Source organism: Diadema antillarum, unplaced genomic scaffold (assembly GCF_040938485.1).
Source record: "Diadema antillarum isolate AM-2024a unplaced genomic scaffold, OU_Dant_1.0 seq00001237_RagTag, whole genome shotgun sequence".
Lineage (NCBI taxonomy): Eukaryota > Metazoa > Echinodermata > Echinoidea > Diadematoida > Diadematidae > Diadema > Diadema antillarum.
Window position 1 is genome coordinate 1 of NW_027272024.1, and position 502381 is coordinate 502381.

Sequence of the window (502381 nt, forward strand, 5' to 3'; positions counted from 1 at the left end):
TACCTGTGCATGGGCAAAAATGTAATTTCACGACTTCAACCTGACCTCTGACCCAATACTTCCAAGGAAAATCAGTGTGAGACAATACATAAATAAGGTCCAAGTTTCATGAAAACACGGGCATTGCAGAGATATAAGAGGAAATAGTGAAATTTTAGCATTTGACCTTGACCTGTCCACTCATTCATACATTTATGTCAAATTTTGTTTGGATACCCTCAAACGGTTCATAAGTTATATGTCATCCACAAAATCAATTATGGACAGGTAACTCGAAAACATAAGCCCCATCTATAATATTGTCACCCCCTCCAATGTTTCCAATTTATTTTTGTGTGTACAATGTATGGTTTTAGTGTTGTCAGAAGACTGTCGGTTTTATCTCAGATAACATCCATTTGGCTATCACAAAGTATTCTACATAACAAAACAATAAAAAAAAAATATTCTAGACATTCTAAAATGTGACTATCAAGTGCATGCAAGACAGCAACCAATATGCGACATTTGACCTGTAAAAGATGGAACACTGGGGCAGCATCAGAATGAAATAAGGTAGAGTAAAGTGCATGTATGGTACTCCTTACAAATCTGACAGGAATAAACTGAAAAAAGAAAAGAAAAGGTGATTGCCGGAGAGGAAGCAAGACAACAAGAGACCCGCTGGTCTAGTGCTCACCCCGAGTATCGCAAGTTCACCTTTCACACAGTCACTAATCTACATTACACACAGCTCTACCAAAATTTTAATTTGGGGGGATGGGGGGGGGGGGGGGGGGTGCAAGGAGCATGGTGCCCATTTTAACAAATTGAGATCCTAACCCCCTAGGGATGCTACCTGCCAAGTTTGGTGAACATCCATCATGAGGTTTTCAAGAAGAAGATGACAAGAGACCCGGGGGTCATGCGCTCACCTGAGTATCGCAAGTTCACCTTCCATGCATTCTTGCAGACTCTTACCTGAGAACAATGGAAACTTATGGTGGGGGTAGCTTTGAGAGCTGGGGGTATGGTGTCCACTTACATATTCCATCACACTGGTAAAGATACCTGCCAAGTACACTGTACTATACAGAATGTTGGATTATGCAGCTTGGGGGAAAAAAGACTTAAAGCCCCATCACTGTTGATTAGAACGAGAGATGGATATTATTGAATATTCATTATTTTAGGAGGTTTGGACCCCTGGGGCCCCCAAGGAAAGCATGGTGCCCATTCAAACACTTTAAGATCTTATCCCCATGGGAATGCTAATTGCCAAGTTTGGTGAAAATCCATTACGTTGTTTTCAGCAAGAAGATGAAAATTTAGGCCCGCATTTGGACCCCCCCCCCCCCCCATCCGATCCCGCTTCCTTGGGTCCCAAGGGTTCTAGAGAAAATCTGTAAAGGTTCCTTACAGGAGGGCGGGGGGGGGGGGGGGGGGAACCCCTGGGGGGCCCCCCAGGTTGGGCATGGTGCCCATTTGATGGAATTGAGATTCTATCCCCCTAGGGATGCTACTTGCCAAGTCTGGTGCAAACTTGTGATAGGGTTTTCAAGAAAAAGATGAAAATTTACAATTTTAGTCCAAATTTCAGCCCCCTGGGGGCCCCCAGGAGGGGCATGGTGCCCATTTGATAGGAATGAGATTCTTTCCCCTTAGGGATGCTACCTGCCAACTTTTGTGAAAATTCATTCTAGCATTTTCAAGAAAAAGATGCAAATGATGTACAATTTGGGCCCCATTAGGACCCTTCCCCACTCCCTCCCCTGGGTCCCAAGGGGGCACCCCTGATTTCGCCATGAACAAACTTGAAACTACAATCATCAATGTACTAATTCATAGTACTAACTTAGCTCTATCACTTCTGGTTCCAGAGAAGAAGATTTTTTAAGATTCTTTAATTTTGGGGGGTTTGGGCCCCTCGGGTGGGGTATGGTGACTACTTGAAAAAATTGAGATCCTATCCCCCTAGGGATGCTACAAATTGTACCTGCCAAGTTTGGTGAAAATCGGCCAAGGGGTTCTCAAGAAGAACATGAAAATGTAAAGTTTACACACGACGGACGCCAGACGAAGAGCAATAGCTCACTCGAGCCCCAATTTGGACATCTCCACCCCTCCCCCCTGCCTGCAAGGGGCACCCCTGGATCTGCTATCAAACAAACTTGAAACTACAGTCATTAATGTACTAACTCATAGTATTAACTTAGCTCTATCACTTCTGATTCTAGAGAATATTTTTAAAGATTCCTTAATTTGGGGAGGTTTGGGTCCCTTGGGTGGGACACGGTACCCATTTGAACAAATTGAGATCCTACACCCCTAGGGATGCTACCTGCCAAGTTTGGTGAAAATGGGTTATGGGGTTCTCAAGAAGAAGATGAAAATGTACAATTTAGGACCCCTCCCACCCCCCTCCCCTGGGTCCCAAGGGGGGCACCCCTGATTCCGCCATGAACAAACTTGAAACTACAGTCATCAATGTACTACTGTAAAAGTGGATATTTTCGCGCGACTAATTTTTCGCGCTAGGCCGGGTCAGAAGAGTTTCGCGTGTTTTTAATTCCGCGGAATCAAGACATCACGCACAGGAACGTATGGCAAGCAAAAATATTCGCGTGCTTTTATTTTCGCGCTAGTTTCTGGTTGCGCGAAATGCGCGAAAATTTCAACACCGCGAAAATTTCCACTTTTACAGTAACTCATAGTATGAACTTAGCTCTATCACTTCTGGTTCTAGAGAAGACTTTTTAAGATGCCTTAATTTTGGGGGTTGGGCCAGCTGGGGCCCCTGGGTGGGGCATGGTGCCCATTTTAACAAATTGAGATCCGAACCCCCTAGGGATGCTACCTGCAAAGTTTGGTGAAAATCCATCATGAGGTTTTCAAGAAGATGATGAAAATGTACAATTTAGGCCCCATTTGGACCGCCCCAAGGGGGGCACCCCTGGATCTGCCATAAACAAACTTGGAACTACAGTCATTAATGTGAAATTAATTTTTAAAGATTCCTTAATTTTGGGGGGTTTGGGGGCCTTTTCACAAATTGAGATCCTAACCCCCTAGGGATGCTACCTGCCAAGTTTGGTGAAAATCGGTCTTGGGGTTTTTAAGAAAAAGATGAAAATGTAAAAAGTTTACGCACAACGCATGCCGGACGAAGAGCAATCGCAATGGCTCAGCTAAACATTAAAATGTGATATTTGTCCCTGCCAAAAAAACAGTAGATCCATAAGAGCATTACATTAAGTATAGACACATCAAAAATTTTTTGAATTGTAGCTCACTCATATCACTAACCTCCATACCAAATTTGAACAAAATTCGTTAACAAATGTAGCCTAAAGAGCGCACACAAACCACTCACCAATATGACCTTTGACCCTATAAAAGACGGAACAGTGGGGGCAGCAAATCCAAAATCTATAGGCTTGCAGATATCATGATAAACCTCCGTACCAATTTGAACAAAATCCGTAAGCAAATGTGACCTCTAGAGCGCACACAAACTATGCACAAAAATATGGCATTTTACCCTATAAAAGACAAAACACTGGGGGCAGCATCACCCAAAATTATAGGTGTTGAGGATATTACAAATATGAACCTCCATACAAAATTTCAAAGAAATCCATCACAGTTTGTGGCTGCTTGAGTGCACACAAGAATGTGACGCGGCGGCGGCGATAACGCTGCCGAATCCAAAGTATCCTCTGGCATACATGCCAGGGGATACAACTAGAAGTGTCACTAAATGGCTGGTATTCTGATAGCACAGACTAATACCCCTTTCCCGCTGAAGAAAATCTTCCCCGGGGGCACCTGGGGGCACCCGGGGAACCCCGCAGTGTGAAAGGTCACTCGGTTGAAACCTAGGGGAAGCCTAGGTGAAACACCGATGAAATTTTGGGCAATTCTTACCCGAGAAGCGTCCTGGGTAAACACCGATAGTTCAACGGGAGATCACCCGGTGGTTCACCGAGAGCGCCCAGCGTGAAAGGTTGTCTCGGTGAAACACCGGGGGAAATATGCAGATTATGTCAAAGGTCATGTTTTGTTTCTGGTCATGCACACGTTTTCAGCTAGCTAGCGCGCACTCGACCTCCCAAATCCACACCTACAGGGTACTAATATTTTAATTCGTGTTTGTAAACATACACACGACACTACATAGTACAGTTGTTGTATGTCGTTTCGTGTGCAATGTGGCGTTCACAGTGCGACGGCATTGTTTTGCATCGTGCTGTGCATTGTATTGTTTAATTAGCACGCCGTGTATACAAAACTAATATAGGTTTACAGTGTACTTGATCGATTTGATGCTTCCTCCTTCTTCGTCTTCCTCTAGTGTCTAGCTCTTAACTCTTCCAGTAAAGTCTGATACAGTCCGCCTCTTGCTTGATTTTTTCGTATTTTGTGCTTTTCTCGTCAAGTGCTGGGTTTACAGTGTGAAGGAGAAATCCGTTGACGTTTTGTGCTGTTGAAATTTGAGGGAATTTTGCGAATGGCTGGGAGTGTGGACTAAGTTAGTATGAGACTTTAGTCCAGACTGGTGGCACATTAACTTGTAAAAAGGCCTAACTTTTGGCATTCAGATAACAACTAACTCAAACATTTGTTAGTTTCCTGCAGGAGGTAGTTTAAAGTCTGAACTAACCCAACAGTACGTACCATACAGTACATATTGTACAGTACATACCGGGGCTTGACTAGTCATGGCTATCTAAGCGTGCAATGTGATGGTGACCGGAAAAATCTGCACCAGTTTCACAGATTTGAACAGTGCGGACTGTGTACGTGTACTGTGTATGTAGCTTGCAAATCTCTGAAATGCAATTATTATCAACTTTAAATTATTCTCTTATGGCAGGAGGATGTGGTAATCAGCAAATTTTCTCAGAATAATTCTCGTATAAGTTTGTCATATCAGCCCATATCGGAAGGTAAGTCGATTCTTATTTTTTTCCGTAAAATAAGTGCTGATTAACTAAGCTTGGGTTAACTTTATTAAAAGTTAATTTTATCGTAGACTTTCGGGGAAACTTCCTCAGGGGTTATTCACTTTCCTCACAAGACTGTCAACCGTGCCAATGTATATGAAGTCCTTCTGTAATGCATATGCTAGTGAGCCCAATGCTGGAGTTTTGTACAGCTGCTCGTCGGTCTTGTGATTCACAGGACTGTGCCAGTGTGTGAGATAAAGCTGTAGTTGTGTTTTGTGCGTTGCATCAGCGAAAAAGTGTGAGTCTTATGTACCAGGCTTTTCATTGTACATTTCAGCTGCAATTAATATTTATTTCAGACTTAGTCTGAAGTTTAGCTGGTTTCTGTTGTGTGTATATAAAGCTATCCTCTTGCTGGACAGCAGAAGTACTTACCCTTGTTCATAGTACACACAGGCAAGGTTTCCGTGTACAACAGCATGGTTTGAGCTAAGCTGCAGAGCTCGGAGATATGCACCAACCGCTCTACAAATGAGATAAAGATCAGACATTGTGACATCATCACACCAGTCTTAAAATGATTTCATAAAACGAAATGTCTGGATCCGCCATGAACAAACTTGAAACTAGTCATCAATGTACTAACTCATTGTATCAATTTATGCCGAACACGTCTGGTTCTAGAGAAGATTTTTATCTTTTATTTTTTATTTTTATATTTATTTATTTATTTATTTCGATTTTGATTTTGATTTTTTTTTGCATTTTTTTGCATTTTTTTGCATTTTTTTTTTTTTTTTTGGGGGGGGGGGGGGGGGGGAATATGTTGCCCATTTGAACAAATTGAGATCCTTTCTTCCAAAGGAGAAACCTGCCTAACTACGGTGGGCGAAATTGTACATGAATTAATGTTTTTGGATTTGGGGGTATTGTGCAGGGCACTCTCAATAAAATACAATTACAGTTGAACCTCTCTTATCCGGCCTCCCTTTATCCGGATCTTGCTATTATACGGACGCAATCTTGCCGTGATTTTTTTTTAAATAATTACGGGAGGAAAGGGGGATTCCCAACTCCTTGAGAACTCCTACACAAACACACATGAATTACATATACTTGATACATTTCTTAATAATTATTTAGGTAAATCATCCCAAGAATTTATAAAAGAAAACGATTTCATTCTTGCAAACACAAACCTCTATTTTGGGGTCTGTTACTGAGTGTAACAATGAAAAGGTTGCAGTACTACTACGTGGTACTACAATGGGCTACATAGTACATGTGTATGTAAAATTATGTACATGTATAAAGCATTGAGTCTCCCTTATCCGGCCAAATCCCTTATCCGGATGAGCCCCGGTCCCGACTTGTCTGGATACGAGAGGTTCAACTGTACATCAAAATTTTGTTACATCAAAGTAAAAATTCAGGTACAAATTCATTTTGTTATGATGGGACTCACCTGTTCAAGTAATATACAATATCATTCCATCTTCCCACTTTCTGCGAGTCAAATGTTCCATAGAAGTTATGTGTATATTCAGCACTGAATTGAATGATAATGGCAAATAATACAATATGCTAGTCTACATGGTAGGTATTCACCTGGTAAAAAAAAAAAAAGCATGCTAGATATGAACTGTTCCACATTTTTCGACATCCAGCTGACTTGAACAAATATCTCCACTTGCAGATCCATCCCAACTTTCCACCAATCACAAACAGCGAGCAAAATGGGCAAGAAATTATTCTTTGCACACTCAAGTCTCACCTGTCAAAGATGCGGGATCTTCCTTGAGAACATTACCAAGGTTGATGTAAGCATCCAAGAAGTTGGGATCTAGTGTCACAGCCTGAACCGCTTTCAGAAAGCAGGGGGAATAATTGCTACCCTTAACATATGTCAATGCAAGTTGATGGAATTTGTAATTTTCATGAAAAAATTGATTTTTGTCGTATTTTCTTTATATTTTCTTGGTATTGTTGTCCACTCATACGTCATAACCTCTAGTAGTCTCCTCATCCAGCGGTTCCAACTCCAAAACTTTAAAAATCCATAACTTTTGCATCGATTGTCCGATTTTCCTCAAACTTTCACTGATATGTTCTACTAATGTTGCTGCTTTCACTCAATCCACATTGTTCTTGGGGTTTATCTTCCCTTTAATGGTTTCATCTCCCAAGGTGTTATGGTCATGATAATTATTACATATCAAAACTAGAAATGTCGCTATGGCGACTGGTATGCCTCTGCCATAATGCATGATTCTCCTAATAGGTCTATAGTACATGTGGACAATGTGTGATTACATTTTCACAAAATTGGCAAAATATTAAAATGACATGTTTGTCACAAATGTATCGAATGTTCACCTTCCTTGACCTATGTTTAATTGGATGAATAGGAGAGCATGTATTTGGGGATTTAAGAACTTTAACTTCGACTTTGACCCTTTCATAAGTTTACACACTTGAGTAATTTTCAAGGTATGGAGAAAACGTGCAATTTCTGTACTGAACAGTAAATTGTTATCATTTTCATCTGGCCTTTGATTCATAAGAGAATCACTGTCAGGCAGAACATACATAAATATATACTAAGTTTAAAGATAACTTGTGCCACTTCCGAGATATGGAGAAAGAAGTAAGTTCAGCACTTTCACTTGATCTTTGACCTTTTGACCTTTGACCTTCTTGGCAAAAAAAAAAAAAAAAAAAATCCCAGACAATCTCCAGTGGGTTATACATGCATACATCAAGTTAAAAAAAAAAATAATCCTGCTGGCATTGCATAAATATAAGGAAAATAATACAATTTTGAAGCATTGCCCTTGACCTTTGACCCCTGACCTTTGACCCCATGAACCCCAAATTCCCTAGCTAACCACTGCCAGTCAGTACATGCATATATACTTTGTTCCATAAAGATACCTTGAACAATTTCCAAGATACAGAGAAAAAAGTGAAATTTTAACATTTTACTTGACCTTTTGACCTTTGACCTTATGACCCCAAACTTTCGCCAGAGAATCTTAATTGGGTAATACATGTATACACTAAGTTTCAGGAAAATATCTTCTGGCATTGCATAGATATGGGGGAAATAGTGAAATTTTAAGCATTTGACCTTGACCTTTTGACCTTTGACCTTGAGCACGTGCACCCAAAAGTTGATTGGCACAACTTCACCCCCTAATACACATACATGCCAAGTTTCATTAGGATACCTCAAAAGGTCTTACATTTATGTCCAGCAACTTTGCATACATTTCAGAGTAACAAATTTGATTTGAATCCCTTTAAAACTGGAGAAGTTGTTCTATCTGCAGGGCGTTTTTATTTCGAGGCAATAACACAGTTACTGTGGCAACGCACTTCTGCTGCTCTTACAAATTTATCTGCCACAACTTCACAAGTTTTTCACATGTGCCAATTACTTTTTTTATGAATTGTGAAAAAAACTTAGCCCTAACCAGGCCGGGCTTTTTGGCCTGTTCTGTGCCCCCCCCCCCCCGAGATCTCAGCCGTCGATCACGCAATCGCCTTGAAAATTGGCACATACATTACTTGTCGCGTAATCTTATTGTGTTTTCTAATCTATTTGTATGAGTAGCAAAGTGCGCTTAGAAACGTCAGTATGAAGCGCCATATAAATGCAATTATTATTATTATTATTATTATTATCTACCAATCTATAAAAGAAAAAATTTGAATTTTTCATTTTTTAATTTTACATTAATATGCCTGAAATCATAAATTTTGCTCTAATTCAGAAAATAAAGCTAATGACATTCTAATTTTTGGTGACATTATTCCTTGTAGTATTCCTAACAATGTACTTGAAAAAAAAATCTGGTATCAAAATTAATTTCTTATGTATTCTATTGTTTTATGAATATCTTATGTATTTCTTTGTTTTTTGACTTTTTTTTCGTTTTTTCACAAAATTTATTACAGAATCTATTTAGAGCATAAGAATGCTAAAATTAATTGATTTCAGCCATTGAAAGTGAAAATAATCATATCTTTTTGAATAAGGTGAGAAAAACTCTATTTGCATTATTTGACTTGGTACATAAATTTACGTTTTTGAGCCATTTTCGTTCTGACAAGCATGTATAAAAGGTCGTGCAGCATTGTAAAGGTATGTCTGATTTTCGCGAAAATGGTGTCATAAGATGTGCGAGACTTGAAAGTAAAAAGTAAGTGAGTCAAAAAAATTCGCGTGGCAGAATGGTCGCGGAAAATGTCGAGGGGGGTTGATTCAAACCCCCCCGGCCCTTCTAGGGTTAAGTACTAATTGTGACCGGCGACAACGGTTTCAGGCAAAAGTCAGGAATTTTGAAAATTCATTTTTTCACTGAATCACATTGCCCATTTCCTAAGTTTTGCATTGATATAAAACACTTGTATTCTTCGGCACCATAAGTGGGCATAGAAAGCGAAAGAAAATGCACTTTTTAAGTTGCTAGCCTGACAAAATTGCGAGAAAACGGGCTTTGAAGATTCACCTCTTTCTCAAAGACAATGTCCGAGCGGCGATGCGAGGTGAGAATCACCCATCCGTACGATGGTGCCAATCGATGTTAAGTTCCGCCTCTAGCAACCACATCGCCTTCTGATTGGCTCACTGAGAGAGTCAAATTTCCCGGGCACCCTTCCCAGGAGCTCAGCGTATGGAGCCGAAAAACAATGCGGTTCGCTCGGGTTTGTTTTACCAGTACGTCTTTCAAGATGGCGGATACGATAATTGCACGTATGGTGTACATGTGTATAGTGCACGCATTACGCAATGGCATCCACACGCCATGACCATGCGCATGTATCAGGAACGGGTGGTGAATCCACACTTTTACAAATCGCGTTTTCATTGTTATTGATTTGACTTTATCATTGGCGACCCTTTTGAAGGTAGAAAAATGCCAGTGCTGGCAAGGGTCGCGCTTCCTGTTTGTTTTGCTTTTACAAGCCGTGCATATGTTGCCTTGTTCGGTGGTGTTAATTATATTAAAACAAAAAAAAAACAAACAAACACGACTCGTTAGTTTGGTGCGATCTTGATGTGTAGTATTTGAATATAACTTGTTACACATGACCTCTCCTTTCCTCTCATCTACCTTCCCTTGAGTCAGTCTGCTGTCATAATTTTTACTACAAATCATGTACAAATAGACTATTTTTTTTTCTTTTCACACGATTATGTCGTGCTACATGATTTTTGTTTCACTTCCGTAGTTGAAGCCAAACGAAGAGCACGCACTACAGAGCGAGCGTATAGACCACTATAGCAAGTGAACAATTGAGCATGTAATCATGCACGCGTGGACAAAGCATTCCCAAAACGATGCAACTGGTGTCTCCGAAAGCCGAATTATGTAAATGTGTGCGACGCACCAGCCAATCACATGCGAGACCCTGCGCCGTAGCAACGCTGGGGATATTGGCGCGGCGTTCGAAAGAAGCTCAAAACTGACGAGTGCGATCCAACATAAGGTGCTTAAAATTCCATTTTCGATAGAAAAAACGTCGTCTTAGGCTATGAAATTTAGTGTAGATGTAGAAAACATATCAAAGATTTGATTTCTGCAAAAAACCCAAATCGACAAAAATAATGGTAAAGATCGTTGTACCCCGCCTAGGAGGGAATTTGCTCTTGCGACTTTTGCCTGAAACCGTTGTTGCGGGTCACAATTAGATTTTCATGCTTTTAACCATATTTGGAGCTGGTTATAATATGCTGTTACAATGGTTATGCACTTCGCGCTCCTGTTGAAAAGCATGTCTTGATTCATGTTTTTTATGTGCCAATTTTCTTGACAATTCCTGAAAAACTGAAGAAGTTTGATCTACAAGCGTCATACCTGGTTTTGAGGGACTTAAAGGGATAGTACAGTATTGGTGGAGATGAGAATTGGGCTTTTAACTTTTTGCGAGATACCAAGAAAACACTTATGATATAGTACAGAGCATACCATTTTAAGAGGAATTCAAAGTTTATTTGATGGAAATTGGGTTTGGAATGACTGAAGCATCCAAAAACAAAATAAGACAAAGCAATCGTAACAATTGCTCTTTTTTGGATATCTCAGCCATTTGAAAACCAATTTTCATCAAATAAACGTTGAATCCTTCTTAAAATTACATGCTCTTTCATATTTCATAAGAAGTTTCTCATAATCTCACTTACGAATGTTCAAAACATGAACCCCCTCCTCAACCAGTACTGTACAGTCCCTTTAAAGTTTTGAGTGCCCCCCCCCCCCCCCCCCCCCCCCCCCCCCACAGTAGGGAGCTTTTGCAATTTTTATCTTCACTTGGGGACATTTGGTGCATACTAAAGTGATTTTTTTCACTATACTTAAAATGAACATCTATTTTAAAACGTGATAAAACCTCTGCCGGCCAAGTTCTCCATGGCTTATCAGTAAGTTAGAATTGCACAGAAAAAACAACAACAACTAGCTATACCTTTCCAGAGAAGGCCAACATAGTATTTAGTTTTGGATGATGCGATATGCATAGGCCAGGCCGTATGCATGGCCCAACACTTTCACGTCACGGCACTTTTCAGTTTTTGCAATTCAGTTTTCACTGTACCTGCATGTTTGCTTGAGATAGACCTTTTACTAGACGAGCTTGGGCTTTTACTTGAAGCAATTGCTTGTAAGCAATTCGGCCCCATGGCTTAAATCTGGGCCACTGTTCCCCCATCATGGGGCCGAATGCATAAGCAATTGCTTCAAGCAAAAGCACAAGCTCGTCTAGCAAAAGGTCTAGCAAAAGGTTTAGCTCAAGCAATTGCTTAAATCCATATGCATAACCTTTTGCTTGTCCCGCACAAGCAAATGCTTGCGTTTTCAACAAAAGGGACATCACGCCTGCGCTAACACTGAAGCAAATCGAATGGGGTTTTCTGTTAGATGTGGGCAATGAGTTATAGTTTCATACCCTGAATTTGTATTTAGATTGATTCACTATTTTTAAAGATATCATTGCGAGGGGTCCCGTTGTAATTTTATGTGGGACATACTGTATTGCACGAAAAAATGAAATGGTGCTAGACGGGTCCTCAAGCACTTACCAAAACTTTGTTTTCACTTTAAAGTCGATTCAAATCCAATTGACAAGCATGCAAACAATTGGTAGGCACTATAACAGATACCATGTTGAACATCGATAAACGTCGGATAAGTCGAAGAAAATTCGACGTAAGCGGACCTCGAAGTTCATGTACCTCGAACCATTTTCTTCAGTCCCGACTAATTTGAGGTATGCGAGGTTGACTGTAGTATGAAAATATCCCGCAATAACCAGCAATGATCTTGCCCCAGGTATGACAAAGTTACTGTACCAAACATTAAATAATTCAGCCTTCTCATCCTTTTTATGAAGAAACAAGAAAGGATCCTACCTTCTCAAAGTGATGAATGGCGAGCCAGATTTCTCCTTGGCTATTGAACACACACCCCAAGTTACTCCAGGCCACAGCAAAGTTTGGCTGGGTCTCAATTGCCTTCAAGTAACATGCCTGTTACAACAGTGGAGCCAACAACACCGCACAGTCGAAGCACCCAGGCAACGACAAGGGTTGGCAGGAAGAAGGGAAAAGGAAAAGCAAGAGGGAGAAGAGAAGAGAGGCAAAATAGAGGGAGTGCCCACACAACCAGTTGTAAGCAAGGTGGATAGAAACAGAGAGATGGGGAGATAAGGAGATCAATTAGTATTAAGTTGAGAAAAGTGTTTTTCTGCACGCTGTGCAGATATGGGGAGTGTGGCTTTGCAGTCACATTTGAGAATCATTTGTTTTTGGTACTAAGAAATGGAACACTGTTCTTTGCCTACTTGAGCATAACAAACAGGCAGATCTAACACTTCTGCCTTAATCATTATGGGACAAATGCTCCCATTCTCTTTGCAATGTGATTCTCAGACATGGCTACACGCGCGCTTACCGCGCTGGCAAGCAGCAGAATAATTTGTATACACATCTCAACTCCCATGACACCCAATCAATAGTGTTAGGTTCAGATTTACGATGTCCTTCATACAATAATACCATGCCAAACATTTCCAGTTCAAATCTTCCCCAGACATTCTTGGTATAAACTTTGATAAAAAATTTCAGGAATTTTATGTTGTCACAAAGATAAATCAGAACCAGCTGTAATTGTTGGATCACCATGGGAAATGCATACAAATCATGCGCATAGACAGCATACACTTCCTGCACAGCTCTCTAAGCTTACATGGATTTGATTCCTTGGCATCCCAACCAACAGTACAACACTCTGGTTATTTCTCTATTCATAGATCCACTCTAAATCCTCAGCATCCAGAGTTGATCCAATTGTGATAAGTTCTTTGAAATCCACTAATATCAATTAATCAATTTAAATATTCACCAAAGCTTTCTTCATTGGCTGGAGAACCATGGCAAATGCATGTAAACTACGCACTAATGCAGCTTGGGCAGTATTCTGCTGGAATGACTGTGCAAACACATTTCCGTTTTCTGTCCTTCAACCAACAGCAAGTATCTTGGTTCTCACATATATCTCTTCGCAAGTATTGAAATGGTCATCTCTAAATAACAGCATCATCAGTAGGCTGCATACATTTTGTACAGTCCACATGACAATCAGAGAAATGATAACAAATCTGCAACTACAAACTTCACATTGCTTCAGGAGTCCAAGTGAAAGATGCTTAAAACCTCTTTTGTTTTAGGATAAATATGGTTTTGGTCTATTTTTGGTGGGTACACCAATCACTGGTAGCTGGTGAACCAACATGTTCCTGCAGTGGTTGGAACCTGAATGGAAAGTGCAACGCAAGCTTTGCAGCAAATCACGCTTCGTTTGAACCAGCCAGTTCTTGGCAGCAATGCGCATGACACATTACAAAAAAAAAAAGAGAAAAGGGCAGTGCTCAAGACGAATGCCAACAGTGCAGCTTATGCCTAGAACTTGGCAGCGCAACGCCTGCAAGCATTATGCACAATGCAAGAAAATGCCTGGCAAAGCAGCCACAGAAGACCACATCCCCGCGCTTGTAGTCTGCGCATGACAGAGCTCAAACGTGCGCAAGAGCAGCAGGAACAGCGCTCGTGTGTGACAGAATTGTTCTTTAAGGAATGTGTGTTTTACCTGATGACGTCTTTAAATACTGGCTAATGATGTTGCTTTAGTGGAGTTTAATAAATGTGTACATTATTCTTTTTTTCCTTCCTCAAATAGTCTGTATACGTTTGTTAATATTCACAAATTGGCATGTTCCTATCAACTTTCATTTTCCTTCACATTTTTTGTGTTTTGTTTTTCTTGTGGAACAGTTTGCTTAAATTTCCTCCAGCCACAACACATGTCTTACTGCTTGGCTAACTGAAGGAACTACCAAGTCATGAACCAGTATTCCCAGGCGTTAATGCATTTGACGTCGTCCAGGGGCAACTCTTTGGGTCCGTGCGACGTCATCCCGAAGGGCATAAAAGGAACACAACTTGAATCAACCTATGGCACACAGATGACTCTTTCCGATGTAGACCTTAACCTTGAGAAGTGCATGAATGAATATATAAAGAATGAGAGAAGAAAAAGAAAAAAATGTTAGTTAGTAATGATCTGCAAAACTTAAGGTAGCAAAATTTGGCGAGAACAGTTATTCAACATTATTCACACATAAAAGAGATTGATTCATTCTAGTAACAATTCAACTTTTCGGTAGCAGACTATGCCATGGTCGGGAGATTTTCATTTGCAGCCAGGAATAGCCTTTAAGTACTAGAATATAAATGGGGTGCAATCAAGGGCAAAATTGAAGAAAGCATCACTGGCTAATTCATCAAATTGACATTGGCTCATGTAAAGCAACTATAACTAGCGCAGAGCCTATCCAGAGCGCACATGATCAAACTGGACATGTCAACCAAACACCAAGTTCCAAATTGCAAGGTCACAATTACTGTTACATCTTGATAAGTTTTGGAATTGTTGCCATACATATACATGACTGCCAAAACAGTATTTTTCAAACGTACTGATTTCAATCTTACAGCACAGAATTTTTGCCTTCTCCATCAGGACTTGTGGAATTGGCTGACTAATGCAGTTTGCTCACACAAGATAATGAGTTGAATCATGAGGCAAGGTGTCCATCTGATCCTCTCTCTCTTGATGAAAAGAGTGCTGCAGCAGATGCATTCTAGCACTAAGCAATCTCACCTCTACCAGGCATTGAGTCATGTGTTGGCATGACAAACCAACTTGAAAGAAACACATCTTAAAGACCAAGAGGTATGCTGGCAACCCAACCCTTTTAGGATTCAAATTCAATAGATTTTATTTTTTGTATTTATTGATTTTGCGAGATCTAAAACCATCATTTAAAATGTACATGTGGGACTGGGGATGCTGAAATTCACTTAAATGCAAATTACAGTGGGTTCCTTTGAAATTTTTTCCTCAAAGCTTTGCTAAAGGGTAAAAGATGGATACATTTAAATACTTTAGAAGTCATGTGACATTTTGTCAATTACAAAAGGGTGAAATGACCTGCGGAATTACTCTGGACAAATGTAACGTTACTAACCGTAACGTTACTAACCATGCTTTTGGGGGTCTAGCTAAGAAATTATTGGTTGAACTGCTAAAAAACATTGTGTGAACATCTGTCATGATGCAATAATTGAAATTAATGCAACACTTTGTTTGAAGTAACTTGAATTTTTGCACACTTTTTGTTACAAGACATTGATTTTTTTGTCATGTCCTTTTTTCGTAACGTTACTAACCAGCCCTTTAAGTTACCACAGCAATTCTAATACATATGCATATTGCAATCAGTGAGATTTGGCAGATAACAATTTCTTGACTCTCGCATTGCAGAGGAGAGATTCAAAGCAAGCAAGGCAAGCTGAATTGGCTTGGGTGAAGGATGACTCGGCCAGGCTCTGCTCTCGGTCAAGCCAATTCAGGCAGCACGCGCAGCACTGCACACATGCTGGCACAAAGCAGCTTAAGCGCTATACGCCTGATGATGCATGCAGAAGCCAACCTGACCCTCAGCACAAACCAAAACCACGACACAGCTCCTCTGACGACATGTTGAAAGGCTTCTTATCGCAGCTTGCTGCCGCAGCAATGCAGCATGAGCCACTGTCAGCTTGCGAACTGGCCACCAATGCTGCATCTTGTCTTGTTGTCCAAAGAACTAGGGGCTCGTCTCAACATGATCACTCTCTGATCCACAATGTTTATCATTGAGACAACATGCATGTAAGTGCAATAGAACACTGATTCACTTAAATTAATATTCATCACTGAACAAATATTTTTGAATGCTACACACAGCTGTTGTTATTGTCTTCATTTGTTTTTGTTCTTGGCATTCCATACTTTTTTTCTTCTTTTTTAAATGTACTGTGCCGCCAAAATCAAGGTTTTAATTTTCCCATCATTAAATATCTCAAAATCAGTGCTGTAAGCTAACTGTGAAATGGCAATATTTGTATGAAATCTGTGAAGGTATAGCGAAGTCATTGGTTGACTTGTGCTCAGGATATTCTAGCCAATAGACAGCCACTGAAAATTGCTGGTCCATATAACTGGGATGAAGTGGCCATTTTTGGGCAGCATACAGTATGCAGATTTGGGTCAATGTTACCCTTAAGGCAAAATCACCTAAAATAGAGTACTTTACCTTTGCTTCATCTAGTCTACCTAAGGCCTTCAAGAGATTTCCGAGATCACTTCGCACACAGTAGAGGTCCTGATAAAAACAATTATAAAACAATGCAAAAAATTCACGCTGGAAATCTACACGGCAAATAGAAATGTTGCTGTGGCGACTGGTACGCCTCCGCCATAATGCATGGTTCTCCTAATAGGTCTATAGTATGTCTTGACAATGCGTGATGACAGTTTAACATCACTGACAAAATACTAAAATGACATGTTTGTCACATAGGTGTTGAATGTTCACTTTCCTTGAAAAGGTTCAATTGAATGAATGGCTATATTGTCTAAAAGATATTTGGGGATTTGAAGATTTTTCCTTGACTTTTGACCCTTTTATGAGTTTATGCATTGAGTAATTTCTAATGTATGGAGAACAAGAGACCCGTTATGTATCGCAAGTTCACCTTCCATGCATTCTTGCAGACTCTTACCTGAGAACATTGGAAACTTGGGGCAGGGGGCAGTTTTGAGGGCTGGGGACGTGGGCCCGAATTCACGAAGGTGGTACAATTGAAACCATGGTTTAAACCACGGACAAAGACCGTAGTTTTGTATGAGGCGCCAAGTGTCGCATGGCCTATTTCGTTACGAAATCAGACATTTCATTGACATAATGTTAACGCTTCATAACGAAATAGGCCATGCAACACTTGGCACCCCATACAAAACTACAATCGTCGTCCATGGTTTAAATCATGGTTTCAATTGTACCACCTTTGTGAATTCGGGCCATGGTGTCCAGTTGCATATTCCATCACACTGGTAAAAATAACTGCCAAGTACACTGTACTTTATAGAAAGTTGGACTTTGCAGTTCGGAAAAAAAAAAAAAAGACTTAAAGCTCTATCAGTTCTGATTGTAAAGAAGAATATTATTTAATATTCCTTAATTTACGGAGGGCAGCCCTGGATCTGCATGAACAAACTTGGAACTACAGCCATCAATGTACAAACTCATGGTATCAACTTTGCTTTATCACTTCTGGTTCTAGAGAATAAGATTTGTTAATATTCCTTAATGTTTGGGGGGGGGGGGATTTCGAAAGGGGAGCATGGTGCCCATTTCAAGGAAATGAGATCTTGACCCCCTGACATGTTACCTGCCAAGATTGGTGCATATTCATCAAGGTGTTTTCAAGAAGAATACGAACATGGTACAATTTAAGCCCCCATTTGGACCCATCCAACTCCATTCCTCTAGGTCACAGGGGGGGGGGGGGGGCACCCCTGATTTTGCCATGAACAAACATGAAACAACAGTCATCAATATACTGATTCATTATATTAACTTAGCTCAATCACTTCTGGTTCTAGAGAAGAAGATTTTTAAAAATTCCTTTAAATTGTTTTTTTTTGTTGTTGTTGGGGGGGGGGGGGGGGGGGGGGGGCATGGTGCCAATTTGAACAAATCCAGATCCTATACTCCTAGGCATGCTATCTGCCAAGTTTGGTGAAAATCAGTCATGGCCTTCTCAAGAAGATGAAAATGTATACTGTATACGCCATATATTGCGATCGTGGAGTCCTGTACTAAACGGAGAAATGTATGCATACGTCACATATCGGCATTAGAGTCAATATTTTCGCGTGTTTTTAATTTCGCAAATAGCAACTGACTCGCGAAATTCGCAAAAATAAAAACCTCGCGAAATATTTGGCGTATACAGTAATTTAAGCCCCATTAGGACTCCTTCCCACCCCCCTCCCCTGGGTCCCAAGGGGGGCACTCCTGATTCTGCCATGAACAAACTTGAAACTACAGTCATCAATATACTAACTCATAGTATTAACATAGCTCTATCACTTCTGGTGCTAGAGAAGATTTCTAAAGATTCCTTAATTTTGGGGGCCCCCTGGGTGGGGCATGGTGCCCAATTGAACAAATTCAAATCCTAACCCCCTAGGGTGCTACCTGCCACGTTTGGGGAAAATCGGTCTTGGGGTTTTCAAGAAGAAGATGGAAATGTAAAAAGTTTACGCACGACGGACACCGGAAGACGGACGCAGGACGAAGAACGATCGCAATAGCTCACTAGGTGAGCTAAAAAGTGAAATTTTTTATATTTTTCACTTGACCTTTGACCTCACGACCTGAAACTCTACAGAGAATAGAGTTTATTGGGTAGTACATGTGTACACTAAGTTTCACGAAAATAACTTCCAGCATTGCATAGATATTGGGGAAATAGTGAAATTTTGAGCATTTGACCTTGACCTTTGACCTTGAGCATGTGCACCCATAAGTTGATAAGCACAACTTCACACACTCATTCATATACATGTCAAGTGTCATTAGGATACCTCAAACGTTTTTTTAGTTAAATGCTGTCAACAAAATTGATTAAGGACAGGACACCCTGAAAACTTGAATGCCTCCGGCGACACTTCATGGTGGAGGCATTAAAAACTAGAAATGTCGCAATGGCGACTGATGCCTCCGCCATAATGCATGATTCTCCCAATAGGCGTACAGTACAATGTTTTCACAATGTGTGATCCATGACAGTTTTACATAACTGGCAAAATATTGAAATGACAGGTTTGTCAGAAATGTCTTGACCTGGGTTTGCTGTAATTTTCTAAGAGTGCAGGTATACATATTTTGGGAATTTGGGGGAAGTTTATGCATTGAGTAATTTCCAAGGTATGAAGAAAGAGTGTGATGATGGTACAAAATATATATACATATATATATATATATTTTTTTTTTTTTTTTTTGGGGGGGGGGGGAGTATTGAAACCTGGCCTTTGACCCTAAACCTTTGACCTGTGACCTTCTGGCTGGAAATATCCTGGAGAATCTCCATTAGGTAATGCATGTATTAAGTTTTGAAACTAATAATGCAAGCATTGCATATACTAGTATGTGAGGGAATTGTAAAAGTTTGAGGAGTTGACCTTGACCTTTGACCCCTGACTATTGACCCATGACCCCTAAATTCCCTAGATAATCCCTGCCAGACAGTACATGCGAATGTACCAAGTTCCACGAAGATACATTGAACCATTTGCGAGAAAAGTGATATTGCAACATTTTCACCTAACCTTTGATCTTTTGACCTTTGACCTTATGACGTGAAACTCTCTGGAGAATCTCTACGCAGTAGTACATGTCTACACTACGTTTCACAAAAATACCTTTGGGCATTGCATAGATATAGGGAAATAGCAACATTTTCAGCATTTGACCTTGACCTTTGACCTAATGTCAATGTCACTAAAATCTCAACTAATTGTCCCATCATACATCATCCTTGGACCAAGTTTGGTGAAAGCTGCTTCATCCAGTTTTGAGTTATCACGTAAACAGATAAATTTTTGGATTTGACCTTGATCTTTGACCTTTGACCTCTGTCCGATTTCACTGAAAAACTAAACAAGTAATTGTCCCATCATACATCATCCTCCAACAAAGTTTCGTGAAATTTGCTCCATCCAGTCTTGAGTTATCGCGTAAATGGATACAATTTCATAATTTGACCTTGACCTTTGACCTTTGGCCGATTTCACCCAAAATCTAATCAAATAATTGCCCCATCATACTTCAAACTTGGACCAAGTTTGGTGAAATTCCAGTAAATGAGCAATGTTGTGTGTAAACATACCGTCCCCTCTAGCAAGAGGCAAAAACACTCTGTCCCTCGGATAGGACATAGAACGGAGGTCCCGTGTATGAGAGAGTCACAGCTCATGCACGTAAAAGATCCCGCTTCATTCATTCATCGCAAAGAGCAGGGTGTCTAACCCGGTGAAGTGGTCCCACCCCACATCCAACTGGACCCCATGGAAGACCAGCTTAGTGTAGCTGAATATGGGCTATCCAGCCATCTTCACAGATGGAAAATGAGCAACAACAATATTACTCAAGTTATCGCGTAAACGAAAGCGGACGGACGTACGGACGGACAACCCGAAAACATGCCTCCGGCACCACTTTGTGGCGGAGGTATAAAAAAACTAGAGATGTTGCTATGGCGACTGATGCCTCCGCCAGAATGCATGATTCTCCCAATAGGTCTATAGTATAATGTCTTCACAATGTGAGATAACAGTTTCACATAACTGGCAAAATACTGAAATGACAGGTTTCTCAGAAATATCTTGAATGTTCACTTTCCTTGAACTACGTTTGCTATAATTGTCTATTAAAGATTGCAGGTACACGTATTTGGGGAATTGAGGATTTTTACCTGACTTCTGACTGACCCTTTTATAAGTTTATGCACTGAGTTATTTTCAAGGTATAAAGAAAGAGTGTAATTACAGTATGAAATAGATTTTTTTTGCACTTAAATCTGGCCTTGACCCGTAACCTTTGACCTTCTGGCAGGAAATTTCCCAGAGAATCTCCATTAGGTAATACATGTTTATTAAGTTTTAAAAATAATAATGCAAGTACTGCATGTACTAGAATATGAGGGAAATAGTAAAATTTTGACGAGTTGACCTTGACCTTTGACCCCCACGACCGCTAAATTCCCTAGATAATCCCTGCCAGTCAGTACATGTGTATGTACCAAGTTCCATGAAGATACATTGAACCATTTGTGAGAAAAGTGAAATTGTAACATTTTCACCTAATCTTTGACCTTTTGACCTTATGACATGAAACTCTCTGGAGAATCTTTATGCAGTAGTACATGTCTACACTAAGTTTCAAGAAAATACCTCTGGGCATTGCATGGATAAGGGGAAATAGCAACAATTTTAGCATTTGACCTTGACCTTTTGACCTCTTGCCAGTGTCACTAAAATCTACTCAACTAACTGCGGTATCATACATCATCCTTGGACCAAGTATGGTGAAAGCTGCTTCATCCAGTTTTGAGTTATCACGTAAAAAGATACATTTTAGGATTTGACCTTGATCTTTGACATTTGACCTCTGTCCGATTTCACTCAAAAATTAATCAAGTAATTGTCCTACCATACATCATCCTTGGACAAAGTTTGGTGAAATTTGCTTGATCCAGTCTTAATTTATCGCGTAAACAGATATTATTTCATGATTTGACCTTGACCTTTGGCCGATTTCATCCAAAATCAAAATAAGTAATTGCCCCATCATACTTTATACTTGGACCAAGTTTGGTAAAATTCCAGTCAATATTACTCAAGTTATCGCGTAAACGAATGCGGACGGACGTACGTACGACGTACAACCAGAAAACATAATGCCTCCGGCACCACTTCGTGGCGGAGGCATAAAAAAACTTTTACAATTGTACAAATAATTAACCCAGTCATAACCAAAGTCGAAGCAACAGTGTGCTATTGAAGATTACGAAAAATACCCAAATCAGGAACCCCTTCTCTGTTCTATAAATGTCCTACACAACATGGCCCAACTGGCAACTTTACGGGAAATCTTACTCATATCACACTCTTTTGGGGAGGGGAGGGAAGGGCTAGTAGGTTATAAAAATTGCTTTGAAGAAAAAAAAAATCAAGTCCTTAGTTTGCGTATTATATTAGCAACTTCCCTTCAAAAGTTGCAAAGCAAATTCATAATGCTTGTATAATCAAGTATGTATACATGTAGGTCCCCGATCAAACTACTAAAAACTGAAATTACTGATTTTCATTTTTGCTAAATATGATCAGATCCCTTCATATAAGGATTTATAATAAAGATGAGAGGATGAATAAGGCTGGATTTCCTTTTTTGACCTATGCCAAGATGGCTATCATTACTCACGGGATTATACTGTAGTGCAGTGACATATGCTTGAACAGCTCCCCTCCATGTCTGCTGCTGCTACTAGTGCAGCTGCCAAGTTGATGTAGCCATCAATGAAGTCTGGTTTTTAGTCTAACAGCATGCCTGTAGTTTTCTAGTGCCTCCTGTAGTTGGCCTTTTTCTTTGAAGACATTTCCAAGATTGGAGTAAGCTTCAGCTAACATAGGATTCTGCTTTATTGCCAAAGTACTGAAATGTGCTGACCTGTACATAATAAAGGCAAATAGAAAACAAAAGGAACACTAATCTTCCCACGAATATGTTTTTTGAGCCACTTAGCAGGAAAAATTAAACACGAGGAAAATATTGATGTTAACAGTATGCACAAGTTGACATGTTTTGCCCAGTCGCAATTATGTTGACTTGGGCGAGGCTGACTGTAGTAGTCAATGATATTACACATATTACACAAGGTACAGCCAAAACCTCCTGTAATGTAGGCTATGCACAGACATAACTGGCATAGAGACCCACTGAATTACCCTTCCATTATCGGTTATGGCTTTCTTTCAATATTGACAATAATAAAGAGTTCTCAATGGTTTTCACAATTAGATTAAAGACATATCATCCCTTTTGCAAGCAAATTTTTGAAAATTTGGTGAGAACACTGAGGTATTGAAGAAGACACTATTTGGAAACCCACAAATTTTGGACTCGAGAGGGTCTTTATTTGTCAAGTTAAATTGACCGTTAAGATTCAAATAATTTTTTCGTACTACGAAAAAAATTACAAATCTAATCTACTAGTCTAGTTTTACAAACCTGTGTGATGCACTTACACTGTATGTAGTTCATGTAAGTGTTGTGTTGTTATTTGCCACAGATAACAAAGTAAAAGAAGCTAGTGAATTCTTCCTTTCTGACAGCTTTAACATGCATATATCTTTTGTTTTGTTCGAAGTATAGGTATCATATTACAACCACAGGAGGATTATGCAGCTGTGCCTTGTACACAGAATACGTTATGGTGAGCATATGGTGCATTATTTGAATTTTTAACGGCTAACAACCTTCAAATATCACAGAAATGTTATAGCTTTTCAATAGTCTTGTCATTCTGGTGGAATATATCATGTTTTGTGCTATTTGGGAAGGATGTAAAAGGGATGGCCCATCTTTAAAATCCAGGGCCAAACTAAAATAAGTCAATTGATATAGCTAAATGGACTGACCAAACAGATATCAGACATGGACAGCCACACTTAACAAAGACCCTTGAATCAAGGTGCTACATAAGTGCTTGCCGAACTGCCCAGGGCAAGTGAAATTCAAAGTTGGGCAAGTGTTTTTGAACAATGAAAAAAAAAATGCTTGCCCAGTTTTGAAGGGTCAGCTTTGTTCACCTCCCCCTTCAAACCCACACATTCCACCATACATAATTCAAAGATAATAACTGCTTAGTGATGCAACACACTTTAATTTCATTTAAGCAACTTTCCAACTCGTACGTTAAGAAGCCCCCATGCAATGCAACACCAACACTCGATCAAAGCAAAGCCTTTTCACACTTGTGTTTCTTAACCGCGGACTTTCTCTGACCCAGGACTATCGTTAGTCCCCGTACCAATTTTTTCAGCTTTTCACACTCGCCAATTAGTCCAGTACTATCTCTTGTCCGGGGCTAAGGAGAAAACTGACCTTTTTTACACTTGTATTTCTTAGCCCCGGACTTTCCAAACCACATGAATATTCATGATTACGCTGTGTACTGTACACGTACACTCACGCACCGGTAGCACTTGATTAACCTTGTTTCTGATTGGTCAGTGAGGGTCGGACTTCGTCTCCGTCGCTTAGCCCAGGATTATTTTTTCGTTCTGTTTACACTCACTTGCTTGGCACCGAAATTGCGGGGTGCCAGAGAGTACCGGACTATCGGTGGGGCTAGCCCCACTTTGGCAAAAAACGGAGTGTAAACAGAAAGTGGGCTAAGGATAGTCCCGTACCAACGGTGGGGCTAAGGCCCCCCCCTTAAGCCCCACCGTTGGTACGGGACTAAGCAAAAATTTTAAGTGTAAAAAAGCCCTCAAGTTTGTAACTCCAAAATGTGTTGAAGCGTGTGAATCAATGTGTGCTGCTTAATGAAATGATTGTTTTATCATGCACTTGACTTACAAGTGATTCTTCATGAATATCCCTTTTTTTATATCTTAGGACTTTCTTTTCAGAAAAGTAAAATTCATTCTGCAAAACTTGTGCTGGAACAATTTGCAAAAATGCTTTGCCTGACTGGGCAAGTGATAAAAAAAGTTATGTAGCACCCTGCTTGACCATCAAAATATCACTAACAATCTTGTTGGGCAGAGGTACAAAAACCACACAAAGAAAAAAAAAAAGACACAGCCGAGCAATAAATTAAGTCTTGTCACACATTAATGGAGTATACTTACCTATCCAGTCTCCGGCACTGGAAGTGGATGGAGCTTAGAAGCAGGGAGGACACCTGTATTCTCTGGTTCTTGCCGCCATAGCTGCATACAGTGTTTCTCGGCATTTTCGTAATCCCCTGCCTGGTACTCCTGATGGGCCAATTCTGCTAGACCTTCAAAAGTAAGGGTAGACAATACAAGTTCCTTCTTTACCGAGGTCTGACATCCACGTGTGCATATATGTGTAATGTATTCAGGCTTCAGCATCTTTACCATGTCCATTCCCATCATAATTTCAAGATTAGTATAAAGTTAACTCAAACAGAATGGCAGACATTTTTTCAATATTGGACAAAAGTAAATTTAGGGAATGCTGGCTTTCTTACATTTTCACAAAATAGTAATATTGATCGCAACCATGCACAGTCAACCAATGTATAGCGAGTGACCATTTGCCCAAAACAACCAGCTACCACAGATCTGGTTTCTCCTGGATGATTGATCACTGTGCATAATGACCGCCACACAGCATGACCACCTTTGTAGAAGGCTGCATCAAACACATGCCACTGAAACTTGTCGTATCCAAGCCGAGAATCGCTATGGAAGGTTGCGCATTAATGGCCTCTGTGTGCTCATCAATTGATTGCACGTGAGCCCGGCTGTTCAGGCAAATCTTACGTGCTTGCACTTGCGCTGGTGAACCACTTTTTTCACGCGATTCTGTGCAAAATACTGTAAAAGTGGTTTCTTTCGCGTACAGAAACTTTCGCGGTTTTCCATCGGTGATGACTTTCTCGCATGTGTTTAAATTCATGGTCGGGTAATGATAGCGTTGTAATAAGCGACGAGTTCAAAACATTTTCGCGTGGTGTTTAAATTCGCGGTTCAACCTCAAAGCGCGAAAATAAAACCACCGCGGAAAGAAACCACTTTTACAGTAGTCTAATCTGGCATCACTTTCAAAGCTTATAATTATACCTCATGATTAAAAACATCTATAAGCCTTGATATTTGGCACATTTCGTATTAATACATAGAACTCTATCTCTCAGAAAGACATTCTCAAAGCAAAATTGTAAATTACCTTCAAACACTCTAAATTAACACATAAATTTATTCCTAAAATAAATTTAAGATTTTCTCGAAAAAACTGTTCAATTTTCACCAGTCTGCTTGGTTGTGGTAACCCTGCCACGTTTCAAGCGTATTGAACACAGTCCCACTCCCAGGCATAATTTTTTGTTCAGTGCGCTCTTGTAACAATTTTAACCCATTCAAGCACGGGCCTTCGTGTAATCTGTAATTTCGTGTCTGCCCAGTAAGTTGCCCGGTGAACTTGGGGCGCGATCTTCCCTACGGCGCGATCTACACGCGGAGAGCATTCATACGTCATTGAAAAAACTGCCTGTGTCATTCCCACTAGGCAGGAGGGTTTGATGCGTGTACACTCGTGTGAATGTGCACTTAGTTGACTCAATACAGCACTAGTTTATGTGAATTTCATGAAAGGAAATAATAAACTGTGAATGAATTATGAAAAAAAATATGTTTTTGCGTATTTCATTCATAACTCCGCTGATTTTTTTCAAAAATTACTGAGCAAGTCAAAGCCTTCAAAAGCATAATATTTTAGAACCCAAGATGATGAAATGTGGAAGATATTAGCCTCTAAATATGCATTATAATTTTTGAAATTAACATTTAACACCATTTTCGGTGACCTTGTGCACGTTAATGTAAAGTCAATTTCGCATCACAGTAAGTTTTTCTTGCAAAGACTACAAAGTTCTCTCAATTTCCAGATAACGAACACTTTTGCATAAATATCCATGCTACCACAATCAATCAAAAATGCATAATTTTCGTTTAACTAATATTTTGGAAATGCGCATTGGTTGCTATGTGAGGCTGTATCTTAGCAACCAACTGACCTTGGAGCAAAATATTTTGGGATTTTCCGGTCATACACTTCGGGGAACATTTGGTACGATTTTCAAGAAAATTGGAGGGGGTCGGGTGACAAGCACTGGATGATTTGACATGGATTGACCCATATGTTATATACAGTCAACCTCGGATACCTCGAAGTAGTCGGGGACTGAAGAAATTGGTTCGAGTGTACGCGTACGTCAAATTTTCTTCGACTTATCCGATTTTTGTCGATGTTCAACATGGTATCTGTTACAGTGCCTACGGATTGTTTGTATGCTTGTCAATTGGATTTGAAATCAACTTTAATATGAATGAATTGAATGAAAATCGATGTTCTTCTTTCATCAGTGTTTTCTGGTGGACAATCTAAATCACTTATCACCACAAAAACAAAAAGAAAATACCGGTACGTAATCGAGTGCAAGACAGGGTTGCAGAACATGCGTGCTGAATGTACATTGTCGCCGTCGGCGTAGGTACCCCCTCGATCACTATTCGTTTTTTCCTCCTTTTCTCTAAGTCATCATCTCTTACACAATATCCAACACAAGAATCACAGTCTTAGCTTTGCAAACTAGTAAAATTTCGCACAACTATGGGTGTACATGTAGCTCACCAAGAACATTTAGAGCTACAGGGAGCGACGGCAAGGTCGCACTGCTACACACCGGTCTTCCATGTGTCTACCAGCAGCACTCACAGTCAGCAGATTGATACCGTTAATCATTTCCAAATGTAAAAAACAACAATCTGTATTTATTTTAGTATCATACGGAGCAAAATATTACTGTTATTCCAAATTTACAAGCAAACATCCGACATTCGTTTTACTATCATACGCAGCCCAATATTACTGCTGTCCACTTCCAAAAGTGAAATGAATTATCTGACAATCATTTTATCATCGAATGGAGCTGAATGTTACTGTTTTTCATTGTTGAACGTCAAGGCAGACACCAGACATTTTACCATCAAATGCAGCTGAATGTTAGTGTTATTAATTTCGAAATGTATAAAAGCAAATATCCGACATTTATTTTAGCATCGTATGGAGCAGAATGTTAATGCTATTCACTTCCAAATGTAAAAGCAATCATGACTGTGATATTCATTTTGGAATCCTCCGGAGCCAAATGTTCTTGCTATTTACTTTCGAAAGTAAAAGCAAACATCCGACATTTATTTAATCATCGTACTGAGTTGAATGTTATTGTATATTCTTTTCCGAACATAAAAGGGATCATTCGACATTTATTTTAGACTATTCCGGAGCTCAATGTTATCGCTATGTATGTACTTTCAAACGTAAAATCAAACATCCGGCATTCATATTATCATCGTACGGAGTTGAATATTATTATTTATTTCCGAACGTCAAAGGAAACATTTGAAATTTATTTTAGCATCTTCCGGAGCCGAATGTTATTGCTATTTACTTTCGAATATAAAAGCAAACATCATACGGAGTTGAATACTATTGTTATTCATTTCCGAACGTCCTAAGGGATCGTTCGACATTTATTTTTGTATCTTTCGGAGCCGAATGTTATCCTTGTTTATTTCCAAACGCAAAATCAAATATCTGACATTAATTCAAGCACCGTACAGAGCTGAATCTTACCGTTATTCTCTTTCAAAAGTATAAGCAAACATCCGACATTTATTTTAGTATTGTATGGAGTCGAATATTACTGTTATTCATTTCCAAAATTAAAAGCAACCATCTGAAATTCATTGTAGCAACTTTCAGGGCCGATTGTTACCGCTGTTCATCTCCAAAAGTAAAGGCAAACATCCAACTTTTTTTGGTGGCCCGACGTGCGTTTGGTGGCCCCGGGGCCACTGTAAGTGTCGAGCCCTGGAATAAGTGCAGCACAGTACATGAAGTAATATTGCAAGATCAGATTCCGGCTATGGCTGCTGAGTACAGTGCTATTACTGCAATCATAAACATTTACCGAAGAGGATTGTTCGCATAAAAAAAAGCGAAATAATCTTAGGAGGCCTTTACGATTGTGCTAGAGAAGAAAAGAAAAAAAAATACCGAAAACTCAAAAAGATTCAAGTCAAAACAGGGGTAAAATACATGATGATTTCTTCTTTTTTTTCTTTTTTTTTGGTCTGAAAATCGTACAGCGTATTATTCCGTTACTTTGAAATTTATCAGAATAAACTGTTTGTTAAATCATATCTATACTATTCTTTATCATGCTAGGCCTATACTTCCAGATCATAATACCACACTATTTTCATAATCGCATTGCTGGAAGAAAAAATATTCAGAGCTTGTGTTCACGGGGGGAGAATTAATGAAACAAACTTCGTGAAAGGAAAAAAGTAAAAAAAAAATAGAAATGTCGCTATGGCGACTGGTATGCCTCCGCCATAATGCATGATTCTCCTAATAGGTCTAGATAGTACATGTGGACAATGTGTGATTACATTTTCACAAAACTGGCAAAATAATGAAATGACAAGTTTGTCACAAATGTGTTGAATGTTCACCTTCCTTGACCTTGGTTTAATTGGATGAATAGGAGAGCATGTATTTGGGGATTTAAGGACTTTAACCCATTCATACATTTATGCATTCAGTAATTTTCATGGTACAGGTATGGAGAAAAGTGCAATTTCTGTACTGAATAGTAAATTGTTACCATGTTCATCTGGCCTTTGACCCTAAAATTCATAAGATAATCACGTTCAGGTAGAACATGCATAAATATGCAGTAAGTTCCACGATAAATTGAGCCACTTCCGAGATATGGAGGAAACAGTTAGTTCAGCACTTTCACTTGATCTTTGACCTTTTGACCTTTGAGGCAAAAAAAGAAAAAAAAAGAAAAAAAAAAACTCTCCAGAGAATTTCTGTTAGGTTACACATGCATACACCAAGTGTAAAAAAAAAAATAATAATCCTGCTGGCATTGCATGAACATGAGGGAAATAGTAAAATTTTGAAGTGTTGCACTTGACCTTTGACCCCTGACCTTTGACCCCATGAACCCTACATTCTCTAGATAATCACTGCCAGTCAGTACATGTATATACTATGTTCCATGAAGATACCTTGAACAATTTTCCAATTTACAAAGAAAAAAAAAGAAGTTTTAATACTTTTGCTTGACCTTTTGACCTTTGACCTCATGACTCAAACTTTCACCAGAGAATTTAAATTGGGTAATACATGTATACACTAAGTTTCAAGAAAATATCTTCAGGCATTGCATACATATGGTGGAAATAGTGAAATTTATGTATTTGACCTTGACCTTTTGACCTTTGACCTTGAGCGTGTGCACCCAAAAGTTGATCAGGCACAACTTCACCCCCTAATACACATACATGCCAAGTTTCATTAGGATACCTCAACAGGTTTTGATAGTTACCTTGTCCACAAAATTCATTACGGACGGACGAAAAGACGGACGGACAGACGGAAGGACGGACGGACGTACGGACGACGAACCCGAAAACATAATGCCTCCGGCACCACTTCGTGCGGAGGCATAAAAACACTAGCGGGAGATTGATGTTTGGACAGTGGACAGTGATTAATGCCAAATATATAACTGTCAACACCTAAGCAGGAGCGCCACGACAGTTAAGAAATGTACGCGCACGGCATGACTATCACGATCGCAAATCAAAACAGAGTGGTCAAAGAAAGATGATGGGCAGAGCGTAGTGCTATTGTAAGCACTCCATTTGCACGGCTGCTATATGCATACCGTGTACGTGTGTAGGTACAGTAGGTGTTGGGGATTTTCCTTGTCAGCTGTGTACCGCGTAATTCTTTGAGCGCACGATCGTTCTGGCCTCAGAATATTTACAATCGAGTGTGAAAAGAATTTGGGACATTGTCTTCGCTGTCCACGTGCGCTTCATCGAAATGCTGAGTGACGTTTGCAATTTCAATTCGAGCAACATGCTGGGAAAAACAATAAGTTAATTAAGATCGGGACATGAGATTTCCCTTCGAGGTAACCGAACTTCGAGTTAGTTTTTTTGAGCTACGCGAATTTTAAGACACGCAAACTCCATAGGAACAATCGGGACTTTCATTTTGCCTTCGAGGTAAGCGATATTCGGCTTATCTGAGGTTGACTGTATATATATGAATATACAATGAAATACACGTAGATTTCAAATTTCAAGGCGAAATAATTATTCTATCTTGAGAAATTAAACTTCCAAATCACTGCAATATTACACCTTTTTTTGACGAGCACGCACGAAAATGTGTCCAAATCATGTTTGCAAACAACGCCGATAAGCAGCATTCGCGTGCGGATCTCCAGCGACCGGTTAATGAGCGTACAGCGGTTTGCTAGAACGCGTAACCAGCGCAGAAGCCACTCCCCCTCGTGTCGTCATACTTTGTGTGTGCTGTGTGTATACAAATGTACGTACATACAGAGCGCTCAGCGTTGTGAATGAATATGTAGCGCATGCATCCGCGCCCAGCCAACATCGGCGGACGAGCGAGCATGCATGCTTTGAGTGTCTTGCACACGTACTACCTACACACACGCTACTCTATGTACAGCTGTGTACGTGACGACTACTAGCGCTACATACAATGTACAGTATATACATGTATACGAAATACACGTCGATTCTGTCAGTCAGAGTAGATCAATGCTGGCAGTTCGTGATGAAAAATTTAAGGCTATAGCCTCGGAATTGGTGCTACTTTACCACCATTCATGCATACATTCATGGCTAAAGAGTATAGCTTCAGAAATCTTTTGCTTGCCCTTTTTGTCGGTTGGAAGTTCAGTCGTAAAAATCGGTATTTGTACCTTCCATCGCTTCACAATCGACATGCCTGATGCGTTATGTAGCCTAGGACTTATCTGCTATGTAGCATAAAGATCGCGAGAAAAACTGCAACTCATGCATCGTGAGTGCTCTTTTCTATTGAAGTATTAAAAAAAAACATCAATGACTCTACGAGTAGGGTGTCTGGAGCAATTTTGCAACTTTTGAAATTCTATGAAAGGTGGATTATTATCTACTTCATATGAAAGAGAATTATGTCATTAACATATATTTCAAATTTCATGGCGAAATAATCATTCTATCTCGAGAAATTTAACTCTCAAATCACTGCAATATTAGACCTTTTTTTGATGAGTACGCACAAAAATGTGTCTAAATCATGTTTGCTAATAACGCCGAAAAGTAGTATTCACGTGCGGATCTCCAGCGACCGGTTAATGAGCGTACAGTGGTTTGCTAGAACGCGTAACCAGCGCAGAAGCCACGCCCCCTCGTGTCGTCATACATGTACTTTGTGTGTGCTGCGTGTGTATATGTACGTACGTATAACAGCGCTCAGCGCAGCATTGTGAATGAACACGTAGCGCATGCATCCGGCCCAGCCAACATCGGCGGACGAGCGAGCATGCATGCTTTGAGTGTGTACTACCTACACACACACTACTCTACTGTAATGTACAGCTGTGTGTACTATACTAGTACGTGCGTGACGACTAGCGCTTCATACAAAATACACGTTGATTCTGTCAGTCAGAGTAGATCCATCATGACAGTTCGTGTGAAAACTTTAAGGCTATAGCCTTGGAATTGGGGCTACTTTACCACCATTTGTGCATACATTCATGGCTAAAGAGTCTATGTTTCCATATCTTTTGCTTGCCCTTTTTGTCGATTGGAAGTTCAGCCGTAAAGATCGGTGTTTGTACCTTCCACCGTTTCACAATCGACATGCCTGATGCATCGATGCTGATGCGTTGTGTAGCCTAGGCCTATCTGCTATGTAGCATAAAGATTGCGAGAAAGACTGCAACTCGTGCATTGTGAGTGCATTGTGTCTTTTCTATTGAAGTATTAAAAAATAACAATGACTCTACGTGGTCGTTTGTTTGTATTGCTAACTCATACATTGTAGGCCTATTATGATCATTACCAATCCAGTAATAGTACAACTTTTTCTCTGCTGAAACTGATGTGCCAGGTGGCTTACGAGCATATGGTAGTGCTTCCATCACTGTATCCATACATGCATGCACACATCATGCACATTGTGAATGCTGGGCAGTTGTATCCTCATAGAACTCAGTGCAGTAGAACTATCGCAAGCGAAGCGACAGCTCTGCTTTCAGTGCTTGTGGCACGGGTGTGCACGTACTATAAGTAGGTAGACACACACACACACACACACACACACACACAGCGATCCAGCTAGCTTGCTATGGTACGTGTAGACACACACAGCGAGCTAGCTGCATGCACACGCGATCAACCTTCGCGCCATGTAGCGGCGAATGCGTGTAGATTTACATATGCATGAGCGTATTTGCACGGACGTTACTATGGTTGTTGCATACGAAGCCACGCCTGACACGTTCGCTGAGACCAAAAAATTATTGCAAGGGGTGTTTTCAAAGCAATATCCCCAACCCAAGACGTGGAACTAGCGAAAAACTAACCTCACCATCGGATTCAGCATATCCTAAACTATTCGCATGCCACACGCTGGCTCGAGTATCGAAGCAGACACTGAGATACAAGGACATATGTGATTCTAACGGTGTTTTCATCAATTTATTGTTGGAAATGTTTACCAGCGCTCTAATAGGAGATGGAGACCAACTTCCTCTTTCATATGATTTTCATATGATACCAAATTTGTTAGGATTTGTTGGCGGCTTGCCATGGGGAAAAGACGATAAAGGCAAAATCCGGCTCAAAATCTCATGTCAAAATCGGCAGTACGCGCGTTTCCATTGCGCCCTATGGGAGTTGCGTGTTATGAAATAGGGCGCACAATCGCGGTAATGTTGGCAGCGCAAGATCCGACATCCTACTACGTGGTCGTTTGTTTGTATTGCTAACTCATAATGTACACTGTACATTGTAGGCCTATTATAATCATTACCAATCCAGTAATAGTACTTTTTCTCCGGTGAAAATGATGTGCCAGACAAAGTAATTGATTGTAACATATCTTGCAAGCATGTATACATTAATTCCAGTATATACATTTACACCATAAAAAGCTTTTGTGTTTGTGAAAGAATCACAAGTATAGCATGCCATAATACACCTGTCATGTGTGTAGGTTTGTAGTTAACAAATTTACAGCTATTTTTAGAAGCACTTCAAGGTCAAGGGTATAACATTCATGATCAAATTGACACAAAATCTGAAAGAAGAGCACAAATACTTAAGAACCTTAATGTGGTAGGCTGTCAGCTTTCATAATTCTTGAAATATTGCTCTGTGAAAAGTGTTACAAAACACGTATTACATAATATTGTATGCAGTGCAATGAGGAAAATGGAGCAATTTATTGTTTTTATCAAAATTTGGATTAGATTTCAAGGTGAGATACAAGGACATATGTGATTCTAACGGTGTTTTCATCAATTTATTGTTGGAAATGTTTACCAGCGCTCTAATAGGAGATGGAGACCAACTTCCTCTTTCATATGATTTTCATATGATACCAAATTTGTTAAGATTTGTTGGCGGCTTGCCATGGGGAAAAGACGATAAAGGCAAAATCCGGCTCAAAATCTCATGTCAAAATCGGCAGTACGCGCGTTTCCATTGCGCCCTATGGGAGTTGCGTGTTATGAAATAGGGCGCACAATCGCGGTAATGTTGGCAGCGCAAGATCCGACACCCTACTACGTGGTTGTTTGTTTGTATTGCTAACTCATAATGTACATTGTACATTGTAGGCCTATTATAATCATTACCAATCCAGTAATAGTACTTTTTCTCCGGTGAAAATGATGTGCCAGGTGGTTTACGAGCGTATGGTAGTGTTTTAACTGCATCCATGCATGCATGTACACATTGTGAATGCTGTGCAGTCGTAACCTCATAGAACTCAGTGCTGTAGAACTATCGCAAGCGAAGCGACAGCCGTTTCCAGTGGCACGGGTGAGCACGTACTCGTAGACACACACACACACACACACACAGAGCGATCTAGCGAACTACTGTAGCTACAATGTAGCTTGCTATGGTAGACACACACACACACACACAGAGCGAGCTAGCTGCAGGCACACGCGATCAAGCTTCGCGCCATGTGGCGGCGAATGCGTGTAAATTTACATCTAATGCATGAGCGTATTTGTGCGGACGTTACTATGGTTGTTGCATACGAAGCCACGCCCGACACGTTCACTGAGACCAGAAAATTATTGCAAGGGGTGTTTTCAATGCAATATCCCCAACCCAAGACGTGGAGCTAGCGAAAAACTAACCTCACCATCGGATTCAGCATATCCTAAACTACTCGCATGTCACATGCTGGCTCGAGTATCGAAGCAGACGCTGAGATACGAGGACATATGTGATTCTAACGATATTTTCATCAACTTTATCATCGGAAATGTTTACCAGCGCTCTAATAGGAGATGGAGACCAACTTCTTCTTTCATTTTTATGATACCAACTTTGTTAAGATTTGTTGGCGGCTTGCCATGGGGAAAAGACGATAAAGGCAAAATCCGGCTCAAAGTCTCATGTCAAAATCGGCACTACGCGCGTTTCCATTGCGCCCTATGGGAGTTGCGTGTTATGAGATAGGGCGCACAATCGCGGTAATGACTAATGACACTAGTTGATAGCGCACGATCCGACACCGTAAATTTATTTATTTTGTGCAAATTAGTGGGGGGGGGGGGGGGGGACATAAGGAACTGTTTCCCGGGCAAGTGCTTATGTAGCACCCTGACCTAGAAGTCAAATGGATCATGCCTCATGGTCTACCCTGCAGAGGGGGCCTTGCACCTCGCCCCGAGAGCTAGAGGCCAAGCGGCCTCATGGACATGGGCACCCCACGGCCCCGGCCATGCTCATGATGAGGAGGAATCCTTATGAGCCGGAGCCCCCCTCATGAACGGGTTTCCCCCAACTGATCTATTTGTTAGATCAACTGAAAAATTACGCCACTTGCTCTGCACTTGCACAGAACAGACACGCGTAAATAGCCTACAGCCACGTAGGTACTACCGTACAGATTGTGAGTCTAGAGGGGGTTGTAGACCATATGATACGCATGAGAATGCACAATTCTAACATAGCCCGACTTCAGACGCCGTGCGGCACTTGTGTATTACATACTAGGGTGTCTGGAGCATTTTTGTAACTTTTGAAATTCTGTGAGAAACGAATTGTGAACGAGATATGAAACTCGTCACGCTGACGAGTTAGGTGATACGCTTGGGGTCATCAGGTGTCGGTCATCTGTGATCGACAAAGAAAAGAATGTGATATAGGCACCTTGAAGTTATATTGAGCGTGCATGCAAAACCGTTTCTCTAACCACTCGGCCACGGGACATCCCCGGAAATGGTAAGGCAAAAAAGAAATGTATAGATATTACAGGGGGAAAAAGTCAATGCCCACTCGACAATCGTGGCCGCGTGAACATGTATTGCATTGCTAGACGGAAATGAGGCCTTGTAACGACTGATGTCGCTATGCCATTTCTGGCAACTTGGGAAAAATACGCGCCGTAGACATAAAGCCTATAATCGGCTGGTTTTGATACCTTGTCTTTAATCACAATTTTCAGTGTGATGACGTCATCAAAGTACAAAACAATGACATGGTCTTGAAAGACAATTGTTCAAAGTACAACACCTCCGTCGTCGTCATTACATACTATGATCGGTTTGACAAAGTCAGCCTGCAAAATTTTGCAGCAGTCGAAGCAATGTGGTCTCCAACACAAAAAAGAGGGATATGGTGTGTGTCTGTGTGTCTGTTCTGTGTGTGTGTATAGGTGGGTTTATATACGAACGTGATTTCTACATGGACGAATATGTAATACAAAATTGAAGAAAAAAAGTAAAATAGCTAAGTATTTTGTTTCGTGATCTTGTGGGGTTCGAACCCGCAACCTCACGTCTCTGAGACGTCGCCTTTAACCACTCGGCCATACGTCTCGGCGAGAAAATATGAGGAACGTAAACTTATGTATGTGAAAGCTGAATCGGGAATCGTTTTGTCCACATTCCATTCTCATTTTCAGTTTTAAACTGCAAAATTGTCAACCTGATGATGAGATTTCAAAAAATACAAGAGACCCGCGGGTCACGCGCTCACCTGAGTATCGCAATTTCACCTTTCATGCATTCTTGCACACTCTTACCTGAGAACATTGGAAACTTTAGGTCTGCATATGGATCCCTCCCCCCCCCCCTCAACTCGGGGGGGGGGGGGGGGGGGGGGGGGCAGGCAGTCCTGGATCTGAATCTGCAATTAACAAACTTGGAACTAAAGTCATCAATGTACAAACTCATGGCATTAACTTTGCTTTATCATTTCTGGTTCTATAGCAGAAGATTTTACATATTCCTTAATGTGGGGGGGGGGTGGGGGGGTGGGCCCCCTAGTCCCCCCCCCCCCCCCCCCCAAGAGGGACATGGTGCCCATTTGAAGGAATTGAGATTCTATCCCCCTAGGGATGCTACCTGCTAAGTTTGGTCAAAATTCATCTTGAGGTTTTCAAGAAGAAGATGAACATTATGTACAATTCAGGCTCCATTACAACTGTATTGTAGGACTTCTCCCCAGCCCTCTCCTGGGTCCTAAGGGGGGGGGGGGGGGGGGGGGGGGGGGGGCACTCCTGATTCCACCAACCCCATGAACAAACTTGAAACTACAGTCATCAATGTACTAACTCATAGTATCATCTAAGCCCTATCACTTCTGGTTCTAGAGAAGATTTTTAAAGGTTCCTTAATTTTAGGGGGTTTGGCCCCCTAGGGACCCCCCAGGTGGGCAATGGAGCCCATTTGAACAAATTGAGATCCTATCCCCCTAGGGATGCTACCTACCAAGTTTGGTGAAAATCAGACATGGCGATCTCAAAGTGAAGATGAAAATGTACAATTTAGGCCACATTAGGACCCCTCCCCACCCCCTCCCCTGGGTCCCACGGGGGGCACCCCTGATTCCCCCATGAACAAACTTGAAACTACAGTCATCAATGTACTTACTCAGAGTATCATCTAAGCCCTATCACTTCTGGTTCTAGAGAAGATTTTTAAAGGTTCCTTAAGTTTAGGGGGTTTGGCCCCTTAGGGACCCCCCAGGTGGGCAATGGTGCCCATTTGAACAAATTGAGATCCTATCCCCCTAGGGATGCTACCTACCAAGTTTGGTGAAAATCAGACATGGCGATCTCAAAGTGAAGATGAAAATGTACAATTTAGGCCCCATTAGGACCCCTCCCCACCCCCTCCCCTGGGTCCCAAGGGGGGCACCCCTGATTCCCCCATGAACAAACTTGAAACTACAGTCATCAATGTACTTACTCAACGTATCAATTAAGCCCTATCACTTCTGGTTCTAGAGAAGAAGATTTTTAAAGATTCCTTAATTTTAGGGTGTTTGGGCCCCCCTGGGGCCCCCCAGGTGGGCCATGGTGCCCATTTGAACAAATTGAGATCCTATCCCCCTAGGGATGCTAACTGCCAAGTTTGGTGAAAATCGGTCATGGGGTTCTCAAGAAGAAGATGAAAATGTAAAAAGTTTACGCACGACGGACGACGGACGACGGACGACGCACGACGGACAACGCACGACGGACAACGCACGACGCACGACGGACGCCGGACGAAGAGCGATCGCAATAGCTCACTTGAGCCTTCGGCTCAGGTGAGCTAAAAATGCATGATTACTGAAGCTTATTGTCTCAGCTACAACATACTTAAGTTTCAGAGGAAATGAAGCAAAATCAGCTGAGATAAAGGTGCTTAAACGTTGTCAAGTCAATGCATGGTTTAAAAAAAAATCACCTCCCATAGACATAACGTAAACTTGTCCGATTTTGCATCTTTACCTTTAATCACAATTTAAGGTATGATGACGTCATCAAATTTCAAAACCATGACTTGCACTTAAAAGGCAAATGTTCAAAGTACAACATATCTGAATTTGGGATAATATTGAGCTTAAACAACAGAGATACGAGCAAATGAATGTCAGAAACAGTACCTCAAAAAAATTAATTCCACTTTTTTGATTTCAGATGATGATATGATGACGTCATAATGTATTTAGGGAAATATTGATACTTGAAACGTTATTTTCAATTCATATGCTTTTGTAATATGCAATAAAAACATAGGGTCACCTGACGTTTTAAAGAGCTATGGCGAAATAAACAAAGACATGTTTTTCGCTATATTTCCACATAGACGCGCACACGAAATTTCAACTTTGACGCCAGCGCATTCCTTTGTTATAGATCTAAATTGATCGGAAATCAATGGATATTGTTACTTAATGGATCAGGAATCCAAATCTGTCAAAAAATGTGCATTTTCATGTTGCTTACGCGCACTGCGCGCGGAAATGCGCGGACGGACGCGAACGCGCGGAACGCTTAAAATTGTCTGAAACTTCGAGATTTCCCATTGGGAAGTCGTTTTAAGCATTTAAAAACTTTGACGCGCGCTAATGCGCGCGTAATGATGTCCTAGGTAATTAGCATTAAAAAGTAAGATAGAGCGTGACCTGAACTTTATGTCCAACGAAAATGATAGAGAAATGACCTTTAGTTATGAAGTTATGATCGATCATGTAACATGGTCCGAAAATCACAAAATGGCGCCTAGATGACGTCATAGATATGTTACTGTCATGAAAACCTTATTGTGGCTAGATATTGTCATGAGACATGTTGACTGAAAATGTCATGTTATTCCGTCATGTCAATGTTGAGATATTCACGACACAAAATGTGCCAGAAAGAAAGAAGAATAACTAGAGATTGTAATTTGTCATCACTGACAAATTAAGGTGATCCGATTTTTTTTTATCAATGATTCGAGTCCTGATCGCAATAGGCATGACCATACAAGTTTCATCTGTGTTTAGAGACATTGGTCGTGTGATGTTTGCATTCTCATTTAGAAAAGGGAGTCATATCTGCCATCTTTGGTACCAAATTCTGTATACACTGAATAACGAAGATACAGCAATGAATACATATGACCTTTGACCCACCTTTGCACTCCCAGATTGCATCTGATGAAATAGTGGTTATTTTGTGAAATGATTCTCGCGACATCGTCTATACGTGTGAAAAATAAGGGAAAGATAGGACAGGTATTCACTCAGATACAAGATGAAACATTTATGACCTTTGACCCTAATTTACATACCCAAGATGTTGTCCGATCTAGTAGTTGTTATTTTATGAAATAATGTACGAGACATGAACTAAACATGTGCAAAATATGGGGGTGATAGGGCGTGTTTTTCTTGAGTTATTGCAAAGAAAGTTGCAGAAAGAAAGAAATATCTCAATACATAGAAGATAAGCTTTAAATTCAACCAATTTTTTATCGTAATCCCGACATCGTATGAAAAAACGAAGGCAACAAAACGATAGCGCAAAGTCTCAGCTACAACATATTAAAATCTGGGAGAAATTCACGGAAGGGTAAGTGAGCTAGTGCTCGATAAAGACAATCATGTCAATTTTCATATTAAAGAAAATTCCCTCCCATAGAGATAACACGTCATCACGAAGATACAAAAAGAAGTACATATAACCTTTGACCTCAATTTGCACAGACAAGATGGCATCTGAGTAAAAAGTAGTTATTTTGTGAAATGATCCTTGTAACATGGTCTTTGCATGTGCAAAATATGGGACAGATAGGACATGTATTTACTAAGATACAGGATGAAACACTTATGACCTTTGACCCTAATTTACATACCCAAGATGGTGTCTGATCAAGTAGTTGTTATTTTATGAAATACAGTAAACCTCGGATAAGTCGACGTCGAGTGAGTCGAAAATCACTTAACTCGAAGCAAAATAAAAAGTCCCGATTTTTCCCTATGTATTTTCTCTAAGAAATATTTGGATAAGCCGAAGTACGAGAGTCGAATTTCGGCTGTGTCGAAGTAAAACATTCAGTCCCTTTTGTACAAAATACACGTAGTTTACATCACTTGAGCCGAAGAAGATTTGTCTGGCATTCTCATTACATTTAGAGGAGAACAAAAAAAATCGGCATGTCGCAGAACCCTGTCCTTGGCTTGCTGCAGGCAGGGTGGTGATTTCTCTCACCTCCCTGCTGCAGGTAAGCATGCACACTCACCGTACCGCTCTGCACGCATGTCGAATACATACACATGTATACATGTATACACACAGCACATCGATCCATATACTTTATCCATACACACAGCACATCCATACTTAATCCATGTCAAGCCAGAACTCCTTGGTCAACCAATCGCTGCTTTAATATTTTAGTGACAGGCCAAGTGGGCGGAGCTTGTTTGTGCGTGCCCGGCTGGCTGTATAGTTTTGTTCGACGGAGGTGGGATGGGCCTGGGAGAGTGTTTATCTCAGGGTAGGTTGACAGAGATGGCTACCTATGTTGCACCATAGACATAGCACATGCACATTGCCACATTAGCGCAGACATTCTCAGAACTACGTTCTACTAGTATTGATACAAATTCCATGTTCAATTTAGAACAAAATAAGAACATTATCTTCAAGAACAGACAAATTTGAATGCAAACACACACACGCACACACACACACACACACACATGCATGCAAATGTACTATAATACATGTACATAACTGTGAGTCGAAAAAAAAATCGACTCTCGCGAGAGTCGAATTTCACTTAAGTCGACGCATTTTTGTCAGTCCCGAGAGCTTCGACTCATGCGAGGTTTACTGTAATTCACGTGACATGAACTAAACATGTGCAAAATATAGAAGTGATAGAGGCTGTTTTTCTTGAGTTATTGCAAAGAAAGTTGCAGAAAGAAAGAAATATCTCAATACATCGAAGATAAGCCTGAATTTCAACCCAATTTTTTGACGTGATTCTGACATCGTATGAAAAAACAAAGGGCACACTTACGGTAGCGTAAAGTCTCAGCTACAACATATTAAAATCTGGGAGAAATTTACCGAAGCTTAAGTGAGCTAGTGCTCGATAAAGATAGTCATGTCAATTTTCATTTCCAGAAAAACTGCACTCCCATAGAGATAACACGTAAACTGGTCAAATTTGACAAGATTACTTTCAATCCATTTTTACGAGGTGATACCGTTATCCAATCAAATTATTGTAATTTCATGTTTCAAAGAACATTAAATAAGCTACCTCATACTGAAATCTGGGTGAAAATTGACAAAGGACTAGTGAGATACGCTCGAATGAACTTGAAATTTGATGACGTCATTTTGAAAATTTACTTTTTTTACTTTATTAAGAAATTTGATATCTTTTAATCATTTTGTCAGCATTGCCACCCCATGAAATGACATGTACAACTCATCAGCTTTCAAAATATGTACAGAAAATGGGGGGTCACCGTCCATCCTGACGAGTAAAATCGGATTTAAGATTGTCATTTTTTGGCATAGTTGCACTGTATATCGCCATTGACGCGCGCGCGGAATTTCAACTTTGACGGCCCCGTATGACGTCATATTGAGTCGGATTGACTTGAAACTTGGTAGACATATTCCTTGACATTTCAGGCAGCCGATAAGTGTGAAAAAACGGGAAATTTCTATTGCATATGAGCTGTGCGTGCGTATATGAGCGCGCGCGTACGCGTCCGTCCAAATTTTTCAATTTTTCAAAAAATGCTCCAAATGGTCTGAAACGTGTGCAAAAACAATTTGAGCTCGATTTGAGCATACAAATATTTCAACGCGCGCGTACGCGCACGTTTTAAGGTATAGATGAATTTTGAGAATATGAGTAGAATGCAACTGACCTGAAATATATGTGACGTAAATTTCATTGAAAAAATCCATTCCATTAATGAGATATGATTGAGAATGTGTTTTCATATAATGACGTCATAGTGACGTCACGGTCGACTGATCACCATGATTTTAGTTCGATTGCCGTCTTTGGGAGACGATACATATATGGTATAAGTTTGACATTGAAAGGCAATGCACTTTCTGAGCTAACCTCTGCACAAATTTTGTCCAGAAACAAAGAAAGAAAGATTCCGTACAGATACAGAAGGTGATCCGAGAGGATACTCGGATCACCTAACAAAGAATCCGTACAGATACAGAAGGTGATCCGAGAGGATACTCGGATCACCTAACTAGACTTGGAATTTGTCAAGACTGACAAATTAGGTGATCCGATTTTTTTTAATCAATGATTCGAGTCCTGATCGCAATAGGCATGACCATATAGGTTTCATCTGTGTTTAGAGACATTGGACGTGTGATATTTGGATTCTCATTTAGACTAGAGATTGTAATTTGTCATCACTGACAAATTAAGGTGATCCGATCTTTTTTTTAATTAATGATTCGAGTCCTGATACTGCAAAGTCTCAGCTACAACATATTAAAATCTGAGAGAAATTCACCGAAGCATAAGTAAGATAGTGCTCGATAAAGAGAGTCATGTCAATCTTCACATCTAAAAAATTCCCTCCCATAGAGATAACACGTCATAGCGAAGATAGAAAAAGAAGTACATATGACCTTTGACCCCACTTTGCACAGACAAGATGGCATCTGAGCAAAAAGTGGTTATTTTATGAAATGATCCCTGTAACATGGTCTTTACGTGTGCAAAATATGGGAAAGATAGGACATGTATTCACCAAGATACAGGATGAAACATTTATGACCTTTGACCCTAATTTACATACCCAAGATGGCGTCTGATCAAGTAGTTGTAATTTTATGAAATTATTTTCGTGACATGAACTAAACATGTGCAAAATATGAAGGTGATAGGGGCTGTTTTTCTTGAGTTATTGCAAAGAAAGTTGCAAAAAGAAAGAAATATTTCAATACATCAAAGATAAATTTTAATTTCAACCAAGTTTTTTCACGTGATCCCGACAACGTATGAAAAAACAAAGGGCACACTTACGATAGCCCTACATCTCAGCTACAACATATTAAAATCTTAGAGAAATTCACCGAAGCATAAGTGAGCTAGTGCTCGATAAAGATAGTCATGTCAATTTTCATTTCCATAAAAATTGCACTCCCATAGAGATTACACGTAAACTGGTCAAATTTGACAACGTTACCTTCAATCCATTTTTTCAAGGTAATGTCGTCATCAAATCAAAATTGTTTAATTACATTAATGAAAGAGTATTTCATAAGCTATAACATATTGAAATTTGGGTGAAAATTGGCAAAGGATTAGTGAGATACGCTCGAGTAAACTTGAAATTTGATGACGTCATTTTGAAAATTTACTTTTTTTACTTTATTAAGAAATTTGATATCTTTTAGTCATTTTATCAGCATAGCCAGCCCATGAAATGACATGTACAACTCATCAGCTTTCAGAATATGTAAAGAAAATGGGGGGTCACCGTCCATCCTGACGAGTAAAATCCGATTTAAAATTGGCGTTTTTTTGGCATAGTTGCACTGTGTATCCCCATTGACGCACGCGCGGAATTTTGAATTTGACGGGCCCGTATGACGTCATATTGAGTCGGATCGACTTGAAACTTGGTAGAAATATTCCTTGACATTTCGGACATCCGATCCGTGTGAAAAAATTGAAAATTTCTATTTCATATTAGCTGTGCGTGCGTATATGTGCGCGCGCGTACGCGTCCGTCCAATTTTTTCAATTTTTCAAAAAATGCTCCAAATGGTCTGAAACGTGTGCAAAAAAAATTTGAGCTGGATTTGAGCATACAAATATTTCAACGCGCGCGTACGCGCGCGTTTTAAGAGAAAAAATGAATTTTGAGAATATGAGTAAAATGCGCATAACTTGAAATATATGTGACGTAAATTTCATTGAAATATTTCATTCCATTAATGAGATATGCATGAAAATGTGTTTTCATATAATGACGTCATAGTGACGTCACGGTCGACTGATCACTATGATTTTACTTGCGCTGTCGTCTTTGGGACATGATACATATATGGTATGAGTTTGACATTGAGAGGCAATGCACTTTCTGAGCTAACCTCTGCACAACTTTTGAGGAGAAATAAAGAAGAAGAAGAAGAAGAAGAAGAACAAAGAATCAGTACAGATACAGAAGGTGATCCGAGAGGATACTCGGATCACCTAAAAAGAGAGTTAGGTCTGCTATCTCTGTTACCAAATTCGGTATACACTATAAAGAAGATACAGAATGAAGTATATTTGACCATTGACCCAACTTTGCACAGCCAAGATGGCATCTGACCAAAAAGTGGTTATTTTGTGAAATGATTCTTGTAACATGGCCTTTGCGTGTGTAAAATATGGGAAAGATAGGACATGTATTCACCAAGATACAGGTTAAAACATTTATGACCTTTGACCCTAATTTACATACCCAAGATGGTGTCTGATCAAGTAGTTGTTATTTTATGAAATAATGTACGTGACATAAACTAAACATGTGCCAAATATGGGGATGATAGGGGCTGTTTTTCTTGAGTTATTGCAAAGAAAGTTGCAGAGAGAAAGAAATATCTCAATACATCGAATATAAGTTTGATGTCAACCAAGTTTTTACGTGATCTCGGCATCGTATGAAAAAATGAAGAATCACTGATGATAGCCCAAAGTCTCAGCTACATCATATTAAAATCTGGGAGAAATTTACAGAAGAGTAAGTGAGGTAGTGCTCGATAAAGAAAGTCATGTCAATTTTCATTTCCAGAAAAATTCCCTCCCATAGAGATAACACGTAAACTGGTTAAATTTGACAAGGTTACATTATATCCATTTTCACGTGGTGAAGACATCATCCGATTAAAACTTTGATTAACAAAACTTAAAGAGTATTACATTGGCTACAACATACTAACATCTGGAAGAAATTCACCGAAGGGTAATTGAGCTAGTCGTCGATAAAGACAATCATGTCAATTTTCACATCTAGAAAAATTCCCTCCCATAGAGATAACACGTCATAATAAAGATAAAGAAAGAAGTACATATGACCTTTGACCCTACTTTGCACAGACAAGATGGCGTCTGAGCAAAAAGTGGTTATTTTGTGAAATGATTCTTGTAACATGGTCTTTACGTATGCAAAATATGGGAAAGATAAGACATGTATTAACCAAGATACAGGATGAAACATTTTTGACCTTTGACCCTAATTTACATACCCAAGAAGGTGCCCGATCAAGTAGTTGTTATTTTATGAAATAATGTACGTGACATAAACTAAACATGTGCAAAATATTGGGCTGATAGAGCTTGTTTTTCTTGAGTTATTGCAAAGAAAGTTGCAGAAAGAAAGGAATATGAAAATACATGGAAGATAAGCTTTAATTTCAACCAAGTTTTTGGGCATGATGCCGACTCCGTATGAAAAAACGAAGGGCACATTAACGATAGCCCAAAGTCTCAGCTACAACATACTAAAATATGGGAGAAATTCACCGAAGCATAAGTGAGCTAGTGCTCGATAAAGATAGTCATGTCAGTTTTCATTTCCAGAAAAACTGCACTCCCATAGAGATAACACGTAAACTGGTCAAATTTGACAAGATTACTTTAAATCCATTTTTACGAGGTGATGCCGTCATCCAATCAAATTGTTGTTATTATATATCTGAAAGACCATTTAATAAGCTACAACACATTGAAATTTGGACGTAAATCAATTAAAGAAAAAGTGAGATATGCTTGAATGAACTTGAAATTTGATGACGTCATTTTGAAAATTTACTTTTTTAACTTTATTAAGAAATTTGATATCTTTGAATGACTTTTTCAGTATCGCCAACCCATAAACTGACATGTACAACTCATCAGCTTTCAGAATATGTAAAGAAAATGGGGGGTCACCGTCCATCCTGACGAGTAAAATCGGATTTAAAATTGGCGGTTTTGGGGCATTGTTGTACTGTATATCGCCATTGACGCGCGCGCGGAATTTCAACTTTGACAGTCCCGTATGACGTCATATTGAGTCGGATTGACTTGAAACTTGCTAGAAATATTCCTTGACTTTTCAGACATCCGATAAATGTAAAAAATCGGGAAATTTCTGTTGCATATGAGCTGTACGTGCGTATATGTGCGCGCGCGTACGCGTCCGTCCAATTTTTTCAATTTTTCAAAAAATGCTCCAAATGGTCTGAAACGTATGCAAAAAAAATTTGAGCTTGATTGGAGCATACAAATATTTCAACGCGCGCGTACGCGCACGTCTTTACGATGCGAGGAATTCTGAAAATATGGGTAGAATTCCCTTGAATTGAAATTTATGTGACGTAAATTTCATTGAGAAATTCCACTCCATTAATGAGATATGATTGAAAATGTGTTTTCATATAATGACGTCATAGTGACGTCACGGTCGACTGATCACTACGATTTTACTTGACATGTCGTCTTTGGGACATGATACACATATGGTATAAGTTTGACATTCATAGGCAATGCACTTTCTGAGCTTATCTCTACACAACTTTTGCGGAGAAATAAAGAAGAAGAAGAAGAAGAAGAAGAAGAACAAAGAATCAGTACAGATACAGAAGGTGATCCGAGAGGATTCTCGGATCACCTAAAAAGAAAGAAAGAAAGATTTTGACAAACACAATAGGTGATACGCTAAAAGCGTATCACCTAATTATTTCATATGAAAGAGAATTACATCATTAAGACATATTTCAAATTTCATGGCGACATGATGTTTCTATCTTGAGAAATTTAACTTTGAAATCACAGCAATATCATCCCCTTTTTTTACGAGCACGCATGAAAATGTGACCCAAATCATGTTTGCAAACAACGCCGAAAAGCTGCATTCGCGTGTGGATCTCCAGCGATCAGATAATGAGCGTACAGCGGTTAGAAAATACGCGTAACAAGCGCAGAAGCCACTCCCCCTATGTGTTGTCATACCCTGTGTGCGCTGCGTGCATACGTACGTGCTTGGTATTCAGTTTACATTCCATTCACATGTACCGTATTGGGCGCCCTACAACACGTACGAACCCCGCGTATGTATGCAGGCGCAGCTAGCTAGCAGCAGCTAGGCGCTAGGCAGCAAGCTCCGGCCGGCCCCGCCGGTAAAATTCGGGGAGCCGAGCGGAGAGCATCGCGATGGTAGGCTAGGGCAGACGGCATGGCGAGCATGGTTCGAAGAAATATGCAGTCGATTGTCGAGAGCAGGTGCACGCAGCTCGCGTGAAATGTACAAGCTACAACCTCTACAGCCACAGGTTTGGAACTGATGCCACATTACCGCTATTCGTACATGTAAAAATGGCCAAATAAGAGTCTTCCAAAATCTTTTCCACGCCCTTTTTGTCGATCGTGTGTTCGTAAGATACACCGCTGCCGCTACCACCACAGTAAACATATACTAGTAGTTAAGGCCCATACTTCATTCGCAGTTGGCTAAGCGGACATGATTGTATTCACAACCGACTTCTCAGCTTAGTGCCAGTGACTCGAGCATTGCGAGTGCACTTTCGAAATATAAATGAACAACGATAAGATCATAACCAATCCACGAGTAAACTAATAATAGTAGACAGAAATTTAGTAGAGTCTGGTTGTTTTGCAAGACGTACGTGATTTGTGAGCATGACTGTATCCGATATGTACAGTACAGAGTGCATGCTATGTGATGCGTGTTGTGGGAGCTATCGCAAGCGACAGCCCAGTTTCCTGCCTCGTGATATGCACATCATACACAACACATACGTACACACACACACACGTAGTGACACACACACACAGAGGTAGCTCTTTGCTGGCAGCATCTGGCGCGCACCGCATGCACGCGCGATCCATCCCCGCATACCGCAGAGGCCATGTGGTTTTAGACGGCGATGCGTAATCAAATTTACATATGCATTAGCCCCTTCGCGCGAAGTTACTATGGATTCTTGCATACGAAGCCCCGCCTAGAACGTTCGCTGTGACCAAAAAATTATTGCAAGGGGTATCTTCAAGGCGATATCCCCACACCTAGGCGTGGAGCTAGCAAAAAACTAGCGGCATCATCGGATTCAGCATGTCCTCAACTACTAGTATGTCTCAAGGCGATACAAATACCGAAGGAGACGCTGAGATATGGGGATAGATGTGCTTCTATCGATTTTTACATCAATTTAGCGTCGGATTCATGTACCGCCGTTCTGATAGGATATGGAGAAAAACTTCCTCTTTCATATGATACCAAATTTGTCAGGATTCGTTAATGGCATGGTCTGGGGATTTGGCAATAAAGGCGAAATTTGGCTAAAAAATGCTGGGTCAAAACAGCGTAGGCGCGCGGCTCCATTGCATTCTATGGGACTTGCGTGTTATAAGACAGGGGCGCATTTTGGTCGAGGGTTAGCAGTGCGCGATCAGACACCCTAGTAATACATATTATAAAATGGGTTCAAGAATGTAGCCAATTGGAAGCGCTGAAATGAGTCATGTGTGCGTGCATCAATTTCTCACTGACAATTAGTAACATGCACGGCCTGACGTCACAATGTTTACACTAGCAGTGCGCACTCAATCAGTTGTTACAAGTGCGTCGCGGGCTACTATACGCACTGTCAATCCTGTAAACAACAGTTACTTCTAGTTCAGGCTGCCGGCTGGCCTTTCGGTAATCACGTAGAAATGCACACCATGCATACCTACCGTTTGACCGAAAGATCGGTCTGTATCTGTCCGTCGGGGAATGTTCCGCGGAGACGTCTGGCTTCACGGATCCCCTCCGTATACAGACCGAAGTCAATGATTGCGGCTCCTGTGTGGAGCTGTCGCGCACAGATCAAACGTTACGATAAACCAAATTTCAGACAGCTTTTTTACATTCAAACAAGTTTGACGTGACATGACACATTATGCAGCAATATTTGGGATAAATTTCTCACATTGTGCAATCGAAATACTCACATAAACTCGGTTATAACGCAAAAATTTTATCGATATCGCAACATCGCCGTTCGCAAGCAGTAAGTCGCCATTTTGAATCTGTAAGCCAATCATATGCGAGGTACGTGTTTTAGTAAAACAAACACGTAGAAACTACCTCGCATGTGATTGGCTAATATATTCATGGTGTATGTTTCTGCAGTTTGAACGTGACGACGCGACAGGCTGTGTTTTACGTTGAAAATTCTACTAAAATGTTGGATTATTCATTAATCTGGTGAGTGAAGTGTATTCTTAAAAAGCTTATTTAATTATACAAGCTTAAATTTGCCGACCTAGGGCCGTGAATTAGACGCAATCGAGAAGGGTGAGGTACCTCACCCAATTTTCCATAGAGACAGTGGTTAAGAACATCCACACAGCAATGGGTACTGATACCTTCCGTCTGTCTACGGAGGACAGCGTCAATGGCAAAATATAAAAGAGTCCTCCGGACAGACGGATCTTTCTGTCTAACCTACCATATACCTTTCCCTGAAATGATTTGTCAATGAAATTTCTTATGGCTATCAGACATGCTAAGATGGACTTTAGCAGACGGTTTCGGTACCACGATTTCATGGAATTTGAAAGCCAATTAAGGAAGGAAAGTTCACGCTGTACAAAATTCCAGATTCCAACTGAAAAGTGCAGCGATTGTGTCCAGGCCCCATGCGCAGTTCAGGGCATAGTCTACATCATACATGTACTCGTGAAATTGGTACATTAGCACGGTGGAGGGGCTTTCTTCCACGGTATAATACTAGTACTCCTGAATGCGGCCCCACCAAACGGCGTTTTCGCAAGATTGATACAGTGGCACGTGGCGGGGCTGATTTCCACAGCATAGTGCATCTTTCCTCCTCCCGTTTTTTTCTTTGGTCTTCAACTTTTTAGTCTTGGAGGGATTCCCTAATGTCCCTTGACGAATTTAACAGCCAATTTCAACCCTAAACCCTAACCTAACCTTGCTTGCTAACACACGGGTGCACGCGCACTGCGGTGGGGCCGATTCCACGATTTTGCCCAGTTCACGAGCAACATAATTCCGAACTCCGATTTCTCTCTTTATTTTGCCTTTTCAACTTTTCAAATTCCACGAAAATACTCTCACATGGTTCATTTGAGCACCTCCAACAGGTGCACAACATTTAATCAACACACGGCGAAGAAACCAGTAAGTTAGGTATGCATTTCTACATGATTACCAGCCTTTCTTGTGTGCATATGTGTGGCGTACGTATACTCTTAGTCTTATACGTACAGTACTTTTGTGCGGGATTTCCGAGTGCGACGTGCGTAAATGTTTGGGACGAACATCTTCGGACATCTTGACTCTTGAGCGAGTGCTACATGTAACGGTTAGCTGACTGGTATTGACCCACAAAGGTACGTGAAAAATGCTGTTAGTTTTCGACCCATTTTATAAAACAAATGATGCACAGGATTATTTTGTGGCGTTAGTGGAGATGCAGCTCACTCTCGGGTATTTACAATGTAGTACAACATGCACTCGGCTTCGCCTCATGCATGTTTCAATTGTAAATACCCTCGAGTGCGCTACAGCTCCACTAACGCACTCTATCCTGTGCATCTCTAGTAGCAATATACATTATAAGATGGGTTCAAGAATGTAGCCAATAGGGAGCATGGAAATGAGTCACGTGTGCTTTGGTTATTCTAGTCCCATTGGCATTGCATTGCGTGTTAAATCCTATTGCCGATTGTCTGTGCGCGCGGCGGCTCCTTTGAATTGCATGCATACGCGCTGTCAATCCTGTAAACAACGTTACTTCTAATGCTAGTTCGGGCTGCCGGCCGGCCGGCCTTTCTTTCCTTGTGCATAACATGTGTGGCGTACGTATATATAGACTCTACGTACAAATACATACAGTAAACATTTAGACCAAGCGTTGTGGGACCGGACGCGTACATGGAGTCACTTTGAAGGGCAAATCCAACGATTTAGCAGGTTAATTCTCACACCGTTTTCAGAGTATGTTGTTTAGTAGACCTATATGAGGAGTCTATATCAAGTCTTTAAGGTAAAGGGTGCATATTCGTCTAGGCTCTGTGTAAAATAAGTAAGTTTTCATGTGGGAACAAGTCAAGTGTCCGGAAACCCAACCCCCCATCATGTGCGGGATTTCCGAGTGCGACGTGCGTAAATGTTTGGGACGAACATCTTCGGACATCTTGACCCACAAAGGTACGTGAAAAATGCTGTTAGTTTTCGAATTTTCGACCCATTTTATAAGACAAATGATGCACAGGATTATTTCGTGGCGTTAGTGGAGATGCAGCTCACTCTAGGGTATTTACAATGTCGAGTGCGCTGGCTATCCTGTGCATCATTTGTATAGCAGCGACAGGGCTGTGTACAATACAATTGCATTAACGTTAGCACGAATCGCGAGATTCAGTCAGACACAAAACGCAGTGCATGTCAAGAAAAAAATGGTAACTACCTGTGGTAGATGTCGTTGCGTCTCCCATTTTGATCCTTAAGCATACAATAACTTCAAGAAATTTGTTTCAACTGAAGTACGTAGCCTTCCAAAGACATAAGTTCGGTCTACTAGCACAATTGTAGTCCCAATGTTCCACGGAAAGAGAAAAATGGCGAAGCGGAAAAATTGGAGGGTGTATGTAGAGATGACGTCAAATGTAAGTACGCAGGTAGAATAAAGTTCGGTCCTCATTCACATGTTTTCCGATGAAAATGTGCCATACAAGATGGAAATGGTAATAATTGTATCATGAAATCTAGTTCATATGGAAATAGTTGTTGACTAAACAGTATAAACCATGGGTTTCTATCACGAATCGAAATTAATATCCTTCCGCATAATACACGACAAGCTAATTTACATAATAAGAACGCGCATGTGCTTCGTTGCCACTTCATTGTCTGTATCACGTGATGCCCCCTTGATTTATATAGGTTTTCCCATCCATTTTCGCACTTTTGTCATTCAATTTCAAAGATTTGTTATTCAATTTCGTCCCGAGAAACACGTGGAACGGAAATCCTAACTTCAATTTCGTCAATTGTCATTGTAATTCGTTTTTCGTCAAACATTTTCGAAGACATAGCATTTAGAATCGTCAATTCAAATTCATTCAAATTCATCCCTCCCGCTGACGGACCGCAGAATGTGAAGATCGTTCGTTTTTGTTCACGCAATTTCATGAATTTTATTCAAATTAGTCAGATGTCGATTCTTTATTTTGATGGTGAACCAACTTTAAGCAGACATATTTTCACTTTCTCTCGTAAATTGTATCGTTACACGTTATTTCCTCACCATTTGCTCAGACAATACACACGAAAAACATGACTGCCAACCAAAATTGATTGAAGGATTTCCAAACGACAGTCAAAAGTCATAACCCAGGACCGTATGTGATCAGTGCCACCTTTTGAACTTTAACTCGTAATGTTCAGGTTTTCACATCATAATGCATGACGCAAACTTTAGATTTTGTACCCTGGAAAGCAGTAAATATAATTGTTATCCATTCTTTGACATTGATAAACGCGTTACAAGTCTTTAATCATGTTTGCCTAGAAATCGTTTGTCAGTGTTTTCGTTTGCGAGAGTGTGTATCAGTGTGTACTCGGTGTGTGTGTGTCTGTATCATGGGCGTAAATCCCGGGGGGATGGGGGGACATATTCCCCCCCCCCCCTGAAATGGAGGAGGGGGGATGGCCTGTACAATCATCCCCCCCCCCCCCGAAATTTGAGGGGGGAAAATGGAGGAAGCAGAAATGTGCTTTTATCAATTTTAACATATTTTTATTGCATGACGTTCGTACGCCCGCCTCCAGAGAGGAAACAGAGCTGAACAGTATTCCATCTTGTACACTGTAAAAAATGCGACATGCGACATGTTTATGAACTAAACACAGTGTTAAAAATCTAAACACTTTGTTTAACATCTAAACACCCGGTGTGTATAGCACGTGTAAAGTATTGAGAGTTAAAGTGTTTAGCTTGAAGTGTTTAGTTGGAGTGTTTATTCTGGTCACGTTATGTTAATCTCAATATGTCCATATATATATGGAGAAGTGTTGGAAATGGTGTGTAAATTGCAATTTCTAGTTTCCTTTTATCACGAGAAAGTGGAAACTGTTACGACATCAAGATGCACTATGAAATAATTCATGTTTTAGGCCTTTCATGGAAATGCCTAATCAATTAGGAAAAAGGATAACCTAAAATATGTAATACAACTGTAATAAATTTATATTTTGGTTTCGCATGTACAGTCTTATATTTTAACTGCTAGAAAAAAATGGGAGTTGCCTTTGTTAATGATTTCGTTCATGGTTTAGGGCATTACCCAAATGTTTGTTGGTTAGGCCTAAACACTTCTACTGTCAGGATAAACAGACGCGTTTACATTTAGAACGCCTCGTAAACACGTTCTAAACACCGCACATGTTTAACATAAACACTTATACTCGTACTCTACAAGTCAGCAGCGCATGTGACATGACGGCCGCGGCCACAACGCACGCAGTGGTGCCCTGTGCGTGCGCTTCTAGCGCCCACTCGTGCTATGCATGATTATGACCATAATCAATGCACAATTGGCGGGAAAGGAGATGTGCGCGCGCGTACGTACCTGTACGGATGGATCTGTCTGATTGGCTGGCTGGTGCTGCGATTGCATGCCCCAGCAGCGTGATGTGCGTAGGCCTACAGTACGTGCGCATTCGTTCTAGGCTTGGTCCACACACTGCACTTACGACTCGATCAATCGACTGCACTGCTGACTGAGCTGCATGCACTGCATAAAGGAGCGGATCTAGCTAAGATGGCGTCGAAGGGATAAAGTTCTAGCCTGGCCGGCCTGCATGAAAGCGGTGAGTCTGCTAAGTCTGCTAAGTCGGTGAATAACAAGTTTGATTGCAAAATCGCCCTCGTTTAATGTAAAACTGTTGTAGGCGTGGAAATAAGCTACGCCCTTAAAGATTTTGCTCGTTTGTTTTAGTTTTCTATTTCTAAATCTAACGACTAAGTTACGTTAGAACAGGGAACGCTCTAACTGTAACGTGTTAGTGTTGTTAACGTTACAATATCTAGGCCTACACTCTGCAAATTACCGGTACCGTAGTTATGGGTAAACTCGGCCTAGCGGGTAAACTCACTGTATCTACCTTAATTTTACGAAGTTATGAAGTATCTTTTATGTGAATGACGATGGGTTAGTGACTATATTTTGAGTGAAATTCAGTTTTATTCCCTGTAAATTCTTCACTCAACAGGTGGTGAAAATTGAATGTAAAGCCCATTAGGATGTCTTGGAAGGGGATGGCGATGGCACCAAAGTGGAAGACGATGATGTCCTGACGTGTACTGTACAAATCCTGCAAGACATTACCTCTGCTGGCAGAGAACGAGGCATGGTGTAGTCAGCAGAGTATTAAAATCGACTGGGGATAGTACATCACTGTATACTGCCCATGTGGAAATTGGAAATCAAGTAAGTACTCAAAATTGCAGAGCCAAATCAATGAATATTATGTACTTAAAGGACTAGTTCACCTTCATAAACATAAGGATTGAGAGAATGTAGCAATATTAGTAGAACACATCATTGAAAGTTTGAGGAAAATCAGACAATCCGTTCAAAAGTTATGAATTTTTGAAGTTTTTGTGCAGTACCCGCTGGATGAGAAGACTACTGCAGTGTATGAATAACTTAGATGTCACATGCGTACAACAATATAAGGAAAATATAAAGAGAATTTCACAAAATTCCATCTTTTGAAACAAGTACACATTCCCCTGACTCGTTACCGATAAATGTTATGGGTAATATTATTCCCCCTGCCTTTAGAAAGAGGCAAGTCAATTGCTCTTTTATTATGCAAAAAAAAGGTGAAAATATGCTGAATTTTCTTTTATATTTTCTTTATACTGTTGTCCGCATATGACTCACAAGCTGTAGTAGACTCCTCATCCAGCGGTTCCAACACAAAAATTAAAAAAAATTCATAACTTTTGCATCGATTGTCCAATTTTCCTCAAACTTTCACTGATGTGTTCTACTAATATTGTTGCATTTTCTCAATCCTTATGTTTATGAAGGTGAACTTGTCCTTTAAAGGGCATGTAAATGAGTTTCTATAAAATGCAGATTTTAGATGCTTTAAGTTCTTCTATTTGTGTGTGTGTGTGTGTGTGTTTTTTTCTTTTTTTTGGGGGGGGGGGATTACCTACTCCCGACTCCCGAATTCAATCCATTAGCTAAAATAAACATGGAAAATTTATTTATTGCAAATATTGTTGAAAGTGTAAGTTACAGATGTGAAAATCTTCACCCAAGAGACAAAGGATACAGTATGGTCGTAACTCTGCTTGATAATGATGATGAATAAGAAAGAAGAAACAACAACAACAAAAAATACTTGAATTATTTCCAGAAAATTCAGCAAAGTAAGTAAAAACTGACGCAAGACACTATGTGCTAATGTGATGAAGGGATTCTGTCATTCCTTTTAACTTGAACTTGCTTATGGATTCAGTCAACTTCTTTGCTATCCATTCATTTTCAGAATCTATGGGAGCAGTTAAGTCCATTGTATTGCAAAGCCAACTGACTTGTTTTCCTTGTGTAATCATTTCTTTTTACCAGCACCAGTACGTCATGGAAGAATTGATCGGGGATCACGCCAAACCTGTCTGGATTAGAATGAAAGATGCATGCGCTTACTTCTATACAACCCGTCTAAAAGTGCAAACATCTGAGGATTACAAGGACATTGCAAGATATACTGATATACAGTATATCTATAGGCCTACATGCCATATGAAGGAAATGAACCATGGATAATGATTTTGAATGTTAATAATCTTTTTCCCGCTAGCCATGTGATGTCTCACATCGTCATGATGCACTACAGACCTATTAGGGAGCATCCCACCTGTTAGAGCAACCTTTCTATTGTTTTTTTTTCTTCACTGACAGTGTGCATCTAAACCTGTATACTAGAATAAAGTAAATCATATGGGGGTTGATAGGGTTTTGAATGCGATGGGGCTTCAGTTCTCCGTGTGCGTGTATGCGTGTATTACATAATGATGAACCTCACCAAGAAATATGAAGGTAGGGGGCCTATATAATTCGAAGAGGAATTCAATGCTTATTTGATGAAAATTGGTTTTGAAATGGCAGGGATATCCAAAACAAAGCGATTCTATTGTCCTCTGTGCTTACGATAATGGTCACCTGTATTCTTATTGCTCATAGATATGTGTAATTGTCTTATTTTAACAGCTGGTACGTAAAATTGTAATGTTATCTATTATGTAAAGACACTTGCTCGAAATCGTTTTGCACTACTAAGAAAAACAGTTTTATTCACTTCATTTTATTCGTCAACCAATATCCTTGTAATTCACTGTTAAGATATTACTCAAGAACTTTGTTCGATTGGCTTTCTATTATATTCTTGTGCAACAAGGAATATAGAAATCAAAACAAATCAAATCAAAATATCAGCCATTTCATTTTTTTTCCCTCAGGTGCTTCAAATACAATCAGCAGATATTGGACGCAAATAAAAAGCCAGTAGTTGCATTTGTTTGGAATTCTGTGCAATTTTCTTGTAGACCTGATAGGAAATGCAGCATTCGGTAGTTAATATTTTCCTTCTGAGATATTCTTGAAATCGGTCACATGGAGAGAGGTATCAGAAATGTAGTACAACATGCATGGAGAATAGGGGGGAGTCTTGCAACTGACTGACAAATTGACAAGGGAGGAGTCTTGCTGATCACATCGCGTGTTCATGACAGCCTTGCATACCCTCCCGCCTCCAGTTGCAATGCATTATTTTTTCTTTGTTCATTTATTATCCTCTTGTCTTTACCAAAAATTCTGCTGTGTCGAGATTGAAAGTAGCCCTCCATACCATGATTATGTGGAGTATGATGAGACTGATTAGACTCTAATAGACTATTCATGTATACCCATAGAGTTTGACTTCTTTCTCCAAGGTTCTAGCAAGGTAGAAGTTTTTTCTCACTCACCTTTTGAAAACCACTGACATTCTAAGATTTTTCTCGAAATAGCAAAAGTGAAAAATCAATACAGTACTGTTAGCCTACATGTACTTTCAGTGAACGTCGCAGTGAAAAGAACAATATCATGTATGTATTTAAGTTCCATTATTGGTACTGATCAGGGAGTGCAGATGTTCACCACAGGCTAAATACAGTGAAAACATTTTTTTTTAAATTTATTTATTCATTTATTTATTATTATTATTATTTTTTTTTTTTTTTTGGGGGGGGGGGTCTCTTTATGATGAGTGCATCATCTACACTCCCTGATCAGTACCAATACGACCATAGTGTTGTGCATGGTATAATTTGCCGTGAGCCTAATTTGGTTCGGGTACACCCCAAAGCACTTTGTCAATAATTGATGCAATCTTCGAGGTCGGCATCGATTTGTTCACAGACTGCAGTTATGTTCCTGGAGGTGTTACATACATGTCAAGCTTCCGAAGCGTTGAGTTGCAATTCACAATCAACAAGTTTATTCGTTTGTTTTACAATACTAAGAATTAGTTCTGAATACAGTAGAAAGACGGCAAGTCTTGAAAGTAGGCTAAGAATTACATGTGACTGAAAAGTAATTGTTAAATGCAATGTTTTTTTTTTCTCCAAAATGAGTTATGTGTCATTTCCTGCAAATACAAACTTTACTGTGTGTATAGGAGAGAATTCCATTTACGTCTTCGTGTACAGGCCAGTGACTCCCAGGTATCTTGCATTTAACTCGGTATTGTGTCGTATAGCAATAACATGGCAATATTTAAAGGGGAAAATCCAGTCCAGATACAAGTTAGTCTGATAAGAAAGAATAAAATATTAAGAGTCCATTGGTAAAATTTTGATCGAAATCGGATGTAAAATAAGGAAGTTATGACATTTTGAAGTTTCGCTAATTTTTGAGGAAACAGTTCTTGAATGGTTGATATGAATATGCAAATGGCAACGTGGGCATGTCATTCCCTCACAACTTACTTAATTTCAAGTTTTTCATTCAAACGCAATTATTCCCGAGGCTCAAGTCCTGATATATCTAATTGATCACTTTTCTGAAGTTATTCAACCAGCAATACCATAATGTTTCACATTTCATTAACATAAACATTGAATTTCATCATTTTTGGGGGGGTACGCGATCAACGGAAAATTGTGAGGTTATGGCATGGTCAACTCACTCATTTGCATATTCATATCCACTTTTAACTGCTTTGCAGAAATTAGCAAATCTTCACAATTTGATAACTTCCTTATTTTTCATCCGATTTCATTCAATTTTTTACTGTTAAACTGGTAAGGTTTTACTCTTCTTTATCAGACTTGTTTATTGGACTCGATTTCCCCTTTAAAGGATTTTAACTTATTATTCATCAGATATTGCCCAAGCTTTGACTGATGTTTTGATAACTTGCATTCAGAGAATTGCCTTTAACTCTTGCAGCCAAAATGTTTGTGAAAGCTAACCCAGGTCTTCCCTGGTATTATGCGATGTAAGTGTGCTGATGATTTGGTACATACTGGGTAAATTCTATATAATGTTATGCGTTTATCTTATTCCATGCAAAAAAAGTGGAAACAATCCACTTTACATTAATAAATACATGGAAATTAACATGCATGATGATATGTCTCATTTAAACACGTAGAAATTAGCATGTATGGATGTATGATGTGTAAACATGTCTCATATAAACACGTGGAAATTACCATGTATGATGTGTAAACATGTCTCATATAAACACTCAGCATGTATAAGGTGTAAACATGTATCATATAAACACTGAGACATTGCGATGTTTAATATGTAAACATGTCACATGATTAGTGTATGCAATTTTGTGATCGATCTAAAAAATTAGACATGTGTTCTGAGAATAAACACTAAAATGGCAAATAAACATGTCGCAGTGTTTTTAATCTGTCACAGCGAATAAACATGTCGCAGTGTTTACATTGTAAACAGTGCGTCATGTTTATTTTTTGGTTCAGTGTTTAGATCTTAAACATTGTGGGTGATTATGTGACTGTGCGGTGTTTAGTATTTAAACACTGTGAGTGATTACGGTGTAAACGTTTGGTGTTTAGGCTATAAACACAGCAGGTGTTTAGTTTTTAAACATCAGAACCGTTTAAAACATAAACATGTGTGTGTGATAAACACCTAGGGTGTGCTGAAAATAAACACAGCATGTGTTTAGTTCATAAACATGTTTAATATATAAACACGTCGCAGTGTTTTTAAACTGTCACAGAAAAGTGTTTAGTTAGGTGTTTAGAAACTAAACAATTTTTTTCCAGTGATAGGATATAATGTATACATAATATTCTCCCCCCCCCCCCTCCATTTTCCTGAAACATTCCTGAAATGATGATGACTCTGATACATCTATGTATGGGCATACCCAGTGATGATCAGGGGAGTCGAATCTATCTCGGGGGGGGGGGGGGGGGGGGGGGGGGGGAGTCAAAGAGGCATTTGCCCCACCCCTGCGGAAGTGTTGGGGCAGACAAATCATTTGTCCCCATAGCAATTCCCGAAATGAGGACAAATCTCGAACTTTCTTTGTGGAAAATTGTCCAAATGTATACCGCCAGAACTAAGCACCAGATCGTTGAATTGCAATCATAAACATGCAAAAGCTCCGCTACTGGATCCCTCTCGATAGAATTTGAACACTTTTGAGATTGACGTATTTCCTAGTATTTTAACAAAGAGCGTGCAGCAGATCTTTCGCTTTACAAAAGCTCCCTCATAATGCAGAGGCGTCGATAGGGGGGGGGGGGTGGTACCCCATAAAAGTATTGGGGACAAACATATTATTTTGCTCCTCGTAACTCACGAGATTTGGAAATGTTCTCATTATTTTGATAGAAAACTGTCTAAATATTTCATCCACAAATGGCTGAATTTCAATTCTGCAAAATAATACAAAATCTCCCTTGTGTAAGAGGGGGTTAGCCCTACCCCATGCCTCCTATACCCTCCCTGTTCAGTCTTAGATTAACATATTTTAAAATGTTTCTAAAGTTTGCACCAGGTCTGTTACTTCAGTTTAAAAAAAAAAATGCAAAAGTTCCGTGGATGGAGAAATCTAGGTATGACCTTCCATTAACGGACGGTCCCCCCCCCCCGAAAAAAAAAACAAAAATCCTGATGTTGTTGCCAGTAAATGCCAGCAGTTGCGCCCGTTGCGCCCGCCCCCTAATTTCCAAAGCGAAAAAATAGCTACAAACGGCAGTTTTTGGACAGTAAAAATGTCAAAATTTCCAAACTCGCTCGCTTCGCTTGCTCTCAATCATTATGCCATTTTCCTGATGTTGCTGCCAGTAATAACTGACAGCAGTTATGTTGCACCCATTGCGCCCCCCTCAATTTCAAAGGCGAAAAAAATATAGCTACAAACGGCAGTTTGTGTACTGTAAAATGTCAAAATTTTCAAGCTCGCTCGCTTCGCTCGCTCGCAGTTAATTGAAATGCTATTCTCCCGATGGTGCTGCCAGTAATCGCCAGCAGTTGGGCCCGATGCACCCCCCTTAATTTCCAAAGCGAATAAGTATAGCTACAAACGGCAGTTTTGTGGTTTTAGACTCAAAATTTTCAAGCTCCTTCGCTTCGCTCTCTCGCATTTAATCGTTATGCTACTCTCCTGATGTTGCTGCCAGTAATCGCCAGCAGTTGGGCCCGACGCGTCCCCCCTTAATTTCCAAAGCGAATAAGTACAGCTACAAACGACAGTTTTGTGGTTTTAGACTCAAAATTTTCAAGTTCCTTCGCGTCGCTCGCTCGCATTTAATCGTTATGCTACTCTCCTGATGTTGCTGCCAGTAACTGGCAGCAGTTACGCTCGTTGCGCGCCCCCTTAATTTCTGAAGCAAAAAAAAAAAAAAAAAAAATATATATATATATATATATATATATATATATAATATATACATATATATATATATATATATATATATATATATATAGCTACAAACGGCAGTTTTGGGACTGTAACATGTCAAAATTTCAAGCTCTCTCGCTCCGCTGGCTCGCATTTAATCGTTATGCCATTTTCCTTAGGATTAATGAAGTGACATGGCAACGAATAACAGCACTACAGATTAACAGAGTGAAAAAGACTCAAAGAGGTAAAAGAGTAGTAAGGCAAAATAGAGATCAAACTGTGAAGTTGTTACACGAAAGAAAATTTGTGAATTCTGATATTTCATGTATGAATTTGAAATTTGCTATGTTAAATGCCAGATCGCTGAAGAACAAAACCGCTGAATTTGTAGATTATATTCTTGATCATGAATTAGACATTGTTGCTATTTGTGAAACATGGCTTACGCCTAATGATGCTGCTCCGATTGGTCAATTGACAGCACATGGTTTCACATTTAAGCACATTCCTAGAGTTGGCAAACGAGGAGGAGGAATAGCTGTGTTGTTTAAAAGTCAATTAGATGTCAGAATTGTAGATTCCCCAAATGTTACAACATTTGAAATGATTCAGATGACTCTGAATTATATGCAGAAATCGTTGCATTTCATCAATGTATATCGTCCACCCAGTTCAGTACAGTTTCAGATTTTCTTGGATGAGTTTTCTAATGTGCTCGATAGACAGCTTCTCTGCTCGTCTGACTTGTTGATTGCAGGTGATTTCAATGTACCTGTGGACTCATCAACTTCGAATTCGAAGTTGTCCTCTGAATTATTGTCAGCCTTTAATATGATTCAACATAATAATGAGCCAACTCATAATCGAGGCCATGTCTTTAGATCTGCTTATAACTCATAAAGGTAACACTGTACAACTTTGTAATACCGGTGTTGTGGAAGGTATATCAGATCATTCAGCAATAATGTGTGAATTGAACCTTCCTAAACGTTGTATCAAAAAAACATTTGTTGTGACACGGAATTTGAAATCTGTAAACCCACAAGAGTTTGTTGCTGATACTCATGTTAAGTCTCTTTTATCAGCTGAATCTCAAGTTAATAATGTTCATGATGAAGTGAATTTGTATAACACCTTACTCACTGCCACCCTTGATAAGTTGGCACCTGAGAAGCGAATCAAGGTCACCCACACCCCAATACGGAATGGTATACCCCAGAAATAGCTCAAGCAAAACTACTTCGTAGACAGTTAGAAAGGAAGTCAAGGTCCACAAAACTGGAGATTCACAAGCAGATGTATCATGCGCAAAGGCGATGTGTAAATGCCTTGATTAAAGATGCTAAGTTACAATATCATTCAAAAAAGGTTACGGATTGTGGGAAAGATACAAAGAAGTTGTACAAAGTTGCTTATGCTTTACTTTACCGAAAACAGCGATCTCCTTTGCCGGAACACCTCACTCATGGTGATCAAGTTGAGTTAGCCAATTGTTTTAATCAATATTTCATTGATAAAATTGTGGCAATCCAACGGAGTTTCCCAACTCGTTGTGAACAGCCAAATGACATTGTATGTGAAGTCAAGTCAGAATTGAGTGAGTTTCAGTCTGTCACTGTTAATGAGATAGAAAAGCTTATTAAGAACTCACCTAACAAATCATGTGAACTTGATCCAATCCCAACAGATTTGGTTAAGAAGTGTGGCAGAGTTTTAGCACCCGTTATCACAAGAATCATAAATGCTAGCCTGAGATTAGGTATAGTTCCACAGGTGTGTAAAAAAGCAGTTATTCATCCAACTTTGAAAAAAGCAGGCTTAGATCAGGAGTGTCTAAAAAATTACCGCCCAATTTCAAATTTACCTTATTTAAGTAAATTGCTTGAAAAGGTTGTTTTCTCACAACTGACAATGTATCTGCAAGATAATGAATTGCTTGATTCATTTCAATCTGCGTACAAGCCTGGTCATAGTGTAGAAACACTGTTAGTCAACTTATCAGATATTGTGTTCAGAGAATTAGATAGTGGTAACATTACTGCTCTCATCATGCTTGATATGAGCTCAGCTTTTGACACAGTCGATCATGCTATTCTGATTCAACGACTGAGATATTTGGGCATCAAAGGAACTGTTCTTGATTGGTTTATATCGTACTTATGTGATCGATCTCATTAGGTCAGAATTGGTGATTCTACCTCTTGTAAAACTATGACAAAGTTTGGTGTACCTCAAGGTTCTGTTGGAGGCCCGCTGCTTTTTTCTCTGTATATGCAACCAATTAGTGAAGTATTTCGCAAGCATTGTATTAGTTATCATTGCTATGCGGATGATATACAACTATATTTGTCTTTTAAACCCACTGTGTCTTCATTGTCATCCGCCATTGCAAAACTCGAAGCATGTTTGCAAGACCTGAAAATCTGGCTTACATCCAATGGCCTTAAACTAAATGATGATAAATCTGAGTTTTTGTTATTGGGATCAAAGCATATGTTAAGCAAAGTTGATTATCAGTCATGAGCCATGTCAACATCGGTAGCACTTGCATTACTCCGTCGAAAACAGCCCGTAATTTAGGTGTCATATTTTGATCAGGAAATGTCATTTCGAAGTCATGTAACTCATATTCAGCGGAATGTTCGATATCAGTTGCGTAATTTAAGTTTCATAAGGAAATATTTGTCTAAATCTGCAGCTGAGATACTTATTCATGCTTTGATTTCTTCTCGGTTGGATTTTTCGAATTCATTGTTGTGTAATCTTTCAAAAAAAGATGTCACAAAACTTCAACGGTTGCAAAATTCTGCTGCCCGATTGTTAACTTTTACTAATAAGTTTGATTCCATGTCACCAGTTCTCCGTTCCTTACATTGGTTACCTGTAGAAAAAAGGATTATTTTCAAGATTCAATATACATAAGTAATTCTGTTCAAAAATACAATCCGACACGAAGGCTACGTTCATCATCAGAGGCATTCTTACTCCAAACACCCAGAGTAAAACATGGGTATGGTGATCGTGCTTTTTCCGTTATGGGACCAAAATTGTGGAATCAGTTACCTCTTCAGTTAAGGGAACTGTCATCGACAGAGTCATTCAAATCCAAACTTAAAACTTATCTGTTCCTTTCATACTGAGGACTGTAATTGCTGAATGTCATTAATATTGGATCAATATTGTATTTTTTTAATTGATATAATAATTATGTTGTATTCTTTATTTGGTATATATTCGTTTTTGTTTACCATTTTCTTATTTGTTGAAATGTTTGAATATGTATATGCATGTAAATATATGATATCTTTTCATTTTTGAAGCGCCATGAGCACTGAAAAGTGGACCTGTGCGCTATACAAGTAGCCACTATTATTATTATTATTATTATTTCCTGATGTTGCTGCCAGTAACTGACAGCAGTTGCACCCATTGCGCCCCCCCCCCCCCCCTCAATTTCAAAGGCGAAAAAAAATAAACATGTATAGCTACAAACGGCAGTTTTTGTACTGTAAAATGTCAAAATTTTCAAGCTCGTTTGCATTTAATTGAAATGCTATTCTCCCGATGTTGTTGCCAGTAATTGCCCACAGTTGCACCCGGTGTGCCCCCTTAATTTCTAAAGCGAAAATGTATAGCTACAAACGGTACTCTCTAAAAAAAAATCGAGTGAAAATTTTTTGGGACTTTAAAATGACAAAATTTCCAAGCTCGCTCGCTTCGCTCGCTCGCATTTAATCGTTATGCTATTCTCCTGATGTTCATGCCAGTAATTGCCAGCAGTTGCGCCGGGTGCGCCCCCCCCCCCCCCTCTTAATATCCAAAGCGATAAAAAAAATATAGCTACAAACGGCAGTTTAATCGTTATGCCATTCTCTTGATGTTGTTACCAGTAATTGCTAGCACTTGCGCCCGTACTCCGGTGCGCCCCCTCCCCTCTTTCTTAATATCAAAAGCTAAAAAATATAGTTACAAACGACAGTTTGGGGACTGTAAAATGTCAAAATTTTCAAGCTCGCTCGCTTCGCTAGCTCGCATTTAATCGTTATGCCAATCTCCTGATGTTGCTGCCGGTAATTGCCAGCAGTTGAGCCCGGTGCGCAACCCTCTTAATTTCGAAGGCGAAAAAATTTAGCTACAAACGGCAGTTTTTGTACTGAAAAATGTAAAAATTTTCAACGCTCGCTCGCATCTAATTTTTATGCAATTCTCCTGATGTTGCTCCAAGTAATTTGTTGTTTCACACCGTCATTCTGAAAAAACTTACAATGTTGCTCAATGACTGCGCTGTGGAATCTATGACATATCGTTATGTGTTGTGCAGACTGACAGCGCACGCACACACGCGCACACACACATACACACGCAAGCACGCATCACACACCCTCAAAATTACTTTCCATCGAGGTGCCCCCTAATGTCTTGACCTACGGTACGCCACTGTGTGTGTGTGTGTGTGCGTGTGCGTGTGCGTGCGTGTGTGTGTGTGTGTGTGTGTGTTGGGGGGGGGGGGGCATCAAACTTCTCCACCCCATCCCTCCCAAGGCTGCGCCGGTCCAGTTAAGGGCTTGTAATCGTGGTGATGGTGACTATCGCCGATCATCCCCCCACTCTCCGATCACAGTTCGGCTCATGATTCGGCTCAGGGGGATGACAGCTTTAGCAAATTTCTTTTGTGATGTCATAATAAGAAGCACATATGCACGCACCCTGGCATTACTACAGACTGCGTGATGCGCAGAGAAGACAACGATATGTGTGTGTGAATTGTGCGGAAAGCAATGTCATGAGACATGCTACATGTCAAGCTGTTCGCTGCACTTAAGCCCAAAATGTTATATTTGTCCTCCGTGTATCTCTAACGAATTACCATTTAACTTCATACCTTTTTTCAATACTCTAGCAGTGATATCTCATTTGAATCAGGCCTTAACTCCCACGTTTTTGAAGTGTTTGGCATGAATAGTGATGATAATGTCTCCATCAATAATCTAGAAAGTCCATGCAATTATTATTTCAATGACACTTTCAATCACAAATTTCTAAAATGTCAAAACGAGGCGGTGTTCTCTCTATTTCATTTGAATGCTCAGAGTTTGTCTGCAAAGCACGAATGTTTAGCCGACTATCTTAGTAGCCTTTGCCATAAATTTGCAGTTTATGCTTTCACTGAGACTTGGTTTAACTCGAATGTGTCCTCCCTTTACAATATGCCAGGTTATTCTTTGTTACATAGATCACGTGAAGGAAGAGGAGGAGGAGGGGTTTGTCTCTACGTGGAATCTAAATACGTGTTTAAGGAAAGAGATGATTTGGTGTTTTGCAACGAATATATACAGATACTTTATTTATTGAAATTGAGATGAAGCACGCAAAGAATGTTATAATTGATGTGGTGTACAGAGCTCCAAATTCGAACCCTAGTGATTTCAATGGTATACTAGAAAAGTCTTTGAAAGCTATTGCCATGGAAAACAAATTGTGTTACATTGTTGGTGATTTCAACTTCGACATACTTAAATACTCTGTTAGTTCATACAACAAGCGAATTCATTAGCGTAATGTATTCGCACGGTTTGTACCCACTTATCACTAAACCTACCCGGTTAACAGCGAGATCATAAACTTGTATTGACAACATATTTACCAACGTTGTTGACAAACCAACGACTCCAGGGATCCCTTTTTCTGATGTTTCTGACCGCTTACCAATTTTTCAATTTACAAAATTTGGCAAACAGCACCAACAACAGTACAGGCTTGATAGTCACGATCAAAAGCCACTTTATGAAAATTTTGATATGAAAGAGCTCTCTCGGGAATATATGCTCAGTCAATTGGTCTTTTATTGAAAATGGGAGTGATGTTAACTCCTCGTATGATATTTTTCTTGAGACTTTCACCAAGATTTGTGATAAACATGTTATTCAGCGTGCACCAATCAAGGAGACCAATAAATATGCTATAAGAAAGCCGTGGGTAACAAAAGGAATATTAAAGTAAATCAATAGAAGGCAAAAGTTATATTACAAACATATTCATGTTCCCTCACGTAACAATGAAGGTGTGTATAAACGATATAGAAACAAATTGAATATGATTCTACGCGAATCAAAACGACTTTATTATGCTAATTTGATTGAAAGAAATAGATCAAACCTTTATAAAACATGGAAAATTGTAAATGAGATTTTGGGGAGAAGTAGCAAATTTGTATTGCCACCTTTTATTGAACTTTGTGGTCAAAAAATTGAAAATCATAAAGAAATAGCAAATGCTTTCAACATGTATTTTGCAAATGTAGAAGTCTCAATCTCAGAAAACATTCAAAGCTGTCCGAAGCATTTTACAGATTATTTGAGCTCGAAAACATCAGTTTCCATTTTCTTCTGTCCTACCAATGAGTCGGAAATAGTTGAAATTGTGAAAGACATGAATTGTAAGATTTCATGTGGTCATGATGGTCTTAGTCCTAAATTTGTAAAACAAATCATGCATTATATTGCTCGTCCCCTGGCTTTTATATTTAATCAATCGCTATGCTCAGGTAAGGTCCCAGACCCCCTCAAACTTGCAAAGGTAATTCCTGTTTATAAGAAGAATAATACATTTTTGATAGAAAATTATAGACCAATTTCTCTTCTTCCAACTTTCTCCAAAATAATCGAACGCATTATATATAAACGATTGTATAAGTATTTGTCTGAAAATGACCTTCTCATAAAAGAACAATTTGGTTTTCGGCCCTCCTCTTCGACAGAATCAGCATTGTTACACACCTTGGAACCAGTCATTTTATCCCTCGAAAAGAAAGAAATTCCCTTGGCTATGTACATTGACCTGAGCAAAGCGTTTGACTCACTGGACCATGACATACTCTTGCACAAGCTAGATAGTCCATGGGCCAGGCCAGATATTGGTACCATCTGAGGTACCAATTCAGCGAAGGGAATATCCAAGGGTTATGATGTCCACAGCGCTTAGTCTAATATTCAAGACGGCGAAGGGAATATCCAAAGCTTATGATACAGTGTATATCCCTTTATCTAAAACAAAACAACAACAAAAAAGCAATTTCTCGTGAATTTTAGCGTCTTTTTCAATTATTTATCATTTTCCGGTGAAAACGCTGCGTTGAAAACGCTAATACCACGCCAATGTCGCTTTATTTTCATCCAACAGTGAAAGATTATGCAAAACAATGTACCGGTACACTACAATACATTATGATTAATAATGTTGTAAATGAACAGAGTGATTTTTGTTTAAAACTGATGTATTTGTTGAGAGGGTGGTATAAAAAGAGTATAGATAATCCCTTTTATTAGGAACTTTAGATATGATAACGGTACATTGTTCTAGATAAAGACTAAGCGCACCGCGTGACAGCTGTGGACATCATTACCCTTTGGATATTCCCTTCGCTGCCTTTAATAAAGACTAAGCGCACCGCGTTTACAACAGAACACCTGTGGACATACAGAAGGCAGTGCTCGTATTGTATAGCGGTTAGTTTCGATTCAGAAGTATAGGGATATAAAAACGAGACCAAATTGGTTAAAAATTCATTTATTATGACTAAGCTACTCATTTGGAAATGCTATCATAGCTTGATAAGCGTATCTATGTCCGACAAACAAAATGACATCAAAAAGGTTTTGCCACCTCGGGTGGTACCAACAACCCATTTTTTTCGGCTCTTGGCCCATGGACTAAGAACACTATGGTATTCGTCGTGTGCCTCATTCTTGGTTTGTTGATTATTTGAGTGGACGACAACAACACACCAGCTTCAACGGTGCTAAGTCGGACCTCATGCCCGTATCTCATGGCGTGCCCAAAGGTAGTATCCTTGGCCCTCTTCTCTTTTTGATTTATGTCAACGATGTTATCAATTCATCGAAAGTTTTCGTTTTGTAATTTATGCTGATGATATCAATATTATATATTCACATTCTGATCAGAAAATGCTTAACCAAATTGTTAATGAAGAAGTGCAATCGTTATGCAACTGGTTCAAGGCAAATAAACCACCAATATTAGTAAAACGAAATATATGATTTTTCAATCTTCCAGGAGACAGATACAATTTTATCCAAACTTTTCTATAAAAATTGATAATAATGAAATTAAAAAGGTTGCCACAATACATTTTTAGGGGTGTATATTGACGAAAAGTTGTCCTGGAATAACCAGATAAATTATGTCCAGGGAAAGATAAGTGTTGCACTTGGTATGATGTTCAAGCTTCGCTCGTTAATCCCGAAAAATACACTGTTAATGCTTTACAATGCCTTTATCTTGCCGTACTTAGACTATTGTAATCTTGTCTGGTCAGGGACCAGCCAGAGACAATTAGATCGGCTAACGGTCCTCCAAAAGAAAGCCATTCGCCTTTGTACAAATTCCCTCGATCTTGCCCACGCCCCTCCATTATTCAAGGACTTGCAAACGTTAAATTTTCGAGACAGAATTTCGTTCAAACTTGGTATTTTCATGTATAAATGTGTTCGCTCAGTCTTGCCAGATATATTCAATGATTATTTTTCTACTTATGCCAAGAAACATTCTTTCAATACTAGAAATAAATAATGTTATGTTTCACCATTTTATCGTCTAAAAATTAGTCAATCTAACTCAATAAAGTACAAAGGGGCTAAATATTGTGGAATATGTTAAGCATGAAACTGAAAACTGCTAACACATTGAATCTTTTTGTGACTCAATATAATAGTAGACGGCGAGTTGTCACAATATTGGGGTGTTCTTAAAATTTTCTGTAGATTTTGATTTTTTGTGCTATTTCCCCTATTTTGGGGGTGCTGAACACGAATCCACTTGTTGCCATTTTTCTAAGCGCGTCTTCACCCGTTGTCATGGCAATGCATTATTTTCCTTAAAAGAAGATTTATTCTTCATTAAAAATCATAAAAACATGATGTAAACACCAAAATATGTCATTATAAATCCTTTTTGATTAGACTTGAGAAAGAATACAATTTTCATAATGTCATTGTTACCTTATAGCAACGACGGTTACCATGGCAACAACTATTTATTAAGAAAAATAATATTTTTCATGAAAAAGCAAGAAAACATTACAAGATTGAGTGGAATATTTATCATAAATTACTATCAAGATTATCAGCTTATTTTTCCACTATGTTAATTTCACGTCATTTTCGTTGCAATAGCAACAGCATGACAAAAGCTGCCTTTTAAAGAAAAATAAGGATTGCGATTGATAGAAAAGCAAGAACATTTCCATAGATGATAAATTTCTGTATAGTGAGATTTTTTGAGCTATTAGGCCCATTTACACTTGCTTGGAAAAATCGCGATTTTTCTAAAATCGCGACATTTGGGTGCAAGTTGCTAAGCAACTACACCCAAACGCCCTCGAAACATCGCCAGAAAAATCGCCAAAAACATCGCGAAGTTTGAGGCGAAGTTAGCGAGTGTAAACCCCAGCTGCAGAAATATCGCGATTTTTCATCACGTGACTTTCGGTATCGGATGCCACCGGGAGTTTACGCGCGCTCCCGATCCCTCTTTGGATCGAACGTGTAGAGAGTACGTCGGTCACTGGCCAGAGTACTAGTACACACGGTATGGACAGCTGTGCACAGGTCTGAAAGGCCGATCCTCGATCGGCTCGTGGTCTCTCACCTCCCTCTCCCTGATGAAACTAGTACGTGAAAACTACTACTAGTAGCAAACCTGAAGTTCTCCAACCACGTATCATCACCCCATGACGACTTAACAAAATAATGTTCTCCCAGAAAATGCGTTGATTCAGATTGCGGGAGTGCCCGTACTGCTCTCATACGTTGTTTGTGGAATACAGGAGTACGTAACAAGAGTGAGTTCTTGCTGTCGCCTGATAAAATACCAGTCCTAACTTCCAAGTCCTACTTCTCACTTTCGTCATATCGGCAAAATTTCATGATCCTCCTGAATGCTGCTGTAGATGAAGTTTTACACACCTACTACGTTTGTGATCTAATATAGCAAGCTCTATTTACCGTAAGTAAACAGTCTCGAGAAGCACAAATTTATATGTGCATTGCACTGATAAAAAGCCCTGGCTCAACATTCCAACCAGCTAGCTGTGATCAAAATACGTGTATACTGCCCTGCAGTGAAAACGAACAGAATAGCGCGCGCTTCCACTCATCTACCGTGTTGAAAAGAGGTAAATTACGCATGCGCACTACCGACCAAAAAATCGCGATGTTTCGTGAAGCTCAAACTTCACATGCTTTTGCGCAAGTGTAAACGGTGGACCAAAATATCGCGATTTTAAAAATCGCGATGTTAGCAAGTGTAAATGAGGCTATTTCCTTTATTTTGTCGGTGCCAAAGACAAATATACCTGTTGCCATATTTCTAAATGACATCTTTAACTGTTGCCATGGCAACAAATTATTTTCCTTGAAATAGCATGTATTCTTCAGTAAACATCACAAATGCATGCTAAAAACACCAAAATAAGTCAATATAAACGTATCACGCTTCAATCAAATTAAAAATCACAATTTCCGACTGTCACAGCAACCTCATAGCAATAACGGTTGCCATGGTAACAGCTATTCTTTTAAAGAAAATGATTTTTTTCATCAAAAAGCATGAAAAGATGAAAAGTTTGAGTAGCATACTCATTACAAATTGCTATGATAATTATCAGCTTTTTTCACTGCGTTCATGCTACATTATCATCGTTGCTATGGCAACAACTTTTTCCCCTAGAAAGGAGAAGTATGCCATTAAAAGAAAAACTAGATAAATAAATGATCAGTTTTTGTCTACTATAATTATATTATAATTTTTTATCATTACCTTTAAAAGAACGTGTATTCTTTATTAAAAACATCATAAAAACATGCAGTAAACACCAAATTAAGTCAATCTAAACATCTCTTTAATCAGATTAAAAATCACAATTCTTATAACGCCATGGTTACCTCATAGCAAAGATGGTTGCCATGGTAACAACCATTTTAAAGAAAGTAGTGATACTTTCATTAAAAAGCAAGAAAATGTGACAAGATCGGGTGGATTATTGATTACTAACTACTATCATGACTATCACCTCTTTCGGTTTATAGTGACCTCGTCTACAGCCACTCTGTCTATTTTCCAATTGGTCTACTGGCAAATCGTCTATTACCGATTCGTCTAATACCCATTTGGTCTACAACTTGTTTTGTCTAGTACACATATTGTCTAATAGTCACTTTGCCCACTACCCGTACTGTCTAATACCCAACTCGTCTAAGGAGCATTTCGTCTACTGAGCAATTGATCTAATAGCCAAGTCGTCTATACTCACAATGTCTACTTGTCATGTCGTCTAATATCCATTTCGCCTACTGCCACTTTGTCTACTCCCACCTCGTTTACAAGTCATCTCGTCTACATTCACTTTGTCTAGTTATCATATCGTCCAACCCTTAGTTCGTCTATACCCAACATGGTCTATACCCATCTGGTCTACACCCAACTCGTCTACACCCAACTCGTCTACTCCCAACTGGTCTACACCCAACTCGTCTACTCCCAACTCGTCTACTCCCATCTGGTCTACTCCCAACTCGTCTAATCCCAACTCGTCTAATCCCAACTCGTCTACACCCAATTGCAATATTGGTCTACTCCCAACTGGTATACTCTCAACAATTTACCCAAACTGATCATTCCCATCTGGTCATGCTAATAATGAATATACCACTTTGCCTATAGTCCATGGGCCAGGCCAGATATTGGTACCATCTGAGGTGGCAAAACCTTTTTGGTGTCATTTTGTTTGTCGGGCATAGATATGCTTATCAAGCTATGATAGCATTTCCAAATGAGTAGCTTAGTCATGATAAATGAATTTTTAACCAATTTGATCTCGTTGTTATATCCCCATACTTCTGAATCGAAACTAACCGCTATACAAAGAAGAGCACTGTCTTCTGTATGTTCCATAGAGCTGTAAAATGCAGCTCTATGGTATGTTCACAGGTGTTCTGTTGTAAACGCGGTGCTCTTAGTCTTTATTCAAGGCAGCGAAGGGAATATCCAAAGGTTATGATGTCCAGAGCGCTCAGTCTTTATTCTAGACGGCGAAGGGAATATCCAAAGCGTATGATACAGTGTATATTCTTTTATCTAAAAAAAAAAAAAAAAAAGAAGCAATTCCTCGTGAATTTTACCGTATTTTTCAATTATTTACCATTTTCCGGCGAAAACGCTAATACCACGCCAATGTCGCTTGATTTCCATCCAACAATATAAGATAATGCAAAAACAATGTACTGGTACATTACGATACATTATAATGAATAATATTGTAAATGAACAGAGTGATTTTTGTTTAAAACTGATGTATTTGTTGATAGGGTAGTATAAAAGCAGTATAGATAATTCCTTTTATGAGGAACTTTAGATATGATAACGGTACATTGGTCTAGATAAAGACTAAGTGCACCGCGTGACAGCTGTGGACATCATAACACTTTGGATATTCCCTTCGCTGCCTTGAATATAGACTAAGCGCACCGCGTTTACAACAGAACACGGTGGACATACGGAAGACAGTGCTCTTCTTTGCATAGCGGTTAGTTTCGATTCAGAAGTATAGGAATATAAAAACGAGACCAAATTGGTTAAAAAATCATTTATCATGACTAAGCTACTCATTTGGAAATGCTATCATAGCTTGATAAGCATATCTATGCCCGACAAACAAACTGACACCAAAAAGGTTGTGCCACCTCAGGTGGTACCAACAACCCATTTTTCGGGTCTTGGCCAATGGACTACTAGTGTCCAGTCCGTCTCACTGTCACGAACTATTCACAACCCTGCCCTGGTACAAAAATCAATAATAGTCTATTCTTTGTTAATTATTCCGCACATGCTGAATATAAAGACATATTAATGGTGAGACACGACTATCCAGTCAACATCCTGGCCGTAAAATAACTAAATGATAATAAACTAGCTCAGTTACAATCCTCCATCACAAACGAATTGTCAGTCATACGGAACAGAATTACATTTCGTCACCCCATTTTCCACCCCCGTCCATCCCCGTCCATGCATGCAGCGATCTTGGCGGGATCCCGAATGAGGAATTATCGAGTAATATTTCATCGCGTTTGGTACACGAGTAAAGGTACAACGATCCGAGCGATGTGTGCGTGTAGTTGGATTGACACCGGATGCACGCGTACACTGTAAAAACATCGGTGTTAGATTTAACACCACGGGTGTTAAATCTAACACCGATCAAACTTCAATAAAGGACCACACCCACAGGTGTTAAAAATGCACTGTAATGGTGTTGAAAAGTGTTCACCTGACACTTCGTGGTGTTAATTTGACACTGTACCTTGTGTTATTTTGACACTGTACTGGCGTTAATTCAAAAATGACACAACATGGTGTTGATTTGATATTTGTTGGTGTTAATATCAATGGTTTAACACCCGTCCAGCTTCAATAAGGGACCACACCAGCTGGTGTTACTTTGGTGTAAATTTATTTTCACATTTTTTCAAAAATCTAGTATTTTAATGTAAAATTCTTGATCGTCTTGTTTAAATCAAAAATCAACAAGAAGTGCAGTTACTAAGAAAATCTAGAAAAAACAGTTTAAAATTTGGAAATGACACCCGGAGGTGTTAATTTAACACCATAAATGAGCACCGAAAATTTAACACCAGCTCGGTGTTCACTATCTAACACCGGACTTTTTGCAGTGTATAATTCCTAAATTATGCGAATAAATGAAGTATAATTGGAATTCTATCAGTAATAATGAAGTACAAGATGAGGAGGGTTGCATATTCCTCGTGCTTTAGGCAGGAGCTTCACACAGGTGGAGGATTCAAAGTCTATTGCCATGATAATGAGTTTGAGTCTTCGAGTGTATATAAAGGAGGTGGATATTCCACGCCTCTCATCTTTCGAAGTGTGAACAAAGGACCTTTCCAACATCACGACTACGTACGTGAAAACAAAGATAGCACAGTCATTCAATTCAACAGGTACATGTATGGAACGCCATTAAGGAAACAATACAAAATTCATTTCACTCCAGCCAATATTCATTTCACTTTTAACAAATACATTTCACTCACAAACATTGATTTTACTTTTTATAAAAATACATTTCACTTTTCACAATAATACATTTCACTTTTAAATTAAAATTCATTTCACTTTTCACAAAAATACATTTCACTTTTGCATTAAACTTCATCTCACTTTTCACAAAAATGCATTTCACTTTTGAATTAAAATTCATTTCACTTTTCACAAAAATACATTTCACTTTTACATAAAGATTCATTTCACTTTTCATAAAAATACATTTCACTTTTAGATACAAATTCATTTCACTCTTCACAAAAATACATTTCACGTTGGCGTACCATATCACTCAGACGAAACCATTTCACTGCGCTAAAACCATTTCACTCTGATAAAACCATTTCACTCTGATGAAACCATTTCACTCTGATACAAAAAAAATACGTTCCTCTTTTTTCCCGGCCAAAAGGTGGCGCCAGTCTGAGAGGAGTCACAGTGCCATGGCACTTTGTTAGCGCTGAGCTGAGGTGAATAGCCGGCCAGCTGGCCGGCTGGCTATGCATGCAGTACCTAGATTTACTGAGTAGCCAGTCAGTCGGCAAGCCCGAAAAAACCCGTCTAGAATATCCAAGTCCTCGCACGCGAGTTGACCCCGCAAGTCATAGAGAGCGCGATTGGAGAATCGTTTTGAAATGCTCATATCTTGGTCACTGAATTACGTTTTCACATGATTTTTCTTTTATTTGATAGGTAAAGGTTAAAACTTGGATGCTATCTTGTTGATTTTTCCAAGAACGACATGAAAGATTATCAACTTCGTGGCTAACTAATTGCAGATGTTCCGGAAATAATGGATACAGATATTCTTCTAAAATTCTCCTAAAAGTCTTCTTTTTCATCGTGGGGCACCAACAAAAGTTATATCATGTAAAAGGAAATTTATTCAGCTTTAAGATGATACCTAAAAGTGTAATGTGATGATTTGTAGATGGGTCAGCAGCCAGCTGATATCATAGGGATGCCATTCCTTTTTTTCTCGGCACGAAATCGCGAAGTACTGTACTGTCCCACATATAGAAATTGACGTGTGTCCTCGATGCCTTTGTACGTGTGTGTCTAACTGTATGAGCGACCCCAGCGTAAATACAAGTGGTCAGTTTCGAGCGTCTAGCTGTGATATACTGTACTTGTGTCTGTCATTAGACATTACGTACTAATTAATAGTCTACAGCCTCTTGCTGGGCCTCTCTCTCTCTCTCTCCCCCTCTTTTTTGATTATATGTCTTGTTCTTGTTATTCATAATACAATGTATGTTTGTTTTGTTTGCTTTTGTCCACCCTTCTGATTTCGTCAACAGGAAGTGTCTGATTCTCAGTTTCATTCTGCCATCAATCATTCACATCACTCTCTCTCAATTCAAAGCATCCTAAGCATCCACTCAAATACATTATAACCACTACTTATACCGTTCACTCCGCTAAAGTGAACACAGTTACATTATATCGAAATTCCGCTTACATTATCCACTTTTTTTTACATGCTTGGTTATAACAACATTTTGATATAACAAAAGAAAGCTGTTGATCCCAAGGACTTCACTACATTACTTCACTCTATTACTATAGGCCTACCTAACTAGGCAGAGAAATTTACATACATTATTGCACGTGCCATTCTCATCAATTAATAAAATACCTTTTTTTCCATTAATAACAACAGAGAAAGGAGCACAATCCACAAGTTTTTTTTCTTTATAAATGTATATACATCTCCATATATATATATATATATATATATTTATTTATTTATTTATTTATTACATGTAAGTGTTGAAAGAACAAACTACACTGATACCGATGTTGCGCAAACATGAAACAGTTGTGAATATGGCCTGAATGTTATGTAAGTGAATAAAATCAAGCAAGACTACCACAAATGTTTTGAGGCAATACTCTGTAAATTACATGCCATCTACACTTTTGGCAAGGTTTCACTCAAATGATACATGTACAGATATAACTTCATTAATAGTTCAAACTGCATGAATGTTTGAGGGTGTACAAATGCCCTTGAGTACTCTGAAGGCAGGTACACATACATGTATCTACTATAGTATTCACATCGCCAAGGTTTCACACACATGAACAGAGGGTGACAGTAAACTGGCAGCTGCAAGAGCAATTTGAAGGTGTACACGTATACATATGAAGTGTACTTACTGGAAACAAAATGAAACATGTACAAAATATATAAACTTCATCGACAGTCCAAACAGCAGAGAATGTTTTGAAGGTGTCCATATGCCCTTAAATACTTTGAAGGCAAGTACAATGTATCTATTGGTCACACTGCCAATGTTTCAAACACATGAACTGGCAGCTGCATCAACAATTCAGAAGTGTACATACTACATATGAAGCAGGGGCGGATCCAGGAATTCCGTAAAGAGGGGACGCGTTTACAAAATTAAAGGGGGGGTGCAAGCACCCTCCCCCCATTTTTTTCTTTTAATTTCTTTTGTTTAAACAAAAAATAAAGGGGGGCATGTGCCAGTTGCGGTCCTAACTGGATCCGCCAATGTATGAAGTACACTTACTGGAAACTAAACAGATAAAAAATTTAAAGTAACTTTAAAACATCAATATTACTGGAAATCGAAGCAGACAGATTAGATTTGGCCTTATAGCATCTTGCAAAACATCTATGTGAAGAAATCTTTCATTCCCAACTTTAGCATTGACTGTATATAATCTTATCTGAAATGTCGAAAGGCAAACTAATCATCCCAACATCTCTGTCAACTGAATACACATGTATCAGTACATGTACACAAGCAGTATCATACACATTTAAAATATCCGTGTGTCACTCTCTTCATGGTTATGACTGAGTGAATGATACAAATGTGTATTCGAACCCCTTACCAGTAACAACACTCGACAACCCTGGGGTAGACTACAGGCCAACATGAAACCCCCCAGGTGTTATAAAAATCTGCTCATCTTACCTTTCACAAGGTCCACAATTTTTCTTTATAGGTATCTAATAAGAGCATGCCCGTTCAATGCGAACATGTTCAAAATTTTGGTTGATTTGGAAGAAGTACTAATGTAATGTATCATCTATCTAACTGTTGTGTCAAAATCTTCATCTTCCTTATCCCTTCTTGACCGTTCAATTCCTTTTGGTGACATACCTTGTGTATCTTCCTGATCGAACAGAATTCTTACATCTTTGAAACCTCTTCTGAAATGGGTCACAACCAAAATATTAGCAATAAAACATGCATAGGGCCTACATGTACTAACTAAACCTCTTATAGTGCTTCAGTGATGATGTACAAATTAAATTCATACCTTCAACGTCCAGATACTACTTCATACTGTACAATGTACTTGCTTCCATAACATTTATCAAGAATATCATGAAGGATAATATTTAGTTTAATCAGGGCTCATAATTCTGCCATCTGTACAAACTCCAAAGTAATTTAAATGCACATAATTTAACATATACTATCTTGCATAGTTCCACACATTGATGTATCTGTAATGGTTGAACTTCACATTTACTACAACAACCGTGCTTTTCAAAGAATATACATGTACATCCTCTTTACTAAAAATGTTACCGTAAAGATGAGTGAAGTTGATATACAGTAACATACTGTAATATGTTACAATTGTATATCAACTTCATTCTTCCTATTGTATCATATCACATATTTAGCACCTTTCTGAGGTAGGTTATCATGATCACATACTGCTCTAGGTTTTTCAATGAAATGAAAAAGTTGACAGGTGTACTAATCAGTTGTTTCTATTCTTGTGAGGAAGTCACTCAGCGCTTGCAAAACAGCAGTGCTCTCCTTGATAAAAATCTGTCAGAGATTGAATGGTACGTGTGCATCCAAGAAAACAAAATACACTATAGAACTGACAGTGTAGATCTCCTCGTTTATGTCATGCAGATTTTCCTGGAGGCCACAGAGAAGAGAATCACCTTAAATATGCATGTTCCATCGGTGTGATGTCAGGTACTGGGGATACCTACATATACAATGTGACACAAATAGAGAAAATTAATCATAGATGATATTATAAACCATTATTCACAATAACATGTCCGAAAACATTATGTTGGAGTAAACCCCAATTCAAGCAGAGAGAAACTACAGACATGCACTGTACTATGGTAAACATATGAAGAGTCTGTTCGCAAAAACCGGTAAGTCCATTTTTGAAGATTTTCAGGTACGGTCTCTGTCATTAAGTACAAAATAACACCTTTTAAATGAGATATTGGTCACTACATATAAAAGGGCATTTTTGAAATTATGGTCAAAAGAAGCAAAAATTTTCTTAGTATTCTCTTTATTTTTCCTGACCTTTAATCGCAAATATCTCCATTTGGCAAATATGGACTTATCGGTTTTTGCGAACAAACTCTTCATATTATTCTGAGAATAATTGCATTCATTCAGACATCCTTGTAAACTTTATTGTTACAAATTGTAGATGCGGAAGACTAATAATACATCTCTATATTTACCGACAACCTGTATACCAACTTGAAAAATTCAAATAGCCTGGTACTCTATTAGTGTTAACATTGCAGCCGGGTCAACTCTTAAACATGTCATGAAAATTATGTTTACATCAAATACTAGAATCGCTCTTGTGCCTTCTTTCTCCATGCGAAAGAAAAAAACTAATGATAATAATAATATTGAATCTATACTGTTCTTGTTTGTATTAAGTGATGAGTAGGTGCCTAAATCATATAATAATTAACTGCTAAGAGATGAAGACTAAGACCCTGTTTATTATAGACAGCATACACATTGTACACTGTACAATTTTTGTGAATAAGTTGTAAATTCAAATTTACAAATTGCCATCGCCACATACAATTGTAGGCCTACCGCCACCGGCCTACACTGACTCACTGTACACTGGACACAAAGCCATCAGAAATACATACACCCTGGGAGACACTCCCCTTGCATCTGTATCAGATCTCCGGTATCTAAGGTTAACTTTTTCATCCAACCTATCCTGGCAAAGTCACATCAACAACATCACATCCCGGGCCAATCGGATGCTAGGACTAGTCAGCAGAAACCTACGAAAGACCTCGCAAAGGATCCGCCAACAAGCATACTTCTCCCTAGTGAGACCACACCTAGAATACTGCAGCTCAGTCTGGAACCCACATACAAACAAACACATTTCCCAAATAGAAGCCATCCAAAGGCGAGCGGCAAGATTCACCCTCCAGAGGTATTACTGTCCAGACAGTGTCTCTGCCATGATTGAACAGCTTAAATGGGAAAGTCTGGAGAGGAGAAGAAATGCTGCTAGCCTCTTCCTCATGTACAAGATTCAGCACAACATGGCAGCCATCAATGCACAGCACTACACATCACCCATGATTGTTAGCAACACACGACAGTACCATCCAAACAAGTTGCTGGCAATTCCTACCCGAACCCAACTCTATCGGAACTCATTTTTTCCACGTACAGTAACTGCTTGGAATGGGCTTCCTAAAAACGCCCTTGAAGCCACTTCATTGGAGGCCTTTAAGGGAGCTCTTCCACTCAGCATCTAGACTGAGGAACAAGATTTTTACTCGCACCATATATTTTTAATGCACCAACAAGCATGCACTGCAAATGAGCACCTAAGTTCAACTCCTTAGCACTACATCCTGACTTATGGATCCTGCTGAGTATCTTCGTAGAAGTAGAAGTGTACACAACACACGATATCACGAAGTTCCAATTGAGCGAATGAACAACGCTAATTTCAATATATGGGACTGACCCTGCACCTCCGCAGAGATCGTCAACAACGGTGCATTTACGGTCCGAAAAAGTCCCCGTCCGCACTAGATGCGATCACTGCGTAAAGCACGAAGTATTGCCGACCTGATGAACAAAAAGTCACATCAATCCCCTTTTTAGATGGGTCAGCAGCCAGCTATAAACACGGGAATGTTTTGAAAGAGGAAAAATACTATGTCAACTTTGAGATACTAGTAAACGGCAAAAAAATACTCATTTTGAACAGGAAAAAATAGCATGTCGATCACAAGAAGTCAGACATCAAACTTACCCCACAACATCGCTGTTGAAAAGCGTTGTAAAACACACGTTAATCATTCAGCAAGTCAGGCGTAGATTCAATTCTCGATGTAGTATGCATGTAACGGCACGAGCGTGCATCGCATGTGAGTGAGGCCGAGGCGAGGACCGTCGACTGCTAGCTCGCCTCGCGTCGCTTCCGCGCCAGCGTAGCGCGCTAAATCTAGGTACTGCATAGCCAGCCGGCTAGTCTGGCTTCCAGACCCTCTGCCCATACTATTTCGCTATCCATGATATTGACGCCCTCAACGTCGAAAACTAGTATAGTTTAAGTTGATTTTCTCGCGCAGAGGGTCTGGAAGCATTCGTCTTGGAGTTAATGGATTCCGCCCGATTTTGGGCGGAATCCATAAATCTGTCAGCGCTCCCGTCCTCTGAAGCGCGAAATTCGAATTATCCTGCTCAGCGTGTTATCAGAGCCGGGTGGTGGGAGGACTCTCCCTACTACCTTAATAGTACCTGTGTGTTGGCATTGCGGCGTGTGTGTACCAATGGTGTGGATGCTGTATACTGTAGTATGCAGGATGAGGGTGATGGTATACAGGTACATTCAGGCAGGGAGGCGTATATTCTACCTCCCTGCACACGAACATTCGGACTTTTCTAAGATCTAAAGTAAGGTCGGATGGAAGAATCGGCAATCGTAGACAGTGTGTACTCCATGATGTGTATTCCTAAAAGTTTGCTATGTTTTTGATTGTTACTCACGTTTTTTTCCTGTTTACTACTATAGATGCGCACAATGGTCAAGTGAACTATGTTTCCAATAAAATTAAAGCAGACCATTTTGTGTCATTGTGTCTATCGACGAAATCAAAAATCACATATCCTTGTTACTTATGTTATAAGCTCAATAAGGAATAGGTGTCCAAGGAAGATTTTTTTTTGTTTCTTCATTTGTGCTGGGTTTTTTTTTTTCAACTAATGTAGGGCCTATAGTGCAATACAATCAGTAAATGCGAACCACATTTCCCTTCCTTCCTTTGCAAAGTATCTCAATCACAGTATTTTAATGCATAACCATCTGGGTCGTTTTCTCGTTTCCACTGTGTTGTCTAATGGATTTCTTTTGTAGGCTCGACTTGGGGAAAACCAGCAACATTTTTTTTTTACCTTTTTTTTAGTAGGCCTTATGAGTATGAATGTAAAAACCGGTCTAATTTGACTACTAGTATACTGAATCCTACAAATAAAGCAAAATTCACGGATCTTTGACCGATGAAAAAACACAAAATGGATGCATATTTTGATAGAAACTGGCAATTTCAGATACACATTTTTTTTCTATATGTGATATTGAGTTCACTTCAATGATTTAATCTTAAAGGGTGTGTACAGTTCAGGTCGTGGTGAGGATATAGCTCTGAACGTTTTGCGAGATATTCAGAAACCTTCTAAGTCACGGTACTATATAAAGGGGTATCAAAAGTTTATTCGATGAAAATCGGTTTTGAAATGGCCGAGATAACCAAAAACAAGGTGAAACAAAGAGATCCTAATAAAGTTGTGGCATATCGCCTTTTATTATTAGCACTTTTTTGGGGGGATATCTCAGCCATTTGAAAACCAATTTTCATCAAATAAACATTGAATCCTTCTTAAAATTACATGCTCTTTCATATTTCATAAGAGGCTTTTCATTATCTCGCTTAGGAATGTTCAAAAGATGAACTTGCCCACCTCAACCAGTACTGTACAGTCCCTTTATAGGTGCTATAGACGTGCAATGCAATCATCGGCTCAATGTAAATGAACATTATCTGAGGTCCCAAATCTTTCCGACATTCATCAATGTGCGAATTGGTGCTCAAATATCCAAATGAACAGCATCAACAGTGAAGTATTTTAATTTGTTGCTTTTTTGGGGGGAGGGGGGATGGTTTGGGTTTTTTCAGAGAGAAACAAGTTAACAATTCATGTAGACATTATTGTTGTTGTTGTTGTTGTTGTTGTTTTAAAGAACGAAAGAAGAGAGAGAGAAAATGGGGCCCTATACAAATAATTTGCCCCAGACAGCACTTAACAAAAAACAAACATTATAAATCTTAGAGAGATATAATTATTGTTCTCATGATATCAATGATCATTTTCGACGAATAATGAAAACTCTAAAGAGGTTTCCCAAATCAGGTATCCGGAATTGTGAGTTTCAAAATCAGGCATCTTTGTGGATGAAAATATTGACTAGGCCCTCTAAAAAAGCAAAACAGCAACAACAACAACAACAACAACAAAACCCTGCAAGTATAATAGACTTGATTGTGGCGATATTGATTGATGCACAACGCCTTCCGCTGTATTTGTTCGTATAACGTTAGTAAACTCATACTTAAGAGTCAGAGCGATGAGATACATTACAAAAACACACACAATTTCTCCATCTGAAAAGCATAGTGCTTCCACGTGCTCTGTAAAATATGTTGATGACAAGCTATTATTATTGCATAAGGCAGGCTAATATTCGGAGAAGAGCTATATTCAATATGACCTGTGCACGGGAAAAATATTTAAAAAAAATTATTCAAGCTAAAAGTATCTGAATTGGACATATTATATTCTTTAAATTTTTGTCAATGCTTTCATACGTATAATTCTCATTGTTATAATTCGTTACGTTCCGAACAAAGTTCGCTAATGCAAATGATTAAGTTCATTATTCCGAAAGTTTGTTAGTGCTAAAATGTAATAAGTTTCGTGAATCAAAAATTTATGATTAATCCCAAAATGAATGCAGAGTCGTAATTCTTCAGAAGGTTTGTTGATCAGATCATATTTTTCGGAATGACGAACATTATTAAATATCATCAGATGATATTGAATAATGTTCCTTATTCCGAAAAACTTAATTGGGTTCTTTATTCCAAAGTTTCGTTTATCCCAAAATGAATGAAGGGTCGTTATTCCAAAGGCGCGTCAATCTGGTGATGAAATAGGATTCGTAATTCCGAAAATAAAATATGTTTTATTTTTCAGCGAAATGCGGTGTTGTTATTGTTAAGATATAGAATATTACGCAATGAAATTTAAGGGAAGAGCGCTGGAATACAATTGGAATTTTGGATTGCATTATTGATAGAAAACGAATATTTCCTCTTCTTCCTCCGTATCCCACCTTTCCCATATACTCTATAGCCAACATCGTCATCGGGATGAACCATTCTTTACCACATTCACCATTCAATAAATCGGAATCAGGAATGTAACAACATCAATAATATTATTTACAAAATGTCACACAAGTGCTCGGTTTTCCCACCTCCCTGGTTATACCACCTATATGGCCTACATGCTTACATCCTATAAGGTCCAAGGAGCATATCAACTAAAGACATGCATATGGTGAAATGGAGAAGTTTGTCGTCGAGGGATTAAAAAGCAAAAATTACAGGATGGAGACCAAAATTGATAATTGGTTGTGGTGTGCCATATAGTACCGAACTTATTTCTGTTCTCTACTTATCTACACTCAATTTTCATTTTGCATTGAATGAGGTAATAAAAGCAGCCAACTTGCGTTGCTTCTTATATATAGAAATAAAAAAAAACAATTAATAGTCTTACGATGGGGTGATAATTGTCTCTAAACATATCATTTGTCATAAACTTGGCACCTGTTTCTTTTATAGAAAGTTTATTATGATTAACTAATATGGACGGGTCTCTGAGCATATGAAAAACAATGAAAAAAAAGTACATGAGCATCTTTTGAGAATTTGAATTGAGGCAAAATATTCCACAAAACTGATACTTTCCTATATACAAGTGAAAATCTGCAATAAGCTGAAAAAAATATATGAATTACATGGACAAATCTATATCAAATGCTAGAGCTTGTCATATCTTAATTAAGTGAATACAAAAACTGTAAGTCAGAGTCTATTATCGTTTGTAACGTTTGGCCGTTACTTTTTTGCATGATGACCTTGGGAAATGAAGTCTTTCAGCTGAAAATATTCAAAACCAAGCTGCAATGATAATTCATTATGATTGCACTGTATACGTCCACTTGATATATGCCAGCAATGAATCATGTTAATTGCGACTTAAACTAAATAATTAGTATTCTTTCTTGCATAAATATACCCATGGATGTTCTTAGCAAAACAAGGCTTTTTAGGGGGGGGGGGGCATAATTGCCCCGAAGCGCATCATGCTTCAAACAATGGCCTTCTGTCAAAGAAATATCTTTTTAATTATTTGTTTCATTATACATAACCACTTCAGACAAGGTTTTTATCATCAAGTGACTTTATGAAAAATAAATTGAAAATGAATAGATGTGGCTCTTATCGCGCGTTCTTTTAAAAACTGGTCCCCCTATAGATGCTATAATTGCTAAATGAATGGATGTTGGAGCATATATAGTGGTAAGAAGTGACCTTGTACGGCTATCAAGCGGGCTATTTCAAGGGATAGAAGATGGTGTATGAAGACATCTTATGTTGAGGGGCCACAATACCCCAGCTCACCTATACATGCAAGTGTACTTCATTTTTCTTGTGTGGGTTCATACATATCCCGATGTTATTATCTTGGTGATTATCATGAAATCTATCGTGAGATGAAGAAATAAACAATATCGTAGAATATTTTTAAGTTAAGTCAGTTGCCGCAATGTTTCCACGAGAGGGACACGATATTATGAAGACAAGAACTGATCGGAAGAGCACGTTGCTAATCATCTGTTTCTTTTTTATTCACTAGCTGCTATCAAGTTATAGAAAGAAGGGTCTCATGCAACTGAACGTATTCATCAGCAAACACGAACATAAAAAATACATGTACATAGAATAATACATTATATATCACATGGGCCGCCCACCCACAACTCATCTCCACATACAAAGTTTTTACAAAAAAATTTTGCACAATACTCCGCTGCACTTTCTTTTTTAGACTTCATTTTTCGCTCTTTGGATGCCATGTGTCTTGGGCATGGTGTATAGCTCCGTGCATAGTGTGGATATAGTGACTAAATAGGCCCTATCAGAAACAGGATTATCGCACCAGAAAACCTTTCCATGCAGTAAACAGTGCATGGAAATACTCCACGGACAGTGGATGCATGCATGTAATGTACATTGCATATGGAGAGTGTCCTTGGGACCTCTGGGTGAGGATGCAGGGGTCACTAACGTGACCTCTTCCTTATAACGTAATGACAGAATGATCGCCCTCGCTCACTGGGGATAAATTTAGGCTCCTCCCACTTGAAGCGAATGTGCCCAGACCCTTTGCCTTCGGCAAAGGCGGCGACTTCGTCGCGGGGCGGCGACTTCGTCGCCGCGGAGTCCAGTTGGCAAAGGGTCTGGAAACCAGACTACCAGCCGGCCAGCTGGCCGGCCGGCCACTCACCTCAGCTCAGTGCTAAGTGCCATGGCACTGTGACTCCTCTCAGACTGGCGCCACCTTTTGGCCGGGAAAAAAGAGGAACGTATTTTTTTGTATCAGAGTGAAATGGTTTTATCAGAGTGAAATGGTTTTATCAGAGTGAAATGGTTTTAGCGCAGTGAAATGGTTTCGTCTGAGTGATATGGTACGCCAAAGTGAAATGTATTTTTGTGAAGAGTGAAATGAATTTGTATTTAAAAGTGAAATGTATTTTTGTGAAAAGTGAAATGAATCTTTATGTAAAAGTGAAATGTATTTTTGTGAAAAGTGAAATGAATCTTTATGTAAAAGTGAAATGTATTTTTGTGAAAAGTGAAATGAATTTTAATTCAAAAGTGAAATGTATTTTTGTGAAAAGTGAGATGAAGTTTAATTCAAAAGTGAAATGTATTTTTGTGAAAAGTGAAATGAATTTTAATTTAAAAGTGAAATGTATTATTGTGAAAAGTGAAATGTATTTTTATAAAAAGTAAAATCAATGTTTGTGAGTGAAATGTATTTGTTAAAAGTGAAATGAATATTGGCTGGAGTGAAATGAATTTTGTATTGTTTCCTTAATGGCGTTCCATATACATGCACTGTGTATTATGTTCGCCCTAAAGGGGCCTTGCGTTTATATGCCATTATCACTCATCAATCACAATCTCAACAGAATGATAAAACAGTTTCCGTGCGGAACAAGGGGAGGGAATAAGACCTGCTGTTATCAATGCTGTGTGTATGCAGCGTGTGGGCGGGACCCTCCTCATCTTGTACTTCATTATTACTGATAGAATTCCAATTATACTTCATTTATTCGCATAATTTAGGAATTCTATCACGTAATACTTCGTACAAGCTTCAGAGGGTTGCATAACAATTTAAAGAGCATCACGGGAACTGTTTTGTATGTCATACAGTACAGATGGCAACTATGAAAGAAAACACAGCTGGCGAAGTAGCATTCATGTGTATTTCTGAGCAGTTTTATAATACTCGCACTTTCGTTCAGTGAGAACCACGACCAAAAATAATAACATCAGTTGACAAGTTGGATAGCAATGCGGCAATACAAGGCTGTTACAATAATCTTGGTAATAACATTAAGTCGCTGTATGTCAGAGGTTATACATGAAGGCACTTGTTGTATACAATGTTAAACAGAACACATGTCGCCACATTCAAGTTTATACACAAACGTCATTCACGATCGTCTAGGTCCCAAGATTTAGGATAGTGGACGCAAAATTTTGTTCTGTTATTTCTGGAGTTTGACCAGTTTGCTCTAGCCATTATTTCATGGATCGAAACACCGTGGCAAAAGGCAGCTGAACTGGCCGCACTACGATAGCTGTGGGCCGAGAAAATTGATGCATCTATCTTTGCTTTGACTAGAACATTCTTTAACCATCTTGCTATTGTGGCGTTCGACGCCTTGTTGTGTGGCTTCCTCGTCGAAAGAAACAGCTTTGTCTCCTTATTAGCCTGACGAGCCACTTCCGTTCGTTAAGATATTCCTTTAGAGTAGACAAAACACAATTTTTTTCATTTGGAGTGTAAGCTGGTAATTCAACCGACTGGGAAGCGATCTTCGCCTTGGGTGACGTTGTCTTTAACAAACCCATAATTTGAAAACTTGCACACTCATCATTTACAGTCATGTACGATGTATCAAGAAGACCTAACGTCTGAACTCTTTGAGCTGAAACAAGAGCAGTAAGAGAAATAAGCTTTTCACTCAACTGGAGTAAATCGAGATTTTCATTAACATCTAAGGAACTTAAATAGTACAAAACCTTGGAAACTTCCCAAGTGCTCGTGTACCTCGGTTTCGGAGGTTTCTCATTAAACATTCCCTTCATCAATCGTACGTATGATAAGCGGATGCTTTCCAACAGAATAACCATTAATAGGTGGTAGCGCAGATGATAGCGCTGAGCGATAACAGTTCACTGTAGAATAGCTCTTCCCCAAACTTTGGGAAGACAAAAAATTAACAACATGAACTATAGTTGGATTAAACGGATCAAACGATCGTCTATTACACCAATGTAGCCACTGGGACCATGGACCTAGCAACTATAGGTCCATGCCTAGGTCCATGCTGGGACCAAGCAGACTCGTGCTGTTTGTTGGTATTTTCCCTCCATGAGCGGGAGAGAAGACGTCTAGCGTCCTCCGAAAAGCCTTCTACTTCCCACTGTTCGCCGAGATGGTCCAGGCGACTAGCCTGATGTCTGGCAACGTCGTGGGGAGGGGCTCTAGACACCCCCGTGGGAGGAGAATGGGCGGGGCTATTAATGACTCGAGGAGGATGGGGTACCAGTAGTTTGTAGGCACAAACCCTTGTTGGTCGTAATAGGAGTCTGCATGTGCCAAGACTAATACACGTACCACTGCACTGCAGCCTGTTGGGAGAAGCTACAACACAGGGCCTATGGGGCAGTGCCGAAGTGGTGCATATAGTAGTCTTGGCGCAGACTCCTCTACGACCAACAAGGGTTTGTGCCTGCAAACTAGGGTACCAGGGCTGGGCTCTCCACAATAGAGCGATGAGCAGCGCCACCTGGCAGCTGTCCTGATGTAACTTGTGCAGGACTCTAGATAGAATGCAAATAGGTGGAAATAGATATGGGGTTAGCGAACTCCATGATAAAGAAAATGCGTTAACAGCGCATGAAAGTGGATCGTGTTTCCATGACACGAACATCTGCAATTTGGCATTGTGTCTAGTAGCGAACAAATCAACATCAGGTGTAAATGACCTAGACAGAACCATCGCAAAAATATGTGATCGAAGGCTAAGTTCTTTGTTCATGTCCTTTCGAGACAGAGTGTCGGCCTCGATGTTATGAATGCCTGGTATGTAAGAGGCCGAGAGCCAAACATTCCTACTAAGGCACCACGACCAAATTTCCCTTGCGATGCAGTCTATATTTGGGGTATTTCCTCCCATCTTGTTCACGTAAACCACTGTTGTGTTACTATCCGATTTCACGTGAATGTGTGTATTGGTAGTTACATCACAGAGCGCTTGGATTCCTCGATATGCTGCGAGGAGTTCAAGCTCATTAATATGCAAAAGTGATTCGTCTTGCGACCACCTAGCTTGAACAAAGGAGCCGTCATTCTCACAAAAGGCTCCCCAGCCTGAGTTACTTGCATCAGTGCTCACTGTCATGGATATGTCGGGCAAAACTAAGCATGTCTGAAAACTTTCAATAGGCTGAGAAACCCACCAGACTATCTCCCGGAGCTCCTTTTCCCCCAGCTGGACATGAGTGTTGAAATTTCCGTTTGATTTCTGTAGGGTGGGATTTCACGGAGCACGCGAACGATTTGCGAAGGACGCGAATGACAAAATCCAGCATTCGGAAAACTTTTTCTCCGAATGTTTTCCGACAATGAAGCCGAAAACTACTCTTGCGCAATTTGTGCGAAGTTTCCACGACGTATGTGCGAATGTCGTGTGTATCATTGCTAAAGTACAGCATGTTACGTACACGAAGAACAACGAAAAATTTTCAATAATCATGGGAGAAAAATTGTACCCAAGGAGAGGTGGAAGCTGTCTTGAGTTGAATTTTTTTCTTTCCTCTATTTCTCCTTTCTTTTTCTCTCATTTTTCTATTGTGTGCTTGCCTACATTTTTTTTTTCCTAGGACGTATCTCCACTAGTAAAGCATATGATCTTTTTTTTTTTTTGCAGTTCCTCCAACACATAATCTCTATACTTCAAATGAAATTTTACATACTTTAGATTAATTTTAACTGTATTCTGCGATTTTTTTTTTTGTATATCAAACATTTCTTTCTCTTTGCTGGTCTTTAATTTCTTTTGTTACTGTAGTTGTTAATAATTGTTTGATGTTTAGGTGTATGCTACGATTTTTATTTGTAGAAAACGTATAGGTCATACATCCCCAAACGTGCGCTAAACGTTCGCGAGAATGTCTGAAAAGGTACGCGAACAGTTTGCGATTACGTCGTAAAATGATCGGAAAACTTCGCAGATTTCGCGTAACATACGCGAGACATTCTCCAAAGTTTCGGAGTCTGTTTGGGGTTTCACGAACATTTTGCGAACATCGCGCCTGTCTTGCGAAGGTCTTGCGCATATGCATGGGCGTCACCAGGGGGGGTGCGTTGGGTGCGAACGCACCCCCTTCAGATCCTTTAAAAAAAAAAAAAAAAAAAAAAAAATCAGTCTGCGAGCGACCTCAACGCCGGACGCTAAATAATTATTCTTTTCTATTTTTTTTTTTTTTTTTTTTTGCACCAGGGCCTAAAAAAAAAAATAAATAAAAAGAAATCGTCGGCAAAAACAATTCGCACCCCTGGTTCTCGCAGCACTGATTTTATACATATCTGCTAGTATTCTACAGTGTTTACTATTTATCGACCGTACTGTACATCCGTACGATACGGAGCACTTATACACGTTTGCATGTACGTGTGCTACTTACAAGTATGTAGGGTCTATGTACGTTACTTCTGACCAATCCATATTGCCAGCCCAAGAGCGAGCCTTAGCCTCATTAGAAAAAAAAATGGAAAAAAAAAGAAATGAAGGGGCAAGCATATCATTTTGCCCACCCCCCCTCCATAATTCCAGAGAAGATTTTCTTATCTTTTTTTTTGACAGAAAACAAAAAGTTAACCCATAAAAATATTGGAGGGGCAAGCATATTTTAATTTTGCCCCCCCCCCCCATAATTAAATGAGAAGATTTTCTTGCTTTTGAAAGAAAACAAAAATGTTGCCCCCATAAAAATATTGGAAAGCAAGCGCACCATTTGCCCCACCCCACATAATCATAATTCCCGCGATGAAAAGATTTTCTTGCTTTTTTGTTAGAATTCAAGAAATCTGTCCAATCATTTCACCCAAAAGCAGTGGCGTAACTACTTAGAGGGGGAGGGGGGGGGGGTGCGCCCCCCTCCCAATCCGCTGGTAAAAAAAAAGACTTATTATACCGAAATAGTAATTCAAGTGTTAGTAAACTGCTTTTGAATGAAAGGATGATCAAGAAATAGGATATTTTTCTATGATTTCTTTTAACCATAATTAAATAGGTATATATAGCGTGAAACATTGTTCAAAAACCCGGGACCCGACAAAAGATTGTGATTCAACGTGATTCCTGGTTGGCATTCTGCATATAAGCAGGATATGCGCAGTGTACTCAGTACATCCGAACGAAGAGTCGCCACAATGTTGGCAATGTGATATATATTTTCAATTGTTAGCTGAGCTAACCTATTAGCATAAGAATGTTGACAGGTGCCGGGTTCGAAGCTTTCGCAGGCGGAGAGAGCTGTGGAGCTCACTGACCTAGTTCGACACGCAGCAGAACGGACGTCTTATTCCTTCTCGCTTCAATTATTATCGTGCACTAGCGGCAATGTGACTCTGCTCTCCGAAATCAAAATGTCGGACCAGGAATTCAGCAGAGAGCAAGACCACACCCTGGGCTCTGATGTCCCCACAGTTTCTCAACCCGCAACACTGACCCCGTCATTCGTGAGCAACGCTATTAAAGAGGCCTTCGGTTCCTTTAAGGAGTATTTTGACTCTTCCATCGCCCAAGTGAAAGAGGAAAGCGAGAAAAAGCTTTCTGCCGCTTCCACGGAACTTCAACAATTAAAACGGGCGTCGGAATTGTCATTTCGTTTCAAGGGCAATAGAGTTCAATTCGAATTCAACTCTAGTTTGCAGGAAAAGCTAGAGAAGGGCGTGGCCTTACTGGAGGAAGGCAAGCACGTTGCTGCCCTTTCCAAGTTGAAAGAGAGCATAGCCGACATCAGGAAAAGAAAGAAGTTAATCAGGCTTGCTGATAAATCTGATGCAGGTTAGTGTTCTAACAGAATTATAAACATTCTTTGTGAGAGGTTCTAATCGTTGGTGTGATAATGAGGAAAGCGAGGGAGCGGAGCGCCTGGGCTAGAACGTATGTAATTGTAGAAGTGAAATTGAGTGATTGATGCACACTGTGAAAAATTGAAAAATTGTATGATTATGTATGGAAATACAGAAGGAAAAAAAAAATTGTGGGGGGGGGGGGCAAATGCCCCCCCCCCCCTGCTGGGTACGCCGTAAGGCCATGGCGATAAGGGCTGAACACTCGTTATGGAAATTCCATTATATTATATATAGATACAACCTGCAAATTGTATCGTGACAGAAATATGCATTACATTGAGCAGGCTGCTGCTATTATGTAAATAAGTTTCAGTCTGTCAGCTTCGGTGAATTCTTGAATATGTGATTCTCTACAAATTATTTAATTGTTATGCAAGTAGCACTATCTCATTTTATAGGGTGGTCAGCAGTTGACGAATATCTGAGCGATGACCTTGCAAGCGATTCTGAGGATGAAAAACGTATCAGGCAGGCACAGGCAAGGGCGGCGAGAAAACGCAAATCGTCTCGGAACATCCCAGCCGCCAAGGGCAAACCTCCGAAGAGTGATGGATATAGGACTGCAAGCCCTTCTTCTGGTCACTTTTTTCGCGGCCTTAGCGGAAAAAGTAGATACGCTTATGGGGGTACCGGTAACTCCCCCACCCTTGGTTGGCGAGGGGCCAGCAGTGGGCCAAAGTCGACAGATTTCTGCTTCGCGTGCGGAAAGCAAGGGCACTGGAGAAGGGGGTGTCCAGGGGCCGGTAACCAAGGTCCCCCGATCAGGGATAACATCGCGCAGCAACGCTAATGGTCCTGCTTCTATGGAACAAAATGAGCAAGGTAAATTAGTTGATCGTTTAATCCGTTGACTACGATGCACGAGTTATCTCGTGATAGCCGTTCTCCACTCAGATACTAAGCATGAGTTATCTCGTGGAAAAAGGAGCCCTTGAATGCACACTTTAAAACCTAGAAATTCACATATAGTGGAATGTTAATCTGACCGAAAATAGAAATTCAATAATTAATGAATCAAGGGAACTGACATAGACTTCCTTGGGGTAACACCTTAGATATTAGAAGTGAAAATGGGGTGGAAAAGTCAACAGCCAAGTCCGCCCTGTTAATGCGGCTGTATCGAGCGAGACTCGCGTATTCAACTAGACCGTAAGCAACGGGACAACTGTGTTCTCAACATGATTGCGATGAAGAACAATGAGATGATAGTGTACGAGAGAGGTCAGAGGAATAATTAAGAATGTTGTCATCAATGATGAATGGATAATGTAGTCTACTTCTTGTTGGAAGCGGGCATAACCAATTCGTGAGCTAGTACTTCTGATCTGAGTTCTCTTGTGATTTTACCACGTACAGGCGTTCGGTATGACACGCTGCATGGCGATGGCGCCAAGTTAATCCAGTCTTCCCTGAAAGATGAGTTGGAAACAGCTTCCGGTACTTCTCGAGATATTTCGGAGACAGACTTTAACTGCCCTAGCGGAGCTAGCAGTATCGCTTTTGCTGAAAGTGAACGGTACGAAGAAGAATTTTACTTGAACAATTACTTTGAATATGAGCAAGGTAGCTCAGAACCGATAGTCAAAGGAAGACTAAAGGCGTCAATACAATTTTGGAAAGACATTGGTGCATCTCAATTTGTGTTAGATACCATTGAACACGGTTATACGTTACCGTTATTGCAGACTCCTCCCCGACTAGAATCAAGAAACAATAAATCTGCCTTGTCTCACCCTGAATTTGTCAATGAAGCTGTTCTTGATCTATTAAAGAAAAAACTAATTGTTGAGTCTTTTGTTGCACCTCATGTTGTTAACCCCCTTTCAGTGTCAATTCAAAGCTCTGGTAAAAAGAGACTGATTCTTGATTTACGTTTAGTTAATAAATATTTGTGGAAGGACAAAGTTAAATTTGAGGATTGGAATATAGCACTTACTTATTTCAAAAAGGGAGATTTTATGTTTTCATTTGACCTTAAGTCAGGTTATCATCATTTTGATATTTTTCAGGACCATACTCGCTTTTTAGGATTTAGTTGGGATTTTGGTAATGGTCCTAGATATTATACTTTTCAAGTATTGCCGTTTGGCTTGTCCACAGCTCCGTACGTCTTTACAAAATGCCTCAAACCGATTGTTAACCATTGGCGAAGTAAAGGGATATTCATTGTTTTGTATTTAGATGATGGTTGGGGTCGTGCTGCTTCGTTTGATACATGCGAAGCCGTGGCCAAGGCAGTGAAAGATGACATATTAAAAGCAGGTTTGGTACCTAATGTTGAGAAATCGCAGTGGATCCCAGTCCAATGTTTGGATTGGCTTGGGTTGACATGGGATAGCAGTATTGGTTGTCTAAAGATTACCAAGAGGAGGATGAAGGACCTGGAGTCATGTTTGGACACTTTTCAGACACGTTTGCCAAATGTTTCAGCAAGAAACATAGCGGCTATCGCTGGAAAGATCAATTCTCTTTACCCAGTAGTGGGTGCTTTAACTCAGTTAAAAACTAGATTTATGCATTATGAAATCATTCGCAGAGATCATTGGGATAAAGAGTACAATATAGACAGTGACAATAACTTGATTGCCGAGCTATTTTTCTGGAAGGAAAATCTTGTCATCCTTAATGAACGCATGTTGTTTGAGTATTCTATTCCACAGACCATTGTATACTCTGATGCCAGTAAGTCAGGCTGTGGAGCCTGGATTGGTGAGTGTGCTGGTATGAAAATGGCAAGAAACTGGACTAAAGTAGAAATGTCGAAAAGCTCCACTTGGAGAGAACTTATGGCGCTAAGTTTGGCGTTGAAATCATTTGCACCCTACTTGCGAAGTAAGGTTGCGAAAATAATTACAGACAATAGAGGTGTAGTCTCTATCGTGGAGAAGGGTAGCATGATTGCAGAATTGCACGAGCTTAGCTTGGACATTTTTAATTTTTGCAGAAAAAGTAGGATCACTTTACAGGTTCACTGGGTTCCCAGAGAGGAGAACCGTTGTGCAGATGCACTTAGTCGGATTATTGATTTCGATGACTGGGGAGTTTCTGTCGAATTCTTTAAATTTTTGGATGAGTTGTGGGGGCCCCATACTGTTGACAGGTTCGCAGATGATTCTAATTTCAAATTACCAAAGTTTAATTCTAAATATTGGTGTCCTAATACGGATGCAGTAGACGCGTTTTCGTGCGATTGGGCGGGCGAGAATAATTGGCTGGTGCCTCCTATCGATAGTATTGGGCAAGTTTTGAATCACGTTTGAGTGTGTTCCGCTATGGGAACTCTAGTTGTGCCATATTGGCCTTCTGCCCCATTTTGGCCCCTTTTGTTTTCGGAGAATAGAGAATCTCGTTTATTGATATCGCGTGTAGTAAAGATTGATAATCCGGAAGGAGTTTTCGTTCAAGGCAGAAATAGGAATTCTATATTTGGGACAAAGAAATTCCAAAGTCCAGTGTTATGTGTACGATTGAATGGGGTGGCGAGCGGCAAATGAAAATTCTGCATAATTTCATAACGTATCAGTCGTAGGACTATATTATGGCATCAGCCGCCTGGCTATGGAATCAGCCGCATGGCTATGGAATCAGCCGCATGGCTGTGGAATCTGCCGCAGGGCTGAATGAAAGCTATGTAGCTTTCTTTCCGCGGTTTGATGAATTTTTATGCTGCGCTTGGCAGCGGCGAATGAAATTCATCTAAAATTTTAGCCTTTGGGGTCTATACACCATGTTGCTTAGGTGTCGAATGTATAGCATGTCTTGTAATGACCACACAGGATAGGTGTAAGTTGTGCTATTCCTCTTTTTATATTCCCCCCAGATTTTCGCCACAGGACGAATATGGTAAAACATTGACCAAGATTTTGGCAGCTTCAAGAGCTGATAACACGGTTTATAAATACAAGAGAGCTTGGTTAGCCTGGGAAGAATGGTGTACGCAATTTAAGGTAAATCCAGCTCTGGCTGAACCAGAAGACATTAGTCGATACCTCATTCATTTATACCAAAGTGGTGCTCCTTACTCCAGGATGGAGTCGGCCTTTTACGCTATAAAATGGCACTATGACTGTAATCCCAAGGTACACATTAACCCGTGTGATCGGAAGTTTCTACACATTGTACTTCAAGGATTGAAGAAGCTGCTGTACAAACCAATTGTAAAAAAGGAACCTATTACACCAGAAATTTTGAAGGCAGTTGTAGAGAAATATAGTTCTTCCACTAGTTTGGTGGATATTCGTTTATGTGCTATGATACTGATTGCATATGCTGGATTTCTACGATATGACGAACTGATAAGTATTCGTAGGTGCGATCTTGATATGTATGTTTCCCATGTGAACATTTTCATTATGAAAAGTAAAACTGATATTTATAGACAAGGAGCATGGGTCCTCATAGGTGCTACTAATACACCAACCTGTCCGGTTTCGGCCTTGCGGAAGTATTTGTTGGCTGCGGAGTTAGATGAGCCAGCTGATGAGAAATTTCTTTTCAGACCCGTCAATTATTGTAAGTCCAAAGAATCCTACAAATTAAGGGATGGACAATTGTCATACACTAGGTGTTTGGATCTGTTACGGGATGCCCTGTCAGCAGTGGGTTTAGAACCGAAAAAGTTCGGCATGCACAGCCTTCGAAGCGGCGGTGCTACAGCGGCCGCAAAATTTGGAGTCCCAGATAGACTGTTTAAGAAGCATGGTAGATGGCGTTCAGAAACTGCCAAGGATGGATACATTAAAGATAGTATGAATGATCGTCTCTCGGTATCCTTGAATTTGGGCCTCTAAAACATTGCGTATGGATATAACGTTTATTGTATAGGATAACGTTAGTAAGCAAATAAACTGCCTTGTTTATTCTGCACTATTATGAAGCATGTGAGATATTACTGACACATTGTTTATGGAATGAAACTTGGATTAAAATCTCCTAAATGAAATTGTATGCGTTTTGTTTCCTTGTTACCCGTTCTTTAATTGACTGAGAGGGGAGGGCATAGGAATAGCCCTGTCTTGCCGTCGAAGCTTGGTGCTCCCCTAGGATTCAGGTAATATGTATATATTATGTTCTTTTGCAGGTTCGCATGCGTTAGGGAAGGGAGGCGGGATTGAAAATAATTTATTCACGTTTGAGTAGCGAATTAGGGAATAAATATATTTTCAATTGTTAGCTGAGCTAACCTATTAGCATAAGAATGTTGACAGGTGCCGGGTTCGAAGCTTTCGCAGGCGGAGAGAGCTGTGGAGCTCACTGACCTAGTTCGACACGCAGCAGAACGGACGTCTTATTCAGAGACGGAATTGCGACGTCCATCACTGGTATTGTCGGGACGGCCTGCAAGCTCAACGTAGAGGATCATAGGACCAGGACGAAACAGCTGTCGGGATAAGAGCATCGGGAGGCGGTATTGGTTCCAGCATGTCAAGAAGCAGTTCGCGAGGGTGGTTTCCAGGCGCGTACGTAAGTCATCAGTTCTCTCCGTCCGTTCTGTCTTGCCGTCGAAGCTTGGTGCTCCCCTAGGATTCAGGTAATATGTATATATTATGTTCTTTTGCAGGTTCGCATGCGTTAGGGAAGGGAGGCGGGATTGAAAATAATTTATTCACGTTTGAGTAGCGAATTAGGGAATAAGTAGAATGTACACCACTGTCCTTTGTACCTTACGCTTCGTTTAAAGCTAGATCATTGATTTTGCAGTGTTGCTTTACATACTAGTCTATATAAAAATGTCTTGCATTGCCAATAAAAAGACTTGACCTGGGCTAATTCCTAACTTTTCCATGTATATAATACACACACACAAACAAACACGCACAATTAGTTTAGGGGATGCTCTAAAGTGCAGATTTTGGACATCCTTCCCCCACTTGGTCACTTCGACGCCACCTCGCTGGTCATACCTCCCCCAGTCATGAACATAAACCCACACCCTTGACTACCAGTGGCGGATCCAGGGGAAGGGCGCACCGGGCGTCTCCCCCCCCCCCCTTTAATTTCCAAAGCGAAAAAAAAAATAATATAGCTTCAAACGGCAGTTTTTGGACAGTAAAATGTCAAAATTTTCAAGCTCGCTCGCTCGCATTTAGTCGCAATGCCATTTTCCTGAAGTAGCTGCCAGTAATTGCCGGCAGTTGCGCCTGGTGCGCCCCCCTCGATTTCCAAAGCGAAATAAAAGCTACAAACGGCAGTTTGGGGACTGTAAAATGTCAAATTTTTCAAGTTCGCTCGCTCCGCTCGCTCGCATTTAAATTCTCCTGATATTGCTGCTAGCAATTGCCAGCAGTTGCGCCCGGTGCGCCCCCTTAATTTCCAAACCGGAAAAAATATAGCTACAAACGGCAGTTTTTTTGTGTTTTTTTACTGTAAGATGTCAACATTTTCAAGCTCGCTCGTTCCGCTCGCTCGAATGTAATCATTATGCTCTCCTGATATTGCTGCCAGTATTTGCCAGCAGTTGCGCCCGATGCCCCCCTTAAATTCTAAAGCGAAGAAATATAGCTACAAACGGCAGTTTGTTTGTTTTTTACTGTAAAATGTCAAAATTTTCAAGCTCGCTCGCTCGCTCGCTCGCATTTAATTGTTATGCAATTCTCCTGATGTTGCTGCCAGTAATTGCCGGCAGTTGCGCCCGGTGCACACCCCCTCCCCCCCCCCCTTTATTTCCAAAGCGAAAAAATATGGCTCCAAATGGCAGTTTTTGGACTGTAAAATGTCAAAATTTTCAAGCTCGCTCTCTTCGCTCGCTCGCATTTAATAGAAAGTTATGCAATTCTCCTGATGTTGCTGCCAGTAATTGCCAGCAATTGCGCCCGGTGCGCCCCCTTTAATTTCCAAAGCAAAAAAATATGGCTACAAACGGCAGTTCTTGGACTGTAAAATGTCAAAATTTTCAAGCTCGCTCTCTTTGCTCGCTCGCATTTAATAGAAAGTTATGCAATTCTCCTGATGTTGCTGCCAGTAATTGCCAGCAATTGCGCCCGGTGCGCCCCCTTTAATTTCCAAAGCAAAAAAATATGGCTACAAACGGCATTTTTTGGACTGTAAAATGTCAAAATTTTCAAGCTCGCTCGCTCCGCTCGCTCGCATGTAGTCGTTATGCCATTCTCCTGATATCGCTGCCAGTAATTTGTCGTTTCACACCGTCATTCCATAATCCATTTATAGGGGGGACAAGCCCCTCCGGCACTTCCACACCCTCCCCCACCCTTGCTCGCTCCCTCGCATACTAACACCCCCCCCCCCCCAAGATGAAATCTTAGCTACGCCGGTGCCCTTTCCCCGCTTGGTTTCCCTCAAAAAACAGTAAAAGTCTAGGGATAGAGAGCTTCCTAAATTCCAAATGTCTGTCAAAAAAATCTCGTAAACATTTAGTGTCAAAACGCACCCCCCTTGAAAAAAAGCTGGTGACGCCCCTGATATGACGAGGCTTTAAAGACACTTTCGAGAACAATTCACGAGCAAATCACGACCAAGTGTGCGGAAAAGGTTCGCAGAAAATTTCAAACTTTTTTGAAATTCTCGCCGAAGTAAAAACGACATTCGCGAACAATTGACGACGCTTCCGAACCCTCACGTTCGTTTGGCGATCTTTTGCAGACCAAAATGCGAATGCTGGATTTTGCCATTCGCGTCCTTCGCAAATCGTTCGCGTGCTCCGTGAAATCCCACCCTATAAGCTCCTTTGTCTTGAACCATTCTAATGTGCGAAAATGCAGCCGCCCCGTGGGGATCGCATCAAAAGTGGAAATAATCAAACCAATAAACTTTGCCAGGTCCCTGATAGTAACTCGGTTTGACGATAACAGAATTCGACCGCAACTCTTTAATTTCACCACTTTTTCGAGAGGTAGACTAACTGTCATTTCAACCGAATTTAGCTGAAGACCCAAATAAATCAAAGCCGTCTTTGGTGTAGTACTTGACTTCTCGAAGTTGACTAGGAACCCTAAGTTTGTCAACAATTCGACGGCACATGTAGTATTTTGTGCGCTCTCTTCTTGGGAACGTGCAAAAATGAGAATGTCATCCAAATAAATAACTGCACGAATTCCCTTACATCGAAGGAACGAAATGACAGGTTTCATGACTTTAGTAAAAACACGTGGGGCCGAGCATAGGCCGAAAGGTAAACAATTAAAACAGTAGAATTTTCCATTCCACGAAAAACATAGAAACTTTCGATGCTCATCAGCCATTGAAATTGTAAAATAAGCGTCTTTCAAATCAATTGTCGTTAAATAATCGAATGGCGATAACAGTTCCTTAACATCTCTGAACGTTTCCATTTTAAAATGTTCATGTTTTACAAAGGCGTTCAGATTCTTCAGATTGATAATTGGTCGCAGATCTCCTAATTTTTTAGGAACTGTGAATATAGTGGATAAGAAGGCAACATCTCCCCTAGCAATTTCGCTAATTGCACCTTTCTGGCAAAGCAAATTGACTTCTTTTTCGATGGCAGCTTTCTCCTCGTGGGAGAAAGGAAAGGAAAGGGAGTTTCGTGATTGTTTGGGAGTAGAATCGAAATTGATTTTGTAGCCAGTGATGGCATCAATTATCCACTGATTGGATGTTATAGCCGACCAAGCGTGTCTGAAGAACCTGAGTCTTCCTGCCTGGAATTGTTGATGTTTTGAACTTATTAGTTTTTTGAAGAGTCGTCAAGGGCATTTCGCTGCTGGCCAGCAGTCTCCCGAAATCTCGGAGGGGGAGGACGAGAGATCGTGGCAGGCCGGAACGATCTCTGTGGAGGTCCGTGACGGTTGCCTGACCGCGTATCGCGGTAGTTGTCATACGGGCGAAACGCCGGACGTCTGCCACTCGTGAGGTTGCCGAAACGGCGGCGGTATCTTCCTACTGACGGGGCGATCTTCTGCCCCACCAAATAGGTATCTCCCACTGATTTCAATGTCGCCGAAAGGTCACCACCGAAAAGTGTCTGACCCACTGGCACGGTTCGGCTGCAAATTCCCCGATACTTTGGGTTGAAAGATGGCTTTAAATCTTTTCGGCGCTTCATCGAGATTTCATACGTGGCATGTCCCGCCAGCGTTATCCCATCCAGCGCCAATCGTTTGACGCGGCTCACATCAACTGCCCTCTTGTCGTCGGCGGCATCATGAAGTTCTGCCAGGATATGGGCGTAAGGGATCATTCCCCGTACTACGGCTTTTTGAAGTTTTTGGGCTCGAGAGTCGGCCGCTCTAGCTTTGGTAGGAATGGACGCCCATAGCTGTTCATCGACACGGGGTGTTGCAGGCGTTAGATATTGCTTATCCAGTTTTTCAAGACACTCAGTCTTTGGCGGTATGGTCACGGCTTTTGTTAGCCGGGTAGAAAGTGCGTCGAAAACGGGCTTTAATTCCAAGCACCTCGGGGCCATGGCCATATAATTCGTCGTCAGAGTCAAAGCCAGTGTTTTTGTTCTCTTGTGCAGCGGAGAAAATCTCAAGGTCCGCTTCTGGGTCATAGCTGACCTGACGGCTGGGGGATGACACGCCTGATACAACAGACTCTTCCGCAAAGATGCTTAACAAGTCATCTTCATCATCCCGGCTACGCCGAGGATGCCCGCGGGCAGTTTGGGGCACATGCTTCGCATGCTGCCCGGCGGGATGTTGAGCGTCAGATGGTTGGTTGTCCATTAAAGCTGCTAACTGCGTTTTTAACAGTTCGAAATCCGCCATCGACGGCACAGCAGCTGTGTACGGGACTGGGCCCGTCGACTGTCCCCCGACTTCCGACATATCCATAGTTGAGAAACTGCGTATGATAAGACGAAGACGTAACCTCCTGCCGTTCACACAAGAAAAAGATGAGAGGCGTGGAATATCCACCTCCTTTATATACACTCGAAGACTCAAACTCATTATCATGACAATAGACTTTGAATCCTCCATCTGTGTGAAGCTCCTGCCTAAAGCACGAGGAATATGCAACCCTCTGAAGCTTGTACGAAGTATTACGTGATAGAATTACACATCCAGCACCACAACACAGCAAGTTTTTCACGCTGTGACATTATTCTTTTTATAAAAAGTCATAATTAGAAGAAAAAAAAATTAAACCAAATGGGGCACCAAGAGTGTTCAACCTATTTCAATGGGAAAGGAAAGTAGATGAAGTAGACTTAAGTAAGGAGTTTGGAGTAGACAAAAAAAAACACACTATATAACAAGTAGACCAGTTGGGAGTTGGGAGTAGACGAGTTGGGTGTAGATCAGTTGGGTGTAGACCAGCTGGGAGTAGACCAGTAGGGAGTAGACCAGTTAGGAGTAGACCAGTTGGGAGTAGACCAGTTGGGAGTAGACCAGTTGGGTGTAGACCAGTTGGGAGTAGACTAAGTGGTTATTAGACTAATTGAGTATTAGACAAGGTGGATGTAGACCAATTGGCTATTAGACAAAATGAGCTGTAGACTATTTCATTCATAGACCTTACGATTAATAGACGAATAGACGAATGGCCAATAAACATAATGGGTATTAGACGAAATGTGACTTAGACAAATTAGAGATTAGATTAAATGGTTAGTAGACGAAATGGCAATTAGACTAATTGGCATTTAGACAAAACGGTTGGTAGACAAGTTGGTAGTAGACGAAGTGAGTTTAGACGAGATGGCATTAGACTAGGTGAACAGTGGACAGTATGGTTGTAGACGAGGTGCCAGTTTACCCCTCTTTCACATTATGTTCATTTCACTTCCTTTTCGTTGCTATAGCAACAACATGACAAAAACTGCCTTTTAAAGAAAAAATAATAAGTATTTCAATTAACAGGAAAGTAAGAATGAAGTAAATCCGTAGATAATACATTTCTGTAAGAGTTAGATTTTTTGTGTTCTTTCCCTTATTTTGGGAGTGCCGTACACGAATCCACCTGTTGCCACATTTCTAATTGACATCTTTAGCCGTTGCCATGGCAACCAGTCATTTTCTTTAAAAGAGCATGTATTCCTCATTAAACATTATAAAAACTTACTGTAATTTCCAACAGATGTCAATATGAACATATTTCTCTGATTAAATTAAATATCACAATTTCCGAATATCACGGCTACCTCATAGTGATGACGGTCACCATGGTAACAGCTATTTTTTAAAGAAAATAATGATTTTTTTTAATCAAAAAGCATGAAATCATGAAAAGATTGATGGAAAAAGTTATTTCATTACCAGTTTGGGTCTAACAATGATTGTCAGCTTTTTTTTTACTATGCTAATCTCACATTATTATCGTTGCTATAGCAAAAACATGAGGAAAACTTTCTTTCATAGAAAGAAAAACTGTTTCATTAAAAAAGAAATAAAGAATAACATAAACAAGTGATCAATTTCAAAAAAGTTTAAATCTTTTGTGCATTTTCACCTCTTTTGGGGATGGTGAACAGGAATGCACCTGTGCGTGGTCATTTTTTAAAATGATGTCTTCAGCCGTTGCCATGGCAACAAATTATTTTCTTTAAAAGAACATGTGTTCTTCTTTAAACATTATGAAAACATGCTGTTAACACCAAAATGTGTCCAGATAAACATGTCTCTTTAATTTAGTAAAACATCACGATTTTTCAATTTCATGGTTACCTCATAACAATGACAGTTGTCATGGTAATAACAATTTAGTATGAAAAACATAAAAAATGACAAGATTGAGTAACATATTTATAACAAATTACTGTCGGTTCTCTTTTTTTCACTATAGTCATCCCACTTCGTTCTTGTTGCTATAGAATTAACATGAGAAAACTACTTTTTAAAGAAAAAATTAACGTTACTCATTAGATAAGGAAGGAAAGAATTCACTAAACAAAAAAACAAATAAGTAAAAACACAAAAGTTTAGTCAGCTTCCTGAATTTCTGATCACATTGCACCTTTAAAACCTGAAATATCCGAAATAATGGTTAATATTTAACATGGTTGCCATCGAAATGCATCAATTTTTGTAGAAAAAAATTTGAAATTATGGCCTAACTTTTGAAGTATTGCAAATGAGCAAGACTATTAGCCATATATAATTCTATTCACATAATTTCTGTTCCTATATCGCAACAACATGTTAAGGAATAGATTTTTTTTAACTATATATACCCAGGAAACATAATGATAAGCAATACAAATGTCTAAAAACCTTCCCAAAAGTTCCAATTTTCTCGTCATGATGTACTCTGTTTCAGCATTAATGTCTCCGAGACATTTGATAACCTTAAATGACTATGATACCTCCTCTATAGTAATTTCCAACAGATTGCTATAGAACTTTAAAATCCTTAAAAAACATTTTTCTCATGTTATTGCTATGGCAACAGAAATGGTGTGGAATGAACGTTGTGAAAACAAAAGCTGATAGTAATTTGTAATGAATATGGTATTCAATCTCGTCATTTTTTCATTTTTTATTAAAATATCAGTATTTTCTTTTTAAGAATTGTTACTATGGCAACTGTCATTGCTATGAGGTATCAATGTAATTGAAAAAAAAAGGATTGTTTTTACTAATTGAGGAAAAATGTATAATGACATATTTTGGCCTTAACAACATGTTTTTATGATGTTAATGAAAAACACATGTTCTTTTAAAGAAAATAATTTGTTTCCATGGTAACGGCTGAAGACATCATTTAGAAAAGTGGCCATAGGTGGATTCCTTTTCATCATTCCCAAAAGTGTAAAAAAAAAGGGCCGAAAAATTAAACTCTACAAAAATTGATTATTTATTTATCTAGTTTTTCTTTTACTGGGGAACTTCTCCTTTCTAGGGGAAAAAAAGTTGTTGCCATAGCAACGATAATAATGTGGCATGAACGTAGTGAGAAAAACTGATAATTATCATAGCAATTTGTAATGAGTATGCTACTCAAACTTTTCATCTTTTCATGCTTTTTGACAAAAAAAATCATTTTCTTTAAAAAAAATAGCTGTTACCATGGCAACCGGTATTCTATGAGGTTGCTGTGACAGTCGGAAATTGTGAGTTTTAATTTGATTGAAGCGTGATATGTTCATGTTGACTTATTTTGATGTTTTTAGCATGCTTTTGTGATGTTTAATGAAGAATACATGCTATTTCAAAGAAAATAATTTGTTGCCATGGCAACGGCTAAAGATGTCATTTAGAAATATGGCAATAGGTCGATTCGTGTTTGGCACCGACAAAATAAAGGAAATAGCTAAAAAAATCTCACTATACAGAAATTTATCATCTATGGACGTATTCTTGCTTTTCTTTCAATTGCAATGCTAGTATTTTTCTTTAAAAGGCAGCTTTTGTCATGCTGTTGCTATAGCAACGAAAATGATGTGAAATTAACATAGTGGAAAAATAAGCTGATAATCTAGATAGCAATTTATGATAAATATTCCACTCAATCTTGTCATGTTTTCTTGCCTTTTCATGAAAAATATGATTTTTTCTCTATAAATAGTTGTTGCCATGGTAACCGTCATTGCTATAAGGTAACCATGACATTATGAAAATTGTATTCTTTCTCAAGTGTGATTAAAAAGGATTTATAATTACATATTTTGGTGTTTACATCACGTTTTTATGATGTTTAATGAAGAATACATGTTCTTTCAAGGAAAATAATGTGTTGCCATGGCAACGGGTGAAGACGTCGGTTAGAAAAATGGCAACAAGTGGATTCGTGTTAAGCACCCCCAAAATAGGGGAAATAGCACAAAAAATCAAAATCTACAGAAAATTTTAAGAACATTACAACTCGCCGTCTACTATAAGCAGCTTTTTCTTAATATGTACTGATTGTTTATTATATATGAATGAATGATGAAAATTGTGCAATTCCTATACAAACCTTTGACAAATACCATGCATGTTTGTTTTGTTTTGTATTGTATTGTGTTGTAATATGTTGTATTAGTTCAGTCGTTGTTTTGTTTCCTGTTTCCTGTTTCCATCATAATATATTGTTGATTTTTCAACGGTCTCTAATCTAAGTTCTATTTTTGATATATATATATATATATATGTTTCATTCAAGACTGTGATTTTAAACTATATTGTAAAGGGAATCTCCATTTCCAAGCCCTGGGCTTTTGCGTGATTTCCTTCTTTGACTCACACATTTATGTGAATATTTTATATGTCATTTCATAAAATGAATAAATTGAATTGAATTGAATTGAATTGAATTGAATAATCCTATCCTAACCTGTTCCTAATGTCCTATACAACCTATACCTATACTACATCCTATTCCCAATTGATGAATGTTGTTGTTGTTCTTTTGGATTGTGGAGCTCTCTGCCGGGTGGGCAATTTGCTCCAAAAATATAATTATTCAGATATACCTTAAATTTAATTATAAAAACCTAAAATACTCTTAATTATTTACAAAAAACCCAATTACATTTATTTTTATATTTACAATGATATATATACATCGGAAGGAAGGGGACAGGGTTCCGGAAATGATGTCATCTGCCTACTCCTGCATCGAGAGAAATGCAGGGTTACGCCGTTCCCGTCGGCAAAGCAGGTATAGGACTAGTCTAGCTTCTGGACTCTTTTTACTCGTAGGGGTGATTCAGTGTACGCGACAAGACGTATGAGGGCGTGACACCCCGAGGATTGCGATACGCCGAGAACTACGATACCCGGGAAGCGTTTTTTTTTTAAGACGGCACAGATTGGGGCATGGCGCGTGTTAAACCTATGGGAAGAACGTTGGGTTAGGGTTTTTGGTTATGGTTAGGGTTAGGGTTAGGGTTAGGGTTGGGGTTAGGGTTAGGGTTAGGGTTAGGGTTTGATGGTTAGGGTTAGGATTAGGATTAGGGTTAGGTTTAGGGATAGGGTCCCCGATAGATTTTTAGTTTCCCCAATCTGTGCCGTCTAAAAAAAAACACGCACCCGGGAAAGAGTTGGGCGCGCAGTCTCTCGATTATCGCCATCAGAAATTTGCGCCCTCTCTTGGTTTATCGCACCAAGGAAAAGGGACGGAGCCCAGACTAGTATAGGACCCGCCCGCCGACGCCGGTGTCGGGTGATGTCTTGGCCTTTCCCGGGGTCAGGCGCCTCTAGTTGTCTTATCGGCCTAGGTGTTAATTATTATTAGCCTAGTAAGCAGAGAAAAATGCAGATAAGTGTAGAAGAAGAGAAAGAATAGAGATATAGAACTAAGGATGGCGTTGAATATGACGGTGGTATCGGAATAGAACAAAGACGTATTGAGTATATCGATGGTACCATGTATGCGTATGGAGTTCTCCCTTGCAGTCGTTTGAGACCTCTACAAACATCATACCTAGGTACAATTAATGTAGGTAGTGGCATAGAGATAAAAGGGAAGAGATATCAAATTGTGAAATACTGGTTTGTGTCCTTTACATATTGAAGCAGGTGGTCCATGGACTGCTGGTTGGAGAAAAGATCAGACAGCTGCAGGGTAGATTTATGTAATCTTTGTGCTAATGCTGTACGTTGTTTTAGGAATCGTGTACAGTATAGCAGGTAGTGCCCTACAGTTTCCGGGGAGTTGCAGGTGTGACAAAGGCCATTAGGGTGTTTGTGAATTAAGTGTAAGAAAGCAGGGAGTCGAGCACGACCCATTCTGAGTCTGTGAATGATAATTTCGTCTCGGCGGCAAGTACAATCGATGGAGAAAAGCTGTTTGACATTACTATGAATGAAGTATAGATGACGACCATGGGTGGATGTGCGCCAGGTCTCGTTCCAGGCGTCCAGACATTTTGTCGAGATTAAATGTCTAATCTCAGAAACGGTAGGAGGGATCATGATGGTTATGTAATCTTTTTTTAGACTTTTCTTCGCGAGAGAGTCTGCACAATCATTACCTTTTAGACCACAATGTGAGGGGATCCAGACTAGGGAAAGAGAAAATCCATTAGATGATAAATTTGAACATTTCAATAAAATATCGCAAGTTATAGGTCGTGTTTATTTGAGGAATAATTTTCTAATAAAGACAGAGCGCTGCGGGAGTCTGCAAATATTGCAGCTTTCTGTGGAGAAGAAGTTTCTAGCCAGGTAAGAGCTTCTAAAATTGCAGTGAGTTCAGCACGGCATATGGAAATGCGGGAGATTCTTTCGTGGATTTTTATTTCGTGGCGGGGGATATAAATCCCAATACCAACCCTGTTGCTGGTGGGGTCGTGAGAGCCGTCTGTGTAGAGATGAAGGTGTTTAGCATAGGTAGTGTTGATTATCTGGAGAGCAGTTTGTCTTTGCATTTCAGGGTGGGACGTCTTTGTGCAGTGGTCATGAATGGAGAGATCGATTGATGGATATAATATTGACCATGGCGGGCACGGGCAGTCAGATAGCGGGATGAGTTTGCTGAAAGTGGGAAATAAATATGAAGTGCGGAGGGCAAACGGTTTTTTGTGTTCAGGCCATGTTATTGACTGTGGCAAACTGCCAGCAGTCCGAGATGGCGGCCCGAGCTTGGTGAGTGGTGGAGAGAGAAAACAGATAAGCATGCAGTAGTTGAAAGCGGCCCTCTCACGGCGTATATCTAGGGAGCTTCATGGCATTCCACTTGGAGAGAGTGTAGTGGGGTGGAGGGGAGAGCACCAGTGGCTATACGTAGGGCGTGGCCTTGAACTGAGTCCAGCTTCTTGGCGAGTGTTGGGGAAATGGAATTGTAGATTTCACATGAATAATCAAGGTGGGGGCGAACTAATGAACGATATAATAATAACAAGGTTTTAGTATCAGCGCCCCAGGACGTGCCGGATACAGACCGAAGAAGGTTAAGGCGTCTACTAATTTTTATTCAGTATATAATTTACATGAGATGACCACGATAACGAGGAGTCAAAAATGACGCCGAGGTATTTGTAATTTTGTATAATTTCTAAAGGAGTATCAGATACATGTATATTGAAATTACTGGCGGCAACTGAACGTGGATAAAAAATCATTACTTTGGATTTATTGCTTGATAAAGAGAGGCCCCATTGTTTTAGCCAAGAGGCGATGTTGTTGATGTCCACCTATAATTTGAAATTGATGTATCGTAGGTTGGTGGAAGTGCGCCAAATCGCTATATCATCTGCGTAAAGAGATATATTGGATCTGCTGCAGTAAGAGATGTCGTTGATGAAAAGAGTAAAGAGAATTGGACTAATAACGCTTCCTTGAGGAAGACCGATATTTTGGTGATAAGTGTCGGACAGTGAAGAATCAATGCGTACTTGTAGAGTCCGCGAGTCTAAAAAGTTGCGAATCCACTCAAGAAATCTACCTTGTAGTCCGATGGATTGGAGTTTGGCAATGAGAGCGTTGTGCTCGACGGTGTCGAATGCTTGGCTGAGATCTAGAAAAATAGCTGCGGTGTAATGTTTAAGGATTTACGGACATCTGATTCAAGAAGAAGAAGGTTGTTGGTTTATTCTGCGATGAGGTAAAAAAGCGGATTGAGTGTGAGACACCAGATGGTGTTTGTTTATGACAATTAGGTTAACCTGCTGGCTATCATTCGTTCCATGATCTTGCACAGGAATGGAGTCAGTAGAGATGGGACGATGAGAACGTATATGTCGTGCTTATCCTTGCCGGGTTTCAGAATGGGTATAACGATAGAGTGTTTCCCTTGGGGTGGTAGTGTGGAAGTGTCCCATACGTGATTTATTATTCGTATAACAGCGAATGAATCATGCTATCAGTCAGGTGGGATATGAGAGCTTTGTTGATCCCGTCAGCTCCAGGTGAGGAATTTTGGCTATGCGGATGGCTCTTTTTAGTTCCCTGAGTGTAAAGGGGGAATTTAATGGGGTGTATCATGAATGATATTCGGTGTAGCCGGAGTGGGTAGTTCACGTGTTGAGAAATGTGAAGAGGCGGACTTCTCACAGAATGAGGCTGCTAAAGCGTTGGCTATAGTTAGAGGGTCAGAAGAAAGAGTACCATTGATATGGAGAGGAGGGAAAGTCGTGCCATGCTGGCGGTTATTGGAAAGTATTTTAATCTTACGCCATATGGTGGAGAGAGGAGTAAAACGGTTTAATGTACTACAGAACTGTTCAAAATGAGCACGTTTGGCAGATTTAATCGTTTTCCTCGCCAGAGGAGGCTTTGAGGTAATCACAGAGATCAGAATATAAATATGAGCTTTCCAATCTTCTTTTAGCTCTGTGTTTAGCCTTGATAACCTGGGTGCATGTTGAATTCCACCACGGATTAGGAGGAAGTTTTTTTATTTCATTAATTGGAATGACGGTTTCCGCTGCTTTCTGGATGCACAGAATGAAAAAGTTGTAGAAATCATAAATGTTTTCAATGTCAACATTTTTCATCTTGTAAGTATTGTGTAATTCCTTTTCAAACAGCTCCCAGTTGGCCCTGTGGAAGGATAGGGATGGTTTAGGTAATCTGAAATCAGTGGGAGTGATGTTGGGTACAGGTGCATTAAGTGCTATATCACATTTGATCAGGAAGTGATCACTTCCCATAGTGGTAGTAGAGACAGACCAGTTGCATCGTGCGGCTAGAGAGGGACTTGAGAGAGATGTCCCGCGTGAAATATCGATTCGTGTAGGGGAGGAATCATTCAATATAGATATGTTGTTGGATAATATATAATCAGCTATCAGTCTCCCGTTATGATCTTCCGTGGTTCCGCCCCATATAGGATCGTGAGCGTTAAAATCACCTGCTAATATAAAATTTGGGAGGCAATTGGAGGTTAAAGCTTTGAGATTATCTAATGTAAGTTTTTTTAGTGGATTGTAAAAATTAACAACAGACAATTTAGCGGCGCCTAACAAAACATTGACTTGTTGCGCCTCGAGCGAGGGGGCGCAGTTAATGATGTCGTGTGCGATACCGGAGCGTAAGAAAATGGCGCATCCTCCTCTACGGGAGTTGGGACGGTGACGCCAGATGGATACATAACGAGGAATAGAAAAATCAGTGTGTATATGATCCCAAGTCTCTTGAATCAAAATGATGTGGGGGGGGGGGGATCGGTTGAGGTGTTAAAGGACAAGTTCACCTTCATAAACATAAGGATTGAGAGAATGTAGCAATATTAGTAGAACACATCACTGAAAGTTTGAGGAAAATCAGACAATCCGTTCAAAAGTTATGAATTTTTGAAGTTTTTGTGCAGTACCCGCTGGATGAGAAGACTACTGCAGTGTATGAATAACTAAGATGTCACATGCGTACAACAATATAAGGAAAATATAAAGAAAATTTCACAAAATTCCATCTTTTGAAAAAAGTACACATTCCCCTGACTCGTTACTGATAAATGTTAGAGGTAATATTATTCCCCCTGCCTTTAGAAAGAGGCAAGTCAATTGCTCTTTTATTATGCGAAAAAAGTGAAAATATGTTGAATCTTCTTTATACTGTTGTACGCATATGACTCACAAGCTGTAGTAGTCTCCTCATCCAGCGGTTCCAACACAAAAATTTAAAAAATTCATAACTTTTGCATCGATTGTCCAATTTTCCTCAAACTTTCACTGATGTGTTCTACTAATATTGTTGCATTTTCTCAATCCTTATGTTTATGAAGGTGAACTTGTCCTTTAATGTGGTAAACTAATTCGTGTCCGTTGGACGATATTCCACGGGCGTTCCACTGCCAGAGGGTGAACTGCATAGTGAACAGGGGAAGGGAAAACAGTATGAAACAGAGCAGCTGTATATCCATTATAATTGAGAAATGGATGTTAACAGCTCATGGATTTTTTCAGGAGGTATTATTGTGCCGAAGCAGGTGTTGGCGGCCTGTACTGTTAGCTTTATTCTGTTGCTCTTCGAGTTGGCAGTCTCTAGGTTATTGATAACAAAAACAAGGAAGATGACCATGGTTTTCGACTGTAAGTGGAGAACCAGGAGAGCATTGCGAAGACTGGTTGACCTTGTCTACCTGTGTTGAAGCGTCTGAAGTCGAAGGTCTTGTGGGGGGAAGATTTGGGGTTGGGAGGACTTGAGATGAGTGTTTGGCTGTAGCGGGAGGATGTTGAGGATGAGGGGTGGCAGACGATGTAACAGTAAGGGATGGGTTCGTATGGGAAGAAGAGGGTTGGTTAATCGGCGTGGGGAGAGTGACGGGGTCTGAGATGACTTGAGAAGCTGTTGGGTTTTCGGGCGGAGAGTTATGGGCAGGTTGTGTTGAGTTCCGTACTTGCTGGACCGCATCTGCATAAGATAACTTGTTTAGTACTTTAACTGACTGTATTTTCCTTGCCTGTTTGTATTCAGGGCAACCGGCATAAGCGGCACTGTGGGGCCCTCCACATCTCAAGCATCGAGGGGTACCTTTGATGGGACACTGGTCAAGTTGGTGGGGCTCACCAAACGTCCTGACACATCGCAGCTTGAACCGGCAGGTGTCGATGCCATGCCCAAATCGTTGGCATCTGAAGCATCGCGTGATAGGGGGAATGTACATCGATACTTCGAAACGTTCGTACCCTAATGATACAGCTGAAGGAAGAGATTTGAGATTGAAAGTGACAATGACAACAGAATGATGTGGCAGAGCGAGTATTATTGATCTTTTTGTAAATACGGCGTACATCGGTGACTCCCTGATCCCGTAATTCTTGATGAATTGAGTCGTCTGATAAATCAACTGGAACGCGCTTTATTACTCCCTTTGTTAAGGTGAGGGGGGTATTGGTGTTGGTCACGGAGACTGAAGTGTTGCAGAAGTTGGTTGTCGCTAAAAAAGAATGTATACTTGTTTTGAATTGGCGCATTTAATCACGAACGATTTGGGGTGGCGTTGTACTTGTAGGACGTGTCCTGCTATGCGGTTGATTTCCCTTGCTACTTGGATAGGGTTGGATTGAGTTATGTTTTTGTCAACTCCGGTTATTGTAACAAACTCCGAGTGAGATTGACGGTCGTGAGGGGGTGTGGAATTCATCTTCGTTGTCTTCGAGTGATATGGTGTCTTTTCGGGATCGTTTTTTCTTTTGACAGGAGTGAACATAGTGTCATTGGGGTCAGGGTCAGGTTCCGTTTCAGTGTCCTCCATATTTGATGGATTTGATTGAGCTGAACCTATGTCTTGTAGTGATTGTATGGGAGTGCTGAAAAACACAAAGAAAATGAGAGAAAGGGGACTGTGACAGGAGCACAGGAGACGACCTATATACTGCTACCACGGGCACAGACCTAATTCACGGATGAAGGGATTATGGAAATGCGAGGAAGAAAGTGTGCTGAAATACGGATAGTTATTGCTAAGGGAAGAAAAGAAATTCCCGGAGAGTTTCAGAGGAGCTTGCAGTGAGTATCTGGGCTAATCTCCGTGCTTAGGAAAGTCCACTGTTCGGTGAATGAAAGACAGAGTATAGCTATGGAGTAAAGAGAAACTGTACAGATCTTAGTGCGCTTAACAGTGACCTATGGGTATGTAATGACAACTATGTGGGAAAGGATAAGAAGCGTTGCAGTTATACCGCTCTCAAATGGAAACTAGAAAAGTTGATAATAGGTTGAAAAGTTGAAACTAGAAATAGTTGATAATACAAAAAAAAAAGAAAAAAAAGAAAAAAAAAAGAAAAAAAGAAAAGCAATGCGGGATGTGATGGAAACTTCCCCACCTTAGTCTGCGAAACCAAGATTGGTGTAATAAGCACAGTGATGTGTATGCAGATAATCGATACCAACAAAGATATGGGGGAAAGATCGTGTATGGGTTTGTATATAGATAATCGATACAAATAAAGGTATGAGGAATAAATCGTGTATGAGTATACAGGTAATCAATACAAACTGAAGATATGAGGAACAAATCGTATACAGGATATGAGGAACAAATCGTACACACTAAGAAAAAAAGGTTCAATAAGGGAGCTAGAAGGGTTCGAAGTCGCGAAAATGGGTGCAAACTACACGATTTGAGAAAATGGTGGAACTTTGCTTCTTATATGGTTCATTTTGGGTTCGATCTTGCCACGGTCATTGACGGTGCAATATTACGCCCCAAACTAGTCTCAAAACAAAGGCCATCCTATGGTGTTGCTCGGCACTAAAATGCAATAATACATATCCTTGTGCTGATATTATGAACATATATTTTTTGATATCAGGAAACTTAAGTTTCTTTCATATTCTATAATCATTCATCGAGAGTATATTTTCAAATTAAGTTGAGTCCATGATGAAAGGGGTCTACTAAAAAATAAACGTAGAATACCTGATTGCTTGTCTGGTATTGACCAATCACATTGTACACATAACCTAGGAGGTTTAACAGATGAAATTCCAACTGGATGTAATTATTCAAATAGTCGTCAGATTTCTATTGCTGTACAAAACAATTCCACAGGTGCATTTGTGCCTTCGCTGATCGGGATTCGATGCCGCCGTCTCGCTGAGCAATCTGAAGATTCATTTTGGACGTTTACATAATTTTGGCTATATTTTGCTGCAAATGAAATCCTATACTTTAAGATAAAAACATATAAAACAAAAGTCAATTCTGAACAGAAATATTATTGTGCAAAAGTGTTAATCAGAGCTGTTTCATGTGAAAGTATTTAAACTGTACCCTGGATAGCCGGTTTATTTTATCACTTTTCCTCATGATTCTGACAAAGCAAACTGATATGAATCTTCAAATAGAATTCTTTATCAATAGAAACATCAGATTACTGCCCAGGCATGCCTATTAGAATAATGTTCGTTTTATTTCATTTTTTTTTGGAGCAATTTCTATTCGTGTATATCCCCGTGTCTTTAACATTCACCTAACCTATCTCTTATTGGTTGGGATGTCGAAACGTAATTACCATTACAAAGACATATCTTCCTGTTTGTGGTTCATTCTTGCTAAGGTGCAATATTGAGCCCATAACAAGTCTCAAAGAAAGACCCATATGGTGTTGATCGACACTTGAATACAATATTGCATACCGTCGTGGTGCTACTATGTACATGTTTTTTTTTTAAGACATCATAAAACTTGATGTTCTCTTATAATTTCATAATCATTCATCGGAGCATTTTTAAATGAAGTTGAGTCTTTGATGAAAGGGTTTGCGAACAAGCTAACGAAGAATACTTGACTGCCCGTCTGGTATTGACCAATCGAAATGGAATATGTCACAGCATTCCCTGCATGCTTACTGTGCGATGATGGAGTCAAACCCTACTACACGCTAAAGATTTTCGTTGCGACTCGATCTCGGGACAGAAAAAAAAAGTCAATATTTTTTCAAGGCCCTCAAATCTTGAATTCCATCCACTCTGATGTGAAATGTAAGAAAACGGAACAAAGTTTTAAGAAAGCTTTCAAACGTATTTTACTTGAAAGGTTTTCTGGAAGTTACCAATATCATTTTACGAATTTATAAGAGACTAGCAAGATAGGGTGTGTTTGTGAAAATGACATCTTGTGTATTGCTAATATGCGCTGGTCCATGTTTTTGTCTGTGTATGCATGTGGTGTATGTGTGAGTGTGTGTGTGTGTGTGTGTGTGTGTGTGCCAATGTTTTTTTCTCTGTATATACAATGTATTTACTTTTCCGGGATTAGTTTTAAATAAGGCCAATTGCCTTCTCACTCACCCCTTCACTTGATATCTTTTGCTGTTTGTTTGCTTTGTTTGTTTGTTTGTCACATTGTCATTTTATTCATACCATTGTCACATTTTATGTATGCATATTTTATTAAGTGAAAGTAAAGGAAATGATAAACTAAAATCGTTAAGAGAGCAAACTCGCGGATATATAAGGGTGCAAACTACACGATTTATTTGTAAGGGTTGATTTTTCCCCCTTTTTTTCATGGATTCATGCACGGTAAAGCCTAAGGGTAAAATGCATGCACATGAAAAATGTAAGCACATGTTTCCGTGTGCTTGCAAACACCACATTTTAGAATGAATAAAGACTAGCTGTGATAGTGGAATTTCTCATGAATAAATAATAAAGCATTCAAACCCTGGCCATTGTTCAACACCATTGTCAGGGTGTTAACCACATACTCCCATACACACCCATTGACCCCTGTGCAAAGTGAAAATTTTGTACAGAGGGTTGGAAATAGAGCAAAATCTGTAACCTAACTGTGAAATTGATCATGGATTTCATGAAACTGATTTGTGTTTTAAACCACCTCCAACGAAATTGTACACTATACAACTATATCCCATATCAATGATAGTGTTATCTGATATATAGTTACTGAATTATTAAGAAACAAAAGTGGAAAATGTTTTTTTTTTAAACGCCTATTAATCCATAGAATACATTCGATGCAAAATAATGACATGGATGTTTCCTAAAGCGTCAATCCACGGACCCAGTAGTTTGGTCACCTGGTGTGGGCATGTTCATTCTTTTCTTGAACATGATTTATGAATTCAGTGAATTGCTGAGTCGTGCAAACTTATGTGCACATAAGTTGACTCCCAGATGGCTCATTGTACAGCTCGTCCATGCGTGTTTGAGCTGAGCATCTAGCGCAAATTCCATTTCCACAGCAGATCAGCTCTTCTGAGGCTTTTCGTAGCGGCTTACTGCAACTCTGCCTTCAAAATTATTTTGTCCACTTCATAATATCAAGACCCCGCAGATTCCTACTACGTGGAAAATGGTGAGTTAAAACATCATCGTAAAGCATGATTTGAAATATCCACAATGTTCTCGACCAAGGCCTTACTCTCGATATTACCCTTCATCAAATTTCTTGTATCTGTTATGTTTTTGCCGGTTGTATAGCCATGTCTTATAATGTAGGCTTGCAGGCAGTAATATTAAAATGTTCATTTTAGAGTTCTGTTAAAACTGGCTAGTTTTATGCGTGCTGTTTTCTGTTCTATTTTGTTTTGTTTCGTAACCATTCTGTGGAATTAGAGCAGCTTTAGCGATAAAATATCTTGCTAAAGACGTTATGGCATTCCGATTTCAAATTTCAGATTCATTTATTGCTCATTTAGGAAATTCTTTTTGTTGGTACATGGGCGTGCACATAGGAATATCTACATACACATGCATAAACTCACATATATTCATGTACATGTACACATTATAAATGATACAATTTTCACTACATACACAATTATACAAGCATAATTTATACTCACAATACAGTGAACACATACATAATCACAAATTTCAAGTAATTCTTTATATTTACCGATCAACAACAAAACAAAATAGTTAAGAAAACGTGGAATCGGATATTCCTATAGGAAGTGTATCCTTAACATAACCTTTACGCCAGCTCCCCCCCCCCCCCACACACACACATCCCCAAGGATAATTCATCGCGTCGTGCCATACCACATTTGATTAATAATGAATAAAAGGAACGGAAGTTGATGAATAATTGTTGATAAACTTATGGATAAATAGACCAGTGTACTAACTAAACTTATAATGGCAAACATTGCACGCTTATCTTTATGCTGGGATAATTCTCTGTAGTCAGGTAGTGTTAGTGGTGGACTTAAGTTCACCCTGTATGCAGCAAGGCAGTGCATAAGAATTGAACTATACATTAAGCTGCCATGGAGAGAGTTATGTAGTCATATTTACATAAGTTAGCTCTTCTGCAAAATTATTACACACGCATGAACAGTGGCCTTGAACTCATGACACTTGATTTTCCTTTTCAGGTATTCAAGCAAGATACAATATGATGAAGTTGCGCGCATTCTCCTGATCACGTAAACTTATATGCAATTCTGAAGGACGGAGTGATTCCTCAACAGAATATGTAAGTTTCATTAATGGATTAATCCGTAATACATGTATATGTATTTTCAGGTTATTGATTCATCTAGATTTTCAGCATGTGATATCCGTGAAGTATATTATATTAAAGGTTATTATTACACATGAACGCAGTTTTTTCAGTTACTAAACGTAGCCACCGTTTAGTGGGTTGCAGAAAATTTGATAAGACTATAGTGCAATTTTTGATACCATCTATAATCGAGAGATATGTTACTCAAGTGGACCATTGCGATCATTCATTCTTGCCTTTTCCGTTCTACGTCTTCTCAGTTTTTTTGGACTTTTTCCTGAAAACTCCATGATGGATTGTAACTCATACAGGCAGCATCTCTACCCCGCAAGTATCTTCATTTTTTTCTTTTTTATTTATTTATTTATTTATTAATTATTTGATTCTATTCTATTTTATTTATTTATTTATTTATTTATCTATTTTTATTTATTTATTTATTTTTTATTTTTATTTTTATTTTTTATTTTTTTGGGGGGGGGGGGGGGTAATCTTCTTTTCTGTAACCAGTATTATCAAAGTAAATCAAATCAATGTTATGAATAAGTAGAGGGGGCTATATTTTCACTTTTTTGTGTGTGTGGTAGCAGGATTAGAGGTGTCAACCATAATGGGCATCATTACACCCATTGCCATGGCCAGCACCCGGACCATCATCTGTGGCAAGCTCAGCAACGACTGAATGGCTGAGGTCTATAAGTCTTACTCCTTTCCTAACTGTGTAAAATATACAGCAAACTGATGTTAAATTGCCATGTAATTTGATGTTGTCTTACTTTGTTATTTTATGTTATGAAGACTTTGAGTTGGTCAGGAAAAATGTGGGAATATTTGAATATGCCCTATGTCATAAATGTATGCAGGCCTACATAAAAGGTGTGTATTTTCATCTCAGTCCAAATTCGCCACACATTTCTTTTCAACATGACTTTACTCAGGCTATTCCACATCTATTCTTTTTTTTTTCAGCTCTAACTTAGTGATGTCGACATGCTGTCTCCTAATTCCCCGTCTGCCTGGAGAGGACATGCTGTATGTCTGTGACAAAGTAAGTGCTACACTTTTATTTTTTTTATGGGAGACGGGAATTCCATTCTGCTTTGTGACTAGAAATATAAGAGGAATATTTCTTTGCAACATTATCATGTTTTACTTATATGACAAAGAGCTGAAATAAATCTATCCGACCGGATTTGTTTAGAAACCAATATCAAACCTTAAAGGGATGGTATAGTATTGGTGGAGGTGAGGATTTGGGCTTTTAACTTTTTGTGATATACCAAGAACCTACTTATGAAATAATAGCGAGTATGCCATTCTAAGAGGAATTCTAAAGATTATTTGATGAAAATTGGTTTTGAAATGGATGAGCCATCCAAAAACAAAATAAAACGCAGCGATCGTGATAAAAAGTGAGTCCTATATTATATTATTATTGCTCTGTTTTGGATATCGCAGCTATTTCAAAACCATTTCTCATTATTTCAGCAAAAGACGTTAGAAACCTGAAGTAGATCTATGTAATCAATTTAATTTTCCATTTTCTGGTCAATGGTCATAGTTGCAACCTGTTAGTTTATGTAAGCAACACAACTGCGTAGTGTAAACGACCTATTTCCTTCGAAATTTTATTCAGTCATTATTTATTCATGCCAAAATCTCTTTCAGAACCTGACAGGACTAAATCCCACAATCTTCACTGTGAATGCTGCGCACTAGTGACATCACTATTTGGCTGGATGGTTGTGAAATCTGCCCGAATTCCTGTATACAATCGTGTCTTCCTTCGCTACAATGTTTCCGGCTTCTGTGCTCTGTGGCTTTCAGTATCCCAGACAAGGCAGAAACACCCGATGCAAACTTCAGCAGTACATTGCAAGCCTTGATGTGAACAGGCAACTATCACGAAGAAAAACCTACGGCATTTCATTAACAATATTGTTCAATAATTGTCTTGATATAGTTTACCAGCCTAAAGTTTTCATGGTGTATACTTTTACAAGGAATGTCACCAGATAAATGATGTTGTTCAGCTTGTCCCTCCGTTCGTACATCAGTCTGTTATCGATTATGGCAACATTGTATCACGAAGGGAAATGAAACGAAAAGTACAAGTGGACAAGTTAATGCAGGGAGATTACTTTAGCAGTTGAACACATCGTCACAAATTGAGGAATATCGGAAAATCCGTTGAAGAGCTGTATATACACATATATTTAGAGTTTCAGTGCCGCCATTACGAGATGAGAAAGCTACATCTTTGACGTCAACCATGGAAAATTATATAAAGAAATGTAAAGAAAATAGGCATAGTTTCACGTTTCTAGCATTACAAAAGGAGCACTTGATTTCCTTCATCCAGAAGGGGGGGGGGGGGGGGGGGGTAATATTACCCTTAACATTATGGCAACGAAAAATAAGTGGAGGCAATTTGTACTTTTCATTTAGAATCAGATTTTATGGAATTCCCTTGATATTTTCTTCATATACGTTTCCATACATGAAAGTGTCACTGAAACTTTAAACAATGCATAACTTCCACTGGATCATACGATTTTCCATGTTCACTTATGTGTTCTTATGATATTGCTCCAATCCACGGGTACATTTGGGTTTCATTCCCCTTTAAGTACTGTTTGAGGTATCCAAATGAAACTTTGCATATGTATGTACGATTGGACGAAGTTACTTCTACCACCTTGTGGGTGCCAGCGTTCAAGGTCAAATATTGTAGGTCATTGTCAAATTCTACAATGTCATTTCGTGCTCTTTCTTTGCATCTCACCTTGTAAGCACTGTCGACATAGTATTGTGGCGTTCTTTTAATAACTTTCCACACTTTTGAGCTATATGACCACCAAATTCACTCCTCAGATCATCTAAAGATGGCTGTCAAGTGTTGATATTGGTGAAGTCCGACTCCGTCAACAGTCAAAAAGTCAATGAGCTTACATTTGAAAATCAGTGTAATCACAAATTCGATATGTGGGCAAGACATCACTTCGCTTTTACCTTGTTAGATGGTGAATATTTGTGAAGCTTCCGTTTCTAATTCATACAGCATCAGCATACCTTATGTCTGAGAATAGTGGTAAAGAAGATTAGATACTTTGGCAACAGCGTGTAAAATTCGCAAAATTTTATTTTGTGCCTTATTTGCTGAACAAACGTCGTAGGAGGACTACAACCTGCCAGGCAGTATGGCGGAACAATTACTCTATTATTAGCGTCATAGAATAAATGACCATGATGTAGTTCTGAAGCATGCTATTCATTAGATACTTTTGCAATGACTCCATGTATACTTTTAATCGAACTAGGTATATAATCATCAATGTCTTGTACTTGAATAACGACAGAATGATTTCGGTGAGGAAAGTTTTCTGTCACGTCATTTAGGAATAAGGGAACGTGTCAATATTATGCTATTTGTTCCATACTTATTTCTGAAGTGGTTAAATGTATTTTCCTTAAAACAAAAATCATTTTATATATACCTACGTTGCATCCAGATGCCTATTCGTTGAAAAATATGGGCAATGTATTCAAAGGTCAAAGATCATACACTAATGGGCCTAGGGTATACAACATTTCACTAGTTGTTGTTGTTTTGTTTTGTTTTGTTTTGTGGCTTGTTTGTTTGTTTGTCTTTTTTTTTTTTTGGGGGGGGGGGGGGACACGGTTCAAAGTGTCCTGAAACCTTGTATAATGCATGCATTTAGTCATGTATGATGCCAAACTGTTCCCGCTCATACAAATGCAGCCGTTTCAAGGAAATAACATAAGATTATTCTCATACTCCATGATTTGGTAATGCTTGAGTGGTTCATAAGAGTCCTATGAAACTGTGTGCAGAACAAAAAGTGGATTTGACAATGGTATACAATATCCGCAATTTACTCTTTGACGGGGTCTATCATCCGATTAATATGTATAAGCACGGTAGTCCCCTATTCGGAAACTACAAGTTAGATAAGCTGCAATCATTTTGCACGCGACCATGGCGTGATAGCCAAAGGTGATCTGCAAATCTCTGTGTGCCTACAGAGGATTGGAAAACGTAACAACTTTCTATGTATAGAACAACGAAACAGAAACTGGTGCATGTATTATTCTCAGTCACTTTGTTAGTCATTATGATGATTTGCTCATTGCAGTCCGGAATCTCAGCTCGAGGGACTCGAATTGATCCAAAATCAGTCGGAATGCGTGTATCACCCAAAACAAAATCTGAATACATAACCATGATAACTGCGATTCTGCCTAGTCTCCATTGGTAGCCCATAAGGGCTGGTATCGAGTTCGATTTTCATATTATAATTATACCTTGTATTTAGATGTTTTCATCGAAATGCCCGTATACCTGTATATGGTATGCGTATGTCAGCTAAGTATCTAAACCATAATAAATTGTAGTCGTAATCTAAGTGCCAAGAATCTCATATTATTGATTTGAATAAGTGTGAACACCAAGACATGTCGTGATAAGGAATTTAAGACAATTGGCATCGTCATTATAAAACAAACTCCTAATTGTAAGGCATGTTTTAAATTTCAGATAAATTCATGTCTATGCTGGAAACATATCTTTTTGATGATTCATGATGACGTCACTGTTACATGAATATTGTACGCATGGAAATATGTAGGCCTATTCGTTTAAATGCATACAAACAACTTGTTAAATCCTCTTACATTTTTTTTTTAAAGATATGGTGCATACTTTAGAAATGTACGTAGCATGCTCTTGTTTTTTGAGGCTTTGTGTACTGGTAAAAAGCATATCTTATTCTTATAGATTATGTGAATAAGTACGTATTCAAGTACGTTTTGAATAAAACGTATCCAGACAAATGTATATCATATTTTTACCTCTTCCTTCATGCAGATGTATACTCTTGCCTAGAGGGTTTGTTTGGTAGATAGTGATAGTGCTCACCTCATTGGAAAGGTAATTGGGTAAATATTTGGTTTTAGTATGTCATTCAAACACAAGTATAAGTTGACCTCTACATTAGCATTTCAAAACTCACAAATTCCACACACACATTTCATGATTCACAGGATCCAAATTACACCAATCTTATTTACTTTGCAGAGTGCAACAACAGCATAAGTTTGATATACTGAGCAAACAGGCTTGCATTAGTTCGCACTATTCAAGGTTTAAAGTAGTTAAGTAACCAAATTGTACCTTGTTATGTGATGCTAAGTATATTTACCTTATAGGTATAATGTTGCAAATATGTGGTGCTTATTTCATCCATAACTGCTGCAAAATTGCTTCTTTAAAGGAGCCAATCAGTGTCACTGCCTGTTCCTCTAGAGACGCAATATTGCCCAGTAATCTCAAGGTGCACTTGAGGTTATACTGGGCAACATTGCGCCTCTAAAGGCATAGACAGTGACACTGACTGGCTCCTTTAAAGAAGCAATTTTGCTGCAGTCATGGATCAAATAAGCACCACATAGGTGCAACATTATACCTATATAATATGGCACAAAATCGCACCCTCAAGAGAGGCTACAATCTTGGAACTTTAGGGTGATTCTTTGCACCCTCACTAAAGGTGTAAAGTTCCACCAAAAGTAGAGGCAAGAGAGGGTGCAAAGTTGCGCCAAAAATTAAAGGGAGAAAGATCGCACCCTCGAGAAAGGTGCAACTCGGCACCAATTAGTGTGGGTGAAAAGATGCACCCTCAAGAAAAGGGTGAAACTTAGCACCGCTTAGTGTGGGTAGAAATATGCACCCAAGGGAAGAACTTCGCACCCTCAATAAAGTGTGCAATGTTGCATCCTCTATGGAGGGGCAAAGGTGCACCCACAGGGTGCAAAATTATACCATTGCACCATGGTGCTACTTTTGCACCAATTTCTTGAGGGTGCAAGATAACACCCATAGGGAGCCACCAGTGTGACATCACTTTGCACCCTTAAAAGGTGCAAGAATGAATCATTTTTTCTTAGTGTGTATATGAGGAATAAATCGTGTATGAGTATACAGGTAATCAATACAAACTGAAGATATGAGGAACAAATCGTATACAGGCAGAGTGTTCTATTACAAAGTATATACAGTATACAGCAGAAGCAAATTGACGAGATGTATCACTCTGAAACCGATGAGTAAATAAAGCAGAACCGTGTGTATCACGGAAAGCACAAGTGAAGAGTAGGGAGAGGGGGAGAGAAAAAAAAGAAAACAGCATAAACAGACAAAGGTATTTACGGTATTCAGAGAGGAGCTACTGTAAATCATACAAATTTTATTTATTTATAAATTATCTTAGTATTCATTAAACTAACATTATCTACTAATTATCTAAAGTGGTACTCATCAAAACCCAGCTCAGCCTTCACCCGTATCGCTCGCGAGAGAGGTCCACGTGAGGAGAGAGGCGGAGGGAGCTAGAGGCGGAGAGGTGAAGAAATACGTCCACCACCGATGACAGCCTAGCTGGGTTGATTGATGAATCTGTATCACATTCTTTTATATACCAGCAAAATGATCAGATGCATGAAGACATGGTTACTAAGATTAGATCACACACACTTTAATTAGGCCTATTAACATCTGAAAATACCTCTTCATAACAGAATCTGAAATTGTGAGTGACTGAACAATAACTTTGGTAAGCTTATTTTTAACACAGAAAGTTTGGACCCAGCATAAATCTTTAGATTTCAATGTCTTTTATCTATTTCCACTAGTTTTCAAATTATTTTAATACTTTCTTATTTGAATATTTACAAATAGGCATGAATACTCATGATAATGAAACCAATGACGAACACGTAGCGGACCAAATAAAAACGTTTTTAACGTTCATTAAAGACGAAGTCTAAGACTATCGATGATGTTTTGTGGACGTTTATTTAAAGGACGAAGACGTAGCAGACATAATGAAAACCTTTTGTAACGTCCATTGACGTTTTTAAAACGTTACCGCAAAAATCCTGTGCTTTGCGGTAAATGCTACTTCCCAACTTTTACGTTGTATGTACGTTTTAAAAAATGTCCCTTTTTTACGAAAGCGTACGGAACCTAAAAAAAAAAAAATGTTTATGAAACGTTCTGAAAACGTTATGCGTTTACTGGGTTACAGTTCGTTATTCCGAAGGTTCTTTATTTAGAAGGTTCTTTATTCCGAAGGTTCGTTATTCTGAAGATTCGTTATTCCGAAGGTTCGTTAATCCGAAATTAAAGTAGGGTTCGCTATTCCGAAGGTTTGTTAATCCGAAAATGAAATAAGGCTCGTTATTCCGAAGGTTCGTTAATCCGAAAATGAAACAAAGCTCGGTATTCTGAAGGTTCGTTACGGACCCTATTTCATTGTCGGATCAACGAACCTTCGGAATAACGAACCCTATTTCATTTCGGATGAACGATCTTCGGAATAACGAAATCTATTTCATTTTGAATAAACGAGCCTTTGGAATAGCGGACCATATATTATTTTCGGATAAATGAACCTTCGGAATAACGCCACAAGCGTTCGGATTAACGAATCTCCGTAATAACGACCCCAATTTCATTTTCGAATAAACGAGCCGTTATTCCGAAGATCATGAAGTTTCATAAAAAGTTACGAGTATAACAAGAACTAGAGTTTTGGAGCGCGCTCGGTAACCAGCTATTTTGTACGTGTGAATGCGGCTAGTGTTCTTACAAACAAACAAACAAGCAAACAAACAAACAAAATCAGTGATTTAATATTCAATCGTTTCTCTTCGTCATTTACAGGGTGCTAGGACATGTGGGCATTGGAGGGAGGGTTGAGTAGGAATTTTATATTGCCAGTCGCAAAGCTTATTTAGACTGATGATATGGTGATGATGCTGAAAACTATGAAAGAGATTTCGTGAAGTTGTTGTGGATGGATTGGTGATTGATTCCACCTTATAGAATAATTTACCTTCAGCCATGAAAAAAAAAATGTTCTTCATCAGATTCCTTTAAAAGCAGTCTAAAAACTCACCTGTTTAAGGCCTCCTTTTGATTACTCATTATTTTGAATTTTGTATGCCTATATGTTTTTACCTCCTTCACTTTCTCTTCCTTCCGCGCCTAGAACACTCTACAGAGTGGATTTGGCACTATATAAGTCAAATCAATTATTATCATTGTTATGAAAAAAAAAATTATATTGATAGTGGTGGAGGATAGATTGCCTGTGGTGATATGTATACGATGGTAATACAAGTGATATTCGTGGTGATGATGATCACAATGATATCGAGTTGTGAAATGATAGTACTGATGTTTATGGTCATGCATGGTAATCTAATGATGGTAGTGATGATTGGTTGATATTAAAGAAAACCAAAGCCCAAAGAGCAATATGGATTGAGTGAACGCAACAACATTAGTGAAATTTTGAGGGAAAAAATCGGACAATCGATGCAAAAGTCGGCATTTTCATAGTTTTGGTGTTGTAATTACTGGATAAGGAGACTACTAGAGTCCATGACGTCTTTATTGGACAACAACAATGTAAAGAAAATATGAAGAGAATTCCAAAAAAAAAAAAATTCATGAAAATTACACATTCCATCAACTTAATTGATAGGACCTACTGACGTATAATTTATGTTAAGGGTATAGTAATCATTCCCTCTACTTTTTGAAAGCGGTTAGTCGAATGCTCTTTCATTACGCAGTAAAAGTGAAAACATGTTTTTTTTTTCTTTATATTTTGCCCACACAATTTGATGTCAAGAACTCAAGTATCCCCTTACCCAGAGGTTCCAACATCAAAACGTTAAAAATTCATAACTTTTGCATCGATTGCCCGATTTCCTTAAACTTTCACTGATGTGCTCTACTATAATGTTGCTGCTTTCACTCAATCCACATTTTTTTTTTTTTGGGGGGGGGGTTGGTTTCCTGGAACATTAAATATATATTGATAGATCAAATCAAACCGTGATACTACAGCAATGCATTGTTGCTTGTTGGAAATAGCACTTCTTTTGATTTTTAAAATGCTGATTCAAAATGACTTTTTAAAACTGATTGAATTAAACTATTAATAAAGAAATTTTATCGATCAAAATCGAAGATTACCACACAGAGAAATTAGGGTTCTTTTAGGGTTCTTATTTTCACCCTACGAGCAAATCTAACTACGTGGCACCTTATAGGGTTCGGGATGGATGTAGGGGTGCAAATCCGAACCCTAAAGGGAGCCAAGTCTTAAGGGTTCGAATTTGGAACCATTCCATAGTCTTTCCCGAAAGCTGACATGTGGGTGTTGAATGGTGTTTGCTTAAAATGCCACACTATTTTTGGATATTATCGTATATTTTTATTTGAAAATATAACTACACGTTGTTAAAGAGTAACAGTGTCATCAGTAATACTGTACTCAAAAAATTAGTACTTGAATTAAACATTTGTTTTTCCTTCTCGCACCGGTCAAGAATATCATTTCAATGACGTTAATATCATAGAGAGAAAGCAAACGAGTACAAGTACACGTATTATGCGTGCACGCGTGGACCGTTGAGCACTTGGTCAATGGCAAAGCTAAAATTGCATGCGCACGCCACGCCGTAGGTCGCGCGGTATACGTACGTGCATACTACTGAAGTTCCTCGTTTGGAATGGACAGACGACCGTGAGGTTGGGGTGATGAATTAATCTTTTTGATGAGCCAAACGTTGTGAGTAGATAATTGTACTGTAATTCCGTTGAAAATATTTCACAGTATCGATGATGATATGTGTGAATTATGCTCATAGAATGCTGAGTGGTGAAAACTGATGCGAAAGAGTTGTATCGAGGTACATGTGTACTAACATGTCAGAAGTGCGATCATACCTACAGTAAAGCATAGCGAATAAGTCAATGAAAGTGCACGGTAATACGGAAAGCCTCAACCAAGGTACTAACTACGACCAACAGCCCCATACGCATAGCGTAATTACGCTATGCGTATGGGGCTGCTGGACGCAGTTACCAAGGTATGTACGTAAATAGGTGACCGGATATAGTCGCATCATTTTCGTTAATGGGAATTATTACGTTTGAGCCGAGTTGAGGCTCAGTTGGATATTGGTTTCTGTGAAGTTGACAGAAAGAACGATGTATGCATGTATGATGTGCCTAATGAAGAAAAATAGTGTTCCTGGTTCATTTAGGAGAATTTAAGACATGTATGAAGATTGAAGTCAGAAAATTTAGGTTGGCCTTAACCCCTTGTTGTCTATCAATGAAACTAGAATGTGTGTTATAAATTAGCAATGCCATAGTCACAGAGCATAAGCAATGATACACGATATGTGAATTTAGATAATATCCACTGGAGAAGTTGCATGTGCTAGACATGACATAAAATAAGTCACACAAACAAGGTATGTAATGTAAACGGTAAATCACTTCAGAAGTACAACCACTTGATCCCATACTTTAGCAGGTAGATACATGTAGGCCTATTCCAATATTGATTGTATGTTGAACTTTGTTTTATTCAATTACAGGTTGAACCTTGCTGATCCATGCTGATGCATGGTGTTAGCTTGGTCTCACACTGGGCCAAAGGGACCTGTGTTTGATTGATTATTTATCATCGAGTTCGCTATGCATCAAGTTCAATAATGGTCTTCAGGATGAGTGATGCAGGTCAACCTCGAGAGACTGGTGAGCCATATAGGATGCCAGAGCTGGAGATGGAAGATGTTCAGGATGTCAATCCTGGTTCCTCGTTGAGTCAGTGTGGAAGCCATGCCAGTTCTTCTGAGAGTGATGGCCTGAAGGGCATACTATTTGGCAGCTGAAGCAGCTGCTATAGAAACGCATCAAAAACTAGAGCTCGAGGAGTTTCGACTTATGCAGCGTAAGATGAGATTAGCTTTGAGACCAAGCTGCAGGTTGCTGAAGCAGAGGAGCAGATATACCTTGACTACGAGAACAAGAAGTTGGGAGTCGGCTTTCCTGTGAAAGCAGAGGATGAAACCTTGCTGTATCCAACTGAATGCGCCAACCAACCAGTACACACGAGTACACCGATTTCCCTGACTAGAGAAGTAGCAAAAAAGTTATTTTCAAATTTTCTTTGACTTTTAGCAGATATAGTCCAAAAGCCAATAAGATCATCAGCATCATGTAGTATCCCTTAACCAGGTTTGATGAAAGCCCATCAATCTTTCCGTAGATACATCCGTACAGACCGGGAGACAGACAGGCAACCTGAAAACATATGCCTCCGGCACCATTCAGGGTGGAGGCATAATAATGAGACTCCTATAATATGTCATGTATGTTTAAACCATATAAAATTTGAGACGGGTCACATTGAATCTCCCCCCTCCCCCCCCCCCCCCCCCATTAGAATTGCTTAACACCACGGCTCTAGAAACATCTTTCCATTTTAATCCAGAAAGTAATCAACTCCCTGTTTTTAGCCGAGGGTGAGCATGAAGCCACTCCATGAAATGAAGATTAGCATTTTTTCTTTTGCAAAATATATGTGAAAATGTTTAATTTCATAGATAATGATAACTATTTATTCTGTCTTTTAAACTGTTGTCAGGTTATTCCCTTTCTTAGAATGCACTGGCCTTGAATATTTACATGAACACTATAAAGAAATATATAATAGAAAAATACAAGAGAACGAACTTAAGAGAACTTGACTTCTATTCACTTTTATCTTCTTCTTTTTTAGGGGGGGAGGGTGGATTATGGATGAAAAAATGAATCTGCTAATGGATATAAAATACTCAAAGTATGCTTTCCATTATATTTCATACTACATAGGGTTAGTTTGTATTGTTCATATTTTAGATATTTCTTCACCATCGATAGCCTCAGTGCTTCAACAACACCTGCACACTTTGAATTGATTGTTTAAGTAGAGAACAAAAAAAAAAAATAAGTCGCCTGATGTTTTTTGTAGTAGACAGTCACACAATGTATGTCAATTTTGGGCAATCTCTGGCAATGCAATGTCATAAGTGGAGTAGCTTTGTGACACTTGACAAAAGCATGATTTTCTCACAAACCCTTTATGTATGATATAAGGATTGAAAAATAGAGTTTGTTCCAAAACCTGAGAAAACTCAACATATCATATCTACTTTTTTTGCATATAAAAGAACACTGGACTTCACTCTTTAAGAAGGCAGAAACTATTATCATTGCCCTTACGTCAGTGACTTGTCGAGGAAATGTGCATGTTTTTCCTAAGAGAAAAGAAATGTGAAATTCTCTTTAGGTTTTCCTTGAATTGTTCTACGCATGCGACTGCACAAAGGATTTAAAGATTATTAACTTTTGAATTGAATGTCCGCTTTCCAATTTTTTTACTGATGTGTTCTAATCGTATAAGCCAGTTCGGGGTACCAGTTTGAGCATGTGCGAAAAAAAGGTTATTTGTACCGAGAGACAGGTTGTTTTTTTAATTTCACTGAGATAAGCATCTGTAATGCTAGGATTATTCATGGAATCCGTATAAATGGTGCCTGCCAGTACATCCACTTGACAGCAAGCCTGGTATTTGGCAATGTTAACACACAAAAAAAGTTTGTTAACATATTCAAAACAGCACTTGATAAAATAGATGATTCCCTAAGTGTTGATTGACGAACCATACTGGTCACTTCATCTACACTGGTTAGGTTCATTCTTTCTTTGAATATGAGTTCCATACATGGCTATGGTGGGCAAGCTGCTGCATTATGTCACTTTGAGTTGAGTGAAGTGCCTAACCAACTGAGAAAAATGAAAGGTCATTTGTACCTTTGTGCACATGAGCTATCTCCGGACTGGCTTATTGCAGCGCATTCACTCAATCCACATGTAGGTCTATATGAAGGTGGACTTGCCCTCTAACTCTGATTATAATTTTAAGCTTTCTTTAAGTAGGTTGTATAAAGTGCTGATATATTTGTGTAAGGTTTGGTGAAAATTAAGTGTTAAAATGATTGGAAGAGTTGTGAGACTGTATACATCAACACTTGAGGTATTTCTCATGCATGATCATAAATCTGTAAAATATTAATGGTAATAGTAATAATGATAATAATGATGATAATAATAATAATAGTAATAAAAATATATTTTGCTCCTGATCATTATGCTTGTGATGGTGCCAATACCAATACCTGCTTTATGAATGTGAAAAATCGACTGCTCTTTACAATATTTTGAATGTTGGGGCTAAACTGCATACATTGTGTAATTATATTTATGGTCTACTGAGTACAATGTGCTTCTTGTTTCCATCGCTTGAAAAAAAAAGCACAATGTATCAAAAAATTTGTTTTTAAACTTGTCTCACAAGACATATTCCTTCCTCTTTATGTCCAGTTTGTAATACCACTTATTGGTTAACCTTATTTTCCCTTTCTGAATTAACATTTTCTGTGGAATTGTTAATGTTAATTTGATGCAATGAAAAGTGTTTTCAGATGTGCTATTCTGCCCAAGATTTATAACTGGGACATATCTCTAGCTGTGTGCATAAAAAAGTAACCAAATTTAGATGTGCATTCTTCATTTTTTAATTCTTTTTTTCACCTTTCTTATCATTGGTGTAACTATATATGAAAAACAAAATGTGAAGTATACTAATTGTATAATGGGGCACATTTGCAAGCTCTCAAGCTTGGAATTGGATGGAATATGTCAGTACAAGTAGTGAGTTTCAAATATATATGACAGAACTTTGCCATACCCTTCATTGTTTTGGCAATAACTTGTGTACCAGAAATCAGAGTTGACATATCGCTGTTAATGTCTAAGAGCGTCATAAAGGTGCTTTTGATTACCGTAAGATGTACCGGTAAATTCAAGGTGCATATCTATGATCCATTCTAGAAGTAGAAGGACAATGTGAAAGATATTTGTCACATATCTGTAGTTTACTATTACTCTGCGCAAGCTTCAGGGATTTTTTGAGTAAAAAGAATTAGTGCTTTTTGTCAATGTGGTAACTTCCTTTAAAAGAAGAAAAGGTAATCATGTGATGGAAAGAACGAATAGTATTTTTCTTATTCAATGCACTGACCAAATTTCATACATTTTTGATTTACATTGCCCTTTTTATGACAAAATATGCATCTCGTATTAGAATTTGTAGAAATACAATGTATATTTCATGTTCACTTTAAAGTAAACCATGAAAAAGAAAATCGCTGTTAACTTGTCCCTCTTCCATGAGACATATATTAAAATGTTAATAATCTATATGTAAGTATGCACTGTATTCATCATGTTTATGTTCTATTTGTTGTTGAATTGAAGTCTCTGACTTCAGTTTTCGAAAGATTGTGGATTTAATTGACTGAGAAACTGTGTGTAAATCTACTGTATGCATGCTATTTTGCTTCATATCTGGAGTGTTACCTTAGTTAATTGTGAAGTCAGTGAAGGCATCCAGTAGACCTTAGGTAATTGTTTGTGAAGTTAGTGAAGGCATCCAGTATATAATTATTTTGGTTTTAACAAAAAGGTTATAATTTTCACCATATGGGGTGCAGAAAGGTAACCCTATATAGAGACGTGTGCAAATTGTATTGCATCCTATATTGCGGTGACTTTATCACCCCATAGGGTGCAAAATTACAACAATAACAATATGAACCATAATGGGTGCAGGTATGAGGTGCAGAAGAGGAACCCTGCATAGAGGTCTATATTTGCACCTTTTGGGTGTTGAATATAGGGTGCTAAATAAGAACCCCCAAAAATAGAACCCTAAATGGAGCCGCTGGTGTTACAACGATATGAACCAGAAAGGGTGCAAATTTGCACCTGAATTTTTGTTCACCCTATGGGGTGCAGAAAGGGAACCCAATGGAGGGGTGCAAATATGCACCCCAAAAAATAGAACCCTAAATGGAGCCGCTGGTGTTACAACGATATGAACCCTATTGGGTGCAGAAAGGGAACCCAATGGAGGGGTGCAAATATGCACCATATATGGTGTTAAATATAGGGTGCTAAATAAGCACCCCCAAAAATAGAACCCTAAATGGAGCCGCTGGTGTTACAACGATATGCACCCTCTAGGGTGCAAATTAGAACCGTAATTTCTCTGTTTGTACTCTCCCCCAGTTTCTCTTCCCTCCCCCATCTTCATCTTTGATGTTATTGCATGAGAATATAATTATATCTTGATATACATCATGACCCTGAACTAAAGAGGAGCCTATACTACGCCTTTCTGAGTCATTTTTAAGCACTCTCATAGTGAAGTTGGAGGATAAACCCAAATTAACCCAGTAGCATGGGCGTAAATCCCGGCGGGGGGGGGGATGGGGATATATCCCCCCTAAAATGGAGGAGGGGGATGACCTGTAAAATCATCCCCCCCCCCCCTGAAATTTGAGAAAAAAATGGAGGAAGCAGAACTGTGATTGTATCAATTTTGGCATATTGCATGACGTTCGTACGCCCGCCTTCAGACAGCACTGTGTTAACAGAGCTGAACAGTATTCTATCTTGTAGGATAATGTATACATAATTTTCTCAAGCGCTCACACGCTTCGCTCGCTCGCGAAGAAAGTAATATCGACTGGTATCTCACTGAGCGGCGAACGTTTGCGAACGTAGCGAATTTGAGATTCGCCAACTTTTCTGGCGAATGTTTGCGAAAAATCAAGGTTCGCTTCTGCCATTAGCGACAGTTAGCGACTTTTAGCGATGTTTAGCGACAATTAGCAACACTTTAGCGAACGTTTGCGAAAGTGTTTGCGAAACACAGGTGGCGACTATTAGCGAATGTTAGCGAATGTTAGCGACAGTTTTGCAAATGTTAGCGACAGTTTTGCAAATGTTAGCGACAGTTTTGCAAATGTTAGCAACTGTTTGCAAATCCCTTGCGACAATTGCGAATGCCTTGGGACCTGGAAAATTACCAGGCGATTATGCATAGTCAGACCCATAAAACGAGCGTACAGCCTTCCACTGCATCCAGATCTCTTGTGACCACCGCTCAAGATGGATTTCAAAAGCATGGAAATGAATTTCTGCCAAGAAGAAGCTCAACGTGCGGCTATCCTTGAAGAGCTTCTTTGCCTAGCTGCTGCAGCTACAGCTATCGTGCAGCAAAAGAGAAAAAGAGAAGATGAAGAAAAAAAAGAAAGAAAGAAAAAAAGAAAGACCGTTTGGGTCAGAGAGTGGTTGCTGCAGAGGACAGACTTTGGCCAATACGAAAAGCTCTTGCAGCAGTTGCATGATGGAGATGTAAAGAGCTTTAAGAACTTTCTCAGAGTGGATCCTGGCCTGTTTCAGGAGCATGTTGAGAGGTTAACCCCCCGCATCCAGAAGAAGGACACAAACCTAAGACGAGCTCTTGAGCCTGGTCTGAAGCTGGCCATTGCATTGAGATACATAGCCAGTGGTGATAGTTATAAGTCCCTGTCCTACGGGTTTCGTGTTGCACCCAACACCATTTCGACCATTGTGCCAGAGGTCTGCCAGGCCATCTATGAGGAACTTCATGAAGAATGCATCAAGCTTCCTACAACTGAGGAAGAGTGGAAGGAAGTTGCCCAGGGCTTCTCCGACAGATGGAACTTCCACCACACGCTGGGAGCCATTGACGGCAAACATGTGGCTATCCAGGCTCCGTCTCACTCAGGATCCGCCTACCATAACTATAAGGGCTATTTCTCTGTTGTAATGTTGGCAGTTGTGGATTCCCAGTACAAATTCATGTATTTGGATGTTGGTTCCAATGGCAGCTGCTCAGACGCTGGAATCTTCAAAGATAGTGAGCTGTACTCAGCTTTGGAAGAGGGAGCAGCAGCCCTACCTCCACCAGAACCCCTGCCTGACGATGATCATCCAATCCCCTTATTCTTTGTGGGGGATGACGCTTTTGGCCTCAAAGACTGGATGATGAAGCCCTATGCCACCAGGAACATGACGAAGCCTGAGAGATTGTTCAACTATCGTCCTCCAGAGCAAGGCGAATAGTTGAAAATACATTTGGCATATTAGCACACAGATTCAGATGCCTGTTAACCACAATGCTCCAGAAGCCTGAAAATGTGGAAACGATTGTGCTGGCTTGCTGCTGTCTCCACAACTTGTTAGCCGCTAGAACACCACAGAAGATCGCCAGAAGAGCTGACAGAGAAGAGACTGATGCAGACCATTACCAGTGGACAGATGGAAGCTGGAGGTCCGAAGACACACTTGCCTCTTTGCAAGTTGTCGGAGGAAATGTTGGAACCAGAAGTGCTAGAGCCCAGAGAGACTATCTCAGAGACTACTATGCCACAATTGGCAAGGTTTCTTGGCAGGACAAGGCTATTGATGTGAACAAGTACAGGAAGAGATCTACCTGATTTTGAACTGTGTTCCGCAATGCCAAAGACTGATGATGGAAAGTTATGACGTTATCATTATGTGTAAATATCAATTTTTTGAAGGGTCATTCTGGGGTCCCCCCCCCCCCCTCTCCAGTTCTCGGAAGCTCTATCTTGCTCAACTCGGTCATGACTATCTCATTTCTATGATTTAGCAGAAAAGTGTACTCTGAAAGTATTGTGTATCGGATTTCCATTTTTTCTGACATCATGACGTAAAATTCAATTCTTTGACACTACAAAATCGTCCCTGTCGATTGTGTCACGTAATGTGTCGATTGTGTCATTGTGTCACGTAATGTGTATTATGCTTATCGAAGAAAAAGAACAAATTCAGCGCAGAAAAGAAGTGTTCTGTCAATAATAGGCAAAGTTTGATTAGTATGACCAAGTTCAGTTTGTTCACCGTGGTTTTGTTGGTATGCGCATTATGATTGTGAAGAATGTAATTACAGGTCTTTGGGAATGAATAAGAACTATCGTAAGACCTTGTTTATTGATCCCTGTGAAATTGTTACTGATGAAATACCGTAAGTTCATTTTGTTTCTAGATAGGGTACCGATCACCGAAAGTTGTGGTTTTAACAATTCTAATTATCTACAATGTCTCTCGCTATGTATTTTCGGTCCATTGTGGTTTCAGATTCACGGATAGACCAGATTACAAAATCCGGTTTATTTGGTCTGCTACAAATGATAATGCATTCAAAGAAACATCCGAGTTATCTTTGCAGGGGTTCAATGTGACATGTAAAATAGAGTTTTCCCCAATGTACATACAATTTCTTTCTCTATTGAAATTATGTTGAACTCATAATCAGTTGGCATAGAATGAAGGTAGACATACATATATACCAGGATAAAATAGTGTTTTATTACATCTCAAAATCAACGGTATAGAAAATGACAACATCATATTTATGTTAACTACTGAAGCAAATTAAACTATACACAGTGCGTTCCTAAAAAAAAAAAAAAAAAAAAAAAAAAAAAAAAAAGGTAATAGAAGTTCAGTGCAGAGACAACTGTCATTCCAGATTCCTTTCATGGACGGGAAAATGTGTCAGGTCAGGACCAATCTGTTTATTAAAATGTTGTGGTTTAACGTGGATTTGACTGGTCTTGTACTCTTTTTTTTATTGTTTTTTTTCTTTATTAAGTTAATTAATTTTTTAATGCAACTTTTGTATCTGTGTCGTGAGAAACGGTCGGTTAATCAAGTAGTTAGTAATTGAACAAGCGACGACGGAAATCGTTCAGTTATCAGAATTTAACGAGCTCATGAATCAAATGGAAACAGCGTGACATTGATCACTTCAATTTTAGATTTTCTTGGAACATTTGAAACTTGGAAAAAGTGGGTTGGAACCTGTCACATTCTGAATGGTAAAAAAAAAAGTGATGCTCGACAGTGGTGATGCAAAGTAGGTGTCAATGAATAAAGATAAAGAGTCATTCCTTAATAAATCTGTTAAAGATCTATGGTACAAAATTGTGTAGTTGAGTTGAGAAACCTTTCCCCCCTCCAAATTCACAGAGTGCACTCCATAAATGAAATTACTTACAGCTTATTGGTAATATATATGAGAAAAGCCATAAATCCTGAAATGAAAAAAAGAAGACAATTTTATATTAAATATCAACAAGACAAAAAAGATATAAGAAAATTACATTTATTACAATGTAACGAACTCAGTCTCGAGTCTATCTCGAGTTATCTGTATAAGGTGTAATAATAAATGATTACTACAGCTTCCAAATATTTTCATTTGCTGGCAATGATTCAGCTTCATACTTGTGAACTGAAATGATCAACAACAACGGAAATGCCAATAAGAAATATGAATAAACTACAATGAAAAAAAAAAAAACCTCTCCTATTCTATCTACGTACCTTCTTTATGTGTGTTTGTAATATGAAACGTACATGACAGTGTTTGTTTAACATACAAGTGTATATAGTTTACTCTATACTAATTAACCAAATCATATCAGACGGTCTTTCCTGGTAAGGGAGTAAAGACATAAATACCGAAATAAAAAAAGAATTAAAAAACCTCAAAATCAACAACACACGAAATTACAATCAAATGAAATAAACAAGTTATAGACTACAATATGCAAAACCCTCTCTTGTCTAGGTTTTTCTGTGGGGTTTCAGTACGAAATAAGACAAAAAACACGTTTTCAAAATTGACTAACTTGCAAAGGTGACTCCATACCTATGCACTGAAATTATATCACACTTATTTCTATTCTTGGTAGCATAAGTATAAGCATACGTACGCAAATAAAAAAAAAAAGGAAATGACCATTCATGAATTCCAGCTCTTGAAATCAACAACAGAGAATGTAAAAGATGTCGTTAAAAATTACACACAAAAAAACTTATCTTGTCTACGTTTTCTGTAGGGTTTCAATGTGAAATGTAAAAACAAGTTTTCAAACTTTACTAACTTGCAAGATAACTCCATACCTATGAACTGAAATTATATCACACTTGTTTCTTCTCTTGGTAAAATGAGTATAAACATGTAAGTACCCATATAAAAGGAAGGTTATTCATGAATTCTGAATCTTAAAATCGATAACACAACATGTAATAAGAACATTACACAAACGATAATATAACATTGTTTTTAGAGTTTTTAACCGGATTAAGTAGTGGTGGTGGGTGTACTGGTCTGGCAAGTGATTGGGCTGGCTACGAAATCACGTCCGGAGAAGTTCACTGGCGAACCGAGACTGGAGTTTATGCCATCACTGCCTGTGGTCGTAGGTGTCAAGGTGGTGGTGCTGGTGGCGCTTGGCTCTACCTGCAGGGTAGCTGGCTGGCGGGTATACTCTAGCTGATGTGGAGGGTATAGCTGTTGCGGCTGCGGAGGGTATTGTTGATGGTGAACGTACTGCTGTGGCTGATAAAAGTACTGCTTCTGTTGCTGCTGACTGTGTTGCTGCTGCTGACTGTGTTGCTGCTGCTGACTGTGCTGCTGCTGCTGACTGTGCTGCTGCTGCTGACTGTGCGTTGCTGCTGCTGACTGTGTTGCTGCTGCTGACTGTGCTGCTGCTGCTGACTGTGTTGCTGCTGCTGACTGTGTTGCTGCTGCTGACTGTGCTGCTGCTGCTGACTGTGCTGCTGCTGACTGTGTTGCTGCTGCTGACTGTGTTGCTGCTGCTGACTGTGTTGCTGCTGCTGACTGTGCTGCTGCTGCTGACTGTGTTGCTGCTGCTGACTGTGCTGCTGCTGCTGACTGTGCTGCTGCTGCTGACTGTGTTGCTGCTGCTGACTGTGCTGCTGCTGCTGACTGTGCTGCTGCTGCTGACTGTGTTGCTGCTGCTGACTGTGCTGCTGCTGCTGACTGTGTTGCTGCTGCTGACTGTGCTGCTGCTGACTGTGCTGCTGCTGCTGACTGTACTGATGCTGTTGAGTGTGATGTTGTTGATGCTGCTGCTGCTGCTGAAGGCAGCGCCTACTGCCAAACTCCAGAGTCAGGGCCAGCACCTGCTGGCTGTAGTCAATCCATTCCTGGCCTTCCGGAATCCTAGTCATCAGAGTTGCGAGGTACTGAGCGAAACTTTTAACTTCTGCCTCGTGGCTCGAGAGGGATACGTTCTGTCCTAATCTCTGCTGCATTGCCTTATTGCATTATAGCATAATCGCATTAATTCACAATACTCCAAATGAAATATATTAATCAACTTACAGGTCGGTGCGGGCCGGCCCTTGTCTTCGAATTTCTCCTTGACAAACTGCTTCACCACCTCTCTCTTGGTAGTTGTGTCCTTGAACTCTTCCAAATAGGAGTTGTAGAACATGGGGTATTCTTCAAAAAAAAGCAGCTAAAAGTTCTTTGTCCTCTGATGTCCAAGTATAGGAGACACCCGACTTCTTCTTCTTCGTCTGTTTTCCTTCCCCATCATCAGAGGGTGATGAGACAGAAGACTCCTCATCCTCTTCAACCTCAGTGGGTTCATCAGCAGCACCAGGGGGGTCAGCAGCAACCTCCTGGACTGGAGGGAGATCTTCTTCAACCGGGTCCAGGGCATGGTCTTCCCCCGTCCCCCGAAGGGCCTTAACTTTCCTTTTTACAACTTTCTTCTTCGGCATGACGAACTAATATGACAAATTTCTCTCAATGGATCAATTTTACATAGGAACCATGTGTTTACGTGTTCGCTAGCAGTGGCGAATCAAAAAGAATGTTAGCGACAGCTTATTACGACCGTTTGCGAATTCTTGCGAATGTTTTGCGAATTCTTGCGAATGTTTTGCGAATGTTTGCAACCGTTAGCGAAAATACGAATTCGCAAAGGTTCGCAAAGAAATTTTGAACATGTTCAAAATTTCTTTGCGATAAGAAACACTGTTTGCGACAATAAAAACCGTTTGCGAACTTTCTTGCGAATGTTAACGAACCTTTTGCAACCGTTTACGAACCCTGGCGAATTCCCAAATTCGCTACGTTCGTAAACGTTCGCCGCTCAGTGAGATACCCCCTTGGTCCAGACATTGACAACGTCAGCTAGCATAGGCTTACATGTAAACATGCTATGAAGCGAGCAACTCGGGACCATCTGCAAATTATGTACGAAAACAAACAAACAATAACAAAAACTATAACGCCATAATTGAACCCCCCTCCATTTCTGGTGAATCCTTCCTGAAACGATGATGAGTCTGATACAGCTATGGGCATACCTAGGGATGATCAGGGGCGTCGAATCTATCTTAGGGGGGGGGGGGGGGGGGGCAAAGGGGAATTTGCCCCGCCCCTACGGAAATGTTGGGGGCAGACAAATCATTTGTCCCCCAAGCAATTCCCGAGATGAGGGCAAATCTCGAACTTTCTTTATGGAAAATTGGACAACTACAGCCAGAATTATGCACCGGATCGCTGAATTGCAATCATAAATATGAAAAAGCTCCGCTACTGGGTCCCTTTCGATAGACTTTGTACACTTTTGAGATTGACGTTTTATTTCCTTATATTTATCAAAGAGTGTGCAGCAGATCTTTCACTTACAAAAGCTCCCTCATATGCAGAGGCGTCGATGGAGGGGGAGTGGGATGGTTCCCCCATAAAAGTATTGGGGACAAACAGATCATTTTGCTCCTCTTCGTAACTCCCGAGATGTGGAAATGTTCTTACTTTTTTTGATAGAAGACTGTCTAAATATTTCACCCAAAGATGGCTGAATTTCAATTCTGAAAATACAAAATCTCCCTCGCGTAAGAGGGGGATAGGCCTAACCCCTCCCATACCCTCCCGTTCAATCATATACTATAATACACTTTAGATTGACGGATTTCAAAATGTTTCATCTAAAGTGTGCGCCACGTCTGTTACTTCAGTTTAAAGAAATACAAATGTTCCTTGGGTGGGAGGAGACATCTAGATGCTTTCAATTAGTTCCCCCCCCCCTAAAAAAAAAAAATAGCATACACTTCTGGGATTGAAATTTCCATAGATTACATCATAAATGTGATTACGAGAGATTTGTTGCTGCCAGTGATTTCCAGCAGTTGCGCCCGGTGCGCCCCTTAATTTCCAAAGCGAAAAAAGTACAGCTACAAACGGCAGTTTTTGGACTGTAAAATGTCAAAAATTTCAAGCTCGCTCGCATTTAATCGTCATGCTATGCTCCTGATGTTGCTGCCGGGTACGGTAATTGCCAGCAGTTGCGCCCGGTGAGCCCCCCCCCCCCCCTATTTTTCAAAGCGAAAAAAAAATGTAGCTACAAACGGCAGTTTTTAGACTGTATGATGTCAAAATTTTCAAGCTCGCTCGCTCCGCTCGCTCGCATCAGGGAGGTGTTAAGAGAAACACCTCCCTGCTCGCATTCAATCGTTATGTCATTCTCCTTATGTTGCTGCCAGTAATTGCCAGCAGTTGCGCCCGGTGCGCCCCCACCCCCCCCCCCCCCATTATTTCCTAAGCGAAAAAAGTACAGCTACAAACGCCGGGCAGTTTTTGGACTGTAAAATGTCACAATTTTCAAGCTTGCTCGCTTAGCTCGCTCGCATTTAATCGTCATGCCATTCTCCTGATGTTGCTGCCGGGTAATTACCAGCAGTTGCGCCCGGTGCCCCCCTTTTTTTCAAAGCGAAAAAATCTAGCTACAAACGGCAGTTTTTGGACTGTGAAATGTCAAAATTTTCAAGCTTGCTCGCATTTAATCGCTATGTCATTCTCCTGATGTTGCTGCCAGTAATTGCCAGCAGTTGCGCCCGGTGCGCCCCAACCCCCCTTGATTTCTTCAGCGAAAAAATATAGCTACAAACTGCCATTTTTGGACTGTACAATGTCAAAATTTTCAAGCTCGCTTGCTTCGCTCGCTCGCATTTAATCGTCATGCCATTCTCCTGATGTTGCTGCCGGGTAATTGCCAGCAGTTGCGCCCGGTGCGCCCCCACCCCCCTTTATTTCCTAAGCGAAAAAAGTACAGCTACAAACGCCGGGCAGTTTTTGGACTGTAAAATGTCACAATTTTCAAGCTTGCTCGCTTAGCTCGCTCGCATTTAATCGTCATGCCATTCTCCTGATGTTGCTGCCGGGTAATTACCAGCAGTTGCGCCCGGTGCCCCCCTTTTTTTCAAAGCGAAAAAATCTAGCTACAAACGGCAGTTTTTGGACTGTGAAATGTCAAAATTTTCAAGCTTGCTCGCATTTAATCGCTATGTCATTCTCCTGATGTTGCTGCCAGTAATTGCCAGCAGTTGCGCCCGGTGCGCCCCAACCCCCCTTAATTTCTTCAGCGAAAAAATATAGGCCTAGCTACAAACTGCCATTTTTGGACTGTACAATGTCAAAATTTTCAAGCTCGCTTGCTTCGCTCGCTCGCATTTAATCGTCATGCCATTCTCCTGATGTTGCTGCCGGGTAATTGCCAGCAGTTGCGCCCGGTGCCCCCCCCCCCCCTGATTTTCAAAGCGAAAAAATATAGCTTCAAATGGCAGTTTTTGGACTGTAACATGTCAAAATTTTCAAGCTCGCTCGCTCCGCTCGCTCGCATCAGGGAGGTGGGAAGAGAAACACCTCCCTGCTCGCATTTAATCGTTATGTCATTCTCCTGATGTTGCTGCCAGTAATTGCCAGCAGTTGCGCCCGGTGCGCCCCCCCTTAATTTCCTAAGCGAAAAAAGTACAGCTACAAACGGCAGTTTTTGGACTGTAAAATGTCAAAATTTTCAAGCTCGCTCGCTTCGCTCGCTCGCATTTAATCGTCAAGCCATTCCCCTGATGTTGCTGCCGGGTAATTACCAGCAGTTGCGCCCGGTGCGCCCCCCCCCTTATTTTTCAAAGCGAAAAAATATAGCTATAAACGGCAATTTTTGGACTGTGAAATGTCAAAATTTTCAAGCTCGCTCTCTCATATACTAGTATATGAGGGAAAAAGTAAAATTTTGAGATGACCTTGATCTTTGACCCCCTGACTATTGACCCATGACCCCTAAATTCCCTAGGTAATCCCTGCCAGTCAGTAAATGCGTATGTACCAAGTTCCACGAAGATACATTGAACCATTTGCGAGAAAAGTGATATTGCAACATTTTCACCTAACCTTTGATCTTTGACCTTTGACCTTATGACATGAAACTCTCTCTGGAGAATCTCTACGCAGTAGTACATGTCCACACCAAGTTTCAAGAAAATACCTTTGGGCATTGCATAGATATGGGGGAAATTGCAACATTTGTAGCATTTGACCTTGACCGTTTGACCTCTGACCTCTTGCCAATGTCACTAAAATCTACTCACCTAATTCTGGTCCTATTATACATCATCCTTGGACCAAGTTTGGTGAAAGCTGCTTCATCCAGTTTTGAGTTATCACGTAAACAGATACATTGTAGGATTTGACCTTGATCTTTGACCTTTGACCTCTGTCCGATTTCACTGAAAAACTAATCAAGTAATTGTCCCATTATACATCATCCTCCATAAAAGATTGGTGAAATGTGCTCTATCCAGTCTTGAGTTATCGCGTAAACGGATACAATTTCATGATTTGACCTTGACCTTTGACCTTTGACCTTTAGCCGATTTCACCCAAAATCTAATCAAATAATTGCCCCATCATACTTCATACTTGGACCAAGTTTGGTAAAATTCCAGTAAATATTACTCAAGTTATCGCGTAAACGAAAGCGGACGGACGGACGGACATACGGACATACGGACGTACGGACGGACGGACAACCCGAAAACATAATGCCTCCGCACCACTTCGTGGCGGAGGCATAAAAAATAGAGAAGCACTCTGAGAGTGCAGACCTCCGCCAAGCATGCAGCTCATTTCTACCACTGATCTTGTTCTTCCATAGAGATATCAGTGATTTCCACCCAGATACGTACTGATAGCATTGTGAGCTAATAAAATAAAGAGTTCTCCACCAAATTGATTCTGATGTTATTTCAATGAAGAATGGATGCTTCACCCAACAAGCTATTTATCGCATTTTATCCCAGCAAAGTCCTAAAAACCTGCTGTTCCATTTTTTGGGCCACCCTGTATAGTGTAAGCTCACCGTAATATTGTCGTTTATCTATTTGCATCTATTAAATCATCAAAGTGCCACAGCTTTCGTAGCATTGTGGTCTTTCCAAGCAAGTGTAAAAGGCCCTATAGTACAAACTCTGCCGAATTCAGTGACTTCCCATGAAAACGAGTAGCATTAGATCTCACCTTTAAACTGACATGGTGCAATCTGTATAGTCACGTAGATAATCAAAATTTGTAAACAGTTTTTGAATGCATACATTATAAATCAAAATCTGGAAGTCAATCACGAGCCCCAAAATGTTCCTACACTCCTGTGCTACATACTACTGAACTACCCCCCCCCCCCCCGAAAAAAAAAAATGTTTTCTTTGTGAATCTCATGAAATGTTTTTAACGATCAGAATGGTAAAATCTTGGTTTGACACCTGGGTATATCCATATTTTTGCTAACAAATATTAACGAATTTTGAGCCTGTATATTTTTGTTACTCCCCTTTTGTAATTTCAACTGAAAGATTCGTATTACTTTTTAGTGAAGTTTTCTTACTGTTGTTGTATAACGAGAGAACAACGTCATTTTCGGAGGCTGAATCTACCAATCTTTAGCAACACACCATGTTGATAAATTTACTACGTTAAAGGGACTGTACAGTACTGGTTGAGGTGGAGATTCATGTTTTGAACATTCCTAAGTGAGATAATAAGAAACCTTTTATGAAGTATGAAAAAGCATGTAATTTTAAGAAGGATTCAACGTTTATTTGATGAAAATTGGTTTTCAAATGGCTGAGATATCCAAAAAAGTGACAATAATAAAAGGCGACAGGCCACGCTTTTTATTAGGATCTTTTTTTTTCACCTTATTTTTGGATATCTCAGCCATTTCAAAAACGATTTTCATCTAATAAATTTTTGATACCCTTTAGAGTTGCATGCTCTTTGACATCTTGGGAGAGTGGTTTCTGAATATCTCGCAAAACGTTAAAACCTAAATCCTCACCTCAACCAGAACTGCACACACCCTTTAAACATAATGGAATCTGACTTTGGAGCAACAGCTAAGTTTGAAAGGCATCAAACATCTACATTTTTTTTTCGCCTGCGGATTCGTTCAACAATAACTGAAAGAAATCCCATGGCAAACTATCGGTTTTTACTCTCACTAGAACAGTTTATTGCTAAAGTTCGTCTCCAGTTTTAATAGGCATAAGTTTGTAAAGTGACCGCAAAGTGTTCATTACACTTCGAGATATTTGTTTTTGCGCCATGTGATACTTGAACAATGTAATAAGATATATTGCAAGAGCTTACTATGAATGTGTCTGCCGATACATCTGCTGTAGTTTGTTTCTTGCGTTTTGTATTTTTACTTCTACATTATGTCGTGATCAGGCCTTGTGACATAGATAGGCTCCTACGAAACCTGAATGTGAGAAAATAACATAGAACAGGTGAAAAATTGCCTCGACTATGTCTCCTTCACTTCTTTACACTAAACAGTTCAAAAAAATGAAAAATATATACTAGCCTGGACGTGAGCGGAATTCGTTTGTGTAAGAGTGTGTATGTATATTTGCGTATAGAAGTATATGTTTATACCAAAAGTGGGTTCGTGCGTGTGTGTGTGTTTGTGTGTGTGATAACTTCATTGGGCGAAACAGCGTAGGATTATACTGTTTAAGGGGTTTGCAGCATTGTTGGAACCCCCTTACAATGATAAATAATAGTAATAATGATATTAATACTAATAATAATAATTTCCCATAGGCCTACTAGGCTCTTAGCTGGTTTAATATTCCTCTGAACAGACAGATTACGCCACTGCACTTAAATCAAACTCAGAACAATGAGAGTGCTCTAATTTTTTAAAAATATAATTCCATAAATATTCTTCAAATCTGCAGTTTGGATTTGATAATTCGATAAATACAGTTTGCTCTGGCTAGGTTATTGTTCAAAATCTCTTCATTAGTTTACCTCTGACGAAATCGCTCTCATTACTTCTGACATTTTTACCTCTGACATTACCTCTGACATTTTTACCTCTGAAATTATTACCTCTGACATTATTACCTCTGACATTTTACCTCTGACATTTTTACCTCTGACATTTTTAACCTCTGACATTTCTACCTCTGACTTTTTTACCTCCGACATTTTTACCTCCGACATTTTTACCTCCGCCATTTTTACCTCTGCCATTTTTACCTCTGCCATTTTTACCTCTGCCATTTTTACCTGGCACCCCTCTCCCCCACCCCCTCCCCCAATCATTTACTTAGATGAAGTGAATGTAGAAAAGATGTGCAGAATACTTAGCGGAAAACTGTCATGATAAGTAGGCCCTGCACATTCATTCACGATTTGCCACTGACATTATTCGGATAATATCCCCCTATACTAAATCAAGTCCTCTATCTTACAGGTTAGAAAAAATACGTGAAATTGTCTTCAGGTGAAAACACTTTAAAAATGTGGAATTTCTTTAAAGCTCCCTCTAAAGAGAGTTTGATAATTCTTTCAAGTGTTATAAATTGTTATAAAACGGGTTCAAGAATGTGGCAAATCAGAAGCGCTGAAATGAGTCATACACGTGTGTGCTCTTTATTTTTCTACTTATAACATGCGCGGGCATGAAAAAGTTGTTTGTTTGTTCTTTGTTTTTATTTCATGTACAAAATAAGCAGTGTTGAACGTGACATAATTGAAACACGAATCAAAACACAATGAAAACATATTGACATGTGACAATAATGATAACGGTTATGTAATGGTGGACAGCCCATTTCAGCTGCACTGGCGTAGCCAGGGGGGGGGGGGGGGGGGGGGCGATGGGGGCGGTCGCCCCCCCCCCCCTAAGATTTGGACCGGGGATTTGGGAGGCGGAAAAAAAAAATATGCGTGTATACTGTATGCATGCACATACATTTCACTCAAAAGTGTGCACCAGATCGTTGAATTTCAATTCAAAATATGCAAAATCTCTCGTGCTTGGGAGGGGGTATCCCCCTCCCAAACCCTCCCCCTCTGTGCCTCTTTCCCTAGCTAAGTACACTTTTTAGATTTACAAAAAATTCTGAATAATTCTGAGTGCACAAGACGTATCACGTATATTCCGAAAACTGAAGGTTCCCTCATGTATAAGGGGAATTTCCCATTTTAATCGACCCTTTCCTCCCTCAGCCCCCCCCCCCCCCATCAGGTTTTTTTTTTTTTTTTTTTTTTTTTTGTGATTTCCCAAATGTTGATTCCATCAAATATGCGTATACGAGATATCTCAATTTCAACCTTAAAAAGATAAAAGCTCCATGGGAAGGGAAGGGTGGAGATAACACTCGCCCACGCATTCTCCCTGCTCGCCCCCCGCCGTGCAAAGAAGTAGACTGTGGCTATACCCAGATCGCTTTATTTCAATTCTAAAAACGCAAAAGCTCCGCGAGCGGGAGGGGAAATCCCCCTTCCCCTAAGCTCTACCTCACTAGACTTTATACATACGCACAGATGGTGCACATTCGGAATAAGAGCTAAATTCCGTGATTTTAACACTTCGATGAAAAAGTATCGCACCAAAAATTTGCACCAGATCGCGGAATTTCAGGTCTGAAAACGCAAAATCACCTTCGTGTGGGAGGGGATATGCCCCTATCTACACCCTCGTGTGCATGCTTTTTCTGTTTGATTGCTGAACAGACAGCGTTCATGATATTCATGAATTGATACAAGAAGACTAGTGTATTCATATTATACCATTTCATAGGCAAATTGTTCAATAATAATCTACACTAAAATGTACTGCAACCTTAAACAAGTGGGACTGTTTCAACTCGTTAAAACACGCAAAAACATGCATCAATTTGCACCATTTGCAACATCAAAATGCAAAAAGTTCTCACCGTGAGAGGGGGACACCCCCTCCCACCCCCCTCCCCTACCCCCTCGCTCGCTCCGCTCGCTCGGGTTTAGTCGCGTTCATGATATTCAGTGAAAAGAATTAATACAAGAAGTGTATCTAAATTATACCATTTTATAGGCAAATTGTTCAATAATAATCTACACTAAGATATACTGCAACCTTAAACAAGTGGGACTGTTTCAACTCGTTAAAAAACACGCAAAAACATGCATCAAATTGCACCATTTGCAACATCAAAATGCAAAAAGTTCTCACCATGGGAGGGGGGACACCCCCCTCCCACATCCTCCCCTACCCCCTCGCTCGGGTTCAGTCGCGTTCATGATATTCAATGAAAAGAATTGATACAAGAAGTGTATTTGAATTATACCATTTTATAGGAAAAATTGTTCAATGATAATCTACACTAAAATATACTGCTACCTTAAACAAGTGGGACTGTTTCACGTCGATAAAACGCGCAAAAACATGCATCAAATTGCACCATTTGCAACATCAAAATGCAAAAAGTTCTTACCGTGGGAGGGGGGACACCCCCCTCCCACACCCTCCCCTCCCCCCTCGCTCGCTAGGCTCGCTCGGGTTCAGTCGCGTTCATGATATTCAGTGAACAGAATTAATGTAAGAAGTGTATTTAAATTATACCATTTTATTGGCAAATTGTTCAATGATAATCTACACTAAAATATACTGCTACCTTAAACAAGTGGGACTGTTTCACGTCGATAAAACGCGCAAAAACATGCATCAAATTGCGCCATTTGCAACATCAAAATGCAAAAAGTTCTCACCGTGGGAGGGGGACACCCCTCTCCCACACCCTCCCCTCCCCCCTCGCTCACTCCGCTCGCTCGGGTTCAGTCGCGTTCATGATATTCAGTGAACAGAATTAATGCAAGAAGTGTATTTAAATTATACCATTTTATAGGTAAATTTTTCAATAATAATCTACACTAAAATATAGTGCTACCTTAAACAAGTGGGACTGTTTCACGTCGATAAAACGCGCAAAAACATGCATCAAATTGCACCATTTGCAACATCAAAATGCAAAAAGTTCTTACCGTGGGAGGGGGGACACCCCCCTCCCACACCCTCCCCCTCCCCCCTCGCTCGCTCCGCTCGCTCGGGTTCAGTCGCGTTCATAATATTCAGTGAAAAGAATTGATACAAGAAGTGAATCTAAATTATACCATTTTATAGGCAAATTGTTCAATAATAATCTACATCAAAATAAACTGCTACCATAAACAAGTGGGACTGTTTCACGTCGATAAAACGCGCAAAACCATGCATCAAATTGCACCATTTGCAACATCAAAATGCAAAAAGTTCTTACTGTGGGAGGGGGGACACCCCCTCCCACACCCTCCCCTACCCCCTCACTCGCTCCGCTCGCTCGGGTTCAGTTGCGTTCATGATATTCAGTGAAAAGAATTAATACAAGAAGTGAATCTAAAATATATACCATTTTATAGGCAAATTGTTCAATGATTATCTACATCAAAACGAACTGCCACTATAAACAAGTGGGACTGTTTCACGTCGATAAAACGCGCAAAAATATGCATCAAATTGCACCATTTACAACATCCAACGTGGGAGGGGGAAACCCCCCTCCCACACCCTCCCCCCCCCCCCTCGCTCGCTCCGCTCGCTCGGGCTCGGTCGCTTCGCTCCCTCGCAGACTAACCGCCCCCCCCCCCCCCCTAAGATGAAATCCTGGCTACGCCGTTGTTCAGCTGTACATGATAGATCTGTTCTTCCATGGGGTCCAATATTCATAGACCTATATAATAACTAACATGTCTTTAATTCATACCAAACATCTTTTACAATCATAATTTCATCACAAAACAATCCCCCAAAACAACCCCTTCCCCCTTCCCTCCAGGGTACTCATCTTTTAAAGTCTCCGATGATATAGGGTAATAAATATATATATACATATATATATATATATATAATATATATATGTATATGTACAGAAACGTAATAAGAAAATTGGTCTGCTCGGCATCTTGATGATAATAAGTAAACGAATCAGTAGAAGAAGAACGCCGTAAAAAATAATAATAAATCCTAGATCTTGAAGATCTTAAAAACGGAGCATAGCTCTCAAATACTGAAAGGCAAGGTCACACTCTTCATCAGTGCCCATGGTGTGACAAAAGATCTTAATCAAACCCGTTTCTGAAACAGACATGAAAACACGTCCATGATCAGACGTGTTTTTGATTTGTTCATTGAAATCAGTAAAGCTGCTGGACTGTCTAACTGATTATTGTATAATTCACTCCCAAGATATAAAAACGTAAGTTTACAATTTTGAGAATTAGGTTTCGGTAAAATTAATTTCTCACATTGTCTTAAAGAGTAACCGATATGTAAATAAATTTATCACGTAAGTAAGCGGGTGCCATTTCATGTGTGTAGCAACAACAACAATAACAACAACAGCAGCATGATAATGCACGCTCACTGACGTCGCAATGTACATGGTACTTTAAAAGTGCACACTCAATCGCAAAGTCTTGTTTGATATACTTTAAACAATTTCTAAGTTCATGTTCAGTGTGCTTTGAACATTTCATCGGGTTTAAAGATTCATTTTATAAAACAAATTATTCACAGGTTTAAGTTCGTGACAGGAGTGGAACTCTCGGGTATACACACTGTGGTACCCTTTTAAGGCTGGTACCCTCGAGTGCGCTGCATCTCCACTAACGCACTCTCACCTGCAAGCATTCCAGCTATGCCGCCCTCTCTTGACGGGAACTCTGCCTCCAACAAATCTTCATGTCACACTAATGGGCTCACACGGGTAAATAATTCAAATGAGGTGTTTCATCTTCACTAACCTGAATAAGTGAGCTATACCCTGTCATCCGTCATTTGCAAGGCAGGTTCTTCTGCTCAAACTCTGTCCAAGGGTCCGCAAAGCCAGACTACGAGTTCTTGTCACTCAAAAAATCACCTTTTTTTTTCCGTACACGTACCCAATGAAATATGGTCCCTTCAAATTCCATAAGAAAAGCTTTCATCTTCAAACCAGAATGCAGTTTGTAGAGGAATTCATACTCAATATCTGCAGCTATTCAGTTTTATGCCAAACTGCATTAATTATTTTTAATCAATTTTTTTCTTCATTTATTTTGGTATCTTTGGTCAGAATTTGTGAAGGGGTCTGGGACATTCCATTTTATTTACAGGTGTGAGCCCTATAACAATGAGAGAGAGAGAGAGGGAGAGAGAGAGAGAGAAAGAGAGAAAAAAAGAAACACAGAAATTCAAAAGAACACATGTCATTGACTTGTCCCTGAGACTTCAAGGCAAATAGCCTCCCCACGCCTTCTTGACGATTTAGGTCAATAATTATACTCTTTCCATATCCCAGAAACGGGAGTGTCATTTCAATTAACATCAACGTCCACAGCTATTTCGTGTTAAACTCATGTACTACCTGCTACTTAATTTTTACAACATACACATAAAGGGCCTATATCGTTGAACTTATGTCCTATCATCAACATTTGCTTTTGTAAATCATGTCGGGGTTTGATGAGCACCAAAGATGATTTCAACTCCAAAAATGGTAGTAATATTCATAATGATAACAATGAATAATGCAAAAATATACTTATCATCATCATTGTCATTTTCGATATAAATATTGTTGTTATTGGATATCTCTGTGGTACATCACATCATTACCATTGTGATTTTACTGCCCATGATAGAAGTAATGCAATAATATATTGCACTACTTCTTGTGATCTCATCTACCACAGGTAAGTAGCCTCTTCAGTGTGGTCATTATCGAAGATCACCTGTCAATTACACACTAATTAGGAACATGGTGGGTAATACAGATTGCCCAAAAGATTCGAACCTAGAATAGCAGTTGTTTTGAAATTGAGCTGAAGATAATGCTGGACCATCACAAATTATAAAACAAAAACTCCGATTCATTATTTGGATTATTTGTCCATAACATCTAAGAATAAAAGTATTCTTTTTTTTTATTAAAGAAAAGAAGTTCAGCAAACGCAATGTCATGTCTTTTCGTAATGTGTTTAAGAGAGGATATACAGTATACCATTGCACTAATAGGTTGGTAAATGATTTTTAGTGTGTTCTTGTTAATCTCGGCCTACCGTCATCTCACTAAACAGATATTATGCTCTTCAAAACTAAGAGAACGATATAATCATACATTTAGCAATATAGAAACTTTACACAATACACGAAAGTGTAAGAACATAAACCTTATGAATAATGACCTCAGATAAAGAAGCCACTGCCAAATCTATCAAATGCTGTCGAATATAGTAGCATTAAATGCTTGCTGTAATGTACTTTCTCTGGGTTAGGTGTTTTTCATATCCTGTGTTTTCATTCTTTTGTAAATTCAAAATTTGTCATAGCCGGTGTGCAAGCCATGTGTAATATACACGATACACGATTGTGCAAGAACATAAACCTTATGAATAATGGCCTAACTTTGGATTGAATTACAATGTCATATCACGGATACAATGTATTAAACATTTAACATAACTATAAAGACTTGACAATACCGACAAACCACAGACCCATGAGCATTGTGATTAAGGTAAAACAAGTTATTATTGTATGAAAGTCCGACAAGGCATGTGCATAAACGAATTATACACACATACACATACACACGTACACAGAAAAAAAAATATGACTGGAAATGTAGAATCCAGTCTTGAAAGTCTATTCGCAAAGAGACTTAAGCAGACAACATAGTAATTGATTTATATGCGAATTTAATATTAATGATATTGCCGTAGTAGATGCACGTACTTGAAAATTCTTCTGCTCGGATCAGTAAAGAACAGGGAGTGAGGTGTAATACAGTATCGTACGCCTTTCTTGAAGGGCGCCATCTATCATTATGATATGGAATAAAGGGTGTGGTCTGTCTCGCCAAACTCGGCGGTGTGTGGCAAAGTAATTACGGAATTATATTTATTCATAGAGGGGTGGAGCGACTCCAGTCAGGTTCCTCTCCCGTTTACTCAACACATATTACGACGCATAAAAACCGTGGCAATCGCTGTCTCTGTCGCAGTAAGGTAGTCACACCAGCACACGTCACACTAGCGGACACGCTGTAACCAGATTTTTTCTCCTTGCGCAGGCAGGTAAGATATATAGAGTATTTCTCGTAACCACTCTTTGGTACACCCTATGCACACAATTTTGTGCATTACCGTCTCTGTATCGGAATGAGATTTCTTTGGTAATCCTTTCCCCCATCTTAATTTAACGGCACCTCGCATTATGCTTTTTTTAAAGTACAATGATTTCGAAGAGGGCTGTACATTTACTGGTGTGTGCACTGGTGTATTTAACACACTGTAAACTTGCAATAGATTTCTATGTTCATTTGAAAGATTTGTACATGGACATGTTCGCTACTTGGTCCAAGCATCGCAGTATTTGCCATGGAATTGAAATGTTTATTCGTGGGAACGTAGGAGGAAAAAGATTAGTCCAGTTTTAACTGCCCTTGCTCAGAGCTGAAGTCTGCACCTGTTACTTAGTCTGTGTTCGAGCATTTTCATGCGGACCACTTCCTCTTCCAATGAGATCGAGGGCCCGGACCACGCCCAGTATTCGGCTGCGCTGTCCGTGTATTAGTAAATGCACGCGGAAGTGAGCGAACCAGGAACTATTTGATTTTAATGTATTTCATTTGCGGGTCTGGAAGCTGTATGCGGGCATTCTTTCTCAGAAGTCATCTGTTCTTATGTGTGATATCTTGAACTGAATGAGGAAATCACCTTATTTATTTGTGAAGGTGATATTGTGGTTATATAAATTTTTGGCATGCAGGGCAGGGCAAATATTTCCTCAGGGTCCCGTGTAAAGCCCCCACCCTACTTTTTCTAGTCTAGAGTCACAGCTGTAATCTGAGTTCTGGCGAGATTTATGTTTGCGCATGTTTATTTAAAGTCTGCAAACTACCCAGTACATTTTGCCCAAGCATGACCAATAATCTCAGAATAAGTGGAAAGATGAGCAAAGAAAATGGGATTCCATCGGGATTCGAACCCGAGACCTCTGGATGCTAGCCCGTTGCTTGACCGACTGAGCTATAGAAAGCCCTAGTATAGTGTTCGTCCCAGAAACCTGTAATTCTCAATGCTGGTGTGGTCAGAAGCTATAGCAGTATGTACCTGTATTCCCCTTCGGAAATAATTATGTGTGCGAAAATGTGAGAAGTGCATTTGTCAGAGATAGTGGATAGTATGCCATGGAATTAATACAGTAGTGAATTTCTCTATGAAGATATGGTAAAAACACTCTGTCATGTTTCCCATATCCTGGAAGAGCTAAATTTCCAATTCTTCAGGAGAGATTTTTTTTAAATTTTTTTTTTTTAGCTATAGAGTTTGCTCTCTTCTAAATCTGTGGACCTAGTGGATTGGATAGAATAATTATACATTAATGCTTGTTCCCAAGTATAAATTAATAAGTTAAGTCCTGTAGATCTTGCTAAAAAGTAAGGAAAACCTGGATGTGAAGTCAATTTATTTTTCAATAAGGTATTTAATTGTGTTATAGTGAAAGACTCCTGCATTTTCAGTGCTTTGGAAGGATGAAATGTATGAAGAGAATTAATGCTTGAAATAAATATCCATACTTCCAACATCAAATCTGCAGTTATGTTATGGAACTAAATCACCCAAAATGACGCATAGCTGAATATAAGGTAGAGTGTGCATGAAAATATGAAATGAAAATGCTGTGTACATGGATATGTTAGAAAAGGAGTGGAATGTCTTCCTAATTTGTGCAAATATACATGTTGTATGTGTAGGTTCTAGCACATGACAATTGAATGCTAAGCATTCCACTGGCTTTTATGTTCCATGCTCCAATAAAAGCCGCTCTTCCAAAGAGTTTTGATTTTAACAATTTTGAGCTGTATTTCAGAGGAAATATTGAAATCCTACACAGTATGGAACTTTTTGGTAATATGATATTGTATAAATCCTTTCTGTGTTTTTTCATATCTTGTTATTAATACCCAAGGACAGAAAAGGAGTATAAGTACCGCATAAAAAGTTAAACATTTAACCACCTTGCGCACTTTGTGCATAATTTTGTTTGCCAGGTGAATGTAAAGTCTTTTGGATTAAGTGATTGGCCAGTGCATTTTCCTCTGTATTTAAAGGACAAATTCACCGTAGTATACATGTTGATGGAGCGAATGCAGCAATATCATTAGAATACGTCAGTGAAAGGTTTGAGGAAAATTGGACCATCCGTTCAAAAGTTACGAATTTTGAAAGTTTCTGTGCAGTCATTGCTGAATGAGAAGACTATTCCAGGTTAGATGTCACATGTGCAAGAATCTGATTAATCTATAGAAAAAAAAGCTTCAGAAATATATTGTGGAACTCTCCCAAATGATTACATTTTATATGTAAGATTACCTATATAACAGCCCTGTTACTATACACAAGTGTGCTTCGCACGGCGTCTGGTCGGGCTAATGCAAGATGAAAATTGAAACATCCATCCATAAAGTCACTGTTGAAAATGCTGAACTTGGAGCATTTCATGTCAAAATCCTATGTATTACCTACTGACAGTGACTGGTACATGCAGAGAATCTCTTTAAAAAGTGGGAGGGCTGAGTGTAGATTGAGGAAAGAGGGAGGGGATAGCACTTGATAGAAAGGAGAAGTGGAGGTAAACAGAGAAAGAAAGAAAGAGCAAGTCACAAAGAGGGAGAGAGGGAGACATCCTGCCATTGATGGATGACTCACACCTCAATTACAGCTGTATTTGGTACTTTTTTGTATTCAGACTTTTGCTATTGATTTGTCTCGCTAGTCTTACAGAATGAAAAGGCCAACTCCAGTAGCCTTGAGACATTGATTTTTCAAGCTGTCTGGGTTAACGGAGTATGGCTTAGTGGTGGATGCAGATGACTGAGAAATGCAATCTCCACCAACAGTTTGGCTGGCTACACTGCCAAAGAGCTTGATATACACTTGGAGTAAGAATTTAATTTAAGCTTTACATAGAAAGTCTGACCTCGATTATCCAGCCCTCTCTTATCCATAATTCTCTATTATCCAGATGCCTTCAGGCAATAAAGACAAGAAAAAAAAAGTGATTTCAAACACAATTTTAACTTATGTAATTTACCTATGATACTCCTAACAAAATAATGTCATGAATTTTACAATAAAATCCATGACTTACTAGTATGGCCTACCTACACTGCTGATTAGGTGTACACTACCTAAGTAGCTACCACGGGGGCCGGCAGCCAACTTGTCCTCCATTTTATCGTTTCTCCCATATCCGGCCAAATCACATGGATCGACTGTAAAATGCCAATACCCTTGTACAGCAATTGTAATCTAGATAAAAATACCCTGGAAATATGAGGAGATTAATTCCAAATCTAGCATTTATATCCTTACTTTAACTACATGTATATCTCTAATTCCAAATGACAGGAGTTATGTGATTTGCAATTCAGCTAATAGTGGATGCCTCACATGTACTAATTTACAATCCACAAACTGACTCTTGAGGCATCCCTTGTGGGTAAATTTTTACTTTTTGTTTAGTGTTGAGCTTACCACACAGAACAGTGTGTGAGAATTGATTTAGGCCTACCATGTGAAATGTGAGCATGTGATATGGCAATAGTGTGCTAAATGCATGGTCTGGTTGCCAACTAACACCTGGCATTTTGCAATCAATTGTGATGTGTGACAAAGGGAGAACAAGGAGGCACACACAAAGTGAGCAACCATTACATGGTACCGTTACCTGGTACTCTTGGGTTCAGGATGTTTTGAATACATGCCCAATTCAATCTTGATGGGGAGGGGGGAGGGTTTTTTAGTATGGGGTTGTTCTGTAGATGGGGTGGAGGGGCAATCCCCTCCCCCCTTCAAGTGGGAGAGTCGCCAATGTGTCTGCAAGGTCGTAGAGACATCTTGTGGACCTCGTGGAAAAAGTTATTTTCTAGGACTTGGTTGCACCAAGGAGATGTTGCAGAGGACTTCTCTGTGATGGAGCTGGAGACTGGAAAGAGTCTCGGAAAATCAAACATGTTTGAATTTGTCAACTCCCTGGAGATCAGACTAGTCTCCGGAGACATGGAGATTCTCTGCAACACCTTCCAAAACCAGCCAGACTCGGGCGCCACCAGGTCACCACCTGGTCTCCAAACCAGTGTCTAATGCAGACAGTAATGAACTATTCACCTTTTCATTTTTTAGGTGATCCGAGTATCCTCTCGGATCACCTTCTGTATCTGTACTGATTCTTTGTTTTTCTTCTTCTTCTTCTTTATTTCTGGATAAAAAGAGGTTAGCTCAGAAAGTCCTCTTCCTATCAATTTCAAAATAATACCATATATGTATCATGTCCCAAAGACGACAGATCTAATAAAATCATAGTGATCAGTCGACCGTGATGTCACTATGACGTCATTATATGAAAACACATTCTCATTCATGTCTCAGTAATGGAATGGAATTTTTCAATGAAATTTACTTCACATATATTTCAAGTCAAGTGCAAACGTGCGCGTACGCGCGTGTTGAAATATTTACATGCTCCAATCAAGCTCAAAATTTTTTTTGCACACGTTTCAGACCATTTGGAGCATTTTTTTTTTTTAATTGAAAAAATTGGACGGATGCGTATGCGCGCGCACATATATGCACGCACAGCTCATATGCAATAGAAATTTCCTTTTTTTTTTTCACACGGATCGGATGTCTGAAATGTCAAGGAATATTTCTACCAAGTTTCAAGTCAATCCGACTCAATATGACGTCATACGGGCCCGTCAAAGTTGAAAGTCCGCGTGCGCGTCAGTGGCGATATACAGTGCAACTATGCCAAAAACCACCAATTTTAAATCCAATTTTACTCGTCAGGATGGATGGTGACCCCCCATTTTCTTTGAGTTGTACATGTCATTTTGTGGGTTGGCGATGCTGAAAAAATGATTGAAAGATATCAAATTTCTTAATAAAATAACAAAAGTAAATTTTCAAAATGACGTCATCAAATTTCAAGTTCACTCGAGCGTATCTCACTTATCCTTTTCCGATTTTCACCCAGATTTCAGTATGTTGTAGCTTATTAAATGCTCTTTCATAAGTGTAATTACAAAATTTTGATTGGATAACGGCATCACCTCGTAAAAATGGATTGAAAGTAATCTTGTCAAATTTGACCAGTTTACGTGTTATCTCAATGGGAGTGCAGTTTTTCTGGGAATGAAAATTGACATGACTATCTTTTTCGAGCACTAGCTCTTATGCTTCGGTGAATTTCTCCCAGATTGTAATATGTTGTAGCTGAGACTTTGGGCTATCGTTAGTGTGCCCTCTGTTTTTTCATACGAAGTCGGCATCACGTCGAAAAACTTGGTTCAAATTGGCACTTGGCTTCGATGCAGCGTCATTTTGCTTAATACACAGGGCCTATGGAGGATGAAATAGGTCAGTGCATAGCGCATCCGACTCGTAATCAATTGATCCTAAGGTCCCTGTTCGAGGCTCACCCCTGCCAATATATATTTTTTAAATTTTTTAGACACTTTTTTCTTCTTTTTCTTTAGTTAGTCTTATTCTCCCTTCCTAACTTTTATCTTTTTCTGATTTTTTTATGCGTCTCCTTCAAATTTCTATAAAATAACATTTTTTTTTTATTTGTCTTTCTTTCTTCTATTTTCTGTGCAATAGATCAACAACAACAATGGCTATCAACCCCATATTTTGCACATGTTTAGTTCATGTCACGAACATTATTCCATAAATTAACAACTACTTCCTCCGACACCATCTTGGGTAGGTGAATTAGGGTCAAAGGTCAAAAGTGTTTAATCCTGTATCTTGGTAAATACACGTCCTGTCTTTCCCATATTTTGCACACGTAAGGAACATGCAAGAATCATTTCACAAAATAACAACTTTTTGCGCAGATGCCATCTTGTCTGTGTAAAGTGGGGTCAAAGGTCAAGTATACTTCATTCTGTAATCTCATTAGTGTATATGGTATCAATGTCATATTTTGCACACACATGGACCTCGATAGATGGATCATTTTGTAAAATAACGACGCTTTGGTCGGACGCCATTTTGGCTGTGCAAATGAGGTATTATCTCTATGGGAGTACATTTTTTTCTGGAAATGAAAAATGACATGACTGTCTTTATCGAGCACTAGCTAATTCATCCTTCTGTGAATTTCTCCCAGATTTTGATATAGTGTAGATTGAGCTATCGTTCATGTGATCCATATTTTTATTGGAAGTCGGGATTACGTCCAAAGACCTGGTTGATATTGACGCTTAGTTTCAATGTCAGGAGATATATCTTTCTTTCGGTGATTTTCTTTGCAATAGCTCAAGAAAAACACGCCCTTTCACCCCCACATTTTGCACAAGTTTAGTCCATGTCAAGTACGTATTTCTCATAAAATAACTAATTAATCAGACACTGTCTTTTCTCGGTAAATTAGGGTCAATGGTCATAACATTTATTTCCGAATATATCGGATCACCTAATTTGTCAGTGTTGACAAATTCTAAGTCTAGTTCATCTTAAAGACTCTAACCTTTCGTCAGAGGACAACAAAATTTGCTGCAGCATGTGGCTGCATAACAAACATAAAGGCCACATCACGCTAGAGCGTATCAAGCCAACAAATGCCCAACGAATTCAAAAATTTTAAGATTCATTTGCATCTGTTGCTGATACTACAATAAGTTCATAACATGTTTGAAGTTCTTAGTATTCATTAGCTATTCGTAGGGATTCGCAGAGGTATGCTGGAGCCGATGTATATTTGATTTTGAACATGTCCAAAATCATGGACCTAATACACATGGACATTCATTGTATCGTTAATTAATTTATGCACCCGTACATCTCAAAAGCGCCACAAAGACATTTTTAGCATGCTTCACTGCTTTGATCCCATGATCGTCACCGCCAGCAAGCCGGGAGAAGAACAAGACAGAGCTTTAAGAAATCTAAAACTATATGCGCAGAAGAAAATAGCTCACAAAAAAACAAGTAAAGTGAATGTGCAGTTGTGGTGTATGTTAGGAAATCATACCTCAAACAATATCGTTTGGGAGAAGCAGGCAGTTTTTAAAAGAAAGCTAACATTTTGGCAGAATGATTGTCATTTGTGATCTCAATATTTCACTTTTCTCCAGCTTGCTTATTCCAGAGCAAAAAGGGATGGTAATGGTAGAGAACAGATATATCTTGCCATTAGGCAAGGTGTTATGCATGTGCGAAAATGTGCGAATCAGCAATTACCCATCTTTTGACACAAAATTTGTAATGATCTCAGGTTTGCTGCTCCTCATCATCTGTATTTATTCAAAGACATTTCTGTCTGAAAAAAGGCACATCAGCGAAACAAGACTGAAATGAGGGAAACGATTCTTTTGTTAGTGACGATACATGATTACACAATCGTTATTGTCGAGACAACTGAATGTACTCATTAAGATGCACATGATCGGGTGTCGGTGACGATCATTACATCAAAGAGAGACTGCCGTGAATAGTCCATGTTATATTAGGTCCATGCCAAAATTATCAGGTTAACACTACACTTTAGAAATTTGTCGTAAGTGACAAATAAGGTGATCCATTTAATTTGTGATTGGGGCAATTAGCCATGCAATTTCTGATATTTTTATCAGAGAACAGATTTTTGAACCTGTTAAAGGTAGGGAATCCCATTTGCACGCCTTAAATGAAGAGTTGTATAAATACAGTGGTATGTTGAAGAGAATATCATTTTAGAAACTCCCATAAAGTATTAAAAGTGGAAGGTAACATTTAGTTCATTTTTTTGACGGTTAGATTTTGAATTGAATTGTTTTCGGGGCTCACCGTAAATTCCAATACATTACTAGGCTACCTTTGCAGACCCATGTACTGCATGTGTGTCCATCATGTATATTTTGTGAAGAAAGTTCATCAACACAAACATTTCTATATACATTCTTACCACACACTCTATATGTTATTACATCAGCTCTTGTACTTTTAGATTTGTGTTTATAGATCACAAATACAGAAGAATGCAACAAAAAGGCTTAAGTGTGGCTGTCACACAGAACTACTGAGTAGTTGAGTTTTGTGCATTATTCAAATTTTAGATAACTGTTGACTTCCAAATTTCTAAGCAGTGGCCTAAGCAAGTCCCCTGAGGTTCATATTTAATGTTTTGCTGCATTTTGGGAGGTCTGTAAAAGGTATCCCCTACCTTTAAGTTGTTACCTCCACCAAGGGAGGAGGTTATGTTTTCCTTACTGTTGGTTTGTTTGTCTGTGTGCAAAATAACTCAAAAAGGTGGGAACGGAGTTGGATGAAACTTGCAGAAAAGGTTGATAATGACACAAGGAACAGATGATTAATTTTGGTAGTGATCCTTGAATTTTTATGGACTTTAAGGATTTTCAATATTTTGGCAGGTAGGGTCAATGAACTTGGGAGTTCAAGCTGCGTATTTTTGAGGTCTTCATAGGCACACTAGAGGCGTGCTCTAGTTTCTGGTCCAGGGCGAGGGGCGAGGCGTGCCGCGCAGCTGGCATTGATGACGTAACAAAAGGTTTCTATTATGGGAAATTGGGCGATTTTCAGCATACATACGTATCACGGGTAAAAATCACTGATCTCTACGGAAGAACAAGATCAGTGGTGGAAATGAGCTGCTTGGCAGAGGTCTGCACTGTCAGAGTGCTCCTATAGTTATACAGGTGGTACCTGTCAAGTGATAACACTGACCTCTGATGGAAGTTAAAAGATCTTAGGTTGTGAAGGCAGCTCTGGCTCCACAAATGAAGTCTTGTTCCCTGGTTTTGTTTAAAACTTGAGGAGAAAGTTCAAAGAATTTATGTCTCCACCATGCCAAGCATCAGCAAATTGAAACTGCATTTATTGTACTTACCTACTATGTGGATAGGAATACAGGATAAAAGGAAATAGGATTGTCACACGTCCATCATCATCATCATATGAAAGAAGGCAAACATGTTGACCTCTAACCAGCAAATTACACTTCAGTGAAGACATGGTATGATAGACACGGATTTATGATTCTGAAGAATCGGATGCTTCTTGAGGGTGAAATTCTGCATGCATTACCAAGAACTGCAGGAGGTTGTCTCTTTTTCATATTCTCAGTGGTGCTATTGAGTTGGTCACTTTCCAGTGTATATCCCCCAAATGTGGAATTTTCATACCTTCCAATTCTTCCTTTTTATTATGAAAATTCCCCCTTTTTTTGAATAAAGAAGTCCCTATTTTGTAAATGTGGATGTAAATTTATTCCGTTTGTCAATATTTATACTGCCACATGATGGACAGGTATGTGTTTGGAATTTACAAGAACCTGTCGTGAAAGAATTTTTGTGTGCTTGTAAGCGTTGGTTATACCAGAAGGTGTGCTAGTGCCTGCATGTCTTTCAGTGGACAGTGAAACTCTGTTGGACTGCTGATACAGTCAAACCTACCTTAATGACTACCTGTTTTCAATGACTACCCGTCCCCAATAACTACACTATAATTCCCCCACAGCCAATTTATGTACTATGTACTAAATACCTGTGTATGTATAGTGACCACCTGTCTTATGTGACCAGCGACCGCCAATTTTGTCGCCCATTGTGGGGGATAACATTGCTACAATGACTGCCTGCCCCATCAGCGGAGCTGTGAACAGTCATTCACTTTGTGTGCAGGCCTAAAACACAGTTGATCCACTGCGAAATCATGATATCCAAACACAAACATGGCAGTCCAATAGTGGTCGCTTCAAACCACAGTTTGAAGCGACCGAATCCTATGCTAAGCCTAAGAAAACGTCTAGATTCAATCATGAATTGTCACAAACCCCCTGTTCAGACGCAAGCCAGTTTATACCAAAACTCGATAAAGAAACGACGTATAAAGAATCGTCGTATAGCCGACAGACCATTCAGACGCTAATTTCGACTATTCTGGAGAACATCGTATAGATGTGCAGTTTCTCACTGCGCATGCTGTTATGGTCATGAGTGACAGGAATAGGGTGCAAGGGTCACCTTTCTTGCATTAAAGGGACTGTACAGTACTGGTTGAGGTAGGGATTCATGTTTTGAACACTCCTAAGTGAGATAATGAAAAGCCTCTTATGAAATATGAAAGAGCATATCATTTTAAGAAGGATTCAACGTTTATTTGATGAAAATTGGTTTTCAAATGGCTGAGATATCCAAAAAAGTACTAATAATAAAAGGCGACATGCCCCAACTTTATTAGTATCTCTTTGTTTCACCTTGTTTTTGGATATCTCAGCCATTTCAACACCGATTTTCATCGAATAAACTTTTGATACCCCTTAGAACTGCATGCTCTTTGACATCTCATAGAGTGGTTTCTGAATATCTCACAAAACGTTAAAAGCTAAATCTTCACCTCGACCAGAACTGTACACACCCTTAAGCCCTGTCCAGTTATACCGTTCTATGGTCGCCATACATTCAGATGTACAATGGACACGATGGAATGCTGATTTGTTATCGAGTTCTAGTTCGAAACGATGCTCTGACCGTAGTTTCACTATGCATTGTTTCGTTATACGTCGTTTCGTTAGCGTTCAGATGTGTAAATCCATCATCTAGCTATACCGTTTTGGTATAGCTATACCGTTCTTGCATAAATTTTTTGCATCTGAACACCCTGTAAATCCACACTATAGAATGAAAAGAATACCTAGAGGGAATGTTTCTTACACTCAGTAATTTGTAACAATATGAGCTGGATGATGCTGCAAGCTGGTGGATCGATATGCTAAAATTTTCACACTTCACATTTCAAGGTTTGATATGTGGCAGGCTCGTTAACAATTACACTTGTACACCAAAATAGATATTTGCACTAAAAATGTGCAATAAATTTTTTTTTTGGCTCTTTAAAAAATTGTTTCCTTATTTTTAATTAGAAAATTGTGAAAATATATAGAATTTCATGAATAAATCTTGTATAGTTATCAATTGATTTTCAAGGAAAAAGAATGTAAGAAGGAGGTGGTCACATTCGTGATTCAATTAATTTTTACACTCTGTTGTAGAATAAAAAAACAAGGCTCACATATACATGTGATTAGATTATACAGTGTTGGTTGTGGGGGGGGGGGGGGGGGATTCAAAATGGGGTCATAGATGGATTTGACTGGTCGACTCTGTAAACCACTTTGCGTCTCCCTCGAGTGGTCTTTATCTCAGACAGGCCCGACTGTACTGTTATAACCTGTTTCTTGCAATAACTGTATGCATTAAACAACAAAGAAAAACATAAACATGAAGTCATACACCCATTAACCAAACCTTTGACCAGTTTTCACATTGTTATTACAATATAGATCATTAGTACTGAGAAAGAATGAAAAGAATCATTTGTGAATTGATACGAAAGAGAGAAAAAAGGCCTTGCCTATTTCTCTTCTGAAAATCTCTTTGCAACATGCGATCTTGAAAGGTTGACGGGTTGAATTCCTGATCCTTGTACACCTATCTCATCTTCCTCATGTATTGAATAATAATGCACATGCGTTAATTACAGCTGCAGAATGGGAAAGAGAATGAATGGATAGCAGTTCTTTCTTTTGTTTTGTGTTTTAAAGTGGCAGGTCAAGAAATAGAACTTCGCAACTCATCAGATTGCTTATGTTTTTCTTCAACATGGTGATTTGAAAATGTCCTTGCTCTAACCAAGCTTGTTAAAATCAAGCCGTTCTGCTTTAGGTTTACACGCAAAGGAAAATGGGATCGACATCTCCTTGTTAAAAAGTAGCTCCTTGTTTTTAAGTGACATCGTTATAATGGGGTTTCACTGTATTCATGTATGCTGCCCTGTCACTGAAGTTCTGATCACATTGTTTACGAAAGAGCTTCATCTGATCCAGTTACTGATGAATTGTCCATACCACTTTTTTTTTTTCCAATATGCATTGTACATTGTAGATACACTTCATGCATGTGTTGTCCAAAATTTGTCAAATATCTTGAGCTTTGGCTTTTTGAGCATTTATTTTGGAGGACCTCTGCTGAAATGTTTCCACTGGATGCTGGTACAGAATTGTGTTCAGCTGTATATGTAAAGGGATACAAGATAATAATAATAATAATAATAATAATAATAATAATAATAATAATAATAATAATAATAATAGAGAAACACTTATAAAGTGCTCATTCTACCTAAAAAGATACTCATGGCGCTGTACAACAGAGTACACAAATGTATCACATTACAACAGAGTATCACAGAAGATATAAGAACTATAAACAAACAATATACGTACATATATACATACCGGTAAACAATTGTCAATTTAAATTGAAAAGGTAGGTCTTGAGGTTCTTTTTAAAAGCATCAATAGAAGAGCAGATCCCTGCTCTGCTTGTGTTCATTCAATCGTGGATACATGTACCAGAAATAACTGATGCATTCTGTGTTCCCCGAGTATTATGTGGACAATTACAGTAACACTGACACATGTGTCTGCTTGCTCAATGAAAGGCAGTTCCTCTTCAGCACATTTTTAGGCCTGGGAATACCAGGACATACTAAGAGCATATTGGAAAGCTTTACCTTGCATCACATGATGAAAAGAAAGGTCAAAGGCTTATGAGTACAAATGTCTGTAGCAGATTTGTTCAGTGTAAGGTAGAAAGGATTGATTTGATTTTGCTGTTTTGAAAAATTAATTGATAATGCTGAGAACACTGTTTTTCTGTAAAGTGCTTGAAATTATACAATGCTTCTTATATGGGTGGTGCATGAATTAAGTCACAGCTTGCCATTACATGTTTCACATGTAGAATAACCACCTTCCAGCAACATGGGCGACAAGCCAGACGTTACAGAAGTCACAACCTTCGACAAGTCAAAGCTAAAGAAAACTGAGACCCAAGAGAAGAACCCCTTACCAACAAAAGAGAGTAAGTTTTTTTTTCTTTTCTTTTATTACCCTATGAAATTCAGATGATCTCTTTATTTCATGTAGTTTTATCCTGTTGGGGAAAAAAGAAATACTTTTGAATATGCATTAAATGGAAACCATATCATGCTGCATATTTCACACTTCTTATTAGAATCACATACACTGTATCTGTGCATTTTAGAAAATAACCAAGAGAATCGACAAAGTACATGCGCTGACTTTACTATTTGATTGATTTAAAAGAACAATCACATTCAATTAGGTTAAAAAGGTGTAGGATCATATTCCATTGAATTTAGTAGGCCCAATGCTGTCTATTTCAAGCTTTAAATATGTAACCAGGGCACCTGACAGTGGCAAGATCCCCCCCCCCCATTTTTGCAGGAATGTTGGGAAATTATAAACATGATTCTAAGGAAGTTTCTCTTTGCTTTTGAAGGACATTTTAACACAAATGGTGGTATAAATGTGGAAATGAATTCTTGTGTTCTATACTGAATACTGTACGAGCTGAAATTTTACAGTATAATACAGTACATCATACAGAACTTTGAATGCAAAACACACGCCAGTCAACCTTACCTCGGTTGAATTAAAAGGGATCAGAGAAAATGCTTCTACTCGCGTGAATTTTAACATGCACAATGGAATCAACGTGTTCATATTTATAAGTGGTATATTTTCTCTTGATGTAGCCAATTTTTTGACTTGCATGAGGTCAATGTAAGTGAGGTTGGCTGTACTTATTTATGTAGATGAAGCATGGAGTAAAAACGTTCAGTACCAGTATTGTTGCTTGTTATTAATTCAGATTATGAGGTATTACCTATGTATTTCATGAGTGGTGAAATAGTGATTATGAGACCCCTGCAACTGCAAAATTAACAACACATGAAATGTCTGACAAGTAGCAATTTGTAAAAGCATTCATATGTGAAACTCTCGGCTCGTACTGTACTGTTCTTATATCTAAGAAAAGTTAATACACTTGTACTCTCTGTGGGGCCCCCTAATAGATATTAATGGCTGATTTTTCTTTCCCCTTTGTTTTTTTTTCCCCCCAGCCATTGAGCAGGAGAAGCAGGGCTGATGCTGTTGTCTTGTCATCACTTTCCGAGGGACAACATGGCCTCTTCACCTATCCCATCTGTACATTGTTCTACTAGTTAGCAAATTCATTTTTTATATTTTCTGATTTAAATAGATATTATCGAAGACAAAGCAGTTTCTGTATATTGAGTGAGGATAAATTCAAGCGTACAGGAAAGAATAAAAAAAAACAAACATGATTTTTCTTGTTTAATTTTTGGGAAGTTCTTGGCTGGCTTAGCTCAGTGGTATGTTTGGCTTTGGTTTCAAGAGTTCCAAACATGCACCAAAGAACAAGTCTTTCGTACGATAACATCAGTAACTACATTGGCGAAAGGTAAAAATGTGTGTGAATCTTTTTTTGTTGAACAAAACCATACAAAGGAGGAAATGAATGGGACTTTGCCAGCTAATAACCAACCTATCTGTAAATGTACTTGTGTAAACATGAAGCCATGGATGTATCTATTTGTATTGTGTGAAAGTTCCACCAAGTGGAAGGCTTGAATCAAAAGATCAAAGCCCAGGGCAAACTTTGATGAACAGTACATTTTGATGATTGAACAAGAATTATCTGTAATAACTTATTGTCAAGGGTGATGTCAGCTGCTACTATTGGCTGTAACGTGTACAAAAACCCAAACTTCCATAGGGGTACTCGAGGATTGGTGTATGGTTTACATTCTTTTTAGGCAAACGTAACCTGACATAAAAATGTAGGGGTGCGTTTTACTGCTAGCAGTGCCTTTTGCTTAATTTATTATTGCAGCGATAGCATGGATACAACCATGCATCTTGACAAGGACAGAGATGCTGGTTTCCATTAAGTAATGGTACAGTCCTCAAGGCATGGATCACCCCTAGCATGACAAGTCTCTGTGATTTTTGGTGCAATAAACACTCATGTACCTGAAGCACAAAGGCAGGACACATTTCTACCATACCACAAACCCCAATAAGAGCCAGAGGATACAGAAAGGAAAAATATAGTAATGTTCTTTCACAAGAAATAAAAAACAAGACAAGAAGGAACAATAGAGCATTCATGTCAGCTAATCTTTCACTCAATCGGCATTTGTGAGTAACATTTGGTCATGGCGAACAGCAAGTACAATAATGGGCACCATATATGTGTAGTGTATAATGTCTTCATTGTATGCTGTATCATGGTTTACGGATCAAAGTATTAGCAACATTCGAGGAAAAAAAAATCTTGTAAAACAAGCACTCCTTTTGTATGGTGACTTCTGTTGTAATCTCTTGAGGTTCAAAAAGAAATGTTGTATGCTCTAAGGACCCAAGAAATGGCACTACCTTCCACCTGTGCATTCTGGTCCATGCCTGCAGGTCAAATAAAGTTAAGGAAAATGTACATTCGAGTCTGTAAAATCCTTCCTGTGTCTTCTAATCACACTCTAATGTAGATTACATATTAACTGTCTTGTATGTGGTGCATTTAGTAAGCATATTTAAGTGATTACTGTTTTATTTGCAGTGGCAGCATGTATGAATGGCTTTGCCTGTGTGAAAGTGTGTGTGTTTGTGTGTGCACTCTCGTGGTTACGAGTGAGTGAGAAAAACCAGTAAAGAACCCCCCCCCCCCAATGTGTGTGTGTGCGTGTGTGTGTGTGTGTGTGTGCGTGTGTGTGCTTGTGTGCGTGTACACATTACCTGTCATGTCCCTGGAAAACATTCCATGACCGAAAACCATTCAATTTATGTCTTTATTTTAAAGATGCAAACCCAGGATGAGACCTGATTCAGCTAATTTCATCATAAGTATGAAAGAGATCGTATAGTTTTGGTTGAGACCTAATTTCAGGTTTCTAACATTTTTTTTGTGAGATAATGAGAAACCTCATATGAAATATGAAAGAGCATGTGATTCCATGAGGAATTCAACATTTATTTGACGAAAATTGGTTTTGAAATGGCCGAGATATCCAAAACAGAGCGATTCTAATAGAGTGTGGGACCCACATTTTACTATGATCGCTTTGTTTTACTTTGTTTTTGGGTGTTTTAGTCATTTCAAACCCGATTTTCATCAAATAAACTTTGATTTCTTCTTAAAATGGTATGCTCTGTACTATTTCACAAGTGTTTTCTTTATATCTCGCAAAAAGTTATAAGCCCAATTCTCATCTCCACCAATACATACAGTATTGGTGGAGATGAGAATTGGGCTTTTAACTTTTAACATCCCTTTAAAATTGAGCCATTTGACTGTATGTGTGCCTGTTATAAAAGTGTGTACGGTGTATGTGTGAATCCATCCTGCATTGGTGACATTCAGTGGGCAGGATGCCTTTTTACACAAGGAAGTCAAGGAAGACATCAATATCTTCCACAGCACATAACATCATACAGTCAACCTTGCATAAGTCAAATCTATTTTGACTGAAAAAAACATAATATAAAAAGAAAGAGGACTTCAAAAGACCTTTGACTTGGACAATTATTTGACCTATGCGAGGTCAACTTACTCAAGGTTGGCTGTAGATGACATGATTAACATTCACCAGACTTTGAGCATTCCATCACTACAAGGGTTTGAAGGTACGATAAAAACTTCACCAAATCATAACTTCCTTGCATTACAAAAACAACATGAGATCTACAATTACAGAAGTTAATTAGACAAGTGTGTCTGCTAGAAGAATGCCAATTAACTAATATCAATTGACCAAGGAAAAAAAAAGTAAATCAAGCATTCTATATTCTGAGGTAAATTCCTCATCGGCACCAGAATTACACTTTGCATACCACAACACCATCAACTGATATAGAATTGACATGTAAGACATTAATCCAGGTTTGTAATCCATGCACATTGTCTGTGGTTTTTATTGTCTTTCTTTCACAGTGACTTTTGGTCCATTAAAAACAAAATTACTTGAATGAGCATAATATGATCATAAGCCTCATCTGCTCATCTCCTTACAAAACGACAACAAAAGCATTACCCACAGTGAATATGACCCTTGTTTCATATGTATCCAGTACTGCACAGATAGGAAAGCTCACAGCCATGACATGAGAGTAACAAAGCTATGAACACAGAGCAGTATGTGTTGACTGCACACCTTTTCACTGTTTATGAGTCTTAATTACAGTAACCTCTATAAACCAACTTTTGAGCTATTATTACAGAAAATTACCACTTATTCATTGGTGATGGTAATTGATTGCTGGTGCTAGGCACTCTCACTCCACTTGTGAGTGAATAGTTAACACCTTCCACTAAATTTGGAAAACAACAGACAAAAAAAAAAAAAAAAAAAGAGGAGAGAATAACAATCACAAAAAGGACAAACAAGCCATCTCATGTTTACATGATGCCGTAACAACTTGCCGAAAACTATTTCGCAAAGTGAAAGGGAGATGATCAGCTCATGAGCTTTAATGTGTACTGTAATCTTCTTTCGCTACATTTCTCTGCAGTTACAAGTTATCATCTGCTCATACATAAACAGTGATCACAGTACGAGAGCCTCGAACAGAATGTACACTTTGCAAATTACAGCAACAGTCCTATAGCAACTTTATACACAATATTCAATTTATTGGAGGTGATAAGCACAATCAGGGTATGCAATCATGATTTTCTCACTTTAAAAAATTGTAACTTCTAAAAGAATGCACCAACTGACTTCAAAATTCACATGCAGCATGCTGAGACATCATTAATCACATGTGGCAATACAATAGTTAATTTCTTCTCATTTACTGTTAATAATTATTAAAGATTAATTACCAAAAAGTCCCCCAAAACCCATGTAATGCATCAAAAAAAGCGTTTTACAACTTGTGTAAAATCAAGATTTGAGGTCCGATTTTTAAGTCTACCCCTTTGTGTTTGGTATCAAATTAATGGATTTTTTCCTGGCATTGCTTGCATGCAATAAAAAACAGTGGTCCTTTCTGCTGGAGAAAGTTATGAGGTCTGAAGTCCTGTCATGGTAGGAGTGTAATGCTGGCTAATTTTTGTGACATTGTGACCTTTTAACCCATGCTGTACAGCCACTAACTATACAGGGAGAAACAGCTTATTTTTCTGCTTTTCCTGAAAGTACTGAAGATACACTACAATATGGTTGCTGTATGTCAATAAATGTTCAGCCAGTTTTGAGTTTTGAGCCATTTTCAAATGCTGAGGAAAAAAGTGCAGCCATTTTTTTTTTTGTATTTTCAGTGAGGTATATCATAACTTGACTACTGAGAAGAATCTTTTCCCCTTATTGAATATCCTTGGTTTTTTAGCCATGAATTGTACATATGTAGTAATCTATTGTGTGAAAAGTTTAGCAAATTTGAGCAATAAGAACTTATTTTTTTATATTTTTACAAATTGCTGAGGAAAAAAAGACTGATCCACACCCATGTTCTACTGCATGAAGGTCATATGATAAGTGTTCAGTGTTCTTATTTCTATGCTTTTTCAATTTTTAAAGATATCATAAGCAAAAACACAGTATTTTGGCTTAATATGTCACTGTTTGAGTGTCATAGCTTGGATATCGAGTCAAGTCATCATAAATCTCATATTCATTCCTCTATCTGTGTTTACAAATATGAGAATGGATCCAAACACTATGCGCACATTCAAGGTCAAACTGTACAGATAATTTTTTGATGAAAAATATCATATCTTCCAAAGTACCAGCCCTAATTTCATAAAACTTTGTAATAATGGCCAATATATGTCTGTTACCTATTCCTGAAAGTTTCACCTCTTCACTCTATGGCAAAAGTGAAGTATTATAAAATATATAAAAGTGGTTTTATTTGAATTCAAAGTAACGCCTACAAAATTTATCATCCATTTTGAGTAGTGAAAATACAACATTAATTCATACTTTGTGATATGTCATGGCTATGTGCTGGTGGTGAATGAAAGGGATATTTATCAGGAATATCTAAAAGCAATTTCAGATGAACATAAACATTCTCCTTTTTTTAATGAATTTTTCCAACATATTAGTCATTTCAATGTAATTCGACACCCCTAATTAAAATGCTAATTCATGTGCAGTTTAATGCAAAATTTTGACTCTCTCTTTACATGAAATGAAAATTTGAACACTCAGCTACAACAAACAGCAAAAAAAGCATTTTCACCAAGTTTTTTCATTTTTCCCCTGTTACATAATTGCATACCCTGATTGTGCTATTGACCTGGTGAGTTTTGATAAGCTTTCGTAATTTCAGCTAACTGCAGAGTATCATGTGAATTCAGAGAAAGAGAAATTCATGGCTGTTTTGGACAATAGGTAGTCTGGGCAAACTTTACATACCCAGTATGTGTGTTTATAAAAGGAAAAAAAAAAGTCATCCTTGGACAAACAATAAGTGGAAATTGCTAGGTTTGGACAGAAAATATTGTATCCCCCAGTTCTCTGCCATGCATTGTTTAATTTCTCCCACAAATGGAGGCTCAGTACCCATTCACTGTATTACCTGAAAACTCCCCAGGTGCCTGGAGTGAAACACTATTATATCAATTGACACATGCACACACACACACACACACACACACACACACACACACACACACACATTCTCATAAGATGCTTTAATTGGTGATATGACAGTTTGCTCAAGGTGACTGGGCATATTCCATTATTGTTTCTTTTAAGAAAAAGATTCTTTTTTTCCCTCAATAAATTGACTTATTGAAATTGAAAACCATAAAAACAAATACTTCAATTCAGTCTACAAAAGTATTAAAAAATTGTGCATCATGTAGAGTATAGGCACATTCACAACAATTGAGGATATGTTTAGGATACGTAAACATTTTCAAATTTCTTTGTTTGTATAGTTTGAAAACTTTTCGCCTACATACATGTCCTAAAAATGCAGAATTGGCAGGTGCATTATATACCTCTAGGGTACCCCTAGGGCCTTGAGAGGGCATTTTTTATTCGTTTTTAAATACTCTGAACAAACGGGCATATGCCTGGTGTGAAATGTATCCCCGGTTGCCTTGAGTGAAACACTATAATATCCACAATTGAAGCCGTTTGCGAGAACACACACACACACAAAATGTTCATTGGAATTTGACTCCACACAAGATCCTGCAGACATCACAGTAGTGTGCATATCACATTCAATTATTGTGTGATAATTAGTGCCGACTACTGTAAAAGTCTATTTTTGCGGGACTAATTTTTCGCGCTCAGCATGACAAGAAGAGTTTCGCGTGTTTTTAATTCCACGGAATCAAGACATCAACAGCTGGAACATACGGTGAGCAAAAATATTTGCGTCTTTTATTTTCACGCTAGTTTCTGGTTGCTTAAAATGCGCGAAAATTTCAACACCGCAAAAATTTCCACTTTTACAGCACAGTAGTATCATACGCATTAATTTGATTGACTTTATTGGTGTTCAGTTTGACACAGTTGGCATGTAGAAACACCAGCATTACCAACAAACCTGAAATCATTCATAGAGCAGTATAGTGTTCAGACATTCATATCCAATGGATTGAAAGAAAACTAGAAATGTCGCTATGGCGACTGATGCCTCCGCCATAATGCATGATTCTCCCATAGGCGTATAGTACAATGTCTTCACAATGTGTGATCCATGACAGTTTCACATAACTGGCAAAATATTGAAATGACAGGTTTGTCAGAAATGTCTTGAACTGGGTTTGCTATAATTTTCTAAGAGTGCAGGTGCACATATTTGGGGAATTGAGAATTTTTACTTGAATTCTGACAGACCTTTTTATAAGTTTATGCATTGATTAATTTCCAAGGTATGAAGAAAGAGTGTAATGATGGTACAAAATAGATTTTTTATTTTTATTTTTTATTTTTTATTTTTTTTATTATTATTATTATTATTATTATTATTTTTTTTTTTTTTGGGGGGGGGGCATTGAAACTTGGCCTTTGACCCTTAACTGTTGACCTTTGACCTTCTGGCTGGAAATTTCCCAGAGAATCTCCATTAGGTAATGCATGTATTAAGTTTTGAAACTAATAATGCAAGCATTGTATATACTAGTATATGAGGGAAATAGTAAAATTTTGAGGACTTGACCTTGACCTTTGACCCCTGAATATTGACCCATGACTCCTAAATTCCCTAGATAATCCCTGCCAGTCAGTACATGCGTGTGTACCAAGTTCCACGAAGATACATTGAACCATTTGCGAGAAAAGTCATATTGCAACATTTTCACCTAACCTTTGACCTTTTGACCTTTGACCTTATGACATGAAACTCTCTCTGGAGAATCTTTACGCAGTAGTACATGTTCACACCAAGTTTCAAGAAAATACCTTTGGGCATTGCATAGATATGGGGGAAATTGCAACATTTGTAGCATTTGACATTGACCTTTTGACCTTTGACCTCTTGCCAATGTCACTAAAATCTACTCAACTAATTGTCCCATCATACATCATCCTTGGACCAAGTTTGGTGAAAGCTGCTTCGTCCAGTTTTGAGTTATCACGTAAACAGATAAATTTTAGGATTTGACCTTGATCTTTGACCTTTGACCTCTGTCCGATTTCGCTGAAAAACTAATCAAGTAGTTGTCCCATCATACATCATCCTCCAACAAAGTTTGGTGAAATTTGCTCCATCCAGTCTTGAGTTATCGCGTAAACGGATACAATTTCATGATTTGACCTTGACCTTTGACCTTTAGCCGATTTCACCCAAAATCTAATCAAATAATTGCCCCATCATACTTCATACTTGGACCAAGTTTGGTAAAATTCCAATAAATATTACTCAAGTTATCGCGTAAACGAAAGTGGACGTACGGACGGACGGACAACCCGAAAACATAATGTCTCCGGCACCACTTCGTGGCGGAGGCATAAAAAACCCACAAAGCTCCATTGTTCCACAGGACATCTACAATGTACATTCAGAGGAGAGTACCACTAAGGTTACTATGTGATGTACTAAAATACAGGGAGATGTTAAAAGCATCAATATGCTGATGTAATATCATTTGCATCATTTCCTACTATTTCTTACAACTTACAAACATCAGTATTTTTCAGAAGAGACACATTCTTATATCACTCAATCCTGCATATAACTGGGAGTTGTGTCCCAGTTTTCTAGTTTTAAGAGATCAACTTGGCAAGACCATCAATCTACACTGTGAAGAGACTGATGTCTTTTTCTTTTCCTTTATCATATTGCATCATTTCTTATGATATGGTAATTTCAAAGTACGGACTTGGAACCACTCTTTTTTTTTTGGGGGGGGGGGGGGGGGCAAGCGACACTGAAGGCTCCTTTTCATGCAAGATGGAGTTGATGGGCTTGGCTCCAAAGGTTTCTGTTTTGAAACAGAAGGGAGTATGAGAGAGGAGATGGAAGAGGAGTGCACTGACCCCATTTGAGGCTGATACCTTGAAACAGGAACTAGTTACAATACATCACAACACATTAGAGGGATACAGTAAAATTACTTTCAGGTGGGTGATGTCTTTCTCTTTTTTGTTGGTGGTTCATCTTCTTCCTCCGTGTTGTCTTCCAAAGAAGTTTGTGATGGAACACTGAATCCTGGAACCTAGAATGAAAAACAGAATGGCAGTACAAAGACAGGAGTTAAAAACAAATAAAAGAAAACCCACACAAACAGAGGTTGCTTTAATACAAACAGTGGAAAGAAATGATGTGGAGGCAAGTGTTGTATCATAAATGATTACAGAATGGGGAGCAAATATCCTGCAATCTCATAGGTCAAGAGCTACATGTTGGTTTTTTAGTGGCTGCACGCTGCCTCACAGAGGACGGTCACTGTAAACATGTTAGAGTGTGCACCTTGTAGCAAAGGTTCGCGCACTAAGTTAGCGTTTGTGCACTCAGGAAGAGGCTCCTATTGGCTAGAAAATCATGCATCCAGTACTTTTGCCATGCATCCAGTAATTCGTAATTATACAATGCATGTAATTATGCTACCAATTCTATAATCATTTATGATATAACACTTGCTTACACATCACTTCTTGCCAGTAATTACTGGATGCATGGCTTTTGAGGTTTTGTCTATGGCAACCCAAAAGGAAATCCAGAAAATTTGCTTATCAGGTAACATGATCGAAAAGTGGATTTTTGGCAAGAAAATTGTCCCCATTCTACAACACAGCTGATGCACATGTCTTTGCATGCGTCAGTCGGAATACTGTATACGCTATAATTTTCGCGTACATAAATTTTCGCGAATTGCCGATGTCACACATTTTCGCGAGTGGTTAAATTCGCGATTGGGGGACCAGAGAAAATATGAAGTGGCAAAGAAAGTGTGAATTTTCAACTTACTAGCATATAAGAATGATACTAGTTATACACTGCATGAAAAAGACTTGCCAAACTCTGCGAACCAGTAAGTTAGAATTCAACATTTTTGAAGTGGTTAAGTCCATCGCGCTAGATTTCTGACGAGTGGTCCCCTTGCGATAATGGATTGGCTCTCTACAGTATTCGTAAGTAGACATGGACTTAGCCAGTATGGTCTTTTCGGTAAGCCGTGACATGGTATTGTGGTACTAAAATGTTCGTATCATCAAGGCAAGGGATTCATTTTGAAGGTAATATTTTCGCGTGTTGTTAATTTCGCGAATAGCTCCCGACTCGCGAAATTCGCGAAAATAAAACCCCCGCGAAATATATAGCGTATACAGTATAGTGTGCGTGCGGTAATGATAGAATTTAGCCTAAACCCACTCAGCTTCACCTCGTGGGTTAAGCATTCCATACATGTAGTTACCTTATGCACACAATCCGACTGATGCACTCAGACCTGTGCGTCATTTGTATACTGTATTTTTATTGGATGTTTCATCTGCTTGAATGTCATTTGATAATAAAAAGGGGGCATTGCAATCACTTAGAGAAGAAAGCTACATATGACTGGAAGTCTGAGCGAAATTAGACACAAAATACGAGAATGTTTTGACAAATTACGTAGCTCAGTAAATAATTTTTCATGGCATCTTATAAATGTCCCAGATAAGCCATCCTGATTATGTGAATACTACACAACATTTATTTATTACCCACGCCGATGAAAATCGGCAGGGGGTTATGTAAAGGGTTCCGTATGTTTGTTTGTTTGTTTTTTTGTTTGTTTGTTTGTTTGTTTGTTTGTTTGTTTGTTTGTTTGCTTGTTTGTTTGTTTGTTTGTTTGTTTGTGTACAAGATAACAATAGAATGGGTAAACAGATTTGCACGAAATGTTCAGGGGATGTCTGGATAATGACAGGAAAGAATCGATTAGATTTTGGTGATAATCGGTTGACCCTTGCAAATTCTGTGCGACCTTTAAGTTTTGACCCCATGGTATAGTGACCACTCCGAAAATTTCCCGTTTCTCACTTTGTGATTTTCCGCTACCATACGAAAACATAAACTCCCAAACGATCGGACTTCGCTGATCAAATGTTCGTAAGAATTCCGAAATTTACGTTTAGGCCTATTTGAAGGACTATGTCCTTCTGGATTTATGAAAGTTCGTTCTCCGTCGTCACAAACTGGCCCGTATTTTGATGATTTTTCAAATTAAAATTGATTGTTTTTTTTCGTTGGAGGAGCATTTGCTCGGTCGCAGTCACACTGCACGATATGCGTGCTCAATGTCAATGCGTGTGCAAGGCCGCTGAAAATGCATCGCGCTCTACCCTGTTGGTGCAAAATAGCATCGGGAACGTTGCGGCGCTCGTTGGTGACCGAATACTGGTGCAGTAGACATTTGCATTTAACCCTTGCATTGAATAATTCCCGTAGACACTAATCATAGGGGTAATTGCCTAGGGGGTACGTAAATTTTGTTTTTCTTTTGCGCTTTTGTGGATACCATCAAAAGATCGTACACTCATACGACCTTTGATATCAACACACTCTCGGCTTGCTATAAGCAAAATATCCCGCAAGAAAACGGCGTATTTCTCGATTTTTAGCGCTTTTTCGGCGACCCGTCGCGTAGACAATACTCTTAAAACTGGACTTAATTCGCGCGCGCTTGGAAAAGTTCCGAATCTGCACTTTTGACGGTGGAATTTGGGATTTTCTATGGATTTTTGGAGGAGACTAAAGGACTTTCCTGTGGTGAATGAGTGTTACCGTATGTGAAATGATGTGATTTGCGTGTGATGTAGAACCAAAGATCGTACACTTCAGTGTACGATCTTTGGTAGAACGCACTGGCTGGTGATAAAGGACACTGGCAATTAAGTGACCGAATTCTGGTAGATGACCGAATGCACAGTATGTTTACCCCGACTTTGTACAAGGCGTGGGTCTGCCGCCTTTGACGGCCCCTCTCTAGTTTATTTTTTTTTTAGCACACACCTCATTTGCTTTGGATATTAGACAAGAAGACTTTCTACTGCACTTCCAACAATGGAAGACATACATATGTATATTTTGCTTTTAAATGCAGGAATTAACTTCACAAATTTGCAAATGGGTGAAAGGTGATGTTGTTCTATGTATAAAGCAGAGTCAAAGAACAAATATGATGTCCTTTGCATTGGAAAATGGGAATGTTGATCATTTATGGTCTCAATTGGATGTGCAAAGCTGTTGCACACTTTCCTTGCTATTTGATGAAATCTGCACATTGACATGGCACATGAACAGGTATGAAAAGGATCAATTGTTGGACATAAGCACATCTTACTGGGAATATACTATCACTATTTACGTCATGTACCATTTGTACACTTGTAGTTTCAAGACACATATTTTTGCATCCTGCAAATGAAAAGGAAGGCAAATATCAACTTTACAGGTAGGGAGGGATCTTCCAGCACTTTCCTATACTCCATACTCCTACGGCCTTACACTGGAGATGGGGGATGTACATTTGTATGTCATAAACAACCTGCTACCTCGCAACCAGACTGAACATTCTCAAGCAGCACAATTGAATTTGCCTGACAGTAAACTGCATTAATATTAGTAAAGCAACAACAGGTAGGCTAATGCAACAATTACACTACAGTTACAAACAGTACCATATTCCTGGTAGAAGACAAGTCAGAGAACAACGAACAAAATGCAAAATCAATGCTGTTTTCAGCTGTCATTGTCAATGTTTTGCATTCAGTGATGAAAAAAAAAAATTATTGGAAGGAACCATGTGAACAATACTGGCAAATATTTGAACATGCTAAATTGATGATTGTTACTGAGGGAGGAGGTTATGTTTTCATTGGCGTTTGTTTGTTTGTTTGTATGTGGGCATAATAACTCAAAAAGTTGCAAACAGATTTGGATGAAACTTACAGCAAAGGTTGAGAATGACTAGAGGAACAGATGATTGAATTTTGGCAGTGATCTGGAAATTTTTATGGATTTTATGAAGGATTTTCAATATTTTGGTGGGTAGGGTCAATGAACTTGAGAGTTTAAGCTGCACATTTTTCGATGTTTGCATATGCGCACTAAGGCTGGGTTCACATAGGAGTACACTATTCGGGTATACAGTGCACGTTTTCGAGGGCACGCGAATAGCTTGAATCGAACGATAGGATTTCCCAATACCGGGTCACATAAGAGGGCACTATTCGAAAATGCCGTACAGCTGCGTATAGTATAGTATAGTGGGAATCGTGCATGCTTATTTGATTTTCGTGCAGCGTATGTATACCATCTCTTGTTTCTGAAATGATGGAAATTTGGGTCTGGATTTGCCCTTTAGCAAAAATAAACATGTAGACTGATATTCTGATGCAGTGTTGTGTATCATGATCAAATACAATGTTATTAAATAAATTAAAAATAATCAGTTTTAATTGATTTACCCAAAATGACCCAAGGATAGAGTTGGGTCAGTTTTTTTATTCATATACTAAATTTATAGCTTTCTTGTAACACAAAGTTTCTGGAAAACTCATGTTAATTTTGTAAGTAAAATTTTGTCTAGGAATATTGGGATTTTGAATAAGCTCAAACATTTCTTTCCTGTTCATATTTTGCAGAGTATATATTCTTGTTTAATATCTCCACACTTCAATTATGGAATTTTGGCGTGGGGAAATGCAATTCACTCATTACTAGATTCCCTTCTCCGTATTCAAAAGCGTGCAATAAGAATCATAAACCACGCCGGATATTTTGCCCATACCAATTGTTTTTTCCATCAAAACAGAATTCTGAAAATTTCAGACTTATTTTATTATAATCTCGGAATCTTCATGTATAAACTAACAACTAATGAATTACCATCTGTTTTTATCCACATGTTCAAAAGGAATCGTTCTATCCACTGTTATCCCACTCGCCAGAGTGACGCCTATCACCTTCCCCGTACTCGCACTATTTTTGCAAAGAAGACAATTATATTTACTGGACCCAGATATTGGAATGATCTCCCTCTAGATATCACTTCTTCCTTATCTTTATTCACCGTCAAACGCAAATTAAAACAATTATTACTTAGTGGATACACACTACCAAGCCTTTAGCAACCTTTTTATGCTCACAGTCTTTTGTCCTTGTCCGCAGCACCAAGTTATTCAAGTGATTTCATGGTACCGATACATCTTTTAATAATATAGCATTTTTGTTATTCAAACACTGCGAGATTTGTATGCAGTCTGGTTTGTGCGATATCTATGTGGTTCATTAGTTTATTACTCATCGATTTTTTGTACTGGTGTAATTTTAGTTAGTCAAGACAAACATATCCGTTCTCCGTGTAAAATTATATGCCTATGAACTCGGGAACCTACAGTTTTACAAGCTTTAAAGCTTTTATGTAGGCCCCATCATATTTCTTATACTTACTAGTGACTTTTTCATACGATGTGACCATGTACATTTGTGTCAAGTATATTTTCTTTTTCTTTTTCATCTACAATCAAAAGACATGATTGTATATATTTTGTACTCTTGTTTTGTTGTCAATAATTTGTAATGTCATCATTGAGAAAATGGAAATATGAAATAAATTTGAACTTGAACTTTGAACTTGAACAAAAATGGTATGTTCCAATGTAATCTCAGTTTAGAAACTCTTAATAAGATTGCTGGGATGGTTGTGTAGGAGGAAGAAATCCTCCCTGCATGGGATAGGGAGTTGATGGTGCGAGTGATGGTGTACTGGGTCGACTTGACGGCGCCGAAAGAATATTAAAGCAGGACAAGCGTGCTACCTTGTGACCCACCATGCCCAAATAGCGTATAGCGAATAGCGAATAACGAATAGCGAATACCTTATACCGTATACTTCTATGTGAACCCAGCCTTAAGTGCATACTCTAGTTTCTGCTAGGGGGAGGTGGCGCGCAGCTGGATGTTGATGACATAACAAAAGGCTTCTATATTGGGATATTGGGTGATTTTCAGCATGCATACCTATGAGTGGAAATCACTGATCTCTATAGATGAACAAGATCAGTGGTGGAAATGAGCTGTTTGGCAGAGGTCTGAGCCCTCAGAGTGCTTGTCTAGTTCATATTTACAACTATGATTACTAATACCATCAGAAAAATTAAATAAACAGCTGGAATCAAACAATTTTATATTGCAGCAAAACATGGCTTCTGATTGGTGTCTCAATATTCCCTATGGCATGTGACAGTGACATCGCTTGTATGCAGAATCTTTATTTTCCTTTCAAAACAAAATGGTACCATTAATATTCATTCTTAGATTTGCCAGGAAAAGTAAACTCTATCTTCCAACGTGGATGTACATAAACATGATACCCTGTATGAAGTTTGAACAAAGTCATTGACACTGTTTCTTTTCTTTGCAAATATATCGATTGATATTCTTTGAAGTTTCTAAAGTGGTTAGTTTGTAGATGATGCACTTTTGGTGTTCCATGTTACCCTAAAGAGGCAATTTTGGGCAAATGCATAAAAAAACCTAGGATGAAGCAACTGCTTAAATAGGCTTTGCGCTTAAAGTCTAAAGGAAATAATTTTGGAGTATTAATCACATTTTACAATCCTAGCCACGAGTTACTGAGAAAAGGAAATGTTAATTCATGTGTTCTAATACAGACAAGAAAACCACCCTGAGATCAAAGAGTCTGACCTGAAATCTACCAACATTTTTTTAAATCAATTTGTTTCATACATATGTCTTCATGTAATTTATGAAACTACACTTATATTTTTTCCCCCTCTGGAAAACGGTCCGTTTCATGAAGTCATCACATAAAAGTCTTTACATAAATCTCAGAATGGCCAACATCACTCATATGAAGCTATGAGAGACTTTCAAGGAAAAGTAAAATCCATTTCCTTTCAAGTCTCTCATAAGCTGTCTTAAGGGCAAAAAGTGTCTCATGAGACCTTCATGAAATGGTTCCCTAGTACCTGATATCCACTTCTGACAAGTTCTGGTATACAGAACCTTAAAGAAAAATTTAATCCTGATATTATGTTGCTTTGTATGACAACTACAGTTAAGATAAATTGGCAACTTTGTGTGATCTAGGTGTTGAGCATCTCTCTATTTGGTTTATACACAAAAATTCATCAATTTTGATTTTCCTCCAGAAAAAAAAATCTTCAGTCCTATTCTTGTTATACGACGAGAATAATATGTTTTTGTGTGTCTTTGCTAATAGACAAGTTCTGTCTGTGCCCAAATATTTTAGAAAATTAAAGTTACTGGAAGTTTGTGTACAAAACAACAGCAGAGCTGCACAACAACTTGATTAGGCAGGGTTGTCAATTCATCATACTCTCTAAACTTTTGCCATTCACATCTGATTTCAGGTGTTGGACATTTCCCCATATTTTCACTGATTTACTTCTCTAATTTTTCTGATTTCATTCAAAGCAACATTATGATGATGAAATTTCCCTTCCAGTAAAATGAGTTATGTGATTTCTGCGGCTGGTACTGGTCAATACTGAATCTGTGCAAGCAGTAATTCAGAACAAAATCCTTCACAAGTTCCATTTTCCTAGTGCTAAATTTGAGGAGTGCTCTCTAACAACAGCTACCTTGAGCTCTCATATCCAAATATCAGAGAGAATGTGTCTCACTTGGCTCTGCTGCGAACAAAGAACTTGGGTTGGGATGGAGTGAGACAATGAAAGGGTGCCCACAGCAAACCATCTGCACATGATCTCAGATGAATATATGAGCTTGGGACAAAGAAACTGTCTGGATACTAGTCTTTTGATTTCAGCCCCTTTGTGGAGATCACAGAACACAGGGCCCAGACATTGCACCAAGAAATGGTCATGAAGACAAAACAGTCATGAAATTTTGATAGTAGGGTTTTTTGTTTTCCTTTTCATGAGACAGTTTAACCCTATAAAGCCCAAGGGGGGCACATTGTCCCCCCCCCCACCATATTTTCGTTTGCCACTCCTACACCCTTTACCCGATTTCAACCAAATTTGGTGACTTTTCCTAAAATCTTATTGCGAACATTTTGATGTATAATTCAGCTATGTCCGATATTGCCGGTTGCCATGGCAACCGTAAACTGACAACCACGTTCATCAGATTTTGCATGATTTTCTGTTGCAATTTTAGTTAACAGTATAATAATTAATGAAATGGGAGTTTTCTTGGCTGTAATTTGCTGAAGGACCAAATGGTGAAGTAATTATGGTTGTGAATTACTCTGCAATGGTTTTTCTTATTATTTCCTTTATTTTTATATGACATAGGCATCAAACAATAGATATAATAGAAATAATCGAAAATACAGCATTTTCCAAAGACTACCCTTTTATTTTGTGTTATCTTCAAACAAGTTTTTACCTGTAATATCATTTGTTTATCATATTATCAATCTGCAAACTCAAAATTTCAATATTTCGGAAATATGAAATGTGATACCAATATATGTATCTATTCCAAGCAATACATCACAGGTTTCACATATTTTTTTTTTTGACGCTTTTTATAGCCTTTATTCTGACCAATCAAATGAAATTGTTACATTGTAATGACACAAAAATATAACTATAATACACTGTTTAACGGACAACAAAAGGTTGTGTGCAAAATATAGATAAAACATACATAAATTTTACACATTTGACATGATTCAGTCACCAGTCTGAATAAAGATTTTATCTAAAACAAATACAAAAAAAGCATGAGAGGTGATGGACTTACAAAATCTTTAAAATGTATTCTATTCACCAATTATGAACATCATAATGACTAATATCTCTCTGGGTCTTATGCAAGTGGAGATTCATAATCAGATAATATTTGATTAAGTTTTAATGGTATGAGGATCAGAGAAAATAAACAAGTGGAGTGGGCAAAGCTGAAAACACAGGATATTCAAATCATTCTAAATAGATTGACTGAAGTAAATACAACAAGGAAAAGTAGAAATTACGCGGTGCGTAATATATGTCCCCGCCGGAAGTAGCATTTAGTAGCAAAATGTACAATATAGGTAAAAAGATGAAGGTCAAAGGTCAAAGAAGTCAAAGGTCAAAATTCTATGTAGAAGTTTTGAAGCCCTCACCTAGTGCCATCACATAAAGCAAACGGAATTGAAATCGGGTTAGAAATGGCGAAGGAGTAGCATTTTGTAGCCAATGTACAATATAGGTAAAAAAATCAAGGTCAAAGGTCAAAGAAGTCAAAGGTCAAAATTCTGTGTAGAAGTTTTGAAGCCCTCACCTAGTGCCATCACTTAAAGCAAACGGAATTGAAATCGGGTTACAAATGGCAAAGGAGTAGCATTTTGTAGCAAAATGTACAATATAGGTCAAAAATCAAGGTCAAAGGTCAAAGAAGTCAAAGGTCAAAATTCTGTGTAGAAGTTTTGAAGCCCTCACCGAGTGCCATCACATAAAGCAAACGGAATCAAAATCGGGTTAGAAATGGCGAAGGAGTAGCATTTTGTAGGCAATGTACAATATAGGTAAAAAATCAAGGTCAAAGGTCAAAGAAGTCAAAGGTCAAAATTCTGTGTAGAAGTTTTGAAGCCCTCACCTAGTGCCATCACTTAAAGCAAACGGAATTGAAATCGGGTTACAAATGGCGAAGGAGTAGCATTTTGTAGCAAAATGTACAATATAGGTCAAAAATCAAGGTCAAAGGTCAAAGAAGTCAAAGGTCAAAATTCTGTGTAGAAGTTTTGAAGCCCTCACCTAGTGCCATCATATAAAGCAAACGGAATCAAAATCGGGTTAGAAATGGCGAAGGAGTAGCATTTTGAAGCAAAATGTACAATATAGGTCAAAGGTCAAGGTCAAAGGTCACAATTGAAATTCTGTATAGAAGTATCAAAGCTCCCATGTAGTGCTATCATATAAAGCAAACAGAATCAAAATCGGGTTAGAAATGGCGAAGGAGTAGCATTTTGAACATTTTGATCACACACGGACGCACACACGGACGGACACACGGACGGACGCACGGACGCACGGACGGACACACACACGTACGGAGCCCGTTTCATAGTCCCCTGCTCGAACTCGTTCGGCGGGGGACAAAAAAATATATCTTAACAAGATGCAATAGTTAAACCCGGTATTTCATGAAGTATAATTTTCCCATTTCGCGTAGTGTAATGTCAATTTATCCTCTAATGTTGCTTTTTCATATTCAGACTGTTTTGAGGTGGCGATTGCCCTACATATTTCTTCACAGGTTGGAACTCTTCCAATTTTTACGATTAGTATAAAATCATATGCTTAATCAAAATTAACACATGATTCAACAAGGCATTGAGTTTGATATTTTCCCTGAATCGAAGTAAAAACATCCAGCCAATTTATATTAATAAACTGAGGAAATTTTGATTTATTTCCTACCTCATTCCATATTTGATAAACTTGAGGACAGTCATAAAATATATGATAATATGTTTCGACCTCTTCCCTACAAAAGGAGCACAGATTTGAATGTGTTATTCCAAACTGGTGAAGTTTATCATTACAAAAAATAACATTGTGCAGAAGCTTATACTGGAATTCTCTCAGCTTCCAGTCTAGTGTTGAAATTCTAGGAAAAGAGAAACAAACTGCAGTTGCCGATCTATCCATGTTTAAAGCTAATACTTCTGGGTGTTTGGAAAGGAAAGAATCTTCAATTGTACCAATAAAAATATTGTAAATCATTTTTGAAGATACTGACACTAAGAGGTACACTTTTTTGTTAATATTAAGACTAATTTCAAAAACATCAGCAGGGTTATCATTCAAAATATGATCCCTCACATTACCTATTCTCGACACCTTCCACTCTGCTGGAAATTTATTGTATACATATTGCTTTATATTGTAATGAATAGCGCCCCCATATGTTGACCTTGAGAAATTTCACCCATAAGAAATAGTGAAGGTAGACTTGCTTTTCCTTTGTGGTAAATATTAAAATGATTGATATGAAATAAAAACATATATGCTCGGGATAAAGAAATTAAAAAAAAAACCACATGATTTTAGCGTATTTCCTATGTATTTCTTTATATTTTGGTAAATAGCGCCCTCAGTGGATGACCTTGAGAAATTTCAAATGTTGGGTCATGTAGAGTATGAGTTGCTCTATCCATGTGCCAAATATGACAGTCATACATCGAATAATAAAGAAGTTATATGGGGGGGGGGCACAATGTGCCCTCCCTCGGGCCTGGAAGGGGTCAAAATAGCTCGGGCTTATAGGGTTAATATTGGTTGTACCCATCTCTAATACAAATTAGACAAGTCAATGGCTTTTAACTTCTAAGTAGTTTGTTGAAAAAAGAATTAAACGTTATTTTTTTCCTTTAAAGTACTCACCATGAGAAAAATAGCTTTATATTAATAAATAAAGTGAATTATACATTTCTAGAAAGCTTACGTCTTTAGGAATATGAATAATTAAGTTTCAGAAAGTGAAAACCTCTCTAGAATGATGGAGAGATGGTGTTTTGAGACCCTTTTCTTACCGCCAGAACCCAATCTGACGGCAATATTTTGGGGACCGAAATTGTGACGTCACACAAGGAACAAATCAGCCCTGCACTGATGGACTGTTGCTACACAGCACTGTGGTTCAAAGCGTAAATTCCGCATGATCTGCGTAGGATCACAGAGTGTTGCAAAGTCTCTTCTACAAAGAATCAGGTACAAGTTGGTTATAATTTTTGCAAATTATCACTTATTGAATCCATCTTGCTTAAAATTTTAGTAAGTATACATATATTATCTATACAGACTTCTACTTGCGCTTTTGTGCCTCAGTCTCGCCTCTCAAACAGCTCGTAGGCCTAGGCGCTCTACTTGAACTAGAACCACAAGCTAACTCTGCAGAACCCTAGCTAAATGTAGGTCTACGTGATCTAGATCTAATGCCAACAGTTAGAGGTACAAGGTCAAAATTTCATTTAGGTTTTATTTTATGTCCTAATAGGCCTATATGAACTTAATTATGTACATAATTATGTTATGAATCCTTACAGCTACGTGTGCATGCCACTTACGGTAGCTGTTTAGATGGAGTGAAATCAAGCAGGGCCAGTGAGTGCCGCCGGTAAAGAAATTGCTAGAAATTAGAAATGTTGGGCGCCGGGCGTTAGAAATTGTCGGGAGCCCTACCAATCAGACTACTGCAGATTAGTACTAGTACTGTAGCTTGAGCCGCACAACACATGGTAACGCCAACAGTCTGATTAATTGCTATGGTGCGCCAAAGTAAAAAATGTCTGGTAGGCCTACTATAAAAATAAAAAAAAAAATCAGGAATTCCGTACAAAATCACCAAAAATGTTACTCTTATGTCAAAATCAAGGGCAACAACATCATTAGTTGAAGATTATTTTTTTCACAAAATTATTAGTGGGACAGTGATATTGTAACAGAATAAGACATGGCTCCTTTTGGCGCACCATAGCAAAACATATCAACACGGACGCACTACAGACAGACAGTAGGCTCTGTCGCCTCACCCTCGTTTCTTCTACCACCTCAACTTTGCCACTCAATTCACCCTTGATATCAAACTCAAAGTCTCATCGTACAATATAAGGTAAAAATTGGACGTTTTAATGCCCAAATGGACATTTCATTATCGTCGACGAAATGACAGATTTTGTAACGAAATAGGCCATGCAACACTTGGCGCCCCATACAAAACTATGGTCTTTGTCCATGGCTTAAACCATGGGCAAGATTGTACCACCTTTGTGAATTCGGGCCAAAGTGATGTACTCTGAGGAATTTCAAGGGGAAAATCATTCCACTGTTAAGGTTCTTTAAACATAATTATATCTTTAGTGAAAATTCCTCAAGTATGTGGAAGATGATAAAATTTACTCTCCATGGTGGATATGTATGGACCAATTTTGTTTTTCAATACGTTTTGAAAAATTGTTGGTAATTCATTTGTGGATAAAAGGTACATAAATATTCCAACACTACAGACAATATAATTTACTTCTAGGATTTTGTTCTTACAAAATGAATGATTTGTACGTGAGAGATAATCAGCATGATTTATAATTCGGGTGATTAATAAGCAGGCCTGGTGATATGGTGCAATTAACTCTGCGATAAGAAGTGAAAGCTTCTGAATTCGTAACAGTCAATGAAGCACTGTGCAAAGCGAAGGACAAAAAACTCTCCAAAGTTCACCTCCTTGTATCTCCCGTATTTTATCACCAAATCCCTTGAAACTTCACATATTATATTGAATATGGCTATGCTATCCTTCATATGAATGTTAGGCAAAAATGCTGATGTATCTTTCAAGATAATTGTATTTTTCTGTTTGAGTCAATCATAGGAAAGGTTTACGATTATTTCCCCACACAACTCTGCTCCAGCATGAATAAGCATTTGATTAACACAATGCTAGTCTGTATACCCCAGACTCACTACCTGCAAAGTTTTGTGTTAGCGCAATTTGTAGTTATGTTAAAATCAGTGCAAATAGACAACCAAGTTTTAGAGAAAATACTGGACATGCACAACTAGATCCTCCTCCTGCGCAAGTGTTCTCTACTGGTCAGCGCACACTTAGTCAATCAGCTGTGTCAGGATCGGCGCATGGCGACAGGGTTCGCTTTCGCTCCACAGAGTGGTGAGTGGATGAGAGACGAACCCTGCAATGTGCTTCAAATCAACTGTTTCATGCAGCACGAAAACCGATACATTGGACTGCGTAATGCTTACGCTATGGATTTTACGTGGGTCACAAATGACAGTGATCTTGATTTTTCCCCAACATAACCATGCGACAAATATTACAGAAAAGATACTTGGAACACAGTATGGACATGCTACCACAATTCATATACCGAAGTTTCATTTTTGGGCAATGAAGGAAAATGTGAAAAATTAACACTTTTTTAGAGACCATTTTCTTTTGAGGCTAAGTTTCAATGTTAGTTTCACAGGTTTATCCTCAATAAACCCCAAATATCTAACATTGTGAGGTATCAATTTGCTGTATAGATTTTATCATTTGATGGCTTCAGAGGTGATATATTGGGATTGTCCTGCAACACTTCCCCAGCAGATTTGCATAAACACGCTACTGTAAAAGTGGACATTTTCGCGGTGTTGAAATTTTGCGCATTTCGCGCAACCAGAAGCTAGCGCAAAAAAAAAAGCACGTGAATATTTTTGCGTGCCTTATGTTCCAGTAGTTGATGTTTTGATTCTGCGGAACTGAAAACATGTGAAAGTCTTCTTAAATGACCAAGCGCGAAAATTAGTCGCGCGAAAATATCCACAAAAGCTTTTGGCGAGTTAATTGCACCGTGTCGCCGCGCCTGTAAAGAGCTTGTCTAAGAGGGTTTTTGCACAATATCCCCATGCAAGAATACTATAATTCCAGTGAGGAGATATCAAAGCTAAGGCAAAAAAAAAAAAATTGTTGCATTGGCGTAACATGAGATTTTCAAATAGGGTCGGTCGGGCAGATTTTTTTTTTTTTTTTTTTTTTTTTTTGCTACCTGCATTTTACGTGTATAACTCGTGCTCAGTAAACAGTTACAACTGCTGCACCGTATGTGCTGTGTTCATCTATTCTACAAATCATTTATGAGGCCGATATTACTCGAATTATACCCCTTCACAGAATTTAAAGATGTTGAAATCCCTATCCTGAATGTTTTCACTTCATATTTTACTATTTTGACTTAGATAAGATAGATGCAAATTGACCCATATGTACGATCTTTTCATCGCACACGGCGATCTCTATTACAGTCCCACATATACAGATTCGTGTAAGTTCTCCACACAAGAAACCTATGGCAAAACTGTGCACAATACATTGCAGTCTGAATGCTAAGTATACACTGTACAAATCTTGATAGAGTACGCGTCCGTGTTGGACACAGATGACCTACTGATCAAGCGAGGCTATGTGAGGTGCTAGCGAGATCTCTCCCTCGTACATCCGATATCCCCAGAGCCGTTTCCACTTCCGGGTTTTTTGCGATCGCGATCACAGTCAAGAAGATACTTGATATCGATAGCAAAAAAAATAATTAAAAAAACATAGGGTCGGCGGAATTTTTAGGGTCGGGCGGGTTACGCCAATGCAACAATTTTTTTTTTTTTGGCCTAAGTACACATTCAATGTGAACTGATGGAATACGAAAATATTGACTCATTAATTAACAGTCTGTGATTTAAGACTATAGACATCTCCAAGGGGTCAGTACAAGATGAACTTTTCTCTTCTGCAAAGCTGGGTATGACCTCTTGGGGTCAATTCACAGGAGATGTTGTGAGGGTGTTGTTCCATAGCAGACTATTTTTGGTGAGGAATTTGTGTCAGGATTGGATTTAGGGGATGTTTGCTTGTTGCCTAAATGGGTCATACTTTAATATATGGTGCTCTAGCATCTCTTTAGGGTTCAGTTGTCAGTTCACTTAACTTGTCTCGTCAGATTTGACACAAGCTTACTTGATCCATTCTTCATTCCACATTTTAACCATCTCATTCTCCACTGATAAATGAGCTGGATTTGAAAAAACAATAAAAACAACATTGGGCTACATAAATGTATATGTAAATAGCAAACATTCTCCTTCTTTACTGGATCCCTCACTTCAATTCCTCCACTAACTTCTTCTTTATCACCTTGTCCTTCTATTTAACCACTACAACTAACAGAGTATTCTTTGCTCATTACTTGAGTAGGGTCGGGCAAAGCATTTCTTACCTGTTTCATTCATGTCACAACTACATGTATACCAATCATAGTGTTGTTCACATTGCAAGTGAAAATTTGCGAAGTTTGGGTGAAAGTTGCTAGGCAACTTTCTTTTGACATGGCCCCTAAAAGAAAATTCAACATGCTTTCACTTCTCTAGCGTAATGGAGAGCACTTGACTAACCGCTTTTAGAAAGCAGGGGGAATAATTACTACCCTTAACATATGTCAGTATCGAGTTGATGAAATGTGTAATTTTTATGAAAAATGAATTTTTGTGGAATTCTCTTTATATATTTTTTTTTATTGTTGTCCATACATGACGTCATGAACTCTCCTTATCCATACAGTCATTACAACACCAAATTTAAAAAATTAATAACTTTTGCATTGATTGCCCGATTTTCCTCAAACTTTCACTGATGAGTTCTACTAATGTTAATGCTTTTACTCAATCCACATTGTTCTTTGGGTTTTGGTTTCCTTTAAAAGTAGCATGGGATTTTTGGAAAAAGAAGATGCATCCATGAAAAACATTATGTACATGTAGTTACACACTTGTCGACAAAGCTCCCACACTCTAATCATTTTCTCTTTAATCCATGTGCAAGAGTTAGTGCTTGTAGGATAATTTAATAAACATTCATCGGCATGAAGCCTAACCATGGTGTAAACCGCACTCTCGTCAAGCCACATGCATGCTATGAAACATGTGTCATGTGCGGCTAGACTCCTATGCTTGGCACGTTGCCACATGCTGTAGCAAATTCTGCTGTCCCCATTATGTTTAATGGCTACAAAAAGTTCATTTTCCCATGGTCAGTCTGAAGAAAGGTTAGAACCTCAGTGGAGCTAGCTTATTCTTCGTTATTCTTCAGAGCTGGCTAGGCACGTGTAGTTTCAGTATTACTCTGTCATATTGTGTGTAGTTCAGGTAGTGTGTAGTGGTGCTCGTGCAAGCTGGCGTTTGTACATGGCATGCATAAATGTCTCCATTTGTAGTGATGTGGTTTATTCAATGCGCTATCATCTAATTATGAGAATAGATGAGCTTTATCTGGAAAATGTCTACTCATTTAACAAAAATGCCTAACCGATCGTCCAGTATATGAAACATGCATGCATCGGAACTGTTTGTTCAGGTTTTACATAAATTAAGTGGAGTACCTGATTATGTGGAAACTACAGTAACACTTCTTTTATGACTGCTTTTTACTACTACCTTGTATTACTTTTCAATTAGTTCCACTGGCATAACTATTCTTTTCATCTCAACCACATCTGTATTACTACTACTACTACATGTACTTCTGCTCCTGGAGCATCACCTTCCCCCACATATGCAGCCAAAACTTGCCTTTTTTGTATGTCTGTATGTGTAATGCGTGTGTTTGTGTATGTGTGTGTATGTATGTGACAGACAGCAAAAGGAGGGATGAATATGAAAATAGAAAAAAAGGTTCAACATTCATTAACAAGGTGAATTACACATTTCTTCAAAGCCTAAGCCAGTAAGAATATGAATAATCAAGTTTCAGAACATGAAAACTTCTCTAAAATGATTGTTAGATTTTTTGACTCCCTTAACTGAAAGCCAGAACCCAATCTGACCGTGATATTTTGGGGACCAAAATGATGACATCATGTCATGTACAAAGTAGCCCTCCGCTGCTGCGCTGTTGGTATGCGGTGAGGTGGTTCAAAGTGTGAATCCCACATGCTAATCTGTAGGCAAAGTGCAGTGAAGAGATGGAGTCCTCAAATGTCTTGCTCACAGAATCAGGTACATGAATTTTTTTAAAATTATAATTTTGGTAGATTTGTACTCATTGAATTTATCTTGCTAAGACCTACAAACCTGAGAATCAGTAGCGATTCTCTTATCTTCAAGATACAACTGGCCACTCATCTCTCAAAGCATGCTAACATCTTACCGGCTACACCCAAATCTGAGAGCATACAATCGGAGAAACCTAAACAAAAGCAATCACTCACCACACACACCTCCGATGTGTGCAAGTTCATCCATAAATCATCTTCTGTATAGCGCAAAGGCCCTCCAACAGGAGCAACAGCCCAGTTACAAGGCAAGGTGGTGGGTGGGCAGTGAGACAGGTGGCCAGTTGTATCTCATAGATAAGAGAATCATTATTGATTCTCATGATCTACAATCAATACAACTGGCCTCTCATCTCTCAAAGTATGCTAGACTGGCACAGACCCAGATGGACCGGTTGTTACTGCCGACAGGCAGTGAGTGCCTAAGAGTGGACCATGGACACAAGGGCTCCCTGCTGGAAGGAAGCCTTGGGGGACCAGAACGTCTTTGAGGCAGAAGGAAATATATGTGTTAGGCGAGCGCCAATAGGCATCTGCGTGGATCTCCTCCACCGACACACCACTGAATAGCGCCCACAAAGAGCTAATGCTTCATGTGTCATGGACGCGAGTGGTGGAGTCAGGAAGGGCCTTAAGGCCACCTGCCCTGATGGTGGTGACTAGCCATCTGGAGATAGTATCTTGAGAAGCTGAGGCAAAGGGCTCTTGAGTGGTGATAAACAAATGATTGCCGTTGTGCTTAGATTGAAAGCAAGAGAGATGCCATTTGAGCGCTCTGATAGGACATCAGATCTTATCCTCTGCCATGAACAAAAACGAGGCCTGAGGCTGGAGAAAGATCTCAAATGGTTTCAAATTGGGCGTCTGGTTTTTGGCAATTAAACCAGGCCGTGGGATTAGGCACAACCCAGCACATTCCCACTAGATATGACTTGGGCAGTTGAGAGGACACGAAGAGTATTGCGCTGCTGGTCTGAGGCAACAGCCAACAGAAACAGGGTTTCAGTGGTGAGATCATGGAAAGGTATCTTGGCAAGTGGCTCAAAAGGTGGGCGACTGAGGGCTTCCTAAACCTTTGGAAGGCTCCAGGAAAGAGGGGACCTCTTGGAGGGAGGCCGCTGGAGGAAGAATACCCTGGAGAGGCGAGTAAAGGCAGGGGCGTAAAACATGCTTGTGCCTCTGTAAACCCACCATGAATGGTGGCAATGGCAGATCTGTAGCCCCAGATCATGACAAAGGCTAGACCTTTGTCAAAAGGTGCACTAAGAAATCAGCGACCTTTGGGGGGCGGGGGGGGGGGGGGGAGCTGTGTGAGGATCAACCCTAACACACCTGCACATCAATTTAAATAACCTGCAAAGGAGGGACTTGTAGATAGGCATTGCTGACTCCCTATAAAGGCTAACAACTAAAGTGACAGCACAGTCAGAGAGGCCGGCCTGGGAGGTGGCATCCTGGACAAGGTATACGTAGTCTAGTGCAAGTGGCTTGGATGGGGGTGAGGCTTGCCTGCAAGGGGCTGTGTCAGATCTGGCCTGCTCGGAATGACTCTCGGCACCCCGCCAGCAGGTTCAGAAGCTCTGGATACCACAGTCTCCTGGGCCAGCAAGAAGCAATCAGGAGAATGGAGGCCTGATCCTGCCTGATTTTCTGCCAGACGGGTGGTATTAAAGGAATTGGTGGAAAGGCATAGGCGCTTGTTGAGGGCTGACGCAAAAAGGTCTATCTCCAAGGGAAGGAGGGAGTGGGATAGCAGATGCATCACCTCGCTGTTGAGGGTCCACTCTGAGGGGAGATGTTGCTTCAAGATAGAAAATCCCCAACTTCGTTATTCACCCCTGGATCATAGAGAGCAATCGGCGTGACACCCCACCTGCGGCACTAGCTGTGCTGTAATCACATTCAGCTGAGCAGAGCGAGTGCCCCCTGCCTGCTGTAGGGCGCAACAGTGGTGCTGTCTGTGCGAATGAGCACAGTGCGGCCTAACACCTCATGGAAATACTTCAGGGACAAGAGCACAGCCAGCAGTTCCCAGATGTTGATGGGGGGGGGGGGGGGGGGGGGGGCAAACAGGACCAGGCACTGCTAGCAGTCCTCCCTTGGTAGTGACCTCCCCAACCCAGTAATGAGGCATCCATCGTGACCGTAACAGACTGGGTCACAGTACAAGTTGGCTTGCCATGAGAGAGGAAGGCCAGGGCACTCCACTTCTGCAGCACGGCAAGGATACGAGATGTGGCAGGTGTGAAGGACAAAACTGAGCAGGGCCCTGGAAAACTAGCTATCGGGATATGAAGGAATGCATCCTTCAGGTCTGAGACTGCCCAATCCCTCACTTGGCCATGGCCATGGCTCCTGCCCCCATTGGGGCACCAGCAATAATCCCCGAAAGTCTGGTTGCCCCTCGGAGGTGGGAGGGGGTTTGTGGGTGGGGAGGTAAGTTCCTGGTGTTGACAGGTGATAAACCGAGCCATCCTGGCTGTCTGCTGCCACAGGAGCTCAATCACTGAAATCAGCAGTGATTAAAGTAGGGTCCTGTCCATGGGCGAGACCCCAATGTCTTCAGCTTTAGCATAGCACCTGTCCTTTATGAATGGCTTGTATCACAGGGGATTACCATCCCCTTCATTGTCCCTGAGTGCGAGCAGCTCCAGAGACAATTGTTCAGGGGGTTAAGAAGCATTCATAGTCCTGTGGTTGAAAAAGGAAAGTGCGATGCAGGCCAGGAGGGCCCAGCAAAACTGGGTTTCAGCAGCTAATGTTGATATTCCTAGTGAGAATCAGCAGTAAAGGGAATGCCATAGGCCACCGAGGGAGCCATGAACAGGACAGAAACTTGCTGGGTGGACTTGGGCTTCACTGAGTAAAACTCAGGGCCTCCGTCTCCTCAACCAGGTCTCCCTGCAGTACAGAGCCCAGCACTGTGGGGATGAGTCCTCGTAAGATAGGGAGTCATCTGGTTTATTAGACCAGTCAGTCTGCCAAATGGAGGGCAATGGGGCCAGGTGCTGGAGGAGCACCATGCGAGAGATTGTCTTGACTGTTACTTGGTTGGGCCAGAGTGGCAGTACAAGCTGGTCGTGGGAGCGGTCCTGGGAGACAACCTACGGAAGTGCACTTGGCACAGCCAAATGGGGCCCACCACAGCCCATCCATACTTCTCAGTAATGGTCTTCATCATACCAAACAGCTCTGCCTCAGAAGGAGCAGCTGTTCTGGCTGACTTCTTGCCGGGAGTGGACAACTTGTGTATCTTTTTCACACACTTGGTCACCAAAATGGCAAAGGATGGTCGGCATGACATTTTTTCTATGTCCCCTTCTGAACGGAGGGAGTCGACCACCGAACCCTCCATACTATACGATGGCGCAGCTGTTCCTGGCCATGGTGGTCTAGGCCAACTACGAGCTGGGGAACGGTCCTGGGAGGACCCGGCCGTGATGGTGGTAGTGACCAACCAGGCGTGGGGGGGGTACAGAAGATGCTCCCAAGCAGCTGGGGAGCCGGTTGGCGGGGCTGGGGGAGGAGGAGAGAGCACGGGAGGCGATCCAAAGCCACTGTGGTGCCCTCGGGTGTGCTATAATGGGGAGGATTGCGCCAAGGGCAGCCAAGAGCATGACAGCTCATCAGGCTCAGTATCTCTGAAACCATCAGAGCCATCATGAACGCTGTGGACGCAGTAGCCGAGTTGGTGACTTCAGTGTTACCCGGCAGCTGGGGTGCCCCAAGAGCCGGTGTGTGCGAGATGTTAGATCTACCCGCAAGCCAGGTCTCCATGGCAGCCCAGGAGGCCTGCGTCCACCTTGCACAGAAGTTGCAAGAAGCTTCGCGGTTATAAGCCTGATGTTGAGGGCAAGAGAGATTCAACATTCATTTGATGAAAATTTGTTTTGAAATTGCTGAATTATCCAAAACAGACCAATCCTAACTAAAATTATCACTGAAGGTGATTAATACCCCTGCCCCTAGTTGCTTTATAGTATGTGATGTCATGAGGGCAATGACGTTAATACCAAGTTTGTGCATTTGTCGAATTGGAAACAGAATAATTTTAGTTTACTGTAAAAGTGGAAATTTTCGCGGTGTTGAAATTTTCGCGCATTTCGCGCAACCAGAAACTAGCGCGAAAATAAAAGCACGCGAATATTTTTGCTTGCCATACGTTCCTGTGCGTGATGTCTTGATTCCGCGGAATTAAAAACACGCAAAACTCTTCTAACCCGGCCAAGCGCGAAAAATTAGTCGCGCGAAAATATCCACTTTTACAGTACTGTACAATTACAGAGTTGACACTGAGTATAAAACTTATAGCAAATGGAAACATGCTTTCCCCCAGCATCACTACACTTAAAGACCATCATACACACCAAATTTGACCTTCATAGCTTGAATGGTTTATTTTGATACAAAAATGAGTGGTTACCATGGCAACACATTTTCCTTAAACTAACACATTGGTGTCTTGCAAAACTACACTTCTAGATCATGATACATACTAAATTTGACTTTAATTGCTTGAATGATAAAAAAGTTATTCGATCTGCAAAGTTTTGGTAAAATTGTGATTACCATGGCAACGGTTTGTGTGACAAACACAAAAATTATGTGTTCCACATCTATACCTCAGGGCCATGATGCCTACCAAATTTGGTTTCAATTGCTTGAAAACTGTGGAAGAGGTTCACTCCACAGGATTAAAAAAAAACATGCGGTTACCATGGCAACGCATTGTCCAACACAAATACAAAGGACATTTTGCAAAACTACACTTAAAGAGCATCATACACACCAAATTTCACCTTCATTAAATGGTTTAACGGTTTAATGGTTTAATTTGATACAAAAATGAGTGGTTACCATGGCAACACATTTTTCTTATATTGACACATTGGCGTCTTGCATAACTACACCTCCCGATCATCATACATACTAAATTTGACCTTAATTGCTTGAATGATGTGGAAGTTATTCAATCCACAAGGTTTTGGTAAAATTATGGTTACCATGGCAACGCTTTGTGCGACAAACACAAAAATTATGTGTTCCACATCTATGCCTCAAGGTAATAATGCCTACCAAATTTGATTTCAATTGCTTCAAAACTGTGGAAGTTGTTCTCTCCACAAGATATCGAAGAAAACATGCGGTTACCATGGCAACGCTTAGTCAAGTACAAACACAAAGAGTGTCTTGCATAACTACACCTATCATAGATCATCATAGATACCAATTTTTAAATTGATTGCTTAAAGGACAAGTCCACCTTCATATACATGTGGTCTGAGTGGATGCAGCAATATTTGTAGAAGACATCAGTGAAACTTCGGGGAAAATCAGACAATCCGTTCAAAAGTGATGAATTTTCAAAGTATCTGCACAGTCACTGCTGGATGAGCAGACTACTAGAGTGTATGATGTCACATGCGTACAATGATATAAGGAAAATATAAAGAGAATTTCACAAAACTTTACTTTTTGAAAAAAGTGCACATTTCCTCAACTCATCACTGGCGTATGTTAAGGGTAACATTATTCCCCTTGCCTTCTGAAAGAGGGAAGTCAGGTGTTCTTTTATTATGCGAGAAAAGTGAAAATATCTTGAATTTTCCTTATACTTTCTTTATATCGTCGTACACATGTGACATCACAAGCTGTAGTAGTCTTCTCGTCCAGCAGTGACTAAGCAGAAAGTTTTAAAATTCATAACTTTTAAACCGATTGTCCGATCTTCTTCAAACTCTTGCTGATGTGTTCTATTAATATTGCTGCATTCACTCAATCCACATGTCTATGAAGGTGAACTTGTCCTTTAAATACTATGAAGTTATTCAATCCACAAGGTCTTGGTAAAGTTATGGTTACCATGGCAACGCATTGTTCAACAAACACAAAAAAACATGTCTTGCACATCTATACCTCAATATCATCATTTACCCTAAGTTTCATTTAAATCGCTTCAAAACTGTAGGAGGAGTTCGCGACGCAAGATTTTGCAACAGACCGACCGACTGCCCGCCCGACCGACATCACGATGATTCCTATATACCCCCTTCACACTATGTGTGGCGGGAGTATAATAAAAGGTGGGACCCGCCATTTATTAGGATCACTTTGTTTTACTTTGTTTTTGGATGCCTCTGCCATTCCAAAACTGATTTTCATCTAATAAACTTTGTTTTCTTCTTAGAATGGTATGATCTGTATTATTTCACAAGTGGTTTCTTGGTATCTCACAAAAAGTTGAAAGCCCAACCCTCATCTCCACCAATACTATACCATCCCTCTAACCCTGAAATACAGCACAACCCCTGGATATTAGGCACTTTTCGATTTGCACGTTGAGCCAGGCGTCACCGTGGGTCGACGCAATTTTTAGGTACTTAGAATGCGTTCACCCCGGTTATCACCATCCACCCAATTTACTCGCGCTGCGCTCAACCCACCTTATCTACGACGTCACACTCCTCTCGCGATAGACGAAAATCGTGCAAAAGAGCACGATGACTCTCGGAAATCCGTGCTCAGTTCACCTGTTTTCCTTTTTCTTTTTAGAGAGTATTGATATTCTAATTACATGAAAGCTTATGATCTTGATACGTCACAGCAGCAGCGCTGATATACAAACTACAGCCTGTGGTACCTACTTTATTTGCCCGCTTTCACTGTTTCGCACTTTGCAACTGCATACCGTAGTCCCACACATGCATTTACACGTAATGCTGTACGCAATCACATCTTGGTGCTTGGCCTAGTGCAGTGCATTTACCTTGTAGTCTTACCATGCCTCATGTTTTAAAATCCACATAATTCATCCCAGGATACTTATTCGGCATCTAGTCAAAGACAAAATAAATATCACAAGTACAGAAACAAGTCACAAATTCCGCATACATGCACCCAAGGCACAGGTTGCCTCCTGCACACGCCACGAGACGTGACGCCCGAAATCGAAATGTGTTTTAGCAGCGGGTCAACGTACAGACGTGACGCCTTGACGTACGCTTGCGCTCGGCGTCACAACCCTCTCGTTCACCCAATCGAAAACTCCCTATTGTGCCGTGTTTACCTCAGATGGTTGGTACTCTAAAGGGACATGGTACAAAGCACAAAGCAAGAGTCTGGAGTGAGTCTGAGGTAACATGTCACACTGAACAGCACACAAGTCTGAGGTAACCTCTGGACCAAGTTTGAACTGCTCGCCCCATGGCTTCCCCCTGTCTGATTCTCTGGCCAGAAAAAGAAGCTAGAGTTTGAAAGGAGCAGCAACTTATGTGCGGAAAAGTTACTCACACAGATCGCAACACCGCTGCCAGCTCCACACACCACACACTCGCACTATTGTGCAAGGTAGTATTTGGGATCCATACACACATCCATACTGCACTTCGTACAAATTTGGACAGACACAGACAGCTGTCTGCCTCGGCCCACCGCTTGAGACTTGTGTAGGGGAGAGAGAAGGGGGGGGGGAGGAAGAGGGGATGGGTCTTAGAGTCAGGCAGAGGGGGTCTGATACGTCCTTGTTGCCATGCTTATTGTTGGATACGGAAAAACAGAGGAACAATATGAAATGCATGCTCATTACCTCCATACGAAATTTGTGTTGTTTGCCTGCTTTGGTTTGTTTGTCTGTTTGTCCATTTTTCTGTCTATTTGCAAAATAAGTCAAAAGTTATGAACGGATTTGGATGAAATTTTCAAGAACAGTTGGTAGTGAGTGACACAAGGAACAGATGACTAAATTCTGGTAGTGATCAGGATCACTGTCAGGGATCTGCTGTCGGGATCTATCTTTTATTTATTTATTTTTTTTGGAGGGGGGTATTTTTTCTGTGAATTCATACCTGAATTCTACAATGTGTACCCACTACAGTCAAACCTGTCTTAGTGGCTATCTGCATATAGCAGCCACTGAAAAATACCCCGCATGAAATTGCTGTATTTTAGACCCCCCATATAGCAGTCACCTGCCTAATGCAGCCAGCGGCCACTCATTTTGTATCCCGTGGTGAATATCTACCTGCACATAGCAGCCACAAAAATTTAGCTGAACCGTTAAAGAAGAAATTTATAGGAAATAAAATCATATAAATTGACTGTTTTCCATCATTTTTTAATGTTATTTTGATTAATTTCAGACATAAATCATGCAATAAAGTTGTCTCTGCTTTGAATATAAGAATCTTTATTTTTACCAAATTTGAGCACTGGAAAAAGTTTGATGCGGCTACGAAAAGTGTCATATCTGCGACGTCACTAAATGTGTATGTAACCCAGTGGGATTTACGTATCTATAGGCAAACTGTGTGCGCTTTTCAGGAAATTGGTGTGTAATTTGTTGTCAATCTAGAATAAATCGTCCGCCAAAACTATATACTCACATTGTGAAATTGTTTGTTTGTTTGTGTTCATTGGAATCATTTTTTACACCCATAAATTTACGGAAAAACAAAGTTTTAAAAGCACAAAACCTATCGTCAGCTCAAGATTCACAATTGCCATGATCAGCTGTTCCTTCGTACAGCCACAATTTGCTGTTATTATTGACAAAACAAATCGATCATTGTGGAGGAATTGCGTATAGCTGAGGTAATCTCACATACTCATGAAGGATGATAACTAAGTCAAAGAGCTGTAATTGATTGGAAATCATTTTTACACCCATAAATTTACGGAAATACGACGTTTGAAAAGCACAAAACCTACCGTAATCAGCTCAAGATTCGTGATTGCCGTGATCAGGTGTACGCACAACAGTACCAGCAGAATCGGCAGTGAAGAGGTATTCCTTGATACTGTGATTTCAGCTCGATTCTTCTTCGAAATGGCATGATGAAGGTTTGTTAGATAAATGTGACCTTCTTTTTCTCTTGTGTGCTGGTTAAAATTCTAATTTCTACCTCAACTTGCTAAAAAAACAGTCTGACAAAGCGGGAAACTGCATCATTTCCGTGCTGAGCAGCAGTCACGATACACGCGTTGCATGCAAGCATGCACCGCTGCTGCAGCGATCCCCATAGTATAACACGTAGGTTGCTTGTAAACAAGAGGGTCCTCGGCGCAGTTGACCAATCGTGAACACGTATTTCGATCACGTGTCTTGGTAAGCAACAAGGCTGTTTACGCGTCTGGGAAACGATTTGCATAAACTTACGCATGTTTCAGATGAATTTATGAATGAAAGTGAGTAGCATGACATCATGCCACGACCATATTTGGAATAAGCAGAGGTAGAGCTTTCCGCAGGTACCTAATGTGTCAGGGTTCAACGCAGAATATCTAAGACACGATCGCCAAAAAAAAAGTCATTTTCGCCGTAAGCGAAGGCGATTTGGTCTTTAGACATAAGTTTTGGGCCAACTTTTGAGATTGACATCCCTCTTTTCTCTTCAAAATTCCACATTTTGTAGGTTGTATTTCAAAATGTTGTTGATATCAATCAGAAACTAGAAAATTTCCCCTACAACGTGATACCAATATGTCAATTTGGTCCCTGAGGTAGGTCATTTTTTTAACCTTTTTCCGGCTGTAGCACGAAATCACATTTGCCGAGAAGTTTCGGGTTTTGCCACAGCGGGTCTCATATAGCTGTACGGCAAATCAGCTCATACACATTTGGTGACGTCGCTCAAATCCGATGTTTCTTGTAGCGAACGGAGCTACGTGGTCATGGAAATTGGGTTTTTTTTCAATCTCAAAAACAGTTTGGGGGTAAAGTTACATCGTCTAAAAGATATCCAGTTTTGTTAACTAGCTTCTTAGCTTTCCGTAGATATCAAACTTGTCATATTTCTAGATTCTCTATAAATTTCTGCTTTAAATCAGCCATGAATACATTGGCTTTTACCTTCATTAGGTGAATTCTATCGAGTCCTAACTCAGTCACAATCACACAGACGTGATTGACAAAATTAATGCAGCTCTTCACAGTGAAATGCTGTCTTACCAGTAACTGACCAGATCTAGGCTTTAGTAATGCCACCTTAAATACTGTCAAACGAGGAATGTTTGCATGCATTTTAATTTCGTGAATTTCGCGAGCGCCAAGATTCTCGAAATTAAAATGCCTGTGAAAGTTCTTGTCTACATTATAATGCATTGAACGCCAGTGGCAATTTCATGCCACGAAAAAGGCCGTCGGCTCCAATATGCGAAAATTTCATGCCGCGAATATATCATGTTTTACAGTAGATGCTACACAGGCAAAAACAGCTCCAAAGAATGTCTTAGAATTTTACCAAAATGCCAACCAATTAGTGATTAAAATCCCTTTGAACAAGGACAATAGGGTACTTGTCTGGGTATTGTTTGTTCTTTCCGACAGATTCGCACACTATCAATCCCCTCGAACTCACTCGCAAATCCTATTCATGCAAACCGGTATGAACCAGTGCAGTTCCTCGGGCCCAAAATATTACTTTAAAAATTAAAAGAACAGAAATAGACTACAAAAAAAAAAATTAAAGAAATTGCACAAAGAAGTCCCCATGTACTTTTAACGAATAACCTGCGATATTTTATGCTATCATACCATGCAAGTACTGAAATTCAAAATGGCCACCGACCTGTCTATAGTGGCCACTTTTGTTGTTTCCATCAGGTGGCCGCTATAGACAGGTTTGACTGTAGTAAGCTCTTCTGAGTGGGAATGGATTTATGAGGACATCAATGGTTATGAACAATTTATCGACGAGCAGGCAAGAAAGGAGCTATTTAAACATTTCCATAATATCCCAAAGATAGCCCGCTTGCAAGAAAATGGAACCTTCACCACGAACCTCTCTTTCATTTCTTATTAATGAACTGCTGCCAATATAGCTTATGGAGTTTCCTCATGGTTTCTGTGAGAATATACATCATACATCTCTGTGAAAATATCTCATTTAGTACCCCCCCCCCCCCTTTGTGCGACGATGCATAAATGCACAGATATTTACATTTATAGTTATCCCCAACAAGCGACAAATTCCTGGAAAGAATTCAGGGTATCTTGGATCAAATACTTTTTCTGCTATGCTTAGTGACATATATCCACGAAAGCTCAATGTTCTCATACTCATATGATGAAATGATCTCATGTACCAGTATTTTCCGGAACACAAGAAATATCACTGGTATAAAGACAAGAAATATCACTGGTGATAACATGTTTACTTCAAGGGAAGCCCAGTTCAACATATTTTTTTTGTTGTTGTTGATGCGATCATAACACAGTCTTGGCAACCCGCATATTTCACACACTGAGTAATGCTATACCCAAGAAGGTGATATCATAGTTCACTAAAAGGTATATGCATCACATTTGATATCCTTGACTGCTAATAACAAATGAAGAGCTTGTTTGCAAAGGTACCTAAGTCCATTTTTCATCACGTGGTAGTTCTACATATGACTAAATACTGTAAATGTGGATATTTTCATGCTACTAATTTTTAGCGCTTGGCCGGGTAAGAAGAGTTTTGCGTGTTTTTAAATCCGCGGAATCAAGACATCACGTACAGGAACATATGGCAAACAAAAATATTTGCGTGCTTTTATTTTCGAGGTGGTTTCTGGTTGCGCCAAAATTTCAACACCACGAAAATTTCCACTTTTACAGTAGACATTCATCAAACCGACTATGGTCCAACTATGAAAAGTTTCAAGAAGTTGGTGAAAAACTGATATGAAATACAAGTTTTTCTTCAAAAGGGCTTATATCCACATTTCATCAATCCTGTATCCTGATTGGCTAAAGCGAAAGACACAATTAGCTTTCGTGACCAATACGAAATCAACATACAACTAGCCAAGCAGAGTACTCTGCATAAAGATGTGCCATGCAATTACTAAATCAACCACGTCAGAGATGATGAGGATGATGGTATTACAGAAGATAGTGGGATGGTAAAGCCTATTAAGAAGCATGCAATTGTTATATGCTTTGTACTTGGTAGAGATTGCTGCTAAGTTGGGCAAGCCTGCTTCTGGTAATACAGACAGCATGATGAACATTGACAAGAGAGCTGGGGGTCTCGCGCTCACCTGAGTATTGCAAGTTCACCATCCACGCATTCTTGCAGATTCTTACCTGAGAACATTGATTATAAGGTCTTACTTATCCTGGGTAGCCTCTTCAGTGTTTCCACTGCTCTACCTGAGGGCCCTGCCATTATTATTACCTTTAGCATTGCCAGGTACCCATTTATACACCTGGGTCCAGAGGGACATGGTGGGTAAAAACATCTTGTCCAAGGACGTAAGCACTGGGCTGGAATTGAACTAGGGTCTTCCGATTGGGTGTCGAGAGTCTTATCAACAATGCAACAGCACCCCCCAGTGGCAAACTGGGGGGGGGGGGGGGGGGTGGGCAGCTTTGAAAGCTGGGGACATGGTATCCATTTGCATATTCCATCACACTGGTGAAAATACCTGCCAAGTACACTGGTGAAAATACATGCCAAGTTTGCAATCACATGCAAAGTCCTTGAGCACATTGTGTGAAGCCACAAGAGTACCCATGATTTGCTGAAAGGCATTGACAGAGGTGAGCAGCATTATGCCATCTTGTTAGAACTATCCAAAGCCTTTGATAAGGTACTGAAGTACCACATCATCGCCTGCTTTGTAAACTTCAGTATTATGGAATTCACAATCTAACTGGATCGAAGACTTCCTCAGTGACAGTAACGGGTTGTTCTTTAGGGCTCCACATCAGATACAGCCAAAGTAACATCTGGCGTTCCGCAGGGCAGTGTCATAGTACTCCTATTATTCCAGATCTACATTAATAACCTGTAGGACTATGTATCTTCATCAACACCTACAAAATTGTTTGCTGATGAGTGCCCTCTGTATCATAAAATCCAAACAGTTGATGATGACAGATATCTCCAAGATGACCTTGATACCCTACAACGTTGGGATCAAGCAGACTGGCTCATGAACTTCAAATCCAAGGCTATGACCATCACCAATAAAAGGAACCCTAAAGGGACATATCAAATACACAGCAAAACCCTTGAAGAAGACTCAACAGCAAAATACTTGTGCATCTCTCTCCAGCAAAATATGAAATGGAACCATCATATCAGCCAGCTTACAAAGAAGACAAATTCAACAAGGGCATTTTTACAGAGAAATATTGATTCTTACCCCATACATGTCAAGATCATGTGCTACAAGTCATTGCTACAGCCCATTCTCGAGTATAGTTGTGAAGTTTGGGGTCCATCTACCAAAGTGCTTACTCGAGTCTGGAAAAGATACAATGCCATTACACCAGGTTCATCGATCTTCAATGACTTCAAAAACTCTAGCAGTGTCTCTGACATGCTCTCCAAACTAGACTTGCCGACCTTGGAAGAGAGAAGGGCTCAATATAAGGTCATCATGATCCATCGTATCACCCATTCCATGATACATATACCCATGAGCAACTACCTAATACCAATCGCCAGGGGCTCACTCAGAGGACATGGGCACAAGTTCTTTTTGCCCGAACACAAGCTTTGAAGACATCACATTTCCCAATTCCATACGACTGTGGAACTCGCTGCCCAGTTTGACCATTTGCACTTACGCAAATCAATTCAAAGAGGATCGAGGTGCAAAAGATTCAGCTCCATTATGTATAATGTTTTTTACTTGCACGTAGTTACTTTTATGGAATAATTGCATTGCACATTGCACATCACCCAAAAGTACAATGATACACCTCATTGGTGAACTGTACTGGAAAGGAAGAAGAAGAAGAACACAGCGTGAGGCAAAGTTGTGAAAAGTAATTAAGTTCCCTTGGTCTGGCCTGTCACTGGTAAATCATTCAAGCATGCAGAAGCAGAGCGCACACTGAATATTTGATGAGTGCTGTCATTCCTGCCAGCATCCAGTCATTACAAGGTTTGGCCCTCAATCTGACCCAGAACTCTGATTGATTCCCTCCCGCTAAGGGTATAGATGGGACTATGGGTAATCAGGATGTACTGTGTGCCAAACTTCAAAGTGATCCATGATATAGTCTAGACCATATTATGTCAACTTATGGTTTACTGTACAAATGTAGTGTAGAAGGTGCTATTTTATTGCATTATCCCACTTTCTGCTAAAGAAATGATGGTCTCAGCTGAGCAAGCTAATCCCTGTGGACATGATCTTCTGGCTTCTCACCCAATTCAGTAATATAGAATATACAGTCAACCTCGGATACCTCGACGTCGGATAAGCCGAATATCACTTACCTCGGGTGCAAAATGAAAGTCCCGATTGCTTCTATGGAGTTTCCGTGTATTGAAATTCGCGTAGCTCGAAGAAAATAACTCGAAGTTCGGTTACCTCGAAGTGAAATCTACTGTCCCGATCTTAATTAACTTATTGTTTTTCCCAGCATGTAGCTCGAATCGAATTGCAACGTCACTCAGAATCTCCGATTAAGCGCGCGTGGACAGCGGAGACGTGTCACAAATCTTTTCACACTCGACTGTAAATATTCTTAACAATCGCGCGCCCAAAGAAATACCTGGTAGGCCTACACAGCTGACAAGAAAAAACCCCAACACCTACCTACTACACACGTACACGATATGCACATAGCACCCGTGCCAATGGAGTACCTACGTTAACACTACGCTCTTTTCTTTAACCACTGTGTTTCTGATTTTTGATCGTGATACCGAGTAGTCATACCGTGCGCGTATACTTAACCGTCGTGGCGCACCTGCTTAGGTGTTGACAGTTATATCTTTGGCATTAATCACGGTCCACTGTTCTAACACCAATCTCCTGCATAGTGCCTATATTTTAACTTTTTTTCGGCCTTTCACGAAGTTTGTTTCATTCATTTTTCCCCGAGAACGCAAGCACTGGATTTTTTTTTTCCAGCAATGAAAATACATGTAGTGTCGTATAATGATCTGGAAGTATAGGCCGAGCATAATAAAGAATGGAATAGACAGGGCTCCACACTGACTTTATCGGGTCACCAATGTCATTGATTTTTATTTTTTGGTGGTCAAAAGTAAAATCTGCTGACGCAAAAAAAAAAAGCATCCCAAAATGGGAAAAACAGAAAAACTAAATTGGTCCTACTAAACATAGAAAAATTAATATTAAGCATTATTGAAGTGATGCAGATGCCCATGTCTTAAAGAAATGAATAGAAAATTCAATCATCTTATTCTGAGTTTTAAGATTTAGCAAATTTTGCATAGGCGTAGAGGTTATTATAAAAGTTGATGCTTATACTAGGAGGTTAAAACTTACGTTTGAAATGAGAAAGTGGGAGCATTTGCTGACATTTGTTAGCATCCGAAAGTTACCGTTATTCATTTCATATTGTAAAAGCAATCATCCAACATATATTAGTATGTTAGCACCTTGCGGAGCCGAATATAATCGTTAATCATTTTTAAATGTAAAAGCAAACAACCGACATTCATTTTAGCATCTTGGCGGAGCTGAATTCTTTTTTTATATCCTTATCCATTTCCAAACGTGAAAGCAAACATCCACTATTTGTTTTAGCATCTAACTGAGTGGATTAATACCGTTAATCATTTCCAAAATGTAAAAGCAACAATCTGTTATTTATTTTTGCATCGTCCGGAGCAGAATATTACGGTTATTCATTTTAAACATCCGACATTTATTTTCATTATCGTATCCGGAGCCGAAGGTACTGCTGTCCACTTCCGAAAGTGAAATGAATCATCTGACAATTATTTTATCATTGTACGGAGCCGAATGTTACTGTTTTTCATTTTTGAACGTCAAGGCAAACATCAGACACTTATTTTACCATCAAACATAGCTGAATTACTGTTATTCATTGCGAAATGTAATAGCAAATATCCAATATTTTTTTAACATCGTATATATGGGGCAGAATGTTACCGCCATTCACTTCCAAACATGCCAAACGTAAAAGCAATCATTCGACATGTATTTTAATAACTTCTGGAGCTGAATGTTATTACCATTTACTTCCTAACGTAAAAGCAAACATACGGCATTTATTTTGTCATCGTACGGAGTTTGATATTACACTGTATTGTTATTCATTTCAGAACATCAAAGCAAACATGCGACATTTATTTTAGCATCTTCCGGAGCTAAATGTTATTGCAATTTACTTTCAAATGTAAAAACAAACATCCAGCATTGATTTTATCATCGTTAGAAATTGAATATTATTGTTACTCATTTACGAACGTCAAAGCAAACATCAGAAAGTTATTTTAGCATCTTCCGGAGCCGAATGTTATTGCTATTTCCTTTCGAAAGTATAAGGAAACACCCGACATTTATCAAACCATCGTACGGAGTTGAATATTAGTTTTTCATTTCCGAACGTCAAAGCAAATATTAGACATTTATTCCAGCGTCTTCCGGAGTCGAATGTTAACCTTGTTCATTTTCGAAAGCAAAATCAAATATCTGACATTAGTTTTAGCACCATACGGAGCGGAGTCTTATCGTTATTCATTTCCAAAAGTACAGTATTAGCAAACATCCGACATTTATTTTAGTATCATACAGAGTCGAATATTACCGTTATTCATTTCCAAAATTAAAAGCAAACATCTGACATTTGTTTTAGCATCTTACGTAGCCGATTGTTACCGCTATTCATTTTCAAAAGTTAGTAAAGGCAAACATCCGAATTTTTTCGGTGGCGCGATCGGGCCACCAAAATCTTTATTTCTGAAATTTTAATTTCAATTCATTCATATAAAAGTCGATTCAATTCCAATTGACAAGCATGCAAGCAATCAATAGGCACTACAACAGATACCATGTTGAACAACGATAAACTTCGGATAAGTCGAAGAAAATTCGACGTACGCGTACCTCGAAATTCGCGTACCTCGAAACCATTTTCTTCAGTCCCGACGAATTCGAGGTATCCGAGTTTGACTGTATTTTCTATCCCCTACAGTCATTATCCAATATTTGTTTAATGCCATGTCTTAAAGGGACTGTACAGTACTGGCTGAGAGGAGGATTCAGGTTTATAACATTCCTAAGTGAGATAATGAGAAACCTCTTATGAAATATGAAAGAGCATGTAATCTTAAGAAAGATTCAACATTTATTTGATGGAAATGGCCGAGATATAAAAAAAGGTTGTAGTAATAAAAGGCGACCGGACCACGCCTTTTATTAGGATCTCTTTTTTTTCACATTGTTTTTGGATATCTCAGTCATTTCAAAACCGATGTCCATCAAATAAACTTTTGATTCCCCTTTAAAATTGTATGCTCTTTGACATCTTGCAGTGGTTTCTGAATATGTTGCAAAAACATTAAAAGCTAAATCCTCACCTCAACCAGAACTGTTCAGTCCCTTTGATTACTAGTAGCAACACTTCTTAGTCTAGATCATCCCTTTCTATAGACCTACCAAGTCTCACTCCCAATGACCCATCTCACTCTCACCTGCCCAGCAATCATATTTTCATACCTCCCTGGAAAAAATAAAAACATAGATCAACTAGAAAAGCACTCTGAGAGCGCAGACCTCCGCCAAGCAGCTACTTTTCACTGATGATCTTGCTCTTACGTAGAGATCAGTGATTTCCACCTATAGGTATACATGCTGAAAAATTGCGTGATTTCCCAATATAGATGCCTTTGTTACGTCATAAACCCTCAGCTGCGAGGTGCACCTCGCCCTAGCATAAACTAGAGCACGCACTTTAGTGCGCATTTGAAAACCTCAAAAATACGCAGCTTGAACCCCCAAATTTATTGACTTTACCTGTCAAAAAAATTAAAAATCCTTCATAAATTCCAAAAAAATTCTCGTATCACTACCAGTGTCATTCTCAACCTTTCCTGTAAGTTTCATCCACATCCGTTAACTACTTTGAGTTATTTTGCACATGGACAAACAAACAAACGAACAAACGAACAGTAACGAAAACATAACCTCCTTTCTTGGCGGAGGTAATAATAAACATCAAATGGGAAGTGCTGATCTATTATAGTACGGTATACTTTTTCCTTTTTTTTTTTGTAGCTAGAGGATACATACATAAATCATATGGCTCTATCACAAACTACAGCTATTTACTATTCTTCATAGATAATCCACAGAGGTCTGTGAAAATCGTGCCATCTATTTACTAAGTCATGTCAGTCATACATTCTATAGACTCATTCACCATTGGCCAAAATTTGGGAAACCTAGGTCGTCATGCTCCCTCGCATTTATCTCGCTCCAAGCCACTTGAGAAACTTGGCATCTCTGTTTCTGGATAACACATTTTCCACTCTCAGCTTGCTCCCCCCCCCCCCCCCCTTGTCTGCCAATGCTATTTTCCTTTTCATGAATGCCTCTTACAAAGATCAGCAGGTGCAGACTCAGCATTCAGCCAAAACAGCAGACACTATGTGAACATCACCTCCAAGTATAAAAAACAAACAAACCCAAAATCGCCACCCACAAAAAAAAAACCCAACTAATTGCACCAAAACAAAGCACGCACACAATGCAGTATCATCTACATCTTAACATTTTGGCATGCAAATGGAAAAACAAGGATTTTCATATTTTATTATTTCACACATTTCACCTATTTGCAAAAGTTCATTTGCAGCAGGTCTACAATATCTGGCATGCTACTTTAGAATGCTGCTCATATTTGTGGGATATCACTGTGACATGTTTAAAAGGTGAACGGACAGCCACACAGATGAATGAAAAAATCAAATGAAAAAAACAAAAACAAATTATGCCAATCAAACTGAATGAACTCTTTAAACATCAACAACCTATCATATGACAGTCTATAGATGAGCTTGACTAAGGGCTACATATCTACCTGGCCAGGACATCACTACTAGTAGAAACAATCAATAGTATCATACACAAAGGAAATAACTGACAATATGTTAAACTTTACATGACTTGAGTTTCCTTTTAAATTTCCAAGATACGGTGGATGTATAGCAATATAGAATTCTTTTTATGTCATAAAGGTCCTGTTTACCTTTGGGAGCAGTGATTAAAGAATTTTTCAAGATATCATTTTTCATGCATATGTGTAGGTCAGTTGTATCACAAAATATCCTACCATATAAAACTTTTGCAATAAAGCTTAAAATATAAGGAGATATTACTATTTTTTCTCATTAAACCATAACTGTAGATGGTTCAGTCTGGAAACATTTTTGTCATAACTATTGTTCACATTTTGTATATCTAACAATACTTAACATTGATTATACTGGTTAAAACTTTTACAATGGTTGTTTCTATCCCTAACTCACATTTTAGAACTATTTCAAAGCACTAATGCTAGGTTTTTGTTTCATTTAAAAATGGCAAAGGCATGAGGAATATATTTTAAAGCTATGAGAAGGAAAGAGGTGATACACAAGTGATGTGTCGTAGTCATGTGACTGCTATGATTGGTAACAAGCTCATAGGACACTATATTATATCCTATTTGTCTGAATTCCTCCATATTTGCTCTCATCTGTTTCCTTCTCCTTGGTACAACAATGTTTCCTGTAGATGTACACACAAACACATGCAGCTGGTTTAATTCTTACATCATCTTAATATATCTCCTTGAATAAGAATGCTAAACGTTCTTCCTTTTGACATAGATTCTAATTTGTAATAAAAACAATACAAATACAATGTGTGTGTGTGTGTGTGTGTGTGTGCTACTGGCATACTGGAAAAATGTAGTTACATCTGTAATGCTTGTTCTGGAAAGAAACAGGGGAAAATAGTTAAGAGGAATATCCTTACAGAGTTTCATGGAAGAATATGAAGAAAACGGAAAGGGAAAAGCAAAGGGGCTGATCCCCTTTATTTTGTCTGCTTTTTTTTTCAGACAGTTCAAAATCGATTTGATGTAGGTTAAGGGAAAGGATTATATGAGTAATGCAGTTATTTGCTCACCATGAGTCCTGTAATCGCATCTTCACACATGTCCAACATAAGTCAGTTGAAAATCTCATGCTGGGTCTCTTTGAAATTCAGGCATCTATGACACCCACCCCCATCTCTCCCTTTCTCTGTACATGTGTTCATCATAATTGTCTGGCTGACTCATCCTGTGAATGGCATCAGAACGACACATTGAACAACGTGGCCATGTGGTTCATGGCTCATGGTCACAGACAATGACTAACCCTTCACACAGCCCTTCATGCTTTTGCATTTCATTATCGTGCTGTTTCTGAGTGCCTCCCCCCCCTTGTGTCATTATATTTGTCTGATCACATTGATGCATCATCCATTCACATCATTCACAGATAGACAGTAATAGCGAAATGTGAATGGATTAGAAAAATAGGATGCTCAGTGTGTGCACTGATGCTTCGCTAGCCCCAGTGATAAGATCTGATGTCATTTCCAACAAATTGTGTGCCCTTCCTAAATGATGCAGCATTTGGTGCTTGGGGTACTAACTGAAAATACCATCCTTTTGTTGAATTATCACATTTTCTTTTAACCCACTGTACCCTGGGTTACCAAAAATGGCTGCAAAATGATGCTTTATGCAAGAAGATCTTGTTGTTTGTAATCTTAACACAGCAATAATTTAAATATATAAATCCTATAATTTCTTTTTTTCCCCCTTTCTCTCTGTGATTACAATACCAAAGAGTACGATGCTAATGCCCTGCTGCTACAGTGGCAGAGTGGGCAGTGCATGCATGTGTCCCTCAGCACATGACCATTTTGTTAACGAAATGATCATTTCGTCGACGTAATGTTAACATTCCGTCTATTCCACAATTGCATGTATGTGATTTTAACCGGTGTTTACTTGCCTCAATAGGAACATGCAAATATGCTGTTGGTGCATGACCAGTGAGCCCAATGTGAACACAATTTAAGCCTTGACTGATACTAGACCAGTGCGGGACACCATCTCGCATCACTCCCAGCTTAAATCCAAGGGCAATGTTAATATGGTATTAGTAGCATCAGTATCACTGTACTATGCATTATCAGTTCATATAAGAACATCAGTAATCATAATCAACTATCCAAAACCATAATAACATCTTTTGAAAAAAATGTGAGAAAAATAATCATTATTGTTGACATTATGTTAAACATGTCAAACAGGAAAGAACTGAAACCGGGACTGCATCACTAATAGCTCAACTTTGCCTGCCTGGTGCACTGGTTACTGCACATCTTTAAAAGAAAAAAGTGGCACTATACAATGCTGCAACTTGGAGTATAACGACATCCCCACATTGCTGCATGCAGAATCAAATGTCTAACTAGAGATTGTAATTTGCCAACACTGACAAATTAAGGTGATCCCATCTATTTGGAAATCAATGATTCGAGTCCTGATCGCAATAGGCATGACCATACAGGTTTCATCTGTGTTACGAGACATTGGCCGTGTGATAATTGGATTCTCATTTAGTAAAGGGAGTCAGATCTGCCATCTTTGGTACCAAATTCCGTATACACTATAACAAAGATACAGAATGAAGTATATTTGACCTTTGACCCACCTTTGCACAGACAAGATGGCATCTGAGGAAAAAGTGGTTATTTTGTGAAATGATATTGCGACATCGTCTATACGTGTGCAAAATATGGCAAAGATAGGACAGGTATTCACCAAGATACAGGATGAATCATTTATGACCTTTGACCCTAATTTACATACCAAAGATGGTGTACGATCAAGTAGTTGCTATTTTATGAAATAATGTACTTCACATTGACTAAACATGTCCAAAATATGTTTTTCTTGAGTTATTGCAAAGAAAGTTGCAGGAAGAAAGAAATATCTCAATACATCGAAGATAATCTTTAATTTTAACCAATTTTTTAAACGTGATCCCAATATCGTATAAAAAAACGAAGGGCAAACACACGATAGAGCAAAGTCTCAGCTACAACATATTAAAATCTGAGAGAAATTCAGCGAAGGGTAAGTGAGCTAGTGCTCGATAAAGGCAATCATGTCAATTTACACATCTAGAAAAATTCCCTTCCATAGAATTCCACGCGTCCATCCAATTTTTTTCAAAAAATGCTCCAAATGGTCTGAAACGTGTGCAAAAAAATTTTGAGCTCGATTGGAGCATGTAAATATTTCAACGCGCGCGTCTTAAGGGTAGATATGAATTTTGAGAATATGAGTAGAATTCGCTTGACCTGAAATATATGTGATGTAAATTTCATTGAAAAATTCCATTCGACTAATGAGATATGAATGAGAATGTGTTTTCATATAATGATGTCATAGTGATGTCACGGTCAACTGATCACTCTGATTTTATTAGATCTGTCGTCTTTGGGACATGATACATATATGGTATAATTTTGAAATTGATAGGAAGAGGACTTTCTGAGCTAACCTCTGCACAACTTTTGAGGAGAAAGAAGACAAGAGACCCGCGGGTCTAGCGCTCACCTGAGTATCGCAAGTTCACCTTTCACGCAGCCACTAATCTAAATTATTCACAGCTCTACCAAAATTTGACCAGGCATTCTCAAGTAGAAGATGAAAATGTACAATAAGGGCCCAATTTTTTTAAGATTCCTTAATTTGGGGGGATTGGGGCCCCCTGGGGCCCTCTGGGTGGGGCATGGTACCCATTTTGATAAATTGAGATCCTGACCCCCTAGGGATGCTACCTGCCAAGTTTGACCCTCCCCCCCCCCCCCCTCCTGCCCCCAAGAGGGGCACCCCTGGATCTCCTATGAACAAACTTGAAACTACAGTCATTAATGTACTCACTCATAGTATTATCTCAGCTCTATAACTTCTGATTCTAGAGAAGATTTTTAAAGATTCCTTCATTTTGGGAATTTGGGCCCCCCTGGGGGCCCCCTGGGTGGGGCATGGTGCCCATTTTAACAAATTGAGATCCTAACCCCCTAGGGATGCTACCTGCCAAGTTTGGTGAAAATGGGTCATGGGGTTCTCAAGAAGAAGATAAAAATGTACAATTTAGGCCCCATTAGGACCCCTCCTCACCCCCCCCCCCCCCTCCCCTGGGTCCCAAGGGGGGCACCCTGATTCTGCCATGAACAAACTTGAAACTACAGTCATCAATGTACTAACTCATAGTATTAACTTAGCTCTATCACTTCTGGTTCTAGAGAAGAAGATTTTTACAGATTCCTTAATTTTGGGGGGTTTTGGCTCCCCCTGGGGGCCCCCTGGGTGGGGCATGGTGCCCATTTGAACAAATTGAGTTCCTAACCCCCTAGGGATGCTACCTGCCAAGTTTGATGAAAATCGGTCTTGGGGTTTTCAAGAAGAAGATGAAAATGTGAAAAGTTTACGCACGACGCACGACAGACGACGCACGCCGCACGCCGGACGAAGGGCGATCGCAATAGCTCACTTGAGCCTTTGGCTCAGGTGAGCTAAAAAAGAAGAAGAAAGAATCAGGACAGATACAGAAGGTGATCCGAGAGGATACTCGGATCACCTAATGAGCCTTCTCCTTCTCCTTCGTTGTGAAGAAACCTAGTTAGTGAGTGCTTCTGCATCCTATCATGGAGCTCCATGATTCTATTGGCTAAGGAACCTCTGGAGGACGTGCTAGACATAAGTAAGTGGCAGAACTGTAACCAGGAAGGGGGGGGGGGGTGAGCGAGACCCTGATTTAGTTTTCCTGGTCCTCTAGCATTAAGTCAGCATACATTACTATGGAAACCAGTGGCCATGCAATTCTCTCGAGAGGCAGACAATTTCAGTGTGCACATACTGTATGTGCACTCACACTGAGGCAGCGCAGGTCACCAGAATTTTGTGCTGCGTTTACCATGCAAATGGTAAGAATCAGGTGATCCGAGTATCCTCTCGGATCACCTTCTGTTTCTGTACAGATTCTTTGTTCTTCTTCTTCTTCTTCTTTATTTCTCCTCAAATGTTGTGTAGAGGTTAATTCGAAAAGTTCTTCAACTATCAATTTCAAACTTACCATATACAGTGTATGTATCATGTCCCAAAGACGACAGATCTAATGTATCATTGTGATTGGTCGGCCATGACGTCAATATGACTTCATTATCTAAAATCACATTTTCGTTCATATCTCAATAATTGAATGGACTTTCTCAATGAAATTTACGTCTCATATAGCTCAAATAAAGCTCTTATCACTCATATTCTCAAAATGTATCTCTACACCAAAAATGTATGTGTACGCGCACGTTGAAATGTTGACATGCTCCATTCAAACTCAAAATTTTTTTGCACATGTTTCAGATCATTTGGAGCATTTTTTGAAAAATTGAAAAAAATTGACGGACACGCACGTGCAGCTCGGATGCAATAGAAATTCCCCGTTTCATGGATCGGATGTCTTAAATGCCAAGGAATAATTCTACCAAGTTTCAAGTCAATCCGACTCAATATGACTTCATACAGGCCCGTCAAAAAGTGAAATTCCGCGCGCGTCAATGGCAATATACAGTTCAACTATGCAAAAAAATCGCCAATTTTAAATCTGATTTTACTCGTCAGGTTGGACGGTGACCCCCATTTTCTTTACATATTCTGAAAGCTGATGAGTTGTACATGTCATTTCATGAGTAGGCGATGCTAGCAAAGTGATTAAAAGGTATCAATATCCTAAATGAAATAAAAAAGGTAAATTTTCAAAATGACGTCATCAAATTTCAATTTCATTCAAGCCTTTCTTACTTATCCTTTGCTGATTTTCACCAGATTTCAGTATGTCGTAGCTTGTTAAATGCTCTTTTAAGTGCGTACCCTCAAAAATTTGATTGGATGACATCATCATCTTGTAAAAATCAATTGAAAGAAACCTTGTCAAATTTGACCAGTTTGCGTGTTATCTCTATGGGAGTGCATTTTTTCTGGAAATGAAAATTGACATGACTGTCTTTATCGAGCACTAGCTCACTTCTCCCAGATTTTAATATGTTGTAGTTGAGACTTTGGGCTATCGTTACTGTGCCCTCCATTTTTTCATACAACATCAGGATCACGTCGAAAAACTTGGTTGAAATTGGCACTTGGCTTCAATGTAGCAACATTTTGCTTAATACACACAGCCTATGGGGGATGAAATAGGTCAGTGGATAGCGCATCGGACATTTAACCTAAAGGTCCCATGTTCAAGGCTCGCCCCTGCCAATTCTATTGCTTTTTTAAAACCCTTATATTTTTTCTATTTCTTCAGTAAGTCTTAAACTCCCTTCCTAACTTTATCTTTTTCTGATCCTTTTATGTTTCTCCTTCAAATTTCTATACAACACCTTAACTTTTTTAATTTATTTTTCTTTCTTTCTTCTACTTTCTGTGCAATAAGTCAAGAACAACAAGTCCTACCAACCCCATATTTTGCACATGTTTAGTTCATGTCACAAACATCATTTCATAAAATAACAACTACTTCCTCCTACACCATCTTAGTTAGGTAAATTAGGGTCAAAGGTCAAACGTGTTTAATCCTGTATCTTGGTGAATACATGTCCTATCTTTCCCACATTTTGCACACGTAATGACCAAGTAGCAAGAATCATTTCACAAAATAACAACTTTTTGCTCAGATGCCATCTTGGCTGTGTAAAGTGGGGTCAAAAGTTAAATATACTTCATTCTGTAATCTCATTAGTGTATATGGTATCACCGCCATATTTTGCACACACATGGACGTCTATAGATGGATCATTTTGTAAAATAATGACGCTTTGGTCGGACGCCATTTTGGCTGTGCAAATGAGGTATTATCTCTATGGGAGTGCATTTTTTCTGGAAATGAAAAATGTCCTGACTGTCTTTATCGAGCACTAGCTCACTTATCCTTCGGTAAATTTCTCCCAGATTTTAATACGTTGTAGCTGAGACTCTGGGCTATCGTTACTATATCCTCCATTTTTTTATTGGAAGTTGGGATTACGTCCAAAAAACAGGTTGAAATTGATGCTTAGCTTCAATGTCGGGATATATGTCTTTCTTTCTGTGACTTTCTTTGCAATAGCTCAAAAAACAAGCCCTTTCACCCCCATATTTTGCACATGTTTAGCCCATGTCACGTAAATCATTTCATAAAATAACAATTACTTCATTAGACACCGTCTTGTGTAGGTAAATTAGGGTAAAAGGTAAAAAATGTTTCATCCTGTATCTTGTAGAATACATGTCTTATCTTTCCCATATTTTTCACACGTAAAGACCACGTTCCAAGAATTATTTCACAAAATAAACACTTTTTGCTCAGATACCATCTTGGCTGTGCAAAGTGGGGTCAAAGGTCAAATGTACTTCTTTCAGCATCATTGTTATGACATGTTATCTCTAGGGGAGGGCATTTTTTCTGGAAATGAAAATTGACATGACTGTCTTTATCGAGCACTAGTTCACTTATCCTTCGAAGAATTTCTCCCAGATTTTGATATGTTGTAGCTGAGACTCTGGGCAATCATGAATGCGCCCTCGGTTTTTTCATGTAGCAGATAGGGTCATCTGAGTCTTGGTCGGGGCTCATAACACTGCATTTTCCGGATACATCGGATCACCTAATTTGTCAGGCTTGACAAATTCTCGAATCTAGTTCTCGTTAAGTCCGTGGTTGATACAGCACAACCTCTGGAGGTCATGCTGTATTTACCATGGATGAGGATAGTGCACAACGCACAAAAGCATGAGTCTGGAGTGAGTCTGGTATGAATCAGAGGTAAATGTCATGCTAGACAGCCAAACCGCCTGCATGACCTTTGGAGGTCATGCCCACATGTTTACCTCAGATGCCTGATGAGACAGTAAATGACAGGGCAAAGAGTGATTCTGTAGTCTGGAGTGAGTCTGAAGTGAGCCTGAGGTAAGAGTCCCTCTGTCTGCAGGAAACATGTTATCTCTAAAGGTTGTGCTACACTTGTCTAGGCTGTCTAGCACAACATTCACACCAGGACTCACTCCAGACTCATGCTTTGCACTTTGTGCCTTGTCCGTTTTAGAGTCCCCATCCTCTGAGGTAAACACCTCTGGAGATTCTCCTAGTCAGGGGACGTTTGTGAACGGGGTATCCAATAAACATGGCATGAGTTGTTATCATCCTAGCATGAGCTCCATGATCCTAAGGATCCCAATGTATGCATTTTTTTTTTCAGTCACAAAGACATAATGCAGCCTGCAGGCTCCACAGGCTCCAAGAAAACCATCACTTTTTCCGTGTAGTGAGTTGTCTGACTCATCTAGCACAGCTGAGCAATGTAGATACCTCTGTGCCTTTTTCACAAATAGAAGCCTTTGCCACTACGACAGACTAGGCTTCCACCTGAATGCTCTTGTACATGTGAAATAGGATATTCTTCATAATGTGTGTATGGATTTACATGCAAACTAGGTCAAATCCTAGTTTTTTCTCCCCCCCCCCCCCCCCACACAATCTCCCAACAAAACACAGATCCCTCAGATAGTCTTGGGTGAAAGCCAAGATGTAAGCATTTCTCTGTTGTCATTAAAAAAAAGAGCTCAACTGTAATAAATGACAATTCCTCTCTATTTTCTTTTTTTTTCTTCTCGATAACAGTTCTTCTGTTTGTGTCTTGGGAAAATAAAGATAAAATCTTCACAACCAAATAATTTACAGGTCTAATGTAAACATGTATCTTTATAAAGAATATGATGCTTCCCATTTGTCATCACATTAACAATCTTGTACAGTGATGCTGCTATAAGAACAAATGCTAGTAAACACAGTACACATCAAACAGGGGCAAGGAAACCTTCAAAGTCTGGCCAGTGCCTAGACAGCCTGACCACAGCTGATGTGTTGGCTAGTCACTAACTTTCAAATCTACATGGCAAATACTGCAGTTTCAATGGGTCTGCAACATCGTGTACAAGACTAGGGGAAATGCTGAGCAGGGGTGAGCTCAGAGAGCGTGTTTCTACAGAGTGACAAAAATTTGAGGTGATATGAGGCTATGCAAGGTGATTCGCGGTGATAGGCAGTGATGCGAGGTGCTCCGTCGTCCACCTTTTGAGGCGGTCAGTGCGCGGTGATGCCGAGGACGATTTTCAGTAGAAAAACAGCGGGTAATTAACGAAATTCGTGGTGTACCGGAAGTCTTCAATTGTTGGGAGATTTCGCCCGTGTTATTTAAAGTCGGACGATCGTCATCCCTAATGGTACGTAAACTCTGAACGGCCGAAGTTTGTGCATGCAATTGCGCAATGCCAGACTCGGTGCTATATATCCATAAACGTGTGGGACAATGCTGCCACTGAGACACGTGTGTGTGTGTGCCTGTGTGTGTACACATCATACACAAACATTGTGACCGCGAGCTGCAGTGATTGGAGGAGAGAGGCAAGAAGACGCGTGGCTCTTTTGGCCTCTCTTCATGCACATGCGCACTGAGAGTGTGCGTCCATTCAGAAGCTCTCGTGGCTCGCTCGGACAGCCATTTTGGGTCAGGAGATTTGTAGCACAGAATTCTTGTAGTCTAGAGTGATGTTCGCTGACCCATTGAGCCAGCACTATTCTCATTCGGTGTCACGACATTTGATACAGAATGGAGGAGGCAGTGTGTTGCGTTCGTCTCCGTGCCGCACAAACCACTCGCCACAATTGTATGCCTTTAAATGGTCACACACCTGCTCTGCATTCACAGCGTTGGTGCATCTTGCGTGTTGTGGTAGTATCCTATACAATATATGCACTGTACAGTCTACACCTGTACTGCGTATTGTTACTTGTCATCTCACTGCTCACTGTTTTTAGGGTGTAACATTTCCTTACGCAACACACTAACTTGTTTGTTGAATTTGAATGAATTATGTCAGAGAATATCGACTGGATACTGGATCTGCAGTGATTATTGATTTTCGAGTGGCGGCAGAAGACAGAAGTAGAGAAGGGCATTTCATTTTTGGATGGTAAAACTAAGCGGAATGCCGGCGGAATGCCGTTTTTAATAGCCTACATGCTTCTTCTAATTTGAGACGTTGCATCTCCAAAAACATTCGGCCATTTTCTTCCTTCTCAATATGCTAGGCCCTCTTATTAAAGAGGTATTTTTGCACATTGTTGTGTTCGCACAATGGTTTGATACCATTGGCAAATACAATGTAATCACTATCTGTATACACTAATTTTCATGACAATACTTTGAACTATTAGCAAAACATAGATAAAAACAGTGAAATTTTTTCATTTTCTCTTGACCTTTGACCCCATGGCCCAAATCTTTCCCTACAAAATTACTGTGCAGTACATATAAGTTGAATAAAGTGCATACATTAAGTCATTTCTAAGGTACATCTCTGTATGAAGAAAATAGTGTAATTTCACCATTAAGAAGTGTGATTCTAGCATAGTAACCTGACCCTTGACCTTTGACCTCATGACCCAAAACTTCTAAAGAGAATCATTTTCAGGCAGTACACATGCATGATTATGTAGGCCTACTATGTTTCATGAAGATACCTGTAGCCATTTCTGAAATATCGAGAAAAAAGTGAAATTTTAGCATTTTTCACTTGACCTTTGATCCACGGCCTACAACTTTTTCTGGAGAATCTATACCGGGTAATACATATAGACACTATAGGGCTTTTTACACTTGTGTTTCTTAACCCCGGACTTTCTCTGACCCAGGACTATCGTTAGTCCCGTACCAATTTTTCCAGGTTTTTACACTCGCCAATTAGTCCCGTACTATCTCTTGTCCGGGGCTAAGGAGAAAACTGACCTTTTTACACTCGTATTTCTTAGCCCCGGACTTTCCAAACCACATGAATATTCATAATGACGCTGTGTACTGTGCACGTACACGCACGCACCAGCAGCACTTGATTACCTCGTTTCTGATTGGTCAGTGAGGGTCGGACTTCGTCTCCGTCGCTTAGCCCAGGATTATTTTTTCGTTCTGTTTACACTCACTTGCTTGGCACCGCAATTGCGGTGCTAACCCCTGCTATTTTGCAGGGCCAGATAGTACTGTACTATCGGTGGGGCTAGCCCATTTTGGCAAAAACGAGTGTAAACAGAAAGTGGGCTAAGGATAGTCCCGTACCAACGGTGGGGCTAAGGCCCCCCCTTAGCCCCACCGTTGGTCCGGGGCTAAGCAAAAATTTACAAGTGTAAAAAGCCCTTATGTTTCATGAAAATACCTTCAGGCATTGTTAACATATGGGGGAAATATTGATATTTTAGTAATTGACCTTGACCTATGGACTTTGACTTTGTGCATGAGCGCCAACAAGTTGATAGGCACAGCTTCGTCCACTCATACATACATGTGCCAAATAACACTGTCTACAAAATCAATTACGGAAGGACTGAAGGATGAATGGGCGGATGGATGACCCGCAAATGTAATGCCTCCAGCGACACTTTGTGGCCAAGGCATAAGAATTATGAGTGTATACAAGTATCATTGTAATACAGGGAAGAATGATATTGAGATTGTTATTGCTGATTGCTGAAATTTAGCTGCCATAATATTGGTGTGTATAACTGTACATGTACATCTTAGAGATTCTTACCAACACAAGATGGGATAATATTACACAATGCCATAAACCCAGGGTATGCTTGTACCTCAGGCTATGGTGTTGAATCATATCATTCTGAACAGATAACATCACCACTGGAATCCCCCAGTTTGATGTCTGTCCCAGATAGGGAGAGCATGCAGGTGAGAAAGATGTCAATTTTGTCCCACAGTGAAGACTGCCAGGAGAGTGCAGTCTCATTATCTATGCAAGAAAAGAGGCTGAGGCACTATGGGAGGGAGGCCTGGAACTGGGCAGACATCTGTGGATAAAGGCATTAGTTTCCAATCCTCATCTCCACTGCAGACATCACATTCACATCCAGTAATTTCATGTCAACTCACAACACTCCCTGTGATTTTTTTTTTTCCAGTCTGCACCGATAAAATAGCCTTGGGTGGTGGCAGTAACTTACAATGACCAAATTTTCTTTTGACAGAGAAAAAAAAAATGGTCAAATACAAAGAGCCCACAACGTGACAGACACCTCCCTTTGTATCTTAAAACTTACTCAGCTGCCAGCTTTGAGAACATTCATGTAATTGTCTAACTCAGCCTCTATTCCAGCTAGATTTTTCAATATTCTATGAACATATCACATACACACACACACAAACACACACACACACACACACACACACACACACATTCCTACTAGTACTACCAGCAGATTAGCTATCATTTGTCCTTTCTTCATTTCTCTTCTGTGAATACACAGAGTACAATTACAAAATCATACCAACTATAATACCATGGTCTGTCTGTTCAGATTAATAGAGCCCCATAATATCCCTCTTATATTGCGCATGACTTTACGGTTACGTACGAGGCCAGAGTTACCACCCCCCCCCCCCCCCCTCAATCGCATCAGCCTGCTGTGCTTCCCATGAGCACAAAAATTCAAAGACAGTATGCATGCTTACTTATGAATATGAATTCAGTTCCGTTGTTATATGTTACACGCAAAATTCAACTAATCATCAGCACAATTATTGCACTGTACGTACTGCCAGTCTATACTCTTCACGATTCAACCATGTCGTTTGCGAGTTCAAAGAGTTCACTGAGATTTTTACCAAAGAGTGAAAAGTGACAGCATAGAATACACTATATAGTGCATGCTGGTAGGTTTCAGAGCCTCCTTAAGGTTCAAAAGTCTGCTCAAAAAGTAGTCTCTTGTCTGTTTATACACTGTACTGCTTGGGATGGTTTGGCCCAAGCAGCTCCACCTGGCTCAATTCCCAGGGTAACTGAGTTTCCCTCCGATACAAATTTCTTTCACAACAGCAAACATGATTGGTGGTAAGGTGTGTCACGACAGTTGGTTTGTTTGTATTTGCTGGCAATGATGTTCAGTGATAACTTCCGGGTTGGCAAAAACCTGCTTCTCTAATCCTGCAGCGGTTACAATGCAGCCGAGGTCCTAGAAGCTGCTGAGGCTCTGAAACCACTCCCATATACGGAAAATAGCACTCTCGATCGCTACTGTATTCCAAACAAAACCTGATGCAATCACTTGCGTACAACTTGTTGAACCATGTGACTGTCTTGGACTATCTTCCCTTTATCGGACTCGTTCTGGTAATACATGAATACACTAAGTTTCAAGAAAATACCTTTAGGCATTGCATAGATATGGGTAAATAGCGAAATTTTGAGGAACTGACCTGAGCATGTGCACCCAAAAGTTAATAGGCACAACTTCATCCACTCATGCATTCATATGCCAAGTTTCATTAAGACACTATGCTATCCACAAAATTGATTACGGATGGAAGGACGAACGGACAGACGGACAACCCGAAAACATTATGCCTCCAGCTACACTGGAGGTATAAAAATATAAAATGATCAAGCTTATATCAGGCTGTGGAGTATCTATACTCCATGCATATTATGCATTTATAGCACAAATCTCATGTTGTGTCCCTTCTATCAAAAGTGGAGAATAAAAGGATGGAAGAGACAGACTATGGAAATACAGAACAGGCTACAAGTACAGATCTATCAAGGCTTCGTTTATCTAAACTTGAGAGAGAGAATCACGTTTCAAAATGCGTTTAGAACGGTGTTTCCAAACGTGGTTTGAAACGCGATTCTTGGGGAGCCGCGTTTATCTAACCATCATACAATCGCGATTCCAGTGGTGTCACTGCGCAGCTGCTTTACGCCGTTTGACCTGGGAAGTAAAGGTCAACTGCATTCCACCAAACATGCCTCCTCAGTCACACACAAATAATGGGTAGAGAGCACAACAGGAAACAGCTGGGATTTGACCTTGAGATATAAACGCGTTTCAAAATGGCATTGCGTTTATCTACTCACAGAATGGCAATCGTGGTTTCAAACGTGTTTCAAAACGCCCTTTGAAAGGCGTTTCAAAACGGTGTCTCTAAATGCGTTTGAAAACACAGTTGCATTTATCTAACCCCTGAAAATGCCTCAAACGCGTTTAGGATCGTGATTCTGCCTCAGAAAGTTTTTAGATAAACACAGCCCTAGTCTCCTATGGCGTGAGTCTCACACCCCAGCAACCCCACTCACGTTCATCTGCCCAGCAATCATTTTCTCAGGCCTCCCAGGAAGTTGGCTAGAGGATACCTACATGGCTGTTACTTTTAAATTACAGCTATTTATCATTCTATAATCATCCAGAGGTCTCTATAAATAATTGTGTCATTTACTCAGTCATGTCAGTTATACACTCTACGAGTCAAGAATCAATCCCCCTTGAAGAAAATTTGGGTGGAAATGCTCAAAATGTTGTCTTTCAGATCCACTTTCCCATGTCAAAAACAGATGAGAATTATATAAGCAAAATGGCATTATGGGTGTTCACAAAATTACACAATTACCAATATCTGTAAGTATGGGAGGTAGGACAAGATAAGAAAGAGGTGAAGGAAGAAGATGTGACATGAATGAGGAGCAGAAACTCTAAAAGAGGACGATTTGGAGGGAGAGGGGGAGACAAGGAGAGGAAAAAATGAGGAAGAAAAGGAGTAGGAAGACAAGATGAAAAAGGAGGAAGAGGAGAGAAAGAAGAGATGGGAGAGGAGGAAGAGGATTATTGAGGAGGTTGAGGAGGGGAGGTGGAAGGGTGAGAAGGGGTAGAGGAGGTCAAGGAATGGGAGGACAAGGAGAGAGAGGGGAAAGAGGAAGAGGAGGTGGTGTAAGGGGAAAAACTTAAGAGTTTGTGAGAGCATTGTTCAGCTTTTAGTGGCCAGTTTCCATGGCCATCACTGTGCAGCTTGAAAAAGAACACAGTCCTGTCCCAGTATAGGGGGATTTACGCTTGTTTGGAAATTTTGTGATTTTTCTAAAATCTTGAAATTTGGGTGCAAGTTGCTAAGCAACTACACCCAAACACCCTCGAAACATCGCAAGAAAAATCACTAGCCGGAGTGTGATTTCTTAAAACTTTGTGAGGTTTGAGGCGAAGTTTAGCGAGTGTAAACCCAAATTACAGAAATATCGTGATTTCTCATCATGTGACTTTTGGTATTTCCGGATTGCACCGGGATTTTATGCGCGCTTTGGATCCCTCTTTGGAAAGAGTAAAGTACGTCGGCCCCTAAATTACGTCACGAGCATTTTTATTTCACAAATTTCGCGAGCGCCAACATTCGCAAAATTAAAATGCGCACGAAAGTTCTTTCCTACACAATATGCATTGGTTGCCGGTGGCAATTCACGAAAATTTCATGCTGCGAGAAAGGCCATCGGCTCCAATTCGCAAAATTTTCATGCCGCAAATATATCATGTTTTACAGTATCTGCATGCAAAAGGTGAAGGAAAGACTATTGGCTGGAAAGAATGTAAAGGGACATGACTCACTGACAAAGAGACTGAAACTATTACAAAGAATGCAAGCAATTAATTTGTCAGTTAAACTGTTAGTGAAGATTATAACAAACAGCATGACAAAATAAGCACATCTCCACATATCGCCACAAAAAAGTAAACAAAAAGTAGCTCAATAAAATTCAAGGATTTTCACAATAACAAGTTATGATAGTTATCTTAAGCTACTGAAATCCTTGCATCTGACTGGCTTAGAGCAAATTTGTCATAGAAATGTGGCAGTTGTTACTAAAAACAGGTTTTATGAAACGGGACCCAGATTAGGACTCATACCATGTTACAACTAGCCTTTTGCAAAGGCCTCGTGGCTGAGGAATGAGACTAACTCGCCACACCAAGCATTGTGAGAAACGGGTTAATGCGACACTGAGTATCACAACCACGAGGCTTTTTTAAACCTGACGTACGCCAGTATGAATTATTCATGTATTCATGAGTCAGACAGCAGTTGGTATGCTAATGATGGCTAATAATGTCAACACAGGTAACGCAGGCAACTACCGCAGGCCAGCGCAAGCTGGATACAAATGAGCAAGCCGCTGACATGCATACTTATGCATATTCATTAAATGCGACATCTTTGCGAGAACTGCGGTCGTTGATTCGCTACCTTTTTGGTAGCAGAATTGGCGAGAAACAAGACTCAAGATAAGAAATTTATGTCAGGTTTAAAAAGGCCTCTTTAGCTGCGCCACCCGACCTTGCATTTACTCATTCCCTTGCAGTTAGTATCATTTTCAGGCTGGAGGCCTTGTCAAAAGGCTTTGTTATAACAGACCTTACAACAACAATGGGACAATGTTCAGGGAACAAATTTCTTGTCTTGGGCAATAAACCCACAGGAGAGAGCAAGGATATCAGGGGAAAGCTCAATAGTCTAGTGGATATGATGCCCGTCTAGCAATAAGAAGGTCATTGGTTCAAGTCGAATGTATGTACGCCCATGATTTTTATCATGGGTACGACTAAAATGCAGAATAATCAGTGTTTCTTTATTTTGATGAAGGACAATTTGTCAATTCAGTTGCAATTGAAAAAACTTGGCACAAAATCATTAGTCCAAATGCAAACAAGACCCTCACTGAGACAGGCACAAGACTTTGCAACTCCCCAAATATTCCTCTAATGGCAAATTAAACATGCTGACAGACATATGAGGTTAGGGTGGAGATGGGCAGACATGTGTGGGGCAAGGGGTGATGGTCAAGGTGGAGTGGGTCTTACGTGTGGAGAGACAAGCTTCAGAGCCAGTTTCTGGTGTTGGATGCTGGTTGCCTCCATGCTGATCTGGACTGTCACATGATCAAATGCACGCAGCTTCACGTCTCCAACATTCTGACTTGGCTCCTGAAAGAGAACATCCATCAAATCCACGTTATTACATCTACTGTAGGATGACATCGCCACCTCAAAACCACTTTAGATGATTTCCCAAATAAGAATAAAGATAAAGGATAGAAACAAGGAAATAAATGACCTTAAATAAAAACCAAACTAAGAAAATTTATGCTTATAATGCTAAGGATGATGATAACTACTATATAATTACGATATCATCATTAATTGAAAGAATACAAAATTCACTTGTGATGATGGCAGACTAATGCTAAATACAGGGAAACTCGATATAACAAACATTACTATAACGAGATATTGGTTATTACAAGGAAACTTTCAAGGTCCCAAATTTCCTTCCACACAAGTCTATGTAAAACGCTACTCTTATAGCGAGATTGGCTGTTATGAAATAACTGCTATAACGAGATATTTTTTGTGATTTCCAAGCAAAGAAAAACATAGTTTATCAAACCCATTATAGCGAGGTAAAGCGAAATCTCATCAGGTAAAGCTTTTTACTTCGCCCCAGCGATCATGTTTGAAGATTGTAAAGCTCTATGCGACGCAAACTGTATGTGTCTTGTACACATGTACACACGCATTTTCTTTAGTGCACTCCACCTACAGATAACACCTTCAGTGTCTAGTCTAGTCTAGTCAGTCTAAGTTTCACTATGATGCACCTCCGTTCCAGTTTTGAAGAAATTGATCAAGAAATGTGCATGGCAAGGTGTACACACATACACACACACACAGACACATACACACAAAATATAACCTGGTGGTCACTTTTGACCCTGTAAAAGGTGGAACATTTGGGGAAGCATCACCAAAAATATAGCGGTTTAGATTGCTGCTAATATCTGTACAAAACTTGCACAAAATCTGCCAAGAAATGTGGCTAATACAGTGGACACAAGTAGACCCTATGAAATACACCTTTTTGTGGATAAGAATGGAACAAGCAAGGGCATTACCACCAAAAGTAATTGGCAGCTAGACATTTTAATGCTACACCTGAATTGCATATATTTTGTCAAGTCTACTTTCATTTTATACCCTGGCATGTGGTACTGGAGAACACTTTGGATTCAGCAGCGTTACGCTACAAGTGCATCACATTTTGTGTACATGCAAGACTGGCCATGTTTCTCAACAAATTTATTCAGTATTGCGCACACATCACAAGGTGTCAGTGGCGTAACACTTCTGAATCCAAAGTATCCTCTAGTACAAAAATACTTTGGGATACAATTACAAGATTATGATATACTCTCTAAATCATCTGAAAATTACTACACATTGTTTGGGCAGCTTGAGAGATCCCAATTCCTATTCAGAGGGGAAAGAAGGGCTGGGAAAATTGAGCGACAATTCCTACCTCATCATTGTACGTGAAGAGACTAGTCTTGACTCCATCCTCTATCTTTTGTACATAGAGTGTACCCTCCAAACCAAACTTAGGGATGAAGATCTGCAAGGCATTTTTCCTGACAGCTATCACGTACCCATCCTCGTCTACAACTCTGTCCTTGAAAAATATCTGGAGGGAAAGAGGGGAAGATGGATAAAAACAACATACTTTTCAAGGATTGTGTAGATGTACACTTAGTAAAAAACTAGAGATTGTAATTTGTCATCACTGACAAATTAAGGTGATCCGATCTTTTTTTTAATCAATGATTCGAGTCCTGATACTGCAAAGTCTCAGCTACAACATATTAAAATCTGAGAGAAATTCACCGAAGCATAAGTAAGATAGATCTCGATAAAGAGAGTCATGTCAATTTTCACATCTAAAAAATTCCCTCCCATAGAGATAACACGTCATAGCAAAGATAGAAAAAGAAGTACATATGACCTTTGACCCCACTTTGCACAGACAAGATGGCATCTGAGCAAAAAGTGGTTATTTTATGAAATGATTCCTGTAACATGGTCTTTACGTGTGCAAAATATGGGAAAGATAGGACATGTATTCACCAAGACACAGGATGAAACATCTATGACCTTTGACCCTAATTTACATACCCAAGATGGCGTCTGATCAAGTAGTTGTAATTTTATGAAATAATTTTCGTGACATGAACTAAACATGTGCAAAATATGAAGGTGATAGGGGCTTTTTTTCTTGAGTTATTGCAAAGAAAGTTGCAAAAAGAAAGAAATATTTCAATACATCGAAGATAAACTTTAATTTCAACCAAGTTTTTCCACGTGATCCCGACAACGTATGAAAGAACGAAGGGCACACTTACGATAGCCCTACATCTCAGCTACAACATATTAAAATCTTAGACAAATTCACCGAAGCATAAGTGAGCTAGTGCTCGATAAAGATAGTCATGTCAATTTTCATTTCCATAAAAATTGCACTCCCATAGAGATTACACGTAAACTGGTCAAATTTGACAAGGTTACCTTCAATCCATTTTTTCGAGGTGATGTCGTCATCAAATCAAAATTGTTTTATTACATTTATGAAAGAGCATTTCATAAGCTACAACATATTGAAATTTGGGTGAAAATTGGCAAAGGATTAGTGAGATACGCTCGAGTAAACTTGAAATTTGATGACGTCATTTTGAAAATTTACTTTTTTTACTTTATTAAGAAATTTGATATTTTTTAATCATTTTATCAGCATAGCCACCCCATGAAATGACATGTACAACTCATCACCTTTCAGAATATGTAAAGAAACTGGGGGGTCACCGTCCATCCTGACGAGTAAAATCCGATTTAAAATTGGCGGTTTTTTGGCATAGTTGCACTGTGTATCCCCATTGACGCACGCACGGAATTTTAAATTTGACGGGCCCGTATGACGTCATATTGAGTCGGATCGACTTGAAACTTGGTAGAAATATTCCTTGAAATTTCGGACATCCGATCCGTGTGAAAAAATTGAAAATTTCTATTTCATATTAGCTGTGCGTGCGTATATGTGCGCGCGCGTACGCGTCCGTCCAATTTTTTCAATTTTTCAAAAAATGCTCCAAATGGTCTGAAACGTGTGCAAAAAAAGTTTGAGCTGGATTTGAGCATACAAATATTTCAACGCGCGCGTACGCGCGCGTTTTGAGATAAAAATGAATTTTGAGAATATGAGTAGAATCCACTTGACTTGAAATATATGTGACGTAAATTTCATTGAAATATTCCATTCCATTAATGAGATATGCATGAAAATGTGTTTTCATATAATGACGTCATAGTGACGTCACGGTCGACTGATCACTATGATTTTACTTGCGCTGTCGTCTTTGCGACATGATACATATATGGTATAAGTCTGACATTGAGAGGCAATGCACTTTCTGAGCTAACCTCTGCACAACTTTTGAGGAGAAATAAAGAAGAAGAAGAAAAAGAAGAACAAAGAATCCGTACAGATACAGAAGGTGATCCGAGAGGATACTCGGATCACCTAAAAAAAAAGTAACACAAACATATCATATCAAGATCACATATTGTAAATCTAACAAGAGCTCATATTAGACGTTTTTGTTTATATATTCATATCGTATGCAGAGCTTACAGGGCGGAAGTTTTTTTTTCCATTTATTTATTATTATTATTATTATTTTTTTGACAACAGAAATGCTTGTCCTGGCTTTATCCAACATATATACACACCTGGAATATATACACAACTGGAATCCAAATGTTGAAATTCTATCTCTGGTAAAACTATTATGAAGTTTGGTTACCCCAGGGTTCTGTTGGAGGCCTGCTGCTTTTTTTCTCTGTATACATGTATGCAAACAATCGGTATTTCACAAACATTATCTTGGTTATCATTGTTATGCAGACGATATAAACTTTATCTGTTTTTTAAAGTTACTGTGTCTTCACTGTCATCCTCAATTGCAAAACTTGAAGCATGTTTGCAAGACCTGAAAGTCTGGCTTGCATCCAAAGGCCTTCACCTGAATGATGATAAATTTGAGTTTTTGTTATTGGGTTCAAAGCACATGCTAAGTAAGGTCGCTATCAATCATGTCATGTCCATATTGGTAGCACTTGTATTATTCCATCAAAACCAGCCTGCATTTTAGGTATTATATTTGATCAGGAAATATAATTTTGAAGTCATATTACTCAAGTGCAATGGAATGCTAGACATCAGTTGCATAATCTAAGTTTCATAACAAAATTTTTGTCTAAATCCGCAGCCGAGATTCTTATTCATGCTTTGATTTCTTCTTGGCTGGATTTTTCAAATTTGTTGTTTTGTAATCTTCCACAGAAAGATGTCACAAAACTTTAAGAGTTGCAAAATTGTGCTGCTTGGTTGTAACTTTTACTATAAAGTTTTCTCCATTATTTACATTGGCTGCCTGTAGAAAAAAAAAAGGATGATCTCGAAGATTGTGTTATTAGTACATCATTCAGCTCATTCTCTTTCCCCCATTTACCTCATGACTCTATTCAAAAATACATTGTACAAGACATGGATGGGGGGATCGTTCTTTCTCCGTTCTCAGACCAAAACTGTGGAATCAGTTACTGTAAAAGTGGATATTTTCGCATGACTAATTTTTCGCGCTTGGCCCGGTTAGAATAGTTTCGCGTGTTTTTAATTCCGCGGAATCAAGACATCACGCACAGGAACATATGACAAGCAAAAATATTCGCGTGCTTTTATTTTCGCACTAGTTTCTGGTTGCGCGAAATGCGCGAAAATTTCAACACCGCGAAAATTTCGACTTTTACAGTACCTTTTCAGTTACGGCAACTGTCATCTACAGAAACATTCAAATCCAAACTTAAAACATATGTGTTCCTCTCACACAAAATTAAAGGGGGGCGCACCCCTTCCCCCCATTTTTTCTTTTTATTTCTTTTGTGTTAACAAAATATAAAGAGGGGGCACGCACCCGGTGCACCCCCCTCTGGATCCACCACCGAGTTTCAACAAGCTCTGAACGAGCAATGGCTTACAGAGAAGCTGAAAGGTGAAATGCAAACTTTAATAAGAACAGTAGCAAATATACTGTGAAGTCAATCTCAGCATAATGAGTAAATTGGCACTCAATCTGAATTAAGGTATACTCCTGGAAGTTGCTCAAAGAAATGTGATCATTCATTTATCATCAAATAGGAGGCTCATCACTATCTTTTCTTTCTTCAATTCTTCCCCTTGAAAAATAAGTAAACAAGTCTTGGAACTGGCCAAAAGATAAGTGCACACAACATACACATCACTAGTATAAACTAGAGAGGGGCCGTCAAAGGCGGCAGACCCACGCCTAAGTACAAAGTCGGGGTAAACATAATGTGCATTCGGTCATCTACCAGAATTCGGCCACTTAATTGCCAGTGTGCTTTATCACCAGCCAGTGAGTTCTACCAAAGATCGTACACTGAAGTGTACGATCTTTGGTTCTACAGTCACATCACACGCAAATCACATCATTACACATACGGTATTAACACTCATTCACGTACAGGAAAGTCCTCAAGTCTCCTCCAAAAATCCATCGAAAATCCCAAATTCCACAGTCAAAAGTGCAGAATCGGAACTTTTCCAAGCGCGCGCGAATTAAGTCCAGTTTTAAGAGTATTGTCTACGCGACGGGTCGCGGAAAAAGCGCTAAAAATCGAGAAATACGCCGTTTTCTTGCGGGATATTTTGATTATAGCAAGCCGAGAGTGTGATGATATCAAAGGTCGTATGAGTGTACGATCTTTGATGGTACGACTGTATCCACAAAAGCGCAAAAGAAAAACAAAATTTACGTACCCCCTAGGCAATTACCCCTATGATTAGTGTCTACGGGAATTATTCAATGCAAGGGTTGAATGCAAATGTCTACTGCACCAGTATTCGGCCACCAACGAGCGCCGCAACGTCCCCGATGCAATTTTGCACCAACAGTGTAGAGCGCGATGCATTTTCAGCGGCCTTGCACACGCATTGACATTGAGCACGCATATCGTGCAGTGTGACTGCGACCGAGCAAATGCTCCTCCAACGAAAAAAACAATCAATGTTAATTTGAAAAATCATCAAAATACGGGCCAGTTTGTGATGACGGAGAACGAACTTTCATAAATCTAGAAGGACATAGTCCCTCAAATAGGCCTAAACATAAATTTCGGAATTCTTATGAACATTTGAGCAGCGAAGTCGGATCGTTTGGGAGTTTATGTTTTCGTATGGTAGCGGAAAATCGCAAAGTGAGAAACGGGAAATTTTCGGAGTGGTCACTATACCATGGGGTCAAAACTTCAAGGTCACACAGAATTTGCAAGGGTCAACCGATTATCACCAAAATCTAATCGATTCTTTCCTGCCATTATCCAAACATCCCCATAACATTTCGTGCAAATCCGTTTACCCGTTCTCTTGTTATCTTGTACACAAACAAACAAACAAACAAACAAAAAAACAAAAAAACAAACAAACAAACAAACAAACAAACAAACATACGGAACCCTTTACATAACCCCCTGCCGATTTTCATCGGCGTGGGTAAAAAGAAAAACAAAATTTACGTACCCCCTGGGCAATTACCCCCCTACGGCAATTATTCAATGCAAGGGTTGAATGCAAATATCTACTGCACCAGTATTCGGTCACCAACGAGCGCCGCAACGTCCGCGATGCAATTTTGCGCCAACAGGGTAGAGCGCGATGCATTTTCACCGGCCTTGAACACGCATTGACAATGAGTGCGCATATCGTGCAGTGTGACTGGGACCGAGCAAAATTATTTCATGATTGAGGAATGCTCCTCCAACAAACAAACAAAAAAAGAATCAATGTTAATTTGAAAAATCACCAAATACGGGACAGTTTGTGACGACCGAGAGCGAACCCCGAACTTTCATAAATCAAGAAGGACATAGTTCCTCAAATAAACGTAAATTTCGAAATTCTTACGAATGGTGTTGAGCAGCGAAGTTGGATCGTCTTACGAACAGAGTTGCATGCAGCGAAGTCGGATCGTTTGGGAGATACGCTTTTGTATATGGCGCGCCGATCGACCAACAACACTGTTTATCGGCGATAAACACTTTATCGAGCGATAAACTCTGTTTATCAAGATGAAGCTCTGTTTATCACACCTTTATCAACTGATAAACTGAATTTTTCTCGATAAACACCGTTTATCGGCGGTCGATAAACAGTGTTTATCACAAAAAACTCTGTTTATCGGTCGATCGATAAACATAGTTTTTCCTCGATAAACACTGTTTATCACTTGGTCGATAAACATAGTTTTTCTCGATAAACACTGTTTATCACTTGATAAACAGTGTTTTTTCGTTCAATAAACACTGTTTATCGCCGATAAACAGTGTTTTTTCAGTGTTTATCGCCGATAAACAGTGTTTTTCGGCGATGAACAGTTAATCGGCATTATTGATCAAATGGCGCGCCATATTTGTATGGTAGCGGAAAATCGCAAAGAAACGGAAAACGTTCGGAGTGGTCACTATACCATGGGGTCAAAACTTCAAGGTCACACAGAATTTGCAAGGGTCAACCGATTATCACCAAAATCTAATCGATTCTTTCCTGTCATTATCCAAACATTCCCTGAACATTTCGTGCAAATCTGTTTACCCGTTCTCTTGTTATCTTGTACACAAACAAACAAACAAACAAACAAACAAACAAACAAACAAACAAAAAAACAAAAAACAAACAAACAAACATACGGAACCCTTTACATAACCCCCTGCCGATTACATCGGCGTGGGTAACAAACACTCAGACACAGAAATATTCACATATGAAAACACAAATATATACTCACCTTGTAATAAATCTTTGTTTTTAATCCAAAACAAAGAGAATGTTTACTTAAAAGTCAAATAAATATCAGCGCTGATTCAGAACACTAACAGCAAATCGAGATGCTTTTTACAATCCACACTTCATCAAAACCATGGCAACTGCCATTCCACTCTGAAATTATCAAGCTGTAACCTCTACTGCCTATAGCCCCCCCCCCCCATATAACTTCTTTATTACCTCCGCCGAGGAAAGGAGGTTATGTTTTCATCAGCGTTGGTTGTTTGTTAGTTCGCCTGTTTCAGGCACAGCGATACGGTGCAATTGACTCACCAAAAGCATATGACCTCAAAGCCTCATTTGCATAAAGTAGACATCTTGTGTATGCAAAACTGCTGGGGAAGTGTTGCAGGACAATCGCAATATCTCATCTCAGAAGCCATAAAATGATTAAATCTATACAGGAAATTGAAGAAGAAACTATTCTCCAACTCACAATGTTAGTTATTTGGGGTTTTATTGAGGATAAACCTGTGAAAATAATGTCGAAACTTAGCTTCCAAAACAGAAAATTTGTTCTCAAAACAAGTGTTATTTTTTCACATTTTCCTTCATTGCTCCAAAATGAAACTTTGGTATATGACTAATATGGTAGTATATCCATACTGTGTTCCAAATATCTTTTCTGTATCATTTGGTGCACGGATGTGTCCAGAAAAAATTGAGATCACTGTCACTTGTGACCCACGTAAAATCCATAGTGTAAGCAGTACGCAGTCCGATGTATCGGTTTTCGTGCTGCATGAAACAGTTGAAGCACATTGCAGGGTTTCTCTCTTGCCAACTCACTACCCTGTGGACAGAAAACCGAACCCTGTCGCATTGCGCCAAACCTGACACCGCTGATTGGCTAGGCATGCACTGACCAGTAGAGAACGCATGCGCAGGAGGAGGATCTAGTTGTGTATGTCCAGTATTTTCTCTTAAATTCGGTTGTCTTTTTGCTCTTATTTTCACCTAACTACTAATTGCTCCAACACAAAACTTCACAGGTAGTGAGTCTGCTATATACAGACTAGCAATATGTTAATCAAATGCATATTCATGCAGGCACAGACTTATGTCCAGAAAAAAATCGTAACCCTTTCCCACGGTCGACTCAAGCAGAAAAACACACATATCTTGAAAGATACATCAGCACTTTCGCCCAAAAATCATATGAAGGATGATATATCCATATTAGATATATGTGTGAAGTTTCAAGGGATTTGGTAGTAAAATATGGGAGATACGAGGAGGTGAACTTTCGAGATTTTTTTGTCCTTCCCTCCGCACAGTGCTCGATGACTGTTACGAATTCAAAAGCTTTGGCCTCTTATCAGTGAGTTAATTGCACCGTATCGCCGGGGCTGGTTTATCTGTGTGCAAAATAACTCAAAAAGTTGTGAACAGATTTGGATGGAACTTACAGGAAAGGTTGAGAATGACACAAGTAACAGATTATATTTTGGTGGTGATCAAGGAATTTTTTTTTTTTTTTAATTCTATGCAGGATTTTCCATATTTTGGCAGGTAGGGTCAATGAACTTGGGAGTTCAAGCTGCGCATTTTTGAGGTTTTCATACGCACACTAAAGTGCATGCTCTAGTTCCAGCTGATTAGGGGGAGGTGCATCGCACAGCTGAGGACGTATGATGACATAACAAAAGACTCCTATATTCGGAAATCGGGTGATTTTCAGCATGCATACATATGGGTGGAAATCACTGATCTCTATGGATGAACAAAATCAGTGGTGGAAATGAGCTGTTTGGCAGAGGTCTAGGCTCTCAGAGTGCTTCTCTAGTTATTTGATGTATCACTGTCATATTTGGCACATGGCAGAGTAACTGAAGGCTCTACATGACCCAACATTTGAAATTTATCAAGGTGACCCATTGAGGGCGGTATTCACCAAAATATAAAGAAATAGATAGGAATATGCTAAAGTCATGGTTTTTCTTCATAACTTCTTTACCCCCCAGTATATATGTCTTATTTTAGACCAATCACTATCATATTTGCCACTGAGGAAAAGCATGTCAAACTTCACTGTTTGTTACGGTCAAAATTCCTCAAGGCCAACACATGGGGGCACTTTTCATTACAATACTGTATAAGCCATATATTTAGTGAGTCTAAATTTTCGTGAATCGGGACTACCTGACAATTTCCCGAGTGGTTGAATTTGTGATCGTTGAGTACAGTACTAAATAGAGAAGTGCATGCATGCATGTCACATTCATATCGGGATCATAGTCAATATTTTTGTGTGTTTTTAAATTTGAGAATAGCACCTGACTCGCAAAATTTGTGAAAGTAAAAATCTCATGAAATATTTGGCATATACAGTATAAGAACTGAATGAGATCTGTGATGTATTGTTTGGGATAGGTACTTATTATACAGGTATCACATTTCATGTTTCCATGATATTGGAATTTTGAGTTTGCAGATTCATAATATGATAAACAAATGATACTACAGACAAGACTTGTGTGACAGATTCAAAATGACACAAACTAAAATGGAAGTCTTTGGGAAAAAAAATCTATTGTTTGATGCCTATATCACATGCAAAATAAAAGAAATAATAATAAGACCATTACAGGGTTATTCAAAACTATATTTACTTCATATTTTGGTCCTTTAGCAAATTACAGCCAAGAAAACCCCATTTCATCCACTATTACAATGTATATCGTCGGCGGCCATCTCAACAGCCGTATATATTATGCAAATTTTGCGTAAGAATGACATTTTGAGATAATCACATTTGAAGTTTACCCATTTTTCAGTCATGACTGCTACACTTTTATCTCTGGCATTTCCAATTATTTTTGTAATACGTCAGACTTTTAATTCTTATTCTAATGTGTAATGTTTTTGTCAAAATGTATTGTTAGGAATTATGCGAGAAATCGCGAGAGAGCTACATATATGTTTTTTCGGTTTGCATAGACCGTTGCCATTTGCCATGTAGACAATAGTTTTGTTGACTGTACACACAGTTCTTGTGATCACCAAACCGCCATATATCACTAATATATACGCGCAAAGTCAATGTGCCTCATATACGATGGTTTGGTTGACTGTGCGCACTGTGTCTGTGGTCATCCAAAACATGGTATATTGGAGAGGATGCCATATCACTGTTTTTTAACATGCGTGCCTATGGGGAAATGAACAAAATGAAATGACAAGACTCTATAAAAGTGATAATTACACAAAAATTAGATCAAATCAGAAACTGAAAATTTCACAATATGCACAACGGAATGTCCACTACCGAAATGACTTGAAAATCTCACAATCAAAATTTTGACGGAAAATTGTGATATACGATGCTCCGGATGACTGCTAACGATGAACTTGAAATAGAAAAATATGCAAAATCTTACTTAATCGTTGTCAGTTCATGGTTGCCATGGCAACCAGCAATATCAGACATAGCTAAATTATATATCAAAATGTTTGCCATAAATTTTAGGAAATGTCACTAAATTTTGTTGAAATTGGGTAAAGAGCATAGGAGTAGCAAATGAAAATATGGCAGGAGGCACAGTGTGCCTCCTTGGGCTTTACAGAATCACATCGGTTTAGCTTACCATACATAATATAGCATCCTCTACATCAAGACTATTCATAAGAGAGGACTTGTGGTGATGGTAGACAGACACTAAATTCAAGTGATGAAAACAGCATGTTTGCTTTGCAGAAAATAAATTGTACATGTATTCTAATCACATATATTGTGTGTCTGGTGTATGTAAAACATGTCACTCATATCCCTAGCTCAGACTGACTGTGGTCAAGTTTCTTCTCTCTATTTAGACTGCTGTATGATTACCATCATCATTCCACAAAGCTAACATATGTCATATGACTTCAACATCTGGCTGTGGATATGCAAGCACACTAGTTTAGCTTGAGCTGTTAAAGATATTGTAATGTATAGTGGATATACAAGCATACTATTTAGCTTGAGCTATTAAAGCTCTGAAAGATTTGATACTTTCTTCTCTTCAATCACTCCAGCCGCACCTCTGGAGATGATATTGTCAAAGTAGAAATTTTCGCGGTGTTGAAATTTTCACGCTTTTCGCACAACCAGAAACTAGAGCGAAAATAAAAGCATGCAAATATTTTTGCTTGCCATATGTTCCAGTAGTTGATGTCTCGATTCCGCAGAATTAAAAACACGCAAAACTCTTCTTACCCGGCTGAGCGCAAAAAATTAGTCACGTGAAAATATCCACTTTTACAGTTCAGGATAATGAGATGGAAATAGATTAGGGAAAGAGATCACAAAGCTCAGCTGCACTTTGTGTTAAACACCACACACACTGGAGGTCAAATTATTGGGTCAGTAGACCTTGGGGTGGGGTGGGTCATAATAGAAGCAGAGGGTGGGACATAGCTTTTCAGAACTAAAAAGGCCTAGTCTTATTATGCAGCATCCTGACAGATGAGCTCTGCTACTTCAACAAGGTCAAGGCACACACACACACACACACACACACACACACACACACACACACACACACAAGAAATTTATGGGAGTGATTGCTCTTTCCTTTGCTTTGACAATGACTAAACTGGGAAGCTTTAAGGATTAAATAAAATAAAAAATTCTTTATCTAGTTTTTTAAAGGGTCTAGTGGTAGAGTCTGACATGAGCGTCTGGGCTGAAATCACAGTCAGGTGACCAAACCCTGCCAGTGACCTTGGCCCAGCAGAGAACTAACAAAACAAGAAATAAAGGCCAAGAGACAAGTATCCCAGGACATGTTTAGAAGACTCACAAGCTAGGTTTTTATTCCAGGTCTCATAGATTGATTATGTATTGAGCAAAGCGATGTGTTATAAAAACTCAGCCCTGCCTCACAGCCTGGGCCCTGTTGCCTAGAAAAAAGAAGAAGTTATGCTTGAAAAGTCATGAACTTAATCTGGGAAACATAATCAGTGTGAAAGCGCCAGCAAAACCTACAATTTTAATAATCTGATGTAATTGCATGTTTGACAATGTAGGATTATGCCAAATGTTTGCTCGTACAGTGCAGCCACTAAAATAACTTTTCCCCATAGGCCTACATTCCATATGACATCGCTCAAAATATTTGGCAATGTCATTTATGCACTTGTCAATGTAATGACGCACCCCATTCCCCCCAGACATGGGTGCGTCATGGTCATTTTTGACCGACCATACATGGTTTTTGATGCACACCTCGGTCACTTTTTTGACGGACATCCTTGGTACATTTGATGCACATCCGTAAATACTAAAACGATTTTTGCATACGTTTTATTCACGCAATTTCATTTTCTTTTGGTTCGTAAACATAAATTGTAAAAGTTTCGGAAGTTTTCCTTACCCTGTAAGTACCATCATTCACTGTAAATCACTCTGCCACAACGATATTCTGTATGTATTCTGTACATGCAATCCATACATGACTTGTGTGCAGATGCGCTGTGTGTGCGCGGCCATTGCTAGCTCGGTTGAATGCAACACATGGACGATGTAGTTTATGTTCGATGAGGAATCATCGTGTCTTTTACAAGCAGAAAACAATCGACTGTTGATCATAAAATATACTAAACTAGCAATCAGAGCAACTTCACCATTCAGAGATCATTCAATTTCTTTGAAATCGCGCAATTTTGTCGAGCGTGAACCCACAAGAACCTCTCTACTTTTAGATTGTCGTCATGCTCTCACCAACTCTACATAAACATGTGGCTCCGAGCTGGTGGCTCCAGCCAGGAGCTACCTCCCTGCGCTCTAGCTCAGCACAAGCATGCATGGCTTTGTCCCTACGAGTAGATGTCACTCACATCGTATAAGCATGATAAGATTTTTTATTTTCTCGGGACATTTGACTGATCTTTTAATTTTTAGTCAAGATAGAAGGGATGTAGTAATCATTTCCATAGCTAGGTGAACATTGTGGTGCACAGCTAGTCTGTTTGATGTTTTTCTTTCATGCCAAAATAAAGACTTTTAAAAAAAATAGTACCGATAATGTTTGCATTCATTCAAAGGGGTTTGGTTCGATTACTCTAACCGCCTGTTCCCACCTGTACCCCACCCCCAATTTACACGTGTGCGCAAATTCCTTTGCCCTGTGGTTTTGTCTGTCTCATGGGTGTCAAGTTTCCCTTCACATTGTTTTTCATGTCATTGTTCAATTCCACTGTCCACATTTTGCTTCGATAATCACCTCACAAGAGACAAGCGTAGTCATATTTGCTGCTAGTTGTTTGTTGTTTGTTTTGTTGTTTTTTATCACTCTTGGGATCAGGACCATGGTGGGGAAAGGGGAAAGAGTAGGGTGAGCCGAGTACGAGTGAGAGTGGACAGGGAGAGGGCAATCGAACGATGGAATCCTCTGCTCACGATTTGTCTCTTAAAACATAAATTGTCAACCTTTTTTTCATAGTTATGATGGGTGTTTTGTTGGGTGTGTTAATGTGTTGATTTTTTTGCCATAAAAAGAAGGAATAAATATCGTAGAATGTCGACCAAAAAGGAAATGTGTTCACCAACATTGCGTGTACATTTGACCAAGTATCAAAAAGAAAATAACTCCCCCCCCCCCCAAAAAAAAAGGATTTGTTCTCCGTTATTTGGTTGTTCAATATGATTATTTTCTTTCTTCAGGTCTAGCACTCACCCGAGTATCGCAAGTTCATCCTTCACGCAGTCACTAATCTAAATTATTCACAGCTCTACCAAAATTTGACAAGGCATTCTCAAGTAGCATATGAAAATGTACAATAAGGGCCCAAATTTTTTAAGAATCCTTAATTTGGGGGGATTGGGGCCCCCAGGGGCCCTCTGGGTGGGGCATGGTGCACATTTTGATAAACTGAGATCCTAACACCCTAGGGATGCTACCTGCCAAGTTTGATGAAAATCGATCGTGAGGTTTTCAGGAAGAAGATGAAAATGTACAATACAGGCCCCCATTTGGACCTCCCCACCCTTGCCCCCAAGAGGGGCACCCCTGGATCTGCTATGAACAAACTTGAAACTACAGTCATTAATGTACTCACTAATATTATCTTAGCTCTATCACTTCTGATTCTAGAGAAGATTTTTAAAGATTCCTTCATTTTGGGAGGTTTGGGCCCCTTGGGGCCCTCCAGGTTGGATATGGTGCCCATTTGAACAGATTGAGATCCTATGCCCCTAGGGATACTACCTGCCAAGTTTAGGTGAAAATGGGTCATGGGGTTCTCAAGAAGCAGATGACAATGTACAATTTAGGCCCCATTAGAACCCCTCCCCACCCCCCCTCCCCTGGGTCCCAAGGGGGGCACCCTGACTCTGCCATGAACAAACTTGAAACTACAGTCATCAATGTACTAACTCATAGTGTTAACCAAGCTCTATCACTTCTGGTTCTAGAGAAGAAGATTTTTTAAAGATTTGTTAATTTTGGGGGGTTTGGGCCCCCCCCCCCCCTTGGGGCCCCCTGGGTGGGACATGGTGCCCATTTTAACAAATTGAGTTTCTAACCCCCTAGGGATGCTACCTGCCAAGTTTGGCGACAATCGGTCTCGGGGTTTTCAAGGAGAAGATGAAAATGTTAAAAGTTTACGCACGACAGACGAAGAACGATCGCAATAACTCACTTGAGCCTTTGGCTCAGGTGAGCTAAAAATGCAAGAATGTTTGTGATTCCACGGATGCGTTTATTTCATTGTCGGATGAGCAAACCTTCGGAGTATCGAGCCTTGTTTTATTCACAGATAACTTTTGGAATAACACACTTTATACTCAAAGCAAGACAATAAGTTTAATTCTGATTGATAGTTTGACATCGTTTATTTCTTAGTTGGGAAGCAAGAGATAATTCAGAAAAGAAACAGACGGAATGTGAAATATTTAAAGCTACTAAATGAGATTAAATCTTAGTGTGTTTGTTGGTTTGTTTGTTGTTTGTTTGTTTGTTTGTTATTGGGAGAAGGGTTATTTTCATAGTACCCACGTAAGGTTCACTGATGCAAAAATGATATTCCAAAACACGTAAATTCCCTACACATTATAGATGTTCGTATATAAGTAGTGTGAAAATGAATGATAATGATTCATAATCCGAAAGAGCACGAATGTAGTGATTGCGTTTATCCGGACGTGAAATCAAGTTGGTTAGTCTGGAAACAGATTACAAAACTTATCATTATGATGATGATGATTATTACTATTATTGTCAGGAACCTGTTACTATTTGATTAACGAGCATTTGTTTGTTTGTTTTTCCGTTGTCGGATTAGCAAACCTTCGGAGTGCCAACCCTTGTTTTGTTTTCGGATAAACGAACTTTCAGAACAACGAAATTTCAGAGTAGCAAACTGTAATTATTTTATTTGGGCATTGGGGATAATTCAGAAAAGAAATATAGACGGTGGGAAAATCCTAAGTCAAGAAATATGTTGGATTCTTAGTTTGACAATGTTTATTTTCGTAGTGTTCATTATTCCAAAAAAAAAAATACACGGTTCGCCATTCCGATGGGTCTTATTCCATATACGAAACACGCATATTCCACATGCCTACATGTTTTTTTTTATTTGAAAATGTAATTATGGTTCCTCAATCTGATTTATGGCATTATTCTGAAAGTTCGTCAATCTGAAACGAATTACGTGGCACACAACTAATTGGGCCTACTTATTTCGTTTTCGGATAAACAAACATTCAGATTACCAAATCTTCTTTTGTTTTTGAGTGAAAAACCCTTCGAAAGAAAATCTTTTTTTTTCCAATTTACGAAACTTCGGAATCGCGAATCTTCGGAATCGTGAAACTTCTTTTTTCCCTTTTTTGAATAAACGAACGTTCAGAGTATCAAACAGTACTTAACATGTTTTTTCTCAGTCTGTGTCCATATAGAAGGGAGTGATTTTTTGAAAGGCAAGAAATAAGTTAAATTTATGTTTTTACATCGTTTCCTCTTTTTTATCGGGAGTGAGTGGCAGGGCCGGCGGAACCGGGGGCTCGGCCCTCACTTTTTTTTTACACCCGTAGGCCTACATAGTGGGCTTTTGAAAACGTGGCACCAGATATGTGATAGGCTACTTCAGAAGGAGGTACATAGATGGGAGGTATTATTTAGTTCAAGAACGAGATTTATTTCTTAGTTTCGTTAATGTCTTGTGTGCACGGTATTTATCATTCCCTAAAGAATTAAAAAAGGGTTCATATTCTGATAATTGTTATTTCGAATTTGAAAAAAGCAAAATCCCTGTGCCAATGTTTTTCTTCCGAAAATGTCATTTGCAGCATTCATATTCTGAAAAAAAAAAAGGTTTCGTTAATCTGAAAACGAATTGTAATTCATTTTCAGATTAACTTTATTATTTCTTTATTGGCTTAACGAACCTTCAGAATAAAGAACTTTCAAAGAAACAAACAGTAGTAAACAATTTTTTTATCTTTCTTCAATCGAGCGATGGGCGGACAATTCAGAATCCAGAAGTAGCTAAAACAGGAAAATAAGTTATACTTTTCTTATTTCTTTTATTGGTGAGTACAGATAATTCTGATAAGAAATGGAAAAAAAAGAAATAGCCTTAATTGAGGCCAGATAAATGAAAGAAATAAAGAATCATAACGTTTGTAAGCCTGGCTGGGTCTTCATCCTGGGGCTTCGACTTGAGCAAACATTCTTTCCCAGTTCATCCCCCAGGCCCCAGACTGTTTATGACCTCCGAGAATGCGTCGGTACGCGCGGTTTCTTTCGTTGAATATGGTAGTCTCTTCCTTATACCTACCCCTCCCCCTTCCCCAAGTCTGGCACCTTGCCATAGTGGGATTTTTCTTTTTTCTTGGTAAAGTTGGTGTTAACAATACTGTACTCTTGACTGCGCATTGCATTAGGGACGTGTTTTTCATTTCTATCTGAATTACGTAGAGTCTACTGTGTTCTACGTACACATGGAGCACGCTGCTCACAGCGAGTCACGCACCACACTCGACTTACCTGCTACTGCAGGTACGCTACGGAATTCCCGCGAGCAGAAAATGAATTTTTTTCGAGTCAGCTGCTATTCGCGAAATTAAAAACACGTGAAAATATTGACTCTAATGCCGATATGAATGTGACGTACGCATATACATTTCTCCGTTCAGTACAGGACTCCACGATCGCGACTTTTACCACTCGCGAAATCGTCGGGAAGTCCCGATTCGCAAAAATTTAGACTCGCGAAATATATGGCGTATACAGTATATCAATTGGGTAAATTTGTTGGTAGAATCTCCACTAGATATCAGCATCCCATCTGATATGAGTGCATATGATATCATTGTTATTTCCAGCAAACAAACTTATCTCAGTCAAACTTAGTCTGCACTGTCTACTACACCTCAGGCTATGATTCCTCCATAATATGAAGGCTATGCCCCTCTGAATGTCTAGACATTGGATGTTTCTTCCTTGTAAGCAAGCCATCACTGTAAAGGACATGAAACTAATTGAGTACTGATAACCCAAAGCAAAAGCTGAACCAAAACTTGGCATAGCTCCTTGCATGAAAATGCACATTGAAAGGCAGTCTGGAGTCTATCCTCTACAATAATATAGAAGTGCCTAGATTGGACTATGCTCGCAGCAAATGAAACAAATCTTACACTTCCCATGTTTGTTATTTGATCTGGAAGCATTCTCAAGTTCAAACCCAAAATCGGAGACTGAAACCCACATCCTTATTATCACGCACTGTATGCAGACACAATCACAGAGTCAACATGACCAAGACATGTAGCAGTCTTTGTGCTCCATGATGTCATGAGAACCATGGACCTCAAGATCAAACAAGATATAAGAGTGCATAAATCTTAATCACACTACTTACGTTCAGACGACAAGCCTTAACCTCGAAGTTAAGCTTGTAGTTAGGGACCGTGAAGATGCACTCGTAGTTAGCTAACCTCAAGGTTAGCTCGATTTTAAGAGCCACAAGAAATCTTATGGTTAGCGCTATAACGACGAGCCACGGGGGGTCCCCACTCTAGTTAAGCACAATGTGGACACAAAAATCAACGCACTCAAAGGGGCAGGAATTTAACCTCAAGGTTTCGTGACCTCGAGGTTAAGATTCGTCCGTGTGGACGCACATCGAAGTTAGGGGGCAAAGGCTTAACCTCGAGGTTAGGGCTTGTCGTCTGAACGTAACTACTGTCTTTTTTTTTCACCCACGCCGATAAAAATCACCAGGGGGTTATGTAAAGGGTTCAATATGTATGTATGTTTGTTTGTTTGTTTGTTTGTTTGTGTACAATATAACAAGAGAACGGGTGAACACATTTGCACCAAATGTTCAAGGAATGTTTGGATAGTGACAGGAAAGAATCAATTAGATTTTGGTGATAATCAGTTGACCCCTGCAAATTCTGTGCGACCTTGTAGTTTTGACCCCATGGGGTGACCACTCCGAACATTTTCCTGTTTCTTACTGACCACTTTAATAATAATAATTTTTTTTTTTTTTTTAAAGGACAAGTTCACCTTCTTAAACATAAGGATTGAGAAAATGCAACAATATTAGTAGAACACATCAGTGAAAGTTTGAGGAAAATTGGACAATCGATGCAAAAGTTATGAATTTTTTAAATTTTTGTGTTGGAACCGCTGGATGAGGAGACTACTACAGCTTGTGAGTCATATGCGTACAACAGTATAAAGAAAATATAAAAGAAAATTCAACATATTTTCACTTTTTTCGCATAATAAAAGAACAATTGACTTGCCTCTTTCTAAAGGCAGGGGGAATAATATTGCCCATAACATTTATCGGTAACGAGTCAGGGGAATGTGTACTTTTTTCAAAAGATGGAATTTTGTGAAATTCTCTTTATATTTTCCTTGTATTGTTGTACGCATGTGACATCTAAGTTATTCATACACTGCAGTAGTCTTCTCATCCAGCGGGTACTGCAAAAAAAACTTCAAAAATTCATAACTTTTGAACGGATTGTCTGATTTTCCTCAAACTTTCAATGATGTGTTCTACTAATATTGCTACATTCTCTCAATCCTTATGTTTATGAAGGTGAACTTGTCCTTTAAATAATAGTAGCTACAGGTCCACCTTTCAGTGCTCATGGCGATTCAAAAAATGGAAAAAAAAAATAGATATATACATGTTCAAACATGACAACAGAGAAGAAAATGGCAAACAACAGACAAACACATACCAGAATGCAATTGTTCCGAACATTATACATTGCAGTTATAGTCCTCAGTGTGAGAGGAACAGAGAGGATGTTTTAAGTTTGAATTTAAATGTTTCTGTAGATGACAGCTGCCTTGGGTAACAGATTCTGCAATTTTGGGCCTATAACGGAGAAAGCATGATCACCTTTGTCTTACTTTGGTTTTTTGTTTTTATATCTCAGCCATTTCAAAACTAATTTTTACAAATAAAAATATTAAAAAAATCCTCTCAGAAATGTATGCTCTTTAATATTTAGTGGAAAAGTGAGCAAAGAAAATGGGATTCCATCGGGATTCGAACCCGAGACCTCCGGATTGCTAGACCGGTGCTCTACCGACTGAGCTATAGAAAGCCCTAGTGCAGTGTTCGTCCCAGAAACCCTTAATTCTCAATGCTCGGGTGGTCAGAAGCTATAGCAGTGTGTTTGTGTGTGACACACACGCACACACTTGAACCTGGCATAAACCCGAAGGATAATTCAACTTGGGGATAAATGCGAGGGATCACCGAAGTGATGCAGCTTTTTGAGTTTGTAACAAATAAAGACAGAATAAACTGACCAGAAAGAATATAAATTATTAGTGGAAAAGTGAGCAAAGAAAATGGGATTCCATCGGGATTCGAACCCGAGACCTCCGGATTGCTAGACCGGTTTCATACATGGTTTCTAATCATCTCTCAAAAACTTAAAATCTTAATCCCCCCATGTCAATCCCTAAAATGTTATAATTTCACTATAGTTGTCCATGTTTTCAAAATGGCTCAAAGTATTGTCATGAAAATTGGTGTTATACAAATAGAGACTACAGTACGCGCGATAGAAAACGCCCGACGAAAGTGCATCCAAATTTCGTCCCAACGCTTTTAGCATTGTTGATTTCGCCGGGGACGTTTTCAACGCTTTTTGCGTCCAGACTTCATGGACGGATTTTGGACGAATTCAAGGAATTCAACGAAATCCCCGAACGCTTTTCCGAAGCTGTGGACGCTTTCAACACTTTCAACGCTTTCAACCCTTTGTACACGCGATCACACACACAGCTACAGTGTATACAAAGTTAGCTCTCATCACGAATCGCTAGCTCTTCTTTCGTCGAAGTTGTCTAGGTTTCCCGTCCATTTCTCTCATTTTCTCTCTTTTGCTTTCGTATCATTGTATCCCTTTCTTTTCAGAGTACAATCATACTTCTGAGAGTGTTTTTTCTCATTTTTATTAAGTGATTACCCTGTTTGCCACAATTTGGGGTGAGTTTTTGTTCGAGTGTTTGTTGAGTTTTTCGATTGAACCATGTATCGATTATCTTCGTGTGTGCGAGAACATCGTACCCACTCGTTTGTTTCCGTGTAAGTATTTTTACCGTAAAGTGTCTTCATCGTTCGTCTTCACGCATCGGGTTTTCACCCTAGTTTTCCTCATCGTAGTTTTCCACATCCATTTTTTTTTTTCCAGTGCAAGACACTCTGTGTATTTTCTGCTACGGTAAAATGCCATCGTCGATAGTTTTTGTGTATTCATCGTAGTTTTCCACCTCCATTTCATTTTTGTGTGCAAGATGTGTAGCTAGGTCTGCGATGTCTGTATCGTTTACAGATGTGTTTTGTGAGAGTATTAACCACGATGATTTTGAGGATTTTGAGGGTTTCGCAGTGGATGAGATTGACGGGAATGATAATGATAATGATTCTACTATCTAGTGGTGTTGATATAAGAGCTCTTATGATGATGCAATTAATTTTGTGTGACCAACCATCATGACGTTGGCGATGACGAGTACGAAACGAGTAGCCTATACATGTACAATGTAGGCCTGTATGATCTAAGACGAGAGTGACACTGACGACATGGCCTGGCCCTGGGGGCTGTTTTAGTGTTGCTCGCTCGATCGTGCACTGGAGTGGTCTAGAGACCTGCATTTTATTTTTTCATTTAATTGTATCCTTTTGCTTGTTCACTCTGGTTTACTGCTACCAAAATTTATGTCTCTGAAGAAACTCAACCAGAAGCTAGACAATATGTTTGCATCAGGTCCAAGTCTATAAATTGCGATGTTCCTACTCCTATTGAACTCGAAATCCCATTTTCTTTGCTAATTTTTCCACTGATAAATTATTTAGAACTGTACTGCATTTCTGATGAATTGCTTTTGTGTTATATCAAGAGCCTGCTGAGTAGGTGTTTCATTCTATCCTTTCAATTATCTTTCTATCACTTTCTTCTTCTGACCCTGGATGGAAAAAAAACACCCTATCTTGCCATGTAAAGACAGAACACATACCATCATGAAATATCATGACATTACTAAAGTAATAAAAGAAATAGGTAAGCGATGAAAATTCTTGTTTGTAAAATCATAAATCAAAGGTGATTTCATATGAACCAGCTCTTTGAAATGTATTTAATTTGCCTATTGATACTTGCTTTGCAAGTATACATTTTCTCTCCCATGGACTTTGAGTCCCCCTTTTTTTATGTGCTTTAATGATTATTATTCTAATTTGTTTTGTCAATAACATCATTATTGCTGTATTAATATTACCATACTTTGATATGGTTAATTGCATTTGTTGATTGACTCACTTTCATTTTGTTGCCTCCTCTTGGTACTTGTACAGATCCTTTCAAGGGCTTGCTGTTTGCTCACCCCCCCCCCCCCCCCCTTTGCGGTTGCTATTTCACTCTTTACCTTTCTTTATATCTCTGTTGTTCCTTATCTTGTTTGATGTTGCCTCCATATTCATCCTTTTCCTTCAATGGTTGCCCCCTGGCCCTCACGACCATTACTAACCTTCCCCTGCCTTTTGTCTGTCCATCCTCCTGCTCTAATCCCCCTCCCTTTACCTGTTGGGCTCCTTGCCCATGACATCCTACCCTCTCCTTTTGTTTTCTTTGTTCCGTGTCCCTTGCCTGTTCCTGACTGTTCTTGTTGTGTGAAGTCGCTTTACATGTGTGTGGTTGCTTTTTCTGCTTATTTGCCATTTTGCTTCTGACGAAGATTCTGCTACGATCGAAAGCTTAGGTCCCTTTTAACTCTATCCTAAAAACATTCATGTACACTCTCAAAACTTGCTGGGCTAGTAATGAAAACTTCCATTATCTAGCAGGGGAGGGGGAATGCTTTCATTTTCTCAAGAGAGCTTTTGTGTGAGAGAATGCAAAACTTGATTGAGTATTGCCAAGTTGTTTTCAAACTTCTTCATTTTATTTGATCTTAAGCATATTCACTTTCGTAAGTACATGTACAGTATTACGATTTCTTCTCCCCTGACTGTAATCGGAAAGTTTGCCATAACGACGATCGCTAATGTGTTTGGATGTGCCGATATGCGAAACACGTGGTTCAAAGGAATGCACCATGTGCTACTTACTGCCTTAGAGGTTACTGCAAGTTGAATGGATCGAATGCGCCATAGGTTTAGTTACGGTAAACAGTTTACGTTCGATGCGAATAATTATTACGTCTTTCAGGATCGAGGAATAATACACACAAAACATGCAAACAAACAAATCCACGAACGAGTGTTGATAACCAAAATTCATATGAAAAGTAATAGGCAGTTTTGATGAGCGTGAAATTTTATTGTCATGATTTTGCTGTTTAATCGGGTGGTGGCTGCATCACATAGGACATCTCAGTGAATTTGTCTAGTCATATGAGACCTTTCATAATCTGTGATTGCATTTTTGAGTGATTAATCAATTCCTTTTTACAGTTTGGGAACATATAAATACATTGTACTTAAATCAAGTACACAATAATCGACTGTACGATGTATGTGCCTAAAGAAAGGCGAAAGAATCAAAACATCTTCGCAATGATTCCTTTAACTCAACTCACCAGCGAGTTCTTCGATGGATATTGGTGCGCACATTCTTTCGTCTGGCACCTGGAGTCTGGCACGCACCTGGTTTTGTGGAAATTTCCACAAAGGGAGAGGGTGGGGTTTTTCCAATCCCAAGAGACCGCATTATACACAAGAAGACAATCTCGTCGCTTCTATCATTTTCCGTCACTCGTGTTTTCCCCTTATTCTTTGCTAATAATGAACATTTCGATTGAACTTAACGATGGATGTTCACACATGGTTCCTTTTGTTGTGAGGTGTAGGTATTTTCTTTTTTTATCATTCTTGGGAGGGGAAAGAAGAGTAAAAGAGGGAAAACTTATTTAAATAAACGAAGGGCACGTACGCTCAGCATCCACAGCAAGCCGTCTTTTACATCAGCATCGTTGATTATCATCACCTGCACTATCATCAGGCATCACTCAGATAATTTTGTCCTTTTTTATAAACATTTAGAAACACGATCACCATCACTCGAGATAAACACGTAGCAGTGGCAGATCCAGAGGGGGCGCATGAGGCGCACGCCCCCTTTATTTATCGTGAAAAAAAAAATAGAAGTGAAACCCGGAAGTGGCACCAGAAATATTAGTTGCGCCCCTCCCCCCTCCTTTACAGAATTCCTGGATCCGCCCCTGCCTGTACGAAAATAAATGTCAACAGACAAAGTATCAACAATCTCCCCGACAACTACATAAACATTACCACAGAGCACACCGAAGCGCCTGGCATCAAACACCCTTCGAAATACTGCAGCAAAGCGGGAAATCGCCGTTACGAAAATGCATGTACACAGTGGGAGGCAATTGAAAGAATTACCTGTAGATATTTCAGAATATGAAGGGAACAAATAAAGTGATATGAAACGAAAGAAATCGTACACCAAACGAGAGGTATAACGACCTCCAAGGCCCTTAGCCGCAGCATAACAATAAACATGACGTATAAGCACACGGAATATGCGTGTTTCGGATTCCTCCCTTCTATATTTCTTTCCTGAACTATTCCCAATGCCCGAATAAAATAATGACTAGTTTGTTACTCTGATTTCTTCTTCTGAGGTAAGGAAGTTCGTTCATCCGAAAACAAAAGGATTGACACTCCGAAGGTTTGCTAATCGGGCAATGCCCCCCCCCCCAAAAAAAAACAGCCCACAAAATGCTTGTTAATCAAAATATTGGTTAATAATGTTAAAGACGATAATAATAACAATAATAATAATAATAATAATAATAATAATAATAATAACAATAATAATAATAATAATAATAATAATAACAATAATAATAATAATAATAATATAACAATAGACAGAAATAAAACAATATATGGCCCTATAGCAATTACCCGCAGCATGATTACATTTTCGAATCAACAAACATGGATAGGCACAAGGAATATGCGTGTTTCGGATTTGAAATAACGCCGTAACCATCGGAATAGCGCACCCGTTTTCTTTTTCGGAATAAAGAACACCACGGAAATGAATAAATGATTTGAAACTAAGAATCCATCGTAATTCTTGCCTTAAAGATTTTCCTCCCTTCTATATTTCTTTCCTGAACTATTTTCGATGCCCGAATAAAATAATGACTAGTTTGTTACTCTGAAAGTGGTGTTGTGAGTTAAGGAAGTTCGTTTATCCGAAAACGAAAGGATTGACACTCCGAAGGTTTGCTAATCGAACAATGGGGGAAAAAAAAATAATAGTAATACGTTTTATTTTCACACTAGGTACGAACATCTACAAGGTGTAGGGAATTTGCGTGTTACGGAACATTTTATCACTTTCACATCAGCGAACTTTGCGTGCAGTGGATACTACAAAAATGCCTCCCCCCTAAAAAAAAAAAAAAAAATTTATATATAATTACACCAACACTTGAGCATAACAACAAACAAGCAAGCAAACAACTTAAGATTTAATCTCATAGCTGCTTTTAATATTTCACATTCCGTCTGTATAAAAATACTTCTTTTTAGAATTATCTCTCGCTTCCCGCTTCACAACTAGGAAATAAACGATGTCAAACTATAATAAGAATTAAACTTATTGTCTTGCTCTGAATACAAAATTCATTATTCCAAAAGTTTGTTTATCCATGAATACAACAGGCTCGATACTACAGTACTCCAAAGGTTTGCTAATCCGACAATAACGCACCTATCCAATCACAAACATTCGTGCATTTTCGGATTATGAATCATAATTTGACTATCACATTTACGAACATCTATTTTTCGTGTAGGGAAGTCGCGTGTATCTGAATGTTTAATTTTCGTATAATAACTAACGAACCTTATGGGTGCATGGGTAAAACGAACATGACCCTCACCCCCCCCCCAAAAAAAAGAAAGAAAGAAAGAAAGAAAGAGCCAAGTCAAACTAAGAATCAATCTGAATTAGTCGCTTTGAAAATTCCATGTACCGTCTGAATTATCTCTCTGTCCAATAAAGAAATAAACAATATCAAACTAAGAATCAAACATATTGTCTTATTTTGAATATTTTTTTTTTTTTTTTGCTTTTCTGGGGCCCGTTGCATAAAACTTACCATTGAATTTCAATGGTAACTACCGTCAAAATTAGGCATCACAGCCAATCAGCATCAAGGATTATAAAATTTACCGCTGATTTGAAGACTTACCGCTAGAAAGGAGCGGTAAGTCCAGCGGTAAGGGTTTTATGCAACAGGGCCCTGATTCAATAAAAAAACGGGCAATGTAACGCGCAATTGCTGAAGAAAGAAAATATATAATAACGGCGAACAAATCCTTCTAATTTCTTTTTTCCTCTTTTTGGGGGTTAATTTTCTTTCTATACTCAAATGGATTTTATGTACACGCAATTTTAGTGAAACCATTTTCTTTTTGGTCGGCATTCTACGATAAGGTTCCTGTGGGTTCCTGTGGGTTCACCCTCGCCAAAATTGCGTGATTTCTCTTAAATACTATGAACCCGAATGATCTCTGATTGGTAATTTAGTCTATTTCATGATCAACAGTTGTTTATTTTCTGCTTGTAAAAAAAAACAAACAAACAAACACGTGAACTACTAGTACAGTGTACATCGTATAACATCTCTGTTTCGTTCAGCCGAGCGAGCCATGCCATAGCAATGGCGACGCACATAGGGCGCACTCGCCTTTCCCACACGTGCACATTCCCTGGTTACATGCAGCCCGCATACCACCATGTGATGTATCAGGTGACTTTTACTAAATGCAGTGAATAATCTGCTAACGGTGCCGTACTTACAGCTAGGGTAAGGGAAACTAAAACTTTAACAAATTGCTTCAATGAAAACGGCATCGATATATGTATACATGTTACCATTTTTAATATTATTATGTGTATCAGGTTAATTCCACGCCTGTCTACTGTTCTCATTCCCGACCGCTGTGCTACTTGTTGAGTCTAATCTTGCAGTGATTCTTGCCGGCTAGCGGCTGTGGATGTGGCCTCTACACACACACGTGTGTACTGTATTCCATGTGCGCCTTGGATCACGGACGCTTCTAACGAAATTTGGACGAAACTGCCGAGCTCCGAACACGCATTTTCCGAACGAGCAACGCATTTGCCGAACGGAATTGAGCGGGCGGTCGTGCGTGAAATGCGTCCACAAAGCGTCAGAATCGTTGCTACTGGATCGATAACGAAATTTCGTCCAAATTTCGTCCAGATTTCGTTGCTACTCGATCGATAACGAACTTTCGTTGGAAAATGAAATTGACGGAGGCGTTTCTTATTGCGCGTACTGTATTTGCCAATTAAAGGAGCCACTCTCACATTAGCAAGATGTTTTGTAGACCTATTGGGAGAATAGTGCCAAATAGCAGATGCATACCAGTTGCCATAGTGCATTTCAGCCACATATATGTTTTGGGGTTGTCTGTCTGTCCCTCTGTAATCAATTTTGTGAATGGGATGGCATAACTTAAGAACTGTTTGAGGACTGGTTTCCAAATGAATCTTGGCAAAGATTGTATATCTTGTCCCCAAATGAAATTGTCATGGCATCTTAAAGGACAAGTTCACCTTCATAAACATAAGGATTGAGAGAATGCAACAATATTAGTAGAACACATCAGTGAAAGTTTGAGGAAAATTGGACAATCGATTCAAAAGTTATGAATTTTTTAAAATTTTTGTGTTGGAACCGCTGGATGAAGAGACTACTATAGCTTGTGAGTCATATGCGTACAACAGTATAAAGAAAATGTAAAGGAAAATTCAACATTTTTTCACTTTTTTCGCATAATAAAAGAACTCTTGACTTGCCTCTTTCTAAAGGCAGGGGGAATAATATTACCCATAACATTTGTCGGTAACGAGTCAGGGGAATGTGTACTTTTTTCCAAAGATGGCATTTTGTGAAATTCTCTTTATATTTTCCTTATATTGTTGTACGCATGTGACATCTAAGTTATTCATACACTGGAGTAGTCTTCTCATCCAGCGGTTACTGCACAAAAACTTCAAAAATTCATAACTTTTGAACGGACTGTCTGATTTTCCTCAAACTTTCAATGATGTGTTCTACTAATATTGCTACATTCTCTCAATCCTTATGTTTATGAAGGTGAACTTGTCCTTTAATTTGGCTTCAGAAAAAAAATCTCAACCAACATTGCAATAACAAGATTTTATTCCATCACTGGGACAAGACCTATGGTGATACGCATGATTGGGGGGGGGGGGGGGGGTGATAGCAAATGCATTGACAAAGATAAAGATGTTAACATTCATTAAACCAAGCCGTGCTACAAAGCTCCGGAGTGACACAGTGATAAATCTATTCTATGTGTTCTCATGCCTGAATCAAGGAAGAATAAAATAGGCTGGTAAAATTCATACTAAACTGATAATTTGGGGGAGATCTCATGATGTTCTAACCAAAAAGGGGAAAATGCTGCTCAGAAGTAATTGTTTCGCACAAATTACAGCTCCATAGTAATACAGAAAGCCTGCTGTATACATGGACCAATGAGTCTATTCCACGCTACAATTTAAAGAAAAGGAAAGTGGAGGCAGTTTCACGCATTCCTGGTATTGTGTTGCCCAGTTTGGCTGCAAGCTTCACTGCCTTACTTGAAACTCATGATTCCAGCAGTTGGTCTCTGCCTGAAACTCCTTGGTCCTTACCAGTTTCACGAGATTCACGCCCACTGTGCCTACCAGAACAAGGAAGTGTTTTGATCCTGGGGATCAGGCTGTTCAGTTTTCAGCCAGGGGCTGGATGCCACTCCTAGCCTGCTGATTGGTTGCTTGTGAGGGAGCCAGTCCTGCCCCTGCATGGCAACAGGTCATCGCACCGCTGATCCTGCTCTGGCAGTTAGCTCACAAGTTTTCTTTCCCTGTTGTTATGTAAAGTAGTTATTATATTCTGCTAGTCTCAAAAGTGAGATTTCAGACTTTGACGCCCAAATTCACAAAGGTGGTACAATCTTGTCCATGGTTTAGACCATGAACAAAGACCATAGTTTTGTATGGGGCACCAAGTGTTGCATGGAATATTTCGTTATAAAATAGGCCATGCAACACTTGGTGCCCCATACAAAACTACGGTCTTAGTCCATGGTTTAAACCATAGACAAGATTGGACAAGATTGTACTACCTTTGTAAATTCGGGCCAGAGAGTATGGGATACATAGTGTACTTCTATGCAAGCATGGCAGGATGCTGCATCTTATAGAAAATGATTTTTCCCCTGCCCCCTTCAATAATGTTTGTGTGTATGTGTATACGTATGTATGTCTTTTAAACAGGAAGTCATACACAATCTGACATGAAATCAGCAAAGCAGAATTCTACACAATTACACAGATATGATTTTGATAGTTCTGGTTTCTATTTTTCATTGGTGATAGAATCAATAACCTGACTTAAAAAGAGAGAAAAATAGGAGCTGCTGCTCAACCATAGATAGGAAATGCTTGCCGTTCCCTGTCCTGTAACCCCACCCCCCCCCCAAAAAAAAAGAAATGGTTCTGATTTTGCTAGGAAATTTGCATATGTTTGCTGCAAGTTATTATCTTACTCTACATGTTGTCACAGCCCTTTAAAACAGTCTATTTGATCACTTGCCAACGTTTCTTGTCTAGCATCCCTTACAATTAGCTTTGTAGGCCTATATGAAAAGAGCCTAAAATCAATACATTTTAGTGAATTTGCACACAACTGATAGATTCCTCTGCTTTGGAGATTGATATAGAGCCAAAGCAATAAATTGTGTTTGGGCTTACTATGACACACATAGTAATTATAACAGCACTGTTACAAAGGTATATAAATAAAGTATATACTCTGTTATTGCTATGTGTTTAATTGTCTCACTATGATATGATTTAATTTTCTGGAGCCAAGGTAATACAAGCTGTGCTTTTGATTTAGGCTCCCCACTTTGGTTCTTACAACTTCTATTTATTTACCATTTGTTACAAAAAGCATATGGTATTAGAATATATGTGAACATTACTTTTGTACACTAAAAATAAAGACAAAATGTAATTGCACAGTAATAATCATTGCATCGGAGTCATGTTTAGTTTCTTTGCTTTTTGTGAACACAAAGCGGAAATAAATTTAAATCAATCAATCAATCAATCAATCAAAGTTACCATGCTAACAAGAAATGGTGATGCATGGATAGATAGACAGAGGGAGTACACAGACAGCCTGTAAGCAGTAAGCATCTGACACAATAGTACATGGTGTTCAAAGCCTTTGATGTTGTGGTATTACTACAAGTATAAAGTCGTATACTCGGCTGTAATGCATCATTTAGAAGTGTAGTTAATGTATCACTGAATCATTAAGAGAGTGTGGGCAGATTGTGTCTTGCCCACTCAGGTCAATTTAGAATGTGTCACATGAGAGACTTGCAGGTATCAAACTTCAATGACTGATCTTTGATGAACTTGGACTTGAATATGTGACCTACAGAGCACCATAACATGATGACCCCATGTTACAAATATTTTTTTTACCTAAGTTTGGTTGCCATTTGAGGGAAGCTAGGTTGCAATGTTACCTGCCAAAAGGAAGTTGTGCAGTCCAACTTAAACCTTTGATCTAATGATGCCATGAGTATATTTCTTTCCAAAGTTTTGTCACATACTGCATTCACATTGCCTAAAAAATTTGAACCAGTATCGCACTGAGACGAAGCCGAGGTATAACACCGGGACAGTCCCGTAACAAATGTTTTCACATTGCTCTCGCTCTCTCGGAACAACTTTGATGCAGACCTGTGACAGCGCATTCATATCGCAGAAAGGTCATTAAGCAATAGAGCACATGATTTCTGTTTACACACCGAAAAAAAAGATTATCATCGCACTCTCACATTTCTGCCACTCTCATCGCAAACTGCTTGCTACATACAGTAGCTCTCTTGTAAAACTAGAATATGTTGCTATGGCTGCTGGTATGCCTTTATCATTATGTATGGTTCTTTCACTAAATGCAGGTAGGTCAAGAGTACGTTCTAACAAAGTTAGACAAAGTATCACATACACTGTACTGTCTGTACATGTAATTGGCAAACAAGGCAAGTGCCATAATGTGTCTCGCCCATTCACGTACAAGAAATTGTACGCGAATGGGATATAACAGATTAAAAAAAGAGATATAACAGATAAAAGGAGATATAAAAGGGTAAAAATGTATGGCAAAAAAAGAAACGTGACATAAAAACTTAACATTGGGCCCTTAAAGTTTGTTGACCCCTGCCTGTGACCTTTGACCTTGTGGTGACCATCCACTCCCCAAGGAACATCTACCATCCAACTTTGGTCACAAACTGACCTATGGATCAAAAGTTATGACCCATAATAGAAACGCGCCATAAAAACTTAACATTGGGCTCTAAAAGTTCGTTGACCCCTGCTTGTGACCTTTGACCTTGTGGTGATCATCCACTCCCCAAGGGACATCTACCATCCAAGTTTGGTCTCAAATGGAGTTATGGATCAAAAGTTATGACCCACAATAGAAACGCGCCATAGAAACTTTACATTGGGCCCACAAGTTCATTGACCCCTGCCTGTGAGCTTTGACCTTGAGATGACCTTCATTATATGGTAAAATGTGAAACTTTGTATGACCCCTCTTCCCTTGAAGTTTGATTGCAATTGAAGCCCAGAGTAAAGAGTTATTGAAGTTTTTGTAGTGTTACGGACAGACGACGGACAGACGGACGGACGGACGGACGGACGACGGACAGACGCCGCAGGCGATCCCTTATACCCCTTTCCCGCTGTCCCTCTCGGTGAACCACCGTTGGATTCCTCGGTGAATTCACTGGGGAACCTCTCGGTGAATTTTGTTATGCAACTTTCCCCTAGATGTGTTTTCTGCTCGCACAGTGGCCGATCCCAGCTGAAGTGTGTAATAATGGCGCGATTCGCGCGCTAATTTGAACATGGTCTGGTGGATACTATAGACCGATTCAAGCGACTGTTCATGGAAGTGCGCCCTCTTAAGGCGACGCCATAACTGGGGGCCAAACAGGCCGGGTCGGCAAGCGCCGTGCGTGCGTGGCAAGGGCAGCCAGTGCTTTTACCACCCGGCGCCAGCCGGCCAGCTAGCTATCTCTGGCGCTGGCAGCGATCGACGCATCTGCATTTGTGACAACTGGAGTCTATATATATATATATATTTATTTTTTTGCCAGCTAATTAAAAATGAATAAAATTAAACAACTTATACCGACTATGAGCGAATGGGTAGATGACATACGGCTGTAGCCAAAACTTGAATTTCAAGGTAAATATCGGTATGATCCGTGAGTGTTTGTAGACTCTATTTCTTTGGCGATGACTTGGGTACTCGCGTGTAAGCCCCGTATATTCACATATGTGTAAGACTTGCAAGAGAATAAAAACCGCTGGGGAGAATTATTGCTAGGCGCAGGCAGACGTCTTGCTAATAAGCCTAGGCTGTTGGCAAGTTAACTGATATAATTAAATACAAATAATGAATAAGAATCTTGAGCTAGATATGGCGCAATAAATTGCAAGCTATCAGTTAACTTAACCTTTTTAGGACAGGCTTTTACCTTTTGCCTTTACTCGGGAGTGTCGGGCCAGCAGGGTAGAATCTGTCTAACGTTAGATCTTGTCTAGAAATCGAGGCAAGAGTCCAGACTAGATCTAGACCTATTGACTTCTACTCTAGAACCCTACATCCTATATCATTTTCGGTTGTCGATAACTTCAGGCAAGCCTAACTATTAAAGTAAACCAAACGGAATATAAATCTAGGCGTTTCTAGGCCGTATATGCCTAAACTTAAGTTACGACTACGTCGCGTGATGTCTACAACCGAAACTTCGAACTTTTCTACTGTTTTAGGTCTAAGTAACCGTGCATAACATCACGCTAACGCCTAATATTATAATCTACAAAAGTGATTTTAAAATCATACTTTTAGTATGATTATGAAGCAGATGTTTGCCACCATCCATGGTTTAATATTTATAAGTATCACTTTATCAAAAGTCAAATTCAGAGTTCCAGGCCAAAATTGAATAGGCCTATACCCTATGGTCAATTCAGTGCTGAACATTGAAGAAGTGCAAACAATATAAGAATTTAACGCATCTTGAAACATTTATTTAGCTGTAGTGTAGGTTGTAAAATGTTTGTCATAATAATAAAGTCTAGCCATGAAGTGGATTCTAACTTTGGCAAGTAGGACACCAAGGATTAAAAAAAAAAAAAAATCAGTAAATAATTATCAAATTCTTTGATCTAAACTTGTCTTCTAAGATAAACAACATATTTTACGAATATGCAGTGATAACCTAATGTGCTAATTAAATAGAGAATTTAGTAGACATAGTTTGTTTCGAAATCTGTGCATTTTTATACCGTTGTATTTCACTTAATTGTCTTTAATTTTGCCTTAATTTATCATGCGTCAGCGGTGTCTGAATTTCACACACTGCCGTGCAGCTTCCATTTCCATTTTTTTTTTCTGTTACTTTGTGCACCCAACAACTGCACAATGTGTATTCGTGATCCTTCCTTTGAAGCTTTCAAAGTAAATCAACATGTCTGAATCACTCGATTTGTCCAAAAGAAAGGCATTAAAAGCCGCTGAATTACTTTTCCACAGAGTGAGTAAAGAATCACAATATTAGCGCGGCGCCAGCGGTCGCCGGTCGCGGCGCAGCGCCCGCGCCCGGCTAACTATGCGCGATGGGTACGCTAGGCTGCTGAGCTGCAAGTGCAACTCGCTGGGTAGCTAGCTCGCTAGAAGCCCCCGTTGGCCCCCAGTTATGGCGACCGTTATAGCGCCGCTAGCGGCGGTAGGTGAATAGGTCATCGAAATTGAATCGGTCTATACTACAGTGCGTAGTGGTTCGTACTCGTAACTTCTCTATGATATCATCTCTATCGATCGTAATTCGCATTTTCGGAGGGCCTTCATTTCATTGCTCACAGTGTTGAAATTCGCGATATTTGCAGCTCATTATTGTATACAAAAAAAGGAGAAAAAATATAGAATGGAATTTGCTATCATTGTGTCACTGGTGCTTCTGAATCAACTCGGACTGTTCAGAAACCGAGTGATGTTGCAATCGCAGCAGCATAGTCGAGTACGAAGACGGATGAGACTCATCAGCGTACCAGACTGGAAGAGGAATCAAAGAAGAAGAAGACACGGCAACTCGAGTACACTCTAACTAATCAGCTCAGTTTATTTGTACACGGCATGCGTAGACGATACAACACCAAGATGCAATACTGTACAACAATGCCGTCGCGGCTGTGAAAGTCCCACGAACGACATACTCCCGTAGTCGTTTGTGTATTTACATGGGTATACACGAATTACGTGTGGATTAATTTGGGAAAGCGCGATAGCTAGCGAAAAACGTGTGCATGACCAGAAACAAAACATAACCTTTGACATAATTTGCATATTTTCCCCGGTGTTTCACCGAGACAACCTTTCACGCTGAGCGTTCCTCAGTGAACCACCGTTGGTTTCCCCGTGAACTATCGGTGTTTACCCAGGACGCTTCTAGGGTAAAAATTGCCCAAAATTTAATCGGTGTTTCACCTAGGCTTCCCCTAGGTTTCAACCGAGATTCCTTTCACACTGCGGGGTTCCCCGGGTGCCCCGGGGGGCACCCGGGGAAGATTTCCTTCAGCGGGAAAGGGGTATTAGTCTCCCCTCACCTCCGGTGGGCTCGACAAAAATTGATGACATGTTTAGCACAAATGTGTGAAGTGTTTACTTTCCTTGAACTATATGTTTCTACTGAGGACAAATTTGAGGTGTAACTGCGCATCACCACGCATCACCTCGCATCACCACAAATTTTTGTCGCTCAGTAGAAACACACTCAAAGGTGGGCGAGGCAAACTATTAAAACTCTCTCAATGAGCGTGTTTCTACTGAGCGACGAAAATTTGAGGTGATGCCAGCCGATGTGTGGTGATACCGGCCGATGCTGGCCGATACCGGCCGATGCGTGGTGACACCTCAAATTTTTCCTCAGTAGAAACAGATCGGGTAGTGGCCGATGCCGGGTGATGCGAGGTGCTCCGTCGTCCACCTATTGAGGTGGTCGATGTGTGGTGACGCGAAGGTAGATTCTCAGTAGAAACACACCAGGTAGCGAAATTTGTGGTGTATCGGACATCTAGAATTTCTCCCCGCGCTTTTCAATCGGTTCATCGCACACACTCCTTCGACACATGTGTACAAAATACATGTGTACACACATGCAGCGACCGTGTTCGCATCATGCTTTGTACCAACTCGCTTGTGTACGTGTTATAGGCCCTATACGTTACGTTACATGTGAATTGTGGCATTCATCGTCTATTGTTCGTGTGATTAACAACCTAACTTATTGCATTACTAAGCCCTCATCACTTACTTTGATTTTACACCGCGTTATTTCATTTTATATTGTCTCGAATCGCGAGAGTACCACATTAGTATGTCGTAGCCTTGAGAAAATCTCAACTGGACCCTCGATCTCCAAAGATTTCTCATCAGTCAGAGGCAGGATACCATATGTTAGTTCGGGGTATGGGGAGACGAAGAGAAATGGCTTATCAAAAAATAGCCGACGCAGTAGCAAAGCAGGCATGGTTCGGATCGTATTACCAGGCAGTGCGCGCATGACCCAATCTGTGACTTAAAAATACCTGACTTCCGGAATCGCCGCATTTGCACGTCACCTTTGCATCACCGCGTATTTTATTGCTCAGTAGAAACAGCTCGAGTGGTCGTAAAATACGAGGTGCTGCATTGGACAAAATTCGTGGTGATGCCAGGGATGTGAGGTGCTCTCAGTAGAAACACGCTCATTGTTTTCTTAGCATACTTGAAACCCAAGTCTGTAAAGTTGCTATGTTCCAGCCAGGATAGGCATGTGTGTGTGTGTGTGTGTGTGTGTGTGTGTGTGTGTATGCGCATGTGCATATAGCTGATGTTGCCTCTAGAGGACAATGATGTAGTGGTTGGGAAGGTTTGCCATGGGGTGTGAGCACCATCTGCCATCAAACCAGCAATCCAATGAAGACAATCAATAATGTGTAACTCACACCCATCTTTCTACTTCATCAGGCACCAAATGGCATCATGCTAACAAATTGGCTCCTTTTGGCTGCAGCCACTAGAGGTTGACATTACAAAGTCACAGTAGGCACATTCACACAGACTGATAAAAGCATGATTCAAATCACGCTTTTTGCACTCTGGTTCACACTTGTCCTGGAAAAAGAAAATTGCACTGGTTCAAGCAAAGCCAATTTGCACATGCGACTCCCAAGTGAGTGCTTGACTTGTCCGCAACTTGTGAAGCACAGATGTCAATGTGAACACTTACACACCATCTTAATTTTAGGCGGTGTGGTTGTGTCCCACATCAATACAGTCTAAAACTAATCCTCCTGCCGACTAGCGGAGCTGATATGAGGCGGCTGCCACTGAAAACGCCCTCCACATCAGAGGCACACAAAAAAGTTCAGAGAGATCAACTCGCACAAATTGCCATTTTAAAAAAATTTGCAGAGTTACTTCAAGAAAGGAGTTTTTACCTTCATTACTATACCCATTGGCCTAAACATTCATACATGTGAAATAAACTATTTCTATAATTGGCCAGCACAAATCAAAATTATGACTGAACACATCTTAAATGCAATCGTTGGGTAAAGTTATAGAAAACAAAACATTTAGTCAAAGACACTAAATACACTTAAAATGACACTAACATTATATTTGAAAATTCAGATACTATGGGGGAACCTACAGAAAATCAGCTGCTTGTGGGGGGGGGGGGGGGGGTAGACCTGTCCTAAGAAAAGAAAAACACACAACAAGCATACATGCATAAACCAACAAGCAAGAGAGAAATGAAAGGAAGAGTAAGGAGAAAGAAAAGAAATTTGACTTCACCTGAAGACAGCTATCAAACAGCTATACTTGGAAACATTTTGACTGTGATTGTTGGAAAATTTGCATTGTACCGGTTTTTTATTTTTTTATATGTTGTTCTTTTAATTCTAAAAGACCCAGAGGTGCAAACAGAATCAAAATTTCATAACGATTTAGCACGTAACTTCATGTTGAAAATGGAACTTTTTTGGCGAGAATTATGCTAATGAGCTGACGAGCCCGGATGTTGTGATGTCACAGGTGCCAAATATATCTCTGATTACAAGCCCTCGCATACGCGTGCGTTAAATCGTGCCGAGTAGCAGACGACGCTTAGGCCCAATTTAGCTAGCAGGCGGCACTTGTGTACTGTCCTATCCATGCAGCTGTCTCAAATTTCGCTGAACCAAATCGCACCAAAATATACATACTTCTAAGCATATTTCAAAATACTGCATTATATTTGAACGAAATCGGTAATCGAGAAGTATCAATATTGACGCCAACTTTCAAGTTGTCACAAAAAAAAAACTCACTCTTCGCGAGAGATCTTGGTAAACACGACATGCACAATCTAGAGCTGAAGTTAGCCGACTAGTACTGTGCGAACGGGGAATTTACGCGGGAACTAAACTAAAAAATGTCATGATTTGGGCGATTTGTGTGATTTACGAACTTTATTTTTCATTCAACTGAGCTCAAATAATTTATAAATTGATTTTTTGCTCCCGATTACTTGAAAGATTTGTCTCATGATATTAGATGACTAACTTCAGTCTGTGCGTGCGCAGGCCGTAGGGCTACTACGCCGCGATCATCCACTCACTCTTGTTTAGTCCTACAGAGCAGATTGTTTTTAGCGACGACAGGAAAGTCGACAACTTCATTTATGCTTCCCGACTTGCGATTTGGTTCCAATTAGCGTGAGCAAGTGTACATGAGTCATAAATATTTCTTGTGATTTTGGTGCAATTTGGTTAAGTGAATTTTGAGATATCTACATGGATACGGAAGTACTCTAGCACTATGCCTAGCGTTTGTCCACCAGCGCTTGGATCGCGAAGCGGCGGCACTGTTTGTATCTACGTGGTCTGGCCACTCTTCCGAGGTATGGGTCGTACTAAAACTAGATCTAAGTTAGTCCATGGTGTTAATACGACCACCATGAGATTTATCTCGACTACAAAAACATTGAAAATCCATAAAGCAGATACCTTACCTGCAAAATTCAGCACAGAAACAACAGGGCCTGCAGGACAAGGGCCTAGATCTAGCAGCAACGCTAGACCCTGGAGTCTGGACTTTCGTCTGGACTTTCTTCAAGTTCTGGCAGCAGGGGTATGTATTGCATACTAAACGTTTACGCTGTGCCTATTGAGCGCTGTGCACGTACAGCTGTCGACGGGGCGGCGAGTAGAATCTTCTCGGTCCTTGACTGCTCACTAGTCCTAGTCCTAGTTCTAGTCTAGAGTCTATATGTACTGGGTGCTGTTTTCTTCTAACTAGGCGTAAACTGTGATTGCCGGTGACTATTTTTTGGATTTAGATTTTAAGAATCACTCAGTTCTCATCTTCGTTAGATAGTTAGAACTGTGATGTCGAACCATTATCGCTTATCATCAATGCATAGTTAGTGCGACGTTACTTACACACAGTTTTCTATGGGCAGCACGTTCGGACAATGATGCCAATTTCATTTTGCATATCTGGAATATTCCCCACGAATTTTATCTAAATAAAAATCTTTTGAAGAGATTCCTTCTAAAAATTAATAAATATTGTTTAACATGTTTATTTCAGCTCCATATTGAAATTTTACTAAATAACAGTTTTTGCAGTACTTGGTGTGAGATTTCATCAGTAAATTGACATGTGTACCGTAAAGTTCCGTGTATAAGACGCACTATTTTTTCGTCGGAAAACGTTGAAAATCGGGGGTGCGTCGTATACACGGGTACAGTCGAATCGAGGAAAAAAATCCGTCATGTACACCCAATTTTATAAGGCCAACTTGGGGCCATGTATGCCCATCGACGTTTGAAAGGTAAGCAATCACTAGAACTTACGGATAAAAGAGCGATCTTTCAATCTGGACACCCACAAAAGCTGCAAATACGAGATACACTTACATCGGCCTTGTGCAGTAACGATGTATCAATCTGGCCATAGACAACAGCTGTAACAGCACTGCTGTATGCTACCGATGTCAGTCTACCAAGCTACCAACAGCCAACCTAGTAGCTGGAATACGCGATATACAGGTATCATTACTAAATTACCGATACTGTAAAACTTATCAATGTACTAGTATCAATATGACCATAGACAAAAGCTGTAAAATACGGAGTAGGATCGACACTATGTCACCGTAAATATGAACGATGTGTGAAGCATGCACGCATATCCATGTCGTTCGTTTGCTCTTCATTTCACGAATGCGAGACTAGCTAGGATAGCATAGCTACACTGTGCTGTAGCTAGCCTTTAAACAAGGCAACTCGCTCTGCGTGCCCCGTATAGCGCGTTTACCCCCACAAACCTGTTGGCCGGCGAGTGGAGCGAGCCGCCTTTATCCACTCGTTCAGGGATGTGTACTTTTGTCGTTGTTGTTGCTTTATATTCTTTGACAAATTTGCGTACAAATTTGACGCAGAAAATACACACGGCACCAAGGCAAGCCTCGTTGATATTAAGTACTCGATAGAATAAGAATAGTTACTTAATATTAACGAGGCTTGCCTTGGTGCCGTGTGTATTTTCTGCGTCAAATTTGTACGCAAATTTGTCAAAGAATATAAAGCAACAACAACGACAAAAGTACACATCCCTGAACGAGTGGATAAAGGCGGCTCGCTCCACTCGCCGGCCAACAGGTTTGTGGGGTAAACGCGCTATACGGGGGCACGCAGAGCGAGTCGCCTTGTTTAAAGGCTATGCTGTAGCTAGCTAGTAGCAAGCCTTTGGCAAAGGCAGCAGCTGCAGAGAGGCTTTTGCAATGGACTCGCGTGCACACAGCGATCGGATCGAAGCGCGCTAACCCGTTGCGCGCTGTGTGTGCAAGTCCATTGCTCTCTGTGTGCGTGTGCTGAAATTATAGCGAGCTGCCTTTTGCAAAAGGCTAGCACTGTGCATACAAGCATGGTACAATAGACACACATGTTACTGGTAACAGTGCATGAGTGTAATTACCGTACGCACCGTACGTCTTGCCGTATGATCCCTCTGCTACACTTGTTGATGTTTTTCTTATTTTTCGTGATGAACCTTCCAGTCTGACATGCGTCAATATGCGAGACACCCTCTGCTATGTATGACAGCAAAGATCGTACTGTATACTCATGAGTACGATATGCATGACACATGTACCACGATTGAAAGGCGAAACAATAGCAAGTGAGTACCGAGACAAGTCTCGCATTTTGCGTCTTCCATATTTTGTTGATACCCGATGAATACCGTTAAAAGAAAATATAAAAGGAAACGAAAAATAGAGCAAATACATGCTGCATTCTAGGGAAATATTGAGCTGAAATAATATGTATGACACACGCAATATTTGCGTGGACATTTTCGTGTGTTTTTTTTTTTTTAATTTTAGGTCCGAAATTAGGGGTGCGTCTTATATACGGGTGCGTCTTATACACGGAACTTTACGGTAGTTTGTTTTGCTAAAGTCGGAGGTTGGCACCTGTGACGTATGCCAAATTGTGTGGATCGTTCCTTGGCTTGCTCGTTTTCATTTTTTTCAAAAAATCATTACAGGCTTATCCTGGGTTTTAGAATCCTCTCTTTCCAGTTGTAGGCATCAAAAAATGTAGATTAGAATTATCAGACAAGTAGAAAATGTCAGTACAGGTTTCTTTTAAGTTGCATGTTCTACTTGTATATGTGACAGTCAGAAATTCAGCAAATGGTACACATAACATTCCAACATATGTTGTGAGTACTATGCACAAACTGCGCAAGAATGGTTTACAGCTCCATTGTCATAACACTTTGGGAGAAATACTTTTCAGAATGTTGGACTTTGCATTTTTTCAGCATTCGCGTCTTTCACAAATCATTTGTCGTCACCGATTTATACAGTGACAACAAATGGTGAAATCAGCCCTATTCAAGTTTGTGCACCTCAGTGGTAATAAACTAGACGGGTCATAGTCAGCAACTATTGATCTTGATTTTCCAAATTTTAGATCCTTTAAATACATAGGGTCCAGAAAAGGAAGATTTATTTACAGGTGTGAAACATCAGGGTAGCCAGACACAGTGAGGGCACAAGCTTGAGATGACTCATGAGGTAAAAATGTCACAGCGTTCCATTCCAGGTCACTGTGTAAAATTTAGTTTGGAATGTTATGAACAGGAAAGCCCTGGAGTGTAGGTCTTCTGGCAAAACAACAGGGAATTCAAGCAATATTTTCATTTCTCCTATATAAGATGCAGCACAAATCCAAATTATGACTTAATCCATCCTAAATGCAATCTGTGGGTAAAGTTGGATGAGAATCAGAATCAAGAATTCTGCTACTATTTAGATTTCTGGCATTGTGGTCACAGAGACATTTGAAATAATATAACCACTGACATCAATTACACCCCAAGAAGCATATAGGGTGATTTTCAGAAAAAGAAAAAGGAATTAAAAAAATACCTAATTTGGAAACTGGAAGCAATTTTTATGTGATAATGAATTGTAATGCAATCCCGTAAGTGATAACAGGTATTTACTACATGAACCCTTTATAATACGCCAGTTCAGAGTTCCATTTTGCGCATGAGCAGAAAAAAAGGTAATTCGTACCAACAGGCATGTTGGTTTTTAAATGCACTGGGATAAGCATCTGTGAGGTAATGATTATACATGTAATCCTTAAGGCTCCTTGCCAGCACATCCATTTGACAGCAAAAGTGGTATTTGGCAATATCAATAGAAAGAGATCAGTAATACATTCAATGCAAATGATTCCTATAGGCCTATACCCCCTTATACACATTGTGTATATGGTATTCAAGGGGGTATAATTATGCAACGATTGCTATCCCAAGTGTTAATTGATGGAACATTCTGGTCATCTGGTCTATGCAAGTCCATTCTTTGTTTGAATAGGACTGATGAACCCCATAATTTGTTGTGTAAAGCTTATGCATTATGTCGCTCTGAAAACAAGTGAAGTGCCTCTTGCCCACTGAAAAAAAAAGAAAGGTCATTAATACCAATGTGCCCATCAGCTTACTCTGAACTGGCTTACTGTCTATTATAAATGAAAAATGATGAAAGGAAAGACCAAAAAATAGCGTTTTTCTGGGCCATGTTTTTTGGCGTTTCAACGAAGAAGAAACTGGTTCGAACATTTGGATTGAGCGCCAGAGATAGGCTCCGCCCCTAACAACGACCAGAGTGATCTCATTGGTCAGTTTGCTGCTTGCCGCTAACCGAAGCGTGAAGCTCGCACACTCCCCAGTCGACTGGTGTGTGGTGGCGGGGTGCGCTATGCACAGCCGCTTCTCCCGGAATCCTGGTCACTGATTGGTCGGTGAGGAGACCGCCGACGCTGTGTTTGAATGAGCATTGCGGGGGTTGCTAGGGCTTACCTTCTATAGTCCAGAGGTGAAAACTGACTTGCGTGTCCCTTGGTCGTGATTGCATCGCAAGGAGAATTTTTAGGGCGCTTTTCTCGAAACAGTGATTTCCCAGACGCGTCGACATGCTCTCTTTTAAACATCGATATCTCCGCAGCCGATTATTTTTATAAGATGTGTTATATATAAATGTACAGCTGTGTAGAGAAAGAACAGTAGATGTAGTCCACTTCTCAGACTCTGCAACTTGAAGACCACAAGTTCAGCTTTTGGTTTGGTTTGGTTTGGTTTGGTTTGGTTTGGTTTGGTTTGGTTGGTCAGTCGGTCGGTCGGTCGGTCGGTCGGTCGGTCGGTCGGTTTGTTTGATTTTTTTTTTTTTTTTTTTTTTGGGGGGGGGGGGGTGCTACACCTCTACGAATGTGTAGTGGTATTCCTGCCACCTCAGAATCCCTGATTTCAAATAGAGACTCTCAGTGTATGGTATGTTTGTTTACTAGAAGAGCTGGGTTTTAATTTTGTATATATATTTGATAATCATTCCATCCAATGTACTATGACAACAGTGGGTATCAAATTGCAGTCAAATTGTCTGATTACACCTGTTGTAAGGTTAATGACAACTCTGTTCTGTGGTCAAGGAGTAACTCTCTTGGCTCAACCAGGCCTGAGCTAAGTCGTAAAATATTGAGTTTAGGGGGAGAGACTGATACCCCTTTCCCGCTGCCCCTCTCGGTGAACCACCGTTGGATTCCCCGGTGAATTCACTGGGGAACCTCCCGGTGAAATTTTCCCTGCCGTCGTTTCACACCTACGACAATGCTCTCGGTGAATTTTGTTATGCAACTTTCCCCTAGATGTGTTTTCTGCTCGCACCGCGGCCGATCCCAGCTGAAGTGTGTAATAATGGTGCGATTCGCACGCTAATTTGAACATGGTCTGGTGGATACTGTACTATAGTGCGTAGTGGTTCGTACTCGTAACTTCTCTATGATATCACCTCTATTGATCGTAATTCGTATTTTCGGAGGGTCTTCATTTCATTGCTCACAGTGTTGAAATTCGCGATATTTGCAGCTCATTATTGTATACAAAAAAAAAAAAATAGAAAAAAATAGAATGGAATTTGCTATCATTGTGTCACTGATGCTTCTGAATCAACTCGGACTGTTCAGAAACCGAGTGATGTTGCAATCGCAGCAGTATAGTCGAGTACGAAGACGGATGAGACTCATCAGTGTACCAGACTGGAAGAGGAATCAAAGAAGAAGAAGACACGGCAACTCGAGTACACTCTAACTAATCAGCTCAGTTTATTTGTACACGGCATGCGTAGACGATACAACACCAAGATGCAATACTGTACAACAATGCCGTCGCGGCTGTGAAAGTCCCACGAACGACATACTCCTGTAGTCGTGTGTGTATTTACATGGGTATACACGAATTACGTGTGGATTAATTTGGGAAAGCGCGATGGCTAGCGAAAAACGTGTGCATGACCAGAAACAAAACATAACCTTTGACATAATTTGCATATTTTCCCCGGTGTTTCACCGAGACAACCTTTCACGCAGGGCGTTCCTCGGTGAACCACCGGTGGTTTCCCGGTGAACTATCGGTGTTTACCCAGGACGCTTCTAGGGTAAAAATTGCCCAAAATTTAATCGGTGTTTCACCTAGGCTTCCCCTAGGTTTCAACCGAGTTTCCTTTCACACTGCGGGGTTACCCAGGTGCCCCCGGGGGCACCCGGGGAAGATTTCCTTCAGCGGGAAAGGGGTATGAGGCACACATTTTACTCAGTACATAGAGGTCTAGACTGAAATTCCATATTTGTGGTGTTACCAGTCCACATTGAAACTAGAACCGGAATTTGTCAACACTGACAAATTAGGTGATCCGATCTCTACGAAAATCAATGATTTGAGTCCTGATCCAAATATTCATGACCATACAGGTTTCATCTGTGTTGACGGGACATTGGCCGTGTGATGTTTGGATTCTCATTTAGAAAAGGGAGTGAGACCTGCCATCTTTGGTACCGAATTCCGTATACACTAACGGAAATACAGAATGAAGTATATTTGACCTTTGACCTCACTTTGCACACCCAAGATGGCGTCTAAGCAAAAAGTGATTATTTTATGAAATGATTCTTGTAACATGGTCTTTGCGTGTGCAAAATATAGGAAAGATAGGACATGTATTCACCAAGATACAGGATGAAACATTTATGACCTTTGACGCTAATTTACATACCCAAGATGGTGTCCGATCAAGTAGTTGTTATTTTATGAAATAATGTACGTGACATGTATTAAACATGTGCAAAATATGGGATTGATAGCCATTGTTGTTGTTCATCTATTGCACAGGAAGTAGTAGAAAGAAAGAAAAATAAAGAAAAAATTATGTTATTTTATTGAAATTTGAAGGAGAAGCATAACAAAATCAGAAAAAGATAAAGTAAGGAAAGGGAGATTAAGATTAACTACAGAAAAAGAAGTGAAAAAGTGTTTAAAAAAATTAAAAAAAAATATTGTCAGCGGTGAGCCTCGAACCAGGGACCTTAGGATTATGAGTCGGATGCGATACGCAATGACCTATTTCATTCTCCATAGGCCCTGTGTATTAAGCAAAATGACGCTGCATCGAAGCCTCGTGCCATTTTCAACTAAGTTTTTCGACGTGATGCCGACATTGTATGAAAAAATGGAGGGCACACTTACGATAGCCCAAAGTCTCAGCTACAACATACTAAAATCTGGGAGAAATTCACTGAAGCATAAGTGAGCTAGTGCTCGAAAAAGAGAGTCATGTCAATTTTCACTGCCAGAAAAACTGCTCTCCCATAGAGATAACACGTAAACTGGTCAAATTTGACAACATTACATTCAATCCATTTTTACGAGGTGATGCCGTCATCCAATTAAAATGTTGTAATTATATTAATGAAAGATCATTTAATAAGCTACAACATACTGAAATCTGGGTGTAAATTGGCAAAGGATAGGTGAGATACGCTCGAGTAAACTTGAAATTTGATGACGTCATTTTGAAAATTTACTTTTTTTATTTTATTAAGAAATTTGACATCTTTTCATCATTTTTCCAGCATTGCCAACCCATGGAATGACATGTACAACTCATCAGCTTTCAAAATATGTAAAGAAAATGGGGGGTCATCGTCCATCCTGGCGAGTAAATTCGGATTTAAAATTGCCGGTTTTTTGGCATTGTTGCACTGTATATCGTCATTGACGCGCGCGCGGATTTTCAACTTTGACGGGCCCGTATGACGTCATATTGAGTCGGATTGACTTGAAAGTTGGTAGAAATATTCCTTGACATTTCAGGCATCCAATCTGTGTAAAAAAAGTGGAAATTTCTATTGCATATGAGCTGTACGTGCGTATATGCGCGCGTGCGTACGCGTCCGTCCAATTTTTTCAATTTTTCAAAAAATGCTCCAAATGGTCTGAAACGTGTGCAAAAAAAAAATTGAGCTCAATTTGAGCATACAAATATTTCAACGCGCGCGTACGCGCGTGTTTTAAGAGAAAATATGAATTTTGAGAATATGAGTAGAATGCGCATAACTTGAAATATATGTGACGTAAATTTCATTGAAAAATTCCATTCCACTGATGAGATATGATTGAGAATGTGTTTTCATATAATGACGTCATAGTGACGTCACGGTCGACTGATCACTATGATTTTATTAGACCCATCATCTTTGGGACACGATACATATATGGTATAAGTTTGAAATTGATAGGAAGAACACTTTCTGAGCTAATCGATACACAAATTTTGTCCAGAAATAAAGAAGAAGAAGAACCTACAAAGAATCCGTACAGATACAGAAGGTGATCCGAGAGGATACTCGGATCACCTAACTAGGGAGGTCCCACCTCCCTGTTGAGACTATGGAAATGAGCTCCTGAGTGTGAAAGTTCTCTCACCTATACTACACCCATATGGAGCGAGCCTTTCCAAATTCCCTCGGCACCAATAATGGCAGATGTTCATGGCTAATTTAAGCCAATTAAGATACTGGATGCAATATTCTTCCTAAGCTGGTAAAGGGGGAATACTTGATAGGATATCACCATGTCATCCCCCCCCCCCCTCCATCTATGATCCCTGTTTAGTCAAACCTGAGACTGGATAGTGAATCATTCTGTATTTAGCAGAAAATGCTGAATACAGTCGGACCTCAATTATCCGGCCATCGATTATCCGGATTCTCTGTTATCTGAACGTCGACTGGCTGAAATGTTTTTTCAGTCTCAAATCCCACTAAAGACAAACACATGTTCAACCATTATTGTGTGAATACATGATGGGATACATTCGAATCATTGCAGCCGACTATAACTTTTCAGTCAATTCATGAGACGATGTCAAAGACTGGTGCGCGCTTGTCACTTATAGGCCTACTGAGTGCACAGCAGTGGTTACAGTACAATGCAAAGGCAGTATTTGACGAGTCGCAATATCCATCTCATTGTCTGTTAATATCAATCAAACAAACAATACGTGAAGGGACATGAGGGGATATTTTGCTTATACTGTAAAAGTGGAAATTTTTGCACATTTCTCACAACCAAAAACTAGCGCTAATATAAGAGGGAAATGGAGTCAAAAGGGGCCTGAGCTTTCGCTCCTAGCAGAATCTTCGTCAGAGGCAAAATGATAAACAAGCAGGGAAAGCACTCACATATAAGGACTTCACACAACAAGAACAGACAGGGACAGGCTGGGTACACAGTACAAAGAAAACAAAGGAGAGGGTGGGAGGTCATGGGCAAGGAGCCCAACAGGTAAAGGGAGGGGGATTAGAGCAGGAGGGTGGACAGACAAAAGGCAGAGAGCAGACAGACAAAAGGCAGAGTAGGGTCAGTAATGATCATGAGGATCAAGGGGGCAACCATAGAAGGAAAGGGATGAAGAGGGAGGCAACATCAAAGAAGATAAGGAACACCAGAAGGATAAAGAAAGGGAAAGAGTGAAAAAAGCAACAGCAAGGGGAAGGGGGGGGGGGGGGGCTGAGCAAACAGTGAGCCCTAAAAAGGTGTACCAGGAGGAGGCAACAAAATGAAGTAATCAAACATATCAAAGTATATACACACACACAGTAATGACAATAATGACAATGAAATAACAGTAATGAAAAAAAAAAATATATATATATATATATTGATAAAAGAAATAAAATAAAGCACATGTGAAAAACTAGGGGAGAGAAAATTGTACACATGTATGTAGATAAGCAGGTAGGGCGTAATAAACACAAGTATGTATAAACAAACAAACCTAGTGTGTATATGTGTAGGTGGAAAAGGCTGTATAAAAGAGACTTGGACTAGAGGAAGGAATCAATTGGGAATAAAAGGGTCTGCAAATGGAAAAAGCACACAGAAAGAACAAAATGAAATTTTGCTAAAAATTTTGAAAAATTGCTAATGTAAGAGCACACAAATATTCTTGCCTGCTCTATGTTGCAGTAGCGCATGTCTCGACTCCACTGAATTACAAACATGTGAAATCTATCTTCTTACCCGGCCAAGTGCGAATAATTACACACGTTAAAATATGCACTTTTACAGTACTTCATTTTATTTTCCTATCATATGAAGTATGGAACATGACAATGCCATGCAGATAATCATAACATTAGTAAATTTGTAATAGCATGTGTATACCCACAGCCAGATATGCTATAGTATAAAGTGCTGTATTTGAACATATCTCTTTCGCCCGGCCAAATGGATTATCTGGATGCCCGGTCCCAATGTGGCTGGATAATCGAGGTCCTACTGTACCTCCATAATACAAATAATCACTGGATGTGTCGAGATGCTCCGTCTGCAGCCCCTGTCCAATTCAGTGGATTCCAAATATGGTGCGCCACCTATCGGTTGTAGCGGACAGGCCGATTTTCAACTTTGGGGTCGACATCGCGCTATGCAGCTAGAGCTACGCTGCAGACAGTAGCTGCATGCGCAATGAATGCACTGTTTACTGTACAATAATTGTACTGGCCTAGCGCCTGGCGATCGGTATACGCTGTAACTAGAGGTACGTGTTACGGTCGCCACAAAGCACAGCGGACTTAAAAAAATGGCAGACCCCCCCAAACCCAAGGCCCAAGGCGAAAATGGCAGACCCCCAAGACCTAGCTGTCTTCCGGCGAATGCGAGTCGACGAACTGAAGAAATACCTGAATGATCGTGGCATACCTCCCGTGACATACCTCCCGTGCAGTCCGGAGAGGCGGGCCAAGCCAGACCAGAAGGCCAAGAAGCACAAGGAGGCTTTGGCAGTCCTGGTTGAGTCTGTTTAGAACAGCAGGTACGTAACAATTTGGCATGTGAGATGCCTTTTTTTCCAACCAGCTTTGGTGTCTTTTGCCAAAGAAATAAGTCAAAAGCTAAGCCTGCATTTTGGAGTGTACATATGCGTCGAACATGCAACACGGAAAAGCCAGTTTGCTGCTAATACCATACCGTATCGATCTATCTCTCGATCTCGCAATTGATATCCGGCCGGCCCAGCCCGGGAGCCTGCCCGCCCGGCGCAGCCGGCTGAGCTGAGCTGCACTACTGCATGTGCATATAATGCGAGTAATTTTGATGTCGACTTTTTCCCATAAGGCATTGCGGATTTCCGCCTGTCCGCTTCAACCGATAGGTGGCGCACCGTATATGGAATCCACCAAATTCTGGGGATGAAATATGGCTGTTGTTCACATAGAGACATAACTCACAAGTAACAAAAGATGAAGATTTTTGTGAATATCACTCTCATCAATATCATTGATTTTATCACAATTATCACAATTTACTCTGCTTGAATTTCCCCTCTTCCATAGTTTGTTTTATCTGCCTTTTATTCATGAAGATTAACTAAGTATGCTAGATCTTACCTGGACCCTGTTTTATGAAGAGTTAAAATTGATTATAAAGTTGATTTCTATGATAAGTCTATGGCAGCCTGTGTGTTAAGGAAATTTAAAATCAATTCATCTTTGGATAAAACAGGGCCCTGATCTTAAATCAGTTTGCATATTAACTACAAACAGAGTATGGATCTATTATGAGCCTGTACTCTGATGATGCTTGAGATCCAATAGCTACAGATGTAATTATGATAACTTTGCCTTACATAGCCTGGCTCCTCTACTCCACTACATAACTTATAGTTATGGCATTAGCCGAGGCTCCGTTCTTCATTGTTACCAGCTCCTGGAGATAACATCTATTTCAAACCATGAGGTCATGTCTATAGATGCTTATCACCATGGATACCACAGTCATTGCATAGCAATGCATTGTATCGTGGGTACACTGATGCAGTGACCAACAAACAGCCACATAGAACTTTATTCCAACTTGCCACCAGTACACATTCTCTCTGATATCATTTTTATCACAAGATAAGCATACATCCCTGCAGGTCCTTGCAATCATACTCACTGCAGGACAGTGTTTTTTCCCTTTCAAATAGCTCAGGGCATAAAGTGGAAAATTTGTTCATTATCGAATACCAAAGTGATGATGTCACAGTTTTTGTTATAGCTTACTACTTGTTCCGAACAAGATATTTTGCATGACGCTCTGGGTTGTGAGTTGGAACCTGGTATGAGCATGGTTAGCAATCATTGGACATTGTGAATATTATATCATTAAGTGACAGAAACTATTGTAGTTTTGTTCGTAGTGTGACTGCGTGCTCAAACTTCTGGACGCTATCCGGATGTAAACTACATGTAGTTTTGCGTCGTCAGACTGTACCTATTGAGACAGTTTACAGAATATATACTGATTAAAGATTGCCTCAATGCTCTTCTGTCTCACATACTTTCCACATATTACAGTGCACTTCTACTATAACAAACTTGGTTATGATGAAATTCCGGTTATAACGAAGCAAAAATTCAGACTACAACATTATCGCAACATTATGTTCAGCTATATACTACTGCTACTGTAGCTACTACTACTTCTAATTATAATGATAATAATAATAATAATAATAATAATAATAATAATAATAATAATAATAATAATAATAATAATAATAATGACAACAACAACAATAAGGTCTCATTTATCCAGGGTAGCCTCTTCAGTATTGCCACTGCTCTACCAGACAGTCAGACCACAGCACCTGATAATTCGCTCGTATTTATTCAACTCGTATGCAAGCCTGCTCGAGGCTCGCATACGTAATGAGCTGCGGAAGGGGATTTTGTCCTTGGACTTTCGGCAACAAAAATACACTTCATATTCACAAATTTGGTATCAAATTCAAGGAAAATATGTAAACTATCGTCACATGTTACTCAAATTATTGTAAATGAAAAATATCATAGCGTAATTTGAGCTTGAGAAATGAGGAAAAAAGTAATTCGTGCAGTACACGTTCAAGACGTCAAAAAAATACCAAATTCACCTTGCATCTCAATGAAAATGCTTTATTTGGTAGTCCATCTCCTAATCTTTGTATCCATGTAAATATCTTGACAATTTGTTGCTTAATCCGGTCAGGAACCAGTAAAATATACATCGATGTCAGTGCTGATCAGCTTGAAACTGTGCAATCTCAAGAGTAAGCTCTCTCATTGGACAGCGCTTACATTCAGCGCTTGCATTACGTCATTACGCTGCTACATAACGGTTTCATGCCAATTGCGGTTTCTTGGCACGCGTGTAGTTCAAGCGCTGAATGCAAGCACTGTCCAATGAGAGAGCTCTTTCGCGCCACTGTACACTTTGTGTGGAGCATACTTCCGGCTTAGGAGTGAATTTTACAGACATTTCAAAACGGAAAAGACTAGTATAAATCATGCTTGCGTCTCCTTGACTCCAATATATGATGAGCATCTAAGTTTCCTCTCCACGAAAAAGCCAAAATCAGAAACAACTGTTTCTTAATCCGGTCAGGAACCAAAAACGAACTTTAGGCGACAAAATCTTCCGTGAAAAGCAGGTAAAATTTACGCAAATTCAACTGATAATATAGTCATGATAAGATCCAATGTTATACGCAAATTTAGTATCAAAATAAAGATCAAAGTCTGGAGAACAATTTACCATGACTTGTAGCCATGACGAACGTATGTACAAGTCGCTACACTGTGAAAACCATAGCCCTATCAAAGTCTCGCAAAATCTTGCACGACGAGACACCTTTCGAACTTAAAGATCGTCAACGAGAGTGCTGAATAAATCTTGCCGGATCGGCTCATTAGCATACGTGCTACGGACTGACTGCAGAGGGCCCTGCCATTATTATTACCCTAGCATTGCCAGGTACCCATTTACACAGCTGGGTCGAGAGGGACATGGTGGGTAAAAACATCTTGTCCAAGGACGTAAGCACTGGACGGGAATCGAACTCATGTCCTCTGATAGGGAGTCAGGAGTTCTATCCACTATGCCACAGCACCCCCAACTTTCGAAATTTCGCTATAATGAAAGAAAACTGCCAGTCCCAAGAACTTTGTTATTAACAGGAGTCCACTGTATAAGATGAAAGAGTAAGTTTCCAGACTACTACTCCAGGATGGGTTAAAGGCATAATCTACCATTTGCAGATGAAACAAAACCAAGCAGTAGTGCTTGAAAATAGTTTTAAAATGTGAATGAGGGATAGAAACAACCACTGTAAAAATTTTAATCCGTATAATCCATGTTAAGTGTTGTTAAAAGCACAAACTGTGAACAATAGTTATAATAAAAATATTTCCAGACTAAACCGTTTACAGTTATGGTTTATTGAGAAAAACACTGATATCTCCTCATATTTTAGGCTTTATTGCAAAAATTGTATATGGTAGGATGTTTTGTGATACAACAGACCTACACATATGCATTAAATGTCATATCTTGACAGTTTTTAAAATCACTGTTCCCAAAGGTAAACAGGACCTTTAAGTTAGTTTATTATGGCAATAAAATAGTAATTGAAACAAAAATCTGCCACATGACCAACATGCACAGTTTAGTGGCATATATAGCAAACGATCAAGATGGAAGCAATCCTGCAAGAATCTTATTCTGCCTTGTTACATTCTCTTTCTGCTATCTGGAGTATCAAGTACATCAAATCATGGTGAACACATCTCTTCTGATCCTTGTTGCTACTCTCTACAAAGCAATATTATATTTACCAGAGCACAGGCACTGGAGCTACGTTACTGTCTATAGACCAGGGATGTACATTGTACTTGACTCAAACTCGATTGCCCCAGTGTGAGTCACCTGTATATCAGGTTACATCTTAACTGCTCTCTGTCTTTTGTCTCCGACCACATCATTCCTTCCTTGAGGTTTTCTTTGTCACTTTCCATGAATCTGGCCAGTCATGTTTTCCCATACCCCCTATACAGTGTGGTTTTGTGCTGGCCTTCACACAAAACCTTGCTTCACACACATCTTGGCAACATGGTTCTGTGTAAAAATGTCAGAGTTAAAAATGTCAGAGTTAAAAATGTCAGAGGTAAAAACGTCAGAAGTAAAAATGTCACAAGTAAAAATGTGACAGGTAAAAATGTCACAGGTAAAAATGTCAGAAGTAAAAATGTCAGCGGTAAAAATGTCAGAGGTAATAATGTATGAGTAGAAAGAGCTTGACTTGAACTATATGAGACGTAAATGTCATTGAGAAATTCCATTCCATTAATGAGATGTGAATGAAAATGTGATTTCAGATAATGACGTCCGACTGATAACAATGATTTTATTAGATCTGTCGTCTTTGGGACATGATACATATATGGTGTAATTTTGAAATTGATAGGCAGAGGACTTTCTGAGTTAACCTCTGCACAACTTTTGGGGAGAAATAAAGGAAGAAGAAAGAATCCGTACAGATACAGAAGGTGATCCGAGAGGATACTCTGATCACCTAAAAAATGGGTTAAGAAACAGACCAATATCTTGCACACAAGCAGACCCTGAAAAAATTTACCTTTTTGTGTTCAAGGACAGAACAAGCGAGGGCGCCACCATCAAAAACGATAGCCACCTTTGTTTTACCATAATGCACCATCCTGCAAAATTTGACAATGATCCAAGAAAAACTGCAGCTGCTTGAGCGCTCACACACACAAAAAAACTCTTTGCAGCTGACATGGATGGTGCGGCGTGATGATGCCACATCCATAGTATCTTCCCAACTCTGTTCAGGGGATGAGATTATCATGCACAAGTGCACTGCAAATTACAAGCCCTGCTTTTTTAGCAAACCCCTCATTTTCAACAACTTTCTTTCGGCACAGTTATAAAGTTATGGCATATACACCAATCATATTTCTGTTCATAGTATTTTCCATCATTAGAATGTTGTATGAATTTTGTGAAACTAAATTGTACGTATGTAAATGTTAAAATGCAATTACAGTTCTGTTGGAAATGACATAAATGAAATGAATGAATACATGCACTACAATGCCACCACAATACCGGCAAGGCATTAGCATTTCCTGTTTGGTACCCTGATTAGAGAGAGAGAAAATAAAAAAATAAACAATGGAATTTCTTTCATGCATTGGTATTCATTTACTACTGTGGCATGCTAGGATTACTAACACACAAAAATCTTCTTACATAAAGAGCGAAAATCTAATTTTGCCCATGTTTTAGTTACCAAGCATACGGCCCTTTAAAAAAAAAAAAGAAAAAAGGTGGTGCTAAAAAGGTGGGTCTAGAACCACTTTGTTTTAATTTGTTTTGGGATATCTCAGCCATTTCAAATGCAATTTTCAACTTAATAAACTTTCGATTACTACAATTATTTGCTCTTCAATAATTCTTATGAGTGGTTTCTCATCATCTCACAAAAAGCTAAAGCCTAAATCCCCATCTAAACCAAAACTATACTATCCCTTAAAATTGAGTGTCAATCGGTTCACATGAAGGAATGTTTACTCTTTGACAGCTCCTGGTGCTGTGCTGTGTTTAGTCTCTTCTGTGTTCAGTGGGCTTGGAATCGGAGGAATGTTAATAGTCTTCAAAATACACGTACCTGTATATGTAGGAGTACTTGTTAAAAGTCAACAAGAGGCAAGTTTAGTAACATCAAATAGAACTTTTAGCCACCTATTCTGACTTCCCACTTTAAGGTCTATTGAAAGGAAATGCATGTGTAATGCTTCAATTCACAATCTCATATGGAGCTGCAAATATCCAAATATAGAAAAACACCCCCTCCCCTAAAATCAATGGGGAGTGCCAAATTAATGAGATTCACTGCATGATAGGATTTTTAAAATGAGCAAGAAGGAAAGGTTGAATTCATAGCTAATACCTTGTCTGCGTAATGGCATAATGAAAGCCAAATCACATGCTGGACCATTCTGGTTTTGCATTGGCTTAATCTAATCCACTATCTACATTATCGCTGGGTTCTAATACCTCTCCAAATGACACAGTCTGATCACAAAGAGAGGACCTGCACCATTGAAAATGCAGCAGAATATGTATATAAATCTATTGTACAGTCATATGACAATTGAATAAAGAAAGATTAAAAAGAAAAACATCCTTGCCAAATATTCATCTGGTTGGACAAACCTTACAATCACAGTTAGAATAAAAGATAAAAACGGATGTTACAGCGATACACATGTACTTTATACTATGCTATGGTTTGTAAAATGTTTTTGCAGTTGCTATAATCCTTTCTTAGTTAGGGTTTGCTCTCTGACTTTAGCTTGAAACCACATGTGTTCTATGTTCAGAGGTCAAGATTTTCACTAAGAGCAACTCCTGAACAAAAGCAGCAAAATGGAAAACATTTGATTAAAGTCACTAAAAGTTTTCTAGAGAAATATGAAAGCTGTAATAGAAATGATGACAATTGGAATGCTAGTCTATTATCACACAGAGTGATACAGTGTAACAAAAATCTAGTTTCTCAATCAGTTAAAGGACAAGTCCACCTTCATATACATGTGGATTGAGTGAATGCAGCAATATTAGTAGAACACATCAGTGAAAGTTTGGGGAAAATCAGACAATCCGTTCAAAAGTTATGAATTTTTAAAGTATCTGCATAGTCACTGCTGGATGAGAAGACTACTATAGTGTATGATGAAATATGCGTACAACCATATAAAGAAAATAAAAAGAGAATTTCACAAAACTTTACTTTTTGAATTAAGTGAACATTTCTTCGACTTGTTACTGACATATATTAAAGGGGATGGCTAGTAACTGATCAGTGGGAATCAGTGAGAATGCTGGAGGATGATTGTTCCAATCCTTGTGGGATTCATTTAAGAGTACATTATATATCTATTGTTGTGTGAAAATTATTTGCTTCAGAATGGTCTCATATTCAAGTAATGTGCAGTTTAATGTTTCCAGGTTAGCGTGCTTGATCAGTGACGGGGCATTAATCTGCACATTACTTGAATATGAGACCGTTCTGAATCAAATAATTTTCACACAATAGTAGATACATAATGTACTCTTAAATGAATCCCACAAGGATTGGAACAATCATCCCTCAGCATTCCCACTGATTCCCACTGATCGGTTACTAGTCATCCCCTTTAAGGGTAATATTATTCCCCCTGCCTGCTGAAAGAGAGAAGTCAAGTGTTCTTTTGTTATGCGAGAAAAGTGAGAATATGTTGAATTTTCTTTATTCTTTCTTTATATCGTTGTACTCATGTGACATCACAAGCTCTAGTAGTCTTCTCATCCAGCCTTGAGTGAGCAGAAACTTCAAAAATTCATAACTTTTGAACGGATTGTCTGATTTTCCTCAAACTCTCATTGATGTGCTCTCCTAATATTGCTGCATTCACTCAACCCACATGTCTATGAAGGCGAACTCGTCCTTTAAGAGATGCAATCAATCAATATGAAACAGATGTTTCTATTGCCTTGGAGGAAACATTTAAGGACATTGCATTCCTGGTTTGTTTGTTAGTTTTTATTTCTGCATTCAATCAGATGCAATTTGAATACAAACTTCAAAAAGTACAAAGACAAAGAATAACAAGTGCAATGAAATAAATCGATAACAGTACATAAATAGATACACATAGGTGATTGCATTGAGCAATGTAGATACACAGAAACATAAATAAGATATACAGTATTTTTCAGTAAACAACAGAGATCATTGAATGCAGGAGACCACCATCATAAGCGATTAAGCTTGAAATGGATGGAGGCCTCATAAAATGACTATCCAACGACATAACTCTCTTGGAGAAAGGTGATCAGGTGAGTGCAGTGCAGTTGCAGGTGAAAGGGCAAGATGCAGTTGAAGGAAGAAAATAGAGATTGACAATAAGATGACAATCATTTACTATAAATATTTGTTAGCTTGATTGGTTTGGAGAATATAATTGTATCAAATATCGTTTTAGTGAAGCTTTCAAAGAATAAATACTTGAACAGGACTTTATATTATCCGGGAGATTATTCCAAATGTCTGGACCCGAATGTCTTATAGATTTATGTGTCACTAATAATTTGGGATTCAAAAGGTGGAAATTTCTACATATACGAGAAGGGTACGAATGGACAGAAGTATTAAACCTAAACATGTTATTAAACGATGATGGAAGTTGATCATGTATATATTTAAACATAATTACTGCTACTTGAATAATATTCAAATCAACAACCTTCAATGTTTACTATCAAGCAGTACTTTTATCACATTTCTGTTGAAATAAAGATGAAAGATGTGAGTTATATTACATGAATGATATGAGGGCTCTGAGATGACATCAGAGCATCAGCACTTCAGACAGTTAGGTTTTCATTCCTTTCTGGGTGGAATATAGCATCTTTGATAGCCATAAAAGGCCTTGTTCATGACTGCTATGACATGGGTGTATGCAAGGGGAGGGGGGGTGTGAGGGTCGTACGACCCCTCCCCCCAAAAAAAAAAAAAAAAAAAAAAAAAAAAAAAAATTTCAGAAGGTCCACATTATTGCAAAATAATTTTTTTTTTCTGAGGGCCTTTCCACAATGACTTAAATGAAAAACAAAACATTGACGTAATTCTAACCCAATTCCAGCCATTCTGACACTGAGTCTGCCATCCGCTTCAAGCCGCGTTGCAATCAATTTTCATGTCTCCCAGCAACTCATCGCAACTGGCTGAAAGTTACTCGCGCTTTTGCCCTGTGCCAGTCGTTTGCCGGAACAACACATGATTATTGTTTACACGCGCCGCCTTTCCTCTATAGGCTAGGCCTACTTTGTGATGAACAGCAACACAAACCTAGACATGTCACAAGCAGTTAAACTGCACGCCAGTCAGGTCAGTACTTTAGTACTGTTTGAACTTACATAGGCTACCTTGCAGCTTCGTATACTGTCAGTGAGCTCTAGCACTATGTACCTCCATAGACTACAAAGGCACACATGTTGAAAAAGACGTGACAGATTTCATGTTTTAGCCATCAAGATTGTCCCTCAATATTCATCTTCTTACCTTTTTTTATTGAAATGTTTCTCAAAATTCCACCAAAAGTGTGCACCAGACCGTTGAATCTACAATTGTAAAAATGCAGAAGCTCCCTCCCCATCCCCTCCCCGCCATTCTCACCTCCGTATACAGTGACAGTGACTGGGAAAAAACACAATTCAGACACTCTCACTGTGCTGAATATTTGTTTTTTACCTTTTTTAATCAAAAAATAACAATATTCTTAATATTCCCTCAGAAAGTGTGCAGCATATAGTTGAATTCAAGTCTAAACAGGCTCTAATATATATGTAAAAGCTCCCTCATGTGGAAGGGGAGGGGGAATAACACCATGCCCTCGCTCTGTCCATCTCCACAGACTTGGTACACAGTGAAGACCCAGACACGGAAAAAAGAGGTGGAAAATACCATATAGATTAGTCTCGAACATTCCTTATTCTACCTTTTTGATTGACAACTATACAAATATTCCACCAAAGTGTGCACCAGATCATTCAATTTCAGTCCTAAATATATGAAAGAGCCCTAACGTGGGAGGGAATTACCCCTTTCCGACCCCCCCCCCCATTTGGTCTACTGTATACGCTATATATTTCGCGTGGGTTTTATTTTCGCGAATTTCGCGAGTCGGGAGCTATTCGCGAAATTAACAACATGCGAAAATATTACCTTCCAAAATGAATCCCTTGCCTTGATGATACAAACATTTCAGTACTAGTATACCATGTCACGGCTTACCGAACAGACCATACTGGCTAAGCTTGTTTACGCACGTCCACGTCTACTTACGAATACTGTAGAGAGCCAATCCATTATCGCAAGGGGACCACTCGTCAGAAATCTAGCGCGATGGACTTAACCACTTCAAAAATGTTGAATTCTTACTTACTAGTTCGCAGAGTTTGGTAAGTTTTTTTTCATGCAGTGTATAACTAGTATCATTCTTATTTGCTAGTAAGTTGAAAATTCACACTTTCTTTGCCATTTCATATTTTCTCTGGTCCCCCAATCGCGAATTTAACCACTCGCGAAAATGTGTGACAGCGGCAATTCGCGAAAATTTATGTACGCGAAAATTATAGCGTATACAGTATCTCCACTGAAAAAGTGCAGACACACACGCGGAAAACAAGGTGACATAAGACGACATTCACATTGTTCTTGAACATTCAGTTTTCTAACTTTTTGATTGATAATTAATTTTCACGAAACATATTCCACCACAAGTGTACATTGGATCATTCAATTTCAGTTATCAAAATGCAAACGTTTTCTCATGTGGGAGGGAGATTCCCCCTACCACACCCTCCCCCTTCGGTCCATCTCCATAGACTTTGATAGTACACAGTGAAAGGATGCCGACGCGGTGTAAAGAAAAAGGTGCCAGACACCACAGGTTAGCCCTTCACACTGTTGTTCAACATTATTTTTCTTACTTTTGGAGTGAATATTAACCCCCAATGTATGCATCCAGATCGTTGAATTCCAGTTCTAAAAATGCAACAGCTCCCCTTGTGGGAGGGGGAAACACAGTCCCCTTTTGTCCATCTCCCCTGACTTAGCACACAGTAAAGACGCAAATGCAAAAAAAAAAAAAAGACAGGTGATAGACCCGTCAATTTAGCCACTCCTAATATCCTTGAATATCAATTTTTCTTACTTTTTGATTGACAATTTTCTAAATATTTTCCTGAATAAGAGTGCACCAGATCGTTCAATTTCAATTCAAAAAATGAAAAATCTCCTTTGTGTGGGCCCACATCCTCCCACTTCCGTCCATCTCCATAGACTTTGATAGTACACAGTGAAAGGACGCAGATGCCATGTAAAGAAAAATGTGTCAGACACCACAATTTAGGCCTTCACATCGTTCTTATAAATATTGATTTCTCTTATACTTTCTGATTGAATATTAACCCCAAAAGTATGCACCAGATTGCCCCTGTGTGGGATGGGGACACTCCCTCCCACACCCTCCCCTGCTGTCCATCTCCCCTGCCTTAGCACACAGTAGGCGTGTCTTCATCAGCCCGAAGTTTCAAAATAGCCCGCTATCTTGCGTTTACCAAACTAGTCCGATGTCAAAATAGCGCGCTATCTGTGTAGTGAAGACGCAAATAGCGCGCTATTTGATCGGGGAAAATTTCCCCCAAAATCTTGGTCTAGTTTGTCAACTAGAGCGCTAATTCGTGAAATAGCGCGCTATTTTGGTTGCGTCTCTATCAGTCCAAAATTTTCTCGATCCCTCACCGCTTCTGGTTAGCCAGCTGGCAATGGAAAGCGCATGTACAAGCTAGTGATTGTGTATAGTATATAACGCACGGTGTATTCAAGGATCACATGTGTGTACTATAGGCCTACTGTTGTTGTCATCTTTAAAACCAGGGAGGCGATTTCTCTCACCTCCCTATTAAAACTCAGTGCCGTGCATGCTAGCTGTTTTTTTGTAAACTTCTTCTTCTGGTCCACTCTACCTTAGCTGAAGATTCTTGCAGATTGTGTGCATTTGGGATTTGTTGAAACATTGCAATTCGTTAATTTCATATAAGATGCCTCACTGGACAGAAGAAAGAGTAGCATTATTAATATCCCTTTGGAGAGAATTTGCTGTACTGCTCAGCTCCCTGGTTGTAGAATCATACATACGGTGATATAAGAGATTTCGAGCAGGGAAATCCACTTTCGAACCGCGAGCCAGGCAGAGTAATATTGCAAAGTGCGCATGCGTCAATTTTCGGACTAATTTCCCAAAGCAGGTTGATCGAGCTGATGAAGACGCACATTCGTTGTATCGGGCTATTTTCTAAGACCGCAAAATGTCCCGCTAGTTTGAACTTCGGGCTGATGAAGACACGCCTAGTGAAGACGCACGCAGATGGGAAAAAATGGTGACAGACCCCTCAATTTAGCCATTCTGATTATCCTTGAATATCTATATTTCTTGCTTTTTGATTAGCAATTTTCCAAATATTTCCCCAGAAAAAGTGCACCAGATTTGTTGAATTTCAGTTCTAAAAGTGAAAAATATCCTTCGTGTGGACCCACACTCTCATCCAGCACATTTGCTCCCTCGCTTCAGTGTTTTCCATGAATATTGAACATACTCTTGCCCCCCCCCCCCCCCCCCCCGAAAAATATTCCTGTGTATGGCCTAGCTAGAATTATCAGGGACATTCGAATGCGCGCGCATGCGCCTTACCATATTTTCTTCGCATACTATCTTTCATTGCAAAAAGGTCCAAAAAAATTATGATTACGACCCCCCCAGAAAAAATCCTGGATACACCCCTGTATGATAGCCCTTTAACTCTACAACCTAGGCAATATCATGGTCACAATATTCGCAACAATCTCTGCCAACAATTTCTGTGTCTTTGTGCACATAAGATATGAGATACTACTTTCATTTCCTTAATATGCTGTGACTACATTCCTACATAATAAATATACCTGGTAAATTGAAAGTTCCAGGTTTGATAAATGCTGCCATAAATATAGCCACACTGACTTTCACTCTCATATAGTGACTGGAGGCACATATTACTCAGTGTTAAGAGCCCTAACTCTCATATTCACACTTAGTAACAGAAGTGAAAGTAAGAAGAATTCTGATGATGCTGATATACAACAGAAGACTCCCTCACCCATCTCAATAAAAATTGAACCATAAATCCATAGTCTCCTTTTTTTTTTATTCATCAGATAAACCATATAAATGGATGACATTCTTTCCAGCATGAGGCAATACTTGATGAATACAATTTTTTTTTCCCTGCACAACCACTGATAAACATTTTCAAAACCAAATCTAAGTGTTTTAAGCTTTGTACACTGAACTCTGAATAGATTGGATAATCTTAGTACCTCCTCTTGTTACATTCTCTTCAGTTATTTCAACACTTGGTAAAGTGTCTTCTCCAGGACAAGCAAGTAGCAAAACACAAAGATAACAATTGAATAAAGTACAAGCACTATTTTGATGAATTAATTACAACACTTTCATGTAATGTCTATAGATATGTATGCATGTATGTATGTATGTATGTATGCATGTATATATATATATATATATATATGAAGGCAATATATATATATATGAAGAAAGCGCAAATTTTGAGCTAACAACCGTGCGTGTTGCTATGTATTTTGCGCGGCTGGTGAACGATCAGCTTGATTTGAAAATGTCTATGTCTTACTTTTTATGCATTTTATGATACATTGTTACGTCATAATTGAATTAAAGGATTTTGCGCTCATGAAGATAGCGCAAATTTTGAGCTAACAACCGTGCGTGTTGGTTGCTAGCTCAAACTCTAAGCTGACAACCAGGCGCGTTTCTTTGTTATTATTATTTCTCTGTGCTGAGCTTCAAATACAAATATCACTGTTATCCTGAGGAAGATCCGTGCAAGGGTCGAAAATTTGGTTTACAAATAAATGAAGTTGGAATCTAATGCATTATGTCAACTTGTTTGTCTTCATCGTCTTCATGCTCTTATTCCACCACGCGGATAATAATACCATTATATATATATATATATATATATATATATATATATAAAACCAATGATTGATAAGACTTATAAATTTGTTAAGACTGACAAATTGGGTAATCTACCAATTTCAATTGCAATTAACATTTACAAATGGAGATAGAGATAAGATAATAATGTAATTTTATAAAGTGATGTCACAATGATGTCACTGGTAACTGATTACAATGAGATTCAAGATTTTCTATCTTTGAGATGTCCATGAAACATAAATGAAACAAATTTCACTAAATTTGCATTTGTAATTTTTGAGAAAATGTTTACATAGGATTTGTACAGAAAGAAATAGAAAAGAAAAATTAATAACGAATTCATACAGCATTAGAAAGGTGATCCCTGATATCACATGGATTGCCTAATTACTCTTACAAAGACAAGCACAATCATTAAAACATAAAGTCATTAGCAAAGATGATGAAAGATCAAGGAATACATCCAAGAGAGAAATAGACGGACAGAGGAGTAAAGGATTACTGCCTTTCAAAGAATGATTATTGCATTTTTAATATTCTTCATCGAAAGCATTATTTTTTCTTTAAATTGTTTAGCAGATAACAAGAGTCAATGATTCGAAAAACCCACCAACTCAAAGATGTAATGGACAATAGGAGGAAATGAAATTAAATGTAATACAGGGGAAACTCGGTTTAACGAACACTGCTATAACGAGATATCGGTTATTACGAGGAAATTTTCCTGGTCCCAAATTTCCTTCCACACAAGTCTATGTAAAATGCTACTCTTATAGCGAGATCGGCTATAACGAAATAACTGCTATAACGAGATAAATTTTGTGATTTCCAAACAAAGAAAAACATAGCCACTCAAACCTGTTATAGCGAGGTAAAGCAAAATGTCTTCGGGTAAAGCTTTATTTCGCCTGTGCTATCATGTTCCGAGATTGTAAAGCTCCATGCGCCAAAAACTGTCTTGTACACACATATTTTCTTCAGTTCACTCTACAGCAGCACCACATGTTGTACACATGTATGTTGTGTGTGTTCCCATGCAGAAAATGCGGTGGGACGGCCGTATACATGACATCATCATGACGTTTAGCAAGTGTGAGGCAATCTGATGCTGTGATTGGCTTTCTACGTAGGGAATTCCCCATCTTCACACACACGCAGTCATAAGGCCAAAAAAAAAAAAGGTTGTATTGGCGTAACATGAGATTTTCAAATAGGGTCGGTCGGGTGGATTTTTTTTTTTTTTTTTTTTGCTACCTGCATTTTACGTGTAAAACTCGTGCTCAGTGAACAGTTACAACTGCGCACCGTATGTGCTGTGTTCATCTATCCTACAAATCATTTATGAGGCCGATATTACTCAAATCATACCCCTTCACAGAATCTAAAGATGTTGAAATCCCTATCCTGAATGTTTTCACTTCATATTTCACTATTTTGACTTAGATAAGATAGATGCAAATTGACCCATATGTACGATCTTTTCATTGCACACGGCGATCTCTATTACAGTCCCACATACTGTAAAACGAGGAATTTTCGCGTGCATTTTAATTTTGCGAATTTCGCGAGCGCCAAAATTCGCGAAATTAAAATGCACGCGAAAGCTTTTGTCTACACTACATGCATTGAATGCCAGTAGTAATTCGTGAAAATTTCATGCCACGAAAAGGGCTGTCGGCTCCAATTCGCGAAAATTTCATGCCGCGAATATATCATGTTTTACAGTATACAGATTCGTGTAAGTTCTCCACACAAGAAACTTGTGGCAAAACTGTGCACAATACATTGCAGTCTGAATGCTAAGTATACACTGTATAAATCTTGATAGAGTACGCGTCCGTGTTGGAAACAGATGACGGACTGATCAAGCGAGGCTATGCAAGGCGCTAGCGAGATCTCTTCGGAGCTCCCTCGTACATCCGATATCCTCAGAGCCGTTTTCACTTCCGGGTTTTTTGCGATCGCGATCGCAGTCAACAAGATACTTGATATCGATAGCAAAAAAAAAAAAAAAAAAAACCATTGCCCTCTGGGGGTAATTGCCCAGATACGTCTTCATAATCAGACTACGTAAGAGGATGTTGATTCCATGGGACAAATTCATACCACATTATAAATTTTGATTTGCATAAAGCTATGATCTATTTAAGGTCAACACCCTTCCATGTGAACCTCATGCAAAAAAAAAAAAAAAAATGTGTGTGTAAGGGAGTGAGAATTTCTTAATCTCAGATTGGAAATGAGATGTCGATGCTACCGTGCAAACTCATAACAAATGAAAAAAAAAATGTTTTCTCATGAAAATAACTATAGATATGGAATTATGGAATTACATTTTGTAGGAGTCGCGGTCCCATTACATGCATGGCTTATTCAAGATTTCCTCAAGATATTTTTCAATATCTCACTTATAAACCGTCACGATGACAGATATCTGGAAATTGATATGGTCAAGCTGAAAAGCTCTTATAAACATATTTACTTCCTACAATATTAATTCACAGTAAATATCTTCTTCTGATTTTTCTTGTTGTTTGATTGTTCTATATGCAGACTCTAAAAATTGTTCAGGTGTAAGGGCTTTGATCTTCAGAGGAATATTTTATGCTTATCAAGATGACCTGTTGCCAACACACGCGTCAAAGCTTTTATATAACCTTCCACGAATAATTTGCCATTTCTTGTAATCTGAATTTCCCAACAAGTTCGTTCAAAGCAAGAGAATTTGCTGTTGTCTCACGGAACTAAATCATCATACAAGCATACATGTATATGGTGTCGATTTTGAAGTAAACAAATGGAATATGTGACATGCTGGTAAAAGGTGAAAGAATCTAGACATTTTACAACTTTCCACAATGACCAGCTTCCTTTCAGTGTTTGTTGTTGCAAGCTCAAATGTCCCATGGACAGGATGTTGTCGGAAACCTAATCATTTTTAGATAATGGTGCATGACGAATCAAGAAATCCTTTGATTTTTCACATTTTTGTCCTATGTGCGCACAAATTATGATTTCTCTGTTTTTTTCACAAATTAACTTCCTTATTCCATCTGTCATAATCTCTAAATATATCAAAAGACTGAGAGCTTAAAGTTCACCATCACATCAAGATCTTTCCACTGCCCCCAGCTGGCAATATCCATACAGCTAACTGTTCCTAAAATACCTAGTTATCATCAGGGGGACATTTCATGAAGCAATTTGTCAGATATTTCGTCTGACAAACTGTTAAAAGCTACTGAAATCCTTGCTTCTGATTGGCTGAAAGCAAATTTTGTCCGACAAGTTGTCGGACAAAATGCTTCATGAAATGCCCCCAAGGTGTGTCATTTGTGCAGTTTTAAGTTCCCTCTTCATCATGGTTTGTTCCAGTGCTCATCGAATTTAATTATTCTCTCTAATTAAACCAGCAGCAATTACAGTCTTTTGCCTAGCATGTAATGTCCAATGTCCTGGAAATGTCCACTATCTAGTGTTGCTAGTGCTTTTCTCATTCTTCATCGTGAACATCCTGAAGACATATAGACATATTGGTTGCTCATGCTGTGCTTCTTATTTGGTGCACTATAAGAACTTTTTTTTTCATCAGTCATGGGAGGGAAAAGAAGGAAATTGAAAGCAAGTATTAAATGTCTGTTAAGCAGGATTGTTTTTTTTTAAATACTAACACCGGCATAAATACGTAATTATCATCATCATCGCTTGTCAAATCATGTTGTCCACTGCCTAACTTGCAGAAACACAACCGTGATTATCATTCGATTCGAGATAAACACCTGACAAATCACAAAGTACTAACATTCCAGTGGAAAAATTCATCTTGAGCGCATGCTCAGTGCGAGTATGTGCGCCTCAAATAAGCACAGCTTAAATTCCCTGGTTCGTTGGCCCTATTTGCCAATGGTACAGAATCCTTAAAAAAAAATTTTTTAATAAATCCTGGATGCAGATAATCATCTAGATCACTACCAAACTTTAATCATCTGTTCCTTGTGCCATTGTCAACTTTTCCTGTCGATTTCAGACAAACAGACAAACAGACAGACAAATTGATGCCAGCAATAAAATAACCTCCTTGGAGGAGGTAATGAAGGGACTGCACAAGATCCTAATTTCTAGTAGGTGGGTCTGTACATATGGTAAGAGTCTCACTCTCATAATTTCATTTTTGATAAGAAAATATATGGGGCAGACACAAATGTCAAAGGAAATGCTGTACTCTCTGCCATGGAATATGATAAATGATACTTTCAACGTATGATAAATTAAAAGAGAATGCATTACATAAATTTGACTTCCTGAAACTAAACCTCAGATATGAAGAGGAAGCAGGAAGGTTGTATACAACATCATAAAAATAATTTGTTTCCCAACTGACTTTTGGGTTGACTATGGTCTCATAAATGGATGGTATAGTAATGGTTGAGGTGAGGATTCAGCTTTTAACTCTTTGTGAAATACTTAGAAACCATTCTTTATGAAATGGTAAAAAACATACAATTCTAAGAGGAGTTCAAAGTTTATTTGATGAAAATTGTTTTTGAAGTGGCTGAGATATTCATAAAAAATGTAAAACAAAGTGATCCTAACAAAGATTGGTCCCATCTTTTATTAGGATTGCTTTGTTTTGGATATCCCAGCGACTTCAAAACAAATTTTCATCAAATCAACTTTGAATTCCTCTTAAAATTATATGTTCTTCCATATTTCATAACAGGTTTCTCCTTAGCTCATAAAATCACCATCAAAAATCGTTGGAAACTTGAAGCTCGATCTCAACCAAAACTGTACCATCCCTACAACACTGCATGAATATTCAGGAATATGCCTTTCCATAATCATACAATAAAACAGACTGTCATGGATGTCATTAAAATTGGGCATAGTATATAAAACTTGGTCATTTTTCCATGTTTTCTCAAAACAGTGATATGTTATCATCATGCAAATAAATTAAATAAATATAGTGACACATGTATCATCACATCTAAAGTTTCCAATTACCTGTATACAAATCTTGTTAATCAAATAGATATTTTCATAGCTCAAAAAGAATTAAAGCAGTAACACACCTACTGTGCACAGTCCAATGGCTGAAAATGTCTCTTCCATATCACATGATCTATATATTCTTCTATAAGAACATAACCCTTCATAAATACTTTGATAATGTTCACCGATCTTGGCCACTGACCTTACGGACTGACACTCAATCTTCTTTGAACAAGGGAAATATTTCCAACTTTATTTCTTTTCCTGCACACCAACCAATCCATGCTGACACTGGACTTTCTGAGCAGAAGTTATTTGCTGAATTTCAATGACCTCTGACCCCTCATCCCTGTCATGTCATGCAGTTAAACAATGATTCATTTCTATCCTGCCTTCAAATTATTGTTACCATTAGAAATTCCTGGAGCTGAAGTTAACACTGGAAAATGATATTCATGGCTAAAGTACGATGAGAGTTGACCTTCACATTATTATCATTATGGATATGACTGTCCAGTTTTTCCATCCTTCTTTCCAAATGATATGATTTTTAAGCATTTCTGAAATCATCGTTTACCTTTGACCTTTCATCATTATAGTCATTATATGCATATAATTGACTATAAATATCTGTCATTCCTGCCAAGTAATATCATTACTGGACATGACCAATACATTTTAATTAGTAATCCTCAAAATTTCTTTCTGTATCAAGGTGTCGTCCAGTCATTTTAATGTGAGCTTCTTCAATCTATCAAATTTATGTTCAACCCTAAAGAGACAGTAAGCTGAGTGCTATTTGACAATAATTTAAGGTGTAACAAGCCAATTCATCTACTGTATGAGCACCTGTCTGAAACAAGTGTTGGATAAGGTACTGTAAAATGAGGAATGTTCGCGTGCATTTTAATTTTGCAAATTTTGCGAGAGCCAAGATTTGTAAAATTAAAATGCATGTGAAAGTTCTTGTCTACACTATATGCATTAAATGTTAGAGGCAACTCGCGAAAATTTCACGCTGCAAAAATGACCGTTGGCTCCAATTATCGAAAATTTTATGCCGCGAAAATATTGTCTTTTACAGTAGCTAGAGTGTCTTGAGATTTTACATCAAACCATCAACAGCAGGACATCTTACCAAGATCAGAGCAACTTAACTGGCTACAAAACAGAATTCAAAGTGGTCCCCAATCATTGTAGTGGACCAATCACTTTCCCTGTAACTGCTGAGTTACTCATTATTTGTTCAGTGCTTTTAGTTCAGTATAGATATCTGTGTCCCATCTTTTCAATGCATAGCAAAACTCTGCACAATGGATTTTAGCCACATCTGTGAGCAAAGTGCCTTCTTTCCCTTTTCCACTTCCATTTCACTGGTAGAACGATTGGTCCTCCGGAAGAAACTAGGCAAGCCCACAGCCAGGAAGTAGAGTCACTTCTGGTCCAGGTAGATAAGATATTATTACCCAATAGACTCTCACCTCTTTTCTCAATAGTGGCTTGGTCTCTTCCTTTGTGCAGTGGCTGCTCAGTGGGTGGCTTGAATAATTTTGAAGGATGCCGGAGACAGGAAATGACAATGGGATAATTCTATTGGATATTATGTAAAAAGAGCATGGAGATGATACTTGTATATCATATCAGGCATCCCTTCCCTTCAGTTCTTTTTTTTTTTTTTTGGAGTGTTTTTTGTTTTGTTTTGTTTTGTTCTTGCTTCTTTATTTTTTGCTGCTTGCCACACACAGAAAAAAAAAATTTCAGTTCAACAAACATCCGGTCTTTTTGGCAAGGATGTGCTTGCTTGTGTATATTGAGCAATAAAGAAAACAATTTCAGTCCAGGGTTCTTGCAACATTTTCCTACTACAATATGGCAGGAAACTCTGATTTGTGCCTGGAAATTGTGTCTGGTGGTATTTTAAAGGTAATATTTTGCACTGTTCACACTTTTATATTTGTCCAATGTTTGCATGAACTTGGCATTTGGCGACAAAACAAGCACAACTCAAATTCACATTCAATTCATTTTCCATGGAGAATTGAGAATTCTAACTTTTGAAATCTAGTTAATTTTGGTGGTATCATTGTAAATGTTCTTGTGGTGGTACTATGGCACTATGAATCAGATGTTAACCCCTGGAGTACCATGACCACCTGTCTGCATGAATGTACAGTATGTCCCCCCAAAAAAATTACAATCAGATTTTTGCATTGGTAATACCAAATATGATTAAACTGTCTAAATGCTACTTCAGAGTCTTAAAATATAACATCTTAGTTCTATTTTGCAGAAAACCTCATTCAATTTGCTTAAGCGGTCACAGAGAAATGTGGATTGTTGTAAGGCATGTCATGAGTCTGATTCTTCAGGGAATAATTTTCCTGGTATCGCATCGCAATTTGCTATGCATTTTTACACCACTGCTACACAAACTATCTCTTGTGTAGCAGTTTTCTTCCATAGAAGTGTACAGGATATCATTTGAAATACTGTCCATCAGCTGAAATTGCTAATCAAATTTGAGTTGAAAAATTATTCCCTGTTCTTCCAAGTTTAGCACTTTGACACTCTTGTGTGTGAATACAAAAGACAGAACTTGGAGGGAAGAGATTTCTGACATCCTCTACAAACTCCTCATTTCTCTTTGACCACTGAAGCAAATCGAATGGGGTTTTCTGTAAGATGTGGGCAATGACTTATAGACCCTGTTTACAGTGCGGGGCTGGGCCGAGCCGCGGCCGAGCCCAGCCTCAATTGCAGGGCCGAGCCCCGCAATTTTGTCCGTTTACAATGCCGGGCTTGGCCGCGCTTTTTATTCAAACCTTTCAATATTTTGTCGTAGTGGCGCTCTGCTTGTAAACAAACGCAATTTGGTTGCAATCTTTCTTCTTTTTTTTCTTTTTGGGGGGGGGGGGGGGGACTTGTACGGTATGTGCAGCTAAGGGTGGGGTTTTCATGATGTGAAAATGTGTATTTTGGTCAAATTAAACATTATTATTTCAAATTATCCATGTATCATAAACATGATCAAAGTTACCTAATCATGTGAAATTTACTGCTTCCTTGAGTGGGTACAGGTCGACACTGCGTAAAACTTGTGGGCGCTAAAGTTTTTAGATGAGCTTACCAAAATGAACAGGCCGCCTACATTATGATTTTGATTGAGATATTTACATAAAAGAGATGGTGCATTTAATAACTGCAAAATAGGATATTTTTGTATGAGTAATTTTCCGCGCTCTGCCAAGTAACCTATTGTTTTTAGTGCAGAAAGATAACAAGAAAAAATCACAATATATATTGACCTCAAGATTTTTTTTTCAATGCAATGTGAATGGAAAGTTAAAATGTTTCAATTTCAAATGTTGCAATATGTTCCAATGAAAATAGGCCAATTACCGTAAACCAAACTTTATCACAGGACTATCCATTTTCTGCAACTTATGCTCAAGGCAATAAGATCAGTGTTGGTTTGGAGTCTTATTACCTCAAAGCCTCCAAAATTACATATTTTCTTCAAGAGATGCTAGAATACTGGTTAATGGCTTGAAAGATTACACATTTCAGATAATAAGAAGTACTTACACAGAGTAAGTCATTTTTACCAATATGGTGAAAGAACAAACAATCCAAAATGAATATTGTACTTCATGGTAACTTGAAACACACCAACTACATTTACATTTTTGCTGTCTAGATCTATGAAATTACTGTGCAGCTCTAACAGACAGAATCTCTGTTGTGAGAGGAAGGCTGAGTCTGGTGTAATGAATAATATGTATATAAAGTGCTGTGTTGTACCATTGACATAACAAAGTAATTGCCTGGATTTCAAGACTACTAATACGGGGCGGGTTCCTCTGAGTATTTTGCATGAACACAAGGCTGTGGGAGGAGTTATGGGAGGGGCTAGAACTTAATGCTAATATCTTGGCAGCCGAAGAGGAGCCAATCATATTTGCTTCCATAGAAAGGAAGAAATTCCTTAATCCTGAATTTCAGCACTGCTGGTTCCACTATCAACAAGATACAAACAGACACACATTTGACCACACTCTAGAACACATAAACTTCTGGTAATAGAAGGACATTGAAGTGATAAGAAAACAACAACAACAACAACAACCAAAAAACTTCTGAGTTGGTTAAACACTGGATACTGAGATTTTGTTCCACATTCGGACTAGTAGACAATGTTTATGTGCTCAAGTGTTCATGTGCCTAATTTTAGGCTCATGTACAGACTTTGAAGAAATATTAGTAGGTTGCCTGTACAGGTAGATATTTCTCACTGGAACCCAGTGTGTTTACTATCAGTACTAATTGTATGAGACATGAAGAAGAAATGTAGGCATATAGGAGTACATTGTCCAATAACTGGTAGTAACAACAGCAGAACATGCATATCATTCATTACATTTACATTTAGATTTTAGGCAGGGCCATTCACTCTAATATAGTGTACGTGGCTGAGACATATTTCTCATGGACTTAAAACAAGCCTAGAGACAACCCACAGCTATTGCCACAGTATCACCACGTCCATCATACCCTGTTAACCCCGATGGGTTTCAGCCATTCCCTTGTTAAATCAGTGTGGGTTTTTTTTCATATTTTCTTGATAATCTGACCTCATTTGATCCCCTATAAAATGATGCTGTGTTTGATAAAGGAAGTGCTTTGGAAAATTAGCATTCACTTTATGGATGGGGAAATAAGAGGGACAAAGAGGATAGGCACAATGACCATAGTTGCACCCACAAGATGATTACATTTGTATATTTACACTTAAAGGACAAGTTCACCTTCATAAACATAAGGATTGAGAAAATGCAACAATATTAGTAGAACACATCAGTGAAAGTTTGAGGAAAATTGGACAATCGATGCAAAAGTTAGGAATTTTTTAAATTTTTGTGTTGGAACCGCTGGATGAGGAGACTACTACTGCTTGTGAGTCATATGCGTACAACAGTATAAAGAAAATGTAAAAGAAAATTCAACATATTTTCACTTTTTTCGCATAATAAAAGAGCACTTGACTTGCCTCTTTCTAAAGGCAGGGGGAATAATATTACCCATAACATTTGTCGGTAACGAGTCAGGGGAATGTGTACTTTTTTCGAAAGATGGAATTTTGTGAAATTCTCTTTATATTTTCCTTATATTGTTGTACGCATGTGACATCTAAGTTATTCATACACTGCAGTAGTCTTCTCATCCAGCGGGTACTGCACAAAAACTTCAAAAATTCATAACTTTTGAACGGATTGTCTGATTTTCCTCAAACTTTCAATGATGTGTTCTACTAATATTGCTACATTCTCTCAATCCTTATGTTTACGAAGGTGAACTTGTCCTTTAATCTTGGGCAAATACAATTCAGTCACTTCATGTCCTGACAGGTCTTTTCTTCTTCTTTTTTTAATGTTGCATTACCATATACTTTGTTTTGCACATCTTAAGTCCATCTGCATAGACCCACAATATATGAAGTCTTTGCTAATGGAAGACCTATAATATGGGACCTGTATAATGTACAGCACTTTGGATGCCACAACAAGCAATTCTGGTGACTGATTGTTATTAAATCTAATGTGCACACTGGCCATCAGACAGTTGGAATCATGCATATGAAAATGAGAATGACCTTCCAATTGTATGTCTCCAGAGCGCATCCTTGTGAAAGACAAGTATAATTTTTCAATACACTGTAAAGCAAGAAATGTTGGCAGCATGAAATTTTTGCGAATTGGAGCCAAAGGTCTTTTTTGTAACATATAATATTTTTGAAGTTGCTCCTAGCATCCAATGCATTTTCTCAGTGTAGACAAGAACTTTTGTGTGTACTTTAATTTCATGAATCTTGGCTCTTGCAAAATATGCAAAATCAAAATGCATGCAAACATTTCTAGTTTTACAATATGTTCTTCTTGTGTGTTTTCCCAAAACTCTGCAGCTCTCAAAGGCTGAATGATGTAGAATAGGGGACTTGATTTCCCATAACTGATCTGTCCTGCTACAGCCACAGGAGGTTGGTTTCAAAGAAGAAAAAGAAGAAGAGGAAGAAGAAAAAAATAAAGGTGAACCTGGATAAGGAAGCATTCTTTCCCTTGTGTAGGAGTCGGGGCATAATAGGCTGATAACAGCACTTGACAGAGTGACTATAAAATGACCCCAAGTAATGCATTCACTTCCTCTTCCCCATGTCATTAGGCAGCAGGGAACTAATCACACAAACAGAGAAGGAAGCAACTACTGGGTAGACATGCTTCACTTGATTGCACAAAGAACAGTATTGTGCAGTTAGTTTTATTTAAAATGGACACACTTCATGACACAATGATAGAGGTCACAATCATTTCCAGATAGATGGTATCCTCTCACAACTCTCCAAATGACCTATACTTCAGTCATCACTGCAAAAATGGACAAGAAATAACAGGGTCCAGTGCAGTCATAAGAAATGAGAAAAGGGGTGGGACAGGAGTGGATGTGGAGAGGTAGGGAATTTTGGAAGGATAGGGTGAGGGAAGAGTTCTTTACTAGCTACATATCCTACACTTGTAAGAATTACTTTGATGGATGACAATAACATTCGGCTATGGATTTATAGGTGCAAGAGTAAACATCTCAAACACACAAACAAAATTAATAATTCACTCTATTTCACAATCGATTCTTCATTCTCCCAACAAAAATATGTGTCAGGAATAGATATGAAGTCGTGTATCAGTATTATTCAGTGATGTCGAAAAACATCACCTTTACAAGACTTTGATTGCAATGTACACATTAGTATCTGATGCGTGATAATTTGGGAGTTGATAGGTATTAGCCAATAGAATTTGGCAACAATATGTGATCCATGCCATCTTTAATTCTGGGAGAGGCCTCTGGTATGCAATGTGCTTCCCCTTCCCCCTCAGCCCCTCAGAATAAATGGCTGGTATACTTCCTGACTCACTCAATCGTTAATTCTATCCACATTGTCTGAATTTCTGGGATGGTTTTGAGTCTGGCTGGTGATTACCAGACTGCAGCATGAATTTAGCACATGGTAGTCTTACAGCAAACACGCTGTACCATGCTTTGTCAGCACTAGAGTAAGAGTATTTTATAGCAAAATGATCATGCTGTGTAGAAATCAGGAAATGGGGGAGAGGGAATCATTCAGTTTGCTGTTAACATTCATACAATTGTATTTAGTGACATAACCTGCATCTGCACAACAAGTTATTACAATGCACATTTTAAAGCAAGGTAAAATGGGGGGGGGGGGAGGATTAGAAACACAATTGGACAAACTCTCTTTTCTTTTAAGGTGCAACGTATGTCTATCAAAAAAAATGCAATGAGTATTGCTTTGAGTACAGAAAAAAACAATAATTTCTGATATGCAAATTTTCATTGAAGTATATACTGTAAAACAAGGAATGTCAAGGAATTTTAATTTCGAGAGAGCCAAGATTCCCGAAATTAAAATGCACACGAAAGTTCTTGTCTACACTATATGCATTGAATGTTAGAGGCAACTTGCGAAAATTTCATGCCACAAAAAAGGCTGTCGGCTCCAATTCACGAAAATTTCATGCAGCGAAAATATCATGTTTTACAGTATGCAAAAAGCACAAACTAATATGGAACTTGTGCTATTTGCACTGCACACAGGAGATGAAGTGATACTGAAAGCCAAATTCCAAGGCTTTTTAATTTGCTCTCCAGAGGATTGAAGAGGCCATTTTCCACCAAGGACACTTCTCATCCTGATGTTATCATCACAAATCACAATGACAAGTGTTCCACTACTGTCTGTGTTAAACCATTCAAACCATTGTTTCATCCTTTACATAACACTGGGAGAAGTGATGTGTGCGGTCTAAAATGGTGATACCAATGCTGCTAGCATCAAAATAATCATTTGGAGACATGACATCGTATTACACAAACACACCTTGAGAAGTGGAAACGAAAGTAATACACACATTATATATGAACTGTAGGCCTAAATATATCTTGTCATGGTCACATTTCTATTTAAATGTAAACATAATGCATTAAGCATGTGATTTATGTCATATACCAAAATGGTATAGCTACATGATAAATTTAAATGTCTGAATGCTGACTAACAAAACATATAACAAAATGATGGTCAGAGCATCGTTTTGCACTAGAACTCGATAACGAATCACCATTCAGTGTGCGTCTGAATGTATGGTGACCATAAAATGGTACAACTGGGGGGCATTTCATGAAGCGTTTTGTCAGATATTTCGTCTGACAAAATGTTAAAAGCTACTGAAATCCTTGCATCTGATTGGTTGAGAGCAAATTTGTCCGACAAGTTGTCTGACAAAAATGCTTCATGAAATGCCCCCCTGGGCGGGCTTAATATGAACACGCACATAAGGTGACCCTACCTCTCACTTCCGCTTCTGCTCCTTGACCTGCCAGCTGTTTACAATCTATGAATATGCTCTTGATGCACATGCATTGCTTTTAACATTGTGAATTTGCGATGCCAGTACACGTTTAGTAAGTACAAAGTATAAATAATTGTGACATTTGTGCAAACAGTACCGGTCAAATCAACAAAAATGTCCAACTCTTCATCAAGTTCAAAAGAGTGAGGCAATACTTGGAGCACTTTAGAAATAAACCCCTTGTTGGATGTGTGGGGTAGCGACTGCACCCAATGCATGTTCGCAGGAACCCATCGCAACAAAGAAGTCTACGTTAAATGTGCACTCCATGACCAGGTGAAGGCCAGGCAGGGGCTAGCGGCGACGTCATAACCAGAACAACATGTGCAGTGGGAAACTGCACATCTCTACCACATTTTCTAGAACGGTCGATATTATGCATCTGAAAGGACCGTCAGCTATACGATATCATTTAGACGTCATTTCTTTATCAAGTTTTGGTATAAACTGGTTTGTGCCTGAACAAGGGGCTAAAGGACAGGTCCAGCTAACTTTTGAGTTTGTCGATTATTGTGTCAAAACAAAGCTACAGTGCTCCTGGATAGAGCTTTGAAAAACCGTAAGATGTCATGTGGTTCTAATCAATGACTAATCTTTAAGATTGCTAACTATTGAGTGTATCGACAATCTACACGGGGCTAAACTAACAGCTAATCATTGATACTGGGCTATTAAGATTTTTGATCAATTCATTAGGTGATACGCTATCAGCGTATCACCTATTGTGATTGCCAAAATTTCTCTTTTTTTTTATTCTTCTTTCTTTCTGCCACATTTTGTGTCGTCAATATCTCAACAATGACATTACGGAATAACATGACATTTTCAGTCAACATGTCTCATAACAATATCTAGCCACAATAAGGTTTTCATGACAGTAACATATCTATGACGTCATATAGGCGCCATTTTGTGATTTTCAGACCTTGTCACATGATCGATCATAACTTCATAACTAGATATCATTTCTGTATCATTTTCGGTGGACATAAAGTTCAGGTCACGCTCTATCTTACATTTTAACGCTAGTTACCCAGGTCATCATTACGCGCGCGTTTGCGCGCGTCAAAATTTTAAAAGGCTCAAAACGACTTCCCAATGGGAAATCTCGAAGTTTCAGACAATTTTAAGCGTTTCAAACATTTTCTCGCGTGCGCGTCCGTCCGCGCAATTTCGCGCGCAGAGGGCGTAACTAACATGAAAATGCAATTTTTTTGACTGATTTGGATTTTTGATACTTTGAGTAACAATATCCATTGATTTCCGATCGATTTTGACCTATAACAAAGGAATGCACTGGCGTCAAAGTTGAAATTCCGCGCGCGCGTCTTTCTGCAAATATAGTGAAAAAACATGTTTTTGTTTATGTCGCCATAGCTCTTTAAATCGTCCATTGACCCTATATTTCTATTGCATATTACAAAAGGATATGAATTGGAAATAACGTTTCAAGTACCAATATTGCCAGGAAAACTCATGACGTCATCATATCATCATCTGAAATCAAAAAAGTGGAATTAATTTTTTTGAGGTACTCTTTCTGACATTCATTTACTCGTATCTCTATTGTTTAAGCTTAATATCACCCCAAATTCAGATATGTTTTACTTTGAACATTTGCCTTTCAAGTCCATGTCATGGTTTTGAAATTTGATGACGTCATCATACTTTAAATTGTGATTAAAGGTAAAGACGCAAAATCGGACAAGTTTACGTGTTATGTCTATGGGAGGTGATTTTTTTAAAAACCATACATTGACTTGACAACGTTTAAGCACCTTTATCTCAGATGATTTTGCTTCATTTCCTCTGAAAATTAAGTATGTTGTAGCTGTGACAATAAGCTGCAGTAATCGTGCATTTTACTCTTTGAAATCTCCTCATCTGGTTGACAATTTTGCAATTTAAAACTGAAAATGAGAATGGAATGCGGACGAAACGATTCCTGATTCATCTTTCACGTACATAAGTTTACGTTCCTCTAATTTTCTCGTCGAGACGTATGGTCGAGTGGTTAGAGGTGTCGTCACAGAAACGTGAGGTTGCACACGTACGGGTTCGAACCTCACAAGAGCACGAAAGAAAATAATAATTTTTTTTTACTTTTTTTCTTCAATGGAGTACTACACCTTCGTCCATGTAGAAGTCACGTTCGCATGTAAACACACCTATACGCACACACTCACACAGTATCCCTTTGTTTATCGTTGGAGACTGCATTGCTTCGACTGCTGCAAAATATTGCAGGCTGGGCTTTTCAAGCTGATCATGGTATATTGTAACAAAATGAAATTTGTTCATATCAATTCAGTAACACAATGTAGTCGTGGTTACTTTGTGCTGATTTTATACATGTAAGAAGCTATACATTGTAAAAAAAAGGTATTTGAATTGTTCCTTTAAGTCAGTCTTCTGTATTGATGATTATTTGTCAATTAGTGGTTTTTGTGGAGTTTCAGATAATGATAAAAAGTATGTATGATAAGTGCAGCGATACTTTCTACAGTTAGTTCAAAGTTGTGTTACAGAGGTTTGATACATACATTTAGCATTGTGTTTGTGTGTCCACGTGTGTATACAGGTTGGCCATATGGCACATTCTAGACAATAAATCTTAATTAATTAGCAAACGCGATCAGCTATGGAACTGAATATGGTACTAATGTATGATGTTTATGATTCTCATTAAACTGTGACGAGTTTAAAGAGATAGCTTAACTGTGTGTAAAAATAAAGCAATAATAAGGAAATTTTAAGGGAATTTGATAACCATGCCTATAATAATTTCATACAGGTACTAATAGCTGCCTCATTTCCGTGTGATTGATCGTCATGTCAATAGCAAACTGACAACGTACGATTAATATATTATACATTAAGCAACTGTCTTTCAAATCCATATCGATGTTTTCTACTTTGATGACGTCATCATACTTTAAATTGTGATAAAAGTAAAGACACAAAATCGGACAAGTTTACGTGTTATGTCTATGGGAGGTGATTTTTTTTTAAACCATGCATTGACTTGACAACGTTTAAGCACCTCTATCTCAGCTGATTTTGCTTCATTTCCTCTGAAACTTAAGTATGTTGTAGCTGAGACAATAAGCTGCAGTAATCATGCATTTTATTCTTTGAAATCTCCTCATCAGATTGACAATTTTGCAGTTTAAAACTGAAAATTAAAATGGAATGTGGACAAAACGATTCCTCATGTATCTTTCACATACATAAGTTTACGTTCCCCATATTTTCTCGTCGAGACGTATGGCCGAGTGGCTAAAGGCGACGTCTCAGAGACGTGACGTCTCAGAGACGTAAGGTTGCGGGTTCGAACCCCACAAGATCACGAAACAAAATATTTAGCTATTTTACTTTTTTTTCTTCAATTTTGTATTACATATTCGTCCATGTAGACATCACGTTCGTATATAAACGCACCTATACACACACACAGACACACACACACGCCATATCCCTCTTTTTTGTGTGTTGGAGACCACATTGCTTCGACTGCAGCAAAATTTTCCAGGTTGACTTTGTCAAACCGATCATAGTATGTAATGACGACGACTGAGGTGTTGTACTTTGAACAATTGTCTTTCAAGACGATGTCATTGTTTTGTAATTTGATGACGTCATTACACTGAAAATTGTGATTAAAGGCAAGGTATCAAAACCAGCCGATTATAGGTTTGATGTCTGCGGGACGTATTTTTCCCAAGTTGCCAGAAATGGCATAGCGACCTCAGTCGTTATAAGGCCGCTTTTCCGTCTAGCAATCCAATAGATGTTCACACGGCCACGTTAGTTAAGTGGGCATTGACTTTCCCCCTGTTACATCTATACATTGTTGTTTTTTTTGTCTTACCATTTCCGTGGATGACCCGTGGCCGAGTGGTTACAGAAACGGTTTCGCATGCACGCTCAATATAACTTCAAGGTGCCTATATCACATTCTTTTCTTGTCGATCACAGATGACCGTCATCTGATGACCACAAGCGTATCACCTAACTCGTCCTCAATGTGACGAGTTTTCATGTCTCGTTCAACTTGATTTTTTTTAAAGTAAATTTGATCATTGTGTAAAATTACAATATAATTATCATTTTGTGCAAACATTCTTGGTTCAAATGAGTACCATTTTGAGGGGGATTTTTTAATGCATGATTACAAGTAACACATAATAGCCACATAGGAGTGCATTGAATGGTTAGATGGTTGAAAAAAAAATGAGGCAAAAAGTAAACTGCCATTTGCTATAAAATTTAAGAAGCAGCAGTCTGGAAGCAAGATTACTAGCAAGGGAGCATCACATATTCATACAATCATCCAGCTGTCACCTTGGGTGTGATGGTGTCTAGATCGACTAGATGCCTGTCATACCAACGTCATGACAACCGTTTCCAAGGTGATGCCATCGGACATGCCATGGGTGCTTGAATGAGCAGTGGCACACCTTTCTTCTGAGAAAAGCTATCAGTCACTGGTGAGTAAACACCCACAACTCATCATCCAGCCTCAAGATTTTCAAACATCTTCTTCTGCAAAACATAAACTTTGCATTTTACAATGCTTGAATAAGAAATGGAGACAGAAAAGAATGAAGGGGTGCTTCAGAGAAAGAAAAGAGCTCGATGAGTAAATAAAAAAAGAATTATTCATAGACATACAAACAAACAGACAGACATACACAGCATACAAATACAAACAGAGACTCTTTCCAGTATCATCTACACAGCACACAGACCAACATAATTTATAGACACAAACTTTTGCACAGATGCACCACGCAGATATATGCCAAACAGACACATTAACACATAAACAGACATGCATACTGATACACAAAGAATGAAATGGTGATTTACCAAATGTTTTAGCAGCCACACCCTGCCTAAGACATCATGCATATTTGAAAGAACCTCCTGAACGGACAGCAGTACATCACAGAGTTTTCCTTTCTGAGGACATCAGAGGTGATCATCACACTCTTGGTCAATGGAAGCTGATATTCTGATCACCAGTACACATCATACAGTATGCACTTCAATTATATGTACACAGCTTTGGAATATCAGTTTCAGCAGAAAGTCCCAAGAATCAAACAGAAATAACACCCCACAAACCCCATAGGTGAAGAAATACAAACCATCACTTTAACAGGACTGTTCATCTTTGAATACTGTTCAGCGACCAAGTCATTACACACCCCCTTATTTGCAACAGACAAGATATTACTGTCTTGGAAAGAGTTTGGTTCACTGCAGCTTGAAATTATTGTGCAAGTTGAACACACATCACATTTGATGTACATCAGCTTCACTCATAGGAAATGGACAAGATGCCTTGAGTGTTGAATCAAATTTATCGGTACCATTATCCATTCAAATTCAGGAAATTCTTCCGTTGAGATGTTTTCATTGCAACTGATTGACATATTGCCCTACATCAACGTAAATAAGCACTGAATTGATCAGTGTTTTAGTAGTAGCCATGATAAAAAACAAACAAACAAACAAACAAAAAAACAAAAAAACCAACACTTGCTGTCAGGCGGTAGCTCAGTGGTCTAGTGGAGATGACACCTGTCTGGAGATCAGGAGGTCGTAGGTTCAAATCCTGCTTGAGTATGTACGCCCATGATTTTTTATCATGGCTACTACTAAAACACTGATAAATTCTGTGCTTATTTACGTCAATGTAGGGCAATATGTCGATCAGTTGCAACCATTATCCATTCTTATCATTTATAGGTAGCAGATCCACAACCCATCATCTTATGATTTCAGTATGACATCAAAAGATAAGATTTGCTACACGCCAGAGAAGTTTGCAAACTGCCATAATCTACCTTCATATAACATTTGAAAACAAAACAAAACATGGAAATCATGGGAAATACACAAACAGTGCACTCTCTCCCTCTCGCTCGCTGGTGTCTCACCTCTTCCTTAATTGATTTTTTCTACATGCCTGGCCTCACACAGCTGGCTCCCATATCAAATTGATGCAAGCATCGTCTGGGCTATTAATATATTCGCTATCATTCCTGCAGTCTCTGACAACCTCCCAATCTCCTTGTGATCATGGGGAGAGAGTGGCTGCATCAAATTTTAAGGAGAAAGGCAGTAACAATCTGGATGTCATCACGAGGAAAAAATTTTCCTTGGGAGGCAGGTTCATGGCTAACCCCCCCCCCCCCCCCCAAGAAATTGAAGGATGCTACCATGTACGTACCTACGGTGCATTTGAGTGCTCTAAAGTGAACCAAAGTGAACTGAATCAACGCATATCATACTGAACTGTGCCAGATTTGGAGCGTTCGAGCGCACTCAAGAAAGCGCACCTCTTGACTTATTTTCAGAGGGGGTCATGCAATTTGTAGCAAAAGGGTCACTTACCTGGTGTGCTTGAACTACTGTAAAACATGATATATTCGCGGCATGAATTTTTCGCGAATTGGAGCCGATGGCCTTTTTTGCGGCATGAAATTTTCGCGAACTGCCACTGGCATTCAATGAATATAGTGTACAAAAGAACTTTCGCGTGCATTTTAATTTCGCGAATCTTCACGCTCGCTAAATTCGCGAAATTAAAATGCACGCGAACATTTCTCGCTTTACAGTACTTACAGCTGTCCCAAACAAATGTTTACGCACATTCTTCATACGAGAACTTTTGGTACGCTTTTGTTAACCTTTTGGAGCACATTGGAAAGTGTTCCACTTTTGGCTCAGTAAGGTACGGTATGATATACTTCAGGAGCGTTCAAGCGCTCCTCTGGCATGGGAATGGAATGGTACAGTTTGCTTTAGGAGAGCGCTCGAACACACCCCTAAGCTGCGTTTATTTACTTTTCCATGTTTAAAACGCATTTTAATACCCACTATCTTCTTGAGTTTTGTATTTTTCAACTCCATCATGAGTGGATTGGGAGACCTAGTCACTGCGCAGTTCCATTGCGCTGTTTGAACTGAGGAGCAGAGATATGTAGTTGGTAGTGGTTAGTGTGGGCAGGTCCAAGATATAAACGCATTTCAAAGTGGTGTTGTGTTTATCAACTCTACAGAAATGCGTTTCTGGCTCAAACGTGTTAGCAGGCACACTTGTGTTTCAAAAAACTGTTTTTAACCCCACAATCAAAAACAGCTTTGTGTTTATCGACAGCCAAAAACTCCCAGAAAGTTGCTTGTGGAAGTGAGTTCCCCTCGACACTGTGTGTATTGCAGTACTAATACACCACACATTCATTTGGAATGTAGTATACATCTCTTAATTCTGTCATCAAAACAAGCAAGGGCAAAAAAATGACCAGTAGAGAATTCTATTGCACCATATTTTTTCTCTTTATTTCCTTAAGTTTCAAAACAAAATTCAAATGATTGTAAACTGATCTTTAAACCTAGACTCATAATAAATGAAATCAAAGTACAGTCAAACCTGTCTACAGCGGCCACCCAAGGGAAACGAAAAAAGTGGCCGTTATGGACAGGTTATCCAACTTTGTGTGCACTACCTACAAATGTACATGTATCATCGTTGTATACATCTATGAGTACCGGGTACATGTTCATGTATATGTGTGTACGTATGCACACGTGTGTTTCATGCATTGAACAATGCCGGTGTTCTTGAAGTAATTATTGTTGCACAGTAGTATGTGTACAGTCGTGAAGAAAGCTTGATTCTAAATGAGCGATGAATGCAGTGATGGCGATCACTGAAAGTAGCCCATGAATGACTGGCACGGCTACTAAAAGCAGAAAACGAGCTGAATTATCATCTCTTTGGCCGCTATAGACAGGTTAAAAGCTACTGCGGGAAACAAAATTTGTGGCCGCTGGCCGCGTTAGACAGGTGGCCGCTATACACAGGGTCTTTAACTCTTACTGTGCCAGACCCAAAACCCCTAATGTGCCAGACGTTTTTACCTAATGCCAGAAAGTTTGTGAACTGGATTGACAATGTAATTTAAAACTGCCATATCTTTGAAACTATTGTCTGTTTTGAATTGGGTTCTTCACAACAAATATCAAGAAATGATTGTTCTTTCGTGTCATGTAGTCAGTTTGCTGTAATATCTATCTGAACCTGAAATATTGAAGAAATAATCGATATCATAAAAAAATTATTACAATTTTTTGTGTAGTATGGAAAGAAAGAGTCAGTCATGATTTTTCTTCAATAGAACGCTCCCTTAACTCTGTGAGAAAGTTTTAGAGCTACATTTCCTCTTTCAAATGATAACAAATTTGTCTTCTAGAGTTGTACAATTCCAAAGATATTGGCAGTTCAATTTGTCTTTTCAATTTCATTTTCTGCCTCGGTAATTCATTCCCAAATCTGTGTCCTTTAGTCCCAGATCCTGTATTTGAAACTCAAGTAAATCCCGGGTCGAGTCCTGGAAGAGTGTCTTTTGTCCACTTGAGAAGGAAGCACCCACTAATCCTTCTTTTGTCTCTACTACGGCTGGGCGTACTCTATTGAAATCGGCAGGCCTTTGTACGCGAGGAGTTTGTGCTCGTGCAATTCCTTGGTTTACAGGTCTACTTTCCGTCCACTGTACATGGACATACACATGAAGAAAAGCGTGTTCTTCTTTTGTATATGCTAGCGTGGGGACGATTAGTGAAGTTAACTGTCCAAGACAAAAGGATGAAAGACTTGACCGACGAACGAAAGCTTTACCCTCTTTTAGGGACAAAATGAAAGCCGCTCCCGCAGGAGAGCGCCCAAGCTGAACAATGCGAGTGGAAACGCATAGACAACACAGGCAGATTCATTAGCATACACACGCGCGGTTTATCAATGAGATATTTGATCTATACACATCTCACAGAGGGTGCGCTCTCTGCGTATTTTTCCAAAAAAATACATCTAGCTGAAAAATCACGCATTTACTCAAAATTTTCCAATGTAAGCATACTCATATTTTTAGTGGAAACGATGGATATGCTAATCAACTACCAGTACATGTAAGTTGCAGTTTCTTGTTATAACGCATTTTGGTACCACAAGAATTTAAATGACCAATGTTTTTCGCGCTCTTCTTAGTCGCCGATCGGCGACCATGGCACGTCAGGACTAAGGTTGCCGTTCGGCGACCATGGCACGTTAAGAGTTAACAGGGCTTTTCTCTCGGGGGGATTTTTCAGTGGTCGCTATAGACAGATGGCCACTATATACAGGTGGCCGCTAAGACAGGTTTGACTGTAATATTCTTTCCAACATGCTGTTGAAAAAATACATACTGCATGAGCCCTGTAATTTGTTCTGTTGCCAAATGAAATCAAACTGAATTGAATTGTAGTATACACAATACATTGGGGATAGATGTTTCTTCACAAATGTGATTTATGGTACCATAGGGACAACTCCTTCAGGATGAAAACAAAACCCCTCAATGAATAGATGTACTCTTAGTGTAAGCTAATGTAATTTCAAAATGATTTATGTGGTGGTCAATACATTCCTCTGATACACTCAAAAACCTTAACAACTGCCTGAACTATTATGTGGTTTACTGAGCAATCTCTTAAACTGTCCTTGATGGTGTCTTGGCGTCACAGAATAAACATTTATTCAGAGCAGATAACTGGTTGCTCTGCTTTCATGCCTCTTGAGATAACACAAACTTGTTTTTTAGTTTCTAGAGTTTAAGAAGACATGACATTTTTGAACAAAAGAGAATAAACTAGAAATGCTGCTATTGTGAATGCAATGCATGGATCTCCCAATAGGTCTGGAGTACTGTAAAAGTGGATATTTTTGCGTGAGTAATTTTTTGTGCTCCGCCGGGTAAGATGATGAGTTTCACATGTTTTTAATTCTGCAGAATCAAGACCCAAACTACTGGAACATATTGCAAGCAAAAATATTTGTGTGTTTTTCTTTTTGCGCTACTTCCTAGTTCCGCAAAAATGCATGAAAATTTCCAATTTTACAGTATGTCTTAACAATGTGAGACAAAAGTTTCACATAACTGGTGAAAAAATTGAAATGACATGTTTATAACAAATGTGTTGAGAGTTCACTTTCCTTGAAAAAGGTTCTATTTGGATGGATGGCTTATTTGTTTAAGAGAATATGTACACATATTTGGGAATTTTAGAATTTTCACTTGACCTTTGACCCTGTTGCCCACAATTCTTCAAATAATCACTACCTGGTAACATCCATTTTCATGACAATGCTTTGAGCTATTTTCAAGATATAGGAAAAATTTCTGACATCCTAAAATTTTCACTTGACCCTTGAAAAGATGATAGGCACAACTACGTCCACTCATGCATAGCCTACACATGTATGCCAAGTTTCATCAGGATACCTCGAACAGTTTTTAGGTTACATTGTCCACAAAACTGATTACAGACGGAAAGACGGACGGAAGGATGGACACTACAACAGACAGAAGGATGGACAGAAGTACAGACAGACAGATGGAAGGATGGACAACCTGAAAAACATAACGTCTCCAGCAGCACTTCGTGGCAGAGGCATTAAAAAGCATAAGGTCAATCTTCCTAGAAAAAAAAAAAAAAACCTTTATAGAACTGAATTGTGATTCCCTCTGCTCATTGTAAGGTGGGAGTCCTTGTAACAAAATATGTGTTGAAATCTTTTATGCATCTAGAATTTGTAAAGTGGGATTTTACACATAGGTATGCACAAGTTTCATATCAAGTCATATCTGAAGGACAGTGTGATTTTGCCGATTATTCTAGAAATGACAAGGTTACAATCATTGACTAGCCTGCTATGACTGTCCATGAGTACGTTTGAAAATATTTCAACGAATAAAATGCAGCGATTGGCATTCATCGCGTAACGACTCAGCATGATGCATATAAATGTGCAATTTATTATCATTTCGAGGATGGCAATTACTATACACCTCCCTTACAATCACTTACACCAGTGATTTGTGACTGAAGAACACAGGCCTAGTCTGTTACAGTTTCCAAGAGCTCTTCTTTGGAGTGGGAGAAAAGAATATGGGGGTGATAAAAGGTCAGGAAGAGAGAAGAAATGTTCTTCAGTAGGTCTGTGGGTTGATGGAAAATACACATTTCCTGATTGGCACACCAGGCCTACTAGCAGATGTCTGTTCCATTCACAGACTGCATTACACTGAGCCCCAAAGTAAACGGTACCAGCATCAAAATGTTTTCGATACTTGGCAGACATTGTAAGACTGCACAGACTTCCAGTTCATCAATTCCAATTATTTTTTATCATATAGATTCATAATTCATGTTAGCACTATTCAAGTTTAGTCCCCTACAGGAAAGGACAGTGCTGACTACCGCTTGCTTTTCATTATAAGACATATGACATAAATTGAGATATTTGAAAAAACTGTTCCACAATGCTTCCACTTTGAAAAACCTGAGCTGCATGGTCCTACAAGCTACCAGAATCTGTGACATTGTGAAAATATGAAGATACAAACGATAGGGTTTGAAGTTTACGCTAAATGCTTCACAAAAGTAAAAATCTGTGACTGGCTTTTCCATAATTGTTATTTCCATGTGGACAGGAGTGTTAGAATAAACCATTCCAAAATAATTTATTAGCATAGTGATATTTGAGGTTGACAGCAAAATTCTCAAACTTTTTAAAGCTGGGTGTGGGCATTTTCATGCATTTGAACATCATACAAGCTCAACAAATTCTGAACTTAAACAGTGTCTCATTTGGTATTCTTCTTCAATCTAATTCAATCTTCCTGTAACTGTATCTTGCCCAACTTAGTCAATCTTTGCAAGACTGACAATCTTCACATGCTAACTTATATCATAGGTATCACTAACTTGTAATGTTTGTTATTCATTTGTATCAAAATAATATCCATTTTGCAAAACTTATTGTCAAACTTGATATAAAAGTATACATACATTTGCCACAACATACACTGATTTGTAGCATGGCGTCCACTGATTGTACATGCGTACATGTGTAGTCAAACCAGGAAATGCAACAATACTGAAACTAAAGGGCGGGTCTGCATTTCTTGTAATAACAAGCTGGCAAAGGATAAGAACCTCGGCAGAAACCACATGAAGTTGACAGTGGTCTGGTCAAGGCAGAAAGCACATTGAACAGAGGCTCTCAAATAATTAAAGGTGAACTATCCTTCTTTTAATAAACACACACATACACAATCTACAGAATATCTCCCACATTTTGCTCTCACGTACTCGACTGGTATGGTCCTTGCAAAATACCTATTGTACAAAATGGCTTCAAGGTAGAACATGCAGAGACTGCTTAAGAAATGTGTGAAATAATACTGTGATAACATGGTTTCAGTTGGCCAACAATGAAAATGTGTAAAATTAGGTAAAAGGGTAGGCCGACAGTATTGCAATCTGAGAACGTATCTGATTGTGAATGCTACGTAATTTTTGATAATCGATTATCACTAATCAACAAATCGGGCCATAGCAGTATCCACTGATCTTTAGTGCAAGAGTGAATCGCATGCAGCTTGTTGGGAAATGCAAGAACTTTCTACACCCCACTGCTGAATGGGGAGGGCTCTTTGATAATAAAAGTCAGTACACAAACTTTTATTATTTTACACTTTTGCTCTCAAAATATTCCAAAACAACTTATTATTCTGGCAAACCATGACAGCCTGATGAGTTTTTTGGTAGACCCTTCCAAGGTATTGCAAGCAAATTCCAAATGGTGGAAGATGAATTTTGAGCCCTCCTGAGAACCATGTTTTTGCCACATATCCCTATGTGTGTACATAGCTCTGAGAGTGTGTTTATAGTACATGTAGGTCCCTGCAAGCTTTGACTATAACAAATGGCAGTCTTTAACAGTACATAAATTTATTATGTCATTAACAAAATGCCTTTATACCTCTTGCTCCCTTTTCATTCTCTTTCTTATTCTGTATCTTTTTCTGTCTTTACATAACTTTAACAGTAATTTAATCTGTTTCAGCATGCCATGTACCCGTGTAATGCTGGTACACATTCGTTGTATGCAACCTGAACTGGGGGTGAGTTGGAATTGCATTTCCCAAAGCAAAAATGTCCCTCCAAGGATGTAGCACTGGTTAAATCTGACATTGCTTCTATACACATCTCCCGAAGCATGACTTGTAACTAGCAGTCATAATACTGTTGACACAATGTGAACATCACAGATATTTTCACTGTCAGGTAATTTTTGTTGTTGTTTTTGTATTAACATCATATATGGAACAAGATATCACAATGCCCTTGACATCAGTATCACATGCTTGGATGATCATGATACGCTTGGTACTGTAAATCCAAGAACTGTGCCATGAGCATAAAAAGATAAGATCATGTGATGTACTCTTCTAGAAAACTTAAAATTGGACAAGAAATAACCAATAAAATATTTCAAATGTCTTGTGTCAGTGCAGGTGATTTTTTTTTCCCTTACATTTGCATGCAGTTAAAGAGGGCGTCTTAAATGCAAAATGGCTCAATGATCACAGCACCTTAAGCAAGCCTTTCATATTTCTACCACATCCGCTAAAAATGACATTTTATGCAAAGGGACCATGTGAATTTCCCCCACCCCAACATTTTCTGTTTTATCTCAAATACTTGTATCAAATTCAATTTGTCTTGAACAGTTTGTATGAATGAGAATTCTAGATCTTGAAGGCACATTATGACCAATGGAGAATGTTTTAACAAATGAACTGAAGTTGTCATCACTGTAAGTTGTGATCACCTATTAATGTACATGAAAAGAGGTAAATGATTCAGATTTCATAGCAGCCAGCTACTGTGGACATAAGCTGTATAGATGTATTATTATACGTACACACAAGAACGCATGTTTGTGCATTCATAATAAATCTGTAAACTCATTAAATTGATTTATTTACATTTCATCAATATTTGGATTATTCAGTCATCACCAATCCATCATACCATGGTACCAAAGCCACTGTCAAAGTCGGTAAAGGCTGAAAGCTTGGCAGATTAATAAGTTTGGTAAAAGCTGTGTCATGGGTATGCATGCTCAGGTATGGATACTTGGGTATGTATGCCAATAATTTTTATCATAGCTATTACTCTAAATCCTAAATAATCAGTGTTTGTGTAATTTACATTCATGAAGGGCAATTAGTCAATCAGTTGCAATAAAAACAACTAGATGGAAGAATCATTACTTTGAAAAAAAATATGCAGCACCTGCTTGTATAAGGGATAAGAACCATCACAAGCAATTGGGAATAAGTTCTGTAGTTTTGTGCCACGCTTCTCAATCTTTTTCAACCCAAGGCCCACTTTGGCTCCTACAAATTTTTTAGGCCCATGTAGTTAGATGAAATTTAATTTTTGTTCTATTTCATTTTGTGTGGACATCCCAGTCCATTTAAAATATAACTTTATTCACAGTGGAAATACCACAGCTACAAGAATAGTGAATGTAGTATCCAAAGAACCGATTTATGGTACTCATGTTATCATCACAAAATAACTGGCACAGACAATAAAAACTTTTTTATCAGCTTTCTGTGAACTCAGCAGCCCACTGTTTATGTGTGATAAAGTAAATGTGGGCGGCTTGAGGATTTAAAAATCAGGCCTTGAACCAAGACTAGCAGGTGCTAAGAACTGAAGCTTGGATGAGTCATCAGCTGTGAAATTGCTTGAAATTCTCTGTCATCATCTGGGACAAGCCACTGTCTTCATCTTATGACACTGGTCTTAACTTAGCGGAAACAATCCATCTTCATCATGACCAGATGTGACTCTGTAGTAAGTAACTTTACAATGGGGTACAAGTTTAATTCCAGGCAATAAATGCTAGAAAAGGAGCTAGCCCCAACTTCCAAAACATATGGGAAAGGGTCTCTCTGTAAATAGGCTCCAAGTATGCAGTGACATAAAAAAAAATTACAATTATGATCATTCATATACTAGCATGAATTTACAAAGTACCGATTACACTCAGTAAAATCATTGTGGGTGAAACTGTCTGCTTGCATACTGCATGAAGAAAATACAATGTACAAGGGACTGAGAGGGCATGCATTTATTTAGAAGCAAGTTTGAACAACTATCCCTTTGGCAGATCTTGAAAGAGCAATAAATAAAATAGTTAAAGATGTGGGGGAACTTCATTCCAAATATTGTCAGTTTAATGGGGAAAGTTCATACATGTATAATATGCAAAAGTGATGGACAATGATTATCGCACATTTTGACAAGAAAAGACAGTTCTAACAGCCATTTAGTCACAGATGGGTCTGATTGACTAGATTTCTTCTCTCAGCTGCATTGAGACTATAACTTAGAAATTTGAAGGAAAAATGCTTGCATATATACAGGCACACCCCCCCCCCCAAAAAAAAAAAAAAAAAAAAAAAAAAACACAATTTACAATTTCCATTTGGTGCCATTTTACACCAACTTACTCTTGTTCCATATCAATGGAACCCCATTTTGACAATAAACCCATGCCAACTCTTCTGATGCTGTGCCTGAGGTAAAACAAATTAATACACAAGGTTGAAGACTGCATCAAACATGCATACAACAGTAGAGTCGCTAATTCCATCAACAACACAAATGAATGCTAGTGGCAATTAATGCAAGCCCTGGAATGGCCAGACATACACTACGAATGCTAAGCAAAAGGTCACTATTTCCGTCCACTCCATGCAATAACAGCAAAGCGCTAACAAGCCAGTCTCCATGTTACAGACATGGGTGCTTATGCAGATTTGAATCTACCATACAGTAATTACCATGGCAACTGGCAATTAGCCATGTGCATACGAGTGATTTTGATAGTTGCCATCACTGTATTAAAGTGTAGTCATTCTCACATATCTCAATGGGGCACTGTTAATCTACTTATCAAATTTTCCTATTGTAAAAAAAAAAAAAAAAACTGTTAGCACAAACCCTGCTTTTGGAACTTTGCATTGCTGCTGTCATTAAAGCACATCAAAAGAATACTCATGCATCCCACAGTTTGAGAAACAGACAAACATTTATCTTATTAGTGGAAAAATGAGCAAAGAAAATGTGATTCCATCAGGATTCGAACCCAAGACTTCCAGATTTGTTTATTTTGTCAGAAAACATATACAGAAATTCTGTCTTAAATACTTGAATTTGTATTATCCCTTTTGGAATAGCAAATATTCAAACATATGACAGACTGGTAAGTTGTTACCATGTTTTCAATACCACCAAATCAAACAGGAGAATGTGTACAGTTGACTGACACATGTACAATTTAAATTTAAGAAAACCCCAAAGTTGCGATTTCATTACCAATTTTCATCATTGAGATGGAAACAGCAGTTACCACATAGATCAGTGATAACATAGTAGCAATTCTGAAGTAATTAGCACAACTAAAATGAGGACAAAATATGACCATACCACTGTTACTACTCTTGCCACCATTTTGCTTGCAAATCTAATTTCTCAATAGTGATGAGTGTGTAGACTCTGCAGTAGGTTTCAAATATCCATTTAATATCTGTTTTCCTTGGTGTCTGCTGCTACACAAGCCATTCTAAGAAAGCGTAACTGAAAGTACCTGCAGACAGTGCAGACACATGATATCTGTATGGTATACCACTTATCATAGGTTTTTGTTACAGGCTACTATAGTTTTGGTTTTGAAATTGGGGTGTGTGTGTTATGTGTGTGCATGTGCAAAGGGAACTATCAAAAAAGGTAATAGCTTGCTATGATGAAACCCAACCCCAAATCTTGATTTATAGACCATCCACTATGGCATATATATGGGACAATGTACTGCGTAAAAGACATTTCCTGCTTGCTAGTAATTTGAAAACACTTTGTGATTCTCGTCTTCTAGCATATTTTGTCCAATACATATATTCATCTTTATTAAAAATAAAATAGAAACCATATTCACTGTTTGTGTGTGTGTGACTTCTCTCACTTCATAAGAACTTGAAACTTAAACGTCATCAAATACATTATCTTCTTGAGAGAGTCTCTCAAACTCTAAACAAGCGTTAATAGTTATTATCAAATTGCATTCAAGTTGGCTCCTGAGGAGAGCTGAGATCACCCCTTCAAACATTTTGCATAATATGATACTTGAAAGGACCTATTAGTTATGTTCACACGCAGTTGCCGAACTTGAAGTTTAGGTCGAAAACTTAACTGTTGATGATTAGCTCTACTCATGAATTCATGACGCGAGTTCGGACGCATACCTAAACTTTAGGATACAACTTACGAGCGAATCTCACTCGATACCGGACGTGCAGAGTCTTTGCTATGACCTTATGCCCATACAAAATAGCAACAAGTAAATTTCTGCCTTCATGTCCTTGAAAGGAAAGTAAGGAAGTAAAAAAATGTGAGGAAAGTATAAATGGGATAACTTCTTACCATTTTTTACATACGACACCCTCGCAAGTTGAACAAATTACATTCTTGCTTATTCATGTTACACTAGAAGTACTCAGGGACAGCAAACCTCTGCCAAGGCCATTATGTTAACTAGTGGCATAGAACTGTGTATGCATCCTTATAAAAAAAAACCCACAAACAACCCTAATAATGATAAAAAAATTGAGGATCCGGTTCATAAGTTGGATAAGCAGCAAAGACCATAGCCTATTCCTTTTACCACATTGAACATATCCTGAAAAAAGAAAAGAAAAAACAAAACAAAAACTGGTTCATAAATTTTTGAATGATACTGCGAATAAACAATGCTGGCATAACATACATATATATATATATACATATGTGATGAAAATGGTGGCTACGTATATAGCACACAGGTCTGCCTTTCGATGCTCATGGCGCTTGATACAAATTTAATAACCAACTATTGATGTCAAGGTATACAGGAACAGAGGAGACATTAAATAACAATTACAAATACAAGGAAAGGATTAAAGGTTGAATAAGTATGTTTTAAGTTCTAATTTAAATTTGTCTGCCGCAGAAATTTGGCAAAGTGTCTTCGGGATCTAGGGACTGTTTGAAAGTTTTGTTCCCACCTTTGGTATAACAGAAAATGCTTGATCACCCCTTGAGTGTTTGACTTTTGGTACATGAAGCATTTGTGTTTCTGCTATTAGAGAATGTAAGTTTTGGTTGGTGACTGATTTATTCATGTAATCTCATGAAGACAAATAAATGGTATGATCTATTGGCAAAAACATTCTAAAGGAGATTTTTTTTTTGTCTCCTGGGAACTAGTGAAGAGACATTAGACCTGGTAATAAATGGTCTGATTAATTAGTGAGCATTAAAAGGCAAGTTGCAGAATTCTGAAATCACTGGACTTTAGAAACATCTTTCTCAGGGACAATGCAGAAGAGCGAAATAGTGAATTCTAAGTGAGAGGAGATAAAACATCATGTATTAAATAAAGCATCCATGGCTGTAAATTTCAGCAAGTCACCTTCTCATTGCTCAAACATAGTCTCATCCACCTTCCCCCTGGGGACAACCATATTTCCTCCATGTCACTGAGATGATAGGAGATGATAGCTTTATAAATACAGGTCGTACAACACCTTTCATCTCAAATAGCCAGTTAGAATGAAATGTTTGCTCAAGCGTTGGTAAACTGAGCTAGATAGTCACTGCATATTTCTTTTGAAACAAATTGGCCAATGGGGGACTGTCAATTTCAGACTCTACACACTGGACTGCAAAGTTCTACAATGAAAATGAAAAGCTTTTGCCCAGGTGGTCTCCTTGCTCTGGTATTCCTTTGCATATTCCATCACACTGGTAAAAAGACCTGTCAAGTAGACTGTAAATAGAAAGTTTGACAATATAGTTTGAACAAACAACAACAAAAAGACTTACAGCTCTATCATTTCTGATTCTAGAGAAGATTATTTTTTGAATATTCCTTAATTTGGGAGATGTGGGCCCCCTGGGGCCCCCAAAGGAAGCATGGTGCCCATTTGAACACATTGACACCCTATCCCCCTACGAATGCTACCTGCCAAGTTTGGTGAAAATCCATCATGTTGTTTGTAAGAAGAAGATGAACATGTACAATCTGAGTCCCCATTTGGACCCCCTCCCCTCCCTCGGCAAACAAGGGGCAGAGGGGGTTGGGGGACCCCTGATTCCAACATGAACAAACTTGAAACAACAGTCATCAATGTTCTAACTCATTCTTATTAACTTTAAGCTCTATCACTTCTGGTTTTAGAGAATATTTTTTAAAGATTCCTTAATGGGGGTGGGGGGGGGGGGGGGGGGGTGGGGGCTGGGGCATGGTGCCCATTTGAACAAACTGAGATCCTATTCCCCCCCCCCCCCCCCCCAAATATGCTACCTGCCAAGTTTAGTGAAAATCGGTCATGGGGCTCTCAAGAAGAAGATGAAAATGTTAAAAAATTACGCACGATGGACAAACAAAGAGTAATCGCAACAGCTCACTTAAGGCTCAGGCTAGCTAAAAACCTGGCTTGTAAGGCGGGCCTGTATGGCACTGATTAGGAGGATTGCTCAGTTTCCATATTGTCAACATACATAGTGATAAATCATTCACCACAAGGATTACAATAGTATGTATACAAATAATGAACCGGTACACATTGAATATGTGACTTTCAATAGAGAGAGGGATAAGGAAGGATAAATGTAAAAGGTGGGTAGGACAGAAAGGATTTATCTCTCTGCACATGTGGTACTGGTTGAGAACTCTGGTGCACGTTCACAGATCATAAACAAGTGAAAAATTGTACATCAGAAAATTTGTTGAAGATCAAGTCATGTTCTAACATTACATCTGTACACTTATTATGCACACTGTCCAGTGGTTACAAACTTCCCATGATTGCAGTTTGTCTGCCTCTAGCCATGTGGCGATGGTTTATTGCAAATAGCAGTTCCACTTTATAGGATCACGTGAAAAGTTCTGAATGCTTCTTACTGCAGCACATATTGTATTCCCACCCACCAGGAAATAGCGCCTGGCTGAGCCGACTCTTACTTTTGCTCCACCATGAGAATATTATGTTGGGGCAAGCAGGAAGTCTTGAGGCAGAAATTCAGGAACAAAATCCATCCCTCTTGTGTGGCAGTCATCAGTCCTAAAACTGTGGACAATGATCTGCCCTGAAGGCTTAAATGTTCAAAAAAAAAAAGAAGAAAAAAAAAAGAAAGAGCTCTTCAAAGAAATCCCTACCTTAAGTCGTTAAAGGGGAAGTGTAACAGGTAATAAATATGCATTACATTTTGTAAATATTTTGTACGAAAATGTAAATATCTAAATGTTAGTGCCACTTCCCCATAAGGGCCACATCATAAATAGGCCTATATTTGACGGGAACTCCCCTATGCCAGTAACCCTTCATTATTGCTTCTCAGTTACCCCTTTTATACTGTACACGATGTGAGGTAACTTTAGCTCAGGCTAGTCATATATACTGCCATTCTTGACAAAATATACAGCAAATTACTTCAAATGTGAGTTCTTTCTCTAGAATTCAGTAAATAGCTTGATTGGTGACAAAACAAAGTGTGAAACTAGAAATGTCACCATGGCGACGGTTTACAGCACATCGTAACAATGTGAACTGAAAAGTTTAACACATGATTGGCAAACACTATACTGTAAAACGATGAATGTTCGTGTGCATTTTAATTTCGTGAATTTCGCGAGAGGCAAGATTTGCAAAATTAAAATGCATGCAAAAGTTCTTATTTATACTATGTGCATTGAACATTAGAGGCAACTCGCGAAAATTTCATGTCGCGAAAAAGGCCGTTGGCTCCAATTCATGAAAATTTCATGCTGCGAAAATATCATGTGTTACAGTATCTGGTAAAAGATATATGCCAATTTTCATGACAATACCTTGAGCCATTTTCAAACAGTAGGAAAAAATAGAGAAATTTTGCATTTTTACATGATCTAGCAGACCCCATGACCCAAACCTTTTCCCTGCAGAATCAGTATTTGTGCAGTAATGTCTGTTTTATATACCAAGTTCAGTTCAGAGTATGAGTCATTTTGAAGGTATGGAGAGAAAAGAGTAATTTTAGCATTCAAACCTGACCTTTGACCCTTGACCTTCAACCTCATGACCCAGAAACTTCTCAAGAGAATCATTATTAGGCATAACTTATGAGCCATTTCCAAGTGAAATTTTAGCATTTTCACACTTCACTTTTGACCTTTGACCCCATGGCCCGAAGTGGTATGAACTAGTGCAGTTCCTCAGGCCCGAAATGTTATTTAAAAATCAAAAGAACAGAAGTAGGCAAAAAAATAAAGAACTAGAAAAGCACTATGAGAGCGCAGACCTCTGCTAAGCAGCTACAGTGTATTTTCCACTATGATCTTGCTCTTCTATAGAGATCAGTGATTTCCACCCACTGAAAAATCGCCCGATTTCCCAATATAGAAGGCTTTGTTACGTCATAAACCCTCAAATGCCCGGCACGCCTCTCCCCAGCAGAAACTAGAGCACGCACTTTAGTGCACGCATGAAAATCTAAAAAATGCGCAGCTTGAACTCCCAAGTTCATTGACCCTACCTGGCAAAATACCAAAAAACCTTTCACAAAATCCATACAAATTTCCTGATCACTATCAAAATTTATTCCTTTGTTACTTGTGTCATACTCAACTGTTCCTGCAAGTTTCATCCAAATCCATGCACAACTTTTAGAGTTATTTTGCACAAGGACAAACAAACAAACAAACAAACAAACAAACGGTAGCGAAAACATAACCTCCCCCCTTGGCGGAGGTAATAAATAAGATGAAGTGAATAGTACAAAAAAATCCCCATATTATAGCTGTACATGCAAACTTATTTGCTTTTCTTTCAAGAATAACAGGCAGTATTTTATGCTATTATACAATGCAAGTGCTGAAATTCAAAATGGCCACCGACCTGTCTGTAGTGGTCACTTTTGTTGTTTCCCTTGGGTGGTCGCAAGAAGCAGGTTTGAGATTTGGGAGTAATGACACATCTAGTGTAAAATCCCTCTGTGAGTGGAGTGATAAAGCCTCTATGATACAGCATTGTTCTACAGGAATAGGACTCAATTAATCTAGCTTTAGAGCCTTTTACAAGTACAATGTGTGTTCTGTACCACATGCATGCCAGTTGTGCACTGTAGTAAATCTTGTGGTCTGTAGGCCCCTATATGAGAGGTAGGCGTATGTATTACTTCATATGTATAAACATGAAAGGTGTGCACTTTAGAATGTAACATGTGAACAAAAAAAAAACAAAAAAAAAAAACGTTTGGTGAGTGCCTGTAAACCCTATTGTATTCAGTTGTTTATGTTCACCCAGGGATTTAGGAGAGACACCACCTCCCTGACACAGCTTAGATGGTATGTAGGCCTACTGTATTTAAAACATTTATAAGGCTCAATCCAAAGTCAGTGGAATCCAACAGGCATCAGTGCCATTCATACATTGATACAGACAAAATAGCATGATGTCGATTGCAATCCCTATATGGAGAAATATCCCACTAATTGCCAATAGAGATAATCCGTTGACCATAACTCTATGTGCATGCTTGAAATCTACTGGAGTGGAAATGGTGAACCTAATATTGTCCTTGTGTTTGTGCTCTGTTGTAATGTGTGTTTTGAATGATTGTACAGACAAAAATTTCCAGAGATATTTTGCTCTAGCATTCATCCACTCGCCATAGTGTGAAATATTGCGGTGTTTCTCAAATTATCCAAACTCCAAAATAATCGTAAGATTTCTTGGGGTTTGGATCATGATGATGATTGCACTATTTGGTGAGATTTTTACATCTATGCAGGCAAAACTTGAGATTTGGATCAAGATGCAAACCTCAACATTTATATCTCATGAATCTGCAGTCAGTGTGACTAACCTCTGTTGAGACTGATGCCTGCTAAAAGTGAAAACATTTTGTTTTGATAAGACACAAGCAGGCAGGAATCAAGTATCTGGAACTGCCCTGCACAAACAACTCCCACTCATCCAAATACTGCCCTAGATGACTAGTATAAAGGCCCCAGGTCTCCACTGGACTGTGTCAAACACTATTGGCACCACCTCTCTACCCAACAGAACTGAACAAAGCAGAGCTGCAGTCATCATATAGAGCTCAGCTGGTAGACTGTGGACTGCAGGTAACAATGGTGATCACGAAGGCTCGCATGCTTCACTTCTTTCATGACAAGCCCAATAAAATGGACTGCACTGCAGATCTGTGAAGCGTGCCACACTTTCTATCACCACAGAAAAAATAAGTGGTCTTGTGGACTTGGTTTGAATTGTGACACTATACTGGACTCTATCTTGCGTAACGGAGAAATTCTTTTTAACACACAAAAACAACAAAAACCCTACACAAAAAAGCTAAAACCAGATTATCAATTTGCATAACTGCTTTAATCTGTCAAAATATCTTCACCACAAGAGTCCGGCAATGCAGAAGGATTAACACAGTTCCGTATTTTCCCTCATAGGAATGCACATTTGGAATGACTGAAACCCACACATGTAAAAACAACAACAAAATCTTGCAAGGCCTAGCAATACAAAGGGTCCACATGATCTAGTGAAAGAATTGATAGCATTCCCACTGTTCTGTGGACCATCATCAACTGAGAAACAAATGGGTATAATTCCTCAGACTTCTATAACACCTTTGTGGCTCTTTCTTGTCCTCATATTCTAACATCTTCGTAGAGGAGAAAGCCAAGATCTTCTAATCACTACGTAAATACAGGTTCTTTCTTCTCCATAATATTTCAGTGAAATAACCAATCAAAACACACACTTTCATTGTATGAATATTTTCTTACATTTCTAAAAACTGGAATAAAAGTAATGAGGTCCATGATACATACTATATAAAATGGGGGGAAATAGACATGCGTCCTATTGCACTGCTTTTCACCATGATGTCAGTGTCAGTATGAAAGTACTGAGAGATGACATGGTACATGTAGGTTAGATGAGCGTGGCCCCTAAATTCTCTGTCCTGCAGCTTTGTCTTGGACCTGATACTTTAAAAAGCAATGAGCACTGATTGCATGTGTATCATTACAACACATGAACAAACAAATGTCATGCACTACTATTTACTATACTCGATACATTCCATAAATATGATCAATCATTTCTTGGTTTTCTTTTCAGAGAAATCATAGCTATGCTACAGATATTTCATTGGCATGTGTTTTCAAAACAAATTGATAAACACATCAATTCTAGTATAGGAATATACAAGGCACATAACAAACAAATCATGCACCTATCTATAACAAGTCTGTAAAATGCATGGCTACATTACGTACATCATACATGATTTAATTACTGCAAATGCTCTATACTTCCTGGATGAATGTATACCATTTGCCATCCCCTGTGAGATGACTTCATTCAGACAAATGAACCTCCAGAATGAAAAACAAACCAATCCTCCCCCAAACAACAACAACAACAATCCCTAAGACACCATTAACAGGAAGTCCCTGGTAGCTTATACACTAGATCCTCCGTATTATAGTCCACTGCCTAAATACTTCAGAGCCAATCATGGTCTGGGTGAGCCTGACAGTGGAGCAGAAAGCTAAAAAATACTGGTACTGGCAGTATCACTCTACACCATTTGAAGGTCTCTTCAGGCAAGAAAATAAGTATTCGGATCTATTCTCAGCGCAACAGAAAAGGCCCCACTGTGTCTATTACTGTATACAGATGAGAGCTAATTATGGTTTAAGCACTGAGGTAACGTTTGTCCAAGCCCCCATAAGGATGGGTTCAGAAGTAAAACCAACAGCATTCACAAAACTTCAGTGGAAGTACAGATAACAGGAATTACAGGACAGAATAGACATGAGAGCATAACAGGATTCTTGGGAGGCCTAAAGCTAAATGATACAATTCAGAATAAATCTGGAAATAACCAATACATATCAACTGATATTGCATAAACATTGAAATCTAAAACATGATTCTTGATCTTTGACTGAGAATACACACACATCAAAGGTTCTGTTCCTAAATGCCACCTTCAGATGCACTTTTTCACAACAAGCTCATGACAGAATTAAGCTTTTCTTTACAATTTATATGTTAAAGTTTGGGTATTCAATCTGCCTATAGGGTATTTTTCCCAACACTGCAGCTTGCTTCTTTTTTTTAAATCTATAATCTTGCAGTCACTTTCCTGGCCACTCGGCTTTCTCATATCTGAAAGTGATATCAAATACAATGGCTACGTAGATAGACACATTTAATATACACTAGAGGCTAATACTAAAGGCTGGCATTACTGCAAGACAGCACTTCCTCATATCACTATGGCTGTGCTTATGCTTCCCTTTTACGGGCCATAATCAGTGTTTTGGAATGTGATTGGTGCAAAATGCGGTTGTGTCCTTGCTCATTTTGATAGAAACGGCATTTCAAAATGTTGTTTCAAAACTTTAAAAAAGGTGTGTTTACGATCGCCGATTCTGATTAATGTTTCGTGGGGAAGCATACACGCAAAGTCACATATAAAACATGCGTTTAACTGACGTCATCTCATAACCTTTCCGGTTCCCTTGAAAATGCACTTGCCAGGATAGCCCACCTTTCGATTACTGTACTTCATTATGTCCAATCTGCTGGTGTTGGGCTTTTCAGCTCAAGCTCCCTGATTTTGGTACATTTGTATGCTGCATGTGTATGAAGAGGTCACTATACAACACAATCCAATTTTGTCAACAATTTGTCAACAATTTGTCAATAAAATAAATACTCGTATTTCCTATTGTTATCTACAGTCCATACGTGTATCAGTAAAATCAAAATGATTCAGTACTGTATTTTAGACATGCTATTAATGAATGTAACCAGTCAAAACGTGCACTTGTATGCACACACTCAGGCCAGAACTTCCGAAAAAGCGCGCGCCCTAATTGGACCTGCCTCTGCTGAGGTCAACAAAGCAATCGAAACGCTCTTTCCAAGCTCAAAAAAAGTGAGCATAAACAGTGCTCCCGTGAGCGGCATTTTGAATCAGTGTTTCAAAACACTGATTCTGCCTTCCCAAACTGAGCATAAACACACCCTATGGTGAATTCTCTACATACTGCTTTATGAAGAATACACGACCTTTTGAGAGGTAAAAAGCGTGGTCTTTCTCATCATGGCTAAGTGTTAATTGATGATAATAAAATTAGTATCATGCCTCTTCCTCCTTTCTTCAAACTCAGTATCATGTCATGCACTGGGGCTGAAATTATTTCGTTTTCTCTCACTTCATAAACCACAAATGTACAAACTATTGTGACATTCCATACAAGGTTCAAGGAGATACCACTATTAGTATCAAATGGTCATTTCAAACAGTTCAGTACCTGTAATACTAAACAAATATTTGCATTATTCAGAAGGTAAGAGTAGAATGATGTTACAGTTGAAAGTGAAACACCTATTGTTCTATCATTATGTTGGAACACAAGCATGAAATAACAGTTACCCCCTGGACAAATACCCCAGACCCTTACTCTGGTCCTCACCTTAATCCTAAACCCAATCCTAACCCTACCCAAGCTCTGACCCTAAACCTAACCCTGACCCTAATCTTTACTCTAACTCTATCACTAACTGGTATTGGGGGGGGGGGGGGGGGGGGGTAATTGTCCTGATACAGCCCCTGGTCAAATCACTGCCTAGTCCTGAGGTAACTTAAAGGACAAGTTCACCTTCATAAACATAAGGATTGAGAGAATGTAGCAATATTAGTAGAACACATCATTGAAAGTTTGAGGAAAATCAGATAATCCGTTCAAAAGTTATGAATTTTTGAAGTTTTTGTGCAGTACCCGCTGGATGAGAAGACTACTGCAGTGTATGAATAACTTAGATGTCACATGCGTACAACAACATAAGGAAAATATAAAGAGAATTTCACAAAATTCCATCTTTTGAAAAAAGTACACATTCCCCTGACTCGTTACCGACAAATGTTATGGGTAATATTATTCTCCCTGCCTTTAGAAAGAGGCAAGTCAAGTGCTCTTTTATTATGCGAAAAAAGTGAAAATATGTTGAATTTTCTTTTACATTTTCTTTATACTGTTTACGCATATGACTCACAAGCTGTAGTAGTCTCCTCATCCAGCGGTTCCAACACAAAAATTTAAAAAATTCATAACTTTTGCATCGATTGTCCAATTTTCCTCAAACTTTCACTGATGTGTTCTACTAATATTGTTGCATTTTCTCAATCCTTATGTTTATGAAGGTGAACTTGTCCTTTAAAGCTATTGAACCCATGGTTGGTTGCTCACAAGCATTCAAATGTTGCTTTTTTTAGCAGCCACATCAAAAAAAAAAAAAATCACAATACAGATCATACAAAGACAAAACAAAGAATACATAAATAAATGTAATTCATCATTGTAGCAAACTGCTTCATGAAGTAGAAGTCAGGGAAGGTGCTAGAATGATGATTATTGTGAGCACTCTGCCCTCAATTACCTATTATTTGTTTGATGTGTATACATATCTTAGACATAAATGCTATCAATAGCACTCTTTGGACATACCAAGGTACTGCAATAAAGATGACAAAGCAACTGAAACAGGGAAGAGAACACATGACATAGGAAAAAGGGGAACTAGTGTGGCTTATAAAAGAAAACAAGACCAGAGATAACATGGAGATTGTTTGACTACTCAAACATGCATCCAGGACACAGATGGGATTATGCTGAACTGCACTGATATCTAGTTGGTTCACTTCCTAAAATTTTCCTATTGACTTCCTTGCAAGCCTATCGTTAGATGATCATGCTTCTACTTCCTGGTCTAAAGTCACATCTTCCTATTCTCTGCCAACCAAAGATCAGTAATTTTCACTTTCTATCTTATTTTGATACATTCTACAATGGCAGAGGCAAAAGAAAATGTTATGCAAAATCAGCCACTCCAAAGGTAAGAATTCACTCATTGGGCAATTCTCATGACAAAAATAAAAAAATAAAAAAATATTGTGACATGAAAACTTGCAAAGTTTCGTACTGTATGTTCGCACATGCAATGATACAGTGTAGCTCAGAAGAAAAAAAGACTGTAAAGTTTCTGTAGGTACAGGTGTAGTGAACATGTCCTGTTTCAACTTTCAACCATTCCAAGGATGATTTTCTTTAACATTAAATGTGCTGGTGATGCTCAGATACAGTAGAGTGCAGTGCATGCACGCATACAAGGTGTAGTACAGCTGTAAGATACCTTGTATAGGTTCTGTTTTTTTTTAAAAAGGATTAAAATCCACAAAAGTTAAATATTGCAATTTTTCAGCGGTGCGTAATCTCATTACAAAACACCTTGCAAAGTTTCTTTACAAGTTAGAAAAATCACACACCGACTTGCAATTTTTCTTCAAACGTTTCAGATGGAGTTTGGTACAGCTGCTAGCTAACTTTCACTGTAACAGGCGCGGCGGATACGGTGCAATTAACTCGCCGAAAGCTTATGACCTCGAAGTCTAATTTGCAAAAAGTAGACAGCTTGTGTACGCAAAACCGCTGGGGAAGTGTCACACGACAATCGCAATATCTCACCTCAGAAGCCATCAAATGATTACACAGCAAATTGAAGAAGAAACTATTCTCTAACTCGTAATGTTACATATTTGGGGTTTTATTGAGGATAAACCTGTGAAAATAATGTCGAAACTTAGCTTCCAAAACAGAAAAATTTGGTCTCAAAACAAGTATTATTTTCTCACATTTTCCTTCATTGCACAAAAATGAAACTTCGGTATATATGACTTATGGTAGTACAATTATATCCATACTGCGTTCCAAATATCTTTTCTGTATCATTTTGCGCACAGTTATGTCTGGAAAAAATCGAGATCACTGTCACTTGTGACCCATGTAAAATCCATAGCATAAGCAATACGCAGTCCGATGTATTGGTTTTTGTGAGCCTGCATGAAACAGTTGAAGCACATAGCAGGGCTCCTCTCTTGCCAACTCACCACCCTGCAGACCGAAAACCGAACCCTGTCGCATTGCGCCTAACCTGACACCGCTGATTGGCTAAGCATGCACTGACCAGTAGAGAACGCAAGCGCAGGAGGATGATCTAGTTGTGCAAGTCTAGTATTTTCTCTTAAATTCGGTTGTCTTTTTGCTCTTATCTTCACCTAACTACTAATTGCACAAACACGAGACTTTGCAGGTAGTGAGACTGGTGTATACAGACTAGTAATATGTTAATCAAATGGGCAATTCCGCGGTTAGTAACGTTACATTTAAAGAAATTTAGATATTTATTTTTACTACTAAATCACCATTTATTCATTTCAAGTCAAAATCATGTTAAAACATGTTCATCATCCCCAGGTCTATGATATAGAAAAGAATGAGTACAATCCAATAAATATTAGAATTGCTATGGCAACTAAAAGGGCTGGTTAGTAACGTTACGAAAAAAGGACATGACAAAAAAATCAATGTCTTGTAACAAAAAGTGTGCAAAATTTCAAGTTACTTCAAACAAAGTGTTGCATTAATTTCAATTATTGCATCATGACAAACGTTCACGCAAATATTTTTAGCAGATCGACCAATAATTTATCAGCTAGACCCCCAAATGCATGGTTAGTAACGTTACGGTTAGTAACGTTACATTTGTCCGGAGTAATTCCGCAGGTCATTTCACCCTTTTGTAATTGACAAAATGTCACATGACTTCTGGAGTATTTAAATGTATTCATCTTTTACCTTTTAGCAAAAATTTGAGGAAAAAATTTCAAAGCAACCCACTGTAATTTGCATTTAAGTGAATTTCAGCATCCCCAGTCCCACATGTACATTTTAAATGATGGTTTTAGATCTCGCAAAATCAATAAATACGAAAAATAAAATCTACTGAATTTGAAAGACCTTAGTGATTGGTGAACATCCAAGGCATTAGTTGATACCTAAATTAAAGAGTAAGATAAAGAGGCACATTTCTTTTATCCATGTCATGTCCACCTAACTGCGGAATTGCCCAAATGCATATTCATGCAGGCGCAGACTTGTGTCTGGAAAAAATCGTAACCCTTTCCCACGGTCAACTCAAACAGAAAAATACACATATCTCAAAAGAAACATCAGCATTTTTGCCCAAAAATCTTATGAAGGATGATATATCCATATTAGATATATGTGTGAAGTTTCAAGGGATTTGGTGGTAAAATAAAGGGAGATACGAGGAGGTGAACTTTCGAGATTTTTTGTCCTTCCCTCCACACAGCGCTTCGATGACCATTAAGAATTCAAAAGCTTTGGCCTCTTAGATCAGTGAGTTAATTACACCATATCGCTAGGGCTGGTAACTTCAAGATATTTCGAACATCTCAATTTTTTTTTTCTATCTCAAAGAGAATGGCCCTCATGAAAGCACCATTACATTTATCAACCAACACAAGTGGCAAAGGGATAAGACAAGCTGTAGAGTAGTACATTGTAATGGCAGGAATGAAATTACAAAAATGAATATGCTGGAAAGAATATTGTTTATTATTTAAACATGATAGATATAACTCTAGAATAGTCAATGCATAGGCCTACAATTATAATGCTTCACTCACAGGTTCTAGCCACATGTTATTTTATGCAAAGAAAGCAGACTACTACTTCATACCAAACTGGAATTCCTACAAGCTTCTCCATAGACATGACAAATTGTGGTGCCCATTGCCCTTTTATCTTATATGAAACACACTTCTATGATCAGATTCATAAAATCATGTATGACTTATTCATCAATTTTAACTGTCTGATGATCTAGTCCTACCTTATGACAAACAGGCTTGGCTACAAAGTGTCATATTCTCCATACGCATGCACACACGCACACATACATACACAGATACACACACAAGAGTACAGCAGAGAGAACTTTGGTAAACAGCAATAATATATCTGTAATAGTTTTGCCCCATGCCTGCTAGGATATAGAACAATGGCTTGGTGTTGGATTTTTTTTAATCCTGATTCAACATGACAAAATTTATTAGCACCTGATACCACCCACACAAAGATTTTAACCATTCTACCTTGCTATCTACACTCACTTTCCCTTAGAAAATCTCAACTGAGTCACTTTAATGATGAAATCTCCCACACATGATCACATCAATACAATCTTGCACTAACTACATTGTACACTACAACACTGGAATCAGTAAAGTCCAGACAGTGAATGCATCACATTTCCAAAGGATTTCTAGCTGAGGAACACAAAAGGCGCTGAAGGTGACTAGTAAGAGCGACATAAGCAGAGTATGCAAGCACAAGCAGGCACACACACACACACACACACACACACACACACACACACACACACACACACACATACACATACACATACACAGTAATATATCTGCTGCCTTCTTACTCAAGGACAGTACTGAGTGATATACTGACTGTTCTCTGTAATAGATACGGCAACATAGGCAGGGGCGGAGCCTGATACACAGATTTCTCTCTCTCTCTTTCTTCATGCAACCAGACAAAGCATGGCAAACCCAGTGCCTGATGGAGTGACTGGGTGCGGTTCCCTTATTAGCATACTCATTTGCATACAGCTGTGATTGACAGCAAAGCAAGCTTGTGCCCAGTAGATGGCGCAATGCAAGAAAATTCAACATGCCTCTGACAGTCCATTACATTTGTCATCGAATCAAACAGGAGAAATTACATTATTAGAATAACAGCATCAACTTGCATACATTTACATCAACAATATTTTGTGGCTGCTTTGAAATTCTTCATCTGCTGAATGGCAAAATGATCAACAATGTAAATGTATCTTCCATGACACATATACTTGCAGTATTTGTAGAACGAAATACATATGTTTCAAACTGCAGAAAGCATATTCTTCAATACACTTCACTGTATGATTTAAGGCAACTGAAATGATCTTCTGGCATTTTTACATTTTGATATCAATCATAATACATGTAACTGTGTTGTTGTGGGGTTTTTTTTTAAGTCTTAGACATCATAGCTATGCTGCATATAAATGCAAAACCCAATTATATCTAACAAAAAAAATATGTATGAAGGTACATAAATCTTGTTCATTATTAGCTTTGCAGTTCAGCATAAAGTATGCATACCCTATGTGTAATTTCTTGCTTCAAGCATATGCACTAAGATATTTTGCAAGCATGATACAAAAATGTACACAATAACTCTTATTCACAAAAGCTTATGTCAACAACAAAATTGTCACATAAAAAGCACACCCAAGACAGAAGAAATGTCAGTAAATGAGTTTATGAGCACTCATTGTCCTTTCCCTATATCAACAACTACACATTTCGTTGCTACTGCAATAACATCTTAATTTTTGCAAATGGCAACTTTGAACTTGTTACTATTTAATTTGTAAAATGTCACTGATGGTGATGACAAGATTTATGATATATTTCATGTACCTACTGCAGCTGTTGAAAACTGCCATATACATGTAGATATTATTTGTATCATTAATAAAAATTCCTCTCCCCCCTCTTAATGCCAGGTAGACACTTTTATGCAATTTGCAGCTCTCTTCAATAGGATCAACAGTATCGCCACACATAACACCAATGCGATCATCAAGACGTGTACCATTGCTGCTACTAAACACTCATCCTACAATCTTTTGACACACACCTGTCAACACCAACACTCTAACACACACACCACACAAACATTATTGCCACCACCAAGACTTCGATTACAGGCTTTTCCAGCACATACATGAGCTGCAAGAATGGTCCATGAATCAGTTGCTGTCTTGCATTCATCATGCATGCAACATGCACATCATATCCACTTTCCAACTGATTGACAAACTGCCCTACATCGATGTAAATCTGAGATCAGGAGGTCGTAGGTTCAAGTCCTGCTTGAGTATGTACGGCTATGATTTTATTTTTTCATTATTTTTCTTTATCATGGCTACTACTAAAACACTGATCAATTCAGTGCTTATTTACGTCGATGTAGGGCAATTTGTCAATCAGCTGCAACGAAAACATCTCGGCGGAAGAATTTTATGAATTTGAAAATCCACTTTTGTAAAAGAACTGCTTGTTGACTAATGATTGTTATTACTGCTGTTTCATACCTGAGTGTGGAGGTCCACCGAAGCTCTGCCAGCATACTGAGCCATCCGGTGCCTGTAGTTCAGGTTGTCACAGATTTCCTGCAAGTGGGCAAAAATAACAACTCAATAATCGGGACAGCAAAGTTGCAGATTTGATGGTAATTCAGTATCTACCACAGGAGATCAAATATATTTGGGCAATTCTGTGATTAGGACATGACATCACTAAAAAAAAATGTGCCTCTTTATGTTAATCTTTCATGTATTACCTAATGCCAAGGATGTTCAGAAATCTTGATTTTTGCAAGATCTCAAACTAACATTAAAAATGTACATGCGGGACTTGACACAATAAAATTCACTTGAATGCAAAGTAAAGCAGGTTCCTTTCATATTTTCCTGTAAATTTCGCCAAAGAGAAAAATGTAACAAACGCAAACAGCAGGAAACTTACCAGAAATGAATATAATTCATTAGTGGAAAAATTATTAGTGGAAAAATTAGCAAAGAAAATTGGATTCCAACGGGATTCGAACCCCAGACCTCCGGATTGCTAGCCCGGTGCTCTATCGACTGAGCTATGGAAAGTCCTAGTTCAGTCTTCATCCCAGAAACCCTAAATTCTCAATGCTCGGATGGTCAGAAGCTATGGCGGTGTGTTTGTGTGTGATACACATGCACATACTTACACCTGGCTTAAACCCAAAGGATAATTCAACTTGGGGATAAATGCGAGGGATCACCGAATGGAATCCCATTTTCTTTGCTCATTTTTCCACTAAAGAGAAAAATTAATACACTTCCATACTCCAGAGGCCATGTGATATTTACTCAATTACAAAGGGGTGAAATGACCTGCAGGATTACTCTGAACTAACTGTAATGTTACTAACCGTACTGTAACTCATCATGCTTTGGGGGTTTTGCAGAAAAATTATGGGTCAAACTGCAAAAAATATTTGCTGGAACATTTGTCATGATGCTATAATTGAAGTTAACTTGACATTTTGTTTGAAGTGTCTTACATTTTAGCAAACGATTTGTCTGATGACTTATTGATTTTGTTCGTGTTCTTTTATCATAACATTACTAAACACTCTTCAAGTTACCATGGCAAATCTAATATTTGTTTCATTGAATGAATTCTTTTCTATATTGTAAACCTAGGAAGGGTGAACATGTTGTGATACAATTGTGACTTGAAATAAAAAGATGGTAACTTAGTAGCAAAAGCAAATATGAAAATTTGCTTAAATGTAATGGGTGTACTACTGTACCTAAACTGTACGTATGTGCTCTTTTTTCTTTTTCTTTCCTTTTTTTTTTTTTTTTTTTTGATTGGGGGGCCATAACCTGCTATTACCATGGGAACATACTTTCTGCTAGTCTTTAAAAAAATATGTCTAGCACAGTTATATATCACAATCTCCATGTGTGCCATATTCCTTCTGAGCTATAATGCACTGTTAACATGGTAAAACACTTTCCAGCACCACTGTGTCTTGCACAACTTTATATCAAGTTATGCATGCATGCTAATTTTCTGGTGCATAACTGAAAAACTGGAGAAGAAGTTCGATCTGCAAGCCTTTTACCTGATTTAGGGCCATTTTGTGCTGTTACCATGGCAACACAATTTCTGCTACAGTTAAAAAATGTGTCTTGCACAACTATACAATGAGGTAATAATGTGTGCCAAATTTCTTTGGAATCGCTCAAAAATGGAGAAGCAGTATGATTTGCAACTTTTGTAACACATCAACTGTGGGGGCTAACTGCCCACTGATTCCCAATTACCTCCTACAAACTTTGCTTGATGGAGGTATAATAATCAATTATGCATGCCGCATTAAGTAGATTTGACAACCAATGATTCCTTCATGCATGCCATATCAAGTTACAATCATAACTAAAGGGCGAGATCATAATCTTCCCCTCACAACACATCTTGAGTCGATTCCCTTCAGTCCTATCCTCATGCCATATTTGGAGGAACAATCTCAACATGTTATAGTCTATTGTCAATAATGTGACAGTGAATTAAGCTTTCTACTTTTTCACAGGATGGAGATGAAGGTCTCCACTTTTCTATGTGATCATTCAGCCATTCACTGTGATCATAATATCTCCAAACCAGCAGCTGGATGTAAGGAAATAGTATATCAGAAATTTAAGGTGATAGACCCTGAGCAGTCGCAGCGGACGGGTGCAATTAACTCACTACTTTCATTTTGACGTGACCTCGCTATCCTCTTGAATGAACACGTTTCGCACGAAAACCGCTGGGAAAGTGTCGCAGCAAAACTGCTGTAACTTTACTATTAATTCATATTTTTTGATAATCCAAACGGTTATGAAAAGTAAAAACCTAATTTTAACCTGCCATTATGTTACCTTTTTTAAATAATGACGATAAAATATTCCAAAATGGAGCATAATTTCACTCTCAAAATGGAAAATAATTGTCAGAAATCGTTGCTAAAATTTCACATTTTGACTTCGTGAACAACAAAAAACTTTCAAGTATGGTACTAAGTATGTATTTCTTTATGGAACTCTAAAATATCACATTTGAGAAATCATGCGCCCGGATATGTCTGGAAATAATCGAAAGAGGTGCACTTTCTACCTTCGTTCCGAGCACGAAATTTCATAGTCATTTGCACACGGGAAGACAGGGTAAAGTCCCACGTACCCACATCTTTGTTGCGCTCACGTCACCTGTACTTCAGTGCCGTACGGCACTGCTGGACTCTGATTGTAACTCGTACTGGGAATTCGTAGTTGTAATGTTACTTACTAGTGCAGTAAAATCTGCGTTAAGTCTGAATAATCCAATGTCATGAATTTGCAAGTGGTATCATAGCTGGTATCATATCGGGTAGATATTCACATTTTTGATACTTTCTTTTTAATAGGCCTGGGCCCCGTTGCAAGAAACTTTGCGTTTAAACGCAACTTGCAACTGATTGTCACTGGCCAATCAAAATCATTGTTGCATGCATGTCTTCTTAATAGGGCAGACCCTGAGCCAATCAGAATGGTTGTTTCTAAATTAGCAATTATTTGCAATTGATTGCAACTTTCTTGCAACGGGGCCCAGTTCTGATAACGTGTCGTAAGTGCTTGTTTTTGAGGTGGCGAAGTCCCCTGCAGCACACTGCTACATTGTACTTATCGACACCCTGCGGCCCACTCTCATAGCATGCATGTGCAGTGTACTAGGCATCCGCAGCATGCAGCCACCTCGTATCGCACAGTAACAGTACGCTGCATTATATCCACCAATCAGCTCGCTGGATCAAAGCAGCATGTGAAAGTCCATTCATTGCGTAAGCGCAAATCAGTTTTTCTTAGAATATGACGTCATTATTCTCGTTTGCTGCTCCGAGATTTCTGACAAGATACCTCATTTATTTTCACTTGTAACTTCAAAAATAGGTCTTCAGCAAAGCGAACACCTCTCTGCTAACGTCCGCCCATGTCTAATGAATATGTGTATCAAGTTCCATGAATACTAAGTGGTGCGACCAGATGTGTCTGGAAATAATCGGAGGGTAGTTTTCCAAGACAGCGAAACATGAAATGTTGAATAACTTAAAAAGTTCTCAATCGTTTCTCATGATTTTTCGTATGTAGATAGAAATCATCATTTTGCATTGATCCTGAAAGTTTGAGCGATTTTGGTTAATGTATAGCGGAGATATGAGAAGGTGAAATTTTGGTGAAAATGAGAACGCCCGATTCGCACTGCCTCGATGACGGTTGAAAATTCAAAACGTTTCGTGGGTTTTGGGGGAGTTAATTATAGTCGTCCGTTGCGACTGTGAGGACTTTGTTAAAGACTTGGAGTTATCTGACCTGATTCAGAAATCTTAGAATGGTACCGACAAGCTGGCCAATCAGTATGACAGCACTTTATCAACTATTCTTGACAAGCATGCACCTGTTAAACGGTGTGTTGTTGCTTCACGTCCATTAAACCCATTGTATTACAATGAAATCATAGAGGCAAAGAAGCTTAGGATGAGATTAGAGAAGAAATAAGAGAAGGACAAGTCTTGAAGATAATAATGTATCAAAACTCAGTGCAAGGTTGTCTGGGATATGATACAGTAGGCAAAAGCATCAGACTATGAGAAGCAGATATCTGACTGCGTTAGTCAGAGAGATGTCGACAAAATAAGAGACAACATGCTTCATTATTGCAATAAATCTATCCTCCCAAAACATTGTAGCAACCAAGAACTGGCAGAGAAATTTAGCTTGTACTTTTCCACAAAGATACAGGACATCCAAGCAGCACTTGATGCTAAAGTGCTAACTGGTGCAAGCTTCACAACGGGTCATTCTACTGGGAAAAACTACATTCTCTACATATTTTGTCATGGCATTGGAGGAAGAAGTGAGGATTACAGCTGGTTCCCATTCTACTTCTAGCTCACATCTTCTTCTGTCATGCACTTTGTATACTAATAGTGAATAGATCATATGAAACAGATATCTTCCCTGGCTTATTCAAGGAAGCAGTCATTCAGCCTCTGCTAAAGAAGCCAAGAATAAACACTGGCACCCTCAATAGCTACAGACCTGTGTCTAATCTGAAGTTCAATTCAAAGGTTTTGGAAAGAATTGTAGCCCAGCATCCTTCAAGAATATCTTGAACTGAATGATATAAGTAAACCACTTCAATCTGCTCACAAGAAGCATCATAACATTGGGTCTGCTTGTTATTAAAGTGCACAATGATAGGATCAATGAACACATGTCCTCCTCTGCAGAAATTGTGTATGGTGCCCCCCCCCCCCCCCCCCCCCCCAACCGTCTGTTTTGGGTCCGTCATTCGTAAGCATTTATGCCAGCCCTCTTGCCGAGATTGCACGGACCATTGGCATCCATACACATCTTCATGTTAATGACACCCAGCTAGATACACATCATTTGATTCATCTGATCTTTTAAGTGAGGCTTCTAAAACATACACTTGCAGCATATACTGATGATATGAAAGCATGGATGATACAGCACAAACTGAAACTGAATGATGACACAAGTGAATTTATGATAATTGCCTCAAAATATCTGGCAGCTAAGGTTCACAGTCCATCACTACGCATAGCATGTGTCAATGTCCAATCCGTATCAAGTTGTAGGAATCTTGGAATTTACTTTGACCCTGAAATGTCAATGGGGACACATGATATAACCACATGTCACTCTGTATATTTGCTATTATGCAGTATTCACAGTATCCAGAAATCATTGTCACATTAGGTAGCAGTCTCTGTTATTCATTCATATGGTACGTCTTGTATTGATTATTGAAATGCATTATTGTTCTAAGCTTCATCCTACCAACATGCTAAACTACATCATGCTCAAGATTCTGCTGCTCTAGGCCTCTATGGAACATCTTGCTTCTCCAACATTACCCCAGATCTTAAAGACCTAATAAAATGGTTTAGATATTTTTTTCTTAATGATGTAATAATATTAAATGTTAAATTCTAAGTGTATTCTGTGGTTGTGCGTGGTTTTTTACTCTTCTGAATTTTGTTCTATATTTGTTAACATAATGGATGCAATTTCCTCGGTTTTCGAAAACTTTCTATACTTTCGCCACATGCGGCGCACTATCACTTCTAAATTGTGATGACGTCAAAGATCGGAGTCGTCGATATCGATTGTCCGACCAGCCTAGCCATAGCCAGTGAGCTAGCAAGGCTAGCGCAGCACAGCGACAGCACTGGCCGGCCGGCTGGCGGCTAGCACTGGCGGGGGAGCAAGCTAGCGAGCGCATAGCTAGCGCTGCGCTGCACTATTGTCATTGGCTAAGCCTTTGGACAAAAGAATATTTAATGAATTGTATCGGATTTAATACTGCCAATAATACAAATTACAACTGTGGTACGCTTGAATATCCATTATTTTCGGCAAACTCATGAAATAGGCCCCACCACTGCGTGTCTGTATTATACAACGCCCAAGTAGATCCTTGTAATTTGATTGGAGGATTGTCGGTGACGTGATATTCAGTAAGTACTCCATTCAACGCGCCATGCAATTTTGGTTCAATTTTTGCGTGCAACTTGGTTCGATTTTTTCGTTCTATTCCAAGGTTCGAGAAATTGTACGGTACTGCATGTACTGTGTGTTGCATATTGCAGCTAGCGCGGTGAACGTGTGCGGTACATCCACATCCCATGCGCGTATGTAGGCCTACGTACGTAGTGCTAGTGTACGTGTATGAGCGCTAGCTGTTACCTGTATCTACACTGATTGCACAAGCCAGAAAGAGAATGGCAGTGGATCCACATGTAAGTATGGCTATATTTTTCATATAGACTTCTAGGCCTACTTAGACCTACCCAACAATCATCCAACCAAACAGAGATCTACTTGGACATTGTATAAAACAAATAGTGTATGGTCTTTACTCGTGCAATGGAACGAGATTTCGCACTCGGTGAAAGATGAGGTGCACTACTCAACTCGGCTTCGCCTTGTTGAATAGAGCGCCTCTATCCTTCACCTCGTGCGAAATCTCGTACCATTGCACTCGTGACCATTCACTATTTGTATACTAATACTACGGCGACTCGCCTGTTTATACTCGTGAATTCAGCCCCACCGTGTGGCGTTCATCGGTAGATAAGCACAGCGGTGGGGCTTCCTTCCACAGTATAATGATCGTGAATTCGGCAAAAAGGACTTCCTAATATGTCCCTCGACTAATTTAACAGCCAATTTAACCATAAATACAACCCCACCTAACCCTAAACCCTAACCCTAGGACCTACCCTAAACCCTAACAACCTAGGACCTACCCTTGCTTGCTATAAACGCACGGGTGCACGCGCACTGCGGTAGGGCCTATTTCAAGATAGCCCCACCACTGCGTGTCTGTAACAATACTACGGCGACTCGCCTATTTATAGGCCTAGGCCTACTCGTGAATTCAGCCCCACCATGCCGTTCATCGGTAGAATAAGCACGGCGGTGGGGCTTCCTTCCACAGTATGATTTGTATCATAAAACAAAAACTACTCGACCAAAATTGACGATCATTCTTGGTATCGTTTTCTTAGAAAATGGCGCATCTAAATTACTGATAACAATTATTGCAGAAACTGACCATGGGAAACTTTTTTGGCCCTTTTTTTTCTTTTTTTTTTTGGAGCCACGACCCACCCTGTAACATACTCTAATCCCCCTAATGTATAGAGTGTAGCCTAGCTGTGCTACTACCAAAGATTCTGCTACTATTACTACTTACTAGTCTACTAGACCCAGTGGTACTAGTACTACAACTAGTAGTAGTACTAGTACAGTTTACTACTAGCAGACTAGGCCTACTACTGCTAGTTTAACTTGTTAGCGCCGGCCGACAGGCCAGGCCACGGCCGGGACGCTCCCGCTTGCGGCGACCGGAGTATCCCCTCACTTTGTGAGCGAGCTGGGTCTGTTCTTCTAATACTTACTAGACAAACAGTTACAACTTACAGTGTCAATCATGTAGAATACAGTATATCCTTTCTAACGTTAAACTATGGGGGCATATCACACGTACCACTCTGTATTATTCCCAGGCGATCGTTTCCGTGAGGTCTATTCTCGGACTTGGTGCCATGTTCATTCGCTCTTGCACTGGCAGCGGGAGATGCAGCTGGTTCATTTCGGTAAGGTGCAGCCCCACGATAACGTTCTGGTTCATCGGCTACCTCTCCCTCCCCATCTTCCCCTTCAACTTCATGTGCCTCCTCTTCTTCTCCACTATTGTCAGAGCTGCAGTCTTCATCATCATCATCATCATCACCAATGTCGAAGTTTACCCATATAGGGGAAGACATTATACTCGAGGTACCAGGTATTTGTGCAAGCTAACTTAGTGATAATGCACGTGGTACTAATGCGTACATGTCGACAGTCAGTGGGTTGACAGGGAGCGCACATCCCGGGCCCGGGCCTGGCCGAGCTAGCTAACGTGTACGCGCGTGTACCAAGCTAGTAATCTAAGTGCTAGTGCTGAGCGGCGTCTGCTAACTGAGCACAACTCCGTGCTTATGCGTCATCAATCGGTTCAGGGGTGTCAGTCACGTGACATATTTTTTCGCAAAAACTGCAACAAGGTCTTCCAAAAAAATGTGAACGGAACGACACTGAAAACATATTTACATTGATTATCATGACATATACTTTACATTTCTTTTGCATATTAAAACATTTTGCACGCATTTTATTAGGTCTTTAAAAGTCTTCACTGGCTACCAGTGTCCAAAAGATTAGAGTTTAAATTTCTGCTCCAAACAGAGAAAACAGTACATTCTTCTGCTCCAAAATATTTGCAAAACATTTGTCTCAGAATATGTGCCTGGCAGATATCTCTGCTCTTGCAATACAAAACAACTCAAAAGAAAAATCTCAACTCTCAGAGAAAAGGGTTTTATTTTTGCAGTTCATTTCTCTGAAATGCTCTTCCATTGATGATCAGATCAGCAGAATCCACAGAAACATTCAAAGAGCATCTGAAGTCATGTATGTTCACATCTTGTTTTGGTTGAATATTTGTTGGGTTTGTTTTAATATATTTTTATCTCTTCCTTGTCTTTTTCACTTTGATATGCACAACTGTCTGTAATTCACTTTATTTCATGTCCTTCTGCACCTCAAAATATATCATTAGATTGATGGTGCATTACAAGTGCTGCATTTATCTATCATTTGTTATTTTCTTGTCTCTTTGTTCACGTACACATATTTCCAACCTAGAATTAATAAGCATTCTTATCATACAGCTATTAGCCATTATAACAAACATGTAGCATGACCAAATATTTGACTACATTTGGTCAACAGTACCCAAGCATTACAAGGAACGACTGTAATACTGAATAGAAAAAGATAAAGATATCCAAACTCTGATATAATAATTGGATAAATGCACACACAATACCTGACTCACATCTTAACACAATGCATCGACTTTTAATGAAAGACAGACAATGTGGACAAAATAGTCTCTCTTCTTTACCTGCTTCATTGAAGGTCTACACTGTGACTTGATGGTGTTTGACATGTAACAACAGTAATACTTAATGCCCCAGTCACATAGACATCCCGGACCACCCCGGACCACCCCGGATCTGATCCGGGGTGATCCGGGGAGAGATCCGGGGACATCCGTGTTGACGCCGGGGACATCCAGGGACATCCGGGATGCCAACACAACAACTTTTGGATGTCAAAAACATCCGGCGTCATCCGGGGATTGCCGTGTTGGCAGAGCAATCCGGGGCGGTCCGTGTGGCTGCCGTGTAAATGCCGGGAAGGTCCATGTTGATGCCTGGAACGACCGTGTAGGTGCCGGGAGTATCCTTGGCAGTCCATCACCTTTTTTTTTTCACATCAAAATCACACGGACCCACTCGACTTCCCTTTAAATTGGGGAACATTTGAAGAGTTTGTTCACAAAAACCGATAAGTCCATATTTGCCAAATGGAGATATTTGCGATTAAAGGTCAAGAAAAATAAAGATAATAATAAGAAAATTTTTGCTTCTTGTGACCATAACTTCAAAAATGTACCTTTATGTGTAGTGACCAATATATCATTTAAAAGGTAGGCCCTATTATTTTGTACTTTATGACAGAGACCGTACTTCAAAATCTTCAAAAATGGACTTATCGGTTTTTGCGAACAAACTCTTCATTTCAACATCATGCTTTGTCAGATACGTTACCATCATTTATCGATTTTTGAGGTCTGATTTATTAGAGACAGGAACAAAGGAAATTTGAATTCATGTGCATTTTTTGCATATAAAACTTTTCCAATTTAATTCTTACCATTTTTCGTGTAAATTACAAAATTTCTGAACTATATAAAAAATATTGTGGATTTATGTTTGTTTGGTTCTCATATTTCATGTATATCTCAAAGTTTTACGAACCATGAAGAGTTATCTAATCTTCTATCAATGACGAGATCATTCTCATCGATTGGAAGTGGACATTTTTAATTGAAATAGTCACACTGTGATGTTCTTACGAGTTAAAATGAATTTATTGGCATGATTGGCGTTGGGTCTGAAACGTACACGCTAACGGAACTTCTAATGCGTCAGATACGTTACCGCACTGGTCTTCTTCTGATCCAATATGTATTTAATCTGGCAGAGATGTTACCTGGCATTTTCTATTTAAGAAGTGTAAAGCTTATTCATAATGTTTTATACAAAAACAATGAGATTATTGATATAATTCAAATGCACGTAAAAGTAAAATTAGGCTAACGTAATTTAAGCCGATATAGATTATTCTAATGTTCTTGATTTCTAGTTAGCCTTCACTTTATAAATCACGATCATTTTTATTACAGATTAGATGAAGGCTGACTCAAAAATGCTTCCATGATATTTGTTTACGTTTAAGCTTGTAGTTTCACATCAGCATTGCCATTCTAAATCAAGAAATAAGCAGACAATCAACAATTTTCTACCTCTGGTAACGTATCTGACATGTGGTTTTAACATGACTTAGAAAAAAAAAGGACTCTGCGTTTGGAATGTTTCTAGAAAAAAAAATATGAGCTTTCAAAAATCACTCATTGATTGTTATATGTATTCCTACGGGATTCAATTTTCTGAATTGGTAAAAAATGAATGAAATCTGTGATGCTGAATTCAAAATTTGCTCGCTTTTTCTTCTGCAGGTGTGACACATGTGTAGCTGCCGTGTTAGTCCGTGTTGCTGCCGTGTTGGTCCGTGTTGATGCCGTGTTGCTGCCCTGTTGGTCCGTGTAGACGCCATGCTCTGCCTGCATCGACCGTGTAGATGCCGGCTTTGTCCGGCATGGTCCGTGTTAGCGCCGTGTAGATGCCGTGTAGATGCCGTGTTAGTCCGGCCTCATCCGTGTAGCTGCCGTGCTGATGCCGTGTGTACAGTCATAAATGCTCGTCGACGCTCCATTCGGGGCAAATCTATCCCGGATCTCCTCGGATCATCGCACGCATGATCCGGGGATTGCCGTGTAGATCCTTGAGCATCCGAGTTTATATGTGACTGGGGCTTTAAATCCGTCAAATTACTTGTGCAAAGATTTGAATATACTTGTGACCTTAATAATGTATCATTATTGCAAAGGGAATATTACAACCTTTATAATAATTAAAGGAAATATTTTCAATCAGTAGTCTTTAAAACAAGCTAAAACAAAAGTAGAAAATGGAAAATGTTAATATTAACACACAACAGCATTAACAGAGAAATGGCATTGACATTCTAGATGAATGGCTGCATGTCATCTATTGCCATACTCCACCTCCCCCCCCCCCCCCCCCAGCTAATAGGGACAGTGAGGCAGCCCGCTAAGCCTTCATACAGACTGAATACAGTGGCTATTGCCATGCCACTTTGATTATCCCCACTGATTATTTACATGCTCTTCCTCCTACGTCCACATTTTGCCCAACCGCCATTACTGCCAAGGCCTCGAACCAGTGACGAAGAATAGCAAGCGAACCCATCCAGGGGGAACGCCACTGATTGGCAAGCTGCTACCACATCATCCAAACACAGCACGGCCTCCACTCCAGCGAAGCAAAACAATGCGTAGCTCTGAGTACAATGTTCCTTTACTAGTACTACATGTATAATACACATTCACTGCGGCACTCAGTCTACTTTTCCATATGAAGGCTAGCAGATCTTACGGTCAAAACGTCGTAATCCATTTTTGTTTTACCTTGCTTCGTGAAACAGCTGATTGACCTTATTTCCTTTACCACTTATCACGATGATGAACATCTTCTTCTATTCCTAATAATTCCTTATTTTTTAAAGGTTGTAACAGAATTGACTAATCTGCTAAGAAGTGATGAATTCGCCACCAGTTTGTTTGCTTTTTTTTTTCTTTTTTGCCCTGGATCAGCTAACTATGTGTTGGTGCCATTCATGATGTCATGTAACAATGGGCCTATGAGAGCGTTCCCAAGTCCTCTGATCAGCTGTAGGTATTCATTGTGTATGTGCAAATGTCTCTAGTATGCCAAGTATCTCATCACAAAGCTTAATCTTGAGGAGCAAGTTTGAATACGAATTGAGACATTGAAGTTGATGAAAGAGGACCACCACTAGTGACAGTGGTAGTGACTAGTGGTAGTGATAATGATGATGATGATGATGATGGTTGTTATACAACTGGTATTGTATTACTGGTCTGGGCTCTGGCTGAGCTGAGTGCACGCCAGTACTAACTCTGCAAGGGCCTGCACTGAATGCACTGCCTGAGCCGAGTTAGCCGAGGCTGACCCACACCACTGCCGCACCACTGAACTGGTGATTGATCTGCTATGCACACTAGTGGTAAGCTGCAGTAAGCTTGGGGAGACATTATGTCATTTTGTAATGAGTAGGGCTATTTTTGCAAATTTCAAGGGGCATACAACATAAACCAAGGAATGTGAGATCATGTCCCATGAACATCAATTACATATAAGCACCATACATGGAACTGCCCAACACCACAAAAATGCAAACGGATGCTAGCGATTCACTGTCAAGGTCTAAAAACCGAACATTGTCAACAATACTCATCATACTATACTAACCAGATCCAGGCCATACCCATTTAGGCATACATCTCAGCAAATTACACTAAATAGAAGGATATGTGGACAAATCTATTTGAAGATTCAATCTTATATCATACAATCTGCTTAATATGCAATGATGAAATGGAATTAACTGATTTTGAGAGATAGTTATTCGCCTTCATCATCAGCTGGCCTAAGTCCAAGTCATGGGAAGTCTGGATTATTAATACAGTTACATATATTGTACCCTAAATCTTGAGCTAGACTTGAGTTTCAATATTGCTCCTGGCCCCAATCATGACATCATTATACTCAGTTATTCTTGTTTTCAAGCCAAGTATGCAAGTGTGTGAGAACAGTCTTGGAAAAAAGGCTTTGTATTGTATTTCCTTGACATTACAAGACCTTATAGAGCAAGTGATTTGTGCTCTGATTGGTTTTCTGTACATGTACAATTTGTCAATTTTGTGATATTTCTTCATGCAGATACTTTAATATAAATGACAGCATGAATGTTGTGATCATTTGGAGTGTACATAAATGCTATCATCTTTACCTGAATGCCAGTTTTGTTCAAGAGTTCAGGGAAACATGTATCAGCTGAGATGGCGACAGCCAGCATGCGATGAACAATGACATCAGAGTATCTGGGCAATATGAAGGATATGCAGGTATGTCAAATGGATTCAATACAATACATATGCAGTGTCCACATCATAGGAGTTATGCTTATCAAATGTTTGAACCGATGTATAGACTTATGTACAGCCATTACAAAATAGATGTGCGTACCAAATGGATTAAATTTAAAAAACAAAAATTACTCCTCACAGTCAGTCAGTCAACTGATCATTCAATCCATTAATCAAAGTAATTTATTATGTAATTCAATGTTGTCAGAAAAAGACGATACTGTATATATCAATATTCATTAATTGGGACTTGCATGACAATTTCACAAGTGGCTGCATTCCTGATAGAGAACCACAGAGACTGAATAAAAAACAGGTGTTAATCCTTCTCAAACAACAACAACAACAACAAAAGTTTACAATTTCCTAGCTTGGAGAGAGATGACACACATTGCACTTCTTCTACAGGACCCATTATTTTTGTGATTTGTTAATCTTGTGATTAACAGTTGGCTAAAAAAACTACTTAAATGGAAACACTGTGAAATATATGGCATACACAGTTACTTGTCCACTTCAGTCTGAGGCTAAATTCATTCAAACTATTATCATGAACATTCCAGAAAAATGCCTTATCAAAATACACAAAGAAGACAATTGATACATGCTTGGAACATTCAGGCTACTGGTAAACTCAACTATTCAGCCATACACACAGGAAGCAACATTATTTTGCAAGGAAGAAACTGATAATTCATCATTCTGCAGGCGATGTGGTTTATATTTTTTCCTTCTTATCTAACGAAAGCAGGAAGGTACTCCTTTAATTTAACAGAAATAATCATTTCCATCTACACTATCAACTTGAAAAATGTATGCTCAAGTTAGATACTAAATAGGACAGCGTAGCCTGGAACTAACCACCCAACTGGTAAGGTAAAAAGTCAGGGTAAAATGAAGAAGCCTTGAGTATTTATATGTCAAATGGTATATCTCAAAGTGGACATCATAGTGAGTGAGGTATGGAATTGGTGAAACATGATATATTTGAGTCGCAGAACAAAATTATAGCTGGTGTTGCTGGAACTAACCTCCTAATGGGTGAGGTAAAGTGGGTGTAAATGGGAGAAGCCAAGCCATAATGGAGGTATTCCTTCTCCGGCAGCATGCCGCTGCTGAAGTACAGGGCCTGGGTCATGCAGCGTGTGGTCATCATTCTCAGAAGCTGGTTGAAGAACGGTATGTCTGGGAGCTCAGCCTTGTCCAGAGAGTCAGCGAGTGCCTTCCCACTATCCACCTGGAGCTCAAAGCCCTGTCAAGACACACAGAAACAACAGACGTAATGTTGCTATAAAAGACTTGCCCTTAAATTTTGCTCACTATGACAAATAAATCATTGTGGATGAGGGAAAATCTGACAAAAAGCTAAAATAAATCACTTCAAACAACAAGCGCATCTTCTGTATATCACTGTAGATGACAGAAATTGCAATGCACTGTTTGGTAAATCAACTTGCTTTGACACTGACTTCAGTCTCTAAAACACATACTACTATGCAACATGTATATCCATCAGTGGGATTGTGGGATCAAATCATAATGTGATGATTTTTGTGGCATACTAAGTATTTTGTTTCGTGATCTTGTGATCTCTTTTTATTATTGCATTTACTGCAGCTTGTTGTATATATTAGATCAACTTTAGAAATGCGTGAATAAAGACATTTTCATTCAATCAGTTTGATCTTCTAATACCATACTGCAGCGAGAAACAACTTTACCAGTTGTGACAATGAATAAAAGTAATAATAAAGTAAATAATAAGTTGAGAGGGGTTATCACTCCAAGCGCTGTGTGCATCGCTCAGGTATAGATGTATGTACCTCTATGAAGAGTATGCCATCCACCTACATCTATATGTTCATGGAATGCTATCTATGAGCAAATGGGAATATGTTATCATTTGCTTGCCTGACTTCACTATTGTAACATTTCTTTTGTTGATTTAAAATAATTCTAACTTTCAGATTAATTCGCTATTTCTTTCAGCTCACACCTTATAATGCTTTGAATTTCTTGGAAATTTTGAACAGCATGTGAAATCAAATGCAAGTCTTCTGGGCAACACGCTAGCATTGCGATGCAAAGTTGCATGTATCTTGGGAGAGTTTCAACAAATGTGTGTTAGAAAAGCTTACAACTCACCCTAGTAAGGGCAACCTTTATGAGAGGCTCAAAATTTGAGGGAGGTGGGACAGGATGTCGCCGGAGACAGGCACTCTGTGGAAACTCCTGTCGAATGCGCTCTGCCACTGAGATGTTGGCCAACAGCATGAACTCCTCCACCATGGAATTTGTCTCTCTGAGGTACAATTGTAATAGGTAAGAAAGGTTAGGCAAGCACTGACACACTGCAGTAACAACATATAAAAGAGATACTACAGGCTTTATGACTGAAGAGAGGAATATGACATGTTTAGAATTGTCACAACAAATGAACTACACTTCATACTTGGAGTGAACATTAGAACTATAATGTCACTGTCACTGTCACATCACTTCAGACAATCAGTCAATGGATACAGAAACATAAGTGAATACTTATAATGATATAATTTCTGTTTTAAATACAAACTTGTCATGGACATAGGCCACACCAAACAGCATCTAAACATAGTATCTGTAGGACCTGGAATCCCTATGGGTTGCAGGTGTGGTAAGGGTTGCATAAGGTAAAACCATAATATTTGTGAATCCCCTATACCTAAGTTTGGTGGAAATCTAGTCATGTAATTTAAGGGAGAGAATGAAAATGTCAATTGTAACCCTTTCCATCACATCCCAACCCCTTAGATGCCCAATTGGGCCAACACTGACTCTGTCATACAATGTATACAGCATATCTTCTTCTTTTTTTTATTATGTATGCAATACATCTTGGTTATTCTTCACCCAGATCAGAAGATCTGTACAATGTACATGCTTTTAGGGTCTTTGTTAGTCTTCTTGGTCTTGGGCCCCATTTTATCAAAAGATATATCGATTATAAATTTCCTTACCACACAGGCTGCCATAGACTTACCATAGAAATCCACCATATAATCAATAACTCTTCATAAAACAGCCCTCTGCACTCTTGGTCTTCTCCTGGGAGTCACCTGAACATTTAGAACACCTTGTATTACCTACCACTACCAAGGAGCCATACCAAGGTTGTTAAAATTGAACCACTGGCTTAAAAAAAGACAATTCTTTAAAAAGTTTATGAATGACACTTAACACCATAAAATGAACAACAGACAGAAGGCATTTGTAGTAGATCCCTTGAGCCCTTGGCAAAGGTGAGAGAGAGAGAAAAAAAAAAACAACAACAACAAACAAACAAAACCTGTTTTCAGGAAAGATAGAGAAATTTGTTTGCATCCACGTGAGAAGAATCATGATTTTTAATTACTCTAGATTGCAATGATAGAAGGATAATGGTTGGGGTTGCTCACCGCATGACCTTGCGTTCAACCTCAATAGGATCATGTGTCTCACTGTCCATGCTGAACCGAATTTCAGAGGATGCCAAAGTTAAGGCACTAGGGAAACATAAAACAGAAAATATTTTCACAAATTATTACCTTCATACAGCAAGCCATGACTATAAAAGTGACTTCATAAAAGTTGTATCACTGTCCTTTTAAGAAACACTTTCACAGAAGCGTTGCAGAATTTTGTGAGTTTGTTGGTCACTATTGTATTGAAATTGTGCTAAACTCCATAGCACTCCAAAGTGAAGTCATGTGGTGTTCGTAGACCTGCAAAGCACATGAAAGTTATAGCTCATTTCACTGTCTCATTATGTTGGAGGACAATACTTGCATTCCGTGATGAATTAATAATCTTCTAAAATTTAAATCTACACAACATCACCTACCACCACAATTACACTCTACAATTTTCAAATGTCTACTTGCTCCTATTTCACAATCAATATCTACTCTTAATCAAAACACACAAACTGATTCTGGTTATCATGTTTCTCTAAATTCTCCCTATCGCATATAGCTCTCCGAATCTGAATGCGTGTGGCACTCCAATTTTTTTGATCTTTAATTCTTGGGATATAAACCACTGGTTATGAACACGCGATGTGTAAATGTACACTTTTATGCACATTGAACGCCGAAGTACTAGTATTCACATATCGTACCAAATTCTATGTTATAATCTGTCAAATAATAGAGTTATTTTCTAATGAATAACTCTAATCTGTAACTTTACATATGATGAATGGGATTCTTCTGCGAAGCGGCCCAATGCTGGGCCGATGATGCAAAACATCGAAATTATGGAAAATATCCACAGATGAAAGACATGACGTGGGTAAACCGCAAAACTGGAAGTGTATGTCCCAAGAGCAATCGATCAGATATCGGAATGGCGAGGTGATATCACTTGATATCGGCTATATGTGATAGGGAGAATTGCACAATATCCAAGTGAGCTAATTAGGTATTTTCTAACTATAAAGCCATACCATGTGATCACATTTAACACAAAAAATATCGAGAGGTGATCAATTTCCTTTATTATTTTCATTCTTCTACTTTTCAGCAGAATTAAAATTGATGGGGCTAGCAGCATTCATACATATTTGTGAGAGGACAAATCACTACATTGCAGACCACCCAATATCTCAAGACATCAGCAGTGTCACTAAGTCAATGCCCTCACCCATTATCTATCCGGCGCTGTTTGAGAATCTTGGCCATCCTGTTGAGGCCCCTAAGGCCGATAGCCAGGGCATCATTCTGAGACCTGTCATCAATCTTTAACTGTGCTTCCTCATAGGTGAAGGCAGCCTGGTATGATGAGAAAGTCCAAGACCTTGTAACAGTTTCATCAGCAATGCATACATAAGGGACTTTCAAATTCTCTGTGAAGGAATGGTCTGGGCCCTGTTTTATGAAGACTTATAATTGATTATTTAGTTGATTTCTATCGTAAGTCTATGACAACCTGTGTGGTAAGGGAATTTATAATTGATTATATCTTTTGATAAAACGGGGCCCTGATCTACTATTAATTTCAAGGGAGCAGCTGCTCTCAATTGAAACTTACAACATATATCACTGCTGAATCAACTACTACTACTACTACTACTACTACTACTACTACTACTACTACTACTACTACTACTACTACTACTACTACTACTGCTACATGTGTGCTACTACTACTACTACCAGTACTTTGAGTATTTTATTAGTAAAGTCACTCCTAGTAGAGTAATATAATATAGGCGATGAGCAAACAAGGGGTGGGGGAAAGGGGGGATTTACAAAGATTAAGTAGATGTAGAGAGCAGAAAGAAAAAAAATTAAAAGGGAGCAACAGCGAGAAAAACAACATATGAATTATTAAAAAAAACGACGGAGAGCGAGAAAGAAAGAATGAAAAAACAGCCCCACCCTCGATCTGATGATGCTCTTGTGGAACCTGACATTGACAATCTCTGCCCCTGGTGTCATTTCCCAGATCGTAGAGAAAGCGAACCTCTCCTCGCCCCCTCGTAGAGAACAGAGGTTGGAGCTGAGCAGGTCCGGCACCATGTCAATTCTCTATGATAATCACATTATGATAAAAACATGTGATGATGGTTACAACTGAAGATACTACAATTGATGATGATGATGATGATTATGATGATGATGACGACGATGACGGCATGGTTTTATCTTATCCTTGGGGTTGTCTGTTCAATGTTAGCACTGTTCTTTGATAGGAAACAGTTGTTAATCATTACCTTAGCATCACTGAACACTCATTTATCTATCTGGCTCAAGAAAGAGAACTGTGGATAAAACATCTTGTCCAAAAATGTATGCAGGACTCAAACTAAAACATGACTCCTACCCACTATTACAATGTTTCAACCACTACACAGAGCAAATACAAGATACTCCTTTAGAACTATGAATTACATTGTTTTTTTCAAGGTCCTTGTTCTAATTTCACACAATTATTTCCACAAAAACCCAAATACCCCTTTTGCATTTGTTCGATGGCAGAAATAATGTGCAAAGTATACTGTAAACAAGAAGTTGACTGAGTTGAGCACGTGAGAATATAAAAATTTATGCGCAGTGGAAGATACAAAGCGGACGCCAGAAAATAAACGATTGCAAAGGTCACTTGAGCCTTTGGCTTATGTAAGCTAAGAAGTGATGTGGAAATACTGCATCAAGATCACAGATTGTAAATACAATAAGAGCTTATACATTTACATATCATGGATAGCTTACAGTGCTATAAGATTTTTTTTTTTTCTTTTGAGTAACAGAGGGTATGGGGGGGGGGGGGGGGGGTGGGCACAGTGCCCATTTGAACATTTGATCTCCCATTTGATCTCCCATTATCATAGGAATGTTACCAGCTATGGTGGCAATCTCTCATGAAGCTGAGAACATGAAAATTGGGCCACAATTTGCCTCCCCTCAGGGTCGGTCACAACCCTCAGATTGGCCATGAACAAACTTGAAATTACAGGACATCAATGAGCTTACTAACAGCATTCAACTTGGGTTTTATCACTTCTGGTTCTAGAGAAAATGATTTAAAAAGATTCCTTAATTTGGGGGCTTTGGGGCCCATTGGGAGCCATGTGATGTGTATTTGAACAAATTAATATTCTATCCCCCTAGGTACATGTATGCTACCTGTAAAGTTTGGTGAAAATCTATCTTGGGGACTTCAAGAAGAAGCTAAAAATGTAAAAAGTTTGCACAAAACCTTTGACACACAACTTACAGTTGTATGGCACAAGACATGCGCCAGACAATAAATGGTCTCAATAGCTCACTTGGGCCTTTGGCTCAGGTGAACTAAAAAAAACAACTTCTACTGTTATTTGTGGACTCTTTTATTCAAAGAGTACCAAGAGTTCCATAGAACGTGAATCCCAAACATGATTATCCTGTCATACAAAATCATAAAGCAGACTGCTTTAACTTCAAAAAGAAAGTCCAGATGTAACTGAACTGTTATTTCATTCAATAGAGAGATACTTGTTGCCCCCTAAATCTTTCACAAAGGAAGGATCATGTATATGATTTAAAAAACTGCTTCTACTAACTTTGACCTTCCCAATCTATCATCTCTGAGCTCTGTTGTCAACAATACAAACTTGCTTTGCTATATATCTTGATACGTTATATATGACTAGTGTCAAAATGTACAGTATGTTTCCCCCCCCAAAAAAAAAAAAAATATTATATATATACATATATGTATATATAATGTAATGTATATATATATATATATATATATATATATATATATATATATACACAGTATATAATATATTATATAATTGATTATATGAATGATTGAACAATCTAATGCTATTTCAGGGAATGAGACTCTAACTTCTTACCAACACTTTGCAGAAAACCCCATTCAACTTGGTAAATGTGGTCAAAGAGAAATGAGGATTGTAGTAGAGCATGTCATGGGCCTATTTCCTCCAAGTTCAGCATTTGGATGCTCTTGGAACTATGAACACATTGGACAAAACTTGGAGGGAAGGGATTCCTGACATGCTCTACAAAAGACCCTCATTTCTCTTCGACCACCTAAGCAAATCGGATAGGGTTTTCTGTAGGGTGTGGGTAATAAGTTCTATTTTCATACCCTGAAATTGTATTTGGATTGATGCACTACTTTTAGGACGGTCCCGTTGTAATTTTTTTTTTTTTTTTTTTGGGGGGGGGGGGGGGGACATACGGTATATATTGAAATACGAAATGTATAAATTCATAATAAATGTGTGTTCCTTGATACTAAAAAAATAATAATAATAAAGAACTTAAAAATGAGGTAGGTTTTATATTGACTGCCTCAATTTGTCTGCACTCAGATGCTAAATCCCTGAAGTACTTGATCATCAAATCTTTGGTCAAGACAAGAAAGGAATGGTTTACCCTGTCCAACGAGGTAGACAGTGGTTCCTCTCAGTCTAGCTTCAGCATCCAGAGCGTTACCTGGCTTGATGAAATGACTGACATCAGCAATATGAACACCAACCTGCAAGACATACACACAGATGGATAGTATCACAGTCATGAACAGAGTATTGATGCTTACTTAATTTACTGTACTGTGTGCCTTCCTGGCAAATGTTGTCTTCTTTGAATCTGTTGTTAGTTATGACTCATCTAGATAACATTCAATTATGGCACAACATTAAATGATTGCATCTGATACCCCCGTCACACTAGAGGCGGAATGAACCGGAATGCCGTTGAAATGAAAATTCTTCCTGCATTCCTGCATATTCGAAGTGCATTCAAACAATTCTGACGACATTCTGAGTGCGTTCCAAACATTCAGGCCCATTCTTGTGGCCAGCCCAAATGTTTTACCCATGCTTAAAACATTCGAGGAGCATTCAAAGTGGAGAAATATTGATCTGCATTCGAAGGGTATTCTAATTGAACTCTGATTGCATTCTAAATATTCTTACAGCATTCTAAGTATTCCTACGGCATTCTAACAGCATTTGAAATAATCTGACCTCATTTGAGGGAGAATCGGAATGGTGTTGCACCTCAAATTCTGCCAAAATATCTCAAATGCTCAAATTACTGGTTAGTGAAAAGTTCGAGTAAAGACTAGAGTTAGGGTTAGGTTTGGAGTTAGAGTTTGGGTTAGGGTTGGGATTAGGTCAGGATTAGGAGTAGGGGCAGGGTCAAGGGAAGGGTCTGGGGTAATTGCCCAGGGGGTAATTGGTCTAGATACTCTCTTTCAAGGAGGTCTTGCAGGAGGACACCAATCTGTAGCAAAGCAACATGGTCCAAGGATGATCGGGTTGAGACTGGTGAAAATCACCAGTTATATGCTATCGGAGACCATTCCCGGCTGCATTCTTGACACACATGGGACAATTCGTGTTGCATTCTAAGTACATTCTAAGTGTATTCTAATTTTTCGGGCAGCATTCTGTTTGAATTCGTGAACATTCAAAGTATATTTGGTAGCCATTCCGGGAACATTCTGACAGCATTCAAATTGAGTTTGTACTGCATTCGAGGCGCTTTCTGACCATCAGACTTCGGGCAGCAATCGAACCGCGCTCATGCGGCATTTGAAGTGCTTTCTAAAATTCTGACCGCATTCTAACAGCATTCTGAATATCCCTACAGCGTTCCAAGTACATTCGAGCAGTATTCAAGAGCTAATTCATTCGGAATGTGCAAGAATGATTCGAGAAGGGTTCAAAGTGCATTCCAAGTATTCGAACAGCATTCCCAGAATTTGAATTTTTCTCCCGAATGTGCACGAATTTTGAAAATCTTAATTCCGGCTGGTTCTGCTTGATTCGTGCTGATTCCAAATTAGTGTGATGGGGGTATGAACATACAGTTTAAACAGTAGGTCCACATATCATGATTTAATTTTGTGCCTTTATCTTCTTTGAAATCATCTAAAAATTATGAAGCACCACAAAAACAAGGGAACCTTGTCACACTGAGATCAAGACTGTCATATTTTCCCTGCTATCAGTGGTTCTGTGCTGTTTGCGACATAGGGTAGGAAAATACACTTTGGTCACAGACAACAGCATACTCTATACGCCATATATTTCGCGATTCTAAATTTTCGTGAATCGGGAATTCTCGACAATTTCACGAGTGGTTAAAGGGACTGTACAGTACTAGTTGAGGTGGGGATTCATGTTTTGAACATTCCTAAGTGAGATAATGAGAAACCTCATATGAAATATGAAAGAGCATGTAATTCTACGAAGGATTCAATGTTTATTTGATGAAAAATTGGTTTTCAAATGGCTGAGATATCAAAAAAAGTGATGATAATGAAAGGCGACAGGCCACGCCTTTTATTAGGATCTTTGTTTCACCTTGTTTTTGGATATCTCAGCCATTTCAAAACTGATTTTCATCAAATAAACTTTTGATACCCTTAGAATTGCATGCTCTATGACATCTCCTAGAGTGGTTTCTGATATCTCGCAAAACTTTCAAGCTAAATCCTCACCTCGACCAGAACTGTACACACCCTTTAAATTTGCGATCGTGGAGTCCTGTACTGAACAGAGAAATGTACATGCATACGTCACATCCACATTGTGATCTGAGTCAATATTTTTCGTGTGTCTTTAATTTTGCAAATAGCATCCGACTCGCAAAATAAAAACCTCGCGAAATATTCGGCGTATACAGTATTGGTCTTTAATTACCAGCACTGAATCAACAAAGAAATCATACCTACTCCTAAGCAAAATTTATTCCATATCTGCAGCATTCATATATATGTTGTTGGCAGAGCTAAAATACTTTATTATGACAATCACCTTATTCTCTGACTACATTTTTCAACATTAATTTAAAGATAACTGGTATGGCCTAATTAAACAATCATTATGAACCCACATGCACTATTATCACACATACATGTAAATATGAACATTATGTCACTACTTTCATTTGCCTGCACTTCATTATTCATAGTGTCTCCATCCTAATATATAGTGAATCGACAAATCAAAGATAGGAAGAATTCCATCATTGTGGAAACACCCACACACAAAATTACACAAAATGGTCATGTACATTGTGTTATCTTGAGAAGCACATGATTGAGCAAATGATCATGTCTGTACTTCCACACATTCATTCAGTAATACACATAGAAGTCTGGTGCTGTGTGACTTGCTTTGAAAGAGTTTGGGATCTTCTGCAATAGTCTTATCCTAATCCAAATGGCAAGTTTACCTCCCTTTATCTCTTCATCTCCATTGTTTAGTTTGGCAACATTACCAATGACTAACATGTAGGTGAAATTTTGCCCCAGTAATTTAACTTGTTACAATGGATTATTCCTAATTCTTACTGGTCTGACATGATTTGGGTGTGACATTTTTTTTCTTTCTTAGTGTTATCACTTATTACTTATTTCAACAAAACATCAAACTGAGCATCATAGACACACACAGAGAGATTTTGGTGAGATTATCAAAGCACTCTCAGATAAAAGCTGTTGCTAATTGCTACCAGTTAAATGATTTACAAGTATGAACTTTCACAAGATTCTTCATTAATATGAATGAGTCTTACTGTGTTATGATGAATACTGCATAAAGATTGCAAACAGCCATATTACCTCAGCATTTCCATTCTCCAGAGGGCGGTAGTGAAGAGCATCATCAATATCAGTACAGCCTGGTGGATCCACGCTACATATGTCAATGTGCCTCAAATCTACTCTTGCAGCCTCATCCTAACAGCAAGGCAAACAACAAAGTATTATTATTTTCTTCTACTGGAATCTGCCATGGGATATGAAATCAATCACAGTCGAATGTCAATGATGGGATTTTTAACTTACATACATACATACTTTCAGAAATACATTGTACATACGTGCATATCATAATACATACATACATACATACACACGCACACACACCTACATACATTTATACATAAACTCATATATACACACATGATAAATATGTGTACATAATACATAATTCATGTACATACACACATAGCCGCCCATACCTACCTCCTCAGTGATGGTCCAAGGCATTTTGGGAAGGAAGCTGAGCACCGCCTCAGAGAAAGGGAGATGTGGCACATCATGCTCTAACAGTAGCACCTCATTCTCAGTGTCTTTATCTCCAATCTTACCCAGACTCCGTACAAAGTGGCCCTGTATCACAAATTATGGACACAAAACCACAATGGATTTCTGAAACTCAAAATAGATCAAAAGTGTTTACTTATGCATCCCCCTTCCCTGCACTTCACAGTAGAATTTAGTCCAAAGAAAATCACTTTCAATTGCAGCCTCTAGACAAAAATCAGCAAAAACCGGTAAGTGCAGAACACAGAAAAATCAGATGAGTGTTAAACATTAGTGTATCATTGCAAATGGTGTCTTATGGACTATTCGGGTCATGTTACTTTGATTGACATCTCTTTTCTCCTGCATGGTGTGCCTCATTTATTTCATACAAGGCAAACATCAAGCGATGTAAACATGCAGTTGTAAATGCCCTCCCAAATATAGATAATTGAGGAATTACATAAACCAGACAAAAAATAAAACAAACATAGCAAACGACAAGCAGTGTCTCGCCTGCATATTGCAAGTTGTGATCATAGTGTTTTTCATTGTAAGTTCATTGACCTTTCGACCTTTGACTTTGTCAGACTTCACCCATATTCCAACTTGACTGGCATGGTTAGGTTATGTACCTGTGGTGTGAGTTTGGTGGTTATAGCTCAAAGCTAAGGAAAGTTAGAGAGTACACCAAACTGATGACAATGCTGACAATGACGACAGAAAAATGACGCCTATGCCTCGCTTCCACTACACGCGCAAGACAACAATAAATGACCAAAATCGTGTTTATCCTGAAGAAAATGACAATTGTCTGTATTAAAGAATAGACACTTCAGAATAAAAGATCTGTCTTGAGTCAAGTCATATAGAAACCATTTCTTTCTGGTAAAAAGCACCCTATGACGGTTAATGCTCACCTGAACTTCAAAATAAAATCAACCTTTATGAAACTACCTTGTGGTGCCCCTTCTTGGTATGTCATAAAGTAAGTTGTAGGTATTTAATCAGGTGCCTCACAAACAATTGCGTATCATTCTTCACATGTAAAGGTATCTACAACAACAACAAAAAAATCAATTTAACTTTCTAATGAACATAGAGATGATAATCTAAATCAACAGCATTCCAGCTCTCATTATGGGATTTGGGTCCCGCCCCTGAGCCCCCATGTGAGTGCCAAAAGAACCACTTGAACAGATTATATCCCCTGTCACTTTAATAGAATAATTCCTGTCAATCTTGGAAAGACTGAAATGTGATAATGTACAGTATACAGCAGTGTATATCAGAAGTGAGTACACCCCATGTGAACATTAAAAAAATTGAATGTAATTCTTTAAATTGTTTGTTTTATCTCACAAGTCTCACAGAGATTGTAAAAATGGCATTGAATGATATGACTTGAGACAGAAAACTAGTATTTATAACCTTACTTTTGAAATATTATGCATACTTGAGAAAATAATGGCAACAAAAGTGAGTACACCCTGTGTAATACAGATGTACTTGCATGGAAACATGGTTAAATCTGGAGTTTTATGGTCAACAGCACTGGTCATAATTTTCCTTAGCACACACACAAAAAAAAAAAAACATGTTGATATGACATGGCACTGTCTTATAATGCCCCTCTGCATTCTTTTAACTGTGTTTCACTCCTGTTTGATGACTTCTTGGAGTGGTCAGGGTTTGACTCACTTTAATTCTTGTATTCCTCTATGCATTACTACTGGTGTGACTAGTGTGGTCAGGAGAAATCATCGAACATGCAACAGACTCCCTTACTAACTTTTCAGAAAAGCAGTTACATACATGGAACACAAATTCAAGGTCACTACCATGTAATATCAACATGTTTTTCACGCTAACGAAAATTATGCCAAATGCTGGGACCATAAAACTCCAGATTTGATCATATTTCAATGCAAATATTACACATGGTGTACTCACTTTTGTTGCCACTATTTTCATGAAATATGCATTATATTTCATAATTAAGGTTATGAATACTAGTTTTTGCCTCAATTCCTATCACGGCAGGTCCTTTTTACAATCTCTGTGAGACTTGTTATTTGAAATCAACAACTTGAAGAATTACATTCGAATTTTCAAATACTCATGTGGGGTGTACTCACTTCTGTTGGATACTGTATATGAAAAGGTTGAAGATGATAACGTAAATTTCAGCCCTTTTGTCGCATCCAAACTTGTCATCCCTTTGAGTGGGCTATCACTGCCATTGTCATGAGCAACATTCTTCAGCTGTAAGCGCATCTAAATTCAATATGACTTGGCTATTTAAATTCTGGATAATGGAGAGAAAATAGTTGTAATCGCCATACCTTGGGTCTTCTTGGGCCTGACCCAGGGCCTATGGAAGGCAACTGAAACTTTTGCCAAGTTTGGTGAAATTCTTAAGTAGAGTTATGAATTTTTTACCCTTGATCATCCTCCTAACTTGTACCCCCCCCCCTCCCCCCCCCCACCCCCCCCCCCCCCAAAAAAAAAAAAAAAAATGGGCCCCATAGACATGAACAAACTTTTGGAAAACTCTGTATCCTTAAACCCTAAGAATAACTCCTGCTAAGTTGGCTACAAAATACATGTATGGACTACAGGTTAAAAAAAAAAGTCAAATATGTACAAGAAGGCTCTGAGAGAATTGAAAGCTTTTCAGCACCCTCAAAATAAAAGAGATATCAAAAGAGCTCTGAGGAGCAAACACTTTCAGAGGATCTAAGGATGGAAGGGTTTACAAAAGGTTATGAGAATTATACACTTTCAAAGTCCTTGGAAAAAGGAGGGTTTGCAAAAAGCTCTGAAAAATCAAGCTCTAAGTATGAAGGGTTAACAAAAAAAACATTAGACAGTGCATATTTACGACACATCATATCACATATTCACAACAGAAGCCTCTGTTGTCAATTAACTCACCAGTGGATATCTTGAGTTACGTGGCCATGAGTCTATGCTCACTATAATTCTGTGGCCAACGAGGGCGTCATACTGCCGAGTCTCAATGCGTATCTTAGGAATCCGGCGCTCAGCTGCCATGAACAAATGTCTTGTTCCCTACAGCACATAACAGTGAAAATGCATGTTTGTTCGGTTTAGGTTTTTCTTTCTTTTTCAATAGAAGTTAACATTTACTCAGTTACAATCATTGCACTGCACATGCACATATTTTGCTTATTTTCAGTACCCCACATTTGTGAAATTTACATCTTTTTCTTTTCTTTTTTTTAAGTATAAGAACCTGGTATTCACTGACATGCTGAAACCATGCCTTGACCAGATGTAAAGTATAATGAAAACCAAATCCAATATTCTGAATTACTTTTGTGGTACAATTGTAAAAGTTCTAATGAATCAGTGAAACTTTTCAATAAGGAAGTTAATAGGTTTTTGAATAGTCTATCTTTTTTCTTTTTTTTTTAGATAGTGATCCCTAAAGGCAGGTCAATATCACATTGAGAACAAGTGTTGAGCAACTTTACCAGTACACAAAATTTTATCAATTATTGTTTTCTTTTCTGATTCCTTTGTATTCACTGTCTAAAAAGGAAATACCGGAAGAAAATATTTGTCCTTTATACTACATTTTCACTCTAGGGAACATATCATTCACAAGAAGTGGACGAATAAGAAATTTCATGTCACAAAGACGGTTGTCTACAGCTTCTCACATATTGATTTTTACGCCCCTTTGCAATCATTTTATTCTAAAAGGTAAAAGCTACACACAATTTTCTTATTCCTTGCCAAATATTTGTGATCACACTTTTGGGATTCCTTTAAGTGTTTCAACCCTTGCATAAACAGTGACTTGAAACAAGGGTAATTCCTATAAAGCACAGGATAATCATCTTTCTCAGCCACGAAAAAAAAAATCACACTTAAATTTCCACTTTCACAATATTGGAAGGGTGCTTCATATGTTAGTCATTGATTGATTTGTAGAGAGGTATGTTTCTAAATGTACGATGCTGAAATATTTGAAGATTTCACCCTAAAATGACTGGGCTTTTGTAAAGGTTCAAAACCCGATAATCACCAAATCTTTTATGTGCATAGTGTCTGACATGCTCTCCAAGAATGCATATGCAAATTAGACATAGAATAAATCATATTCAATCAAAGCTCACTAAAATGCAAGTTTTGTAACTTCACTTTATGCATGAGCAGAAAAAGGTAATTTGTGCTACCATGGAGGTTTATGAAATTAATTCACAAATCTCATTCCCTTTGTACCCATGCCTGATGCAGCTACTTAGAAATATCTGAAGTGTGTATCGAATTAAATCTGTCTCACAGATAGGAAGACAATTGATTCATGTCTCCACTCCTACTAAAATAACAGATGAGTGGCACATACTGGTAAAGACATGGGGATGTGTGAAAAGAAAATGCGCGAAGATTGATGAAATAAATATTAAAATCAATCACCTGGACATGTCTAGACATTAATCTGACATATCCATTTATAAGAACATACCTGTAGATTAAACCACATCAGTTCTATTTGTCAAAATTAATCAGAAAAGTCATATAATCAGTTTTCAAGGATGGTACAGTTTCAAAGACTTCACAACACACAGTTCTGATTTGCACTTATATGTTTCATCCGTAAGGCCGTGTCACACCAGCCTTGCGTGCGACTTGCAAAGAACAATTTTGACTACCTGGAGGTCCCCGTAGATGATCCTCACATGACAGTACCTAGCATGTATCTCAACCGTAGTCGCCCGGAGGTGCGCACGCATATTTTTTTACCCGCAACCGTGTTTAGGCCCTGTCACACCTTTCCGGGCAAGCTACTCGGGCTTGTTACGTGTAGGGATTTTCTAGCATACCGGACATTCCTGAGGGCGGAAAAGGATTTGTGCGAGTCAGCGCATGTGTCTTACTTGCTGGACGCGTAATACTTGCGAGTATACTGTGTGACCTTTGTACCAGTCGCATGGGGGCTGACAACTCAGTGAAGGAATTCCTCTAATGGAATGGCTGAAATCTCACAGAATTTCATTATCTTGGCTGCATACGGGACTGCGAATTACCTGCGTGGGAATTGCCTGGGAAGTACTGCTGCTAAGGGTCTCCTACTGGCGTTCTGTGTGGACCTCTACGGGCATTCCCGCGACTCACCCGGAAAAAGTTTTGGTCATGCTCAAAACCTGACTGCGGTTAAATCGGACTTGCATGAGCACCTCCGGGCAACTACGCGCTAGATACTGTCAGGTGCGGACCAACTGCGGAGAGCTCCGGGGAGTAAATTTGTTTCCCCAGAAGTCAAGCCGCAGAAGTTCCCCCATACGGTATGACAAGGCATGAATGAAAATTGCAAACATTCTTGTTCGCCCGCTGAAAATCTTCTACGTGCTGGAAACTACCTCCTCGCCACAATAGTCTAGTGGGATTTCTGAAAAAGGGCTCTCTAAAATGGTGTTAGAGGCATTTTTGAGTAAAAGTTGGAAACCGGTCTCTTTTACCTAATTTGAGTATGCTGAATCCGAAAAATCTGGTTCCCAAGCGAAATTCACCGATCTTGACCATCTAATTTGCATAAACAAAATGGCTGCCAAGCTACAGAAATTATCAGTTTCAGATACGCATTTTCTAGCAATTCTTTGCAAACAAGCTGGAAAAAGTGATTTGAAATGTTTGTACAGAGAATAGAATTACCAATTTATAAGGGATAAACGTTTCTCAGGTGGCAAAGAGTATATTTTATTCATAATTATGCAAATTAGGACTGAAATATGCAGATAAATATGTATATATATATATATATATATATATATATACATATATATATATATATATATATATATATATATATATATATATATACACTAACACTGGAAGAGTAATTTTGACATTTTTTATTTCTTGAGAGGCAAATTAAATACTAAATATATAGACTTTAAGGTTTTGAGGGTCAGGAAAACTCCGGTTTCCAAGCGAAATTCACCGATCTTGACCATCTAATTTGCATAAACAAAATGGCTGCCCAGCCACAGAAATTGTCAGTTATTCAGTTTCGGACACGGATTTTCTAGAAATTCTTTGCAAAAGAGCTGGAAAAAAGTGATTTTATATTTTGTACATATAATAGAAGTAGCAATTTGAGGGATAAACGTTTCTCAGATGGTAAATAGTATATTCTATTCATAATTATGCAAATTAGTACTGACATATGCAGATAAATGTATATTAACACTGGAAGAGTAATTGTTACAATGTTTTTCTTGAGAGGCAAGTTAAACACTAAAGATGTAAACTTTAAGGTTTTGAGGGTTAGGAAAACTCCGGTTCCCAAGCAAAATTCACCGATCTTGACCATCTAATTTGCATAAACAAAATGGCTGCCCAGCCACAGAAATTGTGAATTCCAGACACGCATTTTCGAGATTTTTTTTTTGGTAAACGAGCTGGAAAAACGTGATTTGAAATCTATGTACATAGAATGGAATTAGCAACTTGAGATATAAACGTTCCTCAGGTGTTAAATAATATATTTCATTCATAATTATGCAAATTAGTACTGAAATATGCAGATAAATATATATTAACACTGGAAGATTTTTTATATTTTTTTTCTCTTGAGAGGGAAGTTAAGAATATTAGATATATACACTTGAAGGTTTGGAGAGTTAGATGAAATCTGAATCCCTTCTCAGTGGTATCAAAATAAATGCAAATACATGTATTGTATCGGTATGCAAATTATATGCAGGCTTCATGAGTTTTATGCGCATGCAGTTCATTCAATAGTCTATATACCCTGGTAAAATTTTATTTTTCAAATCCTTTAAAATGGTCCTTTTGGATTTTTTTAAAGAATTCAAGTTAGGAACCCGATTCTTAACCAAAAATGATTGCGCTAGGGCTAAAAAAAAAACAAAAACAAAACAAAACAAAACAAAAACGGGTCTTTTTCAAGCGAATGAACTTTAAATCTAATTTGCACAATACATACAAAATAGCTGCAATATTGCCATAAAATTGTTAATATCATGCAAAATATTTTTATTACATCAATAATCGCAAAACAAATTGATGAAAACTCTCTCTACATGGATCATGACTCAACTTTTTTTTTTTTTTTTGGGGGGGGGGGGGAAATGTCATCGAACAATGCCATTTTATTCATATGCAACATCCATTATTGTATTGTTCCAATATGCAAATCTATAGCATTGGCACGGAAATGCTATTTCCCAGTTAGCCAGAGCATGGTAATCATGTATATATATGATAATAAAGATTACATATGATTATATAGCAAACATTCGTCTATAGGTTGAAATGGATAGGTGGTTTTATTCTATTTTGTCTTATGAAGTGGTTTTTTTTTTTTGGGGGGGGGGGGGTTCAAGTCGACGAAAAATACCTTTAATGTACACAACAAACATTACTGATGTCCCAATGAATAAACAAAATTATGTTGCAAGTCCGTTAGATATATAAGATTGGAGAAGGATCCATTGGAAAGTTAAGTTTGTAGAATAGCCGCGATCACACACTGGCAAAAGATCACGAAGTTTAAGATCGCGATCTCCAAGATCTCAAAATGCGCGGCCAAATTGGCAAAATATCGAAAAGTTTCAGATCGCAGTCTTTAAGATCTTGAAGTTTTTGGGATCTTTTACCACTCTGACCGCGCCTTATCATGATAAACTTTAATAGCAATGTTAGAATAGCAGTGAGGGAGAAGAAATGGAAAAAAAGATATGTGGCACACATCCACCTATATTATATCCTTCTACATCTGTTATAAGAATGTAACTTAGTCAACTTCCAAGACAGTTCGAACTCTGAAATTGCATCGGCCAGTGCAATCTGCGAAATAAGGGGTTTACACCTTCCTGTTCCTTTTTGTTTTTGTTTTCAGTATACTTGGATAACATGCCGCCAGTGATAACCACCAAGTATGATGCATTTCAATTTATTCTTAACTGGACGACGCCACGCTCCCTTGTCAGTCTGACTTCTGATATCAGATCATAGAAATGACATTCTTAGCAAACAGGCCTCTATAGCTTTAAGGGCCAGTAAATTGTAAGAAATAAGGAATAATGAATACTCATTAGAAACCATGTTACATACAGATGATTCCACTTCATATCAGACGTAAATGGACGCCATTTTGCCTCTCATTATGGTTTATCAAGTACAGTTTTTGAATATCCACAATGTCACTTGAATTTCTGCCCAAGAATTAGGATATGGACCTTTTCATGGAGGACCTGGGTTTTCCATTACCTTGCGAACATGAAGTTACTTTTGTTCCCTTGAGAGATAACATATATCTGATATAGCTACCTTAAAGAGGCCTTCTTCCGTATAGCTACTGGAGTTGTGCTTTTTCTGCCAGACTGATACTGACAGTAGCACTCACAATGACTCACAATCATCAAGGATGCTGCTTGTACGAGAAAAAAACTAAAGGGTTCCAAGAACATGGTTGTTATCGGTCGTCTTTATAAGAATAAACTTATATTCGATTCAAAAGATGCATCACACAAGCTCGTTTGGCACAAAATATGTTCCGCCATTTTACCGACAAAAGTATACTGGACGCTCGAAAAGCAGTCCAACGACAATACTCCAGTATCTTAAAAAAAAATAAAAAAGAAGAAAATCCTGCTCACTGTGCCAGACCTGATCTTTCTTCACCAGTAGACATTGGATGGGAACGTTTTGATCTGATCTACAGCCTGTACAACTGATATATCTAGCTCCAATCCTGCAAATTTTCCTTGAGGTGATTTCATGTGCATGCGAAAGCATTGCAGAACATTTCGATGCAAATGTCACAAATTAGGCCTACGATGTACAGCAGTGTGTGCATGTTAGCAACAATGTGATGATGCAAACCTTGCATGAATGCAGATCAATTTAGCTCGATTGAGAAATAGACTTTTTGACTCAGATTATGTCCGAGATACCAGGATTTTTCTTATAATTTTTTTTTTTGCTTGAGTCTGCAGAGTGGGTGAAGAGATAGGTTTTTTTTAATCTATCTCTGGGAAACCCATAAATTATGACGAGATTTATGAAAGTTGCCACTTGATTTTAAATTCAACAGATCGAAAATAATTATAAACCAATCTATCCAATGAAAACGACAAAGTACAGGGTGGAAAAAGCGACCTTGCACTAATCCATAGAGTAATGTATAGTGATGTGATTGTTCGATAGCTTTGATGGCAAGACCTTGTTTTAGTGGTGAATATGCATATAGAAAATGGGTGAATATTTGCATAATTTATTATGCAAATGAGATAATAGATGTGTGTTGTTTACTAGTTGCAGTTAATTTTTGCATCTCTTAATCACACCAGGAATCATTAACAGGTCTTGATATTGTTATAACTGTTATGAAACATATTCATATATTGCGGCAGTGCGTTGTAGAATCTCGAAACCTGCCTGGTCTACGGCCTCTTGAATATCAATTTGCAAACATATTTCATTTTAGTATCATTCAGTTCTCCTTTATTGATTGATTCCAGTACTTGATTTACTTCGGACGACATCATTATGTGCAACGTGTTTGCCCGATATCTTAGCTGTATATTAGTACGCCAAGGTACATTTTGATAGCAAGACTTTGTTTTAGGGAATATATCCATAGAAAATTTGTATAATCTATATGCAAATTAGATTATTGGGGTATTTCTAATAACTGTGTTTTTTTTTTCTTGTATCTCCTTTAACACAAAAGAATCATCAACTTACGTCTTGATATTATAACTATAATGATTCAGATTCATATATCGCGGCAATGTGTTGTAGAATCTCGAAGCCTGTCGTAGTAAAGCCTCTTGCGTACCAATTTGCATACGTTATTACAAATATTGTTATTCATTTTTTTATTCTGAATTGGTTGATTCCAACACTCGATTTTCCTTGGACTCAGATGACACCATGAACACTTTGTTTGACCGATAGCATATCTATATATTTTTCACTACGCCAAGGTACATTTTAATAGCAAAACTTTGTTTTAGGGGAAAATATGTTGAGAAAATGGAAAAATATTTGCATAATTTATTATGTAAATGAGATGCATGTTTTGTTTTAATACATAAGGTTGGTTCTTGTATCTCTTTAGCGCACTAGGAATCGTGAACCGGTCTTGATACAATGACAACTATCTTCAGAATTATGATTCAGATCCATATATTGCAGCAATGCGTTGTAGAATCTAGAATCCTGCCAGTTATCCTCTTGTGTACCAATTTGAATAGATATTTGCATAAGTGTAATTCAATTCTTGAATTGATTGAAATCTTTTGAATTGATTTATTTTGATTCGACTCCGGCGACACAAAGTACTTTTTGTTTGCCCGGTAACTTGTTAAAATGATTAAAAACAGAAGTGAACACGTAGGTACTATACATGTGCATATATATGCGGTAATGCATTACTGTATCAGCGGCAATGCCTAATTTGCATATTTCACTTCTTAATTTGCATATATAAGTGAAAGTTATGAACAAATGATGACCTAGATATTGTCTTTGCACCTTAATTTCTGAAATTACTACTATTTCTGCATGTCTAGGGAGATGTTATGAAAATTAGATCATCGAGACACCTTAAAAAGCAATGAATTGGCGGCCATTTTGTTTAGGCAAATTAGATGCTCTTAGACTCAAAATTCCGCTTGGGAACCGGAATTTTTGGATTCAGCATACTTGAATTATACAAAATAGACCGGTTCCCAACTTTTACTAAAAAATGCCTCTAACAGTCATATTTTCCCAAAATCCCACTAGACTACAAGCCCGCGTAGCTTGCCCGGAACGGTGTGACACGGCCTTTAGGTTAAATTTCATTTCATATACTGAATAAACAAGCAAAATATACCCAACAATGACTTTGTAATCACTGAGCTAAGCATTTTTAATGTAACAATTATTCATGTAATTCTTAAAAATGGTGCTTGCCAGCACATCCACAGCAACAAATAAACCAAGGTAATGATATACTTTAAAGGAGAAGAATTAAATTAAAAGAGACATGAAGACAAACAATAATCAGTATGCTTAGAACAGCCTGAAGACACAGGCCCAACAACAACAGTGGAACTTCTTCTTGGCTCCATTTGGATTACATCTCTCACCCCTTTCACCGATGCTGGCATGATTACACCACAAAATGGCCGCCAGTTTCGCTTGATGATTCCTACAACCCTGCACGTTGGCATTGCATCTCTCCTGGGTGGGCGGTTAGAGCTATCCACAGAGTCTTCTGCCTGTATGATGTCAAGAAAATAGGAGCTCATTTCACCTTCCAGATATCAAAGGCAAGACTATTAAATGTAATAACCACAAAATTTTTAGATACTGGCCCTGAGAGGGGAATTCTTTGGTGACAACCACACATCAGGGGTTGGTGCCTGTCCTGGGTCATAGCTGAAGAGCAGTCCAAGACAGAGACAACAAGACATAAATGTGAATTTGGAAATGCCCTCCCCAGTACAGATAATCAAGATATTACACAGACAAGACAAAAAACCCAAACAAGCCATGCAAATGCAAAGTGATGTCTCACCTGCATACCGCAATTTTTTATTGTAGTGTTTTTCATTGTAAGTTCATTGACCTTTAGACTTTTGACCTTGTCTGACTTAACCAATATTCAAACTTGACCGGCATCGTTAGGTGATGTACCTGGGGTGAGAGTTTTGTGGTCACTGCTCAAAGCTGTGGAAAGTTATTGAGAGCACACAATATATGGTGCTTATCAGGGAAAGTTCATTGACATTTCCACCGTTCACCTTGTCAGAAATCACCGGTATTTGAACTTTACTAGCATCTTTATGTGATGTACCTGTGGTAAAATTTGTGGTCATAGCCTTAAGCTGTGGAAAGTTATTGAGAATAAACCAAAATTCTATGAGTACAGTGCTAATCAGGTAAAGTTAATTGATCTCTTGACCTTTTACCTTCTTAAAATTCACCAATATTTGAACTGACTGGTACCATTAGGTAATGTGCCAAAGGTGTGAATGTGATGGTCACAGCTCAAAGCTGTGAGGAGTTATTGAGAGTATACCACAACACTATGTGTACCATGCTTATCACGTAAAGTTCATTGACCATTAGACCTTCAACCTTTTCGGAATTCACCCATATTCAAATCTGACTAGCATCTGTAGGTGATGTAACTGTGGTCTGAATTTGGTGATAATAGCTCAAAGCTGTGAAAAGTTATTGAGAGCATACCACAATCATTTGAGTACAGTGCTTGTCAGGGAAAGTTCATTGACATTTTGACCTTTGACCTTGTCAGACTTGACCCATAGTCCAACTTAACCGGCATCTGCAGGTTATGTACCTTGTGGCATGAGTTTGATAGTCATAGCTCAAATCTGTGGAAAGTTATTGAAAGTACACCACAATACTGAGTACAGTGCCTATCAGGGCAAGTTCACTGACCTTTTGACCTTTTACCTTGTGAGACTTCACCCATATTTAAACTTGACCAACACTTTTAGGTTATGTACCCATGGTGCTGGTTTGTTGGTCACATCTCAATGTTGTGGAAAGTTAGAGTACACCAAATTGTTGATGAAGATGACAAAAAAGTGGTGCCTATGCAAGTGAGACAAAAATGATTTAATGCCAAACCAAGTTCATGAAAACATACGTGACCCTGCACCACAAAACAAACAAAAAGTCGCCAGACATGAAATTTTAGTTAAAGGCAGCCGATCGCCATCCCTAATGGTACGTAAACTCCGAACGACCGAAGTTTGAGCATGCAATTGCGCAATGCCAGACTCGGTGCTATATCCATAAACGTGTGGGACAATGCTGCCACTGAGACACGTGTGTGTGTGTGGGTGTGTGTAAGCATCATACACAAACATTGTCACCGCGAGCTGCAGTGATTGGAGGGGAGAGGCCAGAAGACGCGCGTGTGTGTGTGTGTGTGTGTGTGCGTGTGTGTGTGTACGCAACATACACAAATATTGTCACCGCGAGCTGCGGTGATTGGAGGAGAGAGGCCAGAAGACGCGTGGCTCTTTTGGCCTCTCTTCATGCGCATGCGCACTGAGAGTGTGCGTCCATTCGGAAGCTCTCTTGGCTCGCTCGGACAGCCATTTTGGGTTAGGAGATTAGCACAGAGAGCTCTCTTGTAGCCCACAGAACTCTAGCGTTTTGTTCGCTGACCCATTGAGCCAGCGCTATTCTCATTCGGGGTCACTACATTTGATACAGAATAGGGGAGGCAGCGTGTAGCGTTCGTCTCCGTGCCGCACAAACCACTCGCCACGACTGAGTGCCTTTAAGAGCATATTCTGAAAGAGCAGACTTTAAGCTTTAAAATGATGTATTACTCAAATCAAATGGACTCTCCTAACCTATCGAAATATTGGAAAGAAAGCACACACTCAGGAAAAGTGTGAAGTGAGAAAAGAGGCTCTGAAGTACAGTGTTTATTCAAGCGCTTAATCTTTACCAAGCCGTGCTGGTTGTGCGATGAATGGGACAAAAAACAGGATGTAAACCACTGGAGTAACAACAATGAAGGGATTATTAGATTAAACTTAAATTAAGCATGCCTTATTAATAGATTCTGTCCTTAATTAATACCAACTTTCAAAGTAGTAGCATCATCCTTTCAAAAGTTATAGGAGTTGAAAGTGAAGAGTGTGTACAAGGTTTTTAAGAAATGAAAAGGGGACTCTAGGACACACTTGATTACATCATTCTGCAAAAAAAAATGTTCAAAATAAACTGCTAAAAAACACACTTTCCTGCCCGTTTTATGACCCCAAATTCTAGCATAATGTAGAAGAAGACTTGCTCTTTCAGAAAATATGAAAAAGTCAAGATTGGCTCAGTTGACCCATTTCACCTATTTTCAGTCCTCACACAAAATCAGTGTGTGCGACTTTTTGTTCGTTTTGTGGTGCACGGTCACATATGACCTACTAGGGAAACATCAGATCTCACCCATCCTAGAACAGGGGAATATCATATTCAGCTCTTCACGTACAGCAAGAGCTTTATGAAAACAATCCAGGTCTTTGGTACTGTTTCATCATCATTGCATTATTATGCATCTTTGCCGCCTCACCTCATCGAGAACATCATCTTTGGATCCAGTGTCCTCTGCAATGACAGAGGAAGGCGCTGACCACTGCGACTCTGGCAGCATTTCGATAGCTATGATGTCATCTTGCACAGCCCGATTCTGATTGGCAAGGCCTTTGATGAATACCTGTCCATGAAGAGAATGTGAAGATCACAGAAGGCACACAACATTTGTAGTGGTTTCTTTCCAACTGACAATGCTTCAATTTTCTACTGTTATCAAATTGGTTTTCTGTGTGAGCAGATGATACATTATGAATTCCATCGGGTAAGATTAGGTTTGAAAAGATTATTTTGTGAAAATAACAAAAAACATACATTGTTGTCCCCCTGATTAAAATAAATTCTCCCAGGTACAAAATCTTAATGATCAAAGAGCTGGAACATTTACAGCATTCTTTTGTCTGTGGTCTGAAAATCAGACCTACAGGACCCGACACCCAATGCCGAGGCCAGACCTCCCCATCACACACCTAACAAGCACCCAGAGCATGTAGAAGACATGTGATGCCACAAACAGTATTGAATGCTGAATACAAAGTATCCTCTGGTGACTTTGTGCTTCAAGGGCACAATAAAGACCCCCTGATCTGAAGCCTAGAAAGACCAGCTAAGCCAATGTTGTATGTCTTCTACCATTCCTTCTGTTAACAGGCTAAATCGCTCTTTTCCTCACAGAGGACACAAAATGATGACTCCATGTGCAAGAGACTCGGACCTCATGAACATTGTCACTGAGCTTCTTTCAAAGAGTAGGGTGCAAATTAGGTGGTGGTCTGTTTTACAGACAAAGCTCAGAAAGAGGTGAATGATACTGACTACCAGTGGTCAAGCCTTCTTGACTGGTACTCCAAAGGCACATTGTGCCACAAGCAGAATGCCCACTGTGCGACCTGGGGGGCATTTCATGAAGTATTTTGTCCGACAACTTTGTCGGACAAATTTGCTCTCAGCCAATCAGATGCAAGGATTTCTGTAGCTTTTAACAGTTTGTCAGACGAAATATCTGACAAAACGCTTCATGAAATGCCCCCTGGGCCTACGAGCTGGTGTGAGCTGGTGCGAGGTCGCACAGTGGGCGACCACAGCTTGCACAAGCTCGCACCAACCAGCTTGCTTGAGCTCGCAAGGTTTTGGACATGTTCAAAAAATCTTGCGACCTGTGGTTAGCTCGCAGCAACTCGCAAGCAGGTCGCACAGTGGGCGACCCCAGCTCGCAGCAGCTCCCAAGCTGGGCAAGCTCGCAAGCATTCAAAAATACCCGCTTGTCCATCCAAAAGGGTAGAAAAGTCAGAGAAATCGTGGATTAGTTATCTTTTAAAGACAAATTCAAGTCCAGGTATCTAGGTTAATCTTATAAGTAAGATTAAAATCTTACAAGTATGGCTATAACAGTGAAAATTTGACAAAAAATTGAGGAAAAAAATTAGGGAAACTATGGCATTGTGAAGTTTCACTAATTTCTGCAGCACAGTTTGTATTTATATGCACATGAGATGATGATGTTATCAACCCTCCATTTTTCTTTGCTAGTGTACAAAAGTAATGACAAATATTCATTGTTTCTGTTATCAAAGTGTAAAATGTGATGTTATTCCTGGTTGAATAACTTGAATAATGATCAGTTATACATAGGCCTACTATCAGGATTTGAGACCCAGGCAAACTTGAGCTTGAATAAACTGGAAATGTAAAAATCTATGTACAATCTATGTGGCAAGTTGTAAAAAAAAAAGATGCAATTGAGACTTCACTATTTGCATATTCGTATTGACTGTTCAAGAACTTTTCCAGAAAAATAAACGAAACTTCAAAATGTCATAACTTCTTTATTTCCATCCAATTTTGATCCAATTTTCATTGTTTTTGAGAGAAAACTATTCTTTACTTTTAGATTAACACTCGACTGCACTGTAATTTCCCTTTAAAAGCCACATATTTTAATTTAAGATGACACTGTCTGTTCCATTAAAAGCCCCATTCAGGCTAGATTCAGAGCAAGAAGAGCTAATTGTGCAGTGAGACAGGGATTAATCAAAGACTTGCTCTACAATGTGGTGGCAGTCAGATACCACAAAAGGCCCAGAAAGGAGAAGTAGTGGGCTGAAGGGGCCTCCAAGCAGGACCAGTGTGGTAGGACTGCTAATTATTGGTTGACTTGCAGTGCAGAAACACTAAAAAAAAAAAAAAACTTTAAAAAGCTTGTGATAGATATTAACAAACAAACAAACAAAAATAAAGCATGCCTGACCAAATCCTGGATGCAAATCTACACAAGCAAAGTCAGCCTACCACGAATACGAAATTTGCAGATTCCTCCACCATGCACGCATATAACTTTGTACGTAGAAATGGATCGAAAGGAATTTACTAGGGAGCTCGCAATGAGCTCGCAAAGAGGTCGCACTGTGGGCATTGTAGAGGTCGCGTCCACAATAAGATCACACTAGCTCGCCAGCGTGCTGGTGCAAGCTCAAGGTCACTTTCAACTCGCACCAGCTCCAACCAGCTTGCAGGCTCAGGTCACACAGTGGGCATGCGGCATAAGAGATTTGAACAACTATTCCTTACCCTCTTCTCCTCCCCCTGCACACTGACGTAGCCCTCCCGGTAGTTCTCCCGGCTGGACTGGAATGTACCCTGCTTGTACCGGCCTTCTTTGATACCTGCCTGGAGCTGGGACAGACTTAGGTGCTCTGGGAACAGGATCTTCTTCCCTCCAGACACCTTGATATCCCTGTCCAGCTGAAGAAGCCCACAAAAGAAAAAAAAAATGCAAAATTCCTGTTGGTCCCATCAACAAGACTGTGGTATATCTTTTTCTATTTTGGGGGTTTTTTTTTGGTATGGTAACTTGTTACTACAATGCACTCCTGTTATAATGACACAGTTATGACAAATTTGTTGTTCCAATGAAGCAAAAATTCAGGTCCCAAAATCATCATCTATATACTGTCTTTATATACTTTCTGTTCAGCTTTAAGAATTTCGATATAACCAACACTGCACACTGGCACTGGTTCGATGGTCCCCGACCAGTGAAAATCACTGTCTGACCAGTAACTTTTTCAGGAATTGACCGATAAAAAGTGGAAAAACTGGGTACCTACTGGTGCGACCCGTCTGTCGGAACAGTAGAAAAAAATGGGTTGGTGTGCAGCCCTGATATAACAAAAGAAAACTGCCAGTCCCAAGGACTTCATTATAACAGGAGTTACCTGTATATCTTTTGAATTTCTTTTCAAAATGATCATTACAAACTTGTATAACTGATTTGTGCAGTACTTGCACAATGATATTGTTAAATTTCTTATAGTAATCATCTATTGAATGTTATTCAGTGCTCATTGGACAAGCAAACACATCTGAAGTCACTTCACCAAATAGCATGCCAAAGTGTGTGGGTCTGCTCGATTGTGTTTAATATGTATTTACAAACAATGATTCAATGCGATCTCACAGCCAGGTACAGACAGCTTACATGCCAAATCAGCAGATAAGAAGACAGAAGAAATGTGCTACTTACAGCATCTTTGGTCCTTTCTTCACTATTGATCTGGGCCAACCGATCCACCAGCTCTGGCCTACCATTCAGTGCTTTGACATACTCCCCAACTGTTTGGAAAGAATACAAGCACTCAGATAGTGACTTTCACACATTCATTGACACATTGGGTACTGGGAACTTGAAGCTCCTTACAAAGCAATAAAGCAAATGCCTAGACTGCAGACATATCCTGTATGTTATTGTGAATCTGGCTAGATCATAAGCTACCCAAAATCCACAGCACAATGAAAACTGAAAAAAATTTGTCACCCCTGATGTTATTTATACTGTTAGTACCAGGATGAATTACACTACAACTAAAGGTGGTATGACAAGCATCCAAACCATCATACTAAAAAACGTCATTCATGGGTGACTGATAGTGAAATAATATAAATCAATAGTAAATGGCACTCAATTTTGCTTTGGACTGTGGCACATGTTTGGACTTGAATGTTGATCTAGAACATCAAAACCCAAAGCTTAGGTAGAAAAGCAATTAAACAAACAAAATCAACAGCATTGCTTATTCCTACAACATATTGCTGACCACTTTAAAGGGACCGTAGAGTTTTGGTTGACACCTAATTTCAGGTTTCTAACATTTTTTGATGAGATAATGAGAAATCTCTTATGAAATATGAAAGAGCATGTAATTCTATGAGAAATTCAATGTTTATTTGATGAAAATTGGTTTTGAAATGGCTGAAATATCCAAAAAAGAGCGATTCTAATAAAGTGTGGGACTCACACTTTATTACGATCGCTTTGTTTTACTTTGTTTTTGGATGTTTCTGTCTTTCCAAACCAGATTTTCATCAAATAAACTTTGAATTCCTCTTACAATGGTATGTTCTGTACTATATCATCAGTGTTTTCTTGGTATCTCTCAAAAAGTTAAAAGCCCAATTCTCATCTCCACCAATACTGTACCATCCCTTTAACACTTGCTCATGAAACACGTCTCATTTCCCTTTGCAGTTCCATCCTGGCACCATTTCACAGACTTTTGCAATTACTGTAAGTTGTGATCAAAGACATTTAACTGAAAAGACAGAAAAGTGTGCGCTAATCCTGTACAAAACAAATAGACAGCGCGCGGTCCTCAAGCATATTACGCACATCACCTGAGACACACTGTCTTTGAAGCTGTTGTTGTTGTTTATCAAGCATCTTTGATTGTTTTTAGATCATGTTGTTGCCAAATTTTTACCTCCACGAAATAATCCTTATTACTTTACAATCTCGTTCTTCAAAATCATCCCCTTAATCGAAAAAAGCTACGACTATAATTTTTAAATCTTTTTAAGATAATAAAAATACCACTACCTGTGGAAATGAATGATGTTTCTAGGTGTACTGAGTTTGTACTTAGCTCTCTTTTGTATCGTCATGTAGGGTAGCCATTTTGTTTTGTTTCCATTTTTATCACGCGCCTTCCTATCTTCTTGTTAACTATCTTTTGTCGTGATCATGGCAACATTCAGGAACTGCCAATCAGTTGTGAGTATCTCAGGTTGTTACTGTACATTATGTCCCCCCAAAAATTACAATCTGTTTTCGCATTAATAACACCCAATATGATTAAACTGTCCAAATGCTACTTCAGGGTCTAAAAACAGAACATCTTAGCTCTATTTTGCAGAAAACCTCATTCAATTTGGTTGAGCGGTCACAGAGAAATGTGGATTTTTGTAAAGCATGTCATGAGTCTGATTCTGCCAAGTTCAGCACTTGAATGCTCTTGGAACTGCAAATGTGTATAAACACAATAGACAGAACTTGGAGGGAAGCGATTCCTGACATGCTCTACAAAATTCATCATTTCTCTTTGACCACTGAAGCAAATCGAATGGGGTTTTCAGTAAGATGTGGGCAATGAGTTATAGTTTCATACCCTGAAATTGTATTTGGATTGATTCACAATTTTTAATGTTATCATTGCGGAGGGTCCTGTTGTAATTTTTTTGGGGGGACATACGGTACAGTGAATTCTTACAGTTTCAATAATTATCAATATCTGTTTGACATATGCCCTTGAACCTTATGTATTCCGGTTGTTGTTTGTGTCAAGAGGCACAGAGACAGACTTGCCTGTGTATGCCAACTGCCCTTCTTCTCTTGCCTTGTCTCGGTTGGCAATGTCATTGGTGAGTAAAACAACCTTGATGTTGCAGCTTTGCTTCAAGTGTTTGTTGTACCACTCCACACACTTTCTGATGGCTCTGTCATTGAAGTCGTTGGCAGATTCCCCAGCAGCTATCTCTACATAGGTATCTCTATGACACAAGGATAACAACACATTTCAAATTAACACACAAAAGGAGCACCAGTCAGTAGGACCTGAAACAGAGCTAATAGTATTCAAATAATGCACAGGTGTGAGTGAGTTTAGTGGAGATGCAGTGCACTCAAGGGTATTTACAATGGCAAAACATGTACGACTGTTGCAGCACAAATTGTTGCCCCTTGAAATGGGCGACAAATTGTGCAGGGAGCTGACGGCACAAATTGTCGCCCTGCACATTTTGTCGCCTGGCGACAATTTGTGCAGAGGGCTGAAGGCACAAATTGATGCCCGCCCTAGAAGCACATTTGGGTTGCGGGGGGGGGGGGGGGGGGGGGGGGTAATATAATTTTTGACATAGGCATTGGAATACCAACACATAACTTCTATGGCTACATCCATGCAAACAAGCCATGTACAAAGTCACACTAAGGTTTCAAAGAAGTGTGCGCGATGTGCATGATAATTGAGTGTCTGTTTGTGTGTGTGAGTGTGTGTCTGTGTGTGACAATGCTACTGTTGAAGAGTTATACTTTCAATCATTTCTGCTGCAATTTCACAATAGCCACAGACAAAATCTTCAGCACAACCAGCGATATTACGGTGAAACAAAGATGGTGACAGAAAAATTACTATTCAATGTTAAATGCATTATGAAATTTCACATCAATGTCTACTCTGTTTCTTTACACAAACATACTTGTTCACACGATACTGGCATAGTATTGACTTCCCTATAATGGAGTTTACATACGTCAGGTTTGGAACCAAATGCCAAGAGTTTCTCGTTCCAGTTTTTAAGGTGCATCCCCAATTTTGATATTTTCCATGATGAAAAAAAGTCTTCTGTATACAAAGAACTTTACTGTATTTGTAATTATACTGACAGGAATTTATGACTTGCAAAAAAATTCCTACGAAGAAAAAAGGGACTCACCTATGATGTTCATTGGTTAAGACATAGAACTGCTTATTACTATTGGCTATGATGTCACGTATCCTTTTGTATGCAGGTAGACTTCTGTGCTTGACCTGGGCATAAAAAAGAGACCCAAAAGAATTGAATAAGGCAACAATGTTCAAAGAAATACTTGATATTTAGGGCTGCACTATAATGATGACCTAATACATTTAAGCCCTAGTAAGGTCTAATCTTAGTCTAATCCATGATCAAAGTTCATTCAAAAGGACTTCAAATTGTTTTGTTCATTGTCTGTACATGTACAATGTATATACCGGTAGGTGGAAATCATAAGAAACAAAGCTCCCATGTAGTGCTATCATATAAAGCAAACAGAATCAAAATTGGCTCATAAATGACAGAGAAGTAGCAAATTGAACATTTTGATCACACACGGACGCACAGACAGACAGACGGACGGACAGACAGACGGACACACGGACACACACACGTACGGAGCCCGTTTCATAGTCCCCTGCTCGAACTCGTTCGGCGGGGACAAATAATGGGTTTTGGTAGATCATCAAAAAGGATACAACCTCTTCAATTTGCCACCACAGATATGAATATGTGGGACAATCTGTGGTGAATGACTGTGACACATTATACCACATCCTCCTAAAATGTATTGTTCAGTAAAAGTAGCATGCAAATATGAGAGGTACCCAGTACATCACAATACAAATGTTCCTTGAAATTCCCACAGGACATCACAATGTGTATTATTTCTTTGTCATGCATTGAACAAGCCATTAAATTCACCATAACCTCACATCCACATAAAAAATATAACACATATTAACATTTGTAATCACCTGCAGGATTTGATCCCATTTAGTTCCTAAACTTAGAAATGAGACTTTCTTTAGATTCACAGATAAAACCAGGGAGGTTGAAAGAGATGGAATGTGCACTCCGAGACTTGGTTGCAGGGCATATAGTCCACGCGATTAAATATCCACAAACATGTCAGCAAACAACTAATTCCAGCTGTGAATCATCCTCGAGCACTAGTTAAAGGCCATCGTTGGGGACGAAATTTGGCAATCATGCACTTTACGGCCCTTTATTATCGGCGAGAGATTTTACCCTAAACAAGCAGTGCATACGAACTTGGGTTACCTATCAGGCACCAAGCCTCTCCTGTGATGGGAGGTTTCTGCGATTTGCAGTGGCAGCAGATGGATGAAAATACCATATTTATGTAATTGTTCAGATTTGGCTAGCTAGGATGTTCAAAATGGAAGCTGTTGTATCACAGACTTCCTCACACTTTGCGCCACGATCATGGCAATTTTCTGTGATGCAACATTGTAAATGTGACCGTGCACCTCAAAACGAACGTAAAGTCGAACACACTGATTTTGCGTGAGGACTGAAAATAAGTGAAATGGGTCAACTAGCCGAACTTGACTTTTTCATATTTTCTGAAAGAGCGGGTCTTCTTTCACATTATGCTAAAATTTGGTATCATAAAACGGGCAGGAAAGTGTGTTTTTTAGCAGTATATCTCGAACATTTTTGGTAGAATAGTGTGATTAGCTGTGTCTTTAGAAACCCTTTTTCATTTCTGAAAAACCTTGTCCACACTCTTCACTTTCAACTCTTAATAACTTTTGAAAGGATAGTCCTACTGCTTTGAAAGTTGGCATTGATTATGGACAGAATGTGTTAATGAAGCATGCTTAATTTCAAATTAATCTGATAATCCCTTCATTATTGTTACTCTGGTGGTTTACTTCCTGTTTTTTGTCCCATTCATTGCACAGCCAGCACGGTTTGGTAAAGATTAAGCGCTTGAATAGACACTATACTTCAGAGCCTCTTTTCTCAGTTCACACTTTTCCTGAGTTTGTGCTTTCTTTCCAATATTTAGATAAGTTAGGAGAGTCCATTTGATTTGAGTTATACATCATTTTAAAGCTTAAAGTCTGCTCTTTCACAATATGGTCTTAACTAAAAATTCATGTCTGGCGACTTTTTATTTGTTTTGAGGTGCAGGGTCACAAATGTAAAGCTTGATAATCCTGCAGCGGAGAGCAAAGACACGCTATATTGCGCAGTATTCAATGTGTCAAAGTTGCAGGGTGAGGAGGGCTTTAGTGACGTTACCACTTGTCAAACAGCGTTCCATACAGCAAGAGAAGCTCGCCAGCAACTCAGTGCGTGGTGGTTCATGGGATATCACCTTGGCACACAGGGAATGAGGTACGGATAATATAGGGCCGTAAAGTGTATGATTGCCAAAAAATTTAGTAACCTGCTTGGGCACCAATCTTCCCTCTTCCCAAATTGCAGATGAACCATCTGCACTGAGGCAATTGAAAAGAGCATGAAAGTCATGCTTGGCATTGCAAAATTGATGTAATATACTCATACTTTACACAATTCATTTGATACAAGTAACAAGATACTCCATATTGAAATCAACCATTCTTGGCACAAGTAATGTTTTCACAGGCTTCACATAACAGTGTCTGGGTTCCTCAGTGTGTGTCTCACAGGTCAATGTTCAAACAAACCAAATTGGCCAAGAAACAAAGCAGCTACAGAGCCTCAGCAAGTAGTGAAAAGTGTGCTGTTATAAATATGTAAAGTTGTATTACAAAAATACATGAAACTTTCTGATGTAAAGAAAATGTTTGTGTTGCAGAATAAGCTTTTAGCCATCGATTGGTATTGGTATTGGTCCAACATGCCTGTTCTAGTGTGTTCTCATTGTACAGAGTTGTAAGCTTTTGCTCTTTGTTACACACGTCAACCTGTACATAGTAGTACTGTAAAAGTGGATATTTTCGCATAACTAATTTTTCGCGCTCAGCCGAGTAAGAAGAGTTTCGCATGTTTTTAATTCCCCAGAATCAAGACATCAACTACTGGAACATATGTTAAGCAAAAATATTTGTGTGCTTTTCTTTTCACATTAGTTTCTGGTGGCGCGAAATGCACGAAAATTTCAACACTGCCAAAATGTCCACTTTTACAGTTCTACCCTAGGTAAGTGCTGATGGCGCTAATGCACTCTTGTATAAACTCAAATGGAGATTTCAGGATTGGGAGTAGAGCTTATTCATTTTGGGGTTTGATTTACAGCCAGGGCCCAGAGTTTAGATTAATATCATGGTTACATTTATGGGTGGCATATAAGGTTGTTGAGTACACTGTTGTGCATGCTAAACATATGCAATCATCATCCGAATTGGTATATGATGAAATATGACATATAGTGGAGCGGCATAGCCGAAAAATTGTGCATTTTGTGATAAAAGCACCAAATTTCGTACACAGGTTGACAATCACGTTCAGATCAAATTTAGATATTGGGCCATCGTAAATAGCGCCCTCAACGTCCGTGGCAGCCATTTTATAAAATGGCTGCCATAAATGCCATGTTTTCGTAAAAATTTACTAATTTTAGGAGAGAAAAGTCAATAAGATTTTGGTTACAAAATATTTGCTAACTTCAGAAGGGAAAGCCAGTAAGATTTTGCAAACAAGTGGGAAATTGCATTCAAAATGAATCTAAATATTTGGTCATTGTGAATTGCGCCCTCAACGTCCATGACATCTATTTTTCAAAATGGCTGTCTAATGTGCCACTTCTTCGATGATTTTGCAAATTTCAGAAGGGAAAAGTTCATAAAATTTTTCCCATAAATGTTAATTTCATTCAAAATGAATCTAGATATTTGGCCATCGGAAATTGCGCCCTCAACGGCCATGGTAGCCTATTTTTCAAAATGGCTGCCACAAATGCCATTTTTTGTTTAAAAATGCAAGTTTTAGAAGGGAAAGCCAGTGGACTTTTTTTTTTTTGGTAAACAAGCTGGAAATTACATCCAAAATAAATCCAGATATTGGGCAATTGAAAATTGCGCTCTCAATGGCTATGGCAGCCATTTTTTTCCAAATGGGCACCATAAGTGCCATTTTTTCATTAAAAAAATGCTAATTTCAAAAGGAAAAGTCAATGAAATTTTGGTTATAAATGGGAAATGAGATTTAAAATAAATATCGATATTGGGCCATCGGAAATTGTGCCCTCAACGGTCACGACAGCCATTTTTCAAAATGGCCGCCATAAATGCTATATTTTCGAAAAGATTTACTAAAATCAGAAGGGAAAGCCAACGAGATTTTGCAAACAGGTGGGAAAGTACATTCAAAAGTAAACTTATTAGGCCATTGCAAATTGCCCCCTCAATGGCCATTCCAGCCATTTTTCAAAATGGCCACCATGAATGTCTTTTTTTTTTCCCACAAAGGTGGAAAATTACATTCAAACTGAATTTGATAATAGGCCATCCAAAAGTGCACCCTCAACAGCCATAGCAGCCAAGTTTTAAAACAGCTGCCATGGATGCCCCCCTTGTTTTGCTTTGTTTTTTGCAAAAATTTGCTGATGTCAGAAGGAAAAGTCAATAAGACTTTGCAAACAAATTGAAAATTATGCTCAAGAAATGTATTTTAAGTGTAAAGTCTTCTTAGAAGGGCCATGCTGACCGCTATGGATGTCTGCTTCTTTCTTTTTTCTTTTCTTTTCTGGAAAGATTTGCTAATTTCAGAGAGAAAACCAATGAAATTTGTACATACCTTTATGTTTAAAATCATATTCAAAAGAAAATAATATATGAGTTCATTACAACGTCCATGGCAGCCATTTTCCAAATGGCCACTATAGATGGTATTTATTTCTTGAAAATATGATAATGCCACAAGAAGACAATATAATTTCTTGTGCAAATTGACAAAAGACATTCAAATAAATTCAAGTTGGAATTTGAATTTAAATTTGAAATGAAGATATTGAGCCACCATTTAAACATCGTCCCAACGGCTATGGCAGCTCTTTGGCAAAATGGCTTCCACACGCTCCTTATTCTTATTTGCTTATTCCAGAAAGAGAAAGCAATAGAATACTGCTAAACAGCCTTTATATCTAATGCAATCTGGTGTTCAAAGAAATTTAAATTTTAAAAAAGGTTTCATTGATGGGTTAGTTCTAAATTCATGTTTTCAGTTTAGTCCCAATTGCAGTATTTCGTGTGTGACAGCTAACAGTATGGATATCAAAGGTACGTGTTTTATGAAAACATAGCAAGTAGATTAACTCTTATCGTAAAATGAAAGGCCATTTTTTCGTATCTGTTTTAAGAATATTTAGGAAGTTACATTTTAGAATAGATACACGTCATTATCCCATATATTCAATGATATGGTGTTACTGTCAAAGTTTACACATGGCGCCATATGATTATCCCTGGATATTCATATTACTCTTTTGCGGAAATCTTTTATGTTTGCCACCTAAAATAAGCATTCATCATTGGTGAGATATAATTGCTAAGCAATTGCCTTGTTTATTTCAAATGTTCCTCAAATGATTTCCGTAACACCATATTTCAGTTTATATAATGTCTCTGTGAGTATTCTACTGTCCTCTCCTTCTGAAGTTAAAGCAAATTTTCAAGACAAAAGAAAAGAAGAGTGTATTGTAGCCATTTTGACAAATAGCTGAAATAGCCATTGAGAACACAGTTTATGATGGCCCAATGTCTAAACTTCTTTATATGTATTGTCAACTTGCGCAAAAAAGAAAAAATGTTTACTGTCTTCTTCCGGCATTAGGACATCTCCATTAAAGAAAAATGGCATCTATGACAGCCATTTTGGAAAATGGCTGCAATTACCGTTATAAGCATTTTTTTTCTTGCAAATTTGCGAAGGAACAATTTCTAGAGTTAATGCAATCTACATATATTGTTTGATTTTAAACATGATTTTCAATTTATGTACACATTTGTTGACTTTTCTTTCTAAAATTACCATTTTTTCAAACAAAATGATTATGACAATGGCAGCAATTTTGGCATATGGCGGCCATGACCGTTGAGGGCAGTACTACAATAATCTAATACAAATATTATTTCAAACATAATTTGCAAATTGTGTGCAAAATCTTATTGACTTTTCCTTTTGTGAAATCAGGAAATAAAAGAAAATGGAATCCATGGTGGCCATTTTGAAAATGGCTGCAATGGCCATTGAGGGTGCTATTTACAATAATGTAATACATAGGCGCAAGATATATTTCAAACGAAATTTTAAATTGAGTGCAAGATCTCACTGTCTTTTCCTTCTGGAATTAGTAAATTCGGAGAAAAAGGTGGTATTTATGGCAGCCAATTTTAAACATTTTTTTTTTGCGAAAAATTGCGTTTATGGCGACCATTTATGAAAAAATGGCTGCCATGACCGTTAGGGGGCGCAATTTGCGATGGCCCAATATCTAAATTTATTTCAAATGTTATATCCCACTCGTTTGCAAAATCTTATTGATTTTCCCTTCTGAAATGTGTAGAATTTATGAAAACTGCCGTTTATGGCGGCCTTTTTGAAAAATCCCTGCCATGGCCGTTGAGGGCGCAATTTGCGATGGCCCAATATCTGAACTTTTTTTTAATGCTATGTACGACACGTTTGCAAAATCTTATCGATTTTCCCTTCTGAAATTTGTAAATTTTTACTAAAAAATGGCACTTAAGGCGGCCATTTTGAAAAATGGCTGCTATGGCCGTTGAGGGCGCTATTTTCGATGGCCCAATATCTAAATTTATTCTAAATGTTATTTTCCACTTGTTTGCAATATCTTACTGATTTTCCCTTCTGAACTTTGTAATTTTTTGCGAAAAATGGCATTTATGGCGGCCATTTTGAAAAATGGCTGCCATTACCATTGAGGGCGTAATTTACGGTGGCCCAATATCTAAATTTATTTTGAATGTTATTTTCCACTCGTTTGCGAAATCTTATTGATTTTCCCTTCTGAAATTTGTAAATTTTTACGAAAAATGGCATTTATGGCGGCCATTTTGAAAAATGGCTGCCATGGCCGTTGAGGGAGCTATTTTCAATGGCCCAATATCTGAATTTATTTCTAATGTAATTGTCAACATGTGTGCGAAATTTGGTGCTTTTATCATAAAATGCACAATTCCTCTAATTTTTCAAGCTATGCCGCTCTACTAATATGATGATATATATGATATATGATATCTACAACTGATGCCGATATCAACACTCTCTGTGGACTGATCTGGTTAAAAACTTTGACAAGGGATGTGTTACATGTTGTTTGCATCGTCACAAAATTTGAAGAAAATTGGAAATGTGGAACATGAAATATGAGCATGTATGATACAAAACTGTATTAGTGCTGTTAGCCAAGGGCTACTCTTTCCTCGGTCAAACTAACAGTACACTGTACACGGCAGGGGTTTTACGACTTGTGGTTACACTGGAGTGTAAAATTAGATTATGGAAGAAAACAAAATTGAGCAGTGGTCCTGAGCATGACTTCTAAAAGGAAGAGGGAGAGCACACTCCATCTCTTTCCACCTCCCTGGATAAAACCTGTGATTATTATACATTACCTCTTTTTGGACTGTCTGCAGAAGAATAACATTCTTGATTATTTCATCCTCTAAGATGTCAACCTGGGTAAAAGAAGAAAAATAAAGTCTGAAAAATAAGGTCTTTGAACATTTTCAAGTTTATATAAATCATACAAGCAGACAACTAGCATTGTCACTCAATGAAACCATGCTGTTCTCACAGTTCAAGTGGCTTCCTAGTCTGGTTTCCAGACGTTTTGTAAACTTAAGTCACTTCCACAAAAAAAGCCCTCCATGTGGACAGAGCCCCTGAAGGCCCCTGAACCTGCCACTTCTTTCATCATTAGAGGGCTTTAATATTCTGGGGAGCAAATTGGTACGGGCAGATGGTCTGGAAGCCAGTGGATTCCATACAGTGCTGCTGGTTGCTGTAGCAGCAAAAATTCTAGGCATCTCCTAAATTCCCAGCACTGCAATAAGAAAGGTGTATGCGCACACATATCCCATGTCAAAACAAAATCAGTCTCTGCAGCTTGGTGGGGACTTGGACCCCGTTTACAGTGCGGGGCTGGGCCGAGCCGCGGCCCAGCCCAGCCTCAATTGCGAGGCCGGGCCGCGCAATTTTGTCCGTTTACACTGCCGGGCTCAGCCGCGCTTTTGATTCAAACCTTTCAATATTTTGTTGTAGTGGCGCTCTGCTTGTAAACAAATGCAATTTGGTATTGTCTGGTTTTCAGACCCTTTGCCACATGAATTCCGTGGTGACGAAGTCACCGTTCGGGCAAAGGCCTTTGCCGAAGGAAAAAATCCTTTGCAGGACAAAGCCATCTTAAACTATACTAGTTTTCGACGTTGAGGGGGTTAATATCCTAAACAGCGAAATAGTATAGGCAGAGGGTTTGGAAGCCAGACTAAAATTGGCCGCGCATTTGGCCCAGTTTACGTTTACACTGAGAAAAGGCCGGGCTCGGCCGCGGCCGAGACCACCTCCAGAGCGAGGCCAAATGCGAGACCAATTTTGGCCCCGCAATTGGCCTTTTGTGCGTTCACACTGAAGCGGGGCTGGGCATGACCGCGGCCGAGCCTCGCACTGTAAACGGGGTCTTGGAAAGATGTTGCAGAGACATCTCCAAGAACAGCTAGACACTGGAAAAAGTCCTTGAAAAAAACAAAACATGCTTGATTCTCTCACAACTCCCAAGAAACCAGGCTAGACTATAGGAGAAGTCGCGGAGATGTCTCTGTGGCCAGTACATGAATACAAATACAAAAATTAAGGGGATAAATGTGAACAACCCGAGGAAACAGAGGAAAAAAGAATTGAAGAAAATCCTTATTAGTAATACACATGATTATCCTTGACACGTCTTTGCCATTCACTAGATTTTAAATGTGCTTTAGCAATGGGAAAATGGGCGGTCAATTAAAATGAGTTTGCACCTGTGCACAGTAAATAATGTCACCTGCGTTTGTCGCCGAGAATTCCGCGCATACGGTACGAGTCAACAATCTGAGCCCAGGGCAAGGATATGAATCTGCAGTATTTTCTGCCGGAAGTGAAATGAAATCATGGTGAAACTGACAGTGAGGGATATTTTCTTAAGATAAATTTACAAGGTATTTCAATTTAATCAAGAAAAGGTGGTCGATGAGTAGTAAACTAGCAGAACAATCGAGGTCCAACTAGAGTAAAATATCCTGTTTGTGGCAGTTTAAGCATTGTTAAGGGTTTTTCCAACTTGTAAACAAATCAGGCAAATTATTTTCGATCATTTCATATATCATAGACAAGATTATTCATTAACGCAATTGTTTTCATAAAAGAAATTTACCATTGACCAACGCAGTTTTCATGATTTACTAGGGCAAAACCCGGCACAATTTTCGCCGATAAGGGCGATATGCGACGTAGTTTTTCTGCTTGCGGCACGATGTACAATCCCTATGCAATACGCGCGTGCTCCGCGATCTTTAGCTGAACGCCTTCACATGTCTCGCAAACATTGCGTAAGCGCCAATTCCCATTGCGAAAGCACGTGAAAATAGCGGGCGCACATGCATTGGCAGCAAACAAGATCGCAATTCTGGCGGTGTGGTTGATGTCTTCCTCGTGTTTTTCTGAATTTTTTCAATGGTAACATCCACTTTCCGAACAAAAATGGCGGCCCACATCGGCTCGCGAAAGTTCTATTTTATGTGAGGATATGTTTTCAAAATCTATGAGCATCGGGAAAACAACAAAAAATCAAGTTTCTTGGACCATTATTTCTTAATTGTTATGTTAAGAAGTACCGAAATTTTTTTTTTTTGATGCGATATGTTGTCATTTAGGTGAGAAAGTTTCACTTTCGTCAGAGATCGTGCCCATTTTATCAGTTGGTTTTTGTTGATTGCTAATGTGCTAGTATATGTGTTGTGTGCATGTAACAGTGCAATGCTGTGTTTAGCGGTATATTACCGTGTACTTGTACCTGCCGCGAACGGCTGCACGGCCGCTTACTGCCGCAGTTACTCTAGTTCTGGGATGCTCCATTGTACACACTCAAACAGTTATAGACTTATACCTGCTTTGTGTTCGGGCTGTTTGCAGTTAGTAAATATACCGTAATTAGATATGGGTAAACTTGGCCGTGGCGTGCCGTTAGGCCGAGTTTACTGTAAAACGAGGAATTTTCGCACGCACTTTAATTTTGTGAATTTCGCGAGCACCAAGATTCGCGAAATTAAAATGCACGCGAAAGTCCTTGTTTGCACTAGTCTATATGCATTGAACGCCAGTGGCATTTCGCGAAAATTTCATGTCACGAAAAAGGCTGTCAGCACTAATTCGCGAAAAATTCATGCCGCGAATACATCATGTTTTACAGTAAACTTTACATATTGCCATCTATGGATGCTACAGGGAAAAGATAACATTAAACAAAAGGTGTGGGACTAATACCAATTCGCACACCGGAGACTCCCTTTACTCGTGTCTCAAGAGTCAAAAGTGTTATTTCTTTTTCTAGATCAACATTTGACCCTATAGTATATGCTTATTGTATATGCTTATACCTGGTGTAGCACAACATTGGTATCTGGTAGCAGATAGTGGGGGAATCCACATAAACTGTTGTCAATTGACGGCTCCTTTGATAGGACCGGCTTGTCCATCGAGCACTTTCCGCAGGCTTCCGATCCGCACCAAATATCGTCTCGAAGATAGTGTTCTCGCACGATTTTAATAACACCACCTCGCCTGGTCTTCTTCACAAAACTCTTCGAAGTCAACATGTTGGATTCAGTTGTTGAAAAGTGACTGGTAAGGTGTTTCAAAATTACATGATACGATATGTTCGTGTCAGGCAAGCAAAGCCGCAGACATCCTCAGCTCATCATCAGGCCTCATCAGTCAGCTCATATACCGCGGTACGGCCACACGATATGCGCGTGCATGATATATGATGCATGCACGTTGTTTATAAAGTTGCCGCCCTCTACGATCAAAATCAAAAGAGCAACCACTGGCGACGAAAGGGCCTTGCGGATGAGGAGGCGCAGTCACAAACCAATACCAATGGTACTCGACGTGATCACAATGTTTGCATTGCAAAAGTGTTATAATTCGAATACAATTTTGATTCAAATGATCCTTGATCCATGACTGTAAACCAGTATAATACTGTTGATGAAACTTTTCTGTTGGCTCACTTGAACTTGAAAAGTATCTATAACAAAATTTGATAAATTCAGTCGCGTTACTTCAGAAAACCGTCATCAAAAATTTTGCTCCGTCTTAATGGTGACAGACACATCGCTGAATCCCAATATTTGTCATTCATGTTCTTTATCCTGCTTTGAATTTAGGCCTGCATACAGAAACAGAAAGAAGACAGCGGTTGGTGGAGCCAGTTTGTATATCTCGTACGAATTTGAATATTGTATCCACGAAGAGCCGAATGTAACAATTGATGTAGTTGGATCCCTTTTGTTGATTTGGTTAATCCGAAAGTATGGGAAAATAAAAATATATTAATTGGAGTTATTTACAGACCACCCCCCCCCCCATCGAATTAAAATGATTTTTTTAATGTATATACAAAATTTGGGTATCGATCTTATGAAATGTAATTTCAGAAATATCTCACAAGAATAGGAACAACAACGACATATATTAAGCTCCTTGTCTTTTTCCGGCTTCTATGATATATAGATACCCTTTTTTCTCTCAATATTCTCCCAGTTACACTTCCCTAGTCTGGTATTGTTCTTTCAGATATCTCTGTTGATGATCCTTTATTTACACAGACCCCAATGAGTTTAAATACCAAGAAAAATAATTTTAAAAAAAGACGTAATATTATGCGTGAGAATCTTATCAATCTGCGAAATAGTTTACTTTACAAGAAATCGATTGGTCTTCCATATCTAACAGCTACTGATCTAAATTTGTCTTATGAGTATTTTGTAACCATATAGTATAATTTATGAATATGCAAACCCACTGAAAAAAAGAGGGGAGAATATGAGTCTTATCATCTACACGCTTACTGAATTACCTGATACAACAGATTTGTGTGTGTGTGTGTGCGTGAGCGTGTGTGTGTGTGTGTGTGAGTGTGTGTGAGTGTGTGTGTGTGTGTGTGTGTGTGTGTGTGTGTGAGAATCACGGCAGTGATTTGGCTCAGTCGGTAGCGCGTCTACCTCCGATCCAAAGGACCCGCGCGGGTTCGATTCCCGAGTCTAGTTATGAAAAATGTTGTGTGTAGGCCTAATCATACCGTCACCTCTAGTATGAGGTAATAAACCACTCTGTCCCTCGGGAGGTCCCTTGTGTGTGAGAGAGTCACAGCTCACGCACGTAAAAGATCCCGCTTCATTCATTCATCGAAAAGAGCAGGGTGTTTAACCCGATTAAGTGGTCTTGCCTCACATCAAACTTTTAACAGTACCCCTTGGAAGACCAGCCAGCAGGCTGTAGTGCAGCTGCATATGGGCTATCCGGCCATCTTCTCAGATGGAAAAATGAAACTAATAAAGATAACTGAATACAAAAATGTCACTTGAAACACGTAGAGAACAATAAAGCATGCTATAAACACATGTAATAATGCTTCTAACCTTTCAGAAATACGATATGGTACTGCCACCTGCTAGCATGGCTGAAATTTGTAATTATCTGTCACAAAATATCCCTTTATCTGGTAAATGTTTAGCAGCTTTTTAGACACACTAAACTTCAAAACTTTATCTTTTGACCCCACATTTAACGAAGAAGTAATTATTATCAAGATTGTTTTTATTTGAAAAAGAGAAAGAACCCTGGTTAAGATTTAATTGAAAACTACCTGTTAGGAAATATAATTTCGGAACTAGTAGATGGCACACATTACAAACTTATCGCTTACAACTGGGCTTGTGCCAAATAACATGAAGATTGCAATAGTTATTCCTATATCTACAAGAAAGGAGAGAAGGATGATGTCAATAATCATAGACCAGTCTCTTTCTTAACTTCAACTCCTACACATTTTTAAAAGTATAATATACATCTGCACAGCGAAATTTCTCAGAAAAAGCAACAGCCCGTCATAGTAGAGGCGGTAACAGCAGCTGTATCAACGGCGATGGCTTCATTGATGGACCATCGAGGGGGAGAGAGAGCAGATCTTGGTCAGATGAAGCGAACCATTCAGATCAACCATTTCGAGAATGAAAGGTTGGAGCATTACACCAGAAAAGAAAATTTACGGTGTGAAGGAAGCGGAGGAGGAGGATACGACCAAGGTCGTCGTTGAGTTGGCCAAGGAGATCGGCGTCAACCTGTCCACTTCTGATCTGAGTATTTGTCATCGCCTCGGGAGCGGCCCAAAGGGAAAGCGCACTATCATCGCGCGCTTCGCAAGGAGGGAGGCCAAGGCCTCTCTGATGAAGAGCAAGAAAATCTTGAGGAAAAAGGCGTCTTACAAGGAGGTCTATATCAACGATGACCTGACGAGAATGCGCAGCAAGGTGGTGCAAGAGATGAAGAAGGACACTGACATTCTGAAAGTATGGACAATTGACGGGAAAATCCACTTCATCTCCAAGAGGGACGAGAAGACTGTGAAGGTAATTGACTCACTCGATAGAGTCATGATGCAGCTTGAGTGGGATGAGCGGAAAATGAGAGAGATTGGTATTTACCTTGATCTATAGGAATTCGAGGCACGTGCCTGCGAAGTTCAAGGACATCTTGCGTTACAGGACCATAATTATTGCAATTCCTCTACAATCAGTCTTAGAATATCAGGTCTGAATTTATGCGGTCTCAAGAAAAAGTGATATTACTGAATATTTACAGAATACATAAAGAATTGTGATATAATCTGTTTGTCCGAAACTAAAACTGACTCCATCGATCCGGTTTACTTCCCTGACTTCCACTGTATTACCGCAAAGAAAACGAATTTTGAAAAGTTCCCATGCTCTTGGTGGTGTTCATGGTCTCGCAAAAATCATTTCAGATAGATGTAAAAGTAACTATGAGATATTGGATGAAACAAATTCAGATTCAGTTTTATGGATAAAACTTGTTTTACCTGGTTTTTCAGCTCTAATAGGGCCAGTTTATATTCCGCATGAAGGTTCAAAATATTTTGAAAGTGATGTATTTGATACTTTTATAACTGATTGCATCAATATTCAAGTCAAGTATGATATTCCTTTGCTGTTGGTTGGTGCCTTTAATTCTAGGACGGCTTGTCTCCAGGGTTTTGTTACAATTGAGGATGAAATCCAAAATGAAACTGGTTTGCATTTTATGAATGATTCGATTTTCAATGCAAGAAATGAGCTTGAATCTCTTGGTATTTGCACCGACAGATACAATATGGATCACATATCCAATAAAAATGGATTTAAGTTGATAGAACTGTGTAAATGTTTAGATCTACATATTGTCAACGGTAGAGTTGGTGATGATAAAGGTAAAGGTAGCGTTACATGTGCAGATGTTAGCACCATTGACTACGCAATGGCCTCATCTGAACTGTTTGTGAACATAAGTCACTTTTATGTGGATATGTTTGATGAACTCTTGTCTGACAAACATTGCCCGATAGTCTTAATAAGTATCCATGCAAAAACGTCGTCAACTGTTTCTTGTTTGAAAAGGTTTGACAATACAGTCAACAGTTCCGAGAAGGATTATAACAATAATAACACAAAAATGAGAAGGATTAAATGGAATAACGATAGGAAGTCTGAGTTTGTAAATGGTTTGAACGCTTTTGCTATATCCGAATTAGATTCCTTTATCGAGTCCATGAATGTTGATGATGTTGGTCAAGAGGACATCGACAGCACGACCAATCTATTGCAAGAAGTGTATGTTAATGTGGCTTCTTCATCTGGAATGCTGCACGAAATGCAGAGTAAATCGCATATTAGTAAAACGACTCTTTCTAGATCACAGCCATGGTGTGATTAAGACTGCAAAGAATATAGGAAAAAATTCATACAAATTAAAAACAAACGTCGAGAAAATAGATCAGATTACTGGATGAGAAGAGAGCAATCGGCTAGAGTCATAAAACTTTGTACGATCAAAGACTCAAGAGCACGAAATGCAGAGTAAATCGCATATTAGTAAAACGACTCTTTCTAGATCACAGCCATGGTGTGATTAAGACTGCAAAGAATATAGGAAAAAATTCATACAAATTAAAAACAAACGTCGAGAAAATAGATCAGATTACTGGATGAGAAGAGAGCAATCGGCTAGAGTCATAAAACTTTGTACGATCAAAGACTCAAGAAAAAGTACTTTGCTGACTTACATACTAACATAAGGAGTTTGAAAGGTAAAAATCCCATGAGACTACTGGAATTTTATAAGTAGAAAAAAAAGAACTACAGCGTCTTCAAATATTTCAATAGAAGATTTCTTTGAACACTTTAATAGCTTAAACAATCAAGGTTCGAATACTGATGTCCTAGATCTTGATTATGGCATTGGTATGAATTATGAATTGAATCGAAGAATAAAAATATTGATGAGTCTGAAGTGATGCAGCAACTTAAACGTCTTAAAAATAACAAGGCTCCTGGGGATGATATGATTTTAAACGAACTGTTAAAGAATAGTTCTAAATCTCTTTTGAAACTTGTTACCAAACTGTTTACTATAGTGCTTGATACAGGCATTATACCCTCAAGCTGGGTGGTAGGCTTGACTAAATCTTTGTTCAAAGGTAAAGGCTCACCAGATGCTGCTGATAACTACAGGGGTATCACCCTCTTATAAGAAGTTGCGTTGGTAAGCTATTCACTGCTATTCTAAATGAACGCACTATATACTTCGTTCATTGACTCTTATGATCTACTTGGTGAAGTTCAAGCCGGTTTCCGGTCAGGTTGTTCTACGATGGATCATATTATTTTGTCATTGCAAGCAATTGTTGATTGGCATTAAAAATAAAAAAAAAAGATATATATATATATATATATATATATATATACATTTAGTACGGTCTGCTATGTCGAAATATTGGATCCCGTGAGATTTTCGTGCCAAAATTGATTTTTTTTAGCTAACTTGGTCAATTTGGGGTTGCTGAATCAAAAAAACTTTGGTTCCATTTTTTTCGACCACGTCTTCAGCGGGCATTTTGAATTTCAAAATTGCCGCCATAGCAAACTGTATTTTGACCCAGTTCTCATAATGTGAGCAGCATAGAAGGTTAAAATTTGATGCAAAAAGCATGTTTATGATGTCAGACATTCTGATACACCATTTCATGATATTGTAGATTGTTTTGATACAATTTGAGGGCTGCCATCTTGAAATAAAAAATGGCCGCCATAGCTAAATGTATTTTTACCTGTATCTCAGGTTGTAAGCATCATGGAAAGTATATTTGGGGCAAAAAGCATGCTTATGGTGTCAGACATGCTAATATAAACATTTTTGTTTTAAATGGTGGATCATTTTGGTTGGCGGCCATCTTGAAATTCAAAATGGCCACCATAGCAAATGTAATTGGGCCTATATCACATATCGTATGCAGTGTGTAAGGTTCTAACTTGGGGCAAAGAACATGCATGTGCTATAAGACTTTCTGAAACATCTTTTTTCTGAAATGATGGTCCATGTTGATATCATAGGTGGCCATCTTGAAATTCAAAATGGCCGCCATACCAGAATGTATATTTATTTTGACCCATATTTCTTGTTGTACACAATACAGACAGTTCACAATTCGGGCACAAACTGGCCTCATGATGTTGAACATTCAGATGCACTTTGATCCCCTCCTTAAAATTGCAGATCATTTTTGAGGCTGCCATTTTATCATTCAAAATGGCTGCTTTTCAGCTAATATCTGTGGTTAAAAGCAACTTTTAGGCATATCAATGTTTATGGTTGTGTATATTGTACATTCTTTTACAAACACACACACACATAATTATATACATTCTATGATAATGGATTATTCGCATTGGCTGCCACTCTTGAAATTCAAGATGGATTTCGACCCATTTATTAGTGCTGTAAGATCTTTACCCTGCAAACTCAAGCATGCTGGAGCGCTTTCATGTAGGACCTATGTGTAAGTCAATCACTTCAATAATATCATTATTGCATAGGCGGGACTGCTTCCTGCAGGTACACTACCATGTTGAAATGCAAAATGGCCGCCATGGGAATCATTCCTCTAAGAGCATTGCATTTGGGTAAAACTTAAAGAATAAATAACTGTGTGTGAGTGACTAATGCCCCCATTTCAGACGATTTGGTTGTAGAGTTTAAATAAACGATGTTAGTCGTGTACTAGAAAATTTATCGGAAATTTACTTTAATAGTTAATGTTTTCTAGGCTCATTCCCTGCATGTGTTTTTGGAGTCACAGCACTTGTATAGGTCTGTACACAGGGGAGAATTGGTTCTAAATTCTACCAGAAACAATGACTTATGTATTTCTTGCCATATGAACATGACAATGAATTCTGTGGCTAGAGTTGGTGTAGGAAGCTCAAAGTATTTAATTGCACAGTTTATGTATACTAGTATCCACTGGAAATAACTCACAATGTAGCATATTATATTCCCCTGTAAGTAGAGGCACAAATTAGGTTGTGAAGGTTTATGATTCAAGGCTTAGAGAATTCTTGATCCATCTGCTCTTTGAGACATCGTCAAATTTTCAACTTCAGCCTGCGCCATGAAAGGTATGACAAAACAGACCTTTGTTTTTCGCAACAATTTGCAGAACATAATCTCTCAACACTGTCAATTGTTCTTTATCATCTCCTTATCCAGTGATGGAGCAGACAACATGCGATTCAGTATTAAAAGTAAAGCAAAGATCCACTAGGAGAATGAAAATTTCAGTGTCTATACGTAATAATCATCAATATCTCTGAAATTCCCTGTTGCTCTTGAAGTGGCATCTAATACATGCAATGGAATGAGGATATCTGCTTCCTTTTTGTGACGGGTGACAGCTCCCATGGCATCTTTGATGAATCCTTTGTTTCTTTTTTCCCCGTTCTTTGTTAGATGGAATTGACTGATCAGTATTTCAACTTTCAGGCTGATTAGTTGGCTCAGTTTTGTGGGTTTCTAAGGCATGGGTATGAAAAATGAACCTTTGTTAGTGAGAATGGGGAGAATGCCATAAAATTATGAGATGAAGAGTGATTGTGGAATTATACAACATTAGAACTTATAACTTCCGATAATTGCGTCGTCCAGTAAAGACTGAATAATGACAGGTCTATCAGACTGTTGTATCTATAGAAGTGTTAAAGAAGGAAGTGGTCCTTTATAAGCTGAATGACTTTTGATCCAATCTTACACGGTGTATTGCAAGAGCTGAATGTCTGGCCTTTCTTATTGTATCCGAGACTGATTTTTTTTTTTTCAATTCTTTCAGATACAAATTCTTTGTACAGAACATGAAAACTTCCCTTTCCCTTGAATGTGGGATACCTGATAGCCAAACACCACATTCATCAGTTTAAATGCATTGACAATTTTTTAGATTACCCTCATGTGATGGTGTTCTAAATTGTTGAGGAATTCTGATGCATCCGAAGTGCTACTGAACTGAGCTATTATTGCTCTTTGTAATAATAGTTTTAGAATCATTGACGGTATGACAGCAGTAAGCATCTTGGAAGTCTTGATTGAGGATGACCCACACAAGGGCAATCAGGAAAAACCTACTCATTGGCATTCCTTATTCATTCTGTGTTATTCCAGAAATACATCCAGCAATTATGAGCTCCCTGATGAGTTGTTTCCTTTTTATGGTCAACAAACAAGCTTGTGAATGGGATGTCTGGTAGGATGACCATGGCATTTCTTGCCATTGCGAGACTTCTCCTTGTTTGTCTTCATTCTCTCGAGGCAGCATCAAGTTTTTGAAGATCACCTTTAATCGTATCAATGCTTGCTTGTGTACAAATACTCATAATAACTGGGATTAAATAAAACTATTAACGAGGTTCCACGACACCAAATAATGTTTTGCCTGAGAGGCAAAAACAGATCTCTTGTACGCGAACCACATACCCTCTTGGCTATTATGGGACTTGCCCAAACTTATGGGTAGTGGTATGGGACCCCCTCCCCTCCCCACCCCCCTCACGCAGTTTTTGCCCCTCAGAATGGCTTGATGACGTCATTGGAACTTCGTCCGTACAGTCTGAATTTATGGCGGCCATTTTGAATTAAGAGATGAATTCGGTCTAACTATATAGGACAAGTTTGGCAAATTCATCTAAGGCGCTTGCCACAGTATCACATGTTTTTCTATGGCCACCATCTTAAATTTCAAGATGGTGGCCTATCTAATGATCCACAATAGGAAACAGCTGTACTGGAACGTTTGACACCACAAACATGTGCATTACTGAAAATTTGATGCTTCTACAATAATTGCAACATGAGATACAGGTAAAAATGCTATGGCGGCCATTTTGAATTTCAAGATGGCAGCCTTTAAATTGTATTAAAACAGTCCACAATATCAGAAAATGATACATCAGAGTGTCTGATATCACAACCATGCATTTTGCACCAAATTTGAAGCTTCTGCAATGCTCACTGTATGAGATATGGTTCAAAATATTGTGTGCTATGACGGCCATTTTGAAATTCAAGATGGCAGCCTACTAATTGTATCAAAACAATCCACAATATCAAAAAAAGATATACCAGAGTGTCTGACATCACAACCATGCATTTTGCACCAAATTTGAAGCTTCTACAATGTTCACTTAATGAGATATGGATAAAAATACCGTTTGCTATGGCGGCCATTTTGAAATTCAAAATGGCGGCTGAAGACGTGGTCGGAAAAAATGGAACCAAAGTTTTTTGGATTCAGCACCCCAAAATTGACAAAGTTAGCCAAAAAAATCAATTTTGGCACAAAAATCTCACGGGATTACATAGTAGCCTCTACTAATTGCTTTTGTGGATTACAAAAAAGCTTTTGATTTAGTTGATCGAAGTTCGCTTTGGATTAAATTACTGAAGGACGGGTTTGATGGAAAATTGTTGCATGTAATAATCAAAATTTACGACAACGCTAAATCTTGCATTTCATACGGTGGTAAGAAATTAGACCTTTTTTCAAAGTAACGTAGGAGTAAGGCAAGGTGAAAATTTGTCTCCAATCTTATTTGCACTGTACCTGAATGATTTTAAATCTTTTTTACAAGAAATATACAATGGTCTGAGCTCTCTATCTACATCAATTCACGATTGCTTTTATGAGAAAGAAATGGATGTTTATATAAATTTATTCACTCTTTTGTACGCTGACGATACTATTGTAATTGCTGAAAGTGCGAATGATTTACAAGATGCTCTTAACGCTCTTTCTGATTATTGCCAATTGTGGCATCTTACTGTTAATACCACGAAGACGAAGGTTGCTATTTTTTCTAGAGGAAAAGTGAGAAATATTCCGAAGTTTTATTTTGCCAATGAACCTTTAAGTGTAATTGATGAGTACGTGTACTTAGGAACAACTTTCAACTACAACAATAGCTTTAAAAAAAACTATAAATAAACAAGTAACTCAAGCACAAAGAGCTATGTACTCCATGAAGAGCAAAATTGCATCTTTTTGTCTATACCTGTCGATATTCAACTTGAGCTATTCAATCAATTGATATTGCCAATACTGTTATATGGTTGTGAGGTTTGGGGTTTTGAAAACGTAATTCAAATTGAAACGTTTTATTTGAAGTTCTGTAAAGAATTGCCTAGTCTGAACAAGAGAACTCCCAATTGTATGACTTACGGTGAACTTGGGCGCTACAAACTAGAAAAAACTGTCGCTAGTCGAATGCTAATGTTCTTGTATCGTCTCTGTAATGGGAAATCAGCTAACTTATCAAGCATCATTTATAGCTTTGAATTTTTCTCCTTTTTGTAAGGGAAAAATCAGATGGGTTGGATTCTCAAAGTGAAGACTATTCTCGATAGCTTAGGCCTTTCTGACGTGTGGAAGTGTCAAGCAAGTAACCTGTCTTCATCTACATTCAAAAGAATAGTAGATACAAAAATTAAAGATATGAGTCAGCAGGAGTGGCACAGTGATGTTGAGCTAAACAATCAATGCACTGTTTATAGAATTTTTAAGCAGCGATTATGCTTTGAAAAGTACCTGATTCGTCTTAATGAAAATAATATGAAATCTCTATCACGTTTTCGTTGCCTCAATCATAAGCTTCCAATAGTGTCTGGGCGGTACCAAGACATTCCAAGAATTGAACGTCAGTGTACTCATTGTTCTAAAAACGATATTGGATGAATTCCATTATTTGTTTGTATGTCCCTTCTTTAAGACGGAACGTAAAACATTTCTCGAGAAGTAGCTCTTGCATTTTTATAACTTAAATTCAACGATCTGGTGTATAGGGAAGGTTTTCAATCTAAAAGTAATGAATATCCAAGGAGCGTAAATGGCAGAATTGTGGTATTTGTCGCCTCTTCTTCTGTGTGTGTATTTTTCACTGTGTTCGAAGTCTATGGAGATGGACAGAAGGAGAGGGTATGGGTGGGTGGGTAGGTGGGTAGGTAGGTAGGTAGGTAGATATTTCCTTTAAAGTAAAAAATTCAATAATCATACAAATACAGCAATATGAGGCTTTCACTCATGATAAATAACCTAACTCGGCGAATAGACATCATGACACCGCTGTTTTACAGGAGGATCCAGTTTAGGGACGGCGCAACCGGAGATATCCACCTTCCACACGAGGAGCATTTGCCTTTTTAGAACTGAAACTTGACGTTATGGTGCATACGTCTCAGGAGTGTTTTGAAAATTGTCGATAAAAAAAGAACATCCAGGCAATATGAATAGCTAATGTGGTACCTGTCACGTCGTTTTCCGCGTCTGCAGATTCACTGTGTACTTAAGTCTATATACGGAGATGGACAGAAGGGGGAGGATATGGGAGGGAGTTTTTACATTTTTAGATTTGAAATTCAATGATCTGGAGCACAGAAGATTAAGAAAATGTTCGTCAAAAAAGTGAGAAACAAATATTTTAGGACATAGTGAATGGCTACTTCACATCCGCATGTGCGTCTTTTCACTGTGTAAGTTTATAAGTCAAGCCGGGGAGGACGGAGGGAGCTCACACCTCCTCCTCCTTCACAAGGGAGTTGTTTTGCATTTTTAAATCTTAATCAACGATATGGTGCACACGTTTTGGTGAAATTTTAAGAACATCTTCAATCAATCAAGAGAGTAAATATATATATATATATATATATATATATATGGCTGTCCATCGATTTCGATGATGACTGAGACAATCTATGTGTAAGGATGCGAGTCAGTTCTTGTTATGCTTCCTGACATGGCTCCACAGACCAATTCTACTTGTACTGCGGAAGTTGCAGGCAGTGCATGCATAGGGTTTGTCTGTTTCTTGTAAGCAAGAAGCATTGGCGTGTCTTACTGCTTTCTTCTCCTCTGCTGCCTGATGTCGCTCTCTCTCAGCAGAATTTGTTTGATCCCTTACTAGATTCCTCCAGTATGTCCGATTTACGGCAACCTTCTCCAGACTATCTGGTGGGATCTTGGCCAGCAAAAGCTGTCTTTTCAAGGTGTCTTTGAAGCGGAGGAGGGGACGGCCAATGGGTCTTCTGCCTGTTTTCATTTCTCCATAGAGGGTTTGCCTTGGCAGACGATTACTATCCATGCGCAAAACATGACCTGTCCATCGGAGTTTTGACCGCATGATAGTGGATTCCAAGCTCATCATACCTGCTCTTTGCAGCACTTCCTCATTAGAGATATGGTCACACCAGCGTATGCCCATGATGCTGCGCAGCTGTCTCTGTAGAACCTTGGATAGCCGCTTTATGTGACGTTGGTAAAGGACGTAGGTCTCTGACGAATACAGCAGTGATGGTAAGACAATTGCCCGATACACAGCTATCTTGGTAGACAGTTTTACACCATGTCTATGCCAAAGTTTGTCTCTCAGCCTGGCAAAGGAGGAGTAAGCTGATTGAATCCGCTTACTTATCTCGTTGTCAAGGCTGGTGTCGTGAGTTACAGTGCTGCCTAGGTATGTGAAACTCTTAGTAGTTGGTAGGGGGCGACCATTGAAGTTTATGGTTGGGTTATGGTATTCAGCTCTAGGAGGAGGTTGGAACATCACTTCTGTCTTGGAGGCGTTGATAGTGAGGCCAAAGTCTGCAGCTGCTGTAGAGAAACAGTTGAATGTTCGCTGGAGCTCTGCTTCAGAGTGAGCAACAAAGGCTGAGTCATCAGCATAAAGCATTTCCTGTACACACACCTCCTCTACTTTGGTTTTGGCAGACAGACGGCGCAGGTTGAAAAGGTTGCCATCTTGTCTGGTGCGCAGCCATACTGCTCCAGCTGGTTGGTCTTTTTTGGCTACCTCCAACACTGCAGCAAGATAAAGAGCGAAGAGTGTGGGTGCCAGGGTGCAGCCTTGCTTGACACCATTGGTCACAGGAAAAGTGTCAGAAAGTTCTCCACTAATCATGACTTGGGCTTCCATGCCTTCGTGGAAGAGCTTGATGATGTTGATGAACTTGTCAGGACAGCCATACCTGCCGAGGACTCTCCACAACATGTCTCGGGGGACGCTGTCAAAGGCTTTGCGGAAGTCAACAAAGCAGATGTATAGTGGTAGATTCTGCTCACGGCACTTCTCTTGAATCTGTCGTAGTGTGAAAATCATGTCGGTTGTACCACGACTTGGCCTAAAACCACATTGTGATTCAGGAAGGTGTTTCTCTGACAGAGACTGAAGCCGCATAACCAAGATCTTTGCATAGAGCTTCCCAGCGATTGATAGTAGGGTGATTCCTCTATAGTTGCCACACTCATGCCTGTCACCTTTGTGCTTGTACAATGTAACGATAACGCCATCTTTGAGGTCTTTTGGCAGAGTTTCATTGTTCCATGATTCTGTTATTATGTGCAAGAGCTGTTCTTTAATGCGTATACCCCCAGACTTGAATATTTCTGCCGGTATTCTGTCAATCCCTGGAGCTTTACCATTGCTGCAGAGTTGAATCGCTTTTTCAAGTTCTGCTAAAGTTGGGGGTGCTGACAGAGAATCATCAGTAGGACGCTGCTCTACTCGCTCTATTGCAGCTGCATCTACTGCGGGAGTGTTATTCAGGAGCTGGCTGAAATGCTCCACCCATCGATTCATGATGGCACTTTTCTCTGTGCATAGTACTTTGCCGTCTGAGCTGGTGACTGGTGCAGTGTTGCCTGTTGAAGGCCCATAGACTTTCTTCAGTGCAGCAAAAAGGTTTTTGCTGTCTTTAGCATCATGCAACTGTTGGATTTCGTGTGCCTTGTCAAGCCACCATTGATTCTCTATGTCCCTAAGAGCCTTTTGCAACATGGCTTTTGAATCCTGGTACTGCAGTTTTGATGAACGGGTACATCTACCCTCAAGTGTCCTGAGGTACAGTTTCCTCCGGTTTTCGAGGAGAGCTTGGATTTCACTGTCATTCTCATTAAACCAGTCAGCGTTTCTGCGTTTAGGTTGGCCAAGAACCTCAGATGCAGTCTCATACACCTTCGACTTGAATTCCTCCCATAGTTCTTCAGTAGAGTTATTCTCTGACAAGGCATCATCTAGGATAGCGTCCATCTTTCTTGCTAATTCACTAGAAATTTCTGGGTTGTGCAGGGCAGATACATTTAGTTGTGTACGATGTTTTGCTGCAGTCTTCCGGCGTGGTGGGGACAGCTGTAATTTCAGCTTGGAGCGTATAAGTACATGGTCAGTATCACAGTTAGCACCCCTCATTGCCCTTGTGCTGCAGACATCCTTGACATCCTGTCTTCGAGTCAACACATAGTCTAGCAGGTGCCAATGCTTAGATCGGGGGTGAGACCATGAGTAGAACCACTTGTCTGGGTTGTTGAAGTATGTGTTGGTCACAGCAAGATCATACTCTGTACACAATGACAAAAGAAGCTCACCATTGCTGTTCATCTTCCCTCTGCCAAATTTGCCTAAGGCATTTCCCCAAGCAGCACGATCACTGCCAACACGGGCATTGAAGTCACCCAAAACAAGGATCTTGTCTGATTTCTCGATGGATCTGAGGGTTTCAGCAAGAAGGCTGTAGAACTGCTCTTTGATGTCATCATTGTTGGTCATTGTAGGGGCATAAGCACAGATTATGGTAATATGCTGCTGCTTATCTACGTTTGCACGTAGTTGAATCAGCCTAGGTGATATTGGTTTGGGCTGAGAGTGTACATTTCTTAGAAGCTTGTTTGAGATTGCAAAGGCGACTCCAGCCTCACTTGGCCCCTCGGGTGGATGACCTGACCAGAAGATAGTATAATGCTGCTCCTTGAGCTGCCCAAAACTCTTCATTCTGGTTTCCTGCAAGGCTGCAATGTCAATACCATATCTGTGCAATTCTCTGTCCAACAGGGCTGAGCGTCGCTCTGGCCTGTCAGACTTCTTCTTGTCAAGTAGAGTACGTACATTCCATGTGGCTACTTTCAGACTGTGTCTTCTTTTGTTGATTCGACCACTGATTTGAAGACCCGATGGGCGTGGTCACCCACCCAGGTTGAATCTGGGAACACCCGTTGTTTACCCCACCTTTTCTAGGGGCTTCCCGCATTGCGGGCAGGCTGTGGCATCTCTAAATAGAGCAGCCTGGACGCCGAAGCAGCTGCCTTGCAGACATTGTGTCCCCAAATTGCATGCACCGCACGACCATCTAACTTCGGCCGCCTACGTGTAGACATCTGACTAGCAGCTTCCAGATTCTTAGTCCTACTGCCGTCGCCGTTAATCCATCGCCGCAGGTCTTTCAACACATAATCTGCATACTGGACCATTATAAAGATGGTCAGATAAGGATACACATTAATGGATAGTCTCGCCTTCGCTAAGATTAAAGTGCCAAACACCGCGCGACTGTTATGTTGACACTCTCAGATCCCTTAGTTCAAGATCCAACGGAATGCCGAGGCATGACGGCTGGTGACAAAGGGACCCGGGTTTCCTGAGTTGCCTTCTCATACTAGGTTAGATCTTATTCCTAGCAATTCCTAATCGCAATTAACAACGATTCAAGACTCAATGAGAGAGTTTGTAGGAAAGGGGACAGTAGGAAATTCGAAGTTTGACCTGCCTGGTTACGCCGTTCCCGTCAACATAGGGTTATGAACCCCATGTCAACACCAGTGATGTCTCGGCCTTTCCTGGGGGCAGGCGCCTTTACCCTATCAGACCTATCTGACCTACACAACCTAGCAGGCAGGGAACTTCGAGAAAAATAGGAGAAAGTACAGCGTACAGGGACAGAGGGAGACAGCTAGGGAGGCAGAGGGAGCTGATCCCCTCACTCTGGATATAGAGAACCAGCCCTTCTCCCAAGGATATGGTAACTGTAACGGCTCAGTTGTGCAATGCTTTTTAATGCGTAAGTATTGATGCACGAGCCAATGACAAAGACTGACGAACTGAGAAAATAATTGCTTTCTACATACCTACAGTGGCGTATCTAGGGGAAACGGCGCCCGGGGCAAGCGCGAAAATTGCGCCTCTAATTTCTGAAAAAGTGTTCAACCCCAACCCCATCCCAGTAGGGACTTTAAACAAAGTCTACATGATATGCTTTTTTCAAGCACTTAAAAGGGGTCTTTTGAGGGTGATTTAAATGTAGCGAATTTTGATAAATTTTGGCGAGCGAGCGCAGCGAGCGAGCCGAAAATTTTTGTATTTCAGCTTACAAAACATGGAATTCTTGCCATTTTTTGCTTATCAAATCTTACAATTCTAATCAAGATATAGTGACGGCCTTATAGATAACGATTTATACCAACAAACTGAGGACTTTAAAAAATGCTCTAAATTAGTGCGCGCGAGTGAGCCGAAATTTGTATATTTCTGCGTCATCATCACGTTTTGTTTTTATTTCTCTTTTTTATATAAATATATAAATTTTGGCGAGCGAGCGCAACGAGCGAGCCGACAATTTTTTAATTTAAGCTTACAAAACATGGAATTCTTTTCATTTTTTGCTTATTAAATCTTACAATTCTAATCAAGATATAGTGACGGCCTTATAGATAACGATTTATACCAACAAACTGAGGACTTTAAAAAAATACTCTAAATTAGTGCGCGCGAGTGAGCCGAAATTTGTATATTTCTGCGTCATCATCACGTTTTGTTCTTATCTCTCTTTTTATATATATATATATATATATATATATATATATATATATAAATTTTGGCGAGCGAGCGCAGCGAGTGAGCCAAAAATTTTTGTATTTCAGCTTACAAAACATGGAATTTTTGTCATTTTTGCTTATTAAATCTTACAATTCTAATCAAGATATAGTGACGACCTTATAGATAACGATTTATACCAACAAACTGAAGCCGAAATTTGTATATTTCCGCGTTATCATTACGTTTTGTTCTTATCTTTTTTGATTTTTTTTTTGCGCGCCCCCCCCCCTTATGTTCGAAACCGTTGGCGCCTTCTTTTGATCCAATCGGCGATCGCCTTCAGAACGAAAGAAATTGCAGCCGCTGCTCAGTGAAACATTTTGCCTGCTAAATATTAAATGACATGTGTGAACACAATAGACATTGTCATTTTGTCCGCGTCGTCACGTTTTGTTCTTATCTTCTTCTTCCTTTTTTTGATAAATTTTGGCGAGTGAGCGCAGCGAGCGAGCCGAAAATTTTTATATTTCAGCTTACTAAACATGGAACTCTTGTCATTTTTTGCTTATTAAATCTTACAATTCTAATCAAGATATAGTGACGGCCTTATAGATAACGATTTATACCACCAAACTGAGGACTTGAAAAAATACTCTAAATTAGTACGAGCGAGTGAGCCGAAATTTGTATATTTCCACGTCATCATTGCGTTTTGTTCTTATCTTGTTTGATTTGGGGGTTTTTTGCGCCCCCCCCCCCGTATGTTCGAAACCGTTGGCGCCTTTTGATCCAATTGGCGATCGCTTCAGAACGAAAGAAATTGCAGCCGCTGTTCAGTGAAACATTTTGCCTGCTAAATATTAAATGACATGTGTGAACACAATAGACATTGTCATTTTGTCCGCGTCATCATCAAGTTTTGTTCTTACCTTCTTTTTTATATAATTATATTTGGCGGGCGAGCGCAGCGAGCGCGCCGAAAATTTTTGTATTTCAGCTTACGGAACAAGGAATTCTTGTGTGAACACAATAAACATTGTCATTTTGTCCGCGTCATCATCATGTTTTGTTTTTATCTTGTTTGATTTGGTTTTCTGCCCCCCCCACCATTCTCCCTCCCCCCCTTTCCGGGCGAGTTTTTTTTTTTCTTCTTCTTCTTTTTTCTTTTCTTCTTCTTCTTCGCTTTTTTTCCCCGTTTTTTGCGCCCCCAAGGAGTGGCGCCCGGGGCACGTGCCCCCCTTGCCCCCCCCCCCCCCCCCCCTAGATACGCCACTGCATACCTACATACAACTTGTTCGTACTTTCACCTGTCCTGGCGATCGATGGAGTGGTCACAAACCTCGCTCCTTGCTTCTCTGCCCCTTCTCCTTTCTCTTTCACCTTTATTGTGTTATAATGTCTATGTGTTTTTTCATTCTACTACAATATTCCGTCTTTTGCTCCAGTGTGAATTTTTTATTTTTCTTCCTTTTTTATTCGCGTGATCACTTGTGTGTTTTTGTATGGATTGTAGTTTTATTGTAGAATTGTCCAGGTACACACGACTAAAAGAATAGTGTCTGTTCTGTAACATTTATCTCATTTTAAGTTTGCATACCTGTACTATCCATAATCTATCTATTATCATTATTATCATTATCATTATTACCTGCAACATACATATTGGTTATAAAATGTTCTAATTGTAGATATACACATTTGGATATACAATGCACTCCTGTTATAACGAACATGGTTAAAACAATTCTTGTTACAAGTAGGAAGACGTCAGTTCCCAAAATCATCTTTATCTTTATATACCGTATGTCCCAATAAAAATTACAACGGGACCCTCCACAATGATAACTTTAAAAATAGTGAATCAATCCAAATACAATTTCAGGGTATGAAACTATAACTTATTACCCACGTCATGCAGAAAACTCCCTCCGATTTGCTTCAGTGGTCAAAAAGAAATGAGGATTTTTGTAGAGCATGTCCGGAATCCCTTACCTCAAAGTTCTGTCCATTGTGATAGAATTTTCCATCTTGAGTTAGTTTGTCTACAAATGTATCTGAAAGTTATCATTGCAAAATTGCAAAAATCCGATTGTAATTTTGTTGGGGACATACTGTACTTTACTGTTTTGCTTTAATGAAATTTTGATATAATGCAAGAGAATTGCCGGTCCCGAGGACGGGCGTCGCCTGTATACGATATTTGTATTGTTTTTCAAATGATATACTTTTTAGAAGCTCCTCTTTTCAGTCGATAACTCTTTTCCAATGCTATACATTTATCAACTTTGTGTCACCATTGCAAAATATATGTTTTCTATTACTTTGTTCATATATTTTGTTTTAGGCTTTATGATTTGTATTTCTCACAAATTGTTAACAATGTGGTTTATCAAATGTATTTTTTTTTTATTTGTATAACCTTTTGTTGGATGGAAATAAAGAACTAAATGGAATTGAATTGAAATAACAAGATACATAACGAGGCAATGTCAGATGTCCCAAGCAGCTCGTTATAACGACGATCCCCTGTGCAATATTTTCTACCAGCAGCAATATTAGACACAATCACATATGCAAAGTTGACAAGGTCATGTCACTGCTTATCAAAACTCTCCCACTGGAGACCTATCATGAATTCATTCTCTTTATCACTGATTCAGCAACAAGAACCCCCTCCCCTTTATAAAATGTTCAATGCTAAATCATTGGAACTCCAGAGCAATTTGATGTGGATATAATTTGTCTTTGAGTTTACATCAACTATTCAAGTATTGTGTGCCAGAAAATAGGGGGAAATTTCATTATCTCATCATACAGTATACATATGCTTCTGTATCATTGTTTAATTCTGCTCTACTCTGTAAATGTAACTTGGACATCAAGTGGGTTTTAACAGTGTATCAAATAGTGTTGGCTCACAAACATGTTTAACACACACATGACTACAAAAACATCCCCCTCCCCCCAAAAAAAACCCAACCCAAACACACACAAACACACACACACACACACACACACACACACACACACACACACACACACACACATACACACACAACACCCAACCACTGACCTACACATAAATGTACTACATCCATGGACTATGAACGGAGGTCTTTCTTTGATCCCATCCTCACTACCACCACCCGATCATGTGCATCTTGATGAGTACATTGAGATGTTTGGACAAGGACGATTGTGCAATCGTACATCGTCACTGGCAAAAAAAAAATGTTTCCCTCCTTTTGGTCCTGCTTGGAAAAGGTGCCTTTTCAGACTCAACTGCCTTTAAATAAACATCAATGATGGGGAGCAGCAAACCTTAAACAATGACAAATCTTGTGTCACAAAACTGGTAATTACTGAAGTGGACATTTGTGGCCAGGCATGTATGTTGATTAATGGTAAGACATCATGTTGTCTTCTGTAACTGTCCACGTTTACTTTGAAACAATGTGCAAAAAATGGGGAAAATCAAATTACATATTACAATCTACATGCAAAAATATTTGCTTGCTCTTATAAAGTATGTGTACATACATTTCGCACATGAAATTGCTTGAGCGATAATTCCCGAATATACACTACCAACTGTAACTGTATTTTTCTTGATTTAAAAAGAGCCATTATATTCTGTCCCCGTAGTTTTAAGATACAGTATCTTAAAGTGGTGTCTTCTTTATCTAGGCTGGCTGTCGGCGGAAATAATGAGATCAAAGCAGGAAAGCAAGTTAAAAACAGGCACATGGGATAATCAATGAGTGATGAATGTCCATGGGCAGCAGGTCCATGACCCAAACTTTCCACTACGATGTACATATTTATTGTCACACAAACAACAACAAAATCAGAGAGACCCAAAATTCATGATCATTATGCTGGATGGGCATTTCTTGACAATATACACATCAAGCAAATTTATTGTTTTTCTCCTACATTTCAACAGGGCTACAATACATCAACTGAACAAATATTTTCTTCCTCACTATGCGAAGAATTCACAACATTCCTTAGAGAACATGTCATTTACTAGCCAGACGAAAAAAAAAAAAAAATCAAAATATCTTCATGTATGCCATTAAATCCTGTACACTGCGCATCAAGATACCTTTAGCACTATACATCACATGGGGATCAAAGATAAATACATCTGGAGACAAATTATATGTGGAGCATATTATTGTTAGCAATGCAATATCGGTACAAAATGCTCCACATTCCACGGTGGAACTGACATCTCATCTGATTTCATATCTAATCTATGCAAATCTGTGGCAATTGTATTCAGTGATAATACCCGACTGGACTCCACAGTAAGATCACATGGCACACTTACATCTGAGGTTTAATTTGTACTTTTTCACTGTTGGATTGCTTGTGTTTTCTACTATTTCTAACTGCCTGTAAGGGCTTTGTAGCATCTCCCTTACAATCAAAAGATAAGCTAGTTTGAGGTCCAGTTAAAACAAACAAACAAACAATAATGCCTCCGGCGACTCTTCATGGCGGAGGCATAAAAACACTCTCTTCCCTGTAAGAGGATCCTGTGCAAGAGACATCATCCCTGTATGCAAAAGATCCAACATCTCATAAAAAGCAGAGTGAAAACCTGGTAAAGTGGTCTGACTTACTTAAACACACTCACACACATACCTGAAAATGGACAAATGATAAAATTCATTCCATGCTGACTAGCAGTAGTCAGCACATGGAATCAATCTTCCACGTTGTGCCATTTATAAGGATAAATTGCTTGTGTAGCCTGAACAAATATTTATTTAGAGGATTACAGCATGAATTAATTATATGACTAAAGAGCAGACATTATGCACATAAATGCAGGGTTTATATTTTTCTTTCTGCTGTCCTTTCAATCGAATAAAATCATAATTTCTAATAAAAGAAGGTAAAATTTCCCAACTCAGCATGGATAAATCATATCTTGCAAGCATTCCAGTGGTAGGCACACATTTGCAATGAAAACTTAAGACACAAATACCCCCCCCCCCCCAAAAAAAAAAGTGTTAAAGTCGAAAGTTTCTTTTCAATTGTCTAAGATTCTACGAAGCAGCACATCAAGTTGTGCTTGATATCATTTAACCACTCACTGTTTAGCTGCAGCATGAATGCATTTGTTATGTTGTTGTTGTTTTTCCCTAATAATATAGAGATATACTGGACATCAACCACGAATGAGTGAGACTGCTTGAACATCCTGGATTGATTTTAAAGCTACTGTTTGCCTTCAAGACATTATTCTTACTAAGTTTATTTGGGATAAAGATGATTGTGCAGCCAAAGCCAAAGAACATGCACACAGAAACAGCTGAACAAGAATGAGGACAACAAAATTAGCATTTCATATCTACAGCCATGACTGACTAGAATTTCTGACATCGTGCACTTCCCTCCACTTGGTCTCAATATTGTCCCTATATGATACATGCATCCACATTGGTTGCACTCACAAAACAAACTCTGTAAATAGTGATTGTGGCCTGGTGCATAGTGTAGTGATTTGTATGACAATGTGCTCCACAATTATCACACAATATATAGGGGGTCTGTTCAGGATATTTATTACATATCAATGTCTATATATACATGTACAAAGCTTGCAACATCATCTCACCCCAACACGTGAGTCATCATTAGTTTCCATCAGTCGATAACCATCAACCCCACAGTATCAAACTCCATCAATTTCACTATGAGGTGATAATCATTGCCACATCTTCTCACAAAGTGATTACATACATCACACTCTCTGCTTGGAGTGCGAACACTTTTGCAGTGTCGGTGCAGCTTAACTCTGACATGTGACTGTAATCAAAAAATAAATTATCTTAGAATGACTGTGAAGCTTGTACAAAACACAGAAATCTCTAATTAGCAAAATGTGCTGTGTGTCTGCTTGTATCTCCACAAAATAAACTCAACAAATACCAGTGCTTGTTTCAAATCCGTCTATTAGGTTCAGCATCTGTATGACACTAGTGAGCATTTAATACTCTTGATAACACAAACATGTGAAATGAAAATTTTAACTTCACTTTCATCAATGTTGACAGATCTTTCAATTTTTTTTTTGGTCAAATAATCTATGAAATTATTGGTATCTGCTCCTACCTATTACACTAATCACAGGTCTGGAGAAAGCAAAGAGACTTACACCCAGCTTAGCTGTTTCACATAGGAAGCTGTACAACAGATACATAAACTACATGCTCATGACAAATCTGATTCTCTTCATCAATCTCCTATTGCAAGAAATATATTATATTGATAATCATCCACACATTTGTGCAGCAAAATAATTTGTCTGACTGTGGAGTCCAAAGAATATAAAAAAGAGAGTAAAATCCAATAACTACCTTTTGACCTTAATGTTGACATATCCATTTTCACAGGTCAGCAAAAACCTCCCAGTGTACAAAGATAATATTTAGGATAAAGGGGTTAAAACAGAAAGAACACTGAACAAATGAGTATATCTGACAGTTGTCCTTCCAAGCTATCCTTGTGAGTAATTTACATTAATCCAGCTCCATCTCAGGGTCAGGCTGTCCAGTGTCACCCTTGGTGTTGTCTTCACTCGGTGTGGTTTGCTGTCCATCTTCTTCCATCTTCTCCTCCTTATTGTCAGCTGCACCGCCCTCTTTGCTTGCTGCTGTGTCGTCTGGTTTTGCCCCCTCATCCTTTGGAGGTTCCTCCTTTGGCTTTGGCTTTGGCTTGTTCATGATGGGATCGCACACTGCCCTCAAGGTCTGCATATGACAATTCACAAACATTTGATGCAATAAAATAACAAAGTTCACTTCTCAAACAATCTTTATCACTAAAGGTATCAAAATGTCAGTGTACAACATCCTACACAAACTAGATTTGATTTGAACCGCTTGAAAACTGGAGAAGTTCTAACTGCAAGGCTTTTCCCCAATTTGGGATCAAAATACACTGTAACCATGACGATGCACTTCAGCTATACTTACAATTTTGTCCTGCACAACTTTATATGACATATCCAAGCAAGCTTTTTGCCTGATTTTGGAGACATAATGAACCATTCCCATGGCAACTTACTTTTGCTACTGCTGACAAATGTGTCTTGCACAACATCACATTGAGCTCAACTTGCATGCCAAATTTCATTTGAATCGCTTGAAATCTGGGGTAGTTAGATCTGCAAGCTTTTCACTTTGATTTTGAGACTATGATGTGTTGTTACTATGGCAATGCACAACAGACAAAAAAAAAGTAAGTTGCACAACTTTACATTAAAGGGACTGTACAGTACTGGTTGAGGTGAGGATTCAGATTTATAACATTTTTTTGTGTGTGTGAGATAATGAGAAACCTCTTATGAAATACGAAAGAGCATGTAAATTCAAGAAGGATTCAACATTTATTTGATGAAAATTGGCCTTGAAATGGCTGAGATATCTAAAAAAAATGATCCTTATAAAATTGATAAGCCACGACTTTATTAGGATCTCTTTGTTTCACATTGTTTTTTGATACCTCGATCATTTCAAATCCAATTTTCATCAAATAAACCTCTGACTCCCCTTAGAATTGTATGCTCTTTAACATTTCATAAGTGGTTTCTAAATATCTCGCAAAACAGTCCTTTTAAAGGTACAGTTTACCATTGGGAGCAGTGATTTTGAAAATGTTCCAGTTACTGTATACGCCAATATTTTCGCGTACAGATATTTTCGCGAATCACGGTATCAGTGGCATTTTCGCGTGTTGTTAAATTCGCGATTGATACTAGTAGTAGTTGGGTCTACTGCCGCGCCAAGCCCGAGAAACACGTTCAAACACTTGCCAACGTACATTGTACTTGTAACGTTTTTCCATTTGCATGCGAATTGTGACTTCCCAAACATGACAATAGAAAAGACACAGTAGAAGATTTATAAAATGAAATAATAATTACGGGAACTTACAGTGAGACAATCACATACAGCATTCACAAGTATCTACCATGTTGCAACAAATAGATGCAGACTATACAAAGTTTCAGAGCTGCGCTAGTGCTAGCGAAAGTTTTACATGCATCCCTAGGCCTCACGCACCCGTACCCAACCAAGTCGAGCCGGTGGTCATTCGCGTAGGGTAACGCAGCACGGAGATTGCATATTTTAATGCATGTTTATCATCGTACTGCACCGTAGCATACTACTGTATGTAGTATACGATGCCAGCAGTTGCAGTACTCAGTACTAGTGTTTGTACGTACTGGCCGGTGTGCTGTGCATAGAGATGGCTTTAGTATATACAGTCAACCCCGGATACCTCGAAGTAGTTGGGACTGAAGAAATTGGTTCGAGGTACGCGAACTTCGAGGTACGCGTACGTCGAATTTTCTTCGACTTATCAGATTTTTGTCGATGTTCAACATGGTATCTGTTACAGTGCCTACCGATTGTTTGTATGCTTGTCAATTGGATTTTAATCGACTTTAATATGAATGAATTGAACGAAAATCGATGTTCTTCTTTCATCAGTGTTTTCTGGTGGACAATTAAATCACTTATCACCATAAAAACAAAAAGAAAATACCGGTACGTAATCGAGTGCAAGACAGGGTTGCAGAACATGCGTGCTGAATGTACATTGTCGCATCGGCGTAGGTACCCCCTCGATCACTATTCGTTTTCCTCCTTTTCTCTAAGTCATCATCTCTTACACAATATCTAACACAAGAATCACAGTCTTAGCTTTGCGAACTATAGGGTATTAAAATCTTGCACAACCTATGGGTGTACATGTAGCTCACCAAGAACATCTATATAGAGCTACAGGGAGCAACGGCAATGTCGCACCGCTACGCACCGGTCTTCCATGAGTCTACCAGCAGCACTCACAGTCAGCAGATTGATACCGTTAATCATTTCCAAATGTAAAAGCAACAATCTGTTATTTATTCTAGTATCATACGTAGCAGAATATTACTGTTATTCATTTCCAAATTTACAAGCAAACATCCGACATTGGTTTTACTATCATACGGAGCCCAATAATACTGCTGTCCACTTCCAAAAGTGAAATGAATTATCTGACAATCATTTTATCATCGAATGGAGCTGAACGTTACTGTTTTTCATTGTTGAACGTCAAGGCGAACATCAGACATTTATTTTACCATCAAACGCAGTTGAATGTTAGTGTTATTAATTTCGAAATGCATACTAGTAAATATCCGACATTTATTTTGGCATCATGACTGTGATATTTATTTTGGAATCTTCCGGAGCCGAATGTTCTTACTATTTACTTTCGAAAGTAAAAGCAAACATCCGACATTATTTAATCATCGTACGGAGTTGAATGTTATTGTTATTCATTTCCGAACGTAAAAGGGATCATTCGACATTTATTTTAGCCTATTCCGGAGCTCAATGTTATCGCTATGTACTTTCGAACGTAAAAGCAAACATCCGGCATTCATATTATCATCGTATGGAGTTGAATATTATTATTTATTTCCGAACGTCAAAGCAAACATTCGAAATTTATTTTAGCATCTTCCGGAGCTGAATGTTATTGCTATTTACTTTCGAATATAAAAGCAAACATCATACGGAGTTGAATACTATTGTTATTCATTTCTGAACGTCTAAGGGATCGTTTGACATTTATTTTTGTATCTTTTGGAGCCGAATGCTATCCTTGTTTATTTCAAAACGCAAAATCAAATATCTGACATTAATTTAAGAACCGTACACAGCTGAATCTTACCGTTATTCAAGTATAAGCAAACATCCGACATTTATTTTAGTATCGTATGGAGTCTAATATTACTGTTATTCATTTCCAAAATTAAAAGCAATCATCTGACATTCATTGTAGCAACTTTCGGGGCCGATTGTTACCGCTGTTTATCTCCAAAAGTAAAGGCAAACATCCGACTTTTTTGGTGGCCCGACACGCGTTTTGGTGGCCCCGCCGGGCCACTGTAAGTGTCGAGCCCTGAATAAGTGCAGCACAGTACATGAAGGATGGGCAACTTGAGTAGTGAGTAATATTGCAAGATCAGATTCCGGCTATGGCTTCTGAGAACAATGCTATTACTGTAATCATAAACATTTACCGAAGAGGATTGTTCGCATTAAAAATAAAAGCGAAACAATCTTAGGGGCCTTTACGATTGTGCTAGAAAAAAAAAGAAAAAAAAATACCGAAAACTCAAAAAAGATTCAAGTCAAAACAGGGGTAAACAAAATACATGATGATTTCTTTTTTTTGTCTGAAAATCGTACAGCGTATTATTCCGTTACTTCGAAATTTATCAGAATAAACTGTTGTTAAATCATATCTATACTATTCTTTATTATGCTAGGCCTATACTTCCAGATCATATACCACACTATTTTCATAATCGCATTGCTGGAAAAAAATATTCAGAGCTTGCGTTCTCGGAGGAGAATTAATGAAACAAACTTTGTGAAAGGAAAAAAGTAAAAAAAAAAAAAAAACACTAGCGGGAGATTGATGTTTGGACAGTGGACCGTGATTAATGCCAAAGATATAACTGTCAACACCTAAGCAGGTGCGCCACGACGGTTAAGAAAATGTACGCGCAGGGCATGACTATCACGATCGCAAATCAAAACAGAGTGGTCAAAGAAAGATGATGGGCAAGGCGTAGTGCTATTGTAAGCACTCCATTTGCACGGCTGCTATATGCATACCGTGTACGTGTGTATAGGTACAGTAGGTGTTGGGGATTTTCCTTGTCAGCTGTGTACCGGGTATTTCTCTGAGCGCACGATCGTTCTGGGCTCAGAATATTTACAATCGAGTGTGAAAAGATTTGTGACATGTCTTCGCTGTCCACGCGCGCTTCATCGGAAATGCTAAGTGATGTTTGCAATTTCAATTCGAGCAACATGCTGGGAAAAACAATAAGTTAATTAAGATCGGCACATGAGATTTCCCTTCGAGGTAACCGAACTTCGAATTGGTTTTTTTCGAGCTACGCGAATTTTAACACATGAAAACTCCATAGGAACAATCGGGACTTTCATTTTGCCTTCGAGATAAGCGTGACAGCCGCGCGCGCTGGTGGTCCGGCCAGCGCTTGTCATCAATTTGTACATAAGGTATGACGGGGTAATATTTTCGCGTGTCTTTAATTTCGCGATCACCCCAAAGCTCGCGAAATTCGAGAAAATAAAACCCTCGCGAAAATAATGGCGTATACAGTATCACATTTCATGCACATGTGTAGGTCAGTTGTATTATAAAACATCCTACCATGAAATTTCTCAATTAAACCTACAACAGGAGATATCACTATTTTTCTCAATAAACCATAACTATAGATGGTTTAGTCTAGAAACAATATTATAGCTATTGTTCACATTTTGAATATTTAATAATACTTAACATTGATTATTCTGATTGGAATTTTTACATTGGTTGTTTTTATCCCTAACTTACATTTTAGAGCTATATTGAAGCACAAAAGCTTGAAAGTTGGAAAAGTAGTTCAATCTGCGACATTTGCAACAGACTGACAGCGCCACCACATGCAGATTCCTATATACCCCCTTCAAACTTTGTTTGCTAGCATACAGGAAGATGAGAAAGAAGTTGAATTTACAGATATTTTTAAAGTTTTCGTGATTATTATGGTAATGAGAATAGTGATGTTAGAAATTGTATATGTATAATGGGAATTGTGTTTTTGTTTTGAATGTTGATATTGTGTGACGAATATGTTTGATATTCATTTTTCATTCTATGTATTTTATACAATCTTGTACATATTTTATAGTATCGTGCTTATTTCTGTAAAATGTCTGCAATCCAGCCTGCGGGCTGCAATGGACATTACTCAATAAAATACCCTTTCAATTCAACTCAATTTAATTCAAAGCTGGGTTTTTGTTTCATCTGCAAATGGTAAATAATGCCTTTAAGTTCAAAATGTGAGTCAATTTTCCATTTAATCTCTTGAAAGTTGGAAAAGTAGTTCAATCTGCAACATTTGCAACAGACTGACAGCGCCACCACATGCAGATTCCTATATGTGACCCTGCACCTCAAAACAAACAAAAAGTCGCCAGACATGAATTTTTAGTTAAGACCATATTCTGAAAGAGCAGACTTTAAGCTTTAAAATGATGTATAACTCAAATCAAATAGACTCTCCTAACCTATCTTGGAAAGAAAGCACAAACTCAGGAAAAGTGTGAACTGAGAAGAGGCTCTTGAAGTACAGTGTCTATTCAAGTGCTTAATCTTTACCGAACCGTGCTGGCTGTGTGATGAATCTAAACCACCAGAGTAACAACAATGAAGAGATTATCAGATTAAACTGAAATTAACCATGCCCCATAAACACATTCTGTCCATAATCAATGCCAATCAAAGCAGTAGCACTATCCTTTCAAAAGTTATAAGAGTTGAAAGTGAAGAGTGTGGACAAGGTTTTTTTCAGAAATGAAAAAGGGATTCTAAAGACACACCTAATCACACTGATGTTCTAAATAAACTGCTAAAAAACACACTTTCCCACCCGTTTTATGATACCAAATTTTAGCATTATAAAAGAAGACCCGCTCTTTCAGTCAAGTTCGGCTAGGTTGACCCATATCACTTATTTTCAGTCCTCACGCAAAATCAGTGTGTGCGACTTTATGTTCGTTTTGAGGTGCACGGTCACATATACTCCTTCAAACTTTGTTTGCTAGCATACAGTTAAGTGCAAATCCTGCGACAGTTGTGTGATAATCTTGTGTTCCAACAAATGCACTACACTCCTTCAATAATATGACCCTCAGGTGGCTGAAATTCTGCGCCATGGTAACCACCACCTGGATTCATACCTATTCTTGTTATAATTTCTATTTACAAATGGCCTCTAAGCCTTGAAGTTTCGTCCCAAATCATGTGACCTGGACCTTGCCAATCACCAAACTTCTTCATAATAATTTCTTAATACTAGCTGTTGCTAAATAGCACCCTCTGTGTCACTGTCAGTTGGTTAATTGCTGCAGCACTGCCAGTAGAGGGCAGCATGACATGATACCATATGTATACTAATAATATTATAGAGCGCGGACTGCGTGTGGCGCGTACGCAGTGCTCGTGTGCCGAGATGAAGAGGCCGCGCGCCATCTTTTTGTCCGGGCAAAAACAAACATCGCGTCCGGGCAGCGCAGTAGTGGTGGACACGTGAACACGTATACACAAGCGCTCAAACACGTATTGGCTTTCAGCAAGAAGATGAGGGGGTCGGAGATGAGAGAAGGAAACAACTCAAAATTTTAAAGGACAAGTTCACCTTCATGTACATGTGGATTGAGTAAATGCAACAATATTAGTAGAACACATCAGTGAAAGTTTGAGGAAAATCCGACTATCCGTTCAAAAGTTATGAATTTTTAAAGTATCTGCGCAATTACTGCTGGATGAGAAGACTACTACAGTGTGTGATGTCACATGCGTACAACGATATAACGAAAATAAAAAGAGAATTTCACAAAATTTTACTTTTTGAATAAAGTGCACATTTCTTGGACTTGTGACTGATGTATGTTAAGGATAATATTATTCCCCTTGCCTTCTGAAAGAGAGAAGTCGAGTGTTCTTTTGTTATGCGAGAAAAGTGAAAATAAGGTGAATTTTCTTTATACTTTCTTTATACCGTTGTACTCATGTGACATCACAAGCTATAGTAGTCTTCTCATCCAGCCATGACTGAGCAGAAACTTTAAAAATTCATAACTTTTGAACGGATTGTCGGATTTTCCTCAAACTCTCACTAATGTGTTCTACTAATATTGCTGCATTCACTCAACCGGCATGTCTATGAAGGTGGACTTGTCCTTTAAGTTGCGAGCAATCTCTTATTATGAGTGGTAAAGAAAATGAAAATTAAACAAAATTTTACTTTATTCTCCACAAGGTAATACTTTCAAGTCAACCAACATGACCATGGTCCATGCAATACAAAGGGTTCTCTTGGTCTCTAGACAGCCGGGTGCCCCTTGTGATACACTGCGTCAATTTTTGCATTTGTTTTTTTTGCAATTATATTTTTTTCTGTATGAGGGGACCGCATTCTATAGTCCTGTGTATACGAGTGTTTCATTGAATTTCTCTTTTTTTTTTGGGGGGGGGGGGGGGTGGGGTGGAAATGAAATAAATCTTTTTTATAAGTACGTGTAGGCATATTGGTTCCACGACATATTAAGTTCAAGCTCGAAATGCTAATGTTGAACTTCAAGCTTACACAAACCCTAACCCAAATCATAACACCTAACCCTAATCTTAATCCTCACCCTGCCTTGAACCAAAAGCCCAATCAGACCAATGATGCTATGAATCTTATTTTCAGAAAGATATCAATGCCGGAGCATAATATGTCCTGTCACCAGGCATATATTACGTATTCTAAGCTTTTCTCACACTATCTTCATAGTAAAATGAACTGCTGGTATAGCAAAGGGTGGAGGAACGATTTATTTATTTATTTTTATTTTTATTTATTTATTTTCTTTTGGGGGGGGGGGGGGCTCAAGGGCACTAAGAAAAGAGCACTTTTAAACTTAAAAGGGGGAGTTTTTCACTTGCATATAGTTATGTACTGTATTAGCTATCTATAGTAGATCGAGAATGGCTGAGGGAGGGCGGAGTGCCTCCTGACGAATTTTGCAAGACCTTTTCTTTTCTTTTTCTTTTTTGTTGTCTTGAATCAATCTGTTTAACACACACTATAAATGTAATTTTAGTTACTTGTGAAAGGAAACTCCGCTAATCCTTCTTTTCACCTGTTTCTACCATATCCAAAAGCAGCACATGAACCAGGCATTTTGCAACATAGATCTATGCTACTTTAAGTAGAATTTGCGAATTTAAGAACATTTTCGATTTCCAAACTCCGATGGAGACCTTGGCATAGACGCTAGCCTACTGCCGTTGCATCCCGTCGTCGATCTCCCTGCATGCTCCGCTAGCGCTATACGTTATCGGTAAGGTCGCTAGTCGAAATTTGCCCGGACCAAAATGGCGAACGCCTCCTTCTATCGGTCACAGGGATTTTACAGAGTCCGCCCTCTAGTGTTCTTAGTATATATTTCTATGCATGATACTCACCCCAACCTCAGTCCTAATCTGAGCAATGGTGACGGTGGGGTTCTGGTGCATAGCCAGCTGGTTCTGAGCATTTTCCTTGGAGTTTCGCCACTCTTCCTTCTCGGTCACAGCCTTCCCCATTTTGGCAATTTCTTCTTTCTCCAAGTGGGCGTACTTCTCATCCTGAGTAAAGATTCATACATTTAATCTTGATACTTGTCAACTGCAGTTTTACAGGCATTTCTAATGCTTTGGAATTTGGAAAATTAAAATATTCATAAATTTCCCACATTTCATCCTCTATTTTCAATTTCCAATGCACCCAGTACTAGAGAAATAAACCTACTGTAGCTGTTAGCATATTTATCAATGACTGGTTGTGTTGTATATGTCACTTTTATCTGTCATAAAGTGCTCTCTGCTATACGTGACCACTCGACTCTAAACCCACAAAAAGCAGGCAAATATTAATTTTCATTTTTCTACATATTCTAAAAGAGAAAGCTCTAAGCTTTTAGATGATATATACTGTAAATCCGCAAATTTTCATGCACATTTTAATTTCAGGAATTTTGCGAGAGCAAAGATTTGCACAGTTATAATGCACATGAAAGTTCTTTACACTAAATGCATTGAATGCCAGTGGATATTCACGAAAATTTCATGCCACGAAAAAGGCCATCAGCTCCAATTCGCAAAAATTTAACGTCACAAATATTTCTTGCCTTACAGTTACTTGTTAAAATTGGACCATCCTAACCCAATTAAAAAGTGAGTGAAATAATTGAGAAATAGGAGGTGCAGTTTCATAGAAAGGGGAAAAAATAGGATTTAAAGATTAGGGTCACTCAAGTGTGCTGTGAATAGCATCAATGAAAATCACAGTGAAAGCCAGCACCTGTCTGAAAAAAATACAGTCAACATAAACTGCTTATGTATATCTCAAGTTCAATTCTGTTCTAAGCTGCCAAATTTTGACAGTAGGTAGAGAAGAGATTGCTCTCCTCAGATAAACTTTTAAAAAAATTAAGTCGGTCGACCAAAATGACTGTTTTGGTCCATTACAGAGAATCCTAATCTGTGACTTCTTGTGCATTTTGAGCCGAGTGGTCACATATGTGACAAGAATCTCTAAATCATCCATGTCAGACAGTAATACAATTGGAAATAATGGTTGAACAAACAGAAGTAAGTGAATTGATCTGAAATAAAAAGGAACTTATTATTCACTGGTTTCAAACTGAACAAGAGACTATGGCTATAGTGTTTGTAGTATGTAGATGTACTACTAGCTCAGTCATAAACCAAAATGACTTTAAAGGACAAGTTCACCTTCATAAACATGTGGGCTAAATGAACGCAGCAATATTAGTAGAACACATCAGTGAAAGTTTGAGGAAAATCAGACAATCTGTTCAAACGTTATGCATTTTTGAAGTTTCTGCTCACTCAAGGCTGGATGAGAAGTCTACTATAGCTTGTGATGTCACAATGCATACAACGATATAGAGAAAGAACAAAGAAAATTCAACATATTTTAACTTTTCTAGCATAACAAAAGAACACTTAACTTCTCTCTTTCAGAAGGCAGGGGGAATAATATTACCCTTAACATATGTCAGTAACAAGTTGAAGAAATGCGTACTTTATTCAAAAAATGAAGTTTTGTGAAATTCTCTTTTAATTTTCTTTATGTCATTGCACGCACATGACATCATACACTGTAGTAGTCTTCTCATCCAGCAGTGACTGTGCAGATACTTTAAGAATTCATAACTTTTGAATGGATTGCCTGATTTTCCCCAAACTTTCAAGGATGTGTTCTAATAATATTGTTGCATTCAATCAATCCACATGTATATGAAGGTGGACTTGTCCTAAAGACTGGGGGGGGGGGGGGGGGCCTAAAGGGCCCCCCCTTAAGATCTCGGCCGTGGATCGCGCGATCGCCGCGGAAATTTGCACAATGGTAGTGTGCGATGTAATCTACAAGATCGTATATTTAAATTTTCCAAAATAGTCTTCTTTTATTTTATTTTGATTAATTATGCTAATTTATGCAAGAAACCAGACTTTTTTATCTAAATCAGTAAATAAAGCTCCAAAAGTGCTCATTTTTGGTCTAGATATTCTTTGTAGCATTCTTAGCAAATGTACTTAACAAAAAAATCGGTATCAAAATTAATTTCTTATCTATTTTATTGTTTTATGAATTTCTTATGTATTTCTTTGTTTTTTCGACCTTTTGTTTCTGTTGTTTTTTTCGGCAAAATTTGTGGCAGACCCTTTTTGAAGCATAATACTATAAAACAAATTGATTTTAGCCATTGAGAGTAAAAATACGCATATTTATATGAACCATGTGATAAAACTCAATTTGTTAAATACTTTCTACAATCTAAGCTTTGCAATTCAGTATAAGACTATTTGCTGTTCTAAGAAAATCCTCCCTTTCTCTGCACCAACAGGTTCTTAAAACAATCTGGAAAATAAACCTTAATAGAGAGCTAGTGACGTACCCCTTCTGCGTACTGGTTCAAGACTTTCCTGTAGACGACCAGTGCCTTCCCTAGCTCCTCAAACGCTGCTGGTCTCTCCTGAGCCTCTGTGTACCTGCTGACAATCGGATTGCCATGTTTCTAGATGGGGAATGAATCATGTGCAATCAGTTGAAGCATGGGTCATTTGGTATACCTCAAATGTGTGGTTATAAAACTTTATAGAACGAATGATTGTTATTCTGGGCCTGTCTACCATGTACAGGTGCTAAAAGCGCTTTACAACATATTATCACAATGGTCATTGGTTTCCAGCCTGTACCTACTGTACCCGCTGACATTTTCATGTAGATATTTTTGCGAATGGCAGCTGATCAGACATTTATGTAAGTTGTCCATCCTGTGTTTTGTGGTCTTCTCAATTTTATGACGATTGCAAAAGAAAACATAGTACATATGTACACACATGTAGAAGAAAGTATGTCTTCTCAAACAAACAGGTTTGTTACAATATTGCTTGAAATGTGATCAAAGCTCTCTCTCTCTCTCTCTCTCTCAAAAAAAAGGACGAGTATTCAAAGATTTGAGCAGGCAGGGTATCGGGGCCAGGCTTCAAGTAGTCCCCTCATATTGCTATGCTAGTGTGCTGGCTTAGGACAGTGCATGTGGAACAAATTTTTGCCTTCTTTCTTGTCAATATTTTTGTGATTAAGAGCCTATTTGTGAATATAAACCACCACAAAAATTTCAGCGTATACAGTATATTTCTGCCAGTGAGTGATCAAGCCAGACTTCCACTCTTGAGAGCATATAATCTACATCAAACCACACTAATGGTCAGACTCTCTCTGGTGCTCAATGGTACTCAGTTGTACAGGAGAACATCGTGGAGAAAATGTCTTGCTCAAGAACACAAGATCAACCTGGCATAAATAGCTGACTGGCATAACAACTTACAATAACAAGCATTATACCTAACAAGAGACCCACACAGTCTCATGCTCACCTGAGTATCACAAGTTCTCCTTTGATACATTCTTAAGGACCCAAATTTGTGGAAACTTTGACCAAGCATTTTCAAAAGTAAGATCAAAATGTTAAAAATGGTCTCCTACCTGTTCCCGGCCCCAGCAGGGGCAACCCTTGGATCTGCCATAAAAAAAGTCCCCCCCCCCAACTAAAGCATTGATGTAGAACTTTTCTGGTCTCACAGATCTTTTTTTTTTTTTCCTTTTTACTTTGTTTTGTTTTTGAAGATTCTCTAATTTGGAGGCTAGGGGATGGGGGGGGGGGGGGGGGGGGGGGGTAACATGGTTATAAAAAGGGTTTTGCAAAATGAAAGAGTGTACAGAGGTACTGAGAATGAAAGGGTAACAACTTTGACCCCATGACCTAAATCTTTCCCTACACAATCATTGTGCACTAATGCACGTATATGCCAAGCATTCAATATAATTTTAACTTTTGACCCCATGACCACAAATTTACTTAGAGAATCATTGTCAGACAGTACATGTTTGTGTTTTAAATGTCATAAAGAAACAATGAGCTATTTCCGAGATTTGGAGGAGGGGGAGATATTTTAGAAATTTTCATTTGATCTTTGACCTTCAAACATATGACCCAAAACTTTCCCTCAGAAGAAATCTTCATTTGGCAATACCATGGTACATGCATACAATATGTTTCATGAAAATACCTTCACATATCACAGAGATACATGTATGGAGGAAATAGTGAAATTGTAGAATTTGAACTTGACCTTCAGCACATGTAACCCACAACATGACAGGCAGTTTGGTCCACTGATACATGCCTACAATGTATGCCAAATTCATTAGGATACTTCAAACAATTCTGGATTGACGTAAGGACAGGACAGACGGACGGACAGAACCTGAATAACATAATGCATCTGGCGAACTTTTTGGTGGAAGCATGAAAATTAGTTCAAAAATTAGCAGCTCAGGAATGATATGCTGTAGTCTACAGACATGTTTATTAAGTCCACTGTCATTTCTAGTATGTCACGAAGTGAACTGTAATTACCTTTCTACGGACCTCTCACACAATCACATAATAGGAATCTAAACCTAAGATGATATCTACTATATAATATTACTATGCAAATGAAGCTTTTTTTTTTACATTAAATAAAATAGCAATGATAATCATGCTTGCTATTTCTTTTTTAAACTGTTAGATATATATGTCTATTAGATTTTATACACAATTGCTCATTCACAAACAATACCACTCACACACCCACTCTCAAGGTGGGGACCTTAAAATGTGAACCCTTGGTTCAAGACAACAGCTTGGAAACTAGGAGCAAGGATCACCTGTAATGAAGTCAGCTTTGATTGGTAGACATTCTTTGCCTCATCTTCGCCATCTTCATACAACCAGTTCTCTGTTTCATTTAGCAATGCTCGGAATGCCTCCTTTTCCTACAGGAAAGAAATAAAGAAGTAAATTTCTTGACATCACTCAACTTCAAATGTATCTAAACACTGAAATATTAACTCATCTTCAACCGGACATAATATCATGGATGAGAAATAGGTCATAACAGAGGTGAGTTGTCTGACAGCAAAAAAACATCAACTCCAGTGCTACATTTCACAGACCTACATGTTTTCAACAAGAGGATTAATCTAGTTTGCTTCAAACTACCCCTCTAGACAAAGAAGTGACTGACTCCAGCAATCAGACCATGCCAATCTTCAATGGGTTCAAGAAACCAAGACAGAAAGACATCCAGTCTAGTCCTGAGAAGGACCAGGCAGCTAATGTCTACTGTCAGGGTTTCCCTGCTGGCTGAGGTACCCCCATCCCAGCCCCTACAGATCACCTCAGGGTTGTCAGTAAAACACTTACATGTTAGAGGTAACCATTAGGAGGGACTGAAGGCAGAGGCCACACCACAGCAAAGCTCAGAGAATGGATTGACTTTCACATCATTTTGCTCACATATGGCTATACTATGCACTTCATGTTGCATCGTGATTACACTTTAACCCTAACTTTAAGTACCATTTGATATAATTTGCAAGATGTAAAGTAATCTTCACTGTTCAGTTGTATCTCCTATACTGTAAAACGAGGAATGTTCGCGTGCATTTTAATTTCGTGAATTTCATGAGCGCCAAGATTTGCAAAATCAAAATGCATGCAAAAGTTCTTGTCTACACTATATGCATTGAATGCCAGTGGCAGTTCACGAAAATTTCATGCCGCAAAAAAGGCCTTCGGCTCCAATTCGCAAAAAATTCATGCCGCGAATATATCATATTTTACAGTACATACGATGATAATGAAGAAATACAGGTCAAAATAAATCATTGCCTGAGAAGAGACAGAAAGTTTACTCCTTGTATTGTACTGTTGAAGGTAATGAATAATTTAAGCTTATCTCTTTGATGAACAATCCCAAAAGTTGCATCACCTCTCAAATGTCATGCAAATATACTTGTAGGTCCAACATTATCAGTATTGATAAGGATTACACAAAAGACAACTGTGTACCAGAAAGACAATGCAGCATTTAAATGGACCTATCACATATTAGATTATACCACATAGTTCAAGAGCTCAAATTCAATCTCTTACCAGGGCTTGACACTACAGTCTCTTGTGGCCCATTTAGGCCACTAAAATATTTAAATATGATGTATTGGTGGCCCAAAGAAGAAATGCAGTGACCCAAAGTAAAAGGAAATATACAAAGTCATCTTAAACTTCAGCTGCCTGATTGGGCAACTAAGAGATAGCCATTTCAGAAGTTTGGTGGCCCAACATTAATTATTAGTGGGCCATTGGGCAACCACTAATGTCAAGACCAGCTTACAATGACAATTACCATTAGGGCGACTCCAAATCACAATCCATGTTGCATGCATCACTGTACCACAGACAAGCAAAACTGCAGTGTCATAATCACTATGTTTGATCAGTAGATGACACTTTCCTCCCAGAGAGCTAGTACAAACCTGTTCTGAGGCATAAAGCTCCAGCTGCTCACTTAGCTTGTCTCTCATGTCATAGACATACTCCTCAACACTATTTTTGGCATCATTCTTCTCCTTTTCCTGCCGGTCTTGTGCAATCATTTTCCCCTGCAAAGTGACAGAGAGAAGACCATTGATCTTTCGTTATATCGACATTTCGCTATAACCAAACAAACAAACAACAGAAAATAAAGAGCTGATAATGTTTGGTCCTGAAATTTTACTTTGTTGTAACCGCAATATTGCTAAACCATGTTCGTTGTAACGGGAATGCACTGTAGAGAGTGCTTCTGAGGGAGTTCCCATGAGACCAGCAGCTTGAAGTACTCCCCTACAGACTAGGCGGTGATGATAAAGTACCCTGCCTGAGGTCAAAAACACTCATCAGTTGACTTGGGCCACAGACCTCCAGCTAGAGAGATCCTGATCTTATCTACTGAGCTGCAATAGCTCCTCACACGTGATTGTCATTTCAACAATGTCCAAAGGACTGGATTTAGCACAAGAACATTGTAATATGCAATATTCCTGACAAAGTTAGGGATGAGCTGATAGTATCTTCACCCAGCTTTAATCGACTGGTAACTGCTGAGGCATGCTTTTCAGTTCTGCAGTTTAGTTCTTTGAACATCTCTCACTGTTAAAGTTGAAATTATACACCATAACTCTTTGCACTCTGGCTACTATGAAGAATAATGCTGTCAATGCATATATACAGATGTAGTGTCAATTCTTGAGCATGAAATACAGCAAAATATTTGCTTGCCCTAATTTTCTTGCAGAGTATCACATAGTGCAAAATGTATGAAAATTTCCTTGTCCTAAAATATCACATTACTAGCCTACAGAAAATGAACAAGCACAGAAATTCCTGGTCCAGACACCAGAGGAACCAGTTACTGCTTATAATGTCTTATACATATTTATGGTGGAAAGAGGCAAAATAGCCATCTCCTATGCAGTAACTTATGATGGAATTACAATTTACTGGGAGCAACAGCCCAAACACATAGAGCAAACCTGCTTCACCTCTCACTGAGAGCTTGGCAAATACACGCTGCGGCATTAAGTCAAATGCATACCCTTTGAACTTTGAACTCTCTTGGCAGGACAAAATTGTAAAAAAAAAAAAAATCACGTCTACACAAAGCAACATCGAAATATCTCACCTCCTTCTCTTGGAACAAGTTGACTTGGTTCACATTCAGTTCATCAATGACGGATGTGATGGTAAGGTCACGCATCTTAATTGTCTTTTTGCTCTTCTTTGCACCTTTTTCTGTCTCAGTACTGCCATTTTCTGACTTGCTGTTGTCACCATTCTCTTTACTAGCCTGTAAAAAATTAATGGGGATAAAGAAGCTTTATATTCAGACTTCGATCTGAGGCTTAATGGAACATGTTATGTTCATGAAAAGCTTCCTTGGCAGAGTGCCACAATCATGTTTACTTGCATTTGCATTTTCTGTACCCTTTGATCTTGGTGGATCACACTGTGGAAATGACTATTTCCATTGTATGGCATGCCAGTTTTACTTGTTCGCTTGTGAAGAAGTTTCAGCTGTGTAACTCCTTTCACTCACCTTACTCTCACTATCAATCTAGGATTGGAGTACAAACTGAAAATGTATATTTTCTTGTAGAGTCTGCATCAGTCTAACACATTAATACTAGTAACTCAATACATCTTTCTTATGATGAAACCATCCATTTCCATTCTCCTCTATATCAGAACTATTGTAAACACAAATTACTGTAATCTAAAAAATGATGCATGAAAAAACAAAATCTGATGCATTCCTGAGAAGTATAACAAAGAGGGTGATAGAGGAAGAAGTTTCTCTCATACTTGTACGATGATTGTGTGCGTGTGCTTTTTAAGTTGTGGACCAAATACTTCAAGACTAAATTAAGCTTTAAATGTGTACTATCAAGTGATATTCTTGCCCCTCTTCTCACCTGAATATGATTCTGTCATGAAAGGTTCTCAAACATCCCATTTATACAGAGCATTTAAAACACTCCAGGAGTGTTCCTGAACCCATCTAAGCTCGGTATGAACAGACAATTGGGACCTGGAGCACTTATGCCCCTCTTGAGCCTAGGCTCAGGAGCACTCTTGAAGTGCCCTAAATTCTGTATAAACGGTTACCAATGTTAAGAGCGATCTGTAAGTGGCATACGGTGCAGGCTGTGTATACAGTTTACATGTTAGAAGTTCGAAGGTCATCATGACATTTACACCCCTCTCAGTCACTTCGCATGTTAACTCGGCGAGAGGTGACTCTCTTTATAACAGACACAGACAGGCTTTAGGAGTGCTCCTGGGCCCAGCTGCATGTATAAATGGTATAATAGTCTGTGTGTCTGAATGTCCCTTACTCTTTCACAACAAAGAAAATATACATATAATTTTGATGACAAAAATGAAAGCAAACATAACATTCATTTTGAATATTAGTTGCCCAATCAAGCCACCAAACAATCTCTTTTGAAATTTGGTGGCCCGAGATCAAATTTTAGTCGTTACTGGCAACTACTGTCAATCCCTGTATGTATATATATATAAGTATATATATGATTTATTCATGTGTGTGTCTTCTTCTCACCTCCTGTGGTCCGTTCTCCTGTTGTGATTCCTTCTCCCCATCAGCCTCACCAGCCTTGGTGTCTGCTTGCTTTGACACTCCCTCACCAGCTGCCCCACCATCCGGGGCAGTTCCACCCTCTGTCTCCATGGGGGACTCCTGCTGCTGCTGCTCATTGCCTCCTTCCTCCTTGTTGTTAGGCCCATTCTCCTGAGCTGTCTCCATGGGCTCCTCTGCCTGTGGAGCCAATTTTTCCACCAGGGAGGCAGAGGACACAGTGAATATACCATGGCCATTCACACGAACCTTGACTTTGATTTTCGAGCTCTCATTTTCGGCTGTAGGAACCACACCGTTGACAGTGAATTGACCTGTACATAGAATTATGTGAGACAAAAACATATTTTGAATTAAAGTACATAAAGAACCCACTGAATATGGAAAGTCTGTTTATATGCAATAGATAAGCAACATCATCACAATTGTTTCTTCAAAGTACGTAGCAATGTAAAAGGTACATGGTGTGTTATAACTTATATTTTGAATAAAATCAAGACTAAAGTGCAAATTTTAATTTTAAACACAATGATGTTTGTATATTAAACAAACTGACAGGAGGTAGCCAGTTTTTATATTATTTTAGGTCAATTCGTTTGGACATTGTAAATCACTTGCCTCCCGTTTCAAATTATATCCTCAATATTCATTTATCAAAGACCCATAGAACCAAGAACATCAGGTATCTGTTTTAGGCCTCTTGCTTTTTATATTGCATATTATATCATTGCACATTGTTATGGGGTTATGAAAATGGAAAAGTTTACATATGACACACGCCAACCGCTAGACAATGAATTATCGCAATAGCTCCAACCCTAACATCTCACAATTACATGCCTCAACCATCAAGCACCAGCAAACATGTCAATCTCTTGTAACATTTCATATTTGGTTGAGTGAGGCGAGAAGGAAAGATTTGGCCTATAATGAACTAAACTCAAATATATAATTGCCATGATCAGAATGATTTTACACCTCAAAATTTTTAACACTGGTTTTGGTTTCAATAATCCAAGACTGACTTCATAGGATGGGATGAATGCATAATGATCAAAAGTCACCCTGTATGTCCAATACTCTCACTACCTACTTCACTCGACACCTATGGAACAGAAGTGCTTGTGTGCATGCAGATTGGAGTCTATCTGTCTTCCACGGTTTCTCGGTATCGCCAATGTGCAGAAAAGGTTTGTGCACACTGAAGAGCCCTGTTACAGATGCACTGTGGGATTCCTTGGTGCCATTGTCGCTTCTGGTTGTCTCGCGCACGTTGCCGTTCCCATACGATTCAATGGAGTTATTTGCCTGCTTTTTACATTGTTACTCCTTTTTTCTTGGCTATAATTCAGCTTTTAAAGAGTTGAAAGTTTCTAAATTTTACTGATTTGCGGTCACTAGAACCATGGTTCACTACTGCTAGGCTTCAATGTGCTGGTCACATGATGGAAAGCGAAGAAATCTTCAACCCCAAATACACCTGGATAAAGACATAAGTTTGTCCCCTGAGCTATCCCATAATCAGAGATGCCAACCTTCAAAAAGCAAAAACAGTATTCTGAGAGGAAGAAAACAGTATTTTGACCCACAAAAAAGTATTTTGTAAGAAATAACGAAGGCGAGGGTGTGGGAGGGGGGTGTCCCCCCTCCTATGGTAAGGAGATTTTTCAATTTGGGGGTTCAGAATCATGCAAACTGATGCATTCTCTGGTAAGATGATTCCATATCTAACATAACACATAAATCAAACCAGAAAAAAAGAAAAAAGAAAGAAATCCGCACAAGTGCATATAATTTACATGTCTTAAAAAGATGCTATACAGAGATGCCAACCTCTCAAACCTCAAATCAGTAAAGCTAAAGCTAACAAGGAAAAGTAGAAATTACGCAGTGCGTAACATATGTCCCCGCCGGAAGTAGCATTTTGTAACAAAATGTGCAATATAGGTAAAAAATCAAGGTCAAAGGTCAAAGAAGTCAAAGGTCAAAATTCTGTGTAGAAGTTTTGAAGCCCTCACCTAGTGCCATCACATAAAGCAAATGGAATCGAAATTGGGTTAGAAATGGCGAAGGAGTAGCATTTTGTAGCCAATGTACAATATAGGTCAAAAATCAAGGTCAAAGGTCAAAGAAGACAAAGGTCAAAATTCTGTGTAGAAGTTTTGAAGCCCTCACCTAGTGCTATCACATAAAGCAAACGGAATCGAAATCGGGTTAGAAATGGCGAAGGAGTAGCATTCTGTAGCAAAATGCACAATATAGGTCAAAAATCAAGGTCAAAGGTCAAAGAAGTCAAAGGTCAAAATTCTGTGTAGAAGTTTTGAAGCCCTCAACTAGTGCCATCATATAAAGCAAACGGAATCGAAATCGGGTTAAAAATGGCGAAGGAGTAGCATTTCGTAGCAAAATGTACAATATAGGTCAAAAATCAAGGTCAAAGGTCAAAGAAGTCAAAGGTCAAAATTCTGTGTAGAAGTTTTGAAGCCCTCACCTAGTGCCATCACATAAAGCAAACGGAATCGAAATCGGGTTAGAAATGGCGAAGGAGTAGCATTTTGTAGCAAAATGTACAATATAGGTCAAAAAATCAAGGTCAAAGGTCAAAGAAGTCAAAGGTCAAAATTCTGTGTAGAAGTTTTGAAGCCCTCACCTAGCGCCATCACATAAAGCAAACGGAATCGAAATCGGGTTAGAAATGGCGAAGGAGTAGCATTTTGTAGCAAAATGTACAATATAGGTCAAAGGTCAAGGTCAAAGGTCACGACTGAAATTCTGTGTAGAAGTTTCAAAGCTCCCATGTAGTGCTATCATATAAAGCAAACAGAATCAAAATTGGCTCATAAATGACAGAGAAGTAGCAAATTGAAGATTTTGATCACACACGGACGCACACACGGACACACGGACACACGGACACACGGACGGACGGACGGACAGACGGACGGACACACGGACACACACACGTACGGAGCCCGTTTCATAGTCCCCTGCTCGAACTCGTTCGGCGGGGACAAAAAAGCAGTACTACAGTAATTTCTCGTAGTCGAAAACAGTAATGTTGTCAGTGGCAGATGTAGAGGGGGGCGCAACCGGTGCACGCCCCCTTTATTTTTCATTAAAAACAAAAGAAATAAAAAGAAAAAAAAATTAAATGAAACCCGGAAGTGGCACCCCCCCCCCCCCCCCCCCCCCCCTTACAGAATTCCTGGATCCACCCCTGGTTGTGCACAATGCTATTTACAAAAATGACAAGCATCTACCACACGCATGCGCAGCAGCAAAGTTAACATCGCATTACCTATGTTCATTACTGTGCCATGAAGAAGTTTTCTTCATGCTAATTGTAATGGAAGTTTTCTTGCATACATTCCATCTGATTAATGAGCATATTCAAATATATTTACATAGAAATTTTACTCCAATGCTAAAGGGAATGTTCTCAGTACACTTTAATGCTTCTGCTGCAGCAGGCCCAAATATATGGTCCACCGGGTAGTAACTCACTGAGACGACAGGCCCATATACAGAGCTGCCGACCTTTGGAAGCACGAATTAGTACTCGGCAGCTCCAAAATTTGTGATTTTTCCATCAGAATTAGTATTTTTTCAATCTCCCTCTTTTAGCTATTTTGAAATAAACTCGTCGATGTATGAGACCTAGAGGCTCTAAACATAACATTACGACACATGCCGAAGTACCGAGCTGGTCATAAAGATTCCAAACTATGCAATGTTCAGCATTGATGGATTGCTTTCTCGCAATGAATGTATTGCTAGTGCATGTATGTACCTCCAAAAACTTGCTGTGCTGGTTATGGGCACTTCCACTACCTAGCAGGGGAGGGGGAATACTGTCATCTTCTCAGGAGAGCTTTTGTGTGAATGAATGCAAAACTTTGTAGGGTGTTTCCAATTATTGTTTATAATAAAACATAGTCATACGTTGTTTTCAGGCAATTTTAGTGGATTTTAAACATCATCGTTTTCCTAAGTATTCCAATTTCTTTTCCCCTGACTGGAATCGGAAAGTCTGCCATAACGATGATCCCTAAATGCCGTGCTGTGTGTGGTTGTGCCGATGTGTGAAACACATGGTTTCACTTCCAAGTTCAAAGGAATGCGCCATGTGCTCCTGCCTTGTTTGAGGTTACTGCAAGTTTGATGGATCGAATGCGCCGTAGCTGAGCTTAATGGCTTGGTTATGGTAAACAGTTTACGTTGGATACAAAGAAATCATCATGTCTTTTACGAGGGGGAAAAAAAGCACCCACGAACGAATGTTGATAGCCAAAATTTTGAAAAGTAATAAGCAGTTTTGATGAACGTGAAACTAATTGTCATGATTTTGCTATCTGACTGGGTGGTGGCTGCATCACATAGGACCTACTCATAGTGAATTTGTCTGGGCATGTACCTTTATGACATGTATTTCTGTGATTACATTTTTAATTGAATGATTAATCAATCCCTTTTTATTGTTTAAGGAACATATAAATTATTCGATCAAGTACTCTATATTCGACTGTTCGATGTTTCCTACTATATGGGCCCATATAGGAAAACATATTTTACAAAGAAAACAAGAGACCCGGGGGTTACGCGCTCACCTGAGTATCGCAATTTCACCTTCCATGCATTCTTGCACACTCTTACTTGAGAACATCAGAAATCTAGGTCTGCATATGGATCCCCCCCCCAACTCCAGGGTGGAGGGGGGGGGGGGGGCAGGCAGCCCTGGATCTGCAATGAACAAACTTGGGACTAAAGTCATCAATGTACAAACTCATTGTATTAACTTTGCTTTATCATTTCTGGTTCTAGAGTAGAAGATTTTAAATATTCCTCAATGTGGGGGGCCCAAGAGGGACATGGTGCCCATTTGAAAGAATTGAGATTCTATGCCCCTAGGGATGCTACCTGCTAAGTTTGGTCAAAGTTCATCATGAGGTTTTCAAGAAGAAGATGAACATGTACAATTCAGGCCCCATTACAACTGCAGGACTTCTCCCCATCCTCTCTCCTGGGTCCCAAGGGGGGGGGGGGGGCACCCCTGATTCCGCCAACCCAATGAACAAACTTGAAAATACAGTCATCAATGTACTAACTCATAGTATTATCTAAGCCCTATCACTTCTGGTTCTAGAGAAGATTTTTAAAGATTCCTTAATTTTAGGAGGTTTGGTCCCCCTGGGGGCCCCCCAGGTGGGCCATGGTGCCCATTTGAACAAATTGAGATCCTATCCCCCTAGGGATGCTACCTACCAAGTTTGGTGAAAATCAGACATGGCGATCTCAAAGTGAAGATGAAAATGTACAATTTAGGCCCCATTAGGACCCCTCCCCACCCCCCTCCCCTGGGTCCCAAGGGGGGCACCCCGCTTCCCCCATGAACAAACTTGAAACTACAGTCATCAATGTACTTACTCACAGTATCAACTAAGCCCTATCACTTCTGGTTCTAGAGAAGAAGATTTTTAAAGATTCCTTAATTTTAGAGAGTTTGGGCCCCCCTGGGGCCCCCCAGGTGGGCCATGATGCCCATTTGAACAAATTGAGATCCTATCCCCCTAGGGATGCTACCTGCCAAGTTTGGCGAAAATCGGTCATGGGGTTCTCAAGAAGAGGATGAAAATGTAAAAAGTTTACGCACGACGGACGACGCACGACGGACGCCGGACGAAGAGCAATCGCAATAGCTCACTCGAGCCTTCGGCTCAGGTGAGCTAAAAATGTAACGCCGTATTTTGGGTGAAAAAACTAAACAAATCCCCCCGGCAAAAACGTAACGGGTGGCATCTCTGCATAATGCATCTAAAACACTGTTCTGCGCACGGCACCTAGGTATTGGCGATACCGATAATTGCAGCACTAGCCTCGCCTCTTTACTTACCTATTGTGGGCTCCTGGAAAGGCAGGTTGGGGTCAGTATACTGGGCCACCAGCTTAAATGGCTCCTTGCGGTAAAATGTCAGCATCTTGGCAAACGGTGCCTGGTGGTTCTTGCTGAACACCTCCATTGAGCTGAGGATTAGAGAGACATAGAGAGACTCGCCATGATATATACGCTCACATATTAATATATATAGAAACATCATCTGGAGCTTAACCCGTACTGTACTTTGTTTCCTGGTAAGCACATATGTTTGCTGAATTTTCCAACGAGCAGCATGATGACCAGAAGCCACTAATGAATATCAAGCACATAATCCTGTCAATCCATATGTGACCGTACATCACAAAACCAACAAAAAATCACACACACCAAGTCCATATGGAGCTTTTCATATTTTTCACATTTTCTGAAAGAGCAAGTCTTTTTCTACATTGTGCTAAAGTTTGAGATCACAAAACGAACAGGATATTGTGTTTTTAGCAGTTTTTCTAGAATTTTTTTTTTAATAGAATAGTGTGATTAGGTGTGTCTTAGAGTACCCTTTCATTTCTTACAAACCCTTTACATACTCTTCACTTAAACTCTAATAACATATGAAAGGATGATACTACTGCCTTGGAAGTTGGTAAAAGTCATGAATAGAATGTGTTAACAAAGCATGATCAATTATAGCTTAATCTGATAACTCCTTCATTGTTGTTGCTGTGAAGTTTTACATCCTGTTTTTTGTCCCATCATTGAACACAGCATGGCTCATGGTCACATTAAGCGCTGGAATAGACCCTATACTCCAGAGCCTCTTTTCTCAGTACACACCGTTCCAAAGTGTGTGCTGTCTTTCCAATATTTTTAGATAGGTTAGGAGAGTCCATTTGAATTGAGTTATACATCATTATATAACTTAAAGTCTGCTTTTTCAAAATCTGTTCTTCACAAAAAATCTATGTCAGGTGACTTTTTGTTGATTTTGTGATACAGGGTCACATATTGTCCTTTGTATCTTAATAACAGAAACCAGGAACTGTTACAATGTTTCATATAAATAAATTTGTCTGAACATACATTATGGTTCATGAATGTGGGGCATTGAGCGAAAGGCACTTAAGTAGCAAAGCAAGTTGCAACCAAGTGCGAGGGTGCATAAAGGATTAAACAAGACGTTAAATCAGAAGTACTTCACAGCAAATGTATGCAAAACAATAAGTAATTCACAGATGCATGGTTTGCATTTGCAGCTGGCTTTATGCCACACTATGATACCATACCAGAGAAACAGGTTTTCCACATACATCAATATTGCACATTTCTCACACCTAAAAATATGAGGATATTCTACCAACCTTCACAGTGGGTTAACATTTGGAGAAGCTTTGCATTTATTGCAAATCATTAAAAGAAGAAAACTGCAGTTACCATAGTTAGAACTGAAATACTTGTAGCTGACTAGTTGATGAAGCTCAGCTACTACTATGGTCACAGCACTTTTTGTATTTTACTACAACTTCAAAACTCTTATGCAATGGATTCCCACATCTATAGTATACTATCAACATACAACTGAATTGTTTCACCACAGAGTATTCTGGCATGACATTAGATTACACTTCATCAAACGCCCCTGGAAGTAAGGTTTAATTTGCAAAATTTGGGCAAAAGACTTTGATCATGGAAACTAGCGCAAATCTCCCAAATCATTACACACATACTGATGTCACGACAAACTTGTCGACAGACAACCTGATAGATGAAATGACTGAGAGAGAGAGAGAGGGGGAGAGATGTACAAAGAACTCACCCATCTTCTCCATCAGTGCCTTCCCACTTGAGGCTGATTGCATATGGTGTCAGGTCCGTCACAGTGAAGTCCCGTACCCGAAATGTTGGTGATAGGATGGCACACTAGAAAATGTTAGACACACCATGAACAGTACAGAAATATTATTATGAAATCATACCATCATCGCAACTGGGCATTCATTGTTCTTTCATTAGTTACAAAAGAAAAACAAAACAGAAAATTTTTCAGCAAAATCTGTTTTGTACATATTGCAGTGTTATTGACTGTGACTGTGCAAACTGCATTGTCTGGTTTACTATACTAGTATGTTAAGAATGTAGCTGAATCCTATTCAGATGCCTTCATTTGCTGGTTTTACACATGGCTAAAGTGTTTAAGATACACTGTACAACACAAAAAAGCATGGGAATAGTCAATGTCTGTTAAAGCAATAGCCAACTACACAACAAAATTATTACATGCAGTGCTCAGTTTTGAAGGATTTATTCATGTGAGATAGTGGAATACAATCTACACAGCAGCAATCAGACCATGCCAATCTTCATTGGGTTCAAGAAACCAAGACAGAAAGACATCCAGTCTAGTCCTGAGAAGGACCAGGCAGCTAATGTCTACTGTCAGGGTTTCCCTGCTGGCTGAGGTACCCCCATCCCAGCTCCTACAGATCACCTCAGGGTTGTCAGTAAAACACTGACATGTTAGAGGTAACCATTAGGAGGGACTGAAGGCAGAGCCCACACCACAGCAAAGCTCAGAGAATGGATTGACTTTCACATCATTTTGCTCTTTAAATAATTTTTTTTTTTTAATCTCAAGCTCACATCAAAGACTTGCCTCATTGAGTTCATAATCTTCAAGTCAAACACTATATAGGAATGATAGTAACTATCATGATAATGATGATAATGATGATGATAATAAAAATAAATAATAAAAAAACAATTGTAAATACACATATATGTACATTCATTGTCACTGCACAGAAAATAAAGGTAGTGCCAAGGAATCTGTTTGAGACAGAGAGAGAGATAGAGAGAGATAGAACCCTAAAATCTGTCACTTGTACTTTCCTGTAAGTAATGGCTATATTTCAAGATATGCTACAACACACCACACTGAAACCTCAACAAGATACACCTTTTTCCATATATGATAGACCATTTCTGTAATGTATTACAATTCATGAAGGTTTCTTTTCCTACTGCCTAGTACCAAACCGTTTCATTCACCTGCTCCCTCCAATTAAGTTTCTAGGGTAGGAATTCACTTAGCTGTTGGTAGGTAAGGCAAGCCTCCAGCAAACTTTGTGATTATTAAAGAAAACTTTTGTGAACGATGCATGGACTGATTTTTATAACATTACCGAAATGGTTTACTGACTAAAGATACTGGACTTCATCGCAGCCTAAAATGGTGTAAGTGTGCGACATATCACACCATACCACGGACACGCTTGAATATATCACTAATAAAATCAGACTATGTACAATGCATATACCTGTATGCATTTATCTTTCAGATTTGCTTTGATAAACCTTCATAAGCAGGAATTGGTATGTCCAATGTAACTAATAACATATCTTATCAATACTTTAAAAAAAAAAAAAAACCAAGGCAAACAAACAAACAAACAAAAACTTCTAGTTGCATTATTCTTTCTGTCAGCAGCTGATGTTAATGACACAAAACATTGAATCTCAAATACACCATCATTCTTCTAGTTATTCCTAAATACAGCCACTGCACTTGTACTAGCTTTAGAGTGCGCTACTTTGGGGCTAGACAGGGTTTAGTGTATCACTGGACGGCAGTGTTCTCCCCTCATAACAAAGTTCTCTGGACCAGCAATTTTTTAAATGATATTGAGATTTCATCATAACAGAACAGTATAGTGTATAAACCTATAAAGATGATAATAATTTTGGAAACCTGAATTTTGATTTTGTTGTAACGAAAATGTTGCTATAACCATGTTCGTTACAACGGGAGTGCACTGTATGTACTGTGTTGTCTGGCAAGCAAATCTTGGTCAACTTCCTTCATATTCCTTCAATATTCCTTCATACACTTACTTTCCAAGGCAAGTAAAGGCTTTGAACACCCATGGGTATACTTTGCCATACATTTCCTAAATCTTCTTCATGATGATGAGTGTTAAACAATGCTTATAATTTGGGTGAGTATATCATAAAAATTATGTCCTACCCAAAAATTGTTGTGTCCCATATTAGAATTCCTGTGCATGACAGTCCATACTACACAAATGTGGTGACAGTGTATTTCTGAGCTAGCAGTGTGTTCATCTGCAAATGGCAAATCGTAAAAAGCGATGGAGACACAGTCACAAGCAAAATGAGGTCATCTTTTCACCATGTATCACTTTTGTATGTTTGTGAAGGGGAAGCCCCAACTTTGAAGCACTGTGCTCAAGAGGGAGGATACCTCACCTGAAGAGCGCAACCTCTGGCAACCGCCTCATCCTGGTTAAGGGTGGTACTGCATTCCTTCTTGAACACTTTCTTTATCGTCTCCTTGATGGACGGGATTCGACTTGAGCCACCAACGATCTCAACTGAGTGGATGTCCTCTGGCTTCAACTCTGGACAGTTTGAAGGTAAAGGAGGATGCAAACCAAGATGCATTACAATCCAATCAGCTGAATAAAACAGTTTTGGTGATGCAATTCCATTACCCTGGGCCAATTTCATAAAACTTGTTATCAGTGACAACTGCCACATTTCTATGACAAATTTACTCTCAGCCAATCAGATGTAAGGATTTCAGTAGCTTGTCACATCTATGACAACTTGTCACTGATGACAAGTTTTATGAAACGGGCCCCTGGTAAATCCTTTCATTGCTCTGAATGGAATTTTCTAAGGTCTAGTGTTTTGAATATGGAAATGCATGAACACTAGAAAGTTGGCAAAGAGGCATGTTGTACACAAAGAAGCACCGTGACCATGCGTGAGCATAAGGTCACAGAAGAGGTCTCTATTTAAAAGCAAGTCATTAGCAAAGATTCCTTGAGGACACTTTGAGTTTGTGTGATGAGCCATACTCACTTGTTTGTTCTAGCACAGATCGGAGCGGTCCTTCAACACGTTTTAACAGGTCTCCAGCAAGAGCCTCAAAGTCAGACCTAGGAAAATAGACAGGAGTGAGAGAATAAATATAACACCATTGGAAGAATTCAAGGCAATCTCGACAAATAATCTCTTTATATTAAATCACACTTAGTTTATTTGATCAAAACATTATACAATATACTCTGTACTTTACACTAAGTCTGAAAAAAAAAAAAAACCGTTGTGTTTTTTGGAAAAAGTAAGCAAAAATACAATACAAGAAGAAATGAAGCAAAATATTGACTTTTAAGATTTTTCACAGTAGCTGAGTCACATTGAAAGCAATTATCACAGCAAAACAGCCATTCAGTTTTAAGGATTTAGTTATCACAATGGTAGTCCAGGTAATCATACAAATTCATGCTTCTTCAGAACAAATTTTCTTATATCTCCCTGCAGTTTCTCAGAGCCCACCTCTTCATCTTTCCAGAAACATCACGGTCATTCATGATACACTCGATGTTCATAGAGATTTCGGTGGCATTGGCACTCATCAATTTCTTTAGCTTGTCACACTCCGTCAGGAGTCGCAGCCATGCCCTCATGTTAGACTTGACATCCAGTTTGTAGCGAGTCTTAAAATCCTCTGCAAAGTGCTCAGCAAGCAGCCAGTCAAAGTCACGGCCACCAAGTTGTCTGTCAGATGCATTTGCCAAGACCTGCAGATGAAGAAAATGGAGAGTACTGGATCTTTGTTAATGATGTAAACAACATCCATGCTTTGTGTTTACTGAAGGGATGGTTTGCTAAACATGAATTAAATTCATCATGAATATGTATTCTTGATGTTTTATACCATATACGCCATATATTTAGCAAGTCTAAATTTTCATGAATTGGGACTTTTCGACAATTTCTCGAGTAGTTAAATTTGGGATTATAGAGTATAGTACTGAATGAAGAAATGTATACATGCACGTCATATTCTTATCGGGATCAGAGTCAATATTTGCATGTTTCACTTCATTCAGGAATAGCTCCCGACTCGCGAAATTTGAGAAAATAAAAACCTCTATAAAAATATTTGGTGTATACAGTATTCTGCATGATTTCTGCTTTTTACTATTAATATAAATGTAAAGCTGAAAAATGAAGATTTGATTGGCTTAAAAATCTTGACTGTAGTAGTCTAATGTGTACCCAGTTTCAATAAATGTCACCATAGACTCACTCCTATTATTTAATATAATTCACTGATATGTTGGGATCAACAGTACAATTCGTGCATTTAATTTTTCCATTGTTTTTATTGTAGACTGTAAGATTCATGAAGGGCAGACAGACAGCTTGGAAATTATTGCAGATAAAACATGTACTAGTATCTCTCTGGCATCATAATGCTACAATGACAGTCAAACAATGACAAAAAACAGATTTGCCCAATTAAGCCCCATTCTTGATCATTTACTGAACACTAGTAGATTCGTAGGAGGTGGAGTTCAATGAGCCCATCACTGCCTAGGCAGGATTTATTGCATTGGAAGGCTTCCACTGTTTTAGCTTGCAGTTCAGTATAAATGGAGACATGACCAATAAGTTATGCAGGCAATCCTAGTTTTTGCCACAGCTTACATGGGATTTCTCTCTTTCCTATTTCTTCTCACAAGGCTTTCATACCCAATTACATCAATGCCATCTAATGTTAGTATATTACTACACAAGCTATCAGGCATAAACATGTGAAACAGCACCACACACACACACACACACACACACACACACACACACACACACACACACACACACACACACACACACACACACACACACACACACACACACACACACACACACACACACACACACACACACATATATATATATATATATATATACAGAGACACCATACCTTTAATTTGCCCTTGTTGAAAGCAGTAACTGAAACCTGAAGGGAGGCATGGCCACAATCTACAAACACTACATTGCGGGGCTTTTCCTCTGGGGCTGGAAGGTCCTGCTTGTAGATGCCATATGCCAGGGCCACTATCAATAGGAGGAGAGAGATGCAGTTAGCAATGTGCTCCAATGATGTTGGGTAGCTTTTGAGGGCTTTGAGTGAGCTACATTTGTAGGTAGAAACTGATGGGTTTCTCCATCATTTGCATTGGTGAATTTCTTACATGTTTTGAAATTTGAATTGAAATGTCATTTAATGGCCATTTGAGACAAAGCTGTCATAGAGCTAGTGGTGATGTTATCACCTCACATGTATCCTACTGACCAGCACATACATCTTAGAGATAATGGTTTTGAACAATTAATAAACTGTATTAGTTACAATGATAACTATCGTAGATGAAAGCAAAATCAAGCATTCATGGCTTGTTATGGGAGAGGGATTATTTGTGAGATAACGGACTAAGAACACTTTTTTTTTTTCAATCCCATCATGTGCCACATTTCTATGCTTTGGTACAGCATGTTTGCAATTATACTTTTTAACATTTATTGTTCACATTTCAAACAGCAACCTAATGTTGTACACACATATTTGTTTGCATTGCATTTCCCCCCCCCCCCCCCCCCCCCCAGTCTCTTAGTTCCTAATTTTATCAGTGATTCTGAAATGGGCAACACACTTTACAAGATGACATTTCCTCTCTCTCATAGGCAATTTTCTTTTAATTTCTAATTTTGTGAGGACTTTCTAATAATGACTTTTACGAGTTCTAACTCATCACTCTCTAACGTAAGGTACGCAGAATGCACTCAAATACAAAGTTCCCAATCTACTGACAACACTTTCTGCAGGAAAATGCCCCAGGAAGTGATGGGATATGTTTGTACCTGAACCTAAAGGAAGGTTGGGAGACGATGACATGTTTAGTGTAAGTCTAGTACCCTACCTGCTGTAGTGTCACTGATGACCCTGAGACAGTTGAGCCCAGCAATCTCTGCAGCATGGAGAATACCTCTCCTCTCCAGATCAGTGTAATACTGGGGAACCTGTTGAGAGTGGTTGGTAATAATGACAGGTTGAGGCAAAAAGACATACAGGTATGAATTCTCTGTACCTGTTGGCTGTGGATCATAGCCCATCTCATAAATAACAAAGCACCACTAACAAAAAGTTACAAGTTGTAATGGTTTAAGCACCATTCCCTGTTGTTTTGTCATGCTATTTCAGCTTGCTGCAAGTCTCATTTCAGATCTCTATCACCTGGAAAACTTATCTGTGGTGCTGCCCACATATGACTTGTTGTCTTTGTCTACTGATAAACATTCACTTTCCATGTCACACATGTTACTGTAAAAATGTTTACTTTGACACACACTTATAATACACATGAATACTGGGGGGGGGGGGGGGGGGGGGAGATGGAGGGGGAAAAATCCTGTCAGCAATTTTGCTGAGAACAACTGGCAATGCTAAATCTTCACATTATCATTATTGCTAGTGTATCATGATGATATACAAAATTTGTCTCATAAAGGACACCTTATATTTCTTTTAATGGTACATCATTCACTTGGGAAAATTCACTGCAAGATCACTGACATCATTTCAGATTTTCCTGAAGCATCTACTGCTAACTTACCGAGACTACACAATCCACCACCTTCCTTTGTAAATTCACTTCAGATGTCTCCTTGAGTTTGGTCAAGAGCATGGCGTAAACCTGTTCTGGTGTGAACGTGTCCTGCTCACCAAGGTACTGTACCTGTTCATAGAAAAATCACAGTATAGGGTTATCCTGACCAGCAGAAATTCACAGATATGTACTGTAAATGCACAGAAAGTTATCTGCTCACGCAAATGCTCAGAACAATACACAGTGAAAGTACCTGAATAGTGAAATGAAATGTCAAATTATACATGGATGACCTGCAAAATTTCACATGGAGTTTGAATCAATGGGCCTCATTACCACTTAATGTCAAAGAAACATCAAAATGTACTTGGTAAAATCTTTATAATTTCATAATTCATCCCTTTTTATTTCAATTAGAACTATAAATGTTTAAGACTTTCATGCAAGTCCATTAAAATCATGTGAAGCATTGACTCCATCACATGACCTAATCTGCATATGAATTGTGACCCAATATCAGTTTTAAGAAAAAATCTAAAATTTGAAATACATGACAAATAAAACCTTCAAAACTGGAAAATATCCCAACTTTCTTCTTCATATAGATTACAGATTTTTAGTGAAACTTCTCTCATTTTGCTACTTTAATTTCTCTCTATCTATTTCAGCGAACTCAAACAAGGAGTGGCTCATTTCAGAGATTTTGATCATGGTTATTCGTCCTATGGATTGCTATACTCATGGAAATTATTCTTTTTAAAAGTGATAATCTCAATTTGAACATCCTATACAGGAAAACAAGGTGCAAGTGTTTGAATTGAAAAAGTGGAATGTAGGATTAATATGTTGTTTGTGCCCTTAAGCCAGATAACAGTGAAAAGACTTTACCTGCAGGCCCAATTTGCCATCTTCAAGCTGTGTGACTTTGTAAGGGACACGCTCAACATCCGTCTGTACAGAGGGGTCATCAAACTTCCTTGCGATGAACCGCTTGAATTGCGATACTGTGTTCTTGAAGTTTGTGATGGCCTGTTCCAATAGAGCAAAAATAGAATAAAAATGGAGAAAATGGAATTTATGGCCAGTATGTGAAATTGTACAAAAGTTCTTGTGACCTTTGACTGAGCTTCTACCTATCACTTTTTTTTCTTTTCTTTTTTAAAGAAACTGCTTGTTTATTCATTTCCATACTTGTTGTCAGCTACATGAAAATCACCACAAAACATTACAGTAACATTAGCACTGCAGATCTGAAACTTGCTCTTTTCTGGCAAGGATGCTGATAAGAGAAAATCAGGTAAATATCACGATGGACAAGGATGGAGAAATGCTCAGATTCCAAAGAAAGTAGAATAGAAGAGAAATACCGAGGATGGATTTCTTTTCAGCCAACCACATGGAATGGGGGTGAAAGTGGAAAGGGAAAGAAAAATAAGAGAGATTAACCTTTAAGAACTAAAAACTGTACATATCACAAAACAAGAAATGTAAATAAGACCGAATTGGACAAATGAGCCATCAGCATCTCACATTTGCATTGTACAATGTACACATGTAGGTCTATCTCATAAGCCCTGTTTTCATAGAACCTTACTACCGCAACAAGGTCCAGGTAGCGTACGGGTTACTTTTTTTTACCCCGCTTGTTAAAACAGTCCCTGCAAAATATTGCTTGGACGTTGTCGCGGTAACTTTTGCTAAATTAGCCAGCAAAGGGTAATTACCGCAACATTACCCTAACATTACCAGGGTAACCCTTCTGTCAGAATGCAACTGTGGCAACATTCCTCTTATACACTCACACACACACACACACACACACACACACACACACACACACACACACACAACATTGGAGACAGAAAATGAATGAGATACCATACAACTGTACATCGATCATGTGCATGGATTGTAATCACTGATCTCTATGTACATGAAGTTGAGATCAGTGAATGTAACTACATTTTGTTTATTGAAACGTGTCACTGGCTGGTGGGTGGGGTCTCTTAAAAGGGGGCTATAGACAGGGCTTCACAGAAAATGTCTCAAGTTTTTATAATTAAATCTATGCAACTACATGTATTGATTTATTTGTCTCTAGGTAGATATTTTTCCACATAACAGAAATCTAATCAATACAAGCACACATACATTTCTCTTCCAGAATGTGGCCTAAAATATTATATTTACATTTCCCTGGTGTTTTCATTGAGTATACAGATGTCTATATTATACAAATGTACTTGTATTAAAGTGTCAAATGTACTTGTATTAAAGTGTCACATGTACAGTGTACAACATCATATTGATCCTTTAGTGGTAACTTTTGTCGCCAGGCCAAACATTATTTTTTAGGTAAATCAATTTTGACCCTGATGCACCACCCCCCCCCCCCTAACTCTGATGACTCCTCTAAAAACTTGACAGTCAAAGCCAAAGTGGCCATGACCCAAATCAAATGGAATTTGAGGCCTGCAATCCTAGCTGAGGATATTGCTGGAAAATGACATTTCCTTAAGCCAAAGTACAGTGACCCTTGATCTTGACCTTCCATAATAATCATATTAATACTAAATGGCAATTCATTCTACTCTCTCTGACAACTTACACTACCTTGTACATCATCACCAGACATTCCTTGCTAAATGAAATTGTATTGTTTTACAAAGGAGTGAACTTTGACCTGTCAACACTTATTCCATTTACCAATTTCTACTCTTCAAATTGAATTACATACATGTACAATTGTATACCACCAATGGACAGTCCTAGATGAAGTTGCGGTTGGAAAATGTTATATTTCCCCAAGATCTGTGCCATTTGATTGTTAACCTACAAATGTGCTAAAAAATTGAATCACATACAAGTATACTACACTTGTATACAAGTATACACAGCATATCTGACCATCAAAAGTAAACCAAGTTCATTAAAAAATTCTATAGCACATTGTACTTCAGTACATTGATAATGCAGCGAATTTTGTTACATTTTACTTATCCATGCAGTAGGTGACACACAGTGATTTATTCAAAACAAGGAAAAGTAGAAATTACGCGGTGCGTAATATATGTCCCCGCCGGAAGTAGCATTTAGTAGCAAAATGTACAATATAGGTAAAAAGATCAAGGTCAAAGGTCAAAGAAGTCAAAGGTCAAAATTCTGTGTAGAAGTTTTGAAGCCCTCACCTAGTGCCATCACATAAAGCAAACGGAATCAAAATCGGGTTAGAAATGGCAAAGGAGTAGCATTTTGTAGGCAATGTACAATATAGGTTAAAAATCAAGGTCAAAGGTCAAAGAAGTCAAAGGTCAAAATTCTGTGTAGAAGTTTTGAAGCCCTCACCTAGTGCCATCACTTAAAGCAAACGGAATTGAAATCGGGTTACAAATGGCGAAGGAGTAGCATTTTGTAGCAAAATGTACAATATAGGTCAAAAATTAAGGTCAAAGGTCAAAGAAGTCAAAGGTCAAAATTCTGTGTAGAAGTTTTGAAGCCCTCACCTAGTGCCATCACATAAAGCAAACGGAATCAAAATCGGGTTAGAAATGGCAAAGGAGTAGCATTTTGTAGGCAATACATGTACAATATAGGTCAAAAATCAAGGTCAAAGGTCAAAGAAGTCAAAGGTCAAAATTCTGTGTAGAAGTTTTGAAGCCCTCACCTAGTGCCATCATATAAAGCAAACGCAATCAAAATCGGGTTAGAAATGGCGAAGGAGTAGCATTTTGAAGCAAAATGTACAATATAGGTCAAAGGTCAAGGTCAAAGGTCACAACTGAAATTCTGTATATAAGTTTCAAAGCTCCCATGTAGTGCTATCATACAAAGCAAACAGAATCAAAATCGGGTTAGAAATGGCGAAGGAGTAGCATTTTGAACATTTTGATCAAACACGGACGCACAGACGGACGCACAGACGGACAGACGGACACACACACGTACGGAGCCCGTTTCATAGTCCCCTGCTCGAACTCGTTCGGCGGGGACAATAAACCCAATACAACAAGCTTCAATGAATTCACTTCAGTTGAGATGGATTCTTCTCAATTCTTACCCAAACTAACCTTGGGCTTAAAAAAAAACAACAAAAAAAAAAACAAACAAACAAAAAAACCACACACACACACACACACACAAAAAGAAAAAAACATGCACCATATTCACCATTTACAGAAACAAAGTAATACATTCAGGATACGGGCTATACCGGTATGCCACCACAACCAAATCATAATCTTTCCAATCCAGCGTACTGCTTGTTTGACCAACACATAACCATGTATGGGACTAGGCAATGTGCCAATGAGCAACTTTATACATCTTACAGACAATGCAACATCCTGCAATTGACTGACAACTTGCTTTTTGTCATCAGGTACTAATCACTATCCTTTCATGTTAAAGGCATTATTTACCTATCGCAGATGAAATAAAAATCCAGATTTAGTGCTTCAAACTAGTTCTGAAATATGAGTTAGGGATAGAAACAACCAATGTAAACATTTGAATCTGTGTTAATTAGTGTTACGTATTGTGAAATATACAAAATATGAACAATAGTTATGATAAGAATGTTTCTAGACTAAACCATCTATAGTTATAGTTTAGTGAGAAAAATAGGGATATCTCTTTATATTTTAGACTTTACTTCAAAATTTGTACATGGTAGAATGTTTTGTGATACACCTGACCTACTCATATGCATCAAATGTGACATCTTGAACATTTTTTTTTTCACTGCTCCCACTGAAAACAGTACAGTACTTCTAATTTTGAGGAGATTAAACAACCTGCCTGCATGCATCAAACAATAAACCACTTTGTAATTAGCTCAGATGTGTACAAATGACCTTTTTCTTTTTTGTTCAGTTGGCTGTGAGGCACTGTATTTGTTTTCAAAGCCACATAATGCATACAATGTAAGCTTGCAAAACAAATACTAAAATGGGCCTGACGTCCAACATCCTGAAAGATGGTGATTCCTTGATATAGAAGCAGCTGATGATTTGTAAGCTGCAATATATTTCATTCATTATCATGATCATGATTATTATTCATTACTATCATCACTTTAACTGATTACTACATGTACACCTACATTGTACTATTGTGAAGTTTGAAAGTAAATCTAAAATTGATGATACAAACAAAAAATTGACAGTTAGCACTAGCCACAGTTACTCATGTCTTAAACCATCACCCCTCACATTTACTTTCATGTCATTTTGTAAGAAACATCTTTTGTAGCATTCTTCTTGCAGTAATGCAGACGACATTGTATATACGTGAACTTGAGCTACGTCACAACCATTACACGTACATTGTCTTTAGAAAACTGCACATATTCTCCTTTGTATCAAACACCAGCCACTCTACTCACAATCAAAGTGCACTTGAATAACATACTTCATAACGTCTACTGCCCTGTTTTCCAGGTTGTTGAGGCACTGCTATGCTTAATGAAATATTTCCTCAAACCAGCACTCTTCAAATCTTTTCCAGTGTCAGTCAAGCAACACAACACTATATCTAGCAGCATGTCATGTGGGGTGTGCACATTGCCAGGAATAAGCACACAATACTACAAAGGGGCAATCATCCAGGGATATTTTTAAATTGATGATTTATCCGCCCTCTCCTTTATATCCTCCCTACATTAACCCACCTGGCCTAACGTGTGTATGTATATACACACACACACACACACACACACACACACACACACACACATGTACATAATACAAACAGCTGTAAGAACAGGAAAGGGTTCACACAAGACTGAACAATCAAAATTCAAGTTCACTTCCTGGGACTGTTCTCTGCTCTGTTTCCACATTATCATGAATGCTCTATTGGCTGTATGTGTTACTGAAATATTCCTAGCCTGTAGGCTAGCTTACATAAATGTCTACAGCAGTGATGGGCACTTTATTTAATTTTTGAACATTAAACCAGTTGTTTCATCCAAGAAGGAATCTGTTCTTACCTACAATGTAAGTTACATGAGCATAGATTTCCTCTAGTCTTGTGATACATTGCACAGCCTGTAACAGTGCATTGTACCCACATACATCATATATGAACATATGACTCTTGTGCCAAAAGACTACGTATGATAATGTACACATCTCTGACACAGTGCTAAAGAACCTGAATAGAATACAGGAAGCCTGTGAATTAAGGGATTCACAGACATAACCTGAGTCACCACCCTCTTCTCTCCTCTCAACATTAAACTGGTGTGACCCAGCCAGCAAGTGTGATTGGTAGACTCACATAAAACTTCACAACAGACAAAGTTTTTCTTTTTTTTTTTTCAAAGGGGGAGGGGGAAAACGAGACACATGTGCATATGATCCAATGTGGCATGAATTGTGCACTGCTGTATGTAATGGAAGACCAACACAATGTAGCTTAGACTGTTGGAACACAGACTTGAACAGAAAACCAGAAAAGTTGCTGGAATAAAATCAAAGTATGTTGTATCACTATAAAGTCAATATCTTTGGGCTTTTGTATGGTCAACTTCATGGGTTTGTAGGGGGGGGGGGGGGAGGTGGCTTCAAAACCTTTTGCTTGCCCAATTCGGGCAAGCATTTTTTTTCTCTTTGTTTCAAAACACTTGCACGACTTTGATGTTCACTTGCCCAGGCAATCAGACAAGAACTAACAAGTATGTACAAGTTGTAGCACCTATTATCATAAGATTAGGACACACGAGACTTTTCTGTCATAATCCATTCTCAACAGAAAATACAATATTCCATTTACAACTACAGTTCGACCTCGATTATCCGGCCATGTCGGGACCGGCACTCATCCGGATAAGCGAATTGGCCGGACATGGGAGACACAATGTTAGCTGCCGTCTAAGCTGCCGTCCCAGTGCACTGGTAGTCTGGGTGCCAGAGGCTGAACCTTGTTTTACCGTCCACCCAATGTTTTTTGATGGTTTTACCCTATTTCGGGGGTGCTGAATCCGAATCAGGATGATGCAACTCTTGCATCCTTGAGGGTTTTGAGATATTCAAGATGGCCGCCAAGATGGCCGCCAAAACCGGAAATTCCCACGTATTTCCTTCTAAATGGTGAGATATTGAAAACAATTGATGGTTTTGCCTTATGTCGAGGGTGCTGAATCCGAATCCGGATAATGCAATTCTTGCATCCTTGAGGGTTTTGAGATATTCAAGATGGCTGCCAAAATGGCCGTCAAAACCGAAAATTCCCACATATTTCTTTCTAAATGGTGAGAAATTGAAAAGAATTGATGATTCTCCCTATTTGGAAGGTGCTGAATCCGAATCTGGATGATGCAACTCTTACATCCATGAACTTTTTGAGATATTTAAGATGGCCGCCAAAATGGCCGCCAATTAAACCCGGAAATTTCCATGTATTTCCTTCTAAATGTTGAGAAATTAAAAACAATTGATGGTTTTATCCTATTTCGAGGGTGCTGAATTCGAATCTGAATGATGCAACTCTTACATACATGAAGTTTTAGAGATATTCAAGATGGCCGCCAAAATGGCCCCCAATTAAACCCGGAAATTCCCACGTATTTCCTTCTAAATGTTGAGAAATTAAAAACAATTGATGGTTTTACCATATTTCGAGGGTGCTGAATCCGAATCTGGATGATGCAACTCTTACATCCATGAAGTTTTAGAGATATTCAAGATGGCTGCCAAAATGGCCGCCAATTAAAACCGGAAAATTCCCACGTATTTCCTTCTAAATGATGAGATGTTGAAAACAATTGATGGTTTTATCCTATTTCGAGGGTGCTGAATCCGAATCTGGATGATGCAACTCTTGCATCCTTGAAGTTTTTGAGATATTTAATATGGCCGCCAAAATGGCCACCAAAACCGAAAATTCCCACGTATATAATTTCCTTCTAAATGGTGAGAAATTGAAAACAATTGATGGTTTTACCCTATTTCGAGGGTGCTGAATCAGAATCTAGATGATGCAACTCCTGCATTGTTGAAGATTTTGAGATATTCAATATGGCCGTTAAAATGGCCGCCCAAAACGGAAGTTCCCATGTATTCCCTTCTAAATGATGACAATTTGAAAGCAATTGGTGGTTTTTATCTTATTTTGAGTGTGCTGAATCCGAAGCTCAGGATACAACTCTTGCATCCTTAAGGGTTTTGAGATGATAAAGATGGTCGCCAAAAATGACCGCGAAAAACGGAAATTCATATGTAGACCCCCCATTTCCTTCTAAATGGTGTAAAATATAAAACAGTTGGTGGTTTTACACTATTTTGAGTTTGCTGAATTTGAAGCTCCAGTATACAGCTCTTACTTCCTTGAGGGTTTTGAGATAATAAAGATGGCCGCCAGAATGGCCCCTAAATGGCCGTCAAAAACGAAATTTTCCATGTAAGCCCTATATTACCTTCTAAATGGTGTAAAATTGAAAACAATTGGCGGTTTTACTCTATTTCGAGGGTGCTGAATCCGAACCTGGTTGATGCAACTTTCGTGTTCTTTTTTAAGGGTTTTGAGATGTCCAAGATGACCGCCAAAATAACTGCCAAAAATTGGTAAATTTCAAGCCCTATTCAGCACCCTCGAAACTTGGTTGTTGAAATTCGTCCATTTTTTAGGGTTTGTAGACGTCCAAGATGACAGCCAAAATAAGTGGCAGAAATTCCAATGTTATTATATTTTTTCTTAATGGTAAAAATTGTAAAATGAATTGATGGTCTTACCCTATTTCGAGGGTGCTGAAGGTCTTTGAAGGTTTTCGGACATCTATAAATGTCCTGTATGAACGGAAACTCCTTAACATTTCTTATACTGAAATGGTGAAGTATTGTGCTCCAACGCGAAGCGGGCGATTAAACCCATGCAGGGTGAAAAGCAATAATTCGTATTCTTGAATTCAACTCAGTTGAGCGAATTTATCAAATCAGCCAAAATTTATTGACAGTCAAAATGACTGTCACAATGGTATTGTAATGAACTGAGATATTCCGATATGTCTCAAACGGAACTTTAACACGTACTGGAAAAAAAAGAAGAAGTGATATTGACATCATACCGAAACGTACAAACCCAAAGAAAGATACGACTGAAAATGTCTTTATGCATAATTGTTATGAAATAATGCTTGTGGTCGCCAATAACATGGCTCCATAGATGTAAAGTTAATCCTTTTCGGCTATCAATAGAGTAAAATTAAATTATGGCATGTTGGTATTTGGTGTTGAAACTTGTCTTGTATTCTGACGAGTCTCGGATCGCATCGTATTCTTGTGAAACTTGTCGCATATTCTGATTAGGTCATTGGAAATGGTTGCATCCATGACCACTATAGTAGATATCAATAAGGGTAATTTCAAACGCACTCTGCGCGATTATGATATTCGTAAGTACTGTATTATCAACTATTACCTTCCATGTTGTCGTTTGATTTTTATTTCGTTTTTTTTTTCACGGCGCGTTACCTCTGATTTGTCCGTCCCCTCGTGTGTGTTTGTAATAGATTATATATACATATACACATACATAATGTTACATCATATTGAAGAAAAAAATTGAAGCATAACTATAAAAATGTCCCACTCGTGTCTTCAACAATGTCATCAAGACCACCAATATAAACCAAATAACAAATTTGAGTGTTCATGGATAAAGAGATTAAAACTGCTCATGGATTAAGACAGGCAATCTTGGGTAATTTCAGTACACTTCTCTACATCACTATCACAATATGATTTAGATGAACATGTCTTGTCCATTAATTGTTAGTGTTCAAAATTTATCCACTATACGTGGAGGAAACTGTGTAATCTTGCAATTATTCAACCGCATCTGTAGTCTTGAAGGGTTAATTGCTGGCACACTTGTATCGTACCAACTCAAAGATATCCAGTAGAGCTGGTTTCACTGTACATACAGCAAGTTCAAACTGTGCCACTGACGAAAACCATCAATTGTTATCAATTTCTCACCATTTATAAGAAGGAAATACATTGGAGGTTCCATTTCGGCGGCCATTTTGGCGGCCATCTTGACTATCTCGAGGTGCATCATCCAGATTCGGATTCAGCATCCTCGAAATAGGGTAAAACCATCAACTGTTTTCTATTTCTCACCATTTAAAAGCTAATACATATAAATTTCCGGTTTTGATTGGCGGCGATTTTGGCGGCGATTTTGGCGGAGATTTTGGCGGCCATCTTGAATATCTCAATACCCTCAAGGATGCAAGGTTTGCATTATCCAGACTCGGATTCAACACCATAGAAATAGGGTAGATCCATCAATTGTTTTCAATTTCTCACCATTCAAAAGGAAATACAAGGGAATTTCCGGTTTTAATTGGCGGCCATTTTGACAGCCATTTTGGCGGCCATCTTGAATATCTCAAAAACTTCATGGATGCATGAGTTGCATCATCCAGATTCGGATTCAGCACCTTCCAAATAGGGAGAATCATTAATTACTTCCAATTTCACACCATTTAGAAGGAAATACGTGGGAATTTTCGGTTTTGGTGGCCATTTTGGCGGCCATCTTGAATATCTCAAAATTCTCAAGGATGCAAGAGTTGCATCATCCAGATTCGGATTCAGCACCCTCGAAATAGGGTAAAACCATCAATTGTTTTCAATATCTCACCATTTAGAAGGAAATACGTGGGAATTTCCGGTTTTGGCAGCCATTTTGGCGGCCATCTTGAATATCTCAAAACCCTCAAGGATGCAAGAGTTGCATCATCCAGATTCGGATTCAGCACCCCCGAAATAGGGTAAAACCATCAATTGTTTTCAATATCTCACCATTTAGAAGGAAATACGTGGGAATTTCCGGTTTTGGCAGCCATTTTGGCGGCCATCTTGAATATCTCAAAACCCTCAAGGATGCAAGAGTTGCATCATCCAGATTCGGATTCAGCACCCCCGAAATAGGGTAAAACCATCAAAAAACATTGGGTGGACGGTAAAACAAGGTTAGGCCCAAAAAGTGGCTTTGGCACCCAGACTATGGCAGCTAGGCAGGTAGCGTACCCCGCAACAGTGGTGTAATCTATGCTAGCCTGCGCAAAATTGTAGTCCCGATAGATCATGACTGCTTGCTTTTACGATGATAATGTGGTGTGAATTTATGTTAGTTCTGTCAGGAATATTGTAGGTAAATCGTGTGAGTTTTGTAGAAATTTTAATTGAGTTTAAAGTCACTGTTTTTTTCTCAATTTTTGGATGAAAAAAAAAAAGTCCTTCACCGCGTGAACGCGTCCGGATAATAGATAAAAGGAGGCCGGATAATCGAGGTCGAACTGTAATGAGAATATATACAAAACAAACATTCAAGTGTAAACTTCAAGATAACAAATGTGATACAAAAAGCGATGCAATCATCCTTTTAAAAAAAAAGTAATTTGAAAGCTTTTTAGTTCTGTACAAAGTTTGTATTTCTTAAACATACAATTGGTAATCAAATATTTCACCAGACATGGATTTAGAGAGAAAAGAAAAATGCGTATGACATCTCTGCTGTTGCTGTTGTTCTTGTTTGAGTAGTACAGTGTAGCTCTGTGAAGTCCAAATGAATTTTAAAACATTTGTACCTTTGGGAAGAAGCGCTCTCTTCTTCTTCTTTAATAAATTCCAAAAGACAAAAAGACAAAATTACCCAAACATCTCCTGGGCCCCGTTTTATCAAAAGATAAAATCGATTTTAAATTTCCTTACTACACAGGCTGCCATAGACGTACAGTTGAAATCAACTGGGCAATTCCGCAGTTAGGTGGACATGACATGGATAAAAGAAATGTGCCTCTTTATCTTACTCTTTAATTTAGGTATCAACTAATGCCATGGATGTTCACCAATCACTAAGGTCTTTCAAATTCAGTAGATTTTATTTTTCATATTCATTGATTTTGCGAGATCTGAAACCATCATTTAAAATGTACGTGTGGGACTGGGGATGCTGAAATTCACTTAAATGCAAATTACAGTGGGTTGCTTTGAAATTTTTTCCTCAAATTTTTGCTAAAAGGTAAAAGATGAATACATTTAAATACTCCAGAAGTCATGTGACATTTTGTTGATTACAAAAGGGTGAAATGACCTGCGGAATTACTCCGGACAAATGTAACGTTACTAACCGTAACGTTACTAACCATGCATTTGGGGTCTAGCTAATAAATCATCGGTTGAACTGCTAAAAATATTTGTGTGAACATTTGTCATGACGCAATAATTGAAATTAATGCAACACTTTGTTTTAAGTAACTTGAAATTTTGCACACTTTTTGTTTCAAGACATTGATTTTTTTGTCATGTCCTTTTTTCGTAACGTTACTAACCAGCCCTTTTAGTTGCCATAGCAATTCTAATATTTATTGGATTGTACTCATTCTTTTCTATATCATAGACCTAGGAAGGATGAACATGTTTTAAAATGATTTTGACTTGAAATGAATAAATGGTGATTTAGTAGTAAAAATAAATATCTAAATTTCTTTAAATGTAACGTTACTAACCGCGGAATTGCCCAACTATATAATCAATTCTAACTCTTCATAAAACAGGGCCCTGGTACAAATTTAGACCATGGTCTAAATAAGTGTGAAATAGGCATACCTTTGATATGCACATACCAATGCCCATTTGTTCCTGGACATCTGTTGGCATACGCAATCTGTCAATCGTATTTCAAAAAAGAAATTTGTATAAACCACGGTTTAAATTTGTACCACCTTTGTGAACTTGGGCCTTAGAATCTACTGGTGTTGATGAGAAAAAAATAAATCAGTCTGGTACACAGGCTACAATGTACATGATGAGTACATCAGCATCACTCCATTCATGACACACTCACTGGCATTCTAGATATTTGAGAGCTTCTCTCTTCCAAAGACATAATGCTTATGAGGGCGCACCTAATGTAGACATCATAGACATGAAACATCTGTTTTGTCACTTCACATAAGTTTTTTTCCCCCTATCTCTTTCACATTTAAATCTGACGTGGAATAACTTTGTATTTGCCATTAGAATCCAGCCCACTGTGCACTGTTATACAGGTACATATTGTATGAGACCTAATTTTCAAGCTACTTTATGCAGACATGCACACTCTAAGAGAAACACACACTGAAACACAAAGGAAATATAATATACACAAATACACAGTTTCAGAAACTATACCTGACTCCGTGCAGCATGACCTTGTGTTCGTAACTTCTCACCAAAACTGACAACGCTCCTGTTTGGAAAGACACAAAGAAAAGAACAATGCATTCCTTCAGCAATGAGTCTGACTCACATTATACCTTTACATATTTTTGTCTGCATTGATACATGTATGTTAATCCAACCCATATCTGCCAGATTTGTAAGTGATGTTCATATGAATAGAGTACAATTTCTGAGGAATCAGAGGTTGGGTCATTGTATAAAGAAGGAATTAAACTAGATGATACTCCTATTAAACTATCAATAACAATAGATAAATAAAATATTAAATTCACAATATACAATGTACAGGATGTATGAGAATGTCTTTTGTTCTATGCATGTTCCAGCAAGTCTATGGCTCAACTACTTGTATGGATGACAGTTTCAAGGGGCACTACTATAAGTTATCAAAATTAAATAGTAGACTTTCCTAAAATCAGCAATTCTTACAGTGTAGCCTTTTTGTATGTCTAGATTGTGTACTCAAAGAATATAACAACATACAGACCGTGCAGAAGCAGTTTTCATGCACTGACATTTAGCTTGCATTGTCAGCAATTGCAATTGTAATTTTATCATTCACTATATCCCACGGAGAATGTTTTGTGTCATTGAACAATCCTATGGAGTACTAGAGTCATGGGGAGTGCATTGTCTGAATGATAATAATGGAAGGCAGTTGCAAGCCCTTGGGCAAGTAATCTGCAAGAGTCCTTGCTTCATAATACATCTTGAACAAGCCAGCAGTAGGAAATATGTTTTGCTAGTTGTGATTGCCCTTTAGTGGGAAGGATGGGTTAAACATCATGGATGAATTGTAGCTATATAAATAGCATGTTATGATGACTAGTACTATGTATCAACAGGGGCAGACTGGCCCTGACACTGCACACTTCCATAGCCAAGAGAGTTTAAAGACAGGGGACAAGAGAATGTGACCTAGGACGGTAAATGGAATCCATGGTATGTGGAGTGATGGTATATGATCGCCCTGTTCTCTGCCCTCCCCCCCCCCCTTCTTGACTACAATGATACAGATAAAGGACCCCCACAATATATGATATACTTCACATATCATTCAACAAAATGATGCCAAATGATAATGGGCACTAAGTTTTCCTGAAAGACAGATAAACAGAGAGAAAGGCATATTATAAAACATACACCTGGATAGGGAGATAGGGGGAGAGGGAGAAAGAGAAAATTTGAAGAGAATCAAAGAATGAGGAGGCATATTTTATTCATTCATGTTCTCAGAGTGGAAACATGGAATTTGTACCTCAAAAGTGCAATCAGGGCCTTTGTTTCCTATCAAGTGGATCATCCCTTGCATGGGGTAGCAAACATTAAAAGACACCATGACTATGTACATTGTAATAAAGTGTAATGTTTTCTGGTACGTGTACAGTTGTACATACATGTGTGTATTTGTGTGTGTAAAAGTGAAGTAAAACCTCTGAAAAACAAAACATGAACTGGAAACATCAGATAAATCCCGGGAGTTTCATACAGCATAAGCTATGAATGTGGGGCTGCAGTCTCATGCCGCAATACAAGAACAACACCTGTACAATCATGTAGATGCATAAAATCTTGTGGATGCCTTCTTTATACACTACTATGCATCTGCAGTGCTTTCAAATACATTGTACCATGTATAATGTACATCTGTAATTAATACAGTATACAAATAATGACTGCTATGAGCAGCAGTTAAAATTATGGGCCTACAAGCTTGTAAGGTGATGTGAAAACCATAACTATGCCCGAAGCGAAGCTGAGGGCATAGTTATGGTTTTCACATCACTGAGGGCCTACATAATTTTAACTGTGCCCCTCATAGCAGTCATTATTTGTTTTAAATACCGAAAATATAGATTGCGAAATATAGATACCGAAAATATAGATTCTAGTCTCTTTTACAGCACTCGTAATCAACGTTGATCGACAGCGCGGCGGTCGTATCATTGGTGCGTACATACTATGAGCGATCCATGTGTATGTTGTTTGCGACTGTCTCCAAACCTATTCATAGGGCACAGTTGATTCTATGCCCCGGGCGCAGTAAATCATGACGTCATTTTGATCAAAAATAGGGCACAGCTATTTTCATGACTCCACTTTTAACCAATGAGATGAGAGGAATCTATAATTGAGGTTTATCTTTTAGTCCAGCTGCATTTAGTCTGTACACAGGACACAGTTTAAGTATGGGCTACACAAATCATAAACAGTCGCAGCGGACAACTATAAATAACTCCCCCGAAACCCACGAAACTTTTTGAATTTTCAACCATCGTCGAGGCAGTGCGAATCGGGCGTTCTCATTTTCACCAAAATTTCACCTTCTCATATCTCCGCTATACATTAAAACAAAATCGTTCAAACTTTCAGTATCAATGCAAAATTATGATTTCTACCTACATACGAAAAATCACGAGAAACGATCGAGAACTTTTTAAGTTATTCAACATTTCATGTTTCGCTGTCTCGGAAAACTACCGTCCGATTATTTTCAGACACATCTGGTCGCACACTTAATATTCATGAAACTTGACATACATATTCATAAGACATGTGCGAAATTTAATGTAGCCCTGTTCGCTTTGCTAAAGACCTATTTTTGAAGTTACAAGTGAAAATAAATGATGTATCTTGTCAGAAATCTCGGAGCAGCAAACGAGAATAATGACGTCATATTCTAAGAAAAACTGATTTGCGCTTGCGCAATGAATGGACTTTCCCATGCTGCTACGATCCAGCGACCTGATTGGTCGATGCAATGCAGCGTACTTTTACTGTGCGATGCGAGGTGGCTGCATGATGCGGATGCCTAGTACACTACACATGCATGCTATGAGAGTGGGACGCAGGGTGTCGATAAGTACAATGCTGCAGGGGACTTTGCCACCTCAAAAACAAGCATTTATGTTATCAGAACTGGCCTATCAAAAAGAAAGTACACTTGTAGCAAATGTGAATATCTATCAGCTATGATACCAGTTGCAAATTCATGACATTGGATTATTCGGACTTTACGCAGATTTTACTGCACTAGTAACATTAAACTACGAATTCCCGGTACGAGTTACGATCAGAGTACAGCAGTGCCGTACGGCACTGAAGTACAGGTGACTGTGAGAGCGACAAAGATGTGGGTACGTGGGACTGTACCCTGTCTTCCCGTGTGCGAATGTCTATGAAATTCGTGCTCGGAACGAAGGTAGAAAGTGCACCTCTTTCGATTATTTCCAGACATATCCAGACACATGACTTCTCGAATGTGATATTTCAGAGTTATGGAAATAAATACATACTAAGTAAAATAGTTTAAAGTTTTTTGTTGTTCACGAACTCAAAATGTGAAATCTTAGCAACGATTTCTGACAATTATTTTCCGTTTTGAGAGTGAAGTTATGCTCCATTTTGGAATATTCTATCGTCGTTATATAAAAAAGGTAACATAATGGCAGGTTAGAATGAGGTTTTACTTTTCATAACCGTTTGGATTATCAAAAAATATGAATAAATATCAAAGTTACGGCAGTTTTGCTGCGACACTTTCCTAGCGGTTTTCGTGCGAAATGTGTTCATTCAAGAGGAAAGCGAGGTCAGGTCAAAATGAAAACAGTGAGTTAATTGCACCCGTCCGCTGCGACTGATAAAGCATGCAAATCTTTGTCATAATTATTATATGGGTATGCATTTCACCTTAACATGTTATTAAGCCAGTCTACATTTCTCAAGAACATCACAATGATTACATATTACAAGATATTACTTTTGGGGAGGCATCCCTGATTAATAATCAAATCCATACATTTTGATTCGTTTGTTGTCTTGTTTGTTCTTCTGAAGGGGGGTGACTGCATTTACACCATGTTCCCGGCGGCCATGGCAGCCCCATTTGCCCGAAACGTAGTGCGCCATGGGAAGATGAGACATTCCCTTGTTGTTATTCCCCCTTTGCATTCTCGTCCTGTTTGTTCCAGTCCTCACCCCGGTGAACATTATAGCTATCAGATGCTGTTCTCACAGCATCTGGTCAGGCTAGACTATCAATATTTTCAGTCACGTCCCGCAGCAGACAGCTCTAAGTTTTGTTACGGCCTATTACCTGCCACGCCCCGTTTTGTTGCGTTTACCCCATTTTATCACTGCATACAAGATTCCTCATTAGCACCAGAACTGCCATGGCATATTTTTTGAGTCTAAAAATCTGACACTGCATCTACGGCAATCATGGCCTGTCGCGTTTGTCAATCACGTCTCACCGCGTTGTTTCAAGTCCATCCCGTTTTGTCCACGGTGGCCTGAAATGGGGCTGCCGTAGTTGCTGGGAACATGGTGAAAACGCAGCTCTAGCAATACACCTACTGTGTACTGATAGATTCACTGTACATAATACAACCCAGTAGCTACTAATGCTTGCTTTCTTCAGGACCTACAGTCTGTAAAAGATGCCAAAGCAAAGAGAACATAATTGCCTATGCACTGAAGCCTAAGCTCATCAGTAACATTCAACCCCGGTTGAGATTCTTCGGCTCTGAGGGTACTGACATAGTGATCAGTGATAAAGCTGTACACAATACATTACCTATGGGGATTCCCGAACATATCCGAGCCCAGCCAGCCTTCCCATTGCATGATATCTCCTTGCTACCGGAACTAAACAATACAAGTTCATATTCTGGCAGGCTTCCACTGATTGAATGTCAAGGACTCTTTCACACTAGCATACAAGAGCAATCTTAGCATGATCTATCTTACTTTGACAACATCCTGACGTGCGGATCGCAACCAACCATATCACATAATGCTCCACCTTAGTTGTCTAAAATGACCATTCCTTAAAGACTCCAGCATACTGGAATTAAATACAAGCCATATTAAGTTCATCACTATTTGATGACATATCCCGGGGTACCAAATAAAGATCAGCCATTTTGTTGAATTATTATCATTTTTTTTAAAAGGTTGTACCCTGGGTTGCCAAAAAGTGGAATCTATTTTGGTGCTGGAGCTAGCGCACGCTAGGCACTGCACTGCACTGCACTGGCCGGCACTGCACTGGCACTGCACTGCACTGCACTGCACTGGCACTGGCACTGGCACTGGCACTGGCACTGGCACTGGCACTGGCACTGGCACTGGCACTGCACTGGCACTGCACTGCACTGCACTCTTCACTCTATTGCTAGCACAGCGTGCCATGCATGCGTAGTGTAACATGCAGTGGCATGGGAATGACTATGTACACGCACACACAGTGCATGCATTTCTCTGCGGCTGTCCCGAGTGGACGTGAGGTGTGCTACACAACGTGGTACCCCGGGGTACTACGGTACCCTGGGGTAACGCGTGATGCATCATTTGTATAATGTGAAGAAATCAACACAGCCTACAAACCTTAATACATAAAAACAGAGCACTTTCCTGGTAAAATTATGAGGATCCAGATGATGGCTCATACTTGACCAGTGTGAACTGGGTCTGAGTCAATTTAGATGGAGCAGACGAGACAAGCCACCCTCAACATTCCAATGCATAACTGACCTAGATCAGTTTACATAGGTGGGGACAAGACTTTACCGTATTCGCTGGCGATAAGGTTGCAACGCCGGATAAGCCACATCCCGACTTTGGTGATGAGAAAAAAAAAATTACTTACATTACTTACATTACTACATTACTTTTGATAAGAAATTTTGCTATTTCTGCATGTTTTTGTGTGTTTCCTAACAATAATCTATGTTTGTTTTTATCTTAAAGTTTTCCAGTTGATGCAAAGCGCTTATCAGGATTTTGAATGATATTTCTGTGTGTAAAACTTAGGACCCTAATGTGGAGAACGACTGAGCATGAGTACACTTACTCACACTATTCAAAAGCAGAGTACCAGTATGTCTTCATTCACACACATTATGCAATAGCCGAATTTTGCATGAGATAGTTCAGTTCAGTTCAGTCCAAACTTATTTCGTTTTTATAGTGCTATTGTGTGATTTATGCAGGGCCGTGTTATGATGGGATTGCAATCGCCGCTATGGCTATGCATACTAACATGATCGCGCTGTGCTTTCTTTTTAAAGGACAAGTCCTCCTTCATACATGTATACATGTGGATTGAGTAAATGCAACAACATTAGTACATTGTAGAACACATCAGTGAAAGTTTGAGGGAAATCCGATAACCTGTTCAAAAGTTATGAATTTTTAAAGTACATGTATCTGCGCAATCACTGCTGGATGAGAAGACTACTGCAGTGTATGATGTCACATGCATAGAACGATATAAGGAAAATAAAGAGAAAATTTCACAAAACTTCACTTTTTGAATAAAGTGCACATTTCTTCGACTTGTTACTGATGTATGTTAAGGGTAATCTTATTCCTCTTGCCTTCTGAAAGAGAGAAGTCAAGTGTTCTTTTGTTATGCGAAAAAAGTGAAAAATATGTTGAATTTTCTTTATACTTTCTATATATCGAGGTACACATGTGACATCACAAGCTACCTTAGTCATCTCATCCAGCCGTGACTGAACAGAAACTTCAAAAATTCATAACTTTTGAACGGATTGTCCGATTTTCCTCAAACTCTCACTGATGTGTTCTATTAATATTACAGCATTCACTCAACCCACATGTATGAAGTTGAACTTGTCCTTTAAAGGACAAGTCCACCTTCATATACATAAGGATTGAGAGAATGCAGCAATAATAGTAGAACACATCAGTGAAAGTTTGAGGAAAATTGGACAAGCTGTTCAAAAGTTACGAATATTTTAAGTATCTGCGCAGTCACTGCTGGAAGAGAAGACTACTACAGTGTATGATGTCATATGCGTACAGCTCTATTAGGAAAATAAAAAGAGAATTTTACAAAACTTTACTTTTTGAATAAAGTGCACATTTCTTTGACTTGCTACGGACGTATGTTAAGGGTAATATTATTCCCCCTGCCTTCTGAAAGAGAGAAATCGAGTGTTCTTTTGTTATGCGAGAAAAATGGAAATATGTTGAATTTTCTTTATTCTTTCTTTATATCGTTGTACTCATGTGACATCACATGCTATAGTAGTCTTTTCATCCAGCCGTGACTGAGCAGAAACTTCAAAAATTCATAACTTTTGAACGGATTGTCTGATTTTGCTCAAACTCTCACTGATGTGTTCTACTAATATTGCTGCATTCACTCAACCCACATGTCTATGAAGGTGAACTTGTCCTTTAAGGACTTTTTCAAAATGTCCTCAGAATCGGCACCAGCTAGTGCTAACTGGGTAATGAAAAAAAAAAGCATGTTGTCACTTGATTGCAGAACATAGCATTGCCAGTGGTTGATATCACGTTGCTCATGGGCACGTTGCATAGTCCCATACATGATTATGTGTGTTGGTTAGGCATTTCGCAAAAGCGTCCGTGACCTTCTCATTCGCATAATTATCTGTAAATGAAAATAACAGCTACAGTACTTTGTTATATAAAGTTACCTTTCAGCAGATGATAGCTTATCATTATTAGCATTCATTATCCATGGCAAAGTTAGTAAATTTTAGCATATAAACTTGAATGTTGCATATATGTAGCTTTGTAATTTGGGGTAATGTTTTTATTTCGAACATGAAATAAGGTTCATCATTCTGAAACTCACAAATTCCCTATACCTACACTTGGTAGATGTTCGTTTAAATCCAAACATTTGAAGTATTGTTCCAATAGTTTGCAAATGTGATTATGAAATACGGTGCATTATTTCAGAGGTTCACTTACAGTGCACTCCAATTATAACGAACATGGTTATAATGAAATTCTGGTTACAATGAAGTAAAAATTCAGGCTGCAACATTATCCACTCTATGTATTTCTATTGTTTAATTGTTCGCTTACAAAGAAATTTCGATATCAAGAAAACTGCCAGTCCCAAGGACTTCGTTATAATGGGAGTCCACTGTATCTGAAAATGACATTAGGTCAATCTGAACATTAAAATATTAATAAATAATACTAATTAATACATTGTACAAATTGTACAATGAACCTTCGAATTACATGAAGCTTAAACTGTTCTGGATTAACTGACCTTTGGAATAACCAACTTTTTTGACTTTTGGATTAATGAACCCTATTTCATTTTTGGAAATAAAACCTTCAGAGTAATTAACCTTATTTTATTTGTGGATAAACAAACCTTTGGAATAATAAACCTTTGGGATAACAAACCTTAATTAATTTTCATATCAACAAACTTTCAGAATAATGAATTGTAACAATAAATTGTTCATCAATGTGTGGTTTAGCAAGATGAGGCATCATACGTAATTTGTAAGTTTGAAAAGGCTTGGTGAAGGACTGATGCCACTCCATGTGTGTGCACCCCTTGCAGCACCATTCTCCACAGTAATAAGATAGTTTCCATGAATTCCTTCGAGTGGAATATACATTTACACCTACAAGGGTTGTGAGGCTTGACAAAAGTCAGTGGTTTACCTGACGCAAAACGCTTCACTTGAACTCACACAAATAACACTCACATAAAATGTATCCACATGTATCCACACTGTACATGTGCAGTGCTGTATATGTACAGTACGTTGTATGTACAGCTGTACATTTATCACTAGCATTGCCCAAGTAAAGCAGCAGTCCCAGCAGCCACACCAAATGTGGGGAGATAATAAAACAAATCAGAGCTCCTCACAGACTACTACTGCAAGTGTGCATCAAAACACAGTCTCATTTTATACTAGGACATCTGCAAAAGGGATCTGAAAGCCCCACATGGCAGAACTTTGCACTGGACTGGCCAGCTTGGAGGCAAGTTGTTCATCAAGCTCTTTTGCATTTTGAGAAGTTTTCTCAACAAAATGATGAGAAATGAGAGCAAAGGAAGCCTAAAACTAGGGACTCAGGCCAGCAACAGATTCCCATACCAACAGTGTGGATACGACTATTACTCCTGGATTGGACTCAATGATCACGCACGATGCATTTTACCATAAAGGTTCAAAGACTCACATGAGCAACATCAGTCTTTCAAGACTACCTGCCCAAATACTATTGATCTTACAGACAGACTGCTAGTCAAGTGAGTGCAGTTAGATACCAAATTTTGTCATTCTGAGCCTGAGTGCTATTCAGTTTACACAGCCATGTGTACACTTACATTTTAAGAAGCCTAGGTATTGCAAAATGCAATGCCCAAATGCCTCCATAGCAAGCCTATTTCTGATGCACTACGGGATAGCGAGGTGGCAGAGTTTGATCAAGTCTAGGCTGCATCTCACTCGCAAACTGCATGCCTACACACCTGTGAGAGTGATAGGCATGGCTATCACAAAGCTAACAACTGTACATATTATGTACCAGTGCTATACAGAGCTACTGTGTGTGTGTGTGCTTGTGTCAGCCTTGGACCTGTCTGTCTCTGTGAATGTTCACGAGTTCTCTGGAAACCGCACTTTTCAAATGACTTCAGTCAACTTGCCATATTATATATCATTTGCACAAATGATCTTTAGCTTCCTGTTACTTGAAAGATACATCGCACAAAATCGCAGTATATTACTGTAGATGGCTAACTTTGATTTTCAGATTGCGCATGCAGTGTACATCTACGTTGTGATCACTCACGAAGAGCAAGTTTTTTTTTCTACGACACGAAAGTCGATGTCGATATTGATGATCATGATACTACAATTGTAGATTTGGTTTAAATTTATGAGAGTGATAGGAAATTAAGCTATTACATATTTCTTGTAATTTTAGCACAATTTGGGTGTGCAGAATTCAAGATACAGTTTATGTACGTGGGAGCGAAAGTATATTTTGTGCCAAAAAGTTGTTACATCTAAAACAAAGACAGTTTTTTAAAAAGGCAGTGTATACAACCACAAGCGTGTCTTTACCATCAAGCCATTCGTGTGTGGGTGTCACATTATTCCTAGTGGCTGAATCCAGCTGCCACACACACGACTTTCCAGTTTCTCTATACATGGAGGAGATGGACATCGTCATCAGTTATATGGGGAATCTGCTAAGTTTGTGTATGGCCACATCTAAACGCAATGTATGAGTACAGTGTACATCACATATCATCATCTCTCAAAGCTCATACCTTCTATACAACTTAAGTTTCCTACAATGTCTGTTCACTTCATTCTCATTTTCTTTGTTTTACAAGATCAATAACAAAATTACAATTGATTGGGGAACTTCAGATCGACTGCAAACAATTGCAATGCTATGATGGAGCCTTGATACATCACAATTCTCTAGCTGCCCAGCCGCAGTGCACATAAATACAAACATGTGCATACTGAAGAGCATGCATGTATATTCTCTGAATTGTGCTGCTTGCTTGTGCTGTGTACAAGTATGTAGGGTACACCCTGCCATCAAGCTCCACTAACTGCTGTGCCGGCCAGCGATGCTGGGAGGGATGGCTGCTGGCGTGCCATCGATAACAAAGACAGAATGCATCAATCCTGAGGCCTTGTGCCATTTTGGGTTCGGAAGTAAGATCTTCTTTGAGAAAATTTGCAGTTGAAACAGATGAACATTTGTAGCAAATCAAAAAAAAAAAAAAACAATGAGAAGACGATAAGAATGAATTAAAAACTATTTTAAGGCAATAAATTTGTCTAAAATGTAAGAAATGAAAAGGATTGTTTCATCGTAATGGTGGTGTAATGATTATACATTTATTGTAAACTTATAGCATGTTGACGTTTGGGCTGTGGGCTGTACACAGCTTGTGGTGGCTGTACTCACGTGTGCGGATGTATCCAGTGACTCGATCAGGCCATGGCTACAACCAGTGCCCTTAAATACAGGGAGTCTGGCCAATGGCTGACAATGGGCGCCATATCGTTGCCTAGCGCAGTGCAGATTAGATGGCATGTACGTTACATAGTCAAAATTAAAGCGAGCAAAGTAGAGCGCAGTTAACGACTGGGCACTAGCTATTGACCAATAATGGGCTTCATCCCCATATAAAAGAGCGTGAACAGCGCCACATATTTGTATGCATACAAGGATGGAATGACACAGCATTACAGGGTACGCATGGTAGTGCTGTCATCAAACCGCTGCCAACTGTAGTGCCAGCGTGGCTGGCTTGCTGGCTGCTGGCATGGCCATGACGCTGTCGATCACGGAATGGGAATGCACCAAACCTGAGGCCCTGGGTTACAAAAAAGATCTTCTTCGAAAAAACTGGCAATTAAAACAAAGTTTGTAACAAAAAAAAAAACCCAAAACACACATACATACAGAGAGAAGAAGATGAGAATGAAGTGGAGACCATTTTTAGAAAATAAAGTTGTTTAGATCTAAAATGCAAGAAAAAATAGATTTTTTCTACCATAGTGATGTTGCACACACAGGCCTCGAATTAACCGACGGCCACCGACGGCCATGGCCGTCGGTGCCGCTCTCGTTGGCCGCAATGCCTTTTGTTTTTTTATCAAAGTTACGGCCAAAAAAAATGTGCCCTTTTTCTTGGGGCCGTGGTGCCCTTTTAGAATGAAAGTTACTATTTATGACGTATGATATGCCCTTTCTCAAAGTCTCTTTAATAAGCTTGAACAACTTTCCTGATCTCAAATATCATACCTTCAGTTCACTCGCGTCCCGATATATCTGATTCAAACTCAAAGTATCTTTCCGAGGTACGAGACGATGTGTACGTATATGTACGCCCGACCGGCTTTTACCGTCCCGACTGCCTCCGCAGCGCAGCGGCCGCGAGTATGTACTAGCTAGGCAGCGCATATTCAGATAGAGTAATAAAGAGTGAACACCAAAGAGATTTTCCGCAGTGACTGCTAGAGTGCGGAGTCTTCATACGCCCTGTACTATTGTTGTGTGAGCGCAAGGAGCACTGGATGGCAACGAAGCCGTAGGCTCACTCCTCGTGCTAACACGCTAGCAAACGAGCAACCGAGGAGCAGCCAAAATCAAGTGCGTACTCGCCTAAAAGTTCAGAAGTTTGCGTAATACGCGCTGTAGAAATGTATACTTAGTTCGCAAAGTCCGCCATTTTTAAGTGGAACAATGGCGGCCCCCATGAAATCACTGACTCCATTGTAGAGTCCGCCCTCTAGTGGTGGGGAGGAGAAAAATCTCTTTGGTGAACACCAAGTTCACCAAGAAAAAAGAAAAATCCCACGATGCCAAGGTGCCAGACTGGGGAATGGGGAGGGGTGGAGAGAGAGAGAGAGAGACCAATCAACAGAAGAAACCGCGCGTACTGGCGCATTCTTGGAGGTCATGAACTGTCTGTCACAGACTAATCATAGCAATCTACACGCGCACGCCAATTCCTTTGCCTTGTGCTTTGAAGTTTCATGGCAGCCTGGCCTGGCTGGCCTGAAAGGGTGTTGAGTTTCAATCAATACTTACTGTTGTTTTATTCCTGTTTTAAACAAGGAAAAGTAGAAATTACGCGGTGCGTAAAATATGTCCCCGCCGAAAGTAGCATTTAGTATCAAAATGTACTATATAGGTCAAAAGATCAAGGTCAAAGAAGTCAAAGGTCAACATTCTGTGTAGAAGTTTTGAAGCCCTCACCTAGTGCCATCACATAAAGCAAACGGAATCGAAATCCGGTTAGAAATGGCGAAGGAGTAGCATTTTGTAGCCAATGTACAATATAGGTAAAAAATCAAGGTCAAAGGTCAAAGAAGTCAAAGGTCAAAATTCTGTGTAGAAGTTTTGAAGCCCTCACCTAGTGCCATCACATAAAGCAAACGGAATCGAAATCGGGTTAGAAATGGCGAAGGAGTAGCATTTTGTAGCAAAATGTACAATACAGGTCAAAAAATCAAGGTCAAAGGTCAAAGAAGTCAAAGGTCAATATTCTGTGTAGAACTGTTGAAGCCCTTACCTAGTGCCATCACATAAAGCAAACGGAATCGAAATCGGGTTACAAATGGCGAAGGAGTAGCATTTTGTAGCAAAATGTACAATATAGGTCAAAAAATCAAGGTCAAAGGTCAAAGAAGTCAAAGGTCAAAATTCTGTGTAGAAGTTTTGAAGCCCTCACCTAGTGCCATCACATAAAGCAAACGGAATCGAAATCGGGTTAGAAATGGCGAAGGAGTAGCATTTTGTAGCAAAATGTACAATACAGGTCAAAAATCAAGGTCAAAGGTCAAAGAAGTCAAAGGTCAAAATTCTGTGTAGAAGTTTTGAAGCCCTCACCTAGTGCCATCACATAAAGCAAACGGAATCGAAATCGGGTTAGAAATGGCGAAGGAGTAGCATTTTGTAGCAAAATGTACAATATAGGTCAAAGGTCAAGGTCAAAGGTCACGACTGAAATTCTGTGTAGAAGTTTCAAAGCTCCCATGTAGTGCTATCATATAAAGCAAACAGAATCAAAATTGGCTCATAAATGACAGAGAAGTAGCAAATTGAAGATTTTGATCACACACGGACGCACACACGGACGGACGGACGCTACGACACACGGACGGACACACGGACACACACACGTACGGAACCCGTTTCATAGTCCCCTGCTCGAACTCGTTCGGCGGGGACAAAAATGTTGTTTCACCTGACAGAAACGCGGAGATCGGGAATGTGTTACAGCTGTAGGGAAGAGGTTTTTGTTGTGTGTTGCACTTTGTGTGTGTGTGTGTGTGTGTGTGTGTGTTTGTTTGTTTTTCTCGGTTTGTTTTTCTTCTTTCTTTTTTCATAAACACCAAACATGCCCTTTCCAATGTGGCCTTGGTGCCCCTCTGACTGACTTAAGTGCCCTGGCCTCTTGGAAAAAGTGCCCTTTTCTAAATGGCCTTGCCCCTCCAAAATCCTATTTCGAGGCCTGCACACACAATGCCAGATATGGTATTACCGGACAGCATGGAAATTTTGGATGCGCACATCTCTGCATAATGACGACATTCAATTCAGTGGCCACTGCAGCTGAGACAAAATGCTTTTGCCGTAGGAAGCATTAACAACTGGGATGCTCTGCCAAAAGAAGCAGTCACAGCCAACAGCATTAACCAGTTCAAGTCTGTACTTGAAAGACAGTGAAAAAGCCACCCACTGAAATACAAGCCATCAGAGACAAACAGTGATGAGGGGCACATAAGCAGATGCTTTACATCTCTACACCCAAGTAAAACAGTGCGTTCATCCTCGACCATTTGAGGGCAGCACTTTACCGGAAGATGAAGAAGAACCCAAGTATCTAAGTAATGCCCCAGTCACATAGACATGCCGGATCACCCCAGATCTGATCCGGGGTGATCTGGGGAGAGATCCATGTTGACGCCTGACAGCCGGGAGGCAAACATGGCAACTTTTGGAGGTCAAAAACATCCAGCGACATCCGGGGACTGCTGTGTTGGCAGAGCAATCTGGAATGGTCCGTGTGGCTACAGTATTGATCCGTGTAGATGCCATGTTTGTCCATGTACATTTGTAGACGCCGCGCTCTTCCGGCCTTATCTGTGTAGCTGCCGTGTTGATACCGTGAGTACAGTCATATCAACGCTCGTCGACACTCCATCGAGGTCGCAACTATCCCAGATCTCCCAGGATCTCCCCGAATCATTGTGCAGATCCTTGAAGATCTGTCTTTATATGTGACTGGGGCTTAAGGAAGTGTGGGAGTTCTTGACTAGCCTTGAAGAACACTCTTCTCGTCTGGTTGAGCGCGAAAAATTAAGTTGTGTGAAAATATCCACTTTTACAGTAATCCCTGCAGCAGCTCGTAGAAAGCAAAACTGGGATGAATTGTGCGATGGAGACTCTGACCAATGGTGCTTTGAAATGCTTTCACTATAGAGTTTCTAAAAAAAATAATTAAAAAAAAAAAAAAAATTGGCATGTGCGAGCAAGTAGAAATCAAGCTGTCAGGCTTACAGTATTTTGGACCCTACAGGAGGCTGCAACCTTCTGATGATTGGTAGGGCAGCCCTCTGGAAGGTATCAACAGTAGCAGTACAATGTAGGTGCAGTGACAGCATTGTGTTGTAGGTGCGTGGGTAGAAGGAATATTTGTGGGTCAATTGTAGCTTTGCTAAGAAATTTTACCTCATTTTTATAACAAGATTTCATCACATAAATTGTTCAAAATGTTTATGTTAGATCTTTTACCATACAGTACAAAATTTGAGCCTCATTTGCATTTGCTAATATGGTGAATTGTGGGTACTGTAGTGGGATTTGGTTTTGGGGGATGGTTGGTTTTAAAGGACAAGTCCACCTTCATAAACATAAGGATTGAGAGAATGTAGCAATATTAGTAGAACACATCATTGAAAGTTTGAGGAAAATCGGACAATCCGTTCAAAAGTTATGAATTTTTGAAGTTTTTGTGCAGTAACCGCTGGATGAGAAGACTACGGCAGTATATGAATAACTTAATGTCACATGCGTACAACAATATAAGGAAAATATAAAGAGATTTTCACAAAATTTCATCTTTTGAAAAAAGTACACATTCCCTTGACTCGTCACCGACATATGTTATGGGTAATATTATTCCCCCTGCCCTTAGAAAGAGGCAAGTCAAGTGCTCTTTTATTATGCGAAAAAAATGAAAATATGTTAAATTTTCTTTACATTTTCTTTATACTGTTGTACGCATATGACTCATAAGCTATAGTAGTCTCCTCATACAGCGGTTCCAACACAAAAATTTGAAAAATTCATAACTTTTGCATCGATTGTCCAATTTTCCTCAAACTTTCACTGATGTGTTCTACTAATATTGCTGCATTCTCTCAATCCTTATGTTTATGAAGGTGAACTTGTCCTTTAACTTCCCCTCCATCTACTGTACCTCACGACCTTAACCAGACCCGGACTGTGACTTTAACCCAACTGGGGGGTCACCTGACTGACACAGTCGACCCTGTCAGGTGACAATTGACCCCCATGACCTTGACTGATAGCTTGATGACTTGGACTGGAACTTCACGGATGGAAACTACACAAACCTCATGAAATATCCCATGAAATCAAGCGCATCAGGCTGATGGCGTAGTCAGTAAGTATATTACGCTGTGAAGTGGACACTACTCCCACTTTAGTATGCATTGTAAATGTGATGCTGGCATGGTGTTATGGATAAGATGTGAACTGAAGCTGAAAGAAATCAACAAATTCGTGTCTGGAATTATAATTCAATATTACACCATGCTAAAAGATAACTTGAAAGTCTATTTTCCAAAGATTGAAGTGAATATTATAATTCACAATAGATCTAGAGTTCTACATAATTTTGTAAAATTCTTAATTTTCATGACTTCGTGAATAACTAAACTAGCTGCTAGTCTAGCATGTTGATGTAACATCCCCCAGTATTCGGTCACTTAAGCTTTTTTGCAATATTTTTCATACTAAAATACTACATACATATTGTACATCATATCTACAGCAATGTATGTGAAATATATCAACTTTCTTTAATCTCATTTTTCATTTTGTTAAATATCACACAGAATTTCACAAAATTGCAAAATATATCATCTTGAAAATTCCCCAGTATACGGTCACCGCCACCAGTATTTGGTCACGCGATACACGCGTTCAAAGTCAATGCGTGTTCAAGGCAGCTGAAAAGCGCGCACGCGCTACCTTGTTGGTGCAAAATTGCATCGGGGACGTTGTGGCGCCCGTTGGTGACCGAATACTTGGGACTCGGCACTTGCATTCAACCCTTGCACATTGAGACATTGTATCGGCACGTACAGAAATTTTGTTTTTCCTTTGCGTTTTTGAGGATACCATCACACTCCAAGCTTGCGATAAGCAAAAAATCCCGCGAGAGAACGGCCTATTTCTCGATTTTCAGCGCTTTTTCGGCGACCCGTACTCTTAAAACTGGGCCTTATCCGCGCGCCCTTTGGGAAAGTAGCGCCGATTCTGCACTTTTGACGGTAAAATTTGTGATTTTGGATGGATTTTTGGAGGGGGCTAAGGGAGTTTCCTGTTGTGAATGAGTGTGCAAGTACGTGAATTGACGCGATTTGAATGTGTTGTGACAGTTGAACTTACTGGCTGGTGACTAGTGATAAGTGACCGAATACTGATGGCTGACTGAATACTGGTGCTCTTACCCTATTGTTAGTGTTTATTTCATCCTCTGTGCCAAGCATGGAATTCAGACTCGGTGCCATACGCCACCAAAAATTAAGCATCATGTGATACAATCCACTCTCGAGCTCTCCTTTAATACTAAGTAGACCGCCTCGATCTATACGATTTTACCACATTGCTTGCTACTTTGGTTGTATCCACTTGTAATATGGGCATGTGGTTGTATCACGGAGGTGACATCCCACCTCCCTGGTTGTATCCAGCAACTTGGGCCGTGGCTAAAAAGTACAACCACATTCATTGACCGAGCTCGAGAAAGATCTGTGTGCATCTAGCATCTGGGGGCCTCGTTTCATAAAAAGTTGATATGATAGTATTAAACCGCAGCAGCGACCCCAACACATACCTTGTTACAGCGCCCAGCGCCAGGGTTAATATAGCAACTCTTGCTGGGAATGCAAATGTCATGGTTAACAGCAAGAGTCCAGCTTTCTATTGGCTATTGCTATTGGAAGTTGTCATTCCAGCAAGAGTTGCTATCCAAACAAACATCTTTTATGAAATGAGGCCCAGTTTTTTTTTATTTTTTTTTTTATAGGTATGATTCTTTATTCTTTATTATTGTTTTTTTATGGGGCGAATGGGGATATGTTCTGCAAAGGACTGCGTCTGGCTTCACACAATCCCCTTGTCTATGGAGCTGGAGGAGAGCCGATAAAGTTCAAAAATGATAAAAGACTCCTCTGGACAGACGGATTTTCTGTCTAACAACCACATCACGCGTGCGGCTGGATGGTAAAGACACATGCGTGTGGTTGAATTAGATCTAGCCTATACACTTGAACTGCACTAGAGTTCTACTCTACCACTAGTCTCTATGACACCGCCGTCGGCCCTCATGCCCTCCCTTCATCCAAATCGTGGGGCGGGCACAGCTGAAGCCTGAAACCCACATGAATTTGAATAAACATGATAAATAGACGGTCTATAATATAAAAAATGGTTCACCTTCAATGTAGATTCTTAATAAACTTAAAGGGATATTTTAAATCTGCAGTGTGCCGACAATTACACTTACGGGGTCAGTCTGTCGCTGTACTCGTTAGCAATGGTTTCGATGCCTCCTCCCCTCGCCACGGCAATGTACGAGGACAGGTTCCCGACGTCGAACCCTACCACGGACATTTTTCAATCGCTCGATTCTTTGTGGATTTATCCCAATAATATTCGAAATGTTAGTGTCTGCTCTGTCTCGAACGCTTCTATGGAAGTTTCTTCACACGATTTCACACGAAAACGCAGTTATGTTCCTCATAACGCACCCTTGAGATACGACAAGTGGTCTAATCAACGCTTTATTCATTGATAAAGACCCTTTCGCCGGCTCGCTGAGAAACTCGCCACATAGCTTGTTGTGTACGTACGTGCACATGCTCACACCACGACGGAGCAGCACACTGTAGTTTCAAGCTAACAAGTTCGTGGTGTGGAATGGCGTGAACGCAGCGCGGCGTGTTCTGTGCGTATTTGCATGATGATCGAGAAGATTCGCGGATCGCTCGACTGTTCGTGTCGCACGTGGGCAGGCTAGCTCTCGAAGTGTTGATTCCTATGCGACGTCAATGACTAAACAGGACAAATAACTACAAGTGATGGTAGCTAACAGCGAATCTCAATGCAAAGTTTTGCTGTTCCAGAACTACATATTATAGTCAGGTCGCTTAATGTCAAAATTTGGGCTTACCGTTACAGAGCGGGATAAAAGCACCAAATTTGGAGAGGTGATCCCCTAGGACCTACTCATTGATATTAGAGTAGGAGCCCTCTGGAATTTTTCGATTTTTAGGGTGAAAATGCTGAATTTTGATATTTCTTTATAATATGTTATACATACTGTATTGCGTAATAGTCAGGTCGCTTAGTGAAATTACCATTACACGGCAGATAAAAGCATCATTTTTTTTTTTCACACGGATTCCTTTAGGACTATTAAACAATATTAGAGTAGGAGCCCTGCGGATTTTTTTAATAGAAAAACACTAAAAAGATCAAATTTCAAAATGGCCGACACTTACTTGGCAAAACCCTCACTTTTCATGTCAAATATGGGGGATACGATGACAATATATTTCATTTGTTTTGTTTTTTGTTTTTTTTTGGTTTGCTTTAGAACCTTGGCTTGAACATTGCGTTAGGAGCATTATATTCTTGCGTAATGTAAAGTCTCTGAACTATTGGGGGAGAGGTATAAGGGCAAAAGGGGCGGGACCCCCCCCCCCCCTTCTCCCCTCTTCCTTAAAAAAAAATGGTTGTTCGCTTGTTCTGTTGCGTGTATTTTTTTTCTCGTTTTGCTCTATACACGGGGGATAAAAACATGAATTTTGGCGCACGGATTTCTTGAGGACTAGGAAACAATATTAGACTAACCACACACACACACACACACCGGCAAACACAAGATCAAATTTGAAAATGGCCGACACTTATGGCAAACCCCTTACTTTTCATGTGATATTATACTTATAGATAGGTGATACGATGACAATAGTATATATCTTTATTTTTTGACCTAATAAAAAATATTAGTGAGTGATGATGATGTGCGGTAGGCTCTACATTTTATTTTATTCCCAAGGAAATGAGTGATAAGTTTCATTCAAGTTTTTTTTTCATATTATATTATATATCATATAGTAAGCAAATAATCAATGTTGGTGAAGGTGATGGGACAAACCAGAGCGGGCTGCAACTCGCTCTGGGACAAACTATCACTTCCGAGGCGATCTGGATGTATCATATAGCTATCTTTCCGAAGCGCAGCTGAGGAAAGATAGCGTACACAGTCAGATAGCCGAGGAAGTGATAGTTTGTCTCATTGCCTGAACCTAAAAGTTGATTATTTGCTTTATATTCCACATCTAGGGTCCTAGAAATTCCCATTTTATTCCACATCTGAAACCGTTTTAGCTGTCTTTAGGTATCCTTAGGCAAAGAGGTTCTAATGTAACCTTTTTGGGCTTAGGCTACGCGTGCGCGTTGATGACAAAACAATGAATTTGCTGCGCGCACCGCGCGGCACCGAAGTGAAAGTGCATTGCACTGTGTACTATCAAGTGACCTAGGTCACATGATAGTCTACAGTGCAACGCACTTTTATTTCGCGCGTACTCATCTTCCGTTAGGACTGTGTGGAGTGTGTGGAGATCAGCGAAACAAAAGGGACTATCAACATAGAGTGTAACGAACTTTTCTTCTCAGGTGATGTGATGGGCAAAACTACGCTTCATCACGTGATCAGCTCTGGACCAATCCTATTGCAACATTCTTAGTATGTGGAATATAATATACGTTATCAATTGTTACTACTTTTTGTTCTTGGTGCCCCACGCCTTTATTCAAACACTATTTAAGTATCGCGATTGTCATTTGCGCACTTTATTGCACTTTGCCTTTTCCTGCTGTGAATAAAATTGATGTCAATTAGTGTAGCAAAAAATTAGGATGCTGAAAACTGCTTATCCAATTGTGGCGAGCCAATGGAGTAAAATGGAGTCAAAAGGGGCCTGAGCTTTGCCTTTCGATCTTAGTGTAGCAGAATCTTCACTCTTTGAAACATCCGGGTCAGAACTGACCCGGAAAGGGTCCGTTGGGGGTCACACCCCGTTCTGGGTCAGAAATGACAAGGAATTGGGTCAGACATGACCCCATTCAGAGTCATGAATTGGGTCAGGGTGACCCAATTTCGGGTCTCCATGACCAAGTAATTCCAAGTCATTTTTGACACGAAACTGGGTGTGACCCCAACGGACCCGGTTCTGGGTCAGTTCTGACCCGGATTTTTTTTAGAGTGTTCGTCAGAGGCAAAATGACAAACAGATAGGGATAGCAACCACAAATAAGGACTAGACACAACAAGAACATTTAGAGGAGGGCTACACAGAACAAAGAAACCCCCCTCCCCCCCCCCCAAAAAAAAAAAAATAAAATAAGGGGAGGGTTGGAGGTCACGGGCAAGGAGCCCAAAACGTAAAGTGAGGGGGATTAAAGGAGGGTGGACAGACAAAAGGCAGAGGAGGGCCAGTGACGATCCCGCGAGGACCATGGGGGGGGGGGGGGGGGGGGGGGGAGGGAAGCAACCTTTGAAGGATAGAAGGATGAATAGGGAGGCAACATCAAACAAGATGATAAAAGTATTATGGATAAAGAAAGGAAAAGAGTGAAATAGCAACAGCAAGTGTGTGTGTGTGTGTGTGTGTGTGTGTGTAGTTTTTTTTTAATCTTTTTTTTTGGGGGGGGGGGGGGTTGGCTGAGCAATTACGCAGTGAGCCCTAAGCTGGTTTGCCTTTGGCAAGGTCTCGTGGCTGAAAAGGAGACTAACAGCGAGAGAACGGGTGAATGCGAGACCGAGCGGCGCACTCGGTCTCGCGTTCACCCGTTTCTCGCAGTGCTCGGTGTGGCGAGTTAGTCTCAATCTTCAGCCACGAGGCCTTGTCAAAAGGCTATAAGCTGGCGTACCAAGAACAGGCAATGAAATGAAAGTAAGAGTCAACCAACAAATGCAAGTTATCAAACATATCAAAGTGTATAAAATAATGATAATGACAATACAGATGATGCTGACAATAGTACTGGTAAAGATAATAATAATAATAATAGTTATGAAAGAAGGGCACAAAAACCAAAGGGAGAGAGATTTGCATATAATGCATGCATGTATGCTCACAGGTCAACCGCTCGCTCCTTTGAATTTTCACTCAATTTTGACTGGATATGTACAGTGTATTTCCATTTCCCTTGTTTGGGAATTACATGTATTCTTCTTCTCTGTCCCCTGCCTACCATGGCCAATTATCTATCTCTTGTTTCACTAACAGAGGAAAACCAAACTCAAGGCCCTCAGATTCTGATTATCGGGCTGGATAATTCCAGATTCTACTCCCTCAACAGCATGATACCCACAGGCCTCCAACTCCACTGGACTCAGGACCTGCTCTTGGAACACTCTCGCCTGATAAACGGTGGAACCAGACTCTTCATGGAGCTTCCATTCCATCCGTTTGATTAACATTCTCTCTGAACAGTGTGCCGCCTCTCTCAATTCCTTTTCAGCTGACATCGACATCGGCAGACTGGAGTGTGAACTCCGCTCTTGCTGCACTAACACCCAGTGGCTCAAATACAATGATGAAATTGAATCTTGTCCCTCAAACATGACTGTGTCTGACCTCACTGCACGAAGGAACAAGAAAATAGGCAACTTCACGAATTAATGACAACGGTCTACAACAGATTCAGAGGACACACCATATCCACTGATGTATCCCCCCAGTTCTGTCGTTTTAACACCTTTCTTCTGCCCCCTCTCTCAAGCAGAAACGTCTCTTCTCTGATCTAGGCCACAAGGTTTGCACCACCCCACCTAAGGTGACCTCTCTACTTTCTACAGTAGGTTACGCCTCAAAGAGTTCTTTCTCGATGAACCCCCTTCTGCTCCTGAGCCTTAAAAAAAAACAAGTAATGGATTCCCCCAAGAATAGAGTTCCCTCCCTGAAAACTTACATCCAAGCTGTCTCATCTCAATTCCGCTCCGCAGATACCCTCGACAGTGCATCACCATCCCAATCTCCCTAAAGAAGAACTACACAGGCTCTCTCATCTCTCAAAAGCAGGTCTGACATCATCATTCAGCCTGCAGACAAAAAAAAAAAAATGATCAGCTGTTGAAGTAATGAACCGCCAGCAGTACATCGATGAAGCCATGAAACATCTCCACAATCCATCCCACTACACACACTCCTTGACTCTGATCCCACCGATGATTTCTCCCAAAAGATCCAGTCGACACTTGACGACATGAAGGAACATGAACACTTCACCAAGAAGGCTCACAAATTTTCTTTCCGGCCTATTAATGCCAAACCTGCCCGATCCTATCTCCTCCCCAAGATCCACAAACCTGGTAACCCTGGTCGTCCCATCCTCTCTGGAAATGAGTTTCCAACAGAGAACATTTTTTCTCTCTTTGTTGATCATTACATTGAAACCCTTATCTCACTTGCACCCTCCTACATCCATGACACACCAGACTTTTTCAGGAAACTCGATGACATCAAGGACCAGATACCCGAGACTGCGATCATCATCGGTACTTTCGACATCTCATCTCTTTACACCAGTATTCCCCATGATGAATGTATCCTAGACTCATGTGAGGCTTATGCTCGTAGCGGCCATTACAACCCCCCCCCCCCCCATTTGACATCAAATCCCTCCATGTCTCATGTACTGACGAAAAACAACTTCACATTCATGCAATCACAGGTATCTAGCACAGCAATGGGTACCAGGATGGCTAACTCCTTCGCCTGTCTCTTCATGACTAAGCTGGAGCAGCAGATGTTAGATTCAGCACCCTGTCGTCCATAGATTTGGTGGCGCTACATCTATGACATTTTCAGATGATCTGGACCAGGGAGGAAGAAAGCCTCCATGTTTTCAGTGACCACATCAAATCTTTCGACAGAACCATCAAATTCACTTCTGATTTTCCCCAAGAGGAGACCAACTTCCTTGATTTAACCGTAGGAAGGAATCTAACCTGACCACGTCACCACCACTCTCTAAAATAAGCCCACAGAAATCCATCAGTATATACAATCAGCCAGCTGCCACCCCGCCGCTGCAAAACAGTGTCGCTTACAGTCAAGCCCGGACTTCGCCGAAACTGCTCTGAGGATCCTGATTTTTCTTACCATGCCAGGAACCTGAAAAGACATCTCGCAGCCAGGGGCTATACTACGGTACCAGGAGAGTTGAATTGAATTGAATAATTGAAACTGCACCGGTCTTACACTCGAGACACAGTAAACAGTTCCAGCATATTTATTTTCATATATCACATGAGATATACATTTCATCGAAATACACTAAAAAAGAATACAAACCAAGCAAGATACAAAATATGTTATAAATCGGGTCATGGACAGAAAGCGTGTCAGCGTATATAATGTACATAAGACAATTCTCTATAACTTGTGAAATATGATGGAACCGCAAAAGCAAAGCTTTGTAAACGCAGGTTCCAAGAAAATATACCAATGTAAATTTGATATGCATTCAATGGAGATAGGACACAAAGTAATAATGACGAAACTATATAAAAACTAAATTATCAAGGTACAAAGGAAAAAGAAAATAAAAGAGATGAAAAAGAAAAGGAAAAAAAACCCCAAGAACCTAAGGAATAACAGCAGGGTAAAAAAGTTAATATAGCATATAGATACACAAGTATATACACACACATATCTAGAATAAAATTCATAACGAGTTCAATATGTTACTACAATAGTACGGATGCAGTGATTATATAATGGGAGCATAAACCAGAAGCAAACAATCATAAACTGCAGGTTGATTCATCATATACATTGAATAAGGATACTGCAGATAACATATCAAAGAAAAATTCTAATCAGACAGGTTATATTCATTTATTAACTTTGATTTCGATTTTTGTTTGAATATAAACATACTAGAGCAATTGATTAAGTCGGTGGGAAGATCATTCCAGAATTTAGGTCCGGTAAAAACAATTGTTTTTTGAGCAAGGAGAGTACGAGTACGTGGAAGTTTAAATGAATCTCTTTGTCTTGTTGGGTTAAGCATGGACGGCATAGTTTTTCTGAAACATGTGGGTAAATACGTCAGGCAAGCCGTTGGCTGATAACTGAAACATAAATGTGCCTAAGTTATATAAAAACAAGTCAGCAACCTTAAGGAGTCTGTTTTCAAAGAAAAAATGATTCGTGTGACAATAAAAATCGGCTAGATTAACTGAACGAATAGCCCGTTTTTGTAGTTTGAAAATTTTATCAATGTGTAATTTGGCACAGTTGCCCCAGGCAAGTATACCGTAACTGAGATAGGGTAAAACAAGCATTGAATATAAAGTTTTAAAAATATACTTGGGAAAAAAATGTTTTAGCTTATTTAAGATCCCAGTATTTCTCGAAAGCATCTTAGACAAATAATCTATATGATATTTCCATGTTAATTCATGGTCAATATAAAGACCTAAAAATTTGGACGATTCAACTTGAGTCAAACAATCATTATTCATTTTTATATCGCCAGGCGAATGCGTAACGGAGTTACTAAATAACATATAAACAGTTTTGTTTACATTAAGAGATAACTTATTTGCTTGAATCCACATTTGAACCGACATTAATTCTCTGTTCACTACTTCTAAAAGAGTTGTTCGATCTCGATGTGAAAAGAAAATATTAGAATCATCGGCAAAAAGAAGAAAAGATAAAACATTAGATGAATTTCTAAAGTCATTTATATAAAGAATAAACAAAAGTGGGCCTAAAGGGGATCCTTGAGGGACCCCGCAAGATAGTGTTTTTAGACTGGAACTAAAGCCGTTGATATTTACAAACTGTTTCCTGTTAGTTAAATAGTTCCTGAACCAGTCCAAGGCCTTTCCACGTATTCCATAATGTGAGAGTTTATATAACAAAATACCATGATCGATAGTGTCAAAGGCCTTGGACAGGTCTAGGAATATACCAACAGTATGAGATGAGTCGCCTATAGCGTGGGCTACTTTATCTATAAAAGCAAGCACAGCGTGAGTAGTAGAGTGTTTTTTCCTAAATCCAAATTGAGACTCACAAAAAATATTACATTCATTTAAGAACTTAATTACACGAGAATATATTAAATGTTCAAGAATCTTAGAAATCGCCGTCAAAAGAGAAATAGGACGATAATTACTTACATCTTGTTTATTACCTTTTTTATAAACCGGAACAACTTTGGCAATTTTCATTTGACTAGGCACTACGCCAGTAACAAGGGACAAATTCAATATATATGTTAAAGGAGACAATATTGCGGATATAATATTTTTCAGTAAAAAATTCGTAATACCATCATGTCCAGCACCCTTTTTTGCTTTTAACTTAAGAACTACATCCCTCACCTCGTATTCTTGGATGGGAGTAAAAAACACAGATTGAGGATTTGGATCAGTTAAGAAATAGTGAAATTCTTTATCTGTTACTGGGATATTACTAGCAAGATTGGGGCCTAAATCAACAACAAAAAAAAAATCATTAAACGCATTATAGCAACATGTATCGGATTTTGGATCAAAATACCATGCTGGGATATTTCCTTGACTTGTTCTGGTTTATCTTTAACTCTGAGAACTTTATTAATCACCTTCCACGTGCTCTTGGTATCGTTTTTGTAAAGGTCAAACTGCCTTGTGAAATAACTTCTCTTAGCAAGTCTCTAAAGTAGTTGTAAGAATATTACGATAACGAGCATATTTACCTTTCGTTTTATCATTTGGATTCCTCTTATATTTACAAAATAAATTATTCTTATGATTGATAGACTTAAGGAGGGACTTGGTGATCCAAGGCATTCTCGGTGCTTTTTTATTGGTAGAACGGGTGGATTGTCGTAAAGGAATAATTTCATCATAAAGCAGTGAAAATTTATCCCAAAAAATATTAAATGCAGTTTCTACATCATTATCAATACCAAAGACTTCTTCCCAGTTAGCAATCAACAATCTCTCCCTGAGTCTATCGATGTTTCTTTCAGAAAAATCACGAAAAGTAAATCCTTGAGACTTAAGACAACACCTTTTCGCGAGAGGAACCTTTGCGTATATCGGGAAATGATCAGATATATCGGATACTATGACACCAGATAATACAGATGAAATATTATTACAAAAAATATTGTCTATCAACGTGGATGATGTGTCAGTCACACGGGTAGGTTTTCTTATTAACGGTATAAGGTATTTGGATAACATCAGATCTAAAAATTCTTGGCAGTGAACATTTTCATTGTAGTGAAGCAAATTCAAATTAAAATCTCCCATAATGAAAATATTTTTTTTTTGGTATAGGGAAGGCGTTAGCAACAAATCAGAAAAAGCATAAAAAAGTCCCGGAAATTGGAAGACGGTGGCTTATATACTTCACCAACTACAATATTCTTTTGTTTTGATAATTCGATTTCAATAAAAATACATTCCAAACTATCACACATTATATTCAAATCTTTCAATATTTTAACTTTCAAATTGTTTGTAACAAAAAATCCTACACCACCCCCTTTCCTATCAAGCCTATTATTCGAATGAAATGTATACCCAGGAATAGAAAAAAACGAGGACGGCAAATTGTTTATCCAAGTTTCTGAGATACCAATAACAGAACAATCAGATTTCACTTGGTTTAAAAATATTTGCAGCTGATCAATCTTTTTATTAAGACTTCTGATATTGTAATGCAAAAGAAGAAGTTCACTCGTAGAAGTCTTTTGCATTTGTTCAATCATTTCATTCACAGAGTGATAATTAGTAGTAATGTTGTAAACTAACCCATCATTGGGATCAAAATCAAATTGCAACTCAGGTGTGGCCGTATAAATTGACCGTAAAAAGCCAGGGTTGTCAGTACAATCTGAAATCTCGGTCACAAGTGAGGAGTTTATATTAACCTCATTAGCCATTGTGAATTAGATTACAACTAGTGGGGGAGGAAAAGTTGACAGCAAAGAAACTACCACTTTCTTGCGGGACGGAGAAACAAACGAGGCATGGTTCCCAAACGTGTGACATACGAAAATAACACCTGTTGGGAGGTTTCAATGTACATCGCGTAACATATTGACACTGCACATACGAGAAAAGCATAACATTACTACTAAACAAAGAGACACATTGACATACTTTGCCAGAAACGGAAACACCGTGTGAATAACAATTGGGAGATTTCGTTGCCAAGTAGCATATAAACATTTCAAAAGGAAGCAGAAAATACCTGACATTGCCATTATAGGAGGAGACATTTAAGACAAGCTGGTGTGAAACGTAAACAGCGAGAAATACCAGTTGGTAGATTTCGATACCAAGCAACAAACTGACGCCAAAAATGCAAATTGCCGTTACGAAAACGGATGAGTCATGCATTAATTCACACAAATGCATATGTAAGAGGAATCTTATCAAGAAAGAATATAAGGAATGCTTCTGGAGCGTGGTACACAAGAATGTTCTTCTAGTAAACCAGGTGAGAGACAAGAGATTTCTTGATTCTATCAGAAGTAAAAATGTGCTATTAGAGTACTCGCATACAGCAAGTGTTTTGTGTGAACGGAAACTGCTGATAAATTTTCCACAAGAAAAACATACAGTACAAACGAAACTCCACGGGAAAGATCCCGGAAACAGAAAGACAAGACAAAAACAAAAGAAAAAATGTACATATATAATCAGATACGAAACATGGACCTAAGTCAAGGTCACAAGTAATGGAGTGGAAAAAGGAACTAGACAAGAATCTCGTCATAGAGAAGAAACGGTTGTCTGCTCACAGGCACCACTTTGGGCTAAACTATAAATCAATGAACAAAATGTGGACTACAGTGATGTGTTCAGCACTATGGGTCTACATAATCCTACACAAAACTCGCAGTATGATTAGTTATGCCCATAAAACGACATCAGTGAAGTTTCTTCCTTTTTCTTTTTTTTAAAACAAATAACTAAAACATCATCTTTTAGCTTGTACACTGACGGAAAGCAATGTCAATTAAGCACGATAATGGTAGTGGAGTCAGAGAAATTACGATTTAAATTTAAATTTACGAATTTTCAATTTGGATTCAGAGAAAATCACAACACCACCCACGCTTTACTTACCTTTGTGGAAAAGATTACACATGCACTTGATACATTTTCGCATACAATAGGCATCTTCCTGGACTTCTCAAAGGCTTTTGATACGATTAATCACGGTATACTTCTTTCTAAGTTATCCCATTATGGTATTCGCGGAAAAGCCTTGCAATGGTTTACGAGTTATTTATCTGACAGATTTCAATATGTACATGTGAACAGTTTTGATTCTTCTATGAAGAAAATAGAATGTGGTGTTCCGCAAGGAAGTTTGTTAGGCCCACTGTTATTTATAGTTTACATTAATGATTTTTATAGATATTCAGATAAACTCTCTTTCATATTATTCGCGGATGATTCCAATCTTTTTTATTCCCACCCTGACCCTAATACTTTGATTAGTACAGTGAATGATGAATTGAAGAATGTCTCACAATGGATATATGCAAATAAATTGTCACTGAATATTGAGAAGTATATGTTTTTCAGTAATTCTTTAGATAGATTACCAGGTAATGTTATATTTGACACTACTCCCCTAGAAGAGGTTTCGTCTATTAAATTCTTAGGTGTTTGTGTTGATAATAAGTTATCATGGAAGTGTCACATAAACAATATTTGTAAAGTAATTGCACGTAACATAGGCATAATGAATAGATTGAAATATTATCTTCCTTCTTCGGCTTTGATTACGCTTTATTCAAGTTTGGTATTGCCGTACTTGAATTACGGAATTCTTGCTTGGGGGAATACATATTCGACATTGTTAGATAAACTTTTTCTTCTGCAAAAGATGGCGCTCAGAATCGTTTTTAACCTTCATATCCGAGCACATACTGACAAGCTTTTCCTTGAGCACAAAATTCTGAAAATAAAAGAGTTGTATTTGTTTCAACTTGGTCAATTTATGTTTAATTACAACTGTAATCATCTACCCAAAATATTTTATTCTTTATTTCATCGTAACAGCCACGTACATAATTATCCCACTAGACAATCTAAAGAATTTCATCTTCCCTTAGTTAGAACTGTACACACTCAAAATACATTTGTTTATACCGGACCCAGATTTTGGAATAGCTTAGATAATGATCTAAAAGAATCTGTGAAGTTAATTACATTTAAGTATAAACTCAAAAAATATTTGTTTTCTAAATATACCAGTTAATTCTGTTCAATGAAAAAACCCGTCATGTTTCACTTTTCCTTGAGATTTTGTAGTGTGTCCACAGACCTTTTCCATCCCTCTCCCTTTCCTTCTCTATTCTTCCCTGCTCCTTTTTCCTCGTTCTTCGTTGTCCAGTATCTGTCTGAGTGCATTTCCTCAAATTCTGTTGTTTCTGTGTATTGTGTTATTGTTGTTGTTGTTGTCGTCGTTATGTTTGTTTTTTTTTTGTGGCCGATTGCATATCTTCCTTTCCGTTCAATTTTCCTGGCACACCTGGCCCCATAGTGTCTGCGCCACAAATGTGATATGTTACATAGTTTATACGTTTGCATCCTAAAATCCTAGTAAGTATTGTTCATAGTATCAACATCATTATATCAATGAGTAAAATGTACAATAGTATATAGAAGAATTTAAAATGAATATGTCTTATTGGTATAACAAATTGGTGCTGTTGTTGTTTTGTTCCAGTTTTCCACGTTTTACAAGCGTGGCTTTTTTAGTGGAACACTGTTTTCCATCATTGTGATTATTTACTATTTTTGTTGCCATGACAAAGTGCATTGTTTCTTTTTTACGACATCATTCGTGTATAATATACTTTATATTGTATTGAAAAAATCCTTCATCGGACGAGTGTAAGAGAAATGAAAAAAAAATTGTATCACTTTGGATTATGTCAACTTTTTCTTTTCTTTTCTTTGTAATGATGGAAATAAATAAACTATTGAACTATTGAACTATATAAACACGCTGAGCAAGCATACGCACTAGAGCAATGCAAAAAAAAAAAAAACACCCACACACACAACGTTAGTCACTGCTAACGTTTATCTCGTAGAAAAAAAAAACTGTCTTGGTGGTCAATGCAAACGACTATCACCGTTGAGCAGTATATTACCGCTTAATATAGCCAAGCATTGATTGTAGCATAAGAAGCTATCTGTATTGATATCTATTATACATGACAAGACGAAATTGTATGACTAATTTCTTCATTGTAGTAATCAAAATGCATGTAACAAAGTTGACTCGTTTCATTGTAGTTATTCCTTTGTTAGTATTTTTCCTTGCATTTCAAAATTTCGTTTACAATACGAAAAAAAGACTTAACGTTACTCATTGCTGACGTTTATCTCAACAAAGCATTAAATACGTAGAGAAAAAACTGTCTATGAGGTCAATGCGAACGACTATAACCGTCGACAGGATCACCGCGTAACATAGACAAGCATTGATTGTATGCATAAGAAATTATCTGTAATGAAATCTATTATACATGACAAGACGAGTGTGACAAAATGCTTCGTTGCAGTAATCTGGATGCATGAAACAAAGTTGACTCATTCTAATCACTGTAGTCATTCCATTTGCTAATATTTTTTTCTTTCCATTTCAAGATTACCTTCGTTCCCACGACAGCAATCTTGGTTGACACACCTTTCTCTTTCCTCAGTCTGTAGGCAGTTTTGGCTAGCTGTCCTCTAGTGATTTTCATGGCCGGTGGCAAATCAGTGCGGACCGTGATTCTTTTCCGTTGGTGGGGAGGTGGGGAGGGAGTCGCGACAGAATCTTGAGAAGCGAGGTCGGGCTTGCGTTGACGATCCTCAAAAGCCGTTAGGATCCTGTTTCTGTCCCGCATGTGAACAAACTTAGCGATAATGGGGTTGGGTTGGGGTGGGCGATCCTGCTCAGCCTGGCCATCGGAAACCTGGCGTCGCGGCAATCGGTGAGCGTTCACCATGGCGATGTTACTGGCGTCGTCGACTTCGAGGCCGAGATAGGCGAAGGTGTCCGATAGAACTTGGTAGACATTTTCATCACGTTTCTCCTCTACGCCGTAGAACAAAAGGTTAGAGCGCCGGTTGTACAATTCCATGGTCATAAGCTTTTCCTTCAGATCCGCAATTTCGGCCGCCATATGGCTTTCAATTTCAGGCAGTTGTTTGCGCTCCATTTCAATAATTTTGTCGGAATTCATAGTCACTGAAGCTTCTATTTCCGACATTTTCCCTCTGAGTAAGGTAACCTCACTGGTGAGGGTGTCGAGCTTAGAGCTTATAGATTAGAAGATGATTCCGTAATGCTGCGCTGAATATCGGCAAGCGTGGGCTGGTCGGCAACCGGAGAAGAAGGGGTGGCCTGGCTCTCCGTTCAACAAGCCAAGAGTTCAACAAGCCATCAGCAAAGTTCGTTCTCTCCCCAGATCTGAAGTTCTCAAACCAATCGGTGGTTTCGAAACCAACAAGCAGGACACCACTGACAGAATACCCCTCGTGACCACCTTCCATCCCAATCTACCCCCTCTCAACAATATCCTTCGTGACAATCACCATATTCTTCACACCTCTGATCATCTAGCTTATAGGCCGTTCCATATACTCCCATCCTGGCATACCGACGTCCCCACAACCTAGCTCAAGGATCTCGATCGTTCGTGCTAAAGTACCCTTCCTCACTGACAATTCTTCTCCCTTACAGCATGGCACATTAATGTTCAGCCAGTAGGTGCATCGTTTGTAGCATACACATCCATGAGAGTGACTCTTTCATCAGTAACTCTACAGGCATCTCTCACACTTACCGAAGGGCAACATCACTCGTACCGCCACTGATTTCATGTATCTCATCACTTTCAGAGTTTGTAGGATCCAGTATGTTGAGGAAACCATAAGGCAGCACTCAAAAGACGCTTCTATGGACACAGATCTACCGTCAACGCAGCTAAGCTCGAGTCTCCAGTGGGCCATCATTTCAATCTCCCCAATCACTCCATCACTGATATGACTCTGCATGGCTTTGAATCTTTAGGCACTCGTCCAGACACAGTCCGAACGAGCAGAGAGAAGCTCTGGATGAAACGACTTCACACGGGTCTAGGAACACTACCCACTTGAAAACCACCCTCCGGATAACTACCACAAGGATAATTACCCCCCCCCCCGGACAATTTCTCCCTGGGGCAACTACCCGCCGGACAACTAGCTCCCGGACAACTACCCTCCTAGGGTGATCATTCCCCTGGGCAATTCCTCCTTACGACGACTACCCCACGGATAACTACCCCCAGGATGACTACCCCTGGAAAACTACCCCCAGGATAACTACCCCCTGGATAACTACCCCCGGATAGCTCCCCCCCCCCCCCCCCCGGATAGCTACCCCCTGGGTAACTACCCCCCGGATAACTACCCCCTGGATAACTAGGATACCCCCAGGATAACTACCCCCTGGATAACTACCCCCTGGATAACTACTCCGTGGATATAACTACCCCCGGACAACTACCCACCGGATAACTACCCCCCGATAACAACCCCCATAAGTCCCCCCCCCAAAAAAAAAAAAATAACAATCGGATAACTACAGTCACCGGCAAATCAAGAAAAAGCAAACAATCCAACAACCAGTTGCAGTGCAGTGAGAATATTATAATGCTGTTACTAAAAGCTGTTACTGCGCCCCCATTCTTTTGTATTCATACCTTGTACACCTAACACATCCCTTATGGAACAAACACAGTGTTCACATATTTAACTATGTGTAAAATATGTGAATACAGTGGGATCACAGTGCTGCCACAGTGGTTCACCACATACAACTCACATAGTCATACACAGTTACCACAGCTTACCACATAACGGTCACAGTGTGTCATTTGTTGCAGTATGTGGGCATGTTGTGTTCATATAGAGTTGGCATAGTATGAATTTTCAGACTATGTGGTTAACCACATACTTATCATATTATGGTGACACACAGTTACCACGTAATAGCCACAGTGTGCCACATATTGTAGTCTATGAGAACATTGCCTCCACAGAGATGACACAGTGTGAAACGATGGTCCATGTGGTTTATCTTCTACTAGCCACATAGTAGTATACAGTTACCACAGCCACCACATAATAGTCGCAGTGTGCTACATATTTTAGTCTGTGGGAAAGATGTGTTCACGTAAGAGCACAGTGTGTATTTAAAACTATGTGACTTACCACATGCTAATCTCATTTAGATTACAGTTATTACAGCTTAGCATGTAATGACCACACTGTGTCACATACTGTAATATGTGAAATTTGTGTGCCCACCGAGTTGCCACAGTGTGGGAGGCTGTGGTAGACAACACAAAATGAGAGACTGTAGTAGATAACACAGTTTGGGATGCCTGCCTCAGATTGACATACTGTGTTACCTGCCACAGTATCCACCCTGTGATTTTCCGCAGTTCAGATAATAACACAGCATTACCACATGTCCCAATTTTACTGGTAACCATAGTGTGACATAACACGTACCCTGTGTTTCACACTGTGAATCACAGTGTGTTTTACTATGTGGCAACACTATGACAGTTCCAGAGATCTGTTACTGATCAATAAATACCCGTATTGCGGTCTATTTTCCCCCAATTTCTCCCCGATGGACTGACTTGGGTCTTTCTTGTACCCAATGGTCGGAGCTACGTCTTCCAAAGTGGAGCCAAGTTTACGGAAGCGAGGACGTCGATTCGTTTTAGGATGAAAGGGAGGTGGACATTTTGCTGCCACTTCCATCCCGATATCGGTTGTTCAACAAGCAAAAAACATAGCATAACATAACGAAACAAAACTAAACAAAACAAAACAAAAACAAAAACTGAAACACCCAAAACAAGTCTTCACAAATTTACCAGCAACGTCTTTACCAAGATCGGCTGACAAGCAAACAAGCAAAGACAAACAAATAAACAAACAAACAAACAAACAAAGAGCATACAATCAAAAATCACGCCTCCGGTTGGCCCGGCCCATTACTCAGGCACAATTTTAAATTAATATACGGCACGACGCTACGCCTGCTATGCATTATACCGTATGTCCCCCCCCCCCCAAAAAAAAAACAAAAACAAAAACAAAAAACAAACAAACAAACAAACAAACACAAAAAACAAAAAACAAAACAAAAACAAAAACAAAAACAAAAACAGGACCCTCCGTAATGATAACTTTAAAGGACAAGTTCACCTTCATAGACATGTGGGTTGAGTGAATGCAGCAATATTAGTAGAGCACATCAATTGAGAGTTTGAGGAAAATCGGACAATCCGTTCAAAAGTTATGAATTTCTGAAGTTTCTGCTCACTCAAGGCTGGATGAGAAGACTACTATAGCTTGTGATGTCACATGAGTACAACAATATAAAGAAAGAATAAAGACTATTCAACATATTTTCACTTTTCTCGCATAACAAAAGAACACTCGACTTCTCTCTTTCAGAAGGCAGGGGATAATATTACCCTTAACATATGTCAGTAACAAGTCGAAGATATGTGCACTTTATTCAAAAAGTAAAGTTTTGTGAAATTCTCTTTTTATTTTCTTTATATGGTTGTACGCATATGACATCAAACGCTGTAGTAGTCTTCTCATCCAGCAGTGACTGCGCAGATACTTTAAAAATTCATAACTTTTGAACGGATTGTCCGATTTTCCCCAAACTTTCACTGATGTGTTCTACTAATATTGCTGCATTCACTCAATCCACATGTATATAAAGGTGGACTTGTCCTTTAAAAATTGTGAATCAATCCAAATACAACTTCAGGGAACGAAACTATAATTCATTGCCCACATCTTACAGAAAACCCATTTGATTCGCTTCAGTGGTCAAAGAGAAATGAGGAATTTTGTAGAGCTTGTCAGGAATCTCTTCCCTCCAAGTTCTGTCTATTGTCTTCACAAACAAGTGCTAAACTTGGAAGAATCAGACTCATGACATACTTTACAACAACCCATATTTCTCCTTGACCGCTTAACCAAATTGAATGGGGTTTTCTGCAAAATAGAGCGAAAACGTTATTTTTTAAGAACTTGAAGTAGCATTTAGATAATTTAATCACATTGGGTGTTATCAATGCGAAAATCTGATTGTATTTTTTTTTTGGGGGGGGGGGGGGGGACGTATACTGTATACTCGCCTCATTTTTGCTATCTCTTCCTCATTCCCCCAATCGCTGAGACAAAGAGACGCCTCCAACTGCTTTGACACTGCGTAAAATCCTGAAGGATAAACATTCAATCATGAAAATAAGATGGGATTTATGTTAAAAGTGAGTCACAAAAAGTAGGAAAAATTTCAACATTTCTCACGTGGGTCATCGGAATGCAGTCATAATCACTACTAGATAGTAAAAGGGCAATGCAGTCAAAAACACTGTGAAGTAAAGTTGCCTAAATTGCGATAGCTAACATGCATGTCACAATTATTCCCTGCTATGATCCATTTGAATTTTCACACCTTTTTGATAACCAGTTTGTTTGTTTGTTTGTATGTTTTTGCAGCGAAATTGGGCGTGCATTTACATAATGTATACTCATGCGATGAATGTTGCTCTTTCCAATAACGCAATTGCTTTGCACAATTAGTTCGATAGACACATTTTGTTATAAAAGATTGTACGTTTTGTTTTGTATGAATTTGTATCGATTACAAACATGTGTTATTGGAAATCAAATTTCTTTTGATTTGAAAATAAAAAGAAAAGAACCCTGATAGGTATATACCGCGATAGGTAATTCATAATACCAGGAGAGAAAAGTGTACAGCAGTAAAGTTAGGTAGACTGTCAGTCATCTAAGTTAAAAAATAATTGCCAAAAGTAGGTAACCAACAAAAGTATTTCAACATTTTTAACTTTATTTTCGATATCTAATTTCGAACACAGCAAATAGTGTGAGAATGTTTCAGTCACGTGAAGAAAGCCAGGGAGTTTCGTTTACTTTATGAGTTAATTAATGTCATTTAGTGCCCTCTTCTCCACTGCAACATACTGGGCAACATCATCATCTTCACTATCATCACAGTCATCACCATCAATACCAATGTCATTATCTTCATTATCATCATCCTCATGAATATTTTCACTATCATCATGATAATTATCATAAGCATCACTATCATTGTCATCATATTTATCATCACCAATATCATCTTCGTCATCATCAACATCAATCTTTCTACCCTTTGAAAGACTAAAACCATTTCGATTACTTTGATTGCTTAAAAGTCAATTAAAATGACATCTATGACGAATCACGACTAGCTGTGAAAGTGGAATTCGTTAAACAAATGATAAAGCATTTCAACTTTGACCGTTGTCCAGGACCATTGCCTGGGTGTTAACCATACACTCGCACACACACCAATTCGTACCGAAGGCTAAAAATAGGGGAAAATATGAACTCTACCTTAAAAATTAATTTTGAATTTGATGAAACTGATATATGCTTTCACTTTTAAAGTAACTCCAACAAAATTGAACACTATTCAGCTATTGCCAACATCATTGTCAGTGTTATCTGATGTATAGTTTTTGAACAATTAAGGATCAAGTGGGAAATATATATGTTTTTGTAACTCGTAGTAGTTTCATTTTAAATTGCATTTAAGATAACACGGCTAACATAAACTGGCCAATTAAGGTGAACTCCTCAGTGCACATGTTCTAAAGCTTAAAGTCAATTAAACATGTTCGAATTAAGAATTTATATAATCCATTGATAACATCTGATATCTTAGCCATGATGTTTCCTAAAGCGAGATTGCGACAATCGTAGGGCTACATGTGCTATATCAGTGATGATGATGATGATGATAATAATAGTAATGATAATGATAATAATGATAACAATAATAATAATAATAATAATAATAATAATAATAATAATGTCTTATTTATCCAGGATAGCTTCTTCTGTGTTGCCACTGCTCTACCAGAGGGCCCTGCCATTATTATTACCCCAGCGTTGCCAGGCAGGTACCCATTTATACACCTGGGTCGAGAGGGATATGGTGGGTAAAAACATATTAAATCCAAGGACGTAAGCACTGGTCGGGATTCGAACTCGGGTCCTCCGATTGGGAGTCGGGAGTCTTATCCACAATGCCACAGCAGCCCCAGAATATAGGAAAAAAATATCGTCACTGGTGCAATCCGTAAATCAAAGACGGAGTGCTTGACAGCAGTTTCTGACCAGTATAAACAACAGCCCTAGGAAACTCTGGAATTAATTACACAAAGCAACCGGTAATTATTATGTTCACATTGTTTTAGTGGTTTTGACAACAGACCAATCTCGGTTATCTCTCAGGTTAAATTTTTTCTCTTGGAAAAGTTAATCCAAAAGCATTTCATTTCATACTTCTTAAATCATAATCTCATTACTGTTGAACAGTCAAAATTTTTACAATACTTCCATTCAACTTATGAATGTTAGCACATAGTAATTGATGACTGGCTCGAAGAATTAAATGCTCTTGAAGAAGTAGCAGTATGTTTCCTATACATGTATCCAAATGTTTTGATACAATATCACATGAGCTGTTACTTTACAAATAAAAAAAAGAATCACGGGGTTTATGTCACGTTGTTATGTTGGTTTGAGAGTCATGTTTAAGTGGAAGGAAACAAGCAGTACAAAAACTATCAAAGCTTTAATAGCAAAGTAGAAAATAAAGGAATACCACATGGCGGGGTTCTCAGACCACACAGTATACTCTTTTTGCTCTTTATCAATGCAATCACTGGGTGTGTTGATTCAGGTACCTGCAACATAATTCTATAACCTGACGACGTTGCATGTTACTCTTGTGGGAAAATGCATGTAAATGATGCGGAATTAAAGCTTTAAGTCTGTATTGATGAAATATTATATCTGGTACCGATATAACAGATATAGAGACAAAATCATGCTGATAAAATAGATTTTGTAATGGCTATGTCCTCACGAGCCAAACCCATCACGAAGAATCTGTAGATGTGAATTTTAATGGCACTCTATAGACTTAAACAAGTAGACCTTGTAGATAGGAACCCTACTTGGCAAACAATATAGACTTGGCAAATAATATATTAATATGTCAATTAATTATCATGTAAAAGAACTGTGTTCAAGTTTAGCTCATAAAGTGGTTTCTTTGCGGCGACTTAGTAACACCCTTGATACTCGTGTACTTAACATTGTTTTGTAAGTCCACCAATCAACTCTGTAGTGACAATGCCTGTAGTGTCAACTGCGTACGGGAAAGTGCATACTGTGTTGTCGTTCAAATTGATGTTTTAGACGCCGT

At 39.0% G+C, this 502381-nt stretch overlaps 4 protein-coding genes, 2 long non-coding RNA genes, 1 other non-coding gene and 2 pseudogenes across 8 annotated transcripts; 4 read left to right on the forward strand and 5 right to left on the reverse strand.

Moving 5' to 3' along the window:
- Positions 1–6720: 6720 nt before the first annotated feature.
- LOC139745161 (uncharacterized) lies at positions 6721–52255 on the reverse strand. 2 transcript variants are annotated; one of them, XR_011711873.1, is made up of 6 exons: positions 52065–52255; positions 24800–24951; positions 22365–22610; positions 16629–16697; positions 12343–12459; positions 6721–6784 (listed from the first exon to the last, which is right to left on the reverse strand). It is a non-coding gene; the product is annotated as an uncharacterized lncRNA (long non-coding RNA). The 2 variants fall into 2 exon arrangements; XR_011711872.1 differs by having other exon boundaries at positions 12343–14480; positions 52065–52250.
- Positions 52256–88353: 36098 nt separating this feature from the next.
- Positions 88354–90282, reverse strand: LOC139745155 (uncharacterized; annotated as a pseudogene).
- A 5544-nt stretch (positions 90283–95826) lies between these two features.
- On the forward strand, positions 95827–98625 carry LOC139745157 (integrase/recombinase xerD homolog). Its single transcript, XM_071655571.1, has one exon. It carries the CDS (start codon positions 96840–96842, stop codon positions 97863–97865), a length of 1026 nt encoding a protein of 341 aa, XP_071511672.1. The 5' UTR covers positions 95827–96839; the 3' UTR covers positions 97866–98625.
- A 3094-nt stretch (positions 98626–101719) lies between these two features.
- LOC139745159 (uncharacterized) lies at positions 101720–102830 on the reverse strand (annotated as a pseudogene).
- A 6658-nt stretch (positions 102831–109488) lies between these two features.
- Positions 109489–135709, forward strand: LOC139745160 (uncharacterized). Its single transcript, XM_071655574.1, has 3 exons — positions 109489–109505; positions 113277–113460; positions 135023–135709. Exons 1-3 carry the CDS (start codon positions 109489–109491, stop codon positions 135707–135709), a joined length of 888 nt encoding a protein of 295 aa, XP_071511675.1.
- Positions 135710–153599: 17890 nt separating this feature from the next.
- Positions 153600–169018, forward strand: LOC139745162 (uncharacterized). The gene is made up of 3 exons (XR_011711874.1): positions 153600–153695; positions 166436–166555; positions 167622–169018. It is a non-coding gene; the product is annotated as an uncharacterized lncRNA (long non-coding RNA).
- A 6881-nt stretch (positions 169019–175899) lies between these two features.
- On the reverse strand, positions 175900–395108 carry LOC139745158 (exosome complex exonuclease RRP44-like). Its single transcript, XM_071655572.1, has 23 exons — positions 394879–395108; positions 391864–391926; positions 384407–384501; positions 383277–383461; positions 381162–381250; positions 380207–380380; positions 377619–377762; positions 374653–374784; positions 366452–366589; positions 363455–363601; positions 363050–363166; positions 359861–359953; positions 359010–359018; positions 357340–357489; positions 356603–356730; positions 355378–355464; positions 354086–354242; positions 352972–353192; positions 351805–351895; positions 338677–338754; positions 230615–230776; positions 229120–229242; positions 175900–176203 (listed from the first exon to the last, which is right to left on the reverse strand). The coding sequence occupies exons 1-23, from the start codon at positions 395095–395097 to the stop codon at positions 176105–176107; spliced, it is 2901 nt and encodes a 966-aa protein (XP_071511673.1). The 5' UTR covers positions 395098–395108; the 3' UTR covers positions 175900–176104.
- Positions 311126–311198, forward strand: Trnas-gga (transfer RNA serine (anticodon GGA)). The gene has a single exon. It is a non-coding gene; the product is annotated as a tRNA-Ser (tRNA).
- Positions 395109–415988: 20880 nt separating the features above from the next.
- Positions 415989–481784, reverse strand: LOC139745163 (97 kDa heat shock protein-like). The gene is made up of 18 exons (XM_071655575.1): positions 481471–481784; positions 463302–463359; positions 451006–451146; positions 450124–450246; positions 449431–449530; positions 448434–448567; positions 446999–447243; positions 446522–446598; positions 445904–446055; positions 443454–443557; positions 441656–441786; positions 435730–436079; positions 434290–434454; positions 433103–433228; positions 431453–431560; positions 429132–429251; positions 426634–426795; positions 415989–418286 (listed from the first exon to the last, which is right to left on the reverse strand). Exons 1-18 carry the CDS (start codon positions 481575–481577, stop codon positions 418056–418058), a joined length of 2634 nt encoding a protein of 877 aa, XP_071511676.1. The 5' UTR covers positions 481578–481784; the 3' UTR covers positions 415989–418055.
- Between the last annotated feature and the right edge of the window lie 20597 nt (positions 481785–502381).

What these genes read in the sequence shown, in the direction of transcription:
- LOC139745160 (XM_071655574.1), top strand. An exon ending in CATCGCGTGATAGGGGGAAT is followed by an intron (nt 113,461 to 135,022) that starts GTACATCGATAC and finishes GGCCTGTTTCAG; the next exon opens with GAGCATGTTGAGAGGTTAAC.
- LOC139745158 (XM_071655572.1), bottom strand. Translation starts at nt 395,097, where the DNA reads ATGTTGACTTCGAAGAGTTTTGTGAAGAAGACCAGGCGAGGTGGTGTT. An exon ending in TGCAGACAGTCCAAAAAGAG is followed by an intron (nt 384,502 to 391,863) that starts GTAATGTATAAT and finishes TTTTATGCCCAG; the next exon opens with GTCAAGCACAGAAGTCTACC. An exon ending in TCTTCACGTACAATGATGAG is followed by an intron (nt 229,243 to 230,614) that starts GTAGGAATTGTC and finishes GTTCTCTTTCAG; the next exon opens with GAGCCAAGTCAGAATGTTGG.
- LOC139745163 (XM_071655575.1), bottom strand. Translation starts at nt 481,577, where the DNA reads ATGTCCGTGGTAGGGTTCGACGTCGGGAACCTGTCCTCGTACATTGCC. An exon ending in TACAGCGACAGACTGACCCC is followed by an intron (nt 463,360 to 481,470) that starts GTAAGTGTAATT and finishes CTTTCCAAACAG; the next exon opens with GAGCGTTGTCAGTTTTGGTG. An exon ending in AGCTTTATGCCTCAGAACAG is followed by an intron (nt 431,561 to 433,102) that starts GTTTGTACTAGC and finishes TCTTTCCTGTAG; the next exon opens with GAAAAGGAGGCATTCCGAGC.
- LOC139745157 (XM_071655571.1), top strand. Translation starts at nt 96,840, where the DNA reads ATGACCACACAGGATAGGTGTAAGTTGTGCTATTCCTCTTTTTATATT.